The 576,716-nt window shown below is 35.5% G+C and overlaps 33 protein-coding genes, 5 long non-coding RNA genes and 1 pseudogene across 52 annotated transcripts; 20 read left to right on the top strand and 19 right to left on the bottom strand.

The window, feature by feature from the left end:
* The first annotated feature begins 32,223 nt into the window (after nt 1-32,223).
* Nucleotides 32,224-33,003, top strand: LOC136802018 (uncharacterized). The gene has a single exon (XM_067058719.1). It carries the CDS (start codon nt 32,224-32,226, stop codon nt 33,001-33,003), a length of 780 nt encoding a protein of 259 aa, XP_066914820.1.
* Nucleotides 33,004-49,098: 16,095 nt separating this feature from the next.
* Nucleotides 49,099-51,309, top strand: LOC136802023 (uncharacterized). Its single transcript, XR_010845944.1, has 3 exons — nt 49,099-49,160; nt 50,669-50,701; nt 51,231-51,309. It is a non-coding gene; the product is annotated as an uncharacterized lncRNA (long non-coding RNA).
* Nucleotides 51,310-52,710: 1,401 nt separating this feature from the next.
* Nucleotides 52,711-54,520, top strand: LOC136802022 (uncharacterized). The gene is made up of 3 exons (XR_010845943.1): nt 52,711-52,772; nt 54,094-54,165; nt 54,422-54,520. It is a non-coding gene; the product is annotated as an uncharacterized lncRNA (long non-coding RNA).
* A 41,993-nt stretch (nt 54,521-96,513) lies between these two features.
* On the top strand, nt 96,514-98,181 carry LOC136802017 (uncharacterized). Its single transcript, XM_067058718.1, has one exon. It carries the CDS (start codon nt 96,514-96,516, stop codon nt 98,179-98,181), a length of 1,668 nt encoding a protein of 555 aa, XP_066914819.1.
* A 14,007-nt stretch (nt 98,182-112,188) lies between these two features.
* LOC136802011 (uncharacterized) lies at nt 112,189-118,554 on the bottom strand. The gene is made up of 2 exons (XM_067058711.1): nt 112,475-118,554; nt 112,189-112,216 (listed from the first exon to the last, which is right to left on the bottom strand). The coding sequence occupies exon 1, from the start codon at nt 118,542-118,544 to the stop codon at nt 112,962-112,964; it is 5,583 nt and encodes a 1,860-aa protein (XP_066914812.1). The 5' UTR covers nt 118,545-118,554; the 3' UTR covers nt 112,189-112,216; nt 112,475-112,961.
* Nucleotides 118,555-128,349: 9,795 nt separating this feature from the next.
* LOC136802010 (uncharacterized) lies at nt 128,350-150,011 on the bottom strand. Its single transcript, XR_010845941.1, has 2 exons — nt 149,854-150,011; nt 128,350-129,196 (listed from the first exon to the last, which is right to left on the bottom strand). It is a non-coding gene; the product is annotated as an uncharacterized lncRNA (long non-coding RNA).
* Nucleotides 133,380-147,689, top strand: LOC136802009 (uncharacterized). 2 transcript variants are annotated; one of them, XM_067058709.1, is made up of 7 exons: nt 133,380-133,778; nt 134,446-136,352; nt 136,795-136,995; nt 137,356-137,531; nt 138,272-138,508; nt 146,522-146,780; nt 147,177-147,689. In XM_067058709.1, exons 1-7 carry the CDS (start codon nt 133,397-133,399, stop codon nt 147,318-147,320), a joined length of 3,306 nt encoding a protein of 1,101 aa, XP_066914810.1. In that variant the 5' UTR covers nt 133,380-133,396; the 3' UTR covers nt 147,321-147,689. The 2 variants fall into 2 exon arrangements, with proteins under 2 accessions (XP_066914810.1, XP_066914811.1); XM_067058710.1 differs by lacking the exons at nt 146,522-146,780; nt 147,177-147,689 and adding an exon at nt 139,510-139,591 and having other exon boundaries at nt 138,272-138,512.
* Nucleotides 150,012-160,759: 10,748 nt separating the features above from the next.
* Nucleotides 160,760-162,624, bottom strand: LOC136802021 (uncharacterized). The gene is made up of 3 exons (XR_010845942.1): nt 162,464-162,624; nt 161,687-161,921; nt 160,760-161,213 (listed from the first exon to the last, which is right to left on the bottom strand). It is a non-coding gene; the product is annotated as an uncharacterized lncRNA (long non-coding RNA).
* A 1,304-nt stretch (nt 162,625-163,928) lies between these two features.
* Nucleotides 163,929-194,075, top strand: LOC136802013 (myosin-J heavy chain-like). 2 transcript variants are annotated; one of them, XM_067058714.1, is made up of 3 exons: nt 163,929-164,036; nt 189,204-192,164; nt 192,760-194,075. In XM_067058714.1, the coding sequence occupies exons 2-3, from the start codon at nt 189,383-189,385 to the stop codon at nt 193,602-193,604; spliced, it is 3,627 nt and encodes a 1,208-aa protein (XP_066914815.1). In that variant the 5' UTR covers nt 163,929-164,036; nt 189,204-189,382; the 3' UTR covers nt 193,605-194,075. The 2 variants fall into 2 exon arrangements, with proteins under 2 accessions (XP_066914815.1, XP_066914814.1); XM_067058713.1 differs by lacking the exon at nt 163,929-164,036 and adding an exon at nt 188,879-189,034.
* LOC136802016 (fibropellin-1-like) lies at nt 168,966-171,449 on the bottom strand. Its single transcript, XM_067058717.1, has 5 exons — nt 171,373-171,449; nt 170,723-171,178; nt 170,374-170,537; nt 169,525-169,770; nt 168,966-169,030 (listed from the first exon to the last, which is right to left on the bottom strand). Exons 1-5 carry the CDS (start codon nt 171,447-171,449, stop codon nt 168,966-168,968), a joined length of 1,008 nt encoding a protein of 335 aa, XP_066914818.1.
* LOC136802012 (protein eyes shut homolog) lies at nt 171,415-182,518 on the bottom strand. Its single transcript, XM_067058712.1, is given in 4 exon segments — nt 171,415-178,984; nt 178,987-180,372; nt 181,557-181,639; nt 182,408-182,518. Coding segments are annotated over 3 exon segments (8,964 nt in total). The 5' UTR covers nt 181,633-181,639; nt 182,408-182,518; the 3' UTR covers nt 171,415-171,482.
* An 11,664-nt stretch (nt 194,076-205,739) lies between the features above and the next one.
* LOC136802008 (paramyosin-like) lies at nt 205,740-208,782 on the top strand. Its single transcript, XM_067058708.1, has 3 exons — nt 205,740-206,152; nt 206,498-206,710; nt 207,031-208,782. Exons 1-3 carry the CDS (start codon nt 206,057-206,059, stop codon nt 207,286-207,288), a joined length of 567 nt encoding a protein of 188 aa, XP_066914809.1. The 5' UTR covers nt 205,740-206,056; the 3' UTR covers nt 207,289-208,782.
* A 703-nt stretch (nt 208,783-209,485) lies between these two features.
* On the top strand, nt 209,486-212,417 carry LOC136802007 (G-protein-signaling modulator 2-like). The gene is made up of 3 exons (XM_067058707.1): nt 209,486-209,878; nt 210,380-210,662; nt 212,156-212,417. The coding sequence occupies exons 1-3, from the start codon at nt 209,548-209,550 to the stop codon at nt 212,355-212,357; spliced, it is 816 nt and encodes a 271-aa protein (XP_066914808.1). The 5' UTR covers nt 209,486-209,547; the 3' UTR covers nt 212,358-212,417.
* Nucleotides 212,418-213,106: 689 nt separating this feature from the next.
* On the bottom strand, nt 213,107-223,853 carry LOC136802006 (uncharacterized). Its single transcript, XM_067058706.1, has 13 exons — nt 223,487-223,853; nt 222,448-222,667; nt 221,296-221,414; nt 219,767-219,800; nt 218,159-218,245; nt 217,736-217,815; nt 217,091-217,240; nt 216,374-216,512; nt 215,638-215,697; nt 215,061-215,138; nt 214,623-214,698; nt 214,047-214,138; nt 213,107-213,500 (listed from the first exon to the last, which is right to left on the bottom strand). The coding sequence occupies exons 1-13, from the start codon at nt 223,636-223,638 to the stop codon at nt 213,483-213,485; spliced, it is 1,305 nt and encodes a 434-aa protein (XP_066914807.1). The 5' UTR covers nt 223,639-223,853; the 3' UTR covers nt 213,107-213,482.
* A 13,391-nt stretch (nt 223,854-237,244) lies between these two features.
* LOC136802005 (rab GTPase-activating protein 1-like) lies at nt 237,245-253,753 on the bottom strand. The gene is made up of 21 exons (XM_067058705.1): nt 253,003-253,753; nt 252,591-252,641; nt 252,193-252,416; nt 251,852-251,918; nt 251,550-251,649; nt 250,345-250,511; nt 247,054-247,228; nt 246,529-246,683; nt 245,837-245,938; nt 244,864-244,977; nt 243,117-243,191; nt 242,700-242,825; nt 241,844-241,987; nt 241,456-241,497; nt 241,106-241,234; nt 240,286-240,378; nt 239,823-239,933; nt 239,322-239,426; nt 238,852-238,935; nt 238,379-238,450; nt 237,245-237,926 (listed from the first exon to the last, which is right to left on the bottom strand). The coding sequence occupies exons 1-21, from the start codon at nt 253,702-253,704 to the stop codon at nt 237,645-237,647; spliced, it is 3,120 nt and encodes a 1,039-aa protein (XP_066914806.1). The 5' UTR covers nt 253,705-253,753; the 3' UTR covers nt 237,245-237,644.
* Nucleotides 253,754-277,055: 23,302 nt separating this feature from the next.
* Nucleotides 277,056-279,511, bottom strand: LOC136802004 (zinc transporter Slc39a7-like). Its single transcript, XM_067058704.1, has 3 exons — nt 278,796-279,511; nt 278,230-278,453; nt 277,056-278,070 (listed from the first exon to the last, which is right to left on the bottom strand). Exons 1-3 carry the CDS (start codon nt 279,469-279,471, stop codon nt 277,819-277,821), a joined length of 1,152 nt encoding a protein of 383 aa, XP_066914805.1. The 5' UTR covers nt 279,472-279,511; the 3' UTR covers nt 277,056-277,818.
* Nucleotides 279,512-285,694: 6,183 nt separating this feature from the next.
* On the top strand, nt 285,695-291,954 carry LOC136802002 (U1 small nuclear ribonucleoprotein 70 kDa-like). Its single transcript, XM_067058703.1, has 9 exons — nt 285,695-285,880; nt 286,061-286,175; nt 286,369-286,433; nt 286,619-286,681; nt 287,062-287,143; nt 288,813-288,914; nt 290,291-290,369; nt 290,785-290,934; nt 291,169-291,954. Exons 1-9 carry the CDS (start codon nt 285,737-285,739, stop codon nt 291,533-291,535), a joined length of 1,167 nt encoding a protein of 388 aa, XP_066914804.1. The 5' UTR covers nt 285,695-285,736; the 3' UTR covers nt 291,536-291,954.
* A 359-nt stretch (nt 291,955-292,313) lies between these two features.
* On the top strand, nt 292,314-298,780 carry LOC136801999 (uncharacterized). Its single transcript, XM_067058700.1, has 2 exons — nt 292,314-292,552; nt 298,220-298,780. Exons 1-2 carry the CDS (start codon nt 292,480-292,482, stop codon nt 298,630-298,632), a joined length of 486 nt encoding a protein of 161 aa, XP_066914801.1. The 5' UTR covers nt 292,314-292,479; the 3' UTR covers nt 298,633-298,780.
* Nucleotides 298,781-299,100: 320 nt separating this feature from the next.
* Nucleotides 299,101-301,631, bottom strand: LOC136802000 (actin-related protein 2/3 complex subunit 5-C-like). The gene is made up of 4 exons (XM_067058701.1): nt 301,432-301,631; nt 300,703-300,772; nt 300,116-300,292; nt 299,101-299,562 (listed from the first exon to the last, which is right to left on the bottom strand). The coding sequence occupies exons 1-4, from the start codon at nt 301,569-301,571 to the stop codon at nt 299,500-299,502; spliced, it is 450 nt and encodes a 149-aa protein (XP_066914802.1). The 5' UTR covers nt 301,572-301,631; the 3' UTR covers nt 299,101-299,499.
* A 5,547-nt stretch (nt 301,632-307,178) lies between these two features.
* LOC136801996 (selenoprotein F-like) lies at nt 307,179-313,682 on the top strand. Its single transcript, XM_067058694.1, has 4 exons — nt 307,179-307,522; nt 311,801-311,850; nt 312,628-312,695; nt 313,206-313,682. The coding sequence occupies exons 1-4, from the start codon at nt 307,237-307,239 to the stop codon at nt 313,264-313,266; spliced, it is 465 nt and encodes a 154-aa protein (XP_066914795.1). The 5' UTR covers nt 307,179-307,236; the 3' UTR covers nt 313,267-313,682.
* Nucleotides 313,683-314,392: 710 nt separating this feature from the next.
* On the top strand, nt 314,393-351,334 carry LOC136801998 (GDP-D-glucose phosphorylase 1-like). Its single transcript, XM_067058699.1, has 12 exons — nt 314,393-314,509; nt 314,818-314,934; nt 315,053-315,160; nt 315,358-315,381; nt 315,778-315,879; nt 316,259-316,317; nt 317,144-317,246; nt 318,370-318,470; nt 320,249-320,397; nt 325,631-325,696; nt 326,146-326,297; nt 351,262-351,334. Exons 1-11 carry the CDS (start codon nt 314,414-314,416, stop codon nt 326,259-326,261), a joined length of 1,041 nt encoding a protein of 346 aa, XP_066914800.1. The 5' UTR covers nt 314,393-314,413; the 3' UTR covers nt 326,262-326,297; nt 351,262-351,334.
* LOC136802001 (uncharacterized) lies at nt 323,492-576,608 on the bottom strand. Of its 3 annotated transcripts, XM_067058702.1 has the most exons (4): nt 576,238-576,608; nt 574,219-574,494; nt 573,021-573,140; nt 570,989-572,641 (listed from the first exon to the last, which is right to left on the bottom strand). In XM_067058702.1, the coding sequence occupies exons 2-4, from the start codon at nt 574,274-574,276 to the stop codon at nt 572,394-572,396; spliced, it is 426 nt and encodes a 141-aa protein (XP_066914803.1). In that variant the 5' UTR covers nt 574,277-574,494; nt 576,238-576,608; the 3' UTR covers nt 570,989-572,393. The 3 variants fall into 3 exon arrangements, 1 of the variants encoding a protein (XP_066914803.1); XR_010845939.1 differs by lacking the exons at nt 570,989-572,641; nt 573,021-573,140 and adding an exon at nt 323,492-323,504 and having other exon boundaries at nt 576,238-576,606; XR_010845940.1 differs by lacking the exon at nt 573,021-573,140 and having other exon boundaries at nt 576,238-576,606.
* LOC136801995 (inner centromere protein-like) lies at nt 327,054-333,954 on the bottom strand. The gene is made up of 7 exons (XM_067058693.1): nt 332,687-333,954; nt 331,164-331,409; nt 330,817-330,971; nt 330,226-330,407; nt 329,243-329,390; nt 328,111-328,304; nt 327,054-327,428 (listed from the first exon to the last, which is right to left on the bottom strand). The coding sequence occupies exons 1-7, from the start codon at nt 333,805-333,807 to the stop codon at nt 327,237-327,239; spliced, it is 2,238 nt and encodes a 745-aa protein (XP_066914794.1). The 5' UTR covers nt 333,808-333,954; the 3' UTR covers nt 327,054-327,236.
* LOC136801994 (QRFP-like peptide receptor) lies at nt 335,315-341,670 on the bottom strand. Its single transcript, XM_067058692.1, has 2 exons — nt 341,281-341,670; nt 335,315-337,203 (listed from the first exon to the last, which is right to left on the bottom strand). Exon 2 carries the CDS (start codon nt 337,200-337,202, stop codon nt 335,706-335,708), a length of 1,497 nt encoding a protein of 498 aa, XP_066914793.1. The 5' UTR covers nt 337,203; nt 341,281-341,670; the 3' UTR covers nt 335,315-335,705.
* Nucleotides 351,292-389,079, top strand: LOC136801997 (AT-rich interactive domain-containing protein 4B-like). Of its 4 annotated transcripts, XM_067058695.1 has the most exons (9): nt 351,292-351,378; nt 351,895-352,041; nt 356,796-356,888; nt 383,918-384,295; nt 384,539-384,611; nt 384,865-384,965; nt 385,731-385,819; nt 386,455-386,827; nt 387,638-389,079. In XM_067058695.1, the coding sequence occupies exons 4-9, from the start codon at nt 383,966-383,968 to the stop codon at nt 388,625-388,627; spliced, it is 1,956 nt and encodes a 651-aa protein (XP_066914796.1). In that variant the 5' UTR covers nt 351,292-351,378; nt 351,895-352,041; nt 356,796-356,888; nt 383,918-383,965; the 3' UTR covers nt 388,628-389,079. The 4 variants fall into 4 exon arrangements, with proteins under 4 accessions (XP_066914796.1, XP_066914799.1, XP_066914798.1 ...); XM_067058698.1 differs by lacking the exon at nt 356,796-356,888; XM_067058697.1 differs by lacking the exons at nt 351,292-351,378; nt 351,895-352,041 and adding an exon at nt 354,405-354,441.
* Nucleotides 392,606-403,468, bottom strand: LOC136801993 (uncharacterized). Its single transcript, XM_067058691.1, has 9 exons — nt 403,429-403,468; nt 398,113-398,226; nt 397,657-397,733; nt 397,271-397,330; nt 396,980-397,043; nt 396,501-396,689; nt 395,340-395,525; nt 393,695-393,924; nt 392,606-393,088 (listed from the first exon to the last, which is right to left on the bottom strand). The coding sequence occupies exons 1-9, from the start codon at nt 403,463-403,465 to the stop codon at nt 392,741-392,743; spliced, it is 1,305 nt and encodes a 434-aa protein (XP_066914792.1). The 5' UTR covers nt 403,466-403,468; the 3' UTR covers nt 392,606-392,740.
* Nucleotides 406,965-428,013, bottom strand: LOC136801992 (5-hydroxytryptamine receptor 1D-like). The gene is made up of 2 exons (XM_067058690.1): nt 427,921-428,013; nt 406,965-408,825 (listed from the first exon to the last, which is right to left on the bottom strand). Exon 2 carries the CDS (start codon nt 408,775-408,777, stop codon nt 407,536-407,538), a length of 1,242 nt encoding a protein of 413 aa, XP_066914791.1. The 5' UTR covers nt 408,778-408,825; nt 427,921-428,013; the 3' UTR covers nt 406,965-407,535.
* Nucleotides 428,088-452,192, bottom strand: LOC136801991 (uncharacterized). Its single transcript, XM_067058689.1, has 7 exons — nt 451,563-452,192; nt 450,564-450,953; nt 446,894-447,027; nt 446,199-446,317; nt 444,024-444,471; nt 442,769-443,105; nt 428,088-428,180 (listed from the first exon to the last, which is right to left on the bottom strand). The coding sequence occupies exons 1-6, from the start codon at nt 452,098-452,100 to the stop codon at nt 442,803-442,805; spliced, it is 1,932 nt and encodes a 643-aa protein (XP_066914790.1). The 5' UTR covers nt 452,101-452,192; the 3' UTR covers nt 428,088-428,180; nt 442,769-442,802.
* Nucleotides 436,105-438,226, bottom strand: LOC136801990 (vesicular inhibitory amino acid transporter-like). The gene has a single exon (XM_067058688.1). It carries the CDS (start codon nt 437,580-437,582, stop codon nt 436,134-436,136), a length of 1,449 nt encoding a protein of 482 aa, XP_066914789.1. The 5' UTR covers nt 437,583-438,226; the 3' UTR covers nt 436,105-436,133.
* On the bottom strand, nt 441,279-442,232 carry LOC136801989 (uncharacterized). The gene is made up of 2 exons (XR_010845938.1): nt 442,169-442,232; nt 441,279-442,039 (listed from the first exon to the last, which is right to left on the bottom strand). It is a non-coding gene; the product is annotated as an uncharacterized lncRNA (long non-coding RNA).
* Nucleotides 479,559-480,833, top strand: LOC136801988 (DNA-directed RNA polymerase II subunit RPB3-like). The gene has a single exon (XM_067058687.1). The coding sequence runs from the start codon at nt 479,629-479,631 to the stop codon at nt 480,448-480,450; it is 822 nt and encodes a 273-aa protein (XP_066914788.1). The 5' UTR covers nt 479,559-479,628; the 3' UTR covers nt 480,451-480,833.
* Nucleotides 481,676-484,238, top strand: LOC136802015 (elongation factor Ts, mitochondrial-like). The gene is made up of 3 exons (XM_067058716.1): nt 481,676-481,712; nt 482,007-482,284; nt 483,502-484,238. Exons 1-3 carry the CDS (start codon nt 481,676-481,678, stop codon nt 484,114-484,116), a joined length of 930 nt encoding a protein of 309 aa, XP_066914817.1. The 3' UTR covers nt 484,117-484,238.
* LOC136801987 (arylsulfatase L pseudogene) lies at nt 484,364-489,180 on the top strand (annotated as a pseudogene). The gene is made up of 3 exons (XR_010845937.1): nt 484,364-484,917; nt 485,190-487,144; nt 487,352-489,180. The product of XR_010845937.1 is annotated as an arylsulfatase L pseudogene (transcript).
* On the top strand, nt 490,084-498,659 carry LOC136801985 (transmembrane protein 223-like). 5 transcript variants are annotated; one of them, XM_067058685.1, is made up of 6 exons: nt 490,084-490,210; nt 490,931-491,301; nt 495,845-495,896; nt 496,224-496,300; nt 496,614-496,741; nt 498,383-498,659. In XM_067058685.1, the coding sequence occupies exons 2-6, from the start codon at nt 491,255-491,257 to the stop codon at nt 498,520-498,522; spliced, it is 444 nt and encodes a 147-aa protein (XP_066914786.1). In that variant the 5' UTR covers nt 490,084-490,210; nt 490,931-491,254; the 3' UTR covers nt 498,523-498,659. The 5 variants fall into 5 exon arrangements, with proteins under 5 accessions (XP_066914786.1, XP_066914785.1, XP_066914782.1 ...); XM_067058684.1 differs by having other exon boundaries at nt 490,084-490,219; XM_067058681.1 differs by lacking the exons at nt 490,084-490,210; nt 490,931-491,301 and adding an exon at nt 492,228-492,515.
* Nucleotides 498,830-519,296, top strand: LOC136801984 (uncharacterized). 2 transcript variants are annotated; one of them, XM_067058680.1, is made up of 13 exons: nt 498,830-499,134; nt 499,585-500,124; nt 500,791-500,974; nt 501,517-501,776; nt 511,313-511,603; nt 511,895-512,065; nt 513,036-513,408; nt 514,101-514,205; nt 515,469-515,605; nt 516,238-516,324; nt 516,475-516,511; nt 516,734-516,894; nt 518,866-519,296. In XM_067058680.1, exons 1-13 carry the CDS (start codon nt 498,844-498,846, stop codon nt 519,121-519,123), a joined length of 2,895 nt encoding a protein of 964 aa, XP_066914781.1. In that variant the 5' UTR covers nt 498,830-498,843; the 3' UTR covers nt 519,124-519,296. The 2 variants fall into 2 exon arrangements, with proteins under 2 accessions (XP_066914781.1, XP_066914780.1); XM_067058679.1 differs by having other exon boundaries at nt 514,098-514,205.
* Nucleotides 525,127-536,614, bottom strand: LOC136801983 (transcriptional protein SWT1-like). The gene is made up of 19 exons (XM_067058678.1): nt 536,466-536,614; nt 534,826-536,019; nt 534,361-534,450; nt 534,070-534,154; nt 533,586-533,647; nt 533,136-533,183; nt 532,363-532,464; nt 530,857-531,027; nt 530,644-530,713; nt 530,090-530,240; nt 529,606-529,668; nt 529,064-529,152; nt 528,193-528,274; nt 527,619-527,751; nt 527,159-527,271; nt 526,617-526,763; nt 526,234-526,321; nt 525,877-525,944; nt 525,127-525,617 (listed from the first exon to the last, which is right to left on the bottom strand). Exons 1-19 carry the CDS (start codon nt 536,586-536,588, stop codon nt 525,533-525,535), a joined length of 2,964 nt encoding a protein of 987 aa, XP_066914779.1. The 5' UTR covers nt 536,589-536,614; the 3' UTR covers nt 525,127-525,532.
* Nucleotides 537,112-570,336, bottom strand: LOC136801982 (RNA-binding region-containing protein 3-like). Of its 2 annotated transcripts, XM_067058676.1 has the most exons (3): nt 570,274-570,336; nt 569,756-569,825; nt 537,112-538,645 (listed from the first exon to the last, which is right to left on the bottom strand). In XM_067058676.1, the coding sequence occupies exons 2-3, from the start codon at nt 569,804-569,806 to the stop codon at nt 537,164-537,166; spliced, it is 1,533 nt and encodes a 510-aa protein (XP_066914777.1). In that variant the 5' UTR covers nt 569,807-569,825; nt 570,274-570,336; the 3' UTR covers nt 537,112-537,163. The 2 variants fall into 2 exon arrangements, with proteins under 2 accessions (XP_066914777.1, XP_066914778.1); XM_067058677.1 differs by lacking the exons at nt 569,756-569,825; nt 570,274-570,336 and adding an exon at nt 546,847-546,890.
* On the top strand, nt 547,050-549,221 carry LOC136801981 (tetratricopeptide repeat protein 23-like). Its single transcript, XM_067058675.1, has one exon. The coding sequence runs from the start codon at nt 547,073-547,075 to the stop codon at nt 548,429-548,431; it is 1,359 nt and encodes a 452-aa protein (XP_066914776.1). The 5' UTR covers nt 547,050-547,072; the 3' UTR covers nt 548,432-549,221.
* Nucleotides 554,146-567,794, top strand: LOC136802014 (four and a half LIM domains protein 2-like). Its single transcript, XM_067058715.1, has 4 exons — nt 554,146-554,455; nt 561,481-561,589; nt 565,447-565,677; nt 566,874-567,794. The coding sequence occupies exons 1-4, from the start codon at nt 554,282-554,284 to the stop codon at nt 567,113-567,115; spliced, it is 756 nt and encodes a 251-aa protein (XP_066914816.1). The 5' UTR covers nt 554,146-554,281; the 3' UTR covers nt 567,116-567,794.
* Nucleotides 576,609-576,716: the final 108 nt, after the last annotated feature.

The raw sequence follows: 576,716 nt of genomic DNA, 5'->3' as shown, positions 1-576,716 counted from the left end.
TATAGTGATTTTATCGGGGCATTTTCTGATTATTTTCCAAGGTTTATCGATGCTTGTAAGGGGTTTGCATTGTTGAGCTGTATTCGATGTATTGGTAGTCCCTGTACCATTAATCATTCTATCTCTTTTCTGAATATCGAATAGACTGGCTATAGTTTTACTTAAAATATATTGGGTTGCATTTAGTCTCGTAACTATTTACTCTGGTATTTCTCTTTACTAATTTATCTTTCTACTTATTTTTTGGTTTTAAAAAATTAGAAAAAAATGAATTTCAGCAAAAAAAAATTAAAACAGCATGGAATGGAAAGCTCATTTTATTTGTAAAACTATTTGAACTGCATTTTACTTTTTCGAATTCATGACCATATCGAAAAACTTAGTTTCAATGCGTTTAAAAAATCGAATGGAAAGCGCATTTTATTTGTTAAACTATTTGAGCTGCATTTTTTTTGTCAATTCATCAGCATATCGAAAAATTTAGTTTAAATGCGTTTAAAAAATTGAATAAAAAATGCATTTTATTTCAGTGAATCCGTGGTTCACATTAAAAATATGATTTTACTACGTTTAAAAAAGTTAATGGAAAATGCATTCAATTGAAACAACATTTGAATTATATTTTCTTTGCTTAAGTTCAACGTAATCTTTTATCATACATTTTATATGTAATTTAAAGTCTAGAATTTAAATACATTTTGATACCCAATGAATTAGAAATTCATCAAAGTTTTGAACCTAGAATTTTCAATGGAATACGAGCATTTAGTTTCCGTAAGGGATTTATTGCCTTAAAAAATTGGACAATATGTTTTAATTATGTTTACCCTTGGTCGCATGTTTTGATTCTTCTTCTTCCGAGGAACCTAAGAAATCAAGAAAAATATAAAACTATCCAATGATGAGAGGTAATTTTTAGCCTTTACCTTAACAGAATAAATTTTGATATTTTCTTGTCTGATTTTCTGTTCCAAAGGTATATGTAACATTTTTTTTAATTTTCTTAGCAACAAGTCACATATCTTTGATATGACTACCAGTTGATGAATTTTTAGAACATTTTAACCTTGCTGGTTTCAAATCTGTATATTTAGATTTTTTTCATTGTGTGCTTTGAACTAAAGTTGCAGCCCTTTACTTAAAGTAGCTTTAGTATGAAACTTACAAAGAAGTGACAAGGCCTGAGTCTCTTGCATAGATAATCCATGAGTTCTGGACAGTGCCTTTGAAGTCTCTATATGATAAAAATTGTTTGTTATTTTTCAAATGAATTCTGTACTTTAAAGCAGATAAATTTTAAGGTCGACAAGAAAAATTGGATATTGAAAATTATTCAGTCGAGCTTGATATTATCAAGCAAGAGGGTGTTTAAAAATGGGGGGGGGCTAATAATAAGCAGGAGCGGCGGGTGCTCGGGAGGAAAAATCATAAAATGGGGTGTGGGTGTTTTTTTTCTCAAAAAATTGCAAAACGACCCCATAGTATTAAGCAAACAAGAGTAAAACTTTTGTCGACAATAGGCTCGTAATGTTCTCCAATTTTTTGGATTTGGATCGGGCCGTTTGAAGGCAAATCAGTTTTAGAATGCTTCCGATGCCCAATCAAAATGAAAGACCCGTCTTTTTCACGACGCCATAAAAAGGCAGTGGCCATTGGTACATTGATTAAAGAATTCAAAAGAATTTCATCTCCGACTTGTCGTGCGTAGCTTTTGTTTTCGATGTATTGCTTTATCTCTTCCTGGATATCCACGTTCCTCTAAGATTAATATTTTCCAAATAAGTTAATCTAAAGGATACAATAGAGAAATATTTAATCATGGATCTAGTTATATTGACCTACACCAAATAAATCTTCTCTCATTTTAGAGATGCATGTCGTTAAAAATCCAAATTCAAAATGAGGTGAAACGTTAAAGAAATATCATTGTCACAAAAGAAATTAACGGTATTTGTCCCAGTACGATGCAAAATCTTTCAGCACCATCGTTTTCAGCGTATCATAGGTTGGTTTCATGCAAGACACTTCGGATACATGAAGAGCTATCTCAAAAGCATACAGAAGGCAGTGACCATCACCGGGAACTTCGATCACAGCACGCTTAATTGGGTCACGTATATAGCTAACAAAAAAAAACAATCAGATATCGAAAGCGAACAAGACAAAAACACGATCTAAGGTCCGACTGATCCTGTTTTATTAAAATCCTTATGTTTTGATTCACGCTATTTAAGTAACCCCGGTTTAAAACCGTTATCTGCCTTCAAAAATGTAATTGGTATATAAGGTCAAGATGCGACAATACGAAAAGAAACAAAGAAGAAACATGAAGATATGAAAGATATTTGAAGAAATTTCAAAGGAAGAATTTTTTAGCCTCTTACATATGCGTTTGATGTCACCTGTTCAAGGAGTAGAAAGTCCATTGACCCAAAGAGGATTTGAAGTATTTTGTAGAAAAGGTTGCATTGGATTTATTTTAATGAGTACGAAATGCTAAATGATTTTTAATATCGTTTATCGTAATAATATAAACTAGCCGGTACCCGGCGTCGCACGCCGGTTTAGCTGTTTGCTGAACGCATTTAAAGTCCTTTGAGATGTTGGGAAGGTGGATTAAACACGATAAAATCAAAATAATTAAAGGGAAGAATTCTCTTCAAAGTTTGACTCTATCCCTCCCGGGTGACTTAGACAAGAGAAGGGTATGGGTATGTGCCGGCCTTAAGGCCGCCTTTTTTGAAACATGGCAGTTTGAAAAATCGGAAAATCAAACTTCAGTCCCACTAAGAATTGGAAAAATAGGAAAATTTCAACTTTTTGTCCTCAGAAAGATAGAAATTTGGTCAAATTAGTTCCAAAAAGTGAATTAAAATTCACACAATTTCCCCTGTTTCTTCTCTTTATTCTCCTAAGGGTCCGAGGGGCAGGGCCGAAAGTCAGCCATAGTCCCCCCGGAAGGCAGCTAGGACACGCAGACAAAAAAGCGTGATAGCGCAATTTTATGTTGCTTTTTATAAAATAACTTCGTCATAACTTCAATAATTTTTCAAATTCAACAATGACTTAGATTTACAGCAAAATAATTATCGACATACATGTTTAAAAGGTCCCTTTTTACGAAGAAAGAATTCTAGTTTTTACCGCCTTTTGATTGTATTTTTAATGTTGCTGTTGTTCTAACAAACTTGTTATGGTGTTATGTTATCTTGTGTTTTATTTTAAATTTGTTCTTTTCTTTAATAGATTCAGTTTAAAAGATTTCTTTTGTTTTGAAAAGAATTCGAATGTCTCAAATCAAATAAGGTCGTTAATTGCATTCCAAAACATAAAACAAAAGAAAAGAAAGAAAAAAAAAGAAAATAAAAAGTCTAATCTATCAATCAAAACAAAGTCTTTATAAAAAGGCGCGAATATCGTTGAACAAATTTGTGGAGCAAGAACAAAATAAAAGTCATCTTTTGGAAGAACAAAAACATTGCGTGCGAAAACGAAAGTAGCACAGACAGAAAGAAAGAAAGAAAGACAAAACGACATACAGACTACCACTATTAATATATAGATAAACGAATCGAAACCCCTTATTTAATATTCTTTACATGAAACTAAGAGTACCCCTTTTCCCGGGTTAAAGAGAAATTTGTGGCGCAAGTTTCTGGCTTAGATTATCGGTACAGGGTTTTGTAGAGTTTAGAATTAAGTAAGTAAGTCTGCGACCGCAGTCGGAGGCGACCCTAAGGCTCCTCTTTCGATAGCTATCCACCCAAAGGTAGGGGAGGGGACAAAACCAGGGTTTAGAATTAAGTGTATGGAGCTGTCAATTAAAGAAGATATTTACCCATTCACTCCGAAGCAATCGTTGTTGCTTTCAAAATGATCAGGAAGCTGAAAGGAAAAAACAAGAATGATCAAAGTTCGTCAAAGCTTACATTGTATGTATTGATAAATCATTAATAATAAAAATTTGGTCTTTAGACAGTTGGAGAATGACCCACGCAATAAAATACATTTAACATACATAGTATTGATGGATCGGTTGTAATAGCCAAAATAAAAGTTACTGTAAGTTGAGGCTGAATGTTTAAGACATTTTGCATTATATTAACAGGTTACGATGCAAGCCGTTGATACAGGCAAAAATCTTAATCAATTACAAGTGTAATTGAAAATGCGAAGTTTTTGCTGCGTTTCTACTTTAATTCTTAAAATAGCTACATTTAACCCTATTATTATCAGGCATTTTAGGATTTTGTATTCTCAATAATAATAATAATTTCTTTCTTTCTTGTTGGGGGAACGTAGTTACAAATCAAAAATTCATAACTAATAAAATCCAACATTTTACAAAATAAGATTAAAAACGACGAGATCTTTTGTGTTCAATTACCGACAGATGTTACATGAACATTTAGAGCCATTCCAGTTTTTTATCTCAGTTTTGAACTTGGCTAAATCTTTGATGTCATGTAATTTCAACTCAAGGGGGGGGGGTGTTTTCCACCAGCCTTGCATAACTTTTGATCTAGAAAAGATATGGACTTCAAATTTGGCAGAAATGTTCTTACCATAAAAGAAGTTCATAGAAAAAAATTTGGGTTGATGACGTCATCATAAAGGTGACGACGTCATCACAAAGTTTCACAATTATCGCTGACTAATGAAAAAGTACTATTTAATAAAATTGCAATTAAAGTTGAACGAATGGAGATTTTTCAATTCTGTTTTGAATTTCTAAAAGCCAAAAATAATATCTTTAACGTATTTGTAGATTTTAAACATACTAATAAAATTCCATGCAGAAAATGAGTAAATTTTTTCAAAAAATAATGACGACATTTTTGATGACGTCAGCAGTTTTTGTAAATTTTTTAAATATTTTTTAAAATTTGTTATTAATACCTAAAACCTGTCAAAATTTGAAGTCAGTTGGATGCCTAGATCAAAAGTTTGCTAAATTTAAGATTTTGGGATTTTACAGGGTTTTAGCTGAATTTTATGATATGCCTGCACATAAAAGTCATAAAACCTGATCTGGTCGGTGTATAATTGTAAAAGTTGGTATCCATGCTGCTAATAGGTTTATATTGAAAGTAAAAAACTTTCAGAGTGTTAATTTTTTTTTTCAGTGAGCTATTAGTAAAAGAGTGCCAGCCTGGTGGAAAACACCCCCTGATAAAAATAGGGTTAAAGTTTTGAACGAAGATCTGTATATTTCATACCTAACGAAAAAAAAAAGAAATATGGCAAACTACTTCTGTTCTGCAACTGCTGCCTGTCATTACTTTCAAATGATCTTCGTAAAAATAACACAGAAAAAGTTATGCATTACCTCAAACTCAGATTGAATCTTTGGTACTTTTTGTGGCTTTTAAAACGATTGGTATAAAAGGAATGCATCAGGTCAGGAATCGCTGCATTTATCCAACCAACTCTAACGTAACTTTATTCGTATTTTGATGTTCTAAATTGCGTAAAAACACACTCAAAAAACTAAAATAATTCGAATAAAGGCAAAATTTAAAGGTAAAATACTCCTAAAAAATTATTGACCGGGGGTGGGGGGCTAAGCACCAAAATCGAAAATCCTGAATTTCTAAAAAACCTTTAAAGATGTAGAATTCTTTAAAAGAAGAAGTGATATAAAAAATCAAATAGGTAAAATACCATTTAACTTCTTTTTTCTTGTTAACCCTATCACTGTCTTTCCTGATCCTTTTGGTCTTCCTTTAACCTTAATCTTTGGAGGCAGCTTCAGTTTTGAAACTTGCGATTCTTCTCCATTGCAAACATTCGTATTGCTTACTAAAAAATAAAGTTTCAAATTCTTCTCTAACAAAATAAGATATAGTAAATACTACGAACAAATTAAAAATTCCAAAAAGTGCAGCCCAACCTGAGCCAAAATTTACTGGTCCTTATTTTAAAAAAAGCTTGTAGATAGAGTAAATATGGTTTTTACATTTAGTTTGAAAACTTGTCCGCTATTGTTATAAAAGTTAAATAGATTAATCGCACAAATTATGAAAAATAATGTTTTGATAAAATCGATAAAGATTGGTCTTTTCATAAATTACGTCACCAACCACACTTGCCTCGCTTTGAAACGATTACCAAGGTGATCATCTCCCTTGAGACCTCATACTTTTATGAAAAGAATGCACCTCTAAAAAAATCTGTTGGGAATTTGTAGCATTATTTCGAAAACGAGGCAAGTGTTGTTCCTAACGTAATTTATGAAAAGGCCTATTCACCTATTGGTTTTGGATCAGACTTGACTACATTGGTTTGGCTGGATTTCGTTAGTGTGGGAATTCGAAATTCTTTTCCATTCAGCCATATCTCTTCTAAAGCTTTGAGTTGGCTTATACGTTCGTTGAAGATAGTGCCCCCAGTCTCCGAAGCCAAACTTGCAAGGCTTTTACACACATCGTTGGCAGTTCTATATCTTTCATTTTGGTTAAGAGATTTAAGCGGACGGCTTGGGGAAGTGATCGAAGTAACAGTACCAGAAGATGCAACTTGTTTTGTAAACAACCGTTGGTGCTCAATAAAGTACTTTTTAGACCAACGGTTTTCACAAAGGCTTTTGTCGAACAGAGGGTCACACATTGCAATGGAGCGAGATAGAAAAATATGCCTACATGGCAAACGTATTGAATTATAAAAATGACAGCGGCAGGAATCAATAGTACTGTTGCGAACATCTGTTTTGCCAATGGCAGAAAGCTCTTCACAAACAAAGTCAGCTGAATATGACGTCAAGTGGCTCCGGATAATTGAATATTAGGATCACTTGGAGTTTCAATTCTTGCTTTCAGGAATTCGTTAGCGACTTTCAGGTCCCTTTCAGAGCGCAGTGAGGAGAGAACCGTGAAAAAGCCACGCACAAACTCTTCTAAAGAGCTTCGATGACCAATGACTGACTTCAATTTAGAGTTTATATACTCTCAAGCCGATTGTTAGTTGAATTCAAAAATTTTCCATATTCGGCTTTAAAACATTTCACCCACTCATTTGAAATCGGCGTCCAATTTTTAACATAATACTGCCTCAATTTTGGACAGTCGATAGCCATAAACTCTGCCTGAAAGTCGTCGAAAGCTTCCTTTGTGTGAGCATAGCAAAGGTTTTGGAAAATGATTTTTTCATTCTCGTTAGTGACAGAGTTCAAAGAAAGATTACTTAATTCACGCTTGAAAGTTTTCAATGCATGAAACAGACAAATGAGTGTGGGGACATTTAGGATCTCAGTGATTCGATTACGCTCATTAATGTCCTTTCTGCCATTACTACTCTCAGTCCCATCAGCAGGATTTTCTTTTTGAATGTTTCGATCAGCCAAGTTAAATTTTCTTTGGTCTCGTTGACCATAAGTGCAGCCCCAACAACTTCACTTTGGCCCATCGAATCTTCCATAAGAAAAATGTATGCTGGCAATCGAAGTTCATTTAGCTTAAAGGTGGCATGGAGAAAAATAATTTCAGGGAAATTTGTAAAGTCTACTTTCATTGATTTGTCCTGAAAAAACATGCCCAAAAATTCATCATTTTCATTGTGGTTCACACTCACCAAGCAACCTTAAAGAAAGAGAAAACTGTGGTTTTACTTTTTAAAAGGGTTAAGTTGGAATAATGAAGATACCTAAATAGAAAAATCCATACTAAAAAAAATTACTTCATATAACACAGTTATTTTCAAATGCAGAGAATCTGGTAAACGGCCATTACAGGAAAACGTCAACCACGGTTCGAAATAGTCTATGCCCAGTTGAACCGACTCTATGGGTGTTATCAAATGGTCCATTGGTTGCGGCGCTCCTAGTTCCCTACTAGCCGTACCCAGTCCAAAAAGAGCGTGGCGTACCATTTCCTCTGGAATGGGCCTAAATAATATATCCTAGGCTTCTCCACTAAAAATGTCAAGCGAATAATAAAATATTTTGAAGAAAATAAAAATCTTATCAACAGAAAAACAAACTGGATGCTGATAGAACCTACCTGTAACATAGTAATAAGTAAAAATAGTTCAAAGCGTAAATGAAAAACCCTGAAAAGAATAAACAAAAGAACGAACAAAATTCATGAGCAAAACTTGATCGCAACTCCAGAAACTCAAGGAAACCCGTTTTTCCCGGACATAATCAGCAGTTTTAGAAAGTATTGGGAAATGCTATAAACAAATATTTTGAGTGAAAGAACAAAAGAATGAAGAAAAAGTCCAAATAAAATTTGAAATCTCAAGAAGATTTGGCAATATCGGAAATATTTCCGACTGAAAATTATTTTTGCGAAAATCTGGCTCTACTGTCACATTTTTGACAATTTTGTATATTTGTGCCAAAATCGGAAACAAACTAATGAACTAATCTTGAAAAAAGCTTTTCATGCAAAGTAATATCGATGAAAAAAATATTCAATAAAAGCTGCTTCTCTTCCTCGCTTACGTTATCAGCCCATGTGATGGCACCGGTGAACTTAATGTTTGTCCATTTTGGAGATTTTCGTATTTTGGACCCACGAGATTTCTTTTTTGGACCCACGGGATTTTTTTTGGACCCGCAGGTTTTTTTTTTGGGCCCACAGGTTTTTTTTTTCGGACCCACGGGTTTTTTTTTAGGACCCGCAGGTTTTTTTTTTGGGCCCACAGGTTTTTTTTTTTCGGACCCACGGGTTTTTTTTTAGGACCCACGGGTTTTTTTTTTTCGGACCCACGGGTTTTTTTTTAGGACCCACAGGTTTTTTTTTTGGACCCACAGGTTTTTTTTTTGGACCCACGGGGGCACGAACCCACGAGGGCACAGGACCCACGGGACCCACGAGGGCACGGGACCCACGTAAATAATCACACTCATTACTTATATACTAATACATCATATACTAATAGAAAGTAAGTATATTCGTAAAATATAATGAAGGACAAAAAATAAAGTCATGCGCATTTTTTCACATATCAAGAATTAAGGTGCGTTCTTTACAAACTTCTTCTAGACCAAATAGCATTTCCTTTTATAAAACTAACAGAAGACTTACGAATGGTATCATAACAGAGAAAAATTTAGAAAATTTATTTAGATTAGATTCTCGTTTTAATTGTGTCATGAGAATAATTAAAAATTAATCTGATTGAAAACGAAAAAAAGAGCCTCAAGGATCAGCCCTAATCTGCGATAAGGCGTCTTTCTATATGTCTACAAAGGTGATTTGTTGAACGGAGTTTATACATTACGTCTGAAACTCAGGCTCAAAGCACGATTCTTTTAATCCGTCTATTTTTATTTGGATGATGGTTAAAGTAATAAAACATAAAGCTTGTTGAAAACTCGCTAGCTTATGTCAAAATGAAAATCATACACTGATTTTCAAAAGTTTTGAGAATTTGTATCGCGTTCTAAATAAATCGTTTGAAATCCAAATTAAAATGGATGGACCATCCTATCGTATTACTTCGAATAAACTCCCCCTCCTCAAATAAATGTTGCATTTAAAAGTACTATAAAATGCTCGAAGTGCTACTGAGAATGTTTTACTAAAGGAAGAAACGCATCGATTCGTAGTATTTCAACTCGTACTTTCGAGACTAATAGGTAAGCAGGACCTGCGCTAAAACAAACATTGAAAAGAAGAATTCTTTATTGAATCTGGAGAACGTAGGACAAAAGAGGAATTGTTCAATAAAAAGAATAACGCCTCTCTTAAAAGTTAAAACTTGATAAACACCTGGGACGTTTATTTTATGTAATATGACAAACCAAGAAATAAAATGAATTTTATCACGATAAATCTTTTTTGTCGGTGTTAATTTATCACAGTTATCAAGACAGGCTTTTTCTTCAATTCGACAGTTGGAGGGGGTAAATCACCCGAAACTGTCGACAACAAAAAATAAGAAATTATTCGACACTTAAACAAAGTCGAATATTTGATATGCGAATTGAAATACTTTAATGGGATTAATTTTTGTGAGGATTAAATTTCGCGGATTGCGTGGATTTGGGTGTCATCCGCGAAAATAAGTCCCAATGGAAATTTGAAAAGGTCTTATCCACTTTTAACATGTTTGGTATCAAAGAAGCGCCAATATTGCGTATTTTACAACCAACATGCATCGTTTGCAGTAAAATAGCAAAAATAGCACAAAATCGTAAAAATATTATCTCACAATAGACTCATCCGCCAAATTAAATCTTAAAATTTCGCGGATGAGCTCAACCGTGAATCCGAAAACCACCTAAAATGGTCCCAAATCATCCCTTTTTCTTTTCATTTAGAACTGTATGGATAAACAATTTCACACAACTTTTAATAGTCGTATTTCAGGGATTAAATTCGAAAATAAAGCTAAAATGGGTCAAAAATAGCGAATTTCCGGGTTTTTTCCGCTTTTTTGGTCCGGAAACCACCGCAATCAGACTCACACTTGCCATCTTCCTTATAGTTCTGATATATTTATGCAAAGAAACCCAAATAACACCGTTTAGAGATGAAATATGAGAGTTAAGTCAGGAAATAAGTCCAAAAAATACAAAAAACGGGTGAAATTCCGGTTTTTTCGGTAGTTTTCTCTGGTATAAACCCCCTGGAAATATCTTTTTCAATCTTTTTTTTCAAATTTCAAAAGATTAATATATTAGGAGCAATTTCTGAAAATTTGGTGCATTTTTGATTATTATTGACTCAGATATACCATTTTCAAGGTGACATGGTAATTTCATTTCCTAAAGAAATCCAAGCAAAACTGAAAATTTCACGTTTACCACCCCCTAAAAAAGTGGACAACTTTGGTCAAAAGCTGTGAGTTTGAAAAAAACACCCTGATTTTTCTTAAAATATAGTAGTTAAGGCTTCCGAAAATCATAGTTAGGCTTCCTCCGCCGAGTGAGCCCGATTTGCCAAAATCTGGCCTTTAGCTCATTGCCTAATAGTAAAGACCACTATGTCACAAAAAAGCTTCCCGTGCGATGGAGCCTGTGCAAAGGGATTTTATGATTATTGTTCCTCATATGTAGAAGATCAAAATTTGAGAGGTGAAACTTTGGGCTTATTAGTTACCATGGCAACCAAAAAAAGTTCGTGAAAATTGAAAGATTCTTGTGCCATTCGAAAGAACATGAAAAACTGATAAAGAAAAAGGTCACAACCTATATCTAAAAATGAATATATCAGGAGATATTAAGGAAATAAGGCAAAATGACGTCATCAAACAGTGACGTCATCGAAAAATAAAAAATCGTCAAAATTCAAAAATGTTTGCTTTTTTGGAAAGAATACATGTCCGTGAAGATAAGATATCTTACGAAAAAGTTTGAAAAACCTCTCAAAAATTTTATTATAGCCAAAATGGACAGTTTTTCTATTTTCGTGACAGGACAATTGCGCCCCGTGTCAATTGCCCTCCCGGATAATTCCCCCCCGGACAATTGCCCCCAGGACAATTGACAATTTCCCCCTGGACAATTGCCCCCAGGACAATTGCCCCTAGGACAATTGCCCCCCAGATAATTGCCCCCGGGACAATTGCCCCCCCCAAATTTTTTTTCAGACCTTTGAGACAATTCTTGCTCGTTAAAGTAATACTTTAATGAGATAAATTTTCGCAGGGATTAAATTTCGTGGATTTGGGTGTCATCCGTGAAATTGAATTTCAATGGAAATTTGAAACAAGACTCAAAACATGTCAAATAATTACCTTTGAAATTTTTACTTGCATCAAAGAGGTGCTAATCATGCGTATTTCAAGAACCAGCATACCTGATTTGGCAGTAAAAGGCACAACATCGTGAAAATATTGTCTCCCAATAGTGAAATTAAGTCTCCGCTAAATTTTAAAATTTTATGGATGAGCTAAACCGCAAGATTTAATCTCATAAATCTAACTCTGACGATCAAGAATTGTCTCAAAGGTAATTGTCTTGGGAATGTTTCTTGGGGGGCAATTGTCCCGGGGGCAATTGTCTGGGGGGTAATTGTCTCAGAGGCAATTATCCTGGGGGCAATTGTCCTGGGGGTAATTGTCTGGGGGGCAATTGTCTTGGGGGCAATTGTCCGGGGGTAATTGTCCAGGGGGCAATTGTCCGGGGGGCAATTATCCGGGGGCAATTTTCACGGGGGCAATTGTCCTAGAACCTTTATTTTTTGCTTGTCAAAGGGTCAAAGGGTTGGGGCTTTGGGCACGCCCGCCAGCACACCACACAAGCTGCTACAAGCAAAAATTAATTTTTGCTAATAATAAAATTTTTAAAAAGGTTTTTCAAACTTTTTTCGTAATGAATTTTATGTTCACTGATACTATTTCTCCTGGTCATTAACAGTCTGTGCCACTAACTCGATCGGGAAGATTCTTCCGAAATGGAAAGAACGACTTTAATTGTACATCAAGCCATAGGAAAGTATATCCATCCAACAAGATATCGACAAATAGTTGAAACAACAAGTGCGGATAGATTATCTCGATCCGAACAGGAGATAATATCAGAGGATCAAAAACATAGCTCTGATGTTGCAAAGGTTCACTACAAAAAGAAACAATCGAGAATAGTCGCCACGCAAGGTCGTCAATGCATGGAGAAAATGCTTGGTACTACACGAACGGATCACCAAGAAGCGTGTTCAGGCGTGCTGAGAGATTTAGCTGCCATGTCAAGAAATACAATTGAATCACAACCAATTCATGACGCAGTTGCTAGTTCAGCTTCTTCAACCTCAACAAATAATCACATTCCAATGATAGTAGATTCAGACAATGACGCATTCGAACCAAGTAATATTGAGGCTCAGTGCACTGAAGTGAACAACATCATGCAACGTGTGCAATCAATGTGTTCGACTTCACCTCTCACAAATCAAAATCTAAACGAGTCAAGAGACGTACAAATGGAAGTCGTAAGGTCAACTGTATCATCTACACCAAAACGTCCTCAAAACTCTAAGAGTTACGACAAACGAAGAATAACGGAAAGTGTAGAGGTGAAAAAGGAAACTGCTATCAAAGAGACAAGAAAATCTTCTAGAAACATCAAATTTTCACAAGAGGAAGATGAGGAGCTTTTAAAAGGGATACAAAAACATGGTGAGAAGAACTGGGCAGCCATTATAAAAGACAAAACATTTGACTTTCATCCCTCAAGAACAAGAGACTCGTTGAGGGTACGAGCAGATTCAGCAAAATTTAAAAAGCTTTTGAAAATGTAAATTGACTATGAATTTTGAAGTGTTATTTTAACAGTTAATTAAATATTTGATGGAAATTTATAATAGGCCAGTGTCATTTAAGATAATTATATTGTTCTGAAATTCAATACTATACTTGTATAGGTGCACTTAATACATCCCCACTCTTCATTTTCAAATCTTGAAATTTTGAATTTATTTCCTAAAAAGAACTACTCTAACTGTAGACCACTGGTAGCAAAAAGAAAGCCTGTCGATTTTATCCTACAATTTATATGATAGCCAAGTAGCCAAATGAATTTTGGAAGACGAAAGTTATTTCTATGAATGACGTAACTGAAAATGGAAAAGGACAGAATAAAATTGTAACTTTTTGACATGCGCATTCAATAAAAAGTAAGACATTGTCATTTTCAATTCTTTTTGATCAAAATGAACTACTTGAATGAAGACCACTGCTAGCACATAGATAGCCTTTCGATTTTAGTACGAACTTGCTTTGATAGCCCATTAGCCAATAGAATTTGGGGCAATACATCGTTCTTGAATAAGAAAAGGAAATGGGAAGGAACTTTTACTTTGTGACATGCGCACTTGATATAAAGTGAGACTTTGTCAATTTTTGATACTTTTTAATGGAAATGAACTACTTGAATGAAGACTACAGCTAGCACATAGATAGCCTTTCGATTTTAGTACAAACTTGCTTTAATAGCCCAATAGCCATGAATTTATTTTTGGCAATACATCGTTTTTGAATAAGAAAAGGGAATGGGAAGGAATTTTAACTTTGTGACATGCGCACTTGATGTAATATGATACTTTGTCAATTTTTGATACTTTTTAATGGAGACTACTGCTAGCACATAGATAGCCTTTCGATTTTAGTACAAACTTGCTTTAATAGCCCAATAGCCAATGAATTTTATGGCAATACATCGTTTTTGAATAAGAAAAGGGAATGGGAAGGAATTTTAACTTTGTGACATGCGCACTTGATGTAATATGAGACTTTGTCAATTTTTGATACTTTTTAATGGAGACTACTGCTAGCACATAGATAGCCTTTCGATTTTAGTACAAACTTGCTTTAATAGCCCAATAGCCAATGAATTTTATGGCAATACATCGTTTTTGAATAAGAAAAGCGAATGGGAAGGAATTTTAACTTATTGACATGCGCACTTGATGTAAAGTGAGACTTTTTAATGGAAATGAACTACTTGAATGGAGACTACTGCTAGCACATAGATAGCCTTTCGATTTTAGTACAAACTTGCTTTGATAGCCCAATAGCCAATAGATTTATCCGAGTACAACGTTCATCAAACGACTTCACTGACAACGTAATAGAAAATAGGACGGAGAGAGGTCTTTCAAGATGACATCATTGTCAATTAAAGTGGAATACAGAAAGAAGCTTTCAATCCGTGTCATGCGCATTAGGAACTTGAAAAGAATGAAATACATTTTTTGAATATGAAATTTTTTGGGCTACCGGGCTACCAAGCAATTTCAACCAAAATTTGATTGGCTACCAAGGGGCTGCCCATAGGCTACCATCAACTGTAGCCCATTCTATGAAATATTATCAAAAATGACAAAGTCTTGTGATGTAGCTAATGCGCATGTCACAAATGGAAAGCTTTGCTCTATTCCATATTAACTACACAACATTGGTGGAACTGTTTAGTTTTACATTTTCTGGAGCTACATGTAATCATCGCGTCCATGTTTACACCTTGTCCGCAGTGACAAATTGTCCTTTCAATCTTTTGTTCAAGCAGACATTCGGGGCAAAACCACATGCCACTTGGCTTAGCATTTAGCTCAGCACATTCAAAATGGAAAAACCCAATGCAACAAGTTTCACCAGAACACTGAACCATTTTATCGGTCGCTAAACAAAAAGAAAATCAATGATAGAAGATAGCTCTAAACACGAAAGAGTATCCAGAATTAAAGGAATCGACAAATGTTATTGAAAAGAAATGGGTAAAGGTATTTTGGACAATTCACGGAGCTTTTGATCAGCACCCAACTTACGAAGCCAAACAAGCCTATGTATCAAGCAATATGTATCAAGCAATATACACATGTGAATTATAAATCACGAAATTATCCATCCCTCACCTTTTTTACCACAAGTACAACTATGGTCTTCTGATTTGCACCGGGGACATATCCACTTGCCTTTAGGTGTACAATCGTTCACACAAGCTTTATGATACCAGGTAATTTTACAATCATTTTTGCTACACCCAACAAAGAAACCACCTTCACTATCGGTGATCCTGCAATAACAGTAACGCTTTGAAGATTTTTTCTCGTCGTCTGTGTGGTCCATTTCAATGACGTTTTTAGGAATGCTTACATCCAATGTTACATATTTGGTACCACTTTCCCAATGTTGGCTGGTACATTTAACCTGTAATAATATAAAAACATTATAAATTTAGGTATACTCTCAAGCACAGGGGGTCCATGTACAAAAAACAGCGTACTGTACATTGTAGTTGGTTGGTTGTCTGAAATTGAAACTACACTACAAAGTACTGATACATGTGGCTGGCTGCTTTGGACATGGACCCTCAAGAAATAGATATAATGAAAGTAAAAGAGTTGATTTATCATTCTTATAGGTTTTGTAGATAATAGAAGACAAAAATATTTCAATTCAATGTACTAGCATACCACTTAATGTGCGAACACCACAATCAAATTATCGGAGGCTCTAATACAGTAATTACTCAAAATATTAAAAAATACCTTTTCGCGGAAATAATCTTTCAGTAAATGGTAATATTTCTTGGTGTATTGTGGAGTGGTGAAGTAGTTCTTGTTGGAAATCTTTTTATAAGCCACAGCAAGGAACTTACAATTGGAAGAGCCTTCTGAAGTGAATATAATTGAGCCATTGGCTCTAAGTTGCAAAATTTCGAGAATACCATAGCTCACTGTAAGAATGAAATCCCCTGGTTTAATAGATTGATCTTCAATTGAATCATCTTCGTAATCTTGCAGCTGAAATCTAAGAAAAAATAAAAATCACATTAATCTACCATTCAATTCACATCCACCTCTCTATTCAATTTTGAGTCCCTTCATTATTAGGTTTTCCAATTCATATTTCGTCTAGAACCTTGGGTTTCAGTTATAGTACAAATAATGTTTGTATTAGAAGACACCTTCAGCAGCTGTCGTGATCAATCAATTAATCAATCAAGATGTCGAAATATAAGTTTTCAATGAAATTATTAGAATATAATATTACTTACCTTGGGCGGTTCCTACTACCAGCCAACTTTCGACTTTCACGTTGGAAATAAACGGTTGTATACTTCGTTGCTGTCATCAGCTTGCCTTTATAGGAAATGTAATTGTCCTTAAAAAGTAGAAATAAATATTCTCAAGTGAAAAAATGCCGAGTGCTTTCTGTTACAGTAATTCTCCTGAAAGGGAAGTAATCGTTGCCATAACTAAATATTATAACCTACAACAATGGTTTAAAATAATTTGCAGATCAAGAAGTGATGTCGTAAGAAAGGAAAAGAATTTAAGACTTACCAATGAATAATTTATCTTGCGTCGATTTAATTCAGTTGAGATGACTGAAAGCTCTGGGAATGGCGGTTGGTAGTTTGAATCTTGTAATTCAAATGGAATCTTGTAAAACTTAGCAATTTGTTCACCAGGTTTGAGGACCTGAAATTGCAACAGGCAGAATGAAAGATTGAAAGTTTAACCTTTGTGAATAGTGTCCCCCCCCCCATTTAAAAAAGGGGGAATCCAAAAAGTAATTTTTTGTTGAAAAACGCATGAAATTTGACACTACAAGGCTTTGAAAAATTTTTTGAAAAGGGGAGTGGCAAAGAAGTTCTCAAACTCAAGGGAGAACCAACCCACTAAGACACACATGAGAATGATAATGAAACATGTTGTGGAGATGAATCTATATACAATGCTGGTCATAATATATTGAGATTTTTGATTAATTTCTCGTTTTTTGCAATTTAAAGTTCGGGCGAGAAAGTCGTTTTTGAGCTAATTGATAAATTTATTCGAATATTTCGATTCGGGTGGGGTTAATGGACTTCCAGGCTATATTCTGAGCACTGTTGGACCATTCTTGGACTTTTAGATCCTCAGATCCTGAGTCTTAAGTCTAGCGTTAAAACTCAGAGTTAAAACTCTATCAGTCCAACCTAATTTAGAGCGCTTCCAAATATTTGTGGTTTTAAGATTTTGTGGGAATTTCCCTTTTTTCCCAAATATTATTGCGAGTATTGTAAGTGAACCAAGCTTTCAATGAGATTCAAGTCAATTCTACAAAGGATCTTACTTACCTGGAAGAGAGGTTCATTTTGAAGTAGTTCAGCCATACCCAGCTCTCCAAACTCTTCAGAAATACGTTTATCACATTCTTCAAAACCTTAAAAACATAACAATAAGATAATATAAATTAAAGTGTTTTTTAAATTAGCTGTCAGTAAAATTACAAAATGTAACCAACTTTTGATAGTTTGAATAACTTTGTGATTTTGTTTGTGCTTGTTGAGAAGATAATAGAGAGTGGGGATATTATCATTATGAATTAAATATTTTTTTAAATTCACTCATGTAAAAATGTAGGATAAGATAAGAGTTCATTTTTTCCTTCTTTTTTCATTCGCATTTCAGATTTTCTTTTCACAATTTCTCATCATCTCCACTCAAGACTACTTTCAATGAGCACAACAAAATCACAATCTAATACAAACTCTATCAAAGCTTAAGTACATTTTAATGACAGCTTATTTGAAAACAGTCAATAATTCAAGAAAACAACATCTTTCAATTAATGTTGTTCAAAAATATTGTAAGGATACGCTGGAGAATTTATGCTCGTTTCAGTGTTGCAGTCTCTTAACTTGAAGAACAAGGTAGAACCCCCAAAGCTCTACTGTTTTTACAAAAATTAGTTTGCAGAAAAATTACTTTATGATAGCCGAAGCCAACTTCTGCTCAAAAGGGCGGCAGAGCTAACTAAAGATTTTTTTATATTAGTCTGGGAAAAGGAGAAAAAAGCATTTTGAGGGTCAAAATGTTAGTGATATGTCAAGATGTTCACGCTTGGATAAGTTTTCCACTTATCAGGCTACTTAGATAGAGAAAAGTGTATGACTTTAGAGATAAGAGCTGAAAACAAAGCAGAAAACTTTCACTATTTACCTAAGTATTTTCTCCCCGAAACTTTCAAGCAAAATTAAAAATATATTGCAGAGGAAATTTTCAGTTTTGTAAGTTAAATTATATATCTTATCAAGGGAAGAACTTTAGGCAGGAAGAAATGTTTGTGAATGAGCCCACTCAGTGCAATCTAGGCGAATTTATCTTGGTGATTTTATAGGATTTCTAAATTTTGTGAGAATTAGTTTTGGCAGAAGTTTCATTTTTGTTGAAATTTTGGCTGAAACAGGAGGGGACAACGAGTTTTAAGCCGAGCCAAGTTTTTATGCAAGCTCAGGTATGTTACCTAGAAGGATTTACCTTTCAGCAAGTCAGACAGTTTCCAGTCATGTGCATAAAGGTAAGGATGTTTTTCCTGTGTTGGTTTTGATGGGTGATTCCAAGTACTTTTCTTTCCCTTCTTACGAGTATCCAATATGCTGCCAGATGGAGCCTCACGCTGAGAAGCAAGCTTCCTTGCTCGTTTCATATACTCCATTGTATGGAGTAAATCTCCAGTGGTAGTTCTGCCCATTCCCAGGGCATGAATGCCAAATCTGGGAAGTAGTACATCTTGAATGTGAGCGCCAAGTGTGTTAGTGAGGTCAGCAGTAATGAAACATTGTTTGTCATCAAGCTTTAATCTTTCGATCCAGATTTTCCATAGATGCAGTACTTTGACACAGTAGTAAGCTTGACAGATTCAATCAATGGGCCGGTAATCAGTTCTCCACCAACACTCAAAGCCAATTTTGGTGAGTAAAACAAAAAACTCTGTGCCTTTACCCCACTCCAATGTATCTAATGCATTGATACTTTCATTTGACATAATTCTTTCCACAGATGCCTGTTCCGTTTTGTTGCTTTTCTCCACATCCCTCCTGACCAGCCGATATTCTGGACCCATTTTGAAAGCTTCACAATACGAGTTAAATAAGACAACATAGTTACCAAGTCTCAGTGGCTTTGAACAAATAGTTGAAGATTTCAACATCTTACGGCTCCAATGGCATTGGTCTTGTGAAGCAGATCTTGGCATACCACCAATGATTGGGCAAGATACGTTGAATACGTCAGAGGCAATTCGCAATCCCAAGTAATGATCTATTTTTGTGTCCTTGTCTTCAAAAAAAGGCTTTCGAGGACTGTGTGGTAGATGCTTTGCAATAGGCGATTTCTTCATTTCTTTTGAAGTGAAAAAAAAGTGATATAAATCGGAAGTTTCTTTCAGAGGAAGGTCCCATCCAGCAGCTCGTTCATTCATCTGTAGTTCATCTTGAAACTCAATCAATTTCTGAGGAGAGAACACCACCTTTGAAGACTGAGAAGGTACAAATCCACACATTAACAACATATGACGTCTAAATCTGGAGTCCCCATCCATTGTAAATTGAATAATTGGAATACCAACATTGTTGAACATTTTCACTGCATTATATGTCAGTTTATTGTGATCTATTGCCTGTAAATATTTGTTGTTTGTACTGATTGCAGCTATCTCTTTCAGTGGCATATTTTTGCAAGGTTGTGATACTGCAAGTGAATATATGTATGTGGAACGCAGACGATTGATTGCTTTACTCTCAGCAAAAGCTCTATCTAATGAAACCTTTTTGTTATCTTTGTCAGAAATCGGGAAAGAGTTGATCTGTTCAACAGTAATCTTGTCAGTAGATTGATTAAGAGCAAGATTGAAATCTGCATATGTTGAAAATTGAGCATACCCAACCGAGTAGCTTTCGCTCTCCAATTCAACTTTCACGACACCACAAATATGTTCTTTCGCTTTTGGGTCATAGTGAATCGTTAGACCTTTAAAAAAATTTTCAAAACTGAACTTTTTTCCAATTTCTCCTCTCAACAACACAAAACGAGGCATGAATGAAAATCCATATAATCGAGAGTCCACTGGATTGAATTCAACAATAATCTTTGTTGCAGTCTCGTCAACCATGATGTTACATGGATTTTCAGGTCTCACAAGGATTTGCGTAGATTGACACCAATTTCCATTGAACGAATCTGAAAATTTTGCATCAGGGAATAGGTTTTCAGCAAATGAAAGCACCTTATCAAAAGAAAATTCAAAAACGTTATCGGTGCAGTTGGTCCATCGTCGCACTGTCCTCCCCCATGGGCCGTTGAAATTCTCTGAAATTTTGTCAAATTGCCGATTACAAATATTTAAGTATATGTCTGCCAAAAATTCCTTGCTTAGCTGCCCACATAATCGTGTATTCGATACCATGTTTGAAAAGAGCTCTTTCTGTAAAGGGGTCAGAAGATGAAAATGTGCAAGAATATTTTGGATGATTTGCTGAGTGGAATCATCCACATTAGAAATTACCATGTGATCTTTTGCTAAAGGTTGAGAGGATGACAGTTTCAGATCAAGTATTTCAGAACTTAATTCATTGATTTTGTTATCTTTTTGAGATATTGTTTTATAAGCTTGACAAAGTTCCGATTCCAAAGAGTCATTTTTTTGTGATTTTTTTTCCAATTGGGATAACTTATTTCGTAATGTATCATTTTCTTTTTCTTGTTCAAGACTTGATTTTTGCAACACTTTCTTTTGTTTTAGGAGCTGTTCAAATTCACTTATCTTCGTGTCTATCGGTGGTGGCTGATCAATAGGACTTAATTGACTTTCATTATCATTATCAGAGACGGCAGGTGGTGGCCTTGAATGGGACTTAGTTGATGTCCTGGAACTTGACAAATTAGAGCCGGGGGGGGATACTTAGGCAAAATGGGTGCCGGGTATGTGCGAGCCATAAGGGTACCTTTTCTCATTCCTCAAAAGTCTCTCAAAGGGGTACAAATTCAAAAGTTAGTCTCTGAAAGGGTCCCAAAATCACAAAAATCAAAAATTTCTCTCTCAAAGGGTCACGATTTCCAAGAATTTTGGTGAAAATCAAACCAAAATTTGGATAAAATGGACCAAAATTAAGGAAAAAGTCTCTCAAAGGGTCCCAAAATCACCAAAATTTTGTCTCTCAAAGGGTCGATTTTCGATTTTCGGCTCGGACATACCCGTCACCTCGCAAACCTAGTACCCCCCGGGAATTAGAGGCCACTGGTTGGAAAAAGTTTGTGATGGGTGTTAGTTCGTGAGAGTGTTTTTGAAGATAACGATCTTTCAATTCCTTGTCGGATGGTTTGCCTCCAATCTTTCGCCTCTTCTCCTAAAAATTCATACAGTATTTTCTTCAGTTTTGTTTTAAATTTGAAATAATTCGGATATGTGTATGTGTGTATATGTGCACATGCTTGGTGTGTGTCTGTTTGAGTTAGTATTGAAAGATCAGATTAATTTTGAATTTGTTATATTTCATAATGATTGCGTGAAAAGTAATTCTGTGAATTAATAACTTCTTCAATAATTCAAGACGATTTCTTGCTTGTTTCAAAACAAAGGCCAATTTGTATAAGTCTTGGCAGTAACGTAACAAAATCATGTTTCATTTTCAAAAAAGTGGGTCTTACACCGGGTGTCCCAGAAAAAAGTTTCGAAATTGGTGAAAGTTTTTATTTTCAGAATTTTCCTACTTGCTAAACTTAGTTCCCATCAGAATAGGTTTTCCAGAAAGATTGGAAGACCCAAAATGAATGATGATGAAAAAGGAGTGTAATTGTTCGATGCTTATGAAACATAAGTCTAACTTGAAACTGCAAAGTCATACAGGAGCAGACAGCAAGTTTAGGTTATTTTTTCTGCTATTTTTATGGTTTTAGGGCTAATGTGTTTTGCTATATTGAAAAGATTGACTGAGGAGACTGCGAGACCTCTTATGTAGATAATCCATCATGCATGTGTGTTGTGAAAAACCAAATAAAAAGATAAAAAACCACGATTCATTTTAAAAAGAAATTGTTAAAAAATAAAGCTTACATACCGGGCTCTCTTCATCCATATTAGTGATGTACCTGAACTGCACGAGGCTTATTGCACCATAAAATATGACATCACAGCTTCGTTCGTTTCGAAATTTTTCAAAACATGCATCTTCTTTTGCGATATAGAACTAGCGTTCTGTGCTCACACAAACTAAATTATTTTTCGGAAAGATTACAAATTTTTCCTTGACTCCGACTGACCACGACACCCTTGTGAGCATGTGTACATCTACCGGACAATCGTACGGTGGCGATTCCATGTACGGTGGGGTTCTGTACGGTAGTGTTCTACGGTGTTTTCGATCTAACCTAAAATACCACCGTACACCCACCGGACTCCACCGCGCAATGTATGGCGGTGTCCAGGATCGTATGTAAACATAATTTTGGTTTAGGCCATCCGCCTCGTTTGTGCGTTCGGCCCACTGCCAATAACCATCGACGGTTGCGGAACCGGGCTCTGTACATGTTGCAACATAGGGCGCAAGTAGCTCATCTGTCAGTGACCTCTTGATGCCTTCAAAAAAGAACGACAAATTATTTATTAAAACAGTTCAACAAATTCGAGTGATGCATTTCTCTTGAAAGATACATTATATTATGGGCAGGTCTAAAACGCCTAATACCTACTACTTAATACTTACTACCTATACTTAATATTTACTGTATATACCTCAAAATTGCTGGAAAATACCTTTAAAATAATCAGCATGCCAAATATGACCAAATCTGAAAATTTGGTGTTAAAAAAATTTCCAGTTTTTGTCTTATAGCGTTTTGAAGACATGAACATATTTTCTCTCTTTTTTTTCTTCACTTCATTTTCCCGCGCTTTTTCTATGAAGTTTACAGACTACACAGATTTTGTCGGGACACACTTTTTCGTAGGAGAAAGATATTTCGTTTGCTCATTCATATTAGTTTTATTTATAAGAATCAGTTGAGATGATAAAGCCCTACAAACCAATCTCAAGAAGTACGTATGACATTTTACTCGATACGATGTAGATAAATACAAAAGGATACAATTAAATGACCTATATATTTAATCTCAAAGAACGTTTCAGTAACGTTTTAGCCGTTTGGATCTCTATAAAGGAGACAGGGGTGTATAAAAATAACTGTTTTAGATAATTGCACATGTGTTCTTATAATTAAATCAAAGTCATAATAGAGAGAGCAGTAAAAGGAAGAAAAACTAGATAAAGATAATAACCTTTTGCTTTGTACTTATATGAGGCGAAGAAAATATTTACTTAACATTTGAATATTCTTTTAGATAACACATTCCACGAAACCAATTTTCTTAGAATAGAGATTTCGAACAGGCGAAGGAGAGCCAGGACCTAGAAGTTCTGTTCTGTAAAGTATCCAAACGGATTAGGTAGTCAGTATTAAGCATTAGGTAGTAAGTATTAAGTATTAGGTATTAGGCGTTTTAGACCTGCCCATTATATTATTGAAAGTAATCTCACGCTCAAAAGACATTTATAAACATTTGGAAAATGCAGAAAAAATGTAAAGAAATAATTAAAAGTAAAATCTTGAATTTGGATTCTTCTTACTAAGGACACTTGGGTAGATAGGCCTTTCAGTATAGTCCCAAAATAGAATCCTTTTAAGCCAAGTTCTACTTGCTGCAAAGCATGTGAGTTTTACCTGATCTAATGCCATGGTTACGAAGTACTGTTGCAATGCAGGGGTGTATAAGAATAACTGTTTTAGATAATTGCACATGTGTTCTTATAATTAAATCAAAGTCATAATAGAGAGAGCAGTAAAAGGAAGAAAAGCTAGATAAAGATAATAAACTTTTGCTTTGTACTTATATGAGGCGAAAAAAATATTTACTTAACATTTGAAAATTCTTTTAGATAACACATTCCACGAAACCAATTTTCTTAAAATAGAGATTTCGAACAGGCGAAGGAGAGCCAGGGCCTGGAAGTTCTGGTCTTTAAAGTATTAGGTAGTAAGTATTAAGTAGTAGGTATTAGGCGTAAAAGACCTGCCCATTATATTATTGAAAGTAATCTCCCACTGGGGTTCATAAAATCAGGCTCTCCACACAGAACTTGGCATGGGGCCAGGACATTTTGAACAATCGTCGTGTTCTCGTAGATGGTAGATCGTGGGATCGAAATGTTATCTGTTGTTGTTGATACCGCTTGACGAGGAGCACTGCCTCACATCAGACAAAGAAGAAGCACCGGTGTTGGCTTGACCTAAATGGTTTATTGGATTATCTTCAGACATGTTCAGTTTAGACAAATACAATTTTTGTTTTATAGGAGTACCTTCAAAAAAGAAGAGCCAGTCAGGTGATGTAACCCAAATAAATTTCCCTAAATGTGATTTTTTTTTAATTATCCTAGTTCAGGCCTATCATTTTTCAACTGCTTAGCAAGGACAATATTCGCATTATTTAGATTTTGTGAAAGCAAGGATAAGTGGCCCGTAGAACAGTCCATACTAGTTTATTTCGTCTCGCCTTACCATATCTTCAACAGAATGTCGCATCGTCTATAAAGTAATCCAGGATGTAGTTACGATTTTCGACTGGAGAACCACAGCAACGACAGTATTGCAGCTTGGGTGCGCTTTGCCGGTTGCATCTTTTGCAGAATTTATATTTGGCATACATGTCCCGTTGTTCAATCATCTCATCCAGCGTTGATATCTTACGTTTCTAATGCCTGAGGCGTTTACTAATGAAATCGCCGCGGAAGATTTTGAAGCTAATTCTTTGAGCTTCAGTTGGCTTATCGTCAACCAGAGATTTATTAGGTTCGCACCACTGTAAAAATGAGCCTACAATTGGTATTTGAGCGTGAACGGTGATTACACTCATTGGCATTTGTTTCAAGATGGGTAAATCCCAATTTTTCCCCAGCACCTGACTCTATGTGTAACAGCGTCAACCAAAACATTTTCCCTGCGGCAGCCATAAACTCCATCAATGATATATGCTACGCGCATTAAGTCTCTTTTTGTGGATGCCCTTGTGATCCCACAAAGGGTGTACAAAAGAGATGTCAATGGTTTGGGTCGTGCATCTAACCAATCGACAACCTTGTATTCACACAAGTCTTCAAAGGTTGTGCAGGTCTTAACAATTCCCTTTAGGCCCCCCCCCTCAATCACATCCATCAAACTTTTTCCTACGTCTTCGAAGGCTTTTTCCAGGGTTTCTGTGTTGTTTTCGGTTTGGTCTGAGGCTGAATTTTCCGCTACTTCCCCGACTGGTAAGGCAGCGAAGAGGCAAACCTTGCAAATAAACGCCTGTGTTTTTTTCACTATCCCATGCTTGTCCAATATATCCCTCTGGGCAGCCTTAAGCCTCCTTCCTTGTACACACTTCTTTCCATCAACAGAGTACAGGTCGTCATGTGGTTGATCGCATCTACGTGTGGTGGCAGCACAAACTCGCGTACCTGGTATAGATTGTACTTTTGACAAAGCCCGATTGTCCAATTTTCTTTTCATTTTTAGTTTGTTACCATGAAACGCCCTTACGGATCACAAATAGAATACACTGGAGAGAAAGGTGAGAGAGAGCTTTGAAAAATCAATACATCTAACCGTGTCAATGGTGTCAATGGCTTTTTTGGGAAAGCCCCATCTACCCCATTGTTTGGATTGTTTCTAAATTGGCCTAAAATTTCAAACGCTAGTATCAAAAGGCTGTTCTGAATTTTGCACGGTCGTTAGTAGTATAATAAAAATACAATGAGAACGTGCAAACAATTGCTGAAAGAATGACAGTGCCTTTTTCTGAATTCTTGTCAAATATGCCACCAAAAGGCCTATATTAATCTAATACATTCTATTGTAAGTTACTATAAAATAGTGACAAACTGAAACAAAAAAAATGATTTCGGTATGCGAAACCTAACTTTTCAGACTTTTGTAAATGCGTGTAGAGATTTGACAGTCCTTAGATTTGCTGAAAGTGTCAACCGTTCCAACATTTAAATTTGAGCTAATAAAAAAACTAAAACAACCCAAAAAACTACCTTTAAGCACCCCCTTTGAGATTTGTGACGTAAGAGACAAGATACACGACAATAATTATCACAGAGCAATATCAAAGTTACGCTTGTAATGTATCATATGAACTTTCCAAAAGAACTACTGAACAAAACTATATGGTTCCATATTCATTGCAGCAGTCATTGCGTGACTGATTTTTGGGGCGGTTTTCACGGTCCTGACAATAGCAAAACTTACTCCGTCTAATGTGGGCATTCGAAGTGAGACTCAAATACTATAATTAAAAATAACGTTTTGTTCGGAGGATTCCTATTTGATTTCATGTTCATTTACTACAACTTTAGACAAATCTCGAGAACTGACATTTGGAATTTGAGCTCTGTAACCCATATTTACACATAGGCCCACATATGCATGTTTAAAGGGTATGAACGACCTTTCCATTGCTCAATGAATCGATTAGTGCAATTTTTGGTATCGTAAATTTTGACGTGATGGTGTGGTTTTATGGATAGACTGACTTTTCTTTTTAATGGCATAGGTACAATTTCTGTAAGCCTCCGCGGAATGAGAGTCCTTTCTTGTTGTGCACCCCTGCGATGTCAGGAATTTTTTTACCAGAGAAAGACAATAAAACACCCCCGTATCAGTGACCCGATCAGATCTTGCCGATGAAAATTTCGTACCCCCGTCATTAATTAGATTGTAATTGTGTAGGCAAGCCCGGTCAAAAATTACTGACCATTAATTGTTTAACCGCCCATTCTCAACATACTAACACGCAACATTTTCAAAAGGTTTCGACCGAGAATAAGATTTTCAATCTAAAACTCTCACAATTCATGCTCTGGCGAAAGTCAAGATTTGCCTGTGGAAATTTACTACAACTATCTCCCAGGTCCTAAAAGCACCACCAGTTCACTGACACAGGGGTGTGATAATTGGATCAAGGGCTATTCGTTTTTAATAGTAAGAGGTGTGGAATCAAATGCGTCATTGTTAAATAGTTACATTGCTTAACATGCTTTTTTGATCTTTAACGTAATCTTCGACATTCTAAAAACGGACAATACAAGTGGGAAATACTAGTATTATTCCCGTATTATTACTTTATTAAGGGTCTAACTTTCGCGTTTTTGGGTGTGTACTGCGAAAATGCATACGCAAAATGCAATTTTTAATTAAAAATCAATCCTCAAAAACTCTTAGAAATATCAAAACAATTTCGGCAAAAGTTGGAGGCAACTGCAAAAATTTGTCCCGCAAAATGCACCAATTTAGTACCCTCGCACCGCAAAAATAAGTTCCGTGAAAATTTGTTCCTGCGAACATTTGTTCCCTTATTGTATATGACGTTATGATTGAGCATCAAAATGGCGATAATACCCAGGGAATAATGTTAATAAATTTGTAAATGCATGTTTTTTAAAGAACATTCACAATTTGTAAAGCCTCCGGATGTTCTTCATTTTGGCCATCGAAGCCTCGTAGTTTATTCTTATAAAGAACGTATATTTAATAAGTTGTCTCTTCACTCTATGTTATTAAAACTAAAAACATGATTCTTTTTTTTGTCGCCTTTATGGCTACATCTATACCTATACCTTGAAACGGTGTGTTACGTAGGCCATAAATTATGAACGTCTATTATATTATCATAAAATATCCCGCTTACCGAGTTATTGTAATACTAACCGTTTCAGTCTCTTGGGAAATAGCTTGTACTACCATTATATTTTAAACACTCGCGCAGTGAAGTTTCGACAGTCAACATGCAAGTTGATGTTCGTTTGGTGGCACTTAGTAAGGTCCAAAAAGGTACATCTTTTAATCTTTTTGAAACCAACATGACTAAGGCCGCATAGTGGGCACACCGCCCCCCCCCCTTGAAAAAAGGGGGTTTGAGAATTTTACTGAATTTAAAAGAAGGGGGTTTGTGAAAATTTCAAATAAAAGGGTTGCCTTGGAAGATTTGTCAATTTGCAAAAGAGTATTTTCCATTCGTCTTTAAATTTCTCATCAATTATTATATTAACATTCATTTGAATGATGCAAAAACTCTGTTTCTACAACTCTTGATGGAGTATGTTCCTATTTCAACCTTTGCAAGACAGCTGCTTTTGTTTTTCCGTCACTTATTTCACAAAAGGTCGAAAAAATAGGAGGGTTGAACTTAAGCCTGGGAAAAAGAGGGGTTGAGGAATCATTCCAGATCGTAGGATCCACGACGTTCAAATGCAGATGCTCATTCAGCAAAGACTGCCACCCAAAGACTTCCTACCTTTGATGGGGCCGCCGATAAATGGGGCTTGTTTATCTCAAATTTCTTCGATATGGTCCACAATCAACCATATTTGGATATCTTTCAAAAGAGAACCTACTTAAACCAACACCTCGGGGGTGAACCAAAGAAGGCAATAGAAGGCTTCACAAGTGACACCGATGGCTACATTGCTTCACTCAAACGACTTAAATACATGTTTGGTAATCCTTCACTAGTTGCCCAAGCAACAATAGGAAAGGTTATCAACGGTAACCAATTACCCGAACATGATTCAAGGTCTCTAACCCAATTCTACTACACTTTGTCTACTTGTATTAATACACTAGTGAAAATGAAGTACACGGCTGACATCCACAGCACCGATGTTCTGAGACAAATACTGAAGAGACTTCCCAACTACCTCCTGAGAAGAAGTACTCCTTGATCCTCAGGCGAAAGGCAGAACCAAACCTGATCCATCTGGAGCAGTGACTACAAGCAAGAGTTATGGCTTCAAAGGACCCAAACCTGCCAACTGATCGAAGTAATCGAAATGGTCCATGTGTTCACAAGTTTGGTCCAACAGACAATACAAGACACTGTCCATGCTACAACGGTGATCACTACCTATTCAAGTGTGAAGGCTTCAAAGCAAAACCAGATGACGAAAAACTCAACTTTGTCAAGTTAAAGCGTCTACGTTTTAACTGTCTTGGTCAAGGACAGCTCAAAAAAAATTGTTTTGTAAAGGGGTGTAAGAAGCATCCCCATACTACAATCCACCAGGCAATAGAAAATTTAAAGTTCAAGGCCAAACCCGAATTTTCTAAAGACAAAGATACCAAGCATCAAGATGACCAGAAACGATTACAACGTCTTCCTGAAAGTCGTCCCAGTAACAGTTACAAACCAAGCTGGTGATTCAATCAATACTTACGCCCTCCTCGATAGTGGGAGCCAATGTACACTCATAACAAAGAGCCTTTGCCAATCACTCAAGTTGCCAGGGAAGGTAAAGAAAGTTTCCTTTGGTACCATCAAAGACGAGGTTCCAGGACAGACAGTAACAGATGACCCTAAATGGGATTACATTCGAGACATCGATCTTCCTCAAGTAGAATCGAGACAATTTCAAGTCCTCATTGGCGCCGACGTGCCGGCAGCTCTACTTACCAAAAAAGTTCGAAAGGGAGCATCTGGTCTACCCTATGCAACCAAGACACCTTTAGGGTGGACCCTGTTCAGATTATACGAAGGAGGTGCGTTGGGATCAATATGGATCAAACACATCAGACCAAGGGTTCACAAAGAGAAGAACAGACTGGACGATCTCGTCAAACAATTCTGGGACACTGAATCCTTCGCAACAGAATTCGACATACAGGAACCAATGTCATTGACGAATGGGAAAGTTTACCTTCGAAGACGGCCATTACGTCGTACCCATGTTATGGAAGTCTGATGGGAAACTTCCTGACAGCTCACCAATGGCATCCAAGAGACTATCTTACCTCACCAAACGCTTCCAAAGAGACCAAGATTACTTCAACAAATACAAAGAAAATGTAGATGGTTACATTAACCACAACTATGCCAGGAAATTGACAAAGGAAGAATCCAAAGAAAAATCAACCAAATCATGGTACCTTCCCCATCACGGAGTGATAAACGAGAATAAGCCAGGGAAGGTGAGAATGGTCTTCAATGCAGCTTCAAAGATCAAGAATCAAAGCTTGAACTCCAGTCTTAGTAACGGTCCAGACTTACTGAACAGTCTACTTGGGGTATTATCACGGTTCAGGAAACACAAAATAGCCATCGTCACCGACATAGAGAAGATGTTCTATCAGGTTCGACTTAAACTGAGGATACCGACTCATTGAGGTTCTTCTGGCACGATGATCCACATTCAAAAGAAGAGCCGGATCAATACAAGATACTCGTTCATATCCTTGGAGCCACATGTTCACCGTGCTGTGCTTCATACGCCCTTAGAAGATCAATAACTGTTCAGAAAAGTAACTTTCCCTCAGATGTCATCAACACACTCTTGAGGAACTTCTACGTTGACGATCTCCTCTCATCAGTAACCAACGAAGACAAGGGGAAGGAGCTGATCAAATCATCTCACATACTGATGGGAAATCGAGGATTCAACCTGACAAAATACAACAGCAATTCAGAGGGAGTCCTTCAAGCCGCTCCAGCACACACAACTGCTTCGACTACCTCAATTGAATTTGAAAACACAATCACTCTAGCTCTAGGTGTCAAGTGGGATTTAAAGGAAGATTGTTTTCTCTACAACGTCAACGTCGATCCGAAACCTACTACCCTCACAAAGAGACTGATCTTGAAAAAAGCATCTGCAGTATTTGACCCTCTGGGCTTCCTAGCACCATTCACACTCAAAGCTAAACTGATTCTTCAAAATTTATGGCGTTTGAAAGTCAATTGGGATGAACCACTAGATGCCAAGACGAACGAAGTTTGGTCACGATGGCTAAAGGAGTTATCACATCTATCAAAATCAATCTGCATCTCCAGAAGTCTTGATCTAATCCCTTAATCATCTCAACTTGTTCAGCTACATGTCTTCTGCGATGCTTCAGAAAGAGCCTTTGCTGCAACTGCCTACATACGAGTCGAAGAATGCGGCGCTGCCAATCAAAGAAACGATCAACAATGAATTCGACCACGACTTCGAGAAGACCATCTTCTGGACTGACTCGACGCTGAACCTGCAATGCATCAACAATGAGGAGAGAAGGTTCAGAACATTTGTGGCCAATCGTATTTCTGAAATACTACAGCACTCTGAATTATTATTAACTTTTTATTTTTTGTTGGTAACAAAATAGCTTCATATAAATACAAAACTAATAAAAACCAACACTAGTAAAAACTATTTAAAAATAAATAAAGTGTGAAGTATCCCAATGGAAGTTTGTTCCCGGAAAGAGAAACCCATCAGACTTAGTTACACGAGAGGAAGGATTGAAAGCAGTAGACGACGATGTATGGCTCAACGGCCCAGCGTACCTTACTTAGGCTACCTCAATCGGAATGGTCACCAATCCCGAAGATTCCCTTAGACGAAAACTACATTGAACTTCGAAGAGTAAACGTCACGCAGATGAGCGTAACCAAACCTCTTCTACAATATGAGAGATTCTCCTCTTGGCAAAAGATCGTCAGTGTCATTGCATGGATACACATCCTCTTCAAGAATTTCAAGGCAAAGACTAGCAATCATCTCATCAAGTTCAACTTATCAACCAACTCTACAACAAGAAGAGTCAAGTGAGCACCAGCTTGTCAAACTCATCCAAAACGAATTCTTCCCAGATGCAATGAAGCAAATCCAAGAAGGACGTCAACTGAAAGGTTCTCTAAAGAAACTTGATGTCTTCATAGATGATCAAGGAGTTATGCGTGTCGGTGGTAGACTAAAGTACAGAGACTTTCCCTATGCATCCAAGCATCAAATCGTCCTACCAGCCAAACACCCTGCTGTCATCTTACTGGGCAGAAAGTTTCACAACCAATTCCACTATGTCGGAAAAGAGCACATGTTGTCACTCCTTCGTTCGGCAGCGTTACTGGATTATCGGTGGAAGAGCCATGTGTAGACAGATCATATAATCATGCATCACATGTCAAAAGCTAAACGCCAAACCATAATTTACAAAGATGGGACACTTACCAGAAGACCGAATAATCGTATCAACGCCTACGTTCTATCACACGGGTGTTGATTATTTTGGTCCGATACTCGTCAAGGTACTGCGAAGCCGTGTAAAGCGTTGGGGATGCATATTCACCTGCCTCACAACACGAGCAATTCACCTAGAAGTTGCACCATCCTTAGAATCAGACGACTTCATCAACGTATTGGAACACTTCATTTGTAGGAGAGGAAGCCCAAAGCTAATTCGTTCCGACTGTGGGACAAACTTTAAAGGAGCAAACAATGAACTCAAGAAGGAACTAGAACGTATGGACTCCAAGATCGACCGAAGCTTGAGACGTCAAAGCATTGAATGGGAATTCAACCCTCCAGAATCCCCACACATGGGTGGGGTATGGGAACGGATGGTTCGAAGTGTAAAGACGTCCACTCAATGCGATCATCATGGCCTCTTGACAATCCTCACTGAAGTAGAAGCCCTTCTCAACAGCAGACCACTAACGTCAGTCAGTGATGACACGTCTGACCTGGACGCGCTAACTCCAAACCACTTTATCATTGGAAGAGCTTCTACTCTACTTCCAACATGCATCACTTACAATGACAATGTGACTCCAAGAAAGTGCTGGAAACAAGTCCAGTCAATCACTCAACAATTCTGGGATAGATGGAGAAGGGAATACCTTCCAACTCTAACTGCTCGAAGCGTCAGTGAATTCAAACACTTATTCCCTCCGCAATTTCAGAACATTTATGAAAATTGGAACTCGTTAACACATTGAAATATATCCTATTTTTGTAGGTTTGGCTATAAATGCTCTTGAATCTTTCTATAGTGAACGAATTTTAAAGAAAATAGTTTGGAACTCTATAATTGCTCTGTCTTAAAAATGTTTCCGAAATTGGAACACCACAGCTTAAAAACCTATACTTAACATTATTCTAAAAACTCACTGAATTTGATAAACAAACAAAACACCTCTACACTGATAATTTCAATTTGTTTTCATTTTGACTACCTGAAAATTATTTTAATATTACTGTTAAATAAAATAACAATAATAATAATAATTGATATCTAATGAACAACAAAGAAAATAATGGTTCCAAAGGGGTAATAACTCTCATGGTAATAATTGTGAAATTCTTATTATTTATAGTAATAATTCTTAAAATGAAACATATTTCATTACATTGAAATTGCTTAACACTGCCTATCACACGATTCCTCAGTTTTCTCACAGCTTATCAATAGTTATCTACACTTATCACAACATATCAAGGCCACTAAGTCAAATGGAAAGCGAAAGTGCCCGGTCGAATGTCTTATCACACCTTATCACACCTATCCATAGTTTTATCACAACTTATAACTACTTATCTACAGTTATTTATCACAACATTTCGAGGCCACTAAGTCAAATCAAAAGCGAAAGTATCGGGTCGAATGTCTTATCACACCTTATCACACCTATTCATAGTTTTATCACAGATTATCACTACTTATCTACAGTTATCACAACATTTCGACGCCACTAAGTCAAATGGAAAGTGAAAGTGCCGAGTCAAATGCCTAATCACACCTTATCACACATATACTTAGATTTATCACAATTTATCACTACTTATCTACAGTTATCACAACATATTGAGGCCACTAAGTCAAATGGAAAGTGAAAGTGCCGAGTCTAATGTCTTATCACACCCTATCACACCTATCCATAGTTTTATCACAGCTTATCACTACTTATCTACAGTTATCGCAACATATCGAGGCCACTAAGTCAAATGGAAAGCGAAGGTGCCGAGTCTAATGTCTTATCACACATTATCACACCTATCCATAGTTTTACCACAACTTATCACTACTTATCTACAGTTATCACAACATATCGAGGCCCCTAAGTCAAATGGAAAGCGAAAGTGCCGACTCGAATTACTAATCACACCTTATCACGAATATCTTTAGATTTATCACAATCTATCACTGCTTATCTACAGTTATCACAACATATTGAGGCCACTAAGTCAAATGGAAAGCGAAAGTGCCGAGTCTAATGTCTTATCACACCCTATCACACCTACCCATAGTTTTATCACAGCTTATCACTACTCTACTTATCTACAGTTATCACAACATATCGAGGCCACTAAGCCAAATGGAAAACGAAAGTGCCGAGACTAATGTCTTATCACATCTTATCACACGTATCCTTAGTTATTTCACAGCTTATCACATCTTATTTATACCTATCACACCATTTGACATGGGAAAAGTAATTTTTGATTACGTTTCTTATGTCTACATGTATTTCAACATTTCTCAAGGGATATAAAGTATTAAGTTTAGGTATCTATTAATTAACACAAACAATCAGCTACGTTAGATATTTATACCCTTGAGTATTATTCCGTACTCCATCAACAGTATTATTTTATCTCTGTTCATTCCTAGTAGAATTATTCGAATGTCAAGAGAGTACTTACAAATTATTCTTGTTTTGTTTCTTTTGAGAAAATGGTCCATGGGGAAATTATCGGAACATTTTAATCGTCTTCGTAAAGATATAAAAAATAGGACTTTTTTGAAACAATCACATCATAGCACTCACTTGTATGTGTGTTGTTGTGAGTGTGGTAAAATGGAAGCCTTAAGTCAAGAAGTTGAAAGCACTGCATCATCGAGCAATGGCAAAGGAGACGAAGAAAAGGATTTATTTTCCGTTAATGAAATCAGGTCAGTCCCTTTGAAAAAGATTCTGCAGTCCTGTGTTGTCGAGCATGTTGCTGCTTTTTATCAAGTGGCTGCAGTCAGAGTGCTGATAAAAGATGGTGAACTATGGAAGGTGCGTCAAATGTTTGAGGAAAAGTTGAGGTCAGATGGGCATATTGTCGGTTTTTTTTCATGCCCTACAGCTTTGGAGCAGAAGAAAAATGGTCAAAAACTCCGCCTACCCGGACTTTCATTTTGGGTCATGTTTGATTGGCCTGAATACGCGCTAAGCTCATTTGAAAACCTGCTGACCAAATTGTTCATGTCCATTGGTTTGGAACATTTGAGATGCAAAGCAATCAATGGAAGAGGTTTGTTCTCTGTTTCACTTATTACTGTGTGGCTGATGTATCTTTTTTTGTATTTCCAGTCTGCATATAAGAAATATTTTAATTGAATGAATGGCTTCGAGCTTTAGGATTTTTGTTATGAATCTTTCGCTCCCCTAGGCATAAAGATTTGTATTTTCTTATAATTTTTTCCACAGTTAAGACCACCGTTTTGGAGAAATGTCTCGCTTCATTGTGCATCACTCTCAAGGATCACGCCAACGATAGTCTTCTTCACTTTATGACGAAAAGCCAAACCCGCTGTTTAAAAGAAGAAGCCGCCAAAGAAAATGTCGATCTTGAAACCGTTGAGCTGACCGAAGGCACATACCACTCGAGCCAGCATCTAGCAACACTATTTCTTTCAAAACGAATGAACCTGAAATGTGCCGAAGAGCTGAAGGCTGCAAAAATCAACTTGCAGCAGTACCTCCAGCTGAAAATTGTGGACGAAAGTGGTAAGTGCGCATATGATTTCTGATTAAGATTCCTGTGAGAATGGTCTAAAAACAATACTTTCACATTTATGATACAAAATTGTTTGCAGAGTCCTTATTCTTACGGTACTTTATTTTAGGAGACACAGTCATCCCGCGGATGAAACCTTCAAACAAGTTGAATCAAGCTGTAGATATTGTGCGTCGGTACATGGAGAAATTCAAATATGGCTTGTACGACGGCTCCGTTTATAAAAAGCCACGCGTGGCCAAGTTCACCTACGTTTATTGTTCAGACGTCCATTCATTTATCCATCATATATTGGGTAATTCTGAAGTTGCGGATGTCATTGTATCGTCCATCGTTTCTTTGCTTTCTGTAAAAGCATGTCGGATGATCGACCTCATAGAAATTGATTTTAATTACATCGAAGTCAAACCACTTGGGACATGCTTTAACATAGAAGGAAAACGCTTTGAAGTTGATCCTGCTGGTCTGAAAAGTAAATTTTGGCAATTTTCAAATATGCGACTTTCTCATAGGTTTCAAGTTATAAAATGGGTTTTACCAGGTTTCTAAAGAAAATGTCCATAATCGCGATTTTCATTGCACTTCTTTTTAAGCTTTTTAATATTCCTTTCGTCTTTACAGGCTCACCTAGAGCGTACGTGGACGATTGGACGCCCGATAGCTTGGCATGTGAAAACGCAAAAAGAGTCTTACAAGGTAGGTAAATATACAAATTTTACATTGTTAGAAGAATGAACATGGTGCACGTCTATCTGAATGATATCTGCATTTTTGACATTCCATTTAGTTTTAGCACTTTCATTTTCTTTACCCTGACGAGTTTTTGGAAGTTGAGATATGTAGCGTATTCACTTTAGTATACTTTTCAGTTTTCTTGGAGTAGTTTTTAACACGCTCTTTCTTTATTTCTTTTAACCAGGCGGATTGATTTTCGTGGAAAAACAGTCTTTGATCCCTTTTTTTTGCCAGTACACTGAACACGCTCTCCCTTTAGCTCGCAAAAACTGCAGCCAAAGTAACTATTGTACTGGATCATTTCCTGAGCGAGATATTTTGCTAGGAGAAAAAAGTAACAATCATCAAGATTTTGAACTACCAATTATTCAGGGGGTTATAGAGTTTCTCCATAACACTATGGTGTTCACACAGTAACTGCATGATCCCCTGATTTATTCTAAAGTGATTTATCTTTAATTTCACAAGGCTTAAGAAATTTTAAATTACTACTTACTTAAAATTAATATAATCAAAACATAATCATAGCATGGCTAAATATATTTTCATTAGCACTGATTACGATTAGCATTCATTGAAGCAATTTGAAATAACCTCCATCATGTGACAACAGAAGAAGGAAAGGAGAAGAAACAACAGAAGGGTTAGAAAATTTGAAAGAGTTTTACAAAAACATAACTGCTTCCCCCTTGAAACAAAAATAACAATCACCGGGATGATCAAAAGTCCACCAGTCCTAACGGTCTTGTTTGATCCATCATCTAATTCAAGGTCTATGCCTAAAGAAATCATTATAATCTAATGACTATCTAAATACAATTGATAGTGAAAACAAAAATATCTGTAACTTTATGATTTGATAAAATTTCTCTCACATTGATAAAAGTTCTAAGAATAGAGATTCACTAATACTAAATGTGAAAATGGTATTAATAACACAATTCCACAAGAAATTGATATGATAATATTCCACTGTTAGTTAAACATCTACAGTACTTAAAAATTAAAAATTCTTTAAAACAAATTTCTCTTGATTTTACTTTGAAATTTTCAATATTAATAACTAACAGCATTGTCTTTTTTGAGAATCTATAAAATATGTAGCATAAAAAACTGACATTACTTTGTAATTGCCATTTCAGCTGCTCTTCAATACTGCTGTAGATAAAGAAGTCCTTTCCAACAAAATTACATGAATGACACTGATCATCATTATCACAGAGAAGTTCAAAACAATTTTTGCAGTAATATTTCGTTAAGACTCCAATTGTACTCGAGCCAATACCAGAATATAATTTATCAAGTGTTAAGGGAAAATCATTTGGCTGAACAAGATGGAGATTTGTCAAATGGAGCAAATCTTGTAGTGCTGCTTTGGTTAGGTTGTGTCTCTTGGCAAATGAAAGATGTAGTATAAGTGAATTTTCAAGAGATATGTTTAACCCTCTTGCTAATGGCTTGGGCTCATTAAACAACCTACACTCTTTGAAGGGATCAAAATCATCAAGTTCTGTGTCACTAGTATCATCATCATTGCCCATAGCACCTTTTTAATAAACAAAAAAGTCAGTTTGCTTAGGATATTTCAGCAAGTAAACATAGGAATAAAAGCCTTGAAAACATAATTTTGGGTGGATTTAATTTGTGACTGTGGACTATTTCATCAGCCATATCTTTGAAAATATTATTATGAAATGGCAATAAACAGTCAGGGGTAACCTGCGATCGCGGTGTATTTCAATTGCTGAGTTCCGAGGGGTACTACCCTTGCTGACTGACGGGGGTGTTCTGCTGAGATTGGAAAAATGGATCCTATGTGGGACTCGTTTTTGCGAAAAAAGTGGGACTAAAATTCCCAAATGTTCTACTTTTTTCCCACATTTTCCAAAAAAGCACCCTACGAGGGACTGATTTTTCTATTTTGGTGTTTTTGCGAACCTACCTGGGACTTATAGAGATTAAAAAAGGTACCCTGACCAGCGGCGCATCCCTGTAACCCATTTTGCCCTAGTACCTCCCTCCAGGTGCTGAGTTTTTATAACAGAATCTGGTATACTGCGGTCGTGTTCATGTGTACCGGGATTGCAGTACCAAATGTATACGTATACCATGATCGCAGGTTATCAAAAATTTCAAAGTCAAAAATGAATTTACCTGGTTTCATGTGTGGTAAGTCTTCAAACTTGACATCAAAAAAATCGCCCCAATTTGACGTTAAACGACTGTCCTCTTGTGAAGAGTCCTATAAAAAGAGATGAAAAATCAATGAATTGGAAAATAATATACATGAATTTAGAATAAGGTGCAAAGGTGTAACAGCCATTCTAATAGTCCTTTTTTTAAAGAGGCAGCTATTTGAATAATTATGTACTCCAGCATAAAAAAAAATGATACAGCCACGCATAATTTTTTAAATATGCATGATATACAGTTATGCATGGCTGTATCATTGTTTTTATGCTGGAGTACATAATTATTCAACATAGCTGCCTCTTTAAAAAAAGGTCTATTTGCGTCGGTATTTGGCTATGCTGACGTAAAAGTGCTTACTGTACTATAGAACCCAGAATTTTTTGCCAACGCAAATAAATCTGAATTAGAAAGGCTGTGCAATTACAGCAATTAGATTAAATCTCATGAAGCACGACCTGATCTGCCTACAGGCAGATTTTCATTACATACATTACATTACAACATTTCATTACATACATTTCATTACAACATTACATGTTGATTTTCATTACAACATTACATGTTGATTTTCATTACAACATTGCATGTTGATTTTCATTACAACATTACATGTTGATTTTCATTACAACATTGCATGTTGATTTTCATTACAACATTACATGTTGATTTTCATTTCATAATCTTTTGCTGGGACATTTAATTAGATACATTTCCTTTGGGTGTGACTCAATGGCACCGGACATAGTGGATGCCCGGTGGCGGGTAAGAATACTTTTTACCACCGGACAACCCCAACACCAGACTTATTTTTAGTCTGAAGTATGATGTGTCCAGTGTGCGTTAATTTTTTTCCAACGCATATTCGGTGCCTAGTGCTCCCTACATTTAACACCGGACTGACACCAGACTTACCGCACGTCCGGTGTAGCGAAAGGATACTTTTTGACACCGGACAAAAAAACACCGGACTGTACGGTACGCCGGCAGGGTCGTAAATCATCCAATTTCACCAATATCGTCTTATTGCTATTAGGATTACTTTCATAAGTAAGGGGTAACTTTTTCATCACTTCCAAACAGCAGACTGTTCTGGTCTGCAATTTGTAAGTTTAGTTAGAATGTAAACAATTCATGTCATGACTACTCTGGGTTTTATAAATTGAGCGAGGACCAGATAGAAAATGTTGTATATACATATATAGTCTGGGAGTTCTACCCCTTATAATCTAATTGTATTAAACCTACATTATTTTGTGGTTGTAGTTGGTCAGGGACACTTGCAAATGCATCATTATGTTCCTCCTCAGCAGCCCCTTGAGTGTCATTTGTAGTAGTTGTAGAAAAACTAAAGTTTTGGTCTTGACCTTGAGTGGCATGTTCATCATCATCAATAATCATCTTCTCAACAGCATATTCTCCATTTTCTACACAATTGATTTCTGATTGAATAACATCATCTATCGAGCTATTTGGATTAAAATTATCATCCAGACTATTGAAGTTCTGTTTGGTTGCAATAAAGCTGAGAACAATTTCATCTTCTTCCATTTGCTTGTCTGCCATCTTTGCCGCGAAAGCGAAAGTGAATCTTATCTTAGCTTACGGATACGATAACTCTTTTACGGAGCCGAAATTTTATAAGGTTTGAGATTTTCTAAGTATAGTGAAAGTATACTAAATTTAGAATCCATAACCAGCCGATAATTTTAAAAACCATAAAACAAAAGAAAGTCCGAAAAGATTCATTCTGACATCAAAAATCTTGAAGTAACAGACGAAGTGATCTCAAGTAAAATATGCTATATTTCGTATTCTATCTAATACATCATTTAGGCAAAAAGTAAGTACAAAGAATAAAAGCTACTATTTATAAAAGTCATGGTAAAAATCGTAAAAAATGTTATCAATAAAAAGGCAATTAAAATGTAAAATTAGCTAAGTATAAATGATCCCAAGTGACTAATGATGAATAGAAACTAATCTCGAGAGAAAGTAAACAAAGAAAAGAAGGCTACGGAAACAAATATAACTCTCTCGAGGCTTTCAGGCCACTATTCAAAATTGGTGTATGTCTTTTAATATATAAAGCCTCTTTGATGAGCAAAATACTCCAATTGGTTGCGGAGTCGATAATTTTTGTATTGTCTTTGACCAAATTGATGTAATACAATCTTTTATCCCCGCGAGTAACGTTGTCAATATCAAATAGCAACATTGTTCTTAGATAATTTATTTGGTTGCTTTCTCTTAAGTGATCAAAAAATGGCACTATCCTATTTGTTTTCGTAGCCTTCTTTTCTTTGTTTACTTTCTCTCGAGATTAGTTTCTATTCATCATTAGTCACTTGGGATCATTTATACTTAGCTAATTTTACATTTTAATTGCCTTTTTATTGATAACATTTTTTACCATGACTTTTATAAATAGTAGCTTTTATTCTTTGTACTTACTTTTTGCCTGAATGATGTATTAGATAGAATACGAAATATAGCATATTTTACTTGAGATCACTTCGTCTGTTACTTCAAGATTTTTGATGTCAGAATGAATCTTTTCGGACTTTCTTTTGTTTTATACTAAATTTCGTTACCGTAAAATTGATAAAAATCTCATTTGCATAATTCGCGCGAAAAAGAAATTTACCTGATACGAGTTAAATATCCGGGAGCCGATTTGAAATATAACTGGACCTCAAAGTGAAACTAGTGTATATGTATAAAAGTTGCGAAGCGATCGAGGCAGGTCACTCAATTCGCAAGTTGCAAGCAAAATATTTAAAGGTCACGCACTCGATCCGCAAAATCTGATAGGGTCTCAGTCTCACCAAACAAAAATGACTTATAAGTAAAAAACATTGCGTCTTTTTTTTAAGGAAGTTTTTCCACCTTAAAAAGTAAAGTAACTTTAATTTTGGTTTTTATGTTGACTCGTTTTACTTCCGGTTTTAAATTCTCGCGTTCGAAAATCGGACTTTAGAATCTTTCGAGTTTCGAATGATTCAATAAAAACAACATTTGAATCCCCCGCCATGAATAGTTTTTTCTTTGGGATAAACTTTCTCGGGGATTAAATTTCGCGGCTGGGCTATCCGCGAAATTCAAAAATTTCGCGGGGACTTAATTTCGCGGGTGGCAATATTTTCACGATTTTGTGACTTTTAGTGTCAAATCATGCATTTTGGTTGTTGAAATACACATTATTTGCGTTTCTTTGATGCCAGTAAACATTCAAATAGTATTTTTTTGACAAATTTTGAGTTTTGTTTAGAAATATTTCCCGGATGAGGCCTTTCCAATTTTCCATCGGGACTTAATTTCGCGAATTTTCGCGGATGACACTCAAATCCGCGAAATCCGCGTAATTTAATCCCCGCGAAAGTTTATCCCATTAAAGTAGAAGGCTTTCGTCCGTGAATGATTGGTGACTCAATGATAATTGTTTCATAATGATTCATTGTTTCGAAGATTTTACATGTAAAGGTTGAGTTGATGTCAAATATAGTCTTTATTTTATTTTTGCATACAATCAAAACAAAAGAATCCTTGGGGTAGCACTACCCCATTTTTAAAAGACCAGTCGGTCTGTTGCGACCTATAGTGATACAGGGATGTGAAATACTGAGGAATTTAATCTTTAATTCAAAATTCTGAGATATAATAACCATACCCAGTTAGAAATATTGTATTAAGTTGCATCACTATTTACTCAAAAACTTTAAAATTTTTAATGGTTTTGTTATTAAAATGATAACAAAACTATTAGTGGAATAAAATCCTAAAGATAAATATAAAGAAAAACTGTAATTTAAAGAAAACGTCTACAATTCTTTCAACCAGGGTTTGCTTCGACAACCAAGCTAAACCTCTAAATTTTACTGGCTGTATTTTCCAAAGTTGTGAAATCTGAATCTTAAATATGTAGGAGAAAAATGTTTCGCAGTCTTACCCTTGAGTTAGGAGCAAACTCTTCACTCATATTTTGATAACTGTCAAGATTTGTTGATAGACACATATTTTGACATTTTACAAGTCATTTTCATTTCTAACAATATTCATAAATCCTTTTTAATACAATCGTATGCTATAAGTTTCTTCAACAGTTTACTTCCCTGGCCATCAAATGCATATTTATAACAGCATGAACCAAGCATATTTTCGAGCAGCCAAGTCAACATTTCAAGAACAACGACAAACAATCAGTTCTCTTTTCCACTGAGGATAAATTCTTCCAGATTATCAATATCCATAATGTTTGACCCATTTCAAAGCATACAAAAAGTCCAAGTTCATGTTCTTGCTCACTCTTCTCTTATATTCGCCTCACAAAAAAAGTTTTTTCACCACGTATGCAGGTCATTTTTCAGCTTTCCTTTTCTGGAAATGACACAACAACTCTGTTGAGCCTGTCTTGTCAATGGAACAATAAAACATTCCCATCTTCTTTCTTCTGTTCTTTCTCTTTGCTACAGTTTCAGCAGCTTCTTTTCAACCAAGATCTTGCAGCTCTTCAAACGTTTCATTTTTATTTTTCACAAAAAAAAACAAAAGGTAAACATTCGAAATTGGAAAGATTCGAAGGTTCGAAAGTGTCTGTATTTTCATTGCTCGGGTCAATGCAGCGACTTCTTTAAAAGAGGAGCACCATATGTGTTTTTTGAACGCTTCGACCGCGCGCTGGTTTTCCGAACCAATCAGCTTCCTGATATGGGGCGCGCTTAGACCACGTGTTGGTTTTCCGTACCAATCAGCTTTCTGATATGGGGCGGGAGGGAAGAAGCCAAAAATGCACGGGAACGATGGAATGTCTTTTATATGGAAATTGCCCTGACTCGGAGATTTTCGGCGCCGTAGAGTGGTTCCTTTTCTCGACGAAACCATCCTAAATGCAATCTACCAAACCGATATTGAAACGCCTCCTACTTGGACGAAAACAACCATGATCTGAATGATAATCCACATTTAACAGACGGGAACTAAATTTTCGTTTTCGTCTTGCGCTCCCCTGGGTATATAGAATTTAAAGGTACATGCACACGATAGCAAAACTGCTTCGCTCATGTATATTCGCTTCGCAAATAGAAATCTCGCTACTGTAACAAGCCGTATATGTATAAAAGTTGCGAAGCGTTCCAGAGCCTCCTCGATTCGCAAGTTGCAAGCAAAACATTTAATGACATACAAACACTGTATATTCAACGACGCGGCATTTGTTTGATTTGTGCAGTTTTCCTTTACATTTGCTGCAGTCTTTCCGAATATCCTATCATTTACAAATTTTTTATAGTCCCTCTCTGTAAAAATGACATCTGTAGATTATCTCTCATTAAGAAAAATGAAGCTTCAACCGTTCTATTTTTCATTTTCTAGAATAAATAGCAAAAAAGTTTAAAGAAACAGCAATATACAGAATATAAGAAGATGAAAACACTAAACACACTCAGGGCATTTTGAACTTAGAAAATAAAAACAAACTGTACCCTTATAATCATCATAAAGGTTGGTGAGTCCAGTCAAAACACAGATTTGATCTGTAGCATCACGCTTCACCTTTACAAAAAGGAGGATATAATGAACCAAGGAAAATTTCATAATTTCAAAAAAGTCGTTTTGCATTATCATACAGTAATATAACTAATAATGTTAAAGAAAAAGAAAAAACTTTCAAAACAGGACAAAGCAATTCCATATTCATAATTTCCAACAGATTGCAAGGAGGGAAAAATATCTTATGGGAAACATTTTTGTAATCTAAAAGAATGCCCAAAGTGGAAGAAAACTTAAAGTTGCCAACATAAGTTTTCCATATTAGACGTCAAACGTGGAAGAAAATTTCCAAATTGACAAAAAAAGCTTTCCACGTTTAAAACACAAACACCAAGTTCAAGACAGAAGTTTCCACATTTGAAAAAGAATGCAAACAAAAATGAGAAAAGAGACTTTTTAATCTAATGTTTCCAGACCATCTAAGAAAGAAAAATAACTATTAAAAAGCAACAAAATGAAGAATGACAGACCCTAACTACCGTAAGTTGGTCTAATGTCGACTTCCGTCTTCTAATTTCGACATCCTTCTTTATAGATAGGAATAATAAAAAGGTCGAAATCACTAATAGACTAAAGATTTTTCCTCTCAACGCGCTAATTAAAGTCAATCAGCGATTCCGACCTTCCTCAGTTTCTATTGTTCCTATCTCTAAAGAAGGGCAGAAGGGTGTCGAAATTAGAAGACGGATGTCGACATTAGACCAACTTACTGTATCAAAGAACAACATATCACACATCGCCATCCACAACCCCGACAGAAAGTGACTGTACCATCCACAGATTCATTCATCATTGTTTGTCACGGGACACAGCTGTCCCACCATCGATCCCACACAAACCATATTTTAGCTCTGAACAGAAATCCACGCAAGAAAAATCTAAACATTGATAAGTGGTCAAACTTTCTAAATTTTGCTAAATCAAACCACAACTCCCGACAACAAAAATTTTTCCATGTTTTAAAGGCTTGTCAAAAGTGTGTTGACAACAAAGGTTTTCCACGTTCAAAATGCACAAAGAAAATTTCAAAGTATATACTGTAAGTTGGTGCAGAATCTGGCGGGTTTTGGGTTTACCTCGATTCAGCCGGTTTACCAGAGTGAGGCTGGAACATCGATTTTTGAGGATTACGATTTTACCAGCTTTTTAGCGATTTTTGCCTCGCTAACCCAAATCTCGCAACCTCTTTATCTTAAAGGATGATCGAAATTAGAGTTTTTCAGCGTTCCGAAAAAAATGCAAAGCAGAAATTTTTTCATCTTCACAGGATCGATTGTCAACAACAAAATACATCTTTTGGTCTTTGGGTTTGTTTCTGACGTTTTTTCTTCAAAGAATATCGATCACTTTCCTTTTCCCCATGAGCGCGCGAGAAAAAAATGATTAGCTCGCATTCTCGCGCGGGCGAATAAAGATGAGGCGGCATTAGTTTCCGCCCTATTTTGCGCCCACCATAGAATGGTCCAAATACGGGGGTATTCCAAATGATAAACGATGTCGTTCTGTGAGTGTTTTATTTTCTGATAGATACAAATAGTATATTGAATACTATTAACTTATTTATTTAAATATTTTTGAGCCCAAATTTAAATATCTGGTTAAATAAAAAACAAATGACAGCAGTTCTGTTTTTCCCTCAAACCCCCGGGAAAAGTTTTTTTGCCGACTTAGCTATTTTACAAATTTCGGAAAAGAACTCCCATAGGAATTCCGATTCATAACCCGATTGGTTCATTTCAGAACGGCTTCAAGAAAGTCATAATGGCAGATAATTTTAAAAGTTTCTCTGAGTAAATGTGTGTAATTTATTGATGTTGGATGGCTTGTTGATTCTTTAAAGAAAAAAGATAACAGGTATAGCTTTTTCTAATCCTGGAATATCGAGGTTCCAGCTACACTGCCAGATGAGTTCACCTCCGTTCTCCTTGGTTCCCCCTGGTTCACCTTTTTCTAATTCAGTTAAGTCAATATTGCAGAAGAAGAAGATTTTGATCTAAGGTTGAGTGAAAACTAACCTAACCTAAGTCAGTGAAAATTACAAAATTGTCCTTTTTTTGCAAGAAATTGGCATCTCTCATTCCAACCATCAAAATGGAAACAAAACATTCGATTCAGGAAAGAATGATAAGTACACTACAACATAAGCCATTTCTTGTGACAATCATACAAAAATCTTGATCCAATTCAACTCATTAATAGCATGAACACCAAAGACAACAAAGTAAAAGAGAATAGCAACAACCTAATTTTGCCGTCATGTTTGTTTTGATTTTTGAAAAAGCATAATGGCATCACTTTCGCTTTATAATAGATTCAAATAATAAAAATTTACTATAACGGAGGTAATTTGTTTTATCATTTCCCTGGATGTTCTTCACGTTTGTTATCTCCTAAATATTGACATCATGGGTCACGGAGGGTTGACCCGTTCTTCGTATCATTCTGACGTATACGTCAAATTTGATATAACGGAGGTAATTTATATCAAATTTCCTCCATTATCCTTCATATTTTATCCCCTAAATATTTTGTTGTCGCGCGACTCGGAGATATGAAACGTTTTTCCCCTCTCCCTGCCTTATAGAGAGTCGAAAGGATAGATAGTTAAAGGTACGCACACACGATAGCAAAACTGCTTCGCTCATGTACATTCGCTTCGCAATAATAGTGAAGCTTCTTCCCGCCAAACACAGCATCTCTGGTTGTAGCAGGTTGGAACCAAATTTCAGCTGAGCGTCTTTAACTTCTTAACTTATAACTTTTAGAGGCTTATTAAATCGTAACAGATAACAGAAAATGGTTACACGAAGCTTTGATTTCGAAGGTGAGTAGATATGATAGAAATACCCGTTTATTCTCAGCAATCTGTAGACTATTGGGCTATAAGTATTAAGTTATACTACAGCTGGGTATTGACAAACTTTTTTCACCAACCCCCTTGAAAATTTCGAATAAAAAATCTAAGGTGTAGACCCTTTTGAAAGTAAAATTTTGAAAAAAGGGGCTGCGAAAAAACTATTGATGCTAGTTTTTGAAGAGAGACCACATTGATCCTGGGTCTGTAATAAACCTTCAAATACGACTCCCTGCCCCGATTCCCCAGACAGTCAGGCACATCCTGGCAAATGAACGGGGTGAGCATTTGCATGGGGTATTCGTCACCCAGTGTAAATGAGATAGGACGTCTCAGGCTAAAAGCGTGAAAATGAATAAAAATGAACTTCAAACTGAAAACGGGAAAATAGGAAGAAAACTGGGAACTTTATTTTTTCGTTAAAAGTTTCTTCAATCTTCGAAGACATGGAGAAAAAAAATACATCTATGCAGTTCTTTGAAATGAAGCAAAATATTTCCAAACCAGTTCAATTGCGTGGGGTATTCATTGCTATTACATCACTTTTGTTTTCGACCCCTTGCATTTGCCACCAATCGCAAGTGAAAAATACCCCGTTCATTTGCCAGGATGTGCCTGACTGCCAGACTCCAGAGATTTTCTTGTTCCGTGCCCGGGGATTTTAGACGGGCTTCGATTTCACAATCTCTATTCTGCCCGCTTTCACGCGAACTTAGTCGATCGCGCAACATCCGTGCATTAACTTGCAAACACACGTTCACTTATTCTGCCTTGCGGGGTTCCCTTATCTGGCTGCGTGGTTTGTTTGTCCCGGCTATAGAAATATTTTTTTCGTTCCCCGCCCCAAACATTTGCCCCATATTGCCCCATTAGTGTTGCGAGCTCGATCCCATAAAACCATATTTTACTTGCGACCACACGTCCACTTATGCGCCCGTGCAGTTCACTTATCTCGCTGCGCGGTTTGTTTGTCAGGGAATATAAATTTTTTTTCGTTCCCTGGACATTTGCCCCATCTTGCCCAGTGTTGCAAGCTCAATCCCATAAAACCATATTTTAGCTATGAACAGAAATCCCCGTTAGAAAAAATCAAAACATTGATAAGTGGTCAAACTTTCTAAATAACTTTGCTCAATCAAAACACGGGAAAACATCATGCGACGTATGACCACAACTCCCGCTCGCTTCAATCAAGAATTTGGTCACATGATCTGCCAACAAAAATCGACCAATGAAATCGTTTGTTTATAGCACAATAAGGCCTTGTTCATCAGTGTTCATATTATGCACGTAATAATGTGAGCAAAAACCGGGGTTTGCAGAAATTTTACACACAGGATTTTTTTGTTGATTTTTTCCCGCACCTGAAAATTAGCGAAAAATATGATGCAGGCAGGTGATACGAAAAGAACAATTTTTCGCTGGCCGCCAAATCCACGAGGGAAACGTATATAAAACCGTGTAATATCTTCTTTTGTAAAAAAACAAGAACTTTCTTCTGAAATTTCCTCTAATAAGAGCATAATCACCAATTTTGAATGGTTCCTAGACAAGATTTTTTTCTATCTTCCAGAGACTGGCGTCACAGTGGAATTAAAATACCAAGACGGGATTGTTTCTAAAGGAGAGGCTGCCACCTATGTAATTCGCCGTATTGTTGGTAGCTTAACTGACTACCCATCAGATGAGTTTAACCATACCACAGGACAATTGGTAAGTTTTGAAAAAAATCAAAAATTTCAATTTTGGCTATTATGTTTTTTATAAGTTTTGCAATAATATTTTATGTTAATATCGTCAACATCTTACTGAAATTCAAAATGTCAGCAAAATCTGAGACAACAAGTTCACACATTGAAAGTTCTTAAAAAAATGGCTCTTAAATTAACACTGATTTCTAAATATGTTCCACATTTTCAAATTTTAGCATCTCGACTGATGCGAGCGATTTAGAAAAAGATCAGATGGTGTTTGCACTATACAAACTAGAGGATCCCATGAGATATTATCCAGCCATGGTAACATCTGTCAAATCAAACAAGAGTAAGTATAATATTAATATTAACCTTCTTTACAAACTGTGAAAAAAGTAAAAACCTGCAAAAAAAGCTCCTCTTCTTTGTTTTTCTCTTTCAACCTTCTTTTCAAAACCTTTCCACTCAAGACATTGTACATTTGTTCCATACACCCACTTATCCCCAGACCCCCTACCTGTTTATTAGATTCGCAAGAGTAAAAACGATGAAAGTAAGCCATTTTCAGTTTCCATTGATGTTTATGATATATCAAAATCTTTGCCAAAAATAAATTTTATTCAGAAAAGAAGGAAGAAAAGAAAGATACACAGAAATCAAAGAAAAAGGAAACACAGAAAGCAAAAACGAGAAAGAACAAAGCAGAATCCCCAAAAGAGAAAAAACAGAGGAAGAAAATGACACCAAAAGATAAAAGTACACTTCCTCATAATCTTTGTACTTTCTACATAAGATGTATCAAATACATAGTAGACAAGAATAACGTTCTTTCTCAAAATTGGTTGCGAATTTTGTTCTGTCATCATTTAGACCAGAGTCTACTCATTTCTACTTCTCTGATAATTTTTGATGACATTGGAAAATCAAGGCTCAGACCCCATAAAATGTGGCCTAGCTTGGTGTGTAAAACCCCATTACTTTGACCACTGAATCATGGTGTCCAGAGCTGCCAACCCTTCTCCTGTAGGGGGCTCAAACTTTGTCAACGTTTTCAACACGAAAAACTTGGATTTTTAGGACAAAACTAAATGCTAAAACCAATATTAATTAACTTAAAATGTGTTCTTAGATGTAATTGTGCAGTTGTAATTGTGTAATGACGAAGCAGCAAGCATTAGCCTAAACAGCACTCAAGAAGATGAGGATGCTTTTTGGCAGCCCAAGTCGCTGCTAAATTGGAACAAATTAGAAAATTCAAAGGTACAGTTTAAATCTAAATTAAGTTGTTATAACCAAACAAGCATCATGTATGGCCAGTATGACATGTTTAATAATAATGGGGAAATTCAGCTTGAGGAGTTCCCTTGATAATGTGGGGGGGGGTAGCGATGTTCAAATAATCTCCTTAAACCAAATAGAATTGATGATCCAACAAGTGCTACACCAAATAGAATGATGGGGCAGGAGGGATGAGGGTGAGGTTCATCTTGAAAGGGGGTAAACGCATTATCAAAGTTCTTTGAAGTTCAGTGCAACATGCCTCAACAACACAAGAAAAAAGTACATGTTTCATGGTTTCTTGTTTGTTGCATGAGGCAGGGGGTCTAGCATTTAGTACAATACATTATGCCTACTTGACTGCTTTTTGGCAAAAAAGTTAGTAACACCACCACCCTTTTACACTTTGTACAGTTAGTACTAACATACTTTGGGGTCAAATTTACATACATCACCCTTGAAAATAGCTTTTTGACCATTACAAAAACAATAAAACACTAACTGCTGCTACTGCTGCTACTACTGCTACTTCTAGTTCTACTAAAATATTATAGTGTCTCTCATTTCTCGACCTTCTAGAAAAAGCTGCCCTAGCAAGACAGCCAATGCCAGGTAATTATCTGCTATTAGTATTCAGATTTTTCCCATTGTAAATGGGACAATACTATTTATTGCCAGGAAATTGGCCATTTGTTTTTTTATTATCCAATTCTTGCTGACTTTATCTAAAATTTAGTTGTTCACATCTGCTGCAACTTTAGTCAAAAGAAAACTCTGGCCACATAAGGACACAGTTTGCAGGTCACAGGTTGCAGGTCACAGGTTACAGGTTATCAAAATACAGACTATAAAAGTATTATAGAATTGTTATTTTATATGAATACATAACATCATAACAACACACATAACATGTTTCTACAAACATGGTAGTATATCGTATGATCATATTATGCAGATATTGCAAAATCACAATCCAAAAAATGCGTTCAAAATGATATTGTTGGCAATATTTTATTTTTTGTAAAAGTTTTCCTTCTAAATGGCATAGATTGCAATTGACCTATCATCGCTGACCTGGGACCTGTGTCCTGTGACTTGCATTTCGAACCAACTGTAAAGTCCAGCTTATATTATGTTTTAGGTGTTTTTTTGCAAAATGATCAACAAACAAGCAATACATCAAATATAGATGATCAACCAGCAAGCGTTTTACCAAATAGAATTGATTATCCAAAAGGTGCTACAGCAAACAGAATTGATCATCCAATAAGCGCTACACCAAATAGAATTGATCATCCAAAAAGCGCTACACCAAATAGAATTGATCATCCAAAAAGTGCTACACCAATTAGAATCGATCAACCAAAAAGTGCTACACCAAATAGAATTGATCATCCAAAAAGTGCTACACCAATTAGAATTGATCAACCAAAAAGTTCTACACCAAATAGAATCGATCATCCAACAAGCGCTACACCAAATAGAATTGATCAACCAACAAGTGCTACACCAAATAGAGATGATCAACCAGCAAGCGTTTCACCAAATAGAATTGATTATCCAAAAGGTGCTACACCAAACAAAATTGATCAACCAAAAGGTTCTACACCAACTAGAATTGATCAACCTAGAATTGATCAACCAACAAGTGCTACATCAAATAGAATTGATCATCCAACAAATGCTACACCAAATAGAATTGATCAACCAACAAGTGCTGATTCGCCAGGTAAATTGTTTTAAATAATCTCAGTTTTAGTTTTCTGCCAGTTTCACTAAACTATAACTTGTGAAAAAGTGCAATATTGCCGACAAAATTAAGAGGATAAAACCGTCAAAACCTTTATTTTTATAAAATTTTTACAATTGATTCTTTGTTCCGTAGATAAAATATCACAATATTTCATTATTTAGAGTACCCATTTCCAGCAAGAAAACCAAAAGATAATCAAGTTGACTTCACCAAAATTCAACAAGCTGGTAAGACAACTTATAGCAGTGTATTTTGTTCGGAAGAGCTATTATTATTTTGCAGCATCAGTTTGGAGAACTCAGATACACGTTTTTTATATAAGCATATCCAGGCTTAAATCTTGCAAAAACTTAGGCATGGCCTAAGCATATGCCCCCTGTAGGAAATTGTATGTGTTTCTTTTTCCCTCTTCAGAAGAAATAATTATTAAACAAAAAGAGAAAGACAATCTAAAAACTGCACAGGCTGCATAATCCAAACTGAAAACCTATAACTCAATAGGTAATTTTCTGCTTGATATTTTGAAATATTTTTTCATGTTAGTTCCCTTATATAATTAAGCTGCTTCAGAAAAGTTATTTGGTAGTTTTGGCAAAACTTTGAGAACATTTGACATCTAACAATTTCAATTTCAAGTTAAATTTTCCAGCCAATTGCTAAAATTGTATTTCCTCTGGGAAAACTTTTTAAGTCATCCGATCCAGGTTATATTTCCACCAAAATTTTGTCATCCTTTTTATGGTTATAGAACAGTTATGGAGAAAATTTTTCAAGATCAAGTCACAAACAGGTGAATAAATAAGTTAAATATTAAACTTTTAAGGCTCTATACAATCTTGTTTTGTTGTGATGCTGTATAATGCAAAAAATGTTCAGAGTGCTGGAAAAAAGAATCTGATCTCTTTCATCTGAGACAGCAGCTAGAAGAAAGTGAGTTCTTTGCTTCTTTCAACTCAACAGAAAGTGCATTTTTTAGGTCACCGATAAACCAGTTATCAGGCGCAAGCTCGTACAATACAGAAATATTTTACTCGTTCCGAATATTTAGGCTCAGAAAATATTATGCAAAAAAATTTGGAGCTCGTAGAATATTTCTTGTATTGTACTCACAACTTTTTTAAAACGTAAAACTTTGTGCTGAACCTTTTTACCTCCTTTGTCATATTATGCACATTAAGTTGGTGTGCTCATAAAAAAATTAAATGGAAAATGGAAGAATTCTCATGAAAAACTTTATATTTATATATAATTATCGTGTTTGGGCAACTAGATAATACATGGCATGGACCAGGGGTTTAGGTCCCCTAAGAAAATAGGTACCCCCTGAATTTTAGGTACCCCAAGCAACAGACGTTAGTAGGTACTCCCTGTGATTGTTACCCCCTGTGACTTGAGTATATGTCAAGAAATGATAAAAGATAGATTAGATAAAAGCAAGATATATTATATAGTTCCCCAGCCCCCAGACCTTACTGTATAAAAGTTAGGTACCCATAGAGAAATTAAAAAAAAAAATCCTTCCCCCAGCCTTTTTCAGGAAAGTTTTGATTGTAGCCCCCCTGGGGTTCATGCCATGTAATAACAGTAAAGATTATAAAAGAACTACCAAAACATCAAATTTAGACCTTTTATATGACTTTCACTCTTATATAAGCTAAGTACACATTAAGTACAACCCATATTAAATGATTTATGAGGATTTTTTGTTTCATATTTTTACTATTCTCTACGTATTTGTTTTTATTTCCTTTTTTCTATCAAGAAAGACTTCAAAGTTTTTTATTCATATTGCTTTTCTAGAGGAACAAGTGCTTGCTGATAGAGACGAGACAATAAGAATGCAGTCGGTAAAGTTATAAGCAGGTTGTAAATTTTAAATTTATAAGATGTTAGAAAGAGTTAGGAGTACAAGTTTCTTACATAGTTAAAAAAGTATTTTTACTAGATAATTCATTCTGAAAATTAAATTGTTTGAGAGGTATAATTAAATTCTGACAGCTGTGTAATTAATTCAGATAATTCAGAATACTTCCAATGGAGATGGAAAATAATACACAGGTTTCAAATTAAACTACCTGCCCGAAAAATATCAAGTAAACATAGAGAGCGAAAGGCGGAAATGCTTGATTTTTTTTCATGCAAATTACATGGGATTAAAGAAAAAGCTACGCAAAAATTTAATTTGAAATCCGTGTATTGTTATATTATGATAGCATATCCGTGATTACACATTATTTTTATTTCTATGTAGAATGCAATTATCACCAATTCCAACGAAATTGAAAGGCTGCGGGGTCTTATCCAAAGCCAGGCAACAAATACAGTATGTACATATATATACTACTGCTAATATTGCTGCTACTACTGCTACTTCTACTATTTCTACTAAATTATTATTACTAGATACTACTCATGAAATTTTTTCGGATACAGCAGTCTACTTTTGAATAGAGAGTTTAAATGCTGAATTTAAAATAATATATATATTATTACTGTTGATCTTGAAATAATATTTACCGTTTTTTGCAATTGTTCTGTATCAAATTTGATAGTCAAGGTAATTTTTATTTTAATCTCAGAGCACAAAGAAAGTGGAACTATTTCGGGACACAGGAGTGTTTGTACGACCGCGCACTGCCTGCAAGGCCTTGCTCAAGAAAATGGCGAACAATTGTGTGCCATATTTCCTTCGAAGGTAACTTCTTCAAATTTTCTCGTTCCCCTGTTTATTAGGCACCTGAGAGTACCACATTACACAGTACACTTCAATTATTACATTACAATAATTACAATTGAATTATATCAGACAAAAACACAGATAAAAACAAATAAGAAATAAATGAACAAGAAAATCTGAAATTTGGGAATTAATTTTTCTGACTGGCCAAACAACACCCACATCAGGGCCATTCTCTTAGCACATTTTAGATGCAATCACTGGTAGGTCTTTTAATTGGATTATCTTGGTAGATAACGAAAATATTGATTTAGTAAACAAAATGGTTATGGTTATTATCTTCTCAAATTAACATGCTTTGAACTTTCCTGTTTTTTGGAGAAGGAGGTCAAACCCTAAGTTTTACCATAATAATTTCAAATTCTTTTTCAGCGTTCTGCAAAGTCAACTGCAAGGTACGCCTACCCAAGGCTGATGGTGGTGGACTTGTTGATATTGATGAAAAGTGGATGAATACCTTCATCACACGCACAGTGACTAGTGCAAAAAGATATATCAAAGACCCAGAATTAGATTGGCCAGTCAATCCTGAGTGGATGGACGATGAAATGCCTTCAAACTAATTTTTCCACTTTTAAATTGTTTTTGAAACAGCTTACTAAGCGAACTAATTTTCGTGGTAACTAATTTTCGTGTTTTCGGGTTTGTTTGGTGCTTTGGGTTTAAAAAAAATCTAAACATCTAAAAATCTGAAAACCCATAAAAAACCGGCAGGTCCAAAATGCATAAAACATAATGCATATTGCATAATGCATAATGCATAATATTTGAAAAATGTCAATTTTAGAGGATATAATAAGGAGAATTTGAAAGATACTACTTTCAACGAAACAAATATACCATTTTCTACCAGAAAATAAAGGATATAAAGCTGTAAATTTGAATTTGGATGATGAAGAAAATTCATGATCCACTGAAAATGCTTGTCGCCATTTTGATTTTCATAGTTGTAATTTACAGAACGTAGCATAGTGTAGAAAAAACACGAAAATATCTCCTCCGTATATTATTTTCTAACTCGAAAACGTAAATTTTATAGCAAGATCTTTATTCTTTTCGAACAATTGCTAATTAATAAATTTTAACGGGTTTTCCCTTTTACAAAGCATTAACCATGTGAATGCTTTTTGTTAGATAAGCCAATATCCAGCCAATATAAATTAAAGATCTTCATGAAGTTCATGCGAAAGCTAAAGAAAATAGACTTCGAATCTTTTTACATTCAATGTTTATGTGTTTACCTTTTTTTGAGAAAGACGAAGGGGGAACCTTTCTGATCTGTTGCATGCATCTTCTTACTATTTATGCTGACGGAAAACCCTTTGTTGTTATGATTCGAATGTTTTCTCTTTCGTTCGAATTCGAAAAGTAAATATAATTTCTGGGGAAATCCCCTGATTGGAGGTTTTCGCGGTTTTTAGCCTGTACAAAGGAGAGTTTTAGAAAATATAAAATCGTTCTGTAAATTACACAATACTAATATGCATTATGCAATATGCATTATGTTTTGTGCATTTTGTACCTGCCGCATAAAAAACCCTTCATGAAAATGAAAGAATTTCTGCAAGAGGTTGGGTGTGTCAACTGCGAAAATTAGTTCTTGAAAAAATGCCATGTCTTTTGCACCTCAAAGAAGTTCCGCGAAAATTTATTCCCACAAAAATTAGTTCCCTTGAGGTATTGACTTCGCCTTACTGGTTATGTATAGTCATTTCGACTATTGTTTTAATTTGGGTCATCCATATAAGTACACATGCATTTAATAGACATGCATTTTTGCTAAGTTCACCCATACCCCTCATTTTAATAATATTTTCACCAGTTTCAAAATTGAAAGTTTTATTGATTGATAACAGAAATTCCAGACAATGTCACTATTTTTTGGATAATTCTTTTTCAGTCTGGATAAAATGAGAATACCAGCCCACTTTAACCTTTTCTCAGGAAAATCTTATTTTTTGAACACCCTTTTTAGCCATTTTTTAAGATATAGTTCCAAAGAATATAGATGTGTTTTAATTTGTAGAAATTTTCTACTGACTTTTTGATGATTTTCATCGCTTGTCAAAGTCACAATTTTCATTATAAGTAACTCTTTGGGTTAGCCTCAGGTTGCTATAGCTTTCCAGGATTTCAGCCTAAAAGTTTCCTCTAGATTTTGAAAGAAAAACCTTTAACGGTTTCAATCTTATGAATTTTACTCTTTCGTACTTGAAATACATAATAATTTTGCATTAAGTACCTCTCAGATGCATTTTGATGGCAGATCAGCCAGAAATTGTCAAAAGTGCTAATTATTTCTTATTTCAGATACCTTAATGTAGTTAATTTCTAGTCAAATCCTATAATTAGGGAACTCCCAAGGAACATTTATTTAATGAACAATTTGATCCATAAAGACCTTTTTGTTCATCTTCTTAATGCAAATTGAACTAATCGTTCATTACAGAATATTTAATTCTCTTGATGCTTTGACTATGTACTAATCGTTCCCTGTTCCTTTTAATAGGAACGATTTATTCGTTTCACTGACTGATTAATGTGTTCCTTTGTATGAAAGGAATTATACGTTCTCTAGTTGATATTGGAATACTGATCATTTTATTCCTTTTCAAAGGGAACTAAAACTTCATGATTTAAAAAATAATCTATTCTTTGTCTAGGGAATTGAATGTTCATAACGCAATCTCATAAGTGCGTCATTTTGATTCCTCCCAAAGGGAATAAAAAAGACATTAATAATTTTGATTATTTTGAGCAGCCTTTTCTATTTCAAGATAACCTACCCCCTGTATATTAAAGGTCCAAAGTATTTCCTATTGGTTGATCAAATTGTGCGCACCTGCATCCAAGTGGTTGATTCAGGATCAGGGTTATTCCCTTGGTGTTGAAAATCTGTTGTTTGGCTAATGGAAATCTACCATTTACCCCCTGCAAAATGCTATTCCAAAATACCGGGTGCGCCACAAAAAAGTTTCTCTCTTTAAAACTAATTTTCTCGAAATCTAAAAATTTTCAAAAAACTTTTCCTATTTCATTGGAAAGAAGAAAGATAAACTTAATTTTGATTGATCAAAAGTTATGCTCAATTAAATAAAACAGTTACTTTCTGAAAGTGCTCCAAAAACGTTAAAAATCGACCTATCAAATTAAACGGAAGCAAAATTATATGATACATCACTATCTTCGTTTCAGTCATTAAAAATCATTATTAGCTGTCTAAATGACCTTTTGTTATATAAAGGAAGGTTGAATTTCAATAAAAAGCAGAAAATTCGTCGAAAAAGGCAAAAAAATCTGGTAAAATTCATAAAAATACATCAAATCTGGGTTTCGAGATAAATCCAGCCTTACATAGACTTTATCCAACCTAAAACCAAAAATCGGAGGAAAATTTTGGTAAAAGTAAATTAAAGTGATTTTGATGAAGATTTTAAACCCTTTCGGCCTTTCAGTTTCGAAATTTATCTGTTTAATTACTGAAAAATGCTTTTAATCATGTAGAGGCTATTGCGATTGACAATTTTAATATGAAAATTTGATAGGTCGATTTTTAACGTTTTCGAGCACTTTCTGAAAGTAACATTTTTATTCAATTGAGGATAACTTTTGATCTAATGAACCGAATTTGATAAATGACCCATCAAAATTTAAGTTTATATTTCTTCTTTCAAATGAAATAGGAAAGATTCTTTCAAAATTTTTAGATTTCTAGAAAGTTAGTTTTAAAGAGAGAAACTTTTTTGTGGCGCACCCGATAGTATAAAAACATCAAATAATTTTTATTAGTCAAGATGCCTCGGCAGAGGAGGCTACAGGTCAACTGGAAAGCCTTAGCTGGTGCTGCTCATGGGAAAAGAACATTAAAGCTGCGTGCAAACGGACAGAATCTTTTCACTTGTCCTATAAAGTTGTATTTACATGCGGATTTTCACAGTTCTCGTGGATTGAGAAAACATATCAATGTAAAGCATCCTTGGTCCTACTATTTTGACAAGCAACCCGAAGTCAAGAGAGAAGATATGTCCAACATTCCGCCTGTTCCAAAGAGAGCCTCCACTTCCGGTAAGCCTGCTTTTACACTAGATGAGGGAGTCGGTCATGATTTTCTACTTTGGCTTGGAACATTGTGCGGTGGTGGTAAAAATAACAAAGAATCCAGACAGATTGGAAAGCGTGCCATGAAATATTTCATGCATGCAATGGGAAATAACGAAAATGAAATTGAGCTGACAAACGAGTTTGTTGATTGTTGTTTGTCATCTGCTTCTATATTCATGTCATTTTTGAAAATAATAGAGACCGAATGGAAAGTGGGTCCCTCGGGGACATTGAATTATGTAAAAGCAGTAAATGACTTTATTGACTTCAGAAAGGCCAGTGGTGTTTCAGATAATACACTGCGTTGTTTTGCTGTTATTGAGGTTTATTTACGCAGAGCCAATGAAAACCTTCGAAAAAGGAAGAATCTTGAATGTAACCGAAATCTCGACCTTGAAACTCTCATTGCTAGAAATAGTTGGGCTACACTAGAAGAAATGGAAGAAGTAATTCCCTTTCACATGAAACAATTCAAAACAATAATTGAAAAGTGCTGTGATAGTCAGGAGGCTAGATTTCTGACAAAAGGAGAACTGGTTTTTTGTATTCGATTCATCACAACATTACTTTTTCTACGTGTGAAATGTTCAAGACCCATGACCTATCAATTTCTCACCGTCGATATGATTAACAAAGCAAGATGTAATGGTGGATTTGTCGATCAAAAAGAATTCAAAACAGCATCAAGGTAGGCTTTTATAGATACTAATTTTGTTGAATATTCCTCATTTTCATTGAGTCTTTTTCGTCTCCTTAGGCATTACATTACAACCATTGCTACTGAACTGGCCCAAAACATTTAAACGACGTCCATGCGATTATCATAACATTCAAATTACGTTGAATACGAACGGTTAAACAATAATGTGCATGCACATACTAGTTATTTTCCATTCTCTCTATTTATAGGTATATATCCGACACTGTGATCTTAACAGACGATACGATCGAGATAATTGACCTTTATTTGAAGTACATAAGACCTCGTTTGAATCCACAAATGCGACTTTCTATTAATTTCAACAAAAGGCACGCAGTTTCAATCATTGACTCAAGCCATGACAATACTTGTGCACGAAGCAATAGGCAAACACATTAATCCAACACGTTATAGGCAAATCATTGAAACAGAAAGCAGCCAAAGACTCAATGTGGAAGAACAGCATTTCATTACGGAAGATCAAAAACACAGCTCGACAGTAGCAAAAATTCATTACAAAAAGACACAATCAAGAATTGTTGCAATCAAGGGGGAAAAAGTGTATGGAGAAAATGACTAAGAACGCCCGAACAGATGGTAATCAAAACCTTGTCGAAATGTTTAATAGAGTATCTTGCTCGTTCGACAATAATGTACTTCGTCAAAGCAAACGTATCATCAAAGGAGGAGAGTTTAGTGGAGGTGGTATCGGCTCTAGCAGAAACCAAGCTAGTCAATAGAAATCGAGCAAGATCCACATCAACCTATTAGTGAATCTCTTAACGAATCTATAGATCTTACAATGACAGAATCTGCTCCAGTGGATTGCACCAAAGTGTTGACAATTCGTGCCAGAATGGATGACATACCTAATAATAACATTGAGATTAAAAGAGAGGTCGCTCAACAACAAGTAACAAAGAGAATTGTTAAATTTACTAGTGAAGAAGACCAATTTCTGAAGCAAGGTATCACAAAATATGGACGCAAATCTTGGTCCGTCATTTTGAAAGATCCCTCATTCCGTTTTCACTCCTCAAGGAATAAAGACTCTTTAAGAGTCAGGGCTAATAGCGCCTGTTTTAAAAAGTTAATTGTTGATTAAAATTTGTAAATATGTTTTGTACACTTCCAGCATTATTAATTTAAATTATTATCAATATAACCGAATTTGCTCTTTTTTATAGCTGTAAAAATGTCCAAAAAAACTTCCAAAAAATCAATTGTTACACTTCAATCAAGAGACTTTACTATGAATTTGAACAAATTTTATCTTCAGAAGAATTCGAATTTGACAAATTCAACAGTGGAAAGGTTAGGGAGAAAAAGGTTCTTGCTCCAATGTTTAAAAGATCGAAGAGACAGGGAATGTGCCTTTTTTCTGATGACGATAGCAAGTCTGAAATATCTGGGGATGAAACTACAACAAAAGAGCAAACCACGACAAAAACTTTGTCTAAAAGACCTACTAATACAAGTAATTTGATTCCTATTGAAGGTGACAAGGTCCTTGATGATTACATCAAAAACATTTAGAATATATTGTTGTGCTTGGACTTTTCATGTAGAATTTTGAATTTACTATGATATTTTATATTACATTTGATAATTCAATTTGTATCAGATTCTATATTATTCAATCTATTAAGTATTTAATCGAAAAAATAAAATGATGGGTTAATATTGAATTATTTCTTTATGTATGAAGAAATTCTTTGAGTACTTTTTAAACTGAAATTATTCCAGTCTCTGAGCTTTTCGATTAGAATTGAATTGGAGCAGAGGCTAGATTTTGAAGGAACATATAACAGATTTGTAACAATTTTGTAATAGGTTTTAATTAGAACTACTTTGTAGGTAAATTCTCGTTCAAATAATTAAATCATTCAGTATGATATAATATCAATTTGTAGTTATGACATTTCATATTTTATATAATGGAAATAACAAGAAAACAGATTTCTATACGTGTTAACCCTATTATTATCAGGCTTTTTCGGATTTTGTATTCTCAAGGGGGGGTGTTTTCCACCAGCCTTGCATAACTTTTGATCTAGAAAAGGTATGGACTTGAAATTTGGCACAAATGTTCTCTACCATAAAAGGAGTCCATAGAAAAAAATTTTGGTTGATGACGTCATCATAAAGGTGATGACGTCATCACAAAGTTTCACAATTATCGCTGACCAATGAAAAAGTACTATTCAATAAAATAGCAATTAAAGTTAAACAAATGGAGACTTTTCAACTCTGTTTTGAATTTCTAAAAGCCAAAATGAATATCTTTAACATATTTGCCGGTTTTTAATATACTAATAATTCGAGGTTTAAAATCCATGCAGAAAATGAGTAATTTTTTTGAAAAAACAATGACGTCATTTATGATGACGTCAGCAGTTTTTAAACATTTTAAAAATATTTTTTAAAATTTATCTTTAATACCTAAAACCTGTCAAAATTTGAAGTCAATTGGATGCCTAGATCAAAAGTTATGCTAAATTTAAAATTTTGGGATTTTACAGGGTTTTAGCTGGATTTTATGATATGCCTGCACAAAAAAGTCATAAAACCTGATCTGGTCGGTGTATAATTGTAAAATTTGGTATACATGCTGCTACTAGGATTATATTCTAAGTCAAAAACTTTCAGAGTGTTAAAAAAGATTTTTTAGTGAGCTATTAGCAAAAGAGTGCCAGCCTGGTGGAAAACACACCCCCCCCCCCGATAAAAATAGGGTTAATACATTTGTTGCTCGAAAAAGAAACATAAATGGCCCTATATCTATAATCTATAATCTATACGCGATGAAAAAGATTTAAAAACAAAACCAAACAAAAACTTACAAAAATCTATCTTCCACAACAAGATCTAATAACTTTCTTAATTGTTTTAATTGTTCATAGCAATAAAAAAATTCTTATGGTTGAAGAGATTTCTTGAACAGCCACGCACCAAACACCAAGCATCGAATCGAGGTTGTGAACATTCACGATTTCTAATACCACCTTCACGATGGTATCTGTTACAAAAAGCCAAATACCTTCCAACGTTAACTTTTTCATTCGAAAACATGTGCGTAAATAAAGCCCGGCGCACCTCTCGATAGTACTCGTGTGTATTGATTTGGGTTGGTTGAAACGTTTTCTGCAGAGTTCGGTTTGTCCAAAGATATTTTAATGTAATACGTGATGTGCTTGAATCTAAAAGATGTAATAAGCTGTTTACATACTTGAAGCTTCTTTAGCATATTTTAACAAAAGATTTGATGTAATTTTACTTTTTTTTATTGAACATTGTGTGCTCATATATTGATTGGATAGAAAACCTATTGCAAACTGATTTTTATAACTCAGCAAAATTATGCGAATCAAATGCACATACCGATCGCTTTGTTTCCTGGAGTCTCATCTTGCTCGTTGCTTTTGTCACCGTCTTCAATCTCAATGACTTCTCGTGCCTCGACTTGTTGATCTTCATTGTCATCTGAAAAATTTATTAATTACTAATTACTTTTGCTGTGAGCACAAAGCTCCCAAGAATATCACTTTTGTTCAAAGGTTTCTAAAACTCGCTTCCTTTGACAACAAAGTAAATGTTTTAAAATCACATCGAGCCTAAAGCTTCCGATGATGACAGATATACTCCGTAGATTCGAAAAGTCAATAACATGATATTTTAGGATGATTTTTGTAAGAAACTTACCAGGTTCAACAAGTACGACAATTTTGGAAGGTCCAGGCTGTTGAACGTCATTTGAAGTTGATTTTCGTTTCAATTTTCTCTTACCGTTGGGATCTGATAAACGAATAAGCAGTGAAAATGCACTTTTAGTGATGTAAGAATCCATTGTGTTAGCTAGTCAACGTAACTATTTTTTCTAGCTAGTTTCCATTTGTTCAGTATGAATTCGGAAAATCAAATATTATGGTCGTCTTCTTTCTCGTGAGAAATGGAAAACTCACCTGATTTTCTATTTGAGTCTTCTTGTGGTGTGACAGGAATGTTAATTTTAGGGCTGAATAAAGTTCCGTTTCTGATTTGTTTAAGAACATGTTCTGGTATATTTTTTGCGACAGTAGCTTTAGCATTAATATCAATTGGTCTTTCGTAAAACCTTTCTTCTCTTTCGACGAGATCAATGTTGTGATTGATGAAATGTGCTGGCCACAATAAACACAAGGTTGCATTTTCTTCTATCCATTGAGGTGCGCCAAAGTACATTTTCTTTAACTTCTTTGTGTGACATATGTATAGTCGTGCTTCGACGTTGCTTTGTTCTTTACCATAGTCTGGGAGCTCGTTGCAGGTGATGTACACACCAGCTTGCATGTTTTGCATTTTCGGGGTCTGATGTTTCACTGACTGGCTAAAGAATCCTCCTTGCATCATTGTTTTCAGTGTGTCATCTGATAGCATTTCCTTCTTCCATTCATCAATCCATAATAACTCGGTATCATCTTGGATCATTGATGTGCCAAAGTGCTCTTCTTTCGTCAGAACGGAAATTTTCTCTTTTGGTATTAGCCCAAAAAACATTTTAGACCAGCTTATTTTACCACTGTTTTTCTCTCCTACAACTACCAATTTTTTGTCTTGTGAGGCAACTGCCAGCATAGCAGACATTGATACAATTTATTGCAAAATCTAACTCTCTTCTCCAAATCGGGAAAACTGTTTTCCAATGATTCAGAAAAGTATTTTGCGTCAGTGAATCTTTGAGTTTAGGATCAAAACGTTTAAAGGTTCTAGGTGATAGCACCCCGAATTCGACTTCTTTAAAGGGACAGTAAACGATGAATCGTGAAGAAAACTTGAAAAAGCGACCATTCAGTAATTCAATGTAGTCATAGTCAAATTCAATGGTAGGAAATAGCTAAAAAGAAAAAAGAAAATGATATGAATATTACCATAATTCAGATATTAATAACGTCAATCTAGTCCAACCCAATTTCAATCTATTTTTAAACTATACAAATTCCCTTGCAAAACCCGTTGAGCCAGTAGTTTGGTCCGTCCTTTTTGCTTGAATTTTCTTGTGGGCCCTTGAGCCCGTCACTTTAAAGAAATAGAATATAACAACACCCTGAGGTGGTTGGGCTGGTTGGCGTGCTACACCCACCAAATTTGATTTTAATTTTTAAACCCTTCAAATTCCCTCGCAAAACCCGTGGAGCCCGTGGTTTGGTCCGTCCTTTTTGCTTGGATTTCCTTGTGGGCCCTTGAGCCTGTCACTTTAAAGAAATAGAATATAACAACACCCTGGGGTGGTTGGGCTGGTTGGCGTGCTACACCCACCAAATTTGATTTTAATTTTTAAACCCTTCAAATTCCCTTGCAAAACCCGTGGAGCCCGTTGTTTGGTCCGTCCTTTTTGCTTGGATTTCCTTGTGGGCCCTCGAGCCCGTCACTTCAGAGAAATAGAATATAAGAACACCCTGGGGTGGTTGGCGTGCTACACCCACCAAATTTGATTTAAATTTTAAACCCTTCAAATTCCCTTGCAAAACCCGTTGAGTCCGTGGTTTGGTCCGTCCTTTTTGCTTGGATTTCCTTGTGGGCCCTTGAGCCCGTCACTTTAAAGAAATAGAATATAACAACACCCTGGGGTGGTTGGGCTGGTTGGCGTGCTACACCCACCAAATTTGATTTTAATTTTCAAACCCTTCAAATTCCCTTGCAAAACCCGTGGAGCCCGTGGTTTGGTCCGTCCTTTTTGCTTGGATTTCCTTGTGGGCCCTCGAGCCCGTCACTTCAGGGAAATATAATATAAGAACACCCTGGGGTGGTTGGCGTGTTACACCAACCAGATTTGATTTTAATTTTTGAAACCCTCCAAAGTCCCTTGCAAAACCCGTGGAGCCCGTTGTTTGGGCCCGTCCTTTTTGCTTGGATTTCTTTGTGGGCCCTCGAGCCCGTCACTTCAGAGAAATAGAATATAACAACACCCTGGGGTGGTTGGGCTCGTTGGCGTGCTACACCAACCAGATTTGATTTCAATTTTTGAAAACCTTCAAAGTCCCGTTGTTTGGCCCGTCCTTTTTGCTTGGATTTTCCTGTGGGCCCTTGAGCCCGTCATTTCAGAGAAATGAAATATGAAAATAAAATATGCTTGTTGAATTTTTAAGAGGCCCGTGAAGACGGGCCATGACAGGCCTCATAGATACAGGAGGCCCTTGATGACGGGCCTCGTAGATACAAGAGGCCCTTGATGACGGGCCTTGCGTATTTATCAAGTATTACATGTTATTCTATGGAACCAATTCAAATTAATTCGAAATGCTTTCAAAGAAACGATAGGCCGAAGGGCTCATAAGGAATATAGGCTAAAATAGAAGGGCCTCTCACGGGCCAAATGGGCTCAACACGGACTAAGACTTTGAATTCAGAAATGTCAAAGTTTAAGTTCTTAAAATGAAGGGCCCAAGGGCCTGTAACCAATTTAGCTTGAAAACGACGGTCTCAATGAAGGGCTCAAGGATTAACAACAAGGGCTCAAATTTTGACAGATTTACATAAAATTTCAAAAGTTCAAATGGGTGGAACGCCAACGCTTTCTTTCCTGTTTCTTCATTAAGTCTTCTCTGTTTCCAGCACTTTGAAATCATAAAAATATTGATCCCAATTTTTCTTTTCTTGGTGCAAATACACTCACTAAATAAAGGAACTGCTACTTAGTTTACACACAGTTTATCATATTTTAACCTACGATTTTCTTAGTTATAGTTTATATTTTTTATTTTTTATTTTATTTTTTTATTTTTTATTTATTTTATTTATTTAGTTTTTCCTTTCTTCCCCCCTTACATTATTTACTCAATTTATTTGTCATTTTATCATCAACAATATTACTGATATAGTTACATTTTTAACCTGTACATAGGCCGAAAACCCCAAGGGGTTAACTCGTGTACATAGAGTTCATATCAAAACATATTCAAGAATATATATCATATCATATCATATCATGTAGTGAAGAAAGTCCAGCACTATCCTTTTCATCGTTCAATCTTTGATTCATGTTTTAAAGAGGGCAGCCTACTTACTTTAAGGTTGGTTTACAAAGTTTTTGGTGGCCGTTCATGTGTAAGGTTCAACCAACATGGTGATATTTCTTTGATTGCACCTCTGTATTATATGGTTTCTTCTGGCGGGCATGTGGATTTATGTAGAGGTGACATAGTTCTCCCTGTCTGCAAGCTGAATCCCATTTGTCTGTACTTCCGGAAGAGCGCTTATTAGGGCATACAATCACAGTCTCTGATAAAGACAATTATGTAAGTGTTAAAACTGGACACACTCTGAAAATTGGTGATTTTCTCGTTGTCCGTGGCAAAAGTTACAAAATAATCGATATTCATCCTGACGATTTCTCAACAAGGGTAGAATGGTCTCGAAATATGATTTACATCAACAGAAAGTTTGAAACAAATGCCAACAATCAGCCCCTTCGCTTCCGTAGGATGATAAGTCTAAATGGAAAACTAGTATCTGTGAAAAGTTCTCTTCTTCACTCTTATCGTAGCATTACAATTACGTTCAAAGAAAATAGAAAAAAGAATCATCACGGTAAGATGGAAATAAATTTCAGCTGTGCACTATTTAATTCTTCTGGATATTATACAAGAAGCCTTGCAGTACCAGAGGTAGATATGTAAAGTTTTTGTTTCATTTTTAATAGTTTAATCGTATAAATTTTAGCGAGACTAACTTTAGCGTTTTAGCGAGTTTTCCCTATTTTCACTATAATAAATCTCCTAAAACACGCCGAATCGCCAGATAGCTAAAATTTATCCGCGCGAAATGTCTGGTTATATTGCCTTGATACATTTTTATCAATAGGAAGGGTTTCAGTGCAAAGAAATGCTAGAAAACGAAAGCGATCAATAATGTAATACGAGTATTCGCTAAAATTTATCCACGCAAACTTTTTGAAATCGTGATTCGCTAAAATAAATCCAAAAAAATCAAGATTTTCCTGACTCACTAATAATATACGCTAAAATAAGTCTCGCTAAAACTTCTACAATTAAAGTAGATTGATTTCACCAGTGTTCACTTCAGCTACTGTACACATTTTTGCAATGCTCTACTCTTTTCTTGCTTTTATGCCAGTTTTTTTATCTCTTTGAGGTACTGTGGCTGATTTGGACAAGGGATTTTTTATTTTCTGTTTTAAACTGCATGTTTGAAATGTTTCATACGTTTGGCCGCTTGATTTTAAGATGTTTGCGATTTCCCGTCTCTAAAATTTCATGTTAAAATTTTGTAAATCAGTGACCAGTTTGTTCCAGTTTGTTTTATTTATGTTTTCTGGCCCACTGCTACACTGTAGGCTTACCTTTAGTGTTAGCTTTTGTCGTCAAATTTAAAAATTAGAACAGATTTTACTCCTAAGTGATTTCTTTTAGCTGCTTTGATATTAAACAGTTTGAAAAATTGTGAAGCTTATACTTGAGTACTAAGCTGTCCTGAAAAGTTCCTTATCTAGTGTTTTTTTAGTTTTCCCTAGTTTTATTAGCAAACTTTGTTATTTATTTACACAAAGAAAAAAATTTAGCTACACAAAGTTGTATTTTTGCTAGTGTTGTTTTGAATTTTAGATTTTGATGAATTTTCAGTCTAAACGTATAATATATCAGTTTTATTTTATTTTCTTTTTTTTTTGTGTTTCTTTCTTGTTATCCAGTCCATCACTTGCCTACTGGCAACTATCCTTCTTTAGGCATAAAATCAAAGCAGTGAAATAAATTATGGAAATCGTTCCGTGAAATTAATTATTTTATTTTGAAAAAAAAAATTTACACTTATTACTTTTGAAAATTGAGGAATGTTCAGTTTTAAACCTGTGTTAGGTACTTGCTTAATGCATTAAATCAGGTAAGTTTGTAATTGGCACCTCTCACCTAACAGCCAGCGACTCCTCAATTTCTTTAACGTAATAAGCTGTAATCTATTGAAAATGGAGTAATACCCAACTTAAAAAAAACGCATATTTTAACGCAAACAAAAAGACTGGATAACAGACAAAGCAAAACGGCTTTCAGAAAATTATTGCCGGATAAAAAATTAAATTCTACTTAGACCTCACAAAAATTTGGAAATGAACGTAGAAAAATCCCACCAAAATATCATTGTAATTTTCTTTTTCTAGATAAAACAAAAAAAATATTCCAAAAAAAAAACTAAAAAAATACTGCATAATAAATGAATGTACTTTCTTTTCCAAACAGCTCAAGCAAAATTATGAAAATTTTACAGAGCTGAAAGAAAATAGAAAGTTTTCTTTGATTATTCTATAATTATATTCATAATTTACACATGAAAATAAATTATACATAATACCCCTATCAACCTTTAGCGATGTGGTCAGCAGTTTTGGCTGCAATTTGCTTGGTTCATTACCAGTTCCTTCAAAAGCCTACTGCACTGTTAAGGGTTGATAGGTGTATGATAAAAATACTAGGAACATTCTGAAAAATAAATTAGTTATATACACAATGATAAAAACTAGGAACATTTAAAAAACAATTTTATATCTATATATTAATAGTATAACGCGTATGTCATTTTGTTTTCTGTCTGTGTGTCACTTTCGATTTCGCAAGCAATGTTTTGTTCTTTTAAAAGATGACTTTTGCTTCTTGCTCCACAAATGTGTTAAATCAGATTCGCGCCGTTTTATAAAGACTTTGTTTTGATTGATAGATTAGACTTTCTCTTTTTTTTATTTCTTTTCTTTTTGTTTTATATTTTCGAATGTAATTAACGACCTATTTGATTTGAGACATTCGAATTCTTTTCAAAACAAAAGAAAATCTTTTAAACAGAATCTGTTAAAGAAAAGAACAAATATAAAATAAAACATAAGAATCACAAGACAAGTTTGTTACAACTGTAAACATGCAACATTAAAAATACATTCAAAAGGCGGTAAAAGTTCTTTCTTCGTAAAAAGGGACCTTTAAACATCTATGTCGATAATTATTTTGCTGTAAATCTAAGTCATTGTTGAATTTGAAAAGTTATCGAAGTTATGACGAAGTTATTTTATAAAAAGCACCATAAAATTGCTGCCTTCCGGGGGGACTATGGTTGCGAGCTGACTTTCGGCCCTGCCCCTTGGACCCTTAGCAGAATAAAGAGGAGAAGAAACAAGGGATATTGTTTGAATTTTGAATCACCTTTTGGGACTAATTTCACCAAGTTTCTATCTTTCAAGGGGCAAAAAGTTAAAATTTTCCTATTTTTCCGATTCTTAGTGGGACTGAAGTTTGATTTTCCGATTTTTCAAACTGCCATGTTTCAAAAAAGGCACCTTTAAGCCCGGCATATACTAATACCCTTCCTTCTCTTGCCTAAGAACCCCCCGGGCTGCCTTTTTTCGACGAATCGCGTGTCATGTCTATTATTTCACTCCGCTTATCTTGACATCCAAGTTTTCCTAAACATCAAGAAATACGGCAAATATAACGCGAGCGAAGCGAGAAAAAAAATCTAATTGCAGAGCCGTCTCGGACGTCGCTGGTCGCCGGTATGGTGTAATTTGGGAATGGCGCCCTTTCTGCTTTCTGATCATTTTTGCCACAAAAATATTTTTCAAAATATGGTTAAAAAATACGTCACCCGGGAGGGATAGAGTCAAACTTTGAAGAGAATTCTTCCCTTTAATTTTGATTTCATCGTGTTTAAGGGGTGTTTAAGCCACCTTCCCAACATCCAAAGGACTTTAAATGCGTTCAGCAAACAGCTAAACCGGCGTGCGACGCCGGGTACCGGCTAGTTATTATTATTAATATTATTATTATAAATACATGCATTCACAGAAAAGAAAGTAAGAAAATGAAATTTAAGCATTATAGAAAAATGTGAATTTGCAACTTCTACCTGAACAAAAAATATAGGAAACTAGCCGGTACCCGGCGTCGCACGCCGGTTAAGCTGTAGCTGAACGCACTAAAAGTCCTATGATTGGATGTTGAAGCTGGCTTAAAAAATGATCAAATTAATAAAAAGATATCTTCAAAGTTTGACTCTAACCCTCCCCCGGAGATCTTTTTCTCGCTTCGCTCGCATTAAATATGCCGTCCAGTTTTCGACAATTTCAGAAAATGTCATGGTAGAGAGGAGTGAAATGTAGAAATGACAATTCTTTAGGAAAAGGCGGGAAAGCCACAAGCCACAAAGAACTGAAAGAATAGTGCAACTTTGTTTTTATCAGAATTAAAAAGATAAATAAGTCAATTCTAAATTGCTTTTTCTAAACCCTTGTCATAACTTTTCGAAATTAAACATGTAAAATGACGTACACAGTATAACAGTATCAACCACTTGAATGTTTTTATATGAAGAAAAAGATTTCTTCTCTTGCTTTTTATCGCCCTCATTATTCGACAAACTTTTTAATTTTTATGTTTTGATTTACATTTGAAATGTTCTTTTCAATAAAAGAAACTTGTTTTGTTTTGAAAAGAATTCGAATGGCATTAAAAAATACGATCGTTGAATACATTCGCGAGAACATTTCAAACAAAAGAAGAAAAAAAAACAGGACCGGCCAAAGCTGGGCAGAAATTAAAATTACTAAATGTAGATGGGCCTTAAATTTCAAAACAAAGGCTGAATAAAGTCTAAACCATGCTCTATTTGATCTGTCAATCAAAACAAACTTATCGAGAACAAAACATTGCTTGCAAATCGAAAGTGTGCAAATGGCGCGAATCCAATAGAACAAATTTGTGGAGCAAGAGACTAAAAGTCATAATTTTAAAACACAAACAAAGCGAAAACGAAAGTGGTGACACAAAGACACACAAAGCACCGCTATTAATATATAGATATCTCAGAAAATTGTCACCAAAACTGCGATCAACATAATTCTTTGATCAAGAATTATACAGTGAAAAAAATAGAAGGACAAACTAAATTATACTTTCAAAAATAGTATAAACCCAGGATCATTGTCTTGTCAATTTAATCGTCAGGATCAGAATCTGAAAAGTGCATAATTGGCTGGTCAGGATGCATTGGGCAGCTCTTGTTTTTTTGTTGTGACCTTTTTGTTGGCACCTTGAACAACGGACTTTGCAGCTAGGCTGATATATACTTTCCGGATAATACAATTGTTTCCAACGAAAAAGTCGTGTGATCGTAAAAAATCTGTCCTTGTCCAAGTTTGTGTTATTAAGCTCCATCGTTTTTATTTGTTTGTTTAAATGCTCACCAGCGTTGCAGTTAAAGCATCCATAACCGAGTACAGACCAGAATTTCGTAAAGTCTGCAATGTGGTCGCACAATATGTGCAGATAGGGTTTCCTGCCTGTTGACTGTCCAAGAGAAAAGCGTTAAAATTTTTGAAAAAAGACTTCAACTCTTTTCTTGGAAAGTGTCAATACGTTTTAAATCTACTGTCGTTGCTCTGATATCTCTTGCCAAGTCTCTGAATAACTCATACAGAGCTTCATTACTTGCCTCATTTTAGAAAAGCTTTTATCATTTACTGCCTCATTTTCTTTGATGAAAAAGCTAAGAAACTTTCCAACATTGTCTTCAAAGTTTTTGCAGTCTCTCCCAATCATTTTCAAAGATGAGTTACCGTCATAGTACTTCTTTTTACTGAAAATAGAAATTCAAAATCTAATAAGTCTGTGACAAGTCTATTTCCTAACTCTGTTGATCCTACAGGGAAATTACTTTGAAAGGCTCATTGCGTTTAATCTCCCTGAACTATAATAACATTAAAGTAATTTAAAAGATAAGGAGAAAGAACTTAACCTTTAACGAATTCGACATACCGTGAAGTCATCAGAGATGCAAAGTTGTATGGACTGAGTGAGTCAGATGCACTAACAATGATGGTGGAAAGAAAATCCTGGCGCTCCACGGGCGCCAACCTCAATAGAGTTTAAAACATATTTATAAATATATTTATTATTACTTTTTAACTCTGAGGAAAGATAATATTATTATTATAAAGCGTTCTTGAAAAGAGTCGACAAATTATTGCTTCTAGACCTTCGAGCGATCAAAATCATCCTTGTTGTTCGAAAAACCTGGATCCATATCAACCTGTTGACGAATTAAACGAATCCACTGATTTTGTAACGACACAACGGAATGTGACTGAAGTAGTTGAGCAGCTTTCGAATGCCCAGCAACCAGACCCTTTACATAAAGAAAATAAATCCAATGTCAACACAACTCGTATCCATGCAAATTCAGACGCAGTCATTACCAATCCCGCCCCTCCAAAAAGAGCTCCCAAAAACATAAAATTTACCGAAGAAGAAGACGGTTATTTAAACATGGGGATTATGAAGTATGGGAAGACTGCATGGGCTGCTATCTTGAAAGACGACTCTTTGAAATTTCACGAATCACGAACTAGAGACTCAACATTCAAGAAACGTTTCAAAGACACTTGAATTGAATTTTATATTTTGAAATTGTTAAAAAAAAATTATAGCACTTCATTTTTCTACTATGAAAATCTATGTTTCATATGTTATTGTTTATCGTAAATGTATTACAATACCAATAATATCACAGTTTCTTTCACTGCTTCTTACTTCATTTCGATTAATTGCCCGTTTGTGATATGCTTTGTATTATTTGAAGACGAATAGGAACTTGAAGATCTTGAAATGTATTTATTTTGAAGTTCAACAAGCCCGTAACTGTAACAGGCATGTGTTAAAAATAAACCAAGAACTAAAGTTTCTTTCGGGTTATGTTGTAGGTCTGTATCATTTAAGTTTTGTTTCAAGAATTTCCTGCCTTAGTATAACGATAATATTGTAATATCGTGTAATGATGTTGATGATATAATTGATCCTTTATGTGAAATACTTTTTATACATCATCAATGATTTAGCCCTTCAGATTTTGAGAGTCTAAGCTAAGGCTGGTGCACAGGCTAGTTTGTCAAGACGGAGACATATTGTTTTTTAGTGATTTATTTGAAGACTGAAAAATGATTTCATTTAACATATATGTAAATATCTTATTTATAAAATATATTATAAAATTACATATTATATACTATATATAATATTAAGTTTTACCGTCTAATAACACCATTACAATATCAAAATACAATAAGCTATCTCATGATTTAGCAGTTTTTAAAGCAATTCTGTATTTAGACTTGATAGAAATCTTTAAACCACCTAAAAATAAAATATTGCTCTTCTGATGTTCACCATTGAAGTTAAATATTCGCTGGCCCTTAGATTATTTTTCAAAGAATAATGTTGTGAAATGTTTGTAATCAAAGAATAAAACTGATACCGAGAAATCTTTCACTAAATTTAGAGGCACACATTACATTGGCTCTTCATTTATATAACATGATATGACTGCAGAGTTCCAGGGAATTAAAATAATCATCTGAACGAAAATTTAAAAAAAATGAAAATATAACTCTGTGCGGGCAGGTCATTCAACCTTCTGGCTAAATTTCAAATTTGACTCTGAAGTGGAAGTTTATTTGCCCGAGGGAAAACGCTACATGTATTGAATAAAATAAACATCTTTTTCTAAAACAATGTTGACTTTATATCATAAAAGGGAAGAAAAATCCAAGCATAGGACATATAGCACTTAAAACTAAAAAGAAACAATCTAAAAAAATTTATCTTCCACCACAATATCTAACAGCTTCCGCATGCTTGTTATTTGTTCGTAACAGGCCGGCTATCTCGTAAAGAACTTTTTGTAATTAAACACGTTGCGGGAACATCCACGAACGAGACACCAGGCGTCAAATTTCGGTTCTGCCGTTGTCCTATTGTGAATACCACCTTCACGTTTGTACCGTGTGCAGAAGGCCAAATATCTACCAACACTTATCTTCTCATTTGAAAACATTTGACTGTAAAGCGAGCGTCGCACCTCCCTGAAGTAATCGTCTGTGTTCATTTGTGAAACATGGGATTTCTTTTCCTCGTAGGGTGGACCTAAAATTGCAAAAATAATTTCATTCCTAGATTAATTATATCAATGGCATTCTCTCTAAACATCAATTATTCATGCCTGTTATAGCCATAAATCCTAAACCTGTTCCGAGCATGTTTAAAAGTGCTGTTAATTAGAACCAATTTAGGTCTGAATAGGGCTAGTGTATTCGATATCAAATCGTTAATTATATTGATTATGTAAAGGAGGGCAAATATTTTATTGCAACATTTAACTATTTAGAGATTTCCTATTGATATGAGTATTAATGGCTAATAGGATTCAAGTAAATGCTTACCTGTCTCAATCATCAACAAGGCTCTTTTTGCACTTGGAGACTCTGTTCTTGCAATTGGAGACTCTAAAGTACGGTTCTGTTTCCTTTTCCCATGAGGGTCAAGGTTATCAAACAGCTCGGCATTTCTTTTTCTTTTGGATTCTTCTGTCTTTTTCTTCATCTTCACCTTCACATCTTTGGTTATTGAACAGGTAAATGATTACAAGAGAGATGGTCGAAAGCATTTAAAATAGATCGTTGCTGAAAAAAGTACCGCTACATAAAGACTTGATTGAAAGTCTCATTCACGAGGCAAGTACAGCTTCAATTTTTTTCATTGAAAAATTAATTAATAAAATTATTACCTAAATGTACACCATCGGATAGCTCACCAAGCTCGTCATCACTACTATCATCTAGCTCGATTACTTGTTATGCTTCAACTTGTTGATCATCAACGTTGTCACCTGCAAGTGATATGTATGCCATGTTTTATCATTAATGTACTCAAGAGGCAATGTACCATAAAAAGTGGATAAATGAATTAATCTGTAGAATGATTTATTGTTGTTGTTATCCGTTGTTTTAAAGGTTATTTGGTTAAAAGCCCTTGGTCCTTCATTTTTGGCACTCTAATTTAAGATCTATTTGAACACCCGAGGGTGTATGTTGGGCGGTAGATACACCCCATCTCAAATTTTGGTTTTTCAGATTGTGTGTACTCCATTTCAAATCCTTATTTATCAGCCTTCAGCCCTTGTTCAAGTCCGTTGTTTTAAAGGTTATTTGGTTAAAAGCCCTTGGTCCTTCATTTTTGGCACTCTAATTTAAGATCTATTTGAACACCCGAGGGTGTATGTTGGGCGGTAGATACACCCCATCTCAACTTTTGGTTTTTCAGATTGTTTGTACTCCATTTCAAATCCTTATTTTTCAGCCTTCATCCCTTGTTCGAGTCCGTTGTTTTAAAGGTTATTTGGTTAAAAGCCCTTGGTCCTTCATTTTTGGCACTCTAATTCAAGATCAATTTGAACACCCGAGGGTGTATGTTGGGCGGTAGATACACCCCATCTCAAATTTTGGTTTTTCAGATTGTGTTTACTCCATTTCAAATCCTTATTTATCAGCCTTCAGCCTTTGTTCAAGTCCGTTGTTTTAAAGGTTATTTGGTTAAAAGCCCTTGGTCCTTCATTTTTGGCACTCTAATTTAAGATCTATTTGAACACCCGAGGGTGTATGTTGGGCGGTAGATACACCCCATCTCAACTTTTGGTTTTTCAGATTGTTTGTACTCCATTTCAAATCCTTATTTTTCAGCCTTCATCCCTTGTTCGAGTCCGTTGTTTTAAAGGTTATTTGGTTAAAAGCCCTTGGTCCTTCATTTTTGGCACTCTAATTCAAGATCAATTTGAACACCCGAGAGTGTTAGGCGGTATATACAGTTGACGATTTCTTATCTGACGTTCTACTATTCGATAGGCTCCCTTATTCGATGAAATTTAAAGTCACCGTCAAGAAGAAACTCTCATAACCGATGTTCTACTATTCGATAAGCTCCCTTATTCGATGAAAATCCGATTCCCCTTGAAGATCGAATTAGAGAGCGTCAACTGTACACTCATCTCAACTTTTGTTATTTCAGATTGTTTTTACTTCATTTCAAATCCTTATTTATCAGCCTTCAGCCCTTCTTCAAGTCCCTTGTTTTTAAGGTTATTTGGTTAAAAGCCCTTCGCCCTTCATTTTTTGAACCTTCTTCCCAAATTGATAACTACACCGAAGGGTGTTTGGCATTTTAACCACCCTCTAATGGGTTTAATAATTTCAAAAAGATTTTACAATTTGAGTGATGACTGGTGTTTACCCTTGTCAAGCTTAGAATATTTCAGATGATTTCACTATTCGAGTCTGACCCCTGCTCCAAGTTGTTAACCCTTCCTTCAGCCCGTCATTTTCAAGCTTAATCGATCATAAGCCCTTTAGCCCTTCATGTTTTGAACCTCCTTTCCGAATTGATTATTATACCCAAGGGCGTTCGGCGTCCGACCCACCCTGTATTGGACTTGATAGTTTGATTACACTATTTATTTAAGCGTCTTACCTTGTCAAACTTAGAGAATATTTAAGATGATTTCAAAATTTGAATCTGATCCCTTTCTCTTAGCCGTTAACCCTTTCTTCAGCCCTTCATCTTCAAGCTAAAATGATCATAAGCCCGTGAGCCTTTCATTCTTTAGGTTTATATCAACCTCTTACAAGATACATTTAGACTTTGATTAGATCCATGAGGCCCGTCATAACGGACCTCCTATAAAATAATTAGAATGTAATTGAGTCTATGTGGCCCGTCATAACGGACCTCCTACTTAATAGTGTAACACACTACATGAGGCCCGTTATAACGGTCCCTGTAAAGAACAGAAAGACTTTAACAAATTCAGAAAGCCACTTATTGAAATTTGTATTTCAAAAATCAATGGTCTGAGGGCCTATGAATATTACAGCCTATACGTGAAGGGCCAAATAGCGGGCTCAATGGGCTTCAATAAGGATTTGATGTTTTTGAACATTTTGTATGAATCTCTGCCGAAAAAAAGAGGGCTCAAGGGCTCACAATCAATTTACCTTGGAAAGGACGGTCTCCGATAAGGGCTAACGGGTAACCTAGACAGTTCAGAATCTAGACAGTAAACAATTTAAAATTGTATAAGTTTATGAAAGGGTGATCAAAACACTTTCCACCCCTGGGTGCTAAAATAATTTTGAGTCAAAGTCACAAAAATGAAGGGCCAAGGGCTCATGTTCAATTTACCTTAAAAACGGCAGACTCAAAGAAGGGCCTAAGGATGTAAAATAAGGATTCTGATTCAGACAACACCCTTTTAGCATGATACAAAAGCCAACCATTCATGCTACTGCGCAGGTAAGAAAAAAAGACTCGATGTCTTTCAAAAATGAGGTTTAAACATAGGCTAAATAACATAAACAAAGTCTATATTCATCGAAGAGTGGATGGGCGCCCTCCACCAAAGGGTGTGCAAATTATACATTTGAATTGGATGTCAAAAAAAGAAGGGCCGAGGGCTTATGATCGATTTAGCTTGAAAATGACGGGTTGAAAGAAGGGCTTAAGGCTTACAGAAAGGGTTCAAACTAAAATAGTGAAATCATCTGAAAAAGTATAAGATTGAATAGAGACTGCGCATGCCTCAATTTAAAGATTCGCTAAAAATTAATTGACGAGCAAAAAGTACTGAAATGCTAGCACTGTTGGTTTTGTAATTTCTTTTACGTTTGAACACTGAAGAGAGAACATCAAAATGCCAAAGCGAGTAGGAGATGTTGTTTATTTGGAGTCTGGCGATTCAAGTGGCATTGAAACGGAGTATGAAATTCTCACTCATGAAGAAAACGGTTCATTGATGTTCAAGCGCCGAAAACTCTACAAAGTTCGCTACCGAAGAAAAATGCCAACATGGCTAGAAAATATCGATTCAGAAGACCAAAAAGCTGAAAAAACAGGCAAAACTACTACTACTTAATTTTTACCTTCGTCTGGCTTATGATAAACATTGACATTGTTGAATCGAAAGTTGTACTTTTCCATGAAGCGGCAAATTTCATCTACAGCTGGATTAGCGGCCTCTACTTTAGCTTCTGGTTGGTTACCATCTGGTATCTGATCAAACGAATTTTCAAATTTTATATTCATCCGTCCTTGCAATTTTAAATTAGACACAGTGTTTGTCATACTGCCATTCAGTGTGTGGTTTGCAAAGATTCTGCACGGAAACATGTCCTCTTCTTTCTTCCCATTGTTATTCTTTTCGGTAATGTTCTTAGCATAGGTGCTATTGTAGCGGGCATTGCCCTAATTTTATTCAATATTATGAGAAATTACAATTTTGTTTCAATATCATATTATCTCCATGATGTCAATTTGTAGAACAGTTCATTTGTTTACATTTTCTATTATTATAGAGATAATTTTATCATATATGATTAGTTATTTCATCTCCTTAGTTTTTATTATCTCCTTAATGTGGCCTTAATCAATATAAAAGGGGTTGCGCGCGCTCCAGAACGCCCACGCTCCTCCACTCTGTTTGCATTGCAAAGAGTTCATTAGTTGCTATACAGGTTACAGGAATTAAATATCTTGCTAGGAGAGTTCGTACTTTTACGGTGTGACAGTATCGGGCCTTTTTAAGTACGGAATTTGACGAAAAAAGAGACGGGGAAGAATATTTCAAAATCAGACGGTGACGGTGATTAGCCTTATTTCTACATTCAGGTATTTTAACCCCTACAAATCAGTGTGACGATTTTATCTTTTTTTTTAATCTTCGCAATTCCGGGATTCCAAATCCCCACCGAAATATTTTGGCATTTTTGGGTATTTTAATCATAGTCATTATGAAAAATAACGTTTGTTTTAACATTTGTCCGAATTTGAAGCTCGGGTGAGAATTGCGAATAGAATAGAATATCTTTCCAACCGTACTTTAAAGCACCTAAAATTCACTTGCGGTTTTCAAATTTCGAGGGAATTCCCCTTTTATGCCAAATATGATGGTGGGGATTGCAGCAAAAATTTTGATTTACCCCCCCCCCCTTTGTTACGTTCTAAATTAGAATGTCAATAAGAAAACATTCCTCGAGATGGAATATACGGCCTACATGCTCTTTCTGGTGGTATTCTTTAAAAATCTGTCTCAATTTCAACAGGTAAGAAAGAAACACAGTAAAGGTTTTGAATTTTTCAAATTTGATATAATTTCGTAGGATTAATCACAAACAATGATAATCACAAACAAATGATAAATAAACAAATAAATAAACAATGATAATTCAATAACTTATCTTAATATTATATAATGATATATCTACAATATCTATTTTAATTGTCATAAATAAGCGCTAAGATATATTAAGTATAGAGACAGGAGACTACATAAAGATTAAGAATAGAGACTAGAGACTAAATATATCAAGTAAGTAACGTTATGTTGTTTACCGAATTACTTAGAAATGATTAATAACGAATAACGAATAATTTTATGGACAAAGTCCATAACATCTGTTTTTAAAGCAAACATAAAAGCACGAAATATTTGGAAAGTACCTTATCGGGAAAAATTTTCGTCGGGGAAAAATTCGCCACTTGCTGGTAGTTGTTAAACGCATTAAGGCCGGGGAAAGTTTTCGTCGGGAAAAATATTCGTCACTTGTCCAAAATTTCGTCACTTTTCCCCGACTAAGTTTTCCCCGATAAGGTATAAATTATTTTGAAGACCCTCGAAGATCGAACGATTATTTTACAAAGTGATGTAGATAAACTACTAAAATAAAATGCTATCATAAAAAGTAACATATCTATTTCTTCCAGCAACAACGAAGCAAAGTAAGAATACAGATTTTTTTCTTTTGAAGTCTTAAAATATTTTATAGCTAGTTAGAAATAAATATTATTACTTTCTATGGTAGCATTGGCGATTGCGGCGCCGACATTCCGAACACGTGCGTGACCTGGACCGTGAACGGGATCGGGAGCTTGAGCGCGAACGATTTCGTGATCTTGATCTGGTCCGTTCACGCCCAACTCGACCACCACCTCGACCACCACCTCGCCCATCACCACGACTGCCTCTCCCACGGCCACGATCATTATTGAAACGCCTTTCCGGCTTTGTGCGTGGGGGTAACATCCCGTCTCCATTCACCCAATAACCAAGCCCAGCATCGCTTGTGTCGGCGTTGGCCACCGATTGCGCCCGGTGGACGAATAATTGTCTCGTGAAAGCTGAAAAAACAGATTTGAAGGGGTGATGTAAATGAAAGAAACATTATAAGTAATTGATCTTGAGAACAACCAAAATGAACATAGCGTTTGTGACCTGTATGATCAGGTAAAAGGGTTATAAGATTAAATGAGGTCATAAATTTGTTAACAGGGATTTAAATCACTAAGAAAAAATCGACGAAATTGGTTCAACGTGATGTATGTAATTTTTTCCAAATCACATAATTTTATTTTCAAATTTAAAGTTAAGTGATTTACTTACTGACTTGATTGACAGGAACGCCCGGTGGAATCGAATCCAACGATTTACCTGTCCCATCTGAAAAAAAGGTTAATAAACTTACAAGTTGGAAAGGCATGAAGGTAAATCGCTGTTTCTATTTTTCTTCTTCATATGTGTTGGGCAACTTACAAAGTCTCCCTCCCTTATCAAATTAACCCCTAGAACAATGTACAACCCTAAAGATTTCCAGTTATAATCGAATATACCTACCAAATCCAGAGATCCTGCTCTGCAGATTGTTTAACTGTTCAGCAGCTAAAGAATATAAAAAGGAATCATTTTCAGTATCAGACTTTTAGCCGAAAGCTGGTGGTCCGTCTGGGCGATCTTTGTATTATGTCAATGTATTATTGGGTTTGAGTAATATGTCAAACGATATTGGTAGAAAGTGAGGACAATGAGTAGTATGAAAATCTCAAGGCAATAATTCAAAATTAGTAGGGGATACTAAGAAGTGAACTGTTAGCATCAAACACAACCTTCGATAAATATGTGAACAATTAAGAATTTCTGTCTAACTATATAATTTCACTCAGGAGATTTGGGTGGCAGTGCCTATATAAATATAACTGACAAATCAACCGAATATAGAATATTATATACCACCGTTGATTATTGTCTGCAACTGAGACATTAAACTGATCATTTGCGGGTCGGTAACTTGTGTTGACATTTTTTTACTACAAATATATTAGAACTGAAAAAAGAAAAGAAAACGGAACTTCTTTTATTATAAAACTGGGACTGAATTTGTAAGTTGTTTCTGACTTCCTGTACGTCCAACGTCTACCTGCGTCTACTCAAAGAACACATAAGCTGATTTTTAGTATTTTATAAAAACTAGATATACTGTATCCGCCAACGTAATTTAAATTTTAAATAAAGTAAACAATTGGACATTTCAGAACAGTTAAGAAAAGTAATAGTCTCTATTAAAATAATGGTCTCAATTATAAATCATTTTTTCAAATAGTATAGAAAACAGAAAAGTCAACCAAACATTCTGTTTGAAAGATATGATAGATATCTATTTCCCGGGAATATCGAAGATAACAAGTAATAGTATCAGGTGGAATTTTATTGGAAAAAATTAAATCAAACTATTCTTAGCTAACAAATTGAAATACTTATAAACTGCACTATACTTGTCTTGTCTTTTAAATTCTCCGATACTAGTCACCTGAATAATGGAAAAAAATAGATTTTTAAACTGAATGATTTTCAAAATATAAAACATCAGGGTAAAGGAACTGTAAAAAAGATTACAAAGAATATCAAGGGAATTACCTATTTCATAATTCTTGGATTCAATCGTTGGTTGTTGGTGAAACAGTTTCGATTTTCTCAGGACATCATATTGAATCTAATTGAATTAGAAAAACAGAGCAGAAATCAGGCTAACTTTTAAAACGTAATATATAATCTCAAAGAAAAGTGGGTTCAGAGAAACATTAGGAACTGCAACGACTTTAAACCGGTCACTTTTATTGCATTTGTTTTTTATTTTGCGAGAAAATTGAAGGATATACCGAAAAAAGTAAAACATGTAATAACTAAGACTTACCGTTTCTTACTTCTTACAACTACTTTTTCAAACCTGAAGTCAAATAGAGGGATGATATCCAGAATTTAATGTCCAAATCAGTCCAAAACTGTCACTTTTAATATGTATCGTCTTATTGCGATGTATGGTCTGCTAACATACAGATAATCAATCGTCTTATTGCGATTTATAGTCTGCCACCCTTCCACCCTTGTTCAGACTTTAGCATTTGATGATGCCCAACTCCGGCTAGCTGGCAGTTTATTTTTAATACGTATCGTCTTATTGCGATGTATAGTATGCCAACATATACTTTTATATCTATCGTCTTATTGCGATATAGTCTGCCATCCGTCCCGACTCCAGCTAGCTGTAATTTGATAAGTATCGTCTTATTGCGATATAAGTGGCCAGTCAACATCCAGATAATTTATATTTATCGTCTTATTGCGATCTTTTCTACCAATATTCGTTTCAATAAGCCATGAAGTCATGTCCAATTTTGGATTGCTGCTTTGTTTATTACTAAAGTCCTTTCCCTTATGTGAGCACTAATCTTAGCTTTTTAATTTCAGCTATGCCAAAATAATTGTACCTCTGGAATCAGGAGGCTTCAAAGTAATTCTTCTTCATTTTCTAGATTTTTCGAATTATTTTTCTTAGAAAATATAGTGTTCTAGTAACGGTCGAAAAATGGCAAGCAAATCAAAGATTAGTGCACACTTAAAGCGAATGAATTTTAATATCTAATGCTTTACTACAAGAATTAAAAATGTATACTAGGACTTGACATTCATTATATATTAATTCCGAAGGTCCAAAGTCGAAACGGTTTATAAAGTAGGCGTTAAAGTGGGGGTAAAAAAGTTTATCTCAAAGTGTTAGCTTATTATGCAGGGAGGATGATATGAAATCTGAAAACCAAATTTCATTTACATTAGGTTGTTTTGATAACATAGCTAAAAAGAAATACTAGGAATGTCAAGTACTAGGAACATTCAATTATTGTGCATTAAAATTGCATCCTTAAGGCGTACAAACTTTTGCGAACAGAAACTTTTGTGGCTTATGCATGTAATTGTTAAAGATAAAAATAAATTTTAATTCAAATTCAAATAATATTTGTAGCCTTTTACATCTTAGTTAAAAATATTGTTGTATCCAATTCAAGGAATAATTGCTACTGACTCGATTTCCTTTGAGAAGTCTCGTTTTAACGAAAGGATTCACGAAAGTAAAATGGCGTAGATTTTATATTTATTTGACCTTGCCAAAGCAAAGTTTCTGTTCGCTAAATTTGTACGCCCAAAGTATTTTGAATCGGTCCATCTTTGCTTTCAATACGGTTGACAAATTATTTCAAAGAACAATATACACAGGTACAAGCTGCATTTCCACTGGTACATACACTGGTTATGATACCATCGTTGCAAAGTGCATCAAATTCATTTAGCAGCTGAAGATACTTTGATTTATTTAAAAGATGCGAGTACCTGGCAATAGTATTAGCAGATAGTTCATTTAGTCGCTTTTCTTCTTGATGGCGATTCTGCATTTGTGGATGGTTGTTGATGTAATGAAGCCGGTCTTGTGGTATTTTATCAATTAGACACCATCGATCCTCACTTTCAGCTCTTGATAAAGCAGTATAGGTTATTCCCAAACTTTGCTGTTCCATGTACTTACCTTCTTGTATACTCACCCTCATGAATTCAGCAGGTTGATTGCTTCCAACAGTGATACCTTGGGCCTTAGCTATTGGGAGGGAATAACCAGGCATCAATGGTAAACCAGTTCGACTACAGCATTCACTTTCACATTTTGAGCGGACTGCAGTAATCGGGATAAATTTGGGATTGTTAATATCCCAAGCTGGTCCAGTATACCTCGGGAAGTAAACAATAACTGCTGTAGGTAATTGTGGAGGTGATGTGCCTTTTTCATATAAAATTGCTTTCACAATACCAACAGCACCATTATGTAAGCCATAGGGGGTAAACGCTTTTTGGTTTTTTGTCAATATAACTTTCGAATTAACTGCGATTGTGGCTTTAGGTGGTATTTGACCAACTTGTTTATCTCCATTCTTGTGATGATAACCTCGACCTGTAGATGGTATTGTGGCAACAGGAACATTTAAGTTGGCTAAATTCTTTCGGTTTTCTTTATTCACCTCACGCCAAGTTTCATGCAATGTTATTGTTATTTCAGCATTGCAGTAATTTATCTTTTCAGCCTCGGGAAGCTCTTTTTCGTATCTGGCATTTACAGCAAGCCAGTCTTGTTGGGTGATTCTGCCACCTCTAATTCTTAATAACCTTTCAAGAAACATTTTTTCACACTCTTTCTGTCGCATTGTCTGATTAAGAACAATGACGTCTTGAAAGTTTCGGTAAATGGCAAACCCGGCAAGCTCATCAGGTGAAGCATTCTTTGCAGGGCGGAGATGAAGATCTAACTTTTTAACTGGCCCCAGCTGGCCAAGATCACCAAAAAAGTTCACAACTGGAATCGCTCCGAAGGTATTGTCATAATTATTTGTGGCTTGGGAAAATCTTTCACTTGTCCATCCAAGGAGTCCTTTTGAAAACATGCTTCGTTCATCCATATTTAAAACAGCCAATTCAAGCCCTTTATTTTTATAACCAATAGTCTCACAAAGCTTTTTCAAAGCCTTTCCCTTTAATGGGTAATCACTCATTTGGGCTGACTTGAGATCATTTGTTTTGGATTTCGAAAGAGGAGGTGTGATGGAGTGAACTGTCCGACCACCTGGGAGAAGCAAACTTGCTGTTCCAGTAGGAGCCAGATTCAACACTGCATTATTTCTTTGACGTAATCTCCTTGCTATAAAACTAAGTGAATTTATGACAAAAGTTTTACCTGTACCTGCAGTCCCCTGTACCAATAATCGTAACGGTTCATAGTTCTCCCCTTTCTGGAGTAAAATCATACGTTCTAGATTTATTGCTATTATAAGTCTTTGCAACTCGTTGGCTAAAAGTAGATTAATTCTTGGCAAGTCACATCTACCGTACGAATTGACAGTTTGTTTCTCAACTTCGGCATCCATATCATCCAACCAAGAACCAACATTATCTGGCCAAGTTTGTCCTAAGCATTGCATTGCATACTCATGCCAATCAAAGTCTGGTCCTCCATCAAGTAATGGAACCTCAAGTTCTTCATCAACAGCATTCGAGGGATTAGCATCGTGAAGCTCATTCAACAATTCATTAGCTACATTAACTTCCCTCATTTGAGAATCTTGTGAAAAGGTACTGGAGGAAAAGGAGTATTGGGAATCAGCTTGTGACTCTTGATTTGCATTATCATTGTGCTGTTCATTTAGCTTGTGCCTTCTTTTACGTTCTCTCTCCATTTTTTCATCATATCTCTTTTTCGCTGATTTCACATTATCTTTAACAACACGTGGGCATTGATCTGTATCAAGAAAGCGTGCAAAAGCTTCACCAAACGTTTCTCCTTCTAGCTTCAAATCTTCAGGTTTTGTCCATACTCCAGGTGAAAACATCATGAGCTTACCTTTACAGTAGTCTTCTGAGAGTGGCCAGACAGGATTCACTTGGATACCTGTGAAAACTGGGCAGTGATCAGCAGTGCATTTGGTTCTGCAAGAACATTCTCTCACCCAATCATATAAGGTCATTGTAGGATTCTTTTCTCTACGCTCATTACTTAGAAACTTATCGATAGCAATTTTTTGAGTGAAGTTTTCACCGTCAGGCTTACTGGTAAGAGGTCTATAACCACTCAAACCAACAGATTGGAACTTTCTAGTACAATGCCATAGTTTGCCACCAGAATTGATAAAGTCACAACAAGCAGCAGGTGTATCAATTTTACCAAGTATCCTATTAAGCAGTCTTAATACGATACTCTTAACTGAAGCATTGGGATCTGCACTGTCTAAAAGGTGACCATAGATAGTGACCAAATCCTGTGTTGCGGCAGCACCTTTGCATGCGTAAGATGTGATATATTTTTGTAAATTTAACAAATCTTGATCAACCAGAGCCTGAGTATCGCAGTTGGCCAACCAGGATAATAAATGAGCTTTTACATTCATTATCATCCTGCAATGGTCTCTGGGGCCCTCATACCGTGGATGCTTATCTCCAGTTAGAATTGGGGCGAAAGGATGTAGTTCTTTTCCTGGTGTTTTTTTTGTTATGGGATCTTCTTTTCCAAAATGGACCCTACAATATCGTGTATCAGAGTCAACTCTTTTTCTTTTCAGACAATAGTCATTACAATTATGTAATGCTACTCGATTCACAAGATAAAGATACAATTCTCTAACTTTTTCTGGGGTGGTGCAATATTCTGTCATTATAAGATTCAGTGGGTCAATTTCAGGAGGCTCTTGGGTACCCTCTGGTTTTGCCCATTTTTCCTTATTTGGAATCCAGACTTTAGAGCCATCTTGGCCATTTTCTTGGGAGCCACCTGCAGGGTGCATACTAACAAAGCCTGGTGAAAATATGGTATCTGTGTCTTCTTCATGTGTTTGAAGCCATTTATATAAGGTCTCAGCTTTTTCTTGGTCACTAGATAAACCATCTATATCAAGAGCTTGCTCGATATTTTTGGCTTGAGTTTCAGAAAATAGGAGTCCATGGCTGTGAATTTGTCCTCTTGATTTGGCAAATTCAAAGCGAAACCAATAATCAGTTAAGTTAAACAACTCTTTGGCTACTGTGTTATAGTAATTTATTGTCCTTGTCTCGAAATATAAAGTGGCAATGTGCAGATTTTGTAAAACTGTTCTTCTGAGATAATGCATATCTGTATTCAATTTATTTAAAATGTTATCATAAGTGATCTCACATGTAGAACTAAGGTATTTAGCCAAAAATTGTTTAAGTGGAGCCCAGTGGAGTTCTGCCATACTATTAGTATGAAAGTAGCTTGGTAAATCCCCTATTGAGTATCTTCTAAAGAAAAGTAAAGCATCCAATTCTCTTTTGCATCTGTTCCAATATGGGTCAGAATTGACAAGATTGGAGCCCATCCTGATAACTTTTCTGGCAATTGAATCGTCATTATTGTTAAAACGCTCTTTCAGTTCATCAATGCTAATGTGACTGTCGGTTAGCTGTTGCGCTACTAAAAAGTTGCCATTGTTTAAAGCTTTTTTACGTAGTGATAGATTGTACAGAAAAAATTTTAAAAATGGATGTTTAGAGACACGGTTATCCTTTTGAAAGTAAATATGCTTTATCCATTCATCCAAACTGACTGTCACCAAAGGATTATGGGTAAAGTCACAGGTAGCTGCTGTGAAGATGGATGGAAAGGCTTGCGCAAAAAAGCCAGGAGTTTTTAATTCGGATAAAGGTTCAGCATCTGCGTATTTCCATTCTGCTAGTGCAAACTTGTTGGCAATATCTTCACTTCCTGTCACGTTTTTTACAATCGTTTTAATTTCTTCACTAACATCTTTGGGTTCAGCAGGTAATATGATACTTGATGTTGTATAGCTTTCATCGTCAGGCGAGAAGGGTACTTCAAACTGGGCAGGTGCCGGGCCTAGTTCAGATTCAGGTACATTGTTTTCCATAAACACAGTTTTTAATCCAGAATATTCTTCCCTTTCTGCTGGTAGAGCACTCAATCTTTCAAACATTATATCAACATCAAAATAATAAGGGTTTGGAAAATGCTCAAAATATTTGTTAGTCAATGTTCTATTTTTGTGGTCTGGTCCGCAATATTTTTTTGTATTAGCTTTAAATGTGTTATAACCACCGTTTGGTATACCAAAGCACAAACATTTCAATGCAATTTCAACTGCTTGTCTTTGTACAGTGAAATGCTTGATTTTCTCTTGTTTTTTACCTCTGCGTGTTAAGACAACAATACCTACCTGCTCAGGAAGTTTAGGTAACTGGGTGGCGATTGACATCCTCTGAGGGATGCTTATAGAATGGCCCTTAGATGACAACATGCCATACCTCAGCATGTGAACACGCATACAGACAGTTATTTTAGATATGAGTGCCAATTCAACAGTTGTAAGATTTTTCAAACATTCTGGAATTGGACCAAAGTGCATGTTATTATGCCTAATTATGTCTTGCTTTGGACCAAGATCACTTTCAGGACTATCAATACCTGACCACTTTGCAGCTCTAAGCTCTTGATTTTCTTTATCATTGGATTTATTTTTCTTAGTACATTTTACATCTTGATTTTCATTGCTTGAGGTCTTTTTTGGTTTGCGCTTTTTACTGTCTGTGGCACATTTTGGACAGATATTTTTTTTATTGAGTTTTATATTATTTAAATTTACTAAACGATTATCTTTATTTTCAAAAGATGTGTGGAATTGAGGATGTATTTCCATACATATATTGCATTTCAAAAACGTGTGACTCATTTCTCCATTTTCAAATTTTTAATTGATTCATAGACTTTAGGATTCTTATGAATGGCTGAGGAGACGTTGTCGTTAGAAGTGACACCTGAGGATATTTCATTGCCCTCTTGGACGATCGGCTGTTCCGCTTCTGGTATTGAACTCAAAATTTCAGTGTTTTGGCTTTGACTTGAATGTGACTGAGAAAGTTTCTTTTTAACATAATATTTGTTATTCTCAATACTCTTTTTATACTTTTGATTATTTTGAAAAAGGAATTTACTTTTTAGAATGCCTTTTTGTATTATTTTTACATTTTTCACTTTTAATATCTCTTTCCTGGCTTTTAGACTCTTTGAAGGACTCTCTGTCTTTACCTCATTTTTAACTTGATTTGGGTATGTTATTTTTATTATTGGCTTATCAACTGAAACTTTCTTCAAAGGAAAGGTGCATATAGCTTTGCCATAATATTTTGGATTACTCTTTTTTGAAATAGAATTGATGGAAGTGATTGAAAAATCAAATGTGGGTTTGTCAATTTGAGGTTGATTAGGAGGTATATTTGAATTGTTGACAAGACTGGGAAATTGTTTTTTAAAGACTGTTTTTTTTTCATCTTCAGCACATACTTTAAAGTGAAAGTCTTCCTTTTTGTTTTCAGGACATTTTTTTTTGTGCTTAATTTCATCTCGCATTGTTTTTCTTCGTTTCCTTATGGCAGTGGTTGTTTCATTTTCATTTGGTGGTAAAAATGTAATCCCATATAAATCACATTCTTTCTGTAGAATTTGGTCAGCTTTGTTTTTTCGGTTGTTGTTAAGCTCATTAGGTGTAGTTGTTGTCAGCGTTGGTTTTGTTGGAAAGGATATCAGAGGAGAATTTGTTTTTGTTTGATTAATATTTAATTGCAAATTAGAGAAGTGACAGGTATGATTAGCAAAAGATGTAACAACATTTGATTTTTTATATATTAATAAATAAGGCACAATATGGTCATTCACTTTACAGTTAAAATTAGGGTTGTGAATAGGATTCACTATGGCATCGTCCACAGAAAACCACTGTTCACCGTATTTTACAGCTGATGTGTAATGGCCGCTATTTGCAGTTTCGCCATGGTGAAAGATGACTGCTTGTAATTGTAAAGTTCCCAATAGAATATTGTCAATTCGATTCTCAATTGTAATTTCTGGAATTACTTTTCTACAAGTATTTGTTGCTTGATCAAAACGAAATAGACCCAAGGAAATAATCAGATAATCAGAAACATGGAGCAGTGTTGTTGATTTTAATGCCATCGTACGAATTGGACAATTAGAACACACATATGGCTCATCAAGCAGCTCTGCGTTTTGCGCATTTATCAGTTTCAAAAGTTCTTTTTCAATGGAATTGTTATATAAGTTAGAAAATTTAATACAGCATATAGAATCGTACATATTTTTCTCTGAAATTTTTTTACAGCTTTTACAAAGCAATTCCTCTAACATTGCAATTTTAAAAATTGAAGCGTCTAACACAGTATTATCTGCATTTGATGGATAAATAATTTCCAATATATGTAAAAGACATTCTTGAGCATCAAACTGCTCAAATCTGGAATGGTCGTATCCCCCAATTCCAAAGAAAGGAAGTAGTTGATAAGTTTCTATCGGAACAGCCGAAGATGTCATTGATGTAAATAATTCATTAATCGCCATTGTTTTAACTGGGGTACTGACATTAATTTCAAATTGACAAACACGTTCCCGAAGACTTTTAATCGAATACAATGCTTGGACGAGTGAATTAAAGAAACAAACATTTTGACCAAGATTTTTAAGGCCTAAAGGTGCTGTCCTTGATTGCAAAATATTCATCTTTGTGAATGTAAAGTGACAATTAATTATTTAGATGGTGTTACTACAGGAGTATTATCACAACTCTGTTGGAGTGAAAACCTTTACTTCAGTTTCTACTACAGAAAATGTGCAAAGTTAAAAACAAAAAAGTTAATATACTTCCCTAGCTAGCTGGAAAAAATTGATGATGGAAACCAACAGCAGTGGTCAGGCCAAACACAGCCACAACAGTAATATGAACAACAAGAAGTCTTGCAAGAGCAGATAATCCAAACACAAAAACAATTGTGCAAAATAATATGTTGATAAGATATACGAATTATGTGTTGATTAGATACTAACAGACTATAATAAATCAGATCCTCTTCTTTTTCTCAAAATTTGTTAAAAAATTTCAACAAAAATGAAACAATCAATCAAACCAGTGACAGATCCACAGCAGACAGAAACAGCTTTTGCGGGTAGGCAATAGCAACAGCTTCAAGAAAATCAACCAATCAGGCTCAGATAAATCGACCAATCAAAAAACAATGTTTGCCAGTTTGCTAGTAGCGCGGGAAAACAAACCAATCATAGCAGTTCTCTTGCAGCAATATGAGGATTTAGTGCCGAAACGGAGCGATCTGAGGAAACACGAGATTTTGGTTTCATGTAGTCATACTCGAAACACTGAATTTTCAAAAAAGTTTAGCCATATACGGACCAATTTAGTATATCGCGCGCACATTTTACCAAACGAGATACGCGCTGCGCGCGCAAATAGTGCACACTCACACTTTTCTTCAGTTAACATCAAGTCACCACAGAGGAAGGAGCTCTCTAACTCAACTCAATAATATTTTTCATGGTCTTGTGGATCAATCATACATTCACTTGACTTGTTGCTGCCAGTCACAGCATTTTATATCTGGCAAGCTGGTAGGTTTTGCTTTCCTTGTTTTTCTTTCATGGCAGCCATTTTGTTTTTGTAGGTGTGGCCTTTTTCAGTGTTTGCTTTCATTCATTCTCATTCATGGCAGCCATCTTGTTTTTCCTTTGTTGGGCCTCTGTCTTTGCACTACTAAGTTAAGCCTTAATTTATGAGTCAACTTCAACTATTCAATTCTATATTCAAACTAGATTTGTAATGAGAGATTTATTTTATTTATTTAGTTTGGACTTCTACGTCATAAAGATGTTCCAAACATACCAGACAATTTGTTGAGTACTTCCTCGCCACATTCAAACAGCAAGATAACTCAAATGCTGTCAAGTCATCCAATCAATGGTCTGATGTCACCAGTCTATTAACTTATCCTGACACTCATCGGTCAAGCGTCCGACGTCTCGCTCATCCGTCAAGCGTCCGACGTCTTGCTCATCCGTCAAGTGTCCGACGTCTCACTCATCCATCAAGCGTCCGACGTCTCGCTCATCCGTCAAGCGTCCAACGTCTCGCTCATCCGTCAAGCGTCTGACGTCTCGCTCATCCGTCAAGCGTCTGACGTCTCGCTCATCTGTCAAGCGCCCAACGTCTCGCTCATCCGTCAAGCGTCTGGCGTCTCGCTCATCCGTCAAGCGTCCAACGTCTCGCTCATCCGTCAAGCGCCCAACGTCTCGCTCATCCGTCAAGCGTCCAACGTCTCGCTCATCCGTCAAGCGTCCAACGTCTCGCTCATCCGTGAAGCGTCCAACTTCTCGCTCATCCGTCAAGTGTCAGACGTCTCGCTCATCTGTCAAGCGTCCAAGGTCTCGCTCATCTGTCAAGCGTCAGACATCTCGCTCACATGCAAAGACCAAGGAGAACTTGTGCCAAGCGAATCAACTACAATATATTTGGTTCTACAGGTGAAAAGATACCTCCAGCAATGGCTGAGAACAAACCTATCCAAGCAATTCCAACTGCAGTCAGTGTGTCAATCCTTCAAGGTGAAATAGGAGATTTCATCAATGACAACGACCCCACAACCATTCAAGATTCGTATGACTTAATTATGAACTGTCTCGAGAAAATCCAATCACTGCGTGCTCAGTTCCGAACACAACACTCTTTCTTACAAGCTGAACTTGGCGAAGAGGCATACCAACCTCACGCACTGAAGTACAAAGAAGTGAATGATTCCATCAGCATGTATGTTCAAAGTGCCAACAAAGTCATCCAAGAGGCAAATAGTTCAGTAAAGACAATCAAAACTAATAAAACCGCTTTCTTGACTGATGAAATGAAAAACATTCGATCCTCAATCAGAAAGATTTCAACATGCGAGGTGGATAAATTGTCAAATGAGGAAGTAAAGGTTCGCAATCAAGACCTCAGTAAATACACCAAGACTGTTACGTCATTGTCAGCAAAATTCAAAGAATATATTGAACTAGAACCATCGAAAGTCATCTTTGAAGCTGCAAAGAGGGATTATGATACTATTATCCAACTATGGGAAACCTACAAAGCCCTTATTATCAAAGAGTTCAAAGATCGTGAGATGGATAAAATTGATTCATTCAACAAATCGCAACTCAACATCAATCTTGGCAAGTTCAGTGGGTATGAATCTTCAACCAACATCTACGACTTCAAAACCAATTTCAATAAACTCTTTGCTCAATCTGTACCTACACATCTCCAAGCTGATTTGCTCAAAAACAACTACTTGGAGAAGGATGCACTAACACTCGTTAAAAATGTGTTAGAGATCAGAGATATTTGGGAACGCCTCAAAGAAGCATACGGAGACACAAAGATACTTCTGACAAACAAAATATCAGAACTGACCGATTGTGAAACAGTCAAATCCAAAGATCCAGCCAAAATCATCAATAGCATCAGCAAGATTTCCAACTTGATGAGAGACCTGATGCAATTATCCACTGATCACCACATCGAGAACGAGCTGTACTATTCTGATGCATTCGATCAAGCGTGTAATCTACTTGGTGAGGAGAGATCAATCAGATGGCTAACCCTCAGCTGTGAGATACCAAAGGAAGGCAGATGGAAGTGGAGACAAATGCTGGACTTTCTCGATAAGGAAGTCAAGATGCAACAACAACGAGCGATTCTTCAATCAAAGTCAAAGAAGCAGGAACAATCATAACAACCAACCAGACGTGGATCTGGCCATCAGACAGACTCAAATCCACCAGCAGCAAGACCACAGGCGAATCCTCCACCATGGAATCCACCTCCATCCAGTCAACCAACGAACAATCAAACCATCTGTTTCATTTGTGGAAAGAATGACCATGTCCAAACAAGAGGTCCACGTGGTATGAAACTGATTCAATATTTCTCATGCAAAACCTTTGTTGATTTGACACCGGCTGAACGTCTCAGCACACTGAAATCCAAGAATCTGTGCTTTCAATGCTTGTTCCCTGGAGCAAGTGCCAACCAAGAGAAGCATCGCGATGGTCACTGTCAACATACATTTGTTTGTCAACACACCTACCATCAATCATATCCAATGAAGAAGCACATTCTTGTTTGTGAGAAACACAAGAATAACACACAGAACCAGGAAACACTCAAGCGGTACAAATCAAGATAGTATCATCAATCAACCAGTCCTGAATTTCTCCAAAGAGATCAAACTATCTTTCCATGCCGATATTGAAGATAGCAACACAGATGCCATCTATATGTTCCAAAACATCCTCGTTGACAAAAAGGTGTATAACATCTTTTATGATACTGGATGTAGTGATTTCATCAGCCGCTTCAAAGCCGTTAAACAACTCAAGACACGTGCCAAACAAGTTTATGCTGGATCAATACAAACCAATGGTGTTGGCGATCAAGTCAGCCTATCAAGCAATGGCATCTACTCTGTCAACATACCTCTCGCAAATGGAGAAGATGCAACCATGATTGGAGTTTGTATGGACAAGCTCACACACGACTTTCCAATGTACAAGCTCAATGGTGATGTTATCAATGACATTCACAATGGGTTCAAAGACATTGGTGGTGATCCCAAGAAACTCCCACTGGTATCAGCGCAAGTTGGTGGAGAAGTCGATTTTATGATAGGTATACAATACATGCGTTACCATCCTAAATTCATCTTTCAATTGCCATCAGGGCTCACTATCTTTGAGTCCCACTTCAAGAGTGCCGATGGTTCAAGAGGTGTTGTTGGTGGTCCCCATAGACTATTCAGAGAGATTAATCAACAACATCACAACATCGCTAATTTTGTCAATCAACAATTTCGACTGTTCAACTTTGGGTATCATGTCAACCCAGATGCCAAACTTCTAGGATATCCATCTTACCAAGCTGACATCTATGTCTCAGACAAAGCAGAGGATCAAGATTTTGTCAACAAAGTTATGCTATTTGAGGCAGCCGAACAACTTGGAAGTGAGCTGACATTCCGATGCACCAACTGCCGTGGCTGCCAGAAATGCAAGGATCTTCAATCAACTGACGAAACCATGAGTGTTCAGGAAGAGATTGAGCAAGATGTCATTGACCGCTCAGTCACTGTCAATGTTAGTGATCGATCATCTACTGCAACACGCCCACTCATGATGGATCCTGTCACTTACCTAGCACCAAATCATCATATCGCTTTGAAAGTGTTCAACCAACAGATGAAGCGTCTTGCCAAGTACCCCGATGACAAGGCAGATGTGCTGAAATCTGAGAAGAAACTTCAAGATCTGGGATATGTAGAATATGTAAAGAATCTTCCAAGTGATGTTCAACAACAACTGCATCAGAGTCCTATCAAGAACTTCATCCCATGGCGAGCAGTATGGAAGGAAAATTCAATTTCTACTCCATGCCGAGTCGTGTTTGACGCCTCAATGAAAACTGACTCTGGTAAATCACTCAATGATCTACTTGCAAAGGGAAGAAACAACATGAACAAACTTGTGGAATTGTTCATCAGGTGGAGGAGTCACTACATTGGAATACATACAGATGTGGCAAAGATGTATAATTCAGTTCAATTGGACAAATCACAATGGTGCCTACAACGCTATCTCTGGCAAGATGAGTTTGATCCATACAAGCTACCCGAAGAAAAAGTTATAAAAACCCTCATTTATGGCATCAAGTCAAGCGGAAACCAATCTGAACGAGCATTACGTGAGACAGCAAACCTCTTCAAGGAGCACCACCCAAAGGTTCATCAAATCATTAACAAAGATGTGTACGTCGATGACTGTGTGACTGGAGAGGAAACTATCGATAAGGCATTCAAACTTGCTGACGACCTTGAGCTAGTAGTCAACCATGGAGGATTCCACCTGAAAGGCTTCACATTTTCGCATCAAAGACCAAAACAATCTTTGTCAAGTGATGGAGAGTCTGTATCTGTTGCTGGGATGAAATGGTTTCCAGAAGCAGATGAAATCAGTATTGACAATCCTGAAATCAATTTTGCCAAAAACTACCGTGGAAAGAAACCAAAACAAATCAAAGAAGTTCCACAAGCATTGACCCGTCGTCAATGCATGTCAAAAGTAGCAGAGGTTTTCGATATTGCTGGACTTGTCACCCCAATCACAGCCACACTGAAAGTTGATCTACACAAACTTGTCCTGAGGCGAATGGAGTGGGATGACGCACTACCAGATAATCTACGAATATCTACCAATAATCTATCACGAAATGTATGGATATCTCATTTTATGCAAGATTTAAACTGACAAATGGAAGCTACTCATGTCAATTGGTATTTGCCAGAAGTCGCCTTGTGCCAGAAGAAATGACACAGCCTCGTGCTGAGTTATATGCAGCATTGGTCAATACGCATGCAGGAGAAGTTGTCAGGAAATCATTTCAACACGCAACATCAGTCAAATTCACTGACTCTCAAATAGTGCTTTATTGGATCACCAAGCCAACCATTCAACTCAAACAATGGGTGCGAAATAGAGTCAACGAGATCAAAAGACTGACATCATCATCTCAGTGGGTATACGTACAAACAACTGACATGATTGCTGATATTGGTACACGAAGATGCACATCAACGAAGAAGTGGACCAATCATCTGTTTGGACAACTGGCTATCCATGAATGAAGCAATCCTCAACATCCTTCCCTTCAAAGACAATGGAGGAAATAACATTAACCAACAGCCAACTGGCGGAGGTTCAAAAGAAGGTCAAACAAGAAGTAACACCATCCTGTCATCTCAATCAGAAATTTATCAATAACACCAAAGCCAGATATCGATTCTCTGGTTACTTGGTCGACCCCAACAGTCATCGGTTTTCAAAAGTTGTCCGAATCATGGCATATGTACTTCGATTCATTAATGTACATGTGTTCAAACAGAAATCACCTAGTCCATCACTAACAGAAGATGAACTTTGTCATTCAGAAAAGTACTTCTTCCGAAAGGCAACAAAGGAAATCAAGCATTTCACAGACCGTTCAAAGTACAAAAAGATATCAATGGAAAAGGATGGCATACTTATCCACATTGGACGTATATTGCCAACAGATTCAATCACTGTTCTGGGCAACTTGACAAAAACTATGAAAGATCTAAAGTCCACGACATTTTGTGTTCCCCTTGTGGAAAAGTTCTCACCGGTTGCCATCAGCATTGTCAATGATGTCCATTGGCATCACCCGACCGCCAAACATTCTGGGAATGAAACAACTTGGCGACATGTTCTTCAAAAAGCACTTATCATTGATGGTAAATCATTGGTAAAGGATGTGCGATCTTTCTGTCAGCGTTGTCGTTACATAATGAAGAAATCCATCAACATTGAAATGGGTCCATTATCAATGGACAACTTATGCATTGCACCAGCCTTTTTCATCACACAAGCCGATCTTGCTGGACCTTTTCAAGCCTTTTCTCAACATCACAAGAGAACAACTGTTAAAGTATGGCTCCTTGTGTTCTGCTGTGCGACTACAACAAGTGTCAACATCAGAGTGATGGAGGATTATGCAGCACCATCATTCATTCAAGCATTCACACGCTTTTCCTGTCAATTTGGTTATCCATCAAAATTGCTAATTGACGAAGGTGAATTAGTGAAGGGTTGCCAAACAATGAAGTTCGACATAACTGACATTCAGCAACAACTACACAAGGATGTACATTTGGAATTTCAAACATGTCCTGTTGGGGGGCATAACATGCATGGGCGAGTAGAGCGAAAGATCAAGTCTGTTCGAAATTCACTCGACAAAAATTTGCAACTCCACCACCTGTCAATTATCCAATGGGAAACAATGGCGTCAATAATCAGCAACTCAATCAACAACATGCCGATCGCAGTCAACAACATAAAATCAGATGTTGAAATGGCTGATCTTATCACCCCTAACCGACTCCTTTTGGGCAGAAACAATGAACGAAGTCCAACAGGGAGATTAACCGCTGAAAATTATCATATCAAACTGATCCGCGACAATCAAAAGATCTTCGACTCATGGTTTGACGCCTGGCTTACAACTCATGTGCCAAGCCTCGTTGCGCGTCCCAAATGGTTCAACTCCGACACTGATATTAATATTAGTGATGTAGTCCTATTTACAAAACAGGAATCAATTCTATCCAATACCTATCAATATGGCATGGTTGATGAAGTTGAACGTAGCCGAGATAATCAAATCCGTCGTGTAAAAGTTCGATACCACAACGCAAGTGAAAATTGTAAAAGGATTACAACACGATCAGCACGTAGCTTGGTTGTTATCCATCGAATTGAGGAAATTGATTGGTCCAAAGAACTGAATGATTGTTTCAATAATTAATTATGTCAATGGACTCAATGTTTGGTGTTTACTCTCTATTTCGTGGGGGAGTGTAGCGGGCATTGCCCTAATTTTATTCAATATTATGAGAAATTACAATTTTGTTTCAATATCATATTATCTCCATGATGTCAATTTGTAGAACAGTTCATTTGTTTACATTTTCTATTATTATAGAGATAATCTTATCATATATGATTAGTTATTTTATCTCCTTAGTTTTTATTATCTCCTTAATGTGGCCTTAAATAGTGCCCACTCACACTTTTCTTCAGTTAACATCAAGTCACCACAGAGGAAGGAGCTCTCTAACTCAACTCAATAATATTTTTCATGGTCTTGTGGATCAATCATACATTCACTTGACTTATTGCTGCCAGTCACAGGATTTTATATCTGGCAAGCTGGTAGGTTTTGCTTTCCTTGTTTTTCTTTCATGGCAGCCATTTTGTTTTTGTAGGTGTGGCCTTTTTCAGTGTTTGCTTTCATTCATTCTCATTCATGGCAGCCATCTTGTTTTTCCTTTGTTGGGCCTCTGTCTTTGCACTACTAAGTTAAGCCTTAATTTATGAGTCAACTTCAACTATTCAATTCTATATTCAAACTAGATTTGTAATGAGAGATTTATTTTATTTATTTAGTTTGAACTTCTACGTCATAAAGATGTTCCAAACATACCAGACAATTTGTTGAGTACTTCCTCGCCACAGCTATTATGATCCTAATTTTTTCGGGCATGCAGACTGGTCTGTAAATTACTTCCGTAGCTCATAACTCGGACCCAGTAAAAGAAGTATTGAACTCTCCAAAAAGGGTGCCAGTGAGAATGACAGTACAAGGTTTGTATAATAATATTCTGTTTTCCTTTAGAAAAATAAAGTCTTGAAAAACTCTTGTGCGGATATCCCCTGAAAAATGGCAAATTTTTCAAAATGACCCTTGGAAAGAATTCTTTTTGGACCTACCTTATAAATTAAAAACCTGTGTATGTCCGTCTGTCTGTTCTTAGGTTTTCTCGGGATTGGCCAATTCAAATTTTTGATTTTTTGGCTCAAAAAACGCATCTTTATCTAAAAGAATCACTATTTATAAGCATGTATCAATGTTCTTACCCAAGGTAGTCAATTTTTTGATGAGATAGATGTTTTTTTTTCGTGAAAGCTTAAGGGCTCTGACCATAGTCAGAAAATTGATTTTAGTATCTGAACATAAAAGTTATGTTTTAGATTCTTTAACACTTTTAACAAAGAATTGCCTTTATAAATTGCTTTTTAATCAAACCCCTTAAGAGTAATTAAGAACTTAATTGCAAAAATGACGTTATGAACTTTAAAAAAACGTTAATAATATATTGCATCACCTTCTTTTATAAAAAGTGCTAAGTTTTAATGGGTAATTAACCTTTTTGTTTCGAAGTTTGTTCAAACTGTCTGCAAAGAATTGAACTATTTTAAATTTTGCGGAAAATTTTTCTAAAAAGATGTGTCAAAAGTTATGACTGTTTTTTTTAAGCAAAATCCAGATGAAAAATTGATGAAAAACCACTATTTTGAAGATTTCGAGACAAAGAAGCATTTACAAAAATTTTCCGCAAAAATTTTTATTGTTCGGTAAAAGATACACCATCTACTGCGAAAAATTTTTCAAAATGTTTTTTATTCGCCGAAACTAAGCTCTTCAAAGTTGAAATACTCTTCCTCGCAAAAGTCTTCATTTTCTTCTTTATCAAATTTTTTCAATGCAACTTTTGAACTTTCAGATTCAGGAATAGTTTGTCTAACAGAAAATGTATAACATGCCATAGTTCTGTTGGTTACATCAGTCAGAAAACACATTTTAAAAACGGCAATTATGAAAAATTCACTATGGTCAGAGCCCTTAATTTAAAAGAATATTTGTGTTAAGACATGAAATTCTGGTTGCTAGACGTGGAAAAATAGGTCAAATTCGATAGCAATCACTTGTTATTAATTTTTCTCAAGATTGGCTCATTTATTTTTTATGATTTATTGCACAAATTTGAATCTTTATCCATAAGAATCACTTTTAATTTATAAACTTAGATCGATGTTCCTAACTAAATTACTCAAATTTTAGATGAGATATTTTCTAACTTCCAGCCCTTTCCCTTAATAACCCAATGGCCAATCAATGATGAAAACGAACGAAGAATTTTAATAAATGGTATTGTATATCCTATTTGTATTCTGAATGATTGTTTTAACGGTCATGCTTACGTAGATATCAATTATATGTTTTAAATGCATAAAAGTAAATAACTAGTCAATAAAAGTATTGCTTGTTATACCTTAAAATGGGGGTGGACGACCTAAAGTTGGTCTTATATCCCTGGAACCTTTAGAATTTAACTTTTTATCCTCCTGGAAAGGTTTGTCCACCCGCTATACAAGGTAATGGTTCAAGAAATTCTTTGTTTATTGATCATTTTATACATGAGTTGTTAGGAATGCATTTTCAGCATTGAGAATGTTTGTTTTTATACTTCACATTTTCCTTTTAGGAAAGTCTGTTCGAAATCTGACGGCGAACGAAAAGAACAATCGTTTGGGCTTGGAGGACTCAAGCGCCAGTCTATCGCGAGAGTTCTGGAACCTCCTGGTAAATGGACAAACCGTCGAAGTATATCGTTTTCGATCATCATCTGGTCCCGAGAATATACACGTCTCGAATGATTAAACGGTTCATGCCAAACATGAATGTCCTTGAGCTGTGTGGCTTCGCTAAGGACACCGAAATTCCACATGGCGGTGAAGTTGAAAACGTATCTAAACTCGGCTTTTCTAAAATTTCTGTCATTTACGCCTCTCCTGAAAATCCCGAAAATCTTATTCTTGTGGCTGCCAATCAAATGAAAATACTGATCGAAAAGTGTGATGACTCTACAAGGACTATATTAAGTTTGAAAGGAGTCACAAATAAAGTCGAGGATAACGTTCTTTTGCTGAAGGAGAATAAATGCTCTACTATTCAATCGATATGCAATTTTATAGGCATTACGATAATCCTGATTACCAACCATCAATCTTTGCCAGTTTTCCCATATTTTCCATCAACCTGCACTACACCATTATACATATATATTATACATTTACATAGCTCAACATGGAAACACCTACGCTGACGTATGTGAAGAACAAATCATGGAGCCACCATCCAAAAAGTTGAAAGCCTCTTGTTCCTGTGGTCGTTTGTCGAAATCAGACGCCGCTTGTATTGATGATAACTTTCACAAGACGAAATGTCCCTGCTACATAGCTAAACGGCCATGTACCAGTGCTTGCATTTGCAAAAAGTGTGGGAATACTTATGGAATTCGAGTTCCCCAGCAGACGAAATCAAGAAAAAGGTCAAAACCAGAATTGTCGACTGCAAGGGTTCCTGATGGACAATACGTAAGATATATCGGAGAGGACCCTATCCAAGGCAAATGGTCCGACGTCGAGACTATTTTGCTTTACAGTATACTTTCAAACGAATCTAAGGAAAGACTATGTTACCGGAATGAGCTCTTCTGCAAGGAAGCCTCAAAACTAAAAGCCAAACATTTTCAAATCGACCCAAAGACGCCAAGAGAAATTTATTCCAAGATTAAACATTCAAAGAGCAGCCGTCAATGGTACGATGCTATTCTCAAAACACTCTAAATCTAATGTATTTTGACGCAATTTGTCAGGCATTTAGAATATCGTGAGCTCTCTTCAAAGTTTATATTTATGCTTTTACATTTCTATGTTTACTTGGAAGTTTTTAAATTTTTCATTGTAAAATTGAATAAAAAGTGAAAATAATTCAAGTAAAGTTGCTATCAGCTTTTTAATTGAACAGGTTCCATAACAAACAGGGCGCACCTTGAGTGTAAGGTAGTTCGTCGAGTTTCATCTGGATTATTTCTAGCGAATCAAACTTCTTGTGGCGGCTTTATGACTATATGACTATATAAAGAATAATTTGATACCTGTTTTCAATTCAAGTTCTTATAAACTTCACGCCCAACCTCGACTAATATTCTAGTATTCTTATAAAAAAGTATGTAACTTTGAAGTCTTTTTAATATGTTACGCAGTTTTTGCTCTACATAGTATTCATAACTTGTACAACTGACGTTGTACTGAAATTTTTTTGCGAAGAGATCTGAGAGCACTCTTGTGTTTGTTTTCATATGTACACCGCTCTAGAAATTAGACAAATATTAGGTATAATTTGTTTTTCAATTTCTCCTTGTAATTATATTTTAAACCTCTAAAAGTATGTCGTGAAGGATTTCTACCAATTCAAAATTTGTGTTACAGAACTATAAAAATAGAGGTGTCTGAAAAAGGTTGACTTCACACTAAACGTCCAATAAACTATGTGATTTTTAGGGGAGGCGTTTAATAAATAATTTAAGAACCTAGGTCACTTTGATAATGTGAATTGGAACCTTATTTTGCCTTTTCATTATTATTCGAGTACAAATACCTTATCGGGGAAAACTTCGTCGGGGAAAAGTGACGAAATTTTGGACAAGTGACGAATATTTTCCCCGACGAAAATTTTCCCCGGCAATGCGTTTACCAACTACCAGCAAGTGACGAATTTTTTCCCGACGAAGTTTTCCCCGATAAGGTATTCCAATTTAGCGATGTAAAACGGGCCGTAATCAGTTCGAATATCAAAAGAAAACAATTATTATGGTATGTCTAAGTTCTCTCTTATATTATACTTCCTTACAGCTACTTGTTTCAAATAAACACCCCTCCTAAAGGGGGAGGGGGCGTAGTTTGAAAATTTTTCCTCAACGGAGGGGCGTTTATTCGAAGTAGTACGGTAACTGAAATTCTTGAATTTTAAGGGTTTGCCTAAACAGTTACCGGGTCGAGCGAGCTTGGCATCTGATGACTTGATCTTTCCACCGTGTTTGATCTCTCATGAGCACCGGGAAGTCTTTTTCAAACAGCCTAGAAAAGTAACCAATATTAGGCTAGCACCCACAAAAATCTGTAAAGCCCGAAGGGCTAGATCTGTGGCCTATCGAAAAGTGAAGCAAGTTTTGGTAGGATTTCCTACCAAAGAAATCACGCAACAACAAACAATTTCAGTTTAAGAGATGCGAAAAAGCGTTTGCCACCTACTTTTTTTTATTTCACGCTCCAAAAACAATGAATTAAAATGCTAGATCCTATCCATCGCCACTAAATTTAAAAAGCGAAATCTTTTTTGCTGGAGAAAGCTTAAAGTTGCCTATCTAGCTCTTCGGGCCTTACAGATATCTGGCGTGAATGGGCATTTTCGGTTGCGTGAATGTGTGAAACTTGAAAAAGAAATGCGTATAACGTGAATGCATTAATCTGGGCTATTTTGTGCGTGAATACGTGAATTTTCCCTTTTTTTCCACCGATTATGTGTAGTTTTTCCCAATTTTACAATGTTTCCCCGATTTTTTCTCGATAAGTTTTCCGATTTTATGAAAAATCGGGTTATTGCGTGAAAGTAGGGGCAAATTTGCGTGAATTTCGAAAAATACTATTTAAAATTAGAGCTTCTTATTCTCATCAAATATAATTTTCTTGCAAGGAGTTCGAGGTGTGAATCCCTACTCTCGGGTGCCTAATAAACGTACATGTACGTTTATTTTTTTCGTGTCAAATTTCATACATCTTACACGTATATCTTGCCAAAATGCTTTTCCTAGATTTTAGAACACATTCAACCATAAAGTAGCCATAAGCTTAGGGAGACAAATAGTGCGACAAGGTTTCCTAGAAATCAGAAATCATTTGTATAAGAAAATTGAAGGTCATAATATGTGGTCTCCCTAGAACATAAGAACAAAAAACTAAAAACTTTCTCCGCCGGCTGCTTCTGTTATTTCAGCCTGTACGTTTATTAATTTCAATCTTATTCCCTCCCCTGTACGTTTATTTTGGTCTGTACGTTTATTAGGCACCCGAGAGTAAGTTACCATGGTGTAGCGAGGTAAATTATCTTTTGATGTTTTGACTCGAATTTGATTTCCATTTTGTGTCTTATCTTTATTTCCTTTTATGAATCGATCTACCACTTATTATTTACAGTTAGCAATATTGAGAAAAAGCAAATCTAAAATGAAAGATAAAATATTTGGATGACTCAGACAACCTTTCGACACAGTGGTTGAAGCCAAAAACCCAACATGGGTACGAGAGAAGGACAAACAATCACTTTGCCCTCTACCAGTTGAACGTATACGTATACCAAACCAACCAACTTAAAGATTTTAGAGACATTTGCTTGACATGAAGAAAACGCTACATCCCCATAACTTTGGACATTAAATGACTGGCAAAATGGTATTAATGGTATTAACATTCTATTGAGATGTGAAACTGGTCCAAGTTAACGAATTGATGAGAAGAATGGGCAGTACAAGAAATATTTGCTTTGGAATACAAACTCTTATATGGACAATAGCTACCTCAGGAACAAGTTAATGCAGGGGTTTTGTGGGTTTTATAAACTTTTGAAACTTGTGTGATTGTTTTGGTTGTTTTCTTGACGAGATACTGTGAACTTGTATTTGATAAACATTGCATTTTGGCTTGGAGTATGTTTTTTGATGTTTTAACGGCGACATCATTTCTTGTTTGGATTGTTGTAGTGTTATCTTTTAGTGCTCCAATGTAGATAGGTTATTTCAATTTTATTTTTTATCAATTAATTTGTGTTTATGTGATAGGTTGTCCAAGAAAGCATTTTTTTGAGGTTTCCATATGTTTCGTCAAAAAGTGTCAAAACCTATCAAAGACATCTATAGACAGATAGACATTTTATACCGTGAGATCAGGTAACTTGCATCAGTGGAGGCAAACATGCATAGCCCTCAAATGAATGACCTGTCTGGTTATTAAAATACAACTAGCCGTATGCGCAGCGTCACACGCTGCGTGTCCCAATCCAGTGAATCACTACACATCTAAAAAATTCTAACGGAAGAAAGATAGCCGCCGATCGATGATTTGATTTTGATTTTAGGAAATAAAGGAGAAAAAAGATAACATTGCATTGCAATTTTTAACCACAATTAAATAAATGACTTAGCAAAAGTATATTTTAGATCTTCTTAGCCATCGTGGCTAACCATCGTGGTTGGACATTCGAGGGTGACTTTAAAAGACTTTAAAAAGTTTTGAAAGTGATAGGGAGCCGCTATTGTAAACAGAAAGTTTTAAAGAGCATCTGAATAAGAATTCTTTAAATTGACAAAAGAAATTTGGGAAGAAGGTTTATTTTAACCCATCAAGCTCCAAACTTGGTGAATAGAAAATAGCATCTTAGGGTCTCAAAGTTAGTCTAGTGGTAGGAAATCTGCTTAAGGTGCAAAAAGATTATGGTTCAACGCCATGAAGAGGAGGCTTTGTAGAGCTTTGTTAGATTTTCGAAAACTTTTTACAAAACGTTGTAAACACACACGTTTAAGCGTATTAATATATAGACTACGCAGCTCCGCTCGCAGCTCTACTCTACCATTTTTGTTTTGAATTAACTTTGTATTTTAATGACCAGCCAAGTCTTTCATTTGAGGGCTAATGCATGTATGTTAGCCTCCACTGATGCAAGTTACCCGATCTCACAGTAAGTATTTTCTTCTCTTAACTTTATATAATTTTAAAGAGAAGACAAGAGCCTTTATTGTTGGTGTTATTATTACAAAACCCCTACTATAACTTAATTTCTATGAGGTTATTACATTTTAGCTATATATTTGATTTATTTCAAGGTGCCATTTTGAAACGTTTTGGTGTGATTGGTCTAAGACAAGTTTATATTTTATATGTTTTCATTTTATTTTATCTTTTTAAAGAGAGTAGATATATATACTGTAATATGTTTTAAAATTGTTATTGCCTTAAAAAAGACAAGCGATACTTTTATGGACCTACCTGGTTATCAAACTAATCAGTGAACATTGAAACAATGAAACACATAAGACATAACTGGTCAAAATACAAAAAAATAAAGAAAATGAAAGCATATCTATTGAGAGAAACTATTATTGAAAAAGATTTTTGAAAAAGAAATAAAAAAGCTATTAAGCGCTTTTCTTTATAAAAACCACTATCAGAAAAATGCACAGCTTAATAAATATGGTTTCCAGAAAAGTCAAACCGTCGCACTCTACCGTGACACTTTCTTCTATTAGAAAAAATAATAATAAAAAAACAATTTGGCTAATAACATTGATATATGCTCATAAATAGTGATTCTTATAGATATAGATTAACCATTACCCTCCACCGTGACATTTTCATCGTAAAAAAAAATAATAGAAATAATAATAATAATAATAATATGGCTAAGAACATTGATGTATTCTTATTAAAAGTGGTTCTTATAGATAAAAATGCGATTTTTGAGCCAAAAAAATTTTTTTGCAAAAATCTGCTTGAGCCATCCTTTAACTAAGATTGTACCCTACTTTCATGCTAAAAATCAGAAAAAATTAATGATCTAATTTTTCACAAAGTCCAAAAAACCCGTTTTTAAGCCGTTTTTTGGCCCAAATTTGCCCAAAAAATTTTTTTTTCGAAAATCGGGCTCCGTCACATTCGAGGGTTTATGGTCATGCACCTTTGTGCCAAAAATCAGAAAAAACTAATGAGCCAATCTCGAGAAAAGCTGGTAACTAACACACTAACTAACGAACGAACGAACATGGGTTAATTTATAGGACCTCCACCCCACCGGGGTAGGTCCAATAATGATAAACCAGAATAAACTGCTTGAAACTATTTGGAAAATTCCTTAAAGGTAACTTTAGTTTGAAGGACCCAATTTTAGCAGTTTTGGGTTTGAAGTTCTGTGAATACGAGCTTTCCTAAGAATTCTTAAAAATCCCTGGCAAAATAAAAAAAAACCTTTTACTTCAAAAACAAGTATCGCAAAAAGTCCAATTTCATACCACCGCATTGTTAGTTTCCGCGAAAACTTGTTCCCGTGTATGAAATTGTTTGTTACCTTTTCCTCCTTGATTGATAGGTTTGCCCGCAGTGGCCCTTAACAGTTCATTACTTGGATGAAGATATCGGTATAAGCGACTACACATAATCCATCTGGCAAACGAATAATACGGTGACAGCTTCTGTAGGAACAGTGCGACCACCAAAGTGATTACAAATTGTATTCCGAGTAATGCCATGTTTCAAGCCTAGTAAAGAAGATATTGTGCTAAAATTAGTGAATATTCTTGGGTCTTACATTAATCCTATAACACCTCTCCTCTAGTGTCCTGACTTGATGATGAATGAGAAGCAAATCATGACAATTTTCAAAACAATTAAATTTTTGCAATAGGACATGTTCATAAAAAAGGCAAGTTTTTGAGGTTTTTGTGACATTTCATACCAATGTTACAAAATTAGCCTATACTGGCCTATATCTTTTTAACGGGGAAAATTACATGATGGTTAGCTCATTAGATTTCTCTTGGCAAATTTTGTAACAACAATTTCTATGGTTAAGTATATCTCAAGTTATGATGATTTGAACCTTGCCAGAAGCTGGTTAATGATGTAACATTGCAACTTTCAAAAAAAGCTGGCTAATGATTTCCAAAACAGCTGTTAAGGTAATATTCACATAAAAAACGGTACATTGGCATCATTAGGGGGTTGAAGGAGATGTTATTAGCAATGAATTTGGGTTAAAAAGTTCATTGGCTAATGGTGTAACAAGACTTGAAGGTTGTAATGTTCTGTTCCTTTTAAGCCAGATTTTATTTATTTATCAATGAATCCTTTATCAAAAGGCAATAGACTGTTTACTTGATGCTTTGTTTGAGACAATATTATGACTTTACTGACAAATAAAAGGACAAACTGGCTAATATTGTAACATCTTACTTCTTTAGCTAATATCTTTGGTTTAACGGTGGGCAATTTTCGCAAATAACAACAGCGGGTAGTTAACCTACTAAAGTTTAATTTCCAAACCTTACTTTAATCATTTTCACCTAAATAAAAATCTAGGTCGGTCATTTTTAATGAAAATGTTACTTTTAGCCATTTTCGGCAAAATAACCTAAAAATCCAAAATCTTTCAACTCTGGTGCCTTTTGAACTGTGTTACCTTTTTAGCTCAGAAATTTTATTGATTTAAAAGCTATTTTGAAGGTTTTATCAACAAGAAACAATATTTTCATATTTTTTTAAACATATTGTCCAATAAGGAATGCAATATGTTGCATATGAATGCATGCAGTTAGGGGTCTTCGACAAAAAACTTTCAAATTTTTTATCAGCATTGGGCCGATAAGCTTCAGACCCCCTCCCCCCCTTGCTCTTATCGGCCAAAATTTTTCAAATCCAACTTTTACATCTTCGAAAACACAATTTCCTCCAATCTTGTCCGCCTTCGGTATGTAGTTGGACCCCCCCACCCCCTTATCGGCCCAATGCCAATAAAAAATTCGAAAGTTTTTTGTCGAAGATCCCTTAGTGCGCATGCATATTTTAAATTTGAAAACTGTGCCACCACCGTACTTTCTTTTAAATATATACCTTAAAGGAAGAAATTTTGCCGGGAATTTAATTTGGCGGATGGCCGAAAAAGATTTTTAGATGGAATTTAATTTGGCGGATGGACGAAAAAACTAAATTTGGCGGGAAATTAATTTGGCGTTTGCTGAAAATTTTATCCTTAAAATGGCGTAAAAACAGCAAAAAAATCCAAAAACACCTTAAAAGAGATCATATTTTCAAAAAGTTTAATTTGGCTGGAATTTAATTTGGCGGATGGCGGAAAAAAGAAATTTTGGCAGGAACTTAATTTGGCGGATTCTGGCCAAATCTGCCAAATCCGCCAAATTTTCTTTCCACCAAAATTTCTTCCTTTAAGGTAGTCCCAGCCTTATCCCTCTTTCAGTAAAGCTTCCTATACCTTTTGTCCTTCAGAAAAACCAAAAATATTGGCCTTAATTATTTGCTTTCAGTTCCTGTAGCCAGTAGTGTGACCTCCTGTATTTCTATTTTATTCCGCACAGGTTTTTCAATAGAGATGTCACATGACTCAAATCCTGCAGTGTTATTGGACTAGAGAAAAATCACGGGATCTGATTGTATGAAAAAAAGACCGTGGGAACTGGAACCAAAAATAATTCTCATTCTAAAACAAGATGGCGGGTAGCCTGGATATCCAAGCTCAAAATTTTAGAAAAAATAAGTTTTACCTCAGCCAGAAAAAGTTCTAAATTATAGAGCTTGGTTCACCTAAAAATCAGGTGAACCCCTGATGACAGATTTTCCTGCATGGATCCCATGGCTGCAAATAAATATATGCACATAATGACATGCATAATTTTAAGATGGTACCCCAGCAGTGATAAATCAATTTAGAATGGCAGCCTTGACCATAAAATATAGACAGTGTGGTGGAAAGTCTGTTAGACAGAGAAAGTGCAAAGTGAATTTTGGAGAAAAAAAATTATCAAAACAAAACTTCCGACCCAAAACAGCACTACAAAATTGGCAAACAGAAAAGAAGAATTGAAGCAAAATAAAGATATACAGTACCTTTAGTTCTTTACACGGTGCAACCATGTCATTAAGAAAATTAAAACAAGATATCTAAGCAAGTATGAAAAGAAAACAACCAGAACATCTAAAAATTCCCATGTTTTGATCTTCCCACTTCATCCCTACCATTATTGGCCCAGCGCTAGCGAGTGGGCCTTTAAAGAGAGTGTCACTATTTTTTTGTCCGTGTTTCCTTCTGTCTGTCTGTCTGTTTTGGTAGAAACGGCGCTTAATACCAGTACCACACTTTTTGCCGTCTGGGCAGGGAAAAGCTTGCAAAAGTTGGATACTGGCTAGAAAAGATATATTTTCTGATTCCGCGCTCCTTAAACAACAAACGTTTTCAAAACAAAACAAGATGGCGGTCGAAGCGAGGAGATTGATTTCATCTGTTGATTCATACTATCTTAAACATTTTCTTTGCTTTAGTGGTCAAGAGACTTTCAAACCAAAGAAACTTTGTAGTGATTTTTCGTTGTAAACTTTTTCAACATTCTGTCATATCATATAGTTTTCACAAAGCTTTCTGAGTGAAAATTCTACCTAGAATCACTTTCATTTTTAGTTTCTTGTTTTAAAAAAGACTTTATTTTTAGGAAATAATGGCTTCTAACATAAAAATGAATAAACAGAAATGCAGCTCATGTGTAAATTTGAATATTTCTTTATGCTACACAAGGTTACTTATGGATCTGTCGCTGTTAACAATGGTCAGTGACAATCACAATGGCTAGGGATGTGGCATGATTTTCAAACTTGATCGACACAGAATCATTTCAAGTAAATTGATTCTGGAATTTGTTGATGGACACTAAAATGGAGTTCATGTGTAAATTAGAACAAGATTGGAACTTTTTCCATGATGCTATACGTGTGAAAATGATTATTTCTAGATCTGTCTCGTTTAACGAATTGGTGGCTTGATTTTTCAAACTCGACACAGAATTATTTCAAATACCGATTAAATGGAATATGGCAATGGAGACTAAAATGCAGCTCATGTGTAAATTTGAACAAGATTGGAACTTTTTCCATGATGCTATGTGTGAAAATGGTTATTTCTACATCTGTCTATCTCGTTTAACGAATTGGTGGCTTGATTTTTCAAACTCGACACAGAATTATTTCAAATACCGATTAAATGGAATATGGCAATGGGGACTAAAATGCAGCTCATGTGTAAATTTGAACAAGATTGGAACTTTTTTCATGATATGCTACATGTGAAAATGGTTATTTCTAGATCTGTCTCGTTTAACGAATTGGTGGTTTGATTTTTCAAACTCGACACAGAATTATTTCAAATACCGATTATTAATGGAATATGGCAATGGAGACTAAAATGCAGCTCATGTGTAAATTTGAACAAGATTGGAACTTTTTTCATGATGCTTGTACACATTAAATGAAATGGTCATAACGGTCGTTGATTGCTTGGATTATTCAAACTCAACTCACATAATTGTTTTCAAGTCGAATTGACCTTGATTGAGGAAAGAGGGAGAACATGAACAAAGACAATACAACAAAGAAGCTCAATAAATCGATGTGGCACCATTTTTGCATTTTTTGATGTTGTTTCTTATGGAATTTGATGATATTTTGGATTTGATTGTTTACCTTCGGGTAGAAAGTTTCCAGCTTTCAACATTCAATTCATTTTTCATTGACTACATTATGTTTCGTTTATTTTTTCACTTCCCTGTTCTAAGAAATGAAAAAAGGGAGAGTTATCCTTGTCGAATTATTTTTCATTTTGTTTTTATTTGAAATCGTGTTAAAAAATTTTGAATTTTTAGAAATTCTGAAATTCGTAAAAATAACGAAAATTTCGCTTTTCCTGGGCCTTCACGCCCAACGGGCTTCTTGTTGTTATTTTTATTTGGATGCGTGGTCAAACACCCAAGGGAGATAATAAGGCATTCTATTGTTATTTGCTTTGAAGAAGAAAAATCAGGGAGATTTGCAAAGCAGCATACATGCCTTGCTGATCGACCACGCGATCCATCCAAATACTTAGGCGGACACTTCAAGTCGGCTCGCATAATTTCTTATACGCGCGCCACCATTCAGATCTCTGATTTGCTTAGACCCAACCAATCAGAATATCCGCATAATCATCCTCAGGACGATCTAGGTAAACCAGACCGTAAACATTAGAAATATCAAAATCAAAAAAAGTTTACGGGCTGGATATCCAGGCTAGATGGCGGCGAGAAAAGCATGTCTTTTGCTTTGGACGAAATGTTGTAAATTCTGGTTGATTTTTTAAGGTTTTATCTTATCTTATCTCATTTACTTTGATTAGTAGAGGCGTCTTCGATGTTTGGGGAAGGTAAATATAGTCGGGGAGCAGAATTCAATATCTCGAGTTAGAAGCGTTGTTATATGAGGGTCGAAATGATGACTGAGACTACCCAAGGGCGGTTGAGGGGGTCAATGATTCAGACGACAGGTATTTGTAACGTTGTTGACGTATGTTCAAACTGAAAATGAAATATGATAAACTAATAAGTATTTGATTGATTGATTTAAATGAAATAAATTTGATTGACAAAGTTAAGTCTTGAAATTGAATTGATTAGAAAAATAAATATTGAAAATGTTTGAGAAAATCTAAGTCCAGATGACCTAACCTAAGCATGCTGAAAATCCAAGATGGCCGCCAAAGCATGCTATGAAAACAAAATGGCCACAACTGACAGGCAAAAAGCAAAAGGCAGAAAGAAGAAAGCAAAACCTACCAGCCTGCCAGCATGAAAGCATTGTGAATTTTTGTCTGATTTTCAAAGTCTGAACTTGACTATTGAAAGTATTGAATGTTGACCATATTGAAAAAATTAGAGTTTTAATTTGAGCTCCTTACTCCTTGTGAGCTTGATTGTGAATGACATGAAGAAGCATGCAAGCCCTAGTCTAGCCTCATGTGGACTGGACACCAAAAAGTGATGACTCATCAAAATGGTAGAAATGTAAACAATGTATAAAATACAGACCTACATTGAAAATAAACATTACCAAAATGACCTACATTGAGTATAAAATGTAAACATTGACAAAAATGACCTACATTGAGTATAAAATGTAAACATTGACAAAACGACCTACATTGAACAAATATGATAAATTTAATGAAAATGAAAATAACCTGAATAAATTTTTTGTGTGTATTATATAATATGAAAATTGACTGATTTTTCTACACTCCCCCCATAAAGACAAAAAAAAATTTTATTTGATTTTTGAAAAGTTCTTTAAAGTGTTCTTTCCCAATTCATAAAACAAATCAACTTCATCGACATGATTGATGATAACTAAATTTCGTGTGGAACGACGTGTCTCACGAAATACTTTCTCATTAGCATTCATATAACGTACACTAGCATGACGAGCCAAACCATCGGAACTAAATTCAACATTAACAACCTTTCCATACTGATACGTTGAAGATATTTTCGAATCATTTTTCAAAAATAAAACAATATCTCCAATTTTGATTTCATGACTCGTAGTAAACCATTTCTCCTGTTTCAGTAATTTTGGGACGTGTGACAAAAGCCAATTCTCAAACCATGAACTGAATATCTTACAATTTTCATCAACAAGCTTGCTCGGATTGCTTACAAGCTGAACTGGTTCAACTGGTGATCTTTCATTGTTTCGACCAAGCTTGAGGCGATTTGGCGTTAGAATATCGAGGTTTTCCAGATCTCCGATTGTACCCTTGATGGCTAAGGGCATATTATTGATGCTGTTGGCGATAGAGGAAGCAAGTGTCTCCCACTGAAGTGTAGATAACTTTTGTCGGTGTGCAACATTGATGGATGAATTGATTTCACGGATCTTTCGTTCAACTTTGCCGTGTTCGTTATGAGCACCAACAGAACAAACTTCGAAATCAACTTGATTACTGATGAAGAGTTGATGTTTGACGTCGAGATAGCTGAACCGCATGTCTTGACAGCCTCTAATGAGTTGACTGCCAGCGTCGCAAAGTAGGGTTTTCGGATATCCTACTTCACATGAAAATCTTGTGAAGCCAAGGATGAACGACTGAGTGCTGTAATCGTCCATAACTTTTATGTTTGTTGTTGAAGTTGTGGCACAGCAGAAAACGAGAAGCCATATCTTGACTGTAGTGCGTTTGTGGTGTGCTGAGTATGAATCGAATGGTCCACAAAGATCAACTTGAGTTGAATAGAAGGCGGGGGCAATGGTGAGATTGTGTCTGGAGACCGGTGCCATTGCAACGTCTACGGCTCTTTTCAACAGATAGCGACATCTTTGACATGATCTGCGTACCATCTTCACAAGTGACCGTCCCTCAATGATGTAGGCTTGAAGATGAACAAATCGTAGAGTAGTTTCCACACCGGAGTGTTTTGCGGTGATGTGATACCAATGGATGTTGTTGACAATTGCTACTGCTACTGGTGAGAATTTGTCCAAAACAGGTACACGGAATGTTGATGAAGATAAGTCTCTCATTGAATTGGTAAATCTGCCAACAATTGTGATGTCATTAGTGTCAAGAATCCGACCGGTGTACTTCAGGATACCGTGTTGCTCTGATGTGATGTCCTTGATTCCTTTTGATGGTAGAAACTTCTTGATCTCTTGGGTGGCTTTTCGGAAGAAATAATTCTTTGCAGATGTTATGTCCTCCTCAACTAGGAAGACAAATGATGAATCAGCTTTGAGAGGAAGTGGTGAATTGGTTGGTGATTTTCTTCTTTTCCTCAATGCTCTGAAATATTTGAAGATGATTGCCATGATGTTCACGACTTTTCGAAACTGATACTTGAGCGGTGATATCAGGTAGTTGCTGAATTCCAGACGTTTGTTAACTTCATCCATGATCCTTATAATTGGGTTTGACTGCTTGGAGTGATGAACCTCAGAGTGATAAATTTCTACGGCTGCTTGAGACTCTTCAGATTTGGACATCTTGATATCGGAAATCTTGACGATTGGCATTTCCGAATAGTTGAGTTTCATCCAAGGATCTCCTTTGAACCAACGAGAATCATTATCGACATCAGGGATTGAAGGTCCTCTTCTAGTGCCAATATCTGCGATCATATGATCACTTTGAACGTAGAACCATTGATTGGATTGTGTGAAACGTAAACTTTCGATAACTCGGCTACGAACCCATTGTTTCAACGTCTTTTTGTCATTGCTGAGCCAGTGAAGAACGATTTGGCTATCGCAAAATTTGATTGCAGATTGGTGCCAATTCTCAAGTGATTTTCGGACAACTTCGCCAGTGTGTGAATTCAGTAAGGCAGCATATAACTCTGCGCGTGGTTGAGACATTCCTTCTGGGACAATCCGTGATCGCGACAAAACGAGTTGAGATGAGTAGGTTCCGGATTGACGCTTGAATCTTGCATAAATTGCGACACATACAAGGGATTGGCTTGCATCAGCAAAGTCCAGGGTCTCAACTTCAAGGTTGATAGCATCAGGTGGTACGATTGTCCTTTGATATTTAAGTTGGTTGATTTCTTGCATCATCTCAAAATTGTTGATCCAAAGTTTGCGAAGGTGATCAGGAAGCACATCGTCCCAGTCGAACTTTTGGATAACAAGGTCATGAAGATCAAGCTTGAACTGTGCGGTTATGGGAGTAACTCTTCCAAGAAGATCGAAAACTTCCCCGACTTTTGATGCGCAGTGACGTCTTGTTAGCTTGTCAGGGATGATGTTGGTTGATGATGCTGATTTCTTTCCTCTTCTCTTTGGAGCAAAGTTCATTTCCCCAATGTTCAATGAGATGACATCTTGCTTTGGAAACCACTTCATTCCTGCAACGGTTACACTCTGTTGATCTTCACTCATTGTCTCCGGTGGATCTTCTCCTGAGATGACGATACCTTTTAACTTGAATCCACCTTTGTTGACGACTTGTTCGAGCTCCTGAGAGCGTTGACGTGCAAGTTCGATTGAATCTTCTCCACTGACGCAATCATCTACATATGTATCATTGAGAATGATCTTGGATGCCTCTGGATACAGGTCTTGTGATAGTCTGGCAATTTCTCGGAGGGCATATTCAGATTGATTCCCTGCGGATCGAACACCGTAAATTAAAGTCTTTATCACCTTTTCCTCTGGTATTCTTTGTGGATCAAGCTCCTCTTGCCATACGTATCGTTGATAACACCAGTGTTCTTCACACAATTTGACAGTGTTGTACATCTTGGATACATCTGTGGTGAATGCAGCTCTGTGGATCAAGAAGCGAATAGCGATTTCTTGGAGAAGGTTCATGTTGTTGCGACCCTTTGCAATGATGTCGTTTAAACTGAAGCCGGTTGATGTCTGTGATGAGGCGTCAAATACGACTCGGCATGGGGTGCTGACTGATCCTGGCTTCCATACCGCTCGCCATGGGATGAAATGCTTCGTCTGAATCTGAAGTTGACGTTGAATGTCATTTGGCAAATTGCGTACATAATCGACAAATCCGAGATTTTGTAACTTCTTTTCGGAGTTGATGATATCCTCCTTGTCTTTGAGGTTCTCCTTCCTGTTGAGTTTGCGTAATTGTTGTTGATATACTTTCAAGGCTTTGTCTTTATTGGGTGCAAGCTTTACATCCGGGTTGTGAGTGAATGGAAGTTTTGCTGTGATGATGTTTGTTTCTTCATTGATGTGAATCGACTTGGCAATGAGGTGTTGCTCCACCTCTTCTTTGATGCTGATATTCTCGGTTGCACCGTGGCTCTTGCAATCCTTGCAGTTCCGACAGTTAACGCATCGGTATAGAATTTCACTACCTGTCTTCTCTGCAAGATCGAACATGTGATGTGATTGGACTTCTGGGTTGATGTCGAATTTGTCATTACCGTGACCAATGAATGATAGGGATGCAAAGTAGGTCAGCATTGGTAACCTCAGATTGAAGAGTGTGTTGTAATGCTTCTTGTGGATCTCGTCAAATGATGAATGTGGACCACCAAGTACACCTCTACCGTCTGGACCATTGAAAACAGATTCGAATACTGATAAGCCAGTTGACATTTGGAAGATGAGTTTGGGATGGACATTCAAGTACCTGACGCCAATCATGATGTCGACGTCTCCGCCAATGGATTGTGGAAGCGATGGGAGTTTTGATACATCACCAGTTGTTGAGTAGGCTCTTTGTAGATCTGATATTGCTGGTGTGAGAGGATACACTGGAAATGTTTGCGTAATCTGATCAAGGCATATACCTCTCATCGGGATCATGTCACCATCGTGCAGAGGTAGGTTGACAAGATAGATGCCATGTGAGGATTGAGTTGATGTTCCACCCACACCACCAATGTTGACACTTCCACTGAAGATTTGGGTAGCATATGATCCTAATCGGTTGACTGCAGATTTTCGAATGACAAAGTCACTGCAGCCATTGTCGAAGAATACTGTGAACTTCTGATTGTTGACCAAAATTTGTTGTAATAGGTAGATGCCAGGGCTTGAATGATGGATGTTGTCAGATGGCATGGCATTGATGTGACAGTCAGTGTGAAATGAGACTTTGATCTCCTTGACGAAGGTTGGAAGCTGTTGATTTCGATTGATGAATTTGTCTTTAAAACGTTGAAGAAGAGTTTGATTGTCATCTGTATCTTTGTGATCATCACAGACTAATACGTGCTTCTTAACAGTCCATGATGAATGACTTGGGTGCTTGCAGACAAATTCATATTGACACCTTCCATCTCTGTGTTTGCCTTCTGACAATTTTGCTCCGGGTAGTAGACATTGGAAGCACAATCCTTTGCGCTTCAGAGTTGACAGTCGTTCACGTGGAGTATTGTCGACAAATTGTTTACAGGCAAAATATTGAGTTACCATCTTCCCCCATGGTCCTCTTGTTTGAATATGCTCAGATGGACATTTGCCGTCGCAGAAGTAGCAAGCTGGTTCAGGGTCTTGACTTGGTGGGACATGATGACTTCCATATCCTGATTTGCCTGATTTTGACTTGCCATCTTTATCGTCTTTGTTGGTTGGGAGTTTGATGAGTTGCTTTTGCTGGAGAAGTTTGACGTCCTTCTCCAGGAAGATGATGAGATTTGACCACTTTTGTTTCTCAGTGATCTCTTCCTCACAGATTGTTGCTAGCCATTTGTCCAATCTGGTGTCGTCCAAGAGTTGGTACACTTGATCCAAACAATCGCCGTAGTAAAGTTGATTTTCAATTTTATGTTGCTCAGCAAGAGAAATTAAGTCTCTCAGTACTTTGATCAGTCCAGTGATAGTTCGTAAGATTTTGGCAGGATCGTGTCTGGTTTTGATTGGATCCAACTTCTTTATGTCAGCAAGTTTACGAGATACAAGCATTTTGGAGTTGCCATAAGCTTCAACTAGGCGATTCCAGATAATTTCAATGTCAGTTAAGCCTTTAACAAGTGATAAGGCAGGTTCAGATAAATGATTGTTTATAAGTAAATCAGGTAAGAGTTTCTTTGGCGTATTTCGTAGATGAACTTTCTCAAAATTTGATCTGAACGTATAAATGTCTATTGATTCATACCCTGAAAATTTTTCAATCTTGATGTTGAGGTTGGATTCTTTGAAAGATTTGTACTTTTCAATCTCTCGATCTGTAAACTGTTCATTGAGGTAATCAATAAAGGTTCCTTTTAGGTTGCTCAACTCAATGTACTTCTCACCAATTTCTGATATTTGAGATTCCAATTCCACGTTGGCTGATGGTGTTTTGAGAAGTTCTTGGTATTTTTCGGAAATAACTCGTAATGATTTGTCGTGATCTGATAGCTGTGATTTGAGATGAAGAATTTCTGTGTCGGACATCCCGTTAAGATTTTGTTGAAAATCACTTCAAGTCTGTTCAGAAGAATGTTTGTGTCATCAACAATAAATTGCTGTGATTTTTCTTGTAACTTGGTTTGATCACCCAATGCCTTCTCCATTTGAGCCTGATGATTTGTCTTGTGATTTTTGCATTCAATAATGAACTCACCGACTTCCTTTATGGTTGAATCATAGGTTTTAGAGTGAACGTCATGAACTTCTGGATTGAGGACTTTTAGTTGGTTCATATGATGGCGGATGTCACGACGAAGATCTTTGAGTGATTGTATTGTTTCATTGTTATCAGAGTCTGAGCTTGTACTGATATTGTGTTCATTCATGATATCGGTAAGTTCCTCTAATCCGGTAAGTACATCAGTGATGAGTGCTGTGGAGTTGACATGGTGAAGTATCTCTTCCTTTGTTGGACTCTGATCAGTCATGATGGTTTGATAATTTGAAGATAGGTTGTGATCTCCAACTGATGAATCAATTTTCTCGACAATACGTCCTGTGTTGTTGAACATGGAGTAGTGAATGTCTTTACGTGTTGAACGCCTTGGTCGTGTAGTCATAGGTGAACATATGCTGTTTGAATGTTGTTATATGAGGGTCGAAATGATGACTGAGACTACCCAAGGGCGGTTGAGGGGGTCAATGATTCAGACGACAGGTATTTGTAACGTTGTTGACGTATGTTCAAACTGAAAATGAAATATGATAAACTAATAAGTATTTGATTGATTGATTTAAATGAAATAAATTTGATTGACAAAGTTAAGTCTTGAAATTGAATTGATTAGAAAAATAAATATTGAAAATGTTTGAGAAAATCTAAGTCCAGATGACCTAACCTAAGCATGCTGAAAATCCAAGATGGCCGCCAAAGCATGCTATGAAAACAAAATGGCCACAACTGACAGGCAAAAAAGCAAAAAGGCAGAACAAGAAAGCAAAACCTACCAGCCTGCCAGCATGAAAGCATTGTGAATTTTTGTCTGATTTTCAAAGTCTGAACTTGACTATTGAAAGTATTGAATGTTGACCATATTGAAAAAATTAGAGTTTTAATTTGAGCTCCTTACTCCTTGTGAGCTTGATTGTGAATGACATGAAGAAGCATGCAAGCCCTAGTCTAGCCTCATGTGGACTGGACACCAAAAAGTGATGACTCATCAAAATGGTAGAAATGTAAACAATGTATAAAATACAGACCTACATTGAAAATAAACATTACCAAAATGACCTACATTGAGTATAAAATGTAAACATTGACAAAAATGACCTACATTGAGTATAAAATGTAAACATTGACAAAATGACCTGCATTGAACAAATATGATAAATTTAATGAAAATGAAAATAACCTGAATAAATTTTTTGTTTGTATTATATAATATGAAAATTGACTGATTTTTCTACATTTTGCTTAACCCTAAAAAAGAATGGGGTAGTTATATACCGTTGGAACGGAAATTTTATGCTGATTATGGAAATCCAGGTCTTAAAAAGTCTATCCTGGACGATTTTGAAAACGAGGCTGGAGTTTGCACTCCTCCGTGGTGTTTTTTTTTATTTTACCTGTTTTAGAAAAATGCTGACTGTCAGCAAAGTAAAGGTTTTTAGAATTTTTTTTTTTTTGAAAATTGCTACCAATAGAATTGCCTTTTAGCAAAAAATTCAAAATTAAAAAAAAAAAACATTTTTTGCACTCCTTCTTGGAGGTTTTTTGCAAAAATCAGCGTTTTTACAAAAATATACTGCTAAAACAAGTCTGCTGGCAACTGAAATCCGGTTCAAATGACCCCTTTAATGGTTTTGACGGAAGAACTATATCTTACCATGACAAAGAACCGAAAACTGCTGTCAAAAAACAATTATTTGGCTTTTTGCTCTCCTTCTTTGGTGCTTTTTGACAAAAATCGATTTTAGCCGTTTTTAACCAAAATTAGACTTTTACAAACTATTCCCTTAATTTTGGAAACTGAATGCCTTCGTATCTCTAAAAGTTATTCTCCATTATGTAAAATGATGAAAAAAATCAAAGTTGATCTCCTCCTCCGTTGATGCTTTTTGACCAAAAAGTTATGTTTTTGAACGAATTTCTGCCTAATGGTCCAGGGGAATTTCAGGCTTAATTTAGGGAACCCAAAATTTGTACACGTGAAATTTTTTTTGATTGAAGGTTTCATTAGGTCCTTAGGAGTGAAAAACCATCGAGTGACACTTTTCACACCTTGGGCATTTTCCATAATGGTGGAAATTTCAAAATGGCGAATTTATTTTGAAATTTTGATGTCTCTGAACATGGACATATTATATACCGTTGGAAAGGGTTTTTCATGCTGAACAGCTTTTTTGCTTACAAAAAAGGCATAAAATGTACTCAATGTGAGTAAAAGGGGACATAAGGTGTTAAAATGATGTCATCATCACCACCAAAAATTTGACATTTGCTTCAAATCATTGAAAAGGATTTTTCATTACTCACGAAAAAGTCTGAAAATCTAATAAGTAATGTGCAATGTACGAGTAAAAAGTTATAGGTATCAAAATAACGTCATCACTGTCCAAAGCATTGACATTTGCTCCATTATATTGATGAATGTCTATATACCATTGAAAAGTATTTTCATGCTGATGTTGGTGCACCATAAAAAAGCACTGATTCCACTGTAGCACGAAAAAGGTTGTGTTTAATCTTGCCATGAAGGTTTGATTCAGTAGTAATTACTTAATCATTTTGAGATTCTCACATTAACATGCCCTTGGAGGCTTTGTGACTGCCAAGGCAGTTGAATTCTTCTACATTTTACATTACAAGAGTATATCCATGTATTCGATCTTTTTTGAGCTAACATGTAGAACTATGACAGGAGAAACTGATAGTGTGGAAGGGTTTTTCTGCATCTTCGGAATTGCCCAGATTGTATCTGTAAAGTAGTACCTGCTTCTTGATCTTTGGGGAATAACACAGTGGCATATCCACGGGGGGATGGGCGATTCTCCCAAAAAAAAATAAAAATTGACCAAAAAGGTCAAAGTTTTCCCAATAGAATGTGAAGGGGTCTGTAGTTTTTGTAACCTTTTTCTGGCTACATCTGACCTTTTTAAGGCATCCTTTAAGCTGCTTGACATTTCTTAGAATTTTTTTTTACGTTTTTTACACTTTTTATGACCTTATTCTCACTAACTTTGAGATTTCCAATGCCATTTGTTAAGCTATTTGAACTTGCTTACAACAAAAATTTACGCCTGCGGCGCATAAATTTCCTCTAAAAAAGGTGAAAATTTTTCCAATCTCGCCCCCCGAAACGAAAACTCGTGGCTACGCCTCTATTACACCATATGTTTGTGGCGGTTGAGTGAAGTCTTCAATACATAGTCTAGCGACAGTTTAATAGAAAAGGTGCCAGCGCACTTTTATCGAAGGCATCTGTATCATTTAAAGGCGATTTAACGATGGTATTTGTTCTGTAATTGAATTGATGATTGGATTACAAAGAATCGGAAATCCCAACTCTGAAATATAGGCTTGCGTTATGATATAGTTGAGATCTTCAAACTTTTGAATCACTATGACAACAAATCATGTGTTTCTAAAAAATTTAACCAACAAATACATAAGACCTGAGAACACAGCTCTGAACTGGTAAAAGTTTTCGAAAGTTATGGTGATCGTGGACCCTATAGCAACTCTCTTTACTATCGAGGCATCAAACAGTGGAATAGTCTGTCTGAAAAAGTAGTTAAATCATCAATCATCCAAGATATAAGAGTTTAAAGAAGATCTTGGAAAGAGAAATGTTTGGGTATGATTGAAAATGTCGCTATTGTTGCATATCTGTAATATCTGTATCTTGTAATAAAACAAACCAATGTGTGAGTGATTTATAGATGCCCATGTGCTTGCTTTCGGAATCTGTAAAGTTACTATTACTTAGTTGGGCCCCCAGCGGTTTGTGTTAATGCGTGAAAATCCATTTTTATTGCGTGAATGCTGAATCTGCCCTGTTTTTTGCGTGAACGCGTGAATTTTTCCTTCTCACCCAAATTTTGTGCAAATTTTCCCCTATCTTTGACAATTTCCCTGATTTTTTCCGAAAATTTCCCTGATTTCAAAAAAATCGGGTTTGCATGAATTTGAGAAAAACTTGCGTGAATGCGTGTATTTTTGGTCCGCTGGGGGCCTCTTAGTTTGACCTGGTAATCAAACCTTTTAACCTAATCCATCGTCAAATAGGAGATCTACCTAAAGGGTTTAAGCGCCAGTTCTACAGACAGGATGTGATGTGATGTACCACAGATGCAAGGTATTGTAAAAACACACAAACGTATAACCCCAGAACTCATATCAATTGAAAAAAGTGGACTAAAAAACCATCTCGATGATAAAAAAAAGAGATTTGCCATTCCCGTTAGCACTTAGCCCATTCGAGCTCCCCACCTGCTAAGAAATTCTCAACGGTTTATTGATGCTACAGGGGTGTAAAAATAAAAATGACGATTATTTAGTTTTGCTTGATGACACCGATGGTTTCTTTGTAGCTGCCTTGCTACGTAAGCGAACTAGATGAAGCGAATCTGTAATGAACTAGATTACCCTTGTGGGTCAAGCGAACAAAGAAAAGGTGGTCTAGAGAGTTAAAACCATTGGAATCTCTTCCACTTTCAATCAGTATTTCAGAGCATGACTTCTAGCCTTCGGCTTATATTTCATTTTTATTGCTTTATACTCTACATTACATACATCCTACATAACACATTACTCAGTAAAATTTCAGACTTTTTAGTATTAAGCGAAAAGAATGTTCAGCTCGAAAAATTCTTTTCCGGGGTGTCTACAGAATTGTTCTCATTAGTTGCAAGGTTTTAAGTTTTGTAGGGTCAAATTTTAGGCATTTTTCAGGGTTTTCGGTTCATTTATTGAGTATCTTTAAGGTTTCTCGGGGCTCCATTTGATTTTGACTGGTAGTACAATACTCTTGAACGAGGTGTGTATAAAAGATTATTTCGTAGTATTCTCGAGATTACGAGAGAAACGAGAGAAGCAAGCACGCAATTTTTTTGGAAATATTGCTTGTATAGAAAGAGACTTCGGGAAAACACAAATCAAAAAACAAGACAAAATGCTCTTTTTCAAGGAATTCCTTTAGATCATGTACACTTTTCAAGGTTGTTTGGGCTATTTTAAAGTTTCTTCATAAGCTTTTCAAGGTTTTCAAGGTCCTGTAGTCACTCTCTTTCCAATAATTTGAAGCAAACGTCAAATTTTTGGTGGTGACGATGACATCATTTTAACACCTTTTGTACTTTTACTCACATTGAGTACATTTTATGCCTTTTTTGTAAGCAAAAAAGTTGTTCAGCATGAAAAACCCTTTCCAACGGTATATAATATGTCCATGTTCAGAGACATCAATATTTCAAAAAAATACAAAATCCGCCATTTTGATATTTCCACCAATATGAAAAATGCCCAAGGTGTGAAAAGTGTCACTCAATGGTTTTTCACTCCTAAGGACCTAACGAACACATTTCAATCAAAAAATTTCATGTGTACGCAAATTTTGGGTTCCCTAAATTAAGCCTGAAATTCCCCTGGACCATTAGGCAGAAATTCGTTCAAAACATAACTTTTTGGTCAAAAAGCATCAACAGAGGAGATCAATTTTTGATTTTTTTCATCATTTTACATAATGGAGAATAACTTTTAGAGATACGGAAGGCATTCAGTTTCCAAACTAAAGGGAATAGTTTGTTAAAGTCAAATTTTGGTTAAAAACGGCTAAAATCGATTTTTGTCAAAAAACACCAAAGAAGGAGAGCAAAAAGCCAAATAATTGTTTTTTGACAGCAGTTTTCGGTTTTTTGTCGTGGTAAGATATAGTTCTTCCGTCAAAACCATTAAAGGGGTCATTTGAACCCAGATTTCAGTTGCCAGCAGACTTGTTTTAGCAGTATAAAACCTCCAAGAAGGAGTGCAAAAAATGTTTTTTTCAAAAATTTTGAATTTTTTGCTGAAAGGCAATTTTATTGGTAGCAATTTTCAAAAAAAATTAAATTCTAAAAACCTTTACTTTGCTGACAGTCAGCATTTTTCTAAAACAGGTAAAATCGAAAAAACACCACGGAGGAGTGCAAACTCCAGACTCGTTTTCAAAATCGTCCAGGATAGACTTTTTTTAGACCTGGGTTTCCATAATCAGCATAAAATTTCCGTTCCAACGGTATATAACAACCCCATTCTTTTTTAGGGTTAAGCAAAAATGCAATGCTCAAGGTTTATTTTTCTTTGCAAATTTTTGTCTTCAATCTTAAATAGATGAACGAGTGTATTTGACTGATGGTTCTGATTTTTTCACAGAACTAGTAAAACTATTCAGGAACTTGGAACTTTTAACAGAATTTCAAAAAGTCTGTTAGTTCTGGAGATATATAGAAAAGTTTAGACATGGGTAGTTCGCGTTTGTGTTTCGCGTTCCCAAACTGCCAAACCAAATGCACGTGATCCCCTGCCCTTAAACTTTTTGTGTACCCACATCCAGAATAAAAAGGCAGGCTGCTAAAAAACCAGAAGAAGTAACAAAATTAGCCCATTTTCAGTGATTTTGCACCTGAGACCAGAAAATTATATAAAATTTGCCCCTGCCTTTGAAACTGATACACACTCTGCCCCCGAGATCTCGATGATTTATGCCATACTCTGAAAACTCATCACCCATCATCATAACGCCAGTCTATGAAAAACAAAGCAAAACCCCTATAGATATACCATAAAAACTATATCTTTAAAATAGGAAGGAGAAATGAAATAAAAGGAGAGCTCACCGTCAATGAACGTGTAATAGCGTTAAATATACCAAAAACAGGAAGGTCAAGTGCAAAAAATATAAAAGTGTAGCAGCTGGATTCGGATGAAAATTCGTGCACTGTGTAATGGGTGTATAGCTTTTAATTTTATGTCCTGATTAAAGCAAATGTGATCATTTTTCTACTAGGGGTATGCTTGGAAAATGACCAATATAAACTTTGCTTCAAAAGTAGACTAACAACCATCAATCAAAACAACGCACACTTTTCACGAGAGCTGCTCGGAACTGGCAAGCTAGTCCTCGGCCTAGGCGCGATTGTGCCGTACGCTCTAAGACAAGAAACTTTCGCGGCTCTCAAATCAAATTCAAAAGGGGGCCGCCGTCCACATAGTAAGTTTAGTACGTACGCACTAAAATGCCGAAAATCGAATACCCCCCCCCTGTAAGCACGCGTACGCAAATGGCTATCACTGGGTAAGTACGTACTTTTACATTCACCCCCTGTCCGGTGTTGTTGTTGTCTATTAAGAAACTTTTTCTTTTCCTTGATGTGTATAAAAAGCGTAAAAGTAAAGCAAAGAAGGACTATGAAAAAATTTTCTCTGGCGTACGTACATTTTCCTTCGACCCCTCCCCTCCCCATGTACGCAAGCATACGCTTTTAAGAAGAACCCTCTCAAAACCTGGAAGTTTCGCGGAATTTCAATTTGCAGTTGAGAAAAATATTTTGTTCACAGTATGGTCTATTTTTCCCTGCGAAAATATGTTTTAAGATCGAGAGAAAATAAAGCAAGAGTGCTTTTGTGGTTTCTGTTCAACAAAAATCAGTTTCAATCAATAAATCAAACCACGGAGGTATAAAGAAAAACAGGAGATGTACTGTATGATTAATCACGGTCGCCCTCTCCTCTACGATTAATTAAAAAAATCTCATATTGTCATACCGGGTGACCCACGAAAAAGTTCAGACGTTTCCCGACGTCTTGAGGCCGAACAAATGTCCCAAAGTGCTTGGAGTTTTGATATTTAGAAAGTAAATATCCTAACTTAAAATTTGAGCCATCACTTTTTAAATTTGACCAACTTGTTCTCTACTTATGAGCTTTTAAAGTCAAAATTCACTTTTCTAAAAGTGTAAAAAACACATAAATTTAAATTAGTTTAAATTAGTTTAAATGTATAATTTGATAGCAATGAAATCTGTTTGAAAACGAGGACAACAATAAATTTATGCATCTTGAGAAGAGTGTATTAGGTGAGACGAGATCTATTGTTTCTGACGTCGGTGTAAAAAAATATTTGGACTAAATAAAAATAGGCCTGTAAGTAAACTTGGCAATCATTCTCATCAAATTAAAAGATTTTTTCAATCGGTGTTTTCTTCAAAGTGAACTCTATTGCTTGATACTTTCCTGCTTTCCTCCAAAATTCTCAAAAGGGGGCACTTGATTTAAAAACGAAAGTGCATGCGGTCGAAAATTAGGCCTTTGAAGTTGGACCCTTACAGTGCAGAGAAAACTTAGCAAAAATCGACTCTTATGCTCATAGTACATTTTCATGAAAATTCTTGACCATTTTTAGGCAAAATATAATTAAATTTTCCAAATATCACACCCTCAGAGTTCAATTGTTCTCATCTTTGATCATTTCGACCCTTACACTTTGAGCTGGGATTTAAGAAGCTTGGAAAAAGAACCCGGGCCGCACGCGTACGGTTGATCATTTACCTTGAGTGCCGCCCCCCCCCAGGACTTGTTTCGTGGGGCTAAGTTTATTTAACTCTTGTACAATTGAAAGCTAACACTGATAGATAGAATGTTCAGAGCAAAACTTGAGCTCTACTAAAATATTTTATCATCGGGTTAGAGTTTCTTTTGTCGAAACCGTAATATAATAAATATTACATTTTCGGCATATTATTAAAATTTTACTATTCCTAGAAAATAAGGACAGGAGAGCCTTTTAAGAAGACTCTCTGTCTATCTTGCATTTTTCTTTGCAATAGCCAGTCCACAAAACTTTTCAATCGGACAATTCTCATTTTTAATTACTTGATCGAGTAAAGTCAAAGAAATTCTACCACGTTTGCAATTTTTATCATCATTAAACATTTAATGCTTTTATAAAGTCGAAGAGCAACCGGAATGTTTTTCACTTTTAAGGCAATTTTTATTCGAAAATTCGTACTAGTAATAACATGGCTTAGAGAGTGATTTGGGATTAATAACCCCGAGGTTCATTGAAAACATTTCAAAATAGCCCGGACGTAGTGAGTGCTATTTTGAAGTGTTTTCAATGAAACGAGGGGTTATTAATCCAAAATCACCCGAGAATACCATGTTATTCCGCGTTAATTATATGGTCATAAAAAGAATTGAAGAACACTCAATCGCTATTCTTTCGAAACTTATAAAAACATTCGAAACTATAAAAAAACATTCGACTGACACTCTTATTTTGATTTGCTTAAAAATTTCGTACGATATTTTGTTAACCAATCAACTTTTTCTTTCAACCAATAGAAATTTTTGTTTACATCAGGGCGATTACAAAAAAGCGGGTCTATTACGGATTTATCGTCCCGCTCGTCCTTTACAAATCTAAGCTAAATGTAATCAACCATATAATTATCATTTTTATCAAACGATTCGCGAAAAACATCTTTTCCTCAAATTTGCAAAAATAAATGTCGCAAATTTCGCGATTTTTCGATCTCGCGAAAGTTTCTGCTTGCGAAAGTTTGTACGCCCTAAGAATACCCTCTAGGTTGAGTTTCACAGAATTTGATAAGAATACAGCCATTTTGTATCTGGTTAACAGAAAAATACAGCTTCCGTTGTTAGACTTGAATTTAAACTTTGAGGCAGAAATGTAATTTTAGCTCCAAATGTTCTTTCAAAAGTCCAAAACTCTCAAATTGATCATTTATCATATTTGTAAAAAAGTTGACCCTTATCCAAAGTACACTATTCTTATTAAAAAAAAGCGTGTTTATACTTCAACGTTTCGTGTTATAAAATAAATTGTAATCAATTTTTAAGACATCTACACAAAACAAAACATCAAGTCCTACATAACCGGTTTGTCACCGTAACCAATGCAACTACGACGAGCAAAGAAAAACGAAGATGGCAAAGGTCGTTGCCAATATTCAAATTGAAAATTATCAAAACCAAAATCTTTTAGCACTCTGTCAGTGTCTTTGTGCAGCTGACACCCACAAATAATCCTTTTCCATAAAGGTGTGTATAGGATTTGAAAGTAACGCGTAAAGGTCCATGGTTTTTCAATAATATGCTCCAAGAAATAAAATCGGCCACCTGGTTTCAACACTCTCATGATTTCACGAAGAGTTTTCTCTTGGTCCACACAGCATAAAAGTTTCGTGCAAACAACACAACTAAAGGTGTTATCTTTGAAAATCTCTTGCATTTCCTCAGCATTGCCAACTTGGTGTTTCTCAAGTGTAGCTTTGCTAGATTTCATACTCTCTTTCAAGTAAGAGTGAAATTGCGTGTTTAAATCTATAGTCCATATCTTTGCATTCGATGGATAGTATGAAACATTTCCACCAGATCCACAACCAAGATCCAATATGGGTCCACCAACCTTATCAATAACACTTTCCATAGATTCGAACAATTTGCACGTTTTATCATTGATCTCCTTTATCCCATGAATATGCTTTTTAGCATAGTTGGCAACTCGTTGTGCAATGAAACGCTCATGATAATACTTGATAAGCCTTTTGATGAATGGAATTTTGGATAGTGCATAGATCACTGCGATTATTATGACTACCACGACGAACCAATGCATGATGTTCTCTTTGAATATCTGGAAAATAAATTGTGAATGAATTTTATATCTTTTTATATACAGTGCCAGACAATCTACTTTAGGCGGACAAAATTTCGCGAGCAGAAACTTTCGCAAGGTCGAAAGATCGCAAAATTTGTGACATTTACTTTCTTAAATTTGAGGAAAAAATGTTTTTCGCGAGCATAAACTTTCGCGAATCGTTGGATAAAAAAAAGAATTTTCAAATAAAAATTGCCTTAAAAATAATAAAAAAATATTATTAAATCCGCTAAAGACGGTTGCTCTCCGACTTTAAAAATGCATTTGATATTTATTACGATTTCGAGGTTTTATAGATTTCGAATTTTTTTGAGAATTTTTCGCGAATTGCCCTGTTAAGAATTTTCAGAGACATTTACTTTCGCGAAAAAGGCCAAAATTCGCCAAAATCGCGAAAGTTTCTGCTCGCGAAAGTTTGTACGCCTAAAGTATATAGAGACAATTGAACCAATCGAACCAACTTGAAGGCTTATTCTGCTAATTGATTTATATTGAAAAATAGTGCGGTTCCAGATTCAAATGGTTCCATTGCAGACACTATTGAATAACATCGAGCTTCACAATTGCAATCGAACCAATCCATTTCTACCCAAAACTTAATTAAGCGAGATTCGACTGAGATCGTCTTGGACAGTAATACAAAAGAAAGTTAATTCAAAAGTCAAAGTAAAAACAGGACATGTAAGTACTTCATTTATTATTTTATTTTTGCCTTTTGCCTCCACGCCCCATTACTTTGCTCACTAATTCTAACTGAAACTAATTTTCGTGGAAGTGCCTCCAACAGCCCCTCCCAGTGTAGTAATATAATAATACAGCAAGTTTTACTTTAAAATACAAAGAAATTTTGCCATGCGATATATCTTCTCTTAAATAAAAACAAAAAATCGCACTGCGGTGTCTTCTCTCTAGACAAAAAATCAAAAAGAGGTTTTCAAATCGTAACTCGTAACAAATAAAGGGAGAAAATACCATAATTTGCATTAAATTGGTATTTCTCCTTCTGTCCTTTTTGTTAGTCGTGATTAATCGTTAATTGCACTCCGAACCATTACTAGTACAAACAAGGCAAACAGGCTGACATTATACACCTTTTCGACCGAAGTCGCGCGGTCAGGCGCGTGCCACTTAATTATTCAATTACCCCCCTAAACTCGATCCATTCCTTTTTTGACACATTTCTCTATTGTCTATAGAAGCGAAGAAAGGACTGGGACGGTTTTAGTGGAATAAAGCGGACAAATAAATGCCCGCCCGCGCGGCAATTGGCGGCTACGGTCGAAAAGGTGTATTATAAACCAAAAATTATCAAAGCATGTCAAGAAATGGGAGTATAAAATAGCCACATGCACTTGTATGACGCGCCAAAACGGAAATAAATACTATATTTTAGAACGACACTATCTTTGTTAAAACGACACGAACATTCCTTCGAAAAAAAATACTATCTTTGTCAAAATGTTAAACCGATACTATCACTTGCACCGCACCACACCACTGAGCTGTACAGCAAACATCTTATCATTTCTTTTCTCCATACAGTCGAGTTTAACCGTAGCATGCTAAGACCACGAAGTACAGTATACAGTATACTACGACCTCTTAATATACTAAGATATTCATTTGACTCGTATTAGGTCCTAGTATACTAAGAGGTCGAAGTACAGTCGGTACGTGTCCTGGAAAAAAGTCCTGTGTCAGAACACGACTGCAAGTAGAAAGATCTTTGTGAGTGTATGTCTTTTCTCTCTTTAACGCAAAACACGATGAAACCACAGAAACGCAATAAACATAAATTAGAAAATCAATTGTGTAATACTAAACTATTTTTATGAACGTCTCTTTCAAACAAAGAAAAAAGACATTAACGATCACATTAGTTGTCATTTTTTATCTGTTTAAAAAGTTTTGGAAGAGGTCAAGTGAAAAAAGACATTCCACGGCTAGCTACATTCCACTGCTCCCAAAGTCTGAACAATTTTGTACAAAATTTCTTAAATTCCACTAAAAACTTGCCTCTGGTTGGATTATGTGCGCAAAAGTTTTATGGCGGGTTGGAGGCCGCCCACGCTGTCCAACTCAATTCTGTGCCGTATCTCCAGTCGGGCTCGACAGTCCTTCCTCCTAACTCTGCAAATGGGTTGGTTGGACCTGACAATCACCGAGAAGGAGGGGTGGAATTCAGGCCTCCCGCCCACTAAAATTCCTTGACCCAGTCTGGCAATGACGTAATCTTAACCTTCCAGTTGTTGAAAATTTTCCCAACCTTCAGACAGAGCTTTCGAGTGTGTCGGAAGAAAATTTCTGAATCGAGTGCGAGATAAGCGAACGTCCACACTTAAGCCGCCCACACTTAAGGGCTCTGACCATAGTCGGAACATTGATTTTAGTATTTGAACATTAAAGTTATGTTTTAGGTTCTTTAACACTTTGAACAAAGAATTGCCTTTATAAATTGCTTTTTAATTCAAAAGTAATTAAGAATTTAATTGCAAAAATGACGTTATGAACTTTAAAAAGACGTTAATATTATGTTGCATCACCTTCTTTTATAAAAAGTGCTAAGTTTTAATGGGTAATTAACCTTTTTGTTTCGAAGTTTTTTCAAACTGTCCGCAAAGAATTGAACTGTTTTAAATTTTTCGGAAAAATTTTCTAAATTAATGCATCAAAAGTTATGGCAGTTTTTCTATGAAAAATTGGGATGGAAAATTGGTCAAAAAGCACTATTTTCAAGATTTTGAAGCAAATAAGCTTTTAGAAAAATTTTCCGAAAAATTGATTTTAGTTCGATAAAAGATACACCATTTACCGCAAAAAACTTTTCAAAATGTTTTCAAAATGTTTTTTCTTCGCCGAAACTAAGCTCTTCAAAGTTGAAATACTCTTCTTCGCAAAAGTCTTCATTTTCTTCTCCATCAAATGTTTTCATCGTGATTCTTGAATTTTGACTCACGGATAATTGGCCTAACAAAATATGTATAACATGCCACAGTTTTGTGGGCTACATCAAGTAGAACTTTATATTTTGTAAGTGGCAAATATTAAAAATTCACTATGGTCAGAGCCCTTAAGCTCTGAAAGGAGCGGACCAATTTCTCATAAGAAAGGAATGAAAGTGAGCCTTTGAAGTGCCAAATCCCAAACTGGGCTAACTACGGCCCCTTGTGCGTAAGCCTAAAATATTTTCCTTTGACCCGACAACCCCTGAAAACGGCTTGGGGTTCAGGCCTTCCACTGCTGCAAAATCCTTGACGCGGTGGGACGAGTTTCCCGTCCAGATGTTGAAAATCTTTTAATAAAGGGGAAGGGGGCCTAATTGGGGGTTGGAAATTGTACTTCTGAAAACCCAAAAATAAGGTAGTCCAAAAAAGCAAGAATACGTTAAGAATATTTGACCCTCATCCAAAGTACACTATTATTATATAAAAAAAGCGTTTAATATATCAAATTCACTATGAACTCGAAAAGCCCCCCTTTAAAAACCACATGTCGGAAAAATCCGCCACTGCTCCTTAAAAAATTAAAAAAAAAAAGAACTCTCATCCAATCAGAAAAAATCATAAGCCATATCATTTTACAGTGCCATTGCATTCTCACCTTTCATTCGCTCGCATATCAAAACAAATACATAGCTTTGCTTTTGGAATACGTTATTAGACTAATACAGTGTCATGGAGATACAAGATATGTCTTTTCAAACGAGAAAGCGAAAGTTGATGAAATATGTAGTCTAGGAGTATTTAGATCATGTTTTTATATAATGGTACAGAAGGATAAGAAGGGTAAGGATATATTGTAAAGGTGAAAACGAAAGTTGTATGTTTATAAACTATGTTTCTTTTTAGAATTGATAATACATATCTAGTTATAATATCGCTAAGATTTACATTGAACTTTTTATTACACTGGTTAAAGTGAGACTCGCGGGGGTTTAAATTTATTATTCAAGGGTCAATACTGTAGCTAACGGATAAGAGATCAGGAGTCAAAAGATGTGCAAATTCGAAAAAGGATAAGGATTCTCTTCTGAGTTGAGGTTATAGAAATTAGTGAGAATATTAATTGCAGATATTTGTGGTTTGTAATTACTTTCATTTTCTTTAATACGGCTTTCTGGAAATTAGACAAAACACGACTTTTTTTACATGAATATTCCTCTTGTAGAGATAAAAGATGGATAATAGAAAAACTACATTTGACAAATGTGACAAAGATGCTTGTAGAAATATGCAAGAAATTATATTTCGAGCATTCACCACATCAGGGTACCAACATTTTATGGACGCTAAATTCACCAGCTCTACCATAATGTTGCCACATGGTTTTACAAACAATCTGATCAAATATATTAGTGATTATTCTTTACTGAGAAGTATGGAGAAAAAATCTGCAATTAATTGGAATCCAAACGTAAAACCTCTATTGCCAGTGTACGTCGAAGATGATGGCAACTCATTAATTCATTCCGTATCTGTTTATATTTTTGGTTTGCAAGACAAAGCACATATTCTCAGACAAGCAATCTTTCAAATAATGAACATGGAAAGTAGGGATGGTAAGTGAGCTTAAGATACGAACAGGTCTTCTTCATTTCAGTCATGATTCTTCCTAGGTTACCCAGCTGACACACAACGTTGTTTCAACGTTCATCTAACGTTATATGGACATTGTGAACGTTAGAAAAACTGGGTAAGCAAAATTGCTGTTTTGGATTCTGCTCCCAGACTATTTATTTTCATTGTCCTCTATAACTTTGCCTTTTAAAGTGAAAAATTACAAATATACACCCCTGTCTCTTCCTGTGACACAGATTAAATAAAGGGGCAAACCAACAGTAAAATAGTTTGAATAGAAGCGCTAAAGCAATGGGGTGGTATTCTGAATACTATTGTTTAGAGCTTAAATGTCAGTGAAGATTCCAAGTGCCTTAGTTTACGTAGTGAGAAAAAGCCAAAAGCCCATACATGTTTTTTATCTATAAGCATAACATTTATAAGACTCACACATACACAGGCTCAGTTTTTGGTACTTAAACAATGGCTCTGTTGTTTAAGAACAATAGAATGGTAAGCACAATGCGAGCCTGATACAGGGGCAGACACTTGCTTATAAAAAAACATGTATGGTAGTTTTTAAACGTGGTTGAAATGTATCCATCTAATGAAAGTGCAATATCAATTTGTGTGGAGTAAATTTTTGTATTATTTTTGTCACAATTTCAGGAGATTATTATACTCGTTGGGTTAATGATCACCAACAATGTTTGATGGCTTTGCAGCGATCATCTCCAAAAGATTACAATAAAGAGTTTAATAAATCGTGGGAATACTATTTAAGCAATGTTAAAGATCAAAATCCTCATCCACGAACAAAGAAATACGCTTCGATTGAAGCTATACATATCTTTATTTTGGCAAATATAATTGGGCGACCTATCATTGTTTACGCTGGTTATGGAGATCAAGAGGAGAGCGCTAATGCTATACGTTTGGAAGGAATCTATTTGCCGCTGATGCGATCACCAGAAAACTGTGCTAGATCTCCCGTCCTGATTGGTTACAATTCAGATAATTTTTCACCCCTGCTTATCGCCAGAAATGATGATTTAAATTTCAGTACATTTAACAACAACAGCCCTAATTCAAATTATCATGCACCTTTAGTACGTTCCAATGGCTCAAATATCCCTGTTCGATTTTTACGAGATCAAGAATTTGCAAATTCATTATACATGCTTCGAAGATATTTGGATGTCATCACTTTACAAGGATCTGTAACAACAACAGTTGCTGAATTGAGTTTCAAAATGCCAAATGAACATACTCAAAAGATGATGACAGCTACGCTTGAAATTGTTACAAGATGGGCTACCGAAAGAGGCAATGCTATAAATCAACAGCAATACCTATACCAAAATCAACATGTACAACATCAACGCTATTCTGGCCAATATGCAGAACCACCACTGTCACCCATAGCATACAACCAACAACCACCACCATCACCCACAGCATACAACCAGCAACCGCCAGTATCACCCACATCATACAACCAGCAACCATCACCATCACCCACAGCATACAACCAGCAACCACCAGCGTCACCCACAGCATACAACCAGCAAAATCCTTTCTTCAATCATAATCGGCAGCAATATCATCCTGCACATCAAATGCCAAACAGTCATGCAACAAATGGACCAGCTTTGGGACAATCACCACAACACGGACCCCCATTTCACCAGAATCAAACATACAACCATCATCAGTATCAACCTACAAAAAATGCTGTGCATACCGGATATGGTGCACCTTTTGCCCTAGCACCTGATGGTCAGCAAAACGTTAATTATCAAAACCAATACAAACCTAACCAGGTTGTCAAAACTGGATACGATGGACACCACTATCTCAATCACCAAAATCAAACTTATCCTCTTCAGGAAAATGGATACCAACCGCCGTTTCCCATTCATAAACCACAACCTCCTTTCAATAACAACAGCAATGAAGATTATTATGACGCTGCTAACAAGTACAACCAGTACCATGCTGCGAACAACGGCTTTGCCATTGCTCAAGAACAGAAAGCTCTCCCTCAAAAACAACCATTCAAACCAGAACTCGAGTACAAGCAACAACAAGAAATGATCGCACGAAAAGATGAACAACGAAAATTCTTAGAAAGGCAACAGAATCAAAAGTTTCAAAAGCCACCACGATATAATCCGGAACCGAAAGGTCAATGTTCCAAATGTCTTAAAGTCTATTTCACCGAAAACGGATTCGGTTTATGTGAAGGCTGTTTTGCTCAATCGAAAAAGGATCAACAAGAAGCTGATGCAAGACTAGCCTTTAACCCGAATCAAGCAAAATGTGTCATTTGCAATAAAAACCCTATCGTTGATGGCTCGATTTCTTGTCAGGAGTGCGTCACCAAACAAAAGGAGTTACTCCAAAAAGTAACAGGCGAAGGAAATGCAGATAATGAGGATAATCGACCAGTAAAAGATGACGAAGATGGAAACAAAGACAATGCTGATAATGACGGTGACGGTGACGGTAAAAATGATACAGATGACGATGAGCAGAATGATAAGGGTGAAGACCAAGAAGATGATATTGCAAAGGTAGATACCATGCTTATGCCTCTCCTGTCTCAGTGCCACGGTGGTATCTGAAACCCTAAAGGGATTAAATTTTCTAAACTTGACCAGAGATAGATAGGTCCGACCGGGGATTTTGATTCGTAATGTCTCTTGAAAGTCTTCATTTTGTAGATTTCTAAATGTCTTAAAAAGAAGCTAAATTTTAAGTAGCTAAACACCCCCAACCTCGTTGACCAATTGCAATGGGGATGTCAATTCTCTAGGATACAGCTCAAATATCCATAGTAGGGATTCTCAAGATTGTAAAGAACCTAAAGATTACAAGGAAGCCAACTTGAATGAATATTAGATTCTAGATTTTAGCCATTTACGTTAATTTTATTGAGGCCGATTTATTGATCGAAGTTTTCGAATTTAGAACGCCATAATTTTTCTGTAAAGTAATGCTTTATATTAAATTAAGGATGTCGAAGATCTCGCAATTGAAGATGAAGTTGAAGAACAACAACCAGTCTTACAGCCTACCAGGTGCAAATACTGTAAACAACCAACTGTCGATGATGACGAATTTTGTAAGACGTGTCTCAAAGTTATAAAAAAGGAAAGATATGAATGGGTGTATGAAGTTGGTGGAGTATGGCAGGAATTCGATAAAAATGATGGCGTGAGTATGATTTAATGTTGAAGTTAAGACTTTTGGTTGGCTATTTTTCTCAAGGGTTAAGAGCTGTCGTTTGAAACAATTCAATCATCCTCTAAAAAATTTTCAAGGCAAATCTTTTCCCGTTATAAATACATCTAAAGCTGTTTGCTATGCTGCTGTCAGTACAAATTTAAACACGATGAATCTGACAAACACAGCGATTAGATGGCGGAATCCAGGCAATCAAACATAGTTGTTTTAACGTCTATTTAATCTTTAATCTTTAAACTTTATAAGATAACTTGAAAATAAGAAGGATTCCCCCTAAGCGTTAGGTTGAATTTGGACTTGATTCAAATTATTTATTTTCAAATATTTTAGATAAATTCGGAACTTCTTGATGTACATTATCAAAGGTACAAGATGGAGGGTGGACCAAATTATATCGAATTCTCATCCGAAGATGGAGTGGACCATATGTTGGATTTTGAAGACATGCTCGTGATGAACTTGGACAATGAAGAGGAGAAAAAAGTTGAGAGACGCGCAGTTCCAATGTAAGTTTTTACACCACTCAGTGCCCCTTGGGCAAATGGAGGGTACGGGTATGTGCTGCCCTTTAGGGTACCATATTTAGACTTCCAAAGACCACCTAAGGGTTTTGAAAATCAGAAAACCAAATTTCAGTCCCAGGGAGTATATACAGCCTTAGGGAATATTTTCATTCATCAAAAATTACAATCAAATGATATTTCAGCTCGAAAGAAATGTTTTTGAGGATAATTATAAATTTCATTTAATTGGAACATATAATTTTTGGAAACGGGGACTTTTTTAAGCCATGTTTAGACTGACACACCGGTCGGGCTGAAGCGATATCACGCGGGGAAAGAAAGCAACCTCTCGGCAACTTTTCTTTGCTCTCCTACGCAGCTTCTATTTCTAATTTCTAATTTTTACCCCCTATGTTGAGGAGGTCGTTTTTTAAAAAGGTGACCCCCCTGAATTTTTTTCCAATTTTTCAGGACTTGGATTCTTTTCTCCCTTTTTTTTTAACCACCCTGGATTTCGACCTCGTTATACTGACTACCCTGGATTTTCAACCCGATTTTACTGACCAACCTGGATTTCTTCATTCACTGGACGTCACACCTCCTCAACATAGGGGGTACACACTTTTTCTGGAATAGCCAATTAATTTTTTGTATCAAAGAGTGACTATAAAATAGCAAATTTCCAATTTCATGTATAGTAGATATTTCACACTTGGAATACTAATACATTCTCTTATTTTTAGCGAGGATAAGCCACCTCAACCAAACATCTTCGAGGTTCCTGCACATTGGAATAATGTTCCAGATGCCGGCTATGTATTGATCCCTGTGACTGATCAGAAGTTTAATGAAATTGCTGCTCAATTCACACAAACTATGAGACAACAATACAATAGCAATCAAGTCGGAGGACAAGCGAATGGAAAGATTGCATCCATCCAAGAAGTTTGTAATGTACAAACGTTTCAACGATATTGTTTGTAAGTTGAAGCAACGATTTTTTATTTCATATCTGGATCTGATCGTGATCTAAAGTAATGTATGGAGTCAAAATATTGCAAGTGCTCAGTCATTGTGAAAAGATTAAAATTATGAAGTAGAAATTTCCGGGAAACATAAGATAGAAACGAAAGTATTAGAGCGGGTTACTTGAACACTCGAATACTGACAGACAGAGGGGGTCCAAGATATGGTGAAAAATGGACGAACTAGACTAGTAAACTAGTCGGTTATTACTTATAATAACACTGTCAATCAAATAATGTAAACACTAATTAAATATTCAGCGCCCGTGAGAGAAAAGGAAAATAACCGACTAGAAGCTACTTCCAACGCCTTTTTTTCTTCACCTAAAATCGCAAGGAGAGACATACAGATTTCTGTATGTCTGACTCGTGCGGGATTGCATTTATTTTTCTTTCTGTTTATTGCGTTTTTAGAAATGCTCATTTATTTATATGTTCCCATGTTCAATGTTACTATGAAATATCATTTAGTCAAAAAAGTTGGATGGATTCTCAAAAACCTAAAAAAAGTTGTAAAATTAAACAACGTTTTTTGAGGGAAGTAGCTTCTAGTCGTTGAAATTCAGAAAAGAGACGCAACTTCACCCCTTCGATTCTTTTTATTTGGAGCTTGATTTTTTGTATATGGGTCTGTTTTCAACGACTAGTTTACTAGTCTATGGACGAACGTACTTTTTGAACATCTTACAATGAAGGATAAGGGATATAGTCAAGGAAAAACAAATAAATATAGGCCAGTCATGAGTCATTTCTGAGAGCTGATTTCTAAGGAAAAAAGAGAAGTGCGTATAAAATTTCTCAACAAATCTCCCAAAAGCTCAGATCTTCATAAAGCAACTGCTTTAAAATATTTATTTAACCTTTTGTAGTACTTAATGATTTGATTTCTTAATTTTCTGTGATTTCTTCTAGAAAGGAGGCAAAGAAACTTTTTTCTCTTTTCTTTTTAAAGGAAGAAGCAGAATATGAAAAAAACAAACGGTGAAGCGAATGTCAATGAAAAACAAATATGGCATGGAACCAGCCATAAAATTGTAGAAGCGATTTGTGCTCAAAACTTCGATGGACGAGTGAACACAGCCCACGCATATGGTAAAGGTGTTTATTTTGCAAGAGATGCAGTTATGTCAAGTAGATATTGCAAATCTGTTGATGGAAATGGGCTATCGTATATGTTTTTAGCTGATGTATTGATTGGCTATTCGACTTTGGTAAGAGTGTGTACCTTATTGGTATTATATTTCACGGGTTACAAAATTTCGCGAAAATTTTGCGATTTGCTAAAATTGGGCATTTTCAAAAAGTGGGAATAAAGCAAAAATATGACTGATTTCGCTTGAAACACAATGTATTGGGTGTAAACATACCAAAAATAGTAACAAAACTAGTGACGGATTTTCGGTCTATTTTGAAATTTTTTTGCGTGTATTTAATTTCGCGATTTTGTACTTTTGAAAAATTTAAACAGTATGAAATTTCGCGAAATTTCGCAAAATTAAGTACCCGCGAAATTTTGTAGCCTGCGAAATTTAATACCAATAACATTATCGGATGTGCCGCTTGTTATGGTACATGAAAGAATAAAACACTAGTCCTAAATAGTGTGGCATTTTAGTGAAATTTGAAGAAAAAATTGAGAAAATTCAAAATTTCAATCCCATTCTCAGGATTCTTCTTAACTCAGGCTTAAATACTGTAGCACTTTAAACTCTCCGTTATTTGTTTGCCAAGAATGCGCTTCTTTTAAAATATCCCTGGATATAAAACATTTTTGAAAAAATCCTTTCTCCTTCAATCTACGATTTGTAATTGCCATTAAAGAATACGACCAAATTGTTTTTCAATCTATTATGTTACAGGGTCAAGGCCAATATGTACGTCCACCAGTGCGGCAAGGAAACATTTTGTTCGATAGTCTTGTGGACAACATTGCTAATCCTAATATGTACGTCGTTGAAGGTGATCAAGTATATCCACGATATCTGATCAAATATAAGAAGTAGAGGAAGATCATATAGGTTGTGAAGGGTATAAACAACATCGTTGATAAGATTCACATTCGCTGATCGAAATAATTTACCGAGGTATTGAGATTGTGATTTTTACCATCTCACATAGTAGTGGCATTTGATTTATGGAAAACTACAACTGTATTTAAACTGAACACTCAAAGTTTTAAAGTGATAAGGAAAATTGTGAGATTATTACATGTACCACATTTTAAAACTAAAGCTATCCAATAGGCAAATCTACGATTCGTCCAATGCAACCGTTTATAAAAAAAAAAATACATTTCACATTTCTTTTAAATCTTTGAATCTTAGAACTATTTCAAATTTTCTCTTTAAGAGGGATTCCTTTATTTTTATAATTGTTAGCGAAATATAAGCAAATTAATTTGAGATAACTATGTAGTATATGAAATTTTAAATTGCATACCCATGTTTATAAATAAAGACTAAGAAATTTAATGAGCAATCATATATATTGATCGAAAAGTCCGCTGGTGACAGACAGTGAAGTGCAGGGTCGACAGGGAAAATGCGTTGTAAGGGTGTAAAAAGAAAAAATATTTTTCGAAAAACCAAATAATAGTCTGATGGCGAAAAAACTTTTTTTTGCTTTAACCTTTACCAAGTAGTATATATGGGTTTTTTATGTTATTTTCTCATTATATGGTCCGTTAGAACCGGTTTTGCCATAGCCATAGTTGGCAAAGCTGTGGAAAGATTTCTTATGGAGCATTGAAGGGGGTAAAGTCATTTTGGTCTACAATCATTGACAAAATAATTTTAAACACCACGATGATTTTTAAGCGCGTTAAACTACAATTGGAAAGAAGAGTTTTAAAACGAGACTTAAGACTTACGACCTGAGGATCTCAGGATTTAAAAGCTCAAATTTGCTTCAATAAGGTTTGGAAGATAGCCTATAAGCCACAAAGCCCCTACAAAATCGAAATATTCAATGAATAAAGTGGAAGTGCTAAAATTGCGATTCTCGCCTGAACTTTAAATTCTGAAAAACATTACTGTAAAATACATTACGAATTTTTTTTTTTTTTTTTTTTTTTTTACGTCAATTATTTTCGCAGACACACGCTTTTCTGGATCTGAAATTTTTGGAAGTCTACTAAACTGGATAACATCGTTTTTGTCAGATCGCAAGCAGCTGGTCAAAGTCAACTCAGCCAAATCAACAACTAACCCTGTCGTAAGTGGGATTCTTCAAGGAAGTGTACTTGGACCTCTGCTATTTGTCATTTACATCAATGATTTGCCAGACAAAGAAGTTTCGGATGCATTTCTCTTCGCTGATGACACGAAAATAGTGAAGACTATAGATTCGGTAGAAGACTCTATCGTTGTACAAAGAGATATCGATGAAATGGAAAAGTGGTCTCAGGATTGGTTACTCACGTTCCATCCTGATAAATGTCATGTCTTAACAATAGGTAAATTCGCCAACATCAAGCATGCACACAGATACCAGCTTGGGGGTAATGAACTTGAACATGTTTTTGAAGAAAAAGACCTCGGCATCTTGATCGATTCGGAACTAACTTTCGAGGAGCATATACCCAAACAGGTTAACAAAGCAAATTCAATCCTTGGAGTCATCAAAAGTCACTTGGAATATGCACAATCAGTATGGCAGCCAAATTTGCGTCGTAGTATAAATTTGATTGAAGGTGTTCAAAGACGGGCGACAAGACTGATTCCTCAATATCGAAATCTCCACTACGAAGAACGTTTAAAAAGACTCAAACTTCCATCTCTTGAGTTCAGAAGGCTTTTCAGTGATATGGTGCAAATATATAAGCATATTCATTTTTACGACCCACAGACAACTCGGAACAAGTTTGTTAAAAAATCCCGTCCAACCAGATTCCATGATCATGAATTTGTTCCAAACTTTGCTGATGATGGTTTTCGTGGGGCTCAGACGAAATCTTTCTACTATAGATCGATCCCAACATGGAATGCACTACCGCGATTTGTCATCGAGTCAACCTCAATCAAATCGTTTAAAGAAAGCCTAAACAAAGCGTGGGAAAAACACCAACTAAGATACTTGACATATTAATATTGTAATTAGAAATCGGTTCGTAGAGGTTCACCTCGGGCCTGTGAGCTTGTATACATCATCATAATAATAATAATGATTGTAAAGACACTTTCAGAAAAATATATCAAAATCGTTTAAAATGCTTATTTTTGCTGAGTCAGCACTTTTTTCGATTTTAAAATCGTTATATCTCGCCAACGGTTGGTTTAAACATACTAAACCATATATTTTTCTGAAAGCCCGTGATCAGGGCTACATGATTAAATCATCGACGTTCCAATTTATCAATGTCAGTAAAAAATGTTGACGTCATCGTCATTCGTCATTTTTTGGACTTTAGAGGTCATTTTTGACATTTGAAAACCATAAATAATCAGTTATCAAGGGTCCAAGCTACCCTTGATTAATTGTAGAAAAAAGTACCATGTCCGCCATTATGAATTTGAGTGTTTTCCCATCTTCCTGGGGGTGGGGCTTTTTTTTGGTGATTCCTGACATGTTCCTGGACCTATGTGCAAAATTTCATCTCTACACCATTTTTGTCCCGGTTTTGGTGGTTTATGACCTAATTCTACCTGACTAATACTTTATATTTTTGCCATTCACTTTTCTCATTTTCCTGTACGGGTAATAGACGATATCGGCTTCACATGAAAACTCAAATTTGACCCCCAAGAATTCCCCACAATGCTTTGTGCGGAAAAAGTTTCACCGTAAACTTTTTTCCGCGCAAAGCATTGTGGGCAATTTTCGGAGGTCAAATCTGAGTTTTCACGTTAAGCCGATATCGTCTATTGTGTCCGCTTTCATCTGTTTTATTTAGAGATTATTACAAAATTACTTCAAGAAAAGTAAAGGAATAAACAAAGTGAAAGAGAATGACAAAAATGTCAAGCTGCCCTCAAGAATATCAACAAAAATACACAAAAAAGTTTCAGACCGCAAAAATATCATTTTTTGCTGATGATGAGAGTTTGGGCAGTTGTTCGTGAGAGTTAATGAATATTTGTCTCTATTCATCAGAAACATCAGAGATGCATACAGCTGCTAAGACAAGGTAAAGATAATGATTGAAATAAATCTTTTTTTTTTTTGATTTTTAAATTACATTTTTTTTGCTTGACCATAAAACTCAATCCAATTCTTACGAGTTAGACCAAAATTGACAATTTCTAACTTAACCCTATTCGGACTAGGGGGGGGGGCTCTTTCTGTTCGGAAGTCAAACTATTGGTAATAGCTCCTGAAATAATAGAGCTTTTGCCGTGAAATTTTCTGTAAATTCCTAACTTTTATTTTGCTTCAAAATAAAAATTTGACACCTAAATATTTTCACACCTTGAGCATGATGACATTTCTGACAGTAAAGTGTCACAAAAATTGACACTTTTCCAATACAAATTTATTTTTAATGTTAAATATATCGTTTAAACCGTAATTTATTGAATATTTAGGATAAAATAAGCATTTTAAACTCAGGCAATTTTTTTTCTAAAGCCTTTGTTAGAATACAATAGCTATTTATAAGAACAATGGAAAATTTCGGTTTTTGCTCACTTTGGGCATGATGAGTGACGTCATCAAAAAAAATTTTTTGTCAAAAGTTACCTTACGTGACAAGGATCTTTTGTGCCAAATTTCATCCAAAAAGACCCACTAGATCAAAAGTTAAGGGGTGGTACAGGAAAAGCCCCCCCCTAGTTCTGAACCGCCCCTAAAAGCCTAGTTTGAATAGGGTTAAACTGGGCATTACAGGAGAGCTCCGCCCTCCTATATAGCCCATGTCTAGTATACTCGTCATTGGTACTTAAAGTATTGTTACTTAGTCTATTCCAAAGAACAGTATATTACAAGATATTTTTGAGAGGGAGGACGTGGATTAGGCCCGGGAAAACTTTTTATGACCAAAATAGTGACGTCATAGGCAAAACTGCAAGGGAAAATAAGGGGTAGAGAAATAGCTTATTTTCAAAAGTCAAAATAAACAAAAATGATTGGTACCATCTGATAGAGCATGAAATTCTGAGCAAATAATTGTACCACAACAACCCTCTGAATAAAACACACAAAGAAATACAGCCGCTTTAAGACCAACTAACCGTCAGCTCTACTGCGATTTGACGTCAAATCTTGCCTTGGTCGTACTGACGTCGGTACGGTATGTTTTTTGAACTTCAAGCGGCTGTATTTCTTTGTGTGTTTTATAATTAGAGAGTTGTTGTAATAAATTTTTTGCTCTGAATTTCATGCTCTTTCAGATGGTACCAATCATTTTCGTTTATTTTGAATTTTGAAAATCAGCTATTTTCCTACACTTTATTTTCCCTAGCAGTTTTGCCTATAGCGTCATTATTTTGGTCATAAAAAGTTTTCCCGGGCCTAATCCGCATCCTCCCTCTCAAAAATATCTTGTAAAATACTGTTTCTTGGAATAGACTAAAAATGGCTAGGTCGTTAAAAAAGATGTCACGGGACCCCAGGCTCGGCCCCCCTACTATACGCAGCTCCTATTTCAGCAAACAACCGCCACCCTTTGATTCTCGCCCTCTGAAATGATAAATCAATATATTAGTATGCTAATCTAGGCCATATTCTATGGTGAGGGAGAGAGTCCGATCACGACTGTGAGATTTTATAGACTAATTGGTCATTAATGACAATATTTAGATTAATTTTTTTATCAAAGAGTGACTATAAAAGATCCAATTTGTCATGTATTCATATATATAGGTTCGAGGTTCCTGCACATTGGAATAACGTTCCAGATGCCGGCTATGTATTGATCCCTGTGACTGATCAGAAGTTTAATGAAATTGCTGCTCAATTCACACAAACTATGGGACAACAATACAATAGCAATCAAGTAGGAGGACAAGCGAATGGAAAGATTGCATCCATCCAAGAAGTTTGTAATGTACAAACGTTTCAACGATATTGTTTGTAAGTTGAAGCAACAATTTTTTTATTTCATATCTAGATCTGATCGTGATCTAAAGTAATGTATGGAGTCAAAATATTGAAAGTGCTCAGTTATTGTGAAAAGAAGACTGAAATTATAAAGTAGAAATTTCCGGGAAACATAAGATAGAGACGAAAGTATTAGAGCAGGGTACTTGAAACGAACACGGACAGACAGAGGGGGTCCAAGATATGGTGAAAAATAGACGAACGTACTTTTTGAACCTTTTACAATGAAGGATAAGCTAGAACAAAAGTTAGAAACTGAAAACCCACTTTTCCTAACCTCTCGCAGGCAAAAACGTGTTCGTTTACCTCCCAAACAATTTTATACACAGGGGTGGAGCGCACTTCCCGGCCATTTCTGGGAAGTTTGAATTACGGGAAGGTTGAATTGCTTTGAAATATTTTTATAACCTTTTGTATATACTTTATGATTTGTACTAGTAATAACATGGTTTAGAGGGTGATTTGGGATTAATAACCCCGAGGTTCATTGACATTGAAAACATTTCAAAATAGCCCGAACGTAGTGAGGGCTATTTTGAAGTGTTTTCAATGAAACGAGGGGTTATTAATCCAAAATCACCCGAGAAAACCATGTTATTCCGCGTTAATTATATGGTCAAAAAAAGAATTGAAGAACACTCAATCGCTATTCTTTTCGAAACATTCGACTGACACTCTTATTTTGATTGGCTTAAAAATTTCGTACGATATTTTGTTAACCAATCAAAAATATCGTACGATACTTTTCTTTCAACCAATAGAAATTTTTTTTTTTTACATCAGGGTGATTACAAAAAAGCGGGGCTATTACGGATTTATCGCCCCGCTCGTCCTTTACAAATCTAAGCTAAATGTAATCAACCATATAATTAGATTTCTTACTTTCCTGTGATTTTGTTCTAGAAAGGAGGTTCTTTTTTGTTCTTTTTAAAGGAAGAAGCAGAATATGAAAAAAACAAACGGTGAAGCGAATGTCAATGAAAAACAAATATGGCATGGAACCAGGCATGCAATTGTAGAAGCGATTTGTGCTCAAAACTTTGATGGGCGAATGAATACAGCCTACGCAATTGGTAAAGGTGTTTATTTTGCAAGAAACGCATCTATGTCAAGTGGATATTGCAAATCTGTTGATGGAAATGGTCTGTCGTATATGTTTTTAGTTGATGCATTGATTGGCTATTCAACTTTGGTAAGATCATCTTTGTTACCCTCCCAACTTGGGTCCTCAGGAAATGAAAAAATTATCGGATGTGCCTCTAGTTATGGTACATGAAAGAAGAAAACACTAGTCCTAAATAGTGTGGCATTTTAGTGAATTTTGAAGAAAAAAATTGAGAAAATCTATTTTGTATCCCGCTACATACGGTTTGTTTACAGATTTTGTCAGTACTTTTATGTCTCTTTAAGTACTGTGACACTATATACTCTCTGTTATTTGTTTGCTGAGAGTCTACTTCTTTTTAAATATTCTTGGTTCGGTACGAATATAAAACATTTTCGAAGAAACCTTATCTCCTTCAATGTAAGATTTATAATGGCCATAAAAGAATACAATCAAATTGTTTTTCAATTTATCATGTTACAGGGTAAGCACGAATATGTACGTCCACCAGTGCGGCAAGGAAACATTTTGTTCGATAGTCTTGTGGACAACATTGCCAATCCTAATATGTACGTCGTTGAAGGTGATCAAGTATATCCACGTTATCTGATCAAATTTAAGAAGTAGAGGAAGATCATATAGATTGTCAATATCGTTGATAAGATTCGTATTCGCTGATCGAAATAATTCACCGAGATATTTGAGATTGTGATTTTTACCATCTCACATAGTAGGGGCATTTGATTTATGGAAGACTACAACTGTATTTAAACTGAACACTCAAAGTTTTAAAGTGATAAGGAAAACTGTGAGATTATTACATGTACCACACTTTAAAACAAAAGCTATCCAACAGACAAATCTACGATTCATCCAATGCAACCGTTTATCAAAAAAAATACATTTCGCATTATTAACTATTTTAAATTTTCTTTTTAAGAGGGTCCTTTATTTTTATAATTCTTAGCGAAATATAAACAAATTATTTTTAGATAACTAGATGTAGTATATGAAATTTTAAGTTGCATACCCATGTTTGCAAAAAATATAGATGAAGAAATTTAATGAGAAATCATAATATTGTCCAAGCTGGCAAAGCTGGGGAAGATTTCTTATGGAGCATTGAAGGGGGGGGGGGGTTATTTTGCCCTACAAGCTTGTTAAACTACAATTGGAAAGTAGAGTTTTAACTCTGAGTTTAAAACGAGACTTAAGACTTGCGACCTGAGGATCTCAGGATTTAAAAGCTCAAATTTGCTTCAATAAGGTTTGGAAGATAGCCTAGAAGCCACAGAGCCCCTCCAAAATCGAAATATTCAATGAAAAAAAGTGGAAGTGCTAAAATAGCAATTCTCGCCTGAAAATTAAATTCTGAAAAACGTTACTGTAAAATACATTAAAATCTCTATATATTTCGACCATGATTGCAGAGACACTTGGAAAGTCAAATTAAGTTCCTTACATGTTTTTTTTTTAATAAGCATAACGCTTATAAGCATATGAAGGCTCAGATTTGCAGAATTCCTAAACATAACATAAGCATATGTCAGCCCGAAATATTTTTCCAGTTGTCATTTTTATCTGTTTAAAAAGGTTTGGTAGAGGTCAAGTAAAAAAAAAGACTTTCCACGGTTTCCTACATTCCACTGCTCCCAAAATCTGAACAAATTTCTACAAAATTTCACTAAAAGCTCGGCTCAAGGGGAATCATAAACATGATTCATAAGCATATAATAAGCATAACATATGACTGGATGCTTTGAGAACTTAAGCATACACGAGCCTGACCAAGGGGCATACACTTTCTTATAAAAAAACAAACATGTATTGACAAAACATATTGTACTATCTAATAGAGCATGAAGAGTGTAGGTCTTTGAAGAAAACAACGAAAGCATCCACAGGGACCTTTTTTAAAACATCTGTTTCCCAGCTATCGTCTACCTGGAAAATTCAATCTGTTCCCCGACATTGAAAAAAAACTGTTTCCTAGATCAAATCCATCTGTTCCCCGTCCAAAACAAAAACTTTGCTCCAAATATACTCTTTCCTAGAGATTTTGATGTGTTATTCCTAAAAGGTTTTTCCCTCGCACTAGAAATTTTATTTTTTCCCAGTGAGCTATGATTTTATTAGCTAGAACGAAGAAACAGATAATTTTGAGGAAATAGTACTAAATTCTACTGACCACCCTGGATTTTCGGCCTTATTTTACTGACCACCCTGGATTTGTTACCTCATTTTACTGACCCCCTGGATTTTCCTCCTCGACATATGGTAACCACCCTGGATTTTAACACTCTAAAAACTGGACCACTCTGAATTTTTTATTTTCCATACCATCCTGGACGTCACACCTCCTCAACATAGGGGGTACAGACTATTTCTGGAATAGCCCATTATGGGGAACTGCTTCTGAAACAAGCTCAGCTAATCTGTGACGAATTGCCATTTAAAGGGCCTGTTAAGTTGATTTCAGAATGATCCACAAAATATAGCTAAAGATGATTGTCATTTTTAATCATTTCGCTGAATATTTTGATGAAACCAGCAAAAGTAAGCTCATTTAAATTTATCTTCGAGATCATCATATAAGTAACACTGTATAACATAACTAATATTATAAAAAGTAATCTAGTAAAACTTATTGAAATTGATTATCAATAAACAAAGCACTGCATAAAGATGGACACAACCTATACACCCCCTTCTCACAGACCCACTGTGGGCCCTTCCCACTGAAAAAATTGACCAAAATATCGTCCCCGGTGGAAAATCATCCTCAAATTTTTGTCCCCGCTGAAAATAATCAAATAAGCTAATCCTCACTGCAAAATATTATGCACCACCCTCACCAAATTTTCCGACTTGAAAACAAAAGATTAGAAGTCCCCAGTCATAAAGAATATCGGGATATCAATTCCCATCGAGTGTCAGTCCGTTATTTTTATCCCCATTGGCTGAAAAAATCCTACCGGGTTGGTGAGAAGAGGGTGTACCTATAGAAATCTAGGGAAAACAACAACAATTCAAGTGTTATTATTAAAATCCACAAAGTTAGAAAATCTCGGATCAGTAAGACATGTGAAATTAGTTCCCTCAAACGCTCATACTATTGTTTTTTTGAAGTACTGAGAGTCAAGATAATCATAAAGCTTACCTAGGTCATGCAATCTTTTCAATATAACGTACTGAGAACCGTTGGAACCATATACACACAACACACCACCTTTTTAATAATATGGGTTCACCAATTGAAGTTCATTCAGCTCTACTTCATTGATAATTACTTTTCTTCATTTTAATTTTTTCCATACTGTAAAAATAAAGAGTATTCTGAAAATATATAGATGGGAATGGAAAATGAAACAAAGAGTAATTATTTCCTATATCTACACCTTCACCACATCTGACCTCCATTACAATCCTTAAGAACATCTCCCAATGCCCCATTTTTGCTATGCTACCAAAGCGTTTAGCTTTAGCATACCATCCAAATCACTTCATCTAACTGTATGCTATATGAAATATCTAAGTCTTAACTTCAACACCCCTGTCTCACAGCCCCTGTGGAACTTTTTCCCACAGATGGAATAAAAATTTCTATCGAAATCCCAATGGAAATGGAAATTCTATTGCTGTCGAGCTTAAATATCCAGTGGTTTTGGACAGCAAATATCTTTATTCAATTTTGAATGGCAATGAAATCAAAGTCAATTTCCGAGTGGGGCTGAAATTGTAGGGTATTTTGTTCACCGGGGACGAAATTTTGGCCAAATTTTTCAGTGGGGCTGTGACACAGGGGTGTACTTCATCTAGATGTATCTACTGTTAGGTGTTCAAAAGCAGGGAGGGTTCGAAAGATGCTTGAAAGAATTTTATTAATTCACTAGCAAAAAGAAGTCTGTATTGGTCTGTAACTTAATTGAAAGCAAATTTTAAGCAGAATGCATCATCATGTTAAGACAAAAATTGGCTCGATAGAAACTCTAAGATTGCTTTGGAAACGTTGACACAAGATACCCCTGAATTCATATTTGCCATATCAGCTTAAGAGTAGTTAATTCCGGGGGGATACTAGGGTTGCGAGCTGACGGGGGATGCCGCTCGACTTTCGACCTTTGAACCCTTACCGGGACTAAAAAGGAGAAAACAAAGGAAAATTTTGGGAATTTTACGACCCTTAGCAGGACATATATGACCAATTTTGACCGAATTTCAATCTTTCGGGGTAAAAAATTTCCTATTTTTCCGACCCTTAGTGGGATTGAAATTTGATTTTCTGATTTTTTCGACCCTTAGCGGGAGGACTTTGGAAATCCAAAAAAGGTACCCTTAAGAGCGGCACATATCGTACCCTACATTTGGTACCCTCCCATTCGACTTTATAACAAATAGCCCATAACTAACAAGTATTGACCACAAAGATTAAAAAAGAAGTACAAAGCAGTACTGTCAGTAACATAATTAAGGAATGGTGAAGAACTTCTTGTACTATTATTGGCTTGAAAAAGAAAATATTGAATACACGCATAACGTTTATAAATATACTAAGGTTCCGTTTTGGTAACAAAAATAAGCATAAAGCTAAGCATACCTCCTAGCTGAAATGTAAAAAAAACTCGTGCAGCTAAATTCTAAAACGCTGACTTTTTAAGGGTTAATTTTAAAGCTGTTCTGAGCTGTTTCTGAGACCAAGGATTTCCGCCCGTGGCGCCAAATAACAAAAAAAAAATCATTCTTTGAGCAGAATCAATGTTCTGATTTGGAAATTTTCATGAACCCAAAGAAAATGAACAAAAGTCTAAGCATATAAATAAGCATAAATTAAGGCTGAAAATGAGAATTTGCTAAGCATATTGAGCTGCTAACAGATTTTCCTGTATGCTTATAAAACAAAACAAGCGTATTTTTATCATTTTTTCACTTCAAACTTCCTTGATTGTTCTGTAAATACCAGCAGGGCCAAATTTTTCCACAGCTAATTTGAAGTCTTTACCGTCAAAGTAGTAATCGTCAATTTCAAGAATCTGCATCTCATTCATCATTTCACGAAAATCTTTGATATTGTGTCTTTGCAGATCCAATGCATCCAAATCAACTGATTTCACTGGTAGACTTTTTAATAACGAAAAATCCTTAGGCTTATATTGATAATCACTACTATAGTTGCGATACAAGTAAAAGCCAGAAAAATAAGATTTTTTGATTGGTGGCTCATGCAAAGACTTAATTTTGGATAGAGTTTCAACCATTCTTACGACATCTTCACTCCCAAATATTTCAAATTGAAATGACTTTATATGCCTAAAAGGCAAATCTGTCAGCAATTCCATGGGTGGTACATTTTCATCATCAAAGTCCTCAAAATTGAATTCAAACTTTTTCAAATATTTCATTTTTCTCATAACATCAGCAAATTTTAAAAGAGAAGTATGTTCACCTTCTGTTCTTAAAAAGAAACTCTCAATCTCTATAATTTGAATGTCGTATTCAACCATCAACTCTAACTCTTTTATAGTAAGCGAATAATTTCCAAAATCAAGCTTTACTGTGGTGCTTTTCAGTTTTGCTAGTAGATTGATATAATCCAATATATTATTTTCAGTGATGTCAAAACAAGACATTGAAACACTGGGTATATGAAATTTATCCGCAACTAATTTAAACTGTTGAAATGTCCATATTTCATCTAATGAATTATAATGATCAATTATAAGTTCTTTTACTGAAATTGTTTCAAGGATTTCTAGGAAATGATCAAATCTGTCTCCTTTGAATTTGAAAGCATTTGTATGGACAGCAACAGGGACTTTCAAATGGCGCAACTGTGTTTTCAATGGTGCCCTATGTTTATTCCAAGTATCAATATGTAATAAATTAAGGTCAGGCACCATTCCAACAATTTCAACCCATGAACAAGAAAAATCTTTAACATTCAACTCACGAATTGGCAGGTGTGATATTTTAAGCAGAAAGTCAATGTCCTTTTCTGGATGAGTGAACGTTGGATTAGACCAGAGCTTTTCATATGCAATCTGTTTTAATTCCTTTGATGTAAGAGCAATGTTTTTGGTACTTTCTGTGTCCAGATATGAGATAATCATCTTCTTTAGTTCAACTGGTATTAAACTAAAATCCATATTCAAATTAGTTTATGCTTATCAATCTAAAAGAAAAACAAACTTAAAATCTTTTGTTTGTTATTCATTGCATAATTTTCAGAAGAGACTGTAGACACTATGGCGTACGTATGGGAAATATTGAACACTGGTATGTTAGAGTATATCATCTGATTAATATCTGATAGTTTTTGCGAAATTGTGAGATTATCATTTGAAAATTCCAGGTGTGTGGTCAATCACACTGCTAAAACCTTAATTTTAGTAATTTAGGCGTGTGATAAGTAGTATAGCGCTCAACTTTTAGTTGTTAAACCAACTTTATGGCGTCCAATTGATAGTACTCCTAAGACATTTTAGATGTGTATGGAGGTGTGCGCGTGTATGTATATAGGTAATATGCTGAAAATTTACAATTAGCCCTGGTGCCCTGGTATTCAAATCAAGGACAAAACTAAGTACACTATACTATGGACAACCAGGGTGTACTTGATTATCCCTAAATTTTTAAAAGTATAATGAAAAAAAAATTAGGTATAAACTACTGTATATATGGACAATCTGGAGCAGCCCAATCTTGTAAAATCTAAGCTAAGTACAATCAATGACAACTTTGGATTAGAGTTTTCTTAAAAATCAAATATATACAATTCCAGTACATTCCAATTTATCCCTGATATCCAGGGATTTTGGCTCCCAAGGTGTACTTTGTTTTGTTCTTGATTTGTCTAAAAGATAACCAAGGATCGTACTTGATTTGAATTGAATACCAGGGGAAGCTCGGGGAAGCTTCACAACCCTTATACAATATGGCTAGTTTGTAAGGATGTTAGTTATAGGCTTTTTGAATATCAAGAATGGTTAGGTTGTCCACTATTAACTACCAGGGCTAGTCTCAAACCATGGAGGTATAAAAAAACAGAGGAAGTACTTTATTATAACCAAGCTCGCCCTACGATTAAAAAAGTTATGAGGTTTGCATATGATCATAATCTCATGTATACCGTCAACTGCTCTAACTTGGGACAGTTGGTCGAAACATGGGGCTGTTGCATATCTGGTGTATTTTCACTTACTGTCGAATCGAAAGAGAAATCAAATGACAAGATCTTTCAATTAATGTTTTCTTCAATGTGAACTCAATTGCTAGATATTCTCCTCCAAAATTCTCCAGCAACTTTTTGTCTAAAAATTGATTCTGAAATCCCGTGTGCTACTTTCCATTCCATTCCACTAGCTCAAGAAAATATATTTTTGAAACAAAATTTAACGGATAATGAAGGGGAACATAAACTTGTTTTACTTGTGGGGCCAAGTTTTATTTAATTCAATTGTATATCGTATATTACTGTATATTATTTAGAAGGCTAATAATATCTTCTGATATAGTTAGAATGTTCAGAGTAAACTTGAGTTCTACTAAGGAGTCTTATTTCATCGGGCGAGCTTAGAATTTCTTTTGATACATTTTAAAAGAATTCAAAAGACTTCAAAAGACTTTAAACGACTAATTACACAATTACCGACGTTTACCGACAGATTAAACTCATTAAACTCCTGTTTTTCTTTGTACCTCCATGCTCAAACCAAGAGAAACCCTTATCAGGGTTTTTGGTCCTATGTTTACCTACCAGTAGACCAGTACTACTCCCATCAGCCCTACCAAGTGCAGTAATGTTCATACAGTAAATCACATGTGAATATGAATAGGTGATAGGTCAGTCTGTCAGTGGGACCATGAGTATCGCAGCTAAGACAGCCATTATGGTAAACAAATTCTTAAAGCATAAACAGTGACCAATCAAAACGAATCATTATTCCGCCGTAATTGAAATTATGTACACCAGGATCGAGGAAACTTTCAACCAATAAAATATCAGTGGAGGTCAAAGTTACAAAATTGGCGCGAAACATGTCCTCTGGCGCAAAACACACGTGCATACTATGGCGCGCCAAAGCGGAAATAAATACTATCTTTTTAAAACAATACTATCTTCGTTTAAAACATACTATCTTTGTTGTAAACATACTATCTTCGTTTAAAACATACTATCTTTTTTAAAACATACTATTTTTTGCTTAAAAAATACTATTTTCGTTTAAAACATAGTATCTTTAAAAAATAATACTATTTTTACTATCTTTCATACTATCTTTTTAAAACAATACTATCTTTGTTGTAAACATACTATCTTCGTTTGAAAAATCGAAAAATACTATCTTTTAAAAAAATACTATCTTTTTAAAAAATACTATCTTTTTTCGAATATAGGTTGCCTCGATTATTCAAATTTGTGTAATTTTCATTTTGAGGGGCGTGTAATGGGCGTTGGTTTTTCGTGTTTATTTTATATGGCCATATCCACATGCAGGACCAACATAACAAGATGGCACTTGGTGTAGCTAAAATCTCATCGCTGTCTGAGGGCTGAATACTTCCTGTTCAACTAACTACTCCATTTAAAGCAGCTTTCAGGCATTTACACCATAACCAATAGAAGAAAAAAAGGACATGACCACATAACATTGAGATCAAAACCAAAACAGTGGTGTTTTCACCACATTTTGGACTTTCTGTTCCGCCATTTCCATATAAAGCATGTTGTTCTTTCCATCCAGCAAGCATGGTCCCGCCGTCCCACCATGCGGGGGTCATGCATGCAAACTTTAAAATGAGCGAGGCAAGACGTGCCAACCTCGTTTCCAGACTGTTTTCGAAAAGATAGTATGTTTAAAAAAAGATAGTATCGTTTTAAAATAGATAGTATTGTTTAAAAAAAGTTAGTATCATTACAAAAGATAGTATGTTTTTAAACGAAGATAGTATGTTTTAAACGAGAATAGTATTTTTTCAAACGGAAATAGTATTTTTTGAACGAAAATAGTATGTTTTAAACGAAGATAGTATGTTTACAACAAAGATAGTATGTTTTAAACGAAGATAGTATTGTTTTAAAGAGATAGTATTTATTTCCGCTTTGGCGCGCCATATGCATCGGCTTTGATGATTACTATGAAGTTGTCAGGTTGTTGAAAAATGGTTTTGAAATAAAGTACGTCTGGAAGAATTTGCTTTATTTCAGCCACCATACAGAAGATTTATTTATGAACCCTGTAGAGGCGGGATACTAATAAACAAATTGAGTCAGGTGAAATTAGGTAATTTTTTGTCTACTAAGCTAATTTTTATTGGTAAAATGTCTAAAATGTGTGGAATAGAAAATGTGGGAGAAAGTTAGTCTGGAGATCCAAACTTACACCACATAAGCAGATAAGCAAAATCCCATAAGAAGCTACTCATTGAGAGTAAGGTATCTTTGACCCAGTTTAATCATTTGAAAATTCTAACATGATCGATTACCGTCAACTGCTCTAACTTGGGACGATCATGGTCGAAACATGGGACTGGTTGATATCTGGTCTGTATTTTCACTTACTGTTAAATCTCTTTGACAACAAATTTGTTTTTCCTGTATTTTTTAATACGCCGTTCATAAAGTCAAATCAAATGGTGGCCGAATTGCTGTCCTATGTTATGTCAGATAGTCCCAAGTTAGAGCGCAGTTGACGGTACTTTGGGATTTGTAAATTACGCCATATGATTTACAAAAAGGATAGATTTTAAAGCATTTTTAAGTATCACTATGCTCAGTGCAAACATTCTTGGATGTATGTCAGTAATTTATCTTAAAACATATTCCTATTTAAATAGATCTTTTCTTAAAGAGGCCACCCTGTTGAATAATTCATAATTAAGTAGTCCAGCAGAAAAACAATGATACAGCCATGCATATTGTAATATATGCATGGCTATATCATTGTTTTTCTGCTGGACTACTTAATTATTCAACAGGGTGGCCTCTTTAAAAAAAGGTCTATGGTGAGAAGTTCCTACATAGATTTACACAAATAAAAGATGATTCTAAAAGATGTGTACATACAGTACATAGAAGGTTGTCATTTGCATTCTTTTGAGCTCTTTGTGTGTGCTAATAAGAAAATGAAAAGGTCCTAATGAATTTCTATCAGCTAACAAATTAGTTAAAATAGAATTGAAATTAGTTTTGTTTCCTAAAAATTAGGTCCATAAATTACCTTCACTTTAGTTCACTTTACTTCACTTTTTTTATTTATTTTTTTTTATTTTTTTTTATTTTTTTTATTTTTTTTTTTTTTCATTTTTTTTTTGACGTCAAATAGTCAAGACGTGTTCTGCATCGCTTTCAAAGAATGGTGGAAACTCAAAGAAGCATCGAAATTCGCTAAATATGAACAAAAATCGCGATAAAAACACCCAAGACCCACCAATTGAAGCAGCAAACACAACTGCAACATACACCCTTGTTACGTGTATTGATGATGAAGATCAAAATCGACTCAAATGCCGTAGCTGCCAACGTATGGTACATTACGAATGCACACAATTGCCACTTTACCAACTGCAAATATTCGCTAACACGTACAATAATCGATATGTATGTCACAATTGTGTGCGAATAACGAGATCCTTAAGAAGTAAAATCGGAGAAAACAAGTACCATATGATGCAAGAGCAGATTGCTAAAAAAGACGACGAAATCAAAAAACTCAAAAAACAACTGATCAAAGACCGAGAAGTCATCAACAACGACATCGAAACAATCCTAACACAAAAGATGAGCGACCTAGAAGCCAAAACAAGGAAAATGATAAAAGAAGAGATACAACAGACAAAAGATTTTATGAAAGAGTCATCCCGTAAAACCTACGCTGATATAACCAAAGCACACAAGGAAAATCTTAAATCTGTTGTTGCGGAACAAAAAGAAGATAGGAGAGGAGAGAAAAACGAGACATCGAATCAAGAAGAAAAAACATCATAATTCATGGACTCTGTGAACAAGCTGAAGACACGAAAGAAGAAGATCAAGAAGAGGACAAAAAGGAAATTGAGGATCTGCTCAAAGATATCGGCATCCACGACATCAAACCAACGCATCAACATCGTATTGGGTTCGAACATGAAAATGGGCCGAAGAAAAATCGTCCGATAAAGATGACCTTGCAAAGTGAAGAAGAAAAAGAAAGAATCATGAGCAACCTTAAAGCGTTAAAAAAGTTTGGATATCATCTAAGCATCACTGATGATTTCACCATCAATGAAAGAAGAAAAATCAAAGAGATGTGCGAAAAAGCTAAAAAATGGAACTCCGAATGTGATGGTGATTTCATTTGGCGTGTGAGAGGAAGTCCCAGAACAGATAACCTTCACTTGATAAAAACAAACAAAAACTTTGCCAACCAAAAGCTGTCAATATCTAGCCTCAGTAGCAGCGACGATGAGCTGCCAACAAAACATTAGTCTTTTTTAATTGCAAAGTAGCGTTGACTTTTATTAGCCTTTGTTGCTACCTTTTCGTCAACATGAAATAAACTATTACTTACTTACTTACTTACTTACTTACTGAAAGGGGTGGCTACACTCATTTGACTTGTTACTCACCAACCCAGTCCACCCTTTTGAGATTCAAAACATTGAGTATTGATATACTTATGAGTGCTGAGTATATTTGGCAATAATGAACGCAGACAAAAAACGCCTATATACCTTAAAGGAAGAAATTTTGGCGGAAAGAAAATTTGGCGGATTTGGCCAGAATCCGCCAAATTAAGTTCCCGCCAAAATTTCTTTTTTCCGCCATCCACCAAATTAAATTCCCGCCAAATTAAAGTTTTTGAAAATATGATCTCTTTTAAGGTGGTTTTGTATTTTTTTTGCTGTTTTTACGCCATTTTAAAGATAAAATTTTCAGCAAACGCCAAATTAAATTTTCGCCAAATTTAGTTTTTTCGTCCATCCGCCAAATTAAATTCCCTCTAAAAAACTTTTTTGGCCATCCGCCAAATTAAATTCCCGCCAAAATTTCTTCCTTTATAGTTTATTTGCAGAGTTAAATCTCTTGTGGTTACAGTTTTTTCTGATTTCCTTTTCCTTATGACTTTATGGAGGATTTAAGAATCTGAGCATCTTTTGTAATTTGTCATCTTTTTTGTATCAATCTATATAAGGAATGTCTCAATACAAATAGGAATACTTTCTAAAGATATATGTTGATCCTTTGAGTCATAACTTAGTCTATTTTTTGTTACTTTTGGACAACGTGTTTTGGCTGTAATTTTTTATCATTTTTGTATCATGGTTGCAGTCTATCTTTGAACTTCTTTTTTCTTGGTTTTACATAGGCATGTGAAATCGGGCAAAATATCTACATTAAATATTGGGATCAAGGATCATAAAATTATATTTAGGGGCTCTATTATACTCTAAAACTGCTTTAAGAAAATAAATAACTTTCGAAAGTGAAAGTATTATGATAATTACCTTTTATCACTAAGAAGATTACCTTAATCTTCCCAATTATTTCAACTCTAATTATTTAAAGGGTTCACTATAATTTTACTCTTTTCCTTTAGATTATTTTCTCTATAGTTAAATTAAAAAAAATTATAGTGCACAAGTTTAATTTACAATAAATATTTCTTCTTTATGCATTTCTTCCCGGGTTTCTTCCTTTTTGCTCCTTGTTGGCCATCCAGTTGAGATCTCATGTTTTTTTCTTATTTTCCCCAAATTATAGCTTTTGTAGAAGTCCTGAACTTGCATTTCTTTTGTTGAGTTAATGCGAGACACATTATGTAATGTCTCAGTAATTTAGTCAGTGATTTAGCGTTTATTGATTGGATGCTATAAAGCCTCATTGTGTTGTGTGTCTTATGTAAATGTAAATAGTTTGATGTAATGATTCAGGTTGATGTAATGGATTAAAGTCTCATTTCGTGACATATGGTTTGAATTCTGTTTGGGGTCTTCTTCCATGATGTAATGATTTGGATTTGATGTCTTCTTTCCGTGATGTAATGGTCCGAAGGTTGTTTAGTGTCTTCTTTCAATGAGAGGTTGTTTTGGTAACATCTTTGGAAGAAGAAGTTGTCTTGGCAACTTCTTCTGATAAGGAGTTGTCTTTTCTTTCTTTGTTCTCTAATGAATAACTGTTTTTTCTATTCTTTTAACATATTTTTTATTGTAAAATATTTTGTCCCTCTAACAGTATACAAATGCATAACTCTATTTTTATGATTACAACACTCATGATATACAAAAGAGGTTTATAAGGTTGTGAGTCTGAGGTATAGCATGGATGGGTTAGGTTCAAAGAATGGAAAGTTCAAATCTTAACTTTTAGTTTTGAATTTACCAAGACCAAATTTTTTAGTTTTTTCATGTTTTCAGAGGCTTTTTCAATATGTTTAATTGCTGCAAGGATGATAGCAAGTTGATGAATGTACTATGTATGTACTTGATGTACTTGATCACAAGCTTTGTAAATTTGAGTCCCATCACGAAGTCTTTAAATGTTCACTCTGGAAACGTAAATATTGTAGTTTTAATTTATTTTCTTTTAGTTATGAAGATGATAAATTATCAAATTTCAAGAATATTAATGGATACAAATTATAGTAAACTTTTTCTTGACTGATAAAGTTAAGAAACCAGAATTCAATGAATTACTTTATTAAAAGGATGTCTTCTTTGTGCAAAGGTAACTTTTATTTCAAACATTAAATTACCCAATTAAATTAGAGACTAAGTTGTTACCAAAACTCTTACTTGCAAAATTAAATCTAGAAAATTTCGCGATTTTTTAAGCTCGCGAAATTTAATCTCGCGAAATTTAATCCAGTTAAAGTAGTTATACTAAATAACCTTGATACAACACAAGTCAAAAGATTAGTTTTTATAATTAACAAATTGACAAATGAAGAGTATATGTATAGACCGGACCCAGTGTATCGAACACTGTTTCAGCATTTCTTTTCAACAATAGTATGATAATTGATAAATGATAAAGTATATTACAGTAATGAAAAAAGTATCTAATACACTAACAGGAAGCTCTGAATAGTTCCATTTATACTGAGACGGAAAAATCGTCTGAAACGAGAAGTTTGTAAAATGTGATCTGTGGAGGAGATCCTATTTATAGAAAAATGAATGGAAAGTACACTCCTCCATAATGCTCATTTTGTAAATTGCTCGTCTCAGACAAATTAATCGTCTCAGTATAAATAGAAGAACTAATAAATAATACAGAAGTAGACTAAACAAAACCATTGTCAACTTCATTGTTAGTTTTAGATTGTCCTTCATATATACATGCATTCCATTTTTCATTGTATAATAAATTACCAGGGCAGGCAATGCACCCAGCTGTTCGACCCCATGAACAAGCAATATATTGCCTAGGGTTGTAAGGATCTGCTATATTCCCTGTAAAATCTCCTTTTCCAGCTTCAGGACATTTATTTGGGCATTGGAATGTAGTAGCTGGTTCCCATGGCTCCGTTATGATACAGTCATCTAGAAAGTGAGATAAATTTACCTTATTACACGAATATCACTAGTCATTTTATTAACACGAATTGAAAAATTTCGCGTTAATAAAAACCCTCTTAATTAAAACCAGCCGCTTTTTCCTTGAAAAAGCAGAAAAATTTGTGTTAATTTCAGATCGTGCAAATTTCAAGGCCGTTAAATACTTTCATTGTAATCTTTGTGTAATAAGGTATACAATATTAGGTTATAATTCTCGGAACTCTCTTTGCAATTGTTGGCATTGTATTTTTAGTGAGGGCGTTTTTTAAACTTTTGAGAATATAATACAACGCATCTTATTTATTAAGTTTTTAAAATCGATGCTACAACTCTAGATGGTTGTTATTTGAATTCTGATTTTGGAGAAATATTTTTATACCAATTTGGGAGAAAATGATATCAAAAGGCACTTTAAGAGAAATTGTTTATACCGAGTGCTGAAAAAAATTGTTTCGTACCTGTTTTCTTTGATAAACATTGATTGCATTTCTCACTGAACTCCAAACTCAATGGGAAAGCATGCTTGACAACTGGCTTTTCCACTTGAACACTGAACAAAATAAGTCGGTCTCGCTACACCAGTATGACCATATTGATAGTTGCCATCGATTTTGCCATGACATAATTTATCGGAGCATGGGACAGGTGGAGGCGTGGTACCGGTAATATTGGTAATTTTGAATGAGTATGCCACTAGAAAAGAAATTCGAAATTGTTGAGAATAATTGTAACTAGTCTTTTAAGAAGTTAGTCTAGCTTTGTTGTGCGTTGAAAATATTAAGGAACACATCTCAGTATACTTCTAAACGTAATCTCAGCAGCTGACGTTTAGTAGTTCTTGAATCTTCTGAAATCTTTAATAACCTAATCATGAAATACACATAGTATTCAGTAAATGAAAATCTTATTTAATTTATCCAAATTACATTAGGTAAAGTCTGTAACCTTAAGACTGGAACAGTAATAAAAATCAATTACACGTTTTTTTTATAAAAACAACCAAAACTTTTGAAGCTATGTATGTTCTTAGTTTTTTGAGTTTTATACCGAAAAATGTTCTTAAAATGTTCTTATTTTCACTATTTTCCGAGTATTTTTGTGCAATTTCCTGAGAAATTGGGTGTTTCAGAGTCCATAAAGCTTGTTCTTAACATTTTAGCCATCAAGTTTTTTTTCGTTTTTATACAGTTGGTTCTTATAGAAAAAAACGTGTAAGAGATGTTATCTGTTATTACCTCTTAAAAAATTGATCAACAACAATATCTTCATCTTTGAATACTTCCTTTGCAGTCTCCCTATTTTCAGTTTAACTTCTTTCCAATAGATGGAAACATCCAAAGAACTGGTTTTTATATACACGTTTATTACCTCTGGTTTTATAATTAAATTACATAAGTTGCAGCCCACATTCCTAGATTGCCCCTAATTAGGTTTTGTGGTACCTTAAATAACTTCCTGTGTATGTAAATTTCGCAATACATTAAAACCCTTGTATCTTGTTGATAATCAAACTATAATCCTTTCTGTCGTTGAATATATCCATGAATCTGGAAGGTTCAGTGGTGCGTTATTTTAGTCTACTACAACCATAGCTCTCTCCACGTCACGCCTCGTTTTACTTTTTCCTTTCCTCATATAGTTACCTCTGGCGATATAACTTAAGTTTCTAGCGGAGGGAGGGACTATTTTAATGTTTGGTAGTATTTTGTAGTATATGTTCGTAGTGTACCCTGTGTTTATGTTTCAATGAAGAAAAAAAAATATGTGTAGATAATTTGTCGATGATTTAGTTAACTGAATTGTATTGGTTATATTGAGGTCTTTCCGAAGCAAAAAGAGATATTATTTTTTCAATGATCTACCCCTGGACATTTCAGTTTTTCACCCCTGATCAAGCATTGAATTAAGTCACTTGACACTGAAATTAACCCCTGGTTTACAAAAAGACAATAAATGTTTTTTTTTTCAAAATCCCTTTCAAGACAGCCTTTAGCCTTTCAGGCAATATTTTTGTGTTAGAAAAATTAGCGGATAATAACAGAGCTAGTTTCTTCTTTACAAGAAGGGAAGAAATGGATTTAGCCAGTTTTTTTCCAGTTCAAGCCTCCATTACTCGAATCTCTCTAAAACTGATGGTACTTTATCCTTACTGACAATTTTGTGAAATACTATGAAGGAGTTAAATGTGTTTGAGATTTTCTCTGCATTGATTTGATGGTCAAGTTACAATGCCCAATGTCAACTGTATTTTTAAATCGAAAGTAAAGGCTTGGGGACACGAGAAATTTTTTTCGCGTTGGTGCAATGCAACATGCTCCATTCCACCAACCTGAAACGTTTTCTCGTGTCTCCACCCCATTTTCCTTTCTACCAATAAAAGTGAAATCGACAACACTTTAATAACATTTGTGTGTCTCTCACTTTTGTCCCAGGGTCAAAATCAGCGTGTCTTTTGGGTATTTCCATCACTTTTTTTCCATGAAACAAACAAAGAAACCATGGGACGTACTTTCTTTCTTGTGTTGGTGGGATGAAGCATGTTGCATTGCACCAACGCAAATAGAACTGCTCGTGTCCCCCAAGCCTTAAGAGGCTAATAGGGTCTCTTTAATAAGAGTTTGGAATGATTTTGGAAGAAAAACTTATCAATTAGGGACCAAAATAAACCTGTTTTTGTTCGTTCACTTTTGTAGATTGTTTGCTTGGTCTTTCGCAATAAATGATGATGGGATGATAAAAGCTTTTGGGGCTACAAGAAACTATATCGAACCACCATCTGGTCGATGATATTGCAGCAAACCTCTTAAGGTAATTCGGTAATTCACTTTAATTTGAATGTTTAATGGGCAATGGGACAACACAAAACATATGTTTTCATTTATGATAATTGTATGGCCTATCAACTGCCACCCACATGTATAATTGCTCAAGGAAGTAATTATTTTAGAGCCATCGTAATGAGAGGGCGCTGGCTGCCTTTCATTATTTTTGAATCGTTTTAATATAAGATGATTGCAGATTCATGCAAAAACAATATATTATTGCCTTTTTCTATGCCCTCGTATTCTACACCCCTGCCTCACACCCGGTGGAACTTTTTCCCACAGTAGGGATAAAAATTTATTTTGAAATCTGGGGTTCTACCTTCACTCAATGTTTGTTGTCACCACCAGATACTCTTTGTTAGAATAAACTTTCGAAAACAATAGCAGCAATACTTTTTGCGATATTCACTTTTTTTGGACCTACCCCGGTGGAGGTCCTATAAATTAACCTTTGTCCGTTCGTTCGTCTGTTCGTTCGTTCGTTATTAGCTTTCCTCATAATTGGCTCGTTAGTTTTTTCTAATTTTTTGCACAAAGATGCATAACTATAAACCCTCGAATGTGACGGAGCCCGATTTTCAAAAAAAAAAAATTGGGGCAAATTTGGGCCAAAAAACGGCTAAAAAACGGGTTTTTTGGACTTAGTGAAAAATTAGGTCGTTAATTTTTTCTGATTTTTTGCAGGAAAGTAAGGTAAAATAGGTAAAATACGGTTCAAGCAGATTTTTGCAAAAAATTTTGTTGGCTCAAAAAACGCATGTTTATCTATAAGAATCACTATTAAATAAGCATACATCAATGTTCTTAGTCAAATTACTCAGTTTTTTTATGAGATTTTTGCTCAGGAGGGCTTACTGTTAAAGAATATGTGTGTTTCGACATGAAATTTTGGTTGCTTGGCGTGTTTTTATAGATTAACTGGCCAAATTCGATATTTTTTTATAAGCACATTATCAATTACTTAGGTATTAGCTTTTCTCGAGATTGGCTCTTTCATTCTTTATTATTTTTTGCACAAAGATGCATAACTATAAACCCTCGAATGTGACGGAGCTCGATTTTTGGAAAACAATTCGGGGTAAATTTCAGCTAAAAAACGGCCAAAAAAAGGGTATTTTGGACTTGCATTAAAGTAGGTAAAAGATGGCTCAAGCTGATTTTTGTAAAGAAAGAATTTTTCAGCTCAAAAAACGCATATTTATCTATAAGAATCACTATTAATAAGCATACATCAATGTTCTTAAAATTGCTGAATTTTTTGATGAGATGTTTTTTTTGCTCTCGAAGTCTTGAAAATGAAAGAATATTTCAAGAGCATGAAATTTTGGTTTCTAAACGTGTTTTTTTATAAGAAACAAACGACTAATTTTAATAGATCGTCACTATTTATTTTCTGAATTATTGTTTAATAATTGTTTATAATTGATATCGCGGATATCAATTATATATGTGTTAAATGCATAACCAGGTAGGTCCATAAAAGTATCCCTTGTTTTGCTTGGAAGAGCTCCATCCAGTCCTTCGGGCTTTATAAATCTATGGTGCAGATTGGCCAGCAAAACTGCCAAGGATAACTGTTATTCTCGACTTATAAACGATCCAAATATTAAAAGTAAGAAATACTGGTCTACCCTTAAGCATATCCTGAGCGCACGTAAGACTCCTAACAATTGGGCTATTTTAGAAATAGTCTGTACCCCCTATGTTGAGGAGGGGTGACGTCCAGCGTGGTCTGGAAAATAAAAAATCCAGGTTGGTCTGGTTTTCTTGAGGGATAAAATCCAGGGTGGTCAGTAAAATCGGGTTGAAAATCCAGGGTGGTCAGTATAACGAGGTCGAAAATCCAGGGTGGTCCAAAGAAATGGGGAAAAAATCCAAGGGGGTCCTGAAAAATTGGAAAAAAATCCAGCGGAGGGTCACCTTTTTAAAAAAAGATCTCCTCAACATAGGGGATAAAATTCTTTTATGGAATAGCCTATTTCTCACTGATTCTAGATTAGATCATCTTGAGTTTGATGAAGAAAAAATTGAGTCATTACATTATCAAACTCTTTCTGGATCGTTGCTTTCTCTGATATGCTATTTTCTTGATGGTAGATATCAGAGAGTTGTACTAAATGGGAAAGCATCTGAGTGGAAGTGGAAGTCTTTTGTTCTTCTTAATTTACATCGCTGATCTCCCAATTAACCTAGAATCCAAACCTAAGATTGTTGCAGATGATACCTTCTTATTTTCCCTTGTGATTGATCAATTTTTGAACCGCCATCTTTGTTTTGACTATTAGAAATTCCTTAACAGGTGGGCTCTAAATGCAAGATGTCTTTTAACCCTGACCCATCTAAACAAGCTATGGAAGTGTACTTTTCCTGCAGATTCACTCCTGCTAATGCCCCAGTAATCTCTTTTAATAACACTAACATCGCGGCCAGTGAGCACCAGAAACAACTTGGTCTAACCTTAGATTCAAAACCTTCTTTCGATCGCCATTTGGTTTCCTTGCCCCCCCTTTTGAGCGGATATCCAACCAGGGGTTGGGCATATTTTTAACAATGGATATCCAGGGGGGTCTTTACTAATAAAGTAGGATATCCAGGGGGTTCAATACTTCGAAAAATCAATATCCTCAACAGTGGGGGGGAAATTATTTTCTGGAAAAGTCCAATCTATTCAATACAACCCCTGTTTAGCTATCACAGGCTGCTTTAGTGGAACGTCTAAGGAAAACACCCCTGTCTCACAGCCCTGGTGGAACTTTTTTTCCTCAGTGGGGATAAAAACTTCTATTGAAATCCCAACGGGGATAGAAATTCTATTGTTCCAAGGTTAAAAAATCCAGTTGGGATGGGTTTGGAGTGCAATTTTTAAACATTGAATTTCGATTGGGGATGAAATTTCAGGGATGAAATTTCAATTTTTTATTTTCCCACCGGGGACAAAATTTTTGCCAAATTTTCCAGGAGGGCTGGGGTCCCAGTGGGTCTGTGACACAGGGGTGTAGGAAAAAATATATTCTGAACTTGGCCTTGAGAGCCTTGCAGACAGGTGTTTTGCTAGAAGAATGATATTCTTCCATAAAATTATAAATAACCAAGCTCCGTCTTACTGACGTAGTTACTTACGCCAGTTAACATAAGAACAAGAAATCCTATTTATCCTCTTGCTATACGAAAACTGACCGTTTTCGAAACTCTTTCTTCCCTTACTGCATATCTCAGTGGAATATTCTGGACGGTGATATAAGAAATCTATCTTTGATTAAAACTTTCAAAAAAGCAATGTTTGAATTTTTGAGGCCCAAACAATCTCATGTGTTTGATGTTCCGGATAATCAGGGTGTGGTTTTTCTCATTCTACGGGTGGGTGGGCTTCAGTCATCTCAACGCGCATAACTTTAGGCATGGTTTTCTTGACACGCTGGACCCCTTTTGCAGTTGTAGGACTAACTCAGTTGAAAATACTCAGCATTTTCTTCTGCACTGCTCTACATATTCCCATGCGAGACATTCTCTGTTCGACAAGCTTCAAGCCTTAGGTATCGTTTTCTTCAACCATTTAGTCCTTCTAATTTCTGTCGGCTTCTATTATATGGTGATGGAAGCTTAACTTCAATTTTAAACCGATCAATTCCCATCAATTCTTATTTTTGTCATCGATTATATTCATGAAACCAGAGGTGCTTTGTTCTAGTCTTGACTCAACAATCAATAGCTCCCTACATTATTTTTCTTATCATTATTATTTTTGTTTCTTTTAACATAGTCTCGTATCTCTGGCGATATAATTTTAGTTCCTAGTAGGGGGTAGACAGGAGATCCGTCGTGTGTTTTTTTATAATTTGATGTACACAAGACGGGTTCGAGCTGTGAGTCCAATATTGGACTCACATTTTTTACAGTGGAAAATTCGAATTTAGCGTTGTCCTCACTTACTAAAATAAAAACCAAATTTCGAAAGTTGTGCTTTCTCTAAGAAAGTGTGACCAGTAAAAGAATAACAAAATTTGATTGGCTATGTTTTCAACCGTTATTAGGATCTGAGAAATTCAAACTCTCAACCCGTACCATGCTATACATTTCGCTATCAGTTTATCAAAGAAGAAATCATAGCATGGATTCCCAGGCTAAGTAGGGGAGGGACTATTATATCTATGTTAGTATTATTATGTAGTATATGTTCGTTAGTGCACTTGTGATCTTTTCAAATAAAGAAAAAAAATCCCAATTGGAATGGAAATTATATTGTTCCAAGGCCAAATCCAGTAGGCTGAATTTCTAGGGTATATTTTTCCCACCGGAGACGAAATTTTTACCATTTTTAACATTCCAGTGGTGCTGGGGACCCGTGGTGCTGGGGACCCAGCGGGTCTATGACACAGGGGCGTTTTTCTTAACGAGTGTTTGTTAAACTTTACCAACCCAACCCCTGCAAGCAAGCTTTCAAAATTTATTTGTTTTAAAATCATCAAAATGTATATTTAAGAAATAATATTAAAAATAAGTTAGCTTACAATCAATAAAAAATTCATTTGAAAAATTAAAAAAGTACTAAAAAATAATTTAAAAAAATCTAAAAGATTCAGCTTTTTTTCAAATATCTATAAAAAGGGGCCAATAGTTTAACGTACATGAACTTCACTTTTGCTTGCTAGACACAATTTTAAAAAACTGATTAACAAAAATTCGTGGTGCAAAGTTTAATTTTGTTGATTGTGAAGCTGAACTTTTGAAAAATTTAAAATTAACTCACTAAAAATGTTTATCTTTTTTTTTAATTATCTAAAATATGTTTATCGTCAAAATTTTTGTTTTTAAATTTTTCTTCAGTCATCCAATTAATTTCTTCAATAATCTTCTTTTTTCGGTTTGTCTCATTTGTAAGTGTAGATGGTTTAGAGTACAGTACTTTGATGAATTACCAGCCACCTTTCGTACCACCGTAGCCTCCACCGTAACCGTAGCCTCCACCTTGCATACCAGCTAGAGAAGAGAGATAAATTCAGTTAAATTATGTCCTCTGACATTACATCACGGATCCAACAGTTCATTGGTTGTAAGTGACGTAAAATCAGTCAATACGTCACTTGCAACCAATCAGCTGCTGGGTCCGTGGAAGACATTGCAAAGGTACATATCATGAATACAATAGTATCAGGTAGATGAAGTGTCAGATGATTAGGACCAGGGTGTTTCTTACTAAGGGACCACTATAAAGTATTTCAGCTAGTCAAAGGGGTTTCCTTTGTTTTAAAGAATGCCCCTCAGAGAATAAATTTTACTAATTTCACAAATATATTTCTCAGGTACTAGAAATTGATTTTTGTGCTTAAGCATAGCTTTGTATTTTACAATGTAATGTCAAAACCTCATGAATTTTTACAATTATAATTTCTTAGTTGTTTAACTCAGGCGTTTTGATATACATCATTATAATAGCTTAAAATTTGTCAAGTTTAGCATGTAACTAGACCCACCTCGCTCACATAAGAACCCACTGAAACCTGTTGGGCATTGACATTTGAAGCTACCGAAGCGATCAGCTACGTATAATCCACCATTCTTACATGGGTTAGGATAGCATGGTTTCTTGTTACTCTTTTTCTCACAATGCCGACCGTAAAAGCTCGGCTTGCATGTACAAGTATACGTAAACGTAGTCGATTTACAAATTCCGCCGTTTTTACAGGGTTTGTTAACGCATCGGTTCATTGAGCCTCCGGCTAAGGATAGTAAATAAGATTCTAATATTTAGAGAAAATTTTTATTTTAAGTACTACAAAATTGCTGCTCCGGTGTTTTCATTGTATATTAGATTTCGCTAATTTAGATTTTAATTGTTCTAGTAATGTGTCTCTGGTGAAATTTGGTTTGTTTTGTCTTTTAGGGTTTTCGGTTGTTAAAATTCATTGGTCGTTTGATTGTTGTCGTAAGATGCGGGTAAACTTTTAGTGTTTTCTGAAATTTGATTAGCTTCTTCAGAGATAAAGAAATTTATAATTTTGAGCTGTACTCTTTCGAGAGTGACATTGCAGAATACAAGTGCAACAAGGAGTTGTAGTGTCATAAGGTCTTGGTCTTGCCATTTTCTCATTTTTGGGGTAATTCATGTATTTTATACATAACTAATGTATTCAGTATTATACAATATATGCAATGGTATCTTCCATGGAAAAAAAATTAATGTAACGTAGCACCAAATAAACGCCACGGCTACCCAAACTTCTTTTAATTTTTTTTATAAGTGTATCCTTTGTTAAAGTGCGGAACTCATTGGATGATGGCACTAATATGGTAGGAGAGAACGAAATTCATTTAAAGCTCACCAGTTTGGCAATGATTTCCAGTGAATCCGTTTCGACAAAAGCATCGATAGTTTGAACCAGCTCGTAAACAGTATCCATTGTTTTTACACGGTTTACTAGCACAAGGGTTGTGCTTCAAACTGTGTTGGCAATTACGCCCATAGAATCCTGACTTGCATTGACACCTAAATAAGGAGAATAGCGATTTATACATTATTATTAGAATATCAAATAACACTTTCCTTAGTGAGCTATCTTTTTTTGAAACACCTTAGCTCAATTCAAAGATTCAACTCGTTTATCTAAACAATTTTGCATTGACTAATCAATCAGAATCTAATTTAATGTCTTATGATTTAAATATATTTACCTGTAATAACCAACAAAGTCGATACATTTTGCACCATTTTTACAAGGTTTGATGGAGCAGATACTAGTGAGAAAATTCTCACATCTTGGCCCGTAGCATCCTACTGGGCATTTGCATTTGATCCCGGACGGGGTATTCATACAAGTTCCTCCATTCATACAAATATTGGGTTTGCATGTACCTTGTCCACCATTTTCACATCGTTTTCCAGTGAATCCCTTCTTACATCTGCAAACAAAACCATTGATCTTGTCTTGGCAGGTTCCTCCATTCAAGCAAGAGTTTGCTTTGCAATCATTGATGTTCACTTGGCATCGTTTTCCAGTGAATCCCTTCTTACATCTGCAAACAAAACCATTGATTTTGTCTTGGCAAGTTCCTCCATTCAAGCAAGAGTTTGCTTTGCAATCATTGATGTTCACTTGGCATCGTTTTCCAGTGAATCCCTTCTTACATCTGCAAACAAAACCATTGATTTTGTCTTGACAAGTTCCTCCATTCAAGCAAGAGTTCTTTCTACAATCATTGATGTTCACTTGGCATCTTTTTCCAGTGAATCCCTTCTTACATCTGCAAACAAAACCATTGATTTTGTCTTGACAAGTTCCTCCATTCAGGCAAGAGTTCTTTCTACAATCATTGATGTTCACTTGGCATCGTTTTCCAGTGAATCCCTTCTTACATCTGCAACAAAAACCATTGATTTTGTCTTGACAAGTTCCTCCATTCAAGCAAGAGTTCTTTCTACAATCATTGATGTTCACTTGGCATCGTTTCCAGTGAATCCCTTCTTACATCTGCAAACAAAACCATTGATTTTGTCTTGACAAGTTCCTCCATTCAAGCAAGAGTTCTTTCTACAATCATTGATGTTCACTTGGCATCGTTTTCCAGTGAATCCCTTCTTACATCTGCAAACAAAACCATTGATTTTGTCTTGACAAGTTCCTCCATTCAAGCAAGAGTTCTTTCTACAATCATTGATGTTCACTTGGCATTGTTTTCCAGTGAATCCCTTCTTACATCTGCAAACAAAACCATTAATTTTGTCTTGACAAGTTCCTCCATTAAGGCAAGAGTTCTTTCTACAATCATTGATGTTCACTTGGCATCGTTTTCCAGTGAATCCCTTCTTACATCTGCAAACAAAACCATTGATTTTGTCTTGACAAGTTCCTCCATTCAAGCAAGAGTTCTTTCTACAATCATTGATGTTCACTTTGCATCGTTTTCCAGTAAATCCCTTCTTACATCTGCAAACAAAACCATTTATTTTGTCTTGACAAGTTCCTCCATTCAGGCAAGAGTTCTTTCTACAATCATTGATGTTCACTTGGCATCGTTTTCCAGTGAATCCCTTCTTACATCTGCAAACAAAACCATTGATTTTGTCTTGACAAGTTCCTCCATTCAAGCAAGAGTTCTTTCTACAATCATTGATGTTCACTTGGCATCGTTTTCCAGTGAATCCCTTCTTACATCTGCAAACAAAACCATTGATTTTGTCTTGACAAGTTCCTCCATTCAAGCAAGAGTTCTTTCTACAATCATTGATGTTCACTTGGCATCGTTTTCCAGTGAATCCCTTCTTACATCTACAAACAAAACCATTGATTTTGTCTTGACAAATTCCTCCATTCAGGCAAGAGTTCTTTCTACAATCATTGATGTTCACTTGGCATCGTTTTCCAGTGAAACCCTTCTTACATCTGCAAACAAAACCATTGATTTTGTCTTGACAAGTTCCTCCATTCAAGCAAGAGTTCTTTCTACAATCATTGATGTTCACCTGGCATCGTTTTCCAGTGAATCCCTTCTTACATCTGCAAACAAAACCATTGATTTTGTCTTGGCAAGTTCCTCCATTCAAGCAAGAGTTTGGTTTGCAATCATTGATGTTCTTTTCGCATCGTTTTCCAGTGAATCCCTTCTTACATCTGCAAACAAAACCATTGATTTTGTCTTGACAGGTTCCGCCATTTAAGCAAGAGTTTGGTTTGCAATCATTGATGTTCTTCTCGCATTGCTTGCCATTAAAGCCAGGTCTACATCTGCATTCAAAACCATTGACCCTGTCTCTACAGGTGGCGCCATTTTTGCAAGGGTCTGATTGGCATTCGTTGATATCAGTTTGACATTCCTTTCCAGAATATCCAGGCAGACATTGGCATTGAAAGTCGTTGATCAAGTCTTTGCATGTGGCTCCGTTCTTGCATGGTTCTGGTTTGCATTCGTCGTTATTGATTTGACATCTCTTTCCGGAGAAGCCATCTTTGCACTCGCATTCGAAGTCGTTGATTTTATCAGTACAGGTTGCGCCATTTTTGCATGGTTCAGGTTTGCATTCGTTGACGTTAATTTGACATCTTTTGCCAGAGTATCCATCTTGGCACTTGCATGTGAAATCGTCGACGCCATCTGTGCAGCTTCCCCCGTTCATGCAAGGGTTTGGATTGCAATCATCTTTGTTATTTTGACAACGTTTTCCAATGTAGCCAGGTAGACAGGCGCATTCGAAGTCGTTGATTTTGTCTGTACAGGTTCCACCGTTTTGACAAGGCTGGGGTTCGCATTCGTCGTCGTTGATTTGGCAGCGTTTTCCGGAGTATCCTTCGACACATTGACATGTGAAATCGTTGACGCCATCTGTGCAAGTTCCGCCGTTTTGACAAGGTTGAGGTTCGCATTCGTTGTCGTTAATTTGACATCTTTTTCCAGAGTATCCTTCGACGCATTGGCATGTGAAGTCGTTAACTCCATCTGTACAAGTTCCACCGTTCTCGCAAGGCTGTGGAGAACAGTCATCGTCGTTGGTTTGACATTGTTTGCCAGAGTATCCTTCGACACACGTGCATGTGTAATCGTTAACTCCATCCACGCATGTTGCGCCATTCTTGCAAGGTTCTGATAGACATTCGTCGATGTTTTCGCTGCAATCTTTGCCAGTGAAGCCGTCAGCACATTGACATTGGTAGTCGTTGATTTTGTCAGTACACGTACCACCGTTCTTGCAAGGTTGTGGAGCACACTCGTCGATGTTTACACTGCAATCTTTGCCAGTGAAGCCATCTCTACATTCACATTCGAAGTCATTGATTTTGTCTTTACAGGTGGCGCCATTTTTGCAAGGGTCTGATTGGCATTCGTTGATATCAGTTTGACATTCTTTTCCAGAATATCCAGGCAGACATTGGCATTGAAAGTCGTTGATCAAGTCTTTGCATGTGGCTCCGTTCTTGCATGGTTCTGGTTTGCATTCGTCGTTATTGATTTGACATCTCTTTCCGGAGAAGCCATCTTTGCACTCGCATTCGAAGTCGTTGATTTTATCAGTACAGGTTGCGCCATTTTTGCATGGTTCAGGTTTGCATTCGTTGACGTTAATTTGACATCTTTTGCCAGAGTATCCATCTTGGCACTTGCATGTGAAATCGTTGACGCCATCTGTGCAGCTTCCTCCGTTCATGCAAGGGTTTGGATCGCAATCATCTTTGTTATTTTGACAACGTTTTCCAATGTAGCCAGGGAGACAGGCGCATTCGAAGTCGTTGATTTTGTCTGTACAGGTTCCACCGTTTTGACAAGGCTGGGGTTCGCATTCGTCGTCGTTGATTTGGCAGCGTTTTCCGGAGTATCCTTCGACACATTGACATGTGAAATCGTTGACGCCATCTGTGCAAGTTCCGCCGTTTTGACAAGGTTGAGGTTCGCATTCGTTGTCGTTAATTTGACATCTTTTTCCAGAGTATCCTTCGACGCATTGGCATGTGAAGTCGTTAACTCCATCTGTACAAGTTCCACCGTTCTCGCAAGGCTGTGGAGAACAGTCATCGTCGTTGGTTTGACATTGTTTGCCAGAGTATCCTTCGACACACGTGCATGTGTAATCGTTAACTCCATCCACGCATGTTGCGCCATTCTTGCAAGGTTCTGATAGACATTCGTCGATGTTTTCGCTGCAATCTTTGCCAGTGAAGCCGTCAGCACATTGACATTGGTAGTCGTTGATTTTGTCAGTACACGTACCACCGTTCTTGCAAGGTTGTGGAGCACACTCGTCGATGTTTACACTGCAATCTTTGCCAGTGAAGCCATCTCTACATTCACATTCGAAGTCATTGATTTTGTCTTTACAGGTGGCGCCATTTTTGCAAGGGTCTGATTGGCATTCGTTGATATCAGTTTGACATTCTTTTCCAGAATATCCAGGCAGACATTGGCATTGAAAGTCGTTGATCAAGTCTTTGCATGTGGCTCCGTTCTTGCATGGTTCTGGTTTGCATTCGTCGTTATTGATTTGACATCTCTTTCCGGAGAAGCCATCTTTGCACTCGCATTCGAAGTCGTTGATTTTATCAGTACAGGTTGCGCCATTTTTGCATGGTTCAGGTTTGCATTCGTTGACGTTAATTTGACATCTTTTGCCAGAGTATCCATCTTGGCACTTGCATGTGAAATCGTTGACGCCATCTGTGCAGCTTCCTCCGTTCATGCAAGGGTTTGGATCGCAATCATCTTTGTTATTTTGACAACGTTTTCCAATGTAGCCAGGGAGACAGGCGCATTCGAAGTCGTTGATTTTGTCTGTACAGGTTCCACCGTTTTGACAAGGCTGGGGTTCGCATTCGTCGTCGTTGATTTGGCAGCGTTTTCCGGAGTATCCTTCGACACATTGACATGTGAAATCGTTGACGCCATCTGTGCAAGTTCCGCCGTTTTGACAAGGTTGAGGTTCGCATTCGTTGTCGTTAATTTGACATCTTTTTCCAGAGTATCCTTCGACGCATTGGCATGTGAAGTCGTTAACTCCATCTGTACAAGTTCCACCGTTCTCGCAAGGCTGTGGAGAACAGTCATCGTCGTTGGTTTGACATTGTTTGCCAGAGTATCCTTCGACACACGTGCATGTGTAATCGTTAACTCCATCCACGCATGTTGCGCCATTCTTGCAAGGTTCTGATAGACATTCGTCGATGTTTTCGCTGCAATCTTTGCCAGTGAAGCCGTCAGCACATTGACATTGGTAGTCGTTGATTTTGTCAGTACACGTACCACCGTTCTTGCAAGGTTGTGGAGCACACTCGTCGATGTTTACACTGCAATCTTTGCCAGTGAAGCCATCTCTACATTCACATTCGAAGTCATTGATTTTGTCTTTACAGGTGGCGCCATTTTTGCAAGGGTCTGATTGGCATTCGTTGATATCAGTTTGACATTCTTTTCCAGAATATCCAGGCAGACATTGGCATTGAAAGTCGTTGATCAAGTCTTTGCATGTGGCTCCGTTCTTGCATGGTTCTGGTTTGCATTCGTCGTTATTGATTTGACATCTCTTTCCGGAGAAGCCATCTTTGCACTCGCATTCGAAGTCGTTGATTTTATCAGTACAGGTTGCGCCATTTTTGCATGGTTCAGGTTTGCATTCGTTGACGTTAATTTGACATCTTTTGCCAGAGTATCCATCTTGGCACTTGCATGTGAAATCGTTGACGCCATCTGTGCAGCTTCCTCCGTTCATGCAAGGGTTTGGATCGCAATCATCTTTGTTATTTTGACAACGTTTTCCAATGTAGCCAGGGAGACAGGCGCATTCGAAGTCGTTGATTTTGTCTGTACAGGTTCCACCGTTTTGACAAGGCTGGGGTTCGCATTCGTCGTCGTTGATTTGGCAGCGTTTTCCGGAGTATCCTTCGACACATTGACATGTGAAATCGTTGACGCCATCTGTGCAAGTTCCGCCGTTTTGACAAGGTTGAGGTTCGCATTCGTTGTCGTTAATTTGACATCTTTTTCCAGAGTATCCTTCGACGCATTGGCATGTGAAGTCGTTAACTCCATCTGTACAAGTTCCACCGTTCTCGCAAGGCTGTGGAGAACAGTCATCGTCGTTGGTTTGACATTGTTTGCCAGAGTATCCTTCGACACACGTGCATGTGTAATCGTTAACTCCATCCACGCATGTTGCGCCATTCTTGCAAGGTTCTGATAGACATTCGTCGATGTTTTCGCTGCAATCTTTGCCAGTGAAGCCGTCAGCACATTGACATTGGTAGTCGTTGATTTTGTCAGTACACGTACCACCGTTCTTGCAAGGTTGTGGAGCACACTCGTCGATGTTTACACTGCAATCTTTGCCAGTGAAGCCATCTCTACATTCACATTCGAAGTCATTGATTTTGTCTTTACAGGTGGCGCCATTTTTGCAAGGGTCTGATTGGCATTCGTTGATATCAGTTTGACATTCTTTTCCAGAATATCCAGGCAGACATTGGCATTGAAAGTCGTTGATCAAGTCTTTGCATGTGGCTCCGTTCTTGCATGGTTCTGGTTTGCATTCGTCGTTATTGATTTGACATCTCTTTCCGGAGAAGCCATCTTTGCACTCGCATTCGAAGTCGTTGATTTTATCAGTACAGGTTGCGCCATTTTTGCATGGTTCAGGTTTGCATTCGTTGACGTTAATTTGACATCTTTTGCCAGAGTATCCATCTTGGCACTTGCATGTGAAATCGTTGACGCCATCTGTGCAGCTTCCTCCGTTCATGCAAGGGTTTGGATCGCAATCATCTTTGTTATTTTGACAACGTTTTCCAATGTAGCCAGGGAGACAGGCGCATTCGAAGTCGTTGATTTTGTCTGTACAGGTTCCACCGTTTTGACAAGGCTGGGGTTCGCATTCGTCGTCGTTGATTTGGCAGCGTTTTCCGGAGTATCCTTCGACACATTGACATGTGAAATCGTTGACGCCATCTGTGCAAGTTCCGCCGTTTTGACAAGGTTGAGGTTCGCATTCGTTGTCGTTAATTTGACATCTTTTTCCAGAGTATCCTTCGACGCATTGGCATGTGAAGTCGTTAACTCCATCTGTACAAGTTCCACCGTTCTCGCAAGGCTGTGGAGAACAGTCATCGTCGTTGGTTTGACATTGTTTGCCAGAGTATCCTTCGACACACGTGCATGTGTAATCGTTAACTCCATCCACGCATGTTGCGCCATTCTTGCAAGGTTCTGATAGACATTCGTCGATGTTTTCGCTGCAATCTTTGCCAGTGAAGCCGTCAGCACATTGACATTGGTAGTCGTTGATTTTGTCAGTACACGTACCACCGTTCTTGCAAGGTTGTGGAGCACACTCGTCGATGTTTACACTGCAATCTTTGCCAGTGAAGCCATCTCTACATTCACATTCGAAGTCATTGATTTTGTCTTTACAGGTGGCGCCATTTTTGCAAGGGTCTGATTGGCATTCGTTGATATCAGTTTGACATTCTTTTCCAGAATATCCAGGCAGACATTGGCATTGAAAGTCGTTGATCAAGTCTTTGCATGTGGCTCCGTTCTTGCATGGTTCTGGTTTGCATTCGTCGTTATTGATTTGACATCTCTTTCCGGAGAAGCCATCTTTGCACTCGCATTCGAAGTCGTTGATTTTATCAGTACAGGTTGCGCCATTTTTGCATGGTTCAGGTTTGCATTCGTTGACGTTAATTTGACATCTTTTGCCAGAGTATCCATCTTGGCACTTGCATGTGAAATCGTTGACGCCATCTGTGCAGCTTCCTCCGTTCATGCAAGGGTTTGGATCGCAATCATCTTTGTTATTTTGACAACGTTTTCCAATGTAGCCAGGGAGACAGGCGCATTCGAAGTCGTTGATTTTGTCTGTACAGGTTCCACCGTTTTGACAAGGCTGGGGTTCGCATTCGTCGTCGTTGATTTGGCAGCGTTTTCCGGAGTATCCTTCGACACATTGACATGTGAAATCGTTGACGCCATCTGTGCAAGTTCCGCCGTTTTGACAAGGTTGAGGTTCGCATTCGTTGTCGTTAATTTGACATCTTTTTCCAGAGTATCCTTCGACGCATTGGCATGTGAAGTCGTTAACTCCATCTGTACAAGTTCCACCGTTCTCGCAAGGCTGTGGAGAACAGTCATCGTCGTTGGTTTGACATTGTTTGCCAGAGTATCCTTCGACACACGTGCATGTGTAATCGTTAACTCCATCCACGCATGTTGCGCCATTCTTGCAAGGTTCTGATAGACATTCGTCGATGTTTTCGCTGCAATCTTTGCCAGTGAAGCCGTCAGCACATTGACATTGGTAGTCGTTGATTTTGTCAGTACACGTACCACCGTTCTTGCAAGGTTGTGGAGCACACTCGTCGATGTTTACACTGCAATCTTTGCCAGTGAAGCCATCTCTACATTCACATTCGAAGTCATTGATTTTGTCTTTACAGGTGGCGCCATTTTTGCAAGGTCTGATTGGCATTCGTTGATATCAGTTTGACATTCTTTTCCAGAATATCCAGGCAGACATTGGCATTGAAAGTCGTTGATCAAGTCTTTGCATGTGGCTCCGTTCTTGCATGGTTCTGGTTTGCATTCGTCGTTATTGATTTGACATCTCTTTCCGGAGAAGCCATCTTTGCACTCGCATTCGAAGTCGTTGATTTTATCAGTACAGGTTGCGCCATTTTTGCATGGTTCAGCTTTGCATTCGTTGACGTTAATTTGACATCTTTTGCCAGAGTATCCATCTTGGCACTTGCATGTGAAATCGTTGACGCCATCTGTGCAGCTTCCTCCGTTCATGCAAGGGTTTGGATCGCAATCATCTTTGTTATTTTGACAACGTTTTCCAATGTAGCCAGGGAGACAGGCGCATTCGAAGTCGTTGATTTTGTCTGTACAGGTTCCACCGTTTTGACAAGGCTGGGGTTCGCATTCGTCGTCGTTGATTTGGCAGCGTTTTCCGGAGTATCCTTCGACACATTGACATGTGAAATCGTTGACGCCATCTGTGCAAGTTCCGCCGTTTTGACAAGGTTGAGGTTCGCACTCGTTGTCGTTAATTTGACATCTTTTTCCAGAGTATCCTTCGACGCATTGGCATGTGAAGTCGTTAACTCCATCTGTACAAGTTCCACCGTTCTCGCAAGGCTGTGGAGAACAGTCATCGTCGTTGGTTTGACATTGTTTGCCAGAGTATCCTTCGACGCACGTGCATGTGTAATCGTTAACTCCATCCACGCATGTTGCGCCATTCTTGCAAGGTTCTGATAGACATTCGTCGATGTTTTCGCTGCAATCTTTGCCAGTGAAGCCGTCAGCACATTGACATTGGTAGTCGTTGATTTTGTCAGTACACGTACCACCGTTCTTGCAAGGTTGTGGAGCACACTCGTCGATGTTTACACTGCAATCTTTGCCAGTGAAGCCATTGCTGCATTCACATTTGTAAGCATTCACCAGATCAATGCAAGTAGCACCGTTTTTGCAAGAATACTCATTGCAATCATTAATGTTGTTGCTACAATCTTTGGCGTTGTATCCTGGTTTACAGATGCACTTGTAGTCATTAAGAAGTGGTTGACAAGTGGCACCATTCTTGCAGGGCCCGGACTGGCATTTGTTGATTCTCTTCGCGCAGAAGGTTCCAGTGAATCCAGCTTTGCAGACACATTTGTAACCACCGTGGATATTCATACATTGTGCTTCATTCTTGCATAGATCTTCCTCGCACTTTTCAATCTTTCGTTCACATAATTTTCCATCGTATCCATTGGCACATAGACATTCTTCCACACCATTCTTTGTGACGCAAAAGCCACCATGTTTACAATCCAAACCATACTTGCAGATGGACACTGTATGAAAAAATGGAACGATTTTGATATAAATCGGGGATTTCAGCTAGAGTGCCACTATGGCACTTTTGCAAGATATAACTTTCATGGGTTTACCTTCTGGTTTTAATTCGGGTTTGTGAAATTATAATTTAATCGTAGAAATTTAGCGAGACTAATTTTAGCGTATATTAGCGAGCCAGGAAAATCTTGATTTTTTTTGGATTTAATTTAGCGAATCACGATTTCAAAAAATTTCGCGTGGATAAATTTTAGCGAATACTCGTATTAGATTATTGATTGAATTCGTTTTCTAGTATTTTTTTGCACTGAAACCCTTTCTATTGATAAAAATGTATCAAGGCAATATAACCAAAAAATTTTGCGTGGATAAATTTTAGCGACCTAGCGATTCGGCGTGTTTTAACAAGATTTATTTTAGCGAAAACAGGGAAAACTAGCTAAAACGCTAAAATTAGTCACGCTAAAATTTCTACGATTAAAGTATCTCGCTGAATAAAGTTTGATTTGATTAAATTAGAATCAAAAAAAAAAAAAAAGTGTACTTTTCGGCTAAAAAACTTTCTCGAATTTCTCGTGTAATTTCTTACTTGGCAGAAACTTTCGCAAAATAGGGCAGAAATCGCGAAAATCGCAAAAGTTTCTGCCCTTAAAGTACACCAAAATAAAACAATAAAAGGTAATGTGCGTGCATTAGATCCAAAGGGTAAAAAGTCATTACCCAAGCCGATACCGTACGAACTATACGAATGGGGTTGAAAAACGAAAAACTCTAATATGAGGTTAACGATATTTGAATTGAGAAATTAATTATAATTAGGTTCAATTTATGATATTCATGACGTAATGTTTTCTAAGGAAATACCCCCTCTTTAGCCAGTAGTGGCAAATTTGAACAAGACAAAAGTATAAAATTTGCTAGGGCTACTGGCAAAAACCGGGGTCTTTCCGTAGAAAACATTACGTCATGAATATCATGAATAATTAATAACTGGAGTAGACTAGTAGTATTTACTCGGAATTTTTGCAAAAAGAGAGTTGTCCCTATGTGTCGGAGTGTAAGAAAAATATCCAGAATCAATTTACTTGATCGAGTAAGTACCAAAAAGGAAGTTTAGAAATTTCGAGATAGACGATGTGGAAAAAGTACTCAAACTAAATTGCACTCAAGATGAATACCGTACCTCCTTCCCAAGCGTTGACAGCAGCAAGGAGCACCACCAAATATGGTAAAATCTCTGACATCCGTGGAAACATCATCTTCAATCTGTAAGGAAAAGAGATTCGATCCATCAAAGGAAATGAAGCATTCTTAAAGTTTGACGATGCCCACAAGCGAAAATCCATTTCAAAAGACACAGATTGGAAACTGTCAAAACCATTGGCTACATCTAACTGAAAGAAGAGTATTTCTAGTTACGCCAACCCGACTGGCACGCAACGTTGCTTTAACATTCATCTAACATTATTCGAACGTTAGGAACGTTATATGGACGTTGTTTTGACGTTGTGTGCCGTCTGGGAACTTACCTTTCAAGTCACGTCAACTACCCATCACTATGCTGCACCAAACGGGTGCCTCAGTATAAAAAGAGTCCTATCTTCCCTATATGCTGTAAGCCTTGGAATACTAATCTTGGCGGCCGCTAAAGATATGTCGCTGGAATTCAAAAAATTGAGCCTAACAATGACTACAGTTCGACGAAACAATGGATTCGTCTTTCATACGAAATTTGGAACAAAAACCAGCTCGATGTAAATCATTTATTCTACTGAAATACCCTGATAGTGATAAGTAGTGAGAAAGACCAAAAGTCAACCTTATTAGAAATCACTTTAAAGCTTTAGTGAACTTGACCCTAGGACTTGATAAAAGTTACCCCGACCAACGACACATGCCCATACCCCATGTTGTCTGAGTGCCTCCCCCTGGGCTCCCCTAGCTTCAAGTCCTTCGTGCATTGTAGATGTAGTGGTTGAAATTTGAACCTATAGAGTGTACCTAAAATGGTTTGATGTGAAGTAAGATTCTTACCTTTGATCTTTGATCAAATTGAGATGTGATGCATCCAACAGTAAAATAAAAGCTTCTTTCTTTGATTTCGAAGTTAATATGATGAGGGTGTTGTCATCCCGGAGTATTTATATCAATCCAACACCCCAATTAAGACAAAGAAAAGGGAAAATGAAAAAAGATATCTCTAAAGCAAGGAAATTGAAATTATTTATTTAATCTTTTTATATTTTTTTTTTTACGTATTATGCAAGAAGCAGGACATGAAAATCTTTAATAGTTTGAAATGATTGTTTCTGTTTCTAAAACTTATTTTCTTTATATTGATTTAGTAGGATCCTCTAGAGGGATATGATTTTGTCCACTTCCTCGTATATGATAGATTGGAGATGGATTACTAAAAAAGTCAAATTTTCTGTTTAGCTTTGGATGTGCCAATTTTCAATAGTTTAGAAATTGAAGATGTAAGCATATCAAGAATTTTCCATTTAGACACCCCTGTCTCACAGCCCCGGTGGAACTTTTTCCCACAGTGGGGATAAAAGTTTCTATTGAAATCCTAATGGGGTTGGAAATTCTTTTCTTCTAAGGTTAGAAAACCCAGTGGGGATGGTTTTGGAGTGCAATTTTCAAACATTGAAATCCGAATGGGGATGAATTTAAAGTGGATTTCCCAGTGGGGCTGAAATTCCAGGGTGTTTTTCCCAGCGGGGACGAAATTTTTGCCAAATTTTCCAGTGGGTCTGTGACACAGGGGTGTATTTAGAATTCTTTATGATTTAAGCACAATTTAATAGGTAATGAGAAGTAGGTCCAGTGAAGACCGAATTGGGGTGGTCTCTAACCTTAAGACCCGGGGGGGGCACTCGATCTGAAATCGACCATACGTTCGGCCCAAAATTAGGCTTCTAAAATCGGACCCTTACAGTGCAGTGAATTTCCATGAAAAATCATACCCTTACAGTGCACTTTTTCAAAATTTCTCGCCCGTAAGGGCGAAAATTTTGCAATTTTCCAAGAAAATGTGGAATTTTTCCTCCAAAATTGACCAATTTTGTGATAATTTTACCAAAAAATTGGCCTTTTACCAAAATTTCCTACCCTTACAGTGCAGTTCAGTGCAGTTTTGTAAATTCATACCCTTACAGTGCACTAGCTGAACTATGAAAAACCTACCCTTAAGGGCCGAACGTCTGGTAGGTCATTTACCTTGAGTGCCCCCCCCCCCGGGCCTTAAGAGGATTAATTTTGGCGTGGATTTAATTTGGCGATTGGCAAAAATGCGATTTTTGGCGAGGATTTAATTTGGCGATTGATCCATTTTGTAAAATTTGGCGGGGATTTAATTTGGCCTATTAGGAATTTAGAGACACTTAAGTGGATGAAAATTACTATAAAATATACTAAAAAGGTGTGATTTTTCACATAATACTCTTTTTGTTAAATTTGGCGGGGATTTAATTTGGTGAATGGCAAACTTGTCAAAATTCGCCAAATTCGCCAAATTTAATCCCGCCAAAATTTATCCATTTAAGGTATATTGAAACGTCTTATAAAATTACGTGTTTCATTATTAAACATTACGTCATAAGTATCATGAATAAGGCATTCAAGCCTTAACAAAGAATGCTTAATAATCTCGATTTCTATATTTAAATATACTGTAGAGGATAGTTTTTTACCTAATAGTCAAAAACTGCAGAATTCAATATATTTTGTTCAAAATTACGACATTTTCCTTCAGTTAGCGTTTTTTTCTTCCGTCCGGGTTATATTAAACAAACAAACAATATTCGACCGTTCCAACATGTTAGCCTGTATCAAACTTTTTCAATGTAAGGAGGAAAGATAGTAAATAAGTGGCTTCGTTTCTCATTCAAGCAATTCCCTGAACACGTTTTTTTTTTAAGAAACTAGTTTTACCAAGCAGCCTCAATGTTTCTTAAGAAATCGGCCTTTTGAGCCTTAAATGTTTCTTACATGTTTCTAAACTTTTTCAAGCTTAAAGAACGCATGTTGATAATACAATAGTCTTTCTACGGTACTTTCCTATCTTAAATATTGCTTTTCTGACTTTCTCAAGTGTTTCTAACTGTTATGTAAGTATTTTTCTGGAACTTTGCCTTGATGATTGGAAGGTTCTTTAAAAAACCAAAAATGTTATTTTTTTGTTCTCAGCCTCAGCATGTTTCTTAGATGTTTCTTAGTTTTTAGGCATTCTGAGCCTTGTGTTTCTTAAAAGTGTGTTTCTTAAAAAAAAAAACGTGTAACCTCTTAGAGGTTTTAAACTTAATGGTCTTGTAACTTCGATGGTAAAAACATAAGAAAATTAACTTTTCCAGCACGCAACCTTTTCTGAAAATGTGAAAATTTCCAACTTTTTTCAAACTGGTGTGAAAGCTTATAACTTGAGAGTTAGACAATAATTTTTGGAACCATTAGAAACGTATTTTTATACTTTTTCAAAAGGCATGGTCAGGAGCTATAGCCTAAGTCTGGCACTTGGTTTATTGCCTGATTTTAAACGAACATACACGTCTTTCGGGTTTGAAGGGTTAAATCGACAACAAAGACTCAAATGAAAGAAATATCGCATCCTTCTGTGGTACAAGATTGATTTAGAAGTCAAACAAAACAAAACTGTTAAAATGCGTAATTCTATCAATGACCTCGTTAGAATATGTAATTTCCGCGTTATGATATTATTTTTCTGTTGCTATGTGTAGTGTTTATACCGAGCAACCGAAATCATAGGGAACTTAGTACGTGTAGTAGAATTCTGATTACCACGCAAGCACGTTTTGTGTATGTGAGAGGAAAAGGTGCGCGAAAGGTCGAGGAATCTTGGCAATCCAAATAAATGTGTGGGTTTCGGTTTGAAAAAAATCCAAAATAATCTTTAACGATGATAAAAGGCATGTGTATAGTCTTAAAGATTTTTGAAACTTTTTGTGCTTCCATCACACTGCTACTCTAAGGTCCCGAATAAACATTTTATATTTTCTCCGATTATTGATTTTCGAATATTTTTTCGGACCCATCACTCTGTTCTTACGAAGACTCCCGCGTTCGTTTATTTTTGGAAATATTTTCACCTATTAGAAGCTAAACAATTAGATCACCTCTTTTATTATATTTTGAAATAGTTTTGGACACGCCCCCTACTTTTCGGGACCTGAGTATGGGGATGGTTAAAATTAACCCACTGATTGCCAATGATATGCGTGTTTTCAAAGAGATCTTTTCACTATCATCCTTGTCACCATTCTTACACTTCTTCTCAGTTTAATATAACCTTTTCTGCTTCGGTTTGCCCATTTTCAAAAAAGTTTAGTTTTGCCACATTTTATCCTGAAAAAAGAGATTTTCACCGCAGATGGGATTCATCCAGGTTTATGTAACCCTTCTTTAAGTGATTTTCAGTCAATTCCAATTAAGCATACATATGATGAGAATATGATTATGAAATTCTTTTAAAGAAAAAAATTTAAAAGATTTGAGCTGTGCATTGCTTTTTCCAATGCATCTGTCCCAGAGCCTCGTACTTTTTTGATAAATTTCCAGTGGATACATTCCTCTAAGGACAAAGACCGCTGAACGAACGCATGGGACTTAAAGAGTCAAGACATGATTACATTTTGGCGGGATTAAAATTCTTAAACAACAATTTTTTTACAACTATCCACTTTTGATCCACCTCCCCTGTTTATCCTATTTGTTGTTTATTTATTTTTAACAAACTTAAGGCTTGGGGCCTCGCGTTTGTGCAATGCAACATGCTCCATCCCACCAACACAAAAAAAGTGCGTGTCCCACGGTTTCTTTTTTTTGTTTCACAATACAAAAAGTGAGGGAAATACCCAAAAGACACGCTGACAAAAGTGAGATTTCACTTTTATTGGTAGAAAGGAAAATGGGGTGGAGACACGAGAAAGCGTTTCAGGTTGGTGGAATGGAGCATGTTGCATTGCACCAGCGGGAAAAAAAATTCTCGTGTCCCCAAGTCTTTAGATTGATATAGATTACCCGTCTGCTTTCAGGGGGTGTGGTGCCATGTGGGATAATTCTCCCCATGCCATCAAAATCTCCATGAAATCTCTGAAAGTATTATCTTGTTAAAATGGATCAGAGACTCAGTTAATTAACTTGTACTACGCTCTCTATATAATCGGGAAATCAGGATATACGAGAACGTGCTTAAGCGGGTAAAAATTTAGCTTTTGAATGAATAACCTAATTTAAAAACGATTAGTTTGTAATTGCGACAAATGATTGTATTCATAGTTTAGTCTCATCGGAAACAATGATGGGGTATTAAAATACTAATTAACGTTATTTTGATAGTAATTTTAGATTTCAAAATGAAATACCTAGACAGCCCTTTTTACGCCGACTTATTGGTGTCATTTTATGGCGTGAAAAATGGTAAATATTTTACTCCATTTAAGATCAGAGTGTGATCCTGAGAGTAGAATAGCCAATTCTTTTAAGTAAGTGGTAAAGGCTGATAAGGTATAGAAATTGCTAAACTGTGATAGTGAGCGTTTGTTAAGAGCATCACTTTTATTAGCTTTATACTAGAGTTCCGTTGCTCTTACAAAAAATAACATTGCAAGGTATCTATTCGTCAAAAATTTACGTCAGTTTAGTTAGTCCTTGGTATCGTGAAGTTTTAAAGTAAACTTTTCACGTGACATGTTTTAAACCTAAAAATGTTCTTAATATGTTCTTATTTTCTTCATTATGTGTATATTTTTGTCCGTTTTCCTAAGAAATCGGGTGTTTTAGAGTCCACAAAGCCCTAGAAAGAATGTTCTTAACATGTTCTTAACATTTTTGTCATCGAAGCCTTATGTTCTTATATCATATATAGTTTGTTCTTATAAAAGAAAAAGGTGTAATTAGCTGAAATGTAAACAATTGAGCAATACATGTCTCCAATTAATTTGCTCTTTTCCAAATTGATATTGTGATTAGTGTAGGCATGATGAGATGGGGATATGCAGTGATTAATTTTGTGAGAGGTTGTATCCGTACTTCCTTGTGGCTGAGTGAGCCCCCCCCTCAGTGAAAATTATATTTTTTCTTTGATTTCCCCCGTTTCACTTTTCTATTTACAATGGATTCTCTTTAGCTCGAACCTCTTTCAATAAAAGCAAATGTCTTCTAAACTCGAACAAGTTTTATGGTTCCTTTAGTTAACGATGCCTTATAAACCTTACTCCATAACTACGGGAGATGAACTGGAGTTTTTACAAGATACTTCACTAAATGGTCATTTAAAGTGATAGACATGACGCGTTCTTTAGAAAAAGTAATAAGATTCTTTTATTACATCTTAACGACCAACCAAATCAAATAGGAGCTTGTAAAAACTTCAGCTTGTTCCAACTACGGAGAGCGCAGGATTGTTCTATTTACAGAGCTTTCTTGTTAATGGATTTGATGTCAGATTTGACAGCCAAACAATTTCTTCGAGTCAAGGAGACAAACTCCATACTAAGAATATTGTCCCCAGTGAAAAGTTATATTCTAATTTTTGTCAAATTGATAATCAAATCCTCACTGCAAAATATTGTGCTATTTTTTCCATCCCCACGGAATTTTCGGGCTAGAAAACAATGGAACTCAGATCCGCAGCCATAAAAAACATCGAGGTTTGGTCCGTTATTTCTACCCCCACTGGCTGATAAAATCCCATCGGGTCTGTGAGCAAGGGGCTATACTTTAGGCGTACAAACTTTCGCGTGCAGAAACTTTCGCGATTTTCGCGAATTTTGACCCTTGTCGCGAAAGTTTCTGTTCACGAAAGTTTGTACGCCTAAAGTATGTCTTGAAGCAAAAGTTCTTGTTTTTTTTCCGTAGAATAGAATTCTTCCTCTTGCAGTGCTGTTTTTTGAGTGCAATCCTTGAGGTCTAAAAGTAAACTTTTCACACTTCATTTCCTTTTCCTTACCAAGTGATTTTCGAAAACCACTCTTGAAAGTTGGAGTTCTTTTTTCCACTTACTTTACACGTTTTTTTATAAGAACATCCAAATTTTTGAAGCCTTTGGAGTTTTAAGCCTAAAAACGTTCTTAACATGTTCTTATTTTGGCCATCTTGTGAGTATTTTTGTCTATTCTAAGAAATCGGGTGTTTTAGGGTCCACGAAGCCTTAAAATGTTCTTAACTTGTTCCAAACATTTTGACCATCGAAGCCTTATGTTCTTATATAGTTTGTTCTTATATAAAAAACGCGTAAACCGTTTTTCTGATTTTACTTGGAGATTTTCAATACTATGTATCAACAGCCGACAGCAGACATTGTAAATACTAATTTAATTAATTTAATTTAACCGTTCCAGAAAGTTAGTAAATAAATTCAGTAATTTGATTACTGTTACAAATTTGCAATCAGCTTTTTAGTTTACGATGTTTAACAAACGAACTATTCAATCAGGCATTGAAAAGAGATTTTATACTCATTTTCAGCATGATGCATGATATTTTACTTCTAATTCGATTTTAATTTTCAATAAAAAAAGATGGTGTTAATTAATTGATTAATCTTAATTTTGAAATCTTAAAGAATTATAAATTTTGGCACAAAAATGAGATTCACATTTTCATTTATTTTTCTTGGGGTTTTCTTGCAAATCACGAAAGGTAAGGTAGTGGTGATATTTGGATTAAAAAAATTTTTTTAATGTGCTTTACTTCAGTCTCGATATAATCAAAATCGAAGGCTGTCTGGACAAAATTGATCCCTAATTGATTCCGATAAAATTCACCAATTTTAACCAAATTAATGACTTCTTCTTATTTATCTTCACAGGGTTGACATACAGAACTATCAACTCACGAAAAAGACGTTCATACTATCCTACCCTCCCTTACAACAATTTCTATTATGGTCCAGCCTACCAAGACATACCACAACGTCGAAGCTCGGTATCTTTCTCACCCTACCAACAGCCGTTTTATCCACAATTCGATCCTATTTTCGGACGCCCAATGTCTCCATTTTACGGACAAATACCAGAAGTACCTTTTGCAAGTTTTCGCACTCCATCCATAAACAGACCTTACAACAATGGCGGACGGTTTGTTAATACAGTTACTGGCAGCAAGAGAACCATACCAGATTCTAAACCAGTGGTCAGATCTAGGACACGAGGATTAAAGAAACAAACCAACCATACTCTGGAGATGATTGATATTCCCTTCAAAGCGAAATCACCACAATTACTCAGTTTCCACGGTCGAACACGTACCAACAAGCACGCAATCAAAAACATTAACGTAATCGAATCGAAACACACGCTCAACGTGACAACAGCAACACGAAAAACCTTCGTTGATTCACTCAGCTACCGTGATCGTTTCGCCAAACATAAGAACATAACCGGATTAGGGATTTCTCACAAAGCTAACACAATAACAGCTCGTAATACGACAACCATCGTCAAAGCACACAACAACACTTTGACAAAAGAACCAGCAATAAGTGGAAGTCGTCTACACAATGATAGCACGTTCAAGACAGGAGAACGGAGATTCAAAGGGAAAGTGATCGATGTTACCGTTGATGAAGCTGATAATTTTGAAACCGAGAAAGATTCCTCTATAGATATTGAAGATAGTCATAATTCCCCCGTGAATAAAGAAAACCATTCTAAAGTGATTGCAAAAAGAAACGGCACCTCCTCTGCTGGCTCTTTTGAGAAGAATGGAAAAGCATCGAAGGATATTAAAGACAAAGACGCTTCTCTTGTCAATACCATAGAGAATAGTATTAAAGTTTTTAAGTCCATTCTTGGTAAAAAAAACATGACTGAGGATTCAGACAATACAGGCGAAGTTAGAAGCCAGCAAGCAGTTGGGAATGCTTTACTTCAAAAAGCAGATTCCACAAACACAGTCTTTGATACAACAGAGGTTGGATCTAATAACGTGGCAACGATTGCTGAAACAGACTCCAGTGGAGATTCTTCGGAACTTGATATCGTTGATTCTGACAAAAAAACAACAGTCAATAGCTATGCTTCATCCAAGAATCTACTCATAAGGAAGAAAAATGGTACCTCAAAACCGGTGATCTTGGTTGGTGAAGATAACTCATTTGCTGGTCATATGGTAACATCTAATAGCACATCAATGAGAAATGAAACATCTCAAACTATCTTCCCTATGGCTTCTCATGAATCTGTAGGTTCTGACCAAGCAGTTGCTAAATCCACAGATACTTATAAAGTTGATAAGGGGAAACAGGAGAAACCAACCATTGCTCAAACACTAAAGGACGGTTTTAACAACATGGCAGAAGCAGCTGTGAAATTGATTAAAGGTGAAAAGCAAAAGGACGAGAAGCTTACTGATTATTTGAAAGAAAACGCTGAAAAAGGCACTGGTGATGAGAAGGGAAAGCAGCAAATGACTGGAGAGGACATTTATGGGGCACCACCTTCGGTCAATGTTAAGATTGTGAATCCGAAATCACCACATGCCATTTCTAATGATATCTTGAAAGGTGATTGGTTTGAAACAGCTCATGAACCGAGTCAGAAGACAAAAAATGATATTAAGATGTCATCAGATGTTCTTGGTAGAATTGCCAATATTAAAATGAAAGGTAAACGACCTGAAGATCCACAGCTTCAAACGCCACTCGAATCTAAAAACCAGTATGAGAATCGTGTTAAGAAAATCACCAATTTAGCTGAATCTACCGAGAATGATATCCTGAGCAATTTGATTCAAGATTCTCTTGGTAATGCAATGTCGGATCGTAAACCGTTGAAATTGAAAAATGAGAAAACCAATAAGTCACCAGAGAAAACTGATGTGAGTGAGATCCAAAAATTGTTATCGAAATATAATGATGATTTTGACGTGTTTGTTGACAAAGCTGTTAGTAACCACCTTGGTAGCCCTCTTGGACCAGCTGTTGGTCAAGTAGTTTCAAAGATTAATACTATGGACACTTTACCAGATAATGAGAAAGATGATGGAGTAACAGAGTTTGATTCTGTTACTGGTACTAAGAAACATTTCAAAGGATCTGGTGGACACCATCATCACCAGACTGGTAATATCACTTTAATTGATAGTAACCAAGACGACGATGATGATACTTTGATGCGACGACTAGCTCAGAAATGGAAAATGTTCAAAGAATCTAGTAAAGGAATGTTGGAAGATTCTAAGAAGAAGTTAGCAATTGAGGAAAATCAAAGCCAGAAATCGAAAGTAGTTGATAGTGGTAACAAGAAGGGATCGGATGTTTTGAAACAGTACTTTGATCAAGTTGAACAGAAACAAGCGTTGAATCAATCTAAAGATCTAGAGGATCGCCAAGCCAAACGTCGTGAAAGATTGAAATCCACTTTGCACATGATTACCGATATCGAAGGTGAGATTGATCGTTTGGTCAACAAAGAGACAGCCGAAGCAAGACATTTTGATGATCTCAAGCAAAAGAAAGACCACAAGTTAAAAGGAAAAGCTAACATTTTCAAAGAGCTGACCAGTAGTGATGACTCGACACCAAAGGAAGATGTTCATGAGGATTCATTATCTAAAGTTGTTGAGCATTTTGCTTCAAATGAACCAAAAGCTGATGTTGGTGATGATCTGGTGACCAATCAAGAATCAGCAGCTGCCTCGCCAACAATAACAGGGACGGCAGATCCTGTAGAAGTCTCTGAAGTTGATGATGACGAGGTAGATAAAAGTAAAGAACCCCAAAACTTCGTTGCTACTCCACAATATGAAGAAGAAGAAACTGAACCCAAAGGTTACCTATTTCATTTAACCTTCTACTCACGTCTAATGGGCCACTCCATTAATAAATTTCCATACAGGGGGGGGGAGGTTGTACAAACCTTTTCAAGTCAAAAAACATTTGAAATTTACTCCCTGGAAAAATGAGAAAAACACTCTTTTAGACCCCCTGAAATTCTGCTCGAATTACCCTCTGAAAATCTTCGTCCACCCACTGTATGGATATAAAATGGAATGGCTCAATATCCATACTGCTTTATCGGCCCTTACCGTTCCTATGTCTTTTTAATAACTTTAAGAACCGTTGCCTTGAAACTGGTTGGCTAGAATAACATCTTTATCTTTTCACTATTTGCCGCTGTAGTTAAATTGCACTTATGCTCGAGACTCTTCTTGGGCGCTTAATATGAGACAATCGATGAGCCTCTCACTTTAAAATTCATCGCGCAGACCCTGCTTAATGCAAAGGAATACAAGAACATTACCATAGCATCGCCAAGTGATCAAATATTTAGGATATCCAACAATTCTATCTGTTTTATATGTTGCCTCATTAAGTTTCAAGTTGGATAATGAACCATGAACTAATTTTTCATTATTTTTCATAGAATCCTCGAGAGTACATGCAAAGCATGCTGAACCAATCGAACTGGTCGAACAATCACAACCACAACAATTTCTTCGAATCACACATCACCAACAGCGTCCGCAAATTCAAGAAGAAAATATAGAGAGCAAGCCTGTATCTTTATTTGAAAAAGTTCCACAACAGGATATTGAAGAAAAACAGCTCATCAAAAGTATTACAACTACCCCTGGGAATGGAGGTTCGAGCAACGGCAAAACAATCGAAAATACAATCTCGTCGAGTGATCAAAACGAGCATTTAGAGCAAGCCGCTTTCATGAAACAATTCCAACAGGATGAACTTAAGGGTGATATGGCTAGAGTTAAAGAAGCAACGCAAAACGGATTAAGAGACATGTTTAACACGGCTGTACAAAAACAAAATAACTTTATTACTAATGTGGAAGGTGGACCTCCTGATCAGGACGGAGGGTCCCCGCCGCAATCACAGCTCGGGGAACCACATACGTTGGTAGCAATGCCTGACCCTGCTGAAACAGAGGATACGAATACAGAAGGGGTGACGACTCCTGAAAATATAGCCGGTGATCCACAATCCATGTTCGGTGCACCTAGTAGGTGGCAAGAGGCTAGTGAAGGAAACGATGAACCTTTTAACATGATCAAAGATGATATACCAGAGACTGACTCCGCCGGGGAAGGAATGGCGGCTAGAAAAAGTAACATTATGAGATTGGTACAGTCAGATGACGCAGATACTGATGATAGTGATGATGATAATGATAACGATGACGATGATGATGAATCGAACAATACTGAAGGTGCTGCGATGTTCATGGCACTGCCGATTGCTATGCCAACGTGATAAGTATTCTCCACAAACTGTTTTAAGAGCTAAAAAGAACAAACCTCTGTGTGGAGATGATTGGTTTGGAGGAAAAGGTGTCGACTATTGAAAATCTCTGAACTATTGTCTGGACCTTTGGATAGGCAAAGGGTATGTTGCCATTGACTGTAAATGTACTTTCAAATGAGAAACCAGAGACTCCCAAGAGAATGTTACGGACATTGTCTTCTCTTTCGTTATGGAGTATTTGTTTTTGATAAACTTTACTTTAAAAATTTAAAAGTAAAAAAACATCGCAACATAGCATCACCAAGTGGTCAAATATTTGGACATCCGATATTATAATTGCCAGTTTTATGGCCTCATAAAGTATTCCATGTTAATACGATTTGTACCAAAATTTAGAACATATTTTTTGACTAATTATATATAGTTACAGATTTCACATGTGAAAAATATTGAAATACTCTAAGGAGCGGAAAATTCCAAAATCAATAGTGGCACTTCAATTTTTTGGTAAGACTATAGAATTTTTTTCTAGAGGATTTGTTACAAGTCTCTTGCTGAAAAAAAAGAATGCATTCCATCAAGTAATCTAATGACCACCACTGAGCACAAGAATGTATCGAAACTTATTTTTCCTGGCAGGAAAGCTGTTAGTACCAGTAGGAAGTTTGATCAGGGTATTTTCTTTCTTAAACTTATACCCTTCAAAGAAACAGTAGTCTGAAATATACTTTAAACTCACAAAATAATCTCAATTCAAGACTTTCAAATCATCATAATCTTAATATTTCTTCTTAGGTTTTGCAGCAAGGAACTCATAAAAACAGAGCATTTTTCTTTATTAGAGACTCTCGGTTGCAGGTGGTATGGTCAGAATTTATCAAGTTGTGATTGAAGTTTCATTGAACGTAAGAGCAAGAGATTCTTGACAATTGACACGTTAAAACACCCCTTTCTCATAGACCTGGTAGGATTTTTTCAGCTAGTGAGGGTAAAAGTAATGGAATGCAACTCGATGGGGATTGATATTTCCATATTTTTTATGGCTGATGATTTCAATTCTTATGTTTGCAAGTCAGAAAATTCAGCGGGGATGGGAAAAATAGTAAAATATGTAGTGATGTGGATTATTTTATTTGATCACTTTCAGTGGGGACAAAAATTGAAGGATAATCTTCCACCGGGGCCAATTTTTCTAGTGGGAAGGGGTCTCAGTGGGTCTGTGAGAAGGGGTGCGTTAAAGGTAGAATTCTTATGCATAGGCGTAGCGAGATACCCTGCAAAATTTATGGATGAGAGCGGTTTTTACGACACTGTAATTATTGTCTTTGTTTTATCAAAAGATAATGAATATGTCATAAACGTCTGATGCACTCCCTCATAAATTTTGCAGGGTATCTCGCTACGCCTATGCCTTATGTATGGCAAAACAAGATAGAGACTAAAAACCATGTTCATATGTTACGCTTCGGTATCGTTTTTGTTATGGATAGGATGTGTTCATATTGGTTTCGGAACGTTTCGGAAAAAGAAATCGGAGCAGTTCCGGTCCGGTGAAAATAAAGAAGCGTAGCTGATTCGACCTTTTTTGCTTTTTAATGTCTTCTTTTTTTACGTTTCAAATTTTTGGTGTCTTAAGGTTATGGTTATGGTTTGAAATATGTCCTGGAAACGTTAGATAGTTAGGGTTCAGGGTTTGAAATATGTCGTTCTTTGATAGTTAGGGTTTGAAATATGTCGTACTTAGGGTTAGGGTTTGTCGTTCTTTGATAGTTAGGGTTATAGTAGAGGCCACTATGTCTTCCCGTGTGCAGCAGCTTGTGCAAAGGGATTTTATGATTGAATTTTGTTTTGGAGGTAGGCCGAGTGTGATCACCCGTTGCCATGGAAACTGACGTCATTGGTTACTATGGCAACCAAAATAAAAAGTCATCAAAATTGAAAAATTGTTCCATTCGAAAGAGCACGAAAAACTGATAAAGAAAAAGGTCACAACCTATATCTGAAAATGAATATATCAGGAGATATTAAAGAGATAAGGCAAAATGACGTCATAAAACGACGACGTCATCGAAAAATAAAGATTTGCCAAAATTTTTGGTTTTTTGGAAAGACACCTGTTAGGTGTCCGGACAATTCTCCCCTGGTGAATCCCCCCCCCCGGTGAATCCCCCCAGTAAATTCCCTCCTGGTGAATTCCCCCCTGGTGAATTCCCACCCATATATTTTCATATGTGCTTTTAAGTTTCGAAATCATGGACTGTAACTCCGGGGGGTACTAGGGTTGGCAAATGAGAGGTATGTGCGGACGGGACCTCCGAAAACCGACCCTTAGAGAGACTGATTTTTGCTGAAAAGGTGACCCTTAGAGAGACTTTTTGAATTTTTTTTTCGATTTTTGAAAAAAAGTCATATATACCCTTAGAGAGACTTTATCACAATTTTCCGGGGGGAATTCACCAGGGGGAATTGTCCAAAAATCAAAATATTATTACGAAAAAGTCTGAAAATCCTTTTTAAGCAGCCTACTAGCCAAAATTGATATTTTTAAATTTTGCCTGTAGCCAAAATTGATATTTTTAAATTTTGCCTGTAATGTGCTAGGCTGCGCATACCCCAAGCTCCAACCTTCGACAGGCAAAAATTGAAAATGTCAATTTTGGCCAATAGACTTTTTTTAAGGAATTTTCAAACGTTTTCGTAATAATATTTTATGTTCACTGGAGGGTCTTCTTTCCAAAAAATCAAAAAATTTTGAGTTTTGGCAAATTTTTATTTGTCGATGACGTCATCGTTTATGACGTAATTTTGCCTTATTTCTTTAATATCTCCTGATATATTCATTTTCAGATATAGGTTGTGACCTTTTTCTTTATCAGTTTTTCATGCTCTTTCGAATGGAATAAGAATTTTTTAATTTTGATGACTTTTTATTTTGGTTGCTATAGTAACCAATGACGTCAGTTTCCATGGCAACGGGTGGTCACACCCGGCCCCATCTCTCAAATTTTGATCTTCTACATTCAAGGAACAATATTTAATCATAAAATCCCTTTGCACAAGCTGCTGCACACGGGAAGCTTCTTCGCGACATAGTGGCCCCTACTAGGGTTTGTCGTTCTTTTTAGATTGTCTGGATATTATTTACCGTAACTACCAATATGGTAGATTTATGGAATTTATTAATATCTACACTTGGTAGAAATAAGTGCGAGACTGGCCGGGTATTTCGGAACCGTTTCGAATCGAACCGTAATGTCTGAAAATAGTCTAAATTGGCCGGTTGATTTGTGTATCGTGATTCACCTCTTTTTCTTCAATTTCCAATTTCTCGATTTTATAGGCTTTTCCTCGTCTATTCAAATGAAAATAGTGTCTGATAAAATTGAAGACTCACTGGAAACCCTTCCCACTGAAAAAATTGGCCAAAATATCTTCCCCAGTGGAAAATTATATTACAATTTTTGTCCCCACTGAAAATAATCAAATAAACCAATCCTCATACTGTAAAATATTTTTCTCATCCCCGCTGAATTTTCTGACTTTAAAACAAAAATCGGATCTGTGATAAGGGGGTGTATTGAAATTCGATTTAATATTTTGATATCCCTTTTGATCGAGACTGAGGTAAGTTCCGAGTCATCAAGTTGCGATTTGTAATGACATCACAGTTTAAATATGACGTAATGACGTATTGTCGAAGAGTCAGGTTTCTTATCCTTTTGATATAGTCAAATCTTGTCTCTTAGCTACAAAAGAGATGTGTTGTATTAGCGAATCTTGTTAACTAGTCACTCTAAGTCAATTTGTAATCGCTGGATTAAGATAGAATCTTATGTCAAAATTTGTCAGAATAAGGGGTAATTTGCCTTTGTAGGGAGAATCGACCTAAATTTAATTGTACAACAGTAGTCTTATATACCCCTGTGTCACAAACCCGTTGGAACCCCAGCCCCACTGAAAAATTTGGCTTAAATTTCATCCCCGGTGGACAAAATACCCTGCAATTTCAGTCCCACTGGGAAATTGACTTTGATTTCATCCCAATTCGAAATTCAATGCAAAGATTTGCTGTTCAAAACCATCCCCACTGGATATTTTTAACCTTGGAACAATAGAACTTTTATCCACATTGAGATTTTTTTCATCCAGATTTTCATCCCCGCTGTAGGAAAAAGTTTCACCGGGGCTGTGAGACAGGGGTGTGAGAATCGACCTAAATCCCTATTGGAAAACAACAGCACAGTCTTATTGAATTTGAAATCCCAACCCACTACATAAGAAATTCTCCATCAAAATCAATATTTAGTTTGATTTTATTCTCAACTGACTAAAACATTAATAGTAATGCCGGGTCATTGAGGGGCTATTTGTCTCCGAAAAATGTTAGTTTATTAGTTATTGATTTACATAACCACTTTCAAAGTCTTTACAAAGTCTATGTATTGGCGATAGCGATACTTTATTGGTCATATAAAGGTCGGTAGAGCCCGGGAGGGGACTCGATTCAAAAACGACCATACGTGCGGCACAAAATTAGGCCTTTAACGTCAAACGTAGCTGGCAAAAATTGATGGTTGAGTCACTAAGACAAGTGAAGATGATTCAAAAATGTTGGTAGTCATGTAGGTCAATTATCATTCTGTTGTGTGTAGGACGTCATTCATTGTTTACTTTATGACAAGATAAACAAACCTAATAATAATGAGATGGTTTCTTTCTGGTTAGGGTAAGAATCTTCTTATTAAACATGTTGAGTTGTAAGAGTAAGTGAGTTGTCATGATTAGGGCTTACTTTTTTGATTTTTTTCGTATTTTTTTTGTTTATTTGAAAGATTTTTATGGTGTTGATTTCAGTTGTCTTTTGCACTTTTGTAGTCCAATTTCTAGAGGTTTCTAGAGGACTAAGGTGGGGTTTGTACTTTTACGGTGTGGCGGGATTGGCCCTATTTTAGTACGGTATTACGGGATTTGACGAAAACAGGGACGGTAAAACGGTACTTGGCCTTATTTTTTGTCATTATGCCGTTACAAACCGGCGTGACGGTGTTATTATTTTTTTCAATTTTCGGGATTCCGGGATTCAGAAAAAATTATTACGAGAAAACGGTATTTCGAACCCCTACAACCCACCCCCTCCCGACTAAGGGTACTTAGAGGTTACGGGTATGTCTGAGCCTAAAACCTGAACCATCTCGTTTTGGCGTTAGCGTTTACGTTAACGTTGTCTCGAGGTGTCCGTATAATGGACCCAAAGGGTTTATATATAATTATGTATAATGGACACAAAGGGTTTGATACGGTGAAATAACGCTGTGCTAGATGGAGAGTTTCACTCAGAAACGACCTAGACTGAAAGGAAAAAGATTCCTTATTGAGTTTCTATAGTCTATGCTTATCTGGATAATATTCCTGTGTAGGTTTAACTAGGTTTAAAGCTTAAAGAGATAATCACACAGTAGTTTTATCATGCATGATAGGTTTTCCATATTTGGGTTAAAGTTGAATGTTGAATTTAAAGGTTTTAGGCCGATTTTTGAAGGATAGTGTTTAGTAATCAAATAAATAAGAGAATTAATGATTTTAGAAGTCGATTTATGAAATGGGATGTTTACAAACAACAAAATATTTCAAAATGATTCTTTTCAAAATTATGAAAGGTTGTAGTAGGACGAATAGAGAGCGAGGTTCAAAATATACTAAGTGAAGATTGATGGTTCTTGGATGATTGGATACCTCTGAATTGACGATTTAAGATTTAATGGTTAGGAGTTAGATCTACAATTTTGCAAATCGTACGCAGAATTCAAGTCTGTAAATCTTTGTTTTCAATTCCCTTCATGAAGAATAATTACTTTGGGTGTTATGTGTCATCGATACTTTGAGTTTCAAGGCTCCGTAAGGAGAAATATGAACAAAACCTTCTTTCAAAAACTTCTTTTCTTACTCACGTGCACTCAATGGATATTGTTTGGGCTCTCGACTGTTTCTACAGTCAACTCTCGAATTCGAACCTCTATTTTTCGAATTTTTCTATAATTCGAACTAAAATATTGATCCCCTCAGTTAAAAATTAGTAAAAAATATTTTCTGTAATTGGAATCTTTCTCTAATTCGAAAAAAATTCTTCGTCCCTTGAAGCTCAAATTAGAGAGACTCAGCTGTTATCTCTTTTGGTCGGGTCGTACATCAATTAACACTAATGGCGAATTTGACATTTTACCTCAAAAGTTTCAAACATGTTTTATATTTTATCAAATTCCTAAAGAAAATTCTCCTCTAGCGCCAGTGCCGGCTTAACATTATCAATCAGGTACAATCAATACAATCTACGAACTGAACAAAAATAGTAAATACTTGATCTCTATACAACAACACTGCTTTTAATTTCATTCAAACAGGAAATACATTATAATTAGTTAATGAACTAACTAACAAGCTGACTATACTAATGACGTATTGGAAGAACTAATTGCTTTCTTCTAAATTCTGTTGTTGTTAATGAATCTATTGCGTTTGTATTGTGGCGCTTTTAACGTGAAAATCTTGTGTGTTTTGGTACATCTTGGATAGTTTGATAAAGTGGAATCTTAATTTATTTTGCAGAGTGGTTTTTTTGCTACAACAGATTTGGTATCCATACTAACGTACTTTTGTTAATAAAATTTATCTCTCTGACTATAGTGAATTTTTCATCTTTGCCATTTACAAAATAGATTTCTTAATAAAATTACAACCTATTTAACTCATTCTTCAAAATTATCTCTTCTATTTAACTAATTGTTATTTGCGTGATTTATCTTCATTCATTCATTCATTCATTCATTCATTCATTCATTCATTCATTCATTCATTCATTCATTCATTCATTCATTCATTCATTCATTCATTCATTCATTCATTCATTCATTCATTCATTCATTCATTCATTCATTCATTCGTTCATTCGTTCATTCGTTCATTCGTTCGTTCGTTCATTCGTTCGATCTTTCATTCATTCATTCATTCGATCATTCATTCATTCATTCATTCATTGACATATTATTTGGTTCGTTGATTCTCATTAAGTCGTGTCTGACCCCCCTCGTATTGGAAGATGCCATGAATTTGTTCGGTAACTGGAAAGGCATGTAAAGGCATATTAATTTTTAACACATCAAACTTATTATTTAGTGGCAAAAGAAAAGCTGTCAGTAGTACTAATCATAACAGAATCTTTGAGAATCCTCGCTAGATAAAATCTTGATCTTGATTTACAAGTTTTAAATAGATTACCGATAATCGCGATAAATATTTTTTGATTTTGACATTTTTCGTAATCAGAGTGAGGAATTTTTGACAAATTGATTTCCATTGTAATTGATTGATTGGCATGAAGCCTAACAGAAGGATTTCAAGATGGTAAACTCCGCGAAAATGGTCAGGTTCTCATCTACTGCTAAAAACTTCAACAAAGAGAACAATCGATAAACGAACCTGAGCCTAGGCTTTTGGCATTCACTAACGGATCCTATCTGCGCTTTTGTATAATTATATTTTAAGGAAAGGCTGGGTTAATTTAGCAAAAAATAGGGCAAAAAGCTTAAAATACCTAAAAAGAATATTTTCAGGCTCTGTGGTCCTAGAAAGAAGAATAGCTAAGCCTATCAGATAAATTTCACTAATCACTTCGATAATGGGAAAAATTTCCTGTTTTTCGTTCTGACAGGGTCCCAAATTCACCTAACATTCATACATGATAGGGTCCATTTTTCTAGTCCAGCGGCACATCCCGTCGGCCATCAAGGTCAGGCCCCCCCCGGGCTTCTCTGATTCTTATGAAAAGAGTGTAGAATGACATCAACATGCAACCCAGTATGTGCTTCTTACAGTAAACTGTATGAAAGAAAAAGGTTTATAAAAAACAAATCAATTCATTTAAACAACGATCAAAATAACGCAGGTTACAAATCCTTTAAGTTGTAGTTCTAATTGATGATTTATTTGTGTCATTGATTATTATCTTTATTGAAATGATGACTTGATTAGCAGAGTGTTGTTATGTTAATCATGATGAGAGGTCAGTGTCACTTGTTCCCAGTATTGTTAAGAAAAGAAACCTTTTTGAAATAAATATACTGTAGTTAGAGGTAGAGATTGGTTGGTTGATGGGAAACAGGTGCCTGAAATTTTGACTTAAAAACACAAAGAGTGCAATTACAAGTACAATTTAACAGGTAGGTGGTTTATTGACCTTGTGAGAGACTGAATTTTGAAAATTTTGCCCCTTTTTGACGTTTTTACGACCCTTTTAGAGACTATTTTCCAATTTTCAGCCAAATTTTTCAAACTTTTGTTCAAATTACGAGAATTTAGTAAAATATGGATAGGGGGTAAAAAGAAAATATAACGGCATGAGAAATATACACCTGTCTTACAGCCCAGGTGGAACTTCTTACCACAATGGGAATAAAAATTTCTATCGAAATCCCAATGGGAATAGAAATTCTATTGTTCCCGTAGGTAAAAAAATCCAGTGGGGATGGTTTTGGAGTGGAATTTCAAATGGGGATGAAAACAAAGTCAATTTTTCAGAGAGGCTGAATTGTAGGGTGTTTTTCCTACCGGGGACGAAATTTTGGCCAGTGGGTTAGAGGTCCCACCGGATCTGTGACACAGGGGTGTAATAATCTTAATCCAATGTTATTGATCTAGGGAACTGGATATTTAATAAAACACCCCCTTCTCATAGACCCGGCGGGATTTTATCGGCCAGTGGGGGAATTGATGGGGATTGATATTCCCTTTTTTTTTGTGGCTGGGGTTTGAATTCCATTGTTTTCTAGCCAGAAAATTCAATGGGGATGGAAAAATAGCACAATATTTTGCAGTGGGGATTTGCTTATCTGATTATTTTCAGGGGGACAAAGATTAGAGTACAGTTTTCCACCAGGGACGATATTTTGGCCGATTTTTCCAGTGGGAAAGGTTCCCAGTGGGTATGTGAGAAGGGGGTATAATAATTAAGCAAAATATAGAGCAATCAAATTAAGACAATTTTTCATAGATTGAAGATTTCCAAAATGGGAAAAAGCCTTTCCTAGGACCCCCAAGAGATTTATGAAATGACGTGAATTTGAATGATTTTTTGGTGTGATGACGTGATAGAAAAAGAAATTTGAGGTGCAATTCTAGTTTTCGCTATTCTTGCGTTATGCAAAGATACTGGTACTGATGAGGGGTGCAAAATGCCCGAGTGCCGCTGGAAGTCTCTTTTACGAAGTCCCTGAAAATACAATGTGGATACTGGTATATATTAAATTCCTTCATTTGAGGACCAAAACTTGACTCAGCCACCTTTAATACAATCTGTTTGATTTTAGATTCTAAAGAAATCCAAATTATTGTTTTCTTGATTTTAGATTCCGAAGGATTCCAATATATTTTCACGAATAATGACGTCATATAAAATTGCTCAAATTATGACGCCATAAATACAATTTCTTTAATTATCAATTTTTGGGTTGATCTTTAATTAGGTCACAACCTGATTCATAAACTTCAAGGTATAGAGTAACTTTTGAGTAATCCAAAGTGGGTCTTCGGATATGGCTGCTATTAATCGCAAAAGCTAAAGGGTAATTTGTACGTATTTTGAGACATTCTTTCATTTGTGGACCAAAACTTGACTCAACCTACTTTAATCACAATTTGTTTGATTTTGGATTCCGAAGGGATTTTTTGGTCTTTACTTTCAATTTAAAAATGTACCAATTAGTTTAAGCGAGGCTTAGATATCATCAAATGAAAGATTGTACAATTCGAGAACAGGATATATGCTTTTTTTACAAGCATAACACACATAACCGTATCGAATCTTGATAAAACTTAAGCATTGTCTAAACATAGGTTGAGTTTCATCTCATGAAATTTTAGGAATTAAATTTTCAAAATTATAAAAACAACATGCATAATCTGCAATTTACCCAATGATGTAAATATATTTGAGGCTCAAACAATACTTTGTTAAGCATTACAACAAGGTTTACAAAATTGTCTATGCTTATGAAAAAATGTTGCGTTAGGAGGAGTTTCATGGGGTTTATAATATTTGATTAAAGATCTCTGATATGTCAGTAAACAATTTGTTAAGCATTACAACAAGGCTTACAAAATTGTCTTCATGCTTATGAAAAAAATGTTGTGTTGCGAGAGTTTCATGGGGTTTATAATATTTGATTAAAGATCTCTGATGTGTCAGTAAACAACAGAACTAGAGGTCTAACCTACCAAAACCACTTGGCTCTTGACTTACACACAAAGAAATTGATGTTTTATTTTCATAGAGTGAGTACTTTGATCAAACTTTGATCAATTTTACGTACTATTTTCTTTAAAAACAAACTTGGAGGAGGGTTATCATTTTCGTTATTGGGAAATTACAACAGAGAATAGATCTCCTTTTGAGAGTTATTCGTGGATCTCCTTGCGTTTGTTTCTGGACCTTATTTTCTTTATATACAATTTTTTGAGAAATTTTTGTTTCAACATATCATAACCGAAAGATTTTTTTTGACTTGTCAAGGATATAATGGGAAAACTTTAACTATGACTGTTAAAATATACTAGTAGATTATAGTCTAAATTTATCGTAAACTGTCATTTTCATTTATTGAAAAAAAAGTCTAACACACAGAGAGACAGAGGGAGTATATTTGAAGATTCGATGTTTTACTTTCAATATGGTTTTTTGGTACCTATAAAACTCGAATGAAGAGGTACGAGTTAGTGTACAAATAAGTGTCTTAAGGCGAGACCAATTTAATTTGTTGTTCTACGGACAGATCGTTAGAAAAATAAGGGTCGGTCGGTCGGCAAAATAAGAATAAATTTTTCATTTATCAGGGTTGGTAAGGTACCGAGAAAATTTTCCAAAAAGTATCTGGATCAAAAATTCCCTTTGTTTTTTTATCTTCGATGAAGATCATAATAAAATTTTAGTGTATGGAATGCTTTTTATGATATTTCATTTTCTTGAATTAATTTGATTGATTTTAGCAAAAATAGGGTCGGTCGGGCCAGTAGAACAACAAATTAAATTGGTCTCGCCTAACAAGTAATAATATTAGTAATCTTAACTCGAGATAAAATTTACCAGTATATACACTGTCTTCCAACAGTGGGAATAGAATTTCTATTGTTCCCAGCCCAAAAAAAAACAGTGGGATGGTTTTGAAGTGCAATTTTTTCCATTGAACTTTAAATTGGGATATAATAAAAGTCAATTTTCCAGTGGAGCTGAATTTGTAGAGTATTTTCAACATCAGAGACGAAATTTTGGCGAAATTTCCAGTTAGACGAGAGTCCCAACGGGTCTGTGGCACAGGGGAGTCAGACTATGTCTCTAGAATATTTTAACGGTGATGAGTCTATCAAGGAGGCTGTGTCTGTTGAAAAAGTTTAACCAAATAAGTCCAAGTTTTATTGGTCATTGTTAGTGACGACATAGGAAAGTACTAGACATGTGAAATTTGACGGAAATCTATATGTTGACAAAGGGAAAACTGCGAAAATCTAATATCGTATTTTAAAGGTTTCATCAGCGGTTTAGGGGAATAATTGTCTCGGTACTTCATCAAACCTTTTTATGTACTTATGTACTAGAGGAGGTAATGGTTTTTAAAGTCGTCGAGTGTGTAATACAATATGGGCACAAACGGAGGCAACGAATTCTCCGATGGAGACGAAAAACATTTGTTTGTTTAATTTGGTTGCGTTTTTTTATTCTATTGTTAACAGCTATAAAGATTTATAAAATAATTCGATTCAGGCGCAAAACTTTAGTGTTTTCCATTTATTTTTTTCACCGATCACGGTTTTTGGCTGATTTTATTTGTTGAGCAAGAACCACGACGGGTCAGTATCACAAGGGATATGCTTATGTTTCACCGCCTTCTCGTATCGAGTCTGTGTCTCACTAACATTCTGCCGATAGGTAGTGTGACGGTTTCGATTAGAGACTTTCACCGCAATGGACTGTGTTTGAATCCCAAGCACTTCCAGGTAGGGTGTTAGAGAAATATGGTGATAGATTTTCTACCTTCACTCATTCTCGTATCTCGTACCTCGATGCATAATTAGCAACTCGATTTTAGAATTTCATCTCAAATCAGAAGGAAGATTAGTGTCTTTTATTGGATACGCATAGTATTTCAAAAAATCCCTTTTGGTTGAATGGAGATGCCCGCTGGGAATGAAAAAAGGAGATTTTTCCAACTCATAAAACTCTTCAATTTTTTTCCATTCCATGTAGATTACTAGAGAAATTAACAGGTAGATCAAACACTCAAAATAAAAAAGGAACAGTAAATTTAGACTGAATTGAATGGTGCGTACTGATTAGTTATACAGAATATCCCTCGTTCCTGATTGGTCCATTGAAAAATCATCTTTCTTGTGATTGGTGGATTTGATTGAAATTCAAGATGGCAGCAATTACAAAAGACACAAATCAACAGGACTTATCTTTTGATGATATGAAAGCAGAATTTCTAAGCATGGACCAAGAAATTAAAGAAAAGGTAGAAAATTATTTCCCCACTTTTAACCATCATATTTTCTTTTCAAATGCCTAAACAATAAAATGGTAACTTTTGGCCGATAAGGTAGATAGATAAGAACAATTTTATAAGAACACGAGGCTGAAAAGCGACTTAAACCTAAAGAACAAAACAAGAACAATCTTAGCCTCAGATTTCAGAAATAACTAATACAGTTCTGATTTTAACAGATTTTAAGTCAAGAAGCTAAGCATATTAAGAACATCTTAAGAACATAGAGCCTGAAAATTAAAAAATGCCAGGATTTAGTGGTTCTTATAAAAAAGTGTGTAATACATCGAGTTGTATTTTTCATTCTACCTTTAGTCGAACGAGATAACCCGTCTGAAAGCGAAACTAAAGGAACGTGAAGAAGCAGGAGCCAAAATGGTAGATCAAATGGAAGAGCTACATGAAAATTTAGCGGAATTAGATGGAAGATTTGAGCGTTCTGAAACATTGAATAAAACTTTACGAAGGGAAAAAGAAGATGCTGTCAGAAATACTGAAGATGAAGTTGAAGATATGAAAAAGAAAATGGTAAGGCAGTGGAGGTTTTTGATTGGTTCATTTTGATCTCGTGGTTTACTTTCAACCATTCAGATGGGTTGAAAATATATTTCAGGTCCACGGAACCTCGCCATCCATCTTTTTAGTAGGATTTTAAGGATAGTATGACTTTAAGCTGTAAAAGTCATAAGTTGAGCTTTTCGAAAAATAACGATGACAAAACTTTGCTCTGAGCAAAACCTCCAATTTTTTGTGTCTATCTCCTTTTCAAAGTCTGTGGGACAGATTTGCAGGCGAAAGATCTCGAGCAATTTGATTATCCCTTGACCTTATGTTCTTCATATTTTTAGGAATCGATGCAAAGCGAACTAACGACCGTTCGAAGCGAATACCAAGAATATCGAAACGAAACGGATAATAAACTCGAACAATTACGCGATTCGTTTAAAACATCGATTGAGGGTGCTAAACACCCGATTACAGAATATCTAGAGAAAAACAAAGGATCAAAAACACCTATGAAAAAGACAAAAGGATATAAATTATTGAAAAGTATTGATAATGACTTGAAAAATATTTTATCGCAAACGACCAATAATAATTCATAAGCTTTGCAAGTTAGCATCAATATGCATACATCGTGCATGAAAATGATGAAATACTTTATATGGACTGTATAAGGTATGAATGTTGGATGACAGCTTCGGACAGAATTGATTGTTCGTGGATGGAAAATAGTAATTTTAAAAGAAACGAACAAAGGTCGAAACCAGGATTAAAAGTAATATAGATATATGGCTGACAGTATTACAGAGATTATTATTGTCGCTCATATGAGGAGCAAGACATGTATTTGACATGACAACAAAAAAGGAAAGATGGCGGTAAATCGATTTAACCAGAGCTGATTCTTAGATCCTGTTTAATGGACAGACAAAGCAACACGCGAACGTTCTATCCGGTACCGTAGAATGAGTAAGCTTTCTCATTCCCGGGAAAACTTTCCTATACACCTTTTCGACCGTAGCTGCCAATTGCCGTCCAAGTCTTTTTTTTGCACGTCTATAGACAATAGAAAAAGGTGCAAAAAAAAGATTGGATCGAGTTTAGGTAGGGGGATAATTTGATAATAAAGTAGCACGCGCTTGACCGCGCTAAGGTCGAAAAGGTGCATTGCCACTATAACAAAGGAAAAGGACCAACGTTCTGGGTAGGCACCAAAGTAGCTTCCACTTGATAGGCGGTCAAAGAAGAATTTGTCGGTATGCCCATAAAAAACAGCGAAAGGATCTCGGAAATGAGCCAAAAATATTTCTCTCAGAATGAGAAAGTTTAGCAATCCTATATGTTATGTTTTGAACAACAAGTAGGGGGAGGATTTCAACAGAAAAATTGTCATTAGGGTATACAGTGTGTCCCGAAAAAAGTGGAAAATTTTTTATATAAAGTAAAACCCTCCTAATTTATGCCAAATTGTTACTTAACATTTCCATCTCAAAAAGCTATTCGATCATCTTGGGAATGGAACATCTATTGATTACAAAGAGAACTGTAATATTATTTCAATTATTTTAAACCCAATTTAGGTAATGCGTTTTGTGGATTTTACTTTGCATAAAGATTAGTCAGCTTTTTTCGGGACACACTGTAAAAATTGTAAATATTATATTGCTTATACCAATCAATTTTGTTTACTCGAAAGGATACTCAATATCAACTAAAGAATTTCTTATAATAAAATATACAGACTTTTTTTTTAGGAACATAGGGCTAAATTTTGACTGAAACCTAAAAGCAAATTGAGAAGAAATCAAGCTATAAATTTTAGAAATAGATAAAAGTACTCATCTTCTAGTGTCTCAGCTAAAACCAGCTAGTCCTTATTAATGACAGGCGTAATAAATTATTTGGGTGTAATATAACAGTTCTTTGACCAGAAATTTTAAGGAGTTCCCTGAAAATTTGCTCTTTTTTACTAACTTATTTTCTTCGTATTTTATTAATAATATTATAATTCACTTTAATAATTTTTATATTTTTATATATTTGGAATTTTATAAACTAGTATACACAATGTTAAGCGTAAAGCAAGTAAAAGAAAATCAAAAGTCATAATTTTACGTCTGAGAATCAATGCAAAAACTCGTTTACAGCGGGTTGGATAAAATACGGAACAGGATTCACAAAAATGAAAATCCCCATGATTTATTCCATATCATATACCATCAGCCAATTCGATTGACTTCAAAATATGCCGATTTTGCCCTGGTTACCAATTATTTTGGCAAAAATTTGGCAATTGGGGCAAAATTTTTGAAACATAAATGCCAAATAAAAAAAATGTGGTGAATCTGTCATTCTTGGCACTTTTGGAACTTACCTTCATACAAAACACTGTTCCCACGAGAACATGATTATGGATTTTTTTTTGGAAAAAGTAATATAAAGGGCTTTTAAAAGTGGATAACTTTAGAATGAACAAAGACTTGTACAGTGATCGAGTAAAGTCCTGTAAAGCAAAGGTTTTGAGAACTTTTTCAAACATTAATAATTTTGTTCCTTTTTTGCGGGATTTTTGCGGACACGCTGTATAGCACTATGCTAATAAGAGTTAAAGTTTAATTAAAACTTTTTTTGTATTTATACTGAATGTGTGTGTTTGAAAATGGAATCTGATTATTCTAATTGATAATTGATAATTGTATAAATGAATAATATCTAGTAGCTGATTTCAATTTCCAATAGAAAAAGAATTTTTTAATGATTTAACAGGCAAGTGTGGTAGAAAACAACAAAATATTTTGAAAAAGTTAGAAGAACAGTGAAAGTTAAATTGAGAGAAATTGAAGACAAATCAATTTTCAAATATGGTGGCTAATTTTAAGAAACTTATTGCTGAAGTCAGCAAAATGGTATATGAAAAGGTTGACAACGATGCAAAAGCATACCGTTTTTTACCGGAAGCCGAAACAAAAGATGTACTAAAAAAAAAAGTCAAATATCTAAACAAACATTTACGGGATTGCCAGCAACACGAGAAAACAGAAAAAGAGCAGGTCATGATTTACGGGACACTAGGTACCGCATTTTTCAAATTAGGGAATTTTGAGAAAGCTCGAGAGAATTATGAGATTCAGTTGAATATGGGTGAAGAATTGAAAGATTTGGAACAACAAAGAATGGCCCATGGCAATATTGGTATGCTACAAATTTTCGGCTAAGTTCTTTTTCTGTAGCAATAATCTAGGTATACTTTAGGTTATGTTACAAAAAAAACTAAAGAAAATAAAAAGAGTAACTTTTATTAGACTTTGAATCATAGTTTTGTGATTTTTGAAAATATATTTGTGAGTGGAATAGAAAATGAAGAAAATAATTGAAGATGAAAATAATATATAAGCGGTTTTAAGTCTACGGTGTTTTCATTTTGAATTGTTACCATGCCCCCCCCCCAAAAAAATTTTGCAAAGTAATTTTTTTTTACTTTAAAAATCTTATATATACCGTTTAAGAGGGGTGAAATAAGGGTAAAAAATCGAAAATATTTTTGGCCCCTTCAATTCGATTCGCACGCCGGGGGCCATGGTTACCATACTATGATGGCAGTTATCATCTACAAGAGAAAATTTGATCGTTAAATCCACAACCTTATGTTAAGATAGTACATCGCATAATTTGAAAACCTTCTTTTTTTTAAAGGTGTTCTACTAAAGTTGCAATGGAAATTATCAGAGGCATTGGAACGTTACGATTTATCCTTGGATATTTGTAAAAAGATGAACAACCGTTGGGGCATGTCACGTCTCTATAACAACATGGCAAATATTTATGAAATGACGATGGACTTTGAGAAAGCCATACAATATCAGAAAGATAGATTGGAATTAGCAAAACAACTTGAAGATCAGGATGGCTTAGTTAAATCATGTGCTTGCATCGCGGCCATGTATCACACTTTACATGACCACCAATCAGCTATCGAGTAAGTCTTCTTTTAACCAATCAAATATCGAGTAATTCTTTTCTAACCAATCAGCTATCGAGTAAGTTTTCTTTTAACCAATCAGCTATCGAGTAAGTTTTCTTTAACAAATCAAATATCGAAAAAATCTTTTTTTAACCAATCAAATAACGAAAAAAAGCTTTTTTAACCAATGAAATATGGAGTTTTTTTAAACCAATCAGCTATAGAGTAATCACTCTGTTAACCATTCAACTATCGCGTTATTATTTTACCTGAACCTTTTGACCCCGAATGCCGTACATATACGTCCTTGATACATTCCGAATGCCGTACATGTACGCAATTTGATAGACACGTTTTTCTCACGCCATATCTTTTATTGGCTTGCTTGGTAATCGTTCAAAAAAGAAGTAAAAGAAAGTAGAGAGTCTAAGTTTTCCGTTGATATATAATGATGTAATATTATGATCACGTGGTGAGTCAGCACTTTTCGAAGAAAAACACTGATTCAAAATGGCGGACGGCGGACGGAAAAACACTGGTTTCTGAGAAAAGTGACTGATGTTTGGAAAGCCATTGTGAGCACTATAATGTTTTTTGGATGCTAATTTTTGGTATATGGCTTCAGGAGTAAGGATATAACGATAAGATAATAAAGATTTTAAAAATTAAACTTCCCCCACTTTTTTTTGCATATGAAGTGAAAAATACCAAAAAAGTGACATTATCGAAAAATGAAAAAAAATATTTTGGTAAATGTGGAGCTAAAATTTTAGTTGGAGTATTTTATTTGGATTGGTACCCAACCTAAAAGCTGCAGAATTCAATTAGCTTTTCAGGGATAGCTATTTTTTTATCAAAAGATTTCTAGTTCTTGAGTTATGACAAAATAACCGAACATGTCCATTTTGTCAAAAAATGTTGCGGGGGGACAGCGTGAAAATATAAAAAACAGCGTGGTGGAAAGGTTAAACCGTTTGTACAAACTTACTAGGGTACATATAATGATCCTGAAATAATATAGGGGGTCACCGGGTATGCGTCATAAGTGATTTCCCCCTAATTCAGGCTTTTGGGAGCTTCTTGTGTTGATCAAATCAGTCTGGAATAGGGTTACATCTTGCCTATCAAGCGCGTAATGATTTAAATAAGGATGGTTCAAAATTGGAATTACAATATAAATGTCATGTCAAGAACCATATATTCTAGACTAAGGATGTTTCAAAATTGTAAAAATGGGAAGAAATCGTCTAATTAGAGTATAAACAGGCCCGGCGGAACGACCGTAATGCTGAAGGCTCGAAATGAGATAAAGTTCACTAGGAATTTGTGAAAAACTTCTCATTTACGCAAAAGTGAGGAGGCTGGAGACTCCCCAGTCTTCCCACTTTCGCCGGGCCTGATAAATCTCCTGTCAAGAACCGTTTACTCAAGACTAGGGATGGTTCAAATAAATGCATATTTAATTCATCTCAGCTACTTTCCACTTTTTTCCATGTATCACTTTTTAGTTATTACGAAATGTTAATGGACCAATTACGAGAGAATTTGAAAATCCTTGAAGATCTGGCTGATGATGAGAGTGGTAGTGAAGATGAAGGTTACGTCAACTTGGGCGGTGATGATGATGACGAAGAGGGTGGAGGAGAGGGCGGCGAGGGCGGTGACAAAAAGAAAGGACGTTTCAGTAAATTCAAGCGAAAGAAAAAGTAAATTGTATTGATTTGACTTTAAAATTCGTATAATTTTCAATAATCAAACTGAGTGGTTGGTATCGATGCATGATGGACGGGTAGTGTTATTAGGGCGGCATTGGCGTCATTTCAACGTTCATTTAATTTTATAAGGACGTTGTTAACATTAGATAGCCCTTTAAAACAACGTTATTTGTCAGCTGGGTAATAGGGCGGCATTGACTAGAAATACACCTTACTTTGGTATTAAAAATGGGTAGTAAGATCGACTTTCAAATGTTAAATAACAGAATTTTTTTATTTTTTTATCAATGATATCATCGAATAACTTCAGAATTCTGAAAGAATTTTTCACCCAATTTTGTATCTAATCTAATTAGTAGCAGTTAAGTAACAAAATGTTTCTTTTATTTTTATTAAATTGTTATATCAATTTTTCATCATTTTTTGAAAATGTAATATAAAAATATACAAATTTATAAAATTCTATTATTGTTTCTAAGTTTGAATGTTCTTTGAATTAGAACATAAGAATCATACTGACTGACTTGAGACATAGTTTTGAAGACCCCTTTGTTTGAATTTTTAAAGCCATGCATAAGTAGATCTTGGGGGTAAGATAAGTCATCTTTTAAACCGAACCGAACGCAAAAATATTTTGATAGCAACATTTACTAGGCATTTATTTATGATTTCCCTGTAAGCCGAAGGAGTCCATCACTCATTCAACTTAATTAAAGAACTGTAGACACTAGAAATCTTTACAAGAAAATGTAAATCTTAAGAGGTACTATCTACAAAAGGTACAAAATAATATTTCGAACCCTATTCTTTACCCCTTCCCCTTTGGTGCATGAATTATCACATATAAAAGTGCATGACGGGTAAAAAGTTTTGGTAAGAGAACCATACGTTAAAGATTAAAAAATTTAAAAAAATTATCAAACCCTGAGTGCGTTGTTGTATTGTAGATTGAGTTGCGGTGAATATTTTTTTAGAAATTGTGATTGGGTGCGTCTATCATAAACATCTTTGTGTACATTATTTACAAACAATGATGCCATCATTCTTTTATTTACATCTTGTTTTGTTTACATCTTGTTTTGTTGTGTGTGAGTTTTTAGCAGGTTTTTTGGTGTAGTGATCAGGCTTCTAAAAATTCCTATAAAACAGATGATAAAACACGTAAAGATGAAGCTCAGCTTATATTCTTTTGGTTATAAATTTCTCTCGAATGGTAAGATTCTTTGACTTTTTATGCTGAACTTCTAATTTGAGTGTGTAGTTTAAAGTTTGGCGAGAGTGAGAAAAAATTAGTAACACACATACTGTAGAACACAGCTTTCTCGCAGACCCACTGGGAACCCTTCCCACCGGAAAAATTGGCAAAATATCGTCCCTCATCAGTGGAACTATACTTCCATTTTTGTCCCCGATGGAAATAACCAATCCTCACTGCAAAATATTAGGCATTTTTCCAATCCCCCCTGGATTTTCTGACTTGAAAACAATGGAATTTAAATCCCCAGCCAAAAAAATATAGGAGTATCAATTCCCATCGAGCTTCAGTTCGTTATTTTTAGCCCCACTGGCTGAAAAAATTCCACCGAGTCTGTGAGATAATCATTTTCTGTTGAGACCTTTAAGGTACAGATGTAACCTTTTGTTTTTTCGTGGGCGGGATTGCTGTTACTTAAATTGTGCTCACCTTCATTTTGATTCCCATACCCTCGACATCTAGCAAGAAAGTATCGTGTCCAAAGTACCCTTCATCCGCATAATATAATACATCTTTATTACCTGATGAGAAAGATCACAGAAAATTGATACGTTTTGAAGCAACGAAAAAAATTCATAATGAAGCCATAATACTGTAGATTTTCATTGTGGACATTAGCGTGGTGGGTCGACTAAAATCCGGGCAAAGTGGGTAGGCAATTTTAAAAGATTTCGATTATGGCGCCTCCCTATGAAGCATAAATATCTTTGAAAAGATTATACGAAAACTTTGGGGTATTTTCTCTCTTTTAGGCCAAAAACTACCATATCTAAAGTGTAAAAGAGCAAAGGAGTGCCGAAATTAGTAATCAGAGGCGTCTTTTTGCACCCTTTGTATTCCAGCGACCCCCGAAAAAATCAGCCGACGCTACTGATCGTGGACGATTTCGGGTTTATTCTACAAGCCAAATCAGATCAAATAACACAATGGGGTATGGGATATTCAAAAAAAAAAGATTTTCCCCGAATTTCCTAGATTTGGCTTAGTTGTTATGACAGTTCTTACCTCCTTTTTCTATGAGGTCAGCCATTTCTTTTTGTTTGGTTATTGGATATAGTATGTCTGAAGTTGCTCCCATTATCTGAAAAAGAAAATTCAATTGATTTAATATGCCACGGTCGCATGTTAAATTGAAGCTAACAGTTGACTATGATACCTAATTCGATCTTCAGGGGACCAAAAATCTTATTCGAATTAGAGAAAGATTCGAACTATACAGAGAAATATTAAAACCACTTTCCAGCTAAGAGGACCATTATTTTAATTCGAATTACAGAAAGATCTGAATAATAGAAATTTGAACCAGAGAGATTTGAGTATTCTTTTCGTCTTTTGGGATGCCGATCAGTAACTTAGTAAGGCGTGAATAAATACGGGAAAACTCATAATTTGAATATTTTTAGAATGGAAATTTTGCTCATTGAAAAATGTCATGACACGTACAAGGGAAGGGCATTTGATTCTTGCAAAACTTTCTTCCAAATTTTGAAAACCATTCGACATGTCAAACAAATCAGCAGCCTAGTGAACAAGATCAAGAAACAATTTCGTAATGACTTTCAGCATAGTTTCATCCCCCCATATGTTTAGGGGGGGGGGTCTTCAATTTCTCAGACAACCCTGTAAGGGGGGGGTTGAAAAAGTCTCAATTATTAGGGGGCTTTGGCCTTTTGGGGGTATGGTTATATAGGGTACCCCCCCCCGGGTTTCAAAATTGTTTACCAAATAAATTTATCATTTTCAGTGTCATTCTCAGTCAAAAATCTGATCTCAGGGTTCACGACCTCTGTTATTAAGGGGAGGGTCTGAGAAATTTATATAGGGGAGTTGGCCTTTAGGGGGTTTGATTATATAGGGGGGTTTGAACCACCTAGGAAACTATGTTTCAAATTATGAGACACCATCTGAGTTTTTGGCAAGTTTTTGAGGCACCCCCGCCCCTGGACGGAAAAGATGACCTCCTCAACATGGGGATAAACTTATTCTTCAATATTATAGCCCAATGATACTAAAAATATACCTTTGATAAATAAATCAAACTGTTTGGGTCGAACTTTGTTTTCGCCATGAAGGTTTCACCCTAAAATGAGAAGTATAATACCAAAACAATTTATAAAACCTTCGAACCATACTTACTTTTGGTTACTTTTGGTTGTCTTCGAGCTTCATGCTCTGGCAAGAAACTTTCTGCTTCACACCACATTGATGGACATTTGATCTAGCATCAAAATCACTACATTAATAGGATTAATTTTCGCGTAGATAAAATTTTGCGGTTGAGCACATCCGCAAGATTCTAAGTTTTCAAGGGGACTTAATTATCGCGAATGGCACTATTGGGTTAAATATTTTCACGATTTTGTGCCTTTTACTGTCGAATCATGCAATTTGGTTGTTGAAATACGCATGATTAGCGCCTCTGTGATGCCAGTAAACATTCAAAAAGTATTTATTTGACATTTTTTTAGTTTTGTTTGATAATATTTCGCGGATAATCAAAATCTCCATTGGGACTTAATTTCGCGGATGACGCCAAAATCCGCGAAATTTATTTCCCGCATAAATTTATCCCATTAAAGTATTCGATTCTCAAAGTACTAAATATATTTCGTTTAAAGGAAAAACGAAATTATTGACTAAAAGCTATCTCAGAAGTCATGAGAATTTTTCTTCATATCAATTTTTTTTAGATTACCCCCATTCCCCTTGGAATTGTATTACAAGGAACGCGTTCGAAACAAGTTTAACATGCTCACCTGGTGTCGAATATAATCTTCAATAAGAAATTCAGGTTCGTGATAGCGAGGTAGCACAGCATCAGGGTGATTGATCTTCTCTGTTTTGAATCGCTTCTCCCATTCTGGACCACTTCTGTATGTTAATGTTGCAATTTTTCTGGGGAAAAGTATTATATGTTGTATGAAGCCAATTTAATTTGTTTTTTTACGGGCCAAGCTACCCAAAAAAGAGGGTCGGTCGGTCGGCAAAAAGAATAAAAACAAAAGAAGAATTTCACCAATAAAATCTCCTGAAAAGGCAGCAAAAACTACTACTTCTTAACAAAAAATGCGAAATAGATATAAAAAGACACAAAAAGGTCGAATTCGTGAATAAAATGAAAAATTGAACATAAAATTCTCAAAACCTTGGAAAAACTACCAAAATCTTAAAAATTTGGCAGTATGTAAAGCAATGAAAATAAAAATATACTACCAAAATCAATTTTATTTTTATTTCGATTTTTAGAATTGCAGGGTCGTTCGGGCCCGTAAAACAATCAGGTCTCGCATGAGAATATATATAACCTTCTGGGGAAAAGTATATAACTTTAGAGAATGTATTCTTTTTATATGAATTACATTATGAGAATGCCGCGAGGTCGGGTGTCAAGGGGGGGCAGCTATTTACAAGCGTGTAAACACTATAAAACTTCAATTGAACAGTCGTTACCCGATAATGTTAGAAAGACAAACCTTGCTAGTCTTGTACCATCAGTCGGGAACAATCCATCATAATAGTGTCCGTTATTCCATTTGGGATCGTTCATTAATGCGACACGTTGTAAATAACGGAACGCTATTGAAGATGGCGGCGATGCAGCGGCTGCCGAGATACTGACCATTCTGAAAAATACACAAAATTGATTCATATAACGGAACGCTTTTAAGCCTCAATTTAATAATTATGGAAAGAAAGGAGGTAAGAGCTTCCAAATATGGGATAAGGTAACTATTAAGAATTCATTAAACACGCAATTTGGCATTTACACTCTTCAGTTGTACCCAATAGTGACGATATGATACATGTTTTTTTATAAGCATTGCACTTGTAAGCATATCTAGGCTCAGATATGGGGGAAATTAAGCAAGCATATGGCAAGCATTACTTGGGCCTACGAAAAATGTTTTTTCTTGATTTTGACTTTTTTTGGCTGGAATTTTAAGGCTTTTCAGTATTTCCCTAATTTTTTTCTTTGGATATAAGCATCCCTCAACCATTTTTTCAGCCTTATTAAAAAAATTCGACCTAAGCATCCCTGAGCCTGTTTTCGGATGTATCAAACTAATTTCAATTAATTGATGACACTAGGTTGAGAATAAAAACCACAGTTGGAATACCTGTTAATACGATCAGGAAAAAGTGCTGGACTCAAAAGTGATGATTTTCCACCGAGGGAAGCACCCACTGATGCGTGAACCTAAAAAAATATAGATATATAATTTTATTGTATGACTGAATTTAAATTTTAAAGAGTGCTCTATACCCTGGTAGAGCGTTATCATAGTTCAGAAATGAAAGAAGAAATTTTTTTTCCTAATACTTAAAAGTTTCCTGCTCTTTCAAGCATTCGTCAGTTAGTGCGTTATCATAGTTCAGAAATTTGTGCTAATACTTTCTTTGGACATTTTTATAACCAGCACAATTTTATAAAGAAAGGACAGTCAGTTTTTACTTTCCTAAAGTGACGGATGGGAAATACCATTTTACACTGAATTTTGAGAAATTCTTTGAGAAGAAATGATTTGTAAAATATAAATTACCTTTTCGATTCCAAATATATCAAGTAATCTAAACTGAACTCGAACCATATCTTCTATTGTGACGATCGGGAAATCTGATCCGAAATGCTAAACGAAGGAAAGAAAAAAATATCGGGTGGGAAATAGCTTTAAAAATCTGTTATGTAGAGCGATAATTAGATTGTTAAAGCAGAAAACGCTGGCATTTCTTTTAATTTTCAATTTTCTGATTAATATAAAATACAGTGGAACCTCTAATTAGCGGACACCGTCGGCGAAAGGGGTTAGTGTCCGCTAATTAGAAGTGTCCGCCTTTAGAAACTTTTGATCCCGGAGCTCCAATTTTGAAATTAGGCCATCCCAGGGTGTCGAAAATATAAAATTGGGGTCTAAAGTACTTATCCTTTTTTTTTAAGTATTAAACACTGGAATCAGACATCGAGTGACTGGCAAGAGGTTAAATCGAGGTGGTGGGTACGGACTTGAAGTACCAGTGATTTATGATTTCTTTGGTCCACCTAAATTCGTTGAATGGGTCAAGGGAAAACTGGAAATTTGTAGAAATAATTTTAATAATAAGACTAACAAGTGCTTGAAATAAAAATATTTAAAATTTTTTTTTTCGATTTTTGGACGTCTGTGACCCGTTTGATATTCAATGATCGCTAATTGGAGGGCTAAAATAGGGGTTTTGGCCATTTCGTGCGAAAAAAATCTGTCCGCTTATCAGAGGGTCCGCTAATTGAGTGTCCGCCTTTTAGAAACTTTTTTATGAGGATTTGACTAGGAAACGGCCGGGGAAAATGAAATTGTCCGCTAATCAGAGGTGTCCGCTTTTTAGAGTGTCCGTTAATTAGAGGTTTTACTGTATAAAATATGCGTATTTTTTCATAAGAACATTCAAAAATTTTGAAGTCTTCGGGTGTTCTTAACTTTTACGCGTTTCAAGCTCTGTTTTTAATGTGTTCTTATTTTCACCATTTTGTGAGTATTTTTTGTCCATTTTTTTAAGAAATTGAGTGCTTTAGAGTCCGCGAAGCTGCATGAAGCCTTCTAATAAGTTCTTATATAGTTTGTTCTTATAAAAGAGACGTTTAAAAAAATATAATGAAAGGCAACACCGATGTTATTATTTTTTTTCCGTTAGTTGTAGACGCGAGAGACGGGGAAGAGATTTGACCCTTTATTTTTCTCCTGTATATGAGGACTACTTTAATCGGATTAAATTTCACGAGATTAAATTTTGCGAGATTAAATTTTGCGAGATTAAATTTCGCGAGCGAAAAATATTGCGAAATTTTCTGGATTTAATTTCGCGAGTCAGGGTTTTGAAAAACTTCGCGTGGATTTAATTTCGCGAATAAGCCTGGAAACAGCTGAAAAAAAGCCTTTTTTTGCCAAAAATGGTGACTTTGGACTGGTTTCTCCGCCGAATATGCGATTTAAAAAATTTTGTGGTGGATTTAATTTCGCGAGTCAGGAATCTCACACGTTTTCGCGAGTTTTAATTTCGCGAAAATGGCAAAAATTCGCGAAATAGCGAAACTTAATCTCGCGAAAGTTAATCCGATTAAAGTATGTACTGTAGTTAAAGGGATCACAGATTTGCACATCATTCAGGGGTCTTACCTTGCCACTGGTGGTATTAATTGTGGATGGACCCCTAAAATAAAACGAGGTGAAAAATTTTCAGCTTAATCAAAGCGTTTTACAAACTATAATTTGATTTCACTAGCCCTGAAACATGGCGATAAAGAACAATGATTCTTTTGTAAATCTTTTTACGAATCTTATTGGATGGGTAACACCAGGTCTAACGAAAAGCTGCCCTCTTATTCTGACAGGCTAACAAATCTGGAGCGTTTTGCAGAAAAAACATTTCAGAATTCTCAAAACATAGGGTCCTCCAGGGTTCAGGTACCCCCAAAAAAATTTAGGTACCCCCAATCATTTTGGTACCCCCAAAATTTTTAGAATTCTAAAGTAACCCCCCCCCCAACTTTGAGTTACCCGGCGGCCAGCACTTCTTTTTCAACAAATTCAAGGGTGTCATTTTTGACTATAATTTTCCAGGGTTTTAAGAGATTTTTGTATACCACAACTTTCAAGGGTTTCTAGGGTTTATAGTTGATCTTTGCTAGTTTTCAAAGATTTCAAGGAAATCTGTCAACAAAAGGAGAAAGGTTGAATTTTCAATTTTTGTGTAAAGGAGGGCCCTTAAATTGGCTGATAATTGATAATTTTACAACCACCCATTCTATCACCCAGACCTGCCAATCTCATATAATTCCAGTGGCACTTAACGGGTTAAAAGGTAAACCCCCTAAGAATGAGCGTGGAATATCCCCTTGAGTCTCAGGGGTTCCAAAGGTATGTTTTCTCATTTTTAAGTCACTGTGATGTTTGTATCCCACGCAATGGGAAGAATTTTGTATTTCTGAAAGTTAAATGGCTGAAAATGGCCACATAATTTGGCATTTCAAGGGTTTCATGGGTATAAATCTAGCATTTCAAGGGTCCCCAAAATAATATTGACTTTTCAAGGGTTTCAAAGAATTCAAGGGTGATGACTTCATACAAAAACGTACCCCCAAATATATCAGGTACCCCCTAAATTTAAGAATATTTCCAGGTACCTGGCTTTTTTAACACTTTTTTTTTAGGTACCCCCAAATCGCTGGGGGGGTGGATCCTATGCAAAAATACATTAAAAAGTAAAAAATTGTTGCGAAGAGAGTCCCAATACATTTTGGTAATCAATATATATAATTACGATATTCAAAGATCATAATATTAATTAAATTTGAAAAAAGATGTGTACATACACGTTTTTTTACAAGAACATCAAAATTTTTTGAAGCCTTCGGATATTCTTCCGAACATTTTTGGCCATTTTCCAAAGAAATCTGATGTTTTAAGAGTCCGCAAAGCCTTAAAATGTTCTTAACATGTTCTTAACATTTTGGTCATCGAAGCCTTGTGTTATATAGTTCGTTCTTATAAAAAAAACATGTATGAACCGGCTGTACTCACGCAACAATAAAAAAGAAGTTGCAGTCAGATTCATAAACTTTGGTCATAACAGGTCCAATGTTTTAAACGTGTTAAATTGTGTTAAAGATGGGGTCGAAATACAGGTGATTGACTAGTTCACTTACGATGTCCCAAAACAACTTCCTAAATGGTTGACACAAATGACGTAGAATTTATTGGTATCGATTGAAAGTCCGGGTCCAATAAATTTCTCCCACCAGCCATTTGCTGAGATTGGGTTGTTCTAAGGAAAAAGATGTAGTCTGAAACTATTTCTGTAAATGCATGTACTGTCAAAGTTACAATATATTATTATACAGTACAAGATGTTTTAGAAAATTGTAACATTTCTTTTTAACTTTTTAGCGTTGGTTGAAAATGATAGTATAAGAGACTTCAAAATATTCCTTTAACACCGATCACAATTTTTTTAATTAAAAATCCAAATAGAAGATTATTTTTGGGCTATACATCCATCTTGTAAAAGTGGACCGACAATAAGGTGATGCTCTACTGTATCATTTCGTTTGTAAATCGACATTGATCAGAACTCTTATAAAATCATTACCATTATAATGAAATGTCATTGATGGATTATGGTACTTTCCTAAACGGCCGAGGCCTTTTTCTATTGCATGTATTGAAGAGAGTTGTTCATAAACGTACTGGATGGTGTCTTTTCGTGATAATTTAATTTCTAGCTCTTCAAAATTCTTTCAATAAAATGATCTGTTTTTATTGTTACTATAGACTTAGGGTCACTTATTAACAAGTGCCATTAAAGATAACAGATTCTGAAATGAAATGTAAAGTTATTACCTCAATCAAATTGCAAGTCATTATTTACAGGTTTTTAAGAACCCAAACAAGAAAATTGCTGACTGATCACGTGGAATCTTTCAGAAACATGTGAGTTGACATGTGATATAGTCTTTCAAAAAAGATTATCAATTAAAAAAGAAAATATGATCTGATTGATATGTCTAGCATGACATTACACACATCAAACAAGTTATAAACTAATAAATAAAACATGACAAGGAGAGAAAAGTTCTTACAAAACAAGTCCTGTGATAAAGAATATGGATTCTCTTGTAGAGCAGAGCAGAAATAAATAAAAATGAACACATTAATCTATAGTTTTATTTGCCCTATGCCATTGCTAGAAGAGATATAAGATAATCAAAGAAAAATAATTGCATATAGATATTCTACCATTTCCAATGTTAAAAAGCAGTATTCAAAATATTGAAACCTTGAAATGTCGAAATACTTACACTGTTGGTTTTAGCATGCGAGCTGGCAGACAAGCCATGATTCAATAAGATAACATTATCCTTTTCATTATTCAATTGACCCCAAGCTTCATATGCAATATTGACATCTGGCAGTATTCCACCATGTTTGGTAGCGAAAGGTTCTGGAGAATGAATGATTATCTCGTCTGCGGTTTCATCAGTTCTAGCATAGTTTGGCTCCGACCCTTCTCCTGTCACTCTGAATAATAAATCGGACACAATCACACATCAGTTTTAAATTCAATTGAACTTTTAAAAAAGCGCTAAACCATAAGGCCATTAAATGAAAAGTGTTACAAAGTAGCACAGAAACCAACACTCAGCACCATGAAAGCCAGTGAAAATGGCCAGAAGCAATGAAGAACAATTTTTTTGATATACAGTAGACAACAAAAGACCCCGCCCACTTTTTCAATGGTGCTTACTTTTATTTACCAATTTTAAATCTACATCAAATCTCCTTGATTCCTAACTTACTTGAACCCAGTGTGTTGTTGAAATCTCTCCCTGAACTTAAGAATATTGCCAAAAAACAGCAATTTTCAATTTTAGTTTGCTCAATCAACAATTTTCTCAATAAAACAATTACTGATTTTTAGTTATATATACGTCCAGAAAAGAGAGCAAGGTTTTTTTAGCATTTTTATCTAACTGTTTCTAGCTAAAATACACACAACTTGTGACACTGACCCACAATATTTTTTGGGCCACTCATTTTGCTTGCGGGACCTTACAGGGCTTGTTCGGACCAGCTTTTCAAGGAGAAAATTCCAAAATTTTGTGACACAAACTTGGCCTGAGCATCAATTTTTTGGTCAAAAGAATATTTGGCCATTTTTGGCCGGCCTGAATAATACGACCAGAAAATGCTTTGAATTTTAATCTATAGAAATTAAATCTATCTAAAGTATAGGTGACTTTGACGCAAAATCTTATTTGCCAAAGCCAGATCCAGATGGAACAGATGATGCCTAGGCTAGGACGCCGATGAGAGAAAAGATAAAGTTATTGGACTTACTTGCATTCACAATTTGTTGGAATTTCAGATGCTATATTTGCTTGTGTTGATTCATCTCTTCTTTTCAAAAACAATGACGAAGATATGAATGATTTTCTGACCGTCTGTTGCCTAATTTGCAATGCTCTAGAAACCGTGCGTTGAAACACCATTTTCTATGATGATTTTGTTAAACGATAAGTGTCCTTCTCTTTGCTGCTCTTATCTTCCCTTGATATCTCTCTACAATATGGCATCAAATTAAAGCTTGTCTATTACTTCATGTTGTTGAGCTGAAATTTTCTTGAAGAATCATCAATATCAGCAGATTTGAGTATCAAGGTCCTTCAGTCATGTCATGTCATCCTGTTTTAGATTTTTTGTGAATGAACTTTGCACGCATGCAAGTTTGTTTACATTCTTCGGATTCGCACGGGTGCAAAATCGGGTTCATCGGGTTATAAAACGCGCGGGAAACACGGTCTCGTTATGTGTTCACCTTTCTTGACACATTCTCTTTAATTGATCGAAAGCATCCACCGAAGGAGGACTTCAAAATATCTGTTCTGAAGGCACGTTCCAGCTGGATATGGCGGTCTGTTCTTACCGAACTAAAGAAAAAAGTCTGCTGGAAAAAAGTGGTCTGTTCTACTGAAGATTGGGACCAGCTGGAAAAATATGGTCTGTTCTACTGAAGATTGGGACCAGCTGGAAAAATATGATCTGTTCTACTGAAGATTGGGACCAGCTGGAAAAATATGATCTGTTCTTATGAAAAAATAGTCTGATATATTATATTTATAAATAACGTGTCTAAGAATTTCCTATCTGTTCTGAGGGAATTTAAAAAAAGTCCTGAATGTGGTTGCCTGGAGTGGCAGCTGAAAATTCTCCATCTGTTCTACAAAACATCTGGAAATTGTGGATCTGTTCGAACTGTTAGCTGGAAATTAAGTTTCTGTTCTTAAAAGTCCTTCAATGTCAAGCTGGAATTTAGCGATCTGTTCTTATAAGATTTTGTCAGCCCTGGTAGATAAGAACAGTTAACACGCGTAAAATCAATCGCCTGGTAATTTCGTATCTGTTCTGAAAGTTTTTTTACCTCCTAGCTGGAAAAATATAACTGTTCTGAAGTAAAAATTTCTCGCCTGGAAAACGAGGAACTGTTCTTAATTTCGTGGAAATCCTTCCAGCTGGCAAATCAGAACAGATATTTGCAAATTTTAGGTCGGTGGCTGCTTCTGATTGATCATATCTTTAGAACAACAAATTTTTATATATCAAGAGTATATATTTTCTGAAAGCCAATAATATTCTCTTTCTAATGGTAAAAGTTTCAGCTGAATTTAAAAAACTGGGCAGGATATAATTAAAATCTTAAAAATTTTAACCTTACCTACTTCAAAGAAGTTAAAGTCACCCATAGCTTTTGAATTTTGAAAAAATAATTTCGATACTATGTTCCCAATAGATTGAACTAAAAAATTGTCTTGGGATTTTTTTTGGAATTGACTTTAACTATTTAAATCCTAAACAAGACGACTTAAAGTCGAAAATTTCGCATAATACTTGAACATCAACGACGAAGATGCGTGAAACGTGACTCCTGCAGCATTATGCATTTTGAATGAAGCGTTACACAAAATATACACAATGTATTGTACATACAGGTCATAGATACCATGTTTTTTTAATGAAAAATCTCAATCCATTAAAAAAAAGATTCCTTAAAAATGTGACTAAAGAATTCCACTCTATAAAGCGTAAACAATTTCAATTCAGAATAATTCAGAGAACTGCAATATACTTTGAGAAAAAATAATTTTAAATTTTTTTGAAAATGAAGAAGAAAAAATGAACTTTTCATTATTTGATGCCAGAACCCTCATTTTGTGCTTTGAAGGAACTTGTGATAAAGACCTCTTTCACTTGCGCAAAGTTTATATCTACTTCTCTCTATAAACAGTAGAATTTATCTAAAATTGAGAAAAATGGCTAGTCAGAAAAATCTGTTGTATACTATCTTCGCTTTCTGATATGAATGATGGCCCACCACCATCAAGATCATTGGACTTTTCCAGAAAGAAATTGAATATGGGGGGGGTAAAGGATATAACATTTTTTGGAAACCCCCCCCCTGGACATTGTGACTTTTGATCCCCCGGACAGCAGGTCTAACCCCCCCCGCCCCGGACAAGCATCAGTTGATCCCATTGAGAGCAAGTTTACCCCCCCCCCCCAGGACAGGGCAAATTTTGTAGATTTTTCACTACCCCCCCCCCCCCTCCAGACACTATATCCTCCACCCCCATGTACAGACATTTTCTGGAAGAGCCCATTAAAGGCAAAAAGCAGTGGAGTAGTTGAACTCCAGCTTCTGGACTAGAAAATTGCAGGGTAAAAACTAGCCAACTTTAATACTCCTTGAGATTAACCTTTGACTCCTTTATAACTGCTTTAAACAAACCCACCCCAATCTCTTGCCGTTCATCCCGTGAAAAATATATACTGTAGGGGAAAGATTCCAGAAAAGTAACAAGCAGACAAGAATCTTGGTGCGGAAATGGGAATCTTATACAAACAACGGTACCATGATTCAAAGTGAAAATCCTAATTAGCAAGAGGTGTATCAAGATCGGTGAAGTTTGATTGAAGCTTGATTAGTTTGATTGAAGCTTGATTAGTTTGATTTATTACCTTGTTGCCCATTCTTTTTACATTTCGACGGCTTAATAGCAGACGCCCACACTAAAGCTTAAAGAGCGAGCCAATATCTATCATCCCATTGGGAAGCTGGAACTTTTACTAACAAAACTCATCGAACACCAATCAAACTTCATCGGATAAAAAACTGTCATCATTAACGAGGGACCGTTGTACATTGTGCAGTGGTGTACGGTGGGGCTGGATCTAAATGTCCTTTGTACGGCGGTGAAAATAGGTTAATTTGAAATCTACTGTACACCCCACCTTACCCACCGTAAATCACGGTACAATGACACTGTACGGCAGTGTCTAGGCAGGGTTGTTTCGATTATACAAAAATGATTGCTGAATTTCAATTCACAATTGACATGATTTCTAAGAAATACTGTGAGATCGGGTAACAAACAACTTGCATCAGTGGAGGCTAACATGCATAGCCTTCAAATGAATGACCCGTTTGGTCATTAAAATACAAAGTTAAATCAAAACAAAAATGGTAGGCTAGAGCTGCAAGTGGAGTTCATTTGTTTTGAAATTTTGCTGCTTTGATGATGGGTCAGTCATTTGATGCCTATGCAATAAGTTAGCCTCCACTGATGCAAGTTACCCGACTTCACGGTACTTGCTAAAACTGACTGGTTTCACTATTAACACATAACTATCTGGTGAAAAAAGGAAAAAGATCATACCTGTGCTGTTTGTAGTTTTGGAGAAGAAGAGAAGAGAGGGTTAATAATGTTGTTGTTTGTTGTGGAAAATTAACTCCTACTTACTGAGCATGATCAATTTGTTGGTGCATTCACTAACTACACAAACATAAAATACTTAGTAGTAAACAAATATTAAACCTCTTTAAACACTCTACAAAGGACCAGAAAACATGATTAAAATTTATACAGCAGCAGCAAGTTTCAAAAGCACAAAAGCATGTGCAATAATAATCAAGCAGCCATTTAAAAAGTTCTCACGATACATGAATGTTTACAAAAACTTGGTTACTTCGCCTAGCGTATTTTATTTATTAAGAAAAGCCCTGTTTTTATCACTTTTTATCTTTGTGAGTGAGTCCACCTTCAGAATATTGCCCGTAGTACGCCCGCAGCCAAACGCCCACGCCATAATTTGCGCCCCAAAAAATGTCTCGCCATCTATACAGAGGTACATACACGGAAGGCTATCGTAATACTTTCGCTAAGCGAAATTAATTATGTAAAAATATCGATAAAAAAGTAAATTTAAATGTGATTTTTTCAGTTATCTGTAAATTGAGGAAAAACAACTCGGTTAGAAATAAAATCCTAAGACACTTTTTAAGTTTGATCTTTTGGGAATCTCATAAAAAAAGAATGAAGTCGATATCTAAATGCTATGGGTGACTTTAACTTCGTTAAAAGTAGTATGGTGTGGTAAAATTTCATTTTTTTCTACATCAATTTGAAATTTTTAACCAGATAATTGCTGTTTATTTGAGTAATCAGTGAAATGTGTCAAAAATATTACTATTCAATAGAGGTGAGAATAAACATCAGCTGAATTCTCTCTTTTGTCTTTGTTGTTTCCGAAAGAGACAATTATTTGAGTAAATAGTCCATCATAAGACGAACTTTGTTTTGAAATTTAAATGGTTATAACTCTGGATCAAAAAAAGATTTTAAGATCGTGATTTTACCAAAATGAAATCCAGTAACTTTGCTTCCACTTTGACCGAAAAAAATTTTTTTTGACAAAAAATCGGAAAAAAGGTGTACACGTACCTTAAAAGATACCGTGAAAAGCACAGGTCGATATCATCATATAATGACTTGTGCCGACCAATCCAGATTCTATTCAGCGCGCAATCAACGCAGAGAAAAGTAACCATGATCCAAGATCTTGGATGAGGTCGATGAGGTTCAAAGTTGATATTTCTAGATTTTACTCCCGTCGTTGTTATGTTGAACACACAACTCAGAAATGTCATCAATGCTTTTTAAAAAGAGTCAGTGATAGAGAATCATAACAATTAAAGGTGACATTTCAATAATTAAAAGTTACTGTAATTACTGTTATACATTTGGGGATCATGTAAAAGATTTCTTTTTAAAGAAACTCATTTCAATTACACTTGGGGGTTTCTGGGTCTTTCTACAGTGATTAGATTGACACATGCGCGATAAAATTTCCATTATTGGTCTTCAGAGGTTTGATATATTCTTTGAAAACTCAACCTCTGCGTGTTTCTCGGCGAGCGAAGAAAGACGAGAAACGAGTTTCTCAACGGTTTCGCAGGCTAGCGCCTTATGCTGCTTTATATATCTTACGCACGCAGATTGGGACAAGCTGCGCGCATATGTTATGTTATTTTGGGGGCGTCACTTTCAGTTAGGAAAGTCTTTGCCCATTATGGATTTAGGTTAATGACGAAGTTCTGTCTCCAGCCTACTGAACGACATGTGAAAAGAGATTATTAAAAAGACTATGAGGGAAAGAGGTTATTAGATACTGAGTATGTTATTTATCTTAATGATAAATGAAGAAGAGAGACAACAACCAGCTAAGACCATTATAACATTAAAGGAAGAGGTTTGCACTTGGAGTTTTATAAAAAATTATAAACAAAAAAGGATTATTTTAATTAAGAAAGAACAGAAGAGGATAAAAGAGTATTTCTTATATTATACGATGAGTTATATTTATATTATAAGTAAGATGTGAGCGGACAAAAGCAAGAAAAATAAGTGATTTTTATAAGTTAAAATAATGATTGTGGAAAGTAAAGTATTTTTTGTATTGATGTATTTGATAATAAAAACTATAAAGTGTGTTTGGGACAAGCTGCGCGCATGCGTTGAAAATATATTTAAAATGGTACCTTTCGATTCTGATAATCCTCGCATTTGTAGAAGAGCGCTAACTGAGATTAGTTAAGTTAACCTTTTTTTTTAAACTCTTCTTTCCTAATTTTTTCTTATATGTGTAAACCGAGACGATCAAATTTCTACGGGACGTTCGATAAGAAACAAAGACAACGAAATCTGTGAAGAAGTGGTTCGAACAGAGTCTGTTAAATGACGCGCCTTACGCGCCCACGCGCCCACGCGCCTTACGCGCCCACGCGCCTTACGCGCCCACGCGCCTTACGCGCCCACGCGCCCTACGCGTCCTACGCGCCTGAAATTTCGACGCGCCTTTAAGTGTTGACGCACCTTCTTAGAGGATTTTTGTGAGTTGCGAGTTACGAGTTACGAGTTGCATTTAGAACCACGAGTTGTTACGAGTTACTTTTCACGAGTTACGAGTTACGAGTTGCATTTTAACAAAATAAAATCGCGAGTTGCGAGTTACGAGATGCATTTTAACAAAGAAAATTCGCCAGTTGCAAATTGAAAGTGCGAGTTGCAAATTAAAAGTGTGAGTTGCAAATCTAAAAGTGCGAGTTGCAAATTTAAAATGCAAGTTGCAAATTAAAAAAAAGTCTGAGCCTGTTATCCTTAAATAATAATATGACAAAAGAAGCTTAAAACCCAAAGCAAAGCATGGAAAACCCAGCCAAACTGTTTACTTTTTGTGACTAAAGTTGTGTAACCACTCAAATCATACATCTTTTCGCTCATTTTTGTATGAACAGAGCATTAAATAACTTTAAGTTTTGAAAGGAAATGCGCGTGCGTCTTCCAGGAGAAACATTTTTTAATGTTGCTTTTAATAACGTGGACATTACCTTTCATTTTCTTGACAAAGTGACACTTTTTGATGAAATTATTGACAAGCTACTTAAAGGGCCTTAAGTGTGATACCTGCAAGCTTTATTAAACCAAATATTTTAATTGTACCGAATGAGGTGCCTTTGATATAAATAGATAAATATTTTCAAAAAGCAAACACTGGGAAAGGCAGTTTTAGAGATACAGTTCTAATTAAATATTCCATTGTCCTTATTTTGATAAAATCACTTATTTTAATGAAATAATGATCTGATGGTCATATATAAAGCTTCTTTGAACAACTCCGGCAAAGGTTTTGTCACTTATAAATTTGATGCTGATAAAACAAAAGGATAGAAATTGACACCCTATTCAAGCTTCAATAGCTTTCAAATGGGCTGTTCTACAATCATGGTCAAAATTTATTGGGAATTTAGCTTGTTTTCTCGTTTTTCGAATTTGGAGTTCTTGCGAGAAAGTCGATTTTGGGCCATTTCAATTTTGGATCTTCAGATCCTAGGTCCTAAAACTCTACCCTTCCAACCAAATTTAGAGCACTTCCAAGTCGTTTTTTGTTTTGCAACTCGCACTTTCAATTTGCAACTCGCGAATTTTGTGTGTTAAAATGCAACTCGTAACTCGTAACTCGTGAAAAGTAACTCGTAACTCGTGGTTCTAAATGCAACTCGTAACTCGCAACTCGCAACTTGCAGATGAAAAAATCCTCTAAGAAGGTGCGTCAAAACTTAAAGGCGCGTCGAAATTTCAGGCGCGTAGGACGCGTAGGGCGTGTGGGCGCGTGAGGCGCGTGGGCGTGTAAGGCGCGTGGGCGCGTAAGGCGCGTGGGCGCGTAAGGCGCGTGGGCGCGTAAGGCGCGTGGGCGCGTAAGGCGCGTGGGCGCGTAAGGCGCGTGGGCGCGTAAGGCGCGTGGGCGCGTGGGCGCGTCAATAAATGGAAGGCGCGTGGGCGCGTAAGGCGCGTCATTTAACAGACTCGTTCGAACAAACGTGAATGTACGATTAGTAACCGAAAATTTACAAATGTAGAAATATTTTTGTTTAACAAAATTGTACGTAAAGGGAGGGAAGACCTTTAACCTCCGAAGGTTGGGGTGACGGATGCCATCGGTTCGGAGATAATGTTTCCTCCAAAATAAACAGCCACTGGGGGTTTTACGCTACATGCTTCGTCACAAACTTTATTTTTTATATTCTTACGAGTTTATTTTTGGAATTCTTGTTGTAAACTGAAAAGCGGAAAAATTATCATTGTTTTAGTGTTAACCAGATTGTTATGGTGTTACCACTTCAGTATTTTTCACTGGTCGATCGTTCCACAATCATTTAACTTTTATATCATATGAGCGTGATGTTCAAAAGATAAAATAGATGATCGCTTTACTTTTCACTTATAAGTATTATATTATATACGTATATATTACCTCAGTTAGTCGTGTTCAATGCAATATGATTCCAAAATTAAATTAAGATTTGTTCTTTATATCTTTACCACTCCAAGCTAAGACGAGAAATAGTGGAGAAGATACTCAGGGTAGTTAAAAGAAGTAACGCATACAGAATCGTAACGTCTGAACATGGTCAAAGGAAGATATGATGGAAGTCCTAGCATCTACTCTTCTACACCCTCAATACAGTAGTTTTTGGACTTAGGAAAATCGACTTTTGTATTTGAAGATAAAAAAAGCCCTTGTTTGTCTGAATTAGCACTTTAAATTTCATTTTACTTTATTAGAGCTTCTTTGTAATCATCATGCATACCGTGTAATTTAGAATTTAACTGCCGCTCTTTTACAACACTTTTATTACCAAGAATTAGTCTTTCGCATATAAATCCTATCGTTTTAAACTGTTTGGAATTGAAATTTTTTCAATTTAAATTCAAATGAGGATGGAATCAAGGTAAAATTTAAGTCAAGGACCATCTCCCAGACAATCGGCTCTAGGACAATTACCCCCTAGACAATTTTATAATTTTTGCATCCCCTCTCAGCTGCCTCATTTCCCTATAATTCATCAAACCGCACTGCGCATATGCAATGTATCCAGAGAAATTCAATATCTGAAAGCAAGAACAGTGCGCATATCCCGAAGAGTAGGAGTTTTACGCTCAAAACGAAGGAAGATATGACGTAGCTTAGATCAAACTTTTCGAATTAAATTTGGCCAAAAGGTGTAAACAAATGAATCGGATGTTTTGAACAAAAGATTTTGGGATTTTGCTGACGTCAGCATCTTTTCAGCAAGTATTTAAAGCAACTTTTGCTAACACTCCTTTCCCTGAGCATCAAGCAGAGAGGCATCAGGAACCATTTTGGGAATCTTTGGTATGACCCGGCTGGGAATCAAACCCACAACCTTGCACACCGTAGCTGGATGGTCTACTTTCATGCTACGGCCGCTGAAAACAAAAAGAATAGCCATCTTGTGAGTCTTTCCACTACTCGAGATTCTCAAAACTACCTTCATGTGAGTATCAAACTGCTTTAAGTTTTTCAGATAGTGTATTGACTCTTGACTCCATTTTTGTATTGTAATCGAAAAATAAGATGCAACATTCAGTGTAAATGTAACCTCGAAGTGGCATTACAACAAATTTCATGTGACAATAATAATGATTCCAAATAAATTCGCGTGCAAGAATGTCCTAAGCGAAAAATCAATGACGTAAAAAAAAACAAGACAATATCGAATCTGCAAAAACCTGTCAGAATTATTAGAGATATCCCTTATGTCTCAATGATTTTAAAATAGAATTCCAAAAAATCTGAAGGAGTTCTATCCAGGATAGATTAAAGACAGGCAACACAATGCATTATCACTCTTCGCACGCGATTAAAAGACATGTTGAAAAAAGTATAAATAGGAGAGGATGGAATATCTAACAGACATCGATTCAGAGCAAAGATTGTTCTGCACACAAGATTCAGCAAACACAAGAAGAAATCGCACTACAATTATTAGCGTAAAGATTACTGAGTGAATCCTTAAGCAAGGTAGGTGAAGTTAGTTACTCACAATTCAATATAAATACAACCCTGTGTCACAGACCCGCTGGGACCCCAGTCCCACTGGAAAATTTGGCAACAATTTTGCCCCCGTTTGGAAAATACCCTGGAATTTCAGCCCAAGTTGGAATTTGACTTTGATTTCATCCCCATTCAAGATCCATTGTTTAAAAATTGCACTCAAAACCATCCCCACTGGATTTTTTAACCTTGAAACAATATAATTTCTATCCTCATTGAGATTTTAATAGGAATTTTTATTCCCACTGAGGAAAAAGTTCCACCGGGGCTGTGAGACAGAGATGTATAAATGTAATTTTCAATAAACCATTGACTTTTATAACAAGCCGATACCCCTGCTACTAGGTTTGTGAGGTGACGGGTATGCCCGAGCCAAAAATCGAAAATCTACCCTTAGAGATAGGACAAATTGGCGTCTTTGGGACCCTTAGAGAGACTCTTCTCAAAATTTTTGTCGATTTTCACTCAATCTTTGTCCAAATTTTAGAAAATCACGACTCTTTGAGAGAGTAAATTTTGAATTTCGTGATTTTTGGACCCTTACCGAGACTCAATTTTCTTGCTTCTTAATGGTTTTTGTACCTCTTTGAGAGACTTTCGAGGGTGTGAAAAAGGGACCCTTATGGCTCACACAGACCATGAGTAACCCCCCCCCGGGTCGATAACAAGTCATTGTCAATTTAATTTGAATAAAATTGTCCATACCTATACCTATCTTTTTTCCAGCAAGGTAAAGTTAGAGATGTCAGTCAGTGAAATCTTTAGTCCGGCAAAAACTAAACCATTCATGATACCTGTAACTTTCTTTTCTTTTTCTTAGTTTCAGGCTTTGTGAAAAATGGTTTCAAGAAGAAAAATGACATCCTTGATCATTTTATTGATCGCCATGACTACGCTTGATCAAGTGTATTGTGCTGGTCAGTATAATGTCTATTTTCCCGAGGCCATGATGCTTAAATACAACAATAAGCCGTACATGCGAGTCTATCAGACGGAATTTGCGGAAGCCCCGGGTGCATCACAAACAACATACCCATCCACCACATCCAAGTATAAAGATATATGGGAAGATAAGGATGGAAATATTATCATTTATCCTGACGGAGGAGATATCAACAATAAAGGGTTTGTTGGCATTGGTGATTACCGCAATCAAATCAAATTTGTTAACAATTATAAAACGCAAGGAGCTAAGAATCCTATGATTAAAACATTTATCGTTCCTTATGAAACCGTTTATGAAATTGTCACCAAAGTGAAGCCAGAATCAGGTGCTGCAAAGACAGATTCAATCAATGTGGATATTGCGTATTCTAATCAGTTTGGTTTGGTTAAAACAGATATGGATATCATGAGGTCAGACGCTCTTCCTGATTCTTTGGTTACCATGGCAGAGAAATCACTCAGTGGTGCAGAGCTGGGCTTGATCAAAATTATTTCGATGAGCGAACTGGAAAAACAATGGAAAGATAAAGGTATTCCAGATCACGCAGCAAGCTCAACGAAAGAAATGAGGGTAAGTTTTGAGCAAACTCGTACCCAGCCCTATGGTGCACGATTCTGGTAGCGCCCAAAAAAGAAAATTATACGACCATCATATCCATCGTAAAAGGGATATTCCTCATTTCCCCATTGGTATTTAGCTCCCTCGTTTTACCCCCTGGTTAAAGAGAACCTGAGGAGAACCTGCTAGATCACTGAGGCAGCAGGGGTGTTTTCCCTATATTAGTGTGGAAAGTATCTGCAGCATAACAAGTTACTCAATCAGATACTAAGAGTTCTGCACCGTAAAATTTCAGCAAACTCGTACCCAGCCCTATGGTATGGGGAACGAATCTGGTAGCGCCCGAAAAAGAATTGTACTTTAAGGATGTCAAACTCAACTCATAAAAACAAGGGATTCCTAATTTCTCCATTGGTACTTCGTTTCCTTCACTTTATCATCCTTTGCTCTAAATTCTCCTAGTAGAATCACTGAGACACGGGTGTTTTCCTTTAGTTTCTGCAAATAACACGTTAGTTACTAATCGTTTTCTGCACCTTTGCATTTTAGGCCTCCAGTCAATTGGACTTGAAGAAAATTCCAGAAATCAAAAAAGATGCTTCGGAAACTGGAATCACTTCAGACATGTTGGAGAAAAGCAAGATATTCCAATCACGCTGGGGCGGTGCAAAACGATTTGTTCCAAGTCTTGATTCCTATGTTGCACAGATCCGAAAATGTCCAACTTCAGCGGGCGTTAACAACCTCAAGAAGTATGACTCAAAGAAAATCATTGATCTTTGGTATGGCCCTGATCAACAAGTTAAACGTAAAATTGATGGAGGTTTTTTGTATAGCCTGGGTGATTACACAATCCCAGGAACGTCTGATCTGCTTGAACAAATCAATGAGAAGTTGATCAAAACCGAAAAATTGAATTCGACTGGTGCAAAAACCTCTACAGATATCATGGATAACGTCATCAAAAATCTTAAACCGCTTACAGTGTCCAAAAACTGAAATTTTTTATAAATTCTTCTTTAGTATCTTTTAATTTAACTCCTTTGTAATGAATCACCTAGGCGGGGAGACCAGTTTGATTTGCTGTTGCAGGAAGCATGGTCGAAAAAAAAAACATAGTGCAAAATTTAATTTTTCTAAATTTCATGATCAAAATTCATTTTTGCAGTGCTTTAAATTAACCCTCTTCTACAAAACATTTCTTTCTAAAAAAACAGGATTTGAGATTTACATCAGAATACATAAATCCAAATCAATTTATGTTTCGCTTTTGAGTAAAGATAGGGTAGGTCTGGCCTGTATAACCATATATTTAATTGGGAATTTATAATAAACACGAGAATAATTTATATCATATTTTCTTTTTATTTTATTTCTACTTTATTTTTTACGGTCATCAAACGACAAATACTGTATTTAAAAAAAATGCTTTATAACTCATGATACAATTACATACTTATATTTTCTTCAAGTGAAAATCAACAAATATTAATTAGTAGTAGACATATGTGACTCCCTGTAGAGCCCCTTATTGACAGATTTAAAAAGATCTTTTTAAAGTAAAAGGTAGTGTAAAATGCTAGATTAAGACGAGACCAGCTCATCAATCCGCCTGTATCTAATCAAAGGACAATGTAGCAAGTCAAGTATTACAACGTTTGTCATATCCTTTGTACGAAAACACTGAAAAAACCTTTGAGTTTAAATAATAAAACTACCACACTTACCTATACCAATCCCAAAGTTCCCTAAACAATTAAAATCGCGAAAAAAGTGGCTGTACCACAGCACTATCCGAGTTTAAGAGATTTTGGCGCTTTTGATTGGTAAGGGAACTTTTGGATTGTTATAAGTAAGTACGGCAGTGGCAAGCGCTCGGTATTTATCGGAAGTTTCCGTATCATGAAATGATCACTCTAGGCATGACTACTAGTAAGAAACCAGACATTAGGAATCCTTAGAGGAGGCAATATACATCTACTATTGATAAGGTAATAAAAAAGTTTAGACCGTAACAAACAAAAAAATATCCCTGTTTATTTTACTTTTAAATACAGTTGAATTCTAATTACATTATATCTAGAATTTTATGTTTAACCAAAATATAGTATTGCATTTCAGGGCCAAACATGAAGGTTGTAATAAAACACATAGGAAGATACAAATAAAAGTCGAATAGAGATTCAAACATGCATAAAAAAGAATGAACATTTAGGACTTATTTCTATTTTTCAAAAATTGTCAAAGAGGAACTCACTAAGAAACGAGATGAAAAATCCCGGTTTTTAGTGAGGTGTTCGCTAGAGCTTTGATTGTCTGTACCAGATGACCACAGCTTTTTCCTCGACACCGCTTCGAAAGTTCCAAAAATCTGAGCTCCAAACATTCGAAAAAGTCGCAAAGTGGAATATACGTTAATTGCATAGAAAAAACGCATGTGACGTCTACTTTAGGCTAAGGGACGAGAGAAAAAAAGAAAAGAACAGTGAAGAGTTAATATAAAAGGACTAACTGACAAATAACATCTAAAAAGAAAAACACAAAACAAGGAAAACAATGTAATGCTTCTAAAAGCAACAGAAAAAAAAATTCAATTTGAAAACTAAATAATTTGTTTTTCGTAAAAAAATGAAGACAAAAAATAAAATCCGTCGAATCGCGAGAATTTCGAAACGAATTTTATTTCTTGTATGTAGTATAAAAATAGAAATATCTATACTTTTTCTGCTTTTAGAAATAAATACACACTAAATTTTAAAAATATGAAAATCTCGAAATTTCCATTTAAACAGCAAAGTGCATTGCGGTCCACACGTTTTTTTGTTTTTTTTTTCGGGGAAGGGGGAGGGGGAGATATACACCTTTTCGACCGTAGTCGCGCGGTCAGTAATTATCCCCCTAAACTCGATCTAAACTCGGGATAAAGTGGACAAAAAAATGCCCGCGCGGCAATTGGTTACGGTCGAAAAGGTGTATTTTAATACTCGTATAAGTTGTTAGTGAAAAAAGTGTAAAAAAGTCACAATTTTGGTAAACTTCAGAATATCTCAGAGTGGACTACACACGTAAATATGCTCTGAGTAACAAAAACCAAAGATTTGCTACACGAGAAAAACTAAACTTCTATCGAAGCAGCAATTTTGATAACATTTTATAATAGGAGAGTTAGAGAGCTATTTATAATAATTATATACAACTAATTTCAAACAACAAAGAAACAAACAAATTTCCAAAACAATACTATTTTTTAATCACAGTTACCTTCTTATACCACGGCTTCTCGTTCGCACTCATCAAATTGTGTAATTTCATTTCGATTTCGTCCGCGCGATTTTTTTCTTCCGCCAGTGCGACTTTTGTTTTAATGAGCTCTTCTTCTAAGCTACGCATCTGTTCTTCGTGATCCTCTTTGGAGAGTAATTTAGTGATGGTTGGTTCTCTCGGTCCGCCCTCGTCATCCTCGTCTGGATAAATGTTTTTCATCAAAGCGTTCGTACAGTTCTCGCACGTTGATAACTGTTTCTATAAAGAAGATTGGAAGAATCATTGAAAAAGTGCCATGAACAATGGTGAAAGTTAAGAATTTCCCAAATTTGACCTGATTCTATAATAGAGGTCTATAATAGAGCAAGGTTGTGTTACATACAGGAAAACCCGTCATTATTGATGAAAACATTCGATTTTGAAGAAACGATTCCTTATGAAGATTGATACTGATAATTTTGTATGTTTAGCCAACTTGAAAAATCTCTTTACACTGAGAATAAAATGTCTAATCATATTTTTCCAAAATGAGAAATGAAGCCAGAAAACAGTCTCAAACAAAAGTAAGCAAAACGCTGCTGGACCTACGTCTCATAATCTCGGTTCAAATCAATTTTTTTTTCAAATGAAAATGATAGATTTTGATAGAAGAAGGCTTTGTTGAGATCGAAATATAGGATAAACTATGGACCTATTTCATTTGTCCTTACCTTCAGCAGTTCTGTTTCAGCAGTGAAATCTCGTTTTAATTTTTCGTTGCGTTCTTCTAGTCGAGCCAAAATCTAAAGTAGGGAAATGAAGTATACGTAAAACGTGAGACTTAGCAATGGAAACAGAAGCCATTCTCAAGCATCCCTACGACTGGGCTCAAGTAAAACCCCTCATATTGGGAAGGTCATATATCTGTAAAGGTGTACCTGAAAACCCTGGAAAACTCGGGGATTGAGGGAGTCTGAAATTATGTAAAAATATGCAAACATTTACCATCACAACATGCAGGAGCTTTTGGTGAACCATTTTTTCAGTGTTATAGTTGTTTTCGAATCAGTTCGGAATATTTTGGGCAACACTGCCAACCAATTTTAGTATTTCGATATCACATAGTTTTGTCGACTGGTAGGGGTGAGGGATTAAAACAAAAGAAGAATGAGTAAGAATAAACGTAGACAGGCTATAATAGTACCTGTTTATAATCATCAATGATTCGATTTAGTTTTGCTTTATTTTCATCAGCCTGTCTCATGCTATCACGCCACATGTCTTTGACCTGAATATGAAAGAAAAATAATAAACCATTATTGTTACCGCTCGAATGAATGAATGAATGAATGAATGAATGAATGAATGAATGAATGAATGATTGAATGAATGAACGAATGATTGAATGAATGAATGAAACAAGTTTATTATGTAAATTATGGTCAAGAAAATGTCTCTATAAGTCAAATTGTAAGCACCAAAAATATCAGCTCGTGGATAACTAGGTTATATAACCTAGGCAACAAAATCCTTGAAACAACATCAAACTGATAAAGATCAAGTGTAAATTGTTTCAAAATCATGCCGGTCCAACACTTAAGACCATTCTTGGTAATAGGAACAGCGAAAATATCTGAAAAAGATAACAAACAAAACACAAAACAACTTTTATACCCTTGCTTCTTCAACTTTCAGTCTTTCCGCTTCTTCTTCGGCGTCAGTTAAATGATTACGTAATTGTTCCGTTTCTTTAATCATCTCGTTCAATTTCTCTTCTCTCTGCGGAAAATGAAAACAAAATCGAGGTCAGAAATCCAAAAGGCTTCAAGGGGCCAAACTTTCTTGTTCGAATTAGGGAAAGATTATCATTACGGAGAGTAATTTATACGAATTTCCAGGTCAGGTGACCAATGTACTAGCTTGGATTACAGAAAGATTCGGATGATAGAGATCAGAGAGGGAGAGAAAGTCAACTGTAGGGAGCTATATACAGATTTCAAGTCCAAAGATAAAAAGCCAATCTAAAACACCTTAAGTGAACCCAAATTCCAGGGCGGTTTCCTTTTGAAAAAAGGCTAAATGTGGCGACTTTAACGAGTAATGCCAAGAAAAAAGAATTTAGAAAAAATGTAATAGGAAAGACGCAAAAGGACCAAAAATGAACAAAAAGTATACATCAGTGATGATTTCTTGCATTGAGACTTGAGTTGTGACAACTTCGTATGCTAAACTGTCATTCTCACGTTCTAAGCGTAATTTCTCCATTTGAAGTTCACCATTTTCTCTCTAAAACAGATAGGAAGAATGAAAAATATTAAAATGGATAGAACTAAGGTTTTTAATAATGCCTCACAATAATCAACTCGACGTTATCTGGCATTATCATTACTGGTTAATAGTATTAGAGACACTGGTACCGGGACTCTATTAGGAGTAGAATAGGATACAAATCTCAGCCCGGCATCCCTACACTATTGAAGGCAAAGATAACTTTTTTGAGGCATAGTTCTGCCCTTCAAAAGGGCGTTGAAAGGGCGTTGCGGGATCAAAAACTTTCATTTTCAATCTTTTAGTGGAATAATGATACCAAAGTAACGAGACTTTATCCCAGAGTGAAAGCAGCAATATCAAATCTAACCTTTAATCTTTCCACAGGGTCTTCTTTTAGTTCTTGTTCTTCCTTCATTTGAACGTATTCTTGTTTGTACTTGGTCACCTTCTTCTTGGAAATCTAATGAATGAGGGAGAAATCATGATGGATGGATATGGATGGACAAAAATGACGCCTTCTTTATTGTTTTATTACTGGTTAACGACCAACCAAATCAAATAAGAGCTTGTAAAAACTCCATCTCGTCCCCATGGATGAAATGAATTTTATTAGATTAATGGAAACTTGTTTAGAAGTTAGTTTGGCAGGCTTCTGCTTATGCTTTTTTAGCATAAAAATTCTTTAATCTTCAGTAAGCTGAATACAGAAACCAAGTTGTTTATAACAAAATCCACAATGGGCAAAGGTAATCTAAAAGATTACAACGCCCTCCAAACAACGTCACATGCACGGCAGGCTTCTGCTCATGCTCTAGCGAAAAGAGTTTTTTGTATAGGAAGTATATCTATAGAGGTCTGCATTTCAGACAATTAGTTTGGGTATATGGTGATCCTAAATCAGGGTACACAGTTGATTTTTTCTAATTTTAATCTGCTTCAAGCCTTCTTGTAGCTCGAACTAAATCTATGGTACCTTCAGCCAAGAAGCTCTACAAGAGATAACATTTTTCCGATTCAAAAAAAACAACCTTAATACCTTTAAGACCCAATTGGAAAGTTCACTGTATAATAGCCTTAGTGTAAAGTAAGAAAACCTTGTGATCTTCGACAAATCTTAATAATTTGCCGGATTCATAACGTTTGCTTGAATCGTGTAGGATTTTTATCAGAGCTCTAACAAATGATACCTTAATATCGTAGATAGTTTTGACAAGATCTTTTCTGTGTGGTTCCAACATGTAATATTTTGGCATGTTGATACGAAAGTATTTTAATATCCCTTCGAAATCCAATTGTAGTAAATCCTTCCGTGCTGTCTGAAAATTAGAAAGATAGAAGATTGTAACCAAGAAAAATAGCGGAAAACGAGTAAATTATATGTCCAGTGAGCTAGACTAGGTTAAGAATCAAAACGCCGTGGCTAACTTTTGACGGTTTTTGACGACATTTTTGACTAGAACATTGTCTACCAGTAAGTAATAGATAAAGTTAAACCGAGTTTCGCGGAAAGATACGTCACATGCATACTTGAATTTACCTTTAGAAGTGCAGCAGCTATTTGGAAAATTGAATCAAGGTCCTGAAAATAAACAAGCGGTGAAATTATTTAAATCAGAATAATGTCTAATCCAATACAATCCAGGGAAAAGGTTGCACGGAAAAAAGTTCAAATAATTTGCACCTAGATCAATATCAAGTTAAAGGGGTGCTACAGTAGAGTCTCCAAAACTCTAACACGCACGGAAAACGCAAGTTTGTTCGAGTTAAGGAGATTTTCGAGTTATGAAGTAAGGTTTATAAGGCATTGTTAACTGAAAGGACTAGAAAACTTGAGATCTAAAGGTTCGGATCAAAGAGACTCCACTGTACAATGCCGGGTTAACATGAAAAGGAAATCGCATTGTAACAGGTTTAAGCGTACATACCTCACAAAAGATGATATCAATGATATTGAAAACCAGGGAAAGCGGAAACTTGGCTGTGAATAAGGTCAAGAACCATTGTGAAGCATACATGTGGGACTCGATGTTGTTGTTCTGGAAATGCTGATATAAATCGTTTAGCGTGTCCTGGAATGATCGAAAAGATTGGATTTAAAAATCAAATTATGACGAAGACTACTAATTAGACCTTGAAAGACCTTAGATCCACTCAGTCCTTATTGTTCTTCGTAACCTCCAGGAACCACAAGTGAAAGGGTACCAAGCTAACCACAAAGTGTACCGAATATAAAGGAATGGTAACTGTGGTGAATCTTTATTAAAGAATGTCAGACTGTGTTTGAATGTATTGTTCGAGATTCGAATGTTTTGTTTAGAAAAGTCAGAAAGCATTAGGAAAAAAAAACAAGAGAGTAGTGTGGATGCTTGTGTCAACAGTGCAAAAAACCTTTAAAATTGATTTCGATTTTCGTTTTTCTTAAGTTTATATGGATTGCTTTCTTTTGCGATGCTATAAAATGTCAATTTTGAGGTTTTTTTTACTTTGCAGCTGTTCGAGGTAAGTACTTAGTTCTTTAATTTTTTTTGTACTCTTTGGACATATGAAATATAAATCCGTTGCACGGTCTCCCGAGGTGGGATACGGTACATGTTGGGTCAGTAAAAACCGTATAACTAATAGAATTCATGATAAGCACCATTGCAATGTCTTCCACGGACCCAACAGATGATTGGTTGTAAATGACGTAAAATCAGTCAATACGTCACTTTCAACCAATCAGCTGTTGGGTCCGTGGAAGACATTGCAATGGTACATATCATGAATATGAAGAGTACAAACCTCCAGAATGCGGTCGAGTACGAAGAAATATTGATGTAAAGAGGCGAATCCATTGTTGAACAAATCACGTAAACCATAATCATACATCATTTTGACCAATAGTGAATAAGCTTCTTTCTCTTCAACCTAAGAGTAAAAAAAGATACCGAAAAAAGCAATAACAAATTTTTGATATTGGAAGAAAATGCTAGTAAAGCGCAATGCAGCTTCAAGCATTTATAGCTTCAAAGCTTTTAATAGATTAGTTTAGTGAAAAGGGCAAAGAAAATCAGGAAGGTTTTTTACATAGATCCTGTTCAGCCAAACTCAGTATTGACGGGTAAATAAAATCGATAGCATTTAATTGATAAATCGGTTAAGGTTTAGAAGGAATAGGACTCTGATGTATGAGGAATGATGGATGGAATTTTTTCGTACGTGAAGTAAGAATGTTGCAATAATGAACGATAGTCCTTGACAATAAGCAACTTCTTCATCATAATTTGAATATGCCTAAAATGAAAAGTTGAAGAAGTTTTATATTTAATAAATTGTTTGTAGGGTAAAGGCTTGGGGACACGAGAAGTTTTTTTCGCGTTGGTGTAATACAGCATGCTCCATCCCACCAACCTGAAACGCTTTCTCGTGTTTCCACCCCATTTTTCTTTCTACCAGAAAAAGTGAAATCTCACTTTTGTAATCAATTTTGCTCCATTGCGCCAGGGACAAAATCAGCGTGTCTTTTGGGTATTTTCCTCACCTTTTGTTCCACGAAACAAAAAATGAAACCATGGGACACGGACTTTTTTTCTTGTGTTGGTAGGATAGAGCATGTTGCATTGCACCAACGCGAAAAAAACTTCTCGTGTCCCCAAGCCTTAATATGTAAAACATGAGGGAAAGATTCTCGGCATGATATACCGATCCATGTCATTCATTCTTTGGCTTTTAACACTTTATGTGGCGTGAATCTAAGGTAGGAAATATTCGAGATTTGCAGTGGGGAGCTTGATGGTTTTGCTTTCATTATCCTAATGGATAATTATCTTCCAAATAAATCTGTTTGGACAGAAGGTAATTTGTCAAAGAAGTTTTCTAAGAGAACTGGCCATTTGACCGAAACGTGACCTAAAATTGAACGCAATGAGAGAGAATAGCAATGATCCCTATAATTTTTCAAGCAAACACATAAAATTTTCATTTTGCATAGATCATGTTTAGATGATTGGCATTTTGGGATGTAATTCCATCCATTGTTTGTTTTGAGAGAGAAACGGAGAAATCGATCACGCCGAACATGTGAGTGAGGAAAAAGTCAACAAATTTGCTTTGAAAGGCGGAGTGGATAGATCACATTATAAGATAAACATCTGACAAAAATAGGAAGTTTTTGTTTACCGAGGGATTAAACGTGCCTCTAACAGACTTTTTCGATCATTACCAAAGTTCACAACATTGTTTCAAATCGGAAAACAAACACGGAAAGAAGAGATGTAAAATCGCTAAATCCAAATGTTTATTTTAGAGAACTGAGCGTGCTACCGTTTTTGCAAAAGCCCGTAATAGCATGATGACGGCATAGCTGTTTTGTTGTTTTTTGCAATGAAATAGGTCGACGAGTGTTAAGCAACATGGCCGTTTGCCAATTCTTAAGCTCTATGTTGACGTATTTTAAGCCAAGAATACATATTTTTAACATGGCAATGCCAAGTATATGCAACGAATGACACAATAATATTATTTCAAGACGCAGTTTTCTCATCTCTCAATTTTACGTGAGCGGAATTTTGTTTGGTGAAAAGAGTTTCTAGGAGAGAAATCTCCCACCCAATAGCAAATCACTCAAGGTTGGTCTAGGAACCTTCTAAAGTACTTAACTATAGGATGAATCATTTCGATTGTCAAAACATTTCAGAGCATTCTAGAATCTGGACCCTTGTGGATAAATACAACTTTACCCATCAACCCCAGAGTCACAAGGAGGCTGATTGAGTGTATCCAGGCTAAATTTTGTTAGTAGTTGTTGAAATCAAGTATTAAGTAACGGCTAAAACCAAAACGTTCAAACCGTGTGCTCCATCGATCCCTTCGAAGTAGATCATGATAAACTTCTATAAACTTGTGTTTGAAAGGCATACTGTATCTCTCTTACAAGCAAGGCAATGACAGGGAATCAGTTACTCACTTTGCTTATGTGGTACAGTGCATTTTGTCCTTTTCCATTGGCTTCTCTGAAACGTTCGTGTGCTGGGAAAGTCCTCGTAACATCCCATAGTATGACCTGTTCTTGTTGCGAATCCTGCAGAATAATACTTGATTATTTTAGTTTATGGAAATAGTATTGAATCGATTATTAAATACCATCCCCGGCAGCTCCTTGGGCTATTTGTGAAACCATAGTGTCCTTCAGGGTCTCTTTCCCCCATGCCTAGAATGAAAATTTTCCATTCCCCCTCATTTTCCCCCACCCTGCCTCCAAAAATTTCTCTGTCCCCCCCCCCCTCAAGCATAAAAAGCTGTAATTTGATGAATTTAACGCTTATTGTTTTCCCTAAGGTAGTTCTAATTCAAGAATAAATGGAAAGGATGGTTGTTTTTAAACCGTAATATTGCTGGTTGAAATAAATGAAAGAAGAACATATGCCCATGCCTAGAATGAAAATTTTCCATCCCCCCTGCTCGTTTTCCCCACCCTGGCTTCAAAAAAAATTCTTTCCCCCTATACGTCCTTTTGACCTCAAAACCCATTCCCCCCTGAATCCAGAGGGGGAGGACACTATGGAAACGAGGCATAGCCACAAACACAACAACCATAAAATGACACCTGCGAATGTTCTAGAAGGGCTCAAATAGATTTAAATTTAAATATTGCATGAAATTGGTTTATAACGTGATCCTCGGAAGGCCTTGGGCAACTAGTAAACCAAGGATAGATATGTACGGTTACAAAAGCAAAATGATACAAGAATAATGGAGGCAGAAGTAAAACCCAGGTAGACAATCAAAAAAAACAAGAATGCGAAAGGGGGTACAATCCCTTGGTTAAATAACCTCTTTCTTTTCTAAAGAGAGAGTCGTTCGAACTACGAGAAGTTATCTATCAACGATTAGCAATTATTTGAGAGGCAGGGAGGTAGGGGAAATAGAAGAGCTTTTACCTTATTAAAAAGGACTTCGTAGCTTCTATTAATTTCGTCATCTTTTTCATTACCACTGAGTCTTTGCCATACATCACCACGCACTGCATTCGGTAGATTACCCTGGCAAAGTAAAAACGAGAAAAAGTATTGAGATTGCTAAAAATACCTCACATCGTTTTGATCATTCTTTGATTACCTTTTGCGAGAGAAAGATAGTTCTACACAGTAATACAAAAATTTAAACAAATTTATCAGCAAAATTATTTTATGGAAACATGGACATAGCACAACTCCGTTGAAAGACCTCAGGTATCAATCGCCCAACTGACGGCCACAGAATGTCGGGGGGCTTAAATCTGAAAACCTACACAATGTACCATTACAGATACAAAGCTGGTGGTGTTGGTGTGCAGAGGTACGAAGCGGTTTTGATGTAAAACATCCAAGAGAGAGTATAACAAAATAGAGAAAAGCGTGACCATCAAAACAATTTCACATGGATAAAAAATAAGATGAAAACGATCCGAAAGCAATCTGTCCGAAATTCTATCCATTTGAAAACATTACATTGTAAACAATAACATAGAACAATTCTCTTGAATCCGATAAAGAAACAACATGCATGCAAAGTAGTCTTAGGAAAAAAAGGTTTAGCCTTTTCGTGCAAGATATCCACCACACTTTTACCGCTAAACAATCAAGAAACTTACCCTGCGTATACATTGTGTCAATTTGCTTGGTTTCGTGTTAAAGTCTGTCCACTTATCAAGAATTTCTTTCCAATTATCGAGTTCACCTTCTGAATATGATCGTTCGAATTCACCGCTCCCTGACAGTAATGGCTCGTCATCTTCTTCTTCGGGGCCTGGGAACGAGTGCAAAACGAAACTATATTATATTAGAGTAAGGAGTTGTCTATACAGTGATTATTGTCATATTATAGGGGATGTTTTAAAGAATTTTCCTATTTTGTCAATTACTTGAAATAGTGCTTTAGGGCATTTATGCTTTTTGTCATTTCACTTATATTGACTGAGATTTTATGAAGTTATAGCAGAGTTTGATAGGAAAAAGTCCGGCAAAGAATATACGAATCTTCTAAAAAGGTTCAATCAACAATCAAGTCTCCACTGAATCTTTCATCAACTCCCAGGCTTCAAATGTTTTCGAAGACCCATAAAACACCCTAAATTTATACTTTATACTGAAGGAGACCAGGAAATAAGAGTACACACCGTTGATAATTTCTGGTTCCACAGAGATTGTACTGTCTTGTCTCAGTTTCGGTTTATTGGTATTGTTTTTCCATATAGAAGAGAGAGAACCACTTGAATTCTTCAACTTTTGAACTTCCACTGCACTATGTAAGCTCTCCTTCTCCAACCATTTTTCACCTTCATCGTTGAAGTTCTATGGTAGAGAAATGATATGGATGGTGAGACATTACAACTATATTTTTCATACTCCTTCATATAAAAGCTAGCGCAAATGACTCCAAAATTTTGCCGACACAGCATTTTATGTTGTATACATGTGGTTATTCTAATTAAAGTGTTCAATGCCGTTTGTTGCGTTTGCCATCCAACATTTGTCCATTAATGAACTTTGAAATGTTGAATGGAATATTCGCATTTGCACCAACCTTATAAAGACACTTTTTTTTTATAAAAGAAATTTTCAAAATTTACGCTGCCACAGCACGGGCTCCCAGGGCTGTTCTTGTAAGCAAATAGTAGGATATACCGTGGGGTATACGTTGAATGATGGCCTTTAAACTTAAGACTGCAAACTTAATTTTGATAACTAAAGTCCACCTGAGAAAAGGCGCCATGGAAAAGAACTTTTGCAATCCACGAAACCAAAGAGTAAATCACAATACGGAAAAAAAACAAGCTACTTTACGTCTCTCATTGTGAACTTTTAGGTTGTTCATTGAAACCTATAAAAGCTTCTGCAGACATTTTCTACACGTACCATGATACTTGCATTTTAGCAATGATTGCGTATACAAAACTAGTGAATTAATATGATATTACTTTAGCTGTTCGCTTTTTGTACTAGCAGTCAGAACAAATTATCTATCAGTATCCCGAGTAAATAATCTAATTTGTATGTATATACCAAATTCAAACTGAAAGTTCTTGTCACGTCCTTTTTCTTCTTTGGCCAATGGTCTTTTTTACGTCTTTGAACAACTTCAGAGGATAGCATAACTTTAAGAGTCGAAACCAAGTCAAAACATTGAGGACGGAAGGAAATAAAAAGATTTCCTCATGGCTATGGTATTCATCTTGTTTGTAGAGTTTTCAGTAGGTATCCATGGCTCATTCAGAGGAAAAAGATTTTTCTGAACGATTTAAACTATACTACAAGACACTTTCATAAAACATAATATTTTCTAAGAATTTTGTTGAATAATTTCTTGTCGTTCGAATAAATGTCGTTTGAAATTTTAAACGTTGTGGTCTCACAACTTTCTTGTTATTTGAATTTTTTTTTATTTTTGAGGTTTTTCTTTAAAAGATTGTGTGTAAGAATCGTGACGTTTTCTTGGGTTGTAATCATCTGAAATTTGAAATTATAAACGACTGACGAAGTTTTAAACTAGCCAGTATCTGAACGTTTCTTTCACTTTCAAGCGATTTTATTATGGTTTATAGAATGTTTTAGACACTGACTAAAAAATGGTTATCTGATGTTCGATCTCTTCACAATCTTAAGAGTGGTTGATGAGAAAACCACTGCTGATACCGAAAATCGCATTAAGTGATCAAAGATGACTCAAAATAAGAGGTTATTGGTGAGAAACTTTGAACTCCGAGAAGTTCCCTGGAACGGCAAAAGTGCCAATTTACCGTCGTCCTCAGACAATCAGGATCTAGAAATATCAGAAGCTAACCGTTTCCGTCGCAGGAAAGCCCAGATACACTAAATAAACTCGTTTATGCCTTCATGTTTAAAGTAACGTAGTCAAAATTTTACCTGAAGATTATTGAAAAAGTAAGCCGAAAAAGTAAGCCAAAAAAGTAGGCGATGTTATTCTCTAAACCAGTTTTTTCTAACTTAGTTATTCTGCCATACCGTAGTCATTTATGATAGGAGGCTTTGAACTATCCAAAAGGGGACATTTCAAAAGCTCCAACAAAAACGAAATTTGGTTCGAGTTTAACAGAATCGAAAATATAAAAATTCTGATATGATAGCATTGACAGACATTTTAATTTCATTCAATTTTGGCAAATTCGATACCAAAACCTCATGTGATGTTAAAGTTGGAATGGAAAAAAAACCTACCAAATCTTTCAATGAAGATTTCCTACGGGAACGTCTGGTCCATTGATCATGTAACTTTCGTTTATAAACCATGTTTTATTATTTTCACGTACAAAATATAGTATAATGTAACGTGTATCTATCTAGTGCACTGAATAGCTGATGATTATGATTCTTTTGGCAAGATCAATCTAGCATTGGATTTATATACTTTTTTTTATCACAGTGTAAAGTTTAACCGATTTGTTTACATAGTAATACGTTTGACATGTCAGATTTCTTTATACATCATATTTATTTCATGTGGTATGTGATCAGATGTGGTTTTATTGTTGTGTCAATTTCTTTATTTGTATTTAGAGAGTAGGAGAGTAGGATAAGAGGATAAAGGAAACATGATACATAGAGAAAAGATGAATCCACTCCCATGGAATGTGCCTTCTTTCAAGTTCAACTGAAAATCTTAAGGAACTAAGAGAAACTGCAAAAATATTTGGATAAACTTGAAAATTTATATTGAATATGTATAAAGGAGGAGCTGTTAAAAATATATATTTTATATTGATATTATGAGTGAAACCCACATAATCTTTTTAAGCAATCGCAGATTTACAGAAAAAGATAAACTAATCCCAAGCTACGCATTTCTCCCGTAACGATTATGAAAGTTTAAAAATTCCAATCCTAAATGTATGAGGCAAGTGACCAGCTCTGAAGACATGTTTACTTTTTAAATAGTTAAAGACTTATGACAAAAAAAAATTAGATATGACACGCTTTTTGATACATGCTCTAAAATCATGCAAGCACCAGTAGTGACGTCATCAAATCGAGAAAACCCCAAATAAAAACGGTGGTGAAATGTTTGTTTAGACACGTATTTTAAAAACAAAGTCACCTGTTAAGTTCAAAGGTCTGTATCTCTAACAATTTCTACTATTATTGTCAATGCAATAACTGTAAACTTAGCTAGACTGTAATTAAGTTAACTTATAATTGTATTCAGCCAAAATGTATCTGATCAAACAGATCAGGATATGGATACAGCTTCAGAGCTATGGCCAAAATAAAGGCAGTAAAGGAGTAAATAAGGGTTGCACTGGGCTACAAAAGGCTTTGAAAAATCACCGGATTAAAAAGGATTGCTTTTGTTTCTGCTGTAAAAACTAGAAACGGTTAAACCTTTCTTGATTTTCACCTACGCTAGATGATACAGAAAGGATATTAAATATATTCTGGAGGAAAGTTCTCACCTCTTTCAATTCAAGGACAAAGTCTTCTTGGATTCTCGGTTTGGATGGGTTCCAAAACTTCTCGTTGGAAGGGAAAACACGCACTTTGGCTTCCTTGACAAAACGAACAGGCTCTTTAAGGTCTTTGAAAACAACGTCTGCTGCCACCGTCATGTAAACTCTATTATCTAAAAATGTGATAAAAAGAAATCACATTTTACTAAATTCAGTTGTCAAATCAGTTACAGCACCTTTGCATTTCGTAAGTCTTAGATATGTTATCTCGTATAAACTTCTTGATCAAAATCAATTTTCATGAGAAACCTTTGACCCTTTGACCAGAATATAAAAAGAAACAAGTTTGACAATTTTTTTCCATGAACGAAAAACTTAACCGTGATAAAAATTACTCTTGTCAAAAGTGAATGAAAAAATTGTTACAAGCCAAGGGCAACCCTGTCAAGTTCAACTAAAGTAATGAACTAAAAATGAATTGATAAAATTCAACCTGATCTGGTTTAAATGGCTTATCAATTCACTTTTAGGTCTTTTTCAGATTTTTTCTCATACTTTACTTTAGCTGAACTTTACTTAGCTTATCAATAGAAATTCCTCACACAAGCTGCAGAAGCTTTTCAAGGTTCAACAAAAGGAGCAAAATATAACAGAAGAAGATTAGAGCTCGTGTTTTCAACGAAGGCGAAAGCAATGACAAAATTAATGGCTCTTTAACACAGCTTAATACTACAAGGTCCTTCTATAGACCAATTTCACCAACCAAAGACAGTAAAAGTATCTCACCAGTGTAATATTTCATTCGCCTGTCCTAGGACATATTCAAGGTTATCAATATGATAAAGAATTCATAGACCAGAATGGGCTTTCCCAGAAATAGTCTGTGCCCCTCTCTGTTGAGGATATCCAGGGGGTTAACGATTTTTGTTCAAAAGTGGATATCCTGGGGGTCAAATATCTACAAGGGAGCGCATATCCAGGAGGTTAACTGTCTTTTCAAGTAAAAAATACGATATCCAGGGGTAAGCATCTTTATAAGAGAGGATATCCAGGGGGTTCGAAAAATCAATATCCTCAACAGTGGGGGTAAAACTTTTTTCTGAAAAAGCCCAATTCATCCAGTTAATTTGTAATTCACTGCCTAATAAATCAAAACAAAACATCCATGTTCTTCATCTTTTGCTTTGAAAAAAAGAACAAAGATTGTGTACCTTTTCCAGGATCTGTGTTCAAAACTTTCCAATAATCTAGTGTTGAATCCCAGTGTGCATGTATGATGGTTTTCCCAGGTATCTGTGTGTCTGTGTCAATCTGAAAAATGAAGATAATAATAGATCAAGAAAATGCTGCAAAAAGTAATAAAATTAAAAATTTAGTGTTTAACACATGACCACATCAAGGACAGTGGGAGGAATAGCGAAGATCTTGGAAGAAAACATTGTTTTTTAATCTTCAGACAAAATCATGTCTTAAAAGTTAAAAAGAGATTGCTGATCAAAAGTTTGTCTCTCACCTGTTGAAGTAAATGAAAATCCCCTTCTGGAATATCCCTTCCTTGTGCCAGTAAGAGGCCAAAACATCTAAAGTGAAATCAAAATAATTGAAGGTTAGAAATTATTTATATGTAGAAAAGAGAAAATATAGGAAGTTTCGGAACCAAGTCTCATCCTTACATAATATATAAGTGCAGTGAAAAAAATACAAAAAGTTAAAGAAAAATTTCATTTCAACGACTCCAAGACAGCTTTTAAAGCAGTATCATACAAGATTAAAACAAGAGTTCTTTTAAATACTAGATCAAAACCATCTAGTTTATTAATTTCCCTTTTTTAGTCAGAACAGGCATACTTGTACCTTTCAATTTTCAGTTTGCAATTAGAAGTTTGCTCAATAACAAAAACCAATTTTCTTTGCAAATCTTTTCTCAGCTTGAAATGTGTTTTGTCACGAGCAACTGTTTGAAATGAGCCTTTACCATCCTCCTCCCAGACGTCAAGAATAATGTTGAATTTGAAACTCAAATCATTTAAATCAAATTTAGAGCCACGTCGGTTGGATGGGAACTCATTTTGTTTCCTCTATAATAAAGAACTCTGATTTTTTTGAATTTGCTTTTAAATATTATCTTTAAATTCCTCAATACCAGAGAATAACAAAGAAAAAAAAATGTCAATCCTTAGTCCTTCGTTTTTTCTAATCCAATAAAATCTAGCTGTGGAGAAGCATTCTAATTCTTACAGCAAATCTTTTACCTTTTGATCTTTCTTTATCGTCTGTGCAAGTGATTGCAAAATTCTTTTCACCTGTAGTTTAAAGAAAAACTTAATGTGAACAGTGTAAAGGACAAGAAAAAAACGAAGTCAGATTTCATTTATTTAAGGTCTAAGCTCCCAGAATTCAGGAGTTATTGTTCAACTCTGTTTCCAGGCTTGCAAGATTTCCGAACAACCTCTAAATAAAAATTCTGACCTTGGAGCAAAACAACTTAGAAAATTTGGTCAGTAGAAGAAAAAAGATGAATTCATCATGATATGGAGAGTCTTCCAATATGCAATTCATTACTTCACTTTTTCTATTTTTTAAGTGACGTATTGGGTGGAAAATTTTAAAAGTTCTCAGAAGACTCCAGTGGTGCATATCATCAATAAAAAATGTTTATCTTACGTCATCTTCATTGCATTTGAATACATGGCAATGATAAGTCACATCTTCTTTCCCATGGCTGATATTAAAAGCCAAGCAATCTTTCTCTACACTATTACTCTTCCCCTTTCCCCAATAACATATATTACTGATATCGTAAGTCGCTATCTCAGTTCTTGATTGTGGATCAATAAGTTGAATTTGCCCCAGTGGATTGACCGATACAGATAAAATAACGTCAATGCATTCTTCAACATGATCTCTTAATATAGATATTGCTCTTTCAAGTTCTAAGTCACTTTTAGGTGCATCTATATTAGAAGATCCAAGGTATGTAATCCCGTGAAACATTATGCAAGCATCCTTATCATCATCATTTCCACTCATATGTCTTTCTTCGTCAGAAGATTGCGGTGAAACAGCTCTCATCATTTCTTTTTTTGACCCAAAATCCTCCTCAATATCATTAAGCTGGTCTTTATTCGATGTATAGTAATCTGAAATTAGATCCATCTGGGCTTCAGCAACTAGTTGACTGACATCTTGGCCATGATCCATATCACCCATTTTTGGCATAAAATCATCACTTTGTGTATCTGAGAAACTTATTTTGGTGGCAGTTGAAGCATTACTTATATTATCATCAACCATTATAAATTCTGCATTGGACGTTGGACTTGAGCTATCAGAGTTTATAGACAGAACATCTTTGTTTTCATCCATGTTGTTACTTGTTTATTTTTCTTTGCTCATTCTACAAGAGAAATGTTGGAATATTTAATAACTTGATTGTTATGTACCTGTTTAAGAATTTGAAGGCATAGAACGTCCTCTGTAGAAAGTCCTCTGAAAATAAATTATTCTCTTGCGTTGGAAATAAATTAGGACATAATAATTGGAAGGGGTTACATAGAGTACTGGACCAGTACAGAACAAGTTTTGATCACCACCCCTTTGTACCTGGGTACCAAGTCAAAATATGCCATCAATATAGGTGTCACCACTAAATTATCTGGATGTACAGTCTTGAGAAAAGAGGAGAAAGAAACCAAATCATACTTGGATTTAATTGAACAACTGGTACCAAACTTCAACTATGGCAAAGGAAAAGGTGTCTATTCATATACCAACCACTGCCCTTTTCTGACAAAAGGAAATAACCACTTTTTAATGAATTTTAATCTTATTTGCAGAAATGGACTGTTTATGTCAAATAAACTTATTTAGCTTGGAAAAAGTTTTTGTTTAAAAAATTGAAGAAAGAAGTAACTGACAGGTCTGGTTTTTGTTTGGTGTTAAATCTTGGGATTTCTTGGTACAAAAAGACTTTTTTCTTTAGCGTTTTAATGCACACTAGACGCACCAAACTGATTCACATCTGGTCTGGTGTTAGGATTATCTGGTGTGGCAACATTTAATACAGCGCTCATTTAATACAGGGCTCTTGACCATGGTATGGGCCAAACTTTTTCGTACCACTCAGCAATTTTTAACATGAAAAAGCCCCAAACATCACCTGAACTGTATTACTGTATTACTGTAGTTACTGGATGTTTACTTGTGGCAAAGAAATTCTCAACCAAAATTACAAATTTAAGAAAAATTCATTCCAGGCATTTCATGCCAAATGTTACTTAAATCTGCGCCCGTTTTTCCACTGAGTCTATGCTCATACTTATGTTTTTTGCTACATTATCCTCTAGCGACCAGCTGGACTCTTGTTCACCTCGATTCTAGTATGTGCTCTCCTTCAGCTTAAACACCTTTCTCATGTGACCCTCCAAATTGTGCGTCCCCTATTAGTGTACTATTTTTAACACACTTTTTATTACTGTACTATTTTTGAACTTTTTAAATTTTTCTGAATTTTAATCTAATAAATCTAATTTAAAATTGTATAAATTACCTATTTATTCTATATTTTTATATCTTCATCTTAGCTATTAAACCTTTTCATTTTTGTATTTTTACGTAGAATTTGCGAGATTAGGCATTTTTTGTCTTATGCAAATATAAAACTAGAAACTAGAACTAGAACTACTTAGCCATAATTTTTTTGATCGCTTTGGCTGTTTTGAAAACGAAAATAAACGGCTGAATGTTTCTTTTCATTTTGTTTGACGACCAGCACGGCACACAAATTTTTGCAGACAGCCGGTTCTTTCTGTTTGAGTTTGGATGGCTGCCCTTATAAGTTTGTTAATGACAATGTCACAGTGTCCAAGCACCTTTCTGTGGCTGTTAATAGACCAGAGTCCAGAGAACTTATTTGAGTTTTGAAACTCAATATTTGAAGAAAACAATTTTGAATCATAAAAAGGTGCAATATTTACCTTTTTTAAAGAGATAAGTTCAATTTCTTGCAATCTTTTTAAATTCAACAATATAAAACTGATATAATCCTTCAGTATTATTTAAATTACACTCTCCTTTTTAAACTCAATTAAATGGGTCTTTAAAGCTTATTTATTTTGTTGAAGAGTGTGGGAGGGGGTTCTAAAAAAAGGGCTGTGGTAATTGGCTAAAACTCAATTCCTAGATCAAGGAGGACCAGTGTTTGGAATTTTGTCTGGGTGGTTGAATCTTTTTGTCTTTTACAACACAGCTGTTACTTAGGGACAAGATAATTTATCCCGTTGGTACTGGCTGACAGAAAGTAATAATGAATGCTGGAGTAATTTGTTAATCAATAGACTGTCGCATTTTAGTTCTAGCCTACTGTACTTGACTATTACAAATTATCCCCTGGGTAGAACCCCTGGAAGTTAAAATGTTGTAGAAAAGAGGCTGGAAGCAACTATAGATATCAGCTTATCACTGGTGTTCAACTGTTTCAGGAGGGACAGCGTCCAATGACCGGACGCTAAAAGGGCATGAAAAATGACCTGTAAGTAATTAAACTCAACAAAAGTTTTAGAACCACTCTAGAGATGTCAGTCCAGTCGGTAGATGATAAAGGGTCCACTTTGGCTGGCTTTATGGTCCAGGAATGGACATGAAATTGTCCTAATATTTTGTCCATATTTTGGACCATTTATTAAAACTAAACTGCATGCAAATTTTACTCTGGATTTTTTTCTTTCAGAGTGTGAAGTCAGAAATTTTCCAATTCTTTTGCTTGGTCCAATAATAGGTATTATGTTGTCCATACTTTTTGTGTTACAGGACAATTTTTTGTCATTTTAAGGACCCTTTTAAATCTGTTTCTTAGGAATATGACAATGGTGTAAAATTTCAGCCTGCTAGAGCAGGCAGGCAGGTCTCAATTTGGACGGAACTTTAAACTAATCTATCTCACTACCGTGATAAGCTAGATCGACAGGACATTCACAATCTAAATTTTGGACTTTTTATCTAACCAACAAACAATATTGGAAGTCAAGAAACATATCTTTTCATAAGTTGTATACAGTTCAAAATTTAACCATGTCTAAAAATGGTGCAAAAACATCCATTTCTTGTACATTTGATTTGACAGTGTCTTAGAAGGATCTAAAATTGGGGTTCTTTATAGTATTTTAAGGGCAAATGTAGCCTGGAGATCCAGCCTGGAAATGTTGCACAATACGCTAAATATTCTGCGTGAGACAGTGATCACTTTTGACGTAGTGGCGTAAGGGGCTGATATAAGTAAAATATTGGCGTAAGTCAAAGCTTTTCAAGACGAGAGGAGCACCGCCATTCTAACATCCGATATCATTACACCAGGTTTAAGTGTGTCCACCTTAGAAGTCCAGCAATACAAGCTTTTTTTCTAACTTTTTAGTCATAAAACTAGAAAATATAGCAAATTTTGGACAACTTTTTAGACGTGAGAAGATCAGTTTAAACAAGTAACAATTCGGCGTGGACTTCGCATGGTTTCCACACTGGCTGGAGATTCATGCTATGGTTTCTTATTTATAATTATATACTGATATGGCAGAATGAATAGCATGGTCAGGGCTGATAATTTCCATAAATGTTGGTCACACTCGCGTTGTTTTCAGAACAAAAGTTATAATGTCCAGCAGGAAAATAAGCTAAATTGGTAAAGTTCTTCAGAGATTTTTGTATGATTTTTCTGGGTTCAAAAACATTCGGTCGCAGACTAGACTGATTGCCATCTGGGCAGGGCCCAGGGCCAGTTTTCAGAGCATGTCATGGTTGCCCCCAAGGAAAATTTCCAACATAAAACTTTGCCCCTAAGAATTAAGATCCGTTTCCCACCACAAAAAAAGCCAGAAGAACAGATAATTATAGCCAGTTTTCAATGATTTTGACCCTGAACTGTAGATATTATCAAAATTTTTCCCCTGCCATTGAACTGTTGAAAGTAAGCAATCTCTGCCCTCTCGAGATCTCGATGATTTCTGCCATACCGTGAGTGGTCCTAAATCCGACAGCCCTGCCAAAATCCGATGGGGTCTTTCAAAGATACTAACTAAAATAAAAACAAACCTTTCGCTGTGACGCAATGAAGGTACCAAAATGTCAACTAAACTGAGAGATTTGATATTCTGAACCAATTGAACCAAATAACAATAATTGCAAAACTAATAATTTTTTATTACATAAATTGTTAACATTTTAAATGCGAGCAGCAGATTCAGAATAATAGAGGTAATTATTTTTACAACTCACACTTTTTTGATCACATTAATTGACATCTTGACATTATAGTCATCTTGTCAGATGTTTTGTTTCGAGAGTCCTTGCAATAGTTTATTGTTCAGCTTGGAGAGGGAATGTTTGTAAACATAGAATTTTTTTTCATATTAGTTATTTTGGGGGTCGGATTTAGGCAGGGCTGTCGGATTTAGGACCATTCACGGTATATACTCTGAAAACTGGGCCCAGGGCCCCTGGACTTAACGCAAATTCCAATAAAAGTTTTGGCCTGAGAATTCTCGGGCCATGTCGAGGGTTGTCCCGAGTATGGCCCGAGTATGGCCCGAGCTGGCCCGAGAATTGGCCATGTTCGGGCCACGCACGGGCCACACCTGGGCCAATTTTTGAAAACATGATTTAAACAGGCCTGAAATTTCAGGACTGAATTTTTTTAACATTTTCTTTGAGAAGAACTTGGTTTCTCTTAATTCTATTTTAAATATATGAATGTTGTAAATTCATATAAATATTAAATGTCTTATTTGGTATGAAAACATAGTTATAAATATACTTAGGGTGGAAATATTTGCTAGTAAACTGGTCCTGGTTTTAAACTGAAGTGTGTCCACGCATTGAGTTTAAAGCCCGAAGGGCTAGAGTAGAATCTGTAACCTTTCTCAGGCAAGAAAAAGTGAAGCCTTATAAAATGCGCCGTATTTTTGACGACAGATTGAATCTAGCAATTCCTTTGTTTACGATTGGTATTTTTTTCGAAATTTAGCGGTAAATTTTAGTTTCAACCTGTCATTTGTGTAAAAACCAGGCAAGCCGCTCAAGTCAAGGCTGCGCAACTTTGGTAGGATTTGTTGGCTTCAAATCCTACCAAAGAGATTGACTTCTAGCCCTTCGGGCTTATACTTCATTGTGTCCACGGGAAGCTCGTAAAGTTTTTTTGAGCGATATAAACAAAACAGACAAATCTTATTTTGTACTATTTTGTTTGACTGGACATGCTGAATCAATTTAAATATGGAATCTCCTGACATGGCCCGAACATCATAGCCCGAATGACTCGGGTCATGTTCGGGCCAAACGAATTGATAGGGTCTCTCGGCCCGAACATGGCCCGAAGAGGCCCGAGAATTCTCGGGCCATGTAGAGGGTTGTTACTCGGGCTTTACGCAAATTCCAATAAAAGTTTTCTCGGGCCATGTCGAGGGCGGGTCGTGCCCCTGGCATAGCGTCTCCAGAAGTCATGCAACTTTCGTTGACGTCAAACCAAATGTTTCATTTTTCTGTGAACTTTGAACCCTTGGAACTTTTCTTCTATGTATGCTAAAGCGTTCCGGTTTTTACTAAATGAAAGCCCGTGATCTTAGCTTTCCAGCGGTATATAACACTGTGGACACGGGCTAGACGGCAAATTGGTAAAATGCCGAACGTTTTGCAACATTTTGAAAATTGTTTGCCGACGGGAGAAAAAAAATTTGCAACTATCGAAAAACAAATGTGTCTGGAAACGGAGGAAAATGTATTTGGAGGCTGAAACTTTGTATGGCCAGGGCTTGGTGCATGATATATACGTGTATGGCCAAGAACTAGTACTCTAGTAACACTACACGCATTACTCTAACTACACTACACTCACTCAGTGTGCATGATATATACGTGTATGGCCAAGAACTACCGTGCATGTTACACTACACGCATTACTCTAACTACACTACACTCACTCAATGTGCATGATATATACGTGTATGGCCAAGAACTAGTACTCTAGTAACACTCACTCAGTGCTCTAGCTAATCTCCATGCTCCCACTACACTCAATGTTCTCACTAAACTCACCCCACTCACTACACTCACCCCACTCACCCCACTCACTCAGTACTTTAGCTAATCTCCATGTTCTCACTAAACTCAATATTCTCACTAAACTCACCCCACTCACCCCACTCACTACACTCACCCCACTCACCCCACTCACTCAGTATACTCACTACACTCACTCCGTTTAGCTAATCTCCATGCTCTCAATACACTCAATGTTCTCACTAAACTCACCCCACTCACCCCACTCATTACACTCACCCCACTCACTACACTCACCCCACTCACCCCACTCACTCAGTACTTTAGCTAATCTCCATGTTCTCACTAAACTCGATATTCTCACTAAACTCACCCCACTCACCCCACTCACTACACTCATCCCACTCACCCCACTCACTCAGTATACTCACTACACTCACTCAGTACTTTAGCTAATCTCCATGTTCTCACTAAACTCGATATTCTCACTAAACTCACCCCACTCACTACACTCACCCCACTCACCCACTCACTCAGTGTACTCACTACACTCACTCCGTTTAGCTAATCTCCATGTTCTCACTACACTCAATGTTCTCACTAAACTCACCCCACTCACCCCACTCACTACACTCACCCCACTCACTCAGTATACTCACTACACTCACTCAGTACTTTAGCTGATCTCCATGTTCTCACTAAACTCAATATTCTCACTAAACTCACCCCACTCACTACACTCACCCCACTCACCCCACTCACTCAGTATACTCACTACACTCACTCAGTATTTTAGCTAATCTCCATGTTCTCACTAAGCTCGATATTCTCACTAAACTCACCCCACTCACCCCACTCACTACACTCATCCCACTCACCCCACTCACTCAGTATACTCACTACACTCACTCAGTACTTTAGCTAATCTCCATGCTCTCAATACACTCAATGTTCTCACTAAACTCACCCCACTCACCCCACTCATTACACTCACCCCACTCACCCCACTCACTCAGTATACTCACTACACTCACTCAGTACTTTAACTAATCTCCATGCTCTCACTAAACTCAATATTCTCACTAAACTCACCCCACTCACCCCACTCACTACACTCACCCCACTCACTCCACTCACTCAGTATACTCACTACACTCACTCAGTACTTTAGCTAATCTCCATGTTCTCACTAAACTCGATATTCTCACTAAACTCACCCCACTCACTACACTCACCCCACTCACCCCACTCACTCAGTATACTCACTACACTCACTCAGTACTTTAGCTAATCTCCATGTTCTCACCAAACTCGATATTCTCACTAAACTCACCCCACTCACCCCACTCACTACACTCACCCCACTCACCCCACTCACTCAGTGTACTCACTACACTCACTCCGTTTAGCTAATCTCCATGTTCTCACTACACTCAATGTTCTCACTAAACTCACCCCACTCACCCCACTCACTACACTCACCCCACTCACCCCACTCACTCAGTATACTCACTACACTTACTCAGTACTTTTGCTAATCTCCATGCTCTCACTACACTCAATGTTCTCACTAAACTCACCCCACTCACCCCACTCACTACACTCATCCCACTCACCCCACTCACTCAGTATACTCACTACACTCAATCAGTACTCTAGCTAATCTCCATGCTCTCGCTAAACTCGATATTCTCACTAAACTCACCCCACTCACTACACTCACCCCACTCACTCAGTATACTCACTACACTCACTCCGTTTAGCTAATCTCCATGCTCTCACTAATCTCAATGTTCTCACTAAACTCACCCCACTCACCCCACTCATTACACTCACCCCACTCACCCCACTCACTCAGTATACTCACTACACTCACTCCGTTTAGCTAATCTCCATGTTCTCACTAAACTCGATATTCTCACTAAACTCACCCCAATCACTACACTCACTACACTCATCCCACTCACCCCACTCACTCAGTATACTCACTACACTCACTCAGTACTTTAGCTAATCTCCATGTTCTCACTAAACTCGATATTCTCACTAAACTCACCCCACTCACTACACTCACCCCACTCACCCACTCACTCAGTGTACTCACTACACTCACTCCGTTTAGCTAATCTCCATGTTCTCACTACACTCAATGTTCTCACTAAACTCACCCCACTCACTACACTCACCCCACTCACCCACTCACTCAGTGTACTCACTACACTCACTCCGTTTAGCTAATCTCCATGTTCTCACTACACTCAATGTTCTCACTAAACTCACCCCACTCACCCCACTCACTACACTCACCCCACTCACTCAGTATACTCACTACACTCACTCAGTACTTTAGCTGATCTCCATGTTCTCACTAAACTCAATATTCTCACTAAACTCACCCCACTCACCCCACTCACTACACTCACCCCACTCACCCCACTCACTCAGTATACTCACTACACTCACTCAGTATTTTAGCTAATCTCCATGTTCTCACTAAACTCGATATTCTCACTAAACTCACCCCACTCACCCCACTCACTACACTCACCCCACTCACCCCACTCACTCAGTATACTCACTACACTCACTCAGTACTTTAGCTAATCTCCATGCTCTCAATACACTCAATGTTCTCACTAAACTCACCCCACTCACCCCACTCATTACACTCACCCCACTCACCCCACTCACTCAGTATACTCACTACACTCACTCAGTACTTTAACTAATCTCCATGCAGTCACTAAACTCAATATTCTCACTAAACTCACCCCACTCACCCCACTCACTACACTCACCCCACTCACCCCACTCACTCAGTATACTCACTACACTCACTCAGTACTTTAGCTAATCTCCATGTTCTCACTAAACTCGATATTCTCACTAAACTCACCCCACTCACTACACTCACCCCACTCACTCAGTATACTCACTACACTCACTCAGTACTTTAGCTAATCTCCATGTTCTCACCAAACTCGATATTCTCACTAAACTCACCCCACTCACCCCACTCACTACATTCACCCCACTCACCCCACTCACTCAGTGTACTCACTACACTCACTCCGTTTAGCTAATCTCCATGTTCTCACTACACTCAATGTTCTCACTAAACTCACCCCACTCACCCCACTCACTACACTCACCCCACTCACTCAGTATACTCACTACACTCACTCAGTACTTTAGCTGATCTCCATGTTCTCACTAAACTCAATATTCTCACTAAACTCACCCCACTCACCCCACTCACTACACTCACCCCACTCACCCCTCTCACTCAGTATACTCACTACACTCACTCAGTACTTTAGCTAATCTCCATGCTCTCACTAAACTCAATATTCTCACTAAACTCACCCCACTCACCCCACTCACTACACTCACCCCACTCACCCCACTCACTCAGTATACTCACTACACTCACTCAGTACTTTAGCTGATCTCCATGTTCTCACTAAACTCAATATTCTCACTAAACCAATTTACAACTGCGCCATCCCTTGTTTACTTTGTAAAAACTAATTCCCGAAGGGGATGTAACCGTCTATCAAGAGAAATTGATTCGATTCTTATTGCTCACGAAGGAGCATAGCGACGAGGAGGCACTCATAGCTTCAAACATAGATATTGGACTGAGTCTCGAAATTTTTTTGTATGTGTTGTCGCGCAAGCATCTCCGTAGTTAGTCTCTTCCGTAAATGTTCGGTTTTTTTCGGGACGGCAGTAGCAATGATTTCAATTCTTTTTCCGGAATCTTTAAAGAAATTTGCTCAAGTTTTCAAATGTACATTTTATATTTTTGTTCAAACTGTAATTTATCTTTGTCTGTTATTTTATTAATAACTACCTTTATTGTTTATAGAGCTTCTTGAGCTTTAAGGACCATCATATGGTCGTAACTCGGGAAGGTCTTTCTTAACTTGGTAAAACAAGATACCAGCAAAGCACAAAAAAGGAAAAATTATGCATATGAAACCAAAATTGAATGACAATCAATGTAAACAAACTTTTTTTTTTGGTCTTCAAAATAGATTTACCTCACTTAGAGTGTTTTCACTGTTTGTTCAGTGTGGTAAATCTATTTTAAAAACCTGAAAAAAGTTTGTTTACGTTCGTTTAACTTTATAGGTGCACATTCAACTTTGACTTTTTCATACAGTTGTGATAGCCTACGTAATAACTTACGCTCCAGTGGTTTGGTGAAATAGCTCCAATTCTGGCTTTCCAAGTTAGGATGGACCTTCCTGAAGGCATTAAGCGGTGGTTAGACTAGGCACACAGACAGTCATATAGAAACATTAGAAAGTGAAAGTATATAGCTATAAACTCAAAAAGTCTAGCTTCCTGAAGGCACGTCTCTTCATTGTCTGTGCTGTGAACCTCTTAATGGCTTCAGTCCTTTCAGCTTGGAGAAAAGATTGCATCAGAAAAAGTACTATGCTATGCATTTGAAAAACAATTTAGGCGTATTTCAACTTTTCTCGACTCTACGTCTGAATGGTTATTTTTCTTTTGACAAACAACATAGAAGGTTTTGCTTGAGAAGTGCAATCACAGCGTAGGCAAGTGGACCCCGGGCCTTAACTAGGACTGGTTTCTTTTTCACCCTATTTAAGATGGCGCAGAACTTTTTCATAAGATTATACACAGTATTCTCTTGACTATTGTTCTATAGGCAAAGTAGCAATTTGACGTCAAATAGTCAAGACGTGTTCTGCATCGCTTTCAAAAAAATGGTGGAAACTCAAAGAAGCATCGAAATTCGCTAAATATGAACAAAAATCGCGATAAAAACACCCAAGACCCACCAATTGAAACAGCAAACACAACTGCAACATGCACCCTTGTTACGTGTATTGATGATGAAGATCAAAATCGACTTAAATGCCGTAGCTGCCAACGTATGGTACATTACGAATGCACAGAATTGCCACTTTACCAACTGCAAATATTCGCTAACACGTACAATAATCAATATGTATGTCACAATTGTGTGCGAATAACGAGATCCTTAAGAAGTAAAATCGGAGAAAACAAGTACCATATGATGCAAGAGCAGATTGCTAAAAATAACGACGAAATCAAAAAACTCAAAAAACAACTGACCAAAAACCGAGAAGTCATCAACAACGACATCGAAACAATGCTAACACAAAAGATGAGCGACCTAGAAGTCAAAACAAGGAAAAGATAAAAGAAGAGATACAACAGACAAAAGATTTTATGAAAGAGTCATCCCGTAAAACCTACGCTGATATAACGAAAGCACACAAGGAAAATCTTAAATCTGTTGTTGCGGAACAAAAAGAAGAGGAGAGGAGAGAAAAACGAGACATCGAATCAAGAAGAAAAAACATCATAATTCATGGACTCTGTGAACAAGCTGAAGACACGAAAGAAGAAGATCAAGAAGAGGACAAAAAGGAAATTGAGGATCTGCTCAAAGATATCGGCATCCGCGACATCAAACCAACGCATCAACATCGTATTGGGTTCGAACATGAAAAATCGAAGAAAAATCGTCCGATAAAGGTGAAAAAAAAAAGTTTGGATATCATCTAAGCATCACTGATGATTTCACCATCAATGAAAGAAGAAAAATCAAGGAGATGTGCGAAAAAGCTAAAAAATGGAACTCCTCGAGTGACTTAGGGCAAGTCTCAAAAACCTAACAGTTTACCCTAAGTTTTCGCTACCAATAGCAGCCAGATTCAGAGATCCACTTAGGACTCTAAAGTACCTCTATACCTTAAGGTTTCAGGGCCCGGTTGTTACGTAATTAAATATTAACCTAAAAAATTAATTATTAAAGAAATTGTAATCATGACGTCATAATTTGATCGAATTTGGTGACGTCATGAATCGTATAATCGCTATAGTATAAAAAATACATGTCAAATCTATCCCAAATTTGAACCAAAGATGCATCTAACTGAAATGTAACCTTTTGAAAAAATTTTTTGGAAAAGATGACGTCAGCAAAAAATTGCATTTTTCGATTTTTTGCTTTTTTTGCTGACGTCATCAAAATCTTCAAAAAATTTTTCATTGAAAAGTTCGGCACCATTAAGATGCGTCTTTGGTCCAAATTTGACAAAGATATGACATGTACTTATAGAGTTAAAGCTAATTTACGATTTATGACGTCATAATTTGATGACGTCACAATTCACACTTTCTTTAATAATTAATTTTTAGGTTAATATTTAATTACGTAACACCGGGTTCTGAAACTTTAAGGTATAGGTCATCTAAAAATCCATAAGTGAATCCCTGAGAATGGGTGCTATTGGTCGCGGATTCGGGATTTGTGACTTTTAAAAATCTAGACACGCCCTAACTCACCCGAGTCCGAATGTGATGGTGATTTCATTTAGCGTGTGAGAGGAAGTCCCAGACAGAAAACCTTCACTTGATAAAAAGAAACAAAAACTTTGCCAACCAAAAGCTATCAATATCTAGCCTCAGTAGCAGCGACGATGAGCTGCCAACAAAACATTAGTCTTTTTTAATTGTAAAGTAGCGTTGACTTTTATTAGCCTTTGTTGCTACCTTTTCGTCAACATGAAATAAACTATTACTTACTTACTAGAGAATTGTTGGATATATAGCATCACATGAAAAAAAACAAGCTATTTCTGATTGGTTACCTTGTTGATTTATTCACTGCTATATATTTCACTCTCATATATTTTGCCTACAATCTAAGATCTCTGAGGCATTATCGGAAAAGGTCTATTATGAATGATTATGACATATATTGTTGTAAGAGAGAAACTAGGGGAAAAAGGACAAACAAGGAAATGTGAAATTTAGTAAGATAATGATACGATAATATTATTGAGTGTAGTGAGAGCATGGAGATTAGCTAGAGTACTGAGTGAGTATAGTGAGTATACTGAGTGAGTGGGGTGAGTGGGGTGAGTGTAGTGAGTGGGGTGAGTTTAGTGAGAACATTGAGTGTAGTGAGAGCATGGAGATTAGCAAAAGTACTGAGTAAGTGTAGTGAGTATACTGAGTGAGTGGGGTGAGTGGGGTGAGTGTAGTGAGTGGAGCGAGTGGGGTGAGTTTAGTGAGAACATTGAGTGTAGTGAGAACATGGAGATTAGCTAAACGGAGTGAGTGTAGTGAGTACACTGAGTGAGTGGGGTGAGTGGGGTGAGTGTAGTGAGTGGGGTGAGTGGGGTGAGTTTAGTGAGAATATCGAGTTTAGTGAGAACATGGAGATTAGCTAAACGGAGTGAGTGTAGTGAGTATACTGAGTGAGTGGGGTGAGTGGGGTGAGTGTAGTGAGTGGGGTGAGTGGGGTGAGTTTAGTGAGAACATGGAGATTAGCTAAAGTACTGAGTGAGTGTAGTGAGTATACTGAGTGAGTGGGGTGAGTGGGGTGAGTGTAGTGAGTGGGGTGAGTTTAGTGAGAATATCGAGTTTATTGAGAACATGGAGATTAGCTAAAGTACTGAGTGAGTATAGTGAGTATACTGAGTGAGTGGGGTGAGTGTAGTGAGTGGGGTGAGTTTAGTGAGAATATTGAGTTTAGTGAGAGCATGGAGATTAGCTAAAGTACTGAGTGAGTGTAGAGTATACTGAGTGAGTGGGGTGAGTGGGGTGAGTGTAATGAGTGGGGTGAGTGGGGTGAGTTTAGTGAGAACATTGAGTTTAGTGAGAGCATGGAGATTAGCTAAACGGAGTGAGTGTAGTGAGTATACTGAGTGAGTGGGGTGAGTGGGGTGAGTGTAGTGAGTGGGGTGAGTGGGGTGAGTTTAGTGAGAATATCGAGTTTAGTGAGAACATGGAGATTAGCTAAAGTACTGAGTGAGTGTAGTGAGTATACTGAGTGAGTGGGGTGAGTGGGGTGAGTGTAGTGAGTGGGGTGAGTGGGGTGAGTTTAGTGAGAATATTGAGTTTAGTGAGAGCATTGAGATTAGCTAAAGTACTGAGTGAGTGTAGTGAGTATACTGAGTGAGTGGGGTGAGTCGGGTGAGTGTAGTGAGTGGGGTGAGTGGGGTGAGTTTAGTGAGAATATTGAGTTCAGTGAGAACATGGAGATTAGCTAAACGGAGTGAGTGTAGTGAGTATACTGAGTGAGTGGGGTGAGTGGGGTGAGTGTAGTGAGTGGGGTGAGTGGGGTGAGTTTAGTGAGAATATTGAGTTTAGTGAGAGCATGGAGATTAGCTAAAGTACTGAGTGAGTGTAGTGAGTATACTGAGTGAGTGGGATGAGTGGGGTGAGTGTAGTGAGTGGGGTGAGTGGATTGAGTTTAGTGAGAATATTGAGTTTAGTGAGAACATGGAGATTAGCTAAACGGAGTGAGTGTAGTGAGTATACTGAGTGAGTGGGGTGAGTGGGGTGAGTGTAGTGAGTGGGGTGAGTGGGGTGAGTTTAGTGAGAATATTGAGTTCAGTGAGCGCATGGAGATTAGCTAAAGTACTGAGTGAGTGTAGTGAGTATACTGAGTGAGTGGGGTGAGTCGGGTGAGTGTAGTGAGTGGGGTGAGTGGGGTGAGTTTAGTGAGAATATTGAGTTCAGTGAGAACATGGAGATTAGCTAAACGGAGTGAGTGTAGTGAGTATACTGAGTGAGTGGGGTGAGTGGGGTGAGTTTAGTGAGAATATTGAGTTTAGTGAGAGCATGGAGATTAGCTAAAGTACTGAGTGAGTGTAGTGAGTATACTGAGTGAGTGGGATGAGTGGGGTGAGTGTAGTGAGTGGGGTGAGTGGAGTGAGTTTAGTGAGAATATTGAGTTTAGTGAGAACATGGAGATTAGCTAAACGGAGTGAGTGTAGTGAGTATACTGAGTGAGTGGGGTGAGTGGGGTGAGTGTAGTGAGTGGGGTGAGGAGGGTGAGTTTAGTGAGAATATTGAGTTTAGTGAGAACATGATCAGCTAAAGTACTGAGTGAGTGTAGTGAGTATACTGAGTGAGTGGGGTGAGTGGGGTGAGTGTAATGAGTGGGGTGAGTGGGGTGAGTTTAGTGAGAACATTGAGTTTAGTGAGAGCACGGAGATTAGCTAAACGGAGTGAGTGTAGTGAGTATATTGAGTGAGTGGGGTGAGTGGGTGAGTGTAGTGAGTGGGGTGAGTGGGGTGAGTTTAGTGAGAATATCGAGTTTAGTGAGAACATGGAGATTAGCTAAAGTACTGAGTGAGTGTAGTGAGTATACTGAGTGAGTGGGGTGAGTGGGGTGAGTGTAATGAGTGGGGTGAGTGGGGTGAGTTTAGTGAGAACATTGAGTTTAGTGAGAGCATGGAGATTAGCTAAACGGAGTGGGTGTAGTGAGTATACTGAGTGAGTGGGGTGAGTGGGGTGAGTGTAGTGAGTGGGGTGATTGGGGTGAGTTTAGTGAGAACATTCAGTTTAGTGAGAACATTGAGATTAGCTAAACTGAGTGAGTGTAGTGTAGTTATAGTAATGCGTGTAGTTATAGTAATGCGTGTATTGTAACATGGGTATAATATGCACGGTAGCTCAGGACATGTTGGCCATACACGTAATTATCATGCACAAGCTCCTTTCCCTTTGTATGTTTATCAGAAAAAGGGTGAGGAATTCAAAAATCACAATCGCTAATTCTAGTTCTTTCATTTTCATGTAGTTTTTTTAACTTTTTTGCTTCTTTAGCATGGGAATGTCCCAAAAAAAAGTTTTTATTTCTGCCGAAATGGATTTTCTTTTCATTTGGGGTTTCTCCTTTCAGAAAAACTTATTCTTTACTCATAAGTTTTTGTTCCTCCATTTCCAGAGGCCCCTTGAAAATGGGTCCTACCACCTTTTTTGACTCATTTCAACCTTTTCCAAGCTATTTTCTTCAAAAACAAAAATAAAACAATGCAATGTCTTCTTTTTTCAAAAAAAGATATATCTTTCGTTATTTTGATAAATATACTAAATATTTTACAAATATTTTTATATAATAGTATTTTAACACCATCAAAGAATTCTCCCTCCAAATTTGAGGTCTCTAGCTACAGTAGAAAAAGAGATATGCAAAATTTAAGAAGCATGACTGGAAAATTTATTTTTTTTCTTTTTTGACACATTTTTCGAATTTTTCCAAGCTATTTTCCTTTTTTTTGACATTTTTAGTCAAATTTTGACACTAAAATTTGAATATCTTTACAACCACTTATCCTCTGGAGGCCTATGACCCCTCATTTTCTTTCTTTTTCAAAGCTCTACAGGATAGGATAGATTTTGAAAAAAAAAATTAAAACTTGAAAAATCTTCTGGAGTTGCTACCTGGCAGGGGACGGACACTCTACACGAACTCGCCAAATGTTCCTTTCAGCTTAACTGCGTTTAGCCCCTTGATTTCCAACAATCCAACGATTTGGGGTAAATACGGGAGAGCATTGGGGTAAAAATAGGACATAATATTTTCTCTCACAGTATAAATCAAAATCTCATTCCTTGATTTCCAACAATCCTAGACCTAGCTAGTGAGTGACTAATCGTAAGACTCATACACAAACTGTTGAAGAAGAACTGGGCCATACAGTTTTTCAACCAATACCTATAGATAGGAAACATTTTACCAGATAAACTCACGGCAAAGATGGCGGACGCACGCATGTAAAATCAAAATGGCGACCTGAACCATCTTATTTCTACAAAACATAATTTAACATCACATTCCAACAATTTATTAAATCAAATAAAATGGGAACCAGTGCCAAGAGAAACCAAAATAAGAAGAGAAGAAGAACCTTGAGCCAACAACAACAATCCATTAACAAAAACACAGGACTCAAAACACCATCACAACATGAGATCCTCCAACCTCCACAGCAACAACAAACCACACTTGAAGATTTACCATCCCAAGAATTCCTTCCACCATCCCAAAACATGTCACCTACTGTAGTCAACCTCAACAAACGTTTTGATGACCTTCTAAAAGATGATCAGCCACCAGATGAGGACTATGCTACCCCCTCTCAAACTATAGGGGCTGCACCAATCGTTTATGAAGACCTCAGCAAAGAGGAAATAATCTACCAAACGTACCAACAGAATAAATATATTATTGAAAAACTTGAAAAATTTGACATCATGGAACGTAAACTTGATGCCATGGGCAGTAAACTTAAACTTGCATTTGAAGCCATGAAAATACTCAAAGACGAAGTCCACGGTATTCAAAAATCTCAGGGCTTCCTGAACGACAAGTTTGATAATCAAACCAAAGAGATTAAAAACATTCAAACTAAATTGAAAAATATATCAATTGAAAACAAAACCAAAGAACAGCAGCTAGACCAGTTAAAAGAGAGACTCCGTAAACATGAAGAAAAAATGAAACAAAATGAGAACAAAATGAATGAATTAGAACAGTACGGCCGCAGACAAATGCTCAATATATTTGGAGTGCCAAGGAGAAACGATGAAGACACAGATGAAATAGTCCTGAACATTGCCAGCCAATTAGGTTTTGACTTGTATCGTGAAGATATTGAAGTGAGTCATAGAACCTCGTCCAGACAGAATGCACCGATTATTGTTAAATTCAACAGTAGGAGAGTTAGAGATCTTTTATATGATGCCAGGTGGGATTTGAAACACTTCTCAACAAAGGAAATTGGATTTGATGTTAGTGAACAGATATTTTTTAATGAGAGTCTCACTGAGACCAATCGTGACATTTTTAAAGAAGCCTGGAGGGCACTCAAAAAATCAGGACTATATGAAAAGGTCATCACTGTAAATGGGGTCACCTATGCATGGAAGAAATATTCCAGAAACTCTAAATCTGAAAAGCAAATTGTACTCTCAAAAAGTGATATCATTAGACTTGCTGCTAACTAAGACGTTCTTTTCAGACTTTTTTTCTATTGCTATTATTTTCTTTGTTATTCTGTTATTAATACTTTTTCGCATGCTTTATGATGGCCGCTAACGATTACAAAGCTCTTTTTGAATCCTCTGTATGCTATGTTTGCTCGCTGAACGTCAATAACAGTGGGGTTTTCTGTGAGATCTGTAACACCTGGCTTCATATCAAATGCATCAAGGTTACCACAAGGCATTATAACCAATTAGCTAATTCACCACTACCATACTTTTGTCAAAAATGCATTTCAAATACACTTCCTTTCTCAAACATCACCAATCTTAACCTAAATACTCACGAGACGTTTAACTCTAACATTACTAAACTTGATTCCAACGTGTGTAAGGAATGCAATAATACCATTGGTCTTGATAAACACATTCATTGTAAACTGGGTAATCACTCCATTCACCTCAAGTGTCTTGGCACTAATTCTAAAAATCTTGAATTAAACCATAAAATCTGGTCTTGTAACGACTGTCTTAATTTTCCATTTCAATCACTTGACTTTCCCTTTGAAGAATTTAAAACTGCTAACAAACTAACCAAATCAATTAAATTTGATAATAATTTTGAAGACTTTAATAATCTTCCTGTACTTAACATAAATCTAAATGAAGACTGTGAGGATAGCCTAATAAATTTTAATTACTATGACATGAAGAACTTTTTATCAACTACCAAAAATACTTCATCAGATTACATTTCCTTTCTTCACACAAACATCAGATCCCTCAATAAAAATTTTGATCCTCTTGTTAACTTATTAACAATCTTGAAGTATGAGTTTGACGTTATAGGTATCTCTGAAACCTGGGATAGCGACAACAGCCCAGTTTCTAAACCCACACTGGATGGATATCACCCACTTGAAGCCAAAAGTGGGAAAAGTCAAAATGCAGGTGTTGGATTGTACATCAAAAATAATTTGAACTACAAAGAAAGAAATGACTTGACAATTTCATCATCAGGTAAGAACTCTGATTTTGAGTGTCTCTTTATAGAACTTGACAGTAAGATTCTTGTTGGCGTTGTTTATAGACATCCAAATAGTGACATTCTGAAGTTCACCAATGAATTTGAATCTTCTATCTTACAAAAAATCAGCAAAGAAAACAAAAAGACTGTCATTATGGGAGATTTCAATATTAATTTAATGAACTGTGACTCCCACCGTCCTACAAACACTTTTTTTGATACAATGATGTCTAGCTGTCTTCTTCCTTATATTGTTCAACCAACAAGATTTAATGAAACTTCTCACACACTCATCGATAATATTTTTTACAATGACATATCCAATGAATGTATCAGTGGTAACCTTATTCCACACATCACTGATCATTTACCCAACTTTTTATTTGTGCCTCACCCTAAACAAACTATTCAAAAAACTAGGAAAAAGAGAAGAGATTTTTCCAAATTTAATATTAAAGACTTCAGAGAAGATTTTTCAAACATTGACTTTGTTAACATCTTTCAAAATGCAACGAATATTAACCAAATGTACAACTTTTTCCACACAGGTCTTAATTTACTTTTTGACATGCATGTACCAACCAAATCTCCATCCAAACAACAACTTAAAAAAGAAAAAAATCCTTGGATGACTCCAGCAATCTTGGAAAAAACAAAAATTAAGAACTGCCTCTATGGTAAATGGATGCAGGAGAAAGATCCACTGGTTCATAGAGAGTACAAGCTTCTATTGCATGAAATCAACAAAGATATTCGCAAACAAAAATTTATCTATCTTAAGAACAAATTTATCCTGTCGAAAAACAATATCAAGAAATTCTGGAAGAACATCAAGTCTTTTCTTGGTAAAGATAAAAAAAACCATTTTCCAAATTCCATGAATCTTCAAAATAAAGTCTACACAGGATCTCATCAAATATCGGAAGGGTTCAATAAATACTTCTCTGAAGTGGCACCCAACCTTCTTAAAAAAATTTCCAAACATCATAATCTAAATTCTTATCTAAAAAAAATTAATTATAACAACTCCAGCTTCTTTTTTCGACCAACAAATGATTATGAGGTGCTTACACATTTGAATAATCTTAACTCAAAGAAGGCCAAGGACATTTACAATTTCCCCATAAACATCATCAAAGGTACTGCTGATTTAATTTCCAATCCACTTGCAATACTAATCAACAAATCTCTATCCACAGGTGTCTTCCCAGAACTTCTGAAACATGCAAAAGTTACACCTCTTTTCAAAAGTGGGAATAAGACGGATATAAAAAACTACAGACCGATATCAGTCCTTCCATTATTCGATAAGATCTTTGAGAAAATTGTCCATGAGAGAATTACTGAATTTCTAGACAAGAACAAAATTTTATTTGATGGTCAATATGGGTTCCAGAAAGGTAAGTCTACCTCTTGTGCAATCCTACATCTCACAAATTTTATCTACAAATGCAAAAAAAACAAAGAGACTGGTTGTGCAATCTTCCTCGATCTGGCAAAAGCCTTTGATACAGTTAATCATGCAATACTGCTAAAAAAAATCGAAAAAATTGGAATAAGGGGTCCTGTTCTATCATGGTTTCGAAGTTATCTTGCAAACAGAAAACAAAGCGTTTACTGCAACGACGCTAATTCAACACCCTTACCCATGTCTCACGGGGTCCCCCAAGGTTCAGTGCTTGGTCCCCTTCTTTTCTTGATTTATATTAATGACCTGCCATTGAATTCATCATTCTCACAGACGTTGTTTGCTGACGATACGTGTCTTTTTATGAGTCATAAAGACCCTGAAGCTCTTCAAAATCTTATTAATGTTGAGGTTGGCAAGATTTCAGACTGGCTAGGAGCTAATCAACTTACTCTAAATATCTCTAAATCCAACTATATGATCTTCAGTGAGCACAAACAAACTAATTTCAACATTTCTATTTCAGGTCAGACTCTGAACCATGTCAATGAAGCTAAATACCTTGGAGTAGTCATTGATCATAAACTGAGCTGGAGAGAACATCTCAAGAGACTGCACACAAGAATTAAGCAGAATATAGGTATTCTACACAAAGTTGGCTGGTTTCTTCCTAGAAAGAATATGATATCTCTTTTTTATGCCTTAGTGAACTCACATCTGACATACGGTATAACTTCATGGGGTTCCCCTGTAACCAATGGCTTGGGTAAAATTAATGAATCCATACTTAAATGTAAAAATTATATTAACAAGGTCTGTCCTCCTATGGAGGATGAGATCATCTTTAACCCACTTAATATAGATCAACTATATGAGCTTGAATCATGTAAACTCATACATAAATTCCTAAACAATCATCTTCCATCTTCATTGATTTGTCTCTTCCAAAGATCTCAAACTGGCAATATGATCGCTAGGAAAAATTCTAAAAACAATGTTGGTACTATTCATTTTGACCAAGCTCTCTGTCCGCTAATGTTCCATGGGCCTCAGTTCTGGAACCATAGGAATTGTTATAAATTAGCTGAGTACTCTTCTACAGCTTTCTCTACTCATTTGAAGAAAGATTTGAAAAATGAGTAAATAATCTCTTATATTTCTAGACATTTTTGATTTATATAGACATTTTTGATTTATATAGACATTTTAATTGACACCCTGTGGTTGTTGAACCTTGTGGAGCTTTTTATCCACATAACATATAGTATTTCTAAATTCACATTTTATTGGTGAAATGCTTTTTTTTTTTTTCTCTTAGTTGTTTCATGGGACAATCTATATAGTCCTTCTTCCCTGTTTATATTTTGTTTTTAATAGTAAACTGTAAAATAACGTATATAGTATGTTTTTCCTTGTAACCTATATTCCATAATAGGTTATTTTTACTGTGAATAGCTTTGAAATCCTCTTATAGGATATTTTTATTCATGGAATTGTATCTTTTAGCTCATTTTTAACTGTTATAAAAAGATATTGAAATTGAAATTGAAATTGAAATTAAAACGAGACGAAAAATATCTTACCCATTTTGCCAGTGCAAGTTTTATTCTTTTTGGCTTTCAATTCAGTAGGGTCCGCCTGTATCATATTATTAAGTATATACTACGAAGAGTCAATCTAAGATGTAAGATTGATTTATATTCCCATTGGTTTCGACTGATTTGTTCAACTTTCTCTGTTCCGCTGTTCATCCAAAGGCAGCTTTTACACCCGGTAAAAAGTCGGAAGGACCCTACCACGCTAGACCAAATCACAACCTAGCCTGTACCAGACTCTTCTTCGCTGACTGAAAAGATAACGCAAAGTTCGAACCAATGAAGTATAAGCCCGAAGGGCTAGAATCGAATCTCCTTGGTAGGATTTGAAGCCAACAAATCCTACCAAGTTGCGCAGCCTTGACTTGAGCGGCTCGCCTGGTTTTTACACAAATGACAGGTTGAAACTAAAATTTACCGCTAAATTTCGAAAAAAATATCAATCGTAAACAAAGGAATTGCTAGATTCAATCTGTCGTCAAAAATACGGCACATTTTATAAGGCTTCACTTTTTCTTGCCTGAGAAAGGTTACAGATTCTACTCTAGCCCTTCGGGCCCTAAACTCAATGGTTCGACCAAGGGCAAGTTTTTTCAAAATATAAAACCCGTAGCGGCGGGGTAGTACAGGCTAGTCACCAGGCTATCACGCACGCACTGGTTTAATCTTACCTACTATAAACACCAAAAAAGAAAAATCAGTCCCTCGTGCAGGGTACCTTTTTGGGGGAATTCGGAAAAGAATATGGAAGATTTTGAGAAGATTTTGGAATTTAAGAAAAACGAGTCCCACTATTAGGGTCCATTTTTCGAGGTAGGGTAGTAACCCAGGTAACCGCCCCCACCCGGGTAGATGTAATTATTTCTTAGGGTAACAGCCCGGTAACAGGAATAACAAAATGCAACAAATCCTGGCTGAAGTCAAGCCCTGCTGAAGTTAAGTTATCATTAAGTTAAATACATCAAATAAAGAAAATTGAAATGATTTAATGATTTTTTTAAATTTCGACATGGAAAAAAGTAAGTTTTTTAAAAATAACTTTTGAACTACTTTTTTAAATTTAAAGTATGATAGCTCAAAATTCAAGTTAGAGCATCCTCTTTATGATAAAAAAAGAATGAACAAAAAATTTAAATCCTAAAGCTCACAATATCTCGACAAACCTGTATACTTTTTTTTGGTGCACTCCGTATGTGAGAAACAATTGTACATCTGAACTTAGGTAAAAAAATACCTCTGTACCAATCTACAGCGGAGACAAAAAAGGCTATAACTTTTGATAGAGTTCGAACAGGAGTGGAACAAAAATACAAAAAAAAAGATCGGAAAGTGAAGATTGAAAATTAAAAAGAAGAAAATCTACTTTTTGTGCAATAATTATCATTTTTATACGAGTAAATTTTATATCTTAGAACATTGATTAATGTGAAAAAAATTTACTCAATAGAAAGATATAGTTCAAAGCTAATCACTGGCTGACTTAAAAAACCCATCAAAAAGCAATAAAAAGAATCCTTTTTTAAGTCAATCGAGTCAATCAGGGCAAAGTTAAGCTGCATTTTTTGACTTAATGAATATTTTTTGATTTTTTTTCTGTATATGACGTTCTAAGATTGAAGTGTTTCTGATATAATGTCAGCTAACCGATGAAAAACCAGATCTCATTGACTCAGAATTTTGTAGACTTATGAATTATACGATTTTGTTAAAAGTCAGAAAGTTTAATGTGTTTTGAAAAATCTTTCAGGGAGTTCTAAGAAAATAAGTGACAGGTTGGTTTAAATACCCCCTGGTAAAAAAAAGGGTTAAGTCAACAGGAGTCTGCACACATATAATTGACTTAAAATGTTCCTCATGATCATCATAAAATTTTATGTTTGTTTGTTAGTAGAAATTAATTCATAGAAAATTTTCTAGAAATGTTTTAACAATGAAAAAAATAATAGAAATAGCATACATTTAGGGAAGCAGAGACATCGTTTAAAAAATTGAAAAAGAAAATGAGCTCGATAGCTTTAGACTGTCACAGCAATAGACTATTAATCATTCGAAGAAAAGTAGCTTTCATTTCTCTTTCATAATGTTTACATCCTTCCCTTGGAAATCGTAAGGTTTTTATCTAGTCTTTAAAACTTTCTCAAAAAGAATTTTTCGCGATTTTCACGATTTTCGCAAAATTTATCAGCCTTCATGGAAGGACAAAATAAAAAGCTTGAACAAATTTATAATTAAAATAAATAAAAACAAATCTACCCACCAAACCAAAATACAACTTATCTACTACTATAGGTTGTTGAATAAAAAGCTACAATCATCTGTAACAAAGAGATCTCAAGATCCCAAAGTAGGGATATGATCAGTCAATTTTATTAATTGACTTATGTTTATATTTAGGAAAACAGTTTTTTGGGAATCCAAAGTAATCTTAATAACTTCGAAATGTTCGATACTTTTTAATATATCCCTGTAGAAAACCTCGACGTCAAAGAGAAGTGACCTTTAGAAAGAGCCCATTCGTAGCTACCAAAATATTATGAAATAGCCTCTAGAGAGTTGTAAATTATCCAGAAATTAAAAAAATAAAAATTCCTAGAAAATCTTAAAATTAAAACATTCTACTCTGTAATCGCAATCAATACCATCAAAAACACACCAACCAGTAAACTTAAAATTTCCTTAATAGATTGTCCTAATTTTGATTCTTCTAAAAGTTCAGGAATAACAGAGACAGTGGCAATGTAAATGAATCCGCCAGCAGTAAAAGGAAGAATCCAGCTCACTGCAGCAGTACCAAGACCTTCTGCTAGTAGACCACAGATGCAACCAGCAAATGCTCCACCAGCTGTCACGAGTTGTAGCATCATTGCCTAAGGAAAAAACGGAAAAAAATTATTATCAAACGAGATATCTCAAGAAAAAACGAAATTCAGATGCTTTCAGGGAGACTGTTACTAACTAAATAAGTCATTGGGTCCTCATCTAAAAAAGCAAAAAACTTTTCAAGACAAAAAAGAAGAAATTCTTACCTTTCTTTTGGTACAGCCTGACTGAACCAAGATAGCAAAATCTCCAATCTCATGTGGAATTTCATGTAAGAAGATTGTCAAAGTAGTGATCAATCCAACATTTCGACTGACCAGAAATGAAGCTCCAATAGCAAGACCATCGGTGAAATTATGTGCAGCATCAGCAGCCAGATTCAAATATGCTGAAACTTTGACTTCTGGCTCTTCTTCTTCTTCTTTCTTATCTGTGAAAAAGATATGACGAATCAATAAATTAATTTCATACTTTTTAAAAAATAAAAAGGAGAAACTTTTTTCCAATACTTCAAGTTTCTCCCTTTATTCTTTAAGTATGATACCCCTCTACAAATCGAAGTATTTAGCACTTTTTGAATTTAAAGTCAGTTACATAATAAATTAATTTCAATATTCCAGCTCCTAACACCCACAACACGGAGACACCCAACACAGACTCCCAAAACTACAAACAACTCAGTTAGCATGAACCTTTAATAGCACTGATCAGATCTAAATGACTAAATGACAATTTGATTACCAAAAGAAAAGAAAATAATTTTTCCACGCACCTTCGTTATCTTTGGATTTTTTGTCTTTTTTATTCTTCTTATCATCATTTTCATCATCACTTTCTTTCGCCTTCTTGGTGGTGGCTGGTCCGTGAGAATGTCCATGACCACCTTTGATGTGTCTGACCAATTTTTCGACAACCAAGAAAACAATGATACCACCAAGCACCCAAAGACCAACCAACATATCACCTAAGTGATCGTGAGCTCCTCCCTCATGACCACCGTGAGAGTGAGAATGTGAATGCGAGTGTGACCCATCTTCACCGTGATGTGAATGTGGTGATATGGCGTGAGGAATCAAGTGTAAGAAAGCATCACCCAAAAGTCCACCTGAAGCAAAAGCCAACAAGACTTTTAAGAAAGGTTGATTTTCTGGATTATTATTACTTAACGGTACCACAAAAAGAATCAAAAATGGTGCTGCACTGATAACTGCTGTAGCTAACAAAGGTTCCAACCAGCTTACTGGTGCCTTCTTTGGAGGATCAATGGTTTTAGAACCATGTGAATGTGCATGACCTTCTGAAGGGAAGTCAGGCCCTGTATCTTCTTTTGCATTTGCTTCTTTGGAATATTTGAATTTTGCATCCTCTCCATGACTATGACCATGATGATGTTCATGACATGACACAAGATAGATTGAGACCCAACATATCAATAATAGTTTAAACATTTTTCTTTTTTCTTAAAATAAATAGATGGATATTGTTATCTTAAAAGTTATTATAAGACATTATAATAAAAAAAGGAAGAAAAAGTGACAAAAACCAAATAATTAGAACCAAATTCAGGTTGTTCATAGAAAGAAACAAAAAGCTGAAAAACAGGGTTTCAACACAAACTTTGATTTATATGATAATTTCTTTTTACTCTCGGGTACCAAATAAGCATCCCCCTAGCTAATTAATTTTTCAAAAATTTTCCACCCAGGACATTCTTATTCCAAGTCCCCCCCCCTGTGGCTATTAGGTACCCAAGAGTAATCTGTTCAAATCAACCAAAAGTAAATGACCTTTAGGGTTCTTAAAATAATTTATTTATGATATAACACCCCTTTCTTAATTAAATGGGCTCTTAAAGTCTTTTATGTTTGCCGCAAGAAGGGAGAAAAACTTAATTTGACCCCTGTTTTTTTCTCTCTTTTTCTAGCTAGTTCCCGCATGTTAGTGTAGACACAACTTTAATCCGGGGAAATGAAGCGTTTTCATTGGTCTAAAATCACGGATGGTCAAGTGACCAGAATTTTTATCCAGGGAAATGCCGTGGCGGCAATGTTTTGCTTTAGTGAGTTTGACCATTTTGTTGTTTTGATTTGAGCGGGCGAAATTTCTGTACAAACCAAAATATGGCTTCGTTGGAATACTGGTTGAAACACTTGTGACTTGCGATTCGATTGTCGAACGCAATAGAATCTCAATTGTACGGCCGATTCTTGGGTAATATTCGATTGTGTTTGATTGCGTTCGAGTAACGATTAATTGATTGTCGAACGCAATAGAATCTCAATTGTACGGCAAATAAATCCTTGGTAATATTCGATTGCGATTCTATTGCGTTCGACAATCGAATCGCAATTATTCGATTGTGTGCGATTGCATTCAATTGATTCGGCGTTCGATTCATTCGACTGACACCGTCTGGAAATATGGCTTCGTTGGAAATTACCGGTTGACCTGGCGCGCCCTCTGGAGATGTTTGTCCACCCCCTTGTCTGGCCCCTTGTATGGGTCTGTGCTGTGGGTATAAAATGAAATTGCTAAATGCATCAGAAACTGAAAAATCAAAGGTCTGGGAGAAATATTATACATACATTACCTGACTGGGGCTACTGCTTCGCTCCCTGGGTTCTGCTTCCTGCTTGCCCAGGTCCTCCCGCTGAAACGTGTCTTTGCTCGATCACAGTTTGAAGGCAGCCTATTTCACTTTGAAAGATAAATGACACATCGAGCAAACCCAAAACATTAAGCCTGGTTTCTTTAAAGACAAAGTGATCACTGGTCATTTCAAAGTCGAACGTAAGAACCAAGTAGAAACCGTTCATAGTTTTCGTGAAGCCTTCGCATGAAACTGTTCTTGCTAGTTCCAGTCTTTTTGCAGCGCGAAGAAATTGTGTTGGAGAATCTCAGAACAAGAGATTGGTTCAAGGAAGGCGCACGTTTTTATCTACATCCCTATGTGTTATTTATGTCAAGGGCAAGGTACAAGGTAAAACTGGTAAACGTTTTCAAACCATTCTGTTTACCTCATGACTTTTTTTATCTGAATGAGGCATTTTTAGGACTGTAAATTTTCACTGTTTTTGAATGACCAGCAGTTGAAGCTTGGACAAGCTTGGGGACTTTTGGTCTTTTAGACCTCTAAAAGCTCTGGTTTTTAGACGGCCCAGTTTTCGCCCTGCCTGTATTCTAATTATGAATTAAAGTGGGACATAGTGGGATGTCTATAGTCAATACATTGTTCTCTTTTGACATCAATGCAATGACTTCTTTCAATGATCTTTTTACTGCTTTCACGCACAAAGTTTTGAAAGTTTGTATATACTCCACGTGCGTCTGGTTTGGGAACGTGAAATGGACAATCCCAGAAAATTTTTGTTACCCCCCGTCGGACGACATGCATTTTTTAATTTTTTATAGCCTCGGAAATAATTTTCTTTTCCAGTGCCAGTGGTGGTCGGAAATTCTGATGAAAATCCATGTACTTTTGCAAAATGCATCGGAAATTCCACTCTCTTTTGCCTTTTTTAATTCAATTGCCTTGGAAATTCATACATTTTCTTCTCTCACCTTGGAAATTTCGAATTTTGGTGAAAACTTTTGACCTCGGAAATCCTGTGTCGTCCGCCCCCCTGTTACAGACAAATTCTGGAATGGCCCAATGCTACTGATGTCTAAACTTTTCAATATATCTCAAGAATTAATAAATTTTTTGAAATTCTTTAAAAAGGTCCAAGTTTCTGAATAGTTTTACTATGTTCTGTGAAAAAATCATAACCATCAGTAGAATACTCGTTCATCTAATTAAAGGGACATAACAGTACTTGCGAAATTTGTAAACAAACTGTATGCAGCGGATACAAAATCAGAACAAGTGTCACATGTCAAAATAAAAAATCAAACCAAATATGGCTAATTTTGATTGTTCAATTGTTTTACAAGTTTGTTTTGGACACGTGATTTTAATTGTTCTCTTTGATACACGTGGTTCGCGCAATGTTTACATTTTTACTACTTTAATGTCCCTTTAAGATTGAAGACAAAAATTTGCTAGGAAAAATAAACCTTGAGCACAAAAAATGCTTTTTTAAACACTTTTTTCCACCGAAAAACAAATAATTTTTATAGACTTGCCTTCCCCAAACATTGAAGAAGCCTCTACTAATTAAAGTAAATGAGATAAGATAAAACCTTAAAATCAACCAGAATTAATAACCTTTTATCCAAAGCAACAGACGTGCTTTTCTCGCCGCCATCTTATTTTAGAATGAGAATTATTTTAGGTTCCAGTCCACACAGTCTTTTTTTCATCCAATCAGATCGTGCGATTTCACTTTTGTTGCTTTCTCTAGTCCAATAAGACTGCGGGATTTGAGTCATGTGACATCTCTATTGAAAAACCCGCGCGGAATAAAATAGAAACACAGGAGTCACACTAATGGCTACAGGAACTGAAAGCAAACTTAATTAAGGCCAATATGTTTGGTTTTTCTGAAGGACAAAAGGTATAGGAAGCTTTACTGAAGGAGGGATAGGGCTGGGACTATCTAATTAAAAGAAATAGACAAAAAAGGCACTTTTTTGGGTGATAAATAAGATTTTAATTAGAAACTTTAATTCTCTTACCCCCGTCTCTGGCCGCCTTGATATGAGTGAGGGAACCATGTTGGCCACCCCTACTAAAAATTTTGTCTTTGTGGAATTTTATGACGCGTCTAAGAGGGGTGACGTCCATATTCAAAGTCGCCACCCGTAACGGGAAAAGACCGCTACTTTCAAAACATTCCTACCCACCTCCTTAACGGTCTTCATGATTTGACCAAAATTTTACCGAGGCTTTCATTCCTGCTAAAATCAAAACAAACAGCCCGCTACAAAGGTCGCCATTTTCAGAGGTTTACAACGTCCAAATTCCATCACAATTTTTAAACAGCCTTTGTTTTTAAAACTCCCAAGGCAAGAATGTTATACTCAGAAACCACCCACCACGTCTCTCTGACTTTCTTGAAAACCATAATCAAATCTACTCTCGACAATTTGGTTTTCGTAAGGCTCATTCTACTGAGCTTACACTCATTAATATTGTCGACGAACGTATCCGAAACTATCTTGACAATGGTGGGTTTGCCTGTGGTGTATTTGTCGATCTACAAAAGGCTTTCGACACAGTTGACCACGAAATTTTACTTGAAAAACTCGATCACTACGGAGTCAGAGGCATTGTTAACGACTGGTTCCGATCTTACCTCACTAACCGCTCACAGTATGTTTCTCTTGCAGGCTCAAATTCCCTTTTAAAATCTATTAATCATGGAGTTCCTTAGGGTTCAGTCTTGGGTCCTCTGCCGTTCTTGTTGTATATAAAAGATCTTCACGGCTGTATAAGAACCTCTGAAACATATCATTTTGCTGATGATACTCATTTACTAAATTTTTCAAAAACTGTATGGAGTCTTTGTGGGAGGGTAAATGCTGATCTCAGAGTTTTAGTCAGCTGGCTTAATGCCAACAAAATTTCTTTGAATGCTAGCAAAACTGAGTTTGTTATTTTTAGTTCCCCTTGGAGACAGATGGACTGTATTCCAAGAATTAAGCTTTGCGGGAAAATTCTATCACCAAGTAAGAGTGTGAAGTATTTCAGTGTTCACCTTGACAATCATCTAAACTGGAAGGTTCATACTTCTTTCGTTGCTGCTACATTGAGAAGGGCAAATGGGGCAATATCCAAACTTCGTCACTATGTTCCAATTCACATCCTTCTAAACATTTATCATGCAATTTTTGCTTCTCATGTTTGCTATGCTAGTCAACTCTGGGGACTGTGTGACAATACTGTCACACATAGGATTCTTACTCTTCAAAACACTGCACTAAGACTCACGAGCTTTAGTGAGCCAAGAACTTCTGCCACTCCCCTGTTTGCTGAGCTTAAATTACTCAAAATCTTTGATCAGGTGAAAGTAATGAATATCTTATTTATTCAAAAATACCTCCAGGGTAATCTTCCATCTGATGTCCTATCAACACTTAATTTTGATGAAATTGATCACAAAACTGGCACCAGGGGCAAAGCTATTAAACTACTAAAACTTTCAACGGTCAAAACCACAAATTTTGGACTTAACTCTTTCTCTTGTCTTTCGTCAAAACAATGGAATGAGTTACTAATAAATCATCCTGACACTGATTTTCACAACCTTGATTCTGATGAACTAAAATCTTTAGCTACAAAATTCTATTTAGACAAATACAAAGCTGAAGACGAATAATCTTTGTGTGTGTGTGTATGTGTGCGTCTATTGTGTGTGCGTGAACTTAGTGTGCGTGTATTGTGTGTGCGTGAACTTAGTGTGTTTTCCCAGGGTGGGAGGGGGTGGGTGGTGTAACAGGAAGAACTTTATAAATAAAACTACTCAAAGAAATTGTCATAAAATAAAAATAAAAAAATATTTCTTATATTCATTATTTTGTTGTCACTATTAATATTATGATAATCGTTTATTCATTTTTTCTTTAGTTCTGTAATAATTTTTCAGTTTCTTCTAGGTTCCCCATTGTATTAAAGAAATCTATTTTTTTTTGTAAGGGGTTATCCTGCTGTGTTGCAGCGAAAATATATTCAATTCAATTAAACTGCATGCTAAAGGAAAAAGCAAAGAAGTGAGCGCTGCGATAAGCAGTCTTTGATTTTTCCTTGGAATTTTTGTGGAATTTCATTTTGGTCATCAATGCCACAGCTAACTGTCAACATTATTAAACCTACCTATAAACTGATAAACCTACCTACTAACAATCTTTATCCGTTACGTGTGGCAACTTTGAATATGGACGCCGCCCCTAAACTTCTCATGAATAGGTGATGACTGGGGATCTCAAATCAAATCAGCAATGTGAAGTCTATTTTGGCAGGCAATTTTTGAAAAGCAACCCTGAAATATTATAATATAGTACATGATGCTATCACTTTTAAATAAGAAATATCTTGACAATGCATGAATGAGTTTTTTGAAATCTAAACATATATTTCATAGCTTTTACCAACAAAAAGAAGCACTTTTCGGGAACTTTCAAAAATCCAACTTATCGTTGATGGACAGCAACAATTTTTGTTTTGATTTGAAATTTTCAGGGGAGATTGTCTCGTCTCTTTTAGGCTGCCTTCAGTAGCATGGAGATCCATGCCATGATTTTTTCTTTTTATACTGATACGATAGCTGACGATAGTGAAGTTTCTAAACTTGTTTTAAATATTAGTAAGTGACTCAAATTTCCTACAGTAAACCTTTCAAGGCAAAAATTTGCCATGCAGGTCAAACCCATCCTGTATATATCACTAGCAGATATCACTATCTGTTTATTCCTTCAGTAGACCTTATTAGCTTTTGCCCCTCAGAAAGCTAAAAGTCTATTATTACAATACCATGGGTAAAACTAAAGATTTAAAAAATTGGTCAACTAAAGAAGCTTTACTATGGGTTGATTAACGAAGAGTTAACAATTAGAACAAGTGGGTAGGTAGAATGAAATGTAATAAGAGGGGGAATATTGGAATAAATATTTCTTTAGTGGTTGAGAGATTCTGAAGAAGAGGTACTGCTGCAAGTAGGAACATTTGATTAAACATTTTCACACAAAGTAGGTGGCCAAATAGTTGTATATCTACATGCCTGTATATTTATATAACATATTATTGCTCTTTTGAAAAGCAGAATAATTATTAAAATGACACAGTACTTACCAGCAAATCTTCTTGCCCTCTTCACTGCAAGACCACCAATTCCATTCAAGCCTCCGCCAGATGGTCTTAAGAAGAGGAAAAATGAAACACCAATTATTGGGTTGACAGATTTCCTTAGAAACTTTGAGGTAAGAATTTACACTTTTTATGCCTTTATATAATATTCAGATTCATTTTTGTTATTTAAGTCTACATTTAAATTTCAATGCATAACTGATTGTTTAATTTTCATTTTGAACTGTTTTGAACTAAATAGTCATTCTTTTTATTTTAGAGAATGACTTAATATAAAAAATATCCTTTTTCAGACCACTGCACCTCCACCTCCCACAAAAGGTGAAAGAAGAGAACAGAGGGAAGAACGAAAACGTCAAGAAAAGAAAGATTATGCTGATTCCAAACTAGAAGAAAAAGTAGCAACCTGTAAGCAAAATCATAACTTTCTTTGGTTTAAAGAAGTATATCTTTAGTACAATAGTCTGTTCCTACTTGAATGGGACTTATAGTTATGTGATGTGATGGTAGCCATTGAAAAAGCAAGAATCTGTCTACATTACAAATTGCATATTCACAGCCTTACCATTATGTGATGAATACTGCCATTTATATTTTTCAGGGGATCCACACAGTGACACCAATGCTGTTGGCGATCCATTCAAGACTCTATTTGTTGGAAGAATTGTAAGTCCCTTTCTACATTGTTTATAGTTCTATCAGAATTCATCAAACTATTCTTAGAGTTTTCAGTTGCTGTCTAATTGCTTGTTTCATTTCTAGATAAAATTTGTAAAACTACATTATGTCAAGTTGTTGATAAACAAAGCCTTGTGTACAAAGCCTTATTGAATTTAGTTTGCTTTTTTTAGAAATATGAAACATCTGAAAACAAGCTGAGAAGAGAAATGGAAGCTTATGGTCCTGTCAGGAATGTATGTTTTTGTACATTCTTATTTGGGAAATCACTTTTTAGAATATACACTGTCACGTTTTAAGATTGCTCAATTCCTTAAAACTTTAACCCTTTCTAGGCCACCTGGAAAGACAGGCAAAAATAGTTTTCAATGGCAATGCACAGTTGAATTTAATTGGAAAAGAGAAAAGTTTTTAAGCAGCCTGTGGCATTTATATTTATCATTGCTAGTTGTTAGTCACAATGTCGAATCTACCCATTGGCCTGTCAATAAACATCCACAATGACAAATATACTGGACATGGACATGGGAAGGCTTTACGTTATCGAAACTGAGTTTATAAATCTTGAAGTGTCACTTGGAATTGAAATTACATTTTCTACCCTTTCCAATTTCAGATTGCAATAGTATTTAACCACAATTCGAGAAAGCCCAGAGGATATGCATTTGTGGAATTCGAACACGAGAGGGACATGCACAGTAAGTCTGAATTATGTCTAAGGATATAACATACTTTTAAATGAAATGAGATATTTAGAAGATTTGTCCATTCAAACAAAGTTCAAAGACTAAATTAAATATTTTTTTATTTATTTGTCAGAGCTTTGTGGACAAATCGAAAGGAAAACTTGGCATTAAAATCTATGGTGGGTATTGGTGGGTATAAAACAACCTCCAATCCAGCCAATTTTAAAACTATAACACTTCAAAATTAAAGCGTACTTTTGAATATCTTCTATAATCCGTCGACTATCATCTGGGCAATCTTTAATAAAATACCTTTGCTTTCTACTATGATATTGATATTGGTGACATTCAACAAGTTATTGCCCAGATAATTTTAAGTCGACCATTATCTTCCTATTTTTCTTTCTTCTCAATCTGTCTCTTGCTTTGATATTACTTTTTGTGGAAAATGAAAAATTGTTCATCAAAAGTACTGTGGTTGAAGTGGTTAGTTAGTTCGGTAAGTTTAAAAAGCTTTGGTAAATACTGGTTTGAAGGTAATATGGAATATGTGGTAAGTTTCAGTAGTTGTAATCTTCTTAGAATGCTACCACTCTTTTCCCGAATGATCATTGCGAGAGTTGTGTTGGTAAGTCTGGTAAGTTTAGCACTCATTGTTGAGATTGGATTATTCTGTAAATGGGAACTTTATGTAATTGTGGAAAATTCATACATAGTCAACTATTGTGGTGAGTTAAAAAGGTATAATACAAAACATAATAAGTATGGTAAGTTATGGTTTAAATGTGATCATGATGGATTTCCTCTGGTTTACGATTACGATCTATATGGTCAAATAGTATGTTAAAAGGTATAGTATAAAATTTGGTATCAGTAAGTTTTCATTCGTTCAACCAGGGTAAGGTTTGGCTGTAATTTTTCCCTTCTAAATAAAAGTTATGAAGACCAAGGTAAGGTTCTTGCATATTGTTCGGTATCGGTAAGTTTGTGGTTAAATGAAGATGCAGTAATAATCGAGGTAAACTTTGTAAGTGGTTTGGAAAATTTGAGTCTATTTGTTCAGGTAAGGATTCCAGTTTGATTGGTAAGTGAATGAAGTTGACAATCGAACGTGTGATTAATCAGACGAATGGATTTAATAGTAAGTTATTTGTGTTGTCCTCTGGCTAGGTGAGTTCTTTGTTCTTTAGTCTTTAAAACCCTGGTGAGTAATTACTTATGCATCTCTCTTTCAAATTGACCTTGGTAAGTGCTCTGACATGGTAGATTTTTTGTAAGTTGGTCTCGGTAAGTTTTGATGTTAGTGTTGGTGTGATTAATTTTGGTAAGTTTTGCCCTCTCCGGGTGCTGATGGTGGTACGCTAGAAGTTTGATGTCTTGATCAAATGTGAGCTGTTGTCTTAATCAAAAATTCGCCAGTGAGTAAATCTTTTCTTCAAACTTCCCTCGCAAATACGATAGCTAGTTTTAGCTATACTAATATCAGTTTGTCATAGTTTTTGAATAGAAATTCTTGATCATCAATGTAATATAAAACCTTTTTTGGTAAGTAATATTTCTTTGAAAGAAACAGTTGAAAGCACAGATCATTATGAAATGAATATGGTACCATAGAACCAGACAGATAGTTTTATATCTGTACACAATTCTTTCTGACTCCTTTTCCCATTTTCTTCTGCAGGTGCTTACAAACATGCTGATGGTAAAAAGATTGATGGAAGGCGTATTGTTGTCGATGTTGAAAGAGGTCGTACCGTCAAAAGTTGGAGACCTCGTCGCCTAGGTAAGTAGAACAACATTCAAAATCAATCTTGAAATGGATGTTTCAATTGTCTGAAATGCTTCAATAATAGAATGAAAATACGAAAGTAGGATACAAATGTTTTGAGATGTTTTAGAGTCAAAAAAACTTTCAGCTAATTATCAATATTGATTTTCTCTTCTTATTTTGACAGCATGGTTTCATCCATGTTTTCCAGTCCCTCCTTAAACAGCAAATTACCCCTTATCCATTTCTCCCCCCTCAATTTGGAATTTGATTTGTACTGTGCCCTTATTTCCTAATCCCCCCTTAAATCTTCTTTTACTTTTCTAAAGTGCCCCTTATTAAAGAAGCTGACACACTTTGTAATAACACCTGATGCACTTTATAGTAAAGGGAAATTCCATCCAAAACAAAAATTTTTCTAAGATTTCAAAACCGTTAAGACAAGAAATATAACAGGATGTAAAGGTTTTAGTTATAAAAATGTATGTGAAGCTGTCTGACATGCCTGGAAAATCAGTTAGAGGAGACATTCAAATATTTTCTTTTTTGGGCAATGGGTTTTTAATTTTCCTTTTAGTTATGAAACAATGACTATTTTTCTTTTCATAGCCGATTATTACAATATTTAAAAATTTGGTTGGTTAAAAAAGTCAGTTGATTATTTTTTCAGCCAGAAAGGTTTTCATTTGTTTGTATCAGGATTATCAATATTATTCTCTATGATAAATGTTTAATCGACCCATGACTAAGACAGCTGAAGACAGTAAGGTCATTCATTATCTTGCATTTTTAGTATTTAGGACTGAACCCAGTTTATTTTATTTATTTTTAAGTCTGAAACTTTGGATCTAAATCTTAAAATTTCTGTTTTAAATGTAGTGAAGCAATTTACAGGGCTTTTTACGAAGCCCTTTTTTATGGCATTTAAATCTATATTTTATTACAAAGTGCGTCAGCTTTTGGTATTACAAAGTGCAGCAGGTATTGCTTGCAACTGTGGCATTTATTACAAAGTATTTTTATTACAGGGGCCAAAAAATCACCCAACATTGCTGGGCGACAGAGAAAATCTTTGAATTTTTACCCTTAGTTTACCACCTTAAACGGTATTTGAAGTATATTTAAGTAAAAAAAAACTTTGCAAGAGTATGAAAAGAGATTTGGATTCACATGAATTACTCCCCCTTAAATTCAAAATTACTTTTTCTTTGATCCCCTTAAACTTGAATCCCCCCTCATTTCTGAAAATTTCAAAAAATTTGCCCTTAAGATTATGTCCAAAATTCAAGTCCCTCCTTATTGTAAGGGGGGCTGAAACCATGTGACATTTGACGTTTGTTACGAATTTTGCAAATTACAATAAAGAAATTGTGGTTAAATTAATTTTCCAGGTGGAGGACTTGGTGGCACTAGACGTGGAGGACCGGAAGATAATATTCGCCACTCTGGACGTGTTGATCAATGGGAAGGGTAAGTTGTTTTCCATTCAAATTTCAAAGTACATATAAAAAAGTGGAAATATTAAACAAAGAATACACGCTTTTTCTTTTATAAGAATAGTGTACTTTGGTTGAGGATGAGCATTATTCTTATTTTTCTATTGTTTTAAACAATAGGCCTATTGTTTTAAACCCGAAATCTCACCCTGATATTCTTATAGAAGTTATTCTTATAAAAGAAAATGCGTGTATAACTTAAGTCTCAAAAGTATAGTATGTGGTAAAAAAAGGACTTTAAAGCACCCCTTTATGTTGGATTAAAAGTTAAAAAGTATCCACAAACTTTTGAAACAGACTTAAGGTAGATGATCATTCAAATTGGGAAATTGTCGACCAAGAAGTTATTTTATTTGATTTAATACGCTACTTTTCTTATTTTATAACAGTAAAGAGCGTGAACGTGGAGGCGGAGAAGATCGTGACCGTGATAGAGAACGCGACCGTTCAGAAAAACGTGAACGGGGTGATAGAGATCGTGACAGAGAAGAAAGACGAAAAAGAAGTCGCTCACCAAGGGACCGAAAAGACAGAGACAGGTAAAAGAAATCTGTATTCTCTATGCTCCACTTTTCGCGTAGATTTTTTTAAAAAGTTTTAAAAGCAATATCCAATAGGCCGAAACAGAGTCTCGTTTTATTTTTTGGTACTGTTATGCTTATTACTTTTCCTCCTTGAATGAATTTTTTCTTTTTGTCCGATAAAAGGAAATATCAGTAACGTAGTCAGTCACCCAATGAATAAATTTTGATATCTTCATTTAAAATTTTCAGAGACCGCGAAAGACGACGAGACCGTGACCGAGGTGATCGAGACAAAGACCGAGAACGAAGTGATCGTGGAGACCGTGACAAAGATCGAGACAGAGAAAGAAGCGATCGTGACCGAGATAGGGGTGACCGTGAAAAACGTGATCGCGGTGAGAGTCGCGACCGCCGAAGAGATCGCGATGAGAGACGAGAAGAAGAATATGTCGGAGATGCACCACCTTCAGGTAATGGCGAGAAGAACAATTACGATAACGAGTTTCCGTACCGATCGGCAGAAGATGGGGAAATTAAACAGGAGGAAGTTGAACAGAATAATTACCACGTGGCCGATCAACGAGCTGAAGAAGGCGATGATGATTATTATCAATAGAAATCTAACGGCGAACAATGTTATTGCTGTGTACGCAGTTATCATTCTTCCTTGGTAGTTAAGATGAACATTGCGGAATGTTTTGATAGGGAAATGAATTTTAATCGGAAAGTCGAACAGTTCATGAATGTTATGAACGCTTTGTCTCAAATTGGGAATTGAGGATAAAGGACGAGTCAGATGTCAAATTTGCATTTGCTACTTTCACGGATTGCTGAAAACTTACCTTGACGACTTCAGGGCTAAAAATCAAACTTTGTAATTTTAGAATGTTTCAGTCTAAGATGCACGATCTCAGTGTAAACAGGTATTATTTGCCTTCCCTTCGTCATACTTTGTAAATTTTATTATTATTCTGACAACATGACCAAGTTTGTAATGTTTTAATTTTTTGAAATATCGAGACTTTTATTATTTTATCCACCTTCTTTCAAATTCTTTTATCTTCGTATTTGAGTTTCAAATAACATGGTGTTGTTGACAGTTTTCTCTCTTGTTGCTGCATTAACCGTAGGACAGCATTGTACGCTCTTGAAGTATTAATATTCAGTAAATTTGTTGTCTTAAAGTGAGCGTGCCTTAAATCAGATTATATTATGAAATGCTAGGAATGTTAAAAGCTCTACTTTTGTCTCAGATTTTCTATTCTTAATTTCCTCAATCAAATTAAATGAATTTATTTCAAAAAATCTTTTGAATGTCGCATAATTTAATCATGCAGAACTTTTTATTGGGAATTACTCAACCGGAACATTGAATCTGTCGTTCGAAAGATTCGAACGTGTTTTACTTTTCGAGAATTGTGAAAAAACGAAACCGCAGCAGTTATGCTGTGAAAAACATCATAACTCTTTGTTCGACAGATTTTATTATAGAGTTTTTGAGAAATAAATTGGAAGTTGTTATTTTCTTTGTTCGTAAATATTTGTCTTTTTTACTGGAAAATGGACGGTTGGAGGACTTTCCTAGTCTTGGCATCGCTGTATCTTGGAGTATTATCCCGACCCTATAATGATGGTACGAATTTAATCTTTTTAGTAAATTACTAATAATTTGACATTACTTACCTAAAAAACTTACTGACTTTTGACCCGAAACATCAAATGTTGCACATCCCATATCGAAATCGATCTGTTATTCGAAGAAATTTTAGCGAGACTAATTTTAGCGTATATTAGCGAATCAGAAAAATCTAGATTTTTTTTGGATTTATTTTAGCGAATCACGATTTCAAAAAATTTCGCGTGGATAAATTTTAGTGAATACTCGTATTACATTATTGACTGAATTCGTTTTCTACTATTTCTTTGCACTTAAACCCTTTCTATTGATAAAAATGTATTAAGGCAATATAACCAGAAATTTCGCGCGGATAAATTTTAGCGATCTGTCGATTCGGCGTGTTTTAGCGAGATTTATTTTAGCGAAAATAGGGAAAACTCGCTAAAACGCTAAAATTAGTCTCGCTAAAATTTCTACGATTAAAGTAGTAACTTCTTTTTTTCTTGCACCAAAAGTCCATGGCTGTACCTTTTGGTCCCATAGAAAATTTAGTCCTTGCTTTTCACCTTCACTTTCGAAGTTTTATATAGATTTAACCCTTTAACTGCCAAATTTCGGCTTTCGTTAGGCTGCCTACCATCCGTATATTTTGTTTAAACTGTTAAAACAAAAACTATTTCATGGGTGCACTAAAATAAAACCTTAGGTTTGCAGTTTTAAAACTTCTCATCCTATGGCCTTCGGACGAACATTTTTGACGTTAGTCTACAGCAAAAATTAAGATAGAATTTAATTCAAAGCAAAATTCGCAATAGTCTGATTCTATCAAATACTTCTGTTCTGAAGTATTTTATTATTATTGTTCTTAAGATTGAATTTTATAACCCTAGCGGTTTGTGTATTTAATTGGTCAAAGACGTGTATATTTTGTAATTTTACAGGGTAAACAAATTTTTAGTTTCTTTTCTTGACCGTGATGAGAGAAAAAAATTTTGCGGGCCTGGCAGTGTGATTTTAGGTGCCATTTCAGGAGTAAGGCTAAAATAAGAAAAACATACAGCACCTGACCCCAGAGGTGAAATGTTAATCAGACCTGAATGATGTAGATTTGCATTTTAAAAAACATTGAATGTTTTCAACGAAGTTTCGAACTCCCAAAATCCTTTCCCAGGGGTAAGTTTCATTACTTTTGATAGATAAGGTAATTTTTTTGGTCCTTGAAGTTGACTCCCATTTTCGTTATAACCCCTAGAATGTAGGTTTGGTTTTATGGTTTTAAATCTAGTACTGTAATACCTTAAAAGAAGAAAATTTGGCGGATTTGGCCAGAATCCGCCAAATTAAGTTCCCGCCAAAATTTCTTTTTTTCGCCATCCGCCAAATTAAATTCCCGCTAAATTAAACTTTTTGAAAATATGATCTTTTTTAAGGTGTTTTTGCATTTTTTTTTGCTGTTTTTACCAGCAAACGCCAAATTAAATTCCCGCCAAATTTAGTTTTTTCGTCCATCCGCCAAATTAAATTCCCTCTAAAAAACTTTTTCGGCCATCCGCCAAATTGAATTCCCGCTGAAAATTGGATTTTTTCGCTTTTCAACCCCCCGAATGTAGGTGAAAAGATTTGGTTGTTAAGAGCGGAATTTCAGTATTCATCGGAAATTATTGTTCTCTAAGTGAAATTCATACTTTAGAAATTTACTCTATGACCAAAAAATTAACAAAAATATCAATTTCATCGTGCTATAAATGAGAAAAAGTAAAAGAAAGGACAAAATGAAGAGACAAAAAAGTTGATTTTATTTTGTAGGTTGAAAACTTTATGTTAAAATATGTGAATGATGTAACCATATGTAACAACCCCCTGCCTCACAGCCCCGGTGGAACCTTTTCCCACAGCGAGGACAAAAATTTCTATTCCCCATAAGTCCCATTGGGGATAGAAATTCTATTGTTCCAAACTCAGGCAAATTTTCTGATTGGGCAGGTCTGCTGGGACACGTGTCTCATTTCGGGTAGTATCCAATCAACTTCGATTCAGATTTTTGTTAGGAAAAATTAATTCAAGTTAAAATTTTATGTCTATAAATAATAAAACAGTATGCTCTGAAACAACTTTTTATGAAGTTGAACTATCGTTAGGGCTACAATGCTAAAAAATGAGAAACCTACATTCTCGGGGTCAGGTGCTGTATATACAAGTTGCTTCAAAACTGACCTTCTGACAAAAACTTGTGTCGCGAAGAGACATATCAATCAGATGACACTAAACTGACGATATTAACGGGACAATTACAAGAGCAATACTTACGAACGGAAATGTACAGAAGGACGCGTAAAACGGTATGTACTTCGTACTTCACTACTCATACTTCTTTTAACAACAATAATTAAACGAAAACCTAACCTGGACCATGTTACAGTATATGATCCCAAATGGACTCGCGTATTATTTAGCTTACGGTTGATGTAAATATCTTTTTATCAGAAGTAGCTAATTTTCTTCTTCGTTTTTCTTCACTTTTTCGAGGAAATATCGAATTATTAGTGGAAAACATAGGCGCATTTAGATATCTTTCCAACGATACCAAATTTTTATTATACGAAAACTGGTTAGAAAGTTTTGGTCCAGAATAAAAACACTGCACTGCAAAAAGGTTTTTGACACAGATATATTTTCTTACTTCATTTTTTCAGAGCATCAAGAAGTAATATACCGGACGCAATCGGAACCACGTGATCCACGAAGTTTCAAAAGTTTCATTCAATCAACATCAATGAGTGCAATCCAGTTAGCGCAGAAAGCCGTCAACTCATTTTTCCCGAATCTCGAAAACAACAAAAACAATGACCTGATTGAAGATCAATTGAACGGACTACGTATGAACCGAAGATCAGTAAATGAAGGAGATAAAACACAAACAAAATATGTATCAAAATTATCTCCCTTATCAAATGGCAGCAACACCCTATGCGCAATATTATGGAGGTTATCAACAATATCCATATTACGCTTCTAATTATTATCAATCACAAAATCAACCAGATTTGAGTAAAAGGATAAACATAGCGTTAAAAGAAGCTGCGTCAAAACAAAATCCCGGAGCACCAGATAAAAACATTAAAGAGATGAGTAAAAAATCTGAAACAACGTCAAAAAATGTTGATGGAAACCAGTCGATCTTACAAGAAGTTGAGAATGATACACATGGTTTCTACGACGCGATCGATAACACAAAAGAAGCCCTCATAACCAAATTGAAAACTGGAGGATTGAGCATAATAGAATCATTAGAAGGGAATGCAGATAAACCTGGCATTGGTGCAAAAAAGAATGAAATCAAGGGAAAGAAAAAGAAGGATAAGAAAACTTATGAAGAAGATTATAAACGAGCACTATTAAGTCAAGGTGACTTGGAACAGAAATTGGTTAGCTATTTCACAGACTATATTTGTGGTAACGACTGTTAACGAAACAGTCCATTCGTATTGAACCAGAGTTGCCAATACATAAAACTAATGTTCGTTTCCAGAAACAACCGTCGGCTACATGTTTATATAGCACACATCCTCATAGAAAGCTAAATAAATACAACCTCTCTCACAGCTTTCACCAGAAGAATACAATAAGAACAGTGAATTCTGTTGAGCAAGAGGCCATCAGTATAAATTAATTACATTTTTTATCTTAATTTTTTTTCAAATTATCCGTGTAAATATATGAAAAATAAGTTATCACAAAAGCTTCAAAATATAATCAAAATTTGTCGAAAAATATATTCACCTCCATTATAGCTCTGCGACAGAAGGAGGATTTGAAATTATATAAGACCTTTCAAAATCTGAGAAAGGTTTACCATAAATAAATCAATCACTTACATTATCACGGCCTATCACTAACCAAACAACCTAACATGTTGATCAAAATATTTCTAGTGTCTCTATCTAATTTGATAACAAAATTGTTTTTATTTTTACTGGTTAACGGCCAACCAAATCAAACAAGACGACTTGAAGTCGAAAATTTCGCCTAGAATTTGAACTGCGTAGGAAAAACAAGAAGTAGAGATTGAAGCCAATTTGAAATCTACTTCACATCGAGCCTTGATGAAACAATTTTGCAAGAACAACGAGACTTAAAATCGCTAAAAAAAGAGACCAATTTAAGAACAATTGTTGTTTAATTTTTAAGAACTAATAAACAAAGGTAATATCACCGTCTATCAAAAGTTATTGATTTGATTCTTATAAAGTAAAGCTTATTATAGGAAAAATGAATATGCTCATATTGTGCACCATCCCTTGTTTACTTTGTAGCCCTTTGTAAGGACTAATTACCGAAGGTATATCGCCCCGTCTATAAAGAGTTATTGATTGATTCTTATAAAGTATAATGCTTATAAGAAAAAAATGTGCTCATATTGTGTGGCCATCGCTTGTTTACTTTGTAAGAATGATTTACCGAAAGGAATAGCACAGTCTATCAAGAGTTGTTGATTTGATTCTTATAAAGTATATGCTTATAAGAAAAATGAATATGCTCATATTGTGCGCCATCTCTTGTTTACTTTGTAAGAACTAATTACCGAAAGGTATATTACCGTCTATCGAGAGTTATTGATTTGATTCTTATAAAGTAATGCTTATGAGAAAAATAAAATATGCTCATAATTTGCGCTAAGTCCCTTGTTTACTTTGTAAGAACTAATTACCGAAAGGTATATCACCGTCTATCGAGAGTTATTGATTTGATTCTTATAAAGTAAATGCTTAAGAAAAATAAAAATGCTGATGTTGTGTGCCATCCCTTGTTTACTTTGTAAGAACTAATTACCGAAAGGTATATCACCGTCTATCGAGAGTTAATGATTTGATTCTTATAAAGTAAATGCTTATAAGAAAAATAAAAATGCCGATGTTGTGTGCCATTGCTTGTTTACTTTGAAAGAGCTAATTACCGAAAGGTATATCACCGTCTATTAAAAGTTATTGATTTGATTCTTATAAAGTATATGCTTATAAGAAAAATAAATGAGCTCATATTATGCACCATTCCTTGTTTACTTTGTAAGAACTAATTACCGAAAGGTATATCACCGTCTATCAAGAGTTATTGATTTGATTCTTATAAAGTATATGCTTATAAAGAATAATAAGTAAGGCTCATATTGTGCGCCATCCTTGTTTACTTTGCAAGAACTAATTACCGAAAAGTATATTACCGTCTATCAAGAGTTATTGATTTGATTCTTATAAAGTATATGCTTATAAGAAAAATAAATATGCTCATATTGTGCGCCATCCTTATAAAGAAAATAAAGAAAAAATCAAAACTGTGGAGCTAAAACACAAAGATAAATGACGTAATCCAAAGAAAACCCGCGAAAATCGTCCGTGGTTATACGAGCGTGTAATTTGTAAATTAAATTTAGTGAGTTCGTCCACCGTATCAAGCACTTTCGTTTTCTAATTTTTTTTCCAATGACACCGCGAAAGGCTATCGTAATACTTTCGCTATGCGAAATTAATAAGAGCTTATGAAAACTCCAATCTCGTCCCAACCAACCACTTTATTGAAAGAAAAGTCTCTGTTAGAAGCCAAAGTTTATAGTATCCTCTCATCTCATTGGTCAACGACCACAAAATCATGGTGAGTAAAATTCTCATTTTGTTTTATCAATTTCAGGTCTATCACAGCAATATCAATCGTATTTAAGGACACAATATCCACAATATTATGCATACCAAGCTCAACAACAGTACTTAGCACAACAAGCAAACGAAGAACAGAAAGCACATCAAGTAGAGTCCAACCCTGCACCAAATATAGTAGCACAAATGACGGATCTAGAACACGACGTATCCGGTTTCCATGATGCTATGGCTGGTATGGCTGAAGCTATGATCGTTACTAAGCAAAATAAAGATGGTAGCTTAACAGTGGAAGAGAAATTAGAAGATGCTGAAAACGGGAAAAAGAAAAGTTCAGTCAATAAACATAAAAAGAAAGCAGCCAAAAAATTAGCATCTGAAAGACGGAGATTTGAGAAAGAAATGGTCAAATTCTTTACTAATTTTATGTGTGGAAAAGAATGCTAAAAATGATCACCTTTGAAAAAGACTTTATATAAACTTTCCAGGCTCGAGTCTCGAGTCATACCCAACTTTAAAGCCCCCGGCATTGTGTATTATTAGTTACTTGCCGTCTTATTATCTTTGAATAGTTTTTCGTAGTAATAATTATTATTTTACTACTGTAGTTAGTATGAATATTTCTTCAAGTTTTTATTTTGTAGTCCATCGTTTTAGATTGGCACTTGTGTCTTTTTTAGTGTGTAAATATGTTTTCTTTGTATCTTTTCTATCTCTAGTATCTTATAATCAATTGTGAGGAAAAACTGAAAATTAAATATTATAAGCAAATCGAAATTCCTTTCTTAAGGAAAGATAAAATCTAAAAGACCGTCACAGGGGTGGTAAATCTAAAGATCCATACAAAAGCTTGTAATGATCTATACGAATCAGCACAAATATTACTGGGCGCTAAGAGTTATAAAAAATAGAAAGTTTTAAAAGGAGAACGGAATTTCTTACAAAAAAATTGTTTTTCGACATATTCAAATGTACAAAAAGAATGGAAAAACAAAAAACAATAAACAAAAAATAATAAATCATACAAAGCCCTGAAAAATTATGCCAGTTTTTCCCTGGCATCAGATCCGATCATTCCTCGAATTGGACGAATGCATAAAATTGTAAATCACGAAAATGTGCTGAATTTGCAAAGATTTGTTGATCGAATTCTATTGAGTCGAGTTGACACAGGATAAAGTAAAATCTGGTCTAATCTTTTTCTTAAATTACTGATCAAAAAATTAAATTAATTGTAGTTGTAAAATGCGATATTTAGGAATTTGATTTTTTTGGTACCCATAGTCACAAGGCATGCAGCGAACTAAAGAATTTCTAAACTGATTTACGATCGGTCAAGACTCTCATGATTCCTCCATTGCCAGTCACTGCGACAACCTGAAAAATGAAGCAAAAATTGTTATCTAAGGATTAGCCCAACCAAATTACTTCGATTCGATTGAAAAATCGATTGAGTTTGAAGCCCCAAAGGGGCTAGAGATGAAGCTTAAACCTTTCTCAAGCAAGAAAACGTGAAGCCTAATAAGTTTGCTCAAATTTGCCCTGCATTTAGAAATTTTGTTTGAAAAACACACGGGTCACGTGTTCTGGATGGGAAATAAGTAGCTTCATTACCCATCCTGGAGTTTCGGATCTCTTCCATAATTTGGGAGTTTTTTTTATTCTGTTTTGCCATTTGTGTTTGTAGCTGGCATAATCCAGCCAACAAAACAGTCCTAACTCCTATCCTAAAGAATCCCCCTAATCACTTTTAAATCTTAGCATGTACAGGCATGTATGTTATCAATTGTTGCAAGTTGTAGAATTTCTTTTCAGAAAAGAAACTTTTATCGGTTCAACTCGTCAATAAACAAGATGGGAGTGTAACAGTGACACGTAGAGGGGAATGGTGCTAATTTCAATACTGGTTGTAGTTAATTCAAAAACAAACCTTTTCATGCCAAGATAAGAGTGATCCACAAGAGCTGTCGGTCGGTTCACTAAAGCCTTTATAGATGAATTTCAATAGTGCGTCTTGTTCAGCCGATCCCAGTGATTTGACTGCATTCTCAACTTCGGATGATTTGTATTGTGAAATGACACGGATGAGTAACGCCAATATTCTTTTCTGAAATTTCAAGACACAAAAAATTAATTATTTGCAAGCTATTGAATTAGGAAGATCTTTGTATCAGAAGATGCAACGCATCAATTAAAATTCAATTTAAAAAAGTCATTTCAAGACCATTAACTCATAATAAATCTCACAAAATTCATAGGCCTCTTAAAATTTAGGAAAATACGAACAAATTTTTTTCACTAAATCTTTTTAACCGCTGTTTCTAGATGAATCTCCCTCCAGGCCACATTTTTAAATTCTCCCATCCACGATTTTTATGAAGAAGGATGTCAAATTGTTAATCTCTTGGTTGGATTGTGCTTTACTCGCGTATTAGAACGAAAGAGCCTACTTGAATATAATTATACCGTATCTTTATCAGACCAAAAATTTAATTCTAATACCAAGTGAGGCTTTACCTTTTCTTTATCACTCGCGTTATATGGTGGACTTGATAGAATAAGTTTTAATGCATCGTTATTCTTTTTACTAAAAAGAGAATAATACGGTTTCAAAATGATTATCAGATCATTCAAAGAGCTTTTTCCTGGTCGCTTTATACAGAAAGAAACTAAGTGAATTTCGCATTAAGAAAATGACAAAAAGTTAATCAAATCTTGGCGATTTCCAATAGGGAAAAGTGCTTTGAATTTTGCCAGCAAAAAATACAGAGAATTGATTTTTTTGTAGATATAAAATAATGAAGAAAAAAATTGTCCATTAGTCAATTTGTCAAAAATTTGTATCTAGCATTCAAATCCCTGGGCAGGGGCTGGGGATGGAGAATATTTGGTATGTATTGATTGGAAATCCAAAAACTGACCCTTAGAGAGAAAATGTTACTATACATTTCTAAACCTTAGAGAAATTCTTCTAATTTTCATGGTTTTTGTATAAAGATACCCAAAAAGGGGAGAATCTTTTTAGACTAGAGTGACTATTTTGACTTTTTGTTCTTCTTGTAATCCTTAGAGAGACTTTGGAAAGGCCAAAAAGCCAAGTATGCAAATACAAAAAGGTTAGTATCACTGAATTTTAGGAAGTGAGCTATATTTATGTGAGCTATACGCGACTCTAAATTTCAAACAAACATGTTGACCCTTGATATGTCTTTGAGAAGTACCAATTTTTAAAATATATGCTCTTACCCATTCAATAAATTTTGTACATCCCCTTCACTTGGTCCTCCAGTTTCATCTGATGCTGTGGTATCATCTTGAAAACGATCCTCATCCAAGTCGTCAACATTGAATTTACGAAAATTTGTTGATTGAGATGATTTAGACATGATGCTTTTTATTTCTAGTTCTCACTAAACTAAAGTGAAACAATGAGATTTATAATATCATGTTCGGTAATCTAATTTCTATTCAAACCAAATGAAAATTAACTTTTTGAGGAACTGTTTTTTTGTGTAGCCCAATCCCTGTACTTTTTGCACGTACACTTTTAATTTGACGCTGAAAAAAGACTCAGTAGGCTAAAACCCCATTGCCATATTAGAGATATTTTCAGTTAAGAATTGGGTTCTGCTTGCAAAACGGCTTTTAGCAGGGATCCCTGGAGTATCTTCAGAATACTATCACGTCAATATTTAAACTCATTTTGTAGATGCTTGCCTTAAACAGCCTTAAGCCTGTTATTTTCTATAAATAGACATGAATTTTTGAAAGAGGTGAAAAATTCGAAATTTATTTTCCTTCCTCAAAAAGAAAGAAGGCGAAGTAGCATTTGGCATGGAATGCACTTCTCTAAAATTGATATTTCTGGTAAAAATTTCTTTGGCACAAGTAAAATGTCCAAAAGCTACACACCCACCGCCACCCCTGAACGTCAAATTGATGTTTTTCGTGGCAAGTTTGAGTTTGGATGGTTTCCCTTATTGTTTTTTTTCGTTGATTGCTTGCATCATCTAGGACTCAAGAGTCATTTTTTGAGATCATTTTTTTCTTGTCCTTAAGGAGAAAATGAAAGTGAACAATATTTCTCTGAAGGAAGAATGTCAGAAAAAAAACCATTGACCAAAAGATGTATCTTGTGGTTGAGAATAGATCCTGGGAAGATGAAACACAGCAGGCCACCCACCTAGATTTGCACACTGCCAGATAGACTATTTCCCAGAAATTTTGCCAGACCTCAAACACTGGCCCATTTACATGTGCGGAATTATTTTTACTTTAGCGTTTAAAAAACAAGGCCTTAAAAATCGAAGCGCTGTCTTGGAATAAAATCAAATGACAAAATTTGGTTGGTTGATACCTTCAACTGCTCTAACTTGGGACGATTGGTCGAAACATGGGACTGTTGATATCTGGCCTGTATTTTCACTTACTGTTAAATCTCTTTGACAACAAATTTGTTTTGACATGATAGTTCCACCAAGTTTATCAATCATATATACTTTCTGTCATAACATGTCATGATAACTTCAAAAGTAAGTAAATATTTAAAAATTGTAATTGGGCAGTTCCAGAAAAAAAAACATTATATACCCCTGGAACAGGGTTTTTTGGATTTTTTTTCACTTGGAATGAAATCCTGAGAAATTTGAAAAAGGTTTCGGAAAATAGACCTTTTTGCCTTTCCATCCGCCATATTATTACAATATTATTGAATTGTATGCAAAAATTATGGTGGCCAAATTGCCGTGGTGAAATTCCCTTAGAAAGTATGAAAAACATATGCAATTAAAGAAAGTATTAATATAAAACTTACATGCATAATTGGCATTATATTAAAGTGTAACCTTGAAGAAGAAAGATTAAATTTGCTTCTTTTGAAAACTAGAAATAATCAAATTTGCTCATCTCTTAGAACAAGCACTTCAAAAAACCATAACATTTGACATAAACTCAAACTGAAAAATCACCCGCGAATGTACAAAAATAATCCTTATTTGGTTGACGGTAAATTATTCTCCTGTGAATAGAACCGCCAAAGGATCAAATCAAAACATTGATCTGAAGCCGCTGAATGTGTGACGTCATAATTACTGCTTTCAGTTTGCGTGTTTTGAAAGTTTGATGTGTGTACTCCGTCTTGGTGGAATTTTTTAAAGTGCATGAAAACAGAATATGCAATGTCTTTGAGAACAAATTTCTAAAAGGCTTTTGTTGTTCTGTAAATATTTCTTTTTGGATTAAGAAATTCCATCTTTTATTGTTCTAATGATTATAATATTTCTTTATAAGATGCTTTGTTGGACGTCTAAACTTGCATATGTTTTGCATATTTTCCAACTAAACCAACCACGGCTTTTTCGTTCCTCTATTTTTGCATTCAATTAGGGTGGACAGGCCAAAATTTTCCCCTCAATTTTTAGAAACCAAACTAATTTTATTTGAAAGTCCTTACCTTTGTGAGAAAAATGAGGGGTCATTTATTAGAATTGGTTAAGGATTCCCAAAGTTATTCCATTTTCAAAACACAAAAAAATCACCTTTTCAAAGAATCGCCTCCTTACACCACGCCAGCAAGAAATAATTTTCGGAAGCACCAAAACCGCGCCAAAAATGGCGGATGAAATCTAGTCTTCCGTGTGGCAGGGCAGTGCCGTAGGAAGCATTTTCATATTGAGGGGGCTGAAGTTTAGTGACACCGCGAGGGCCAACCATGGTTTGGCCCGAGGGGGGGAAGTTTTGAAAATTTGAGCTCTAGATTGCTTGAAAATGCACTCAATTGTGACAATTATGACAAATTAAAAAAGAAAAACTTAGCATTTAGCAAAATAACCATTTTTGAAAAAATTATTGGGGGGGCATAGCCCCCCCTTGCCCCCCCAGTTGCTACGGCACTGCAGGGTGTGGGGAGTTTTGCTGGTGCGGTCTGAAAATCGGCCCGATGACTGTTAAACTTTAGCTTATCGCTAATGAGCTGGAAATGATAGCTAAAAACAAATATCACCATTAGAAAGCTGAAATCCTCAGCTTTCAGATGGTGTATGGTGCTTGAATGGAAAAATCCGGAATCTTGTTAAAAAATCGCAATTTCTTCTATTTTTCAAAATTCTAGACGGCCTGTAGATTTTCAAATAAAGGGTATTGTGATAGATTTCAGCCTAATAATTACCCTTGGTTTACTAAAAAACTGCGATTGAAAAGATGAACCAGCTCAATAGCGACAGCCATTTGTTTCCATGTGGGTCGAGAATTTTTCGGTGCCGTGGTCAGCACTAAGTTGTGTTTTTACCTTGACGTCAAAAAACATCAATATATCTTTGGAAAGAAAATAGATACCTGGATGCGGTTTTTTTTACTTGTTTCCCTGACAATTCCTGATTGATTTAAAAAAAAGAATGAACAGATTTGGATGATTTAAAGGTAAGTATATACTACCGTAGCTTCTTGTAATATCGACATGCCTTGTCTAATTCTGTCATAGCAACTATCTGGTCTGCAAAGTAGTTACAAGTAGTTAGCGTGATTTTTTAAACAGCGTTCAGAAGGTTTATCTATAAAGATAAATCCATTTTAAAGACCAGACAGTTACATCAATATGCCTTCTTACCTGTCTTTAAAAATATAAATAAAAGTAATCACGGAAAAGGACGCGAAAAAAAAAGACATAAGTGTGAGAACAGAGTAATCAAACTCGTTAGAAAAAGTACCATTACAGACCATTAGAATTCATGAAAAATCAACCTGAATAAATGCAATCGAAATTCCAGAGAACTTCATAATTCCCCAAACAACATTACATTACTATGTCAAACCCCCATCACATAAATTTTACAATTACGTCAGAGTAGACTACGCTCGCCACCGAAGAGGTTTATTTGGAAAGGGTAATTATATTTTATTGTTCGCTTCTTTTTTAAAGATTCGCCGGGTTGGAAAAGTATGAATTTCTTTGTACATATTTTACCTACCCCAAATATTTAGGAGGCTGAGCTTTAAACGAATCGTCAAGTTGAAACGAACGATAAATGTATCAAGGTCTGTTTTATTTACCCCCTGGTGACTTAACAAAAGAGACTTAACTTGATGTTACAATCCAATTATTGAAATTTTGCCTCGGCCTTTTTATAATGAGCGAGACATACGTTCTCTGATTACGCAATTTTCATATTGACATTTTCGAGGCATTTTGATGTAACTGCCAGATAGTTGTTATGACGGAATTAGACAAGGTATGTCGGCATTACACAAAGTTACAGTAAATGCATTGAAGCTCATTTTTGTAATTTCTTCCTCGTTCCGCGCAAAAAATCCCGACGAGTGCGCACCCTAATACAATTCAAGATGGCGGATGGAAAGGCGAAAAGGTCTATCCAGGATTTTTTCTCATAGTCAAATGTATCGGAAAATCCATAAAATTTGCTCTATTTTCTTGCCAAGTATAAAAGTAAATTGTTACAGAAAATCCATGTCGTCCACGCCACAGGGGTATAAACGGACTATATATAACTTGTTGAACAGCCCATACTGTAACTTGGTCTAATGTCGACACCCCTCCTCTAATTCTCCGACACCCTTTTTATCAGCTGAAATTTATAGAAAGGTTGAAACTGTTTTTCTTTGCTTAGTGGTCAGAGAAGAATAATCCTTTTTCAATCAGTGATTCAAGCTTTCATATTATTCCTTTCTCTAAAGAAGGGTGTCAGAATTAGACGAGGGATGTCGATATTAGACCAACTTTTACGGTATTGAGTGTGTTCAATCAAGTTCAAAAACCCAATTTAGTTTGGCAAGTTCTTGCCGCTCCGCCAAATATCAGCTTCTGTTTTCAAAGATAAATTAGGATTACTTCTGATAACTAATTCTACACACTTTTCCTATATCCTTTTTAACGCAGTCAAAATTAAAACCAGACGGTGTCAATCGAACGAATCGAACGCCCGAATCAATCGAATGCAATTGAATGCAATCGAATAATTGCAATTTGATTGTCGAACGCAATCGAATCGCAATTGAATATTACCCAGGATTTTCTGTTCGATTGCTTCGATTACGTTCGATTGTATTCGATTACGTTTCATTGATTCAATTGTATTAGATTTTATTCGCTTTAGTATGGTACTTCAAGCACTCCGGCCGCCCACACTAAAAAGCTCTAACAGAGTGATCCAATTTAATTTAATCACAATCAAACTCATAGAACATAATCGTAATCGAACGAAATTGAAGATTAATCTAATGTAATTGACAATCAATCAAACCAATTGAACATAGTCAACTATCAATCAAACCAATCTAACCTTACTCGAACGCAATCGAATATTACCCAGGAATCGGACGTTCGATTGAGATTCGATTACGTTCGACAATCGAATCGCAATTATTTGATCACGTTCGCTTACGTTCGATTGGTTCGATTGCGATTTTTGTTCGAAGTTGTTCGATTGACACCGTCTACTCTGGTTAAAAAGAAGCAAAAGCAACAACAAAATATAAAAGAGATTTTTGATGATTCAGAATTCAAAAACAGGCACATCTAAATTCATTAAACCAAATACCTGTTCTAGAAATGTTCTGAATATAATTTTGATTTCATGCAGTTTTACTTCTTACTTTCTTGTTTTTTAACCCACACCAGCACACCTTTTAAAAATTTTGATGCTTGATTGCCTGCCATTTTTGAAATGAAAGTCAACATCGCAGCCCTCTTCCGCCCTAAACGCCCAAGACCACCAATATAAGCATTCTTAAGGCCGGTACTCACTATGTTAAAGTTAGGGAAAAGAGATGTAAGATTCAGATTCAGGGTGTTTCAGGATTCTTGAATTTCTAAGTTTTTTTCATTTGAATGGATAGTAGACTAGGTCTGATTAAAGGAAAATGAATTTCTCAACTCTTTTCATCTTTTCTAGATATTTCATTATTAGTGTAAACAATGTCTTACACATATTTTAGGTAAACTGGCGCCTTGTCAGCCTAGCGCCAAACCATTCAAAAACCCACGTAGTCTCCAACGCCGTCAGTTTTGGAAAGAAAAGCGAGGAAGAAGGTACGAAAATGGACGCCAAACTTTTGTTTGGTTGTCTATTTTCGTTTATTTTCAACTTTTTGATAGACGAAAGCTGGTGTAAATTGACTCCAGAAAATTGTAGTCAATTAGGTTTCTCATCAAGTTTATTATGTGGTTCATGTGATGATCTGAAACAGTTCAATTTGCACTCGTTAGAAGAGGGTTGCACGAGCTGCTGTGAAGCAGCAAAAGATGATAACGAAGGCTTTAGGTATCCAAAAGCTACGTTAAAAGTCTGTCAATGAAAAATTGGCAGGTATCCTCAAATTAAAGGTAATTTCTTTAAAATTGCATTGAGAAAAAGATTTTTCGGATATTTAAAAGTGATTTTTTCAATTTTTCGTTAGTCAATAAGGGGACCCGTCCATATTCATTTGACAACGCAAAACGTCAAATTGACGTTATCCTCTGAACTCCCCCACCCCCCACAGATAACGTCAAGCGATGTACTGATGTTTACCAAAGATTGTAGCCATTTTTCATGAAAGTTTTCCCGTTCCGTCGCAAAGTCCGTACTTGATGGTTGTACCCATGCGTGTATGTGTTCTTTTAACTAATGACCTTTATTTTAAAAGAAATTAAAAGATCCACTTGGCGCTAGGTCCGTGCCGTGTTTTAGGCTTACCACCCAGTTACATCAAAATGCCTCGAAAATGTCAATATGAAAATTGCGTAATCAGAGAACGTATGTCTCGCTCATTATAAAAAGGCTGAGACAAACTTTCAATAATTGGATTGTAACATCGAGTTAAGTCTCTTTTGTTAAGTCACCAGGGGGTAAATAAAACAGACCTTGATACATTTATTGTTCGTTTCAACTTGACCATTTGTTTAAAACTCAGCCTCATAAATATTTGGGGTAGGTAAAATATGTACAAAGAAATTCATACTTTTCCAACCCGGCCAATCTTTAAAAAAGAAGCGAACAATAAAATGTAATTACCCTTTCCAAATAAACCTCTTCGGTGGCGAGCGTAGTCTACTCTGACGTAATTGTAAAATTTATGTAATGGGAGTTTGACATAGTAATGTAATGTTGTTTGGGGAATTATGAAGTTCTCTGGGATTTCGATTGCATTTATTCAGGTTGATTTTTTATGACTTCTAATGGTACTTTTTCTAACGAGTTTGATTACTCTGTTCTCACACTTATGTCTTTTTTTTTTCGCGTCCTTTTCCGTGATTACTTTTATTTATATTTTTAAAGACAGGTAAGAAGGCATATTGATGTAACTGCCACCTTCTTTGCCAACTTGTGCGATGTGGTTCGCTCGATCGCGCAAACAATGAAAATATGATGTAATGATAACAACAACCCTCGACATGGCCCGAGAATTCTCGGGCCTCTTCGGGCAGTTAGTCACACTAGCGTCCCGCCAAAATGAGTATCAAAGATTAATGCTGCGAAAACGCTATATCGTTTACTTGACTCTCAAGCAAAAAAATGCCCCGCAAAACTTCTAAAGGGATTCATGAAAAAATAACCCGGCGCTTTTTAATGAAATTAACATTTTCAAAAACTTTGAGAAATTGCCTAAAATTTGTGCCATAGATGAAAAAATTTGAGCCAAGCCAACCTTGAAAACTAATTTGAAGATCAACTTCCCAAGAAAAAGATCTACGGGGGAGGCGGAATCCACCTAGATCCGCGCACCGCCGGATAGGCTATCTCCCGGAAATTTTGCCGGACCTCAAACAATGACCCATTTACATGTGCGGAATTGTTTTTACTTTAGCGTATAAACAAGGCCTTAAAAATCGAAGCGCTGTCTCGGGAATTGAATGACAAATTTTGGTTGGTTGATTTTGGCTGCTGCACGTTTTATTTTGTTTCCAACTTTCAAGTTTTAATTAATATTGTCTTGCGAACTTGATTCAGGTAATTCTCATCCTTGTTGTTGAAATGTATCCTGTAGATGACTGATGTTGTTTTTTCTGAAAGCTTAATTTCCTAGTGTGACTAACTGTCGGGCCATGTTCGGGCCGAGAGACCCTATCAATTCTTTTGGCCCGAACATGACCCGAGTCATTCGGGAACCAATGGGATTATGCGAGCAGCAAATTTTCATGTATTTCATACACGAATATGTTTTGGAAAGCTTATAAAGTACCGTGAGAGGTCCTAAAGCCGACAGCCCAGCCTAAAGCCGATGGGGTCTTTCAAAGATACAAACTAAAATAAAAACAAACCTTTCGCTGTGACGCAACGAAGATACCATAAGTGTCAACTAAACTGAGAGATTTGATACTGAACCAATTGAACCAAATAACAATAATTGCTTCTTATAGCAAAACATATTTTTTTATTGCAATATGCACAATGTCATAAATGACAACAGTAGTAACAGCATCATAAAAAGTAACGAGATGTTTTGATTTTACAAAGCCCACGAAAATATAAAAGAGGTCTGTGTACGAGCGTGCTCATTTTGAAACGTTACGTAATCAAGCCTGGTTTCTATTACTTTACACTGGCACTTGGCTTGATATCGGGGCTAGTACTTTGTGTAAGGATACATATAGACGACGTATATTACATTATATTATATATTACATGATAAGAATACAAATAGACAACGTATATTACAATTATTATGTATTACATGACACCTTATTCCTATTCTAGTAAAGATAATATATGTCGTCAAAGAGTACACTTAAATGGAAGAGCTGTCCGATTGCGGGCCTTTCGTAAATAAACATCCGGACTTATAGGTGGTAAAGAGGGCGTTGATAGTTGGCGCCTCATTGATTCGATGTTTGTTATTCAAATTAGTGCTACCACATCCGCCCTTTTTTCAACTTCGCGCCATTTTTGCAATTTAGTCTGTTTGTTTCTTGATGGAAACCAGCCCAAGTTGTTTCGTATTTTTCCCGCACAAGTCATTTTTATTACAAAACTGTTATTGTTTTAAACATGAGAAACTGATCCAGAATAAAAGGTGATTATTTTTACAACTCACACTTTTTAATTACATTAATTGACATCTTGACATTACAGCTATCTTGTTAGATGTTTTGTTTTGAGAGTTCTAGCAATAGTTTATCGTTCAACTTGGAGAGGGAATGTTTGTAAACATAGAATTTTTTTTCATAACAGTTATTTGGGGGGTCGGCATTAGGCTGGGCTGTCGGCTTTAGGACCTCTCACGGTATAGTGTGGTTGGTGGTTACAAGTATCCGCGATTTTCACAAAAAGGTATACCTTTGATTTTTTATAAAGTCAAAACTAACTTTTGAAAACCCCCCCCCCACCCCCTCATAACGTCAATTTGACGTTCATAACGTCAATTTGACGTTTTGCGTTGTCAAATGAATATAGATCGCTCCCCTAACAAGAAAAGTTCTAAAATAATATGTTAAAAGGTCCTGCATCGATGCCAAAACACAGCCAGAAAGAGATAACAAAACCCCCGTTGTAAATCTGTTTACATTAGACTCAATTTTGCTATCTGCATTTCCAACAAAAACCAGTTGAAAACAAAACTAAACGAGGCACAGTGGGCCTACTTGTTGTGAGGGTGTCAACTACCACGTGTTCAATATTAAAATCAACTTTTATTTCCAAAAACGGTAATAATTGCCAATAACGGCAATTTTTATTTATTTACTTTTATATTTTTCTGCTGATTCAGCATTTCATTGTTGAAAAAATTGCCGTTTTCGGCAATAATTGCCGAAAAGAGCAATAATTGCAGTTTATATCTTAAACACCCGACTGAAGACCATATTATGTAAGATTCAAATCATTCTTTTTAATAATTTTCCTAACTTAATGGGAAAATAGATGATTAAATTTTATATTTGAACAATATATATTTGAATAAAGAGGAAGATTTTTAAATTTGTTTGCTAAAATAAGGAATTTAAAATATAAATATTGGGTCCTGAAATTACACGCGCAATCATAGCAAGTTTTCGAAAATCTGGCCCGAACATGGTCCGAAACTGCGCGGACCACGCGCGGGCAATGCGCGGGCCATGCGCAGGCCATTTTTAAAAAGTATTAATCAAGAGGCCCGAACATGTTCGGGCCATGCCGTGGGTCGTAATGAATTAAAAAAGGCAAAAAAGAGTGGAATTTCCAATGCATTTTGCAAAAGTACATGGATTTTCATCGGAATTTCTGACCACCACTGGAAAAGAAAAATTATTTCAGAGGCTAGAAAAAATTAAAAAATGCACGTCGTCAGACAGGGGGTAACAAAAATTTTCTGGGATGGCTTAATGTTTGGGGGGGGGGTTAACCCTAGATCTTTCAATCTTTTATGACCATATCACACAAGTTGCTTTTAAGGATGCTTAACCTAGTTTGATCATTTCTGTGCAGTCCATACCATCTCACTTCAATCATCAATGAAGGTTTTGTGTCTGTGGTTGTGCTATCAAATTGGACTCTTTCTATCAAATTTTTCAGTAAATAGAAAATCAGAGTCTGAGAGTCATTCAGTTAATGAGGTCAGGAAAGGAACAAAATGATCATTTATTTTGATACAATGCAAATAAAAAAGATTCTATGAATTGAGATGACTTTTACACTTTTATTTTCAGCTTTTGCTCAAGGTGACAAAAAAGATGTATTTGCAAACTTGAGAATCCAGGTAAAATATCAGGTTACTTAATCGACAGATGCTGTAAAACATAAGGCAAGACAAAGAAATAATTGTTTGAAAGTTTAAATTTTCATCAGTGTTTTTTCGAATCAGGAGGTTTATAAAGCTAAAAATGGGACAAATACTATTTATTTTTTATAATATAATGCAAACTGACATATAACAGTCAGGGAAATCCCTCAATTGCGGTATACTGCAATTGCAGTAGTTTTCATTCGTGTTTAGCCTACAAAGGCTTATAATGACTACATATAGTGCTGGTCGACAAAGATAAACAAACATCAACTATAAAAAATCGTACGAGAAGAAAGCTTTTCTTTATCAAAAGAATCTGATCTACGGAAAAAATATTTTGTCTGTGCGTTAAAAAGATATGATCAATTATGTACAAAAATTACCTGTTTTTTCCTTGAATCTTGAATTCTGTTTCTTGAATATACTTCAATTGCGGTATATGAAAATTGTAAAAGTGACGTTTATACCGCAATTGCAGTAAAAATTGACTGTATAAGAACTATTCCGAAAAATGTCAAAAATCACTGAAAATGGCAATTGCAATCCAATGTATGAAATGCCTCAAAGAGACAGAATTCTTGGAAATTCTGGAAAGTGGGGTTAATAAAAGCTTTGGATTTTCTAAAGGGTAGCAAAAGTGTTGACCTGTTTTCTGGGGTGCTGAAGCCTCTGTGTTTGTATAGGGGATTACATCCAGTTATGTATGAAAAATTTTTATTCTCAAATAGTTAAATTTTTCTTTGAATTTAGTATGAGCGTGGAGCAGAGCCTGAGCTCTTATTGCATGACGAATCAAATGTTGTAAAAGAAGTTCTTAGGTAAGATTTATTACATAATTTGGAAATACAAGTAATGAATTGATAACTAAAACAAAACATGCAGTAAGTTGGTCTAATGTTGACATCCCTCATCTAATTTCGACACCCTTCTTTAGAGCTGGAATAATAGGAAGGTTGGAATCGCTGATCAGGGATTCTGACCTTCCTTTTAATTCTATCTCTAAGGAGAGTGTCCAAATTAGAGGAGGAATGTTTGCATTAGACAAACTTACGGTATTAAATTGGGTGAAAGGTCTTATCAATGAATAGACAAGTAGCTTTACCCCCAACAAGCCAATTATTCCAAAATTAAAGAGACCTTTCACTTAATCTCACACAATTTGGCTTAAGTTTAAGTACTGCCACTATAATAGTTTCAATGTGTTCTTGAGAATATGTTCCATCTTTCAATGCGCAACGTTTTTCTGTCATAGCAAATCATGTAAAGAATTTTTTCAGAAAATTTAGCTTATTGTGATTATACTTAATTATGTTATTAATTTTGTTTAGCATTGCAAAATGGGACACAGACACGATAGCTGAATTCTTGAAAGAGAAAATTCGTTTATAGACTTTGTGTATAACAAATAACATCGGATGATTCAGTTTTTTTTCTGGTATTACCAGAAATTCTGGAAATTACCAGACATAGATGATTCACCGATTCTATACACATTGATATTGCCCATTTTCATGCACGCACACATTTTTTAGAACCTTTTAGCTCTTTACGGGTTATAATTGATAATTTGTACATTTTTATATTTTTCGTTTTCTTTCTGTATTATTTGTTTTATTTTGACAACACAATTTTGAAAAAAAATACCAAAAGCTTTAAATATTGAGGATACCATATTAAGCATTGTAAATTATTTTTGATATATCCTAACAAATACTGTATTAGGATGTATTTTATGATTATTCATGAAATGAAGCCATATTTTTGGAGTTTGTGAATATGATGAAGATAAATTTATTATGCAACAACTTTGTTCTGGCTATTCATTCATGTGGTTCTTCTCCTGATTTCCTTACGCTATGGCCAGTGATTTAAAAATTAAAATAGCAAGAAATAATGTTGTGCAACTTCCCAATTGGGACATCAAACAAACTTTTTTTTTGAATTTTTCTCTTCCTCAATGATGGTCCAATCTTCTTCCTTCAATGACATTTTCTTTTAGTTGATCAAAATTTATTTATCTGCCAGTCAATTTTTCATAAATTTTGAAGAGAATTGATCATTATGACATATTGGACTGTCTCCTATTGGTGATTTCAAATGGAATATGGCCCCACTCTGTGTTTTCAGTTGTATACTAGTGTGGAATGACAAATAAAAATAATGGCTCAGAATTCAGATAAACAAACAATTATCTAAAGTCTGTTTTAAAAAAAAATTTTGATTCATTGCTCTTGAAGAGAGAAGATATAATGAAAAGTAATACCTTGTGTGAAAGATAATTTTGATTATTTTGAGGCTTTTAAATCTTTTTGATATATCGTAAATGAAGATAAAATGGTTCAAAAATGGTAGCAAAATTCCAAAAGGAATCCATTTTGCCTATCTCTAGACCATTTTGGAGGGGGCTGTTCTCCTTCAAGAGCAATATATTAAAGTGTAAAGACTGCATATTTTTAGGATTAAACTTTTAAAGATAAAACAATTTTTTAAAATGATGATATTTAAAATGATCAGTATTTTTCAGAGATCCTATTAAATGGAAAACCAAGAAAATATTTTTGAGTATGACAGTAATGATTTCATAATAAGATTGGAAGAATCAGCAAAAAAACAAGATAGACATCGAAGCAAGGTTTGTAATATTAGTACTGGTGACTTTATTCATCCTATTTCAGAATTAAAGAAATTAATGGAATTGTTAGACAAGAGGTTGTTTTAACGATTACCGACTGTCTTGCAGTTGCATATGGAATATTTAGTTAAGGTTATTATTAATATCGTTAAATTTCTTTTTCGCTTTTTCACTAACGAACTACACGTAATTGCGCCTGAAGGTTATATTTTACCAGAACGTGGATATGCCTAAGTATAAACAATATGAAAAACAACCTTCAACAATGAAGGCTCCTACTCTTAATACTCTTTTATTTTCTTCTTCAGTTTGAAGAAAAGATATGTAGTAAATGGGAAGAGGCCATGGCAAATGGAGCTTTTTGGTATACTCTGGATGAAGTAAAGACTAAAGAAGTCCCTGGAAAATATAAATTTGTAGCACAGGTATTTAGTATTTACTGTGTTCTCGTAGTAATTTGAATTTTAAAATCTTTCGTTTTTTATGTTTCATTCTCATCGAAACCCATTTCATTTTCAAGGAGACTTCCCTGTTCTTTTACAGCTTAACGAAAAAAGGTTTGCACAAAGGAGAAAGCCTGAAACTGCAACACAAGTCTCCATGCCTTATGATCCACAAAGATTTAACTTTAATAAAGTGAAGTCCAATGAGGTAGGTTTCAATTTCATTCATTTTAGTGACTTTTGATTCAAAATTTGGCAATTATTTGCTACATATCCATCCTCCAATGAGCTACCAATCCAGGAAAATTAAGCCATGATTGAAGATTGACCTATTTAACTGCCTGGGAATGAAGCAAAAAATTACATTTTTTCATTTTTCGACTCTTTTCCTTCTCACTTTTCTAGATTTTGATGGAGCTGAAAAACAAGGTGTGGCTCATAAATGGATTGATAAATTCACAATGTTGTTTGACTATTCAAAACTATGTATCATGCCATGCCTCGATTAGAAGACAGTTTAGTTAAACTCAACTCAAGGAAGTCATTATAAATGTTGCTCTTGAAAGTTCAAGATATATGTATTCCAATAGAGAGACATTTACTGGTTGTTTCCATTTCTATTTCTATTCATTTATTTGCATAAGCCTAAAAAAGCAAAACATCGCAAATATAAAGATAATCCTTGTAAGATAAGGAAATATATACTGTAACAATTATTGAATATATATTATCAATTATAGCATCTTTCTTATTAAAATTGCCTGATAAATTTCCCTGAGTAGATTTTGTAGAATTTTCCATTTTGAAATTATTTCTTTTCTCAAGAATAGAGTAGATGATGCCAACGATCAGGTGATTATCAATGTCAGTCCAATCATGTATGGTCATGTGTTGTTAGTACCAAACGTCACTGCTTGTCAACCACAGGTATTCAGCTTTATTGAGATGTTTAATTTTTCTATAACGAGATGTCCATTGACTCACGAATCATGGTAGTCCTTGTGTAAAACCCCTTTATCCAGGTTTTAAACTGTCTTTAGTTTTCTATAGAAACATAAAGGCTTTTACGTTGTCAATTGTAAATCAGTTTTGTAGTTTCATTCAAGTACACAAAATAATATAGCCGAGTTCGAAAACGTGTAAAATTTGTTGCCTTTTTGACGTCAATCGTACTGTTCCCCACAGAATTTTGAACTTTTAACTGTCTCTATTTGGCTGGTTGCGTCTTTACATAAGATGCTACGAATCACAAGGGTTGCCCCTCCTGTACTACAACTGACTTATTTTATTAATTTTTCACAAACAGGTACTGGATGTTTCCGGTATCGAGACTGCTGTTAAAGTTTGTTTACTGACTGTGAACAGGTAATACACTTTTTATTATAAGAACAATATCTGAAGATATCAGTTTAAGAGACCAATCCTAAGTCTAGATGACTCCATTTTTAAGAAATTGAAGGGTCAAACTAGTAATAGGGTATTCAGCCTAAAATATCTCAATTTTACTTAGAAATAGAACAGAATTGTAAGAGCAATTTAAGGAAAAAAAGTACCAACGATTTAAGAACAGTTGCGTTTCAACAAAAATCACTTGTCTTTCTTATCAATAAGAGTGTAACTTAGGATATTAATATTGAACGTCTACACATGCTTTAGTTTCGTAAATTTTATGCTCTATAATACTTCTTCCACTTTCTTCTATAACTATCCCCGCCAAGCTCGTAAATTTGTTAGCATATATCTCACTACCAAACATCTTTAATGAAAATACATATTTAACTTAAATTTTATAACAGTTTAGTGGTAAAATAATATGATGATTTCATAAAATACCCCTCAACTTTTCTATTCGTGGTTCAAAATAACCCTGTATCATCAATTTCTCACCCTCCTAGTGCCATGTTGGTACTCTATTAGACGATGCTATCGTCTGTGTAATATATTATTTTGATATTACGATATAACATAGTTGTATATTACAAAACGTAATATGTTACGCGGCGGATAATAGATTCTGTGTTTAAGACATTGAACCCCTCCGACTATTTCTCGCCCTCGCGGACAAAATTTCCGCCCGACTGCTAATTTTCGTGTTCAAACATGTTATTCTTTATTATTACTATTAGAATTCGTCTTAGACTATAGCATAGTCTAATACTCCATTATTTTTATTTTCTTTCTTTCATTACAGATCATTTTGTCTTGGTTTTAATAGCTTATGTGCTCTAGCGTCAGTCAATCATCAACACTTTCACGCATCGTTTATTCAAGAAGATCTTCTGATTGATCAAACGGTACTACCGCTATTTCGAACTTGTAGTATTCGAATCTTTCTTTAATTCGAACTAATCCTCAGTCCCCGTCTAGAGAAACGCTTCTACGAAGATCTTCTCTATCCGAATCTCTCTTTAGCTCGAACGAATTAGACTTCCCGTTCGAGTTTGACTTATCGAGAACAATTGTATTCAAATTTAATTTTTGATTATTATATTTGATATGCAGACAAAAATACACGATCTAGTGTACGATGCTGTAATTAGTAGTTGTGGTTTGACGTTTACTCTCAGCCATTCTGATTCGCGTCGGCATTCGGCTAAGGCCGACGTAAATTTGGCTTTTGCCGACGTAAAAGTGCTTACTGTACTATAGAACCCGGAATTTTTTGCCGACCTAAATAAATCTGAATTAGAAAGGCTGACTCTTAACCTATCGTAGACCTAGACCCCGACAAATACCGGTTGCACCAAAAAAAGTATACAGGTTTTATGTCCGGATATTGTAAGCTTACGATTAAAGATTTTGTCATTTTGGTTTGGTCAAAATTTTTAGTTTTTTAAGATAACTTTAGATTGAGTGAAGCAATTTTATATACCAAAATTAAAGTTAAGCTTTCCTCTGTAAAATAAAAAAAAGAATCAGCAAAAAAGTTTTAATTGTAACCTCACAATATATTGATAAACCTGTATACTTATTTTTGGTACACCCGGTATATAAATTCAAATTGATTATGTCTACAAGAGCTTTTTATTTTATTACTCAAAGTTCATTGCTTTTTTGACCATTTGCTATTTTTGTGTACCACCAGCTCCTTATAGAAACTGCTTGTGACAAGTGTAACGGATTCACATCTGAATATTTTCAACATTTTTCCTCTACGAAGGGAATGATAAAGATGACAGTCCATCAATTTTAATGGGCCCCCAGTGGTTTGTGTAAATGCGTGAAAATTAAAAAAAATTGCGTGAATGCGTGAATTGGAAAGCTTTGCGTGAACAAAAACTGCGTAAATTGCGAAAAAACATTGCGTGAGTTTGGGAAAATATTTTTCCGTAATTGCGTTAATTGAAGGTCTGCTGGGGGCCTCTTTTATTTTGAAACGTTTTGCCTATAGGGAATCGATTCTTTTTTCTCTTCCAGAAAGCTCGATGTCTGAGGGATGATATTTATGTAATTGAAGACTATGCAGTGAATGGGTTCGCTTTTCAACTGAAAGATTCAAACACCGAAGTTTTTGCTCAGTAAGTTGGTAACTGTTATGAATTTTTCATTAGAAAAAAAGCTACATAAGCTCATTTTATTATTCTGTTTTAAGCTCACAATTAGTCGTCACCCCACTAACATATGCGACTGTAAGCTCTAAGGGTACCCTTTCACACATCAAAATCTGTCTCAGTTATAAAAAAGACCTACATAAACTACATCTAAAAGGATCCCAAAATAAAGCCCCCTTTCAAAGTTCATCTAATTTTTCATCACTATTAACTTATTTTTGGACCTACCTGGAGGTCCTATAAATTAACCTTTGTCCGTCCGTCTGTCCGTCCGTCCGTTAGTTACCAGCTTTTCTCGAAATTGGCTCATTAGTTTTTTCTAATTTTTTGCACAATGATGCAAAATGGCAATGCCCAAAATGTGACAGAGTCCGATTTTCGAAAAAAAAAGTTTTCCGGCCGAAAATGGCGGAAATATGCCGGAAAAACTGGTTTTTCGGCATTTTCTCGAGATTTCATCATTAGTTTTTTCTGATTTTTTTCTCAAAGATGCGTATTAACAATGCCCAAAACATGGCGAAAATTCTTTTCCGGCCGAAAATGCCGGAAATATGCTGGACATCGCCGTTTTTGCAGATTTTCATCGGACTTTTTCCTTATAATTGGTTGTTAACAAAAACATTGTTAATAGCAAAGTCCACGATCAAGCATGGTTCAATTGTCAATAAAACTGATTTTTGAAGCCGGAACTTTCTAAAAATCGCCAGAACAGCTGATTTTCGCCGGAAAAACGGTATTTCTTGAATTTCTCGAGCTGTACTTTATATTTTTTTATGAAATTTTGCACACTGATGTAAAATGACAATACCTAAAATGTGTCGGAGCCCGATTTTCGAAAAACATTTTTTTCCGGCTGAAAATGCCGGTTTTTTTACATTTTCTCGAATTTTCATCAAAAATTTTTTCTGATTTTTTGCAGAAAGATGCGTATTCGCAATGCTCAAAAGATGGCTGAGTTCGATTTTTGAAAAAAATTTTTTTTCGGTTGAAAATGCCGGAAATCGCCGTTTTTGCAGAGTTTCATTAGATTTTTTCCTTGTATTTCTATGTTTTTCACACAAAAACATTATTGATAACAATGCTCACCATCAAGCATGATTCAATTGTCAATAAAACTGATGTTTGCGACCAGAACTTTCTATTCATTTTTCCCTTACAACCCTTCCCTCTCCCCACATCAACAATCAATGATGAATTTATTGCGTTATGCATTTTCGCTAAACGCTATATTTTTTGACGGATTTTTTTCTCCTCGCATTGCTATCCAACTTTCACCATCAGGTAGGTCCATTCAGCATCTAGCTTGTTTTCATTTTCGCACCAGTACATTTTTATTCCGGCCTCCCCCGCTTGTTAAGTTTTGAGATTTTTTCCAATCCCCTGCTTATTCCAACCCTCCCCCGGCTATAAGGTACCCGAGATTACTCTTTATTCTTCTTCATTCACTATATTATTCTGAGTGAAAGCCCGCCGAAGCTATTGCGAGTTATTTTCAAAATCCTTGTAAAAACCTAAAATTGATAAACCCGAATAACCACTAAAAGCACCGTCTTTTAAAAGGTTCCTTCATTTTATATTATCTTTTATATAATTGGAAGATACCAAAAACGCCGAAAGGTTCTCTTCTAGATAAAATAAACAATATGCATCAATCAACATTGGCCGCAATCACTTGTAAGCTTAAAATTGACCAAAAAGCTTTTCCCATATGTATTTTATTTACAAACTTACTTTTAACTCATTAGACTCATCCATTCAGTGACTACATGGCTAACCAAAAACAATATAGCACACAACATATTCATGAGTAGACAACAAGACTTTTCTTACGGGACCGAAAAGAAGGATGGTTTCTATGTGACTTTGTTTTTGTTTCCAAAGAAACCATGTCCTGGTAAGAATTTGTACACACCGTTTATGGTTTTTCATTGATAGTGGATAGTATAAGATTTGTTGTAGTATACTTTTTTGCTCAAAATTTCATGTTCTATCCGACATTGTCAATTATTTTCGTTTATTTCGACTTAAAAAATCGTAATTTTTTTGCTAATTTTTTGGGGTTGGGAATTTTGCCTACGACGTCAGTTTTTTGGGCATAACTTTTGTCAGGCCTAATTCGTAGGTCATCTCTCAAAAAAGTCTTAAAATCCTATCTACTATCGAACCAATCACATGCAGTTGCGTCCCACAAAAGTTGCTACGGATCCTAAGGGTTGGCCCCCTGCTATGACTACTATTCATGCAGTATACACGGGTGGGAAGGGTGAGATGTGTACATGCTTACTCCAAAAAAGGAGATAATTTATTACATAATTAAAAATCGTTCAAGGAATTTCAACTGACTGAGGGTCATTATTGCGGCAGCTGTATATTTTGTGGATTCTGTCCCAAACGCCATGAAATTTTATGCAAAATTAGTCGACTCATAAAAGTTTGATACTTTCCTTTAAAATCGAGATCATGATAAGATCGTGACCAAAGATATATAACCTTTACCTGTTTCTTCTATATCTATAAGACTTTTAAACACTTTCTCACAATTCACTATTTTTTTCAGGATCTGCTACAGCCGGGCCTAGTGGTAATCCTCATTATATATCGCAACTTCTCATAAGGGATTTTTTAGTTTTGATACTTTACTTAAAGATATTCTTTTTTTTTAAGGATATACAAAGATTTTTTTTTTCAAACAGAGTTAAAAATTTTTTCCGTCTCAGTGCAGTACTGTATATAGAGAGGCTTCACCGTATCAAAATTCTGCATAATTCACCAAAATTTCAAGAACGTGTGCTAGTTTGCTTTATAAAATCCATTTTCCGTCCGTCTTACACGAAAAAACCTTGTTTTGACCACTGTTTAAAAATCGGCGAGAAAAGCAGCTTTGAAACTTCGATAGGGTAATAATTTGAAGCTTTATTTTCAATTTTTTATTGCACATCTAATGAAGAGCATTTGTTTCTCTTTCCCTGTTTCCCAATTCTTTTGACCTATCAAAATGAACTCATTTTACAAAAGTGTCTTCCTTCTCTTTTTTTCATTTCACCCTCAATGGCACCTTTCAATTAGGCTTTGCTGTTTTTTTGGACCTACCTTAAGGTAGTCCTTTAAATTAACCCTTGTCCGTTCGTCCGTCCGTTCGTTCGTCTGTTGCCAGCTTTTCTCGGGATCGGCTCATTAGTTTTTTCTAATTTTTTGCACAATGATGTAAAATGGCAATACTCAAAATGTGACGGAGCCCGATTTTCGAAAAAAAAAATTTTCCGGTCGCCAGGTCCGGAAATGTCCCGGAAAAAGCGGTTTTTTGGGATTTTCTCGAGATTTCATCATTAGTTTTTTCTGATTTTTTGCTCAAAGATGCGTATTAACAATGCCCAAAACATGGCCTAGTCCAATTCTTGAGAAAAAATTTTTTCCGGCCGAAAATGCCGGAAATATGCCGGAAATCGCCGTTTTTCTGGATTTTCATTGGATTTTTTCCATATAATTGGTTGTTTTTTTCATTCAAAAACATTATTAATAGCAATGCCCACCATTAAGCATGTTTCAATTTTCAATAAAATTGATTTTTGAAGCCGGAACTTTCTAAAAATCGCCGGAACAGCCGATTTTCGCCGGAAAAACGGTTTTTCTTGAATTTCTTGAGCTGTACTTTATATTTTTTCATGAAATTTTGCACACTGATGCAAAATGTCGTATTCGCAATGCTCAAAACATGGCCGAGTTGTATTTTTGAGAAAAATTTTTTTCCGGTTTAGTTTACTTATATTTCTATGCTTTTCACACAAAAACATTATTCATAACAATGCTCATTATCAAGCATGATTCAATTGTCAATAAAACTGATTTTTGCGACCAGAACTTCCTATTTATTATTTCCCTACAACCCTTCCCTCTCCCCCCATCAACAATCAATGATGAATTTATTGTGTTGTGTATTTTCGCTAAACGCTATATTTTCTGACTGATTTTTTTCATTTTTCTTTTCGCATTGCTATCTAACTTTAATCATCAGGTAGGTCCATTCAGCATATTGCTTGTTTCTGATTGTATTAAATTATTTAATATGTAAACCGAAGATGAAGATAAGTAAATGTATCCATGTTACCTTTCCAGATTACAAAAAATTACACGCTATGCATAAGCCGTTCTCAAGTTTCTCCATCAACATTTGTATTTACTTCAGCACAGAAACCTATCGACAATTTTAAAGGACTTGATTTATTTGATCCTACCTGACTACTGCAGGATTTCAATGGTTGATCGAGTATTGATTGAAATTGTGCTTTAAAACGTTTACGAAGCCTCATTAATATGTATTACGTCACGTCTTTCCCTGTCAAGATCTTTTTCACTGCCGCTTATGGTGTTATGACTATCTTTGGAACGGCTACCAATGCCATATGTATCATCTGTCTATGGAAGAAAAAGAGACCGCAAAAAAGCAAGCTTGACTCTATTTTATTGTCACTTGGCATAAGCGATTTCCTAATGTCTGTGCTTGTTTTTCCTGTCACGGGTTGGGCATTTTATTGGACCGAGCCAAGCGAATTTCAAATTCAGCATCCGTTGTTACAAGCAAGAGCGTTTTGTTCGCTCAGCTTGACTTCTATCTCGTCAATCACAGTTACCATTCTAGCCTATATGAAATACGTCAAGATTTCACGTAGCGCTTATTTCGATGGAGCCTTCACTAAACGACGTCTCCGGATCTTGATTACACTGTCGTGGATTATCCCGTTTTTGATCATCTCTCTGTTTTTATTTACCGTATATAACGTCGCATTCTTTACGTTCATCGTTACGATCGTGACGTTGATATCGTTGCCCATACTCTACATTCGTATCTACCGTGTCTATAAGGAATCACGAAACCGGATAGCTAGTACCCGTGCAACCACATCAAGTTCTATTGATAATAATGTGGATCGAGCATCAAGAAAAATCGTTCGAAAAATCTTATTCATCACGGCTTCCTATTTCCTTTGTATCTTTCAAACCATTCTGTTGATGGTACTCTATCGATCAGGCGTACTCCAAGACGGTACCGTCGCTCATCTTTCGTTGATGATCCTTTACGGGAATTCGTGCGTCAACCCAGCTATTTATTTCTACAACGACAAAGAACTTCGTAGGATTGCTAAACGTATGTTTAGAAGACCCTCAGCACCCGAGACATAGAATAACTAATAAACTTTCGACTTGTGAACTAATTTTAAATGGAACAGAAATTCGGCGGAACAAAGTGAACTTAAAGGTTTTGTTTTGAATTAAGAGTGATATCGTTTTAATCACCAATTTTAATTTACAAGCTTTTTGATATTGAATTGACACGGATGTGGAGCAAGATTTGTCACAAAGGGGAACAGAAAAACATTTTTTTGCTTATATCGGCACAATATAACAATAGGCAGGCACTGTCCTGATATGAAATATGTGTCTGATATGAAACGGGAACACTTATGTAGAAATAAAACCTTTAACTTTTAAAACTAAAAACTTCTCACGAGATTGATGTTTAATTCTGTTTCTGGAAAACTCAGAATTTACAATAATCGGCTAAAGTACATATATTATGAAAATTTTAATGTTGAATTTAAAAGCTAATGAATATCATTGAGGGATCTGTCAGAGCATCCCTTAGCTGTCCATCACGTGTGATTTTTCCTCCTAATCTTAAGATTAACATTTACGTAAGACTTTTGACTTTCTTTCACCAGAAATGCTCCGCACTCTTTTTATAGCGTTCGTCCGACCTCATCTTGAGTACGCTCAAGCCGTTCGGTCTCCACGACTCATCAAACACATCGATGCCATCGAGAGTGTTCAGTGAAGGGCCACGAAACTGGTTAGCGGGTACAAGAACAAATCTTACGAATACCGTCTCCGTAAGATTAACCTTCCGACACTGAAAATCAGACATAAAATTGGCGTTATGGTTGAAGTATATAAACATCTTCACGTTTATGATAAATCATCGGCCTGTCAAAAGTTTGTCCTTCGCGAACGCCCGAAACGTCAGCACGATTACGAACTACAAAGAAACTTTGCAAATGATGGTGTCAGAGGGTATCAAACAAATTCGTTGTTCTACAGAAGTATTGACATATGGAATGGTCTTGGAGTTGATGTTGTAGCTGCAACATCTGTCTCCAACTTCAAAGAAATATTGCTCACAGAATGGGAAAAAGATCTCCATAAATTGTAAAATGTTAAGCATGATTATTTCATAGAGGTCGATAGACCTGGGAAATATATTACTGTAAATAAATAAATACTATACAGCTTACACGTTTTTTATAAGAACAAACTATATAAGAACATAAAGTTTTGATGGCCAAAATATTAAGAACAAGTTAAGAACATTTTAAGGCTTTACGAACTCTAAAACACCCGATTTCTTAGGAAAATGGACAAAAATACTCTAAAAATGGTGAAAATAAGAACAGATTAAAAACATTTTAGGCTTAAAACTCAAAAAGTTTAGAACATCCGAAGGCTCCAAAAATTTTGGATGTTCTTATAAAAGAAACGTGTACCGAAAATGTAATAATTATAATAAATCAATGTTTATTGGTATTATAACCCTTCTTGATCTTTTAATTGTATGATAATTGTGTGAAAGATAAAAGTCACCTCAATTAACTGGCCTAAATTTCTTTACCACTTTTTACCATTTTTTCGATTTCCAAAGCTAACTGTAATTTTCACTTGCCTTATAGTTTTTCCTTGAAATTTTCATGACATCCTTACACGGCTTTGTGCAGCGCCAAAAAATTTACATACTCATTTTATGAGAATTTTTGTTAGGAAATTAAAAAACTTATAATAATCCCGCAATAACACCTTTCCCTTGTCCTCTTCCCAGGGAAATAGAAAAAGTGTGCTCGCCCTCGCTATGAACGATTTAATTACCTTTACATCACTGTGTGATAATACAGTGGTGTCTCCATAACTCGAACACGCACGGGAAACACATATTCGATTTATGGAGATATTGGTTCATAAGGCATGACTGAAGGGACAAGGAAGCTTGTTCGATTTAAGGAGACATTCGAGTTATAGAGGTTCGAGTTAAAGAGACTCCACTGTAGTAACTTCTTTTGTATTCTTCTTTTAATTTTTGACAGGAATGAAGGATGCTCGATCGCTAAATAGTTGTTGTTATGATTTGGCCGGTTATTTACTCACCAAAGGTATATAATATTAATTTTTCCCTTATATCTTTCAGAATTTACAGATTATCCTTTCAACCCTGCCACATTCGAACTTGCAGGTTATCTTCCAATCCGCAGTAAGCTTTCAATCCGTCCAATACTTGTATGTTTTGAAAAAGATGTTGGGAGTAGCTATCATTGGTTCATCATCTTTTTTAGAGAAATTATGCTAGAGCGTGTCTAGATTTTTTTAAATCGCAAATTTTAAATTTAAAGTATTGTAGAGCAAACTGACGTCATCAAGTTAGCCCCCGTTATCGAGGTCGTAACAATTAAGATGGGGATCCCCAGGGGCTTGAATGACACTTGAATGGGTCTTTTTTCTGCTGTGCCAAAATTTTGTTTTTGAATATGTGAATTGAGGATCGACTGGGGGGGGGGCATCATCAAATTAATTTATCTGAACATTTATTTTGTACCACGCTCAGATGCAGAACAGTTCGACTCTTTGACTGAAGAAAAAGCAGTGGAAATATTACAAAGATATACACTGAATGATCAAGAATTTACAAACCTTTGCCATCAAATGCTACAAGAAATTTGATGTCCAAATCCTCATTAACACTAATACTACTAATAGGTATTTATATTTCTTTTGTATATTTTTGATTTTTGTTTTCCGTAAAATCACTACATGTCAACGAATTCTACTTGGAATATTTGTTTTGCGAGTCTTCAGTGGACTCAACAGACCTGGAAAGCCCGGAAAATAAATCTTTTTAAAAGGTTCCAATGAAGATTTCGTAAACTTAGGAAGAACTTTAATAGATAGATTATTTGTAACAGAAAACGTTGCATTAAGGGTCTGGAGTACACGTAATTTTCAGGGATTTACTCCTCCGATAAAAAATGGTGGCCACTCAAGGCTGTCTTAACGTATTGGTTTGTTAATGCTGCTGGTCTCATATTGCTCCAACACTCCGGGATACTCAGGATAAATATAATTCATTGGATCCACGTCTAGACCCTGAATCTACAAAGTACTAAAAGTATACTCTTTTATTGTCTAAACAAATTCTGAGCCGGTAAAAAAAGATTATAACAATGTACAAAGTTTTTCCGTCTCAGTGAAGTACAAAAAGAGGCTTTCAATCTCCAAATTCAACAAAGTTCTGCAAAATTTTTAAAGTCTAATTTACCTCTGAGACAAAAAGAACTTCGCTTTGGCCACTGCATAAAGCAGAATAAATTTAGCTTATGAAATGATTTTCTTCCTTTTGGTGCATCGATATTTGCTATTGGAAAAAATCGTCACAAACTGAAAAGCTCTACATTTTCACCGTACCAGTTTAGGGAATTAGGTGCTACCATGACACCAGAAGGTAACAAACAGTAGTTGATAATGAAGGAATCGAATTCTTAAAATCAGTAATATTTATTTACAGTAAAACCTGTATGGTTCAATACCTTACTTTGACTTAGCCGTTGATCGATTAAGCAGATTAGCAGTCAAGGTTCTACATGTTTCAGTGGATTCCTATGAAATCAAAATTTTCTCTTTGATGAAGACACAATGTTATTATTTCGGAGCAGGCTTTTTCATTGTACTTGCTTTACGTGTAGCATTTTTAGCGGTCGATACTTTTCGTTTCTTCAATTCTTGCATTTCTTTTTCCAAAGCTAATTTCTCTTTATCCAGTAACCATTGTTGGAATTTTGCCGACGATTCTTTTCGGCGCCGTACTTTTGCTTCTTCTTGCTTTTCCTTTTCCTGAAAATATTTAGGAAAAGAACCGGAAGCGTAGACAGGGGTGAAGAACGATCTGCGTAGGAGAGCAGATTTTTACAACAAAGCACTTACCTATTCGTAGTATAAAAACATAATTACTCTGTCGTTTCAATCTGCTCTCCTAAGCAATATGTTCCTTCACTCGTATCTACGCTGCTGAGAACGTTCAATCTTTTAGGAAAATGTTTTTATTACGATTTCTTTTAAGTCATAAACGATCAGTTTAGGGTCCAACGTCAATTCTACGGTAGAGAATGATGTCGTTTTATCAGTCTCCCGTGTCAAACGGATTTCCGTCTAAGCAAAAAGGAGCTTTTCTATCTCCAAATGAAAAAACAGTCTGTAAAATTTGAAGAGTTTTGCCTTAAACTCCTTTCCCGTCTGAGACAAAGAACTTTGCTCTGACCATTGATCTCAAAGCTCCGAAGGGGCTAGATCCGAAACTGTTAGATGGGAAATGAATCCACTTTCCCATCAAAAACATGTGACCCGCGTGGTTTTCACACAAACACCAGATTGAAAGTAAAACCTATCGTCAGATTCTGAAAAATATGTAAAAACGGAGAAAAGTCTAGATTCAATACGTCATTCTAAATACAGCGCAAATCTTTTTAAGGCTTCACTTTTTCTTGCTTGAGAAAGGTTAAAGATTCCTGTTTTATACCTTGGTCTCTTTCGTTTTCTTTTCTTCAATATCCTGCTTTCGTTTTACTTCCATTTCTTTTTGCCAATCTTCAAAAGTTTTCCCTTTCAACGTCTTCTGTTGCTTTTGATTTTCTTTAGCGTCTTGTTCATGTTGTTGTTTCAATAGACGGTCATACTCTGCCTTCTCTTTCACCCATTTCTCGAATGATTTACCTTAAGATGATAATAATCATTGTTGAGATACTTATGTTTTCACCCCTGGAGAATGGAATCTAGAGATCCCTAACCAAGGCTTTCACCTTCTTTAGGAAGTCCCTTGAAGGGTAGTCTAGCACGCTGGACGGCTTAATATAAGAGAAAGAGAGGGGTATGGCAAGGAGAACTTATGACGTTAATAATATCACTATTGTATAAACTATTAACATTTTCACGTGGCATATGTCGCATTATCAAATAACATGCACATTACTGTATAAAACGGATGTAATAAACGACCCCAGTGTACTGGTAGTCGAGGGTTGTAAAGATAAAAAATAAGTCAAAAGTTATTACTCGGGTACTTTTTTGAAAATATTTAGAAAGAAAGGACATTACCATGCTATACAAACTTTGGAATAAAACCACTAACCCTCTTCTCTGCGCTTTATAGGGGTCTTTTACATTTGACAGATTACCTGCTGATATTACCATAATCAATATCAAATTTACCCTTGACTAAGTATTTTCTTAAAACATCACAGTTCATAACTGTTGTAATATCTAACCTACCTGACATAGTCTTGCAAACCTTTACAAGTAGGCTATAAACAAATGTCTACATGCAGCCACAAAACCTATGCAAGTAGGTTATAAACAAATGTCTACAGACATTCACTAAACCTTTACGAGTAGGCTACAGACAATGGTCTACAGGCAGCCACAAAACCTTGTAAGTAGGCTAGAAACAAAGGTCTACAGGCAGCACTAAACTTATACGAGTAGGCTACAAACAAAGGTCTACAGGCAGCCACAAAACCTATGCAAGTAGGTTACAAACAAAGTTCTACAGACATTCACTAAACCTATACGAGTAGACTACAAACAATGGTCTACAGGCAGCCACAAAACCTTGCAAGTAGGCTATAAACAGAGGTCTACAGACAGCCACCAACCTTGTTGTTTAGCCTTTTCTTCAGCTTCTTTTCTTTCCTTTTCTTTTTGTTCTTGTTCATGTTTTTCTTTTTCTTGTCTAGCGCGTTCTTCTTTTTCACGCATCCAATCGTCAAAACTCTTGCCGTGATGTGATGCCTTCTTCTCTTCCTGTATGTGGTATGATATAGTTACATTGTATTGAATTTAAATAATTATTAAATGCAAGTGTTTCCAATAAACTTCTCACTAAAAGGCTTCAATTTAATGCATCATGTGGTTTTTCCATTGGGGATAAATTTAGGTGAGAGATCCCATGGAATATGACTTTAGTTCAGGAAGTTTCAGCCTCAGATGCCTCTCTCTTTGATATTATTAGAAATGATGCCTTTGCCTGTGTCCGGAGTTTTAATACTATGTTTCCTCAAGCTAATTACCGCGCCATGCTTTTTTTAGATCATATTTTTGAATTTTAAAGTTCGGCATCTATTTGATGAAAACATTTGGTGCAGGTGATCTCAATATGGTCCCCGTGTATCCCAGGCTTTATTTACGTTACTGTATAAACAATAGAGAAGGCTGATGTAAGAGTTCCTCCTCTGAGAGGGGGAACTTCTCAAAGCAATACTTCATAATTCTTACGTGACGTGCGTAAAGGTTTTAAATCAAGGAACAAATGAAATCTGACATTTTGTTATCGAATTACGTAATCTTTAGCATTCTGAAAGCAGACAATACAAGGGTATTATCTAGCGCTATCAGTAAACATCATGGCGTTTCAAATCTACAAACCTAGTAAGCGTGCAGCAACGTCAATTTTGTGGGGTTTCAAATTTCGAAGTCGTTGCATTGAAACGGAGTGAAAAAAATGAAAAAAAACTAACGCAGCGAGAAGTTTTGTAGATTTAGAACGCCATGGTAAGCATAAAAAAGTCGATAATACACAGGGAGCGAGGTTGATGGTGAGTAAAGGGGTGCTAATTGAGAAAATAGAAAGTTCCCATACCTCCTCTCTTTCTTTTTCATAAGCTTCTCTCATCTTTTGTAATTCTTTTTCTTGTTCCTCCTGTGCTTTCTCTTGTACCCATCGATCGAATGATTTCTTTCTAGCGTTACCCTGTTGTTGTACTTGAAGTGTACTGTTTGATGAACCACCCTCTGGATCGGGCGTCATTGGGCGTTCTCCACCTTGAAAAGGAAATGGTATTTTTCAGAAAACCACAAACGCCCAATGTCATTAACCCAGTTATCTACTAATTCGCAGACCATTTTAAAGCAAGTCCTCTTTTTTAACTGCATTTTAAAGCCTTTAATCCCCGGAACAGAAAAAGGGGAGCCAATGGACCCTGAAAGCCATTGAAATCTCCAGGATAGGATTGATTCGTAATTAAGGTTAAGAAGTAGGATTAAGAGGCTCTGAAGAGAATGAGTTAAAAGGATTTGTCAAAAGATCAAGTATTTTTTTCCGATTAGTTTCTCGCCAAATTATGTTTGGTTGTAAAGGCCTAAAAGAAGCCTCTTCTATATTAAATGTTTAGTTTCTTCATTTATCGTGATTCCAAATAACAGTATTTTGTGTACTAAAGGTTTTACTAACCACTTTCCACGTCTGTGTCTGCTTCTACAGTGACAGCTTTGATCCAGTTATTCCAAGGTTTGTTGATACGTTCTTCTTCTATCTCTATGACAACTGGTTTTTCTTCATCTTCCGGCTGCTCAGCTATTGCTCCCACTGCACTCATTCCATGTGGGCTATCGAGGTAGATATGCAAAAAATATATTTTTTGAATTCGAGGCAAAAAAGCACCCACAAATTCTCGAAAGTTTTTTCATCTCAGAGAATTTCTGAACTATTGCATCTACGTTTTAAATTAATTAGCTCTCTCGATCCAAAGCCAATTCCCTATTTTCCGTAATTAATGAAAATATTTATTTTGTACTCACTTTGGTGATAACGGTCTTGGACTCTTAATTAGGGAAATTCTTCGAACTTTCTTTTCTTCGCCAACCCCAGCACCCTTAGGACCGGGCGATGTGGGGCGTTGAGATGCAAGCGTCAAATGTACATTCAAATGGTTTTGCTGATTTCCTGGTGAAGAAGGGCGTTGGTCTGAGGGCCGAGTGTTGAGCACAGGGTGTTTGATTTGGGGTGGTGATTTGAAATGTTGATCAGGTACAAAACGAGGTCGGCTAAAAGGTAAAGTATAAAAGATGTATAATATAAGATTATAGGTTACAAACATCCAAGAGAATTTTTTTGAACTTCGACAAATTAAAGCCTAACTGGTACCCAAGCAAGGGTTCTCAAAGATCGCATTTGACGGAGGCATAATAATCAATTGTAGATTAATATGATGATTAAAAAGGCTCTTTGTGTGTCTTTAAAACCAAATTTTCAGAAAATCGCTGAATGTGGTCTTCACAGGAGACTGTCCAAAGCTAGAATTCACCTCTCGGGAACGTTTTGGTCAGTTTTTGTTTCTAAGGTGCTAATAATGACAAAGCCTTTCCAAATCACAGATATCACATTATTTTATGCCCTAGATAGGCTTACTGCTCGAAGATTTCCCGTGGAAGTGTTTCTAGTTTTGAAGTTAAGGGCTCTGACCATAGTCAGAAAATAGATTTTAGTATCTGAACATAAAATTTATGGTTTACATTCTTTAACACTTTTAACAAAGAATTGCCTTTATAAATTGCTTTTTAATCAAACCCCTTAAGAGTAATTAAGAACTTAATTGCAAAAATGACGCTATGAACTTTAAAAAGACGTTAATAATATGTTGCATCACCTTCTTTTATAAAAAGTGCTAAGTTTTAATGGGTAATTAACCTTTTTGTTTCGAACTTTTTTCAAACTGTCCGCAAAGAATTGAACTATTTTAAATTTTGCGGAAAATTTTTCTAAAAAGATGTGTGAAAAGTTATGACTGTTTTTTTAAGCAAAATCCAGATGAAAAATTGATGAAAAACCACTATTTTTAAGATTTCGAGACAAAGAAGCATTTACAAAAATTTTCCGCAAAAATTTTTCAAAATGTTTTTTCTTCGCCGAAACTAAGCTCTTCAAAGTTGAAATACTCTTCCTCGCAAAAGTCTTCATTTTCTTCTTCATCAAATTTTTTCAATGCAATTTTTGAATTTTCAGATTCAGGAATAGTTTGTCTAACATAAAATGTATAACATGCCATAGTTTTGTTGGTTACATCAGTCAGAAAACACATTTTAAACACGGCAATTATGAAAAATTCACTATGGTCAGAGCCCTTAACTAGTCAACCATGTTGTTTTCTAAGTGGACCTTCGTTCGAATCTCGCTGTGACAACCAGAATTGAAAACAAGATGATGGACTAGTCAGCTCTAAAACTGAATACGCTTCCTTATATGGAAAGCTCAATCCAGTCAAGCAGCTAGAAATCAGTGATCCAACCCCATTGAAACCATTGTTTCATATCATATATCTTACTTTGCTGCTGAAAACTTTCTTAAGTTCGATTCCATCATTTTACCGGCAACGGGTCGTTGTTTCTTCTCTTGACTCGGTGGTCGCGGTTGTTTATTTGAAATAGTCGGCACGTAGGAACTTTGCGATGCTTTACGTGCAGGTCTAGGGCTATATTTTTGAACATTAGCCTGTGGAATCATGGGTAAATGATTGGAAGGATTATTTGAGACCGGTTTACTTTCCCCGATTTTCATTGTTCGCCCAGTTTCGGTTTGCTCTATTATGATTGGAGCGACTGAAACCATTGACGTTTGTTGATTAACTGTGTTAGTTACTCGTTCTGGGTTTGTGTTTTCCTTATCTCTGTCAAGTCGTGGTATATCCTCAATGTGGGTCTCTTCAATTTCTTGTTGTTTGACTCCGTTCCTTTCTTTTATCTCCCTAATACTCGGCTCAACAATGAACGTGTTTTCCTTATTACGATTATCTCTATTCTCGTTATTTTTCAACTGGTCCATATTTATGGGAGATGATAGAAACTTATTAACATAGTTCAACATTCGCGAATCGTTTATAGATAACCCGTCTAAAGGCGTTTGACCTGCTTTATCTTTCAAATAAAGTAACTGTTCGAATTTCAAACCTGCATATTTTTTAATCTCTTCAACACATTTTAAACTTCCTGATAAGACAGCGGCATGTAAAATAGTTCGACCAGTAACTTTCGTAGACGAAGCCAAGTCGAAGTCTTTATGCAATACAAGCATATTATCAATGCCTTTCGGGTTACCGCTAGTAGCACAGATTAACAGAGTTGATAAGATTCGATTACCAGCTCCTATTTGCTGCATTGGCATTGAAACACGTCGACCCAGGCTAGTCGTGTTCCCTTGTAACGCAAGAGAAATAAGTTTATTCCACCACATATCAACCTCTAGCTTCAGTACCGCCCCAGGAGGCACGCCTTGATCCGCCAAGCATCGATTGTTATCTAAATAACGCCCATTGTATCCAATCTTTTGTAGTTCGTAAGGTATTCCTGTAATCTTTTCGACATTGATTTTTAGATTATGTGAAGACAGCAGGATAGAACATTCGACATGTTCGGTTACACCAGTCGGTAGCAAAACTTGTAAAGACATATTTTCACTTTCATATAGTTCTTTTTTATGTCTTATCCATTTTCCTTTTGATAATCTCGATATATTCTCACTTAAACCTCCAACAGTCTAAAGGATTTCACATTCAATATATCGGAAAGATTTTCACATAATTTTGTCGCAAAGAAATATTTCTGGTAATTCGTTTGTGCAAGGTCCTAATAATTTTTTCTTAAATTTTGCTCTATGGGGGAGGGATTTGAACTAGGTATCCCTCTTTGCAGAATAAATATCAGCGCTCCATCTTAGATACTATTTTGATTTTCTGAAATTATTCGGTGCTTCAGCCAAGTAACATTGGAATGTGGTAGTAATCTAACAAAAAGTTTCTCTAAAGCATTTGTTTGAGTTTTTTGAATTTAGCTTTAAACAAACACTTGTGTAAGGATATTTCTTTTAATTTTAGGGCGATACTATATTTGTTTAATCTTAAGTGTTAATTTTCTCTGGGTTCTGATAAATGTTTTAAAGCAATTCGTGGGCTTTCAGATACTTTTAAAAGTTTTAAACATTCTTAGGTTTAAAGGTTTCATTTTTACATAAGTGTTCCCCTTTTTTCATACCAGGACAGTGTCTGCATATTGTTATATTATGCTAATATAAGCAAAAATTGTTTTTCTTTTCTTCTTTCTAACCAATCTTGCTCCACATCCGTGTCAATTCTATGTGAAAAAGCTTGGAATTAAATTTGATGAGTAAGCAAACGATATCACCCTTATTTAAAAACAAAACCTTTAAACTTAAAAAAATTAAGAGCATTCAAAGGGGGCTTCAAAGACTTCACAAATGTATTTTTAAATACCGTGTATGCTGGATAAACAAAGGCAACAAACTTTGTTCCAGAACCACTCTGGGCAATACATTACAAATATACAATATTTGGGTCATTTTCAAAAATAAAGTCGAAGAAATTTTCTTATTCTTGAGTTTATTATTTTTCCTCAATTAATCATGTCATGTTAGATCTATAAAGTTAAAAATTTATGATAAAGTATTTACGACAAAAAGCGTCATAAAAATGGGCCCGGAAATGACATAGAAAAACTAAAATAAAATAAGAATTTTATTTTGAAAATTATTCAAAGTGTGCAATTTCTATTTTCTACCAAAAGTGTCTTTGAATTCTATTTTCGGGAAGTTATAACCAAATAAACATCTGAAACGAGAACCTTTATATCTACATCAGTATTTATGAATCCTAATTTTAGCCAAAATTTTAATCTTTATATTATCCGATAATTGTTTTGTTGTGGTCAATTTTGAAACCTATAATTTGGTCTCCGTGACATATATTTAGCCCAAAAATAACTAGTAATTTACTAATTTGGGATATTTTTTCTTCATGATAGATATACCTTTTTTTATAAGAACATCAAAAATTTTTGAAGGCTTGGGATGTTCTTAACTTAAAATTTTTCTTATTTTCACAATTTTGTGAATATTTTTTACCATTTTCTTAAGAAAACGGGTGTTTTTGAGTCCACAAAGCCTTAAAATGTTCTTAACTTGTTTTTAACATTTTGGCCATCGAAGCCTTATGTTCTTATATAGTTTTTTCTTATACGAAAAGTGTCAAGAATTAAATTTTCGTTTTTCAATCAATATTCATATTCGTAAAATTAGATCAATGGTGTCATTACAGTTTCACACCATTACGATTCTTAATCTTGATCTTTCTTTCATCATCTTATCACCGTAATATTCCCAAATCCGAATTACAGTCGGTGCAAACCCCGCTCCCTGTGGATTATCAGCCTTTTCATGCTTACTGATAGCGCTCTGGCATCAACCAGTAACGTAAATAAAGCCTGGAATACACGGGGACGAGGTTGAGTCGGCACAAGAACGCTCATGAGTCTTTAATGATAATGGTCTTTGAATTACTGTTTTAGAAAGACTTCATCTCTGAATGATAACGAAACCGGTTTTTCGTATGCCACTAAAGGATTCCCCATATCAACGCTTGTATTTCTTCCTTTATCATCTTTTCCAACACTACTGAATCTCAAATTCATATTATACGATTTTGTACTCGAGATTGAAGATTTAGCCGTTGCCGTACTACTCTGTGAACTGATTCGACGTCCTTTAATCAATTTGGTGTCACACGTCAACACAGCCCAGATTTCTTGTCTCCATTTTTTATCCATGATGCTATAAATGATCGGGTTCAAAGCTACATGCAATGGAAACGGTATGGTAGCTAAGTAGGTTAGGATGACAAATGCAGATTCACTGACCTTATAATCGACTGCGTCCAGATAAATGAGTGCAATTCGGTTCGGTAAAACACATATATTGAAAGCTACGAATATAACTATGACTAGCTTTGCTCCTTTTTTGTTCTCAGCATCCCGTCTAGTGAATAAGATCTGGTTACCTCTGAATGCGTAACTGTTAGTAGCAGCGGTTGAGAGTTTATAAGCCAACTTGGTGTACAGAACTGAAACCACAATAGAGGGGATAACGAAATAGATGACGGTCAAGTAAATATTATAGATCAGTGAATCTGTTGCTCCGTTAGGCCAGTATTCCCAACATTTTTGTAGATCAGGGTCCATATCTTGCACTAAGATGATAGGGACAATAGAGCAAATACCCATTAAAATGTTCACAATAGAAAAGAAATGAACTTTCTTTTTCTTTGTTTTGCAGCATGGGTTAGTTACCAAGCCTTGGTATCGAACGCATGCGATCATTAAGATAAAACCAACGGATAAAAGACCACTCAGTACTCGGCTACTTTTCATGACTTTGCACATGAAGCCAGGAAACAGCCATTTGTTTGTCCAAAATAAAGGAATTGTCATCAATAACTGAATAATGGCGGACAATAAATCTGAAGTTGCCAGTTCGGCTATTAATAGATTCGACATGGTGTTATATTCACGACGTATTGCTACGATGATGACGGCAGTGTTGCCAAGGACCCCTAACGACGCAGATACAACAGCCACGATAGCGTACGGGCGTGATAATGATGGTTTGTATGTCAAAACTTTCTCTGGTTTAACTTTTTTTGGTTCGCAAATTTGCTTAATGAAATCTTGTATTCCGTTGTTGTTCGGGTCGTTTAAGAATATTTCGCAAGAACAATTCTTTTGACTAATGCCGAATAATTTGCATAAGTCGTTGATGTTCTGTGGAAATGAAAACCCTTCTGTTGTGTGATCGCGAAAATTATTTCCCTCGGTAACGGCAGCGGCGCTAGATGTCTTCATAGTTGTTATCAGCTTTGTTATCAATGGCATCTTTGTTGTCGCTTCTTTATCCTTTTTGATCGTTGTGGCACTCTCTGTAAACACTTTTTCGGTATTTGCATGGTGCGCCAATATCACCAAAATGATGGAACACGATAGGAACTTCGTTCTAGACATCCTGAATAAGAATAAAGTAACATTTGGTCAATCTTTATGTTTTATGATAAGAAATATACTTGTGATATTCGTGACGTAATCTTTTATACGGGAGCACTCGAAAACACCGGTTAGTTGCCGCTTACCGTACTTACCTGTAACAATCGAAAAGTCCTCCTAACAATCAAAAGCGCCAAAATCTAAAAAAAAGTGGCCTACCGCAATAATATCCGATTTTTTGCGATTTTGGGGCTTTTGATTGAATTGTTATAGGTAAGTACGGTATTCTATTCTCATAAATTCGAAATTGTTTGATATATCTCTTTTCGGGTGTTTCCGTATAAAATATCACATTTTGAAATATCTTGAATTCACACAAGGGTTATAATCTTTAAGACTTGTGGTCTTATTTTATGGATGATATTTCAACCAGACTTTTAAGAATCGAGATCAGTTTGACCGATAACTCCCACGTGTTGTAATTCTTTATATGCTTTTCTACTGTTTTGGAACCGGGGGTACTAGGTTTACAGGATGACGGGGGGGGTATTGCCCTGCTTTTGACCCTTGGACCAGCAGCGGGACTGAAAAGGAGAAAAAATTGGAAAATTTTGTAAGTTTTGCGACCCTTATTTGGTCTAAATTTGGTTCGATATTTTTAGAGGCAAAAAATTTAAATTTTCCTATTTTCCGACCCTTAATGGGACTAAGATTTAATTTTCTGATTTTCCAGCTCTTACAGGGACTGCCAGCTTCCAAAAGGCATATTATCCGTACCCTTCACTTGCCTAAGTATCCCAGGTTTAGGACCAGGACTACATTAGGACTGACAAAAGTTGCACTGTTCAGTTTTGTTAGTCTAGCATGCTATAAAACTAATTTTAAAAGAGAATGGGGCATGGTAGTAAGATAAACTGAATGACATTCTTATAGTAATATTACCTCGTAACAATTATGATATAACACCTATATTACTGTATTACTCTGATTTTAGACGATTATGCTATTGTTTTAAGACAAATCACTATCGAAGAAAAAAGGTTTTTTTTCCGGAAGGAGTTTACAATCGGTAGAGTTTGCTGGTTTTTCTTCGAAACTCTACCGCCGACTTTTTCCCGTCTACCGCCCCGTAAACTCCGCGCATCCATATTTTCCCGCCTTTACTATCCCTGTAACAAAAGGAATCCAGTCTAAGTTTTATTAACTTATATATTCTTCATGGCTTAATTCCAGCGGGCTATTATCCTAGCTAACTAACAAGGTGTGCCGCATAGGGTTGGGAAATTAATTGTTTTTGCAACCTAATATTCGATTAGTACTAGGAATCTCAAGGTTATGAGGGAAATTCAGGATAGATATCCCGAGTGCAACGAGGGTAATTTATCCAGAATTTCACGAAAACAAGCATGGGATTCCTGGTTAATCTCATGGTTTGGATTGAAATTCTAACAATTCTGAAAGACGTCAATTTAACACTGGAAATCAATTTGAAACTTGAAAAAGTGGTCTCAAAAAAGTAATAGAAATGCGAATCGAGTTTTAATTGGATAGTATTCCATTTACTTAACCTTTCCGAGTTAGTAAGAAATTCGAAAAAGGTGATGAATTTCGAAATTTCGCTTTTGCGGGAAATTACAAAATCTAAGAGGAAAGGAAATTACTAAAGCTAGGAGGGGAATTACAAATTAACGTAAGCAAAAACGTCAATCGAATTTCAATCAACTATGAGATTAGTGGAGGGGAAACGGGCACCCTAACGTTATACGTTTTTTTCATCCGAATGCATGCCTCAGAAATTTTGGATGTTCTTATAAAAAAACGTGTACACTCCCTTATCATTTATTGCATAAGCATCATCAGGTTATCATCTTTTAGTATGTGGACACTTTAGTTTTTGACATTTTCTCATCACCAATTAATGCTATGTTAGATAGTTATACACGGTTGGAAAGATATTTCCAAGGACAATAATCTAAAGGATAAAAGATTTTTGAGAAATTGAAAAATGAAGAAGATTATTTTTACATTATTCTCCTTAGAGATATCTTTCTAACGGTGTATAACTATTTAACATAACATGAGTCCGGGCTGAGAAAATGTCGAAAAACTAAAAGTCAAAATTTGCATGTGACTAAAACATAAAATTTATCAAATTTCGAGAAAATTCTCTCAGCCACTCAAATACAACATGATTCTTTCTCTTTCTCTACGTAAAGGAAACTGATATAAGATATACATCTGCATAGTGTTGAGCAATATTTAAAATTATGTGTGAAAATACATACCACTGTGCATTTTATGATACGCGCTTTTTTTTTTATAAGAATGGTGAAAATCCATTTCATCATGGATATTCTTAACTATTTTGGGAAAATCATCCTAAACCATTCTTACAGCATTCTTAGGTTAGGATCCTAATTCAGACTAGATTTAACATTAAGTACATACGTCTCAAGCATAAAATGGCATTTTTGTGAGCCTTACTTGGCATCTTAGGGATAATTGACAATTTATAATCGAAAATACTCTAAAAATGGCATTCTTACCTTGAGTAGCAAAATTCCATGATGGTGATATTCTTAGCATTATTCTTAATCTTTTGGCCATTTTCATCATGGGCATTCTTATAAAATATATTCTTATAAAAAAAAAGCGCGTAGTGTTTCGTGAGATTTTTTGGAGGGATAATTTTCTAGTATGAATCCATTTTCCTCTCACGTCGTAAAATACCTAATAAATTATACTTTCGGAATCTTTTGAGAAGGGAAATTTCTTGGAGTAATTATTTGTGAATTTGACCCTCATGTTTCGTTTTTCATGCTATTGTCTTTTTGACACAAATTGAACCATGCAACGAAACTAAAAAAGTTTCGGCACTGACTCTCGTTAAAACTAATTTTACCGGTAATTCACCAAAATGAAACATTGTTAAGTTTCCCCTTCGATTTTCCCTAAAATGCCTTTGTAATCATTTTACAATCTTTTACGAAACTTTGAAAATGCGTGTGCTTGTGTTTGTTATGGCAAAAGTTGAAAGATTTTAAGACCCTTAAGTTGACATAAGTACATTGGCTAGCTGTTGAAGTGGACTTAGTTGCATTAAATTTCTTATATCTTCCCATCGATTCAATGTTTTGGATTTAACAACACAGGGTAATTTAACATGCTAAACCAATAATTCAGACATATTAACCAAAGTAAGCAAAAAATAATGGAACGGACAACTTTTAGTTTATACAAACTAATAACACCCCGTATCACGTTACGTTACATAGATTATAACCGACTCCTGACCAGAAAAAAGGCTCAAATACGGCTAAATTTTCTCTGCACTGGGGGTCCCATTCTGAGATTCTAATTTTTATCCGCACATTCGATCGTTTACAAATCGAGTAGCGCCCCCGCCCCCGCCCTCGGGTGGACGAGTCGCAAATCTTCCGTAGCTCCCCGGGTACACGTTTGAGAAACCTTGTTTCCATTTGAGAAACAACCGGACTTCAACCATTTTTACTGAAACTGTTCTTGAGATCATACTCTAGCTTTCAGTCGAGAGTTGGTGGTTCATGCAGGAAGTCAACACTTGAAAGTTCAAAAGCATTCATTCTTTATCTGCCAAAGTTGCCTTAGCCTTTGTCAATAATGAAACGTTCGAGTACACGTTTTTTTTATAAGAACATTCAAATTTTTTTAAGCCTTGGGATGTTCTTAACTTTTTGAGTTTTAAGCCTAAAAATGTTCTAACATGTTCTTATTTTTGCCATTTTATAAGTATCTATAGGTGTTTTAGGGTCCGCAAAGCCTTAAAATGTTCTTAACTTGTTCTTAATATTTTGGGCATCTTATATAGTTTCTTCTTATAAAAAAACGTGTACCAGCCTCAAAAGGCTCTCTGATATTAATTACTGTAAAGCTTGTATCAAGTAAAGAGTATACATTAATTAGACCCAATGAAACGATAACGGCTGTTTCAAATTCTGATAGATTATTGAACCTTCAGAAGGATTTTACCCATGCTCACTTTTACACTTTTTTAGTTTTTTTTCAAATTACAACAAAATTTGATCAAAGGACAGAGACAGAGGTTTAGGACCTAGCTCACCTTTAACTGCTTGGTTTTTCTTTTGTTTAATGATTACAGATGAACCTTCCTCGTCAAAAAATCAATCCAACTTCTTTGGTTCAATTACTTTCTTCAAATGAAATACTCTTTGGATATCTGCATACTTTTTAACGAAAATATTTTTTTACCCAAAGGTACAATTCCTAATCTTTCCGTAAAAAGTATCTTGTTTCGTAGATCAGCTTTCAAAAAAACAAGTAACTCGAGTGTTGTGATTGGCTAGCAATGATGTAATTTCAATAAGCCACACTGCTGATTGGTCCAAATCGCCTTCAATTTAACAGTAACAACATGTAACATTATTTTTCTGAGTGCAAAAATACAAAACTTTTGCCAAACTCGCGCCTCGCTCACCAAAAGTTGTTTTCAAACACAACACATGCTATAAATGAACTTGAAAAATCAACATGGAGCGCTTGTGACGTCACTCTGATAATCCCTTTCCAATGTTAAAACCTTGTATGTTTGTCATGTCATTCATTAGATAAGATTAAGTATTGTATATGCGCTTTCAATCAGGTTTAGTGATTGATATTCGCCTGGCTGAGAATTATACTCCATCTTTGATACATGTTTTTTTATAAGAACATCCAAAATTTTTGAAGCCTTGGGATGTTCTTAACTTTTTGGGTTTCAAGCCTAAAATGTTCTTGAAATGTTCTTATTTCAACCATTCTGTGACCATTTTAACCCATTTTTCTTAAGGAAACGGGTGTTTTTGAGTCCACAAAGCTTTAAAATGTTCTTGACTTGTTCTTAACATTTTGGCCATCGAAGCCTTATGTTCTTATATAGTTTGCTCTTATAAAAAAATGTGTATGCGTGGTTTTTGTTAGAAATATTTCAGAAGTGAGTACCACAGAGAAAAACTTGAGATTCTGTAGTTTCCCTCTTACCCATTCGGCCAAAGGAAATGGTTGCTATTCCGGTAGATTCCGGTAATATAATACCACAGAATGATACAATTTTATATAACGTTGTTTTAACGTTCATTTAAAGCCCATATTTCATTTAGTGTTATTCATGCACCATTGGTGAGTCTTCTGAGCACTTTTAAAATTTTCCACCCAATACGTCACTTAAAAGATAGAAAAAGTGACACGTTGTGTGGAACCTCTCCAATGGTGCATATCATGAATATGGAGTTTGGAACAAATTTATGCCAACAAGTTAGGGAAAAGGGATAATTATCAAAATGATGAGAATATATGCTTACAACAAATAATTAAGATGACGTATTCTTTCTTACTAAAATCATCACGTACCATGTACCCTAGGAAACCAATTATCAACTTGTTATATTTGATCTTTATTAACTTTATTAGCTTATCATCAAAAATGTCTTTTCATCTCTGCCTGCTGGTCTATAAACTGTTCTATTCTTTGATATGAGAAAGGGTCACGTCAGCTCTAAGACTTTAAGACTTTTCAATTTTTCCGCTTTCCAAACAAGGGAATGGTTTTAAATCTACCTTGTCACAATTTTTGCGGTAATTTTGCTTGTTACTGTCCAGCAAAAAGTAATAATTTTCCAGAATAGTTTGATTATAAGAATATTGGATACTTAGTCGGCTAAAGCTTAGACTAGCAAGCGTTGTCTTTCCTCTTGGACACAGGAACGCCATAATAGTGCTTATAAAGTGTCCTTATAAAAAATGCAAGCGTAAGCTGCAGCGAAATACAAGGACGCCGTTTACTAGTCTAGCTAAAGCTTTGACCACATACTCCTGATAAAAAGGGTTCAATCCTATCGAGTACCGCCGTAGTATGATTGCTTCATAGATAAACTAGATAAATGATTAAATTTGTTTATGGGGATAATTTGATTGGTCAACCCAATACCTGTACCGGGGTCACTCAGTCACTCAGAGACCGTAGATTATAGTCCCCTTTTTGTAGATGACCTCAATCTATGTGTGGTATCAATTGTTTAAACTAAAGCCTTTGATAGCTGTGCATCTGAGCTAAGCCAGCAATGTTAAGCGTTTGCCAAATTATATTTCTTTATTTGTTATGTTTAGTGTCAAATTATAATTGTTTGCTTTTTTTCCATTAATTTCATTAATCTATCAGCTAATCTCGCATATTAAATAACTGCCATTTGCCAATCTACTTCGTTTGCCAGAAGTATTTCTAATATAGTGCATAGAAGCTTTTCAATTTTTTTACCTCTAAGAGTATACCCTGAGTATCAGAGGTTGTGTTTTCAAAGAACATATCAACCTTTGACGACCAATTATATAAATTTTATCGCGCATGTTTCAATCTAATCATTGTAGAAAGAATTAAAGATGAAGAGACAGATAATAGACAGATCTTTATGTTATGGTTTTCTATCACTGACTCTTTTTAAAAAGCATTGATGACATTTTTGAGTTGTGTTTTCAACGACGGGAATAAAGATATCAACTTTGAACTTAATCAAAGATCTTGGATTGTCGTCATGGTTACTTTTCTCTGTGTTGTGCGCTAAATAGAATCTCGATTGGTCAGCTAAGGTCGGAATATGATTTCTGCATGTGCTTTTCACGGTACTAAGAGTTATTCAATGGATTCAATGGTATATTTCTGCTCCCATTGGCAAAAATAGTGAAATATTGAACTGGACCAATACGACGGAGATAAAATTAATTCTTAAATGGGTTTTAAGTTGATGAAAGTAGAAATCTAAATTTTCAATTTTAACCGCATGATAAAAGATGGTTTCACCTTCCATCACGTCTGATGTACAACTTATGAAACCGAATAAAACTTCCGCTTAACTTTCACATAACATGATATTTGATATACATGTTTTTTTATAATAACATCCAAAAGCCTTCGGATGTTCTTAACTTTTTTAGTTTTAAGCCTAAAAATGTTCTTGACATGTTCTTAATTTCGCCATTTTTTTAGTAAGAAAATGGACAACCATTTTCTTTTTCTAATCGGATGTTTTAGAGTCCGCGAAGCCTTAAAATGTTCTTAACATGTTCTTAACATCTTGGCCATCGAAGCCTCGTTTCCTTGTATAGTTTGTTCTTATAAAAAACGTGTATGTACACAGTGGTCTCTTCTCTCTCGTAGAATGACCAGCATTGAGTTTTAAGCCCCGAAGGCGCTAAAGAGGGATCTCCAATCTTTCTCAAGCAAGAAAAAGTGAAGCCTTAAGATTTCCCTCGCATTTAGAATTTTGTGTGAAAACATATGAAAACCAAACGGGTCACTTGTTTTGGATGTGAAATAAGTGGCTTCATTTCCCGTCCAGGAGTTTTGTATCAAGCCTCTTCGAGGCTTTGAAGTCAATGATGAAGAGTCTATCAACCCCTCAAGCGGTGTGCGTGATAGGGAAAAGGCTGAGGCGTGATTTGGGCCATTTTTCACAATTTTTTGCGTGTTGAACGCGATTTTCATTGATTTTTACTCCATACCAGTATGTACCTCGCCAATGTACAATCATGGAAAAAATATTTGAGACAAAGGGGATTTCCCTGTGAAATTTTAAACACCACAAATTATTTTTAAGCACGTTGAACTACAGTTGGAAAGTAGAGTTTTAATTCTGAGTTTTAACATGAGACTTAGAACTTAGGATCTCAGGATCTAAAAGCTCCAATTTGCTCCAATAAGGCTTGGAATATAGCCTAGAAGTCACCGAACCCCTCCAAAATCAAAATATTCAATGAAAGAAAGTTGAAGTGCTAAAATAGCAGTTCTCGCCCGAACTTTAAATGATTTTAACAAAACTCTCTATATATTCCGACCATGATTGTAGAATTATACTTCATTGCACCTCATGTTATTGGCCCAGCGCTAGCGAAGGGGCCTTTCAAGAGGAACTTTCCGTGTGTCTGTCCTGTCCTGTCTGTCCGCAGTCCGTGCCGTGTTCTGTTTTTCTGTCCTCTCTCACTCCTGTCCGTGCCATGGTTGCTCTTTTAGTGCGATTCAATCGGGGGCATTCGCATAAAATTTAATCGATTTGCTCGGGTCGTCTTAGGCTGCGTGCTGTAAAGAATATCGATTCTACTGCAGCCGTGGGTTTATTTCCTCCGAACGGAATCCAAGATGGCGCCTGAGAATCACGTTTTGGTTGTCGGTCAATGTTTTGATTTCTTTATGGATCTTGAGACTTATAAAGGAAAGTTTACTGTTTCAAATGTTTTTCAATTAGTTAAGTGTAGCTCTGACTTGCACCCACAGAAGTGGATGTTCATACTTACTGACCTAAAAGCTTTAAAAGACTATTTTGAAAGTTGCATTTTTTACACTGATTTTGCTTGAGGGTTTTCATCGATGTTTTCTCATTATTGTTCAAAATGAAGGTTCAAACACCAACCAGATTATTATACAGGTATGTTCTCTTATGTAATGTTTAGTACTCTCTTGCTATCTCCTTGATGATTAAGAGGAATCAGACATTTTATCAGAATAATTATAACTTAACGTGTGCGAAGAAAAAATGTGTGTTCAGGCTTTTATATTTGACAAGAAAATTTATTCAAACAGCAAGATGTTGACTAGACTAGCCTCTATTTGTATTGTTGGACATTTTGATACTTTTTTTGCATAAAATTATGGTTAAATTTTATATTTGTTGAGCTTTTCTAAAGGAGTCTCGATCATGCTCAGTTATTTTAGTTTCAGTACATACCAGACGACATAATTAATCAAAATTTTCAAAGGTTGCTGCACTAAAATTGTGAGTATTCGATTAAGTTCCACTTAAACTTTGACAACAGGAAATGTTCGACAAATTCGACCAAAACTCTGTTCAACAAAGTTTGACAACAAAAAATGTTTGACAAATTCGACAAAAATTCCGTTCAACAAAGTTGAAAACAAAACAAATTCTTTCAACGGTCACACTCTTTATGAGAAAACGCAAGTTCCAAAATAGGGTTTTTATTTTAGTAAGTGAGGACAGCGATAAATTCAAATTTCCCACTGTAAATTTTTTTAAGTCGGGTAACTTCCGGGGGGGGGGCAAAAATAGGTGCTGGGTATGTGCGGACGGTAAGGGTCGGGTTTTTCACCTTTCAAAGTTTCTCTAAGGGTTACAAAAATCAGGAAATTTCAAAGTAGTCTCTCTAAGGGTGGGAAAAATCTCGATTTTTAGAAAAAAAATTTGATTTTGAGAGAAAAAATTACAAAAAAGTCTCACTAAGGGTAGGAAATTTTTGAAAATTAGAGAAAATTTTTCGAAAAAGTCTCTCTAAGGGTCACTTTTCACTAAAATTTGGTAAGGGTCGGTTTTCGGAGGTCCCGTCCGCACATACCCCTCATTCACCAACCCTAGTACCCCCCCCCCCGGGGTAACTTGCATCAGTGGAGGCTAACATGCATACCCCTCAAATGAATGACCTGTCTGGTCCTTAAAATACAAAGTGAAATCAAAACAAAAAGTTGTCGCAAGGCATTTTGAGCATTCTGCATGTTGCAACTTGTATTGCGGTTTTGTCTGATTTTGCAAGTTTCTTTTGCCTGTTTCTCCTGGTAAAATTGAACTAAAAAGCTCAAATTTTGTACACAATTTCAGCATATAATGATTAAAAAAATAGACAATAAGGACATTTTAGATACATTTATATGAAAATTAAGCCATTTCAGTCCAAAACGGTCAAAAGGGCTTATCGGCGCCACCCTGTCAGACACCATCTTGAAATAGCCTCATTTTGGGAAAAACACTTACTGAATTATGATCTGCATCTGAAAGTGAGTCACTATACAAAATTTCAGCCAATAACTCCAAATTGTTCAGTTTTTATGGACATTTTTATATAAAAATTTTGCATTTTTGAGTGCTACTGAGGCTTCAGTCGCTGTGGTTGCAGGAAAATTTTTTCGATGCTGGTTTCTTTTTAATTTTACTTTTTATCATTTGTTTTTGCTCCCTTTAGTTAGAGCTTTAACACAATCATATGTTTGTTAAAGATTTTTCAAAAGTTTTATTTTTACATAAATAAGTGTTCCCGTTTCATGTCAGACACATGTTTCATATCAGTTTGTTATATCGTGCTAATATAAGCAAAAAAATGTTTTTCTCTTCCTCTTTCTGACCAATCTTGCTCCACATTCGTGCCAATTCAATATAAAAAAGCTTGTAAATTAAAATTGATGAGTAAGCAAATTTTATCACTCTTATTTAGAAACAAGACTTTTAATGCTGGGCCTTCATGCCCTTGGGCTTCTTGTTGTTTCTTATACGCCTTTGCGTTTTGCATTTGTCCGGGAATTTTCCGTTAATCCTTCGTACATCTTGCAGGGGGCTCTTCGTAAGTGAACCCAGAAAAAAAGGAGGTACCCGAAAATTTAAGAATTTTACTCTTTTTTGGGGGAACGAATCATTTAGTTCTTAGCACACAAAAACCTCATTCGTACAGGCAGTTACTCATGGTAAAAAAATAAAGCATTTAAAATCCCAACTTCTGTTAATGGTTTTTGTAAACGTCACTCCGGAATGAGTCATTTCACCAGCAGCACCGCCAGATCAGTCAACTTTATCATATTAAACACTGACAATCATCAATGGCCAAGTAGACTCACCAAAGTTTCACGATCATTGACAAAACGGATTTTATTTAAACTACTTCCTATTCATAAAAAAATCATTTAATGTCTCAAGAAACATAATCACCATGGTAATTGTTTGAATACAGTACGAGGCAAGTGATGTTTGTGACGTAAATTTATGAAAAGGTCTACACGTTTGTTTTTTTTAAGAAACACACTTTTAAGAAACATGAGGCTCAGAATGACTAAAAACTAAGAAACATCTAAGAAACATGATGAGGCTGAGAATGGGAAAATAAACATTTTTTAATTCGGTTTTTTTAAGAACCTTCCAATCCAGCCTTTTATAAGGCTGATTATGTCAAAAAGTTTAGAAACATGTAAGAAACATTTAAGGCTCAAAAGGCCGATTTCTTAAGAAACATTGAGGCTGCTTGGTAAAACTAGTTTCTTAAAAAAAAAAAACGTGTATACGGTGCTACAGTGCAATAAAATTTATTTTATTCGCGTGCATAACATTCTAACTTCAGATTTTGAAATCTAAATTATGTTAAATTATATAAAATTACCCTGGAAATTTAATTATGGAGGCCCAGAAATACAAATTAAAATTTATACATAAAAATCAACAATAAATCACATTAATTAGGCTTGAAAAAAAAGAGATAAAAGAAGTCGCAATTTTATCAAAAAGACACGACAAGTTTTAAAACGGAAACTCTCAGGCCAGAAGTTGGAACGTTTAAATCAGAAACACACTTTTGTATTTATAGAAAGTTGTGAAATCTTTCGCTTGGCAGACACGATATATATGATACATACATCTATAAGAAAAAATGTCTAGAAATCAAAATGGAGCCTTATACAGATATCACTACTCTCTGATGTTCCGATTAGCTTCGAAGCAGTAAGTCTTCGATCCTACAGTCGTAGTAGGTGACCCGAAGGCTACTCTCTCGATAACTGTCTGCCCGAAGGAAGGGAGGGTGCCACTCTTTCTCCCTGGATGCTCCACTTCCCCTTGGTTGTTGAGCATTGTTCAGAGAAGCAAAAGTACCATTTCGTACTAAATACAAAGTCTTTGGTATGACCCGCTCAGAATATCGAAGATTCCGCTGTACCGTAAATTGGCAAGCCCGTTTGATTGATGTTTGCAAAAACTTCTCAAAACTTTATCCAGCCGGTGATCCTGGTTCTGCAAAAATTCTATCGCCTTAAATGATGCATGGGGGATATTTGGACCAATTTTATAAAAAGTGACACACACAATTGCCATAACAACAATACTTTGAAAACGAGGCCTGCGATAATTAAATTTATTTCGAGTTTTAGTTCTTTTTTCGTAAGAAACAAATAAACATCTTCCCATGAAAATTCTTATAAACAGCATAATAACCAAACAAAAAAAAACAGATTTTTCATATATGGTAAGACGCTATATATAGCAATAATATCTCAACACGAAATGACATTTGATGACCTCTCCGCTTTTGATTAAGATCAATTCGTGATTCCCTTTCATCAACCCTTAATAACGGATATTCAACGTTGATTCAACGTCCATCTGATATCCATGACGTCTTTATAACGTTAAATGAATGTTGAGACGACGTGACGTGTCAGATGAATTTCATCAACTCTACTAACGGGCACTCACATGTCTTTACAACATGATCAGAAAAAGGAAATAACTCAAATGGCTTAAATTATGTATGTTTTTTATATGAGAACAAAGTATATAAGAACATAAGGTTCTGAGGCCAAAACATCAAGAACATTCAGTTCCTTAGGTCATTCAGGCCCGGTGGAGCATCAATAAAGGTGGGGAGGCTAAAGGCTAAAAATGACAGAATTCGCTAGGAATTTGAGAAAAAATCTCACTTGCTCAAAAGTGTAGAGGCTGAAGTTTATCCAGCCTCCCCGCTTCCGCCGGGCCTGTAATTAGACCAAAATGCTCTACAAAAATGCTGAAAATAAGAACATTTCGGGAAGAACATTTTAAGGCTTGAGATCCAAGTTATGTTAAGAACAACCGAAAGACGAGTATTCACTTCGTCATGTTTATGATTTTTAAGAAATTTGAAGAATTGTATTCAGACTGTCCAAGGCTTATCCTCAGTACACGTTTTTTTTATAAGAACATCCAAAATCTTTAAAGCCTTTGGATGTTCTTAAATTTTTTATTTGCAAGCCTTAAAATGTTCTTAACATGTTCTATTTTTGACCATTTCCCTAAGAAATAGGGCGTTTTAGAGTCCCCAAAGCCTTAAAATGTTCTTAACTTGTTCTTAACATTTTGGCCAGTCAGGGAAGGAGGTTTACCCTCAAAGGAGCTATGAGCTTTTTCTCACAATTCAAAAGTTTGATTTTTGATGCCTGGGGACGTGTTGGTTGAATATCCGGGGGCATTTTTTTTCATTTTTCAATAAATTTCGACTGTTAGGGCCTTGGGACGACGTTTTCGCAGAAAAAAAGTTTATAATAGACTCTAAATAAAGACTTCAAAAATGGTCAGATTTAGCTGAAATTTGGCAAACTTGCACCTTTGATAAATATCTGGATGTTTTTTTTTCTTTTTAAACTTCTTTTTTTTCGATATTTTTGGGCCAAAACGAGGCTTAACATTTTGGGGCAGCCTGGAAACTCCAAGCACGTTTGTTTTGTCAAAAGCAAAAGCTTTTGCTGGAAAAATTTTGTCTAAATGTTTTGTTGTGATATCATTCCTTATTGATATTCAGGCCCGGTGGAACAAACGTAAAAGTGGGGAGGCTGAAAATTCCCTACGAATTTGAGAAAAAAAATCTCATTTGCTCAAAAGTGGCGAAACTGAAGTCTCCCTAGTCTCCCCGCTTCCGACGGGCCTGTTATTCAGCTCTTTCATTGGAAGTCAACGACACCATCGACCCTCGTTGCAACCACACATGAACTTAGTCCCTTATTACAACTGAGTGTCACGTGTCAATTCTTTTATCAAATCCACTTATATAACAGTATGGGTCAAGACCTGGTTGTGTCAGAAAGGGTCGAAGGCCTAGGGTCAATCTATTTTGAATATCAAGAATTTTGAAATTAAATTTATGAAAATACCTGAAAACAGTTGCATATTAAAGACCATCTACGTCAATCTTTAAAATCAGATTAGCCTAAGGAATTATATTTTTACTGTGATACTATAGTCTTTTAATAGCGAGTTTATGTATTTGCACTTTTGAGGACGGTAGAGTGACTGAAGCGATTTGGAATAACCCGCACTTCTGACCCGCAATATCGAGGACGTTAAAAGTGCTGATTTACCGTCGTCCTCAGCTGGTCAGGATCTAGTCAAATTAGAACCTTACTGTCTCCGTCACAGAAAAACACACATACTTAAACTCGGTAATATTTTGAGATGAGGGAGTTTATTGTTCACAGTCGTCTAGTTATGGCACTCACGAATATACGCGTGAATTATTTTTTTTTTTTACTTTTCAGGGGGTGGTCATGACTGAAGAGAAAAAGACGCCCCAATGAATCAGAAAGCAGAAAAAATGACAAAAGGAAAAGTTACAAAAAATGACAAAGAAAATTATCAACTTTGTTTAATCGATTGTAAATCTTTTTTTCATTATATTTTTCTTTTCTTATTTTCTGTGTTGTTGATGCCATTGAGTGCGAAATTTATTTTCTATTTTTTCTCCCTTCACATTATTTTTATGATAAGAATCATGAAACTTAAATGAGCCTCGAATTATTTTTTGACCCTCATAATTCTTTACTCTAAGGTAATTCAATTTTCAGTATTTTCAGTTTTTTGTGAGCTTAAAGATTAGTCATTCTAGAACAGCCAGGCTAAATTATTCTCAATTTATTAAATTGTTTTACCGAGCCTCTTTGTTCTTATAAAATTATTCGTAGAATTTTTTTAAGAGCAATTTTTTTTCTATCTATTATTTCATTAAAAAAAATGAAAAATCTAAAAATAATTTTTTTTTGTTAATCTTTTCGGTTAAGAGCACGCACGCTTTTGAAGGCCTTATCAAACAAACAGCCAGTGTCAAAAGGTTGAAAATAACAAAAAAAATATAACTAAATGCAATTTCCCCATTCATTTTTTTTTATTATCAGAGCACTCACTCAACTTTTGAGACATCCGCGAATGACAAAAATAACTCAAGCTAATACACACACATACAAGACAAAGTTCACGAGACAAAATCTTTTTATGAGATTGTAAGTCAGAAGTCATTTTATAACCGATGGCCATAATTTCTTGTAAGTTTACTTTTTTTCGTTTGTTTATTTACCATACTAACGGTTAACTATCCGAAAAGTCGCTCGACAATCAAACCGTTTTTCTGAGCTCTGATTGGTCGATTTGGCTAAATTTCATTATAATTAGAGATTCAAACAATCAGATTGATTTGAAGTTACTGTAAGCGGTTTTTTGGAAAGATGGTCGTTATTACCTTTAAAATGTAAAGTTTTCTTTTCCCGACAAAGATTCCGCTGAATTTTCTCTTTTTTCGGGCTAACCTTCTGAAAGTACATACACGTTTGTTTTTTATAAGAATACACTTTATAAGAATGTCCATGATGAAAATGGTCAAAAAATTTAGAATAATGCTAAGAATATCACCATCATGGAATTTTCCTACTCAAGCTGAGAGTGCCATTTTTAGAGCATTTTCAATTATAAATTGTCAATTACCCCCAAGTAAGGCTCGCTCCTTTCACAAAAATGCCATTATATGCTTGAGACGTATGTACTAACTGTTAAATCTAGTCTGAATTAGGATCCTAACTTAAGAATGCTGTAAGAATATTTTAGGATGATTTTCTCAAAAAAGTTAACGGATTTACACCATTCTTATAAAAAAAGTGTGTAGAAGAAGGTATGGTAAAAAGCTTGTCTCTGACTTGTCGACTGAATAACTTTCCGAAGCTCATTTTTCTACTCGAAGTCTTTGTCATTTTCTGGTGAAAAGCTCCAATTGAATCTTAGTCTCAAGGATAGAGAATTAAAAATACTTCGATATAGCTTTATAAACAATCGAATTTGAAAACCCATCCCGTTAAAAATGCGTGTTTATCCATCCCCTTTGTGGTTTGTAGCCCTTTTTTTTATCCCAGTTTCTGGCTTAAAGATTCTAACTACGTCGCTAAAACAGGGGTGTGTCGTTGAATATCATGAAACGGCATCGGACACAGGGCTTTAATCTTTAATCAGGTCGATGGGCGATTGATTAAACAGTCGAACCACTATATTTATATCCTTCTTCCAACCCATAATTTCAACAAAACTCTTCCAAAACTCAACATCGATTCATCAAAGAATGAAAACTACAGCTAGTCGCAACCGCAACTTTCGCTTCTGAGTGCGAAGCTATCTGAAGAGCGTCAATGATACTGTCTCGTTACTCATCAAGGCGGACGTCTGGATGTAGGTGCTTGAGAAATGATTTTTCTACTAACAGTTTTGCGGGTGCCTTAGGACTTAGGTGCGTTTGTTGCTTTTTGATAAAACTATGTCATATTAAATGCCAATGTTTTCCTAAAAAACAATAATACAATAATGACCGGTTAGTGAGGGCTGTACTGAGAAATATTGCCCGAGGTCAAGTAACGACCGAGCTTGCGAGGTTGTTGCGTTGACCGAGGGCAATATTTTCAGTACAGCCCGAAAAAAGTAAAGTAAAGAACCAATTGCATTGCGCAAAAAGCCGTGTAGCCCGCTTGTAGAAGGTAACCGGTTAACAATAAATAATGCTATTCCTTATCTTGTGATAGAGGTATAATATAACAGTGCTCCGCCTTGAGGGCTATATCGAGGGGTAAAGATATTGATAATAATTGACATACAAAGGAATTTTTTTTACTAAAATTGCTAAATAATTTTAGCTATGAGAACAAAAGCTTCATGATCAAAATTTAAGGACATTGTAAGAACACCATTTCAAGGCTTTTAGAACATGTAATAGGAATAACACCAAAATAGATAAGAACGATTTCAAAACATTTTTAAAATGATTATACCCGAACCAACGCTGCAAAGATTTTTGATGTTCTTCATTTTGAGTCTTCATTTTCCGATCTTTTTAAAATTTTCGATAAAAACACCACTCCGAATACCTTTCCAACAATACAAAAACCACTTTTGTTTTGTTTTGAGTACGCCTTTTCGACCGTAGTCGCACGGTCAGGTGCGTGCCACTTTATGAGTTAATTTACCACCCTAAACTTGATCCAATCCTATTTTTACACTTTTTTCTATTGTCTTTAGGCGCGAAAAAAGACTGGGACGGTTTTAAGGTGGTAAAATGGACAAAAAATTCCCGTGCGGCAATTGGCGGCTACCGTCGAAAAGGTGTATCCTTTTAAGTTTTCTTAACAGTAAAACTACCATTACGATGACCTCTTGTACGCAATTATCAATTCAAGGGTGGAATCACCATAATTATTATATTAATGCCCAATGTTTGTCTGAGTCCCTTGAGAGACCATTTCTAAAGTAACTTCGACACTGACTGATAATTGCGTTCCTTAAGGAAAAGAGGTTCTGATATATCAAACGATAAATTAAATTTGATAGAACTCCCTTTTGTAAGTGATGAAGTTTTTAGGATTGCAATCTCGATTATGAGTTCAATATGAACTTTGAAGTTATCAGAAAAGGTTATGATTGTGAATTCAATATGATATTTTCTATATAAAGTTTTTGTGCAGCCGATTTCTATGTTGCGGGAAGCTAATATCTCAATTCTCCATATTGGTAAATAAGTATGTATGATCATAAACCAAGAGCTATCTCCGAACTTTTGGCTTTGCGTAAGTTGACAAGAAGTATGCAAGCGCTGTCTTCAGATTTGAAAAATTGATCTACCAGTGGAGATGTCATACTTTTGCTCTACTTTGAAAGCCACTTCCGTACCTTTTTATTCTACAGAATTCTACATTTACTAAAGTCTAAAAATAGACAAAAAATAGGGAGTTTCTAAACATCGACCAGAAATGGCGACCACGACCGGCGACCAGATAAATTTGGGTTATCGAGTTTTTCCTCTTTCTCCACCGTAGAGTCTTTCTCTCATGATCATTTATTTATCGAATTGAAGAGTAAAGCTCACCCCTGTCTCACCTACAGTGATTATAAAGCCACGTGCAAAACGTGTAGAGTAGCCATTTCAACGCTCTTGGAGCTTGAATAGAGTGTCAATTTCTATCCTTTTGTATTTTCGGCATCAAATTAATTAGTGGCAAAATTTGTGCTGGAATTTATTTAGAAAGCTTTATATTTGATCATCAGACCATTATTTTGTCAAAATAAGTCATTTTGACAATGTAAGGACAATAGAATAATTGATGAGATTGGAATCTCTAAAACTGGCCTTCCCAGCTTTTTCCTACTGACAATTTCTATCTATTCATACTAAAGGCATCTCATTAGGTACAATTGAAATATTTGGTGTAATAAAGTTTACAGGCATCACACTTAATTGCCCTGTCAATATTTTTGTGAAAAAGTGTCACTTTGTCTAGAAAATGACTGGTAACGTCAAAAGTCACTTTTAGTATTCTCTAGCTAGAGTAATTCTCAGCCACGTGCTCAGTGGTTCATTTGAAAGTCACATCAGGACTCGATTTGGATGTTCTCTACGGTGGAGAGAGCAGGTAAACTCGATAACCCAAATTTATCTGGTCGCCGGTCGTGGTCGCTGGTCGTGGTCGCTGGTCGTGGTCGCCATTTCTGGTCGATGTTTAGAAACTCCCCAAAAAATAACGACAAATTTCAAAAAGAACGACAAATTCCGAAATCCACAGCCCCGACTAGTTTGTCCACCACAATGTTTTGATTTCTCTTTGTTTATAAGAAAAAATAACTACATACCCGTGGGGGAACTCAAGGTAAATGACCTATCATACGTACAGCCCTTAAGGGTATATTTTCCAAGCTTGCCAACAGTGCACTGTAAGGTTTGAAATCAGCAAAGATGAGAAAAATTGCACTCTAAGGGTGTAAAATTACGAAAACCTGACCATATTTTGCCTGAAAATGGTCAGAAATTTTCAAGAAAATGCACCGTTAGGGTCGATTTTTCGCTCAAATTTTGCAAAATTCTCTCTGCACTGTAAGGGTCTGATTTCAAAGGCCTAATTTTGGGCTGCACGTATGGTCGTTTTTTAATCGAGTGCCCCCCCCCCCACCGGGACTACATATGGTTAAAAAAACAACAAATTACGCATGCGTGTTACAATGCAGGATTCTTTACAGGAATAGTCTGGGGGAGGATTGAAAAGTCTACACCAGTGTAACTAGACAGGACTGTAAACTTTGTATAATATGATTGGTTATAAACACCCCTGTGTCACAGACCCACTACCCACTGGGACCCCAGCCCCACTGGAAAATTTGGCAAAAATTTCGTCCCACTGGGAATATAAGTTTGATTTCATCCCCATTCGAAATTCAATGTTTAAAAATTGTACTCCAAAACCAACCTTACTGGATTTTTTAACCTTGGAACAAAAGAATTTCCATCACCAAATTCAATAAGAATGTTTATCCCCACTGTGGAAAAAAGATCCTGTGGGGCTGTGAGACAGGAGTGTTTATAAGAACATTCCCAGTAGATAAAGAATTCTACATATGATTTTAAGAAAACTGCTGATTCAGCGATCTATGTCTACCTAGGAATTTTTTGATAAAAGAATAAAGATATCGGTCGGTTACGAGAGGGTTGCATAAATGTTTAATTTATTGAATTTGGTGATCGGACAAAAAAGGCACATCCGAAACTCCAGGAAATGGTATCACAAAACTATATATTAAATTATACCATTGTCTAGTTTTTAATCACGTTTGATAAATAAAAATAAGAAATTGAATTTGTTTGCTATAGGTTAAATTCATTGAGTTTCATAATGACGCAATCGAATATTAGCTTTAAAAGATAAATTGGGCCATTAGATTATATTTTTAGCAGATATATAACATGGCCACATGGTGATAAATATTTTTGTTTCTCTAGAGGGAGTTGTTGAAGCAAGTCAAGAAGACACGAAGAACATAGAGAAGCAAAGCAAGTTTTCTTAAGAAGAAAAACCTGACCAAATTTATTACTGTAAGTTATATTTTTGCGGTCTATCTTTGCTACAATGATTCGCTTCCTGTGATCTTATGGTGGGATTTTAGTACACAATTCTTCTACTGGGGTCAACGTTACTTGATATTTTACTGAGTATAAGAGTTTATGCAATACGAATTAGAGGATCACTTTATGGGCCAAGACGCCTAACAGGTCTTCTGTTCATGGTCTTCTGTACCAGAGTTTATCTCGCGTATAACGTAGGGTAGTATATGGATATAGATTTTGAAATTTTCGTAGATATCGGGTTCAATTACACGTTTTTTTTTTTTTATTAGAACACCTAAAATTTGGCTGAGCCTGGATGTGCTTATTTTTTTTAGCAATTTTCAGCCTAAAATGTTCTTAAATGCGTTCTTAATTTTTCAGACTACTCTAAATCGACAATATGATACAAAATAAAGAGCACTTAAAACTTTGGCAAAATTTGGACAATATTTGACTCTCGAATTTTGAAGATCCACCCCTAAATTCGGTTAAAACTGCTTAAAAAGAGGAAAAAATTGTAGTTTCTTGTCATTTTTCCAAACTGAGGCTGGGTATGTTCTTAAGATGTTCTTAATTTTTCGACGAATTTCAGCCTATATGTTCTTATAAACTAGGTTCTAATAAAAAAAAAACGTGTACAGACAAGCTCAGGGTTCCTATATTATCTATTGTATGCAATACCAGATGGGCCTTTTTATCTGAAAAACATCACTCTCTGCAGTCACAACAGTCAATTCAATAGTAGCCTAGAAATCTAAGCTATTTTGATTCCAGTCGCTAGGATAAATAACTTTGATGGTTAGTTGTGACTGAATAACTAGTATTCCTCCAAGACATACTTAAAATGCGTGAATATAAAAAATCTTTAAAGCGCCGAAAACGCTATATCCTAAGCCGTGTATCTTAGCCTTGTGAATACGGGTTCATTTAAGTCAATAGCTTTTGTACCTTTCTGATCAATTAAAACCATTGGAAAACAAGCATTTTGTAATGATAGTAATGATAGATATTTTGTATCAAAATATTACTCCTATCTCGATTTCGATACCCTATCATTTTATTCATCCTCACAGTTGGGGGTGAAATAAAGCAAGGGAGTGGTAAGTCATTCAACTGTTTTGAACTGACGAGGAGCTGACCCTACTGCTCGTCTCTATTGGGGGTCAAGTACTTAATGAAATCTTTAATAAGTAAGGGCTTTATTGATATGAAATTCATTTATTATTTTATGTGACTTTGGAGGCTGTCGACGACCGATACCTTTGGAACTTTGATTTATAATGGGGTAATAATAGCTTTGGTTAACTGGTTGCTTTATGGCTGCTACAAGTTCATCTTTTTCTCCCTGACTTGGAAAAATATTTTATCCAATGTGGTACTAAACTAAACACCAATGGGAAAGAAAGACCGTGGTAAAGGTTTTCACGTTATTAAGTTTCTTGACTTTTGGTTGGGATAGGCTACGTCATATTCCTCCGTTTCGAGCGTAAAACTCCTACTAAGAGTAAGGCCTAAAAGCCTAGAGCTGTCTATTGTGTAGACTAGGTTGGGACCGTGGCAGTTACCTTGCAATAAGAATGCATTTTTTAAAAGAAGTCATCCCAGCTTGCACACAAGGTCGTTCAACGTTCATAGCGAACGCCATATGGACCTTGTTTTGACGTTTTCTACCGCGTGGATTTAGAGCTTTAGGGCTTTCAGTTTCAGATGGTTTTTCACTAAGCAGCTGTTCAAAACCAAAAGTAAATCTTTGTTGCTTTGATTTGGTAGAAACCTGATGGAAACTGACTATTTTTATCAAATATAAAGTCACGTGCGTCAAAAACTAAACAAATTATGTCAGTGGATCATGTGAAGAAATCATGAAAATAATAACTTAATGGGTTTTGCGTAACCTACTTATCAGAAAAAACAATTAAAAACACTCGAAACTATAAATAAAGGAATAAATCTTACATGAATGATACCAAATAAATTTTATCCTTATATGATTCTAGATTTTTTTTCTTAAGAAACATTATGATGTAGGCACCCCATTTCCACAGTCAAAATTTTGCTCGGTGGTGGTGGGGCGGGGGCACTCAATTTCTAAACGACGGTATGTGCCGCCAAAAAATGGCTTTCAAAACGCTTACGGACGCTTACAGTGCAGCCCTTGAGCAGCGAAAAGGTACCCTTACAGTGCATTTTACCGAATGTTTATGACCATTACAGTGTAGGGTCTCGAAAAACCTACCCTTAAGGGCGGCACATGCCGTGGGTCGGACCATATGAGTGCCGACTCCCCCTGTCTGCTGTGGTGGGGTACTTAGGCAAATGGAGGGTACGGTATGTGCCGCCCTTAAGGGTACCTTTTTTGGATTCCAAAAGTCTTTCTACCCCCTGAAAGATCGAAATTTGGTCAAAATTGGTCAAATTTGTCCCGCTAAGCTGTAAATCCCGAACTATTATAAAGAAATACTCATTTCTCTCGGTGTTTAGCTCCTTTTCAGTTTATCCCCACTGGGTCATTCTGAGACAGGGACGTTTATAGTAAGAACTTCAAAAGGGAAAGGAGGTTCCAAAAATTGTCAGATTTTCAAGATTAGGTCAAATCGATAATTAGTCAACAGCCTTGATGAATTTAGATACACGTTTTGAAAATCGCGACGTTTTGATCTATTGATACACGTATTGCCAAAATATTGATAACAAGTTAAGAACAATTAAGGGCTTTGTGGACTCAAAAAAATTCTTATAACAAAAGCGTACAGACCCAATAGGCTGATAATCATTAATTATTGGATAGTTTTTTGAAATGAAATATATCATTTTTATATGAAGTTATCAAACCTACATGTTAATCCAATTTGGAAGTATTCCAATTGTCGGGCCCTTACAGGGAGCATTCTATATATGTAACAAATTACCTGAGTTTTATTGTGTGTATCTTTTTGGAAAGGCGGTTCTTAAAAGGTCAGTTGATCATATGCCAGGTATATAGTCTATATCTTTTTATTATGGTATCTGTGACCTTGGGAGTGACGTTGAACCTACAAACTATGGTTGCAATTAGGAGTTTGAATAATGCTTCTTGCCTTGAATTGCTTATTATTGTCGAAATTATGGTATTGATATTTTGCAAATATTCTTTGGATACCTCTACTATGGTGGCCCATGAGTGCCAAGTTAAATTTTTTTTGACATTTCTATAAAAAAAATTCAAAATAATTTACTTTTCACATTCATTTTTGCAATAGCTTTTAATTTAAGTTTTGAACTAAATTTTGATTCAAAATTGATTTACTTTCTATTTTCGTTTCAAATTTAAAACAGGTTTGTTTTCAAAAACGATTTCCAACTCAGCCCATCGAGGCCATGTCATTTTAAAATCAATTTTAAATTTTTTTAAATGAATTGATCTGACAGCCCATTGAGGCCATTCATAGAAATGAGTAAATTTCAACAGATAAAGTCTCTTTTGATAATAGAACGAACAAGTTGTTTGTTTTTTTGGGGGGTCACATTGGGGTTTCCTCGGAGCCATAAATATTAAAGCATATGGCGGCAACAAGAAAGGGGTTGGAAGTAAATAAAACTTCCCTCCTATTACACTTTTTTTTTATAAGAACCAGTAATTTTTTGCTGAGGCTCGGCTGTTCTTAATTTTTTGGCACTTTAAGCCTTGAATTGTTCTCATTTTGTTCTTATTTTTTCTAAAGTAAAAAACATTTACTTTACTATTTAAAGGATTTTAGAAACCAGTGATTATTTTTGCTATAACCCTCTAACTTCTAACTTCAGCCTCTCCACTGTTCTTAAATTGTTCTTATTCTTTGGCATTTTTTAGCCTCATTGTTCTTAAAAATTCTGCCGTTTCAGAGCCAAAGGAGGTAAGTTACAAATTTTCAAAAAATCTTTTTTTTCAAAAATCATGGTTTTTTGACCTGCTCTATCAGATGGTGTTACTAATTTTCATTGAAAATGCCTATTTCAGACTTGCCAAATGAGGTATGTTACAAAAATTAATAAATTTCTCATTTTAAATGACGAAAAAATGTTTTGAAAGTGAAAAATTGGAGGTAAGTTACAAAATCTGTTTAAATAAAAAGCTGTAAGTAACAAAGATTTTCTAAAATTTTGCTTAAAAAGATGTAAGTAACACATTTTTGAACAAAAAATGAATTAATCAAAATACTTTCAATAAGATCTGAATAGATTTTATGGAAATAAATTCTTTGCTAGATTCTTTATATTTAGTGTAAAAATTGGTACTAAATGGTCAAAATTGATCCTGCTGGCACGTTTTTCTTGATTTATTCCAAATCCAGAATATTCAAAAATTGTTACATACCTCCTTTGGCTCTAAAACGGCAGAATTGTTCTTATAAAAATAAGTGTATTTCCTCTCTTCTTAACCTTTTTTAATTGTTATACCAAATTGGTGATAAAAGAGATGACAAAAAAAAAAAAAAAAAAAAAAAAAAAAAAAAAAAATTCCTTTCATGCTCGCATGCTGCATATTAAGAAAAAATTCGACTCTTTATTTACACATATATACATCAAAACAAAGGCCCTTCATGTTGCCCATTGTTTGATGAATAATTTTGTCTGCAAAAAGAAGTAAATTTTTTAAGACAAAATACAACCCACCAGCCAAACAATGAACAATAGAAAGGAAAAGCACTGTGACGGACAAAAAATCTCTCATTTATGGTACCATAGAACACTGGAGTAAAGGATATCATTTTATACTCTCCTACACATTTGTAAAAAATGTTTGAGGTTTAAGCACTAAGTTGTTTTGGCCTTGATGGGCCGTGAACTGTAAACAATCCAATAAGTAACCATAGTAACTTCAATCTTTTAAGCCTGTAGGGGTCTGGAGACAAAGCTGTCTTTGGCACTGATGGGCTACGTGAGAAAAGTGATTTTAAAAATAAAAAAACGAAATGCTTTTTAAAATGATATCGAAAAGTAAATGAGAATTAAAACAAAATGTAAATCATTTGTGTGGCCTTGCTGGGTCGTATTTTAAGTTGTTTTTAAAGTCATTTTGAAAACGAAATTACTTTTAAATTGATTTTGAAATGAAAGTCAATTTAAATTATAAAATGAAAGTTATTTTCATTTATAAAAAAAATCCTTTTTGAGTTTTTCAATAAAAAATTACTTGGCACTTATGGGCCACCATACTCTACATTATTCGTTAAGTTTATCAAAATTCTTGTTGAATTCTTATTATTGTCGAAATTGTGGTATTGATATTTTGCAAATATTCTTTGGATACCTCTACATTATTACGTTAAGTTTATCAAGTAAAAGTCAACTCATTTTCCCTTGACCCATTCTCAACTGAGCTAAAATTGTCAATATATATTTTTGCGATTTTTGTCTCAAAGCTTACACATGATCAAGAGCATGTATCATTAACGTTTCATTCACAAGGATCATTCAAACTTTGGCATTTGGCTATTTAGATTCATCATTCATCCTAATATGTCAATCATATTGAATTATTATAGTTTTTCCTGGTGCGTGGGGACTGTGCCCACAAAATACATGAAATTAGCCATAATTTGCACATTTCTTAATTTCTGCGTAATTTCAAATATCAATTGCATTAAATATAGAAATTGTTACGTGGATAAATGAACGTTGGAGCATATTTCAATTTCTTAGTCAAATTTTGATCAAAGCAGATTATTTTTTATTTGTGAAATTTTAGTTTTGGATATGAGTGAATTATTCGGGATGTCAAGATTTTTATTCTTTTTCTCATTGTGTTTTGCTAGGATAACTGGGTCGATTTTTAACAGTAAGTAGTTTTAATTAAAGACCAGATTTAGAATCTGGCACGCATAAAATGTAGACATTGAAAGGACTTTCCGGCGATACTAAGCATTTAGCATTTTCCATTGCTGAGGTAATCGTCAGCCGTGCAAAATTACTCGAATCTGATTGGTTTAGAGGAGTGCGATTAATCGTTAATTGCACTATTACCACTTTTTGCACTCTTCGGCGGGGGGACACTTTTGGCCCCTTATTCTTTTCTCTCCCAAGTCCTGTGTCAGAGACTTTTTTTACTATATAATAAAAAACAAAGACATTTTTTTCTTCAATATAAAAAAGAACAAAGAAATTTTACGTTACAATAGCTTCTTTTAATTGAAAACAAAGAAAAATTACACTACAATGTTTTCTTTTTAAACGAAAGAAAAAAAGGAGGTTTTCGAATGTTTATATTGTGACGATTACCTCGGAACTAGTACTAATTTACATAAGAACGTTGTATCGAAAAATCTACAAAATACGAATTTTTTACTTTTTGATTTTTTTTTTAAATTTTAAGAAAGTCAAATTTATCCCGTCCGAAAGATGACTTTCATTTTAGGATAACTAGTTTGACCCTTTCTGGTTAAATTTTGGTAATTTGTAATCAGCTAAGTCCTTTGGAAAATATTGTCTTTTCAATCTCGTTAATGAGAAACTCTGGTAAAATACTTTCTATAATTCGAATTCAGGAAAACTAGTAGCATGTAACAAACTTTTCTTCGCAAAAAAGAGTCGACACAAAAAAACTGATTTTCTTGAAATCTAAAAATGTTAAAAGAACCATTTCTATTCCACTAGAAAGAAGAAAAATAAACTTAAATTTTGATGGGTCATTTACTGAATTCGGTTCACTAGATCGAAAGTTATGCTCAATTGAATAAAAAAGTTACTTTCTGAAAGTTAAAAATCGACCTATGGAAAATTATGCTTTGCGAGAGAAGTTAAAGGTCGTTTGCTTACTCGTGAATTTTAATGTTCAAGCTTTTTCACTTTGAATTGACACGGATGTGGAGCAAGATCGGTCAAAAAAGAGGAAAATAAAGTATTATTAGCTTATATCAGCACAACATAACAATAGACAGACACTGTCCTGAAATGAAACGGGAACACTTATGTAAAAATAAAACCTTTAAATATCTCAAATGTCCCATTAGTAGGGTTTGATCCTTTTTTCTCTCGGTTTTCAGGACTCGTTTCAGCTAATGGTTTCTTGCGAAATTCTTGAGGACTAATTAGAAGATGGTTAGTATATCTGCTTACAAATAGGATTTAAATATTTTATGCTAATACTATACAAAGTCATTACATGCCTTGCTGGAATTGAGGTTTCACTTTTGGGTCTGTTACATAATTTAAGTACATGTCAGATGGACAAAATTGACTTTTCCACACTGTGATTTCAGACTTTTTAGCTATATATGGTGAAGTTAATGTATCTTCGATGTATCTTGAGCAACATCAGAACTAAAAGTAAATGTAGAATTATCTTGGAAATATAGACCAATACAACGCCGACTCAAAATAATTGTGTCCCTCAAACACAATCTTATTTAGCACCCAGAAATTTTCATTCGACATGCTATTAAGCTCTGATGGTTTGGAAATTTGGAAATTTCAACATCTGGAAAGTTTCGATTACAGAATTTTTGAAGACTGTGTCAAGGATTTATGAGCTTGAGGCCTGGACACGCTAATTCAAGATAATTCTGATAATACTTATCCAAAGTTAGGTACTACACGTTTTTTTATAAGAACAAACTATATAAGAATATAAGACTTCGATGGCCAGAATGCTAAGAACAAGTTAAGAACATTTTAAGGCTTTGCGGACTCGAAAACACCCGATTTTTTAGGAAAAGGCTTAAACCCAAAAAGTTAAGAACATCCGAAGGTTTCAAAAATTTTGGATGTCCTTATAAAAAAAACGTCTAGTACTATGAACAAAATATTTGACGTTTTTGCAAAATATTTGGACGTTATGAACATAAGATGAATGTCAATAAGCTTTTGGTGTTCCTCTATAAATCAGCTCAATTGAACTTATAATGCTTGATGACAAAACGCCTCCGTCTTCAAGGACTTCAATGGTACGTTAACAATAATAATTATTCTGTCCTTGGCCGCTACGGAAAAAAATATTATTTCCCGATAATTTTTTCGTTTTTTTATGCTGAAATGTACAAAATTTTAAGATTTTACGCAATTTTAAAAAATATATATTACTCATTTGAATTATAAGCGTCAATCTGTCTTGATAATATTCGCGCTAAATTGAGAATTAATATGTCATTAAGCCTTTAATTTATTATCCTTAATGTCGTGACTTAATTACACAGTGTGCTAAAGAGGTGGGTGGTTTAATTTTTTTCTCAGTACATGATTAATAATAAATATCTTATATGCCACTTTTGATTGGTTTAAAATTACCAAATTAATTTTAAAGAAAAATATCAATTGAAGTCATTTGAAGCAGGGGTTTAGTGACTACAACAGATAGGGTCCAAAAAATCAACGGAATGACCTGTTTCGTGAAAATTAAAAAAATTAGTCATTTCAAAATGTTCAAAAGAGGTAATTTATCTACACGTTTTTTTATAAGAACATAAGGCTTTGATGGTCAAAATGTTAAGAACAAGTTAAGAACATTCTAAGGCTCTGTAGACTCTAAAACATCCGATTTCTTAAGAAAATGGACAACAATGCTCACAAAATGGTGGAATTGGCAACATGTTAAGAATATTTTTAGGCATAAAACTCAAAAAAGTTAAGACCATCCTAAAACTTCAAAAATTCTGGATGTTCTTATAAAAAAACATGTAAAACAAACAAAACCGTACGGGGCCGATTTGATGCTTTTCCAGGGTCGAAAAACGCCCAGGGAATGAAAAATGGAAATGTCCAGGGATACAATCATGGTCAAAATTTATTGAGAATTTAGCTTATTTTTTCGATTTTCGAAATTTGGAGTTCGGGCGAGAAAGTCGCTTTTGGGCTAGTTGATAAATTTATTCGAGTATTTCAATTCGGGAGGGGTTTATAGACCAGGCTATATTCCGAGGCCTATTGGACCATTTTGGATCCTCAGATCCTAAGTTTTTGAGATAAAACTCTAACCTTCTAACCTAAGTTAGAGCGCCTCTGAATTGTTTGTGGTCTTAAGATTTCGTAGGAATTTCCCTTTTTTCTCAAATTTTGATTGTAGATCATTGAAAGAAGAAATCCCTCCACCCTACCATGAACGGGAGAGCCCATTGAGATCTTTAGCCTGGTGCTGAACAAAACTTTCAGATCATCTCGCCATATTTTAGAAACCAATCTTTTGGAGATTCGAATAATCATCTTGAATTTGGAAATATAAGGCTTCGATGGTCAAAATGTTAAGGACAAGTTAAGAACGTTTTAAGGCTTTGTGAACTCAGAAACACCCTATTTCTTATGAAAATGGTCAAAAATACTCACAAAATGGTCAAAATAAGAACATGTTAAGAACATTTTTAGGCTTAAAACTCTTAAAGTTAAGAACATCCGAAGGCTTCAGAAATTCTGGATGTTCTTATTAAAAAACATGTATTCGCAAAACACAAAGAAGAATGGATACGTATGGGTGGTGAAGTCATTTTCGGTCGGAGTTGTGGACGGCGAAATATGAAATTTGTTGTTCTTTGCCACTTTGTCGTTCTTTTTTAATGTTGCGAAGTAGGCACTTCCCCCCCCCCTCATAGTAGACCATAGAAAATAATAATTGCAGAGACCAAATATCTAAAATCATTTAATTACTCCCTTTTATTAAATAGGAGCTATGTAATGTCGAAAGATGCATTGTCTGCCTTGCTAATGTCTTTGCAGCTCGATATTGTTTATGGTTCAAAATTTTTGCATTGTCATTTGATTGTTCTGAAAGTAAAGTTTTTTACCAGTGAAATTCATCAAGTTTGGTGTTTGTTCCTAATTATAAACCTTTATTCAATAGAAAGAAATTGATTGATTTTGCAATTAAAATGATAATTAATTATTTTTTCTTTGTAAGCAATATTTAAAGCCACAGATATTTTTCCTGCTTTGTCATATGAAGATTAAATTCAATAAATTTCAAATATTTTGTAAAAAAGTAGTCTAAGAGGAACATGGAGGAACGAGAATAACATATAGCCACATTCTGAGCATTGATTTCTGACAGTTGATTCATGCTTTTCCTTTTCCCTAATAATTTGAATGACCAATTCCTTTTGAAGACGCTCCAATTTAAAGAAAATAAAATTGATACCGTAGTTGAATTTATACCAGAAAATTACCAGAATATCATTTTTCTAAACAATTTTTTCACATACAAGATCATTTCTCTTGTACATTTGAACAAGTGCAGAAACACGAAACTTTAAGTTGTGTAGTGAATTATTGAAAGAAAACTTTTAAATTTTACCAGAAAATTACGAAAAATTGCGAAAAATTAAAGCTGAGGAAAATCTGTTTATCTTACCAAAAGGGACAGTGACTTTTTTTAAAGTTTATTCTGCAAGAGTTATGCAATTTTAAATATGCGAACATCAACACGCTTCGCTGTAGGTATTTTGGTTAGCCAAAGCCACACACAAATATAATAAGCCACCTGAGAAAATATAAATAATTTTTGTCAGCCATTTCCATTTCCGTTATGAAGTTTGTTTACAATTTTAACATAATTATGAAATAATATTTAATGGTTACTAATGGTATCCAATGAACTCCTTAGCAACGCTGTTTTGCCATTTTTGTCTCACTTAGACAAATTTTAAACTCCAAAAGTAACAATATGTTATACTTTTCGTTAAAAAGAAATATTTAGTTTTTGTCTCAATATATTTAATGATGATTGTAACTATTGTTTATAATTGTAATCAGCTTGATAGAAAACTTTTATCTTTTCTTAATGGCCTCCTTTTTACCCAGGCTTTTGAGTTTTCTCAATCCCCGGTTGTCCATTTTGAAATGACGTAATCATTATTTTGCTTGAACCAATCAGAATTTGTGTGTTTTTCCACCAATCAGATTATGGAAGAAAATCATGTAGGATTATTATTTGATGTATTATTACAGAATAATATCATAGTTATATTTTCTTGCTTTTTTTGGTTGGATACCATACCACGTTGAGACCTGGGCACGAATTTTAAATGATCTTCTTTTGATGAATTTTGATCATTAATTGTGGGTTTATAATGTGATTTAAGTCTGTGCCAATGATGTGGAAAAAATAAAGGTTTTTTGATCAAATTGTCCTCTCTCTTTAATGAAGATATAATTTGGTACCATTTTGGATTTTTCATGTGACCTTCGCAAGAATAGTGTGAGTTTCATTTTAGTTTTTTTTGAGATTTGTTATCGGTGAATCAAATGTGCAACCAACAAACGCTGGAAAGAAAGCTTGGAGGTTACTAATCTCTTCCAATATATATTTGAAATCCAAACTTTATAAGTTAGGCAGTTGTTTTTCGAAGGTCAGTTCTTCTGAGTTTTTTAGGGTTTCAAAAGAATACAGCTGGATGGAGAAAAATTTAAAGTTATTAGTGAAATATCTGAAGTCTCTAAAGTAAAAATATTGAAAGGCCAAACCATAGACGAACACTTCCAGGCGGGTCTCAGAAGAATTCTGCAATAAAAAATAAATCTTAGTAATGTTATTTCTGCTTTTAAAAATATAGTCCGCACTTCGATAATTCTTCATTGGAAAGATTATTTTGGATGGAAAAATGAAGGTCAAGTCTATCTCCACTTTTTTCCAGTTCTTCAGGGTATTGTTGATCTATAAGTTAAATAAACGAAAAGGACCTGCTGCGAGCTGCGAGAAACTTAAATTTTTTAAGTGACATAGTGCGTAGAAGATACAACAGGTGCAGATAAAGTGAGCTAAAGGACGAAAATTTCTTATATTTAACTTTCTGTTTGTAAAGAATGTTAGAAATTAAAAGTTTCGTTGTCCTAGTACTCAAAATTTCAAAGTTCAATCTTCTTTTCGATTTTTAAAACAGTGAAATTGCACGCACGAATATGAATTTTTATTTATTGGGTAACTGTAAAATAGTTAAAATATTTTTAGGTTTCCAGTGCAACTAAATGCTAATAAAGAGATGATGATTTTCATAAATATCAAAAAACTCAAAGAAGCAACAAATTTTAAATCAAACTCCGAACATGCCACTATATCAATACTGACACCCTGATTCTTTTTTTGCGTCTTTGTTTTGATTATTTTTTAATGTAAATGGTATTAGAGAACCAATATTTGCCCCCTAAAAAGTTCAGAAATACTATTTCATTACCCTTAATAAAATTGTTAAAATTGCACATTCAAAAATTTGTTCACTGTTTTTAATATATATTTTTTATCTCGGGAAAGTCTTTTGATTCACTGAACCGATCTCATCAATCAATGTAAAAGGAAGCCTCAAGAAATTCTCATCTCAAATCCGACAATATCAAAAACTTACTAAAAAAATACTTTTTTACAAACCCGATAAATCTTTTTCTTTTCAAAAGTTCTACCATCTCTAGTTAATTTACCATCTCTATTTAATTGAGATCGAAGATTGAAGAATCCCAATTTTCATTTTTTTCAACTAAAGTCGGTTCCAAAAATTGACAGTCCGCACATTTTGAATTGCTCTTGACGAAGAAAAGTCAATAATGAAAAGTAATATCTTATTAATATCTTAAGTTTTTTTGGAAATTTGTCTCCAGTTTGGCAAACGAAGGAAATTTCCCATTTTTGCATCTTCTAAATACCATAAAATGCCATCCAATTGAATATAGCATAGTTTTAAAGGTTTTTGACTCTAATATTATATTTTCAAGATAATTCCAGGATTGGAAATCTCTTATTTTGCCCAGTGATACTTTTTCAACCTTACCAACCTTACTTGTAAGTACCGACTCCAACGACCTACCTTCTAGAGGCTATAACCTTCGACGCAAGGGTGTTAGTGGATACTTAAAGCAAATGGACTTTAACATCTCTGGGTAACGCCCATTAATAAAATTAAGTGCTTAGTTCAGCCTTAAAGAAAATTTTACGCATAATCATTTCCTTTAAAATGGTCATTTATCTGAATAAATATCATTCATATTTAAAACATAATGAATTGCCCCACGTAATTACCCTGACACGTATCCTGAAATCTTCCCATCAAAAATAATGATTGGAAAAATCTTCGTTCCCTGGTTATAAAGTGTTAATTTTCATCAGATAAATTCGTCAATTTTTACTGTCCTGTGTTTATGGGTAGTCATGGATCTTATGATTCCTTATTGTGTTTTATTACCCAAAACAAGGCTAAATACTTAAAAGAAAAATAATATGCTGCTGTAATGATGGTTCGCGGAAGAAAATGTACGAAACACATTTCAGCTGACAAAATAAGAATTTTTGGTTTATTTTTTTTTTAATCGAACTTAACTTTCTTCGAAAAGACATATCTTTAGCTACCTTGTTCGTAGCCCGGGGTCCACTTAAAGCTTTTTGATAGACTGAATGGCGCTGATAAGTGACCCAGCGTATTTGGCAGACACCATTTTTTTTTTGAGGTAGTACAAATACATGCCACTAGATCCAGTCCCTTTTTGGCGAAAAAACAAACAGAAAACAAGGACCAATAGACCATTTTTCAAATTTTTGAGGTACTCACATCTGATTCTCTGCAGAGTGCTCGATACTTTTTAGGTAGAGTGTGTTACATTAATGAGAAACAATATAATAAATGTGAGCATTCAATATATGCTTTTATTATAGTTTCAAAAACTTTGATGGGGTTTTAGAATATACTTTATCGATTTGTTGTTTTCTTATAATTTTTAAAAACGAAAGTGAAAAAATTCAAGGTGGTGATATCCTTTAGTCTACATCAATGGACTCAGCGCCGTCATATTCATCAGAAAGCACAGTTCAGTCATAAGTTGATTCTAGTCTTCTTCGTTCCCTGCGTATTATTGGCTTTTTAATGCTCACTGATAGTGCTAGATAGTATTCTCTCGCGTCCATCAGTACGTTAATAAAGTGATGTGATACACGGGGGAGGTTGTATCTTAAGTTCAATTTATAGCCCATTACGCATCTCACTTGGTGTTACACGTCACTGGAAGTATCGGATATCATTTTTTGGCACGCTTCAAAACGCATCCGTTACTTGTAGATTATTTCTTGTATACACCTTTTCGACAGTAGTCGCGCGGTCAGGTGCGTGCTACTTTATTATTTGATTTACCACTCTAAACTCGATCCAATCCATTTTTACACTTTTTTCTATTGTCTTTAGGCGCGAAAAAAAGATTGGGACGATTTTAGGGTGGGAAAACGGATAAAAAATGTTTGCGCAGCAATTGGCGGCTACGGTCGAAAAGGTGTATTCTCCCACTTTATCTTGCATAGAATTTAGATGAGCGAATGACGAAGCTACTTATATATTAACTCTAAAATGAAGATTGTTAAAGACGGAATTTGCATTTTCGGCAACTTCAAGTGGCTTTTTTTATTTAGATTTTTAACATTTTCTCTCAAAATGGTGATCTTGCCAAACGCTCCTAGTCTACTTCACTGGACTCGGCGTCATAAAAAATTATCAAAAAGCAAAGTTCAGCCAAAAGAAGACTCTAGTCTAATGTATTCAGGGATAGAGAACAAACCTACTTTCTTATTCGATGGTTTGTGACTATTTGGATAGAAAATTCGAGCTAGGACAGAGTTTAATGAATGTATCCCTTGAGAAAAAATTTCGGTTTTCAACAAATATCCCTGTTTCACATCATCTTTATAACAAGCCTTATGACGTCAATTTTTGACGAAGACCCTGCAATGTTATTTTTTGTAAGAGTAACGGAACTCTAGTTTTAAAAAAATTTATTTTCAACTGAGGATTGTTTGTAAAAAACATGAAACTGCCAGTATTGAAACAATAATTTTCATTACTTCAACTATGATATAACAAGCCTTATAAATTTATTTCGAATTTCCAAATAGAACACTACTTTAAGTTTCATCCTCTGTCGTATAAAAAAAACATAATCGAATGAATTTGATATTGTTCGATTGAGATTTCGACTTTTATGTCCGCCAGTGACAAACTACATTTTGCTGCATTCAAATTGAAAATCTTAAATAGTTGCAAACCATATCAAAATGAGTCTTAAAGCAATGTACGCTTAGTTTTTTCATGAACATATAAACGACAGGACATCTATCTTTTATTGTCTCTTTGAAGCGAGCTTCGTTGCCGCCTGTATTTCAAAATTGCTATAAAAAACCCGACAATATTCCGTCGTAATTTTATTCTTTGAATTGTTTAGGTAAAATGATTGATAGAGCTTGAACATTACTCCTAATGCACAAAAAGATTATTTTCAAATTTTTTCACGAGTTTGCAATATATTTTATCAACATTTTCAACTCTGAAATGCAGAATTTCAACTGCGTGTATACTTTTGAATCCCTTTTGTCACTCCAATAATTTTTTTCATGACTTGAAAAAAATAGCTTGCCAAAGTTGAGTGCCTATGTCATAAGAATATCGAAATTAGAATGTGACACTCTCTAAAATTATTAGACACTTTTAAGTCAAAATTTGGAAATATTAGTCGGAGTTTTGACAAGCTGACGATGATTTTGCCTCTGTTATCTTTGTTATGATATAGATAAAAGACTTGAGAAAAATAGAACAACAAAGACTTTTGTCGAAATTTTGACGTTGTTAGCAAGGTATTCCCAAGAGGTATACCATCAGAATTTATTGTTTCATTTGATGATTTTAACGAGACGGCAACGAAGCTAGCAGTGTTATCTTCAAAAATACAAAGGAGATGGATGTCCAGTCGTTTATATGTTCATGGTTTTTTCTTACATGAAACTCAACCAAACCTATCTCAAGAAGATCCTTTATCGGGATACGTTCCCGTTGAGAGACGTATCCCGAAGAAAATATGCTTTCGTCTTCCGTCGACGTTGTCCCCAATTGAGAGACGTTTCAACACTGAAATATAAAAGATTAAGTGGGAAAATTTTGGCCAAAAGAAAGAGCAACGAAGCTGGCATTGTAGAAAAAGATGGAAAATTTAACAACTTTTTACGGAAGGATTTTAATATTGAAATTCTAATCTTACAGCCAATTCGATTGGTCTCGTGGGAACAGTGTTTTGTATGCAGACGTACGGAGGTAAGTTCCAAAAATGCCAAGAATGCCAGATTCACCACATCTTTTTTATTTGGCATTTATGGCACTGAAATTTTGCCACATTTGCCAAATTTTTGTCAATTGAATGCAAAGTAATTGGCAATCAGGGCAAAAATGGCATATTTTGAAGTCAATCGAATTGGCTGTTACTATACTAATTGAGTTTATGAAAAATTTCTGTAACGCTAGCCCAGCATTAAGATACATCTCCATCTGTCACGGGCTTTGCATAGCCGTAAGAGTATACGGATATAGGTAATCTGTTATGGGTAATACTAAAATACGCAACCAGCCACAATCAGCCACAACCAGCCACAATCACCCAGAAAGAAAGTACAACCAACCAGCCAGAAAAAAAGGTACAACCACCCAGGAAAAAAGGTACAACCAGCCAGAAAAAAGTAAAACCACCCAGGAAAAATTACTTCCCTTAATATTTGAACTAAAGTCTTTTTCGAAAAATTGACAGTTTGCAAACTTCAATACATTTTTCTTGAAGGGAAAAATACAACTACAAGTAATACCTCGTTGAGAAGAACTGAGCTCGTTCAAAAGTGTTTTTTTTTCTTCAGGTTTTTCATATCCTTCATTGAGCAAAAATGGCTTCTGGGTTCTTCAAAAAATGGCTTCTGATCCCAGAGAGGTATAAACAATCTGAAAACATATTTGAAATCAGCGAGGTTCAAAGTTTCAGAAGGTACAGTCTTTGATCAAGTAGGAAAAATCTTAAATTTTTTCATGTTCATTTTTCACCTTCTTTTTCGAATTTAAAAAATGATGAAATTGATAACTTGAATTAACTTTGACATAACCTTGATTGTTAAATAAAGGCTTAACAAAAAACAATAGGTTAACAGAAGAAAGCAAAAGGACAAAAAATTTTAGGGGGATAGGGGGTTGTAACAAAACATGCAGGACAACAAAACCTAAAGAGAGAGAGACTTACGTCCACCATTAATAAGGAAAGACAGAAGGTCAACTTCAGCAGGAGGGAAGTCTCTTGGACGAGCTTTCTAGTCTGGAGTTGACCAGAAACAAAGTCAAACAAAACCAACAACTTCTCACAATCAACACCCAAGTCTACTAACATGCACCAACCTTTAGGGCAAAGGGGTATGTACAAATTATTTAGAATGAGCCAGTCATATGCCTGGTGTCTTAACAAAACAGTAAAGAAATTTGAGATGAAATCTGTGAGGGCTGAATATGGAACTTTCTCAACCTTTGAAATCAAATACTTTAATCGTATAAATTTTAGCGAGACTAATTTTAGCGTATATTAGCGAGTCAGGAAAATCTTGATTTTTTTTGGATTTATTTTAGCGAATGATGATTTCAAAAAATTTCGCGTGGATAAATATTAGCGATTACTTGTATTACATTATTGACTGAATTCGTTTTCTAGCATTTCTTTCCACTGAAACCCTTCCTATTGATGAAAATGTATCAAGGCAATATAACCAGAAATTTCGCACGGATAAATTTTAGCGATCTGTCGATTCGGCGTGTTTTAGCGAGATTTATTTTAGCGAAAATACGCTAAAACGCTAAAATTAGTCTCGCTAAAATTTTTACGATTAAAGTATCAAGGAAAAGAGTTGATTTGAAAAATGTTGCAGTATAAGTCTTTAAATTTGGGTTGTGGCTGGTTGTACCTTTTTTCCTGACTGGTTGTGGGTGGTTGTACCTTTTTTCTGGCTGGTTGTACCTTTTTCTGGCTGGTTGTGGGTGGTTGTGGGTGGTTGTACCTTTTTTCTGGGTGGTTGTACCTTTTTCTGGGTGGTTGTGGCTGGTTGTACCTTTCTTCCTGGGTGGTTGTACTATTTTTCTGGCTGGTTGTACCTTTTTCTGGGTGGTTGTGGGTGGTTTTTCCTTTTTCCTGGGTGGTTGTACCTTTATTCTGGCTGGTTGTACCTTTTTCTGGGTGGTTTTTCCTTTTTCCTGGCTGGTTGTACCTTTTTCTGGGTGGTTGTGGCTGGTTGTGGGTGGTTGTACCTTTTTTCTGGCTGGTTGTACCTTTTTCTGGCTGGTTGTGGCTGGTTGTACCTTTCTTCCTGGGTGGTTGTACTATTTTTCTGGCTGGTTGTACCTTTTTCTGGGTGGTTGTGGGTGGTTTTTTTTCGGGTGGGTGTACCTTTTTCTGGCTTGGTTGTTCCTTTTTCTGGGCTGGTTGTACCTTTTTCTGGGTGGTTGTGGCTGGTTGTGGGTGGTTGTACCTTTTTTCTGGCTGGTTGTACCTTTTTCTGGCTGGTTGTGGCTGGTTGTGGGTGGTTGTACCTTTTTTCTGGCCGGTTGTACCTTTTTCTGGGTGGTTGTGGCTGGTTGTGGGTGGTTGTACCTTTTTTCGTGGGTGGTTGTATCTTTTTCTGGGTGGTTGTGGCTGGTTGTACCTTTTTCCTGGGTGGTTGTACCTTTTTCTGGGTGGTTGTGGCTGGTTGTGGGTGGTTGTACTTTTTTTCCTGGGTGGTTGTACCTTTTTTCCTGGGTGGTTGTATCTTTTTCTGGGTGGTTGTTGCTGTTTGTACCTTTTTCCTGGGTGGTTGTACCTTTTTCTGGGTGGTTGTGGCTGGTTGTGGCTGGTTGTACCTTTTTCTGGGTGCTTGTGGCTGGTTGTGGCTGATTGTACCTTTTTCTGGGTGGTTGTGGCTGGTTGTGGCTGATTGTGGCTGGTTGTGGCTGATTGCGTATTTTAGTATTACCCATCTGTTGTAGCGTTTTGGGGGAGAAGTCGTTGCAGTGTAAATCTTTTGCAAATTTTAAAACCCACATTCCCGTGGAAATAATTGACGTTTTTTGGTTTTTTGGGGACCCTTGGGGCACAATGTACCTGTTGAACGCAAAAATTCCAAAATTCGCGAATTGACCGTTGACAAAATTAGGGGTAAAGGGACCAAATGACGTCACAGATTTTGGAAAAACTTCAAAGTGCCATATCTCGATTTTGAGAATGAGTTGAGAGGTCGTTGACTTCTCATTGGATCGAGAATTCTATGGGGAATAAGTTGGGGCTATGAGGCTTGAGTGTGACTTTGAAATTTGGCTGAATTTTTAGGCGTTTTCACTTGATGACGTCATCAAAACAGGAAAATGCGATATCTCGAGATTGGAAAGGAGTTAGGAGATGGTTGACCCCTCATTGGATCTGAAATTCTATGGGGAATAAGATAGTAGGGGTAACAGTGGGTATATAGAGATTTTCGAAAATAAATGTATTCAAATTGAGGCATTTTGGGTCCGATGACGTCATTAAAACCTGAAAAATTCAATATCTCAAGTTTGAGAAAGAATTAAGCAATGGTTGACCCCTCATTGGATCGGAAATCATCGAGAGAATCTTTCGCATAAATGACAAATTGATTTCAGTAAAGTAAACAATTTATTGACCTTTCGATGACGTCATTTAGGGCCCAAATGACGTCTCAAAACATAAAAAAGGTCTTCCGCGCGAGAAGTGGATATGAAATGTTGTCCCGTAAGTTTGGATATGTCCATGATTGTTTTGAAATCAAAGTATTTATTATTTGGTCTTTTAAAGCCCGTCATTTTGCCCTTAAATTCGTTCATACAGCATTATTTTATTTTCCATTCTTATGCACTGATGATACATTTGACATACTCCTGTGGTTGATGAAAACTAATTCGAATTCCCCTTAGAAATAAAGTTAGAGAGCATCAGCAATACTATCTTTATCATCCCAAGGGCTTTTGATGCGCAAGCTAAACCGGCGTTTGCGACGACGGGAACCGTCTAGTATAATCTACTTTGAAAATCTTTTATAATTGTTTCATACTTTTTCTGGTGTTGTTTGAGCCAGTACCGTCACGAAACCCTTTTGTTGACAAAAGCCTGCTTTGTAGCTTTGTATCATGATCGAGTTACTTCGCCGTGCTCTACAAACTTACTCTTCTCTCTTCTTCGTATCTTTTCCAAGGATGACTCATGCGCATGCGTCCGTAGAATAATCTTAACACACTCTTTACCAGTTTCCTTGCAACATTTCCTCGTGTGTAATTTCGTTAGATATTATGAATTTACTGGAAAATGTTTTCTCATCTAATCTCTCTTTTGCATGTTTAATATTTATTTATGAAACATGCAAAGTTGCATAAACATTTTGCAGCAGCGAAACATTTTTTTGGCAACTGAATTTTGATTTACACTTTCTCTGTTCATCATTTTTGACATTTTTTTCTCTCCCAATTTATGGTAAAACATTTTGGTCACACCTGTCATCTTGTGGCTCCCGAAAGTTATTTTTGATGCCAAAAAATTTCAGCTATTGAAAATTCTATATTCTCAATAAGTTTCCCATCAAAAAGTTTCACTTTCGTTGCGGTAGGGTGGAGTTCTTTTTCCAAGAATTGTTTAACTGTTCTCGCGTTTGACATTTTCTCTGTAATTTCCTATGCTCTCCTTTGCTGCATACAGTATTTGTGATCGAGAAAAGGAAGCCCACGGTTCGCCCTCGACAGCGGTAGCAAACTTACTAGGCTTCTGCTCATCTTCTAGCGAAAAAGGTTTCTTATAGGAACTATATCTATAGAGGTCTGCGATTCAGACTACAAACTTACTTACTTTTACCGAAGGTAAGTAGTTTTAAGTCCTGAACGAGAAGATATGATGTAGAGATTTATAAAGCCCGACGGGCTAGATGTCGTACTTTTGCTGAAAAGTGTGTCGTATTAGGTAGGAAATCATACCTAGGTCAATAGAATTTCAGCGCTTGACCAAACAGAAGCTTCGCGGGCTTTCGAAAACAATAGCAGTAATATTTTTTCCGATATTCACTTTATTTTTTGCTTGGAAGAGCTTAAAGCACAATATCTAGCTCTTCGGGCTTTAAAAATCTGTGATGTAGCCTAGTGAAAAGCTGATGTTGTGATTTGGTGCATCTAGCTTCTCGGACTTTGCTCATTTTATATCGCATTTTATACCAAAAGGTCAATTTTCAGACATAATCACTCACTGGAAGATATTATCGACAATTTCCTCTTTTTAAAAAAAGGTATCATTTGACTGCGGTTGATCTTAGCTCAAGCTGTGTCACTGAAAAAAAAGCATTCATCAAAATCCCCCCATCAAGCTCCAATTAAAAAGATGCCAATAAATCTCTTTTGCAATCAATTAAGGTGTCGCTTTCTTCTATGACTTAAATCAAAGATTTATTTTGATGGTGTGTTGACGTTGATATTTTTTGATAATATTTTCAAATGGATTTTACATAATTTGACACTTTTATAGAAGTGTAAAATTGGTCGCGAGGATAAGATTGAGCAGAGAATTTTCTATCGCAGTCACAATTGTTGTTGTGCGTCAAATATGTAATCAACTTTTCATTTGCCATTGTGGTGACGTTGCAATTATGTATGTTTAATATTGGTTTACTTTGATGATAAAGTCACAGATCCTGCGATTCAAATTGGTAAACGGCCTTGTTTCGGCACTTAATAAATCATTCATTCTGCTCTCACCATGTTCTGCTCCAAAGGGATCTGGTGATTGTAGTAATTTGCTTATTCAGCAAAAATAATCAAAAACGTTGCCTTTTACTTAAAAACGAAAACGAAAATGACTGGGTTCTATTGTTTCTATTTACGAAAAAGATAAAAGCGGTTGGTCCAATTGGCAGATTCCAGTGCAATACTGGCTGAAACTCATTCAAGTTTAGAATTTTACAAATATAGGATTAACATCAGTTTTTGAAAGTTTTAAAAAGTTGGAAAGAGTTCTTCCAAATGACTCATTGCTAACTAGTCAGTCAAAGTCATATTATATGTACCTACATCCTATGTATCTGCCAAGAAAGTGTTTAATGTAATAAATAAAAGGAAATTATAATTAATCCTTTTTCCATTGTGACAATAAAATAATTATCAAAAAAATCTTGGAACGAAATCGTTTACACAATTGAGGTATAACACGTCTACGCCCTCAACCCTAACGACGCGTTGGATTTTCCAACAACGACGACAAAAAATTGACGTCATGTCGGATTTCTACTCCACGCGCCGTTCCGGCATTCCGTTATGTGTAACCCACAGCCACATAATTACTTCACACGCATAAAATTTCACTAGATATATATTTCTTGTTAACGAGGAAAACATGTTGCAATGGTTTTTATTGTCCATCATAAAACGGATGTTCAAATTTTTCCGTATTTAATGCACTCTTATTTTTTGTAAGAAACAGGAAAACTTTTATTCGCTAATTCTTCCTACTAAATTTACTAAATTTACTAAATGTTGAGTTGCCATAAATTTTGATCATATCCAAAGGCTTAAACCCAGGAAAATAAATGAAACTATTAATTTTAGGTTATTTTCACATTTAAAGGAGCTTTATTTCACGCAAAAAAATTTAATTACATAGATATATACCCTCTTAGGAGAAAAATCCTAACCAACTTCCTGATTCAGTTGCAATCATTAATAAGGTCAAGATTTTTCATTTAATTTAATTAATAAAAATCTTGATTAGAATTTATCAGGATGAGAAATAAGGAAAAGGCTAGGAAATTAGCAATACTGTTAGCCAATCAAAAAAATGTATTGAAAATCGTTTGATCAATCAATTACGTAATTAAATTTTGTGACCCCTTGAAATTAAATTAGGACTAAATTTGAAATCATAATTGAACCATAATAGCGTGATAGAAATATTACAAAAATAATTTCGTAATTTTTGTTACGAAGAACTCTCGTAATGGGTGCCGTTGTAATGGCTCTATCCAGTTAATGAGTTTACTTTAGGTTGACCTTTTGATATTAGTGAAATATTACCCCATCATTTTAAACCAAAGTTTCGTTAACGAAAAACGACGTAAATCTTTAGAAAAAAACTGATTCTGGAGTTTATATATTCCTTCAATTTTATTGGTTAAAATTAACAAAAGGCATTGTTTCATTGGTTGAATTTAACAATAAATATATTGTTTGATGACGTGATATTCAAAAGAGTAGAGGCATGTTCCATTGAAAGTTTTTTGGCACAGATTTTATTAATCGGGATGAAGTAATTTCCCGCAGGAAACAAAAAGAATTTAACGATTCTCTACAAAACAATTATCAAATCAGGGGTTATATCCGCTTTCCTTCTGACTGGTATAAAATTGAAGCAATCGAAAGACTATTAGTCAGCTTTCAGAGGTGTCTGGAGAGTGTATACCTTTTTTGGAAAGTGTATTTTGGAGTGGTTGATAAATGATGATGAGGTGTTATCGACTGTCCTGATTTAGAATTTCGATCTCAAATGAATGGAAAGACATAAGAGTTATATTCAGTATGATTTGACTTTGATTGCAGTCAGGCGCGTGACACTTTATCATTTAATTTACCACGCTAAACTCGATCCAATCCTTATTTTACACTTTTTTCTATTGTCTTTAGGTGCAAAAAAGACTGGGACGGTTTTAGGGTGGTAAAATGGACAAAAAAATGCCCGCCCGGCAATGTGTATTGGTTTTAAAGATTGTATTTTCAAGAAGTGTTCAGGATTGGAAGGAGTTAGTATTTGTAAACTGTTTTAAGATGGACTCTTTGTTTTGAGAAACGTTTTTTACTTTGTCTCTTCGGAAGAACGACACACAGGCAGGTTCCCTGGGACAATAGAATCCTAACTTTAGATAACTCTAATCTTACAGACCCACTGGGACCCCTCCCCATTGGTAAATTGTCCAAAATATCGTCCCGGTGGAAAATTATCCTCTATCCTCCGTCTTCACTGAAAATAATCAAATAAAACCATCTTCGCTGCAGAATTTTATGCTATTTTTGCTATTTGAAAGCATAGGAATTTAAATCCCCAGCCAGAAAAGGTATTGGAATATTAATCCCCATTGATTTTCAGTCCGTTATTTTGATCCCCACTGGCTGAAAAAATTCTACTTGGTCTGTGAGAAGGGGATGTTAAGAAGGATAGGACCCAGAAAATATTCTCTCCCCCCCCCCCCCCCTTCACGGTAGAGCATATGTAATCGTTATGTACACGATGCAATATTTTTAGGCTTTCAATACTTGTGAACTATTCCATTGAATAGAGAGTACACGATATAATAGTTTCCAGATTTAATCGAAATAGACCTTATCGGAGTTTTTGATTTTTCTAAAAAAGCGATGCATTGTGGGATTGTTTCGAGTGTATTACAATAGAATTCCCTCGAGGAGTTCCTAAGAGATTTCTATTGTAACACACTCGAAACAATCCCACAATGCATTGCTTTTTTAGAAAAATAAAAAACTCCGATAAGGTCTATTGTCATAAATATCCCAGTCCGCCTATCCCCTATTTCAGGCCAAAACAGATATAAGGTCTAACAGTCCTACTCAACGTGCTACACTGCACATAGGTAGATTTTAGCGTTCCAATATTTCGCCCCTCATTTTCCTCAAAATATTTCAAACAACTCTTTTAAAAGATAATCTCACTAATTGACTTGTAACGAGCCGTCATAAGTATGCACATAAATTACAGGGTCTCTTAGAGTGCCAGGTCATTAACCAATTCTATTGTTATTCAACAAAGTCGCAATCATTATATCTTGCGTTTTTGATTGTCTTTATCTTTTTTTTCTCTCTCTTCAACTTTTGATTAATGATCAAAAACTGTTAATTTATTTCACGATGTATTGTCTTTACTTAATGACCGGTAATTATCAAAAAAAGCATTGATACTGCAATGATGATGATGGAAAAATGACACACACATTGATTGCCGTTTTACCGGCGGACGAAAATTAAGAGAATTATAGCCGTATTATCACTACCGTGTTGGAGAAACGTGGGTCTGGATTTTTATGAACCTTTTATCGTGTTTGGGCGTTGAGGTAGTTGTTAAACTTCCTACAAACATATATTCTTTCGCAATTTTATTTTTCGTTTTTCTCTTTATTTTTGACTTATAATTGTTTCCTTATATTGTTTTATGGTATTTTAGGGGTGGGTTGGCATCAGGGAAATTGTGCTGAATAATAAACTTATTATTTAAAATTTATTATATATGCTAGTTAAAGGAAATTGATTTATATATTTTTGGTTGATTGGTACAATTGGTGTAGAGATGTTTTTAGGATAATTTCATGGGTGCGGTTTATTTGAACTTTTTTAATCTAGAACTTGTAATGGTATGTTGGCTTGGACCTCTGGTGATTTTAATATTCGAATAATAGAAATACCCTCATTAATCCATTAAAATTAAAGACTAACCTATTTTTTAACAGACTTTGCTGAGGATTATTGAACTTTTTGGAAGGTTTTCTGCAGCTTCGATATAATTATGAGTTACATATGCTATTTAATTATTAGCTTTAAAAAGGTATTGTGAACAGCAAACAATATACATCAGAGAGCCCTTCTCAAACTTTGGTAAGCAATTGCAAGTGGTAGCGGTAAAATTCTCAGTTTCTTGTCGAAGTAAATTTAATTGTTAACTTTAAGAATTTGTTGAATTCGAGTTTAAGTTCAATATTGTAGGTTACGATACGGAGAAAAAATATGTGAGAATTTTTCCGGAAAATAATTGATGATTGGTTACTATCTTGCCTCATTTGCTGGTCGTCTTGACGCTTGAAGTGTTTTGTTAAAACCTGGCGTAAATGATGACCACGTCATTTCGACATTGTCAAAATATTTTTCATTAATTTGTTTTTAAACTGTATTTTCTCATTGGCTCTCATTTTTTCGATCAAATCCTCGTCATTTAAATACTTATTTACTTTCAATAAAATCTTTTTATTTTGAAGGAGTGTACAAAAATAAATGGTTGCAATTGAAATGTTTTCAAACTGACAATTGCCATCATTGTTTTAGCTTTGAATTTTTCTTTTAGGGTTGAATTGTTCCCGGTCTAGCTATCGCGAGAATAATATTATATTTTTTTAATATTTAACAGAAAATGACCTCTCCATAAATTTGTTTTATAAAATTAGATGAACAAACACTTGACATAAAAGATAAAATAATGTGAAACCAAATCAAGTTGTTTACGCCCAATTTGGTTTCGATTTATTTATCAGTTATGTCAAGTGGCTGTTTAAAGAGTTTTCTTAGCGAAATGACATCATAGGAAATTTTTCCGAAAATAAACATAAAATATGAATTCAAAAACTTACTATCGTAGTGAATTTTCAATACTCAGTCAATATTAAATCAATTTTTTTTGGATATTTTTTGTCTCTATAATTTGATATTATTATCATTATCAAGTTACATAATGAAAACGGAAACTGATTAAATTGCATTTTCTTTCAAAAATAATTATTCAAATTATTAAAAACCTCGCCTTGAATTATAAGTCCTTACATCAAATTTAATGAATGTTTTAAACTCACAAATTTGGATATAAAAGTGCACATGTTAGTTTTTAAATAAAATCTCAAAAATCTCTAAAAATCCATTCAACAGTAGATATTATAGTATGAACCAGTATTACAGAATTATTTTAAGGTAGTAATTTGAAATTATGAAATAATTCCAAACCAAGCTGGCACACAACGTTGTTTCAACGTTCACCTAACGTTAATGGTTGTGAACGTTAGATAAACGTTGAAACAACGTTGTGTGCCAGCTGGGAATATTTTGTTTGTTTGTTTGTTTGTTTGTTTGTTTGTTTGTTTGTTTGTTTTGAATGTAATTTTTTCATATGTGACAATATTCAAATTGAGCTAACTTAAAGAGAGAGTTAACGAGTCTACAATGGGATAGGGTGAGGTTGTTTTTTCCTCTCGAATATTTTCACTTTTCTATATTTATAAGAACTTAATTTTTTTTGTCTGAGCTTATCCTTGTTCTTAAGCGTGTCTGAAAAATGATTCTCCAATTGTTCTTATACGATTGTTCTCACAAGGAAAAAACAAGCTTGTTTGTCATATTTTTCATCGGAATTATCGCATACGAAAATGAAAACAAAACTTGACTACTTTAAGTTTTAGATTTTTTAGTATCAAAGTTGAATCAAGTGAAAAGGTTCATAAATCTTGTACTTAATTAATAAGCTTTAATTTCTTCTTTCAGAAAAAAAATATTGATCAACAAAATCAAGCGTGAAGAAGAATTACAAGTATGAAGCAAATTGAAACTGATGAAATCTCCAACGTATACAACAATAATAACAATCACAGCCCCAATTCAAAAATCTATCTTAATCATCAACAACAATCATCTCCAAATACAAATAAAGAAAATTTCAACCACCACCATCAACAACAACAAAAAATGCTGAATCATCACCATGAGAATGCTGAATCAGCACTTCCACCAACACAACCGGCACCACGTGTAAGACGGTGTAGTTACAGTCAAGTGGATTTTATTGAGAGATATGACGCAGAACAACAACAACAGAGGAATGAGAAAACCAGAGGTTTGATCGTACACGAAACTTTTTTGAAGGTAAAAGAATTTATTTCATCTTGTCTCGTGTATTACTCCCCAAACAAAAAGGTCCTTTTACTACGCGTAGATCCAGCTAATTTTTTAAAACATTCTGCTAAATTTTTCTCTTAACCTACTTATGGTCAAGTCTCAAATCTTGATTGTGGTAAAGTCTCAAAACCTAATAAGAATTGGAAATTTAGGCTTCCCTATTCAGGCTGTCAGGAAATTGAACGAATTTTCGTCATCTTCTTTTCTTAGCTGAAGGAGATGAACAATGAATTGGATCGACATTTGTTTTTGGACGACTATATTGCTTTCATGGTCAATACAGGTAAAAGTTTTAATTTTTTTTATTTCAGCTCCATTCATTCAAAGGCGGTCGAAGAGTCGAAGAGTAGATCCTAATCTTACATCTTTTTAAGCGTATCCATTAGCTTACACAGCGTTTTCAATCAACAAAAAAATGGCTTTTCCCGCTTCCCTACCTAACCGCACGAGCACAAATTTTTTTCTTAATTCTACTTTGTCAGTATGAGCTGTGCGGCTGCTTTTTATATAATAAAAAAATAAATTTTCTTTTTCAGGAGATACTGAAATCACACAGAAAATTCCGATTGTTGGAAAGAAATTATTAGATCTGGTTGATCTATATCGATTGGTTCAAAAACATGGTGGCTTCGAAAAGGTATTGATTTTTTAAGAATTGATCAAAAACAGAAAGAAGATTGAACAGGAAATCTGTTAAAATGAGTACTGCGCTAGTTGGCTTTAAAACTAATAGCACTCAATAGAAAATGTAACGCATTTCGTAATACTCTTAACTATCTCTATGGTATTGTTGTGCCCAACCCTTGTCCCAGGTGTTGAATCTCTAAGCCAAGCCATTCCAATCCAATGGTAATAAATTGGACTCATTATTTACACTCATTTTTCTGTGATAATGAACACCTGCCCACTTAACTCTCTCACGATAATTTCATTCATCTCTCACTGCAATCCTCGAACTTTAACTCGAACAAGTTGTTTGGTTTCTCCAGTTAACCCTTATATAGCCAGTCCCCAGCCAGGCAAAGCTCGAAACGAATTAACTTTCCCCGAGTACCTTCGACTTTTAAAAACTCCAATACTTAATTTCGAATCTAAAAAAAGGAATTTCACACGAATTTGATATAAATTACAGCGGAGGCTCCATAATTCGAACACGCACGATGAACACAAAATTTGTTCGAGTTAAGGAAATTTCGAGTTATGAAGTAAGGTTTATAAGGCATTGTTAACTGAAGGGACCATAAAAATTTTCAAGTTAAGGAGGCATTCGATCTAAAGAGGTTGGAGTTAAAAATAGAGGTTAAAGAGATTCCATTGTACAAACACATTTAGATCAAAGCAATATTCTTCGTTTTCAACACCCGTCTGATAATTCTTCTTATTTTTGACTCAACTTATTCAGGTTTGCCAGAAACGTCAATTAAGTGCTGTAGTCAGAGAATTGAACTTGCCAAAGACGATCACCAGTGCAGCTAATACATTACGAAACCAGTGAGTATTTTGCCTTTTTTCAATGTTTCAACTTTTCTATAGGATTGCGACCATCACGATAAATTGTGAATGAATGAATAAATTATTGTATTATTACACCGGAACTGATGAGGCTCACCTTGCCGTGAGCCCACTTCGGTCCGTCGAACGGACACTATGTCTGTAATGATTTTTTACCTGCTCAAGAATATCTACAGCTGACAATTTTGCACATTCAAGAAAGTGACCATTTGCATCTTAAGCCTAATAATGCACTTAGCTGGGTATAATTTGAATTTACAAGCTGTTAAATTATTGTCAAATATTGTGTCTCCAAAATTAGAATTAATGAGATGTAGTTGTCTTGGCTACACTTTACCCTTGTGTTATATTTTGGCATTTTAATACTCTAGCAACATCTAATTTTAACTTTGATAGATTTTTGCAAATTAAGTGTTGGTCTGACGACGTTTTAAAAATATTATTAAAGTTATGCATTTCGAAGTATTTACGTAAATTTTGTTAGAAGAATTTTCGGGATATCTCATAATCTCGCGTAAATAGTAGAATAATGGATTTCTAATTTTTTTGTAGTTATTGGGTTTGTCCACAGAAATTAATCGGGATGTTTTACTTTATTGTTTTTTTATTTTCAGATTCGCACGATTTTTGTATCGTTTCGAATGTTATCAAAGAGGCGTCCGCGTCAACGAGCAATTTCTCCGTGAACAATTGGATAGTCCTAAACCAATCAAAGAACAGACTCCTCAAATCCGACCAATCAAACAAGAGGATTTTTATTACATGAACGAAAAACAGAAAACACGTGGTGTCGACGAAATGCATCCTGCTTTCCCACAATACTATGCGCAACACCCCGAAAATCCTTTGCTTCGTTTATCATCACAACCGTTGCCAAGAGATACAGTTGCTCAGCGATCGACCTCGATTTCACCACCGGTTTTGAAACGGCCAAGAAGTACTGAGATTCAACGGAGGAAAAGTTATGAAAACGAACTGGCTCAATTGGTAAGATGATGTTTTACTTTTTCTTCCGTCTTGTCTTTGGAGATAAGATTTCGCGTTATGGATTCTGCATTATTCCAGTTAAACTCGGGGGGGGGGGGGGGGGTACTAGGGTTGCGAGCTGACGGGTATGTGCCGCCCGACTTTTGACCCTTGGACCCTTAGCGGGACTAAAAGAGAGTCTAAATAAGTCTTAATTGGTTTTCTAGAAGGGGTGATATATTAAAACATCATCATTACTCGAACCGAGTGACCTTGAGTCATCAAAAAAAAATTGTTTTTGCTTACCAAATCATTATAAACAAAGAAAATGATAAAAATAGCTCGGAAGGATGAAGGTCATTGGTACAATTTATGCTTCTGATAATTAAATGATCTTTATTTTCCATACCCTGCCCACTATTCTAAATTTATTAATAATGATTGTCCTAAATTACTAGTCATATATTTTGCGCTAAAAAAATGTACGGTCAAAACGATTTTTATTTTGCTGACACCACTAATTATGATTATGCATATTTCTCCAAGGTCATTCATGCCAAAATTTATACGCTTATTAACGATGAAATTGCATCCTAGTAAAACTTTTCCATTTTTTCGTCAACTGTTGTTACCAGAAAATGTAGATTCGGAAAAGTTTTCTTCCTGTAAACTTTTTAGTTCTTGCGAAATTTTCTTATTCTCAAAAGTTTCTACCATTATCACTTAACATACCATGTTCTTTTAAAAGGACCGGTAAATTTTTTTTGAGACTCGGCTATTCTCATTTTCTTCTCAAACTCTAAAAATATTCTTAATAATTTGCTCTTATAGGAAGAGGAGCGTTCAAAATCTGTCGACGAAATCTACTCCATTGACCGATTGGTCAAACGCCGAAGACTGTCATATGAAAAGGAGGGCGGTGAAAGCATCAGGGCGGAACGAATGCTATCAAAGGAAGAGGAAGAGAGTGTATGGGCGGCCGCCAACGAACGAATTGACGATCATGAGAAATCGCGCCCACCATCAACATTTAAACGATCCCCTACCCCTGATGATCGTAATGACACTATTACACATGACAAAGAGAGGTCTATTTCACCTTCTAATGAAGATCGTGAGGAAAGAGAAAAATCAGACAACGAAGAAGAAGAACAACAAAGATTTCAAAGTGATAAAGAAAGAGAACGCTACGAAGAACGAAAATCACCTTACGATGAAACATGGAGAATGAATAGCACACCGCCCATCCACCCACCGCCTTCTTTTGAACACCATCGAACGTCTTTTACTTCCATGGCAACCGAACATAACAACCAACGGCAATTGGCAGCAAGATATCACCACCAGAGACCAGACTACGCAACACAAAGAAAATACTTACAATCTGTCGTCACGTCAGGGCGACACTCGTCCTCAGCCCACTTACACGCGCCGTATCCTGAAAAATGCCACTGCGACGATTGTGTACAAAAGAGTTATTACATGATGCGTGCTAATCGAGGCAAACCAGGCTACATCCAACCTCCAAAAACCATTCATGACAAAGAGCGTCCACCAAGATTACCTTACAATCACGTCCGACCTTTTATCAACACTCGAGATTTCGAACCCAAAGAAACAAGATTTAGTTCAGAGCATACAAAACCTTATCATCGACTACCTAACGACTATCGCGGTAGTTCTAATGCTGTTAAATTGTCAACTAACCCGACAGAAATGAACTTGAACATTAAGGAAAGAACTGAAAATGCATTAGTTATATCTGTTGTGGTAGATGGTATATACTATAGTGGTACTCTTTTGACAAACATCAAACGTTAATTCCCTTCAAAGAAGAGAGAAAAAGTTCCCAGTTACTTCGGATGCAAAACGTCTTATTTACGCTACACTTTTTTTTGTACATATTATTTTAAAACAACAAAGAGATTTTTATTATTAAGTATTTTATTGAGATATTTTTTGCGGCGGATTTTCATATATTGATGTTTTGTTTGTATATTGCGGACTTTATTATAAAAACTTTATTATATTTGGTGCGACACAAAGATTTTTTATACTACTACTAGTACAGTTTTCAGAATGCATGGACAATTTTATTTCGCGTTTTGATAATTTTTGTACCACAATCTTTTTTAGATTTTTTCTTAGAGTTATCCATTTTTATTTTTTGACTTTTTTGTTGATTTATTGTTTGTATATAATTTCAAGAGATTTTTATAGAAGAAAGACGATTCCTTAAGCATTTTTGAAAAAAAACTTTATCAATTTTGAAATTTACTATTATACACATTCAATCTTACTTTAAAATATCTTTACAACAAAAAGTACAGTTTTTGACATATAGCACATATTTTCTTTAGACTTAGGCTTTTTTTTAACAATCAGTAAATTTTGGCTCAGCCTCGATTGTTCTTATTACTTTGTGATTTATAAAATCTAGGGACTTAAATGAGGCATTTTCTTAGGCATTTCTGAAATCTGAGGCTGGGATTATTCTTAATTTGTTCTCAATTTTTTTCCAAAATTGAGCGTCTTGTTCTCATAAAATATATCTTCTAAAAAGTCAAAATTCAAAACTTTATGAATTCACAACGCTTTTATAAGAAACATTGAATTTTGTTTTTATAAAATTGTTCTATTTGAATTGCATGTAGACATAAAATCTCTAACAACTGGCACTCTCTTTAAATCGACTACCTGAATAATCCGCCAAAGTTCATGACTCAAAATATTTCCGTCAATATTGGTGAAACGAGGCTCCTTCAGAACCACTTTAATCTCGAGATTGTGAAGCAGCCAAACCAGAACAAATCTCGTCAATTTGCTGTTCCTTCAAACTATAAGATTTGACCAAGTCCATCAAATAGCTCATTTCTCTTTGTTTTATTTCGATATCGTTATCCAGGGCCTTTAAAGATCTGCAACGTACATCTAGAACCTCAATTTGTTCAGTATCTATCTCATCAATCGATGCTTTCTCTTTCAGATAGTGGAAAACTGGCATCTCAGAGTATCCAAGAACAATCAATACATCATGAATTCGTTTCCAAAGGCTCTGGAAATTCTCTTCTTCCATGGACGTGATTGAACCTTTATAAATATCTTGATGGATTTCCAACGCACTGGAAAGACCAGCAAATCTACCAGAATCTATCTTATCAATATTGGTTAACTGATTGATTAAGTAAACCAGATTTGGAATACATAATCTCCTGATTTGAGATTGTCCATCCTTTGAAATGAAATCTAATTGCCCAAACATAATCATCTTTTTTAATTCATTTTCATTTACTTGACGATATTTGTTTAGAATGTCGTCTCGGTCCTTTGAATTCTTTGGAAGACCATCTATCTCAGGATCGTGTAGAATATCAATTAAGTTTTGTTTGAGACACACTTGAACAGATCTGGCTATCTTCATCCATTCTCGACATTTGTTTTCATCAATACCAACATTTTGCTGATCATTCAGATTGTCAACCATTATTTATTTCTAATGGAAGGAGCTCACTAGTACCTACAGGAGAGACATTTTTCAAAAAATAAAGAATCGCCTGTGCGAGGAGTAGTACAGAACAGGGTGACACAAAGTCCACACAAACTTAAATTGAATTTCGTCAAAATTCATTAAAATCAATTTTTAGTTGACTTACCTGACTCGTTAAAGTCTTGAAGCAAACTAATCATTCGACCATTCTAAGCAAGCTGTGTTGCTTCAAACAAACTAGGAAATTAAGCTCGACTTGATTTTTTGATTTGGTCACTATGCATTTCCCTAGCAACAGGATATCTAGTCATAATGGTATCACCAGGGTACCACTTCAAAAGATAAAAAAGATAAAGCCTTCATTTCATCAATAAAATGATTAAATTTCTTGTCAAATTAACTATCAAAATAGCATATTCATGATAGCGACAGAATAAGAATTATTAGCCTATAACTAGAAAACCTAGAAGCCTGAACCTTCCCTCGTTGCCTACAAGCGGGTGTTGAAAACAAAAATACCAATAGGGTTGATACTATTTTTCATGTTTCAGAACACATAGGTATAACATCTTTTAAGATATTTTCTCAACGGTAGATCGTTAGCCAATCGTTCTGCATTGCACTGGGGTCCCAGCAAGGAAATACTTTTCGTTTGATTATTACATTACTTGCGTTAGATGATTATGGAAATGTCATCTTTAAGTAGCGCATTTAGCAAGAGTGTAATCTTACCAATCATGTTTCGAACGGGGGTGCTCCGTAGCGCTACTCGAAATTTGCGAAAAAAGTGACCCTGAAGACTGAAAATCCAAAAATGTCAAATTTTCTACTTACCCTGTTATTTTGGTGTTTTTAACCTACCTACTCGTGGGAGTTAAAAAGTTGAATATCTTGCCCTAGTACCCCCCCCCCCCCGTACTGGTTCAAACCCTGAAGTAGTCAGTTAGTCAGTACGTGGAAAACAGCCCATTACTTAAATTGAAGGTTGATTGATCGAGACTTCCTAGAAAATAACGCTAGCTTGCTTTACCTTAACTCACAAATAGTTAGTACGTGTGCATTCAAATCTGAAGGTCTATAACCGGTGTGGGTTCAAACCCTGTTGTAACACAATAGTGTGATGACGATTTCATTGTCAATTTTTAAAGCATAATAATAACGAAAAAGGGTATTTCCCAAACGACTTCTAGCAATACCACAAGTAGTTAATACCCGTCAATATATACGTAAAAGGAAATTCGGTGGGATGGTGGTCGGGGATGGGATGGTACATAGAAACTCTAGAAATAACCGAGTCAATTAAAGAAAATGATTTTGGATTAGAAGACCATTGAAAAAGATTATATTTGTTGAATACAAGAATACAAGGTATTGGATTTCCATTATTTTAGTTTTTCATGAAATAGAGTGCCCGGGAATTAACTGATCAATATGAAATAGAGTGTCCAGGACATAGAGCTAAGCAAGGGCAAAGGCTTTCTATCCACCAAACGTTAGTAGCACTGATTATGAATACACAATCAAATTACTAGCTAAGGCTGATGAATATCCTTGGAGCACTAGCAATAACAAGAATCACTCTCAAATTCAAGCATCGTGACATTCCCAGGAACCGGCTGCCGCAAGTTAAACCATGAATAACCATGGTTAGGCGCATACAGACTGGTATAGACTGCAGCACGGAAACCTCTATTTTACTGGGAACGGAGCCTTTATTTGAATGTTCTTGCTCAGCTGTAGATAAAATAATCAACGGAGTGGTTGAAAGGGCTATATTATTACTTGTGGTATTCAATTGGTGTCTTTAGAGAGCATTGACATACAAGAGGATTATAGGTACGACACTTTTAGGTTCTATATGTCAGACCAATAGGACTGTACAAGTTTTGAAATATGTCGAAAGGGATTTTTCTTGCTTGAGAAAGCTTGAAGATTCCTCTCTAGCTCCTTCTGGGCTTTAAATCTAATGTTTGATACCACAAAAAAACACACCCTTCTCACAGACCTACTGGAACCCCTTCCCACTGGAAAAATTGGCCAAAATATCGTCGCCAGTGGAAAATTATACTTTAATTTTTGTCCCCGCTGGAAATAATCAGATAAGCAAATCCTCAGTACAAATTATTTAGCTATTTTTTCTAAACCACTGAAATTTCTGGCTCGAAAACAATGGAATTCAAATCCAATGCCATTAAAAAATTGGAATATCAATCCCCGTCGATTTTTGGTCCGTTGTGTTTACCCCCACTGGCTGAAAAAATCCCACCGGGTCTGTGAGAAGGGGATGTCGAAAAAGATGAATCTTGACACTCTTGCCATTTCCTTATCTGGAATAAAACAATCTTTGAACAATCTTCAATATTTCATTTTCGCTATATCAATATATTTGATCGCAATCGCTTGATAGTTTAAGTTATTAAAGTACTACAATTATATTCAAAATTATGTCATAAAACAGTTTCAGCAAGTTCAAAATCATTAGAACTAAATGAACTAGAAGCTCTTGAAATAAAATCTGTAGACAATTTCAATGGTTCTGCATCTTTCAACATACCAAGAAGTTTCCGGCAATTTTCGTCTTCCGGTATTTTGAAACGTTTAGGATAATAACAATATGGTAGACCTTGAAGTTCATTCGGTAGGTCCTGAAAATTTACACCTCTCCCAAATAAAAGGACAAGTCTTGGTGATGCTTTAGTACATGAATGATATAGAATACTTTTGATGTAACCGAACTCAGCGTGTATTTTGCAGACCTGGGCATCGTTTTCATCTACTCCTTGCAGATTCAATGCCTAAAAATTCAAACAAGGATTGATATTAAACTGTAGTTTTGAATACAACAAACTGCTGGTTTAGCTCCATTTCCACGGCTGAAAAAAAATAAGAAAAGTGTCTGCTGGGGGGTTTTGCACAACGAATGGTGTAATCTTAAATTTTTTCGACACGATAAACTGTTAACTATGTCAAGAAATGTCGGAACCAACCGAACTCGTATCTAGTCCCTTATAGTTTTTTTGGTGATTCTGCTAGCACTCACGAAATGTATCACGTCCATCAATAATAATGAAACAAAGTGGTATAAAGTGGCTCTGGGTACGAGATTAAACACCGGGCCCCTTCTCGCAAACCCACTGGAAAAATTGGTTTAAAAATATCGTCCCCGGTTGAAAATAATCCTCCAATCTTTGTCCCCACTGAGAATAATCAAATAAACCAATTCTCACTGCAAAATATTATGCTAATTTTCCCATCCCCACTGAATTTTCTGACTTGAAAACAAAAGAATTGAAATCCCTAGCCATAGAAAATATGGAAATATTAATCCCCATTGATTTAGACCGTTATTTTTATCCCCACTAGCTGCTGAAAAAATCCTACCAGGTCGATTGGGAACAAACCTGAAGATATTCTTTTGAAATGACCATCAAAATCTTCTTGACAGATAAAATATGCTCAGGAATCCAATTGGGTAATCCTCCCATGTTGTTAATCTCTACTTGGTTCAACAAATCCACGTGACATTGTAGATCCAAAGACATCAAATAATGAACTAGTGATAGAATTTCTTCTTCATCTAATAGGCTGTTTGAGTAGTGACTAATGTACACTGATACGTCATCGTCTGTCCCTGAAATCCAAAAATTATTCCGAATAAATAAAATAATCTCCTAGTTTAACCTCACTCCAGATGGTGTCATACAACACTACACACCGACCAGCTTTGATCTTTTGGTTACTGAAAAAAAATGGCCAAGTTTGATCCCTAATAAGAAAATTATCCTGAAGTGAGGGTTGAAAATACAACGTCATTGAAAGCATTAAAAAGTCGATTAGACCAAATTGACTCACACAGGAAAATAATAATAGTTGCGAATGTATTGGCCGATGAATAGGTCTTTAGGCCGGGAACTGATAGCCTTTGTTAATTTTCTAAGGAGCATTGACATGGCATTGCTGACCTTCGCATATTTTCTTTCAAGCATAGCATTATATAATATCGTGTTCAAAACACGAAACAGAGAAGAGAATCATGATTTGATTGTTCTAAATGTAGTTCTTGATCAAGCTGTTGAAATCGAATTTTCCGCATTCAAAACCGTGACCACATTATCAATTAAATAATCAAGTGTCCACAGTGTCCACAGGTTGTTACTATCGTGATACTTTATCATTTTTAAGCAGATTTATAACATCGCCAACTCGAGTAAAACCTTTCGTCGGGTAAAACCTAAGTCGGGGAAAACTTCGTCACTTTTTTTCAGAATCTTTGTCACAATTCCCTTTAAGTTGACCAGAAAAGCTTTTCGCTGGGGAAATCTTCGTCAATTGCCTTTCCCGACTAAATTTTCCCTTTCAAAGGTATTTTCACGCGTTGCTGCTGATAAGAAAAAGCTTTTTTTTTGTTACTGTAGAATCTCTTTACAGCGGACTATTTTAAACGTTGTGTTTTGGCTGCGTTTTCATAGTTTTTTCACTCCTATTTTGAATAAATCTTCAATGAACATGCCATTTAGCCTGTCTTCTGACTATAACTTCGAAAATAAGTTTTGTCCTAAACGTAACTTGAAACAAATAAAAGTTATTAAAATAGTCTTCTCTCGGTAATCAAATTCAACCTTTATTGATATAGGACATTATTGTTCAGACCTAAGATTTAGGAAGTTTTTCAGTAAACCCGAGAGGAAACCAGAATCGCTGAAGCATAAATAATGAAAGTAGTAGCTAATACTATAGTTAGTGTGTTCCGCAAAACGTATTCTGAAAAAGTAAGGTAATTCTTTTCAACATTAAAGATGAAGTAAGTTATTCCCAAATAATAACTCATAACTAACGTTAATTTAATATGCAGCAGAAAGAAAAATCTTTTTTCCTTCCATTGCTGAAAAAAAATATATTCTACCAGCAGAAATTTGACTTGGAAGGTGCATAGGTTAGACCATTAAAATGGAAAATTTCATCAAAATGACATTATAAGAGAGCTGAGCTAAGAGTTTCTTTTTTGAGTATATTTTTTACGGAACACACTGTATAGTCCGAACCAACCTTCAATGGAGTCCACAGATTGATTAAATTTCTTTTTCTTTCGTCTCCCTCTAAAGAACATCATCAATGCGATAAGCGTTATACAGAATGTTGCTGACCCACCGAAAATGACACCGATTTGATTGGTCCAAACATTTTGAGATGACGCTGCCGATTTTGGTTGAATTGTAGTGTCTGTAGTTTCGTCTGTAATAAAAAGGTTAAAGCATCGACCTTTAGGGTTAAAGCATCAACCTTTAGTGGTCTGAATATGCTGAAATAGGTTCGGGGTAAACCCTTATTTACTGCCTGTCAACAGCTCATAGTTCAGTACAAATGGTAGTCTGAATCACAGACTTCTATAAATATACTTCCTATAAGAATCTCTTTTTGCTAAAGGATGATCAGACAGACACATAAAATACAAATGGCCTACAAAAATGACCCTCGCTGTTTTTGAACGCAAAGGACAATAGCTTTGTTTAAATGAGATTTAAGGTTTCCAATTCACAATAAATTTTTTTTTCAGTTAAAAGTGATTTGCTTGTGATCATGGTGCAAAGAAGACACCGAAACGTCAATTAATGAATAAAATAAAATTTTCAGTTTTCACATTTTTTATCAAATTTATCTGGCCCAGCAAGAAATTTTTTCATGATTTCTAACAGTTTAAAGGTCTAAAAACAAGTAAGAAAACAATAGAAATTCAACGTAAGAACCGCGTAAAAACCCATTTTAAATAAGAATTTCAACTATTGTAATACCTTATCGGGGAAAACTTCGTCGGGGAAAATTTTCGTCGGGGAAAAATTCGTCACTTGTTGGTAGTTGGTAAACGCATTAAGGCCAGGGAAAATTTTCGTCGGGGAAAATATTCGTCACTTGTCCAAAATTTCGCCACTTTTCCCGACGAAGTTTTCCCCGATAAGGTATCTTGAATTTTGAAAATAGTTAGACAAAAGTACTTGGAGATTATACTAAGGACCACAAAAGGTTTCAGGACGCCAAAAATTTCAAATTTTAACTTACAGTGAAGATTTCAGAAAAAAAAATCCGTAGTGTGGAAAATTAAGCCACCTTCTTTTCATCCCAAAAAACGGACAGGACGTGGGTCATACATTCCCACTCAATAGGGGTCCTTTTGCCCCGTCAAATGGAATCAGTGAGTAGAGGCAATCATACCGAGAAATGGACGACATGTTAAATAACAGCTTTGTGGTTCTATAGGTTGGTCCCCTTCACATTGATGTAACGATAATCTTTTATTCGGGTCTGTATTTTGAACACAATGACGTATTCTGGTCCGTGGTTTGGTGATTTCTTTACAATAACATGAGTCCCAAGAGCTCCAAGATGACCAGTAGCCGGTAACTAAAAAAAATCGAGTCCAAAATCATACAATATCAGACTCGTTCAAGATGGCTACCCGTTATTTCAAGATCCATCTAACGTCCAAAGCGTTAAAAAGATATTGGATAATCTTGGATCAATGGTTCCTTATAGCTCTTTACAGTTCCCGAATTTACCTCAGTTTATCCTCAAAAATTTTCACTTGCTAACTTTGACTCTCCTTGCTTCGAAAGGTTTCGCATTCATTTAATTTGAAGACAAAGTTAAAAAAACATTATTATTGTATCTAAATGACGAAATAAAATACTGACAAGGACATGACCCAATATTCAAAGTGTGTCTCCATAGTATTGTGTTGCCTTGCATCGCTTGTACCTACAAAGGATAAGAAGATACAATCTGGTGATCCCAGACAAAACGAAAAAAAACGATAACCACTCTCTATAACTCGACCAATCTAGTAGTGTACAGAAATATTTTCCAGTAATGGGAATTTCAAATAGTAGAGAGTTGATTATAAGTTATTTTGAGTTATTAGACATGCAATAGGAAGCGGGATTCGAACGCTCATATGCCTGTATCATTACTGGTATTCATCTAACCTTTAGTTGGTAATTGAGGTCTCTTTGAAAACCATCTTTCAATGTGAACTCAAAATATTTCTGCAAAAAAACATCAAAACAGATTTTTACGTATTTCGTACCTAAACCAACTGATGAATACTTGAAAAGATTTGGGAGTTTTTCGTTAAACTTCAAATTAGACAATATTCAAACTGCAAACTCGAATGCAATCCCCTATATTGCTTTTTTAAGATTTCGATTGCGTATCATGTTCATCAGTAAAATCAGGAAAATGGTGCATGAGACTCTGAGTAACGACTTTGAGGAACGGAAGAGATGCACCATTTGGATGTCCAAAATTGACTACAGTAGTCAATCTAAAAATTTGTAAATTTGATTTTGATTGTAACTATCAGACAATTAACCTCGATTCTGGTGACATTATATTCAGTGCAATTGTCATAACCCATTGGTGAATATTGAACCAAATAGTAATCTCCAACTGAAAGAAAAATAGTTTAAAGGTGTTGCGTATTGGCAGCCGCCTTCTGCTAAGGCCTAAGAGAAACAGATCAATATCCAATAAAGGAGAATATTCACTTTGGTGTACTGACTAGTCCAGTTCAGGTATCCAGTAGACCTTTCCTTCACGAGGTTGTAGATTGCAGTTGAAGCATACTGTTCCTAAACATAAGGAAATCCAGACCTCGTTCTGCAGTTACCAGTTACCAGTTTATGCTAAATTTGTAATCAAATCTCCAGACGTTGACAGTTTTCAGGTTCTTTAGAGCCTTTTCTATCCATATTTTCATCAGGAGTCAGAAAGAAGAAACTTGTACAGGAGGGATATATGATGTAGAAAATTATAATATAATGTTTACCTTTGACCCCATAAGAGGTGACCCTCATTCCATTTGAAAAGCAATCTTTTGAAAATTTAATGTTTTCGGTGTTTAAGTTCGTCCATGTGGCCCAGGTACATTTTGATGATAATCCTAAACAATCAGCAGAAGAAAAAATGGAAGAGATAAGTAAAAAAACATACACCTAATACCATTATACGTTAAGAAGATATGATGCATTGGAAAATGACCAGAATCCACACTTTCATTTGCAAAGTGGAGGGTTTAAATTATAGTGACTATAAAGATACAACACCAATGTTTGCGCCGAAGAATGACTTACTTTTTCAAATCCGACCCTTTGATTCGTTTTAAAAGGCCCTATTTTGTGTTGATGTGAACGAGGAATGAGGCTCCCCAGGGTTTGAGGGCTCCCATAAGCATGAAGAAGTACAATCGAAAATTTCTTTAAGATAAGCTATTTCCACAAAAGAACCAAGTGTATAGTGCCTATCTCTACCCCAACCGTTGCTGCATGGACCTTGGTGTTTGCAATTGCCCGCTTAAAGGGCACAGAGAAATTGAATTTGAAAGATTTATTGGATAGTATAACATGAATTCGGGATGACTTGCTGGTTTCATTAGCTAAAAATTGACGAGAAAAAGGAGTAAAAGGAAGGAAGGAAAATGGTGGATTCTAAAAAGATGTGATGCGAGGTCAGGATATCAGATTCGCGCGTTCATCATACGTGAAAGGAAACATATATTTTGACCACAAAAATACGAGAATATATCCCGCATGGATTTTAAAATGATTTTATGATGATCAAATAATGACAAGAGAGATCCCATTATAAGATCTCGTTATAAATGGTTTTAAAAGAGCTATATTGCATAAACCACCCCCACCATCATTATCACTTTAGATGCGAGGGCGTTGTAGTTTAGATTTAGCAACAAATATTTTTGAATATCTTACTGATCGAATATTTTAGTGTACTAATTGAACCGCTTTAATCGGTGTGGTAAGGGTCTATTAATGGGTGATTAATCATATTGGTGTAAAAGAGAAAAATTAATCTAAATATCTCAATAAAAAGACAGATAAAAAAATTCACTCCATTAAGAATTAGTGAATAAGTTTCGTTATAGATTCACTAAAAAGAAAAGGTGTGGTGGTGAAAGAAAATCCGCCACATTAAGTGGGGTGATCCACCACACCTAGCAAATAACAACATGCAACAAGAGTGAACACTGGGCAGTTCGCATCAAGAGACTGGTACTTCTCGCAGATCCATCTGGATCTCCCGTATTGGTGGATGTTGAACATTTGCTCAACTGGCTGTTTTGTCTCACCAGCAGAATGGACAGTATTTTGAAGGTGAACCACAAAAACGTATAAACTTTCTTTGATTATGAAACAAATAACTTTTCTATCACAAAACGTACGTGGAGTGAAAACAGATGCCCGTATTGTTGAGCTATGTCACGTTATGAAAAAGAGAAATGCAATAGCAGCATGCTTACAGGAGACTTGGCGTAAAGGTCAGGAGGTGTTAGATTTCGAACAATATCGCCTCATATCGTCCGGTCTAAATGAGGCAACCTGCCGTAGAGGGTCCCAAGGAGTCGCAATCTGTTTGAATCCTGATGGTGTTGACGCTTGGAATGCAGCTGGTCTCGAAACTCACTCTGATCTCGGACCTAGAGTATTAGCTATTCGTTTATTATTGAGAGATAAGCACAACAGAGATGTTGGTGTCTTTTTGGTATCGGCATACGCCCCGGTAGGAAATGCCCCAGAACATACCTGGAACGAATTTTTGATTTACCTAACAACGTGTTTGAACAGAAAACGAAATGATGATATTTTAGTGATTGGTTGTGATTGCAACTCTAGTATGGGCGTGAATCGATCGAAGGAGTCAGGCCCGCTCGGTAATTTTGGTATATCTCACGTTAATGATTCTGGAAAACGAATGTTATCGTATCTTGCAATTCAAGAGTTGAAAGTTGTTACGACGTGTTTCAAAAAGAAGAAATACGGCACATGGATGCATCCTCGTAGTAAAAATCTCCACCAAATCGATCACATTTTTGTCAACAGAGAAATGTTCGTCCGATGTATCGATGCTGGAATCACCTCGCCTCTGTTAGATAGTGATCATAATGCTACTTTTGTTACCCTCCGCTTAATGAAACGTCTTAAAAAGAAAAACGATAACCGTCAGCGACTGCTTGCTCTCGACCACTCCCATCTACTTGATCCAGATGTCAAACGTAAATTCTTTGATAAAATTAAAAACTACTTTGACACTAATGCAGCCTGCAAATACTCTGAACTATCAAAATCCATGTCTAAAGCAGCAACCGATGTTCTCCCAAGACGTGCTAAAGCTCAACCAGACTGGTTCAAATTTGACGAAAAGAACTTGAATGCTCTCATAGATGCCAGAAATGAGGCTATGAGACGTGTTTTCAATAAAAGAACTCGTTTTTCAGAAGAGAGATTACGGTTACTACGAACTAAAGTAAAGGTGGCTGTAAGGAGTGCCAAAAATAAGTGGCTCCATTACATCTCTCACGCAACTAATGTAACTGTCGGTACTAAGACTGCTTGGGACAATGTGAAACTGCTAAAAAAAGGACTGTCAAAAGTTAAACCGGTGACTCAAAAGCAATTGAAAAAACCAGACGGTACTTTATGCAAAACCCCGGATGAAAACGCTACCGTTTTCAAAGATCATTTCCAAAAACTTTATGAAAATCAAGTCAATTTTGATGAAACTGTCTTAGATCTCCTGTCCCAAAGACCGGTCTTCGAAAACTGTGATGAAATTCCCTCGGATGAAGAAATAAGGACTGCCATTTCAAAGTTGAAAAATAAAGCTCCAGGAGAGTCTGGAGTGATGACCCAATCGTGGAAAATAATTATCGACAGCCAAGAAATTTTCCAGATATTGAAATCAATCATAACTGATTTCTGGGTAACCGAAACAGTACCTAAAGAATGGAACATTGGCAGGCTTAATGTGTTACCGAAAAAAGGAGATCTTTCCTTGCCAAAAAATTACAGAGGAATCATGCTCCTTGAAAATGCATATAAAATTATTGCAATTATTCTACATCGTAGACTTCTACCGATTGAGGAAAGTTTAGATCATGAGAGTCAATCAGGTTTCCGCCCTGGTAGAGGCTGTATGGATGCTGTGTTTACCGTTAAAACTGCCATAAAGAAAAGACGAGAACATGGACTGGAGACCTGGATTTTATTCCTAGATCTAGTTAAAGCTTTCGACCGTGTTCCGAGAATCGCTTTGTGGAAGGTACTTGAGAAATATGGAGTACCTTTGAAATTGATAAATCTCTTAATAGTTTTACACGCTGACTTCACTGTGAAATTCGTTATAGGCGATGTAGTCCGTACCATTAACAGCATCGTCGGTGTGAAACAAGGTGATATTTTGGGACCGCTATTGTTTACCTTTTACATTACCGCAATGATTGAAACCTGGAAGTTATCCTGTGGTATACCGTTTTGCATATTTCGGAGTAAGAGTGATTTTGTAATGACCGGTCGTAGAACAACCACGAAAGGAGAAGATTTCGAGCTTCCAGACTCGGAATATGCAGACGATACGGCTTTGTTATTTGAGAGTCGAGATCATATCCAACAGGGAGCTACTTCAATAATCGTCCACTTTGATCGTTTCGGAATGGAAATTCATACCGGTGCAATAAATCCCAAGTCAGACTCCAAAACGGAGATATTGTTCTGTGCAAAACCGATATTCATGTATGACAACCCTGAAACCCTTGATAATGTCGACTTATCTGATGTAATTATTGATGAAAAGCGTTATTTGCCCATTGTTGACGAGTTTTGTTACCTTGGTAGTATAGTTACCAACGATTGTACCGATGAAAAGGATGTGGATACCCGTATTGCCAAAGCAAGTGGTGCTTTTGGAATGTTGAGAAAATGTTTGTTTGCATCATCTGATATTACCAATAAGGCCAAAGGATCAATATTTCGTTCGTTAATCTTACCAATTCTTCTTTATGGTAGTGAATGTTGGTGCATGACGGAATCTTTATTGAGAAAGATTCGTAGCTTTTACCATGGTTGTATACGTAGTATGTGCCGAGTAAATCGAAAGCACACATTTCTACATAGAATCTCAACTGATGAGCTTCTTGAACGTGTTGGGCTCGAATCTATCGAAACGTATATTTATAGACAGCAATTGAGGTGGATTGGTCACGTGAGTAGGATGGACTGGGATCGTCTTCCTCGGAAAATGCTTTCCTCATGGGTAGTATCGAAACGACCCAGGGGATGTCCTAAGATGACGTATGGTCGTTCAATTCGAAAATGTATGTCTAAATGTGGTATAAATGTTGATAATTGGTTTGTTATGGCTGGAAATCGTTTGGAATGGAATGCAATGATTAGAAATTTGTCTATATAATTTTTTTTTTTTTTTTTTTTCTCTTCTAGTTAGATTACCCTTTTTTTTTCTACTTTAGTATGTTTCATTTTTCATCTTAGTTATATACTTTTTGTGGTCACTTTAGCTTTAGGAGGTGCTGTGATCCTCACCTTTTGGTGAGGCCTATCCCTTTGCATGGGAAGGCATCTGTCTGTCTGTCCTGTCTATCTCAATAATACATATCTAAAGAGTAATGTCTTGTTTTCTTGGTCAAAACACGAGCAGATACTGCGGCAGCTTGGTCGAGACGCCATTCCAAAACACGAGAGAAAGATAATATACGACTTGAGCATTGAATAAAAAGGGCATTATAGCTCAATATCACTAGGGAGGGATCTCAGCACCCTTAAATATATCCATGAAACTGTTTGCTTATTTTGCAAAGTAATCGAAATACATCCGTTTTAACAGCCAAATGTGTTTGCAAGCTCAGCACTTTTCCAACCAGCAATAGAGCTATTATACTATGTCAATCTAGCAAAGATAATCTCTGAAAAGACCAATATTCTTTGGTTGACCGACAAATGATGTTAATTGAAATGGTGGGTGTCAACAAAATCCAAAACTACGCATTTAAGATTCTTGATTTAGAATTGCTTTAACTTAAGAAACTTCTAAGAAAGAATTGAGAAAATACCGCGTTAATTTTGAATAAACGCCCCCATCCTCTCTTCGCGGAAAGGTTTGAGAAATTTGTAATCCATCAATAACGAAAAGTCAAAGATAAGGTTCTCATTCACTTTATTATGGTGACATCAGTTATAAATTATTCAATAAAAGCCACTCCTAAAAAGTAAAAAAATTGATAAACGCCCTAACCCGCCCTAGCCGTTTGTCCGAAGCTATACGGTAAGTGACTTACTGTTCGGTGCATTGACAAAGGTGTTTGTCCGTAACATCACCTCCTAAAGAAAATAATTGAAGTAACATCAAACTTAAAACACAGGAAAAATATCTCGCAACAGTTACATTAATTTATTGGGTGATGCAATCTTTTAAATAGTTTTAGCTTTTCGCCGTGATTTATTGAAAGGTTGCAGCATTTCAGTCTAATCGTTTCCCATTAAAGATGTTTTGGGTACACTGTTCTTTTTTAAAGAATAATTTGCTGAGCGCAATCCTAAATTCAAAATTGATCATACTGTAGGTCAAATTAGTAAAAAAGGATACTAAACCTAAACACTCTCTTTTTTATAAGAACTAGCAAATTCTTTTTGAGGGGCTCCCCCAGGGGCTGGCGTGACGCGTGAATGACTTTTTCAACGCGTGAATACGTGAATTGAGATATCCGCGTGAACGTGAAAATAAGATTTTACCAGCGTGAATTCGTGAATCGAGATTTTGAGCGTGAACGTGAAAAGCAAATTATTGTCTAAAACAAAACTGAATAAACCTAAATATGTAAAATTTTCTTCCTCGCTTCGCTTGCATAATCCTTGATATCGTATTGACCTATTGCTATTGTAAAGTTATTCAAAATAATCAAAAATTGAAACAGAAACAAATATTTTTTCCTTATTTTTCTAAGGGCGTATTTTGTGATGCGAGAGTGTTTTGAGCCAAAACAAAAAAGTCTAAATGAGAAAATTTTCTTCGTCGGCGCTAATGATGATCGTCTTTCTGTAATCGCTTATATTGTTACTAAATGCAGTACACAAAATGATACCGCATGAACTTGGAGACAGTAAAGGGTATTTGATTCTTCGATAATTTACAAAAGTAGGTAGATAGTTCTAAAAAGTTTTACATGATTGCATCATCGAACATTCAGAAAAAAACTCTTGTGGCGCCGCACCGTGTAAGGCAGGTACGTCACTCGCCGTACCAGATTTGTACCAGTAAATGGTCAGTGTTGAAAATAATCAAAGATTCTGAATGAATTGTTTGACCAAACAAGGCATATTAGGGTAACAATAGTGTGTTAAGGCCGTTTTCTCAGCAATGAAAGAGTGAAAGTTGTCAAAGATTTTTCGCGCTCGCTTCGCTCGCTTTTTCCTTTCCACACCTTTTCTTCAATAAGACAGGGGGTCAAACTTTGGAATTTGCGTCCTCTGGTTGTACCACCTCTTTGAAGCTCGCGCGACTTCCAGACCATGAATTTGGGCCAAACCTCGATTTAAATTTATTCTCAAAATAAAATATATCTAGGGCCTGCGACGAAGAAAATTCGGGGAGAAACCTTAAAGCTAAGGCTTAACTTTGCACTTACCTCCCTTAAAAAGCAAATTCAGGCAGGGCTAATACCACCATACGCCAGAGAGATAGTTTTTTGTAACTTTGGCGTGATAGACGTGATAGACAGACCTTAAACATTGTCCTATGAAAGCTCCAATAATTGTAAGAGGTCTTAAAAGGTCGACGCTGTCGAGAATAAGGTCAAAAAACTGCAGAAAACTTTATGTTGGCCATTAAAAGGTCAAATTTAGAACAATTTAACCCAATAAGGTCACAATCGTTTAACAAAAGAATTAAAAGCAAAATCAGCGCGTGAACGTGAAAATGTTTTTTTTCGCGCGTGAATACGTGAATTGGCAAAAATTTTTGCGTGAATACGTGAATTGAGGGTCGACTGGGGGGGGGGGGGCTCTTTTGAGGCTCGGCTGTTTTTATTTTTTGACACTTTTGCCCTCGAACCGTTCTTTACAAGTTTTAATTTTTAAACCAAATCTGGGTTATTTCTGGCTTGATACCCTCAATTTGCCAAATTTCAGCTATTCCAGGGTGAGGGTTGTTCTTAAATTGTTCTTATTTTTTGGCATTTTTGAGCCCCTTGTTCTAATAAAAGAAAAAGAGACTATTGTAATCTCAGCTCTTCTTTTTTAATGAAGAATACCATGAACAATTTTAACGAAAAAAATTAAGAGCCTCAACAAAAATTATCTGGTTATTATAAAAGTTTAACTATTGATCAAAGTGTATCGGTGTATTCAAAAGGGGAATCTCAACCACCCACTCTCTGAAAAGGTGCTGTGATTGGCTGTTAGCAAAACTAAAGCGTGGGAATGCAGAACGGTAAAATATTGAAATATTAGAACCTGAAATCGTTTTAAGGGTTTTCCATGCAAAAAAATTACATATAAGAAATCCTTAAAAACATGAGAATCAAAAAGAAAGAAAAAACTTACATAGAAAATGACAAGAGTTATCGTTAGCCTGGATATCATCTCAAGAGCAATTAAAAAACTAATTCTAGACAGCACAAATACACTTTTTACAGTTTTTTAAACAGTTCACGAGAATGACTTCAAAGAGGTCAGAGATTGAAATTATAAGTGAGATGGAAAAAAGTACTTGAAAATCTCATCTCGATTTGTTTGCTTTGACAATAAAGCAGGGGCAGTTTAGGTGCAGTCTGCAACAGTTTTGTAATTTGTCCTAAGCTTTTGATTGGTTATATGATTCCACGAAACTACAAATCGAAACTAGATTGAAGTGGGATAAACAGATGACGCCAGCAGGCCCTTGTCTTCGACCCCTCTTTGGCTATACGTTTTTTTATAAGAACAAACTATATAAGAACATAGGCTTCGATGGCAAAATGTTAAGAACAAGTTGAGAACATTTTAAGGCTTTGCGGACTCGAAAACACCTACTTTAGGAAAATGGACAAAAATGCTCACAAAATGGTGAAAATAAGAACATGTTAAGAACATTTGTAGGTTTGAAACTCAAGTTAAAAACATAAAAAGGCTTCAAAATTTTTGGGTATTCTTATCATTCGTGCGGGAATAAGTAGCAGCAAGATAAAGATCAAAGCTGCAGACATCTATGTTACATATGCGTGGTAAAATTACCACGAACAGTAATGAAGCATTATAAACCTGAAGTCTGTTAAAAGAAATTGAAAGTCTGTTCTTTCTTTATCATTTTATTGGCTGTTGTCTGTTTGGTACTAGAAGTAGATTTGACAGAAGCTTATAACCAAATACGGATTTTTTTGCTCCAAATTTTAGCGAAATTTTTTAATGCCATTTTCATTTTAGGAGCTCGGTGATGAGGTTGCCAGCGATTCGCGTGATGGCGTGATTCTAAATTACTGGGCGTGATGACATGATCAAGTTTTGGCACTATGTGCAGGGGAAAATCTAGACGTGATGACGTTATTTAAGCTTTTTTTTCTCTCTATTTTTTCGTGATGAACAGATTTTGGCGATTTTCATGATTGTAACGAGAGCAAAAAAATTGGTGTACCCTTTTAGAGTGTGAAAAAGGCACCCTAAAGGAAATAGAAGATCAAGATATAAGTTAGGGTTAATATCTATTAATATCTAGTTATGTTACGGTATCAAAATTAAAATACTAATGTGTCATTTTAATGTCATTAAAATAAAAACATAACAAGAAGTTATATAAATATACAAAACAAAAACAAAAAAAATCTAAGAAAATTTAATTTTTTTAGTGATAACATTTTATGTTTTTTATTTGGAAAAATTCGTTTAATTGTTGAATTTAACCCAGAAGAAATATCTGAAAAGTGCTTTTTTAATGCTTCTTCCAGCAGTAGTTAAACGAGTCGTTTGAAAATATTAGCTTTCGAAGTATGATAGCTCATTTTAGTCCCCATATGGCCTCTAGTGGCCCACGAGTCCGAAAAGAGTGAAGGTTAAAATAGTTTTTATGTAGATTTTTAGGTTTTTTTTGCAAACTTAATTTTTGCAGTTTTAATTTATGTGTACATAATAGTTGTGGCCGCATTAGAACATAAAGTATTGACTCGATTCATCCATTAAGTTTGAAGCCCGAAGGGCTAGATTAGAGTCTCTAACCTTTCGCAGGCAAGAAAAAGTCAAGCCATTTATTTCCCATACAGAACGCATCTAGAACGCGCATCCAGGAGTCTCGATGCTTCATGCTTGAAAGTCAATGGATTCATCCTCTTGTCAAAATAAAATAAAAGCAAAAATCCATAAAAAACAAGTCACGTGCCATTTTTCATTAAAAAAACATTGCAATCAACATAGATCTTTTACCATCCAGTACCACCGATAGTTGACGTCGTCGAAATTTCCGACGTAATGCTTAAACCACGTCGATTCTTACGTCGCATAATGACGATAAAGAATGCAGAACGCCATCTTTTGTTGAGTAAGATAAACAAAACAGGATTCAAAGCTGAGTTTGTAAAATGTAACATTTTGAAATATTTGATGAGTAGAGGGTCAATATAACACGTGGAACAACGATAATATTCGATGTTTAACCCGATAAAAGGTGTCCAACTCAAAATGAAACAACCCAGAATCAGCGATAGCGTTAAAGCTGCTTTTAGTTCACGTTTTAAGACTCGTACGCTACTAACGATACTTGACGAGCGATTACGAATGTTTGCTACTGAGAACCGACGAACCGATGATCGGAACCAACTATATTGTCGGTGTTGAAAACGATCACCGAGATGTTTTTCTTGATAGGTAACCATGCGACGGTTATTACTCATCAAAGGAGAAGCTCCATTGTCAGATACTCGTCGGTAACTGTGTGGTGTCAGGAAAGGTGATTCCGTTCCGTTTGTTGATATGGAGTTATCCGCTGACCCGTTACATACTGAACCAGCTCGAAGACGCGTTTTGGTTCTCTCTAGAGACGAAAGTTCTTTAGCGTGCTTCTTAGCCACAAATCCCATCAACACGTAAGAGAATACCATCATAGCGACGGGAAGGACGTACGCCGTCATAATAATAAACAACGTAAATTCTGACGGAGCGATTATAAAAACACATGAAACCAACCCGAAAACGTAAATCCACATCAGGAAAACTATAATCGAAGCTCGCCTGTTGTTCACATATTTCCGATGCCAAAACGGTTTGGATATAGCGATAGCTCTGTCAACAGCTACCAGTGCTAACGCGTATATAGACAAGATACTCGGCACCATATCACAGACCAAGTAAAACATAGACTGTAGTTCGCTTTCGGCTATCTGCGGTTGTAGCTTACACACGAATATAACAAATGTGTAAGGTACGCTTAGACTAGCAACCAGTAAATCACTAGCCGAGAGGGAAAGTATATAAACATTTGTAATGCGCCGTAGGGGTCGGTATTTATAATAACATATAAAGACGATGAGATTACCAATAATGGCTGCCAAAGAGATGAAAATGAAGAGACAAGCATCCGCCTGGCTCATAAAGTCATTCATTTTGCAAGTTTGTTCGGGGAATAATGGTGGTAGAACTGTAGTATTGTTGCTCATCCTGTCCATGTTTCAGTGTTGTCGGTTATTGGTGGTGTTTTGCTGTTGTTCGCTAGTCTAAAACGATAAAAAAGGAAAGATTTTCTTCAACGATGTTGACGTTTATTAAGGGGTAGGGGACAGAAGGAAAGTTAAAATTCGGATGGAAACTTTATCTGATATTTCGATGGCGGATTGGCGGCCGCCTACGCTAAAGCTCTAAAGGAGCGGGCCAATTTCCCATCGGAGAGGAATGATAAATGGAAACTGCTCTAGGTAGATACGTGGTCGATGTGATTAGATTAAACATAGGTAAAACAGGCCTAGTATCATCCTAAATCGCAGTTCAGTTGTTTTAAGACTTTAAAGTCAAGATAGTTAATGGCTAAACTTACTTCGTCCAATACAACAAAAACAACAACAACACAGTAAGTAAAGAGGTAGAATTTAAAAAAGAGAGAATTTTCTATAAAAACACTGTCAGGCCGTCCTAACGTATATACCAACGAGGGTGGATTATTTTTCAATATTTTTATTGACACGAGGTTTTGCACTGTTGCATGCTTCCCTACAGAGATATCAAAATATAAACAATACGGTCGCCAACACAAAGTCTAAAATCTACAATATGATGACCTCAACATTATTTTTTTTCTAATTTCGGACCATTTTTCTCTTGAAACCAAAAGAGACAAATTCACATAAAGAAAAACATGTATGCCAACCACAGAACAAATAATAGAATATTATTCATCCCATTTTACCCGCCCTCAAAATGGAGGGCGCCTACGAATATCCATACATGCCTTACTACGGAATCCACATACAATTTAGTTATTCAGTGATTTTATTATTATTGCAAATCATAACATGATGAAAAAGCCATTGCATGCAATCCATTTAAGTGTTAACAATTATATTTTTCTGCACTTTCGCTTGGAGATTGGACATTATTTTACACCAACTAAACTAATTTCTCGAACTTTTACCCTTAAAACACCTTTAGAGGCGTGAATGTTAATATATCAAACCGACTATTCTTTATCACGAACGCCTCTCTTATCTGTTGAATTTAGTCGTGTGTGAATATCATACCCTATTTTTGGACGAGTCAACTTTTTTTGAGCCCGATAAACTAAACTGTACTACTAAGAAAGAAGGACAACTATAAACTTAGTGTTCAATAAAGGCCTAGCCCGCGGCCTCATTTAAAGCACCAAAATATATCAAGAAAAAGGACTGAAGGAATTTGCAATCAGTATTGAAATATAGTGCAATGCTGCAAATACACCTTTTCGACCGTAGTCGCGTGGTCAGGCGCGTGCTACTTTATTAATGCCCGCACGGCAATTGGCAGATACGGTCGAAAAGGTGTATTGTTGCAGAAATCTCCAAAGAAGTGACTTACTACAGTGGAACCTCTATAACTCGAATGTCTACGCTACTGAAGTTTTCTGGTCCCTTCAGCGAACAGTGCCTGTAAACCAGTTTCCATTACTCGAAATTTCTATAATTCGAACAAATTTGTGTTCGCTGTGTGTGTTCGAGTTAAAGACATTATTGAGCAAGATATCATATTATGAAAGAAAGTTAACCGCTAAAAGAAGGTTAACATCAGATTAACAAAAAACCGATGTAATCGACTTCAAAAACAAAGGGATTAAGATGAAATTCGAAGATTTCCAATGAAAAGAAGAAATGAACACTCACGTGAAGCAAAATGAAAGAAGTTCAACCTTACGGCGGATAGACTCCATTAACTAAACACTTTCCTACTCTAGTAGAGGGCATTTTGTAAAATCGCTCGACTGTTTTGTTAGAAGCACTTGTTATACATTTTTGGAAAGCTAAGGGGTAGGGGAATCGAAATTACTATGTTTCCAATTTTTTTTCGGACACTTTGGTGTGATTTTCGGACAAATATGACGGTCTCAGGCAAAAATCATAGGGTTAAAAATTAATGAAAATTTTAGCTCCAGAAAAAAAAGACCTGTTGTATATTTTTGGAAAGCTCTCAAAAAATTAAGATTAGAGATATATTGCAAGTATAGTTGATTTCTGTACCTAACTCGAGATATTAACCCTTGAAAACCGTGTTTTTCAGCCAGAAACAGCTATTTTGTCCAGTTTTTGCGCTTTTTGAAGCTCAATATCTCGAGTTAGGTACTGAAATCACCTATACTTGCAATATATCTCTAATCCTAATTTTTTGAGAGCTTTCCAAAAATATACAACAGGTCTTTTTTTTCTGGAGCTAAAATTTTCATTAATTTTTAACCCTATGATTTTTGCCTGAGACCGTCATATTTGTCCGAAAATCACACCAAAGTGTCCGAAAAAAAATTGGAAACATAGTAATTTCGATTCCCCTACCCCTTAGCTTTCCAAAAATGTATAACAAGTGCTTCTAACAAAACAGTCAAGCGATTCCAAAAAATCGAACAAAATTCCCCCTACTACTCGCAGTTGGGCAAAATTGATAATTGTATCCTAGTTAAAGTTTAGTCTATAGAAAGGCGCTCCTTGTTGAAAACTCAGTTCTCTGCACTATGTTTTTAGATCCAATTAATTTTTCAATTATTTTTCAAACAGCGATGACTCTTTAAGCTTAAAAAATCAACCCTGTAAAAATAATAATTTATAATTTATAAATCTTCCTCGGTTTTCCTTTTTCTTTTCATTCCTAAATATCTTTTCGATCGGTGTCTAGTTCGAATTCTCTCAGAAAGTTATAACCGTTTTTGTCTCCGCTGCAGATTGTATTGAGATAAAATTTAAGAAGCCGTACAACGGTCTACCTACCGATACTTATTAGCCTTACCTTGAGTCCAAGTCCTAGAATACTCTTTAGTTAAGATATATACAAGCCCTCTGAATACATTCGGGATGGGTCCTACCTACGAAGGAAAAGGAATCACGGCGGTGACAGACACTGCGACTTGACAGACGCGAGCTGCCAAGTCGTGGCGTATACCATGACACTCGAACGACACCAGGAGAGCGATGCCATGTCACGTCACAATGTCTGTCTAATCTACCCACACTCTTGTATCAGAGTAATGGTACCCAATTCCCCTCACATGGCATGGCATGACTTGGGCGAAGGTATATCCAAGTGAATATTAGAGACACAGTGGGTATCGAATTCGGGCCTCCCAGGCGAGAGTCAAGAAAATGATAAAAACTATACTACTACGCCAGTCTTAAGTTAAGAGGCAGCTAGATTTGAAGTCAATGAAACAATCGAAAAGGATCCTGGATCCTCATGAAACTATAATACACCAACATAACGTGATCTGAACTTCAAAAAAAAACCCCATAAATATGATACAACAATTCAAAGAAAATGATAATTTTAGGAAAATCATGTTTAGATGTCGTTTTAGATGAAACCTTAATAACAAGAAGAGGAGAAATTTGACCAAGTTGCGAAATCTTTTCCCCTTTCCTTGAAAAGACACATGCCGGTCCGGGACTTTCTTAAATAAAGTACATTCTAAATCAGATTCATTGTAAAAATGAAGAAATTTGACGGGGAAACATTAAATAGTTGATAAGAAAAAATGTTAGATTCAAGCAATACTATCTGCTAAATTATAATATTATACTGAATCTAAGAACCATGAATAGATGAACCATGGAATTATGGCTGAATAGCATAAGGCCCCCGATAACGTAAGAAAAAAAGTCCCTTTCGTGTCATCACACGAGCTAAAAATAGCAAAAAGAACGACAAATTTTATTAAAAACGACAAACTTCGACAATTTTCGAAAGTGATCTACGCAAGATCAATCTCATTTTATCCGCCGTCTCCCTAACGAAGATGTGTTCTAGATGATGAAAAGAAAGGGAAATTTCATTCCCATGCTATCCCCAAGTTTATTACTTTAAAAGCCCTGATACTATTGTTTTAAAATAGCTTGAGATTCCTCTTCTTTTTAGTTTTAACGTCTATGCTAAGCCAACTAAAAAATGTTTTAAAGCCTAGTTTTTAATAAACATTTTTTTTCACAAAATTTAATCGATATTAATCTATCGGTCAAAAATATTTTTCTTTATTTTGCTTTTCTTACTCCTAGGTATAATTTTTATCTAATTCATTGTTTGTTTGCTTTCGTAGTGAGAAAGAATGGGGACTAGAAAGTTAATAAACAGATATTCAAACTAAAATGAACAACAAATTTAAATTAAGTTCGTTTCTGATGGGAGCTTTTCCAATAACTCTCACCAAGGTGCGTTAATTATATATATTTCTAAATTAAAAGACTCTAAACTTCCTAAATTCTTGATAAAAAAAGAATAGAAAAAGGGAAAAAGGTAGAATTCTTTGACCCTACATGAGATTGATAAGAATTTGAGTAAACATAATAATTTGACGATACAAAGATTCCCGCATGCAATTTGTTGTTTGGCTATTTACTGACAAGACAGGCCAAATAACAAATTGAACTTTTCATCGGATCGTTTCTGGCGAAATTCAACGCATTTGAATAAATCGTTTGGTCAAGGTTGTCAGATCATCACACATTGATGAAGACCTCTAAGCGACACCATGTGGTCAAAGGCGTCACCGTCTCAAACCAGGGATTCGCAGTTCGAATCCCCGCTTCTTCCAATGTTTCGTTCAGTTCATAGATAGCCGAGCCAGCTGGCCGTGGACCCCGTGAAAACAATCGAAAGACTGTCTAAAAGTCCTAGATTACTGGGCTATCCACGTAAAATATCGACTATATCTATCTATAACCCATCACACCATTACGCAAATCATACAATCCACTACATTATCATAAAAAAATATGTTTACGATTCAGCCTACACATATACCCGATCAACAAATTTTCTTTTCAAAACATTTTTCTTTTTTTAAAATCCCTTAATTGTCCCTACTGTCAATGGATGATGGAAATAAATTTGAGGGTCATTCCACCAAAGTACAATTTTCTTCAAAAATCAGATATGTTAAATTCTTGACGTCTCAATACCCGTGCGTCATTACTGAGTCAAATGTTTATGATGACAGATTGCTTAATTTGTTGATCCTATTACAGTACAGAGACTCGTTGTATTGGAAACGCCAATTATCGATAATCCTTTTAGCACTCCAGTGATTATCACGTACTGAAATCTAATGTAAATGATAGAGCATCACTATGTCACGGATCCGGTGGAACCGAACGTTGCCGAAATTCGTCCTGGCAAAAAATTAGCCAGAAAACACCGAGCTCTCACACATGGAAATAGATCAAAGTTTTGAGCATACCACAGGATTTCAGAGACCCCTCTCCACGATTGTGTCCGGTACAGAGAGTGGACTGTATTTAATGGTTTAAAAATTGACAAGGAGGTGAAAACTGACGACTTGTTCTATCAAAACCGGTGGCTAAAACTAATCCTGGTAGGTCCCTCTAGATTACTGTTAAATCGTCTAAGGCTTTCCGATCAACCCCTAATACTACTGGTAAGGTCAATGACCCGAATTAGAGCGATCGAAAATTACCTGAATTAATATCTTTGATCAGTTGACTGAAACAGGAAATGTAGCTGATTCTAGCGTCCTGGTTATCAAGGTTAATTTATCAAAAAGCAAGTGACGACGCCATATCTTTTGCCAAATGAAATGCACTAAGGATAATAGTGTTTGAAAGCTAACAGCAAGTGTTTAGGACCAACATTTAAAATGGCTTTCCCAACAATATTTCCCCCATATATATCTTAGAAAAGTTTCTTCTTCATACTATATTTCATAATTTGTCTTATCTCCGCTTGCCCTCTAGGGGAGTTCGACGCGCCAAACAAGATAAGATCTTTTCTCAGAAGTGCAAACTACTAGACAGACATAATATGGCTATGATAAATTATTATCTCATCTATAAAAGCCCATTACTTATTGTCTACTATGGGGTTACGTAGTAGGACAAACAGATAAGTTTAGTAAGTAACTACCCCAGCACCTCCGGTTTCTGAAGGTCAAAGCAAAGATCTCAAAATATCTGATTATATCTTTAAATTAGTAAAGGAGATTTTTAGAGAGAATTTCCTATCGAATCTTTAATCTAAGATATTACCTGAAAGAAAAGCTACATTGTCTTCGGAAAGACCAACACCTATCTCTGGAGGTTGCACTAATGCAAAGCGAGTCCAAGTTCAATTTCCCCTCTAAGACATTTAAACAACCTTGACACTTGATAAACTAATAGCGATACCGTTCCAACTATTCTTTGAAAAGATTTAAATATAGAAAATTAAAAATAACATGGGCTATACGATACCATGCTAATAAATTTGATTGTGACTAACATTCACATTCTAACAAGATCGTCAATGGTCAATTCAATTTTCAATTCTAAATCCAATCTTATAGATTCCATTTCATGATTCGATATCAAAAAGTGATCAAATGACAGTTTTTATATGAATGGGAAGAATTGGATGGACAAATTGTGCTCTCAAAAATCAAACGTTTTCCTATCAACTTGTCATAAAAGTAGCTATTCCAGAAGAAGTCACTATATATCCAACATTAAATGGGGTGAAACATCCAGGGACCTGTATTTTTTAACATAGTTAAAGGGTTAAAAAAATACAGAGGAGATCCAAAAATTTGCGGATTGAGCTTTCTAAAAATGACCTTCCTAAACATCACTGGATACAAATTTTTCTGACAAAGCCTATTATCCAAAAAGCCTATGATATGAAAAACACGCAAGTCCACTTTCAATACCATCATTATCTAAGAAGCTTTTACAATAAGTCTGCAAACCATCGAAATCTCAATCATTCATAAGCCCCTTCAGCTAGCTAGCAACCAAATTCATATTACAACCTGTCGTTATCTTCAAACAAGAAAAATTGTCCAGGTATTGATTAGAGCGTGTGGGCGGACTAACAAAATGTTGACACTAAGACTTCCTTTTTCTCGTTTCCCCATAGACGTGTCAGTTTGTTTAAAGCTTTTTAACAACTTGTACTTAGTAAATATCTTACAGAATTTTATTGGGTAACCTTCTCACGGAAGTTCTAGAGAAGAAAAAAAGAAGTTTAAAGAACTTGGACCAGGAATTGGTTAAAATCGAGGCATACCATTCTTTGAAATTTTTATTTAGATTAATTAACTTCTTCTGAAGAATAATACTAAAGTGCAGCGAATTTTAAGCAATACATGTGGCCTACCAGAACGATCTTCCAAGTTCTTTAAGCACCTGCCCAGGGCAAAAAATCATCCTCACCTTAATAAATTAGAATTTTAAAAGTTTTCCATTGTCATACTCTGCAAACTAGGCATAAAATGGAGAAATCGTCACGTTTACCAGAAACTATTATCTGATATTATAATAGTGGATTAGTGGCTGCTCACGCCGAAGCTCTGACGGAGCGGACCAATTTCCCATCGGTGAGGAATGATAGCCCGCCTTTGATTTGCCGAAAATTTTTTTTGTAGGAACCGACAATCCCCGCAACGAGGGCTGGGGTTCAGTTCTTACTTTAAAATCCTTGACGCGGTCCGGCGAAATTCCGTAAATTAAACCTTCCAGATGTTGAAAATTTTCCCTGCCTTCAGAGCCTCAGCAAGCCAGAAGTGTCAAGAACCAGATAACAGAAATTATTGACGTGTACCATGTGACGTACTGGTAGTAATACTCGAACAAGTCATTCTTGAACGAGGTACTATATCTTAAAAGCCATCGATTATATCTTAATTTTCATTTATTACTTCTCAATTAGAAATACTCTATAATAGGGGATATCAATTGCTAACTGAAATATGATATGGCGATAAGGTAATCAATTTAGGTACAATTATACCGTAAACATGTAAACAACCCTCGGTACCAGGGTTTCTATCGCTTTAAACGCTAGTACACTCTACAAAAACAACCTTTGTATAAATATGTTACAAGCTAGCGAAATTCGTCACCGCTACACAAAGAATTTTCTATATCATATAACCCGGTGTCTCTTAGCCAGTACCTTCCAACTAAACAAATTTTTTTATGAAAACGCAGTAAAAAAAGATGGTTTTCGTGTAACAGGCTAGGTTATCTCTAGATATAAAAAAATCATGTTTTGCGATGTACATGTATACATCATTATTTATCTTGCCATCTACAAAGGGCGTCAACCGCTTTTCTAGTGATGTGATTCATAAACAAAAAAAATTGTATTTGTAAGTCAAGTCAAGTGAATATCATCTTCAAACGCGAAGAAAGACAAAATTAAAGTCTGAACTTCAAAAGTCACAGGAAGATATTAAGATTCTCATCTCATTGAAGAATATTCCCCAACTTAACGGCACTCTCTAGATATTTGATATTTAGAATCTATCTAAGGATACCACCGAGCTTACGGTTAAGTATCCAAAAGTCCGCTCAATAATTAAGTAAATCTGATAAGTTGAATCTCAAAACTATGATGTAATCAAACCAAATCGACCTATCAGTGGTCAGAAAGTGATATGATTGTTGAGCGGACTTTTTGGTTAACTATCCAAAAACACGGCACCAGTAGCGTAGACAGGAGGGGCGCAAAATTTGTGTAGAGGAGCAGATGTTTATGACACTGTAATTATCTATTCATAATATAAAAAGATATTTTTGTGTCATAAAAATCTGCTCTCCTACACAAATTTTGCGACCCCACCTTTGTCTACGCTACTGCGGTACGATACTGAACCAAAAGGTGATGAAATATCTCATCAAACAATCCGACATTTATGCACAACTGATCGAATAACCTCTCATGAAGTCGTCAATACAAAATCAAACTGTTTTGAAAGTGAATCTTGATCTAAACAAGATAATCAAGAAATCTGATTACAAATGACGTTGTTTTTGAAGTTTTTATACATGAATTTAAAATTAAATTGCTTCGATGGTCCAAAAGTGAAAACTTATATTGGTGCTACTCCGGGTTACTAAGCTTGGCAGGTGCGTAAAAGCCCGAACCCGGGCCCGGACCAGGAGGACCCCAGGAGGACTCACCCTTATAGTGACTAAATTATGGTAAAAGAGTGATCCTCTTGATAACCTTTTCAACCGTAGTCGTGTGGTCGGGCGTGTGCCACTTTATTATTTAATTATCCCTCTAAACTCGATCCAAACCCTTTTTTACACCTTTTTCTATTGACTGTATAGGTGCGAAAAAAAGACTGGGACGATTTTAGGGTGGTAAATTGGCGGCTACGGTCGAAAAGGTGTATTGAGAACCAACTTCAATAGAAGTTTTCTTTACCTTTGGGTAACTTTTGGCTGCGAGTCTTAAAAAGAGATAAAAAACACGTGATATTATAACAACCAGCAATACAAACTACCCTAAGTCCGTCCCCAGTATCAAAGCAATCAAATCGTACCGTAAATTTCCAGGGTACCGATATTTTACCGAAATTCCTGGCGACATGGAAATCCTCTTGTTATGATTGCGGACATCGAATAATAAAAACATATTTGTAGCGTAAAAGTTCTCATAAAATGAATTGAAAATGTAAATAATCTTCTGTATAAGAACTGAACTATAAAAATGATGAATCGGACTTAGTCGAACTCTAAAATAAGTCGCTTACAGGCCCAGCGGAAGCGGAGAGACTGGGGAGACTTCAGCTTCCCCACTTTTGAGCAATTGAGATTTTGTTCTCAAATTCCTAGCAAATTTTATCTGAGCCTTCAGCCTCCCCACTTTTAGGGTTGTTCCGCCAGGCCTGGCTAACGACAAAAAGCAACGCGTACTTTTCTTGAGTCTCAAAGGCTTGAGGGATGGAACCCATTCTATTTTCTAATTTAGAGTTCGGTGGATATTATAATGTTTATCACAGTTCAATCTTAATCCCATTTTGATTTCTTCTTCTAATGTTTCAAATCCTCAATCCTTTGTATTGACTATTGCATGATGGGACCTTATCATAAATTAATCCCATAAAGCAACAATTTCCCCTCTTCTTTTGAAGGACTTTTGAAATGATTAAAACATGAGGAGTGAAGTTATATGCACTGAAGAAAATACAAACTAGCGAATAACCATGACAATCTGTAACAAAAACCCAATTTGGAAGCTAGAAATAAATAATAAAAAACAAAAGGAATGCACAAGACACAAAAGGAAGTGATACGCTGAAGCTTTCTAAATTATTTTATCCAATCATCGTATCAATTCTAATACATCTATCAACCCTTAGCGGCGCGGTAGGCTTTTTGGGGGCCTGGTAATGAATTTAAAAGAAAGATTTGTCATCCCAAAAATGATAATTTTTTGGGCTAAAACTAAATCAAACTAAGCAACTTCCTGCCAAAACTCTAAAGATATTTTCTCGAGTCTCTGCTATGTTTTGATTGGGTAACAGTTGCCCGGTAGAGCTACGTTTCAAAACTCGAACTTCATTTCTATATAGATTCGACTTTCAACGTTTTAATTTCAGCGTTTAATTTGCAATCTACAGTATAGTCGATAAAACGCCTTATTTTTTTACCCTGCCCGAATGAGATGGTAATTCTTTCCCATTCAAGGGTGTGAACGCGACTTGAAATTAAAAAAGTGCAGTAATGGCACTTTAAAGGGTTAAAGCGCCCGTAAGAAACAAATCGCCCAGCAACCCAGCGCAGCTGCGTGAGTAGATAACAGAAGATGTATCGTCCTTCTTCTTTGCAGTGATAACAAACTTCGGAAAATTACAGATAAAAATAATCAATTATTCCATTTTGATTATTGTTGGAAAGATATTTCACCTAAAATGACAGCATATACTGCGACTAAAGATAAGATTTACAGTTAAAGCAGTTATAATAAAGTTTATGAACAACGTCTATTTATAGCGCGCCATCTGTTTAATAAAGTCTCACAATACAGATAAAACTGGGCATGACCGAAGGAAGCCTACCATTCAATAAACTAATCATTCTTGTGTGATAAAATTAATCCAGCTCTTATCCTCCATCATTCCCCAAAACAAAACTTCTTTTCTGAGAAAAAGAGTATATTCCTTTATCTGCCTGAAAGATAGTCGAGACTTATAATATTAAACAAAATATGTTTCTGTCAAACTTTGTAAGGAATAGGTGGATAAAATATTATTTTGATTGCCCCCTGACGACACCATATTATAATTTTGACTGAAGTTTGAAAACTGCATAATCAAAATCAATATCATACAATTAAATGGACGTCGTAAAGGTAAAAATGTTAAAATAAGAAGCCTGAATATGAATGGTCATTCAGTCAGGTCATAATCTTTGAGTGAAGTTTAAAAACTGTATAATTAAAATGAATATCGCACAAATAACTAGTTTTTATGAACATTTTATGTTAAAATACAGTCTCAAAGGAGCCTGAATATGAATAATATCCAGGCTAAATGAAATTTACACATAGAAAAAAATTATAGATTAAAAAAAAGAAGAAGCTTTTTTGGTATTAATATTACCACCCTAAACTCGATCCAGTCCTTTTTTTACACTTTTTTCGATTGTCTGGTGCGAAAAGAAGACTGGGACGGTTTTAGGGTATGGTAAAACGGAAAAAAAATGCCCGCGCGGTAATTGGCGGCTACGGTCGAAAAGGTGTATGAAGGAAGCGAGTCAAGTCGAAATAAACCTAAAAACTTAAAACGACAAAACAAATATTTTTTGAGAGGTTTTCTTCATAAACATTAGTGTGTTTTATCTAAGACTTACTTACGAAATATTCAATGAAAGAAAGTGGAAGTGCTAAAAATAACAATTCCCGCCCGAACTTAATTCTGAAGAAAACGTTAAAATACACTAAAACCTCGATATCTTTCACCATGGTTCTAGTAGTCAAGACCACACTAACTGGAGGCGTTACTTTAAATAGGTATGAAATACCATCATTCCAAGTAACTATTACAATCATGTAGAGAGGGGAGGTTCATACGAACAGTCTTGCTATCCTGGCTGGAATGATTTGGACAGTAAGTATGGAAGCAATTCAATAAACATAAAACAGTGATTGCAGTAAAATACACAAAATCGTTCCCAAAAACTGCAGCCTTAGAACATGTTCATGGTCATGCTGAAAAAAGCTCAGAAAAAGAAAATTCTTTCCAGTAGAGATGGAGGGCGGGAAAAGGATCACAGTCCTGCAAGCTTGACTGGAACTAATTATCAGATCTATAACTCCAGGCAATAGACAACTGTATAGGCAGCAAGCTCTATCATGACTCAATAACAAAATGCTTGAATAATTTTTGCATATTCAACGATTATAACGCCAAACTCAAAACAATGGTTAAGGGGACATCGAGACCACGTTCACACGCTACGGTTTCGTTTCACTCCGAAACGAAATGAAGCCACGCTATTGGTTAAATTTAGTTCTTACGTCAATTTTAGCCAATTAAATGGCTTCATTTCGTTTTGGAGCGAAACGGAACCGTAGCGTGTGAACTTGGTCTTACTGAGACGCTTTATGGAAAAAGAATAAAACTTGCATATGGTATAAACTCAGTATATACAAGCAAAAGTACTGAACCTAAAATGGTCTGTACACAAATTAGCAGTTCTAATTTTCTATACTTCTAATTTTAAAAGATAAGGTCTAAAACATCAAAATTATAAAAGTATACAAGACTGGTACAAAAATAAATGTTTGCTAATTTCAGACCACGCCCATAGCAGATATTACTCCCCTTTTCAGTTGCTGATACAAAGCGTTGAATGGACGTCCATCTAACGTTCAGACCATCCCAATAAGGTTGTATGGAGATTAAGAAGCTGGGTTTTTGGAAGGGTAGAATAAAAGATAAGTGAGATTTAAAGCATAAAGTTTCAACAAACTTTCAACTTCTTTTGGAAAATAATTTTCGAAATCTGAAACCAGTAGCGAAACGCACCTCCAATCTTTAATTTCAAAGCCCTTTTTCTTCTTTCCTTTCTTTAATCGAGATTCGTTTAAATCCTACGTAAAAACTTTAGCCAAAATAATATTTTAACTCTAATCTTTCTTAAAAGAAGCACCCAAATACACTGATCGAAATAAAAAGGCATACACCCATGCACCCCTTTTCTTTCAGTTCGGAATACTAATCATTTTAAATAAACAAATACTACAGTGGAGTCTCCATAACTCGAACACGCACGAGGAACACAAATTTGTTCGAGTTAAGGAAATTTCGAGTTATGAAGTAAGGTTTCTAAGTCATTGTTAACTGAAGGAACCATTAAAACTTGTTCGAATTAAGGAGACAGTTATAAAGGTTCGAGTTAAAGAGACTCCGCTGTATATTTTTTCAAACTTCTGACAATTTGCTAGTGGAGTGTCGAATGTTTGGGTATTGCCATCGATATAAACAAGACGGTTGTGCTCTCAATCAAAATTACAAAATTCTAAGATTATGCAATATAAGTCCCGTAAGAAACATTTCAATAATATTTTTTCCAATAACGATATGTTTTATAGGAAGATAGAATACAAAGAACCCTGGGATTAGGGTACAATTAAAAAGCTATAAGATATTCTGTTAGCATTTGGAAAATGACACCGACTTTTTCATAACTATAACTTTCTCTCTGTAAAGCAAAAACAGAAAAAATGTTTGAGCCCATTTTGACGGCATCTGTTTATAAAGAGCTTAGGAGAAGCCGGAATTCCCCTAAAAAGTAGAGTTTTAATTGTTGGGAAAAGGATGTCTTGAAGACAAAATATCATGAATATAGTTGGCATCAAGCAGAGATTGAAATAGGGTTTCTATTGTCAGCCAATAGGACAATACAACGGGATATTTGAGGCCCTTAGATTCATTGGAAATTTTTAACAGCAAATGAGAGACTTTGAAAAGGAACCATTGTTTTATAAAAATGAAACCCAGGGCACATTTAAACAATAGTGACTCAACTCAAACCCGTAATTCAATTTCACGTATAGTAGAGTTATAGTTCAATCGCTTCGAACCCAGGGCTGTTTTGTGTTGGCCCTTTCCTTTAAAAGCAAATGATCTATAAACAAAACATCGCTTAAAACATCGCTTAAAACTTTGGAGTTTCCCTCAGAAAGTGCACAACGCTGGGAAACTACTGTAGGTTTGCCATGTGACGGGTATGTCTGAGCTCAAGTTCGAAAATCGACCCTTTGAGAGAATGAATTTTTGTCCCTTTTCGGACTTCTTTTACAGTCTTCGAAAGACTATTTTTCTAAATTTTCAGCAAAAATTCTCAAATTTTAATCCAAATTATGAGAATTTTTTTTGATATTTCGTAATTTCTGGAGGACCCTTTCAGAGACTCAATATCTAATTTATATGGCTTATGTACCCTTTTGGGAACTTTCGAGGGTTTAAAAAAGGACCCTTATTGCTCGCAAGTATCCGACACTATTTTTTGCCTAAATACCCCAAGCCTTTTCAAATAAATTTAAGAACTAGTGCAGTAAACCCTTTAAAGGTTTTGTTTTTAAATAAGGGTGATATCGTTTGCTTACTCATCAATTTTAATTCACAAGCTTTTTCACATTGTTTTGACACAGAAGTGGAGCAAGATTGGTCAGCAAGAGGAAAAGAGAAACAATTTTTTGCTTATATCAGCATAATATAACAATAGCAAGACACTCTCCTGATATGAGATATGTGTCTGATATGAAACGGAATAACTTATATAAAAAGAAAACCTTTAAAATACACCCTAACGCTTCAACAGGTACTCCAACAATGTAATATCGGTAAAGCGAAGAAAAAATTTACAAGTATTTATTTGGCCAAATTGCCCTTTCCAGAGGAAAATCGAAAATGAGACGGTTAGTTCAAAATTTTAATAGAGAAGAAGATATAGCCCAAAGGAAATCCGGGGGTCCTCCTTTTTCACGTGAAATATCAGCAGGGGAATGGCAAAAAAACATCATTCATTCAAAAAAGGTTTTTTCATGTAACTTTGTATAGAATGATTACATCTAAACTTGAATGGAAGCAGATAATCGGACATTGTTAAAATTCGAATAGCTCAGTGACAGAAAATAGTCCGAGATTCTTTTCAATACGATCCTAGGATATATTTGCCATTAAAGCCACTAATTCTTCCCATTAGTTCAGAATTATGGAACAAAAATATTTTATGGACCATAATTTAGTCCAGTGAAGCACTACCAACTATCAATTTTAAATAGTAAAGTCAAGGGAACGAAGGACAAAGCAGTACACCTCAATTCTCGCTATTTTCTGCCCGCGGAGGGAGGGATGTAAAAATTTTCCAGTCAAGGAGAAGACCGTCATAAAATATTTTTGGAATTTGAATCGCTCTGAAGTTCGGGAAATTTCTCAACAATCGAAAGGTTGGGATTGCGTAATTTAGGCTGACCGCACAAACGGATTTTGAAGCGGAGGTCTGGTAAACTCTGTTTGGGAGATTGTCGGGTGCAATTAAAATTTCTTATAGATTATCTTATATATTATTCCTCTACCATGGGAAGGTGGCCTGCTTCTACAGAGCTTTAGTGTGCGGAGGGGGCGCCAATCCACCATCAGAATATCATAGAAAGCAATCGCGACAAAATTCAAGCACACAAAAATACTTTTCCAAATCATGACAAAATTCGAGCATAAGAATACGCCTCCGTCAGTCGAGAAAATTTCTTCCAACGTCTAGAATTCGTTCCAAAAAAGAAAGTAGTGAAACGAAACACCAGGGTGATCTAATTTTCCAATTTCCAACAAAATCCAAGTAAAATAAGGAAGGGCGAAACAAAAATATCTGGCTTTTTTTCTATATAAAGACTACAGTATGTATAATATTTCATCCTGCGTGTTATCATAACATACTTTTTGAAGAATGATGATTTTTTACGCTCGCCAACAAAGTCATTAAGATATTAATAAATTTCTTGAGGGAGATCGCTGAATAGATGTGAATAAAATTTCTTGAGAACCTGGGAAATTGTTAAATATTTATAAAGATGTCACACTACGAACAACAACAAACTTAAAAAAGGGGAAAATGGGGCACTTAATTTAGGTCGATATGAGAGAGTAGAAAAAAGGCTGTAACATTTAAATAACCTTATTTGCAGATCGACATATTTCTACGAGATCTACATCTACGAACTTTTTTCTTTTATTAGAACAATTTCATGGCAAATATATGGCAAACGCCAAAAAATAAGAACAATTTGAGAACAATGCGGAGCCTGAAATTCCTCAATTTCAAGTAACTTAGGAGGGGTCAAAGTAGTAGAAATTAGGTATAACGCCTAAAATACCCCAATTATATACTATAAATAAGAACAGGATAAGAACAATTTGTGGATCAAAGTGCCAAAAAAATAAGAATAATAACCTCAGCAGCAAATTTTATTGACTCTTATAAAAAAAGTGTATGGAAAGATACAGAAAAGAAATGTCGTGAAAATTGATAAGTTTTATCTGAGATGAATGTTACATCAATTTGTTAAGATCACTATAAGAGGGAACCTTTGCCAACTTATGGACCATCTTTAGTAAAGGTGTAATTTAGATGTTTAGTGCAAAGCCTGATATGGAAGAAGAAAACTCAAATTTTCAAGTTAATATCAACTTAATAAGTCATGCTTGTTGTTATAGGGATAATCAGATGGTTTGTAATTTTTGGTCTATAAGTACAGACATACCCTCTATTTTGAGCACATTGTTTGGAGCATAAGAAATTATAGAAGTTGCTTTCGATGAACAAACAATGAAAACTCACAATTTCACAATTTAAAAGTTCAGAATTTTAGACAAATTTATAATCTTACTCAGAATCAAACTCTTTTTTTATAAGAGCCAGTAAGGCTTTGTCAAGGCTCGGCCGTCCTTTTTAAGCACTTTGAGTCACAAAATTTTCTTATGCTGGTCTTATCTTGACGCAAAGTTGAGGTGTTTTTTTTATTCAAATTGTAATTAGATTTTGGCCTGTTCTCATAAAATTGTTCTTATAAAAGGTGTAAAGAAAAAGTTCCGATTTTCTCAAAAAGAATGCCAAGGAACATATAAACTTAACTTTATTCAAACCATGTAGCCCAAATCATCCAAAATACATTTTTTTACGGAAAATTAAAGAACGCTTAAGAATTTATTCCCTCCAGAATCATAATTGAAAGTGAGGGTGATGATATTTGTGCAGTATACACCACTGTGCAAATATTTTAAAAACAAAATATTAAAAATGACTGTAACTTTTCATTCGGAAGCGAATCACTTTTAAGGTTATAAAACTTTCTAAAAATTTTTATTGCGAAATTTTCTTTAAAAACAGAAGAAAAAAATTCTTGAACTTTGTAACTTTGCTTTGCTTTGATGGAGGCATTTTTACTTCGTTGTTTTTTTCTACGTCACCTTACTTCAATCTAAAGATATATTAATTGTCTTAACCTTGGTAAATCTAATCTCCAAGCAGATTCTGATTACTCGGTGCATAGCACATATTCGTACTTACGCGCATGACACGTATCCATACTTACGCACATAGCACGTATCCGTACTTACGCACATAGCACGTATCCGTATTTACGCGCATAGCACGTATTCGTATTTACGCGCATAGCACATATTCGTATTTACGCGCATGACACGTATCCGTATTTACGCACATAGCACGTATCCGTATTTACGCGCATAACACGTATTCGTATTTACGCGCATAGCACGTATTCGTATTTACGCGCATAGCACGTATTCGTATTTACGCGCATAGCACGTATTCATATTTACGCGCATAGCACGTATTCGGATTTACGCGCATAGCACGTATTCGTATTTACGCGCATAGCACGTATACTTGTTCATGGCTCCGTAAGAGAAACGGCACAAGCTAGCGGACAGCTCTCAAACGAACATTTCGGGGTGAGAAAATGAGTTGCAAGGGAGATACATACCAGGGGGTACCTTAACCAACTAACGAAGAAATCAATATAAAACAAAAACCAACTTCTAAATACAGTGGCTTCCGACATCTTAACTGAAAGCCTGTTATGCCCACAGCACATAGACACAACAAACTAAATATAACAAGACGGTCGCTTACTTATTTACTGAAACTAAAATTGCCCAAAATAAAAGTTCTTCAATTTGGCTACAGATTTTTGGAAAAAATAACTAGCCAAGTTGAAAGAATTCAGTCTGTGACAACGTCGAATTTCAACAAAAAGTAATGACCTCATAATATTATATGATAACAATTCCCCCTTTTTCACAAAAGGAGAATTTCGTACGTAAAAGACTACTGGGCAAAAATATGAAACTGAAACACAGTACAGAGTCCCAGTTATATTTGTTCCAAAAAAACAAACACAGTTTAATCTGATTAATCCAAGATGCTAAGTAAGGGGATAGACAAAATAGATGCAGGAAAAAAACAGAGCTATTCAGGCAGCTCTACACGTGCAGAGATTTTTATCACCTGAATTATCAGTTCCCCATACTATTTTAGCACTGTTTGGCCTTAGTTTGAGATTCCTAAAGTCAGCATAATAATTGATACATTTTGTTTTAAAGCAAAGACGTCAACTCTAACCAGAGTCAATTAGAACCTGTTTTATTCACATCGTTTGGACAGAAACTCCGGTAAAAAATCACAGACTTATATCGAAATTTCAAGATAAAGGCTTAATATTATTATCCATAGTTGATTTCAATATAATACGAAATACATACAATTTACACCTAATTTCTAAAGCCAATTTCTCGTTAATTTCCACATAAAAGATAACAGGATAAAACTCTCTCCTGTCAGCCTAGTACTGTTTTAGACTATAGCTTTTCTCTGTGCCAGGTCATTGCTATTTTGCACAGATTAGCTTTTAATAAGACACGAAACAGTGCAATCCAAAGCAAAATATAATAAAAATTAAAATCAAAACACCATATAAAGTCCCATTACATAAAAGCCATACAGATAAATCTACCGAAATATTTGGCACACTTTACATTAAAACATAACATCGCAAAAGGTCATTTTAAAATGAGCAAAAAAAAATGAAGAGCTGCTCGTGATAAAAACATAGTAAAAATACCATCACGGCAAACAATATGAAAAAACTTATTGCCATTAATCAAAAGCACACTATGAAGCACAGTGATGCTAAGATATTAATCCGCCCTTATGAAAACCCTCATCAAGCAGTCATATAGGGCAAAAGGATCCTGAGTAGTTTGGAAACGCAGTTTTATAGCAATTTATTAAGAAAAGGATTTATTTGGAATGAAATGTCTTAAAAATTAAGATACTTACGATTTTTTATCCAATCGATGACAGCGTCACTTTTCGATTATCCAATCAACTTGCTTGCGTCAACCCTGTTTTATCCAATCGCAAAACAATGCCTGTTCTGTTTTTTTATCCAATCAAGCAAAATTTTAACGATCTCCGTTTCCAATGCTAATCCAAAGAATACCAGTCAAGAATTTTGATTTCGCTTGATTTGCTTGTGTGTTGTTATGACCATTCCGCTCTCGCAATGAATGATTCATTTTCACGGTACCGAGCTTCCACTAAAAAGAAAATACGAAAAAACCATGTGAGATTAATATCATAAAACCATGTGAGATTAATATCATAAAACCCTGTGACGGAGAGCATCTTTAAGACCGCGATTGCAAAATTAAAATATGCAAATTGAGGCAGCAACTTTGCAGAGATTATAGAAAACTGGTTACTTAAAAAAAAAAAATAGTTCGAAAAGGCTAAGGATAATTAAAATAAGGAAAACACAGTTTTCGGATAAGGTGAACTGCCAGACTTTGGAGACAGTAGTTAAACGTTAAGAAAGAAAATCTCCTTCTTAATCTTAGAATCTTTTTTGGATGACTATAAAACATAGCATACCAAATATGGCAAACTCCGCTCTCAAACTTGCATTCTCAAAAATCGTACTACACGTTTTTTTTTATATAAGGAACACATTTATAAGGAACTCGAGGCTGAAAATGGTTCAAAAAATAAGGAATTGTTAAGGAACTGCTCAGGCTGAGAATAAGTGGATTTGAAAATAATGTACCTTATTGGGACTAATTTGACCAAATTTCGATCTTTCAAGGGGCAAAAAGTTCAAAATTTCCTATGTAGTAAGGAACTCGATAAGGAACTTTGAGACTGAAATTCTCTGCAAAAATAAGGAACTCCAGGCTCAGAGCAAAGTTAAGGTTCCTTATAAAAAAAAAACGTGTATTACTTCGAGAGGAAAATATGGACAAATTATTTGAAAAGAAAAAATAGGAGGTAGTGATCAGCAATACTTCCCATACACGACAAAAGATAGAAAGCAGACTTCAAACATGTTTTAATAATTAGCGAATTAAAATTTGCGCAGCGAGTGCACATTGAGAAGACTTTCCTCTTTTTGTAAAAAGAACACCTGCTTGGACATCCAACCTTTGATCCTACCTTAACACATTCCACACTTTCCGGATGCATAGAAGGACACCTCCTTGATATTATTTTGAGCATACGAATCCAAAGTCGATGGTAACTGTTACATAAGATTCTAAGGAGCCTATTTTCTTCTGTAATAATCTGAGAATAAAGTCATCCTGTTCCTGCCTACTTACAGTTTAATTTGCTTTATTTAAACATTTTAATCATTCCGGCTATAGATTTGTAACTTTTAGCGATACGAGAGGTTCAACGAGCTTAACGGCTCTCACTTAGCTGTCGTACATTTAATTTTAGTGCCATAGATGTATTCTCTTTTAAAGTTATGTAATCTAAAAATAGATAAAAACCTAAATTAGGTCGAAGGTGAAAAGCAACTGCACTGAGGCCCTCTTACCAAAAAATTGACTCATATGCACCTAAGCCTATAGGATATTTGAGATCTCTTATGTGAAAGTTAGCAGCTTTGAAAATTTGAGCGTGAGAAAAAACAATGATTCAGTTTTTGAATGGCAGAAAAGATCTTTAAATGCTCGAGCTTAGATGCGGATAGGTGAGGTGCAGTGACAAAATCTATCTAAGTCTCAAATTATAAGAATTTCGGCCTTCCTAATAGCGAAAATATACATGGGTAGATATCAAATGTTAGAACCATTGAGTTTAAAGCCTAAAGAGCTAGAGTAGAATCTCTAACCTTTCCCAGACTAGAAAAAATGAAGCCACTTATTTCCCATCTAGAACGCGTCTAGAACGCACCGCAATCATGACGACGGATTGTATCTAGAGGTTCCTTTGTTTTTTAGAACTGCATTTTTTAAAATCTAGCGATAGATTTTACTTTCAATCCGGCATTTGTGTAAAAACCAAACGCAGGCGTTCTGGATGGGAAATAAGTGGCTTCATTTCCCATCCAGGAGTCTCGAGTCTAGCCCTTCGGGCTTGAAAGTCAAATGTTAGAACCCTCCTCCTATAGAAAGATGGGTATTGCATAAAAGCTTAACATGCTTATTTACAGAGCAACTTAGAAAGTGGAAGTAAAAACGAATACACGTCTTTTTATAAGAACAAATTATATAAGAACATAAGGCTTCAGTGACAAAAATATTAAGAACAAGTTACTCTTAGGTGCCCCCCCCCGCTTGTTAATTTTTCGAAAATTTTCCAACCCCCCGGACCTTATTAGGACCCCCCCCCGTTTATTAATTTTCAAGGATATTTACAGTTAGTAAGAAGAAGTCGCCTTATTTTGCTCCAAAAGCCTGTTTTAGCCTATATTTACCTTATTTTGGGTTTTTTTCAGAAGTACAATCTCCAACCCCCCCAGCAATTAGGTCACCCCCGTTTATTAAAATTTCGGAAATTTTCCCCCCCCCCCCCCCCGTTTAATAGAACCCCCCCCCCGTTTATTGGCACCTACGAGTAAGAAGATTATAACTATTATAGACTCTAAAACACCCGATTTCTTAGGACAATGGACAAAAATATTCACAGAATGGTGAAAATAAGAACATGTTAAGAATTTTTTAGGTTTAAAACTCAAACTTAAGAACACCCTAATTTTTTGAATACTTTTATAAAAGAACGTGCAGTCTGAAAGTTGTTTTCAAAACACTTTATTTAAAAGAACGTCTTATCATGATGTTGGCATGGGCGGGATTAAAACCAAAACCATCGATATTTGAATACATTCTTTGTAAGGTAGATGTTTTTGAAGTAAGGAAAACCAAGGGTGTTACTGTATGGTCGATCCTCATGATAAGATCATGAAAAAATATATGCTTGGCGCTAAAAAGGTGGACCTACCTGACCATATTGATCAGATAAGAGTCCCACAAGAAAAATAATAAGCCAATGGTTCTTACTCGTTGCAAAAAATTACCCTGAAATTTCGTTATAGGAAAAATGCTAAACTTTTGGAAAACCTTAAAAAGATACTGAACCTGCAAGTAATAGAATTCAAAATTCCCATTGTTACGTATATCCCAAGACCTCAAAGCTCTAAAAAAATCACAAACTGAAAATTTTAAAAATCACACGCCGACAGAAAATTTCTGTGCAGTAATGTTGGTTTTCACACGCGTGTAATTTATTGATTTTTTTCCCCTGTGAGAAGCAGTGGATTTTAAATCACTATTGACAAAAGACTGCTTGCACACTTTTTTAATAAGAATGGTGTTTTTTTTCAATTCATCATGAATGTTCTTAACTTTTTTATAACAGTAATACATACCTCAAGCAAAAACTTTTAGTATTGCTGGGTAATAATTGACAAATCAATGGTAGAATGCGCTAAAAATGGCATTCTTAGGTTCAGTTTCCAGATTCCATGATGATTACCATATTCTTAATTTTTTGGCCAATTTTATCATAAATATTCTTATAAAGTATATTGTTATAAAAAAGCGTGTATTTATCTCTTTCATTCATCTCAATTACACTCATTTTTATAAGCGATTTAATAAGAACACGATACTGAAAATTGGCCAAAACCTAAGAACAAATTTTAAGAACACTCTGAGCCTCAAATTTCGGAAAATACTGGTTATTCTAAACCTAAGTATTTCAAGTTGTTAAGTAAATAAACTAACCTAAGAACATTGTAAGAACAAGTCTCAAAATTTGAAAAAATTAAAAGCAGCCCGCCAGCTTGAGCCAAAATTGAGCCAAAATTTACTGGTTCTTTTAAAAAAAGCGTGTATTTTCCACTTGGATTGTTTTCCAAATACCGACTCTCTCACACAGTATCATTTTATGTTTTGCCCTGTTTTAGAGAATATTTGTGGAATAAAAGTGGACATCTTTAGTGGACATCTTTAATAGTAGCCTGTACCAAACACTTCTTTTTTGACGTAGCTGAGAGTAATAGGGTTTGTAACATTAACTTCACTCCTGGATGGGAAATGAAGCCAATTTTGACCCATCCTAAACACGTGACCCGTGTGCTTTAACACACAATTCTTAAGTTGGAGATTCCTCTTCAGCACATTCGGGGCTTCAAACTCAATGGTTTGTAATATCGAGAATGGTTTCGTACGTACCAAGGTTTTCAAAAGAACTTGCGATGGTGCTTTGCTCAATAGTTTTCATTAGTTCGAAAACCTAAAGCTCTTCATGGTCGTATCACACATTTAACTTTACGAGTAAAGATAGCCTAAAGTTCCAATAGCAGGATTAGATGTAAGGGTTTTTCACCGTCTGTGTGATTTTTTTGCTCTTTAGAAAACTCAAAACTGGTTTGTTGAAACGATGGAACGAATAACGTGTGTTTTTTACGACGGAGACGGTAAGTGTATATTTTGTCTCCAACGTTTACAACGTAGAACAACGGTATATTCGCAATTCTACAGTCCCCGATTTCTCGGGTCAAAACTGCGGGTTATTTAGACTGGAGTCGTTTGTAATGCGTGTAATACAGTAGTATAGGCGTTATTCTAAATCGCTTTAGTCACTCTGCCGTCCTCAAAAGTGCAAATACATAAACTTACTAATAAGGAAGGAAGGAAGGAAAGAACAAAAATTAAGTTATAGGATAATATAAAAGGTAGATTTGATTTCATTTGAAAACAAGATTTTCAGGTGATTTTCTTCGTTTTCCTCCATTACACTGTTTGAATTGAAAAATTTAATCAAATTATTTTCCTTAAAGTATAAATAAAAACAAACAACCAAAAGTCTGAAATATTAAAGATGCGTGAAAATAGAAACTAGCTAGTTTTTTGGAACGAAGGAAAAGAAAGATCAAAGTGTTCGCGAACAGAGCTTGTGAATGAAATTTATGGGCGAAATTTTTTTTAATGAAAAAAGAGAAAACTGAAGTAATAAGGAATAATAATGGAGAATGCTTTCGTCTACTATACGAATCTGATCTCATCTTTTCTCATTGCTGTTATCGGCATCCCTGGCAATCTGTCCATACTGTATTTCTTTTTAATCAAATGTTGGAAAAGGATAAATTCTTATCACCTATTTATCATCTACTTGGCGTTCAGTGACCTAGCAGTATGTATTACGAGATCTGTACTAATCACCGTTTCGTCTTATGCTGCCGAGTCGCAAACCGCAACCTTCCTTTGCGAAAACACGTGGTTTCTTTCGACCAATATTTCAGTGACCTCTATCTGGATATTATGCTGGTTATCAATTGACCGCTTTCGAAAAACAACCAAACCTCTGACTAAGCAGTTCCCTAGATTGGCGATACACCTCGCATGCATAACACCCATGTTTATTGGCTATTGGTTGAACCACCCGTTCGGGCGTTCAATGGCGTGGCACCCTTCAGAGAAAGTTTGTAAACTAGTAGAGAAAGTCCCACTAAACATCTCTATAACTGTATTCTCCCTTCATTTAATTCTAGTATGTATACTACCAATAAGTATTAACATTTTTACAAACTATGGAATCACTAAATATCTAAATTCTCAATCAGGCAATATTGCACAGATTCAAGAAAACAAAATATTCGAGCGAAACAAAAAGGCAGCATTAACCTTAAGATCGTTGACCATCATAGCATCAATCACTGTTTTCATACCCAATATCTTTATTACTATACTGTACGGCGTTTACTCAATGTCAGCAAATTACGATGCTATCCCGACAGAGTATTTTAGCGCCTTCAGCAACTTGATGTTTTTCAATAGCATCGTTAACGCCTTTGTTTATTGGTTTAGTGTGAAAGAGTTTCGTGTTTTTATGCGGACAACGTTATTTGTCTTGATTCCGACCGTCATAATTGTTGATGTAACTTAGCTTACTTCAGTTCGTAAATCCACGCAAAAGTTCGGATAGTGCTGCGGTACAACCACTTTGAAATAAGACGAAACTAACCTGGCCCGAGCTCGAGTTATACGGAACTTTTCATTTAATTGTTGCACCAACTTTTGGATTGTTATCTTAAGTACGATAGTTTTATTGGTTACGCTTTGAGGGGTGCAGCAAGAAAAAAGAACATGGAACAGTTTTCCATCCCTTCGACCCTACACACAGGATTGGGTCATTTAAAAAGGATGAGACAAAAGTGACAATTTAAAATAATAACCCTTTCTAACTTTTTATAAATCATTACACGCTTTTTTATAAGAACACTTGAAGTTCAAAAACATACCGACGTCAGTACGATCAGGACAAGATTTGACGTCAAATCGCATTAGAGCTGACAGTTAGTTGGTCTTAAAGCGGTTGTATTTCTTTGTGTGTTTTAGTCAGAGAGTTGTTGTAATACATTTTTTTGCTCAGAATTTCATGCTCTTTCAGATGGTACCAATCTTTTTCGTTTATTTTGACTTTTGAAAATCAGGTATTTCTCTACCCCTTATTTTCCCTTGCAGTTTTGCCTATGGCGTCACTATTTTAGTCATAAAAGGTTTTCCCGGGCCTAATCCGCGTCCTCCCTCTCAAAAATATCTTGTAATATACTGTTTTTTTGAATAGACTAACAATGGCTAGGTCGGATAAAAGATGTCACGGAACCCAAGGCTTGGCCCCCTACTATTATGTGGTATAAATTATGGATTGTTTTACAAATACAGTTAAAAGGGGTGAAAAAAATTAGGTTCAAATATGCATTTTGTCATAAGATATTGCGCTTTCTTTACTTTTTCGCTCTTTTCCCGGAAATGCGTTTCAGGGGGTTTGCAACCGCTTTAGAAGATATTTCTCAGGATTGGAAAAAGCTAGCCTTGTGAAATTTTCAGAGAAGGTTTCTTTCACCATTTGGCAGAAAATTAATGAAAAATCTTTATAAAAAAATGTTTCACTCCTTCTGAACTTCAAAAGGTACAAATTTCAGTTTCCAGACCTCCTGGAAAAAATTATTTTTCATTAGTTTTTTTCGTTTTCTTATGTGCCAAAAATTTTAGTTGAAATGATCTAGAACTCTAGAAAAGCCTGTCGAAAGAAAAGTATAGTACGTTACTCCCTGGCCAATATTACCCCCATCTTTGCTATTTTTAGAATTTTTTTTTACTTTTCAAATTTCTAATAGTTGTGATGGAAAGTTTCATCCATATATCTTTAATATTTCAAAAGTTATGAACAAAAATATAAAAAATTGACTTTACCCGGGGGCAATAGCGTTGCGAGCTGACGAGGGGGGGTGCCGCCCAACTTTCGACCCTTGAACCCTTACCGGGACTAAAAAGGAAAAAACAAAGGAAAATTTTATAAATTTTACGACCCTTATTGGGACAAATTTGACCAATTTTGACCAAATTTCAATCTTTCCGGGGGTAAAAAGTTGAAATTTTCCTATTTCTCCGACCCTTAGTGGGACTGAAATTAGATTTTCTGATTTCTCCGACCTTAAGCGGTACTTTGGAAATCCAAAAAAGATACCCCTAAAGGCGGCACATACCGTACCCTCCATTTGGCTAAGTACCCCCTCGCCCGGGTCTAAAACCATGCAACGGTTAAAAATATCCAGTCTAGCTCAATAAGAATCGATTCTTTCTCTAATTCGAACAAATTAGACTTCCCGCTCGATTTCGAATTAGCGAGAGTCAACTTATCGAACTGAATCTTTTATATTTTCAAGCGCGTCGAATAAGCTTGCAAGACTTAAATATCATATATTATAATATTATTCTCTTGTTATACAACATCCATCCCGTCATTTTGCGAACGTTGTCGCCACCTGGGGTATGCCCCTGTCGACGAAGGTTCATAATAATATTCATAACATTACAGTCAAATTTGAAAAAGATTTTCATTTAATAAATGTACATGAATTAAAGTTTCATGCGTCTGCACTTGTTCAAATGTATTTGAAAGAAAACTATTTTCAAATTTTTACTTGGCTCATGGTATCTTGTTTATCATCGAGCACTATTCAGTTTGATTTCATTGCAATGATTTAACATTAGAAGAGTCTGACATTGTTGAAAGCTTACAAATTGTGTCAATTGTGATGTCTTAACTTAACATTCACCCAGATTGCATTAAAAAATCTAATTAACGTCAAAAAGGCATAACATCCAGTTATGATATCGAAGCTGCGTTGGAGGCTCCTGTCGACGAAGTTCCACAAAAATATTCACAATACTCAATACTGTTGTTTATAATCACATTATTGTTCAGTCAGCTTTATTGAAAACCGAATAAAAGGCGCGAGCGTCTGACGTGACACCAAAAACACCACTAAAAAGAGCAAAACAGATGATCAGGCTATTGGTTACTACTTCAGTATTACTCATAACATTCCACCTGATTTTGATGCTAAATAAACAAGGATAGAGCAAAACCAGGATCGTTCCTGTGGTGTTTCCAACAAAAGACATCAGTAAGCTGAAATGAGGTACGGCCGCAGCGATGGTTATAAACAGCATGACGATACATAAGCGGAAAAGGAGATTCGGTGTCAGGTATTTGACATATTTGGTTTCGGTATCTAAAACTTTGTCGAACCCTCTCGGCAACAGAATCTGGTTCTCCAGAATATCGAAGACAGCAAACATTGGTACGGTGTAGAATGATAAGGAAAGTATAATGGCGGATATGTTGATCAGATAACCAAATAAGTTATACGGTAAGTTCAAAGTCATTATCTGTTCTGTATGGAAAGTGAAAGCCAGGAAAACAATAATTCCAATCACGCATTTGAAGATGGTCACTACTGTATAGGAGAAATCCATTAGCAGGTCGAACGATTCTGGTTCACGCATGCACCGTTCGATAGATGGTAAATAGGCCTGGGACGAGTATGTTACCATGACAATACCGAATGATATAGGAGTGATGTTAGGATTGAAACTTGGCATTATCTCACTATCCCAGCTCGGATGATTCATCAGACTGTATCCCAAAACGAACAGGCTAATCACAGTCGCGATGCAAACAGAAACAATACACGTCCAAGTAACTTGGTGCATTTTACGGACCAGAATGGTCGGTATAATGATCAAGGATAAGAGAAAGATCCACGTTGATTCACTCATACCTGATTTTGGAAATGTGTGAGCAATGACTGTCCCTGGCATGATCAACAACAAAACACAATGTGAAAACTGTTCAATGCAGTTAATTATGTGAACCATCAGACGTCCAAAACGCGGGCTGAACTCCTCGCCAATGTCCGCGTAACTATCGCGGACGCGAACACGCTGCCCGTCGGCGGTTTCCTCATACAGGAGGTTGATCAACATTTTACCGGTGTAGTTACCCAGAATCCCCACAACGATGGTGATTAAGATGCCCCAGTATCCTCCAAGCCGGATGACAAATGGCATTGCTAGTATACCAGTGCCGAGATTAGCATTAATCAAGTTGAATATAGATTGGATGAGATTGGTTTTGCCATCATCCGTATCATCCACTATCCGACACTTCTTGGCAAGCGATTTAGCTCCGGTCTTCAACCAGATGGTCGCATTGTTTAGTGATTTGCTATTAAAGAAGGTTGCAGACTCTGGTGATGATGGTGGTTTGTGGTCACTGGAGGTTGAGATTGTATCAGATGGACCAGAGATACTTGGAGCTTCATAATCCTCCTCTTGATCATTGATGAGAATCTTATGTGGTTGCATTTTGCCGATATCGTTCTTAAGAATTGAGAACTACTTAAGCAAATTCGTATATCAACCTTTATTGTAGATTTAATTGACTGGTGAATACCTTTTCTTATACTGTACCACTCCTCGTTAAAAATCAATGTTTCTCTCTTGGTCAAACTGAACGTAGAAATACGCCCTCCACTCAAACAAATGGAAGTTTTCATCCAAAAGAAATCCACAGCCAGTTTTCAAGTCAAAACAATTAGCAATTGTAATATGATCTTGAACATAAAAATTAGGTATGAAACAATATTAATCTTTGCAAAAGTCAAAGTCTATCAAATTTCCCAAGTCAGTGTAGCTCATCCACGTCCAGTGCTGTTTGTCAATAAAGTTCTGATATGGTGAAATTTGCATGAATGATAAATTAAAATATTTTAATCTCTGGTGACTCCAGTTGTGGAAAATAAGCTCCTTTCAGTGATAGCATTGACATATAGTTTGTCAGCCGAGGCCAGTTCTTGGAATCTTTTCTTTCGATAACCTCTCTGCTCTTTGGTGACCTCCTGGTCAAAATGTCTAGTCCTTGAATTATTATAGTAAAGAGTTATACTGAATCAATGTCTCCAGCTTTATTCTTTTTTCTTTGACTATTTAACGCCCTGAAGAATTTAAATACATCTATATAAAAGAACAGAAATGAAATTTTATTGGAAAGGTGTGAAAAAAAGAATGAAGGAAGGAAAAAAGAATACATAATGTGATCAATTTGATATATACGAACATTCCATCAACAACAAAAAAAAGACAAAAAGATATTGATGGAAAAAGAGGAGAAAACATTCTTTTACAAAAAAGAAATTGTGAAAGGAAAGAAAATATTTTTATGTTGTTAGATTCAAATTGATATTTAATAACTGCAGGTGGTGACTGAAAAGTTAGGTTCTCTCTCTGTAAAATTTCACCCCTTCATTCCCCTAAAGTCCTTTTCCCTCTTTAGGGTGAGAAAGAAAAAAACTTTAACCTTTCGTTTTGATAAAATGTAAAATGAAAAGGAAAACCTGATGAAATCACATTTAAAAAATTATTACCGCAATTAATATCTTTTCTTTTTGCTTTTATAATATAATATTGTTTATCTTAAGGGAATATCAAGATTTGAAAAGGGTTACTGAAACAGGATGTTAAAGCCACAAGTTCCCAGTTTGAAATCATATTTCAAAATATCAGGGGTCCTCCTTTTATGTAGAAATCACTCTCTTTATAACGCGATAAAGTATATTAAAAAGCTTTGACTTGCTGTGATGACTATGAAGCTTTCCCATCTTCAAAACGGTAATTTTGTCGATGATCTTGAATGGTTTTGCTTGAAGCCACAGAAGTTTTCTTGGTCTGGTAGATAGGACTCATAGATATCTCATAAAAAAACACTAGATAGAGCTACTCTGTATTTCCCAAGCAACGGCATGTGAAGCAAAATAATGTTCCATCTTTGCTAAAAGTAGGTCATAGTAGGTCACAGTTCGGTACCGGCAATTTGTTTAACCAAGCAAAAAAAACTGAATGTCGCGAAGTGACGAGGAGAAAGATAGTCTTGATCGATCAAATTGCCGGCACCGAGCTATGAACTACACGCTTTTTTTTTTATAAGAATACACTTTATAAGAATGTCCATGATGAAAATGGCCTAAAAATTAAGAATATGCTAGGAATATCACCATCATGCAATTTTGCTATTCAAGCAAAGAATGTCATTTTTAGAGCATTTTAAATTATAAATTGCCAATTACCCCCAAGTAATAAGAATGCTGTAAGAATATTTTAGGATGGTTTTCCCAAAAAAGTTAAGAATATCCATGATGAAATGGATTTACACCATTCTTATAAAAAAAAAAGCGTGTACTTTTGAAATATGGCGGATTATTTTGATTCAAATAGGGACGGAGTAGTTTCATCTAGTGTTTTATATAAAACACTACACTACACACTAGTGTTTTATATAAGATATCTGTGATAGGACTGTGAAAATGCTGTTTCAGAATGGCACTTTAAGTTTAAAATAAAGGTGATTTTCTTCCCCTGATAAATAACAAAAGGGGACTGGGTTCGAGTTTAACATAATAATGTCCAATATCTTTGATGAGACGTCATACGATAACCTCGGAAATCGTTTATTGTCAATCAACCTTGAATAATTCTTAGTTCCCTTATCTAAGTCAAGAGAAAACAAATTCGAAAAAAAGGTTGAAAAACACCTCAAGAAAATAGGGTAATCAAAGGTCCTTTAATATCACTAGGCTCAAAATGGTACAATCCTTTTTCACAAGAGGGCAAAACTAAAAGTGAAGTGTTTGACCTCTGACACGTTTGTCTTACTACAGTTTCAGGTTGGGGGAATAATATATTGGTGTTATGATATACGTTTTTTATAAGAACAAACTATATAAAAACATAAGGCTTTGAGGCTTTGATGGCCGAAATGTTAAGAACAAGCTAAGAAAATTTAAGACTTTGCGGACTTTAAAACAGCCGGTTTCTTAGAAAAATGGGCAAAAATGCTAAAAAAATGGTGAAAATAAGAACATGTTAAGAACATTTTTAGGCTTAAAACTCAAAAAGTTAAGAACATCCGAAGGATTCAAAAGATTTTTATGTTCTTATAAAACACGTGTATGCTTTCGCATCAGACTTTAGCTTATATCACTGGAGTGCTGAACTCAGACGCTGAACATTTACACGTCAAAAAAAATTCCTGAAGGAAGAAATTGCACAGAAAAACTCAACGTTTATCCCAGGAAATTTTGAAGATCCTTATCCAAACATTCCTGAAAAAGGCCTTTTGAGGGAAATAGTGTCAGACTTGTTAATGTAAACAAAATGTCCGAAAAGGACAGACCTCGAATCAGCTTAAAACAAAAACCAAATCAATCGTCGAGAAAATAGCTTGCTCTTAGGCTACGTCATATCTTAACCTCCGTTTTGAGCGTAAAACTCCTACTCTCTAAGAGTAAGGCCTAAAAGCATGTAGCTGTATATTGTGTAGACTGCCTGCTCATAACTCAGAAGTTCCAAATAACAGAGAAAAATTGATCAAAAAATGAAAGATTTTGATAGATCGAAATGAAACTTAAAATTTTATATGAATATAACAAACACTGTAAGAGGTCCAAGCTATTTCGATCTTTATTAATACAAAATTAGAAAACAGTAATTTGAAATGTTAAAAAATCAAATAGAAACCGGTATGATAGAAGCCTTCAAGATGTTTTGTTTTTCACAATCAAATCTGACCCAAAAGATTCATTACGTTCTTTAACTGTTTATATAGTTTTAATTAAAAAAGCCCGAAACCTTAATTGGCCTCCTAGTTACCAGACTACTAATTAATCAATCAATCAAGTAACAATCCAATACTGGATCGAGTCAGAAAGTGAAAATGAAGAAGTTAAAAGAATCTCTTAGAGATTAATAGCAAATTAAAGCCAATTCGCACTAAGTGTGCACTAATATTTGTTTTGCTTAACCTTTCCAGCGCGCAACTTTTTAAATTTTCACGCTGTCAGCGCGCAACATTTTTTAAGAAAATAGACATGTTCAGTTATTTGATCATAACTCAAGAACTAGGAATCTTTAGAAAAAAAGTAAGGTATCCCTGAAAAGCTAATTAAATTCTACAACTTTTAGACCAAGTACCAATCCAAATAAATTATTCCAACAAAAATGGTAGCATCACGTAAACCACAGTTTTTTTTCACGTTTTGCGGTAATGTCACTTTTTTTGCATTTTTCACTTCTAGAGCAAAAAAAAGTGGGGGGAAGTTAATTAAAAAATCTGTCTTTGGCTATTTATCAATCTATACATCATTTTGAAGTAATATACCAAAAATCAGCATCCAGAAAAATCTGTATGTGTCACACCAGCCTCCCAAATATCGGTCACTTTTGCCAAAAATCACGATTTTCGGCTAAAAAAATCCAATATATACAATTTTGAAGTATTTTGATGATAATGTGTTTCCAGAAGCAGCTACAACATCAAAAATGGTGTAAAAGTATTCCCCAACTATCTAAACAACACTTTCAGTCAGTATTCTTAGCTCCTGAAGCTTTTGAAGGGTATCGGCTACCGTGAAACTAGATGGCATAGTCGGCGACAGTTGCAAAGTTTCCAAAAACCGTAAGCATTTTGAGGCAAACTCATTGCTATCAAATCTGGTCTCTTTTGCCCATAAGGAATGCTAAATGTCATCATAATAATTCCATGTGGCTGTTATGTGGTTCCTGCCATCATTTTGATCCATATAAGCTGTAATCAGGACATCGTTATGAGCCAAGAATTTCGGGGATCGATCGACCGTTGCTGGTGGAGCGGAAGAAGTAGTGCAATTCAACATAAATCCAGGCTTTTCAAATTCTTTGGTGCTCCTTTGAAATAAATGAGGTGTAGAAAACACTTTTGCATTGAATTTGTCCACTTTCCATGCTCCAACCTGAATAAAAAGTAAAAAGTACTGTAAGTTTGGGTCGACACCGATGGTTTGTCGAGAAAAGTGGTCAAAATGACAAATAAAAGGAATTTTTATGCTAAAAACAAAACACAAAATATAAGATATACTTACTGGATGTTTTGCCATTATAAAAACAATGTTTCCATGAAGAAAAGTGGCCTAAACCAGTCAAAAATCCAAGAACTTTAGCAGTAAGTTTGAAAAACCCATTTCTTGGTCGCCATCTTGATTCAGTGTTTTTCTCTACCTTTTCTCCGAAATCTGCTGCCTCACCACGTGATCAAAACATTACATCACCATATATCAAAAGAAAGCTTAGAACCTCTACTTTCCGTTTCTCTTTACTTCTACGGCTAGCAAAGAAGCCAATGGGAGAAATATAGCTTAGAAGATCACTATGTCAAAAAAACGTATATACTCGTCCGCCGGAACGTATGCTCGACGACTATACTCGTCCGCCGGGCTGAAAAGGTTAACATTTTTTAAAGTACCTCGGAACCAAAAATTAAGTTTATAGCACCAAAGGATAAAAAGTTCATTTTTTCTTCATCATATTTTAAATTTTTCTGAGTCATACTTCTCAGAAATTGTAGTGCTCCTAATTATCTTTTCAAAGGTGTTTGATATGTGAGGATTGAAGCGTTCGTTGAAAATGGCAAGCAAAAACAAAGATTAGTGAACACTTAAAGTGAATGGACTTAAAATTCTTACCATTCAAGCCACCCGGAGCCAAAAAGCAATATTTTCAATCTTTTTTCAGCCATTCTGTGAAATATTCATTCATCCTATCACGTGTTTCTTTATTACCGATGCCCACGGTAGCGAGAATTTTCTTCGGTTTCAAAGCCGAGACAAATGATTTCAGTTCTTCGAAACTACTATGCTCGCTGTATGGAACTCCATAAATTGTGACGTCAGGTCTTATGATTGGTTCGATTTTATCCAAAGATGTTAGCTTTCCGGAGAAAGTCCATCCCGTTGGTTTGAAAGCTAATATTCGTTGCCATTTTCTGGTTTGCTGATGTTCTACCAAGTGTTCATGTAAAAGCTGATGAAAAAATAAAGCAAAAAAATGTAGATAGGTTAAAAACCAAAGAAAATATCTATTACCGCGCGTTTGTTGCGAGGAAGCAATTTCAGGAAATATGTAATTGAAGACAGCTATATATTAAACTTTTTTTGATGGTCCGAGTTTTCAAAGTGGATTATCGGCCCGGATTAGATAAATTTTTATTAAATCTCAAATAGCGCTGATAAGAGCGGGGCCGCTATTTGTTCGAAAAAATAGGCTTTGATGTGCTTTGATGTGGATTAAATCCTGCTTAAGTAGGGAAAATTCTATTCCTGCTCGGAGAGAGGCTTAGCCTGAAATGTTATTTCTAACGAAAAATATGTTTTCCAAACATTCGAAAAGTGACGTCAGGATTATAATCTTCGAAAGTACAGGCAAAAGTTAAAGTTATTTAGTGGAATTTACTAATCATAATTTGACTCGATTAGCGCAAATCAGGAAATAAAATATCATCGACTTTAGAACAACTTGGCCCAAAAGAACTGAAATAACGACAATCTTTGACTTCAAAAAGGATTGTTGAAGGTCTAAAATATGTAATAGTTATCGGACAGTTGCGAGTACAATATGAGAAATATTTTACGAGTTCCGAGAAAATCCGGAACGAGTGAAATATTTCCATATTGTACGAGCAAATGTCTGATAACTAGTTTATCGGTGACCCAAAAAATGCACTTTCTGTGTTGGAGGACACTTTTGTAGCAAAGTGACGTTAGATTGCTTCTACCGCTACAATGCAACAACATCTTTTCGTCAAGTTATATTTTTACATGTAAAATACAAGATATATTGGACTCTTTTTAACCAATCAGATTGCAGATATTTTTTGGATCGCCGATAACAAATATTATCAACTCATTACATCTTCTGAGATAATACTTCAATGCAACCTACCTTGATTGAAAGCTTATTCATTGCCAGCACATGAACATTAGCCTCGTCATAATCTAAGGTCAATCGTTGATTAAGGCTAGTGTCATTCAAACACTTCAGAATCTTCATCTTATGTGGCGTAACGGCAACTTTGAAATCAAATTCGTTTGCAATGGCTTGAAGGACTTTCTCTTTTCCAATACTGTATGTACCACAAACGATTAACGTTTTAGGATTTTCCTTTAAATAACGACGCGCCGTTTTGACAACAAACTCAATGACGTCATTTTGAGGTGGAAACGAGTATTCGGGTTTACAGTATGTGGTATCCAGGTACAAGCAATCTATGGGTCGGCTTTTGATAAGTGGAATTTCGGTCATTTGAAGGTTAGCACGGAAGTCACCAACATGTAATATTCGTTTGGATGGAGATGGAAGTTCCATAAGGAACATTACTGCACCAGGACAACTGAAAAAAAGAAGAAAAGTAGTATTTCTGATTAATATTGAGTTGAAAGCAAGGCTCCTAACTTATTCCTCCTAACTTTTCCACATTATTCTCGCAAATATCATAATAAACTACGATGGTGATAAAAAGGTTCGTTAATAAAATACACGATTTTTTAATAGAATGGTGTTTTTTCATCATGGATATTCTTAACATAAGGATTCAAATTTAACTTAAATTTAATATGAAATATTTAGCTGGAGCAAAAAAATGGCATTTATGTGAAACTTTTGAGGCTTAATTGGGATAATTGGCAAATTACAATTAGAAATGTCATGAAATGGCATTCTTACGTTCAATTGCCAAATTCCATGATGGCGATATTCTAAATTTTTTGGCTAATTCCATCATGAATATTCTTATTGAGTATATTCTCATAAAAAAACATTTATCAAACATTAGGAGACATTGATACTTTTACAATAAACAAGATTTAAAAGCGCCATTGGACCATTCCATTTAATATCCATACAGGGCCAGAAGAACATTTTCCAGGGGGTAATAGGAAAAGAATTTCAAAGGGGTGTAAGGAGTGTTTTTTTTCATTTTTCCAGGGGTTATTCAAATAATTTTAGATAGATAGATATGAGCCCTCCGAATGCATTCGGAATGGGTCCTACCCACAAAGGAGTGGGAATCAAGGCACTGACAGACACTGCTTGACAGACGCGAGCTGCCAAGCCATGTATGTAGGTATACCATGACACTCGAACGACACTGGAAGAGCGATGCTCACGCGAGGCCGAACCTTATGAGTGCCACGGCACGTCACAATGTCTGTCTAATCTACCCCCACTTTTGTATTAGAGTAATGGTACCCAATTCCCCTCACATGGCATGGTTTGACCCGGGTGAAGGTACATTCACTTGCCAAGTGAATCGTAGAGACACGGTGGGTATCGATCTCGGGCCTCCCAGGCGGGAGTCAAGGATGATAACCACTATACCACTACGCCAAAAATGTTTAGGAAGTAAAAGACTTATTAAGGTTCGTTCATCGTCACGTTTAAGGTACGAAAAGGATTTTTTAAAGGGTTTCTCTGCACATTTTGCCATTTCCAAGGGTATCCACGCAAATTTCTTTTTTGACTTGAAAAGTTTCGTTATCTGTCCTCCCCCGGTATGGATTTTTAATGGAACAGCCAATTGTCCAAAGATGAACTGGTATGTAGCCGGTTATTATTTTACTAATTCTTGTAACAGTCCTTCAATAAACTAGCCACTTTATTGGACCATTCCATTTTATACCCATACAAGGGTTGGACGAACATTTAGAGGAGATAATCTGAGAAGAATTCCCAGGAGATCTAGACAAGTGTTTTTTTCATTTTTCGAGGGGGTTCAAAGTTATTAATTTTTTCTTGGATTTAATTCGGCGATTGGCAAATTGGCAATCTTGTAAAATTTGGTAGGGATTTTTGGCGAATTGGGAATTAGGAGACACAAAATGAATGAAAGTTACTATAAAATATACTAAAAAGGTTTGTCAAAATTCGCAAAACTCGCGAAATTTAATTCCCAACAAAATTGATTTACTTAAGGTAGTTCGTCCACTTTCACCAATAAGGCATAAAAGGAATATTTCCAAGGGCTTTCTTAACAAATTTCGCCATTTTTCAAGAAATTTGTTTTGAAATAAGAAGGTATGGAACAGGCCGTTTGTACCATGGTAGTAAAAGTATTCTTACTGGTTAGCATCGAAGAGGGTGATTTTGACACCTTCCACTTCAACTGTCTTGTTCATGGGTAAAACATGAATACATGCAGATGATACTCTTAGTTGACTCGTCACCAGGCTTGCTGTGATCTGATGATAAAAAAAAGCAAAAATATAAACGAGTAAAACGACTTTATATGCCTCTTCGACAAATTACAGTTGACAGTCTTTTTCATTCGAACTCGAAGGGGTAATTTAATTTGTTCGAATTATATAGGGATTCGAATTATAGAAAGTGTTTTACTCAGGTTTTTCATTGAAGAGGAATGATAATTAATTTGAATTATAATTGGATAGAGTTGGAAAGAGTCAATTGTATTAGATTCTGGCAGGGAATGGCATGGATAATTCATTAATGGTGTGAATCTAAGTCTCAGATTGACTACCAACCGCTATCAACTTGATCAACCTGGAACCATTAATGATTCTGTCATATGAACCAAAAAAATATCGGTAGAGAATAGTTGCATTCTCTTTAAAACTAACGAAAAAAACCCCAATGGTACTCTATACCTTAGTCTAGAAACTTAAGGAGAGTTCAGCTCTTTATTTTGTATTTCGATGATCGGATCTCTAACATCCAGTGTAACTAGCTCTGGTTAATCTGGACGGAATGTCTGATAATCCATCGGACCTAGAGAATTATTAAAGGGGGCGAAAAGGTACCTGTGAACAGTATAATTTCCCTTTGAATGATTTCTTCAGTCCACCGTAATGATCAGAATGAAAATGTGTCAGGAAATAACACGTGCATCCTTTGATGTCACCATAACGAAATGCATCCACTGTGAAATTCGTCCCTAAGATTAAGAAAAAAAGATATTATGTTAAGTGGTGAATCAAAAAAGAACTCTAAATAAAGTTTGCATTTATCGACCCAGTGATATTCATATTGGAAGTTTATCGTGGTTTGGATCACGAGATTTACGTTTGGCTACGTTTCGAGAGATTCTTCTCCCATCATCGGGCAATGTGGAGGATGTTTTCTCCACTATTTGTACTAATAGACCTTCAAAAAAGAACTGGTTGTAAAACCAATGGAACAGGTAAGGTAATTTTACTATGCTTTTCTTATTAGAAAAATATTACAAGCCGTATATGTATAAAAGTTGCGAAGCGATCCAGAGCCACCTCGATTCGCAAGTTGCAAGCAAAACATTTCGTTCCAAATAATAGGAAAATTTCATATTTTCAAAAAAACGGAATAACTAAAAATGTTTAAAAGGAAAAAAACTTTCAAAACAAGAAGCAATTTCATATTATACTTAAGTTCAACAGATTGCAAGGATGGAAAAATGTCTTGTATATTTGGAAAAAAAGTTTTTTATCTGAAAGAATGCCCTAAGGGAAAAAACTCCACTCTCAGAAGCCATTTTCCATTTCAAAAGCATTCTGAAAAGTTATAAAACATTTTATAAGGCCACAATCACAAATAACTAGTGTTCGCGCTGTCCAACTGAATGATAATATTGTTCTTAATTTTCTGAACACTGCAATACAGTAGCTATTTATTCAAAATTTTCGTTGGATTTGATTTCTGCCCAACACATAGTTTGAAAATCCAATTTTTCTGACGTTTTATCTGCCGACCAAACGATTAATTAATTTTTTAACCTAAAAACGACGCAAACCAGCGCAAAAACCAGTTATTAGTGATGGTGGCCTATTTTCAGAAAATATATCAAAAAGGTAAAAAAAAAAATTTCATACTGTAGGATATTTCCTTATTTTCAATTAGTACGTAAAAAAATTGCAATTGCAATCAACAAAAGTTTTTCACATTTTAAACGTGGAAGACAATATTATATATAGTTGACGACAAAGGTTTTCCATGTTTTAGATGCATATCAAAAAAAATATTCTAAGCTCAGGCGATAATTAAAAAAGTGTAGTTTTACCGGAAACCGGTCCAGTGACAAAACTTTTTTTCTGACCCGGTCGCAAAAATATATACTTAAATGCGATAAACCTTTGTGGAGATTAAATTTTGCGGATTTCACGGATTTGGGTGTCATCCCCAAAAATACGCAAAATTAAATCCCATTGAAAATTTGAGTAGGCCTTATCAGAAAAATTTTTCTAAACAAAACTCAAAAAATGTTAAATAAATACTTTTTGAATGTTTACTGGCATCAAAGAAGTGCTAATAATACGCATTCAAACGACCAATGTGATTTGACAGTACAGGCAAAAAAATTGTAAGAATATTGTCACACAATAGTGCCATCCACGAAATTAAGTCCCAGCGAAATGTTTCAATTTTGGGGATTGGCCCAACCGCGAAATTTAATGTTTATCACATTAAAGTACTATAAATATGAACCATCATAAAGAAAATCAAGTTGACCGTTCAAGCTATCAAACGTCGTTTTCTTACGGTAGATATTCTTACCAGTTGTAATTAAAAGTTTGTGCATTAGTACTTGATACACAGAGATTACTTCATACTGTTTGTGTACATAAAAGTTATCTTTTAAGTTCTATTTCAATGATCTTAAGTTATCAAAAATAGCAAAACAAATTTTTTCCAGCAAGCTGCATGTTCTCATGACAAAAGTTTTCCAAATTTTGAACGCGGATGCAAATGAAAAGTTCATGGCTCGCTACAAAAGTTTTCCATATTTTAAACCCATTCCGAAGCGAAGATAATTTCATATTTCACGACACGTTTTCCACATTATAATCAAAACGGAAGATAATTTCGAAGTTCAATGAAAGTTTTTAATTAAGTTATGTAAGGTGATTTCCAATTGTTTACATCCATATTCAATGTCTTTACGATTAGCTTACTTTTTCAGAGGTTGACATAACATTATTATTCATCAGGCCGTCTGGGCTGCTGGTGCTGGCTGTGGTTGTCAGCTTCAAAAGTTGGAAATAAGCCGCTACCGTATATAATTTCCCCCTCAAAGAGGTTTCAATTACCAGTTAAGTGTCATTGTTGTAGAAGAAGCACCAAGTAAAATTCAATCTATAGTTATTTTTGCTCCAGGTTCAAAATTTTCCAAACAACAAAAAATGATTCAAGGCAAGGAACTCCAGATGCCAGACTTTTTAAAGCTGCAAGTGTTTCATTTTCAGGCACAACATGGTCAGATTTCTCCAAAGATATTCAGTCACAAGCCCTGTTACAATTCATTAACATGTACAGGCAAAATGCAAGTTATTTTGTTGTTAAAATTGGCAAACATGTCCTGTTTTTTCAAGATAAGAAAATGCATCTCTCGTTCCAAACCAACAGAATTGAAACAAAACATCAAATCCAGGGAGGGATAATAAGAAAACTTTATCATCCACCATTTCTTGTGACAATCAGACAAAAAACATGATCCAATTCGACTCTTGAAGCATGAAAATCGAAGAAAAATAACCGAGGAGCAGTATTTGTTGTCCATTTGTTGCCGCCATCTTAATGTGGAAAAGGATAATGTTTTGTTGTTTGGAATTGATTAACTAACAGTTAGGTAGGGTCAGGGTTGCTAGTAACGGCTTGTCACTGTGCCGGGTGCATACTCGGCACCTTGGGCCCCGCAGGGTTGCTAGTAACGGCTCGAATTTCAGTCAGGTTATAAGTCGATGTCGGAATGAGCAGTAGACAACCTTCTTTTGAGACCTTGTAATTATCCTCTCCCTCTTAATGTTTTGACAGCTAGAAACCAGTATGGTCTAATCATCAATACCCTTCCGAACCGGGCGACGTTCCCCGATCTGCAAGGAGAATAAAGCACCGCAGGGATGTTTTCTCGCGACGTGTCTTCAAAAATAACGTTGTCCGTCTCAAAAAAAGGCACTCTACTGTTCTCTCGCTCGGAGCTCGATTGAATACGAGCCATGTAGTCATACACGGAATTTCAAACTCGAATACGTCAAATTTAATGTAATGGAGATAATTTTCTCTATCATTTCCGGGAATATCCCTCATGTTTTATCCCCTTAACATTCATTGTCGCGCGACTCGGAGATACTAAACGTTTTTCCCATCTCCTGCCTTATATAGATGGTTGAAAGAATGGAAAGTTAAAGGTACGCACACACGATAGCAAAACTGCTTCGCTCATGTACATTCGCTTCGCAATAAGAACGCGAAGATGAAAATTGGCCAAAACAAATCAAGAACAATCTGAGCCTCAGATTTCGAAATTACTAAGAAAGTACTGATGATCTTAACAGATTTTAAACCCATTTTTAAGAACATTGTAAGAACATGGGCAAATGAACCTCATAGCAAGAAAGTGGATGTAGAGGTGTAGAGTGAAGAGTAAGATTTTTTGACTTTGGGTCATGTGTTTTTTGCAAGTGTTATAGTTTATCCTTCTTAGAGGAGACAAAAATTTACCAGGAATCTTTTTATAGAACGGGCATTCTTTGGGAGCATTTTTTGGTTTCCTTTCAGTGTTACTAGTTTTAGAAGCCTTCACACGAGGAGTATCTGTATTTTGTTTCTGGAAAATCTTTCTGGCTGGCGTTTGAGGTTTTTTTTTTCCACCAAAAAAGTCATTGATTGAAGTTTGCTTTTTAGCAGATTTTGGCGATTGGTTGTTTGACAACAGTGATGGTTCTTTAGGAGTCTGAGGTACTGGTCTCTTTGTTGGTTCTGCTATTATAATTTCTTGTTCTGAGCAAGACGACTCGTCATCTGTTTTGACTGGAATGTTTGGTACGTGTTGGTGGCGACGAAAATGTTCAACGTTTGATAATGAGCAACTTGAATCACCAGAACAATAACCTATGAAAATGAAAATTACAGTATACGCCAGATTTCCAATTTCAATTCATTACAACATTGTTGAAAAAGCATTGATTACAGTAATAGCAAATATTGAAAAAAAAAATCATAATTAGTAGAACTAAGAACCAAATCATTTACATTTCAAGCCAATTTTATAAAGAGCAAGATAAAATAACACTGACAATATCTTGATATCATTCAATATGTTTTCTTATATGAAGTTTATCAATAGAAAGGGTCTTGAGCTGATCAGAAATTACCACTCTTGTAGTTTCAAACAGGCTCCTTATACCTTTCTATTACTGTTAAAGTTAGAGTTTTCAAAATTAAAATTTCAATTCAAAATTTTCTTCAAGAGCGAAAACCCAAATCTATAGAGGGTATCTTTTGAATTAATTGGAAGAGCAAGATAAAAACGATATCTCAATATCGTCTCAATATCGTCTTAATATCTTGTTTTCTGATGGGTTCATCAATAGGGTCTGGAGCTGATCAGGAATTGTCACTTTTGTAGTTTTTTTAGCAGGCTCCTTATACCTTTCACATAGATTAAAATTAAAATTTGATTCAAAAATAAAAATATGAATGAAATTAATAAATTTCTACCTTCTTCGAAATTTGGATTTCGATCTAAACATTCATTGATATGAAATTGAGGAGATACACCATGCAAAAACAATAAATTGATATTACAAACAGGACATAAGGTAGTTTTCTGTGATCCAGTATTGTTCAGATTTCTTGGTTTGAAGAACACTTGGTCAGCTTTGTTATAAGAAGATGAGAAAAATGCTTTTGTTGATGAATAATCTACTTCGTTTTTCATCTTAGTTTTCTGAGGAGATGCAGATGCTGATTTTGAGGAGCTTTCACCATTGTTTGAAACCCCATTGCTAGATTTAGCGGAATCCTCACTTTTGCTTTTCAAAGCTGAACTAGGATGTTGGGATGCCAGCTGTATCTCTTTCTTTGACATTGGAAATTTTTGACTTTTATCTTTAAATTTGACTGATATAGATGTTGAACAATCTTTGGCCGCCCTAAGTTTGGAATGTTTAACAATTCCCCTTGACGTTCTTATGGGAGTGTCACTACCTTTTTTCTTCCTTTTCAATGGTTGAATTTCCTCATCTGAATCGTCCATTATTATAAAATTTTAAGATAAACAAAAATAAGTTAAAGTTCTGAAGCTTTGTTTTGCTCTGCACGTAGTTTGGCACAAAAGCAACCTTTGAATGAATTTGAACGGACGTCTATTTCACCCTCCTCCAACTAAAAAAGGAAAAGAAAGTATATTTCAAAATATCAACATTCATCATTATACTATGCTACTTATACTTGTTTTTATGAGTTAGGAATGGAAATAATCTGATTCTATTTTATTTTTTATTTTCAAATGGTAATTCACTTATTTAACAGTTGATACTTCTACCCTCAGAAAACTTTCGATAAAAAGAGCATTGCTAAAACTCAATAGACAACCAACTGAACTAAAAATTTTACGAAATGGGACTGGGTAGAATAATGCCAAATATTTTAAACGGTTGTTCTTAGTAGCATGTAAGTTGAACGGCGAAAAAGAATTATATTTTGATTTTTCTCTTCTTAGTGGCATGTAAATATTCCAAATTTGATGTGATGTTAAATCTCAAAACTCAGCCAATCCAAAGTTTATACTTACAAAAATGTTTACTTTTATTTTATAGTATTTTAAAAATACTTTAATATACATTTACAACATATAATTTCATAAAATAGGAAAATTTACCTCATTCCAAGCATAAAGTTCATCATAACAGACTTGAGATACACATTTTCTAATGCATTTGAGTTGGTCAAGGTTGAGGATTGAATAATCTTTTGTGTCTTTCAGGCTACAAGTATCGATACGACATATCCTTTCACGTTCTTTGTATCTTTTAGCCTGGAATAACATCGGAAGCAATTCATACATGTATTAATTAATTATATTATTTCTGTTAGCAAAACTTTATGGAAAAAACTACTGTAAGATTAGGATAAGTGTGATTTTACAAACTTTTTACAAACACATATTCAACAGAATAAGTATTTAAAAAGGACATCCTAACTTCCCACGCTAGAAAAAATTAACCATCTTGTTACTGCAAGTCGACCAGCCTGTTACATCTGTTAAAACAGACAGAACTGTCAATATTATCAGAATGCAATGACAAAGACCTATATGACTAGGTGGTATTCACAATTTTTCAATTATATTTCAAGCAGCTTCTTAGGGAATAAAGATATAAACTGGAAGTTTAGGGTGAAAAACATATAATTGATTAAACAGTTGTGAGTAGCAAATATCTAAAACAAATAGTTTTACCTGTGAAGATTTTCTTCGAAAAGTATAAGAAGGATAGCTGAATTCAACGGTTATCACAAGTTTCACAACTATCAAAAGGATAAATACTATTTCTAATTTCATCAGTGTTTGTTTGATTTTACTTTGTTTTAAAAAGCTGAAAAGAAACTGTTATGAAAAGCAGTGAAAAGATATGGTGACATTTGAACTACTTTTTCTCTTGGTATTGTTTTAATATCTGACTAGAATTAGAAATGCCACTAACTTATAGAACTTTATTTAGAAAAGAACAAATCTCAAAAAAAACATAAAAATCAAAAAGTTATGACTGCATGGTTGAGTATGTTTGAGTCACAAACAAAAATAATAAAGGGTTTCCTTGAACAAAAAGAAATAAAAATGGATTTGAAACCATTTCGTTTAATCTCATGACAGGAGATAATGACCTATGGTGAAGACACAAAAGAAATAGTGGATTGATAAGAAATATATTGACTGCATAATGTACATAGACAGGCAAGCTCTAAAACTGCATCTAATAACATAAAAACCAGATAATTGATTGATATGATTGTTCAGTGGAAATCAAAACTAAAAAGTGCACTCACAAACATCAATTTGTCAGATCTAACAAAATTAATGACGGCATTATCATCATTGACAATCAAACAAAGGATATTTTCTGTCAAGAACCTTGTAAACATTCCAACATAGGGTGTATGATGAAATGACTTTTTTTCAGAATTTCACTTTGGACAAATTCTTCTGGTAATTTAATCTATTCTGACTTAAAGACTTTCTGTGAAAAAATTAATTCAAAATCTTCAAAATTAACCGTTTGCCCCAGGGTTTTGTAAAATTGATATTTTCGAAAATTTGCGAAAAACCTGGAAAAACAGGGTTTTTGCCTGAAAAAAAATCCTAAAACCAGCTGTGTTGGTGCTACAGCCTTGAAATTGGGCCTAAAATGTTCCTTGGAAAAAAGTAGGATTAGAATGTAACAATGATATAGCTCTATCTATCATATATAAAAATTACAAAAAATGTAAGTTTTTAGGCCGAAAATGACCGAAAACGCGAAAAAATGGGGTTTTGCCTGAGAAAAAATCCTAAAACCTGCTGTGTTGGTACTACAGCCCTCAAATTGGGCCCATAATGTTCCTTGGGAAAAAGTAGGATTAGAATTATAACAATAATATAGCTCTATTATATTATATATAAAAATTACAAAATAATAGGTTTTTTGGTCAAAATTGAAAAGTAAAGCATATTGAATCAATTTCTGACACTCTTAAGTGCTTTAAAGTGATAAAATAGATGTTTCATTATTATAAAATCTAGTACAATAAGCTATCATAATGGCAAAATTGATTTTTAAGGGATTTTTTATCAAAAGTTTCTTTGGGCAGGTTCTGCACTGATTTGCATCCATTTGACTGCACCATTCATGAGTATGCTTCTTGATCATAAGGTGACACCTAGACAACTTTTAGTCATCTTACTACAATTGTATCAAGATTTGTGCAGTTACCCATTATCAATGATTCACATGACACGCTGTGCTCTACCATCAATGCAAACCTTTTTTCTTGATCCTCTTAAAGATGCAACTTCACCATATGGAGTCAACGTATGTCTCAAATTGAAAGGGTTTATTTCAGAATGTGACCAGACTTTGATGGAAAGCTATCTAAAGCAGATCAGTCAAGGTCTTGGTTGTATCTTGAAAAGGCAGCGTGGAAATCAATATGGTTTTGGTGATGATGGCAACAGTGACCTACACATTCTGAAAAATATGGATGAAAAGATGCTGGATGATCCAGATGCCACGAACACAAAATCAATCGAGAATTATTTTGGAAACCTTGATCGAGAGATTAAGAAGGCTGGTTCTCAAGGGTTCAACAAGTGCTGTGATGATCTCACAATAAAAATATGCAAAAGATGTCATAGATGGCAAGCATGGTTGGACAACAAAGGCGAACAGAAAGATAGCCCGTACATTGGAGATTAAACAACAAAAATTTGATCAAAAACAAAAAGAATTGATAGCCAGCAATGTTGATGAAGAAGATGCAGCCAAGCTAGCAACCAGCAAAAAAGTTATCAGGTGTGTATCTGCTTGCAAAAAATCCCACCAAGGGCCAATCACTACAATTGAAGAGCTCGACACCCTGGTTCAAGACTGGAATGGTAAAGAAAAAGGGCTTCAAAAAGCATTGGATTTATAGATCAGGTTCAGAAAGTTCACCTTTTATAAAGTGAAGACGACGTGTCCCTTGTTTAAACAACGTGGCTTAACAGTTGAGCAGAAGGTGAAGAATTTGACGACTCTAATCACATCTCAACTGGAATTTAGAGTTTTAGCTGACATGATGGATCTTGAGAATACAATCAATAATAATGCAAACACAACTGACAATGAAGCAGAGGTGGAAGGAGAGCAAGATGAATTGATGGATGGTATTACTCAACACGATGAACAAGAAAATTCTAGAGGAAAAGAGGTTTAAATCTTAAACCCACCTATTCCATGAACCTTTGTGTTTTTCAGGATAAATGAATTGATTTATCAATCAGAGGAGAAACAAGCACTTAAGTTATCATTTCAATATGCTAGATTTCAAAGTTTATGTATCATTTTCTTCAATATATAGGTTGGAAAGGCAAGAGATTCAGATTGGCCAGATTTTCTTATTGGAGCATTCGAGGATGACCCAGGTTAGATTTTATTTCATCTTTAAGTATGTATAATACTGTGTTAAATAACGAAAGAAACACCTGATCTTTTACTTGGTAATGATATTCTTTTTACTTTTTAGGTGAAGTTGTGAGAGTTGGTACAGAAAATGTGAACTGCAATTTCATGACACCTGTTTATAGTGTAAATGACCAAATGAAAAGTCTTTGGAAATGGCCTTCAAACTCTGACAATGTAAACCATACATAGAAACTCTGTATTGCCCATCAAGCCTTGCTTAGAAATAAGCAAGTTTAGCACTCACAGACTTATTATCTTTGAGATGACAAATGTTGATTTAGTGGAAAAATTGTTCTGAATTTTTTTTTCTTCTTTTTGCTAAGTTTTTTTTTAGTTCTTTCAGTTCCAATGTTTGCTTTGTTAAGATTTGAGATTGAGAATGAGTTTTGAGATTCATAATTTTTAGAAATTAGCTTGTTATTTTAACAGTTCAAATAGTTTTCTTTCATTATGCCAAGTTTCAAAGTCTTGAATTTGAGCCTTTAAAAGTTATGAAAGCTCAAAAATCGCTATTTTCCGCTATTTTGGGGGTATTTCTGATAAAAAATCCCTTAAAAACCCAAATTTTTGCTCAATTTTGCCATTAGGATAGCTTATTGTACTAGATTATATATAATGAAACATCTATTTTATCACTTTAAAGCACTTAAGAGTGTCAGAAATTGATTCAATATGCTTTAAGCACTGAAAATCCCGATTTTGAGTAATTTTCGCCTTTTTCGGTAATTTTGACCAAAAAACCTATTATTTTGTAATTTTTACATATGATAGAGCTATATTATTGTTATAATTCTAATCCTACTTTTTCCCAAGGAACATTATGGGCCCAATTTGAGCGCTGTAGTACCAACACAGCAGGTTTTAGGATTTCTTCTCAGGCAAAACCCCATTTTTTCGCGTTTTCGGTCATTTTTGGCCTAAAAACTTACATTTTTTGTAATTTTTATATATGATAGAGCTATATCATTGTTACATTCTAATCCTACTTTTTTCCAATGAACATTTTAGGCCCAACTTTTAGGGCTGTAGCACCAACACAGCTGGTTTTAGGATTTTTTTTCAGGCAAAAACCTTGTTTTTCGCAAATTTTTGAAAATATCGATTTTACAAAACCCTGGGGCAAACGGTCAATTTTGAAGATTTTGAATTGATTTTTTCGCAGAAAGTCTTCAAATAGATTAAATTACCAGAAAAAGTTGTCAAAATTATAAATTTTGCCATTTTCATCATACACCCTACGCAACAACTTCCATTGAAATGATTTGCCACAGCTAAGTTCTACCATTTTGCACAGTTTGAGAATTTTTGCCCGCAAGCTCTTGCATGGGCATAAAAATTTTTCTCAAGTGAAGAGTATGCAAAGCAATTCTAGCCGAGAACGCTTACAGAACCCCGCAAGCTTCTGCGCGAGTGAAAAACTTTAATCTGTGTTAATCATGTTAATCATTTTCTCAAGCGAAGAGTATGCGAATCATCAGTGGCTATTCAATTATCATTATCCCTTTATTTTTATTTCTGGAACTTTTGCAAAAAAAGGGAAAATAGAAAAGTTGTATTTTTTACTGCTCTATTCACACACTGAATTTGAATAATCTTCTATGTGGCGCTTTTGTTTGCAAACTTCAAAAAACTGATTTTTGTCCCACTTAATTACAGGACTTTAGCTTAGTGCTTGCGTTGGGGACAAAGTTCATATGAGTTTTCCGTAAATTTTATATGAAGGGTTTAAAGGGCTATATTATACTGATAGAAAAACATGTAATTTTAAAACTGCATAGTATGGAACACCCTACTGTCGTTTTTTATAAGTTTCCCATTTCAGCACTTAGACTCCTTTGCCATTTTACTAGCCATTCCAGAAAATTTTTGTTACCCCCGTCGGACGACGTACATTTTTAGATTTTTTCTACCCTCGGAAATATATTTTTTTTCCAGTCAGGCTAGCTCTAAAGCTCTAAAACAGCAACTAATAACATAAAAACCAAAGCAAAATATGATTCTTCAATGGGAATCAAAACTATAAAGTACACCTTACAAACATCAATATGTCAGGTCTAACAAAATTAATAACGACACTGTCATCATTGACAATAAAACAAAGGATTTTCTGTCAAGAGTCTTGTAAACATTCCAACAACTTCCATTGAAATGATCTGTTACAGCTAAGTCTACCATTTTTAATGTGGTCTGAGGATTGGTCTGAGGATTGAGCAGAGGATTGAGCCAAAAACGCTCGCAGAACGCTTGCGAGCTCCCTCACGGGTGAAAAACTTTAATAATCGGTCAATAAACTTCTCAAGCAAAGAGTACGCGAAGCGATTCTAGCTTTACGATAGTGCCGCGGATCATTGGTAGTGGATATTATTCAATTATCATTATCCCTTTATTTTCACTCCTAAAACTTTTGCAAAAAAAGGAAAAATAGAAAAGTTGTATTTTTTACTGCTCTATTCACATAATAAGGACGAAATGCATATGCTGCTCTGCCACCAAAATCTCCTGAAAGAAGATAGTTGAACAGAAATTCGTTGAATTTCTTATATATATAGTCTAGAAGTTAATAAAGAGTTGACACAATATCTTTGTTTCAAACTCAGAGTTTCATGGTGCACAGGCACCAATCTTCAGTGAAATGAGATAACGTTAGAAAATAAAATACAATATGTTGTCTTCAAAAAATATTTATGACGTCACATTTGAACGTCATCAGGTGGTTCAAAGATATCAAGCTGAAATTTTCGTCTGTGTCTACATTTGGCAATAATTTCTGATCTCTTATTCAGTAAGTACTTACTTAGATTGGTGCCTGTGCACCATGAAACTCTGAGTTTGAAACAAAGATATTGTGTCAACTCTTTATTATAATAACGCTCTATTTACTTATTGAGCACTCTACGAGGAGAAGATATGCACCCTCTACAGCAACACGCTCCTATACAGTTGAGCACTATTCTTCAAAAAACATACCAACAGCATCTACCAAAAACTACAAGATGCAGTTAATCAACAAGATAGAAGCCGTCATCAAACGCATGAGGTGGAAGGCGATATTTTTCGAAAACGAAGCAAAGAAGAAGACCGTCCTGAAACGTACGGCTTAAAGACACCAAACACGCCACAATCTGTTCCAGAGATGGCCGACTTCGAAAAAGATCTCATCAATATCGTTCAAAAGCTGAAATTCACAGGAACGACCAACGAATTCCAAAAACATCTAAAAAGCGATATCGAAAAAATCAACAACACACACAAACTGATCGTTCCGGCAGACAAAACTTCCAACATGTACAAACTCGAAAAAGCTGAGTACAATACGCTGTTGACGAACTCGATAACGAAAACATACAAAAAAGCAGACCAAAACATCAAACACACAGTGAACTCAGCAGGGAAAGACATTATGAAAGACCACCACATCGTTGAACGCATGACTACAAACGGTGAGAACAATTGTTTTATTACGCTTAAAGACCACAAAGGAAACTTTGCAAACAACCCAACAACGCGTTTGATCAACCCCGCGAAAAACGAGCTCGGTCGCATCAGCAAAATTATCCTTGAAAAGATCAACCAGAAATTACGTGTATCACTCAACCTTAACCAATGGAAAAGTACGGGAGAAGTAATCGACTGGTTCAAAAACATCAATGAAAAAGATAAATATACATTCATGATGTTTGACGTAAAAGACTTCTACCCTTCGATCAAAGAGAAACTGTTGGAAAAGGCAATGAAATTCGCCGAGAAACACGTACAAATCGACCAGAAGGACAAAGAGATAATTCACCATGGCCCGTAAATCGCTGTTGTTCAACAAAGGTGAAAGCTGGTTGAAAAAGGGAGACGAACTGTTCGACGTTACCATGGGCGCGTACGACGGGGCCGAAATTTGTGAACTTGTCGGTTGCCTTTATCCTAGCCAACTACCAGTAAGATACAAAAGGAGTGACATCGGACTTTACCGTGACGATGGACTGGGTGTACAAAAAAAAAAAAACGGGCCGCAAGGCGAGAAGAAAATCAAGAAAGACTTCCAAAAAGTATTTCAAAAAATATGATCTCGAAATAGTCATCCAATGCAACATGAAAACGGTAGACTATCTGGATGTAACGCTTGATTTAAACAGCGGCTGCTACCGACCGTACCACAAACCAAACAACGAGCTGAGTTACGTACATGTGCACTCAAATCATCCACCAGTCATCCTCAAACAGATTCCACTGTCTATCCAGAACAGGCTATCAAATTTATCTTCAAACGAAGATATATTCAACGCAACCGTCCCGTATTATGAAGACGCCCTGAAACGATCCGGGCACAACCATAAATTCGAGTACACGCCTAAACAAAACAACATCGTCGACGTTTAAAAACAGAAAAAGAAACATCATATGGTTCAATCCACCGTTTCAATAACAACGTTTCAAACAGATACGGTTGACAATTCCTGAATTGTCAAAAAGCACTTCCCCAGAGGTCACAAATTCAATAGAATCTTTAACAAGAACAGTATAAAGGTCAGCTACAGTTGTATGCCAAATATGAAATCGATAATCAACATGCATAACAAAAAAGTTTTGTCTACCAACGAAAACACAAACGAAAACCAGACCTGTAACTGTACACAGAGACAGCTATGTCCCATGCAGCAGAACTGCCTGGTAAAAAGTATCGTTTACGAAGCAACAGTCACCAGCAATTTACTAAACTACGGAGAGAGGAAGGAAATACATTGGACTTTGTGAAAGTACGTTTAAAAAAAGATTCACCAGCCAAATCAAACTTCAACCCTAGAAAGATACCGCAACAACACAGCTTTATCCGCTGAAGTATGGCGTATCAAAGACCTAAACGGCGAACCAAACCCGTATCCTGGCGAACCATTCGCAAATCCAAAGCATTTACTCCAGATACCAAACGATGCAATTTGTGTCTTGCCGAGAAATTCGAGATCGCGAACTATCCTGGCAAGAACTTACTGAATAAGAGATCAGAAATTATTGCCAAATGTAGACACAGACGAAAATTTCAGCTTGATATCTTTGAACCACCTGATGACGTTCAAATGTGACGTCATAAATATTTTTTGAAGACAACATATTGTATTTTATTTTCTAACGTTATCTCATTTCACTGAAGATTGGTGCCTGTGCACCATGAAACTCTGAGTTTGAAACAAAGATATTGTGTCAACTCTTTATTATAATAACGCTCTATTTACTTATTGAGCACTCTACGAGGAGAAGATATACACCCTCTATAGTCTAGAAGTATAAAACCTTCAACTACTCAAAATGGAAACACTAAAGACAAAACCCACAAAACAAAAAGACAATACAAATTACAACAAAAATCTAGAATGAACATTCACAGAAAATCAATCAGGTTGGTAGTTGAAAAGGAAAATGTGATGACATGGAAATCCATCAATGCAGAACTAGTGATCTAAAATGACTACAAGGAAGAAAGCAACTCAAAATGAGTTAAGATGGGAAGAAGTAACTCAATATGAGTCAAAAAATATTTCAAGACACATAATTTTCTTTCATTATGCCAAGTTTCAAAGTCTTGAATTTGAGCCTTTAAAAGTTATGAAAGCTCAAAAATCGCTATTTTCTGCTATTTTGGGGGTATTTTTGATAAAAAATCCCTTAAAAACCCAATTTTTTTCTCAATTTTGCCTTTAGGATAGCTTATTGTACTAGACTAGATTATATATAATGAAACATCTATTTTATCACTTCAAAGCACTTAAGAGTGTCAGAAATTGATTCAATTAATCCTACTTTTTCCCAAGGAACATTATGGGCCCAATTTGAGGGCTGTAGTACCAACACAGCAGGTTTTAGGATTTTTTCTCAGGCAAAACCCCATTTTTTCGCGTTTTCTGTCATTTTTGGCCTAAAAACTTACATTTTTTGTAATTTTTATATATGATAGAGCTATATCATTGTTACATTCTAATCCTACTTTTTTCCAAGGAACATTTTGCGCCCAATTTTTAGGGCTGTAGCACCAACACAGCTGGTTTTAGGATTTTTTTTCAGGCAAAAACCTTGTTTTTCGCAAATTTTCGAAAATATTGATTTTACAAAACCCTGGGGCAAACGGTCAATTTTGAAGATTTTGAATAAATTTTTTCACAGAAAGTCTTCAAATAGATTAAATTACCAGAAAAAGTTGTCCAAATTATAAATTTTTGCCATTTCATCATACACCCTACGCAACAACTTCCATTGAAATGATTTGCCACAGCTAAGTTCTACCATTTTACACATATGAGTCAAAAAATATTTCAAGACACATAATCTGTTCCTCAGTTTTCGACCGACACAGGATTTCAGCCATTTGTGAAAATATCCTCCTACATGATGGAAATAGGGTTGTGTAGGTAGGCCAAGCAGTGTTAATCAGACATATATACTGAATTTGAAAGATGTGTCATCACAAGCGATTTGAAGTACAAATGAATTGGAACGTTCTCAAGCGTCCTCGAACGTTCAATAACGTTCCATAGCGTTCCTGGAACGTTCCAGAACGTTCTAGATCGTCCCAGAACGTTCTAGATCGTTCCAGAACGTTCAGAAACGTTTCAGAACGTTCAGGAACGATCTAAAACGTTCTGGAACGTTCTAGGAACGCTATGGAACGTTCCAGAACGATCATGAACGATACAAAAGCGTCCAAAAGCTAATAGATTACTCAATAAGAACGTTAGGGAACGATATCGAACGTACAGGAACGTTCGCGAACGTTCTTCTGCAATGTTTCTGAACGTTTCAAGACACTCCTAAACTAGTAGTAAATAACAGGGAACGATCAGGAACGTTCAAGAACGTTCTCTGGCGTTCTAACAACGTTCCTAAACGTTCGAGAACGTTCCCTATCGTTCGTTTTGCTAGAACGTTCCATTTTATTTGTATTTAAAGTCGATTGTGATGACACAGATCTTCTATGTGGCATTTTATTGCAAACTTCAAAAAACTGATTTTTGTCCCGCCTTTGCGAGACTTTGGCTTAAGTGATTGCTTGTTGCAGATCATGGGCTTTCTTTTAGTAAAAACCGGAACACTTTAGCATACATAGAAAAAAGTTTGAAGGGTTCAAAGTTCACGGAAGTGAACGAAAGTTCACGTTTTGACGTCAACAAAAGTTGCATGACTTCTGGAGTCGATATCCATATACTTTTGTAAAATGCGTCGGAAATTCCACTCTTTTTTGCCATTTTTAATTCAATTGCCTTGCCTTGGGAATTCATACATTTTTCTTCTCTTGCCTTGGAAATTTTGAATTTTTCTCTCAGAAATCCTGTGCAGTCTGCCCCCTGTTACAGACAAATTCTGGAAAGGTCCAAAAGACCAGGCAGTCTAAACTCCTATATCAGTTAGAAACTAGACAAATCTGCAAATCTAAGACATTGTTAGCGGTTTGAATATAAAGCAAGGGACGCTCTGTCAAAAAACGAACAACTAAACCTTGTTTCAGGGAATATGGTGCCAGAAGGCAAAAGAACTAAATCTAAAGAAGAACGAAAACAGCTTTCAGTGGAAAGTCCATGGAAGTCCAAGAACTTAAGAATTTAGCTATATCCGCCAGTTGGGTATTTAAGATAAAACTGCAATTATTGCTCTTTTCGGAAATTATTGTCAAAAACGGCAATTTTTTTAACGATGAAATGCTGAATCAGCATTAAAATAAAAAAGTAAATAAATGAAAGTTGCCGTTTTCTGCAATTATTGCTGTTATTGGAAATAAAAGTTGATTTTATTATTCAACACGTGGTATTTGACACCCTTGCGATAAGTAGGCCCACTGTGCCTCGTTTAGTTTTGTTTTCAACTGGTTTTTGTTGGAAATGCAGATAGCAAAATCGAGTCATATGTAAACAAATAGACCTTTTTTCAAAAAGGACGTCCGCGGTTAAATAATTATGTAGTCCAGCCATAAAAACAATGATAGAGCCATGCATAATTACTGTATCATGCATATTGTAATAATTATGCATGGTTTTATCATTGTTTTTCTGCTGGACTACATAAATATTCAACAGGGTGGCCTCTTTGAAAAAAAGTCTATTTACAACGGGGGTTTTGTTATCTCTTTCTGGCTGTGTTTCGGCATCGATGCAGGATCTTTTAACATATTATTTTAGAACTTTTCATGTTATTGAGCAACAAAAAATTGAAAAAATTACTTTTAAAAATCCGAAAAACCTTTTTCTCGATGCAATTTTACTGTTTTCAAACACCTCTGACATCTTTGCCCTTAAAAGGACAACACATTTTGCTGATTCAGCATTTCATTTCTGAAAAGAGCAATAATTGCAGTTTTTATCTTAAACACCCGACTGTCCGGGAAAGAGTTACATCGGATCGCCCAAAGTTACCGCCTTCATGTTTTTATTTTATTTTCTTAATCTCTGATTCTGACTTTCTCTTTTCTGACTGTCTGAGTTTCTGAGACTTAGTTTCTCATTTCTGACTGAGTTTTCATACCTGTCAATCATTAGTCCATCAATTTCGACCAGTCTAATTTTCGCACCGAGGGGGATTCGAACCACCACCAAAGAAAGACCATCAGATTCGGAAGCCAGCGCGCGCTCAATCCGCTGAGCCATTGCCGCACAGCAAAATCACGCAATTCATAACATATTATACCGAACTGGCCAAAGACGGGGGTAATGTTATTATAATATGGGTAAAAGTACCCCTTTTTTAAACCTGACTGAAATTCGAGCCGTTACTAGCAACCCTGCGGGGCCCAAGGCGCCGAGTATGCACCCGGCACAGTGACAAGCTGTTACTAGTAACCCTGACCCTACCTTGAGTACCTAACTGTTAGTTAATCAATTCCAAACAACAAAACCCCCGGAAAGGTGACTATCAGCAATCCGTGGATAAAAAAATAAAATAAAAAAATGAAGGTAACTTTGGGCGATCCGATAACTCTCTCCGACTGTCTGCTATATCAGTCAGGCACATCCGGGAAAATGAACGGGGTGAGCATTTTGCATGGGGTATTCGTCACCCAGTGTAAATGAGATAGGACGTCTCAGGCTAAAAGCGTGAAAATGAATAAAAATGAACTTCAAACTGAAAAAGGGAAAAAAGGAAGAAAACTGGGAACTTTATTTTCTCATTAAAAGTTTCTTCAATCTTCGAAGACAAAATTGACCCATGGAAAAAAAATTTCATCTATGCAGTTCTTTGAAATGAAGCAAAATATTTCCAACCCGGTTCAATTAAACTGGGTATTTGGCGCTATTACGTCACTTTCGTTTTCGACCCCGTTCATTTGCCAATGGTCGCAAGTGAAAAATACCCCGTTCATTTGCCAGGATGTGCCTGACTGTATATGAAAAAAACATCAGTTTCAGAGGCCCTTGACTCGTGTCTGAAATCCAAGGGAAAGTAACAAGGGGAAGAGCTTTTACTATACCCATTATTTAGAAAAAAATATAACCTACAGACAGACAGACCTCGATGAGATGAGACAGTGAAAAAGTGTGAAAGTTCTTCGACTGAGTTCTTCCATCGCTCTCAGATTTTCTTGAACTGTAGATGGCTATGCTATGCGGACCACGATGTACCAATTATAAAGATTATAACTTTATCCAATCAAATGGCTCGAATCGAATTTATAATATCGGTACCGTAATAATTGATTAAGAAAAATCCATAATGGTAGCCAAGCTGGGAGAGGATAATTACAAGGTCTCAAAAGAAGGTTGTCTATTGCTCATTCCGACATCGACTTATAACCTGACTGAAATTCGAGCCGTTACTAGCAACCCTGCGGGGCCCAAGCCGCCGAGTATGCACCCGGCACAGTGACAAGCCGTTACTAGCAACCCTGACCCTACCTAACTGTTAGTTAATCAATTCCAAACAACAAAACCCCCGGAAAATTTAAAATGTCGGAATGAGCAATAGACAACCTTCTTTTGAGACCTTGTAATTATCCTTTTCCAGCCAAGCTACAGACTGAAATGTGAGCAAATGTTTCAGGTGAAATTTCATTTCATTTATAGCTCAGACCAATGTCAATTGAATACTAATATTTCTAGTGACTATGCTCAGACTCTGCTACCTGGCTGCTGCATGGAATAGAAACACTTTCTGTTCAAACTGTTTCATGTAAGCAGTAAGTACCAAGTGTGTGTCTTCTGCTTCTTTTAGAACGTGCTCTTAGGCTTTTATTAGCTTCAAAATACCTCAAAGGGATTCTCTTGCGCATTTTTTTATAAAGCCGTGTTTGATAGCTGAATTTTTTTACGAGAATGGTAAACCTTTGAAGGCCCTTGAAAATTAACCATCTGAGGAAAAATGTCCTCCTGTAGGAAATTTTACAACGAGAGTCTAGGTAGTTGTGCGCCGGGGAAAGTCAAAAACGAATTATTTTTTCATCCATGAAGTTTTCTTTAGATGATATAGCATACATAGACAGTCTAAACTTAAACTCCTATATCAGGATTAGAAACTAGGCTAATCTTACCTCTTTTATCTTTTCCTTTACAACATAATACATACCGTCAACTGCTCTAACTTATGGGACGATTGGTCGAAACATGGGACTGTTGTGCATATCTGGTCTGGTCTGTATTTTCACTTACTGTAAAATCGAAAGAGAAATCGTGTATTTTTAAATACGCCGTTCCTTAACTCAAATCAAATGACTTTGGAGGTTCGGTGAAATGGTGGCCGAATTACCGTCCCATGTTTTGTCAGATTGTCCCAAGTTAGAGCAGTTGACAGTACAATGCTGACAAGTTTACACATCACATGTGTACATGTACATTAACAAGTAATCCCTGAGAGAAGTTTTTATAGAAATCTGCAACAAAAACGAAAGTGGTCTCTTCAACAGATTGCTTCCCATCCCAGCGCTCCTTTGCAGCTGTTTATCAAATTTCGACCAATGAATCAAACGGCCCTCTTCTTTTTGGCACCCAAGGCCTTTCAGCAGTGAGGCTGGTACTTCGATTTTTGAGGATTACGATTTTACCAGTTTTTTAGCGATTTTTGCCTCGCTAACCCAAATCCTGCAACCTTTTTACCTTAACCCTATTCAAACTAGGCTTTTAGGGGCGGTTCAGAACTAGGGGGGGGGGGCTTTTCCTGTACCACCCCTTAACTTTTGATCTAGTGGGTCTTTTTGGATGAAATTTGGCACACAAGATCCTTGTCACGTAAGGTAACTTTTGACAAAAATTTTTTTTGATGACGTCACTCATCATGCCCAAACAGTTACATCAATATGCCTTCTTACCTGTCTTTAAAAATATAAATAAAAGTAATCACGGAAAAGGACGCGTAAATAAAAGACATAAGTGTGAGAACAGAGTAATCAAACTCGTTAGAAAAAGTACCATTAGAAGTCATAAAAAATAGACCTGAATAAATGCAATCGAAATCCCAGAGAACTTCATAATTCCCCAAACAACATTACATTACTATGTCAAACTCCCATTACATAACTTTTACAACTACGTCAGAGTAGACTACGCTCGCCACCGAAGAGGTTTATTTGGAAAGGGTAATGACATTTTATTGTTTGCTTCTTTTTTAAAGATTGGCCGGGTTGGAAAAGTATGAATTTCTTTGTACATATTTTACCTACCCCAAATATTTAGGAGGCTGAGTTTTAAACAAATGGTCAAGTTGAAACGAACGATAAATGTATCAAGGTCTGTTTTATTTACCCCCTGGTGACTTAACAAAAGAGACTTAACTCGATGTTACAATCCAATTATTGAAAGTTTGTGTCGGCCTTTTTATAATGAGCGAGACATACGTTCTCTGATTACGCAATTTTCATATTGACATTTTCGAGGCATTTTGATGTAACTGCCAAAGTGAGCAAAAACCGAAATTTTCCATTGTTCTTATAAATAGCTATTGTATTCTAACAAAGGCTTTAGAAAAAAGTTACCTGATGTCGGTCGATTGGTCGACATCTTAAATCATCAGAAAAATGCACTCTGAATATAGGCGGTCCGGCGGTGCTAAAATATCATCAGAAAAATGCGCTCTGAGCATAGGTTTGTTAAGGCGACAAAGAATCATTGAGCGCACAAGCTGCAATGTGATTATTTTACATATCACGACCGCACAAAAAGAACTTTTTAAAGCAAAAAATCTATAAAAAATTGCTCGATGAGTGTCTCTAAAAACACTCAATGATCAAAACGCTGGCTAAGCTGAATCTACAAAATTCTTTAAATAATATCGCTAAAAATTGGACAAATTTTCCGACTTTCCAAGTAGAAAAGGGTCAGATTTTGAAAATAGAAAGTGAGTCGGTCGGAGAACGCAAACACAACTTATTTGTGACCGCAGCCTAAGCATGCAATTACACATTTACCGTTTATTCAAATAGTAATAAGGGTGTATATAATTGCACCCTTAACAAATTCTACAATTTTGATAGCCATGTACCGTCAACTGCTCTAACTTGGGACTATCTGACAAAACATGGGATTCCTGCATTTCTCAGTTGTTATCCATAACGCATGATATTTATACAGGGTTTGACAAAGATCCTTCTCTAGATACCAGGGGGGTGTTTTTAGATATTTCAAAGGCATTCGATCGGGTGTGGCACGATGGCTTACTCTTTAAACTCAAATCTTATGGGGTGACTGGACCGTTGCTTTCCTTAATTCGCAGCTTTCTTGACGATAGGCATCAGAGAGTTGTGTTGATTGGGTAAAACATCTGAGTGGAAGCTAATCTATGCAGGGGTACCTCAAGGCACGATTCTTGGTCCATTGTTCTTCTTAATTTATATTAATGATCTTCCAAAAAACCTTGAGTCAAAACCCAAGATCTTTGCCGATGATACCTCTTTATTCTCTCTTGTGATTGATCAACTCTTGAGCCTTGATGTACTTAACAGAGATCTCTCCAGGATAACTGATTGGGCTCATCAATGGAAGATGTCTTTTAACCCTGACCCATCTAAGCAAGCTGTTGACGTCTATTTTACCTGTAGACTCACTCCAGTAATCTCCTTTAATAATTCTAATATCGCGACCATTGAGTACCAGAAACATCTTGGTCTAATCTTAGATTCTTTCTTTTGATCGCCATCTAAATGAGAAGATACAAAAGGCCAATCTGGGCCAATAAAGGAATTGGTCTTATTAACCGACTTCGCAAGTATGTGCCTAGGAGATCTCTACCAACCATTTATAAATCTTTCATTAGGCCTCATCTTGATTATGGTGATATTGTATATGACTGCCCAGGAAATGCTACCTTTGTGCAGTAGCTTGAGTCTATTCAATATAATGCCTGTTTAGCTATAACAGGCTGTTTTCGTGGAACGTCTCAAGAAAAACTATATTCAGAACTTGGTCTTGAAAGTCTTGCTGACAGGCTCTTTGCTAGAAGAATGACATTCTTCTATGGAATTATTAACAATTTAGCCCCTTCGTATTTACATAACTACCTGCCAGTAAGACTTACAGCACCGGGTGGCCTTAGAACAAGAAATCCTATTTATCCTCGACCTCTTAACATACGAACTGAGCGTTTCCGTAACACTTTTTTCCTTACTGCATATCTCAGTGGAATGTTCTGGGAGGTAATATAATATATGAGATCTACCTTCTATTAAAACTTTCAAAAAAGCAATCTATAAATTTTTGAGACCCAAGCAATCTCGTGTTTTCTATGTTCCTGATATTCAAGTAGTGATCTTTCTTAATTGACTTCGGGTCGGTTTCAGCCATCTCAACAAGTTTAAATTAAGACATGGCTTCCGCGACGCTTTAGACCCTTTCTGTGGTTGCCGAACTAACTCTGTTGAAAACACTCAGCACTTTCTTCTGCACTGATCTATATATTCCCATGCAAGACAATCTTTGTTCGACAAACTTCAGACCCTAGGCATTGTTTTTCATCCACTTAACCCTCCTTTTTTCTGTCGGCTTTTATTATATGGGGATGAAAGTTTGACTTCAAATCTAAATAAATCTATTCTTTGTTCTGTTGTTGAATTTCTTAACGAAACTGGAAGGTTTTGAAAATTGAAAAAAAGTTACCTTGTTGTTGGTAACCATAAAACAATATCTCCAACAAAACAATAAACAATATTTCTCCAATAAAACAATTAACAATTATCAACTCCACAACACGAGTAACGTTTAACCATAAAACAATATAACACGACTTCAATATAAATAACTCCAACAATGAAACCATAAAACAACAATGTACAATTTCACTTGTATAATTCCAAGCTCCTCCACAGCTATTATTTAGTTAGTTTATTGATAGTCTAAAGGTAAAAGTATCAATCTGCTTTCTTTTCTTCTTTTCTTTAATTGTCCTTGAACCGATAGTAATTTTTGAACCATGTCAATTACATTCACAAAATAATCAGGCCACAGTCTCACGGTTTGCTGTTTCCTGAAAGTGAATGTTTCTTCAATCTCGGATGGCTCTTTAATCTCAAATGTCTATCGTAACAAATGTCTAACACTTATAGCGTGATAACTTCTACCCGTTGTTTTTTTGTTTTTCTTGTTTTTTGTTTTTGTTTTAACACGAACAATGGTGATGTGGTTATTGTTCACCATTAATTACGACCGATGTCGAATCCCCTGATTCAAGCACTTCCATTAGGGAAAAGGGGGATGCGCCTTTCTTTGTCAGAACGTTGGCCAGTTGATGACTTCCGCCAATCCATTGCAGGATAATTTCGTCAGTATTGATCATTTGACGTAGAGCATTTATCTCTACACGGAGTCGTCTGTCAGTCACTGCCTTTGTTGAACCGGCACATTCAAAGAGTGATCTGCTATCAGTTAGGCAGACAACTTCTGGTGTCTTGGACAAGAATTCTTTAATCATTTTTGCCAAGAAAAACGCTGTGTCTGCACCATCTACAGAAGCTAGTGTCTTGGCTGCAAGAGTTGATCGGACTACTCGACGAACCTTGTTTGAGCTCCAAGAAATCGGTGATGATTTTCCTGAGCCATCAGTTAAGAAGACAATGTAGCCACCTTGACTTTGACCACCTTCAATGTTGTTAAAGCTGGCGTCAGTGAATACCTTGATGCTCAAGCTATTCAAATTCAGTTTTGGCACCGTCATGTGACAGGTGTGAGCTTTTACGAACTTTATCGTCTTGTTAACAAGTTTGATGTCAGATATTGTGGCTGTTCTTGTTCTTGATGACAAATCGCTTACCGTGAAGCTGATTTCTGGTCTTGACATACATGCCAACCAATTGAGCTTACCAAGTGTTTGCCTCAATTTAGTCCTTTCAATTTCATTGATTGGATCATCGTTTACGCACTTCATTCTCTCTGATTCTAGAGTGATTGGTTCCAATTCTGTGACGTAATCACTTTGACTGATGGTAATAGTTCCATCCTCGTGTTGGTTGAGATTAATGCCAATGTATTTGAAGTGTTGCACGTGTTCGCTACTGGTCCTGAAGATGCCCTTTAGCTTTGATATAGTATTTGTGAAGGTAGTGCTTCCTGCCCAAATCACATCATCAACAAAGCACACTAATATTCCAATTAATGATGCATTAGATGACCAGATGAAAATCCCTTGATCTAAATCGATGGGCTTTCCACCAAGTTTGATAAGCTCACTTCTTAATTTTAAATACCAGCTACGGCTTGCGTCAGCAAGGCCGTATACGGTTTTGGAAAGTCTCCAAAGGTACTTGGTGTTGGCTTCCTTTGGTGGTTGAACAAACACTTCTCGATCAATTTCCTTCCCTTGAAGGAAGGCAGTTTTGACATCTAGGGAGTTGAGTGTCCAATTGTTTGATGCAATAATCGTCAATGCTAATCGTAATCCTTCCTTTGAACAGGTAGGACTATCTGTCTTGAAGTTTTGTATTTCTTCGAATCCACGGGCCACAAGCCTTGCCTTGACTGAAGGTTGTCCATCAATTAATTTTGGTGTTACCACCCATCTCAGGCTGATGGTTTTCTGACCTTGATCAGGTACTTCAGTGTATACTGAGTTGTCAATCCATGATTGCAGCTCCTTTGATTTTGCTCTGACTATTTATCATTGTTGGCAATCAGAGTAACTTCTTCGGGACTTTCATCAATTTCAATGTCTTTGATCTTTGCAAAGTTTATTGATCTCTTCATCCCAGTTTCTGTCTCTACATTGAACCAGCTTTCGTGCTTTCCCCCAACTTTTCCTGCCATTGAAAGGATTCGGGCCTTTTGCCACTCTCCATCGTTGTCTTTATTCTTGAGACAAAGATTCGGTTTCAGTTTAAGTTGTTCCTTTTGAGGAGGATTGTGTGTCTCAACTGAAGTGGATTGAGTTTGTAATTGCTGGGTAGGTGTAGTTGGTGGATCATTATTGATGGGTGTTAGAGAATCTTCTACGTCTGATTCTGATTCTTCTGATGATTGATGGCTCACGTTTGGAATGTTTAATCTTGGGAGTCTTTCTTCAGTGGTAATGGTCGTCTCTGTTTCCGTTTTCTCCTCTGAATGAATAGGTTTGTCGTTTTCATGTACCAATTTAGCGCGACAAGGATGAACACGAACATAGTGACTCCCATGTTTGACTAGAATTTGCTGACCGTCCTGACCAAGCACAGTTCCAGGACCCTTCCATTCGTTGCTATCATTTCTCTTGTAGTATACACGATCTCCTGTAAGGTACTTGATTTCTCCTGAAGTCCTAATGTTGTGGGCTAAAGCGCGACGTATTCTCTCTGAGTGTTCGCTTGCAATAAAGGCTTCTCTTGCTTTGTGAAGTACTTCAAGGTTTTCTTTCATCATTTGTGTGGCTGGTTTCCCTGATAAAGCCGGTAGTTTATCATCTATTAGTGAAGGCAACTGTGGATTCGTTCCAATAGATAATTGGTATGGGGTAAATCCATGTGCGTTATGCAGTGAATTCTTTGCATTTACACACCAATAAAGGGCAGTGTTAATGCTGCACTTTGTATCGTTTAGTACTTTATCAAGCATGTTGGAAAGTGTTTGATTATGTCTTTCTACAATGCCATTTGACCAGGGAGATTCAGCCGCAGTAGTCTTTATCGTGATTCCAAACTGTTCTGCTAGATTGATTAATTCCTCATTTGCAAACTCACCTCCATTATCCACGAGGAACTTCTCACATGAGCCATAGACGGATATCCACGTTTTTAGTATTGCCTCAATGACTGTGGTCGGATTTTTATCCTTTATAGTCGTTGCAGCTGACAAGCGAGTACACATATCGATAAGATGGAGAATTATTTTCTTATCGTAGAATTTCAAGTCCATGGCAACTGTTTCAAGAAATTTTGATATAATATAATATAATAAAGCTTTACAGGTTTGCAAGCCACCGTGAAGACACATGGGCCTCTATAAACCGCTCGTACTTTTTACAATGATCTTTTTGAAATAGAGTTTTTTTCGCGGGCTCCCCCGGACTTTCCATTTTGTGTTGTCTTCCTTGATTTTAGCATTCATTTTTTCGGCTTCCTTACACCATTCTTTAATTATCTGTCTTTCATTTTTGGTCAAATCCTCTGTCACTCGGTAAGGAAAGCCTTTTTCTTTTGTTGTTGCTTGCAACACTGTGTTCTTGTCCTCTTCGTTCGTAAATGTGACTTTAATTGGTCGGTATCTCGCTTTATCTTCTCTTTCTTTCGTAAATTTCCCGATCCGCTGCGTCTCGGTAATCTTTATATTCCTCAGATGGAGCCGCTGGCCAATAATTTTGTCATGGATAAATTCTTCGTCCTCGATTTTTGTTGGACCTACCCCGGTGGAGGTCCTATAAATTAACCTCTGTTCGTTCGTTCGTTCGTCCGTTCGTCCGTTCGTCCGTTCGTCCGTTCGTCCGTTCGTTACTAGCTTTTCTCGGGATTGGCTCATTAGTTTTTCCTAATTTTTGGCACAAAGATGCAAAATGGTAATGCCCAAAATGTGACGGAGCCCGATTTTCGAAAAAAAATCATTTCCGGCCGAAAATGCCGGAAATATGCCGGAAAAACCGGTTTTTTGGCATTTTCTCGAGATTTCATCATTAGTTTTTTCTGATTTTTTGCACAAACATGCGTATTAACAATGTCTAAAACATGGCCTAGTCCGATTTTTGAGAAAAATTCTATTCCGGCTGAAAATGCCGGAAATATCCCGGAAATCGCCGTTTTTGCAGATTTTCATCGGACTTTTTCCTTATATTTCGTTGTTTTTTCACACAAAAACATTATTGATAGCAATGCCCACCATCAAGCATGGTTTAATTGTCAATAAAAGTGATTTTTGAAGCCGGAACTTTCTAAAAATCGCTGGAACAGCCTATTTTCGCCGGAAAAACGGTATTTCTTGAATTTCTCGAGCTGTACTTTATATTTTTTCATGAAATTTTGCACACTGATGCAAAATGGCAATACCTAAAATATGACAGAGCCTGATTTTCAATTAACGTACTTTTCCGGCCGAAAATGCCGGAAATATGCCGGAAAAACCGGTTTTTTGGCATTTTCTCAAGATTTCATCATTAGTTTTTTCTGATTTTTTGCACAAAGATGCGTATTAGCAATGCCCAAAACTTGGCTGAGTCCGATTTTTGAGAAAAAATCTTTACCGGTCTAAAATGCCGGAAACATACCGGAAATCGCCGTTTTTGCAGATTTTCATCAGACTTTTTCCTTATATTTCGTTGTTTTTTCACACAAAAACATTATTAATAGCAATGTCCACGATCAAGCATGATTCAATTGTCAATAAATCTGATTTTTGAAGCCAGAACTTTCTAAAAATCGCCGGAACAGCCGATTTTCGCCGGAAAAACGGTATTTCTTGAATTTCTTGAGCTGTACTTTCTATTTTTTTATGAAATTTTGGACACTGATGCAAAATGTCAATACCTAAATTGTGACGAAGCCCGATTTTCGAAAAAAATTCATTTCCGGCCGAAAATGCCGGAAATATACCGGAAAAACTGTTTTTTTGGCATTTTCTCGAGATTTTATCATTAGTTTTTTCTGATTTTTTGCTCAAAGATGCGTATTAACAATGCCCAAAACATGGCCGAGACCGATTTTTGAGAAAATGGTCGAAAATGCCTGAAATATGCCGGAAATCGCCGTTTTTCTAGATTTTCATTGGACTTTTTCCTTATAATTGGTTGTTTTTTCATTCAAATCCTGTTTTTTTTCATTGAAAAACATTATTAATAGCAATGCCCACCATCAAGCATGTTTCAATTTTCAATAAAATTGATTTTTGAAGCCAGAACTATTTTAAAAGTCGCTGGAACAACCCATTTTCGCCGGAAAGACAGTATTTCTTGAATTTCTCGAGCTGTACTTTATATTTTTTATGAAATTTTGCACACTGACGCAATATGACAATACCTAAAATGTGACGGAGCCCGATTTTCGAAAAACTTTTTTTTCCGGCCGAAAATGCCGGAAATATGCCGGAAAAACCGGTTTTTTGACATTTTCTCGAATTTTTATTTTTAGTTTTTTCTGATTTTTTGCAGAAAGATGCGTATTCGCAATGCTCAAAACATGGCCGAGTTCGATTTTTGAGAAAATTTTTTTTCCGGTTGAAAATTCCGGAAATCGCCGTTTTTGCAGATTTTCATTGGATTCTTTCCTTATATTTTCTATGTTTTTCACACAAAAACATTATTGATAACAATGCTCACCATCAAGCATGATTCAATTGTCAATAAAACTGATTTTTGCGACCAGAACTTTCTATTTATTTTTTTCCCTACAACCCTTTCCTCTCCCCCTACCATCAATCAATGATGAATTTCTTGCGTTATGCTTTCTGACTGATTTTTTTTTCATTTTTCTCCTTGCATTGCTATCTAACTTTCATCATCAGGTAGGTCCATTCAGCATCTAGCTTGTTTCTTCTTCAGTTTCATCTGTCGATTCATCAATCCCATGAAAAATTAGGTTGCGTGCTGTAGATCGAATCAGCTGCTCTTCCTGTTTTTCTTTTCGAATCGCATCTCCAATGTTTTTCTCGATGTGTTTGGATGTGATTTTAGCGTAGCTCATTGGTGGTCTTTTCTCTTCTTTCTTTTCGATGATGCTTTCAATCTTCTTTTCAAGCGTGGTTATTCTGGTGTCGATAGTTTCTTTCATTTCGTTGACCATAACATTGACGTCTTGTGCTTTCAAATGGTTTATTTCTTCGTCTTGCCTTTTCATTATATTCTCACAAGCTTTGATTTCGTTTTTGAATCCTTCAATTTTTGATGTTTCATTTGAATTATACCTTTCCATTACCTGTGGTGCGATTTTGGTACAGTTTTGACACTGGAAACTTCTTGATTTGTATGACAAGCATATCTGGATCTGGTAAAGTGGCAGTTCTGTACAAAGATAATGGACTAAACGGTGGCACTTCCTGCATTGTAGGGTATCTTTTAGTGCGTTTTCTTCATTAATGATGCACTTTGACGGGCTGCAAAAGTCGTTTATTGATGGTGATTTTTGATTATTTTCTTGAATTTTTTCCGCCATCTTTGTGCATTTTTCAGACGACAACCGTCCAGTTTTGTATTTGACGTCAACTTTGATGCCATGGGTAATCCAACAACAGGACGAGGTGGTGATCTTCTGTAGATTTGGCATGTTGTACATTCCTTGTCTACTCTTTTGATTTCTGATATCAACTCCTTGTTGTTACTCCATGGTGCCCCTGCTTTATTGATAAGAGACAAGATTTGATTGAGAGATGGGTGAGCAAACTGCCGGTGAAGTTTTTCAGCAATTGAGGGCATGTTTTTGTCCTCTTTCGAAATGAAAACAAAATTGCATTCAAAAGGCTTGTCTATTGAAGCAATTATTTGACGTGGTTTGGTCAGAGGAATGGTATAATGTCCACTTGAAGTTGTTGCTAGGTGAACAGTTTCCCCCAATGCATTTGCACTGTCATTCTGAAAATCCAGGATCATGTCAGCTCTTTTCATGAATGATTTTGATAGTAACAAGGGTAAGTCCTTTGGTATGACGTCTGTGTTTATCTTGACCTTTGTGTTGCCGATAATAGCAGGGATTGAGACTCTTCCACAAGCCTGGACTTGTTCTCCGTCTCCGAAGCGATATAGGCTTTTACTGTGATGATGCTTTACCTCTCTCTTTTCTTCATCAGATAAAGAGTTGACATATTGATCAAGCCAAACATCTCCACAAACCGTCTTACTGGCACCACAATCGAGCAAGCCACAATTCCAAGTTTCTGATACTAGATGTTTAAGTTGACCTGGTTTGTTGCTTTCATTATGAAGGACGATTTCATGTACCATGTACGTATCATTTTGTTTCTCTGGGCAGTCTTGTTGCCAATGGTATACGCTTTCACATATCACACATCTAGAAACACGGCCATTCTTGTCAAGTGGATTTTTGCCAGGTTTTCTCGAATAATCTGCCTTAGTTCGAACAGCAGGTTTCTCCTGGCGCCAATTGTTTCCTTTTTTATTGAATTTTGGTGAGGAAAATCTTTGGTTGTAATTACGTTTAACATAATACACACCTTCTTCATCTGATGATGTTGGTTGGTAATCGTCTGGGTGGGCCTCATTTGTATAAAACGCAGGCTCTGACTTGATTTTTACAGAAGACATACTGCTTTCTAAATCTCCTTCGATAGACTCTTCTGCAAAAACTTTTATTAGCTTTTGTCTCACATCTTCGTAAACTAAATCCGTTATTGTTGCTTTTATGAGTCTTTCATGAGAATTGTCGAGATTGGCAGCTTTTAGAAGCCGGTATGCTAGCAGATCATCTGGGTAGTTAATATAGTTCTTTATCTTATAATATCTTTTGTCAAATTCTGTTAGAAAATCTCGTATCTTCTTCTCTTTTGTTCGTCTATAAGTCTCAAATTTCTCAATGACATCAAACTTTTCTGTCAACTTATCCTTTGCATAGATCTTATCAAGCCTATTGATGATGTTTTGAACTCCATCTTCAGAAGATATCTGCTCTCTCGAAAGTTCCAATACAGCTTCTTGTGATTTCCCGTCAAGAGTGATGAGTACAAGGGACGGTCCTTGCTTCTTTTTGTCTAATGTTGTAAGCTCCGTCCAAATTCCAATTAATTTCTTCCAATCCTCATAGTTCTTACTTTGGGATAGCAGAGGAGGAGCTTTATTATATGATGCTGATGTTGCCATTTTTCTCTGCTACCATGAAAATTGAAGTAAGTTACCTTGTTGTTGGTAACCATAAAACAATATCTCCAACAAAACAATAAACAATATTTCTCCAATAAAACAATTAACAATTATCAACTCCACAACACGAGTAACGTTTAACCATAAAACAATATAACACGACTTCAATATAAATAACTCCAACAATGAAACCATAAAACAACAATGTACAATTTCACTTGTATAATTCCAAGCTCCTCCACAGCTATTATTTAGTTAGTTTATAGATAGTCTAAAGGTAAAAGTATCAGGTTTAGTGGTGCTTTATTTTAGGCTTTTACCTAACAATTGTAGCTTCCTTCTCCAAGATTTCTTTTTTATTTACTTATTTTTTTTTTTTTTTAGTCTTCTTTTACATAGTCTAGTACCTCTGACGATATAACGTTAGTTCCTAGCGGGGGGAGGGACTATATTTTATGTTTAAGTAATGTTTTGTAATTTATGTTTGTAGTGTACACGTGTCTTTGTTTCAATAAAGAAAAAAAATAAAATTTTGAGTTAATGAACGGCATATTAAAAAATACACGACTTCTCTTTCGCACCGAGTAGGCTTTTAAATAGAAATATGAAAAAAAATTCGTAGTGGAACACACGCGAATGTCTGGAACGAAGAAGACCAAATTAGTGGCAAAACGATGGAGCGTTTAACGTCACTCGCGCAGCAAGTCACACACTCGCTATTTGTTAATCCCATCAGGCAATAGGTGGTTAGGCGGCGGGCGTTCTCTTATTCTATCAACCAGTCCCAAATTCGACCAATCGTCTCAAATTAGAGCAGTTGACGGTAATTGAGAGTTTAGATCTCAGAAGTTAAGTGTATAATTTAGAGGATTCCTAATCCTAGACTGATTTTGATCAGATAAAATTCAAATACTTTCAGCCTGTTTACACCAACCACCACATCAGTCGTTAGTTCTGAAAACTGATGGAAATTGTAAAGAATCGCAGTGCTGAAAAATTCTGCTATTTCTGCATTGTCAAATTCTGCAACAGTGTTAAAAGTTTTGGTGGTTTACAGTGGTAAGTTGGGACAGCATTGCAAAAATCAATCTTAATTGGGAATGTTGCAAAGTTACCAACCCAGGTACACATGATAATAACAGAGAACAGATATACGTAGGTTTTCAAAAGTATTCAACTACAGGTCGTAAGTCTGGTTTTTGGTAAAATAGCTATTCAAAACTGCCAATCCTATTCATTTCAAATGTTTCAAAAACAGTTCTTGAATTTTTTTGAATTTAGATTCCTGTAAACTATCTGCTTTTGTGAAGCTCAGAGGGTTTTTGGGTTTATCTTAATTTGGTTTCTGGCAAAACTCTTTTAGCCTAGAACCTTGACCATTTTGACATTATGTTTCAGCTAAAACTACCATATACAATTATCATTGAACCCTCCTGAGAAAGATGCCTTACGCTAGTCAACCAAAAGTCAAAATATCAGAACTGAGTGATGAAAATATCAAATTCACACTTGAGGATACTGATTTGTCCATGGCAAATGGTTTGAGAAGGATCTTCATTTCAGAAGTCCCAACTATTGCAATTGATTGGGTTCAAATTGAAAATAATACTTCAGTACTACATGATGAATTTATAGCCCATCGTGTTGGTTTGATTCCTTTAACATGTGATGAATCAGTCGAGGGGATGAGCTACTCCAGAGATTGCACATGTATTGATTTTTGCCCTGAGTGTTCTGTAGAATTCACTCTTGAGGTCAAATGCACTGAAGATACAACAAGACGTATAACAAGCCGTGATTTGATATCAGCTAACCCAAAAATTGTTCCAGTTACTTCTCAAAACAAAGATGATGATAGTGACATGCAGGAAAATAACGATATTATTATTTTGAAGCTTCGAAAAGGTCAAGAACTGAAATTACGTGCTTATGCCAAAAAAGGGTTTGGTAAAGAGCATGCCAAATGGAATCCAACAGCTGGAGTGGCTTTTGAGTATGATCCTGATAATGTGATGAGACATACAACATATCCAAGACCAGAGGAATGGCCTAAAAGTGAATATTCACAACTTGACGAGGATCAAACACAAGGTGATTTTGATGTTGGTGCTAAACCAAACAAGTTCTTTTTCAATGTCGAAACATCTGGGTCACTGAGACCTGAAAGAATTATCTTGTCTGGACTTTCTGTTTTGAAAAAGAAACTGAGTGACTTGCAAACACAACACAGTCATGAAATTGCAGCTGATGTTTTAGCCATTTGATGTCTTGTTTTTAGTTTACCAAAAATCAAAATTGCATGGATTTAAATAAACAGTAGAGTGCTATTGTGGCTTTGATTTTGCAATACGTTTATTCAGTATTCTTAGATCTACAATATACATGGGACTGTTTTTACTCAACCCAATTCCAAATTGCATGGATATGAATAAACAATAGAGTATGTACTATGTGACTTTGATTTTGCAATAGGCTTATTCAGTATTCTCAGATACAATATATACAAGGGACATATCCACCATTGGTGTCATTGTTGTTTTTATTATTATTATTTTATTTAACCACACTTTAGATTATGCTTGTAAAACTTAAGAAGATACAACATTTTTTAATTGATAAAAAAATTGATTTTGTTACGAGTCATGGATACCCTAAAAGTTTTATTCAAAAAAAATACCTTTTTTGTCACTTTTGTTACATAAAACTTTTTTTTTTTGAGAATTTTCTACCTTTTCTGTTTGTTTTTGTATTTCAATATTTTATGTAAAGTGTCTTTAAAAACCTGAACAGTTGACCATTTTTTTTCTTATATCTATTATATTATGCATGTTTCTCTTTCTTTTACTTTCAGCACAAATTAAAGTAAAAACAACAAAAATATATAATTTGTGCAAATAGATGTCTGGAGAGGCAAGGACACCACAGCGTCCAGGTACCCCGCGTAAATGGACTGACCGTGGTGTTAATTTTTGTTTGGATGAGGCTAATGCGTCTTACAAATGTCTATCGGATAACGGTTATGATAAAGACAAATGTGAGGACTATTTTGAAGCTTACCGCAACTGTAAGAAAGAATTCAATAAGTTGAAAGCTGAACGACGTCGCCAGGGGTTACCACCAATACCTCCTGCTCCTCCAAGGAATTCAAACGAATAACAATCGAATAATTTTTCTATTCCAAATGTTTTATTGGCATATTTTTATGTTTTTGTTTGTTTTGTAGATAGCTTGAAATTTTCTAGCAGATATTAAATCATTATGATTAGTAGTTATTTTTTTTGGACTTTGTTAACTGTGTTGACCATACACAGATACTTTCCATACATTTTTCTTTAGAATCTTTGTACAGCTTTTTATTACAATCACGTTAAAACCTTAAATCTACTCTTACTTGAATAAGGATATCTTGATGAGTTCTGTAAAATGATAATTTATTTGTTTATTTCTAGCAATTGATTTCTTAATAAAAGGCACCTTAAAATTTCTAAAATGGCTTCAATACTTCGTCAGAGAAAGGTTTTACACGGTAAGTTTGAAGTTCTTGATAGGGGAATCTTCACACGTTTAAAAGTAAAAACATTTGAGATCGACAGTACCAAATGGCATAGAGTTTTGAAACTGAGGCCTTCTTATTCAACACATTGTTAGATGGAATATGGCCCTGCAAAATGTTCCCTCGTAAACATTTTTCGATTAATATGTAAGATTACTTCCTGTGATCTGACTTGACCAGCCGTAAAAGTGTGTCATAGTATAATGTCAATGATTTTACTAAATATATTTATAACTAAAACTATTTGTTGTATCTTTTTGTTTCAAGGTTTTCTCAATAATCATCGATGTTTTTCAACCAATTCAATTTTGAATGCAATCAACAAACAACAATTGACAACATTACGTAAAAAGACTGGCTACTCTTTCACTAAATGCAATGAAGCTATGAAACTTTACGAGAATGACATGGAGAAAGCAGAAATATGGTTACACCAGCAAGCTGAAAAAGAGGGATGGGCCAAAGCCAAGAAACTTCAAAGTCGGTCAACTAGTGAAGGGCTTGTTGGGGTTTTGACTGAACAAAATTATATCGCACTTGTAGAGGTTTGGTTAAATTCTTCCCATTTTTGGACCTACCTGGAGGTCCTATAAATTAACCTTTGTTCGTCCGTCCGTCTGTTACCAGCTTTTCTCGAGATTGGCTCATTAGTTTTTTCTGGTTTTTGGCACAAAGATGCAAAATGGCAATGCCCAAAATGTGACGGAGCCCGATTTTCGAAAAAAAAAATATATGCCGGAAAAACCGGTTTTTTGACATTTTCTCGAGATTTCATCATTAGTTTTTTCTGATTTTTTGCTTAAAGATGCGTATTAACAATGCCCAAAACATGACCGGGTCCGATTTTTGAGAAAAAAATTTTTCCAGCCGAAAATGCCGGAAATATGCCGGAAATCACCGTTTTTCTGAATTTTCATTAGACTTTTTCCTTATAATTGGTTGTTTTTTCATCCATAAACATTATTAATGGCAATGCCCACCATCAAGCATGTTTCAATTTTCAATAAAATTGATTTTTGAAGCCGGAACTATTAAAAAATCGCCGGAACAACCTATATTTCGCCGGAAAGACAGTATTTCTTGAATTTCTCGAGCTGTACTTTATATTTTTTTATGAAATTTTGCACACTGATGCAAAATGACAATACGTAAAATGTGACGGAGCCCGATTTTCGAAAAACATTTTTTTCCGGCTGAAAATGCCGGGAATATGCCGGAAAAACCGGGTTTTTGACATTTTCTCGAATTTTCATCCTTAGTTTTTTCTGATTTTTTGCAGAAAGATGCGCAATACTCAAAACATGACAGAATATGACATGAACATGACGAAAAATTTTTTCCGGCCGAAAATGCCGGAAATCGCCGTTTTTGTTTTCTAGAAACCTTTATTAAGCTGTGCGTTTTTCTGATAGTGTATTGTTTTTATAAAGAAAAGCGTTTAATAACTTTTTTACTTTTTTTTCGTAAGTCTTTTTCAATAGTATTGATAATTTCTACCAATAGATATGCTTTCATTTTATATATTTTTGTATTTTGACCAGTTATGTCTTATGTGTTTCATTGTTTCAATGTTCATTGGTTAGTTTTGGTAACCAGGTAGGTCCATAAAAGTATCACTTGTTATCATTAAAAGATATTGCTTATTCTGAACAGCAAGTACCTTTTCCTCTTAAAAAGTCAATTCTTTTATTTCTCCCAGCATCAAACAGCTGAAGTTGATGTAGTATTATTCCAAATTCAAATATTTTGGAAATTTCTTTAGGTGGCTTGTGAAACAGATTTTGTGGCACGTAATGAACTCTTCACTGAGCTAGTTGGTTCAACTGCACAGTCTGTTCTGAAATTCCGACAAAAGGTTATTGAACAAAACATGAAGGTTTCCTCAAACCAAGAGATCACTCATTTAAGAGAAATGGTTTTAGAGCATGATTTGAAAGAGATGAAACATCCATCGCTTGATGTGACCCTTGAGGAGCACCTCGTTCAACTTGTAGGTAAGATCGGTGAGAATATGAAGATAAAACGTGCGTTAGCAATGACCACAAACCAAGAAAATATCATTGGAGTTTCTACGCATGGTGGAAATAACACTGTAACTTCTAATGGTAGCTTGCTTGGTAAATTTGCCGGTGTTGTGGTACTAAAACCAAAGACAACAGATGTTGATGTGGAGAATTTAAAGAAAATTGCACGTGATCTCTCACAGCACGTGATTGGTATGAATCCAATAGCTTTGCAGCCAAGTAATGATGTCTCGAAAGAAGAAAGTTTACTTGGACAAGAATTTTTATTAAATGATAAAGTTACGGTTGCCGAACTTTTGAATCAAAACCAAGCAGATGTTGTTGATTTTATTCGGTATGGTTTGACCAGTTAATGTATAATTTATAATTAATTTAAAGTGGAATTCAAGAAAATGCTTGTAATAAAGTTTCTGTTCTGGAATAGACAATTAGATATTTTTTTAATTATTAGAAAATAAAATAGTAACACATGAAATTGAATTGCTACTTGAAAAAATATTACTGTTTATAATTATCTAACTTTAATAGTAGGGTAAATCACAAAATGTTTTTACAGTGCAAAGTTGTCATAATTGGTAACAATATATGTATCTATTTTTTCAGAAAAATATCAATGAAAAAAGTCAAAAAATGAGTTTTGTCAAGAAAAGAACAAAATCTCCAAAGCCAACCAACAACCGTGATGAGTCATCAGAAATCAATGTCAGCTCTTTCATTCCAAACCCTCCACCCTTGTCGTGGTGGCGTATGGGTGGTATTTTATCCGCTCTGTCAATCATCCCTTATGTTTACGTCATCCAGAAAAATACATTGAACTGGTGGCTTGTTGTTATCATATCCTTAAATCCATTGGTTCGTTATTTCTTCCCATCACAATATGTGCCTGCACGCAATAGTCGTCCATATTGGATTTCACATCCTTGTTTAGCACGTTTCCTAGCAACCATTGGTGAACCTATTTTCTTATGGGCTGAAGCGATGTGCATTGGTGTACCTTTTTGGAATGGACCAATGGGTTGGTTAACCATTGCTGGTGAATCTATCTCATGGGTTCATTTGTTGTTACAAAGTGAGCTGATTGGTGTGATTGAAGATTCAACTTGGGTTTTGGTTCAAATTGCGGCACTCTTTACTGGATCTGGTATTTTTACAAGGTAATTTCTTTTAGATTGTTGTCAGAATCTCATATTGTTCTGATACGCTGATACATGTCCATAAACCACTTCTGGACAAGAAAAGTGCTAATTTCTTCCCTACACATACAAAACAACTGTTTTTGTCGTATAATCATATCCCTTTACTCAAAATTTCTGGTTCTTTCCAACCATAGATATAAGGGACAATAGTGTTTGAGATATTTGACCATTTGAAGTTTCCTCATCCGAAAAGAAGATACTAGTTGTTTTATCATTTCCTATTTTTTCAGGATCGTATCATTGCCTTTCATTGCCTACAATTTAATTTTCCATTTACCGCGACAATTCAAAAGAGTTTTTGGTGTCAAATTTTGTGCTGGTTGGTCAGGGTCCAAGAACGAGCCTGTGGATGCAGATTCTTTCATTTGGATTATGCCCAGTCTAATTGCACAGCAGATTTTGTTCACCGTTTTCTTGGTGTACATGAATCAAAATGGGTTGGATTTTGTATGGTAAGTCATGGTACAAAGTTTCTTTGTAAGAATGCATTTTCTTTTGGTTTCTTTCGTTTTTTTCCGTCTTTATGTTAGCTGATGTATATCGTTTATATTATTTTAAGACTTTTAAATTTGATTACGAGATAATTCAAATTAGGCTTTTCCAGAAATAGACCGTGCCCCCCCCCCACCTGTTGAGGATATCAGATATCTAGGGGGTTAACGATTTCTGTTCAAAAGTAGATATCCAGGGGGGGTTAAATATCTATAAGGGAGCCGATATCCAGGGGGTAAAGTGTCTTTTCAAGTAAAAAATACGATATCCAGGGGTAAGCATCTTTATAAGAGAGGATATCCAGGATGTTGAGCATATTGATAAGAGTGGATATCCAGGGGGTTCGATACTTCAAAAAATCAATATCCTCAGCAGTGGGGGTAAAATATTTTTCTGGAAAAGCCCATTTCAAGATTTTATACTTTACTACACTTTTAGTTTACCACACTTCACTTTAAAACTTATGTTATGAGATATAATCTGACATTGTCTCTGTTCATCTTAGCACCCATGTGTTGCAGACTCGATGGGATCTCTGTCCCACTCGAAATTTTCAGTTTTCAGTGGGAAAAACATCCTACACTTTCAGCCCCACTGTGAAATTGACTTTCGTTGCATCCCTATTTGAAATTCAATCAGAAATTTGCACTTGAAAACCATCCTCATTGGATTTTTTTAACTTGGAAGAAAAGAATTTCTATCCCCTTGGGGATTTCGATGGAAATTTTATTCCCCGCTGTGGGAAAAAGCTCCACTGGGGCTGCGAACAGGGTTAGTATCTTATTATTCGATTCTCTGTGACTGTTGGGGTAAGCATTATGTAATTAATTTTCGGGGGGAAGAGGTATTGTTAAAGAGCTCTGAAATTTATTTTTTATATTAATTTTTTATTAATTTTAGTCCATGAGACTAAAATTTGTTATTATCTATCTATGCAAAACACAATTAATATATGCACTTAGGTTATTATTATTCCATTATATCGATTTTTTATGCGTATTTTTTGAAATTACAGGATGATTTTTATAGTGAATTTTTTTAAATAATTTTTTAGCTTTTATACATTTTAAACGGTTATTTTTTTAGTGGCTGCTCTCTAGGCTGCACATTATTGTCTCTGATATGTTTTGATATATGGGATGCTATCCTTGTATAAAATTCCCTTCTGAAAGGTACCCCGTGTCTTTGTGTTTTGAGTGGCTAGAGGTTAATACAATCATTGCATTTCTAAACCTTTTTAAGAGAATTGAAACAGGTCGCCCCAAGTTTGGGGGTAACTCTTGGACGGGAGTTTTATACACGATTATCATCCCTTATATAAAAACATATCAGAGGGGATACGTGCAGCCTAGCTACTTTCCGTTTCCATGTTGAATAAGTGAAACTTCTAAAACTTCTGAAGGTTAAACTGGAAATTCAAGAAGATAGAATTCTGCTCCTTTTGCGTCGTTATTGTATTTCTTTAAATGAAAAAAAACTGCAAAACTTGAATTCACGAAATTTTGGGGTCTTGTAGGTTCTAACATCGCCTAACTTATCACTTATCCTTCTGGCTTGGCATCTTGCAAATGGAATCATAAAGTTTCGCCCAACTTAATGATACTGTTATTTTTTTAGGTAAGGAAAATAAGAGAAACAAAAAATACACATAGGTACTTTGGGATGGTAATTTAAGCCAGCATTTCGTGCCAAAGTAAGTTATTCAATTTTTATTATAGACTCAAGTTAGGTTTTTTTGCGAACTTTGTGGAGGAGGAGCTACTAATTTTGAAGTATCTGTTATTGAGAGAATGAAATTTGTGCTTTTTCATAGAACCAATTTCATAAGAACACTCTAGGTTTGAAGATTAGTTCTTACAAAAAGTACATAATCATTATCCTAATTCTCTTCTGTTTACAGATGCATTATCATCTTCACTTTATCTTCTTCACATATCTGACACTCTTCACCAGAGCTGAGACAACCTGGCATCAACCTAACATCTTATTCGTCTTAGTGGATGATTTGGGTATTGCCGACATCGGTTGCTATGGTAACAAGACAATCAAAACACCAAATATCGACTCGTTATGTACTAATGGTGTTAAGTTCACACACGCCTTAGCTGCGGCTCCAGTATGTACACCTAGTCGTGCTGCGATTCTAACAGGCCGATACCCCGTGCGCCTTGGATTAGAACCGCGTGGAGTAGGAGAAGCACGTGTCATCAAATATACAACTGCTGAAGGAGGACTTCCACCGAACGAGACTACGTTTGCAGAAGTATTGAAACGAAACGGTTATATAAACGGATTTTTCGGGAAATGGCACCTAGGCTTGCATTGCGGTAAGAAAAACACACACAAAAAGAATAAGGCAAACATTCCTTCTTTTAAACACAAGGATGAAAATTTTTGTCATCATCCGTTGAGAAAAGGTTTTGATTATTATTACGGGATGCCGTTAACTAACGCAATGGAATGCGGGAACTCGCCGCTGTACGGATTACATGGCGAAATGTATCACATCCAAAATGTGGTAAATTTTTATCGCTACTTTGGTTCTTTACTTGCTTTTGTTGTGAGTTACTTGGTATTTAAACCGTTTCGCAGAGCTGTGTTTATTTTATTGTTAACGGTTGCAATCTTATGGTACAGCTATCATGTCTTTTACTTTTATTTGATTCGTCAATTCAACTGCATTGTCATGCGAAATAACCAAGTTGTCGAGCAAACTGTAAATTTAGAGAGTATTACAGCTAACTTGGTGAACGAGACTAAGTCTTTTATCAACAAGAATCGAGATAAAAGATTCATGGCTTATGTTTCGTATCATAAAATGCACGTGGCTTTAGCTACAGCGAAACGGTTTGTCGGCCGGAGTCAACATGGTTCGTACGGGGCTTCAATGCTTGAACTAGACTGGAGTGTTGGTCAGATTTTGAGTGAAATCCACAGTCTAAATCTTACTGAAAAGACACTGGTTATATTCGCGTCTGATCATGGGCCTGCGACAATTATGTATAATTTGATTAGTGGTGAGCGTCAAGGAGGTTGGCCTGGAATCTATCGTGGCGGGAAAGCTACCAGTTTTGAAGGTGGTATAAGAGTACCTTTAATGTTCCAGTGGCCTGGGAAATTCAAACGAGGTTTGGTGGTGAACCAACCTGTTAGTTTATTGGATATCTTTCCAACTATTTTATCGCTCATGCGAGTTTCCTATGATAGAGGCGTTGAGTTTCCCGATAATAAGTTGGATGGAAAAGATATTTCCAAGCTACTTTTTGGACGGAAAAATCACGTGAATCGAGAATTCTTTCACTATTGTGGAAGTAACATTCATGCGGTCACTTTAGAAGAAAAAGAAATCGGAAAAGTCTGGAAAATACATTTTATTATTCACAAGGATCTTTCAAGGCCATATCAATGTTATGGAGATACGGTCCAGAAATTACGCAAACCTCTTATCTTCGACCTTGTAACTGGACCCAGCGAAGACTCACCGTTGTTGGCATCGGACCCGAATTTCGAAAGAGTGTGGCATCTGGCGGCGAGTAAAGCATTTGAGTTTAATTCAACTGTCGATTTCAATGTACCTAACCAATTATCGAAAGAAATGAATTCTTTTTCATTGGATCAAACTCTATGCTGTGGTGATTTTCCAAACTGTTTTTGTTGAATCATCAAATTTTGTAGAAAGTTGAATGTAACATGTAAAACTTGATTATTTTTTTAAATCTCCCGTTCTTTATATCGAATTCTTCTTTGTTATCAGAATAGCCCTAAAGCCTACCAAAACATCGCGCTTTGATTTCATAGGCTTATCAATTAGACTGTGTTATAATATTCTAAAAAATTGGGATACCAGTTTGAAATATTTCATCCCGTGCCTTTTCATCTGCACACACACTCCTTATTACACCCCTTCTCACAGATCCACTGAAAAATTGGCCAAAATATCGTACCCGGTGGAAAATATCCCCACACTGAAAATAATCCAATAAACCAATCCTCACTGCAAAGTATCTACTATTTTCCCCATCCCCTCTGAATTTTCTGACTTGAAAACAAAAGATTTGAAATCCCAAGCCCCGTCGAGTTTCAGTCCATTATTTTTTCCCAATTGGCTGAAAAAATCCAACCGGGTATGTGAGAAGGGTGTGTCGTATTTGATTTCAATCAAATATTTCTTCAATAATTTTCAGTATATTTTGCAAAGGCCAAGCCTCAGTCGTTTGACTCTACTTTTGCGTGTTATCATAACCAGATTGGACGTTTGCGAAAAAAAAGCAATTCCGTTGTAAAGAACTCATATAAGTTAGGCCTTGTTTACCACGGTAAATTAAAGGTTTCATTTTTACATAAGTGTTCCCGTTTCATATTGGACACATGTTTCATATCAGGACGGTATCTCCTTATTGTTTTATTGTGCTGACGTAAACTCTTTCTAACCGATCTTGCTCCACAATCATTTCAATCCAATGTGAAAAAGCTTGTAAATTAAGATTGACGAGTAAGCAAACGATATCACTCTTATTTAAAAACAAAGCCTTTAAGATCTGAAAATATTCTAAATTAAAATATTCGATCTTGAAAGTGTCAAATAAAATTTTTTTTAGGTACGTTCAATGCATCATTATTTTTATTTTTCAGAAATATAGAACAAAAATAAAAATAATTTCTAAATACCATGTAAATGTGGCTTTACACATTACGTCACCTTTCTCTTACTGGAATAAGAAAGTCATCTCAATTCGCTGGATCCAAATGGCTACCAAGGGTAACAAAGGTATCATTCTTCGATCACAGTTGACTCTCTCTAATTCGATCTTCAAGGGACCAAGAATATTATTCGGATTAGAGAAAGGTTCGAATTACAAAGAGTAGTTCACTTTCCAGCTGAGGGGGCCAATATTTTGGTTCGAATTACAGAAAGATTCGAATTAGAGAGAGTTGACTGTACTTAAGATCAGTGGTTTCGACATTCTTTACTAACCGCATAATGACTTTGGTAGACATTTCTGACGTCATTTGTCTGCTCGCACTCCACCCCCTTCATATAGTTTTAGTGCAAATTAATTCCAACATAGGAATAAAGCAAGGGCCTATAAATTTAGTACCATTAAGCTACTGAATACTGGAGTGAGATTTGCCGCTCGCCACTAAAATTGAGTTTGTTGCGTTATTCTCGTGTTGGCGTATGGTAACCACAGATTTCACAGAAGTCCAAAGGGCTAGATAGAGTGCTTCAAACGCTTCTCCAAGCAAAAAAGTGAAAATCGCAAAAAAACATTGTTACTATTGTTTTTGAAAATCCGGTGCGCTTCTGTTTGGTCAAGCGCTGAAATTTTGTTGTATTAAAAATACAATGTCTCGTGACCTAGATAGGATTTCCTACCTATAACCACGGCACATTTTTCAACCATAGTATTCCATCTAGCCCTCCCTAACTCCTTGAGGATGATATGAATTACGTATACTCTTCTGTTCTCGTTTCCAGGCCTTTCGCCATCGAACGTACATCAATTCACCACGTGATGTAGTGATTTACGAGCATAAGAAATCCACAGCCTTCAATAAACTATTAACATTGGTTGGTGTTGGACAATGGTTCGTGACTGGTTACATGAGTTTAGTCATGTTTCAAAGCATGCCTGCCTTCTTTAGTTGGATACCCATTGATGAGTAAGCAAGCCTCGTTTTTTTCGTGACTGGTTACATGAGTTTAGTCATGTTTCAAAGCATGCCTGCCTTCTTTAGCTGGATACCCATTGATGAGTAAGAAAGCCTCGTTTTTTTCGTGACTGGTTACACGAGTTTAGTCATGTTTCAAAGCATGCCTGCCTTCTTTAGCTGGATACCCATTGATGAGTAAGAAAGCCTCGTTTTTTTCGTGACTGGTTACACGAGTTTAGTCATGTTTCAAAGCATGCCTGCCTTCTTTAGTTGGATACCCATTGATGAGTAAGAAAGCCTCGTTTTTTTCGTGACTGGTTACATGAGTTTAGTCATGTTTCAAAGCATGCCTGCCTTCTTTAGTTGGATACCCATTGATGAGTAAGAAAGCCTCGTTTTTTTCGTGACTGGTTACATGAGTTCAGTCATGTTTCAAAGCATGCCTGCCTTCTTTAGTTGGATACCCATTGATGAGTAAGAAAGCCTCGTTTTTTTCGTGACTGGTTACATGAGTTTAGTCATGTTTCAAAGCATGCCTGCCTTCTTTAGTTGGATACCCATTGATGAGTAAGAAAGCCTCGTTTTTTTTCGTGACTGGTTACATGAGTTTAGTCATGTTTCAAAGCATGCCTGCCTTCTTTAGTTGGATACCCATTGATGAGTAAGCAAGCCTCGTTTTTTTCGTGACTGGTTACACGAGTTTAGTCATGTTTCAAAGTATGCCTGCCTTCTTTAGCTGGATACCCATTGATGAGTAAGAAAGCCTCGTTTTTTTTCGTGACTGGTTACATGAGTTTAGTCATGTTTCAAAGTATGCCTGCCTTCTTTAGTTGGATACCCATTGATGAGTAAGCAAGTCTCGTTTTCTTTTCGTGACTGGTTACATGAGTTTAGTCATGTTTCAAAGCATGCCTGCCTTCTTTAGTTGGATACCAATTGATGAGTAAGCAAGCCTCGTTTTTTTTCGTGACTGGTTACACGAGTTTAGTCATGTTTCAAAGTATGCCTGCCTTCTTTAGTTGGATACCCATTGATGAGTAAGAAAGCCTCGTTTTTTTCGTGACTGGTTACACGAGTTTAGTCATGTTTCAAAGTATGCCTGCCTTCTTTAGCTGGATACCCATTGATGAGTTAGAAAGCCTCGTTTTTTTCGTGACTGGTTACATGAGTTTAGTCATGTTTCAAAGCATGCCTGCCTTCTTTAGTTGGATACCCATTGATGAGTAAGAAAGCCTCGTTTTTTTCGTGACTGGTTACACGAGTTTAGTCATGTTTCAAAGTATGCCTGCCTTCTTTAGCTGGATACCCATTGATGAGTAAGAAAGCCTCGTTTTTTTCGTGACTGGTTACATGAGTTTAGTCATGTTTCAAAGCATGCCTGCCTTCTTTAGTTGGATACCCATTGATGAGTAAGAAAGCCTCGTTTTTTTTTCGTGACTGGTTACATGAGTTTAGTCATGTTTCAAAGCATGCCTGCATTGTTTAGCTGGATACCCATTGATGAGTAAGAAAGCCTCTTTTTTTTCGTGACTGGTTACATGAGTTCAGTCATGTTTCAAAGTATGCCTGCCTTCTTTAGCTGGATACCCATTGATGAGTAAGAAAACCTTATTTTTTTCGTGACTGGTTACATGAGTTTAGTCATGTTTCAAAGCATGCCTGTATTCTTTAGTTGGATGCCCCATTGATGAGTAAGCAAGCCTCGTTTTTTTTAATTTACATCTTGGAATCTCAAGCTTTTGTCATATGGAACGATATACTCTCAGGTCCCTAATAAACGAGGGAGGGGTGAAATCTGAAAATATTTTTTAACAAGCCGTATATGTATAAAAGTTGCGAAGCGATCCAGAGCCACCTCGATTCGCAAGTTGCAAGCAAAACATTTAGTTCCAAATAATAGGAAAATTTCATATTTTCAAAAAAACGGAATAACTAAAAATGTTTAAAAGGAAAAAAAACTTGGAAAAAAGTTTTAATCTGAAAGAATGCCCTAAAGGGAAAAACTCCACTCTCAGAAGCCATTTTCCATTTCAAAAGCATTCTGAAAAGTTAAAACATTTTATAAGGCCACAATCACAAATAACTAGTGTTCGCGCTGTCCAACTGACTGATAATATTTTTCTTAATTTTCCGAACACTGCAATACAGTAGCTATTTATTCAATATTTTCGTTGGATTTGATTTCTGCCCGACACATAGTTTGAAAATCCAATTTTTCTGACGTTTTATCTGCCGACCAAACGATCAATTAATTTCTTAACCTAAAAACGACACAAACCAGCGCAAAAACCAGTTATTAGTGATGGTGGCTTATTTTCAGAAAAGATATCAAAAAGGAAAAAAAAATTCATACTGTACCAGGAATTATTTCCTTATTTTCAATTAGTACGTAAAAAATTGCGATTGTAATCAACAAAAGTTTTTCACATTTTAAACGTGGAAGACAATATTATATATAGTTGACGACAAAGGTTTTCCATGTTTTAGATGCATGTCAAAAAAAAAATTATAAGCTCAGGCGAAAATAAAAAAGTTTAGTGTTACCGGAAACCGGTCCAATGACGAAACTTTTTTTCTGACCCGGTCGCAAAAATATATACTTAAATGCGATAAACATTTGTGGAGATTAAATTTTGCGGATTTCACAAATTTGGGTGTCATCCCCAAAAATCTGCAAAATTAAATCCCATTGAAAATTTGAGTAGGCCTTTTCAGCAAAATATTTCAAAACAAAACTCAAAAACTGTTTGAATGTTTACTGGCATCAAAGAAGTGCTAATAATACGCATTCCAACGACCAATGTGATTTGACAGTACAGGCAAAAAAATTGTAAGAATATTGTCACACAATAGTGCCATCCGCGAAATTAAGTCCCCGCGAAATGTTTCAATTTTGGGGATTAGCCCAACCGCGAAATTTAATTCTTGCAAAAGTTTATCGCATTAAAGTACTATAAATATGAACCATCATAAAGAAAAGCAAGTTGACCGTTCAAGCTATCAAACGTCGTTTTCTTACAGTAGATATTCTCACCCAGTTGTAATTAAAAGTTTGTGCATTAGTACTTGATACATATAGATTACTTCATACTGTTTGTGTACATAAAAGTCATCTTTAAAGTTCTATTTCAATGATCTTAAAAAGTTATCAAAAATAGCAAAACAAATTTTTTCCAGCAAGCTGCATGTTCTCACGACAAAAGTTTTCCAAATTTTGAACGCATGAAAATTAAATGTTCATGGTTTGCTACAAAAGTTTTCCATAGTTTAAACCAATTCTTTAAAGATAATTTCATATTTCACGACACGTTTTCCACATTTTAATCAAAACGGAAGATCATTTCAAAGTTTACGATGAAAACTTTTAATTTAAAAAGTTATGTAAGGTGATTTCCGATTGTTTACATCCATATTCAATGTCTTTACGATTAGCTTACTTTTTCAGAGGTTGACATAACATTTATTCATCAACATCACCCATCAGGAGGCCGCCTGGCTGTGGTTGTCAGCTTCAAAAGTGTTGGAAATAAGCTGCTACCGTATATAATTTCCTCCTCAAAGAGGTTTCAATTACCAGTCGAGTGTCATTGTTGTAGAAGAAGCACCAAGTAAAATTCAATCTATAGTTAATTTTGCTCCAGGTTCAAATTTTTCCAAACAACAAAATGAATGAAGCCAAGGCAAGGAACTTCAGACTTTTTTATTTTTAAAGCTGCAAGTGTTTCATTTCCAGGCACAACATGGTCAGATTTCTCCAAAAATATTCAGTTTTTTGCCCTGTTACAATTCATTTACATGTACAGGCAAAATTCAAGTTAGCTTGTTGTCAAAATTGGCAAACTTGTCCTGTTTTTTTCAAGAAAATGCATCTCTCATTCCAAACCAACAGAATTGAAACAAAACATCAAATCCAGGGAGGTATAATAAGAAAACTTTATCATCCACCAGTTCTTGTGCCAATCAGACAGAAAACATGATCCAATTCGACTCTTGAAGCATGAAAATCGAAGAAAAATAACCGAGGAGCAGTACATATTTGTTGTCTCCATTTGTTGCCGCCATCTTTAATGTTTTGACGGCTAGAAACCAGTATGGTCTAATCATCAAGACCCTTCCGAGCCGGGCGACGTTCTACAATCTGCAAGGAGAATAGAGCACCGCACCGATGTTTTCCGGCGACGTGTCTTTAAAAATAACGTTGTCCGTCTCAAAAAAAGCCACTCTACTGTTCTCTCGCTCGGAGCTCGATTGAATACGAGCCAAGTAGTCATACACGGAGTTTCAAATTCGAATACGTCAAATTTAATATAGTGGAGATAATTTTCTCTGTCATTTCCTGGAATATCCTTCATGTTTTATCCCCTTAATATTCATTGTCGCGCGACTCGGAGATACTAAACGTTTTTCCCATCTCCTGCCTTTCAGATGGTTGAAAGAATGGAAAGTTAAAGGTACGCACACACGATAGCAAAACTGCTTCGCTCATGTACATTCGCTTCGCAAAAATTACTAAACGAAAGGGGTTCTTATAAGGTCCAGGGAGGTTTGTAAAAAATCGAAAAATTAACAAGTGGGGTGGACTCGTTTTTGTGGCTGCTATGGATATTACATTAACGTTGTTTTGACGTTATATGTCGCCCTGGACTCTCCTTTTCGGTTAACTGTTCATCGATTAGCTTATGAATGATACCAATATGCCTCTTGTATAGGAATTTAGATTTTGAACTTTTTTTTGTAGGTCGGAGAAAAGGAAAGAAGGAAGCACACGTCTACCATTAGCTGATTGGAAGGTTTCTTCATCCCATTGTTATTATTTGACCAGTCTGACTACTTTTTGACGTAAAAAGGCACAACAAGTTTTATACAGCCATAGTTGAATGAATTTATACAATAAAGATATTTAGGTATTTCCTATTGAAAAGCACAAATTTGACGTCTTAAGTTAATGATACAATAACTTTACTTGGTCGAGTAATGAATTTGTTTGAAGATCTGTCGTCAGATTTTGCTATTAGACGAGGCAGAAAGTCGCTCGTCACAACATTAGACCTTAGTTTGAATCGACTTGATTCCATTGATTCCATTATAGAGGTCATTTCAATTGTTCTTTCTCTTAGTACCGTGCTGGATTCTCATTGTTTGTGATTGGTACATCGACCGCTATGTTGGTGACCATTTGTGTCTTGTCACTTAGGTTTGTTATGTTATTGAAATGATTCTCTTCAAATGATGGATTTTCTGCAGCCCCGCCTGTGGTTTCAGGTGGCCAACACCTGAGATTATTTTGGCTGAAATCTCCCATAGCCCCGTGTCTACTTACATGTGAAATCAGCAAATTCTTATCTTATCTTCGTTATTACCCCAAATTACCAAAGCCTCATAAGATTCGTGAAGTTTCAACCTCAAGGGAATTTTTCTTACGGAAGACTTACTGAACTAAAAAAAAGACTATATGGGTTCACACTTCGTATGATTAAGTCTATTCGCAATATATTCTCCTTTTTCAGATCAGTTACATCCATCACATTGATGAAGAACAGCTCGAATGTTTTAATCAATACAATAACGCCCGTAGGAACACCTTTCAAAACGATCACGCCCATTACTGAAGTCTCAGCCATTCAACAGCGCACAAGTTAGATTTACTGTGCCTTGTGTACATTTCTTCTCGTTCATGTTTATACTTCTCAGCCATACAGATATTGAGCTTGTGGCAGTATTCATTTCCATTTATCGATCATGTATGCTTATTACTTCCGAAACAAAATCAAAAAGTCACAAGATGGTGGTGCTGTACTGACATTTACAGTGTGTCCCAAAAAGTGGACATAGGATCCACCCCCCACCCCCAGAGATTTGAGGGTACCTAAAGAAAAAAAGTGTTAAAAAAGCCGGATACCTAGAAGTATTCTTAAATTTAGGGGGTACCTGATATGTTTGGGGGTACCTGAATTTTCATTAGTGTGGGCGGGGGCTGTTGTTTTTGTCTGAAGTCATCACCCTTGAATTCCTTGAAACCCTTGAAACAACATTGAAAAGTCAATATTATTTTGGGGACCCTTGACATGCAAGATTTATACCCTTGAAACCCTTGAAATGCCAAATTTTGTGGCCATTTTCAGCCATTTTAACTTTCAGAAATACAAAATTTTTCCCATTGCGTGGGATACAAACATCGCAGTGACTTAAAAATGAGAGAACATACTTTTGGAACCCCTGAGACTCAAGGGGATATTCCACGCTCATTCTTAGGGGGCTTACCTTTTAACCCGTTAAGTGCCACTGGAATTATATGAGATTGGCAGGTCTGGGTGATAGAATGGGTGGTTGTAAAATTATCAATTACAATTATCAGCCAATTTAAGGACCCTCCTTCACACAAAAATTGAAAATTCAACCTTTCTCCTTTTGTCGACAGATTTCCTTGAAATCTTTGAAAACTAGCAAAGATCAACTAAAAACCCTAGAAACCCTTGAAAGTTTGTAGTAAATAAAAATCTCTTGAAACCCTGGAAAATTATAGTAAAAAATGACACCCTTGAATTTGTTGAAAAAGAAGTGCTGGCTGCCATGGAAGTATTTTCCCAGGAATGACAAAAGAGCAAAAAATCCCTTTTTGTATTTTTAACAATAAAATAATTAAAAAGGGGGTAACTCAAAGTTGGGGGGTTACTTTAGAATTCTAAAGATTTTTGGGGTACCAAAATGATTGGGGGTACCTAAATCTTTTGTGGGTACCTGAACCCTGGACGACCCTATGGTGGACATTTTTCATAAAGTGAAGTCCTCAAAACGCATTATCTAAAGTGGGTTTAGAATAATTGAAATAAGATTGAAATTCCCCGTCAATCAATAGATATTCCATTCCGAAGATGATTGAATAGGTTTTTGAGATTAAAATATTAAGTATACAAGTCATAAAGCCTCGCATGATTATGAGGATTTTACTTTATATAAAAATGTGTCCACTTTTCTTTTTGGGACACACTGTATTTAACGAATTTTTCTTTACTAACTGCAGTTTCGTAGAGATGTATGAATCCGACGACAACACTAAATTGAATTACAGTGGACTTTCGTTCATTCAAACTTCTATTATTCGAATCTTTCTTTAATTCAAACTCTTTCTATAATTCGAACTTTTCTTCATTCCCCGTCAAGGAGAAACCCTCGTGAAATACTTTCAATAATCCGAATCTTTCTATAATTCGAACAAAATAGACTCCTCGTTCGAGTTCGAATTAGCGAGACTCACTGCACATTTTTTCATTTTCAGCGCAAGCTGGTAACATACCGTTGAAGTTGAAGAATCATCGTTTTCATTTCTTGGTTGACAAAAGTGGACATTTTCTACAACCCACTCTCTTCGATCGGACAGTTGGTATAAGTAGAAATTTTGGACAGGTCAAAAAATGACATAATTATTTTAAAGATAGTCAAGGAATTTTGAATAAGTATTATTTTTTAAATAGAAATTTTTACTTTTTTGATTTTATTGTATATTTTTTCGTTTTCTGTTTTGTAAGAAAATACCATAACCCAAGATTTTGAAATTTGAGTACGGAACCGCAGCTTGATTGTTATGAGAACTAATAAAAATTAAAATTGGGCATTTAAAGGTTCACAAAGACTAACAAATTTTTGGCATCAAATTCCCGCTTAAATTAGCTATGCAATCCTCGTTTCGACATCCTTGCTGATATAGTTTTTATTTTTCAGACAATTTATTCAAAAAAAATGCAAAATATGAATTTATCAAATGAAATCAAAGCTCTGTGTTTACTCTTGCTATCAAAATCGAATGAAGAAAACCTGAAAGAAGTATGCATCGAAATAAAGAACACGTTTTTCATAAGTAAAGATACCAATCAACAAAAGTCTTTCATCATTTGGTTACTGAAAAGCTGGTCATTTTCTTCGTCAAATAAACACAGTCAAACATTTGGTTTCGGTTGTCATGGTAACTTGGAGACACAAGATGTCTGCCAGATTGTTGAAATATTGGAAATGGAAGATGACTTTGTAAAGGTGACTGTTTCTTTTATTTCAATTATACCTTCCCCAAAGAAGGGTGTTTCTTTTTTTATACAGTGGGTTGTCTTTAACTCGTACCTCTATTACTCGAATGTCTCCTTCCTTAACTCAAGTAAGTTTCATGGTCCCCTTGGTTAACAGTGCCTTATAAACCATACTCCGTTAATCGAAATTTACTTAACTCTAAACAAATTTGCGTTTCCCGTGCGTGTTCGAGTTATGAAGACTTCATTGTATCAACGCTTTGTTCAGGTTTTAATCTTTCAAGTGTGCAAATTTTCAAACCGTACTTGAAATGGTAAACTTCAAAGTGATATAAATGCTTGTAGCTTGAGAAGAAAGCAGTTGTTTTAGGTATATTTATAATTTTTCCAAAAGCATTCAGGTTTGGAAGTTTCCACAAGATGAATATTTGTATGCTTGTTTTTCCTTTAAATTTCGCAGGTATTATTTTTGTTGCCAGAATCGAAAAAGTACAAATTGGTCAATCATTTATGTGAGAAATTCAACAAAGCTCCTCAGAACCACCATCAGCTTCGGCAAGCCTTCATCAAATACACGTTCACCGAGTATTGCCCTAATTTCATTGCAAGTTGCACTTTGAACTACTGTTCCAAAAATGTTCAACTCTTCTTTAACAATCTAACATCCACGTTGGAGCTAACAGCTAATCATGACCAAGGAGAATCTATAATCTATTTACTCATTGGACTCGATTGTTTACTCGATGACCAGGAAAAAAACAATACAGTCAAGCTAGATCCATATAACACTGGCTCGTTTATTAAACGTGACATTTTAAGAATCGAACAATATAAGAGATCGTGTGCTAGCAAGCTTGATTCCAACATCTCCAAAGCTGTTGGTCAAATCAAGTCTTCACCGAACTTTGATGTAACCATTGAAAGATTTGTAAACACATTGATAACTGTTTTGACCTCGAACGATGATTTAATGGTACAAAATGATCATGAGCAAATATTGGTATGTTATTTCTTTGTCACCTATCAAATATTGTATCTTTGTCAACTTCATCATCGCCCAATTCTTATCACGGTCTTGTACTGGTACCTGGACATCTAAAATGGTTGTCAGTTCACATTTAAGTATCTATTGTGATGTTTTGTCTGACAATTGTATTTTTCTTCTTCCGAAAATGGAAGAATTATTAGTACATTACATACAACGTGTCTGTCTGAATAATGCCTAGGTAGTCTGTTTCTTTGCTTAACACAACACCAATTACTTAATATTTCGCTTTTCGTTTCATATAGACACATATTTCATATCATGACAGTGTCTCCCTATTGTTATATTATGCTGATATAAGCAAAAAAATGTTTCTTTTTCCCCCTTTCTGCTCTGGCCAATCTTGCTCCACATCCGTGTCAATCCAATGTGAAAAAGCTTGTGAATCAAAATTGATGAGTAAGATTCCCCTTTCTGGCCAATCTTGCTCCCCATCCGTGTCAAAACAATGTGAAAAAGCTTGTGAATCAAAATTGATGAGTAAGATTCCCCTTTCTGGCCAATCTTGCTCCACATCTGTGTCAATTCAATGTGAAAAAGCTTGTGAATCAAAATTGATGAGTAAGAAAATGATATCACTCTTAAATTTAAAATCAAAACCTTTAAACGCTTACCTTTTAGGTTTTAGTTGCAATGAAACTGAGATGCTTTCAACAAGAAAGTGAATCTTTATTTTCGGACACCATTCAATCATGTTTAGCGCTTTTATTGCGATCATACAGTGGTAATGAAATGGAATTGTTGACTTTCATTTGCTGTGAAGCATCCAGCGAAGAAATTGGAGACCTGGCAACCACTGCCAATGGTTTGTATTTAGTTTTTCATGTCGAAACGCAAGGGTTGGAAAAAGTCTTCAAGTTTTAATAAAACGGGGGGCCTAATTGCCGGGGTTTGGAAATTGTACCTCACAATACCCCCAAAATAAGGTAATTGTAGACTATAATCAAGTTCCTTAGCGCAAAATGAGAGGCTCTTCTTTTAACAGCTTAATAAATGGAGGGCCCTAATAAGGTCTGGGGTTTAGTAAAAATTAAAAGAATAACAAACGGGGCGTCGTGAGTCCGTTAAAGAAGCGATTGGTAAGGGTACCTTTTTCACACCTCGAAAAATCTAAAATTTGCGCCCCCTCTGGGCTGCTATTTCCAGAAGATTTGGTCAAAAAATTTTAACACTGACCTGACTAAGTGTCTAAATAACGCGCAAAAAACATCGGAAAATGTCTCTAGTTTCTCGATTTTTGATTTTAATGTTAGTGTATGCTATGACAAAGATGATGTAATTATAAAAATCGAATTTGTTTTGATCTTTAGACGGCTCGCAAATATTTTTATGTTTTCTTGTTCATAGAGACGAACCTTTGTTATGAAACTTGGGATAAGATGGCGAACGACGTGGAAGAAAAACTTTCATTGGCTTTACATATTGTTAACCAATTGTTTCCAGGCCATCAAAGGGTGTTTCAATGGCTTTTTACTCAAACTTCTGATAAAATTACTGATAAAGAGATATGGGTACGAGTTTGTGTTACTTACGTCATCAATCACGGATCAATGGAAGACTTGGTTACTGTGGTATATTCACTGATAAAGAACGAACATAATTTAAAGGTAAGAATTTTTTCTTTTTTTTAACTCTAAAGTTTACTCAGTAGTTTAAATAATTATTTTACAGTGGAGCCTTCATAACTCGAATGTTTCCTTAACTCGAACAAGAACGAAGCGACCGTAGCATGAAGGTCGAGCATCCAGCTACGGTGCGCAAGGTTGTGGGTTCGATCCCCAGCCGGGTCATACCAAAGATTCCCAAAATGGTACTTGATGCCTCTCTGCTTGATGCTCAGCAACTAAAGAGACGGATCAAGGGTAAGTGAAGAAATGCAGGGAAAGGAGTGGCGCCCAATTATTCGGACAGCTATGCGAAAAGGGAGCCTTTGGGTCGCCCTCAACTGCGGTCGAAAACTTACTTACCTAACTCGAACAGGTTTTCTAGTCCCTTCAGCTAACAATACTTTATAAACCATAACTCGAGCAAATTTGGTTTCCCCGTGCGTGTTCGAGTTATGGAGACTCCACTATATCAGTAAACTGTGCACGGTTGAATTTACATTAGTTTAAAGGATAAATTATAGTTTAGAGGAAGGTTGAATATACCATTTCAATCATTAAGGGCCGATGGCCGAGCGGTTAAAGCGTCAGCGCCACACACCAGGGTTTTGTTATTCGAATCCTCGTTCCTTCCAATATTCCGTTCAGTTTTTAGCCGATCCAGCTGACCGTCCGTGACCTCGTAAAAACATTCCACAGACTGCTTAAAAGTCATAGATTATTTGGCTATCCACGTAAAGATAGCCACTCTATCTATCTTTCATTTCTTTGTTAATTGTAGATCAGTGGTAGAACTGTTTTAACTTCTCACAAAATAAGCGCATTGATCTTTGCCTTCATCTTCAGGTTTCTTTAGAGAGCATTTCATTGCTATTTGACTGGACTTTTTTCCGAGCCTTCTTTTCAAACTTGTTTGCCATCATATCTTTCTTTTGAGAAGCTTCCTTCGCATTATTCGATGATAGAGTAGTATTTGAAACATCTGTCGAAGTGCGGGAAAACTTCATCTCGAATGCTTCTTTTCGTTTCTGGCTGAAAGCTGCTGCCGTATTTTTACGCGGTTTCAACATTATAATATATAACTTATAGCTGTAGACTAACATGAAGTTCAAAATGTTCAGGGTCTGTATGCTCAGCACCAAAATCATGTCTTTGGTTACCAGACCTTTCTGTGCAAAATAAATTCCAGTGGCGGTGAGTAGTAAAACGCTTGATATAAAGGAGGAGTAAATAACATGCGTTGTCTCCTTGAAATATGAGGGAAGACCACGTGACCTGATCGCTTGAATCGCATTGGTTAATATGATGAGTAGCACGTAGAACAATTGAATAATAATATGTGTATCATTGTTACATGTTACCACTTTAGTATAATCGGAATCTTTATACTGATACTGGATTTCGGGATTCAAATCGGAATATGAGATAATCAAAATAAAAGCGTCGACGCTGAGTAGAACACTGACCACTAACCAGTCTAAAAGGCCTAAAAAACGCCTTTGACCAGCTGAATGTCGGTGCGTTTTCTTTTGGAAGATTGTGTAGACTTTTTGTGTTTTGGCCAAATTGATTGAAACAGCTGTGGTGAGGGAGAGTCCTGCAATGATCGGAGTGAGAAAACATTGTCCAGCATTGGGCGGTATTATAATCAAGTAGATGGAAAGTGTACTTAGGACTAGATGCGAGGTCAACTGAAGTGCAGTCATTGGTCTGTTTGCGTTTTTTACTATCGGTGTATCACGGTTTCTCACAAAGATCAACATTGTGGAGATAATGAATGCTAATGATATGACGGAGGTAATGAAGAGGCTATAGCTCAATGGTTCATTGAGTGATAAAAAGAAACTGGTGTATGGGTCAAAGCAGATTGTTTTTAAAGCATTTGTTATGAGTGGGTAATGACAGGGCTTACAATCTGTATCCCCTGTTTTGTCTTTAAACATGTTTTCACCACACGAACGGCAATGCCAACCATAATTTCGTATCCATGGTGATTGTGAATAGACTCCGTGGTGGAGATAGCGGCCTGCTCCACAAACGGGTTTGGTGTTTTGACAAAGTGGTTCTGTTTGTTTTCGAACACGTGTTGGATTGTTGTAAAGATCTTCTTTCACATTCTCCCATGATTTCTCATCAGGATATGAGCTAAAAATGATGAAGTGTAAATACACATATAATCGTGGTCAAAACTGGTGTCCAATAACCCTTTTCCACCGGCAAGCCCCCCCCCTCTCTCCCAAAATCAATGTTGAAGTTGAATTTTTGCACTTTCACAAGACTCACCATCAACATTGATATTGGGGGAGGGGGGGTGGACAAACAGTTCTGTCCAGGATCGTAGCAACCCTAACATCGTACACTTTTTTTTATAAATATGTAAAATTTTTAAATTTTAGGCCTAAAAATGTTCTTATTTTCTGGGTATTTTTGTATAATTTCTTAAGAAATAGGGCGTTTTTAGAGTCTTCAAAGCCTTAAAATGTTTTAAACTTATTCTAAATATTCTAGCCATCAGAGTCTCTATCCTTATATAGTTTGTTCAAAAGAAAGAACGTGTAGATCTAACAGATGTTTGGTGGTAAACATCGTAAGTCAATACGTCATTTGAAAAACTAATCAGCAATCAGCTATCGGGTCCGTGATATTATGTTAGGAGACATTGCAATGGTGCATATTTATTTGTCCAGACCACTTTTTTGCCAGCAACGCAAATTTTACATGTGCACAACTCTTTACATGAGTACCATAGAATTGTATCTACTTACGCCTCTTTGTAGCTAATGATCATCTGTTTTATAGCCTCTGTGTTCTTAACAACTTCATCTGAGATCAATTCTCGAAAATATGAAGGTACCCTCATCCAATCTTGGTAAGTCACCTCGGACCCTATGTGTAAAGACCATAATGGACATATTAATATATTCAAACTGCATAGACTTTATAAAATTTCATTTTACTCCAAAACACCCATTCTACCATTGAAATCTCGCTTTCTTTCAAGGAGCATTAAAAAAGCACCTTGCAAACTTATATGCTTCGTATGCGAAACGAAATTATGAACCATCCCTCTCTATAGTTCGAAGCCCGAGCTATGTTGAGTTCTAGTAATCGAAAATTGTTAACAAAGTCTACTGAGCTGATGGACAATATGCTCAGTTGATAAGTTATGGAAAAAATTAAGTTATACTTTAATGGGATAAGATTTTCGAGAGATTAAATTTCGTGGTTTAGCTCATCCGTGAAATTTTAAGATTTCATGGGACTTGATTTCGCGGATGGCACTATAGGGAGACAATATTTTTTACAATTTTGTGTTGCTTTTGACGCAAAACTATTCATCAGGGGTCACTCCTCGTCATAGTGGGTACAATTTTTTTATCGAATAGCCTATATTGTTTCTAATCGATTTAACTAACCTTTTGTGATGTTTGGTAAAATCTTTTGTAACACCACACTATATTTGTCAATAAACTCGTCTATAATCCCGCTATCTTTAAGAGCATTCATTATTGTCGGATTTTCAGGGTTCGTAATGTCTTCCTTCAAGTCTCTCAGATGTTTCAGAAACTCTTTTATTGTGACACCTCCTGGAAATTCATTAAGATCATTATATTTGACCGTTAGCTGCATTGTTTCCTGCGTGGGAGCTCTTTCAAACGGTATAATAAAGAATTGACTATTGCTTGATGAAAATTTCCAATCTAGCAGAAGTGGATGTTTTTCGACCCTTTTCAAAGATACCCATGGGCCGTAGAAAATCATGAAGCGTAGATATGGGTCTTTATATATTGTGTTTAATGTTTGGTTCATCTGTGTTGAATTATGTGGATTAATCATAATTTCCTTGTAGCATTTCTCGTGTTTTTCGCTATCTAGTTCCAAAAAGAAACAGAAAGCTGATTCAGGTCGCTCTTTACAATCTCTCAAAACGATTTCATCATCTTGTTCATATTCTTTGGAATATAATATAGCTAAGTAGCTAATCTCTCCATCGTCTAGCATCTCTTGGACATTTTTTTGCTTACTCATACTGTAGCTACCTTCATGACTATAAAGGAAAGTTGGTTTCTCAACTAGGAGTGATGGTATCATTCTTTGAAAAGTTAAAGACATCAAAATCGCATCTTCAATGTACAGTAGATAACTGACAAGACGTGTCATCTCATAAGACATGAGGGTTAAAAACAATAACTGGGTTTTCGATGGCACCTTGAAATCCATGGATCGAGTAAAATAAGCATCGTCGCTGATTTCTCTTCGTTCTACACTTTGTAAGACTGTCTCTGTCACAAAGTGCTTCGAATTTTTGGTATCAATAAAACAATACCCAAGTCTGTAGCCTCGATGTGCACGACTATTGAGAATCCTATCCACGATACCATAAGCGTTGATTTCTGCGTTCTGGCATAAATATTCTTCACCCACAGTACAATTTGTTATGGTAAATAAACCAATGATATCGAATTGAGCTTTTACAGAGATTGTCAAATCGAATTGTAGGAAAATGATGAGCCATATTATAAGAAATTCGGATCTCTTTTTTTCCATGTTTTCATTAAGTTTTTTTTGAAACTGATAACACTTTTGATGATGGTGTATATCTTTATATGTTTTTTTTTGCGTATTAACTAGACACGGCTGGTTTATAGTATGGTGGTAGACTAGACATATACAAAAGCCTTGCAGTCAAGTGTCAAGAGTTTATAATCACTAGGCTATAATTCAATTTCTCCTCTCTCATATTCTCTCATATTCTTGAATAATCTCTTACGTAATGAGCTGGTGATTTCAATTTCCCAAAATGGGCTGTTCCATAAAATTTCCATACAGGGGGGTGGACAAACCTTTTCAAGTGAAAACAAATTTCTCGGAAAAGTGTAGATACCCCTGGAAAATGGCAAAATTTGCAAAAGAACCCTTGGAAAAAATTATTTTTATGTCTGAAAGTGAGGGTGGACGAACTAAAATCAGTCGTTCACCCCCTGGAAATTCAAGAATAGCTTTTTACCTCCTGGAAAATGAAAAAATACTTCTTTAGACCCCCTAGAAATTCTTCTCGGATTACCCCCTGAAAATGTTCGTCCACCCCCCTGCATGGTCATAAAATGGAATGGCCCAATTTAACTGTCAGTTCTTATTGACAATCTTTTCGGAATAGTAAATAAAAACGGACATTATTAATATTTAAACATATTTCCTTGTTGTTTTTTATTAAAACCCTTGGAATTAATTATGTGTGGGTTAAAGTTCTTTTTATACTCATTATTGGTCAGCCCCGGTGACCCTTCAAATCTCCTCCGCGATTTTTTTTTTCTTGCTTCAGAACTAGCTTTTGATTCCGTTAATTTTCCGACAATTTAAATATTGGAAAATTTCTTCTTAACCGGAGCAAACTGCACCTTAATGCTAAAGGAACTGCTACTCTGGCCAAAAATTTCAAAATGGTAACCACAAATTGACATTCTAGTTCCAGATCTCTTTTTTTCCAATTATAATCTAATTTAATTAGATTTTTATTCTAATTTTGAGCGATGTATGTTGATTGGTGACTTCAACTGCGAACCAACAAACACAATTTCAAATAACTTTCTGGAAGAAAATTCATTATAGTGTCGCCAACTGTCAACAAAAGAAAGACTAAACGGATAAGGAAAAACCAACGAACCTGCTAAATCATACAAGAATATTCAACGCCTTACCTAACTTTTTTTCGCACCATTAAAAAAGACCGACAAATTTCAAAAAGAACGACAAATTTCACCATCTACAACGACCGAAAATGACACCGTATAATGAATTATTCATTCCTTTTAGTGTTTTGCAGATAATAATGACCAGCAGTTTAAAAATTTACGCATGCGTTTTAATTTTTTTTGAAAATGAAACAATAGATGTGAAGTAGAAATTTTATATTTTTCATCATATAACTTTTGAATTACAAAAGATTTTCCACAAAAATAAAAAACAATAAACCAGCTGCGCTGGAAAGTCAGCCCAGAAGGCTTAGAAGGCTTAGAAGTACAAATAAGAAATCTAGCTTTGTTAAAATCTGAAAAGCTTGAAAGAGCGTCTCTATTTGCTTGAAACGTTCAGACGAAAAAGTAGTGGTGCATAGTGGGATCCGTCCAAAGCAGAAGTCGGTGAAACAAATTAATACCATTGCTGTATTGAATTTGAATTTCGCTCCTCAAAATGACAGTTGATGAATTAGCCAATGAAAGCTTGTTTTAGTTTCTCTTTTCAAACTGCCTCAGAAAAAAGCGCGATTTTTTGTGGTCCAGTCGTTTACTCATTTTTATTCAATATCAGAGATATCAGATTATAAAAAACACTCGACGGGTGTCTTGTCATGACAATAAAATAAAAGACCCAAATAGAAGAATTTCTACAAGTAGTATACAACTTAACATTATTCAAAGAAAAGTAATTTCTTTAATACTCACTTTCTCTATAATTAGTTCTCTTTCTTTATTTACAATGCAAAAGTATCTTTTATTAACTATTGAATATGACGCAAAAAAGAATCTTTTTCCTTTTTTTCTTATTCTTAATTATACGCGTCTTTTTATGTTATGTGTTTTTCTCGTCCTATTTTATCTCACTAAGAAAAAATTATTTTCGCGCGCTAAGTAATTCCGAAATCCTGTTTCCCGAAAATAATCCGAAATCGGAATTAAAACTTAAAGTCTTAACGACGACGACCAGCGGGAAAAAAATCGTCAAACCGATTTGAAGAGTCACCTGGGCTGACTAATTACAGGGGATGTGAACAATTAAAAAAAATCTAAGAATAGTAGGTTGGAGGTTGCTAGCATTTGGATGGGCTCTGGAGTGAATGGATAATAATTTCAGAATACCATTCCAGGGGAACCCAAAAAAAAAGCTAAAAAAAAATTTAAGTTTAAATTTTGAATTGAATTTTTTTCAAAAATATTTATATGATTTAGTCATTCCATGGCAAAACATAAATGGAGCAACTATATTTTTAACATTTAGCATTTTTTAACATTGCTTGTATGTATAGAGCACTGAAGATGATTTTTAATCGAGAAGCTTTTGCTCAATTTTGAAATAAAACTTTGTTGTTTTTTCTTTAAATTAAAATCTTAATTAGTTCCCGAGATATTAGCGTTTTAAATTTAGAAGAGATTTGAACTTATAATTGGCTATTTGCGTAAGACAAAAAGAAACATTAGAACTTCTTTTCGCGCCTTTTGAAAATCAATGTCTCCGCAATTACTAATCAAACAGCCAATTATCTCTCTCAAAATTTCAAATCACTGTAGAAAAAAATCAGATTTTGCCACACCATGGTAACTTCAAAAGACTGAAAGTCACACATAGCTTTGAGCTGCCGACTTCATTCTTTTTTTAATGTATTCCCTGAAGTCTGGTCTAAAAAAAATTCGTCTTAGGATTTTCCTTCTCATAGCCTCATTATTTTTGGACCTACCTCCGGGTACCCCGGTGGGGGTGTGGGGGTCCTTTAAATTAACCCATGTTCGTCCGTCCGTTCGTTCGTCTGTTACCAGCTCTTCTCGGGATTGGCTCATTACTTTTTTCTGTTTTTTTTGGCACAATGATGCAAAATGATGATTCCTGTAAAGTGACGGAGCCCGATTTTCGAAAAAAAAAATTTTTCGGCCGAAAATGCCGGAAATATGCTGGAAAAACTGGTTTTTTGGCATTTTCTCGAGATTTTATCATTATTTTTTTCTTATTTTTTTGCTCAAAGATGCGTATTAACAATTCCCAAAACATGGCCGAGTCCGATTTTTGAGAAATTTTTTTTTGCCGGAAATCGCCGTTTTTCTGGATTTTCATTGGACTTTTTCCTTATAATTGGTTTACAATGATGGATTTATTGCGTTATGCATCTTCGCTAAACGCTATATTTTCTGACTGATTTTTTTCATTTTTCTCCTCGCATTGCTATCTAATTTTCATCATCAGGTAGGTCCATTCAGTATCTAGCTTGTTTAATTTGCAATTTAGTAGAATAAAAGAGAAAATTAAAGTACTTTTCCGGATTTTTTTATGTTTTATTGAATAAGTCGCTGAACCGACCAATTAGAAAAAAAATCCTAAGACAGTTTTTTAGACCAACCTTCTCTGGATCGTATAAAAAAGGGAATGAATGAGCTCGATAGCTCAAAGCTATGGGTGAAATCATCCCTTTTGAATGTAAAAAGGTCCAAATTTGGTCTTTTAATAATTACACTTTTTCAGTATATACTAAATAAAATTTCAATGACCACCATCATTTAGAAAATTTCATGGGCTTTCAAAAAATATATGCTTTTTTTGCTTAAAAATTTATTTTTTGAAAATTATTAACAAAATAAAGAAGGTGTCTTATGACATAGATATACCTTAAGATATTTAAATGGTTTCATGTCCAAAGTCTTCTAAAGTACCTGGGTTCTGGAGATATGACCGATTAAGTGTAATTCCCGGTTTTAGCAGTTTTGTAGCTACAATTAATTAAAGTAGGGGCTATTAACCCATGCCACTTGCATTTTATGAGATGAATCAATTTTTTCGGTCATATGTACCGGTAGTTTTGGACCTAAGAGCGCCGCAACCCATATCGCCCCGGTTTTTTTCCCCGCCCGAATAAAAAAGTTCAGATTGGTATTTTTTTCATAGTTGGGTGTATACACTTATACATTTGAAATCAAAAACTATCTGACTATTTGTAGCATGGAATTATTATAGACACTGGAAAACAACGAGCTGAATTTTGCCAATTTCTCATGTACAAGCCTTGTCCGCAGTAATGACTTTATTGTTCACCATCCATCCACCATTAAATGATTTTTCGTAGCATTTTAATTGCCTTTCTCATCAAAATACACTTATCCAATTCCCAAATGAGACTTTAAGTTCTCCTCCGAGATTCAAACTCATCTACTTAATTACTAATTATACGTCGTTAAGACGTTTTAAGTTTCGAGAAAGATGCAAAAACATGCTATGTATAAGAAATTGAATATTGACACCAGAAATTTTTAAACTTCAACCTCAAAAAAGCCACCGTGCCACTAAAAGATTTTCATACCACAGTGGAGCTATGAGACTCACGTCTAATATATATCAATCTCAGCTCTTCTCGGAGAAATATTGGAAAGATATTCCCAATTCAAAATTTCGTGTCATTATAAGCATTTTGTTTGATTTTACTCGTCTGATGATGTTTTTCTCACATCAGATTTCATAAATGTATTCGCTTGGTATTCTAACATTTATTTTCAAACTTTTAGCCAGCAAAAGTACGATCAGAAAAAGTTAGAGAACTTTTTAGAAAAAAGAGTATTAATCATTTTTCAAAATCAGACTCCTTCGAGCCGCCATGACAGTTGTCCTTTGCGGACAAAGCCTTACATCGATTGTTTTCTGAAACAATAAAAAGACAATACTTCGCTCTCCACCGTTTCATTCGATGTTTATCCAGAGTCTCTATAATAAATCCATGTTGGTAGTTAGAGTGATGTCTTTTGATATATTAAGCGAGTTATTTCTTTTATTTACTTTACCAGGTTTTATTATATTGTCTCGATTATCTATCGTGGTCACAAATCAACGAGCTGTTGACCCAGTGCAGAGATCTTTACAAACAACAAGTATCAATTTTACCGAACTGTTCTGCATTTTACTCACGTGATCAGTTCAAAGGCGACTTAAATGAAGTGTTGAACAAAGTGACGGAAAAAGACGAAGATTTAATGTACAAATTATCGACATATTTCTTTTTCTATCCATCTCATGTTTGCGATCAACTTCTATCGAGAATCTTTAATGGTCACATGAAAGCTACCATTTTGGAAAAGGTATAAATTAACTCTTACGGATGTGATTATTTTTTCTCGCAAAAGAGGGGGCTTATCTGAAGAATCCTACATTTACTAAAAATAGACAAAAAGAACGACAAATTTCATAAAAAACGACAAACTTTTCCGTCCACAACCTTGTCTGTACACAGACCCAGTATCTACGGCTAATTTCAAAATTCATTGCCGTAGAGGGTCTTTTCTCATTTTCTTTTCTTTCTCTTATTCGAAAAAGATTCTTCGTTCCTTGAAAATCGAATTAGAGATAGTCGACTGTATTCTTGTTTTTAGCTTTTCCATGTCTTTCCAACTATGTTGAATACTAGTTTTGTCAACAAAAATAATGAACCACTCAACATGTTGGATGCAGTTCAGAAAATGTTTATTCAACACAATGAAGATATTGGTCAACGAGAAGATTCTGAAGATGTTTTAGCTCAACTACTTTATTCTACAGCTAAGGTAAGGTACACGTTTTTTATAAGAACAAACTATATAAGAGCATAAGGCTTCGATGTCCAAAATGTTAAAAACAAGTTAAGAACATTTTAAGGCTTTGCAGACTTTGAAACACCCGATTTCCTAGGAAAATGGATAAAATACTCACAAAATGGTGAAAATAAGAGCATGCTAAGAACATTATATGAGGCTTAAAACTCGAAAAGCTAAGAGCATCCGAAGGCTTCAAAAATTTTGGATGTTCTTATAAAAAAATGTAGCTTCACGGCCCCCCCCCCTTGGCTGCAGGGGGGGCTAAAAGGTTAAACAACAACTGGTACCTAGGAATAGCTTTAGGTCAGGGGCCACCTACATTTATTCAAACTAAAATGGGGCTTATTTGGTTATTTAGGGTTAATTTTTGGTCACAGCGAATTTAAAATAGCTAAAATTTTAGACTGCGGCACAAAACTTTGTCCATTTCATAGATTTCATAATACATTTTTTCACATTTAGTAAAAGTCCTGTCTCGGTGAGACGCGGTAGTATCTTTTGGGATTTTTGTCAACAAGCTTATGTTGCATTCAATTTGTGCTTAACAATGAGATTAAATCACTTCTAATAATGCATCTTATTTTTCAAATTTTCGGTATACTCAGATTATCCGGCCCTGAGTCTCATCTCGAGAATAATTAGACATAGTGTATACAATTTACACTGTGTGATCATAGTATAAGAAAGCCGCGGCTTTATTATACTATGGTGTGATTTGAAGGATGGGCTATTCTGCTTCGGGAATGATGGCCAAATGGTCCATTACAAAATTTTCATAAATAAGGGGTGGTCTTGGTTCAATTCCTACCATGTTCAAATGGTCCAAGGCATTATTCCCATAAATCACAGGAGTATCTCAGTTTAATTCCCCGCCCCTTAAATTTTTCAGTATGGGGAGTGGGTTGACATAGAGTAACCAACATGTTTTTCTTTTTTATAGTTTTCTACAGAAGAAAATGGGCACGCGCAAAGAATTGTGGATGAGATTATTTATCCGAACATTTGCCGTGCAAATAATGACGATGAACTTATGTTGAAAATGTGTTTCAATACCACAATGCAATTGCTTCATCGAGTACAACAATGCAATGTCATCAAATTAGATCAAATCCTGTTACTATTGGAGATTCTATTCTTTTACGTCAACCCTTCAGAGGATTTGGAGAATCAAGAGATATTGCAAACTTTTGAAATGGTGCAGAGCGTGATCAAACGTTTTGTGGTGAATATCAAATGGCTTTATGAAAAGGAAACAGATGAAAAGATCAAATCAGGAATTGTACTTTTGATTACACAGCTGCTCTCTGAACAAGGTTTGTGCTACAGTGATAGTGTTAGCCCCCTGACAGTTGTTATACTCAGTGCCGTACACCCAAAATATTCCAAAAGCATAAGAGGGCTTGAAATACTTTTGGGTGAGTAATATTCTTGGACTGATAGAAAATTTCGTCACTGTGTATGAGGCTCAATTTTTTGATTTCATTATCTGATTTTGTAATTTAGTTACCAAGAGCACCACAGCTTAGCCTTCGCTGAAATTAAAAGCTATGGAGACAAACTGTAAGAATATCGCATGTCTCCAATCACATTACAGGGTGGGCGCAAAAAAAATGTGGTCAAACAAAAATTGTGCTACTTGCAGAGCAATTAGTGCCATAGAAATTCTATTTCTCTTTTGTTAGTTACGCTGGAAAGTTCAGCATAAAGGCCGGTCTCCACTTTCACGCGAAATGGGCGACAGTTTGTTTCTTAACGTTTTTAGGATGAAGAAAAGATTACGTCATAAAAAAGTTTCGCGCGAACAAAAAAAAGTTGAAGGAAGTTCTACTTTTTTTCATCCGTTACGTCAATTTTGCTTCATTTTTCAACCGACCAATGGCGTTACAAAAACGTCAAAAAGTTTTCGCTCATATCGCGCGAAAGTGGAGACCGGCCTTAAGTGCTCCCGCAAGCTTTACCGAACTTCCAAGTCTCTATACCAATTCTTTTTCCCCATCAACAGAAGCCGTGATGTATTATTACTTCTATCAATTCTTCAAATCAATCAACGACCAAGATTCTGCAATGAAACCGCCTGATTCGTCCATTCTATGTGCTGAAAACCATCAAGGTATAAATTTTTTTCATTGGTGTTTATTGAGGGAAAATAATTTTTTGAGTGGGCTTTTGTTCTTGATAAAATCCTAACTCCATTACATTAGTAATAGCATGAACATATAAACGACTGGACATCTATCTTTTATTGTCTCTTTGAAGCGAGCTTCGTTGCCGCCTGTAGTTCAAAATTGCTATAAAAAATCCGACAATAATCCGTCGTAATTTTATTTCTTTGAATTGTTTAGGTAAAATGATTGATCGAGCTTGAACATTACTCCTAATGCACAAAAAAATTATTTTCAAATTTTTTCACGAGTTTGCAATATATTATATCAACATTTTCAACTCTGAAATGCAGAATTTCAACTGCGTGTATACTTTTGAATCCCTTTTGTCACTCCAATAATTTTTCTTATGACTTGAAAAAAATAGCTTGCCAAAGTTGAGAGCCTGTGTCATAAGAATATCGAAATTAGAATGTGACACTCTCTAAAATTATTAGACACTTGTAAGTCAAAATTTGGAAATATTAGTCGGAGTTTTGACAAGCTGACGATGATTTTGCCTCTGTTATCTTTGTTATGATATAGATAAAAGACTTGAGAAAAGTAGAACAACAGAGACTTTTGTCGAAATTTTGACGTTGTTAGCAAGGTATTCCTAAGAGGTATACCATCAGAATTTATTGTTTCATTTGATGATTTTAACGAGGCGGCAACGAAGCTAGCAGTGTTATCTTCAAAAATACAAAGGAGATGGATGTCCAGTCGTTTATACAGGGTGTCCCTAATTAAAGTATCGAGTCGAAACACAACTATGAGTAGAAAGTTTTATGTGCGTGTTCACTAAATTGTATTTTAAGCTCTCCCTCTTTTTTCTTTGTCATTACGATTAATTTATACGTTGTAACTACCTTTTGTAATAAGCCTGTGTGATGGAGAACATTCTTATATTTTAGCGATAACACACACAAACTTTTCTACTCAATCGCATGTTCAAACTCGATACTTTAATTAGGGACACCCTGTATGTTCATGGTAATAGTGAATTAAGCATTACTAGACGTTGTAATGAGACTGTTTTGTTAGAATGAAATTGCTTAAAACTAATTTTACGGCTTTAAAAAATAAGCTGCCGTCATTCATTCAAACAATCTTTTTCATTCAATCAGACTTTTAGTTGGTTCCTTTCGGTCTTCGTAACAAAATTTAAGTAATTTTAACTCCTTTGTTAATTATCAATCATAACAAAGATTATCGTTCATTTATTTTTCCAGGTGATAGAGTCACGTTTTTGTGTCATTTATTCGAAGTATATACGACCAGCGATGAATATATACGTGATGTTATGGACAAACTACCCATGATAAATATGCAAGATGAATTCGATGGTATTGTTGAAGCAATATCAAAAGTAAGTTGTGTTTCTAGTGATTAATTAATTTTTCTCATCTTCAAAGTTTTAGCAGTCTTAATAATTCGCGCCTAAACTGGTAACTGTTTTTCTTTTTTTATTATCTGATAGCAGCTCTGGAAATTTTCCTCCGACTATTTAGCCCAGAAACCCAGATAGATCAGGGCAGAATACTGATTCGCTCGACTCGAATAGTCTGCATGATAAATTCACCTGGACTCAAAATCTCGAATGAGTACGTACTCTTGTCTCCCGAATAGACGTCCCCCCCCGCTAATTGTTAAGAGACAAAAAAATCCATCCCCCCGCTCTTATTAAGACCCCCCCGCTAATTAAATTCGAATAATTCAATATTTTATTACAGTGTAGATAGACCTTAAACTTGTTAAAATTTTCCTTTTTGTTAGTATTGGTTCTTATTTTACGTGTTCATTTGTTTAAGTTTCTTTTTTGTTGTTGAAATTGATATCAGTTTAAAAAAAATCTGTCTTCAAATTACCCTCCCCCTCTTATTCCATCCCCCCGCTTATTAGAATTTAGAAAATTTTCCTACCCCCTGCTTATTCAGACCCCCCCCCCCGTCTATTCGGGAGCCAAGAGTAGTGTCTCTAACTTTATTTCTTATGTTTTAGATTTTTTCTCGTGGTGGTATCAACAAATACAAATGGACGAAACATGTCGATTTGATTTCCCTTTTAATTCGAATGAACAAAATCGAGGTAAGACTGCATGCCTTTACGGCCCCTAGCTCTTGCACTTGCTCGGCAACTTTAACGCTCAAACGTCTTCGACATCGAATGCGAAATCTTGCGAATTTGAATTCAGTAAATGGTCCTGTAACTCATTTAGTCTTCTCTTTTTTGTTTCAGAATGTTGAAAGCGTTGTTCCTGCACATCTATTGAAAGGTGGTTTTTATATCTCCTTTTTGGATTTAAGACTTATTACAAAAATTTGATTTACATACTACACTATATAGCGCTAAAAATCTTAACTTTACTATATGTCAGTTTACTCGATAGTAAACATGTATTTCAAATCTTAAGGTGGCCAATCACCTATAGTGACTTTTTTGAAAGTTTTATTGTTGGATTTGTAGCTTATTTTATTTTTGTTTTGTAATTTTGTAGAAAAAAGTGTTCATGGATGTTGCATCTCCTTGAACGTTCTATTGGAAGTCTTTCAAAAGATGAAGAGTGCTGATGGAAAGGGTACTGAGCAACAGTTGGAAGAATTCCCAAAGTTGATGGATGTGCTCAATAAGTTCTTGAAAACTTTAGATAAATTCTCGGTAAGCTTAGTGTTCAACACCCCTGTGTCACAGACCTGCTGGGACCCAAACCCCACTGGAAAATTTGGCAAAAATTTCGTCCCCGGTAGGGAAAATACCACGGAATTTCAGTCTTACTGGGAATTTTACTTTGATTTCATCCCCATTCGAGATCCAATGTTTAAAAATTGCAATCCAAAACCATCCCTACTGGATTTTTTTAACCTTGGAACAATAAAATTTCTATCCCCATCGAGATTTCAATAGGGATTTTTATCCCCACTGAGAAAAAGGTTTCACCGGGGCTTTGAGACAGGGGTGTTGTTATAGAGTTAACCTTTTGGACCCGAATGCCGTACATATACGTCCTTGAGACGTTCCGAATGCCGTACATATACGCAATTTGATAGGCATGTCTTTCTCGCGCAATATCTTTAATTGGCTTGCTTTCTGATCGTTGAAAAATAAAGAAAAAGAAAGTAGAGAGTCTAAGCTTTCCATTGATATATAATGATGTAATGTTATGATCACGGTGTGAGTCAGCACTTTTCAAATAAAAACACTGATTCAAGATGGCAGACGGAAAAACACTGATTTTGGAGAAAAGTGAACAATGTTTGAAAAGCTCTTGTGACCAGTAGAATTGTTTTTGGATGCTAATTTTTGGTATATGGCTTCATGAGTAAGTATATATTGATAAAATAGTAAAGAAAGATTTTATAATTAACTTTCCCCCACTTTTTTTTGCATAGAAAGTGAAAAATGCCAAAAAAGTGACATTGTCGAAAAATGATGAAAAAAGCATTGGTGTATGTAAAGCTACCATTTAAGTTAGAATACTTTAATTGAACTTGTACCCAACCTAAAAGCTGCAAAACTTAATTAGCTTTTCAGGGATAGTTTACTTTTTGCCAAAAGATTTCTAGTTCTTGAGTTATGGCAAATTTCCCAAACCCCGCGTTTTCTCAAAAAAAGTTGCGCGCAGACAGCGTGAAAATATAAAAAACAGCGCCCTGGAAAGGTTAATGATTTATTTTCTAAACATCTAACTTGGAGCCTTCATTAAATACATCCCTGTATGATTGACCCTCCCGAGGGAGTACGTCATAATAAAATAATGTAGAAAATGGTGATGGTGGTGGGAAATTTCTTGTTTTCAACATACACGTTTTTATAAGAACATTCAAAATGTTTTGAGCCTTCGGATGTTCTTAACTTTTTGAGTTTTGAACCTGAAGATGTTTTTAACATGTTCTTATTTTCACCATGAGTAATTTTTGCCTACTTTTCTAGGAACTCCGATGTTTAAGAGTCCGCTAAGCCTTAGAATGTTCTTAGCTTGTTCTTAATTTTTTGCCCATCAAAGCCTTATGTTCATATATAGTTTGTCCTTATAAAAGATATTTAAGGTCCATCTTCAATTCACAGGATAAAATCTTTACTACTTCCCCCCAGTGTAGCTTACGAACAACTGATTTCCATTATAGAAATTAAAGGGATAATCAGATCAAAAATGAATTTTAACCAAGAGATTAGTTCCATAGCTCTTTGTAGAACCTCCAATTTTTTCTGGTTACTTGTTTTTCAAAGATAAAGATATTTAGGTTTATAATTTTTAATTTCTACTTGAAAACAATAGAATTTCAACTTGAGGTACGTGCGAGTTACGAAAATCCGAGATTTAAAATCGTCATATCTTCTCCAGAATTTTTTATTTCCACTGACCTTTATTGGTTATTTCTTAAAAATATTTGGTGGTCTTACTAAGGACAATGACAGGAATTATTGAGCTAATTTTTCCTATTAATCTAGTTATCCCTTTAAAGGGTTAATTCTTCCAGTCAAATTTCTTGTTCCAGTGAATAATCCGACCTAAAGGTTCTGCGACACAGGGATGTTACAATGGGATCTTTGAAACAGGAATGTTGTAATGGGTTCTTTGACGCAGAGAATATTTTGTAATATTTTACTTCGAATTTTCACCCTTTTCAGATTTTATGTGCGATGGGGATATACATCATGCGAAGAATATTCGAAATCTTGGAACCACTCGACGAAGAGATACAACAATTATTTTCCTTACTTCTCATGGATTCTCTAATCATCACCATGAAAAGTTGTAAAGTGCTTCCAACTCAACAACGAGCTGTTATACTGGAAGAATGTCGAGAAATGTTTACAGAATTACCAGAGGATAGCAAATTATTTTCAAAATTGAGAAACAAGTTTAAAGGGTTTGATAAAGCTTGATTGATTTTTAGAAGATGGTGAAAATTGATTTGTTATATTTGTGTTGATGGATGCTACCTTTATTTTGCTCCAACTTAATATATAAGTCGCGTATTCAAGTTTTGTTATAATTTAAGGTGTAGCTATGAATATGTTTTTCATTTTTCAAAAGAAAAAACTTTTTGTCCAATCAATGTCATGTTTTGAATTCAATTCCATCTGGATTTAGAACGCCATGATTCCATTGAAATTGCTCTAATGACAAGTGACTTTCAGTGAAGGCCCTTTTTCACACAATTGAAAGTCTCTGGAGGGAGCTAACTTTGGAATAATTAAGTCCCTTGAATTCATTTGTCCTTTAAGAGTAATTCATCGCCCGTTAATTTATCATCAAAAATTACAAAGCTTGACAAATAACATTAATTAGTCCCTTGAGAGTAATTAATTGCTCGTCAATTTCTCATCATCAAAACTTACAAACATTGACAAATTTCATTCATTAGTCCCTTGAGAGTAATTCATTACCCGTTATTTTTTCATCAAAGATTACAAAACTTGATAAATTTCATTCATTAGTCCCTTGAGAGTAATTCATTGCTCGTTAATTTCCCATCAAAAAGTACAAAGCTTGATAAATTTCATTCATTAGTCCCTTGAGAGTAATTCATTGCTCGTTAATTTTTCATCAAAGATTACAAAGCTTGATAAATTTCATTCATTAGTCCCTTGAGAGTAATTCATTGCTCGTTAATTTCCCATCAAAAAGTACAAAGCTTGACAAATTTCTTTCATTAGTCCCTTGAGAGTAATTCATTACCCGTTAATTTTTCATCAAAGATTACAAAGCTTGATAAACTTCATTCATTAGTCCATTGAAAGTAATTCATTACCCGTTAATTTTTCATCAAAGAGTACAAAGCTTGATAAATTTCATTCATTAGTCCCTTGAGAGTAATTCATTGCTCGTTAATTTTTCATCAAAGATTACAAAGCTTGATAAACTTCATTCATTAGTCCCTTGAAAGTAATTCATTGCTCGTTAATTTCCCATCAAAAAATACAAAGCTTGATAAATTTCATTCATTAGTCCCTTGAGAGTAATTCATTGCTCGTTAATTTTTCATCAAAGATTACAAAGCTTGATAAACTTCATTCATTAGTCCCTTGAGAGTAATTCATTGCTCGTTAATTTCCCATCAAAAAATACAAAGCTTGATAAATTTCATTCATTAGTCCCTTGAGAGTAATTCATTCTCGTTAATTTTTCATCAAAGATTACAAAGCTTGATAAACTTCATTCATTAGTCCCTTGAGAGTAATTCATTACCCGTTAATTTTTCATCAAAGATTACAAAGTTTGATAAATTTCATTCATTAGTCCATTGAAAGTAATTCATTACCCGGAAATTTTTCATCAAAGATTACAAAGCTTGACAAATTTCTTTCATTAGTCCGTTGATAGAGTAATTCATTGCTCGTCAATTTCTCATCAAAACTTACAAACATTGACAAATTTCATTCATTAGTCCCTTGAGAGTAATTCATCACCCGTTAATTTTTCATCAAAGATTACAAAGCTTGATAAATTTCATTCATTAGTCCCTTGAGAGTAATTCATTGCTCGTTAATTTCCCATCAAAAAGTGCAAAGCTTGACAAATTTCATTCATTAGTCACTTGAGAGTAATTCATAACCCGTTAATTTATCATCAAAAATTACAAAGCTTGACAAATTTCATTCATTAGTCCATTGAAAGTAATTCATTACCCGTTAATTTTTCATCAAAGATTACAAAGCTTGATAAACTTCATTCATTAGTCCCTTGAGAGTAATTCATTGCTCGTTAATTTCCCATCAAAAAGTACAAAGCTTGACAAATTTCTTTCATTAGTCCGTTGATAGAGTAATTCATTGCTCGTCAATTTCTCATCAAAACTTACAAACATTGACAAATTTCATTCACTAGTCCCTTGAGAGTAATTCATTACCCGTTAATTTTTCATCAAAGATTACAAAGCTTGATAAATTTCACTCATTAGTCCCTTGAGAGTAATTCATTGCTCGTTAATTTCCTATCAAAAAGTACAAAGCTTGACAAATTTCATTCATTAGTCACTTGAGAGTAATTCATTAACCGTTAATTTATCATCAAAAATTACAAAGCTTGACAAATAACATTCATTAGTCCCTTGAGAGTAATTCATTGCTCGTCAATTTCTCATCAAAACTTACAAACATTGACAAATTTCATTCATTAGTCCCTTGAGAGTAATTCATTACCCGTTAATTTTTCATCAAAGATTACAAAGCTTGATAAATTTCATTCATTAGTCCCTTGAGAGTAATTCATTGCTCGTTAATTTCCCATCAAAAAATACTACAAAGCTTGATAAATTTCATTCATAAGTCCCTTGAGAGTAATTCATTGCTTGTTAATTTCCCATCAAAAAATACAAAGCTTGATAAATTTCATTCATTAGTCCCTTGAGAGTAATTCATTGCTCGTTAATTTCCCATCAAAAAATACAAAGCTTGATAAATTTCATTCATTAGTCCCTTGAGAGTAATTCATTGCTCGTTAATTTTTCATCAAAGATTACAAAGCTTGATAAACTTCATTCATTAGTCCCTTGAGAGTAATTCATTACCCGTTAATTTTTCATCAAAGATTACAAAGCTTGATAAATTTCATTCATTAGTCCCTTGAGAGTAATTCATTGCTCGTTAATTTCCCATCAAAAAGTACAAAGCTTGACAAATTTCTTTCATTAGTCCCTTGAGAGTAATTCATTACCCGTTAATTTTTCATCAAAGATTACAAAGCTTGATAAACTTCATTCATTAGTCCATTGAAAGTAATTCATTACCCGGAAATTTTTCATCAAAGATTACAAAGCTTGATAAACTTCATTCATTAGTCCCTTGAGAGTAATTCGTTGCTCGTTAATTTCCCATCAAAAAGTACAAAGCTTGACAAATTTCATTCATTAGTCCGTTGATAGAGTAATTCATTGCTCGTCAATTTCCATCAAAACTTACAAACATTGACAAATTTCATTCACTAGTCCCTTGAGAGTAATTCATTACCCGTTAATTTTTCATCAAAGATTACAAAGCTTGATAAATTTCATTCATTAGTCCCTTGAGAGTAATTCATTGCTCGTTAATTTCCCATCAAAATGTACAAAGCTTGACAAATTTCATTCATTAGTCACTTGAGATAATTCATTAACCGTTAATTTATCATCAAAAATTACAAAGCTTGACAAATAACATTCATTAGTCCCTTGAGAGTAATTCATTGCTCGTTAATTTCCCATCAAAAAGTACAAAGCTTGACAAATTTCATTCATTAGTCCATTGAAAGTAATTCATTACCCGTTAATTTTTCATCAAAGATTACAAAGCTTGATAAACTTCATTCATTAGTCCCTTGAGAGTAATTCATTGCTCGTTAATTTCCCATCAAAAAGTACAAAGCTTGACAAATTTCTTTCATTAGTCCGTTGATAGAGTAATTCATTGCTCGTCAATTTCTCATCAAAACTTACAAACATTGACAAATTTCATTCATTAGTCTCTTGAGAGTAATTCATTGCTCGTTAATTTCCCATCAAAAAGTACAAAGCTTGATAAATTACATTCATTAGTCCCTTGAGAGTAATTCGTTGGTCGCTCCTTTCTCATCAAAATGTACAAAGCTTGACAAATTTCATTCATTAGTCACTTGAGATAATTCATTAACCGTTAATTTATCATCAAAAATTACAAAGCTTGACAAATAACATTCATTAGTCCCTTGAGAGTAATTCATTGCTCGTTAATTTCCCATCAAAAAGTACAAAGCTTGACAAATTTCTTTCATTAGTCCGTTGATAGAGTAATTCATTGCTCGTCAATTTCTCATCAAAACTTACAAACATTGACAAATTTCATTCATTAGTCTCTTGAGAGTAATTCATTGCTCGTTAATTTCCCATCAAAAAGTACAAAGCTTGATAAATTACATTCATAAGTCCCTTTGAGAATAATTCATTGGTCGCTCCTTTCTCATCAAAAATTACAAAACTTGACAAATTTTATTCATTAGTTACTTGAGAATATTTTTTCGCTCGTCAGTTTTACTACAGAGTGTCCGGAAAAAAGTATCGAGTCGTACCACATGTTCGAACTCGATACTTTTTTTCCGGACACCCTGTATCTACTCCAGGATGCAACGTCTCTTATTTTCTCCCTATTTTCTACTTTCCTATCTTCTATCCTGATTTTCTGTCTTTCTCGAGTGTTTCTAACTGTTTTCTAAGTATTTTTCTGAAATTTGCCCGTACCGGTGAAACAGGTCTCCGACCCCGGCTCGAACCACAAAATGCAATCAACCTTGGTTTACAAACCCAATGCCTAACCGCTTACGCCAACGAGACACGACAGAGAACCGTCATTCACAAATACTTATAGCGTGTAATTTACAGACCTTAATTAAGAAAGCTCCCAACCCTACCGGTGCCCCTACAAGGATCCCTACGGGATCCTAAAAGTTAAGTCACAGGGTACGAATGCCCCTAAGAAGGCCTTCGGCCTTATTAACCCTAACTGATAATAACCGAACCCCCTACCGTGAAAAGCACAGCTCAAAATCATATATTTACGCTGTGCCGACGAATCGAGATTCTATTCATCGCGCAATCAGCGAAGACAAAAGTAACCATGACGACCATCCAAGATCTTGGATGAGCGTCATAGTCGATATTTTTATTCCCGTCGTTGAAAACACAACTTACAAAAAGTCATCAATGCTTTTTAAAAAGAGTCAGTGATAGAGAATCATAACATAAAGTCTGTCTATTATTTCGATTCAATTAAAGTGACATTTCCATAATTAAAAGTTTAGTAATTACTGTTATACATTTGGGGATCATGTAAAAGATTTCTTTTGAAATAAACTCATTTCAACTACACTTGGAGGTTTCTGGGGAATTCGTAAATAGTAAACTGCATACTGATACAGTCTGCTAGACATTAATATGGTAATATTTGCTCTTCATCTTTGATTTTTTCTACAGTGATTAGATTAACACATGCGCGATAAAATTTCTATTATTTGTCTTCAGAGGTTACTATCTTCTTTGAAAACTTAACCTCTGATACTCAGGGTACGAACCCCCGTCTAGGTCCGCGGATTGAAAAATTTCACTTGCATCCTGGAGTATGATATCGTCTGCCAACCGTATCTGCACCTTTTTCGAAAATCACTCGTCCAATTCCCAAATTTTTTTTCGAATCACTCTATTATTTTCTTCTTTTGGCCGGTAAAATTACCATAGGGGACTGTTAGAAATAAAAGAATAATAAATCTTTCTCCTTTGCGGCCAAATTCTGTATATTTATTGCCTGCTCATATAATGACAATACTAAGCAGATATTCAATAGGTAAAAGTTGGTCATTGAGATTTATTAACCCGAGGTGATGTAAGGCATGTAATATTCAACGAGGCAAAGCCGAGTTGAATATACATCACCGACGGTTAATAAATCCAATAACCAACGAAAACCTATTGAATATATGTTTTATTATATACCTAAGGCAAAAAAAAAACATTAATTATGTTAATAGTAATCAAGAAAATCATTAAAAATAAAAAATAACATTCGAACGCTCGATTATGGGAGTGTTTTAAGTGAAACGCTCGAATGTTTTTTTTAAAATGATTTTGTTAATTACTTTGAATCATAAAATTTGTTCATGAAATTGACAATAGATTTATTTTAATGTATTTCTTTGATACAACAAGAGCGACAAAAAAAATCAAACTTTGAAAGCACAATTTGAAAAAAAATTTCTACCGTGGTATAATAGCCAAGGTATATCAGGAATTATTCAATGGCTGTTTTTGCCTACAGGTATATAATAAAACGCTTTAAAATCCACAACGACTGGAAAATTGAACGTTATTCAATCAGTTTAGTGTCCAAATTTTAAAAAGTAAGGCCAAATCTTCACAAAATAATTGAATAGATTCTTATAGGTAAAAAGACAGTTGCATTTATTTTTAGTCAAAAGTTTCTCTTTTTTAATATACGAAATTATAAACACCAGCTACTATATTTTCCTATAAAATAAAAAGATTATGTACAAAATATACAAAAATAACAAAAATATCTAAAAATCCTTGTAACTGGTTCTTCCAGAAAAAAATCATTCATAGAGGGACTCGAAGATACATTGTCCAAGGGTATCTGAGAAACTTGCCCATGGTGTGACTTTGCAATACAAAAGAGAAAACTCTGTCTAAAGGGTATAACACTGGTTCGGGAAGGAGAGGGTGGGGAAGGGACGAAAATACGGAACGCCCAGGGGAACCAATACATCTCCAACCAATATGAACAAATTTTTTCTGAAAAAGCCCAATGTATTAAAATGTTCGTTTTTTCTTCAAATAGATCGCTGGTATTCGATACATTGTTGAAGCATGGCATAAGAGCGATCGAGTTGTGATAAACCTTGGATCAGGGCAGTCCTAAACGAAAATTTAGCGAACTATATATCAACACCATTACGGATTTCTTGATTCAGTAGGTAAGAAATAAATCCAAAAAACGTACAGAGACAATAAAAGGAAACATGCATTTGTCTGAGCTCAATCTAGGAGATGAGGTTCACAATAGGCTCGTGGAGAAGCAGAACAATATACCAGTAGCCAAAAATTGCCATTGAAGTACTATGAGTTATTTTTCTTTGGACATCGGACTGCGAAAAGCAGCATGAACAACAAGTACCTGGTATTTTTATCTTGTGAAAAGTGTAGAAGTTCGATGGGAGTCACGAAGCATTCCCTCTTCATCACCTACACAGAGAGAAACAGCAAAAAGACATCAGAAAAAGTAGAATAAACCGGGTGTCCTAGAAAAAGTGCCCCTCATTTGTCAAATTTGATCGACTTTTACATAATGCTTCTATTGTTTTATAACAAAAGATATATTGTTTTCAAGCCCATAATCTCAGCCTGGCTATGCTTATAAATAAAAAACGTGTATACTTTTTTATAATATACTTCTCTGTAATAGGACTTAATTTCGTTGGTTTAAAGTTACTGCAGACCACTAAAAAGGCCACATAATGTATTTTAATCATACCTCTTTCATAAAAGCGGAAACCGCTTGTAAAAGTTGCACTAAAACTTCTTCTGATTCTATAAGACGTTCCACTGGTATCCTCACCACGCTGAAAATTTATTCAAAAAGAAATAATGATAACACTAAACAAACAAATAAACAATGGATCCATCCTCTATTTGCAATGTGCAAAGTTTGAATAGATAACAAAAGCATTAGCAAAGGATTAGATGCAATGTCTTGAATTATATGAATGACAAAGGTATCAAAACAAAAAATTCGTAAAAGTCTTATCTTGACCCTACAAGGTTACCTTGATATCGCTGGAACTCAACTATGTCGATATAAAGGAACACTTTGGTGGACAAATAAAAGAATTTTACCAGAAATATTTTACGACTTACTCTTGAATTTTTCGAATAAGTTGTAGAAGACATTTGGTCATGACAGTGAGACAGGCGTTTGCTTCTTTGGGGTCAGGTTTTGGTTCGTTAGGGTCCAGTTCCTTCACCAGCTGACTTGGGAAATCCAAACTTTGAAAAATCAACGCGCTGAAAGAACAATGTATTGCTTATACATTGGGCGGAGGATCGAGACAAAAATACCATTAGATGCTACATTAAAGGAAGAAATTTTGGCTGGAACTTAATTTGGCGGATGGCTGAAAAAGGTTTTTCAGAGGGAATTTAATTTGGCGGTTAACTTGAAAAATTTAATTTGGCGGGAATTTAATTTGACGGATGAAGGACATTTTTGTCCAAAAAAACGCCATTAAAAAACGAAAAACCTGTTTAGCCTGAAATATCACATATTTGGGGGAATAAATAGAGCAATTTAAATTTAAATTTAAATGAAGTAGAACATTGTTTTCCATAGCAGAATGAAAGGTTTTGCCTTGAAAGTCCAGAAGATAGTAGACAGATTACTTGTCGCCTAGCAACCGTACCTGTAATGAGTAACTGTCCTCCAAATATCATCAAAAGTGTCCAAAACTGTTCCATGTTTAACAGTGTTTGTATGGATGGCTTCGCCTTCTTCTCTTTCCACTGATACATTCTCCTATGGAAGATTCATGATATCATAAAATGCATGACTTGATCATGAGATGTTCAAGTGAGAAATCAGAACGCGCAATAAGTAATACTGTATTGTCTCAAAGCAGCCCTGTTAGGGACTTTTTCCCGTCTTTTCTTTAAACACTAGAATAAAATTAACAGCCAAGGAGCATACGGCATACGGGGTGACCCGATTCACCATCGAAGGTGTATAGCTAAAAGACATTTAGTTTTCAACGATATTTTGATCCTTTAATGGGTCAGTCAATATCGAAAATTCCTTTACATGGTGACACCATCTTAAGTGTCGTTTGTTTTGTTGGCCAAATGTTATGCTTTATGTTAATTCACCTTGGTTTGATGTAATTTCCCTTGGTTCGGGTTGGCATGGGCGACAGTTCCGTTTTTCTCTTGAATGTATTCATTGCATTTGTCTAACAACACACGGCAGCCGGCCAAACACTTTGTCATCATGTCATTGTAACTGAAAGAAACATTCAGAAAAACAGTCAGAAAACTGTTGACACTTTTGACATATAATTTGCACATGAAAAATGCTTCTATTTCTAGAATAGGTATATTTTCACATAAATAGAATTTATAGTATGTACAAAGCCCACTAATCTGGGTCTCTAGAATAATTAAACGGAACTAATTTTCACGGAAGTTATTTTCGCGGTGCCAGGGTATGAATTCGCGAAAGGGGCGTATTTTGCGGAACTTTCGTGGTTGACGCCCACTTTATATTGAAATTCTTTCATTTTCCTAGGAGTCTTCGATGATTTATAGTAAAAATTGCATTTCGCGGAACTAATTTCCCGTGAAAATTAGGTCCCTTAAGGTAGGTCATTCGTAATCTTTTATAAAGAAACACCCTAAGACTTAAAAGAAGTGATCAGAATGTGGAAGTAGCAGAGAGTATTACCTGGACCGAATGGAGAAAGCCTCAAACAATCTGACGCTGAATTCAATCAGGTCATGTGAAACTTGTAACGTACCAGCAATACCTACAAGAAGAAGACGTCAACAACTTTAATCACCCAAACACTAAATACATTTTTTTAACTGTTTCAATGAAGCTTAATCTAAAAGCCAAACTCGTCCTCGTGTATTCCAGGCTTTATTTACGTTACTGATAAACGCCAGGCGCTATCAGTAAGCGTCAAAAAGTTAATAATAACAGGTTAATAACGCAGGGAACGAGGCTGTTTGAAACCATTAATTACAATACGACTAATGATATAATTATCTGTACTTATCTTTAAAAAACTCTAGATTTTTAGTTCGAGTACAATCTATTTGCATGGACATTATGAACCCTTCTACCGGGTGTTTCAAAAAAGGCGTAATTTTCGAGAAAAAAAGAGTGGATGAAAAATGACGCTTTTTCGAAAGAGAATTTCTTCAATTTGTTTTCGTGACTTTTAAACATGTGAAACAAATTTAAGGTATGACAGATCAAAATCTAAGATAGCCTTTCCTCTTCCTGATGGTGAAAAGTTAGTTTAGATTTATAACATATTCAGTTTTCTCAGCAACATTACTTCAAACTTGTACACTTTTCTTTTGAAACACCCGGTACTTAAAGAACCTTTGATGAACTTATTTAAAGATTTGAAAAAATTTCTTGCTGGGCCAGATAAATTTAATGATGAAAAGGAAAACTAAAAATTTGATTTTATTCATTTCTTGACGTTTCGATGTCATGGTGCAAAGAAGACACCGAAACGTCAAGAAATGAATAAAATCAAATTTTCAGTTTTCACTTTTATTATTTTAAAGAGTAGGAGATGTACCTTCGGCGTCTTGAAATTTCTTCTTCAACTCTTCTACAATCTTCAAGCGATTTCTTTGAATGACATGACCAAACACTGCTATCCAATGTCTACAAATGTTAAAAAGGAAGAAGAAGAATTTAGTCAATTTTCAAAGTTTAGGTTCAGTATTACGGTATAAAGATAAGCTTAGAATGGCCATACTTACTATTAATTTCTAGAAAATGAATCCTGACCCAGAAGGTGGCACTAGTCGAAGCAGTAAGTTCTCTTTATATTGATATTGATCTTTATATTGATAAGACATGGACACACTCACTTAAAGTAAATAATCGCTAGACATACATTACGTGGTGAGATAATATGGAAAAAACGCAAATAGTTCTGAAAAAAGAACCAAAATCCCGCTTTTTGTTTATGGAAAAAACACAAATAGTCGAGGAAAAAAGAGCCAAAATCCCAGGTTTTATGGGTCATTTAAAATGACATGTGGTTTCTAAAAGATTTTCTAGAATTGTGAAGATCCAAGTAGACTTAGACTAGGTCCATGCAAATATACTTACTTTTCTAATAAGGTGAACACATCTTGTAACGTCCACGGTGGTTGAATCTTCACAATATGTAACCTTTAACAAAGTAAGAAAAAATAGGTATTAATAACAGGTGCAGAACGAGTTATTATGAGAGTAAAATTGCCATTTGACATCTCAGTAAAATCGTTGTCCAAATCTTTGAAGGAAAAACAAGCATCAAAAGTCCATAATCTAATTAATTGTTTTTTAACGCGAAAATTTCTCAAGGTTAAATCAATATAAAAACAATATGCGCAACCACGCACGCTCCAGAACTCTCACGTTCCTTCACTCTGTTTGAATAGGAAAGAGTACAAAATCTAGTACACAATGAACAACAGTAAATCTTTCATTACTCGTCTCAACCCCACACTCGAGATATTTTTTCTATTTTTGTGACGTCATCAAGGCCAATTTACTAGATCTTAGTGAGATTGGCTGGAAGAATATTATGAAAAAAGTTTTTTGCACATACCACATGTCAGGTCCATAAGCTTCTTTCATTTCATGCTCGATAACCTGCGACAGACCTTCTCTTAGCATACATTGTAATTCGCACGACAGCTCGTCCGCTTGCTTTCGCTCTTTAGCAATGATTTCTTGAACCTTGTAAGCCTCGTAATACTCTGAAAGTTAATATGATTTATTTTCAAACTCTTTTCAGTTAGAGCTGGTGAAAAGTTTGTAGTTTAATTTAACCTCGCAACCACATGCTTATACGCCTCAAAATCAACATAGTAGAGGTGTACCTAAAAAGTTTGTCAAAAAGAAACTCAAAGAAACACGAGAATACACCTTTTCGATCGTAGCCACCAATTGATGCACGGGCATTTTTTTGTCCGCTTTATCCCACTAAAACTGTCCCAGACCTTTTTTCGCACATATAGACGATAGCAAAATGCGTCAAAAAAAGGATTGGGACGGTTTTAGTGGGATAAAGCGGACAAAAAATGCCCGCACAACTACGGTCGAAAAGGTGTATAGTCACCTTAAGGTCTAGTCAGGGAAATCGTAATTAACTTTCCATACCTTGATAATTTTCTTTGCGTATGGCGACTGTCCCATTCTGATAAAGACTTCGGATACCCATCATTAAATTCTATGAAATGAATAAAAATCCGATGCGATCTAAAAAAGTTCATAACATCCTGTTCTTCGGCTTTGTTAAGTTGAGTCTGCATGGAAATTTATAAGCTATACCTATAATCATATATCTAAAACATAAATCAAGATCAACCTTACCTGTTGAGAAAAAGCTTTGATTCCTCCCACCATTGCTTTATTGCACAGGTTTCGATCATTGGAAAACATGACAATATTACTGTGACACGCTCGTAACTTCAAACTCAATGCTGCATGGATGATGGCATCATCGTTCGATTCTTCAGTAAATCCATCGATCGGTGTACTGGCCTGATGATGTTAATGCAAGAATAATAATGTTAAGCGTTTTCTTTTCGACTAGAAAGGTTGCATATTGCTCCAAAACGAAATGAAGTCAACAAAATGACTCAGTCTCGAAATTAGAAGGCGGGGTGATTAACCAAAATCGACAATCGAAAGGTTTATAGAATCCCGTCCCAAAGATTTGCAGCAATATTTTATACTCTATTACCAATAACAATAGAATTTTCTTTCTGTGTACGAAATTTTACTCTAGGAAAAGTGCAAGAATTTCTCAAAGTGACTAAATTATTCCCGACTTTTATTCCCCAGTTAGGGGGGGGGGTCGATATTAAAATCTAGGACATCATGTTGTTTAGTGGTATACCCAAAAAAAATTAAAAAATCCTATTAGTACCATGGTGTACTAAAATACCAAAAAGGTGGTCATCAGACTAAAATTGGTACTAAAAATAGTAATTTTCATAATTTTGATGAATTTTTCCCGAGAAGACAAATTTTAGCACATGGGTACTAAAATACCACTTCTCTAAAATGGGGTGGTGGTATGCAAGAAATTCTCGAAAATCCTTTAAGTACACATATATGTCCAGGATTTTAGTACCGAACCCCCTGCCCCAGTAAGTGTATTATATCTGAGTAAACAAGCTACATGTTGAATGGACCTACCTGAAGATTGATGTAATAAGACAATCGAAAAATGACAACAATAGTATGAAAATGCAGAATAATACAAGAAAAACTCGAGAAATTCAAGAAATCCGGCGATTCTCGGCTGTTCTGGCGATTTTTAGAAAGTTTCTGTACCAAAACCAGTTGAAAATTGAACCATGCTTAATCGTGGACATTCTTATAAATAATGTTTTTGCTTGAAAAAAACAAAGGCATAAAACGAAAAAATCCAATGAAAATCTGCACAAACGGAAATGTTCGGCAAGTTTTGGCCGGAAAATTTTTTTTCTCAAAAATCGAACTCGGTCATGTTTTGAGCATTGTGAATACGCATCTTTCTGCAAAAAATCAGAAAAAACTAATGATAAAATCTCGAGAAAATGCCAAAAAACACTTTTTCCGGCATATTTCCGGCATTAATTTTTTTTCGAAAATCGGGCTCCGTCACATTTTGGGCATTGCCATTTTGCATCAATGTGCCAAAAATCAGAAAAAACTAATGAGCCAATCCTGAGAAAAGCTGGTAACAGACGGACGAACGAACGGACGGACGAACGGACATCGGTTAATTTATAGGACCTCCGAGGTAGGTCTAAAAAAATTTAGGGTAAGGTAGCTAATCTCAGATTAGCTACCCTACCCTACCCTACTCTACCATACTATATAACCTACCTCGATTGCAGTTTGTCCTTTGACTCTCGGGTGGTCTGCTTCCAAACAGGTGTTGATAAACTTGATCGCTTTTCTTGCCAATATGTTCAACTTGTACGTTTTCTGATGAAGAAAGAAAAAAAAGAATAATTAGGTTATCCATTACATAAAAGTAGAGGCATAATCTTATAATGGTTGACCGAAAAAAAATTCTAAGTTAGTTACCAAGTAAGTTTCGAGTAATAGACGGCTCCGTAAGTGGTTTTCGGAAGTCTTCCGATAAACAGACTTGATAAATAGCTAGCGGCGAAACACGCGTTTAAAGTTTTTCTGACGGCATCAATTTAATCATACTGTTTTCTATATTTATGTGTGGAAGGGCTATTCCATTAAATTTTCATACAGGGGAATAGACTAACCTTTTCAAGTAAAAAAAGTAAATTTCTTTTCATACCTTAAAGTGATGGTGGACGAACTGAAATCAGTCTTTAACCCCCTGGAAATTTTATAATATTTTTACTACCCCCTGGAAAAATGAAACAATACTCATTTAGACACCCTGGAAATTCTGCTCGATTACCCCCTGGAAATGTTCGTCTACCCCCTGTATGGATATAAAATGGAATGGCCCAATGTATTACGTACGGCTAAAAAGCTCATTATTTTCATTCACTGTAAATGGTAGCAAAAAGTGTAAAAGCTAACAATCACATCTCTCTTGCTTCCCCGATAATGTAAGGCTAATTAGAGGTTTTGCTGTAGTTTGAAAAACAAAATGGAAATTTTCGTTTTACCTCTGCACCACTTTGATCTGTTTGTGTATGGTGCCTATTCACAGCGTCCTAGAAAAAAAAATATTTTAAAGTAAGTGTACATATTTTATTGCTGGCCCAAACGAAAGAGTCATTTTTAATTTCTTTTGGTTACTGGCGTGGTGTATTGCAAAAGTGAATACAAATAAAATTTCCAATCTTCACCGATTGGCTCATAGAGTTAGTTTGAGTGCTCGATCTTTAACTGATTTAGAGGTTCTATTATTTGAATCTCTTGGGAAAAGATCAGCCTGAACTGTAGGGAATACAATTACGTTATCTTTGAGAAATATTTGGGACAAGGAGATAAAGGTCATCATTGATTGAAATGTCATTTCCCCACAGTTCTTTTCTACAAGAGAACACAAACAAAAGATCTGTTTTCATATTCAAATTCCAACTCAAAGAATGTAACAAAGAGAGGGTTCTCACCTTTAAAGAATCCAACTCTTGAAGTACCATCCAAGGTATATACAGAATAGGCGTTCCAATACCTGAAAAATAGTCATTTCAAAGTAAAATTTTGGGTTAATTAAAAATATCTTCTTTAAGAACTGTTCAAGGTGGGCTAATTAATATTTCACATTTTTCACCTTCACCTTTCACCATGTTGTTCAGGGCAGCACAGTCGATAGAGCATTCACTTTACAATCAAAGGGTTATGGGTTCAATCCCTGGTCACCACCAACTCTAGTGAATGAGTAGCTTAGATTTGGTAATCTGATCTAGGCGATAAATTACTGGGAGCTGAGATTAGGTGTAGCGCTCCACTTCCCAGGTCTAGCGCGAATAGAAAAGGGGGTAGACTCTCTCAATCCTAGTTCTGCCAACAGCCAACAGATGAATATATAACACTGTTGGAATAATAGATTAAAATCATAATGAAGACATGAAAATTTTTCAATATTTTGTTTACCTGGGATTGGATAATCTTTGAGATCACTAACAAATTTCAAATGAGCTAACAAAATGTTAGTGTCAAGTACTATGTACAATGGATCCTGAAACACACAAAAATAATTTGACTAAAACCCTACATATTAGAGTCTGTACAGTAAGCATCGATTTAACGAAGCAATATACTTCTGGATGATGAAAGAAGGTTAATTGAAAACAATTCATCAATATCAAGCTCTATCAAAGATAAATGATCAAATAAAAAGTTAGGATGTGTCATATGGGTGACTCGTTGATATCCTTAGTTTACCGTGTAAATGAGGTTTTTCACTTCCATGGGTGCATTTTCAGTTGCAACAGCCGGCTTTGATACAACATTCTCACTCCGCATTTCACGAATCTGAAACAAAATACCACAAGGTTTCTAGATACTAGAAATGGTCATTAGGGCAACTCTGTGGCTGAGGATTCAATCAAGGAAATAGCCAAAAGGCCTAACAACTTGGCTTAGCAACCCCAGACCTGTCATTGATGGATGAACGAATAAATCAGATTTTGAATTTATTGGATTAAATAGTGTCTGCAACCATGCAGTAATGCTTATCCCTATATTTTTAATTGAACCTTTTTTTAAATGTATCTTTAATTGAAGATCATCATTTCTTGAAAACACCATTTTTAGGCTGGAATCTGAAAAGACTCTCTCAGCAATAATGATATTAATAACAATAAAATCATTTAGACTGCCATAAAACAGGGTAAAAATAAGGTTTACCTCTTTCATGATTTCTTTACTAAATTGTACGACGTCATCAATTTCCATATCTGAAGCTTCTCCTTCTTGAACTATCGGTGCATAGTTAGCCAAAGATTGTTCCTCTAATCTACCGCTGTGTGATGTTGGTTGAGGGTCTTGTTGATGAAATCCATTTTTTTGCCCAAAAGTGCTAGTTTGTGGATGTTGAGCAGAATTGTTTACATTTTGTTGAAAAGGGTTATTTTGTTGTTGAAACGTAAAAGGTTGTTCTTTTTTAAATGGATTTTGTTGTTGATGTGTGTTAAATATGTTACTATTTTGTTGTTGTTGGGTAGATTTGTTGAAATGAATTTGCTGGTCAGCTAAATTCTCATCCTCCGTCATATCCTCGTCAGTTTCATTTTGTTGAATGTTGTTGCTGGATTCTCTATTGAAAGTTCTTGTGGTCGGTGCAAAAGGATGTGGAGACTCAATATAATTGATATGTTCTTTTGAGCTGTTAGGTTTTGCTGTCGGTGCAAAAGGGTTTGGAGAGTCTACAAAATTGTCATATTTTGGTTCTGCCGTGCTACTTGATTTTGTTGTTGGCGCAAAAGGGTTTGGCGATTCAATATAGTTAGCATAAGAAATCTTTGACGATAACAAGAAAGGATTTTCATTGTCTTCTGTTTGAGGTTTCAGTTCCTTTGTTGTATTCTTTTCAGTCTCTTTTCCAGCTTCTTTGGTTTTATTTTTATCTTTTTTCGGTATTTTTGGTATCTTTTTGGAAGTGTCGACAGTCTTTTTGTTAATAATTTCTGACAACCGTTTAGCAGTCTTTGATGTTGGTTCTTTAGCAGTCTCTGTCTTTGGTTCATCATTTGAAGTTACAGATGTATCTTTAGCTTTCTTTTTCGGTTTCGTTTTTTGAGTCTCTGAAGAGTTCTTAGGGTTACTGGATGATTTATTTACATTTTCAGCCCATAAAGCTATTTTCTCTGTCCTTTTTCGTTGAGCAACTCCCAGCTTTTCTAGTTCTTTTGAGGAGAGTTTCTTAGGATCAGGTTTCTCTTTGGCTTTACTGATAGGTGGTTTGGTTTGTTTTGGTATTTTGAGGTTTTTGTTGGGCTCTTTGCCGCTGCTCGTTTTTTCATCAGTCTTTTTCTTTTTCATTTTTGCATTTATGTCACCTTTTGAAGGCTTAGTCTTTTCAGTTGGTTCATCTGGTACTCCCTGAAACAACAAAGGTATGGTGTGAGTAAGAAAAAGGTTGCTAGTTATTCTTCGTCTTATGTAGACTATGACGCTTTAAATGAAATTAGATCAAAAAATTTCTGAGATTGGGCTCTTCCAGAAAATGTCCATACATGGGGGATGGAGGATATAGTGTCCGGGGTAGTAAAAATCTACAAAATTTGCCTTGTCCGGGGGGTAAACTTGCTCTGTTTGGGGGTAATTTTGATTGTCCATGGGGTAAACTAATGCTTGTCTAGGGGGTTAGACCTACTATCGCAGGGGGGAGGGGTGAATTTCCAAAAATTTTTATCTCCTCCACCCCCCATATTCAAATTTTTTCTGGAAAAGCCCATTTTCAAATTCAATTTTTTCCTTGCAAAAAAATCTCAATTTCGAAAATTCATTATAAAGTCCATAAAAGGGAAGTTTAACTTTAAAATTACCTTGTTTTTGAGTAAGGGATGGACCCATGATGTTTCATTTGTTTGCGTATTGAAAAAATAGGCTTGTTTGAATTTCTTTGACATACATTTGATCCAGTCTGGTGGTAAGCTTTCCTCTGACATTATTGTAATAAACGTTTTTCTTTTTGTCTAAGGGATAAAAATAAGATTACTTGAAAATAAAAGATTATCATGATGCAGTAGGGATTGAGAATTTCACTAAATTTTAGGTTATAGAAGGATTCGATTTCTAGGTAGAAAGCATTTTACACAACAATTTAACAAAGGGCAAAGCGTTGTTGGAGCATATTTTACAATTGAAATTGGTTCATATGAGGAGGGGTATGAGTATATTGCAAAAAAGAGTAGTAGTTTTTCCAGGTGTTTCTATCCATATGACTTGTGTAGAAATCAAAATTCTAGACCATAAAACCACACAAATTTCCAAAAAATGGCAATAGCAACCATAGTAGCTAAGGAAATTTCATTTCGTAAATACAACTAAAACAAATAAAAATATACAGTATTTATAAAACATTAGTAAAAATATTAATTTGAACAAAACTGCATTTCCTCTAAAAAGTGATTTCATCGCAACATACTCTCACAGATTTATTGAGTTAAATTTCAGCACTATTTTTTCAATACACTAATAGTTAAATCACAGCTGAAATACTTTTTAGAGGAAATACATATGATCACTTCTTGTTTGCTTTTCCATACTGGATAACTAATGGTTTTTCTTGAAGGATGTAACCGTGAACCTGTCTCAGAGCCTTTTCTGCAATATTTTCGTTTGGAAATGTCACAAAAGCTTGTCCTTTCATACGTCCCTCTTTCATATGCCGCAACTCAAGCGTAGATTTCTCCTCCTCTGTACAATTCCTCACAAACCTTTTAAAAATAAACAATAACTCGTCTGTTGATACTTGCTTTCCAATATTTTTGACATATAAACGATTGGTTTTGTCACCTCCTTTATAATTTTTGAATTGGTTCATGTTAAGAATTTCTTCAGAAGATATTTTATTTTCTTTCAACACTTTTGCTGTAATATAATCAGCGTTATCTTCTTCTTCTTCTTCATCTTCGGACTCTATTGTACTTTGTTCTACTTTTGCAATATTTTGTCCTTCAATTTCAAAAGAAATAGTTTCATTAACATCAGGCATTACCACATGTTTTTCAATTTTCTCATCTACTTTAACAACTTTAGCAACAGGTTCAATTTTCCCAAATTGGCCTCTTTCATCAAAAATACTATAATGAACTGGTGGTGCAGCTTTCTTTTCAACTGCATCTTTTATACTATTTCCAAGTTTGAACTCCAATTTTTTAACTGATGTTGTCAATTCAAAAGGTGATTCAGTTTGAAGATCTGATTTAACAGGTTTATTCATTTGCAGCTTTTCTTGGTCCTTACTAGCAGCTGCCCTCAACCTTTTCCTCTTACGTATAGGTTGACTGATTGTTGGATTATTGATGTAAATTTCATGTTTTTTATTTTCGCTATCACTCTCAAGTTCTGATTCTTCACTAGAACAATAACTTGCCAAATCTGTGGTATCGACTGATGCATCTTGCATGTTGACTTTGTTATCTGGTAGAGGTGGAGTCGGAGTTAAACCAGCAAATGGGGGTGGTAAATGCATCTTATTCATCAAATTCAAAACCATGGTATAAAACTTTGGAACAGTTGCTAATGCATTAGCTATATTTGTTAATATTTGTACGTTAGGTTCAGGGTATTTGTAATGTAAGTGAGATGGAAAATTATGATTTAACCCTAAGCTTGGAGCTAATCCACATTGTGATAGATCATTCTCATTATCCAAATTAGTTTTATCTGCTGAATCTTTTGTTCCTGCTTTGTCAAGGAAAAATGATTTTCTATCAAAAACTTTTTGAGCTTCAATTTCATTTGCTGTTGTTTGATGAATAGGTTTAGCATATTCTACCACAAGTTTCTTTCCTAATATCTCAAATTGATGTAAAACATCCAGCGCTTGTTTGGTGGATTCAGCATCAGGAAAATCAACAAAGCAACAGCTTTTCAATTTTCCATTTAGGCATGTTACATTCTGACAACCAAATAATTGTAAAAACTCAATCTTATCTTGCTCACTAAATTTATTTGGAATGTTTTTAACAATCAGTTTTGTTTCCATTGTGTGTGGATCCTAAAATAAAAAATTTTGATAAGCATAATCAAATTATTATCGCATAACTCATTGCATAGAATATAATACCATAAGAAAGCTCTTTCCTGTATTTGGACCCTAAAGAACGAGGGTATTGAACTAGAAAGACCAACAAATTTGAAAATACCTCTCCAAGGTACAATGGGCCATTCCATTTTATATCCATACAGTGACGGGTGAACATTTTGAGGGGGTAATTCAAGCAGAATTTCCAGGGGGTCTAAAAGAGAATTTTTTGGTTCTTCCAGGGGGTAAATCTTATTGGCGTACAAACTTTCGCGAACAGAAACTTTCGCGATTTTTGCAAATTTTGGCCTTTTTCGCAAAAGTAAATGTCTTTGAAAATTCTTAACAGGGCAATTTGCAAAATTCAGTTAGGGAAACCATCCAGGATCCTGCCATTCTATAAGCCAGTAAAAACTAAATGACACTTGTAAACTTAAGTTTCTTACTATTTTCCATCAAAAACAACCAAAAACATTGCTACTTCCCAAAGCTGGAGACCAAAACAAATCATCTTCCAAGATTATGGCGCCCTTTTGGATCTATTGTTATGGCCATCTAAAATAGTGGAAAGCGTTGCGGAAAGACAGAGGCGCCCGCTGCTTCGAGAGGGTGATAACGCCAAAACGCCCAATATGATCTTCCAACAAAAGGCGAGTTAGTTACTGCGCGAGTTATGTCATACACTCCACCGCAGCGCACAACGAACGGTGTTTCAGTGAATATCAATAATTATAAGAATATCTTATGTGCTTAAATTCAGTAAACTTTCGGTGCTTCATTGAAGATTAAGAAGATAAAAATGTGCTGGATAATTTTCATTGCAACAGTTTGGTCAATCATTGCTGAAAGTTTGAAAAAGTTTTTCTGACGCAAAAAAAATTTTCAGCCAATTAAATGTGCTGATATTTACTATGTTTGCTACATCGTCTAGGCTAAAAAAAGTACTAAAAGATTGTGACCGCGTACAGGAACTTGCCAAATGTTCCTAACTGAAAGTTTACACATTGCGAAAAATTCTTTAAAAAATTGGAAATCTAAAAACCTTGAAATTGTAATAAATCAGCATATATTATCCTACGGGTACATAATGCATAAAACATAATGCATACAGTATTGCATAATGCATAATGCATAATAATTATTTGAAAATGTCAATTTTAGAGTCTATAATAAGGAGAACTTTAGACTAGTAAACTAGTCGGTTATTACTTATAACCTTATAATAAAACTGTCAATCAAATAATGTAAACATTAATTAAATATTCAGCGCGCGTGAGAGAAAAGGAAAATAACCGACTAGAAGCTACTTCCAACGCCTTTTTTTCTTCACCTAAAATCGTAAGGAGAGACGTACAGATTTCTGTATGTCTGACCCGTGCGGGATTGCATTTATTTTTCTTTCTGTTTATTGCGTTTTTATAAATGCTCATTTATTTATATGTTCCCATGTTCAATGTTACTATGAAATATCATTTAGTCAAAAAAGTTGGATGGATTCTCAAAAACCTAAAAAAAGTTGTAAAATTAAACAACGTTTTTTGAGGGAAGTAGCTTCTAGTCGTTGAAATTCAGAAAAGAGACGCAACTTCTATTTGGAGCTTGATTTTTTGTATAATAGGTCTGTTTTCAACGACTAGTTTACTAGTCTAGGAGAACTTGAAAGATGTTACTTTCAACAAAACAAATATACCATTTTCTACCAAAAAACAAAGGGTAGAAAGTAGAAAGCTGTAAATTTGAATTTTAGATGATGAAGAAAATCCATGATCCACTGAAAATGCTTGTCACCATTTTGATTTTCATAGTATAGTGTAGAAAAAACACGAAAATATCTCCTCCGTATATTACTTTTCGAAAGCGAAAACGAACGTAAATTTTATAATAGCAAGATCTTTATTCTGGGTTTTCTCGGAGATCTTTTTGAACAATTTCTAATAAATTTCAACGGGTTTTCCCTCTTACAAAGCATTAAACATGTGAATGCTTTTTGTTAGATAAGCCAATATCCAGCAAATATAAATTAAAGAGCTTATTGCGGAAGCTAGATCAAAGAAAATAGACTTCGAATCGTTTAAATGTGTTTACCTTTTTTTGAGAAAGAAGAAGGGGGAAACCTTTCTGATCTGTTGCATCTTCTTATTATTTATGCTGACGGAAGATCCTTTGTTTTTATGATTCGAATGTTTTCTCTTTCGTTTGAATTCAAAAAAGTAAATATTATGTCTCGGGAAATCCCTCTTATTGGCAGATTGGAATGTTTACAAGAAACTCTTCTAAAGAGGTTTTCGCGGTTTTAGCCTCTACAAAGGAGAGTTTTAGAAAATACAAATCGTTCTGTAAATTACACAATACCATTATGCATTATGTTTTATTCATTTTGTACCCGTCGATAAATTATCCTTTAATGCAAGTCAAAGAGCAACCGTCTTTAGCAGATTGAAGGAATTCTTTTCACTTTTAAGGCAATTTTTATTCGAAAATTCTCCTTTTTACCCAACCAATTTGCGAAAATTTATGCTTGCAAAAACATTTTTTCCTCAAATTCGCGAAAGTAAACGTCGCAAATTTCGTAATTTATCGACCTCGCAAAAGTAAGTACGCCTACTAAAGTAGCTTATACACTGTCACTTTAAGGTATAAATCAGGTATAAATTTAGCCTAGTTAACTAAGCCTGTATTCACAAGGCTAGGACACATGGCTTATGGCAATATAGCGTTTTTCGGCGCTTTAAAGATTTTTTATATTTTAAGTTTGCCTTGGAATACTGGCTTAGGGAAAGGGTGCGTTCATAATATGAACGCAGGATTCAGTGAGCTTCTGATTGGTCAGAGTGGCTCACGTGGTAAAAAATCGGGAGTTTTCGTGAGCGATAGAAGTTTATAATTATTTTATTAGAAAACGAGTAGAAGAGGATGGGACTCATTGAATGCAAGATCTTTCTTCGATTATATTATGATGTGAGACTATTACCATGAGAGAGCCGAGAGATATATTTGGAATACTGTATCAGAAAAAGTTTTCAAGACCTGATCCCGACCTGATAGTGCTTCTCTTGTTTTTGGGAAGAATTGAACTGATGAAGAAAAAAGAATGCTATTCGTCGTAAAGACAGCAAAAGTTGCTTGTTTCCAGAATGGCAAATAATAAAGTAAAGATTTGTGATTGAACATTGACTATCATATGTGGCAATATATAAGAGAGAGTACTTGTACAGATCCTATGCTGTAGTTCTGTATTCTGATTGGATTGCATGACATGATATTTTATTATACTGTAATGGCAGTGAGGATATTATCGCGATTCTCAGATTTACGGAAAACACCAGCTTTTTGCTGATTTTTGCCTCGATTGCCCAAAACCTGTAACCTTTTTAGCTTGAGGGAAGAAAAAAATTAGAGTTTTTGGGTTTGCCAAAAAAACGCCTAGTCAAAATTGTTTCATCTTCGCAGGATCCATTCCCAACCTCGAAATACATCTTTTTATCTAGGGGTTTTTTTGGTAAGTTCTTCCTTCGAAGAATATCGATCACTTTCGTTTTCCCCTGAAGACCGCGAGAGAAAAAATATTAGGGCCTGCGCACTCACTTTCGTTTTTTATAATTTTATAATGACGTATAACAAGGTAACGTAATTCATGCAAAAATAATAATAATCTTTTTGTTTTTATTTTCAGGTATGCCGCCAAACATTGACGTCATCGTGTATGGATTTAGCATGAACAATAGGACCGACAGACTCGACAAAAGGAACAAACAATAAGACGACCCGAGAATCTTACGATGAGGGCGTTTTGTCTCCGCCTGATATCACGCCCACAGAAGACGCTGTTTAAAAAGCGGGGGTAAAAATAGTAAGTAATAGCTTTTGTAAGTGTTTATTTTGCGAAATATATAACCATTTTCTTATATGGTCTACAAATTAGCATTTTTAGAATTTTAATAATGAAAACTTAAATATATAATGAAGAAAAAAACGAACCGTTTCAATTTTTTTATACGTTTCACCCCTGGAAAAATTATGTATTACTTATTACGTAACTTTACATCTCCTGACTCGCTAACTCCCAGAGGAATTCCGATTGTAAACCCGATTGGTTAATTTCGGAACATCTTCATAATGGCAGATAATTTAGAAGTGTCTAGTGGAAAGGTCGTGTGAACTTTTTGATGTCAGTATTAATTTTGTTGGTTGATGGCTTGTTGAATCTGGCAAGAAAAAAGTAAACAGGTATAGCTTTTTCTAACCAAGGATCTGAAGGATTCGAGCCACACTGAATGGATAGATGATAGACAGCTCTTGGTTTTTGACTGGTTGTGGTTTCTTGTTGTTTTATGAATTTGAGACTTTGTGCTCGATTTTACAGACAATGACATCTTTGATATTCGAAGAACATAAAATTGTCGGTGCTTATTTTCAGTGACAGCTATACGAATTCAAGACTCAAGAAAATGTTTTTTTGGGGGGGATTGATTACATTGTTTTGTATACGGTATTTTAGCCTGCTAGTCTAAAGTAATTTTTATCTATTTTGTTGAAGGTTATTTTTATGATGAGCTTTGTAAAAATCATACAAAATACTTTTATATCAAATCATAAAATTATCACTCAAGAAACGAATTTGTCTCTTGTTGACTTTTCCATAAAACACAAACATAACTTTTTGAAAAAAATGAACAAATTTTCCTTCACTCTCCATCGGCACACTTTACAATAGAATTTCATTTTATATTTTACAAAAGGAGCGCATAAACTGTAAGACGGAGAGTTTGTTTATCTAATCTTACAATAAGAGCCAATCAGAAGATAGAAAAAAGGACAAAATAAAAAAATTCTAAATAATGTTTTGATATTGTGTTCTGTGTGTGTGATTTCATATTTTTGATATGAGACGAATTAAGTCAACGACGAATAATTATGCAAATTATGTGAGTTTACGTTATCCCTCACCGCGAAATTTGAATTGTCGTTGTTGTCAGTTGATAAGCTACCGAGTTTACTGTCCCTAAGCTAGTTATTCAGTCACAACTTAACCATCAGATTTATTCAAGTGACTGAATCGAACTAGCTTAGATTTCTAGGCTAGTATAAATCACAGTCAGGCACATCCTGGCAAATGAACGGGGTATTTTTCACTTGTGATTGGTGGCAAATGCAAGGGGTCGAAAACAAAAGTGATGTAATAGTGCTGAATACCCCACGCAATTGAACCGGGTTTGAAATATTTTGCTTCATTTTGAAGAACTGCATGATCTGCCGAATTATGATACTTGCCGAATCTTGGTCGCCGCTAACTCGGGTCCAGACCCCGGGTCCAAGATTCGGCAGAGTAGCCCAACGTTAGGCAAAATCGAAAGTGGAAAATCGAAAAGTTCAAAAGTCCGAAAAAAATATCGAATCGAATTTTTTTCATTTTCGAAAATTATCATTTTTGAGGCCTGGGGACGAGTTTTTTAGCCTAAACGAGGCTAAAACCTATTTAAGGAATGCTAAAATTTTCCTTAAGCCATAAATTTTACAATTTGACCTACAAATGATTTCAAAGATACTGAAGTTGAGCCAGTGCGGTTAGCACGTTCAACAGTCTAATATTAGTTTTGTGACTTAAGGGACATCATTCGGCAACGTCTTTCTTGCCTAATGTTGGTCTTGTGACTCAAGGGACATCATTCGGCAACGTCTTTCTTGCCTAATGTTGGTCCTGTTAATTAAGGGACATCATTCGGCAACGTCTTTCTTGCCTAATGTTGGTCCTGTGAATTAAGGGACATCATTCGGCAACGTTTTTCTTGCCTAATGTTGGTCTTGTGACTTAAGGGACATCATTAGGCAACATTTCTTTGCCTAATGTTGGTCTTGTGAATTAAGGGACATCATTCGGCAACGTCTTCCTCGCCTAATGTTGGTCTTGTGACTTAAGGGACATCATTCGGCAACGTTTTTCCTTGCCTAGTGTTGGTCTTGTGACTTAATTTCCATCATTCGGCAACATTTTCCTTGCCTAATGTTGGTCTTGTGACTTAAGGGACATCATTCGGCAACATTTTCCTTGCCTAATGTTGGTCTTGCGACTTAATTTCCATCATTCGGCAACATTTTCCTTGCCTAATGTTGGTCTTGTGACTTAAGGGACATCATTCGGCAACGTTTTTTCTTGCCTAGTGTTGGTCTTGTGACTTAAGGGACATCATTCGGCAACATTTTTTCTTGCCTAATGTTGGTCTTGTGACTTAAGGGACATCATTCGGCAACATTTTCCTTGCCTAATGTTGGTCTTGCAACTTAATTTCCATCATTCGGCAACATTTTCCTTGCCTAATGTTGGTCTTGTGACTTAAGGGACATCATTCGGCAACGTTTTTTCTTGCCTAATGTTGGTCTTGTGAATTAATTGCGGTCCCTGCGTAGCCTAAGTTATTGCACATAATTAGGCAGTTTCTTACAAAAAAGTAATTGAATAATCTTTTCTCGAATCCACAATTTATTTAACATCGATCGCCCTTATTTATACTTGAAGATTGTTCGACACAACAAGTTGCCACAATCAGATTGCTTGAGATCGGGATTACTTTCTTTTTATAAAAGTAGCGGCAAAATGACCCTTTACGTCATGCGTATTTTTTATTTTTCTGAACCACAAGTAATTATTTGGCGTGGAAAGCTTTAAGAACTGAATTACCTATATTGATATTTTAGAGTTCGAGTACTATCCTCCGTACATCGAAGTTATCGGCACAATGGTACTCGATAATTCGTTTGCGGTTGAATTAGAACTCGACTCGCTCTTGGTAAAGCGTTTGCTGACCAACATTAGGCAAGCGCGACCAAGATTCGGCAAGGGACCAAGATTCGGCAGAGAACCAAGATTAGACGGAACACTGCATAGATGAAATTTTTTTTCCATGGGTCAATTTTTTCTTTGAAGATTGAAGAAACTTTTAACAAAAAAATAAAGTTCCCAGCTTTCTACCTTTTTTCCCGTTTTCAGTTTGAAGTTCATTTTTATTCATTTTTACACTTTTAGCCTGAGATGTCCTATCTCATTTGCAGTGGGTGACGAAAGCCCCATGCAAATGCTCACCCCGTTCATTTGCCAGGATGTGCCTGACTGAATACGACCCTCGACATGGCCCGAGAATTCTCGGGCCAAAACTTTTATTGGAATTTGCTTAAAGCCCGAGGATGGCCCGAGCTGGCCCGAGCTGGCCCGAGAATTCGGGCCGTGTTCGGGCCACACGCGGGCCACGCACGGGCCACACTCGGGCCAATTTTTAAAAACATGATTTAAACAGGCGTGTAATTTCAGGACTGAATTTTTTTAACATTTTCTTTGAGAAAAACTTGGTTTCTCTTAATTATATTAAATATATGAATGTTGTAAATTCATATAAATATTAAATGTCTTATTTGGTATGAAAACATGGTTATAAATATACTTAGGGTGGAAATATTTGCTAGTAAACTGGTCCTGGTTTTAAAACTGAAGCGTGTCAACGGGAAGCTCGTAAGTTTTTTTGAGCGATATAAACAAAACAGACAAATCTTATTTTGTACTATTTTGTTTGACTGGGCATGCTGAATCAATTTAAATATGGAATCTTCTGACATGGCCCGAACATGGCCCGAATGACTCAGGTCATGTTCGGGCCAAAAGAATTGATAGAGTCTCTCGGCCTCTCGGCCCGAACATGGCCTGAAGAGGCCCGAGAATTCTCGGGCCATGTCGAGGGTCGTGACTGAATCAGGACTGTCTATTTCTATTTCTATTTGGTTGAGTAGCAGGAGGCTTTGAGGCTAATTTTCGCAACTAATAGTAATCTATAGTTGCCAACTATAGACACTTTCCCCATCCAGTCTCTGGAAATTGCGGCTTGTGCGCGCCGGATATCTCCGGCATAGATTTGAGGTTTGAGATCTGCTGCCTTCAACTTTTCCCAGTTAAGTTGGTGCAGCTCCTGCATAACATTTCCCTCCTTTCCAGACTGGGATGCTTTCGATTAGCGCCCTTTTCCTGAATATATAATAAAAAAATATTTAAATCCCCGTCCCTGTGATGACAATTAACCTCTATAAACTGAAAAAAAATCAAGCTGCCAGGGTTCTCCTTGGCCCTACACACTACAAATCAAGCCTGAGTAGAAAATTTACTATACGCTATACATGGATAAGTAACTTACTGTCAGATAAAGATTTCTGGGTAAAAGTGCTGTCGAACAGTTGAAAATCTTCCAAAATTCCGCATGTTGGAATTACCTGAAGTGACTCCTATACTTGAAATGTGCTTGCGCGGTCATTCTGAGTATCGAATCTCTCTTTGTGATATTTCGTGGCGCGTGACAAATAAAATCAGAACATTCTATTTATTCAGGTAAAAGATTGTTTACAATCGAAATCAAAACAAATATGGCGGACGAAGAATACAGTTTGTCAGAATTTGAAGAAGATGAAGAAAGTTTTGAAGAATCTGATGGCGAATCTTATGAAAGTGAAAATGATCATGTAGATGAAAGTAAAGACTTTTCAGAAACTGATAAAGAGCTTCATAATTTATTTGAAAGTACAAATTTAGAGGATGTTGGTGGTGATGAATTTGCAATTCAAAGTCCTGAAATTTTGTTAGCAACTTTGCGGAAGGAAGATGACACATACCTTGAATTTGAGTCACTAAAAGTAAACAGAATTAAGTGTTTGGGACTATGTAAAATAATATTTGGACATGATGACTGGAGAACAGCAGAAGCACATATCCAACTTGCAGAAGCATACACCAAAGGGAAATGGTACCACCAGCAATCATTGAAACATGCAAATTTGGCACGTGACATTCTACTAGCAGTTCAGAACAAAAACAAAGGTTCTGTTCCTTATCTCGAGCTTGAAAGTCTTCTTCAAAACATGTACTTAATTCTTGGAAAAACAAATTTAAAGTTAGGAAGAGATAAAGCTTCAGAAAACTGTTTGTTAAAAGCAAAACTTGTTTCTGACAAAACTCAGTCTGGGAGTATCAAATTTCAGCTTCTGCGTGTATCAATTCTATCAGCTTTGGCTGATACCTCAAGTAAGCTTGGAAATTTTGGACAAAGTACTGAATTTATTGAGGAAGCTTTAGAAAATGTCCATAAAATGGATGACACTTATAAACACCTTGCAATTAACTTGTACAAACAAATGGTAAATATTGAGCTGCTTAATGAAAAGTATGCAAATCTTGATGCTGCAAATGATTCAGCACAAAAAGCTTTGAGTATTTCTATTGATGAGAATGGACATGACTTCCAAGAGACAGCAGAACTTTTTACTTTACTTTGTAAAGTAGAATCACTCAGAGAAATTAGTGATTATGATAAAATCGAGAAAAATATCTCTGAAGCATTAGGAATCTATGAAACTCTTGATCTTAATGAAAAGCAAATATCGACTTTACAAATACATTGTAAGATTCTGATGCAACAGGATAAACTGGTTGATGCAAAATCACTCTTAGATGGAGCTATTGAAAAATGTGAGAATTGGTTTGGGGACTGTTCTCTACAAACTGCAGAATTGTATGATCTCATGGGAAGTATACTGTTTGCACAAAAAAGGTTACCAAATGCACTGTCTTACTTTACAAAGGCTTTTGAGATTTATGATGGGAAAAGAAAATGTCTCAAGAAGAAAGAAAAATTAAAACATATCATTGAGATCATTCGAAAGACTTGCAAAGATGATAAGCTGAAGACATCAGAGGAACGTTTGAAAGAGAGACCTAGGTTTGCATGATCTTTGTTTATGTAATTTAACTTATTGTTACACTTTATACACTAATAACTTTTTACACTAATAACTTTTGTTTTGTTACACTAATTTCATACTAATTTTGCGTAAAATTATCTTTAGGTGTACAAACTTTCACGAGCAGAAACTTTCGCGAAATTTGCGAAAGTTTATGCTCGTGAAAAATTCTCAAAAAAATTGGAAGTCTATAAAACTTAGCGAGCCTCACCAACCAGAAACCGGGATTTTTCATTCCATTTCTATAATTGCGTAGAAAAAACGCGGGTGACGCCTATACTACAGGCTAATAAAACCTCGAAATTGCGAAATCGTAATAATTATCAAATGTTCGGCATATTTTTATCATTTAATGCCTTTTTAATGTCGTTGGGCGGCCGTCTGCCTTTCCTTGGACACAGGAACGCGGTAATAGTACATAGAAAATACAAATTACTGCGGGAGATTGGTTTGGAAAGAAAAAATAGCATTCAGCAAACGTAGTGAGCCGATTGCAAGCGTAAGCTGTAGCGAAAAACAACGACGTTGTTTACTAGTCTAATTTTTATCCAACGATTCGCGAAAGTTTATGCTTGCGAAAAACATTTTTTCCTAAAATTCGCGAAAGTAAATGTCATAGATTTCGTCAGTTTCTCACCTCGCAAAAGTTTCTGCTCGCGAAAGTTTGTATGCCTAAATATTACATATTTGTAAATGAAGAATTAAATACTCTTTAAAAGTTTTTTTAAGATTACAAAAAATATAAACATAAAAACGAGACCTGTAAAAGTATTTTAAGCATCTCGTATTTCAACCTTTTCGATCCTTTAGCCCAAGGTTTTTGGCTGAAAAAAATTCTTTCATCCATTGTTTGTTCGTCTTTACAAATTTCGATAAAAAGAATTAAGTTATTTTGTGAAACTTTTATAAGATTAAATGGCTTCGAATTTCATAGAAAATGGCACAAAAAATACTCACAAAATTGTAAAAATAAGAACATTATTAGGCTTAAAAGATTTTTGTATGTTCCTTATAAAAAGATGTGAAACTTAAGAACCTGCATTATTGAACTAATTGCCTATTCTAGACAACGAATTTCAATTCTAATGTTCTCACACTTTTGTAAATATCTTTAAAAGTCGTAAAATCTCAATCAAAATGCAAACAATTCTTGGGAAAAAAACTTGAAATCATTACTCTTAGGTTCCAAATAAACGGGGGGGGGGGGGGTTCGAATAAACCGGGGGGGGGGGTTGGAAAATTTTCTAGATTTTGATAAACGGGGGGGGACCTAATTGCCGGGGGGCTGGAAATTGTACTTTTGAAACCCAAAAATAAGGTAAAAATAGGCTATAATCAGGCTATTTAGAGCAAAATAAGGGGCCTTCACTTTGACAGCTGAAAATTTTCTTAGAGATTAATAAACGGGGGGTCCTCATAAGGTCCGGGGGGTTGGAAAATTTTCGAAAAATTAACAAGCGGGGGGGGCCGTTTATTTGGAACCTAAGAGTACTTTATAACTTTTCAGCTTTAAAACGAACAGGCGGGTTAACGTTTTGATCACAGGCGATATTTTTCAACTGTTACTTAAAAAAGATGAATGTTTCTGGTAAATCACTTAGACAGGATATTAAACCTTCTGAATTTAATCAACTCTAAAATTCAAAACCAAAAAAAGCAGAGTGTTTGTTATCATCAAATTCCGATCATCAATTATTCATTAAAGGCGTGTTTCTATCATTTTATCTTCCTGTGATGTTAAATGAAGAGTTAAAACACGGTAAAAGCATTGTGTTAAAGATCTTTGTCCTTTTTTAAACTGATATGCGGACTTCTCGGAACGTTATATTAAAGTTCAGTCCAATTTGCCACAAAAACCGATAGCCTAGTATACCTTCTCGGTCAAAACTTAGTCGGCCTTAATTTTAGTTGGCCCAAATTTTTAGTCGGCCCTAATTTAGGCCACCAAGCCAAAATTTAGTCAGTCATTTAGGGCCGACTAAGTTTTGGCCGATAAGGTATGTATAATTACTATTGTCACCGTCGTTTTGTATAAGATTCCCGTTTCCGCACTAAGATTCTTGTCACTTTTCCGGAATCTTTACGCTATTTTCTTGGGATAACTGGCATGAAATTGGGAAGGGTTTGTTTCTAAAGGTACGTAAAATCTTGTTTACTCACGAAAATGCCTAACTTTCCGAGGTTTATTTTTCAGCGACCCGAACTCCTGGTCTTTTTCCGCTAGAAAAGTGGCAAAGGAATCTTAGTGCAGAAATGTACATTACCTTAAAGTATCAAACTAAAAGAGTATAGGAGATAAAAGAAATGCATGTTTTCACTGCAGAAGACCGCCAAACCTTACTTAAAACCCGTGACCAGATGGTTCGAATTAAAAAGGAATTGAGATTGTAATTTGAAATTAAGTTCTTATGAAAAAGCCTCACCACCGATACATTGAATTGCTTTGAATTGCTTGAATACTTTCAATTTTGAAAATCAAGCGTGCATGGCAAGTTTTTCATTGTAATAAAAATTTAAAACATATTAGTAGTAATATGACGTCATTTAAAGAGGTGGGAACACGACCCCCATCGAAACGGGAAAATCGGGAAAATAATGACTAAATTTTGTAAGGTGGCTTACATATGCCCTCTAGCCTTTAGATCAAAAATGGTCAAATCTATAACTAGTAAACGGCAACTTAAAAAGTTCTAAAGACCAATACATGAGGAATACAGCTGCCGTTTTAAAAACATCCGTACTGTAGAAAATTTTGATTATTCAACAAATTCAAATCTTATCCTTGTTTCGCAGAACACTACAGGGTCCCAGTTTCCAAGGAGGCAACAAGGAAATGATAGATATCCGTTGAAAAAGGGGGCACCTGGTAAAAGAATTGTTTATGAACTTCAAATAATAAATTAAATCGTTTACTCAAACTAGAACTTCAAATAATGTTTAAGAAAAAAAGCGTGACGTAACATAAATATATAAATTGATAAGTACACACACAAGGCTGGCCTAAAAAGGGAAACAAAACGTCCCTTTTTTGTTGAAATTTTAAATAAACTTTTAAAAATAATACTCTATGGAAATCGGGAAATCTAAATGAACCTTCTTGAAAATTTGATGAAGTCAATACGAAACTGAAAGGAAGACTTCTTTTGAACTTTGGATATAAAAAGTAATGTAAAACCTTAAAATCCGTACTAGTTCATTGAACACTCAACGCTCACTATAAAAAAAATCTCAAATTGGAAAAGTGAAAATTTTAAATAATTTACAAAAGAAGTCTTAGAAAAATTTAAAATTTCAAAAGTTCGTTATGGAGTTGCATCTTTTGGTATCGTTTGTCTTGGTTTTAATTTACCCAGTCGAATCAAGGAGAAGTTTTCGTTACGGGAAGGTATGCTACTTAAATACTCCCATACTCCTCCCAAAGAGTGGAAATCAGATTCTAAAAATTTTATTCTTGCCTTCATGTGGAAACCAAACTAGTATGATTAGACTAAATACTTTTGGAGTGGTTTCCGCATCGTAGCAGAAGATAATCCTTGCATCACGAGTACTAAAATAGATAGTTTCTCCGAGTTATTATTTTTGCATTTTTGTGGGTTTTTTAGAAGATTATTATTCAATAAAGTCACCTGCTCCTCATCCTAAACGCATCTCCGATCTACAATCAGTTCCAAAATACTTGGCACAAAAAGGAAATTTCCCATGAAACAGGCTATTTTACCATTTCTCGAAAATTGAAGTTCGTGCGAGAATGTTAATTTCGGGCCGTCAACTTAATTTCATCGAATATTTCGATCTGGGAGGGATTTATTGGTTTCTAGGCTATATTTAAAGCCCTACCGGACCATTTTTGTACTTTTTGCAGAGTTAAAACTCTACCTTTGCAACCTAATATGGAGCACTTACAAATCGTTTGTGGTTATAAAATTTCATGGGAAATTTCCTTTTTGTGCCAAGTATTTTGGAACTGATTGTAAATGCTTTGAGTAAATTTAAGTCGGAGATGCGTGTAGGATGATGGTATGGGTCGCAACGTAGTATCGATAGTAGGGAGCATAAAAATAAAACAACTCTCTTAACACTTATTGAACAGCTAGAATCACAATCTTCATACCTCTTTCAGCTGTTAAAGAAACAATATGACGGAATACTTGAAGATATGAAGCAACACACCGACTTGGTCCGTCTGCAATCAATAACAAAGCGAGGAGCTTTACCACAGGGAAGTCTCAGATCAATCTGTCAAAGTTTTTGTCTAAGCAATGATTGTTATGGACCACCGTGTGATGCGTTCGTTTATGGCCGCGAGGAGAGGAGATCTATCAAAAGGGGAGCCCTACCTCAGGGTAGATTAAGGTCTGTTTGCCGACAAGCATGTAGAAGCGAAAATTGCTTAGGTCCCCCTTGCGATATGTTTGGTTATGGACGGGAGACTGAGAGAGAAATTAAAAGGACATTTGTAGGTATGTCCCAAGGAATATCGATTAGGAAACTATGTCGACAAAAGTGTGCAAATAACAATTGCTTTGGACCACCTTGCAACGTCTTTGGATACGGTCAGGAAGTAAAAAGACTTGTAAATAGCGGCAAAGAAAGTGGAATCGGCAAACGGCGAATGGAAACTATTTGGAACAGAAGCACTTTTGCTCAAGGGATCGTCGATTTGAGATCAATTTGTAGAGAAGCTTGTCGTAACAGGGGCTGCTATGGTCCTCCTTGCAATAGATTCGTTGGCAAAAGAAGCGCCGGTGTTTACGGAGACAATAATCAAGTTGAAAAGCGAGTTTCATTCCCAGGTTCAAGTCCTTTGAAAGTCCATTGTAGACTATGTAATCTTAAGAATGTTGAGTGTCTTCCGTCTGGTCCGTGCAGAAAATTCAGAAACCGTAAATCTGCAGAATAAGTCACGATTCGTTGATTCTTAGGGTAAAACCTTTAGGTTTATTTCACGGAGAACCGTTGCAGTGACACAGCGCTCTTATAAAGTTTACCATCTAACGATAGATCTTCTAGCATGAACATCGTTTTAACATTCAGAAATTCTTAATGGATTTTTTATCTATATTAAGAGACAAATGAATGAACGTAGTCAATGATCAATAATGACAATGACTCAGGTTGACCATTAAACTGGCGTTTACAGAGACAAAACTTTTATTAAAGTTTCCGGATGTGGTCTCTGAGAGGCTATTATGACTTTTAGAAAAAAAGTAAATTTTCAAATAAACGAATTTCTTTCAAATCCAGGTAATTTTTAACATGAGATATTTATAGTAGTATTATGTCGTAAAATTAAATGTATGAAATTTTGAATTTTTTGCAAAATAAATGTAAATCTGATTCTATCAGAATGAAAATAAGAAAATTTATGAGAGGTTCCCGACTGTGTGGGGGCCCATTTAAGAATTTGAATATATTTCTCCATTCATTTATTAATTTATTCATATCTTGAAGAAGGCGGCATGCTGTTAATAATCTAAAAATCAAAATCAAATCAAAATTCTTTTGAAAATTTGACAAGATTTCGTTATTCAACTTTTTCAAACCGTGACTGTTCATTTTAATTCCAATGGTTGAGAGGGCATCCATTACCCTTATAAGGTATACTTAGGCCTTTTTTACCCTCCTCCTTTTTTAGATTACAATTTTATCATTACGCTATGAAGTACCAAAATAATTTTAAAAACGCTCACAAAAAGTAATAAAAATGAATTAATATGTCAGTCACTTTGTTCGTGTTGCAAAATTGCTGGTTATGACTAGATGTGAAAACCAAAAGTTTAGAATATCTATAAAGACCTACGAAAGATTTCTTTGAAAATCTAGCCTGAGCTCGAAAACATGTTTGATTGTTGTAGACAAGGTTCCTCATCACCTGATCAGGATTATCATCGGGGAAACCAGAGGAATCCAAACGGGAAAAGACGCCATCATGGTGAAGATTATGATCGTTTAGACAATGCACCTCATCACCACCACAACCGTAATCACCAAGCACATCAACGACATAAAAAGGTAATATTAAAATTCCTTAAACCAATAAAATCAAAATATGTTGTAGGTTGCTACAGGTGATTTCTTGGCTAATTCCGCTACTACACTCATTGAGTTTCAAGGGGCGAAAATTTAACCCCTCTCAGGCAAGAGAAATTGAAGCCTCTTATTTCCCATCCAAAACGCGCATAGAACGCGCCGTAACCATGACAACGGATTGTATCTAACGGTTCTTTTGTTTTAGAGGACTATATTTTTTTTAAATCTAGCGATAAATTTTAATTTCAATCCGGCGTTTGTGTAAAAACTACACGCGGGCGTTCTGGATGAGAAATATCTATATATCATTTCCCATCCAGGAGTATCGCCTCTAGCCCTTCGGGCTTGAAACTCGATGACTACACTCTCTCTTTCTCTGGTACTTGAAACCTTTTGACAATATTGAGTGGATTTTGTTTTGAATTGAATACAGATTTTAGATCCTATAGGAGCCAAACAAAATTGAGTTTTAGGGTCTACTACTGAAAACAATGTCAGTATCCAATGGCTTACAAATTCGCCATTTTTCTAAAGAATTTGAATAACTTCTATTAAGTTATCTAGAAAGATTTTGAATTCAAATTTTTACCAAAGGTGTAAATCAATAAAACAAAGCAATCCACCAAAAAAAATTAAATATCTTTGCTGACGTCAGCTAATTTTGCAAAAAAACTGTTTTGGCTCGAAGTTAAAAGCTTTCTCCTAATAGAAGTTATTCAAATTCTTATTTCTGTGACGTCATCAAAATCATGAAAATTGACTGAAAAATTAGGTTTTTTGGAAATTTTTCGATTTTTCGGCAAGTGGGACCATCTGACCATGCCTCATCTTATTTTCTATATCGAAATGCTTCGAAAAAAACCTAAAAAAACATTTACGTTAAGAGATGGAACCTCATGCGACCATTGGGGAGTGCCTTAGGTACCCCGAGTGATATAAGAAGTGTCGGCAAAAAGTCACTTTGTACTTCATCAGCTCAACGCTAGACACTTGAAACCCACAAACACTCAAATCAACATCTTGTTTGTCTGACTCAAAAGTAACATTTCTTTGACGTCACCACTAACCCTCCATTACTGTACTCTATCTTATATATCTGCAATCCACACTAAAAGACTTAACTCAACTGATTTTTTACTAACGGAATATTTGAAAACTGATCTCTAGAAACGTTTAGATAAAATCCATACGAATAATACAAATACGCAGGTTCGGCGGAACAACCGTAAAAATGAGGAGGCTGGAGACTCAAAATAAGATGAAATTCACTAGGAATTTGAAAAAAAAATCTCAATTGCTCAAAAATGGGGAGACTTACAGTCTTACAGTACAGTACAGACTTACAGACTTAGTCTTACAGCGGATGGGATATAATGATATCATTTGTCACGCTATGCAAACTTGTGGGTCGCTTCCAAGGGGGGAGGGGGGAGGGGACAGGCAAGACAATCAGGCACGGCGATGTGCCTTTTTGTTATTTCCACTGCTTCCTGGAAAATTTTAAAGATTTGCATCTGACAGGGTCCGAATTTTGTCTGCGACAGGCCTCTGTCAAGGTTAAGGCCCGGGGGGGGGGGCTGATTTTTCCGACCCTTAGCGGGACTTTGGAAATACAAAAAAGGTACCCTTAAGGGTGACACATACCGTACCCTCCCCCGGGAGTTAAAGTCAAGGTACCTGGGGTTGGATCTGTTAAGATCGGTTACAAGAAATGAAACTTCGTGGTAGATTACACGGGTTAAAGATGACAAAAGTAATCTTTTTTTGCAATCCATAGTTCATACGTAGAAACACGCCCTTCTTACAGACCCACTTGGATCCCTTCCCACCGGCAAAATTGGCCAAAATATCGTCCCCAGTGGAAAATTATACTCTAATTTTTGATTCAGTTGAAAATAATCAGATACAGTAAGCCAATCATCACTGCAAATTATTGTGCTATTTTTTCCATCCTCGATGAACTTTCGGTTTCGAAAACAAAGGAATATCCCCATCGAGTTTTGGTCCACTATTTTTATACCTACTACTGACTGAAAAAATCTGACCGGGTCTGTGAGAAGGGTGTGTAGAAGTCGTGCATCCGGCAACGGATATCGGTTTAAATGACACCTATGTTGGATAAAGTGTACAACATGATAGTTAGTTCCTTGGTTGGATGAAAATGTGATTAGCTTTATCTTTTAGACCTCAAGGTTAAATTTTCAAGGATTAAAGTGCAACAGTTGAGTAATGTTGACATTGAAGCTTTTAAGGTATGGTAGAAAATAAGTTTTTGTAATTGCTGATGCTTTACAGCTCAACATTTGTGGTATGTTACTAGGCTTGGTCCAGGGGTGTTACTAATGGATATTAGAATCATTTGGCTAGAGGAGCTGATGAAAGGTGAGAGCAAGAGTCTAATGTCAGTTCAGTTTCAGAATCTAAATCAACCCATGAATAATAAAATGTTATAGGGTATTATATTCCCTATCAAGCATGCTTGCGTTTCACATGGTGCCTACGTATAGTACCTATAGAGAAGCTGTTTCCACGTATCTACGTCGAAGGATATCGTTCAATCACGTGACCATCAGCACTCTTTTTGTCCCTCGATAGTGACATTTTGACCAAAATGACTTAGTAGAATTTAGTGGGCTTGGAATAAAAGAGGAGCTAATACAGCAAACCAAATGGACACAAAAGGTAAAGAGAACTCTCTCTCTATTTCAAACTTTTATTGTTCGAATTTATCCATAGTCCGAACTATTTCTTAGTCGACTTAAGGAGAAAATAGTATAAAATACTTTCTATAATTCGAACAAATTAAACTTCCTGCTCGATTTCGAATTAGCGAGAGTTAGCTGTATTCCAAATTAGGTTATGAGGTAAAAAGTGTCGGCAAAATTTTCTCGAAAACAAAGGAAATTTCAAACCCCGTAGAATTTTGGTCGGCTATTTTCATCCCCACTGGCTACAAGAATCCCACCGGGTCTGTGACATGTCATCATCCGTCAACAGATATCGGTTTAAATTACACCTGTGTTGGATAAAGTGTATGATAGTTAGTTCCTTGGTTGGATTAAAATGTGATTAGCTCTATCTTTAGACCTCTAGGTTAAATTTTCAAGAATTAAAGTGCAACAGTTGAGTAATGTTGACATTAAAGCTTTGTCGACTTTTTTGAAGTATGGTAGAAAAAAAGTTATTGTAATTGCTGATGCTTTTTACAGCTCAACATTTGGAAAGCGTGAGCCGTGTGCAAAAGGAGTAATATTGTGTTGTGTTACTAGGCTTGGTCCCATTTTAAACTTGTGCAAAAATGTCATGGTAAAATTAAGGGTCTGTAATAGCTTCCTTCCTATGTTGTAACTGTTAAGTATATTTTTGATGCTGTTTTTCAAACTTTATGATTTATGACGAGCTATTGCTAGGTTTGGCTGCTAATCTTAACAATATTAACAAATTAATAACCAGGTTTTGCACACTGCACTCCTTACTTGGCAACTTAATTGCGTGTAACCAACATTTCCTCTCTAAAGGCCTAAAGTCTATTCACGATAAGTGTGCACTCTTTTTTCATTTACCTATAACTTTTGAAGGAATTCTTCAATCTTTATAAATTCGGTATCATTGGAAAGATATTAGTGAGTGGAACAATTTGAAATTAAGAAAACTTTAAAAATATTATAAAAATGAAGATGAAAATGAAGAAGAAAAAAATGAAGATCTTGTAGAAAAGTGCTATAACTTTCATTTTCACTGGAAAGATTCTTTGATCTTAGGAAATCATCACTGTGAAGAAATTTCATTAAAATATTTATTCAATATAAAGTTATGATACAAAGTTAATAAGTGATTGACCCCAAAAAACAGCAAAAAACAGCAAAAAACAGCGTTTTTAGACGTCAATCAGCTTATAACTTTGTTTGATATCTTTTGACTGAATGATTATTTTTGAGAATTTTTTTCACAGTGATGACGTTCAATGATTAAGGATTCACTTCAGTGAAAATGATAGTTATAGCACTTTTCTACAAGATCTTCATTTTTTTCTTCTTCATTTTCATCTTCATTTTTATAATCTTTTTAAAGTTTTCTTAATTTCAAATTGTTCCACTCACTAATATCTTTCCAATGATACCAAATTTATAAAGATTGAAGAATTCCTTCAAAAGTTATAGGTAAATGAAAAAAGAGTGCACACTTATCGTGAATAGACTTTAGTTTATACTTTTCACTCTCAGGGTTTCTTCAAAAAGCGGATATACAAGCTAAACTGATCTTCAATGTTCAAATGACTAAAAAAAACTCCAAAGGTACAACGGGAAAGTAGAAATCTTCAAATTTGTAAATATAGGATTAAAACAAAAACTTGAAAATTCGTGAAACTAATTTTTCTCGAAGCACACACCCCGGTCTCACTTACTAGACGAATAGGTGGAGTTCATGAAATTCATCGGGGGTATAAAATTCGTCCAATGTTACCTTTTCCTTTGTATCGTCTTTTGTAAATTTGCTTTAGCCCGGTCTCGTTAGATGCAAAGTCCTTGATATCCAAGATTGTCAAACATTCGTCCCTCGATAGTGGGTATTATTAAGAAAGGGTCAAGGACTTCAAAAAGCCAATGTATTTACAGTATTAAAGTAATTTTCTTGGCCGCAGGTTGTTGATTTTTCTCTTACCAGTGCATTGGGAAACATGTAGGCTGTTGGCATCCATTAACAGATTCGTGCTCCTTATATACTACCTGGGATTTTGTAGAGGTCTGCGATTCAGACTAGAAACACGAGGACACCTCTGACTCAGTGCCCCGGTGATACTATCCCCAAACATGGATGACATTTCTATCGAAATCCTAACGGGGATAGAGATTCCATTGTACGGTATAGTTTTGGAGTAATTTTTTTTCCGCATTGAATTTTAAATGGTGATGAAACGAAGTCAATTTCCCAGTTTGACAGAAATTGTAGGATATTTTTTGTAGGCAGGGGTCCCACCGGGTTCTGTAACACGGGGATGTATAAGGGGTGTGACTAAAAGTTAAAGTTGACACCCAGATCTTTTCAAGTCTTTTATTTTAATGATTTTTCATCATTACCATTGAAAGGTACATCTTGTTAGATCTATAGTTGTCTATAGATCTACCGGTCCATGTCATTCCCTTGATAGATCTACAAATAAACAAGGATTACTGAAAAAAATCAAAAAATCTGAGTAACCTTCGATGAAACCTACATTGCTACTGTACTCCTATCTAATTTCAAGTCGATTAAAAATAATATTGTAATGAATATCATATCATGATCCGCCCGCGACCGTTTTGACTCCTTCTCGATGACGTGAACTAGACTGATCAAAAACAGAAAAAATATTTCTATCACTTATCAATTAGAGATTAATTTACAAGCTTCTTTCTTAATAGAGAGCAATTTTTCACGTTTACGTACAACAATTAACAAACATTCATAGTCGTTTAGATAGATTGGATTTAGTGAAGTGAATCAGTGCTTCATTTAAACACGGCTAGTTCATGAAGAGAGAAAGAAGCGAAACAAAAAAAAGATTGTTGCCGTGTTTATCCAAATATACATAAATGGAAGTATAAAGCAAACATTTTGCATTGAAACCAAGCTCAGCAATCAATCAATAGTTGATAAAGTTTTATAGTTTGTGATTGCTAACTGTATAGTCCCTGGAGGATTTACTTTGAAATCCTACGCGTTAAGAGTATATTTTGCATTGTTGTGGGATGGGCAATTTCATCAATGACATTCCGATTATAAATTGGGCTCACTTTATCAAGGATAGAATCAGTTATCATTTGAACTGTGTACAGACATAACAAATAATTTTGGAACCAACTTGATTTCTCTCTCGACAAACTAATCTCAAGACAAGATGCCTGAAGTAAGGATATTTCAATTAATCTTAATTAAACTGTTTGTTGAGCAGTGTCATTTGGGAGTTACATTAGGGTACTGTTTCTTATTTACACGTTTTTTATCCAAATTTTTTTGAAGCTTTCGGATGTTCTTAACTTTTTGAGTTTTAAGCCTAAAAATGTTCTTAACATGTTCTTATTTTGACCATTTTGGGAAGACTTTTGACCATTTTTCTAAGAAATAGGGTGTTTTTGAGTTCACAAAGCCTTAAAATGTTCTTAACTTGTTCTTAACATTTTTGCCAGCGAAGCCTTATGTTCTTATATAGTTTGTTCTTATAAAAAGAAAACGTGCATTTGTTTTTGTTTACATGTTGTTGGAGACGCAGAAGATTTTAAATCAAGTTTGTGAAGAGTATGTTTTTGAAACCATGCGCCTTTAAATTTTCGTATCGATGAGCTGACACCAGTGACTATTTTTTTTAGTATTCCTTTTTGTGTCAATTCCGGGTTTAGATAGGAATGTATATATCACGGATGTGGCGGTTGATTTTTTTGAAGGACTCCGTAGCGAGCCTGAACCTTTTCTTTCCTGCTAAACTTACTTTATATCTAAAAATTACTTTTCAGACGAGTTCTAGATCTGGCTTGTTTATTTTGAAGGTATTTCTTATACAGCATAAGTCAACAAAAAGTACATCGCTTGTAACGATATACAAACAAAAGCGGAAATAAAAAACTCTTTCGTTTCGACAAGAAAACACTTTATAATGTGTTGTGTAAATGAGAAAACAATCCTTAAAAGGACAACAAATGGTGTAAATAGTTTATCAGAAAAACAAATACCTCATAATTATGATTTCAAAACAAAGTGGATTAAATGAGGATTAGGAATTAAGAAATTTTTTTAAAGAGATTTTATGTGATTTTAGCATTATGACATCATCTCTAGACTGCCTCAGATTGCACATAACTGTCATGTTAAGTTTATTTTTATATAAGTGTATTTTTTATACTAACTTGCTAGCTCTGCAAATACTTAGTATCCAAAATTACGAGAAATAGAATTCTATTCTTCCTCCCGAAAAAATGACAAAATGGATTTCGCGTAAATAAAGTTTTATTTACGTTTTGTTTTTATGTTAGAACTGCACCAAATGCGATGACCCAATCCGTGATACTACCGTGACATTCGAAAAGAAACCTTATCATCCAGAATGCTTCGTTTGTCATCAATGTCAAAAGAAGTTATCAGGTATATATCATGTTTTTTTGCCTTAGTGAGTGTGTCCAAGGATACTTAACAGTTTTTATATGAAACTATCCTAATCTCCTTCATTTTACTAACACCTACACGTTTTTTATGAGAGCATTCAAAGAATTCTGAAACCTTTTGATATTAATAACTTTTTGAGTCAGGTCTTAAAATGTTCTTAACGTCTTGTTATTTTCTCCATTTTGTAAATATTTCTTTTCCCTTTTCTTAAGAAATCGGGTGGTTTAGTGTCCGTAAAGCTTTAAAATGTTCTTAACTTGTTCTTAATATTTTGGCCATCAATGTTTTTAAAGTTTGTTCTTATAGAAAAACGTGTAGTGATACCTTCAAGTTTTCCTTATTTCATACTTGTCAACTACAAAATAAAATATTACAGACTGATGGGTTGTTCTTAAATTGTTCTGATTTTTTGGTATTTATTTGAGTCTCGTTGTTTTTGTAAAAAGTTGACAAAGAAGCATTACACATTGTCTTTTCTACATTAATCAGGGTTATCTGATAGGCAATAAGCAGTTGAGATCTCTAAGCAATTACACTATGAGTTTTGGTTTCCTCAATTGTAAATTAATTTGAAATGAAAAAAACTAACTCGAGTGGCCGGGGCCCGGGGGTCTACTACGTAGGTTTGCAAAGTGACGGGTATGTCCGAGCCAAAAATCGAAAATCGACCCTAAGAGAGAAAAAATTGGCATTTTTGGGTCCCTTAGAGAGATCTTCTCAAAATTTTTGTCGATTTTCACTCGATTTTTATCCAAATTTTAGAAAAACACCACCCTTTGAGAGAGGGAACCGACCCTTACCGTCTGCACATACCCAGCACTAATTTTTGCCTAAGTACCCCCCCGGGCTTGAGTGCCGTGTGCATTTTATCAAAAGTTGAATTAAATTTACTAACACCAAGAAATTTATAAATCCTTTCCTAACACTTTTCATTATCTCACTTACAACGCGTTAAGTTTTATAAACATTAGGGTTAATATTCTAAAATTGTGGTATTTAGATATGTAAATCATAAATGTTAAGATAGGTATCAAAACCACTTTTTGAGCCTTGGGCTAAGAATATGAAATTGTGTTATTAAGATAACTCAAAAATGTTTAGGATCGTAGTTATCAAAACCACTTTTTGAACCTTACATCATTTTACACCCCCTTACATTCAATCACTTTTTGCACTCCGCTCTTCTCCACTATGTGGTTTTAAAACTTGTTCCAACATAATTTCGTTACTCTTAGCAACCTAGCTTAGTTACCCAGCTATCTTAATCATTAGGCAAATAATCACAGATAAATGAAAATAAAATTTCAATAAAACCGTGTTTAAACGTGGATTTTGCACACGGAACTATAACCTATAGTATAGAAATCACTTTTCTAAGATAGTCACATTCCACGCGCAGTTTTATAACAGCTTCACTCAATGCAACTGTGATAATATTCGTCTAGACTGTTTCATAATAACTGTACTGCCCTCCCTCAACACAGAAACTTTATCGCTCCGTAAAACAATTATTAAAGCTAAAATAGTCTGATAGGCAAAATAAAGAGTATTCTAGGCGTCTTTTGTAAGACTGGCCTCGACTCGATGTGCGCTGCGCACCACTTGATCATTTTTTTACGCTGGTGCGTTATCATATTAACGGATATAATGGAGGAGGCGACCCAATCGGTTGAACATAAAGTCAAAGTCATTTTTCAAAATTCCTTTTCGGACCTTTCGGCCTCGGAAAGCTGGACTCAACGTGTAAAACCCTGAAACAGGTCTTTAATAACACTAGCTCCTTGTTTGAAAAGATAACCAAAAAGCACTAACTCAATTTTAAAGCACTAACACTTGTTCACCAAAAATAATGCAAAAATAACCTGCAGCAGATACTAATTTTCCGCACTACTATACGCACAAAAACGCACGCACCAACACATACATGCATTCGCTCCTTTCCCTTCAGGCAAAGCGATTTACAAACATGAAGGTCACAACTATGATCAAGAATGCTATGGAACGTTTCACGCCAAGAGGTGCGCAAAATGTTACGAAGTTTTAACCGACCCTAAAGTCTCTTACGTACAGTATGACGGGAAGACGTTTCACCCGGATTGTTTTACGTGCTCACGTTGTGATAAAAGTCTTGCGAAACAACAGTTCTATCTTGACGGCGAAAATAAACTATGCGAAAAATGCCATTAAGGTTGACCACGTAATAGGGTCTAAATGATTAAATGATGTTTTAATAATAATGTTGCCCTTAAAAGGCTGTAGAATATTATGCACATAAAAGATTTCTATAATTGCTAGCTATGAGGCTATGACGCAGAATTTGCATCAGAAATCTGTTTGAAAAAAAACTCTCAAGTACTTTCAAAGGATGTCATGGGAAAGTCTATATAAAGTCCGTAAAAAGCTAAATTTTTAGCCACATTTCAAGGTTTTTATGTAAAATCGTTTGGTCTTGCCTTCATTAAAAATAATACGTAACTAAGTCTTTTTTATCCCGGTGCTTGAAAGTATTATTCCTTTTGGTGATTTCTATAAGCTACACAAAATATTATAACACTACAAATTATTAGATAATTTTTATATAGAAACCTTATATTTAATACCTCACAAAATTCAATATAACATTTGAAATGGGGTCTAATTTCTTAAAACAAGAAAATAGTTTTATATCTTGGGGAGGGGGAGATGGGACAAAAAGAGTTTTTGATTATTTTATCATATATATGAGAATATAAATTTAATTGTACATATTGACAATATTATATCAAATTTAAGTTTTATTTCAAAGTTATTCCCAGGAAAATCCTAAATTTCGCAGTCTTGTTTTTTTAACACTTTAACACAAGCCAGGTTAATTCTGGCCTTTAAAGCTTGATCAGCTATTCCAGAAATAGTCTGTACTCCTATGTTTAGAAGGTGTGACGTCCATCCAGGGTGGTCTGGAAAATAAAAATCCAGGGGGGCTGGGTTTTTCGATTGTAAAAACCCAGGGTGGTCAATAAAATGAGGTGAAAAATCCAGGGTTGTCAGTGAAACGAGGTCGAAAATCAAGGGTAGTCGAAAAAAAAGTGAAAAAAACCAAAGAGGGTCCCTCCCCAAAAAAGACCTCCTCAACATAGGGGTTACACATTTTTCTGGGATAGCCCGATACTCATTCTAAAAACATAATACAGATGAAAACATTCATTGTTCTGATTTAGGGTCATAAAAGTCATTTAACATAACCATAACAAGACATCATTACACTGTCTTAGAAATACCCACGAGACAATAACTAACATTCAACCGACAACCATTACAGCTTTCATAAAATCACTGATCACCATGTTGTGTCTAATACACCTTTTCGACCGTAGCCGCCAATTGCCGCGCGTGCATTTTTTGTCCGCTTTATCCCACTAAAACCGTCCCAGTCCTTTTTCGCACATATAGACAGTAGAAAAATGTGTCAAAAAAGGATCAGATCGAGTTTAGGGGGATAATTAAATAATTAAGTGGCACGCACCTGACCGCGCGACTACGCTATTGTCTTAAAAGTGTCTCAGATTCACCTAACATTATTAGGGACTATTGATAAATATATGTTAGAGAAACGTTGAAACAACGTCATGTTCCAGCTTGGACTCTTCATAATCAAGGACAAGAACTACATTTGTTAGCAATTCTACCAACGATACCAGACCATCGTGACATCAATCATCATCATCATCATCATTATCATCAAAACAAACTATCATACATTTACATACCAACGCTTTATTCATTAACTGACTTTAGAGGCTTTAGAAGATTACAGTAATAACCCAAAATATCTTCTTTTTAATTTCACTAATATTCAGGCAAATCTATCTTCCAACATGAAGGACACAATTATGACGAAGAATGCTATTCCGAATGTCATGCCAAAAAATGTGCAGTCTGTGAAAAACCGTTGACAGAAACAAACGTTAAATTTGTTGTTTATGGTGGCGAACAATATCATAAAGATTGCTTCACTTGTTCTTCGTGTCATAAATCACTCTCAGGCGAGAAGTTTTTCACTGAAGGAGACAGAAGAACTTGCACCGAGTGCAAGTGAAAGATTTTATATTTTCTACCCTACACCATTAATATACTAAAATATCAGTTTTAAATTTTGTTCGAGAGCAGAATTTTCTTAACTTTTTACCTTTTTTTAACTAATAACTAAAACTTTGTATTTTAACAATTTTCAAAATAACTTGAATCTAAAGATAACTATGAGATTTTAAAATGTTAAAAATTGTTTTATCTTAGGGAGGGAAAGTAAAAACACCGTATTAGGGTCTATAATTACCATGAAGTTTTCAATTTCTAAGACACCACTGTGTCACAGACCCGCTGGGAAAATTTGCCAAAAACTTTGTACCCGGTAGGAAAATACCCTGAAATTTCAGCCTACTGGGAAATTGACTTTGATTGCATTCCCATCCGAAAATCAATGTTTAAAAACTGCACTCAAAAACCATCCCCACTAGATTTCTTAACCTTGGAACAATAGAATTTATATCCTCATTTGCGTTTCGATAGGAAATTTTATCTCCACTGAGGAAAAAAGTTCCACTGGGGGCTGTGAGACAGGGGTGTTTTAAGAATTTGTCTTTGCTTCCAATTTCATTTTGACAGATAAGTCCAAAGAAATTTTAGAAGGTTTGGAAATTTGATTAGTTTCGACCAAGCTCAAAAAATCTGTGTGAAAAAATGAAACAATTCTATAGAATCTTGACTACACGGTCTTTTTTTATTAGAAGTCAGTTTATAAAGAACATTTAGGCTGAAATTCGTCGAAAAATTAAGAACATAAGAACATGCCCAGCCTCAGTTTGGAAAACAATGACAAGAATCTACATTTTTTCCCTCTTTCCAAGCAGTTTTAACCGAACTTAGGAATGGATTTCCTAAAATTGAGAGTCAAATATTGTCCAAATTTTACCAATTTTAAGTTCTCTTTATTTTGCATGATATTGTCGATTTAGAGTAGTCTGAAAAATTAAGAACGCATTTAAGAACATTTTAGGCTGAAAATTGCTAAAAAAATAAGCACATCCAGGCTTAGCCAAATTTTAGGTGTTCTTAATAAAAAAGAAACGTGTAACTTTGGCCAAATGTATTCGAATTAATTTGGCTTTTAGGTTTGCATCTACACTTTCTATCTAACAAAGGAAAATTCTTACCAAACTAAGATAGCTTGAAAAGTAGTTAAAATTATTCTGGGATTTTTGGTTTTTATTAATCGGAATATTTTCAGGTAAAGCCATTTACAAACATGAAGGACACAACTATGACCAGGAATGCTATTCCATATTCCATGCCAAAAAATGTGCAATCTGTTACAAATCGTTGACAGAAACAAACGTTAAATTTGTTGTTTATGATGGCAAACAATATCACAAAGATTGCTTCACTTGTTATTCGTGTCGAAAATCACTCTCTGGAGAGAAGTTTTACTTGGATAATGATAAACGTTACTGCAAAGACTGTATGAAATAGATTATGTTCTGTATAACTTTATCATAGCTTTTTTTACTAACTTATTTTTACCTCTTCAAAACGAACCGTGTCTCAGACCTTATCCATACCTGACAATTTGGCAGAACTTAAAAATGGGGGTTGAATCTAAGGGTCAGCATTGTTGTCAACTTGTTTACCATTTCCCAGCTAGACCATAGCGTTTTTCCATCGCTTATGTAACGTCATATGAACGTTGATTTAATGTTTGTTTGAGATTAAGGAAAGTAAACTTAGTCGACCAATCCACCAAATTAAGGCACCATATTAAAGGAAGACCCTCCATGATTTATATTAAATCGGTTGAACTTAATTCACCATTTTCACGAGTTTAAGAACTTTTTGTATGATTTTCTATGACATAATTTTTTGTACTTATTTCTTTTATACGAGTACATGTTTTTTCGTTTTTTCTTTTATAAGCATAACGTTTATAAGCATATGCTGGCTCAGTTTTTGGTACCTAAAAGATGGCTCTTTCATTTGTGAACAATAGAATGCTAAGCATGATGCGAGCCTGATGTAGGGGCAGACAATTGCTTATAAAAAAAAACATGTATGAAAGGTTTTAAGAAATAATGTAAATAGTAAGACTTCAAAATAAAAATATGTCTGAATCTAGTTCCTTGATACATAATAAAGGCCCTATGTTTACATCAGACTGGCAACTGTTGTTCAGCACCTTCTTGGCAATTTTTCCTTGTTTTCCTGTACACAGTTCTCTAGCTCCAAACGCCCCAACCCTTTTATATCCGCCCTCTCTCCCTTCTGCTGACAGAATCAATACACAGGCTGCAAAATTAAAGTCTGAAATCAAATCACACTTTTACAAGTCTGCTAGTCTATGTCTATATGGGAAATCTCACTACAGTGTGTCTCAAAAAAAGCGGTAAAATTCTCTTCATAATTTATGTGAAATTCTATGACTTATATATTTCATATTTTAATCTCAAAAACGTATTAAATTATGTTGGGAATTGAATATATATTGATTGAACAAAGAATTCTAACATTATTTCAATTATTCTAAGCCAAGTTAAGATGACGAGTTTTTAGGATTTTACTCTATAAAAATCTGTCCTCTTTTTTGGGACGCACCGTTTTATTTCACTCGACTCAAACTAGAAATTATTGTGTTACGATGCTGAGACGTGCCAGAATGCCACGTATTCTTTAAATACTTTTTTTGGTATATTTCCCTTAGAGTCGTATCCAGGATGTACAAAACAGTTATTTGATAACACCCCTGTCTCAGTGCCCCGGTAGAACTTTCAGTGGGGATGAAAATTTATATCAAAATGCCAATGGGGATAGAAAATCTATTGTTTCCGGCTCGAAAATTCCAGTGGGGATGGTTTTGAAGTGCAATTTTTTACATTCAGTTTTCAATGGGGATAAAATCATAGAGCAATTTCGCAGTGGGGTTGAAATTGTAGGATATTTTTTCCACCGGGGACGATTTTTTGGCTTATTTTTCCACCGGGGTGGGGGGTCCACCGGGTCTGTGACACAAGGGTGTTTGATAAATTTACCCAGTTGGCGCTAGTCTTACCCAGTTTGTGTGATAAAATGGTAATCTCGATTTGCAATTTCCCGCGAACTTGTAATTTTCCTCCTAGCTTTTGTAATTTCCCTCCTAGATTTTGTAATTTCCCGCAGAAGTGAAATTTCCATCGTTTGGAAATTCATCATTTTTTTCGAATTTCTTACTAACTTCGAATACTAAAATAAATGGAATACTATCCAATTAAAACTCGATTTGCGTTTCTATGACTTTTTGAGACCTCTTTTTAAAGTTTCAGATTGATTTCTAGTGTTAAATTGACGTCTTTTAGAATTGTTAGAATTTCAATCCAAACCATGAGATTAACCAGGAATCCCATGCTTGTTTTCGTGAAATTCTGGATGAATTACCCTCGGTCCATGGCGTTCTAAAGCACGCTTGCTAGGCCTGTAACTTTAGAACGCCATGTTTAAATTTCAAAATTAACCTCGGGAAATTCATCCCGAATTTCCTTCGTAACCATGAGATTGGGCTCTTCCAGAAAATGTCCGTACATGGGGGTGGAGGATATATTTTCCCGGGGGGGGGGGATGGCGAAAAATCATCAAAATTTGCCTTGTCCGGGGAGTAAATTTGCTCTATCCGGGGGTAATTTGGGTTGTCCGGGGGGTCAACTGATGCTTGTCCGGGGGGTAAAACCTGTTGTCCGGGGGGTAAATCATCCTCCACCCCCCATATTTAATTTTTTTCTGGAAAAGCCCATTACTGGTACAAATATTGCACTCAAAATTGAATTAAAATGCGTCAAATTCTAGATGGATAGAAAGCTCAAACTAAATTTGCATTTTTCCATTTATAGTTAGAAATTATGCTGTGGTGGATTTTTATTTCTAATTTTTTCTCTGTAAGAAGCTACTAAAAGATACCCCTTCAAGACTCCGAACTTGATTTTCTCGGAAAAAATCATAGATTTTATTCCAATAGTGTCCAAAGTCAAATTCACGCCAACTGAGTTATCACGCCAACGTTGATAACTTTATGTTCAATTCCAGTAGACTCTAGCTTCTAATTGCATAAAACGTCTAAAACTATGAAAATCCAGAAAAATAAACACATACCTTTTGATATTTTGTTGTGTTCCTCAAGTGTTCTTTAATCTTTATTTCCATTCATTCTACCCCCAGACACCTACAAAAAAAAGAATCTGGTCTAAATAAGAATGACTATCCAATAGCTTCAGTACAGAGTAAAACAAATTGGGTCAACAATTCTGGTCCCGTCTACTAACAAGTTGCAACTGAACTTATGCATCTGAGTCGTCAAATTTATCACAAAATTATAGCTGCACCCCTTATTTTGAACTCAAGTCTAAAGAGACGGAGGCTGGATTACATCAGGGCAAATGATAGAGTCGTTATTTTACGTACATGACCCAGTAATCTATGACTTTTAGACATTCTTACGATTGTTTTCACTGAGTCCACAGCCATTCCTCTTGGCTAAGCGGTACATAGGAAGGAGCAGAGCCTCGAGCCGTGGATCCCTGGCTTAGGCCTTTGATCTCATTCTGCAATTTACAACAAGTTGACAACAAAAAGCCTGTTCAGTATAACATAACGGATTAAGAATAACTTACATGAATTGACTACAAATTGGGGTGCAGACATTCATCCAAGGATTCCTTTTTTATTAGACTTCTATAAAAAAAAGGAAAAACCGAAATATTGATAGTGTTCGTACAAAATCTAAGTCATTATAAAGATTTCTCGCATTGATTTTCACCAATTTTCAGTTATTGAAAAAAAACGCTTAGCTTGAACATTGCCTTTAAACCCGGGGAGGGGGGGGGTTACTAAGGCGAAATGGGTTCGGTATGTGCAAGGCATAACGGTCCCTTTTTCACGCCCTCCAAAGTCCCTCAAAGGGGTACAAAAACCAAAGGAAATAAGTCTCTGTAAGTGTTCCAAAATTCCAAAATTCCAAAATTGACTTTCTCAAAGGGTTATAAATTCTTGAAATTTGGTCTAAAAATATGAACATTTTAAAAATAGTCTGTCTAAGGGTGGTAAAAACGTCAAAAAAATGAGAAAATTTACAAAATCGGAAAAAAAGTCTCTCAAAGGGTCCCAAAAATATCGAAATTCAGTCTCTCAAATGGTTCATTTTCGAACTTTCGATCAGACATACCCGTCACCTCACAAATCTAACACGGGCCTTTAGTTCATTTCATTTTCGACCAGCAAAAGACTTAGAATTTCGTTAGGGGATTACATATTCCATCACACACCCATTTATCATTCTTCCCATAAAATAAATATGTTGTATAGATTTGTAGGAATTTCTAAAATGGATACTACTAGAAAATAATAAACTCTTGCTATATTTTCTGTTAAAAATTACACATCTTTAAAAAAAAAAGATTTTTGTTGTCAAATGATAATACATTCATGTATGTCGCTCTAAATACTATGTAAATGTCTCAATAATAAACACCCGAAAAGCTCTAAATTCTCAAGCTCGAATTATACGCAAAGATATATTTAATACACGTTCCGCAATCGCAGGACGATTGTGTTGGAGCATGGTTAGAGGAATGTCACTCAATCGAGGTTCTTGAGTATGAAAGTTCCTGACTTAAAGTAGTAAATTATTGACCTTCAGGATTGTTATAAGACTGAAGAAAATTATGTGATTACAATGATGCATAAATGAAAAATGAGCCAGTGATGAAGTAAAGAAAACTGAAGAGCACAGAGAAACAAAACTAGCTATCCAAAATAATGAAATGTTACAAGCTTACAAAAAATGATGTTGGAAATACAAGCAACACTATGTAGTCGATAGATCTTACCAGAGTTTTTGATTTTTCTAAAAAAGCGATGCATTGTGGTATTACAATAGAAACCTCTTACGAATTCCTCGAGGGAATTCTATTGTAATACTCCCGTAACAATCCCACAATGCATCACTTTTTTAGAAAAATCAAAAACTCCGATATTGAATTTAAATAAATTGTACGATAAATTATGCTACTAGACGTTATTAAAAATGAAAAGTAAGTTAATCGCCCGATTGGTCAAGGAGAGAGTATGTTTACTGTAAGGTAGATCACCAACATCTAAATCTTATAACTATAGGCTGGACACAAATAAATTATGGCTTGCCATCACCCGGCCCTAGATTTTGACGATATATGAGAGAATTAACGAACCGGCGAAGGGAATTCACGGTTCTTAAGCTCAAGATAGAACGAGACGGACACGATGATAGTTGTTCTGATTTGATAAAGAAATTCTTGTTCAAATTTGCAATAAATTAGGGGTCGGTCGATTAACGGCAAAACAATTTTTTTAAAGTTCAGTCAAAATTAATGGATTACTGTATACAAGCTGAACGAATCATATCTTATTGAAGATTAGAAAATAAATCTTCAAGAAATACCTTCTGTTCTGGTCAAACTTTACATGAAAAGAAAACTATCAAAAGCTCATATTGAGATAAATAATAGTAAGACAAAGAAAGGAAAAAAGAGACATGGGTACCAATGTACAACCAATGAACTTGTATTGTACACTACACAAACTATCATTTCAACACCAATCGATTGTAATAATTTTCCATCAAACGAAGGATCTGCTTGATGCTGTCTCCCAATTTGATCACTACAAACAGAATTCACAACAATAATCTGCATATCACGATTTGACGAATAATGACCACGTAAAATATATTTAACATTCAAAACGCACAACCACCTCACATATTAGCAGGTAATGTTTTATAAGCCTCAAACGAAGCAGCCTGAAGCTCTAGTTGTTTAATCTTTCTCGTGTTTTCATTACATGTCTCCATAAGGTTGGTTCGTTTTAATAGTAAGTCTTTCAATGAATTATTTTCTTCTTGTAAAGATGTTTGTAGCTTTTGGATTTCAGTTTCATGACCAGCTATCAAAGACATTAGGTGCTTTGCACGAGCATTTGCCTTGGTGACCAGGTTGTTGACAGCTGGAATTATGAATGGAGGAATAGTTTTATTAAAGTCTGTTCCAAAACTTAATGGTCAACACATTTTGATACATTGCTCTTGAAGTAGAAAAGATATATGGAAAGGTAACACCTCGCTGGAGAAAATATCTTCCAAAATCTTTGAAAATGATAATGAAAAATGAAGATTTTTTCTACCCAAAGTAGAAAACATCTTTTCATTTCATTCAATCAGAATACCCTAAAGGCAAAAATTTCTAAAAAGAGTCTCAGAGTCTCAAGCAAATCGACAGAGTCTCCTAAGCTACAGCTAAAGTTCTGACTCCCTAGGGTCAGACATCTTATCAAGTGACCATAAAGGTAAAAGAGCCTGGGGACAAGTTAAGAGAATAATACATACCATCTGCATGCTTTTTGTTTTCACCGAGAGTTTTCATAAGTGTTTGACGTTTGCTGTGTGTGAATTGCACGAAGTCTTGATACGATCCTTTGTTGTTCAGATAATTCCTCATGAAACTCGCTGAAATGAAAAGACAAGGAATTTCATGAAAAGGATGGACAGACAACCCGAAATAGTATGCTAAACCAGGCGACATTTTCATTTTGAGTACACTTTTTTTATAAGAAAAAACTATAGAAGAACAAGCTCTTTGATTGCATATATAATAAAAACTAGTTAAGAACATTTAAGGTTTGCAAACTCTAAAATGCCCGATTTCTTACGAAATAGACAAAAGTATGCTAAAATGGTGGAAGAAGAACACGTTTAGAGCATTTTTAGGCTTAAAAATGAAGAAGTTAAGAATATCGGAACCAAAAGCTTTTTACCAAAATATTTAGATGTTCTTATAAAAAAACGTGTGCGAGAATCAGAAAAATGTGGGTAATTAGTTAATTAGGCTCTTCAGGGTTCTTCAATAGAAGCAAGAAAATCAAATATTTTTTGCATCTTTGGAATAGCTTAGAAAAGTTTTCTTTTTATGAATAGCTTGTAAAAAAGATTATGAAAAGATTCTCACGAGGTGGGTTCTCTTGAAGATCGTTTTCATAGACCTCACTGACAGACAAATCATAAAATTCAAATTGATGAGTGTACAATTTTATTCGTGATTGTCAAAATTCAACCAATGATATCAGTCAATAAGGCTGATTGTTGGGACGAGATGAAGTTTTTACAAGCTCTTATTTTGATTGGGTTGGTCGTTACAAGTAATAAAACAATTTTGTTACTTTTTCTAAAGGACACGTCATTTTTATTACTTCAGATGACCAATTATTAAAGTATCTTATAAAAACTCCATCTCATCTGAGATTACGTTATTTTCTCCTTCTTTCAATTGAGATCAGGCCAAAACAATTAGAAATCTATAGTCAATCAATCGAAAAAATTTAAACTATTCATAAATAAATCTATCAATCAATCTCCCAATCAATCAATCTGTCAATCAGTTCAATATGATATCGCTGAAAGAAACTGTCGAGATTCTCATAAATCGCTTGAATGGTCAAAATTTACCTTTTGAAATAAATGTAACCTTTATCAAATACATTAAGGAATGTGGATGATAACTAAGATGATAAACAAACTTAAGCATTACCTTGGAAACTAATGCCACTCCAATTAAACACATCCAAGCAACCATACTTGCATACCATATTTGATCTTCTCTGCTTAAAGATTCACCTAGTCTTGGATCGGTATCGATACAAAAACATCTATTACACAAAGTAGGTGCATTGTATTGGTTGAATTTGGGTGATATTGATGAAAACAGAATCAATTTGCCCTCACACCAAACGATAATCATTTCCAAATGAAACATATCTCTTTACTGTTCCACGTATCTTTATCGCCAGATATGTTGCATGTTTAGCTAGGTAACGATAGACAAAATCAATTCAACGGATATTTTAAAATGATGGTAAAATTTGCATTAAATAAAATAGTTGGCAATTTGCCGGCAATGAAAAAAACTATTCGGTAATATGCCGACAACAAAGTAAAATAGCCGGCACTTTGCCGACAACCAAGAAAATTTGATTGAATCTTTTGCCGGCACTTATCCCCGTATGTCATCCTACAATTTGCCGACAAAAAGAAAGCTGGCTAGTTGCCGGCAAGAAGTTTCCGATTGACAAAATCAATCCAACGGATAATATAAAATGCCGAATAAATTTGCATTAAATAAAACATCTAAAAAGAAAGTTATGGGCTTAGATAAAAAAAATTTCCTTCAGCATCTGAAGAAAGGAAAGACAATTCAATAAAGGATGATAAGTTAACAACTACAGAACACAGACAACTTTCTGTGTAAAGTTCGCTTTAAAATACACGAATTTAAATAAATAAACCCAAACTGTTACCAAATTCATGTTTGATTTTATTTGGTAAAATAGAATGATGTCTAATAACCAAAATAAAATCAGCAACAATTTAAAAAGTAGATGAAAAAGGCATTAAAAGGCATCTTGCCGGTGACACTCTTTTTGAGTCCGGCAATCCATTAATTACAGCCAGCAATAAGCTGTTAGACAGTTTGCTGGCAACATTTGTGGAAATCCTATTTTTAAAAAAGCATTTGGTTTAAAGGGAGACTTTTGCTGGAATCTGCAGGCAACTATATAAAATAGCTGGCAATTTGCAGGCAATGAAGAAAACTATTCAGTAATATGTCGACAACAAAGAAAAATAGCCGGCACTTTGCCGACAACGAAGAAAATTTGATTGAAACTTTTGCCGGCACTTATCCCCGTATGTCATCCTACAATTTGCCAACAAAAACAAAGCTGGCTAGTTGCCGGCCAGAAGTTTCGGATTGACAAAATCAATCCAACGGATAATATAATAGGCTGCATAAATCTGAATTAAATGAAACATCTAAAAAGAAAGTTATGGGCTTAGATAAAAAAAATTTCCTTCAGCATCTGAAGAAAGGAAAGACAATTCAATAAAGGATGATAAGTGAACAACTACGATCACAGAACACAGACAACTTTCTGTGTAAAGTTGGCTTTAAAATACACGAATTTAAATGAATAAACCCAAGCTGTTACCATATTCATGTTTGATTTTATTTGGTAAAGTAGAAGGATGTCTAATAACCAAAATAAAATCAGCGACAATTTAAAAAGTAGATGAAAAAGGCATTAAAAGGCATCTTGCCGGTGACACTCTTTTTGAGTCCGGCAATCCATTAATTACAGCCTGCAATAAGCTGTTAGACAGTTTGCTGGCAACATTTGTGTAAATCCTATTTTTAGAAAAGGATTTGGTTTAAAGGGAGACTTTTGCTGGAATCTGCCGGTAACTATATAAAATAGCTGGCAATTTTCCGGCAATGAAGAAAACTATTCAGTAATATGCCGACAAAAAGAAAAATCACCGGCACTTTGCTAACAGCAAAGAAAATTGATTACATCTTTTGCCGGCATTTATCCCTGTATGTCATCCGGCAATTTGCCAACAAAAACAAAGCTGGCCAGTTGCCGACAAGAAGTTCATGTCTTTAGAATCGCTTGAATGGTCAAAATTTACCTTTTGAAATAAATGTAACCTTTATCAAATACATTAAGGAATGTGGATGATAACTAAGATGATAAACAAACTTAAGCATTACCTTGGAAACTAATGCCACTCCAATTAAACACATCGAAGCAACCAATATTTGATCTTCTCTGCTTAAAGATTCACCTAGTCTTGGATCGGTATCGATACAAAAACATCCATTACACAAAGTAGGTGCATTGTATTGGTTGAATTTGGGTGATATTGATGAAAACAGAATCAATTTGCCCTCACACCAAACGATAATCATTTCCAAATGAAACATATCTCTTTACTGTTCCACGTATCTTTATCGCCAGAGATGTTGCATGTTTAGCTAGGTAACGATAGACAAAATCAATTCAACGGATATTTTAAAATGATGGTAAAATCTGCATTAAATGAAATATCTAAAAAGAAAGTTATGGGCTTAAATAAAAAAGATTTCCTTCAGCATCTGAAGAAAGGCGAGAGAGTACTATCTTGTGAAGCAAAAGAAAAAACAATTCAATAAAGGATGATAAGTTAACAACTACAGAACACAGACAACTT

Source organism: Clytia hemisphaerica, unplaced genomic scaffold, assembly GCF_902728285.1.
Source record: "Clytia hemisphaerica strain Z4C2 unplaced genomic scaffold, Clytia hemisphaerica genome assembly, whole genome shotgun sequence".
NCBI classification, from domain to species: domain Eukaryota; kingdom Metazoa; phylum Cnidaria; class Hydrozoa; order Leptothecata; family Clytiidae; genus Clytia; species Clytia hemisphaerica.
Note: the sequence above shows the minus strand (reverse complement) of the source record. Positions and strands in the feature narration are given on the sequence as shown.

Excerpts from the sequence above, each read along its gene's own strand:
- LOC136802007 (XM_067058707.1), top strand. The coding sequence starts at position 209,548 with ATGGTGGCTAATTTTAAGAAACTTATTGCTGAAGTCAGCAAAATGGTA. Across the intron at positions 209,879-210,379 it reads AATGGCCCATGGCAATATTG|GTGTTCTACTAAAGTTGCAA; the intron begins GTATGCTACAAA and ends TTTTTTTTAAAG. Across the intron at positions 210,663-212,155 it reads GACCACCAATCAGCTATCGA|TTATTACGAAATGTTAATGG; the intron begins GTAAGTCTTCTT and ends ATCACTTTTTAG.
- LOC136801982 (XM_067058676.1), bottom strand. The coding sequence starts at position 569,806 with ATGGAAATAAAGATTAAAGAACACTTGAGGAACACAACAAAATATCAA. Across the intron at positions 538,646-569,755 it reads ACACAACAAAATATCAAAAG|GATCCACACACAATGGAAAC; the intron begins GTATGTGTTTAT and ends TTTTTATTTTAG.
- LOC136802011 (XM_067058711.1), bottom strand. The coding sequence starts at position 118,544 with ATGTCCGACACAGAAATTCTTCATCTCAAATCACAGCTATCAGATCAC.
- LOC136802004 (XM_067058704.1), bottom strand. The coding sequence starts at position 279,471 with ATGTTTAAACTATTATTGATATGTTGGGTCTCAATCTATCTTGTGTCA. Across the intron at positions 278,454-278,795 it reads AAAATCCAAAGATAACGAAG|ATAAGAAAGAAGAAGAAGAA; the intron begins GTGCGTGGAAAA and ends TCTTTTTCACAG. Across the intron at positions 278,071-278,229 it reads CAGGCTGTACCAAAAGAAAG|GCAATGATGCTACAACTCGT; the intron begins GTAAGAATTTCT and ends TTTTTTCCTTAG.
- LOC136802005 (XM_067058705.1), bottom strand. The coding sequence starts at position 253,704 with ATGGATGAAAACAAAGATGTTCTGTCTATAAACTCTGATAGCTCAAGT. Across the intron at positions 251,919-252,192 it reads TGCAAACTGAAAATTGAAAG|ATGTTTTGGCCTCTTACTGG; the intron begins GTACAAGTATGC and ends ATTTCACTTTAG. Across the intron at positions 239,934-240,285 it reads ACCCTGTGGAAAGATTAAAG|AGAGAAAATGGTGAACTTCA; the intron begins GTTAGATTTGAT and ends TATCTGTTTTAG.
- LOC136802001 (XM_067058702.1), bottom strand. The coding sequence starts at position 574,276 with ATGGTATGCAAGTATGGTTGCTTGGATGTGTTTAATTGGAGTGGCATT. Across the intron at positions 573,141-574,218 it reads GAGTGGCATTAGTTTCCAAG|CGAGTTTCATGAGGAATTAT; the intron begins GTAATGCTTAAG and ends TTTTCATTTCAG. Across the intron at positions 572,642-573,020 it reads AAACAAAAAGCATGCAGATG|CTGTCAACAACCTGGTCACC; the intron begins GTATGTATTATT and ends TCATAATTCCAG.
- LOC136801998 (XM_067058699.1), top strand. The coding sequence starts at position 314,414 with ATGGAAAACCAAGAAAATATTTTTGAGTATGACAGTAATGATTTCATA. Across the intron at positions 314,935-315,052 it reads AATATAAATTTGTAGCACAG|CTTAACGAAAAAAGGTTTGC; the intron begins GTATTTAGTATT and ends GTTCTTTTACAG. Across the intron at positions 320,398-325,630 it reads TCCAAAGAAACCATGTCCTG|GAATGAAGGATGCTCGATCG; the intron begins GTAAGAATTTGT and ends AATTTTTGACAG.
- LOC136801983 (XM_067058678.1), bottom strand. The coding sequence starts at position 536,588 with ATGTCAGAGGAAAGCTTACCACCAGACTGGATCAAATGTATGTCAAAG. Across the intron at positions 534,451-534,825 it reads GTAAAGAAATCATGAAAGAG|ATTCGTGAAATGCGGAGTGA; the intron begins GTAAACCTTATT and ends ATTTTGTTTCAG. Across the intron at positions 525,618-525,876 it reads TCACAAGATAAAAATACCAG|GACTGCCCTGATCCAAGGTT; the intron begins GTACTTGTTGTT and ends ATTTTCGTTTAG.
- LOC136801984 (XM_067058679.1), top strand. The coding sequence starts at position 498,844 with ATGCAAAATATGAATTTATCAAATGAAATCAAAGCTCTGTGTTTACTC. Across the intron at positions 499,135-499,584 it reads TGGAAGATGACTTTGTAAAG|GTATTATTTTTGTTGCCAGA; the intron begins GTGACTGTTTCT and ends TAAATTTCGCAG. Across the intron at positions 500,975-501,516 it reads CCTGGCAACCACTGCCAATG|AGACGAACCTTTGTTATGAA; the intron begins GTTTGTATTTAG and ends TCTTGTTCATAG.
- LOC136801995 (XM_067058693.1), bottom strand. The coding sequence starts at position 333,807 with ATGTCTTTACAAGTTTTGCTACCGACTGGTGTAACCGAACATGTCGAA. Across the intron at positions 331,410-332,686 it reads AGAAAGTTTTCAGCAGCAAA|CCGACCTCGTTTTGTACCTG; the intron begins GTAAGATATATG and ends TTTACCTTTTAG. Across the intron at positions 328,305-329,242 it reads AGAAAAGGCTAAACAACAAG|GTAAATCATTCGAGAAATGG; the intron begins GTTGGTGGCTGT and ends TATCATCTTAAG.
- LOC136801988 (XM_067058687.1), top strand. The coding sequence starts at position 479,629 with ATGCCTTACGCTAGTCAACCAAAAGTCAAAATATCAGAACTGAGTGAT.
- LOC136801990 (XM_067058688.1), bottom strand. The coding sequence starts at position 437,582 with ATGCAACCACATAAGATTCTCATCAATGATCAAGAGGAGGATTATGAA.
- LOC136802000 (XM_067058701.1), bottom strand. The coding sequence starts at position 301,571 with ATGTCTAAATCATCTCAATCAACAAATTTTCGTAAATTCAATGTTGAC. Across the intron at positions 300,773-301,431 it reads GTACAAAATTTATTGAATGG|TAAAAAGAATAACGATGCAT; the intron begins GTAAGAGCATAT and ends TTCTCTTTTTAG. Across the intron at positions 300,293-300,702 it reads ACGCGAGTGATAAAGAAAAG|AAAAGAATATTGGCGTTACT; the intron begins GTAAAGCCTCAC and ends TTGAAATTTCAG.
- LOC136802009 (XM_067058709.1), top strand. The coding sequence starts at position 133,397 with ATGGATAATAGAAAAACTACATTTGACAAATGTGACAAAGATGCTTGT. Across the intron at positions 137,532-138,271 it reads GAGAGACGCGCAGTTCCAAT|CGAGGATAAGCCACCTCAAC; the intron begins GTAAGTTTTTAC and ends TCTTATTTTTAG. Across the intron at positions 138,509-146,521 it reads ACGTTTCAACGATATTGTTT|GAAGAAGCAGAATATGAAAA; the intron begins GTAAGTTGAAGC and ends TTCTTTTTAAAG.
- LOC136801992 (XM_067058690.1), bottom strand. The coding sequence starts at position 408,777 with ATGGACAGGATGAGCAACAATACTACAGTTCTACCACCATTATTCCCC.
- LOC136802015 (XM_067058716.1), top strand. The coding sequence starts at position 481,676 with ATGGCTTCAATACTTCGTCAGAGAAAGGTTTTACACG. Across the intron at positions 481,713-482,006 it reads TCAGAGAAAGGTTTTACACG|GTTTTCTCAATAATCATCGA; the intron begins GTAAGTTTGAAG and ends TTTTGTTTCAAG. Across the intron at positions 482,285-483,501 it reads ATTATATCGCACTTGTAGAG|GTGGCTTGTGAAACAGATTT; the intron begins GTTTGGTTAAAT and ends AAATTTCTTTAG.
- LOC136801997 (XM_067058698.1), top strand. The coding sequence starts at position 383,966 with ATGAAGCAAATTGAAACTGATGAAATCTCCAACGTATACAACAATAAT. Across the intron at positions 384,612-384,864 it reads TGCTTTCATGGTCAATACAG|GAGATACTGAAATCACACAG; the intron begins GTAAAAGTTTTA and ends TTTCTTTTTCAG. Across the intron at positions 386,828-387,637 it reads AAAACGAACTGGCTCAATTG|GAAGAGGAGCGTTCAAAATC; the intron begins GTAAGATGATGT and ends TTGCTCTTATAG.
- LOC136801993 (XM_067058691.1), bottom strand. The coding sequence starts at position 403,465 with ATGTTACGGACAAACACCTTTGTCAATGCACCGAACA. Across the intron at positions 397,331-397,656 it reads ATAATGTCACCAGAATCGAG|AAATATTTTGAGTTCACATT; the intron begins GTTAATTGTCTG and ends GTTTTTTTGCAG. Across the intron at positions 395,526-396,500 it reads AACATGTCGTCCATTTCTCG|ACGAAACTACAGACACTACA; the intron begins GTATGATTGCCT and ends TTTTTATTACAG.
- LOC136801991 (XM_067058689.1), bottom strand. The coding sequence starts at position 452,100 with ATGGACGATTCAGATGAGGAAATTCAACCATTGAAAAGGAAGAAAAAA. Across the intron at positions 450,954-451,562 it reads AAATCCAAATTTCGAAGAAG|GTTATTGTTCTGGTGATTCA; the intron begins GTAGAAATTTAT and ends TCATTTTCATAG. Across the intron at positions 443,106-444,023 it reads TGAATAAGCTTTCAATCAAG|CTTTTACATGAACACTTGGT; the intron begins GTAGGTTGCATT and ends TTTTTTCATCAG.
- LOC136801994 (XM_067058692.1), bottom strand. The coding sequence starts at position 337,202 with ATGTCTAGAACGAAGTTCCTATCGTGTTCCATCATTTTGGTGATATTG.
- LOC136802016 (XM_067058717.1), bottom strand. The coding sequence starts at position 171,449 with ATGGAGGAACTTGTCAAGACAAAATCAATGGTTTTTGTTGCAGATGTA. Across the intron at positions 171,179-171,372 it reads TCACTGGAAAACGATGCCAA|ATGTAAGAAGGGATTCACTG; the intron begins GTGAACATCAAT and ends TTTTGTTTGCAG. Across the intron at positions 169,031-169,524 it reads TGGGTTCTTATGTGAGCGAG|CTGGTATGCAAGGTGGAGGC; the intron begins GTGGGTCTAGTT and ends TCTCTTCTCTAG.
- LOC136802008 (XM_067058708.1), top strand. The coding sequence starts at position 206,057 with ATGGCAGCAATTACAAAAGACACAAATCAACAGGACTTATCTTTTGAT. Across the intron at positions 206,153-206,497 it reads ACCAAGAAATTAAAGAAAAG|TCGAACGAGATAACCCGTCT; the intron begins GTAGAAAATTAT and ends TTCTACCTTTAG. Across the intron at positions 206,711-207,030 it reads AAGATATGAAAAAGAAAATG|GAATCGATGCAAAGCGAACT; the intron begins GTAAGGCAGTGG and ends TCATATTTTTAG.
- LOC136802017 (XM_067058718.1), top strand. The coding sequence starts at position 96,514 with ATGGAGGAAATAACATTAACCAACAGCCAACTGGCGGAGGTTCAAAAG.
- LOC136801981 (XM_067058675.1), top strand. The coding sequence starts at position 547,073 with ATGGCGGACGAAGAATACAGTTTGTCAGAATTTGAAGAAGATGAAGAA.
- LOC136802018 (XM_067058719.1), top strand. The coding sequence starts at position 32,224 with ATGGGACACTTACCAGAAGACCGAATAATCGTATCAACGCCTACGTTC.
- LOC136802002 (XM_067058703.1), top strand. The coding sequence starts at position 285,737 with ATGACACAGTACTTACCAGCAAATCTTCTTGCCCTCTTCACTGCAAGA. Across the intron at positions 287,144-288,812 it reads ACACGAGAGGGACATGCACA|GTGCTTACAAACATGCTGAT; the intron begins GTAAGTCTGAAT and ends TTTCTTCTGCAG. Across the intron at positions 290,370-290,784 it reads CGTGTTGATCAATGGGAAGG|TAAAGAGCGTGAACGTGGAG; the intron begins GTAAGTTGTTTT and ends ATTTTATAACAG.
- LOC136801985 (XM_067058681.1), top strand. The coding sequence starts at position 492,457 with ATGAGTTTAGTCATGTTTCAAAGCATGCCTGCCTTCTTTAGTTGGATA. Across the intron at positions 495,897-496,223 it reads TACCATTAGCTGATTGGAAG|TACCGTGCTGGATTCTCATT; the intron begins GTTTCTTCATCC and ends TCTTTCTCTTAG. Across the intron at positions 496,742-498,382 it reads AGCCATTCAACAGCGCACAA|CGCAAGCTGGTAACATACCG; the intron begins GTTAGATTTACT and ends TTTCATTTTCAG.
- LOC136802013 (XM_067058713.1), top strand. The coding sequence starts at position 188,980 with ATGAGATTCACATTTTCATTTATTTTTCTTGGGGTTTTCTTGCAAATC. Across the intron at positions 189,035-189,203 it reads TTTCTTGCAAATCACGAAAG|GGTTGACATACAGAACTATC; the intron begins GTAAGGTAGTGG and ends TTATCTTCACAG. Across the intron at positions 192,165-192,759 it reads AGAAGAAACTGAACCCAAAG|AATCCTCGAGAGTACATGCA; the intron begins GTTACCTATTTC and ends TATTTTTCATAG.
- LOC136801999 (XM_067058700.1), top strand. The coding sequence starts at position 292,480 with ATGGACGGTTGGAGGACTTTCCTAGTCTTGGCATCGCTGTATCTTGGA. Across the intron at positions 292,553-298,219 it reads ATCCCGACCCTATAATGATG|GTCTATCACAGCAATATCAA; the intron begins GTACGAATTTAA and ends TATCAATTTCAG.
- LOC136802014 (XM_067058715.1), top strand. The coding sequence starts at position 554,282 with ATGTTTGATTGTTGTAGACAAGGTTCCTCATCACCTGATCAGGATTAT. Across the intron at positions 554,456-561,480 it reads CACATCAACGACATAAAAAG|AACTGCACCAAATGCGATGA; the intron begins GTAATATTAAAA and ends TTTTTATGTTAG. Across the intron at positions 565,678-566,873 it reads CAGAAGAACTTGCACCGAGT|GTAAAGCCATTTACAAACAT; the intron begins GCAAGTGAAAGA and ends GAATATTTTCAG.
- LOC136802006 (XM_067058706.1), bottom strand. The coding sequence starts at position 223,638 with ATGGTGTTTCAACGCACGGTTTCTAGAGCATTGCAAATTAGGCAACAG. Across the intron at positions 222,668-223,486 it reads CCAACAAATTGTGAATGCAA|AGTGACAGGAGAAGGGTCGG; the intron begins GTAAGTCCAATA and ends TTTATTATTCAG. Across the intron at positions 218,246-219,766 it reads TTAATACCACCAGTGGCAAG|CATTTCGGATCAGATTTCCC; the intron begins GTAAGACCCCTG and ends TCCTTCGTTTAG.